The following is a 576,716-nucleotide window of genomic DNA, read 5'->3' as shown; positions in this document are numbered from 1 at the left end:
GTCCTGACCCTGTGCCAGCCAGTTCTTTCCATTGTTTTAGTGCCCCGAGCAGAGCTGGATGGTTAGGTCTGCCTATTTATTTCAGTGACCAGATGTATTGTTTCTGTTTTTCTTATATGGGATGAAACTTCAAAATCAGATTATGTAGTGTTTTCCTGCTCTTCAGACTATAATTGACACACGTGAGCCACCTGCAGTTTGTGAGGGATGTATGACAGTACAACGCGTACCGTTTCAACGCGTGCCTTTACAACGCGTCTTTAACAACGCAAGTCGTTACAACGACTTGCGTTGTTGGGCGCGGATAGTGAATAGTATAATTTACTATTCTAACACCAGTCCCCGTGGATAGTAGGGAAGGTGTTGGAATAGTAAATATACTATTCTTTATCCTTTAGCGCCCTCCAGCGCAAGTCGTTGTTACGACTTGCGTTGTAAAGGACGCGTCGTAAAAGCACTGCGGGGTAACATCCGCGTTGAAAAGGATGTTCCCCGTTTGTGAGGTGTAGTATGTAGTCCCACACTGAAAGGTTCACACTGCAGTTGCCAACACCTGTGCATTCTCTAAATGACTTTACTATCATAAAAATGTATTTCAACAGGCTTTTTAATGTTCTGCTAAACTTGGATGGACCATCCCCTAGTGCACTGGCACGTTTCTTCTTAGGTTGTCAGATCTGCCAGATTCCACCTTTAGGGCGCGATTCACAATTGTCCCCCTGACTCTGGTTGCCAATTAAAGTCACTGTTGGAACATTCTCGATCACCGCATTGGCTCACACTAGAGTTTACTCCTTGGCTTAACATCGCCTAATTACCTGTTTACAGCCAGTTCTCTTGGTGAAAACCACGCCTTCAACTACCCCTTCCTGGACTATTTCCTAGGGTCATCGCTTACTTCAGCGACCTGGTCAAGAAGCTGACCATATCCAACACATTAAACCTTTAGCTGTCCCTAGAAGCGCTTTCCGTAATGTCCTTTCAACCTTCTTTGCCTTGATAAAGTCCATTGTGGTCGAAACACGTGTTGCCTGTTGTGCCATGACCTGGCTGATCAGCTGCACCATGTGCAACAATGTGAAATTCATTCAACTCAACAAGAAAAATAAAACTATATTTTTTATATTCTTAATTCACCATGTACATTGCCTGCTCATTACTCTCGGCCTTTATTAATTTGTGTGCTCCATCCATTTGTTCATATATGAGTCTTGCCACACATACATGAATATATTACAGAAAAGTCTAAATACCCATTTCCCATGCACCTCCTATGTTCTGATTTCATTTAATCCATGAAACATACACGACACGAGTGCCAGACAACATGTTAACGAATATGACTTGCATTATTTGTACCTGTAGCCACCAGCTACATCTTAATTCTAAATTGGGGTGAATCTGTGTAGCCTCCATGTTTTACCTGCCTGGTAGCACAGCAGGCCGAGATTTGCAAACATTTCGCACTGGTTTGCGTCCCAAAAGTGATGCAAACCAAAGCAATGTTTTATTTAATTTACTCTCTTCGCCGGCAAGCTGCCTCAAAACTACAGCGATTGCAATTCGAGAAATACCTGAGAGATTATTTTTAGGTCACCATGTGCAAAAGTGTTGGATTCTATCAAGTATGTGCATGCACTTCACTGTCCACTATTAAAGTGGCCTATCAAAGATGGCACCCCCCCCCATGGTCTGTTAATGCATATGGGGCTTTTTCTCCAGGGATAGCTGCCTTCACAAGATACTCTTTTAAATTCTTGCCCCTTTTGTGAGAAATCATTCTCGGTTCCAAAGCAGGGGACCCTGTTGCAAATCCTTCCAGTGTTTCTTGATGCACTTTGAGACAAAATTTGACACAGGAGAAAAAGTGGTGACACATATTGATCTGTTGGAAGTGCGTTCTCCAGTCTGTGGTGTGAGCAATGTCTCCCTGTGGCAGTACCAGGGGCGCTTCAGGGATCTGGGATCATTTAACCAGCCGCGGCTCGTGCAGGTAAGAGCGGTGGGGCCGGTGCCGGGGGACTTCGACAGACGATGATGAGGGGAAATTAGGGGCATATTACCAACGATTAGCGATATTAATCGCTAACTAGGCTTAGCAACAAATTTTTTATCGCTAAGCATCGCCGGAAATTATCGCTGAGATAACGTGCTATTAGCAACGTTTATCTCCAAAGCAATACATTTTCCGGCGATAGCGTGAATATCGCTGAGAATACAGCGATATTCACGCATTAGTGACAAAATGTTCTTAGCCATGTTATCCACCTCACATTGGATAACATGGCTAAGAACTGGTCTGAGCAGGCGTTAGTTTTTGGAGATATTCGCGCTAAGCGCGAATATTTCCAACGCTACGCCTGCCTTGTTAATAGGCGATAGTGACGTTATCGACTGCTTTCAGTCGCTAACGGGTTGGGTACGCCCACTTTGCATGTCATTAGCAATAAACATCTCTGACATGCAAAGCTGGGCCCCAAACCGCTCGCTACCGCATAAAAGCTGTTGCTAACATCAGTTAGCGACAGCTTGCTAATAGGGCGATAGAATTATCGCCGCTTAGCGGCCGAAAACGGCCGCTAAATCGCCGATAATTGTCTATCGCCCCCCCTTGGTAATATGCCCCTGAATTATTTATTTAATTTTTCTACGTCAACGTCCGTCGTAATCCCTCCCCCACTAGGCCGTATCTCCCGATCGCTCTTACCTGCAAGGACCACGGCTGAATTTAACTAAGTGTTTTGGGTACCACCTGGACATCAATTTATCTGATATTATTTTGGCTTCTCTAAAGAAATCCTCCTTCTGGTTGCAGTTGTGCCGGATCCTGAGAAACTGACTTTCGGGAAGGGAGTCACGCAGTGAGCGTGGGTGGTATCTAGAGTACTCTGATAAGGTGTTCCTTCTTGTCGGCTTGTGGTACAGGGTAGTGTAAAGTCTGTCATTGACAATTCGCATTAAAACGTCCGGGAATGAGATCTCATTTTTGCCATTGGTTATAGTAAACGTCAAGCCTTCAGAGTTCTGAATTAGCCATTATTGGAAGAGAGCTTGCGTCTGTGTCGGCCCTTGCCAAATGAGAAAAATATCATCTATGTATCTTTTCCGTTAGTGGATATTGCTCCTAATAGGGTTTGGATGGAGAAAGGATATTAGATGACTCGAGATTATCTGTGTATGAAATGGCACAGACCAGGGCAAAAACTGCCCCCCATCGGCATGCTCTTAGTTTGCAAGAAGTTGTACCCAAATTTGAAGAAATTTCCGGTTAAATCTAAGGTGAGTAAATCTATGAAAAATGTTGTGGGGATTTGTTGTGGTCTGGGCATAGTGTTCAAGAGATCCCTTATCACAGGAATACGATTAGTCTGTCCAATTGTAGAGATTATGGGGCAGATTTATCAAAACAAGACACTCTGCTGTGCTGTGTTGCATGACAGGGAGAGGGCAGGAATGCTTTATATCTAACATTATATATATATATATATATATATATATATATCTGGATGTTTCACTGCAAGTAATGTCATTGCGGCATGGTATACAGGAAGATATCTAGCATAGTTCATCCTGTCGCACTCAAAATGCCGTGGGATCAGTGCGTATTGCAGTAAGATGTAACGGGGATCTTTTACTGACTGTTTGCCGCCGCTGGGAGCCGGTTTTTAACATTTATACCTTTGCCAGCTTCTGCCAACCCACGCCTTGCCGGACCCGCTCCGCGGATCCCGCTGCGCCCTCCTGGACTCTGGACTTTCGGGGCTGTGAGGACCGAGTGCTTACAACCATCTTGAGGCACCGGCAGGGCTGCGAGCAGTACTGCAGGGACTCAATATCCCAAGAGTCCCTGCCTGTCACACCTGTGGCTGCTCTCCCTGCCGGTAACGCCCCCGCCCCTTCTTAAACAGCGTTGGAGGAAGTGTGCTCTGGGATCTTTTACTGACTGTTTGCCGCCGCTGGGAGCCGGTTTTTAACATTTATACCTTTGCCAGCTTCTGCCAACCCACGCCTTGCTGGACCCGCTCTGCGGGTCCCGCTGCGCCCTCCTGGACTCTGGACTTTCGGGGCTGTGAGGACCGAGTGCTTACAACCGTCTTGAGGCACCGGCAGGGCTGCGAGCAGTACTGCAGGGACTCAATATCCCAAGAGTCCCTGCCTGTCACACCTGTGGCTGCTCTCCCTGCCGGTAACGCCCCCACCCCTAGCTCTACATAAGAGTTAGTGGATCCCGCTGCGCGGTAGCGCCCGGGGCTAAGCCCGGGCAAAGGGCGGGCCCTCTGTGGCCCTCAGAGGCCTGGAGAGTCTGGTCTGGGCCACACCCTTTGGCAGTGCTAATATCGCCCGGGGGGTGTCATTAGCGGGACAATTATTACCGTAAGCTCCTTTTCACTTTTTGTCGTGGGTAATTTGAATTTGCATATGGTAACAATCGATTTTAGGATTTATTAACCAGATATGTCTAACCCACCAGCGGAAATATGTACTCGGGAAACTCGCAGTAAGTCAAAACTTACTGGTTCTCTAGATAATTTCATTGTACGCACCAATCAATTAATTGATCAAGGTATCGTCCTTATGGAAAGGAGGGTATCCCAGGACCTCGCTAATGCGAGAAGGTCCTCTCTGGGAATTATCTCATCAGCACGTACCCCCTCCAAAAACCTTTCCAATCAGAATTCTAATTCCATTCTCCCTCCACTCATCTGCCCCCTTACTAATGATAATCAGGCAGTTTTACTTGCTCCTCATATTCTGACCCCCTTGATGGTTGTTTCCCCTGCCAAGTCTCCGGAGGTAGGCATTGTCCATCAGGATGTCTCATCACTTCTGAGGGGTGTAAGGGAGGGTGCTGTCCCTAAAAATTCTAATCCACTTAGTATGAATACTGGGGTTATCCCATTGGGTGTTGACGTTGCAGGAGGTCCCATAGAGATTGCCAATAACATTACTGACACTCAGGATGGATGTGATAGCGTGGCTACTCCAGCCCAGGGTATTGTTAGTCAAGAGTTCCACTTGGTCCCCACTTTTTTCCATTGGGTATTCCCGATAATTCAGATCCTAATATTAGTCTAGCAAGCCTTTTAGAGTCTAGTTCCTTGGACGAGACAGCAGAAGGCTTAGAAGATACAAAAGGTATATTTTTATGAGTGCCTTGGAAAAGCTAATTAAATCTCTACTTGCCCCCTTGGAATCTAGACTACAAGGGATCGAATTACATTTAAAGGCCATATATGAAGAAGGGAAAACCATACCCTGTCACGAATATTCCGGTACCTTCTAGTATTAAACCAGTAGTACCAAAGCAAACAACAGGGGGGGCTGTAATCTCCAAAACCCTACCAACTTTAACATCAACTGCTAAGAGTAGTAACAGAAACTCGCCCATTCCAACGCCCAACGCTCTAAAAAAAATCCAGAGCTCTGACAAACCCCAAATCCCTGTGTCTAAACCACCGCTTCACAACCCAGCAAAATCCAAGTCTCGCCACAACATCAATTTACCACCTGATGTTTGCCCTTATGTAATAGTGTTAACAGGCGTTCCTGAACTAGCCCCTTTAACATCTGAATCCTTTTGGGCTCTCAAGAACAAAGTCTGTCACTGGTTAGATCAAAATTACCCTCCACCTTTAAATATTAATAGCAAAATACTTATGGTTGAGAGGGCACCGTGGGTAGGCGAGAACAAAAAAAACATACAGGGGGATTGTGTTGTTGTGTCCTTTGAGGACTCGGATGTGGTGGAATTTATTTCTGCAGGACCCCCGCGCACTAGTAACTCTGCAATTTCAGCCAAACCCGTATCCTATTTTTACATGGTCTCAGACTATCGTGGTAATAGGTGGAGCTGGCGGAGAGGTTCTAAACATACTAGAAGAGGAACAAAAGGAGATTACCTGCAAGAGCATAATCCAATCCAGGGGTACGGGAGAAATCCAACATATCCTACAAGGGAAAGCTATTTCCATGATACCAACCAGCCAACTGGGACCTGGGCTGGAAATCACAAACATAACACCATGAGCCAGTGGGACAATGGTATCAATGAGGGGTGGAGTGTGGTTTCGAGAAGTTCAGGTAGACCTCCGTACGGTCCTAAGCCCGCCAATAGAGCTTGGTCAGGTCCCCAACTCAATCCCTGGTCTATACCTTGTTATAACCGCTATAGCGGGCTGGAAAACGTAGATTGACTTTTAGCTACTTCTGTAAGAGAAGAAACAAAGGATAATATAGTTGTACCCAGTCTAGAAGTCTCTATGACAGGAGTGACTCAAGTCCACTTAAAAACCCATAATCCTGGGCCTATAACCAAGTTTCCTGTACCTCATAACTCAAATAAAATCGGAGAAATAACAAGGGTGGAAAAGACAGAACATTTGGTGACTAAAGTAGGCAGTGTTGGGCAGGATGAGTTATTTCTTGAAGTAGGTGGTCTTAGTAGCTCTGAAACGGAAATAGCTCCTTCCCACTTATTAACTGTCCCGACTACAGACAGCCCCCCTATAAATATCCTGTCCTGGAACATAGCAGGGCTAAAAAAAAAACTTGAAATCCCAGATTGGAACAACTTTATTGATCCATTCGATATATGCATGTTCCAGGAAACGTGGTGTCTGTCTCCTCAGTACAAAAACGGGTACTCTACGTTTTATGTCCCGGCTGTCTCCTCAGGGAAAGGTCGCCCATCTGGTGGACTTCATATATGGGTGAAAGTCAATCTTAACTTGGCTGTTAATGTGTATAGTGTTCCCTCAGATGACTTACTGCACATCTCTTTGAAAAGTCCAAAAGGGGGCAAAATACATATTTTCTGCATTTATGCTAGGGGATCGCAGGGCTGCCAAACTTCGCCAACAATTGAGTTGTTGGATTCTAAGTTATTAGAATTAGCCCCGGGATCAAAAATTCTGGTGGGTGGCGATTTTAATTGTACTTTCGAACCTCTGGATGATGAGGATATTTTGGGCTGGACAGCGGAGGATTGGAAGTACTCCGTTCCCACCTTAGATCTAGCACCCATCAAGAAATGGTATCCTAGAGTAATACAGCTGAATGCCCTAGCCTTGGCCCACAAACTAAGAGCCCTAAACGGCCGGACCATCTCTGATCGCAATGGGGCGATGACATATAACAGGATAGTCTCCCCATCGCGAATTGATTATATCTTCTTAGACCTTCATTCCTGGTCCAACCTTGTAGATATGGAGATTAGACAAACTATGGACAGTGATCACAATCCGCTATGTATGTCAATTAAATGGCCTAACGAACGAAGCGAGTCTTCAGACTCGAAATTAATTACTAAGGAGGCAATCCCAACCAATTGTAATAGGAAATTGAGATGGGAGGTGATCAAGCTTGAAGATGAGGTGCTCCTACATATTAGGGACTTAGTTAAAATGGAATCTTCCACTATGTTAGAAATAAAGATGGATCTGGCTACCTTTAACACCTATGGCCCACTATTTTTAACTCATTATCATGACCTTGTAGTCAAAATAGGCAAGGTCTTTCAAAAAACCACCAAGGGAGATCCACCTGTAGAGAAGCATTTAAAAACTAACCTTTGGTATACCGCTGACTGCAGGGAAAAGAAAAAGGCAATCACACGGGCAATAAAGCTAAATGACTCCAGAGCTGTAAGATTGGCTAGGGGAGACTATAGGAAAACTTTGACACTTTCAAAAAAGAATTGGGAGGAAGATCATTGGCAGAAACTTAAAATAGCAGCATGGGATAAAAATTCTGTCTCCTTTTGGAAACTGATTAATATTTTAGATCGAAGAGGAGCTGACCCAATTTTAAACCACATAAATTCCCAGCAATGGCACGCTCACTTTTTAAAGTTATATTGGGTAGATGAGACTCAAGCTCATCTAGTCCCAGAAATACTTCCGGCTTTAAGAATAGAATCACCGACAGAGATAGTCCCTTTTGAGGTAACAGAGGTTAAAGATGCTATCTCTAAAATCCGGCCTGGTAAAGCACCTGGCCCAGACGGTCTGCCTGGAGACCTGTTAGCTCATGACCCTTTGGTCTGGGCGACTTTTATAGCTAGTTTAATGAATTTAATTCAACAGGGTTTTCCCGTCCCAGACTCTTGGAAAGGGGCCGAGGTAATCACAATTTACAAAAAAGGCGATAGAGAGGACCCTGCCAACTATAGACCAATTAGTTTAATTGATACCATACAAAAGGTGGTTGGCAGGGTCATTGTAAATAGAATTGAGACCTGGCTTATGGAAGAAGAGGTATTAACCCACTTCCAGGCAGGGTTTAGACAGAATGTGGGCGCAATAGACCAGGTGTTTCGGTTTTGCGCGGTCTATTGGAAGTCAGTATCCATTAATAAAGGCAGCCTGTATCTGGCTTTTATTGATCTTAAAACCGCATTCGATGTCATTCCCCGCCCCAAATTGTGGGAAGTTTTATTGGAAATGGGCTTTCCTAACTATCTCCTGCAATTTATTATCAAGCTCCATGAGGACAATTTTGCGAGGATACGTTGGGGAAGCCAAGGGCAACTGACAGAGAGGGTACCAGTCAATAGAGGAGTGCGGCAGGGATGTGTGATGGCACCAACGCTGTGCTCCCTCTTCATAAATGGGGTGGTAGACCATTTGAGGGAGGACCCCGCGGATGCGCCCGTCCTTGCCGGTGAGAAGACCCCTACACTCCTCTTTGGTGACGATACCCTCCTGATGTCCAAGACCCCGTCAGGCCTCCAGAAACTGTTAGACCGCTTTTCGTTTTTTTGTAGTAAGCGGGGCTTAACAATAAACACCACGAAAACAAAGCTAATGGTCTTCTCGTTAAAAAAGAAGTCCAGGAATGTAAATATTTCACTCTTCGGGTCCCCGCTTGAGGTGGTAAATGAATTTGACTACCTGGGTGTTAGACTATCTAATAATATGTCCTGGGGTCCGCACATATCCAAAATGATACTTAATCTTAAAAGGGTTTCTGGTGCTATAATTAAAGACCAGCGCCAATCCACCAGTAGACCAATCGCTCCAGCCATTTCAGTCTATGAGGGGAAGGCGGTAGCATCTGCAGTCTACGGCTCAGAATTTGGGGCGCTGATAGCACTAGAGCCCTGACAGTCATAGAGAACAAGTTTATCCGAGAACTGGTCTCACTTCCCATGTCAACTCCCTTGCTGCCACTATTTTTTGACATGGGTATGAAATGTATAGCTGATAAAGTCTATCTTAGACCCCTATTATTTTGGGTGCGACTGCGAAGGACGGAAGAATTGAAAGACTATGCCCGAGTCCTGGACGAGCTAATTATCCTTAATGTGAATAATAAAATAAAGTGGCTTAACAACCTCAAGCTTTTGGTACACTCATTAGGTCTGGGGGCATCCTGGACCTCACAATGCCCTCCCACTAAACAAGAAGTAAAAAAGTTATATTGGGAATGGGTAGACTCCAAGATATATGCTAACTCAAATCTTGGCTCCCTGACCACCAAGTTCCTAGAACACAAAGTAGGGCGCAAAATTGAACCCTTTTTGGATTTCATCCAATCACCTAGAGATAGGACTTTGTTCTTGAAATTTAGACATGGAACTTTACCTGTTAAAGAAATAACGGCAGGATGGAAAAGCATGGAGGGGAAAGACCTAAACTGCCCAGGCTGCAGTTGCCCGAAAGAATCCTTGGGGCATTTTTTATTTGCATGTTCAGCCTATAAGCATGTTAGGAATAAATGGCTAAAACCAATCTGTAGATCCATGGGCGTGAATGATCATAAATCTGCCTTGCGTATTATGTTAACCAATACAGCTTCATTGTATATTGTCTGTGGGGTCTCAAAATACCTTGCGGGTGCTTGGTTTATTCGCTCAAAACTGCTAGGTGACACGGTAAACCCGCTTGAACCGAACAGCTAGTTATATTTACTTACTTCTTAAGTTTTAAATTTATCTTTCTTGTTGTAACACTTGGGACGGACTGCTTTTATGTATTTTATGTATGTTTATGAGTTTGTATGTCTGTTCTTTTATGACGATTTTTTGTCGAATAAAGTATTACAAATTGTAACGGCCAATTTCCTTCTCGAGCAGCACGCAGCAGAGCCAGCAAGACATTTTCAACAATATCCACATATACGACTTCCAAAATGCAGAGAGATCTCCATTGTCATGACGAAGATGTTCCAGGAATATATCCCAAAGCTGTTTTACTTCAGCAAAGGCAGGATTCTGCAAGAGGTGGTCTAATCTCTGTTGGCTTAGGTCTTTTGCAAAGTCATTTACACCTCAATGAAGGAGTAGACTACCTGAACGTTCTCTTCGTAATTCTTATTGACACAGAACTACTATTCTAATTATTGTTGATTTGTATAATCTCATTTACTGTAATTGTAACTTTTAATAATAAAATTCACAATAATAATAATGAAAAAATTTCCATTTACATCAAGGTATCTTGGGAGTGGAGTGGCAACACACAAAAGGCAAAGAGTTATGACTTCACATATTTTCCATCTCAAGGCTCCATACCTTGCCAATAAATCATATTTGAACCCATCTTCCCAACTGGTACCGATAACAGGTTTGGCTCAAGGCCTAACAGGCTCCGTGAGGAAGAGAAGAAGATCAATGTGAAATCAAAGGAAGAAGCTGCCAAGATGCAGCGGTGTTAGCCAGGATTTAACTGCTAACCCCTTCACAGCTGGGCAAATTCCCCTGCTGTGCTGGGGGCGGGGGCGCGCACAGCGCCCCCGTGCTCATGACAAACTGAGCTTGTCATGACCACACCCGTTTCTTTAGAACACTCGCACAGCAGGGGAATTATCCCAGCATGCGAGCGTTCTAAAGGTCATGACGAGCTCAGCTCAACATGAGCACATGAGAACCGTGGCTCATGACGAGCTGAGCTCATCAAGAGACTCGAAAGGGTTAATGCATTTTTTCACCATTAAGTAGAATGCATTCAGTGTTTGTTAGGTTTAATAGTCAATAAACAGTGGACACCCTGATTGAATGGTCTGTAAACACGATTTTATGTATTGAATATCGACTGTAGGTGACACTTTGCGATAATACATTTGTGTGTATTAATGAGAGGGATGGAGACATCAAGACTCGTGGCCAGGAGTGTAACGAGAGGAATGTACCAAAAGGTGTGTCCCGAAAGGTTGAGAATCGTGACAGCTGAAAGGGAGCCCCAGGTGATACCACACAACACCATTCTTGTATGGCTAGTTCAATACCTTAATTGTAGTCTTGTGATTAGCTGCCCTGCTGATAATGTTCAATACAAAATCATTTATCAATTGTATCAAACTCCCGTGAGGCGCTTAAACGCTCACCGGCCTTTGCTGATGCCAAAATATAACTGCTATACCTCTCTCAATATATCCTCTACCTCCGCTCTCTGACTCATCCCAAACCCCATTCGACTACCATGATCCCCCCCAAAAAAAATTCTAGACTCTTCCCGCCTCTACCCCTCCTTGCATCATCTAACCTCTTTTACTAATCAGATCTCTCAAACAAGCCTTTCTGAACCCTTCCCCCATGTTTCCCTCCAGGAATCATGCGATACCTCATCTTTCTCCCTATTCCACTTCTAGAGACCAGTAGCGGTGGGTGGTGGGAGTAGCTGCCGGGCGGTGACGTGGGGAGGGTAGGGGTAGAGTGGGGGTGGTAATCTATGGATTACGTAGGATTACAGGTAAGTAAACATATAAATAAATAAAACAAATTTCGTTGCGTGCACTGCATCGCATTTGGGGATGCAGTGCGCACAACAAAATTAGTTTTATTTATTTATATATTTACTTACCTGTAAAGCTCCGTAATCCATAGATTACTACCCCACACCCTGCCCCTCCCCACATCACCGCCCGTCAGCTACTCCCACCACCGACCGCTACTGCTAGAGACTCTTCACCCCTCAATCTCTCCTTTATTCATTCCAAACCTCCTACTACTACTGCTATGATCTCCAAATAAACACTTTCTAGATCCTTCCCTCTTCTGTCCCTCCACTGTCCTTTTCAATTCAACTAACAGACTCACATGTCCACAGGCTCAAATCAATTTCATATTCCCCTATACTAATTCACCAGGAATCCTGTTTGGGTTTCAGAGTAGTGTGCTACTTGCCGAAAATCGCTTTGATGCCTCATCACGGGTAGTAAGAGCTATATAAATGCAATTACAACTACAATGACAATAGACAAAGGTGATTTAGAAACCTCAAGTTGCACATATTGTTGGTGGTGGAGAAGAAGGAAGTAAATCGAAGGACTGTGCTAGAGATGCCGATGTGAAAGGAAAGAAAGTTAGGTGGGATGCCATGCTCAATAGTGTAGATGGCCGCCAAGAGGTCTGGGAGGAAAAGGCAGACATCCCCTTTATCTGGGTTTTGGGGATGTAATCGAGGACCTAGGGTGTGGCAGTTCCAATACATCATTGTGGGCTGAGGCAAGATTGGTAAAAGAGTGTGTTGATCTACATAGATGGTGGATGTAAAGATGGTGCTTTATCACAGACTTTGCAGAGGAAGGGTAAATGAAACAGACGCAGATATGTTTTGTTACTGTATTATGTGTGTAGCTGTACAGCACATAACCCTCACCGGGACACTTAGGGGCCGATTCCGATTCGGGAAAAAGTACTCTGAATAGCCGTACGGAGTCTTTTTCCCGTACGAATCGTACCCTGCAACGTCCCCGTACGAACGACGTAGTACGATTCTCACCCAATGCAGCTCCCCATGCGATTCGAACCAGGAACCGTACGACTCAAATTCCTGTACGAATCGCCGCCGGAACACGCAGCAAGTGACGTTTGTACGGTTCGAAGCAGGTTTTCCCGACCCAGCAAGTACGAGTCATCACGCCGACCCTCCGTACGACTCTTTTCCTACGGGAGCTGAAAACTGTCGGAAAAGCAGAGCACGCCCCGAAACAGGTACGGAACGGACCCCCCCGGGTACGGTGCGTACACCCCATGATCGCAGGGGTACGGTGCGTACCCCTGCGATCATGGGGTGTACGCACCGTACCCCATGATCGCAGGGTGTACGGTGTGTACCCCATGATCGCAAGGTGTACGGTGCGTACACCCTGCGATCACAGGGTACAATGCGTACACCCCATGATCGCAGGGGTACGCACCGTACCCCTGAGATCATGGGGTGTACGCACCGTACGGTGTGTATGTAAATGTGTGACCCTCCATACGAATCGCACTTACCTGACGTGTACCGTACGAATCGCGTCTCCATTCCACGGTCCGGATCGTACTCGTCGGGTCGTACAGCATGTGTACGAATCATACGGTCCACTGTGAGGGTACGAGTCGTACGGAATCTCCGGTGCAATTCGTATGGGTCGTGACGATTTCGACAGAAACTGTCCGTACGAATCGTACTACGCGATTCGGACAGACGTGTACGATTCGTACGGAGAGGGCTCCGGATACGATTCGGACAGACGCTTTTTTTCCCGAATCGGAATCGACCCCTTAGTGATATAAACCTCTGGCTCTCGCTCGGTGGTGTGACAGTCAAATCTTGAGTTAATTTCTAAAGTCTGTTGATTGGGGCTGTCTGAGGAGTTCATTGGGAAGTCTGCTGTTACGGTCTGCTGGGGTGATGAGCTTGGGGCATCTTCCCACTGCATAGGCTTGGATGAAGGGACTTACTAGCTAAACATCTGGGTAGCGGAGCTTGATTCTACCCTTCGTGTGTTTTAGGATGTGTCCTCTGATGACTCTCTGTTTTAAGGTCTTTCAAGCTTGACTGGAAGCAGCCTGTAAGGTTCCAATGTATGCTGGACTCCACAGCTATGTGCAGGAACTTTCTTTGGTTGCATTAGGTTCAGGACTCACCCTGGAAACAGATAGTCTGGTGCAAGATGTCCCCGTGATAAGGGAGGCAAGGCAAGGGTCCCCTTCTCCTTCTCGGGGGGCTGTTCAATCTCATCACCCTCTAGGAGAGTCCCTGATCACTTCTGAGGAAGGCAGTCAGCAGGGTTTCAGCTGTGGTGCTTCTGCTTTGCACCTGATCCCAAGACCAGGCTATGGCTCAAAGCCTGTTGCTGGACGGGCACAGAGGGAGGTGTGGGTGATCTGCCGAGTCAAGGCTTAGCCACACCGGTCCAGGGCATGTGCTGATGTTGTGCACCTGGTATCAGCCCCAAGACCTAGGCAGTCAGTGGCGGGGGACGGACATCATAGGTACTGCGCCTCCCCGATCCACAGGCTTCTGTGGCTGCTTGCGCCTCCCAGCGTTTTGCCCTAGTCTGTATATGGGCACCTGTGAGTTGTGGTCCTTTTTATTATGGGTTTGTCCAGCTTGTCTAAAGAAGAATGTTGGGTTTGTTCAATGATTGATTATGGGCCGGACAACTGTAAAATGGGTTTGTCGTCATGCAATACTTTTGTTGTGGAAACATGTGATTGGTTAAACTGTAAACAAGGAATGTTTGCCTGAAGCATAATGTTTGGCATAAAAAGAGATGACTTGCTTTGTAAAGTTGAGCAGTCTCCTAAGAACTCATACCGTGATGATTTCCAGGACTTCTGTTACTGGCTGCAGCCAATAAATTTGATCTTTGACGCCACTCAGAAGTATCCCGTGTCTCTGTATTCTAAGACAGGTGAACCCGAAGACTTTGGGCGTGCCCCTGGCGCTGCAGGGTTCTAAAACCCGGTTCTTCAGTTGGCGCTTCCAACGTGGGGCGACTTCAGCTGTACCGGTCCAAGCCTGAAGATCGTGAGGAGCTTCGTGAGGAAATTCTGGAGGATGGCCACCACTTCATCGACCCGGCATGTCGAACGTGGACTGAAGGTCTTTACTGTGAGGCGTCCCGCTTTCCTGACGGCTACGAAGGACTGCTGCCCTGACTGTCGCCCTGTCTTGGACCCATTTGTGATGCTTTGTACGGCGAGACGATAGACGGGTCTTCTGGTGGCATGACTGATACCTCAGTTAAGTATAAGTGGGTCGCTCCCAGTCCTTAGTTTTTGGTTATTTGGTTCTTAGTTTGTTTGGTCCTTAGTTTTTTTTTTTTAATTGAACCTTTATTTAATAGCAAGTACGATTATAAGGATGGGCCTACAACCATCACGGCTGGCCGCTAAAAGATCAGACATTGCAAGCATTACGTACAGTGGCAACAAACCAGAACGGGATGTAGTATCAAAACAGCACAGTAGTTATAAGTAAACACAGCAGCTCGGGTCAGGATGGAAAAGGTTCATTTTCAAATAAAGAACTGAAAAATGGTGTCGCACAGTTACTCCCATTCTCGCGAAGGTATAAGAATCAGGATATTAAGAACAATGACAATACGGGGGGGTTGGGGGGGGGCCCATCAGGGGATAAAAGACAAATGGCAGGAGAAATGAAAACACAACCCCCACATGCAAAGAGTCGAAACCCCGCCCCTCCACTCTAGCACCCCGCAAAACACATGGGCAATGGCGACACTGAAAAAGAGAGAAGAAGAAGGAAACCAAAGGGCCATAGAAACAAATACTAATCCAGTCCCCAACCCGCTACCCCCCACCCTGCACACCCGCAGAAGGCCATGGCCTACCCCCCAGCCGCGTGCCCGTCGCCCTAAGAGAACCCGAAATATAGAAGATAGGAAAGGGAAGAAGAAAAGAAAAGAAAACATAAGCGGAGTAGGGCCCATAACTCGCCGCCCGGCCCCGCCCAGTACCCCAGCACTACAGAAATCCCACGAAGGAAGCAATACCACAAGGAAAAATGCAAATCACGAGCATAAAAACCCCCTCAATGAAATATCAGGTGAAGATACCCACTGCATCATTTAACGGCAATAGAGCAAATAAGCCGTAGGCCATCTCATCCCTGGCCCTGTCTGTCAGCGACACAGCCCGAAGCCTTCCCAGTAAGCAATGCGGAGCACAGTATAGAGGGTCTGAACAGGATGAGCGGGCCCGGAAGGGACGAGGCCATAAAAAAGCATAATAATCTGAAACCATCACAATATAGACAGTGAAGATCAGACAATAACAATGCCGGTCCCATAAACTTCCCAAAGCTGGCAAGGAGTAGAAACACCCAGGAGATGAAAGTCAGACAATCCGGCCACTGCCGCGATACATCCAGGCCAGTCCAGGGAGGAGAGGGACTCTCCACCGCCAACCGCCAGTCGGAGATGCGTCCCAGGCAGGGCCGGACTGGGAACTGAAAGCAGCCCTGGCAAATTTTCCCAAACCAGCCCCCGTCCGGCGAGCCTGACCGCTACTAGGGCGGATTGGGGGGTTCTCCCCCCAAGAAATTTTGGAAAAAGACAGACCAAAATGGTGAATTTTACAGCACATTTTCTATTACATATTCAATTGTATCAACTTTTAAAGCACATTAAATAGTGGATGATGACCTTAAAGAGCACCAGGTTACCCACCCAGTCATATGTACCCATAGATATACTTTCCGAGAGCACCAAAAATAGACACAAGTAGTGAATCGTATACATCTTATTTCTGTTTGCATTTTAATAAATACACTGGGGGTGGCATCTAGTGTCTCACTGAGGAGCACCAGTTAGAACAAGACCACTATCTCCCTAAACTGCAACTGCAAGTTTAGCTCAGATATAAAAGGATGTTCTAACTGCACATTTCCTATGAGATGCCCATGGCTTCTTCACATTCACTCCTGTTCAAGAACTTTCAGCCAGATTCAATAATCTTCATCTAGCTGTTTATCATGCTTTTTTTAAAATGTGTTCTTTCCCAGAAAGAAAGGCATACTCCCAGTTACCTTTCGTTCCCTTGCTACTCTTTTTCCTAATCCTGCCTTCTACGCTTTTTACTCAGATGTCAAATTCTCCATTCTTAAACATTTTTTGCCATTTCATTTTCCTCTCTTTTTCATCTGCTCTCTTATCCTTTCAGTTCTTATCCTCATTGTCTCTACTTTTTTATAACCCATGTTCTAAATATAATCTCCCCTCTCATTCCATTGTGTTCCTTTTTTCCCCTTTCACTCTTCCCTACCATCTCTCCATGATCACCTAAGATTCTTTACTTAATTTCTATCCTGGTTAATGCTCTCTCATTCCTCCCTCACCCTTGTTCCTCCTTCCTTTCACCCCATTATTTTATTCCATTCCTTCTTTCACTTCTTCCTCTTGTCTCCTCTGCCTTCGACTCTTTCCTATCCTAGCTTCTCCTTCACTCCCTTCCCGTTTGTATCCCTTTCTTTTTACGCTATTGATTTTTTTCTCATCTTCATTTTCCTTTAAAAGGCACGAGCAAATGATAATAGATATACTGTAGTTGTGTGAAGAAGGATGAAGCTGTGGACCATGAGGAGTATGAGAATAATGAGTCTGAGAGTAATGAAAAGACTGGAAAGGGACCAGGTCCACTCAATGACCCACTGTTGTAGGGTAGACTGCGGCACGTGGGTTTGGGATTTGAACCTGCAGGCTGCAGCTCTCTGCAGCGTGAGTGATAACGCGCCAGATGAGGAATCAAGCCTGCTGACTGCTGGTTATGCGCGCATATGGACAACAGGCGCATTTACCTACTGTACTATATACATACAGAGTGCTTGAAGTAGGACTAAAAACGGCAAGGGCTCTCTAGAAGGGATGTGGCAAAAGAAGTAGAACTAGAAATATTTTCCAAGAGTCGTGGTCTATGTAAGGAAGGGCATGGCTAGAAACACAGGAACTAACATTCTGTGCCTCACGTATTTGCAAAACGGTGTCATCTCTTTCCTCTTCTGCGCCATTCCTTTCACTCTCGTCTTCTGCACATACCCGCTTTTATCTTCTCCACTCCACCATCCCTGCCACACCCAACCCACACACCTGGAAGCATTTCATTTCTATTCCTTTGGCACAGTCTATATTTTGACAGCTGTGTACTTCCTTCACACACTTCCTAACAGTTATAATTGGAACATATGAGACCATTGCTCTGTGCACTCTGCGGAGAGGCAAAGGATGGGATGTGCATACAGTCTGAATACCTGTATAAACTACTGACAGGAACTGAAAGAAACTCACCCTTCTTCAGCCTCAGCTGCAGAGTTATCAATCGTGTTCCATCATAAACACCCACCCACAACCTGAACTCACTCATACGCCTGACCAGTATTTTTGCTTGTAAAGTTAAGGACCTTAGAATCGGAGGGCCAGATAAGGACTGTCCACCTAAAATCTTTGATATATGCTGAGTTAAAGTCTGTTTTCTGCTGGTACTCTGCAGCAGGTGCATTAACCTCTATGCTATTTTACCGGATTGGAACCTGGAAGTTAGTGAGGTTCACAACAGCTACATTAACTCTCTAAAATGTCTTAATCTGTCCCCCGACATAGAGATCTGCTCACCAGCACATGCATTAACCCACTAAGCCGTGTTTACCACAATGTCCCCTGTGCTCAACATCTCAGATGAAAAGCTGTTCAGTCAGTGCTTAAAGGAGTCTGCCAGGCTGCAACACGTGCGGGGGCTGAGGGGAAGGGTTGGAACATATGTAGAGTTCTGCACAGTACACTGGATTTTACACATATGTGCGTTACACAGGTGCACTGGTTTTCATTTGTAGGCACAGAGAGAGAAGGAATTATTTGAACTGTGTCATACGTTTGGTGTTGATTTCAAAGCTCAGTTACTTATCATCTGACCATTGATCTTCACACTTTTTAATTCTGTGCCCCACCCCCGTGTCCAATAATTTATTCGAGCACCATTAGCCAAAGTACCAACTACATTTTTTCACAAGTATTATTTAACATTTTAAATACTGCAAGCAAGTGAAACCACATTGGCTGGGTTGAGGGCACACCAAACCATATTGGCTGGATAATTAATGACTGAATTCAGACAGAACGTGCAAATGTTCACGGGCGTGTTAGGCAGCAGCGCAAACTTAGCCTTACCCCCTCCCCCTGCCCAGAGTGTGGGGTTGCGTGTCCTCTGCAGACAGGAGTCCAGTTCAAGTGTGCACCCTCCTGTCAGCCAAGCCTGTGAGTGACGGGCTCAGCCCTGACTGTGTGAGGTCAGTGAGGGAAAGACAGACAGCCATGGGCACAGACTGCAGCAGCTCGCAGCCACTGAGACCAGGCAGAGGGCATGAGTGGCAAGGGTCTTGGGGGCCGCTAGAGAGACGGGAAGGGGGCCGTGAGGAAGAGTGCCGAGGGGCGGGGAGGACAAGACTAGCAGGGCGAAGAAAAGGGAAAGTCAGAGAGAGGGGGCTCGGAGGAGATGAGCACACAGCCAGACAGAGAGGACTAGGAGGAAAGGTGAGGGGGGGGGGGGTGAGGGGGGGAGAGAGAGAGAGAAACGAGGCAGTGGAGAGAGTGTGTGATTAGGCAGTGTAGGGAAACGGGAAGGGTGAGTTAGAGGGAGTGAAATAGGCACAGGAAAATAGACCGAGAGAAGAGTGGGCAGGTGAGGGGTGAGATGGAAACGAGGCAGGAAGCACCTGTGGGAAAAATGGAGTGAGGGATAGGACCGGAGAGTGAACAGAGAAGGAAGTGAGAGAAGGAATGAGGGATGAAGAAAGGAATGAGGATTGTCAGCGTCCCGAATGGGGTTATCAGCAGGGTCCGGCCACTTTTAGGAAGGCACGTCTCCTGTACGGCCCCCCCATTGTAGGACGGCGGTGTCATAGAGAGCTCTTCTGCCTCTTTAGAGCGCTTCCTGAATGCGCAGAAACTATCTAAGCCGGGTGAATAATGCGGCAGAGCCTGGCTTAGTCCTAGACTAGAGCCAGGCTGAGCCTAAGGCCAGCCACCACCTCGCTCCGCCCCTGCTGGTTGCTCAGAACAAAAAGCCACTACTGCGCAGGCTGCGGAAAAGGGCCGGGGCCTAGGCCCTTGCCCCTTAGGCCCTTTTGCTTTTAATTCTGGCCCACTCACCTGCGGCTGCGGGCGGCAGTGCAGACAGTGGGAATTAAATTATGGGGTCTGTCTCTGGCCAGTGAGAGCGATCGATGCCTGCCTCCTCCTCGCCTCAGAGTCACGCGCACTTTTAATTGCACTAACCCAAATGCGCATGAGCATCACAAGGCGGCAGACTGCAGACCCCACCCTAAGGCTGAACTAAACGAAAGCATTGACATCTACAAGCGTCTACGTCATTATGATGACATGGTCCGATGGTTTTTCAGTTATGAGTCAGGCATGATCTGCCAGCTGCCTTAATGACATTGAAATCGGCCGGCGGATCAGGTCAATGCTCACGTCACGTCACGGACGGACTGAGCACCAGCATTTTATGCTTAGAATCATTGTCCTCAAACGGCAATGTGCAGGAATGGAAGGTAAAGCATTTTTTGTTTGCAGGGTTGGTCCGACACGGCCAAATCGGCCCCCAGCAACAGAACCGGCCCCCCTGTCATAAAACCGGCCCCCACCCCCATCCAGCCTACCGGGGGATTGGCTGGTGCCCGGAATTGCCAGTCCGGGCCTGGTCCCAGGGATAGAGTCACACGAGCAGTCGAGACGAGTCGCACGGGCACAGGAGTCCTGTCACTAAACGGCCCGAAGGGCACTCGAAGGTCCGAGACCTCCTCCATGATGACAGTATCAAGTTCAGCGGCTAACCCCTGAAGTAGAACCGCGGCCTCCACAGACAGCGAAATAAAAATGGCGTAGATCCGTACGCCTAGATCGAGGGCGTAACAATCAATGGTTTCGTGCAAAGTTGTTATGGCCTCAAACACATCCCGGGGCGTGAACTCTGTCACGCGTTGCAAGCATTTCGGCCCCATCTCCGGAACAGCCGCCCGGTCCGGACGTGAGCCATGAAGAAGGGCACCAGCCGCCATCTTGATCCAATCAAAACCGCCCCCCCGCACACACTCAGGGACCAGGCCACATTGCGAGGGCACCGCAGGACGTGTCTTCAGGTCAAACGGATTGTGGGACAGGGTCCAGAATGGAAGAGTCACCAGAAGGCTAAAAGTCCCGCCGGATCCCGGGAGCCGGCCGCCTATGTCGGGGGCGATCTCAGGCTACACCAGGGCAACAAGACTTGGGAAGGGGGCAGGAACCAAGCGCCCCCTCCAAGTCCTCACCACCACACCGCCCCTCGGGGGCCTCCGTCAAGCGGCGCGGGGAGGCACCGCAGGCAGCGGTTCTTCAGATCAGTGGCTCTCACCGGCAAGGCTCCCCTCCGCCAGCAACGATCGTTGGCGCTGTGGTTGCGGCCGGAGGCCCCGCCTAATCAACGCCCCGGTCTCTCCATCTCGTGGGTTGCAGAACATTCGGGGAGAAATCCCGGGAACGGCGGCATGCAGGAGCTCCGGGAGCAAACGGTAGGTGCTCGTTATCTTCCTCAATCGAAGTATGCCTCCGTGGGCCAGGATATGTGGCAGGATAGCCGTGTGGGGAAAAAGGGCTCGCGGAGCCGAGCGACTATGCGACCATTTCGAATGCCTGCTTGGCTCCTCCCCCCTGGTCCTTAGTTTTGATTTGAAAATTGCAATTTCCAAAGCCGAGTGAGTCATATATTTACGAGACTATCGTTGTAGATAATCCCTTGAAGTTTGAAGCTAGATTAGTGAGCGAAGATGCCTAGTCTTAGCAAAATTAGGAGGATATTCTGTTGTGGTTGTGACAGGGATTCCAGATTGGAGGATTCATGTCCGATACCTCCAGTTGGAACCCCGACTTATGAGCTCTATTCTAAACATGGCGTGGGCCCCATTACGTTTAATGAAGTATGGGTTCGCTATACTAGGAAGGATGGTGTCTTACGATGGCCTCAATATGGTAGTTTTGACACCGAGATTTTAGATAATTTAGAAACAAAATTATCTAGGAAGAAAGCCCGGCCGGCAATGTTTGACTCCTTTCGCCTTTGGCGTAAAGAAGCCAGACAACGAGAAATTAAACAAGCTAAAAGAGATAAAAGAGAAAAGGATGTATCAATAATGCAAGCTGCTAGGCAGTTTAAAGAAAACGAAGAAGATAAAGCAATTGAGGTGACAGATAGGCAACATAATATGGCTATTGATAAATGTTATCCAGCTTTGCCATCTCTTCTTGAGAATGCAACGAAGGACCCTGAGAAGTATCCTTTGATGTCACATTTGTTGAGATTACCACACCCTTATGCACAGAGTGCTACGGCACCTCCGCAACCTCCAGTTGCACAACCTCTCGTTGCTGTTCAGCGACCGGCTCCTCCTCAGCTGGGTCTTCCTCCTACGGCGCAGCCTCCTCTGGGGCCGCCGACTTTGCTATCGGTTTTGTCTGGAACTACTTTGCCTTATTCTCCTGTACCTTTAACTTCTCTTGCTACTAACCCTACGCTTCTATCACCTCAAAATACTTTGTCTCCTGTCCTTATGACAGCTTCTCCTTCTGCTCGACAATGAATGACTGATACTGTTACTGGTCTTTTGTCTCCTTTCTTTGGGTCATTGAGTATGACCCCTGTTTCTGCACGTGAACAGATGCGTAGTCAGCTACCTGGTCCCGAAGAACGGGCAGTGTTAGATCTCTTGGCTCGCAGATGGGTTTCGAATGTTTCGAGGTATAACTTAGAGTCAGTTATGGATGTTTTCCAGCAGCGGGAAGCACCCAAGCAAAGGTATGTTTTTGAAGGATCACTGAAATATTATCGACGGTCACATTATCGACTTGCTAAAATATCGTTGAAAAATTATCGACGACAAAAATATCGACTTTGTATACTTACCACCAACTACAAAAATATCGACTCAAAAATATCGACTCTTTAGAATATCGAGTAAATAAATATCGCCTTAATAAATATCGACTACAAATATATCGTTTTTCATGAAATTACCCCTAACACTACAAAAATATCGACTACTAAAATATAGAGCACAAAAATATCGTTTCAAATAAAATATTGAGTTCTTTTTTGTACCCTTTCATGTCTAAAATACCATATTAATCGTCAATAAAAGTCATTGCTCTATACAAAAAACATTTTACATATAATACCTGTTACTTTTATAACATTCCGATTTATCTACATTTGCTATACATTCTATTAAATGTGTTCTATCATTTGAAAAATATTCTTTACATTTAACTAACATTTTCATTATTTTTTTTCACTTACACATCTATTTTATTTAACAACTAACCTGCTTTAATGCGGAAATCACCACATACCACCATTCTCACATCAACAAACACACCAATTAACAAAAAAAAAATTCAAACTAGCCTATACAATGCTTCATTTCATCCTACAACCAATCAAATCAAAGCACACAAAATACACATACTATAAAAGGGATACATGCATTCTACCATTTGTTGCTGCTAACTCTATAGAAAGAAGATGCCAACACTCTGAAGATTTTGTTCCTGAACAAACATCTTTAAAGATCCAGCTCACTAGCTAATTGTTCAAGTAAGTTACAGTGCATTATTTTGAAATCTAAATTAGTAGTCTACTATTTTACTTATATCTCCTAACTCTTGCACTTATTTAATTTTTATCTCCTCCTACATTTCTGATAGAAACTACTCCAAATAAATTCCTAATACATGCTCCTATTTCTTCACCTGGAAAATCAGATAGTAAGTATATATTAATGCTCTGTTATACACCAACTGCTGTTTTCAAACACTATTTCACAAGATTCATTCTTTATTTTAAACATTTTATTCACAGATATTCTGAGATTTTCCTATTTCAACACTACAAATGTATAAAACTACACTAATTAAACATGTAAGTATATATGTTTTTGTTATTAAACACCCAATATTAAAAATGCTATTTTCTAAACAACATATCTTGCATATTACATCTTCCCTACAGATCCAATAAAAACATCCAACATCAACTATACCAAAAGACAAGACTACCCTTGTAAAAAATGTAAGTATACTTGTAATTTGTCTAAAACTTCCGAAAAAAACGAAAACTATGTTCTTAACACCATGTTATTTATTTTATATTTCCTCTACAGATATTCTGAATACATCATACATCTATTCTACCTACAGCAAACAAAACTACTTATTTAGAAGTTAGTATACTTTTAAATATTTCCAATTTCCCAACGGTTCCAAATATTATTTCTAATATTTTACATTTATTTATTCTATCTTCTCTACAGATCTGAACTTTACTACCTTGATGTACTCCACCAAATACTACAACTCAACTATTTAAACAAATAAGTATATGTAATGTTTACATCAAATGTACTACTAAGCAAAATAGAAAACTGCTTTTTCCTAGGAAAAACGTTTGTTATGTGTATACATTAACTTAGCATTTCTATATTTTCATACCAACAGTAAATAAAGAAATACATACAAGAAAATCCTTCAAAATACAGTTCTGCATTTGTGATTACTACTTTTAGTAACTGTAAGTATAAATACATCATTAATTATGTTTGCACCACAAATTGAAATATATGTTTTTTGATTTTGTTTCTTTCTACTCTTTCCTAGAACAAGTAAAACAAAATGACAGAAGGTGCAGAATTTGTTATGTCACAGAAAAATAAATTACTGTTATGTTATATGGGTTATGTTTATAATCAAGAAAGACAAAGTGGTAGAAAAGTTTTCTGGAAATGTACCAAATATTACTCAAACAAATGTTATGGAAGGGCTACTACTGAGGAAAGTAATGTGTTATTTACCAGGGAACACAATCATCCCCCCAATGTCACAGAAATTGAAATAAGAGATGCTTTAGAAAGTATAAAAACTGCTAGCACACAAAGTGATAAACCAACAACACAAATCCTTAAAGAAGAACTGTTAAAAGTCCCAGCCCATGCTTCAGGTCAACTACCCTCTATTGACTCCCTTAAACGCACAATTGCATACACTAAAAGACTCACTACCACAACCCAACCCAACCCTACTACTTTTGAGGAAATTATTATTTCACCAGAAATGTGCATCACACACAATAAAGACAAATGTATCCTTTTTGACAATGAAAGCAGTACAAACAGAATCATAATGTTTGCAAATGCAAGTAATTTAAGAAAAATCCAACAGTGTCCCCAATGGATGATGGATGGAACATTTAAACCATGCCCAAAACCTTTTTATCAACTATATTCCATCCACGGTTTATACCATAACTATAACATCCCTTTCATTTACTGTTTGCTACCTAACAAACAGCAAAACACTTATACAGAAATATTAAATGTTCTCAAAAATGAAATCAATAATTATTTTCCACAAAAAATAATTATTAATTTCGAATTAGCTATGATTAATAGCATTTTGAAAACATTTCCCCACACAGCAATCCAGGGTTGCTACTATCATTTCAATCAGAGCATATGGAGACATCTCCAGAAATCAACTTTAAGTATTCTATACTCAACAGATAGCACCTTTGCCTATCAAATTAAAAAATTGATAGCACTGGCCTACGTTCCTGTTACCGATGTAGCGGAACACTATAATTTATTAATTGACAGCACATATTACAAGAGGAATAAAGATAAACTAACCCCATTACTGGACTATTTCGAAGATACTTGGGTGGGAAGGTTGCGCAGATCTGGACATCGACGCCAACCCAAATTCCAAATCCCTTGGTGGAATGTCTATCTTAGTACTTTAAACCAAGAGGCTAAAACAAACAACAGTGTAGAAGGGTGGCATAATGCTTTCCAAGCTACCACAAGCAGAGCCAAACCGACATTCCATACCCTACTAGAATCTTTGAAAAAAGAACAAAGCTATCAAGAACTAAGAATGGAACAATCTGTGACCCAAATTGGTCCAAAACTAACTAAACAAACTAAACAAATGTTCCGACTACTGCAAAGTCAAGTCACACTATATCCTACAACTAGAGGATTAGAATACCTGTCAATATTAGCTAAAAGCCTAGTATAAAAATGTCTACAAAATATACTAATGTCTTCTTACAATAATGGTAAATATAAAAATCATAAACATTTCTAAACAATTATAAATAATACATATTTGTTTAAGAAACTTATAAAAATTTGGGACATTATTTCAGAATAAATATGCAATATTTATAATTACATCACACATACACATTACATAAAGATCGACATTTCCCACCCAATAAAAAAAGTACTTTAAATATTTACAATTTTTGCAGATGAAAAAGACGTAATGAAGCAAAATACAATCCATACAATCCATTGCAATGTAGGACAATTCCAATATGGGAAACCCTCAAAAACCCGAAAATTATGTAAAAATGAAATAAACGCTCCAGGAAATCCCGAAAACAGTAGTGTGGACACTTTAGTATTTAAAGTGATATACACACAACTTTTAAAAAACGGTCACGCATATCAATGTATAAATCCAATACGAAACCCTCCAAAAACCCGAAAAATGTTTAAAAAATTTAAAATCCGCTCCTGGCAAACACGAAAAATAGGAGATACATGTCAAAATATAACCATAATAAGTCATACATTAGTTTCTCCGGAAAAAAACACGCTTCCTTCCATGTAGTTTTCATGCGAGGAACCGGAACCTGTAAAAAAACATACATAACGAAACCCACCCACAAATAGCCCTTAAGATTTGTAAATACACTCACAATTAACATTAACCATGTAAGAAGACATTTCCTAACACTTAAAATAACACTAAAACTAAAACATACACGATGCATCTATAACGACGACATTTCACCTAAACGCTACATAAACAATTCATACATACACACAAAAACACTACACAGTTCGAATATACCCTCAAACATTACCACTCAGTTATAAATTGTATGTAAAATTAACCTTACCTCTCTCCACGCGAAGCAACTCCCAACCGCGAGCTTCTCCAGTCCTGAATGAAGCGCAATAACCTTACATGGTAAAAAAGTAGTCCCCTTAAACCATTTTTGAAAAGGTATCATAGAAAATACAATTTTATAGTAAAAAAATATAATACATACACATTGTTATTTTTACAAATTAATACACTAGACTCATTATAATTTAAACTGTTTAAAAAATATAAATATATTTCATATTAATTAATATATAGTAATTATTATATATTAATAATATTAAAAAATTATGTAACACTTGAAATAATATATGTAAATAATTTCTTATTGTGTACATTTATTTGAATAACTTTGTGTTTGTTTATAACTAAACATTATAATTGTTTATGGTAATAATTAATAATAATAAATAATATAACTTATTTATTGTTATTAATAAAAAAATTATAACCATTTAATATATAAACAATGCCCTGAAATAATGTATTTTTATTTCTCTGAATGTATGTTTTTCAGAAAAGAAGAGATAAATGATTATGTTTAGTAATTAATAATAATAATAAATATATTAGTTATTATTTTTATTAATTATTAAAAAATGTTTTATAATAATTTCTAAGTATTATAAAAGTATATAATTGCATAAATAATCTTTTGCCAATACCAGATATTATTATTAAACATATTCTTCCCCTATACAGTTATAAAGTTTACAACATAATATATTTATATGTTTCATTTAAAAACAACATTGTCTGAAATATGTACCAAAAAAGGTCTTAATTTGTATTTCCATATCGTGAGCAAATATAATAATTGTCGTTACTTTATAAAAATTTAAATTTAAAAAATAAATATTTAATAATATTAATATATAATATTAACATTATTAAATATAAATGGAAGAAGCTGAAAAACTGGTTTTTTATTTATTTCAATATAAATACTTGTTACTCAAAGTTAATGATGATAAATATGTTTATTTACCGAAAAAATGTTGTTAAATAATTTTGTGTGATAATTTACATGTACATAAATGATAATGTGTTATTCTGCAAATACTACATTTCCAAAAAAATTTATGTTTTTTTTAATTGTGATTGTATTGTAGTACACATGAAAAAAATAAAAAAAATTAATAAAGTTTTGTGAAAACATGCATTTTGCATTATTTTGTAATATAATAACACGGTAATGTACAATTATATGCAAATGTGCTGGACACTGATTTTTATATTTACCCTGTACACCTGTACCCCAAAAACCCAATACTGACCCTGAACCCTAAAAATATCCCTGTACCCCAAAAACCCAAAACTGACCCTGAACCCTAAAAATACCCCTTTATCCAAAAACTCAAAACTGACCCTGAACCCTAAAAATACCCCTTTACCCAAAAACACAAAACTGACCCTGAACCCTAAAAATACCCCTTTACCCAAAAACTGAAAACTGACCCTGAACCCAAAAAATACCTTTACCCAAGAACTGAAAACTGACCCAGAACCCTAAAAATACCCCTTTACCCAAAAACTGACCCTGAACCCAAAAATATACCCCTTTACCCACGAACAGAAAACTGACCCTGAACCCTAAAAATACCCCGTTACCCAAGAACTTAAAACTGACCCTGAACCCTAAAAAATACCCCTTTACCCAAAAACCCAAAACTGACCATGAACCCAAAAAATACCCCTTTACCCAAAAACTGAAAACTGACCCTGAACCCTAAAAATACCCCTTTACCCAAAAACTGAAAACTGACCCTGAACCCAAAAATATACCCCTTTACCCAAGAACTGAAAACTGACCCTGAACCCTAAAAATACCCCTTTACCCAATAACTTAAAACTGACCCTGAACCCTAAAAAATACCCCTTTACCCAAAAACTCAAAACTGACCCTGAACCCTAAAAATACCCCTTTACCTAAAGACTGAAAACTGACCCTGAACACTAAAAATACCCCTTTACCCAAAAACCCCAAACTGACCCTGAACCCTAAAAATACTCCTTTACCCAAAATTAATTAATATTATTTAATTACCAATTAATTATTAATTAACAATAATAAAGAAGTTAATATATTAGCACATTAGCTATAATTAATTTAATGTAATAATTAATATGATGTTTTCCCAATTAATTAATTAACAACAACAAAATATTATATATAAAATAATTACTCTAATTAATGTAATTAACTAATTAATATTAATTAATTACCAATTAATTAGTAATAAAAAAAGATGTACAAAATTATATTAATTAATTAACTAATTAATATTAATTATTTACCAATTAATTAATAATTAAACATTTTTACAACCATATATTAATTAATTAATTATTTTAAATTACTCCCCACCCTTATCCCCTATTAACCCAACATCCCGCTCCTAAACATTAACTACAATTTATAACAATAACAAAGAAGTTAATATATTAGCACATTAGCTGTAATTAATTTAATGTAATAATTACTATTATTTTTTCCCAATTAATTAATGAACAATAACAAAATATTATATATATAAAAATTACTCTATTTAATGTAATTAACTAATGAATTTTTATTAATTACCAATTAATTACTAATAAAAAATATGTACAAAATTATATTAATTAATTAACTAATTATTATTAATTATTTACCAATTAATTAATAATTAAAATTATTTACAAACATATATTAATTAATTATTTATTTTAAATTACTCCCCACCCTTATCCCCTATTAACCCAACATCACGCTCCTAAACATTAACTACAATTTATATACTATTAATACATTTTTATTTATTTTTTACCTTTTTTCTACATATTATCGATATTTTTTACTTTGACTATTTATCGATATTTTGTCTTGTCGATTTTTTTGAGTCGATATTTTTGTACTCGATATTTTTTTATCATTATTTTAATCGATATTTTTCCCAACGATATTTTTGTTATCGATATTTTATTATTGTCGATATTTTTAACTCGATATTTTGTCCATTCGATATTGTGGAGTCGATATTATGTCTAGTTACCGTTTTTGAAGTTATGTGTACTTTCCTTCGTGAGGAATGGGAAGATAAAGATTTGGGTTCAGTCCCAGTGGAGTTGCTAAATATACAGTCCGAGTTTGCGAAAGGGACGATAGTGGGTCCCGGAATTGAGAAAGCAGTTGCGATGGTACTTGCGTTTAGGAGTGATTTTCCTTCTCAGCGATTGTTTGAGCCTGATCCTGCAGTTAGGAGGAAGGTACGACAATATCCGATGAGAGAAGTTCCCCCAGTTTGGAGAGAGGGAGACGCAGCCGCTGTTCCACCTGTCCTGCCTTATTTTTAGAGAGTATGGGTACATGTTCCATGGAAGAGAGTAGAAGTTTTGGCCCTTAAACAGTCTTTACCTGATCCCCGTAAAAATCCGGCTGGTTATTGCAAGGAGTTGTCCCAGACAGTTGACGCATGCATCATGAATTTAGCCGATATAGATATGTTGTTGGGAAACGTAGTTCCTCAACCTTTGTGGGCAAAGATTCGCCATAAGGATCATGCGCCAGAGTTAGGTGGTACCTGGGCTAATATTATTGCTGCGGATGGTAGACAGGTTGGTGGAGCTAAGCCTGAGCCTCTAGTTGCAGATTTACCTGGCAGAATTATCAACCTTATGAAGACAATGATGCCGGCTTTACGAGTGAATTGGGACAAGTTAGCAGCATGCAAACAGAAGAAAGATGAAAGTGTGTCAGATTTCTTCACTAGGTTTGAAGAAACATTCATAGATCATAGTGGTCAGGACATGAGTATGGAAGGTGGCCGAAGATTGTTCGTAGCTAAGTTTGTCTTTAATTTACTTGCAGAGCTTTGTAACAAGTTGAAGGACTCTGAGAGTTCGTGGGCTGTTTCTTCGTTGGCTCAGATATTGGCGACTGCACAGTACTACGAGAATAGGGATAAGGATGAGAAAGATAGAGTAGAGAAGAAGACTAAAGACTTGAAGACAAAAGGTATTTTGCAGCAGGCGTATCCGCCTCGCTCGAATCAGCAAGAGTCACAGCAACGTCCACAGTTTCAGCAGCCTCCACAGTTTCAGAGAATATCACAGAAGCCTGAGTATTTTGCTCCGAGACCACCTTTGGGTCTGAATCAGTGTGCGTATTGTAGGGAGGAAGGTCATTACAAGAATGAGTGTCCTGTTTTACGACAACGTACAAGTGGTATGTCGGGTCTGAGAGGTCGTGGTGGTTTCCAGCAAGTATCTAGAGGTAGAGGACGTGGTGCATTTCCTCAGAACGAACGTTCTTTTCCTCCTCAGAGTTCAATGAATTATTTTGATCAGCAGAATGTACAGACTGGCAGATCTACGCAATACTACACTGACGATTATTATGTTGAAAATGAGGGTACTAGTTATAATGATTGCTAGGACAGCCATGGACAAAGAGAGGGAGTAGTGTCAGTTCCAGTAGACCAGAGTGGACCTTATGTTGCAGTAGTTACATCAGGTGTAGTAGGGCCTTTTCTTTTGGATACTGGTGCAGCAAAGAGTTCTATCATGCACTCTAAACTCCCTGGTGCACCTTTGTCTGGCTTAACGAATGTTTCGGTAGGATTTTCTGGCGCCCCGGTACGTAATCTAGTTTCTAGTCCTTTGTCTCTTTCCATTGGGCCTTGTGAATTGGTAGCACCCCTTATTCTAACGACAGGTTGTGGTGAGAATTTGTTGGGTTTGGATTTGTTAAAAAGATTGCATGCTACATTGTATTGTTGTCCTTCGGGAGTACATCTTACATTGGGTAAGAAAGTGATCTCTCCAATGTATTTATCTAAAGATCGACTTCCACTGGAATTGCGTTCTCTCCCTGATACTGTTTGGGCTACTGGTCCTAATGATGTGGGTCCTTTGGAGATTCCACCCTATGTTGTTACGCTCAAATCGAATGTTAAATTGCCACGTATTCCCCAATATCGGATTTCGAGTGATGGTGAAAGAGCGCTTTTAGTGATGATCTATGATTTGATTGAGAAAGGTGTGATTGAAGAAACGAGGGGTAATGTGTGTAACAGTCCTGTTTTGCCTGTCCTGAAACGCACTGACTCTTTTCAGCCACCTGTTTACAGGTTTGTGATCGATCTTAGAGAGGTTAACAAGATTGTTGTGCCACAGTTTCCAGTTGTTCCGGATATTACTGCTTTGTTGACTTTGATTCCGGCTTCAGCTGCCTGGTTTTCAGTCATAGACTTGAAAAATGCTTTCTTCAGTATTCCAATTGCTGAGGAGAGTAGAGATATTTTTGGTTTCTCTTTAGGTGGCCGAAGCTTCCGGTTTAAGAGAGCTCCCCAAGGCTATTGTGAAAGTCCCTCCATTTATAGCCAGGCTTTGAAAACTCAGCTCGATACTCTTGTGTTACCTGCTGGTGCTGCTCTTATACAGTATGTTGACGATTTATTAGTGGCCGCTGGTGATGAGAAAACTTGTAAAGAAGCTACTCTTTCTTTGTTGCGACATTTGTCGGACTTGCATCATAAAGTGTCACCTTCTAAGTTGCAGTATTGTCGCCAAGAAGTGACCTACTTAGGTCATCTCTTGTCAAAGGAGGGAAGAAGGTTGACCCCAGAACGAATTCAAGCGATTGCGCAAATGACTCTACCAAGCACACAGAGAGAAGTGCGTGCTTTCTTGGGTATCACGTCGTATTGTAGACAGTGGATTCCAAATTTCTCTCTATTGGCGAAACCTCTGTTGGCTTTGACTTGTAAAGATACACCGAATCCTCTTCCGTGGTCTGACGATTGTCAGAAAAGTTTTTCTGAATTGCGTGATGCATTGTGTTCTGCTCCAGTGTTGGGTACTCCTGACTACAGTAAGCCTTTTACACTCTATGTTCACGAGAGAGAGGGTTGTGCATTGTCAGTTTTGACTCAACAATTTGGCGTCCATGTGCGTATTTCTCGTCAACTTTCGATCCGGTAGCTAGAGCGTTGCCGAGTTGTTTGAGAGCTACAGCGGCAGCGGCTGTTTCTATTCGACAGTCTGCTGGTTTAGTGATGGATAATACGTTGGTTGTGATGGTTCCACATGCAGTGGATACTTTAATAAATCGAACCAAGACTCAGCACCTTACTAGTGCGAGGTTGTCGGGCTATGAGTTGACACTTTTGGCTAGTCATGTGCACATCAAGCGGTGTAATGTATTGAATCCAGCGACATTGCTGCCGATTTCTGTGGATACAGAAGGTCAGGAACAGCATGATTGTTTTTTGAGGACGGAAGAGGAAACGAAGGGTAGAATCGATTTGAAAGATACTCCTCTTTCGGATCCTGATGGTACGCTATGGGTTGATAGGTCATGCTACAAGCTCCCAAATGGCGATACGACTGCGGCATATGCCGTGACGACATTATGTACGATTGTTGAAGCGGCACGTATCCCACAAAATTCAGCCCAAGCAGCAGAGTTGATTGCACTGACAAGAGCGTGTGTGTTGTCGAAAGGAAAGAGAGTGACTGTGTATACCGATAGCCAGTATGCATTTGGTGTTGCTCATAGTTTTGGGCATTTGTGGAAAGAACGTGGATTTCTTACTTCGCATGGTACGAAGATTCAGCATGGTCAGTTGGTGAATGAGTTTCTTGAGTCACTTACGTTGCCGATGCAAGTTGCGATCGTGAAATGCAGTGCACATAAGAAGGTTACAGATGATGTTTCTCGTGGTAATGCGTTTGCGGATGAAGTTGCGAAAGAAGCGGCGAAAGATGTGACGAGTCGAATGTATGTTGCGGGTCCAGCAAGATGGGTTCTGGATAGAGGAATGTGTGAAGATACGATAGAGAGTGTGAAGTCAATTCAGGCTGAAGCTACAGAGAAAGAATTAAGTGTGTGGAGAGAGAGTACGGGAAAATTGGATTCGACTGGTTGTTGGATTGAGTTGTCAGAACATCAGCGATGGTTGTTACCTGATGCGTATGTGCTTGCAGTGGTTACGATGGCGCATGGAATGGCTCACATTAGTGCGAAAGGGATTTGTAAGTTGTTGGCTCCAGTATGGCAGAATGCTGGAATTCCTAAGTGTGCGGAGAATCTGGTCAAGAATTGCATGGTTTGTCTGATGTATAATCCTGGCAAGGGAACTCCAACTCCAGCTGGTCACTTTGCGCCTCCGACGTATCCGTTCGAGGTGCTACAATTGGATTTCATACACATGGAAAGGTGTAATAATCTAAAATACGTCCTTGTAGTTGTTTGTGCCTTTTCGAGATGGGTAGAGGCATACCCCCTGAAAGATAATACTGCCTTGTCCACAGCCAAAGCCCTACTCAAGGAATTTATCCCCAGATTCGGATTGCCAAGGATAGTGTGGAGTGATAATGGAAGTGAATTTGTGGGTCAAGTCATGAAGAGAGTGTGTGAAGGTTTGGGCATTAGGCAAAAATTCCATGCTGCAAATCACCCCCAATCAGCTGGCCTAGTCGAGTGCTATAATGGCACTCTAAAGCTGAAACTAGCCAAGATTCAGGCGAGCTCTGGTCTTCAATGGCCTGATGCTTTGCCGTTGGCACTTTTGTCAACAAGGACTACAGTGCATTCCCGAATTGGTCTTAGTCCCTATGAGATCATGTTTGGCCGCCCGGCAAATGTATGGGGAGTGCCGAGGCCAACAAAGTTCAGCGAGATTGAACATCCTGTGCTGATTGACTACTTGTATGATTTGACGGCTAAATTGCGTTTCTTACACCAACAGGTTTACCATACACTTCCTCAAGCATCTGAAGATTCAGGACACACTATTGACCCTGGTTCCTGGGTGTTGGTGCGCAACTTTCAGCGGACAAAGAATGATCAGCCCCGCTGGATTGGACCATTTCAAGTCCTTCTATCGACACGTACCGCAGTGAGAGTTCAGGGCAAGAAGAACTGGATCCACGGCGTACATTGTAAGAGGGTATCTTTCCCTCTGCCGTACGACCAGTGGGTCCAGGAGGGTGTTGGTGATTCAGAGACTGATACAGTGCCACGTTACGTTCCATTCAGTGACGCACGTTTGGTTGGGACAAGTTCTGAGCGCGAGGATAACGATATTTTACAAGAAGCTGTGTCTCCACCTGCACGATTGGACACTACTGAGCCTGAGTTGTTGTTTCGAGATCAGACATTGCCTGGTAAAGGCCGCTATAATCTACGACCGAGAGCCGATGGACTAATAAAAAGTTAATTCCTTTTTGCTTTTGAAAAAAAATGCTCTCTCATCCGAAAAGCTGTTTTGATCTATGTTTCTTTTTCGAACCGTCATCCGGGTTCAGCTGTAGGGTCGCGGTATGAAGCCTTGGAGTGTACAGCCGTGTAGACATAAGGTAGACGGTTCTGGTTTGTTCTAGGGCGTTCCCTGGACTTACAGACGTACCTCTGAGCCGAAGAGAACCACCTGCCGCGAACAGCACGGTTAGAGGATGGAGTTTTTTGAGATCGAGAGAGCTGTTGTAGAAATGAACTTTAAGACGAGACTGTGTAAACTAATGAGTAGCAAATGTTTTTTGATAACGTGTCTTTTAATGTTACTTAGCATAACAATGTTTTTAGTGGGATATCTTGTTTTTTCTTTCCAAGTGACTTTTGCACCCACAATACAACCTATGTCTTTTCCTACTACTACTTCTTCACATATTTTTCATCCGTTGCCTGAACATGAATCAATCAGAAGATTGGAATTCGTTAATAATTCCTTTGTGCAGCTTCTGCATCAGCATCAGTTAGTAGTGAACACCACTAATTGCTGGGTGTGTGGTCTTATGCCTCATACTACGGATAAGGGTATTCCTTACCTGGTTCTGCCATTCAGCTATAATGGATCTGTATGTGCATATAGGACGATGTTTATTTATGCCCATGAAGTTTACCCCCTGCCTTCTATGAAAGATAATCCAAGTAATAGTGCTCTAGTGAAAGGAATAGTAGATATGATTAGAGGAATTGATTCCTATGAGACTATTCCTAAAGATGAGACACTAGCTTATTTTGGTCGGAACGTGACTGGATATGGTGTTAGTCTGAGTAAAAAGCAGCGAAGGGAAAAATCATCCCCGATTTGGATCGTGCCCCATCGTGGTCATTTTTGTCTGCAAGGTAATGGCAAGAATCCGAGAGCTCAGTTAGGAAAGAGTGTTGTACTGAGACGTATGTTTTTGCGTCCCAGACTTCCCCACCGTTTTTAGCAGCTAAGGGTACGTATTTTGTGTGCTATGATAGAGCATATACATGGTTGCCCCCTGATTTTTCGGGAACATGTTATGTTTCGGATCTGTTGCTCCCTACGTATACTGCAGCGGCAGATTACCACAGAACTAGAGTAGTTAGAGGTGTCTTCAGTAAGGAAGATACTTCAGGACAGGAATTGGGAGATTTTCTTACGGGTTTCCTGCCATTTTGGGGACCTATGGTTAATAGTAGGAACATACGGCAATTGACGAGAGTGGTTGAGTCCACCATAGTTGAGACTGCCGGTGCCCTTAGTAATTTGACTGCTGAGCTCCAATCGGATCGTCTCATGACGTTGCAGAATCGAGTTGCGTTAGACGTCATACATGCATATAGAGGAGGGGTATGTAAATTGATTCAATCGAGCTGCTGCGTTTTTATTCCAGACAATGCTCCTACAGTGTACCAGGCCATTTCCAAACTACGTAAGATCTCCGAGTCTGTACACATGGACGAAGGAGATTGGTCGTTGATGGGATGGTTTTGGGGATCGTTATCCACTTGGGGATGGAAGATTCTGATGACCATTGGGATAGCTTTAGCGATCCTTTTCTTGTTCTGTCTTTGTGTGCAGTGTGCTCCTGCTATATGTGGCCATTGTGCTACTACGTGTGTAAGGAGACCTGTCCCGAGAGAGGTACTCAGTAATAGGATTATGCTCCAGCAACATCTTGATGATCTGATGAATATAGACCTGGACTCAGATTGACGTGAGTTTAGGTTATTGCCTATGTAAGGGCAAAAGGAGGGCCTGAGGTTCCGTGAATTCTGAACCCGTTTCATAAAGGTCATGGTTTCGTTACGAATTTGATATTAGCGAACCGTAACTAGTTAGTGCGGCAAGTACGAGTGTTTTTGTCATGTTAGACCGATGGATTAACTACGTATTTAGGGATTCCGTTCTGAACCCGTGGGTTCCATTTTGTGTCTGGCAGCCATTTTGTGGTTGCCCTCACATAGGCAGATGACTGTGGCTGAACTAGTCTTTTAAGGACATGTACACCTCAGCTCGAGTTCGTGCTGATCCCTGTTTGACCTGAGTGAACTGACCCTGTTGCCTGAAGCTGACCTTGTTAAACCAGTTCCTGCCCTTTAGCTGATCAAGATTAAGGATCAGAGCACAGGACATCATAAAGTTTTACTGCACACAAACATGCCTTATCCTACTTCTATCTATTTCTGTTTCTTCTTTTATGGTCTATTTACGATATGGGTTGTGGTCCTTTTTAAAATGGGTTTGTCCGGCTTGTCTAAAGAAGAATGTTGGGTTTGTTCAATGATTGATTATGGGCCGGACAACTGTAAAATGGGTTTGTCGTCATGCAATACTTTTGTTGTGGAAACATGTGATTGGTTAAACTGTAAACAAGGAATGTTTGCCTGAAGCATAATGTTTGGCATAAAAAGGGATGACTTGCTTTGTAAAGTTGAGCAGTCTCCTGAGAACTCATACCGTGACGATTTCTAGGACTTCTGTTACTGGCTGCAGCCAATAAATTTGATCTTTGGCGCCACTCAGAAGTATCCTGTGTCTCTGTATTCTAAGACAGGTGAACCCGAAGACTTTGGGCGTGCCCCGGGCGCCGCTGGGTTCTAAAACCCGGTTCTTCACAGCTGTGTTTCTGTTCCCACTGGTAATTCCTCATTCCCAGTCTACTAGGCAGTGCGGCTAGCTAGTTCTCTGGTCCTGTCAGTAACTCCCCATTCTAATTCCTCTAGGCAGTGCTGCAGCTGCTTCTCTGGTCCCAGTGGTAATTCCCACATTTTAAGACCTCTAGGCAGTGCTGCTGCCGTGCCTATGGTCCCAGTGGTAATTCCTCATTCTAAGCCCTCTAGACAGTGCTGCTTGCTGCTACTCTGTTCCAGTTGATAATTCCTCATTCTACGTCTTCTAGTCAGTGCTGCTACCTGCTTCTCTGGTCTCATCCGTAATTCCTCATTCTAAGCCCTCAAGCCAGGGCTACAGCTGCTTCTGTAATCCCAGTAGTAATTCCTCATTCTAATTCCTCTAGGCAGTGCTGCAGCTGTGTTTCTCTACCTAGTGGTAATTCCTCATTCTTAGTCCTCTAGACTGCTCTAGTAAAACCGGCAACAGCTCTAACTTTTCAAAAATGTGAAACTGCATTGCAAATGCTTGTTATCAATAGTGCCCTGGTTTTATGTATGTATGTATGTATAGGCGTTCTTATAAAGCGCTATCACTGTCACCCACCGGGCATCCTGGCGCTACAACTGTTTCTGACACAGAGCGAGATTTTACCAGCTTCTACACATACTACATTGTCCTAGGGAACAGGTAAGTTTTTAACTCCTTTTTAAAGATAGGAAGGGCTTCCACGCTCCTAAGGCTCAATGGTAAGGAGTTCCACAGTCGCGCCGCGGCTGTCCTAAAGGAGCGGCCTCCCATCCTGGTCCTCCGAAACTTGGGTACCACCACCAAGAAGGCCGACGCCGACCGAAGGGATCTTACGGGGGTATACCAGGAGAACAGATCTTGTAAAGGGACAGGGCCTTGATGATGCAAAGCTTTAAAGACAATACACAGAGCCTTGAAGTTCACCCGTTGGAAAATTGGGAGCCAATGAAGGTCCCTGAGTGCCTTAGTAGAGGAGTCCGAGCGGCGCCTTGAAAGCGCCAACTTTGCGGCACAATTCTGAATCCGCTGAAGTTTCCCAAGCACGGTAGTTGGAGCCCCCAGAAGCAGTGCGTTGCAATAGTCCAAACGACTAAAGATAATGCTCCGCACTACTTCTGGTCTTACCGGTGCTGGGAGTAGCGGTAAAATCTTTCTCAAGGACCCCAGTAGGCCCATGCACGTAGCCACAGTCTTATTTACTGCGGAGCCCAGTTGTAGATCGGAGCTGAACATTACCCCCAGATTCCGGACGGAATCAGCCGGCAGATTTACACCCCTAAAGTCAGGCGGCCAAAAACCGTGGGGAAGGGGTCTAGGAGCCCGATCCAGGGAGCAGTGTAGGATCTCTGTTTTCGAGCAATTGAATTGAAGGGAGTTATTCCCTAACCAAACAGCCGTGGCCCTCATGCAACGATGGAACACCTCCTGTGACACCCCCCCCTTACCCTCCATCGAGAAGATAAGCTGGGTGTCATCAGCGTAGTTGGTGACCATGATGCCGAAGGACTTAATCAGTGTGATTAACGGCCGGAGGTACATATTAAAGAGAATGGGGCTGATGGCCGAGCCCTGGGGAACTCCCTGACCTACCCTCTTGATGTTAGATTGGTAGGGTGGTAGTGCAACTACCTGATGTCTTTGCTCGAGGTAAGATATCACCCATTCAAGAGCCGACCCTGACACCCCCACCTCGGACAGTCTCCTGATCAAAGTCACATGGTTGACCGTATCGAACGCGGCCGACATGTCAAGCAACACTAGGAAGGTTGCCTGACCCATGTCGACCCGCGTCCGAAGATCGTCAAGAACGGATACCAAGGCTGACTCTGTCCCGTGTGCCGGTCGAAACCCGAACTGAGCCACATCCAAGCAATCATTCTGCTCGAGAAAGTCGGATAGATATTTTGTGGCCAGTTTCTCTAGGATCTTAATGGGAAATGGCAAGAGAGAGATGGGCCTGAAATTGGCTGGACATGTGGGATCCAGGTTCTCCTTTTTTAGCAGTGGAGAAATCACCGCCAATTTCCAACAGTCTGGTACCCGTGCCGTGGTGAGCGACTGACAGCATGTAAGAAACAGTGGTGGAAAAAGCTCATCACGACAGAGTTTCCAGAATCTGGGTGGTAAAGGGTCCAATGGAGAACCGGAGGTCACCCCGTCGGCCAACGAACAAAAGTCCTCAAACGATGGTATCGGGAACGTGCTTAGCTCTGCCGAGGTAGTGCGCTCCTTCTCACTCTCGGGCGAGATGGGATCATGTGAAGTGCTCCCAGTTGAAGAAGGGAGATTGTTTAAAATGCCGGTAATCTTCTCCTCAAAGGCTAGTGCAAGCTGATCGCAAAGCTCTTGTGAGGCCGGAATGGTGTTTTTGGTACATCTGGGGTGAGCCAGGTCCTTTACAATCTTGAATAAGGCCTGAGATTTATTGGCCGCTGCCAGCAGGGAGCATTCTAGAAAGCTGGCTTTAGCCTGCTTGATCTTAGTCTTGTAGCGTGCCAAAACTTGCCTAAAGAGGACCCTATGCAATTCCAGGTACTGTTTTCTCCAGGTACGCTCAGCCCGTTTACATTGTAGCTTGAGCTGCCGGAGATCTTCCGAGTACCATGACATAGCAAGATTTGGTCTATCTTTGATATTCTTTTTCGGGGCCACGGAGTCCAGTGATGTGGAGATTTTCTGACAGAGAGTCTCATAACTCTCATCCACACTCGCTCCCAACACAAAGCCATCTGGCAGCAGAGAGGGCGGGGCGGCTTGTCTAAGGAGCCTGGACCACAGTCTCCCCGTTTTCGTACCAGTCGCACTCACTCTTTCCAGACTGCTGTTAGTGCACGCATGGGAGAACTGAACCAGAGCGTGGTCCGTCCAGCACTGCGGTAGAATATCCTGAATAGAGGTCGTCCCGGGCTCCGCAAAGAGAAGGTCAAGTATATGACCCTTTGCATGGGTTTTGGATAATACTAGTTGATGTAACTCAATATTAATACAGGCTTCTACCAGATCTTCATGGGCCGACTTAGTTGACCCCTCTGAGTACAGATTGAAGTCCCCCAACACCATCATTTTAGTGTGGGAATGGGCGAGGTCGTATATCAAATCAATGAGCTCAGGGACGGCTGCTAGTGGGCCAGCCGGAGGTCTATAACATAGAATGCCTGTAAATATCACTCCACTTAGATCCTTGATGGAAAAAGCAAGTGTTTCGCACCCAGCAATAACTTTCACGTTGTGCTGCACAAGATGTAAAGTCTGTCTAAATATGATGCCAATTCCACCTCCTCTACCTCCGGCTCTCGGAGTATGCACTATTTTAAAGCCCGGGGGGCATGCAGACCCCAATTCCACAGAGCTGGATGGAGTTGTCCAGGTCTCTGTCATGAACAGTATGTCCAAGCTTTGGGCTTCTATAAGTAGCGCAACTTCGTCACAATGTTTAACGAGCGAGCGCACGTTAAGCAAGCCGCAGGAAACCACTGCAGGAAGCTTGGTAGAGGTGTTATCCCTCGGAATACTGGCAAAGCCTGATTTAAGACTCAGAATCTCCTCACGGGTGTACGAGTGAGGGGGAGCACCAGTGTGTCCAGAGGCAGCCCGTCCGGCCCCCGGCGCGTCCCGTGCGTGAACGGGCGCAAACGGGCTTACCTCTGGCGCACCTCCGGCGATCCGCCGGCGCTCCTGCTGCGCGCCCACGCTGCATGCCTGTACGGGGGCCATATTAAATAGCCGTAGTCTCTGCAGTCCTGTAGTGCGAGCACTAGACCCCCCAGCCCAAGATGGCGCCCGCAAATCGGCGCTCCCTGGCTTCCCTCACTCACCCAAGATGGCGCCTACCAAACAGCCCAGCACGATGTCTCCAGGAGCCCTTAATCCCTAAAGGGGTAAGTTCCCACTAAGTGCCGGATGAGGGGCACAATTTAGGTGCAAGTAAGAGGGGGAGAGTGACAAGTAGAGCGCTTAGATGTAAATAGCGCCAGGCAAACAGCGCGCACGCGCTATACAATAGATGGCAATTATTTTACTTTTTAAAATCCTTGTGTTGTGGGCATGTGTGTACGTTTGTGTTTTCGTGCATGCATGCTCATATCTTCATGTCTTCTGATAATGTGCTGAATGGATGTTTAGTAGCTTTTCTCACGTCCCTTTTTTGCACTGGATTTGCACCCAGACTCTTCAAGTGCCTATATTTCCCCTCTGCTGTTAGGGTGAACAACGGGCATGGGTGCAAATTCAGGATGGTGAGTGTAAAAATTCAGGACAAAGGGTCAAAATTCAGGACAAAAATTCAGGACACAATGTCAAAATTCAGGACCAACATTTGGGACAAAACATACGGTCTAATAATAGTATTTAAGTAAGTAAACAGACAACCAACATAAGTACAAGTCAAAATAAGTTTATATTAGGTTGAGACAGTCGTGCACTTCACAGTTTTTCAGTATGTGCACAGCTCTGAGCAACTGTGCAGGTCTTTTTGTGGTATTTCATATGATAATAATCTATTGATACGGTTACTGCAGTTGGCTATTCCGGCTGATATTTTATTTACAGTTCATGGTCCTGAGCAGGCATGTTTGGGGACAAAAGTGGTCGGGTAGTTCTGCTTGGATGGACTTTGTTAATAGCATATCATATCTGAGTGCTATTGTGAGATGTAAAGTGGCATGCATAGGATGTAGTTTATTGGAAGCTGCAGTGCTGTACTAGAGTGCACTCCTCCGAGTGCCCAGCTTTTTGTGTCAGGTATTCCATGTCTGTCCAGCTGGTGATGACTGGTTTGGGGGCTGGTACATTCCTGAGTGATGGATGAGACCCATAGTGGAGCGGTCTTGTGTGGGGTAAGAGCATCAAGCAGAAAAGTGGAGTTATTAACCAGCCTGCATGAACTATAATTGCTGCACTGCTGAGCTCTATGGTATTATTGTGGGTCAGAACGGTTAATTAGGACTTGACATTACTGTATAATGCCCTGGCTAGCCATATATAAACCATCCATATTTTGCCTGTATATGGGAAATAGTAAACTGATTGGGCTGTTTTTTTCTGTGAGCTGCAAACTGCATATTCCCATTGATGTACAAAAGTGTGCTATAGACTAGAAACAGTATACTTTGTTGAGGCATTATTGTAGGTCAGAAGGAGGCACTGTCTTTTACATACAGAACATTTTTTTTAGAAATGGAAGCACAATGCCAATAGGTAGTTTTACTGATAAAACTATATAGTGCACAAATAATAATGTGATTTCAGAAAATATGCGCCATTTGAACATCACCAAGTAAAGTGTCTTTATTGTTTTGATCCTATTAAAGCTCGGTTTCCAGCACACTTCTGAATTACAAACAGGGGGTCCATTTGTGGTTTCCTAGCTGCTGATATGTTTTGAAACATTTGCACCATTCATTTACAGGTATTTAAAAGTTGTTGTGTCACAAAAAAATGGACAGCTTACAGCATTTGTTTTCAAACACCCTTTACCACCAAAACAAGACTGTTAACTAGTCCACTTTACTATTCTGTCTTTGACTGCAAAGTTAGAGAGTGGTCGGTAGGCGTGATATGGGTGGTGCATGGGCGTTCCCATGCATCTTGATGTAAACCCATATTTACAAAGACTAGTAAACAACGGTAGATGTAATGAGGATAAATGTCTTTATTCCTCCTTGTTACTTCCTCTTTGCATGTGTGCTCTATTCTGCAGCACACATGCAAAGAGGAAATAGCCGCAAACAATAGGTTTCCCTTCCTGCACCAAAAACGTACTTGACCACAATCTTTTGCCCTTTGGCAGCCACAAGTGCCCCAGGGCTAGAAGAACAGAAATGCACCATATCTTTGAGAATATGATGCAGTTGTGCCCTTTCCGTCTCAGGCAACACGGCACAGAACTTCTCAGAAATTCACTACGTGGATGTCCACGGAGTTGGGAACCAACTCCGTGGAACTCCGCTCCGCTGCCCGCCTCCATCCCCCAGTACGATTTAAATAAAAATACAATAAAGGTAAAATAATAAATACTTACCTTGACTGCGGCGCCCCCGGGCTGCTGTCCTCCTCTTCCTCTGCGTTTCACGGTGATCTGCACCGGCGTCCACGCATGCGCATTTCTCGCAAGGAAGGCGCATGCGCGGGCGAGCGCATGCACATGCGCAGATCACCGTGAAACGCCGAGGAAGAGGAAGACAGCAGCCCAGGGACGCCGCAGTCAAGGTAAGTCTTTATTATTTTACCTTTATTGTATTTTTATTTAATTCGTACTGGGGGGGTGGAGGCGGGAGCTGGTCAACTCCGCCCTGCCGCGGAGTGTGCAGAGATTTGCCTACTCCGCGTTCTCCGCGAAACGCGGAGTAGGAAAATCCTCGCAAACTCCGCAGGCGGAGCGGAGTTCTCCGCCCACGGTTACCTTCGAGGTGGAATTGGAATTCATGTGAGCATCAAAAGTGATCAAATGATAAATATTCTCCTTAAAATGAATGCATGCTTGTGAGCTAAACTCTAGGTTAAGAGTATGGCCGTTAGATGGTGATGGCATTCACATTTCCCCTGTCGCTGAAAAGTCATGCCATAAATATAATAAAACACAATGAAATTACATTTGTTTTAATTATAAACTGACATTTTTCTTACTGTATTTTTCAGTTAAAATGTTGAAAATGGAAATGAGGGGAAAAACCACTATTTGACAAATATCTGATTAGTTGAAGATAATTGTGTGCTGTGAGTTAATAAACACGCACCAACATGAATTCAGTTTTCAGAAGACTCGGAGGATGAATCAATCCTGCAACGGAAACATGTATATTGTTACCAAAAGCAATGCGTCATCAGGCCCTTTCCGCAATAGAGATTTGTGCTAATGTAACTATAAATTTTATTAGATTGTATGTTGTCATCTGTATGTTTTAATTTTACTTTTAAATGTACAGTGAACACTCTGTTCCAGTCCCATGTCATTACGTAGCACTTTGCTGAACAGCCCATTGTATTCATGTTTACTCTGAATTCTCTTATCTTGCACCTTATATTTATTAAGGGGGTCATATTTTCAGGGCCATCAGAAACGGAGCTAAATACTATTTTAAAAGTGGGTATCACTTCTACTACACCTTGAAAATTGTTAAATGGCCTAAGGACGAAGGTCATGCAGAAATGATTGCTCTGCCGAAGACAATTATATATATATATTTTTTAAGTTTCTCCAGCATGGCTCCAAGACAAAAGCAGAATGTCATGCCTAAGGCCGAAGCAGGAGAAGGCGGTGGTGCACCTGCTGTCCCTGCAATAGGGCCCATTGTCATTCTTTATGTGATAATCGGCCGCAGTCAGAATGACAATGTGCCACAGTCTCTGCAAAGTCAGGGGGGGCTGCTGCCCTCTACAGTTTAAAAGAGAATTGCGCGCTGACCCCTAGTGAGAACTTTTAAATGCGTGGGGCTTCTCGCAGAGTAACAGCATGGCTTGCTGAAATCACTATATTTATGGAAAAAAGACGCCCGTAAAAGAAATTATGCTGTACAACAAACGTCATACTAAAAATAATGGATGGTCCATGAAATTTACGGATGGTTGGTCACCCTATCTGCTGCCTCCCCTGGGAGGGCCGACCTCATGAACAAGTCAGACCTCTTGTCTCCGCTGAATGGAGGCCCTTGGGCGCCCTCTGAAGAGAACTGCGCACTCACAGACACATATACCCCATGCTCAACTTGTCAATCAAAGAGGGGAGGCCAGTGGCCCCCATTACAGACTAAAGTGCTGCCTCACGGACACGGACTCCATCAAAAGGACCTGCGGGGCGGGCGAAGTGCGGCTTTATTCTTTCAGCGCTTCCAGGTGTCCCAGCAGAAAGCACACAGCAGCAACTTGAAGGCCTCACTGGAAGGGCCTGTTAAAAAGGCGACCCGGGGGAGGCAGAAGATGTCTGACTGACCACCCCTAGGTCAACCCCTCTGTCGAGAAGTAGCCGAGCGTTGCCGAGAGGCCTCCTGAATGAGGGCCCCTCCTAGGATCGTACAGCAGAGTAATCACAACACTACAAACGGACACCACACAGGAGGTCAAGTTCTCAAGCTTTTATAAGTAATAACGGTTGAGAGTTCTTGGCAGTATATACAGCTGGATCGCGGGATCCGTAAAGTCTCGGACAAGGAGGGTAAGGTAGCGGGACAGTCTTACTCTGGGTGGAGGAAGGGATACCCTACGCACAGCTCTCAATCCTCGAGCTGGGGGGTTCCGAGAGGTTCGAGCCGCGGCGGCGCCAGCAGGCTAACAGGATGGTTCGGCAAGGTAGGCCGCGGCAGCGCCAGCAGGCTCTCAGATGGTTCAGCGAGGTAGGCCGCGGCAGCGCCAGCAGGCTCTCAGGTGGTTCAGCAAGGTAGGCCGCGGCAGCGCCAGCAGGCTCTCAGGTGGTTCAGCAAGGTAGGCCGCGGCAGCGCCAGCAGGCTCTTAGATGGTTCAGCAAGGTAGGCCGCGGCAGCGCCAGCAGGCTCTCAGATGGTTCAGCAAGGTAGGCCGCGGCAGCGCCAGCAGGCTCTCAGATGGTTCAGGTTACAAGAAGGATGAGTTCGTCTGGTGTCGGCCGTGACAGCGTCAGCAGGGCTTCCAGTCCAGGATACAACTAGCGTCCTACTCCGGGGCTGGCCCAGATATAGGACGGAGGTCCTTTGATGTCCGGACCCTCGCGCCTGGGGGCCAGAGGGGCCGGGATGATGGTGTCCAGACACCCAGCAGGGGGGTGGAGCCAGCGCCCAGGGAGGCCGGAGGGCGATCGATACCAGGCGTCCGGGGACGGCTGGAGGGCCATCGAAACTCCTCTCCCTCCGGGATCTGTCGAGTGGCCACTCGACCACCTGGATGGATCTTGGTGCCTCGATGTCTGGGCTTCGCTGGGGCCGAGGCTTGGGCCGAGGCCACGTGGTCGTGACGTGGTGGGCCCAAGATGGAGTCCGGCACGGCCTCGTGCTGAGGTCGTGAGGGGCCTACGCTGGGGCCAGGCCGATGATGGGGATCCGGGCAGGTAGCGGGATCGGTGGTGTTGGGGCGTGCAGGGTCGGGCCGAAGGGGCCGCCCGAGGTCCGGAGGAGGGCTGATGTTGTCCTGGGCCCGCCATGCGGGAGGGGTAGGACCACGCCATGAGGCCGGGTCCAACACGCGTCCCCCCCAGCTGAAGGCAGGGGAGAGTCACCCATTTTCTTGGGGATTCTCCTCGCCGAAGTGGAAGAATCTGGACAGGCCGTCGGCATTGGCGTGGTCGTTGCCGGGGCGATGCTCCACAGTGAAATCCATCCCCTGCAGAGAAATGGACCAGCGCAGCAGTTTCGGGTTTTCTCCCCGCATCTGCATCAACCAACGCAGGGGCTGGTGGTCGGTCTGGACTCGGAAGTGGGTGCCGAAGAGGTAAGGCCGGAGCTTCTTGAGGGCCCATACCACGGCAAAGGCTTCCCTCTCGATGGTGCTCCACCGCTGTTCTCTTGCCAGGAGGCGTCGGCTGATGAAGGCCACAGGCCGGTCGATTCCTTCGGGGTTAACTTGTGACAGGACCGCCCCAATGCCGTGCTCCGAGGCGTCGGTTTGGACTACGAACTCTCTGCTGTAGTCGGGGGCCTGGAGCACAGGGGCGGTGCACATGGCAGTCTTTAAAGTCTCAAATGCCGTCTGGCACGCAGGGGTCCAGTGCACCTTCTGGGGTAATCTCTTTGAGGTCAGTTCGGTGAGGGGCCCCACAATGCTCCCGTAGTCTTTTATAAATCGCCGATAGTATCCGGTGAGCCCCAGGAAGGCTCGGACGGCGGTCTGGGTGACCGGGGGCTCCCAGGCCCGGATGGCGTCTACCTTTGGTTGGAGGGGAGCCACTTGACCGCTCCCCACTTGGTGTCCTAGATAGGTCACGGACCCTTGGCCTATCTGGCATTTGCTGGCTTTGATTGTCAGTCCGGCCCGCCGGAGGGCCGTCAGGACTTCCCAGAGGTGGGACAGGTGCTCATCCCAGTGAAGGCTGTACACCGCAATGTCATCTAGGTAGGCGGCGCTGTACTCCTCTAGTCCGGCCAGCACCTGGTTCACTAGTCTCTGGAAGGTGGCAGGCGCATTTTTCATGCCGAAGGGCATCACTTTGAAGTGATAGTGGCCATCTGGCGTCGAGAAGGCCGATCGCTCTTGTGCGCCAGGGGTAAGGCCGATCTGCCAATACCCCGCCGTGAGATCGAAGGTGCTGAGGTATCTGGCGGCCCCTAGGCGATCGATCAGTTCATCCGCCCTGGGGATGGGATGTGCGTCGGTCCTGGTGACTGCATTCAGTCCTCGGTAGTCAACACAGAACCGGAGCTCGGGCGCTGTTCCGGGGGAAGCGGCTTTCGGGACCAGAACAACGGGACTGGCCCAGGGACTGTTGGAGGGTTCGACGACCCCCAGGGCCAACATCTTGGCCACCTCGGATTGGATGCAGGCCCGAACCCGGTCGGGCACTCGAAAAGCTTGTCTCCGTGGACCACCACCGGGTGACCCCCGGCGTGAGGGAAAACAGATCCGCAAACTGCCCCAGCAGCTTCCGGCAGTCTTGTTGCTGCTCTGGGGTCAGGGTAGAGGAGAGCCGGACCCCTTCGAAGGAGCCGTCTTTCTCGGTGGTGCTGAGTAGATCTGGTAGTGGCTCGGAGTCGTCTTCAGCTCCGTCATCGGTCGCCAGCAGCAGACTCAGTTCAGTGCATGCAAAGTGCGGCTTGAGCCGGTTAGCGTGTAGAACCCGGAGGGGGTTCCTGGGGGACTCCATGTCTACCAGGTAGGTGACGGGGCTCTTGCGCTCCACCACCCTGAAGGGCCCCGTCCATTTGTCCTGGAGGGCACACGGTTCAACCGGGGACATGACCCAGACTTGCTGGCCCGGCTCGAACTCGATGGACGAGGCGTTCTGGTCATACCAGCGTTTCATTTCCTCCTGACTGGCCTCCAGGTTGGCCTCGGCAAGTTCCCTGAACTTCCGAGTCTGGTTGCGGAGTGTCAGGAGGTACCGGTAGACATCCGGTGGGGCATCTCGAACTGCTGTCTCCCAGCCCTCCTTGACCAGGCTAAGGGGGCCTCGAACCGGGTGTCCGTACAAGAGTTCGAACGGGCTGAACCCCAGGGATTTCTGGGGTACCTCTCGGTAGGCGAACAGGAGGCAGGGCAGCAGGACATCCCATTTGCGCCGGAGGGGCTCTTCTAGGCCCTTGATCATTCCCTTCAGTGTCCTGTTAAAGCGTTCCACTAGTCCATTTCCCTGGGGATGATACGGGGTGGTGAACTTATATGCGACCCGCACTGTTGCCATAGGGACCGCATATGCTTCGAGATGAAGTTGGACCCCCGATCACTCACGACTTCTCGGGGGAAGCCGACTCGGGAGAAGATGCTCATGAGGGCTCGGCCCACCACGGGGGCCGTGATGGTTCGGAGGGGGATGGCCTCAGGATAGCGGGTGGCATGGTCCACCAGGACGAGGATGAAGCGGTGCCCCTGCGAGGTGCGAGGGTCCAGGGGCCCTACGATGTCTATTCCCACTCGCTCGAAGGGGGTGGTTACCACAGGGAACGGCTGGAGCGGGGCTTTGACTTTCCCCCCGCTCTTCCCGCTGGCTTGACAGGTCGGGCAGGTCCTGCAGTGGTTCTGTACATCAGTGCGCATTTTTGGCCAGTAGAAATGGGTCACCAGGCGGCTGTAAGTTTTGTCCTGCCCCAGGTGCCCGGCGAGGGGCACATCATGTGCTAAGTTCAGGAGGAAGTCTCTGAACCGGAGGGGTACAACTAGCACCCGGCCGGCCCCTAGCTCGGCAATCTTCTGCTCACTGTAAAGGAGGTTGTTGTCCCAGTAGACCCAGTGGGACCCCGCGGGGTCTCCAGCGGCTTGCGTAGCGGCTTGCTGTCGCATCCCCTCGAGGGAGGGGCAGGTTTTCTGTTCCTGCCGGAACTGTTCGCGGGTGGGGCCACCTTCTTGGCGCCATTGAGCGAGTTCCGGGAGGTGGTTGAGCTCGGTGAGACCTTCTTGGTCGGGCCCTTGGGGGCCGGGCTCGGTGTCGGCGTCCTCGGGGACGACGGGTGGTGGAGGTGCGGGCCATTCTGGCTCCTCTGTTGGAGCCTCCACCGCCGGGGCGGAGGCTCGGGCGGACATGGAGCGGGTGGTCGCACAGACCCACTCGGGAAGGCCTAGCATCCCCAGGTGCTCTCTTCGTTCGACGCCAGCCCATGGGGAACTTTACAGGTCGTTCCCAAGGAGGCAGTCCACGGGGGCATCGTCGCGGACAGTCACTTTCAGCACGCCCGACACTCCCCCCCACTCGAAGGGGATGCGGGCCATCTGACACATAGTTTCGGAGTTATCTGCGGATCGGACTGGGCACAGGACGTTAGGAAGGATCTGTTCCGGGGTCACCAGATGGCAGCGGACCGCTGTCACGCTGGCCCCAGTGTCGCGGAGGGCTTCGGTCCGGCGACCATTGATGGTGACCCACTGGCGGTACTTCTGGGTGTTGCCGGGGATCGGCCCTCGGGGGATCATGTCGTGAGTACCCAGGCAGGCTAAGGTCATGGCGGCGGGCTCCCACTCGGCCTGCTCGTGGTCGTTGTCCTCTTCCTCACTTCTTTCTTCACCTAGGGCAGCTGCCGCGATCTGGTGGGCTGGGGGCCCGGTGGTGCCGGGTCGCTGGTTCATCGGGCAGAGGGGGTCATTCGCATAATGACCCTGTCGCTGGCATCTGTGGCACGTAACGTTCGGGCGGGCCCCCGGCCTGGCTGGGGGGCCCCCTCTCCGGCCCAGGGTTGGCGACGTGGAGGTAGGGGATGACCCTTGGGGGGCGTCTCGACCCCGGCTCTGGCCTACTCCACCACCTCGTGGTCGGTGGTTCCCCGGGGACCCCCGGCCGTAATCTCCCATCGTGTTCCGGGGAACTCGGGTGCTCGCCCATCGGTCTGCCTCGACAGCGAGTTTTCGGGGCTCAGTCAATTTGCTGTCGAGGAGGTGCTGCCGGAGTTCGACGAAACAGTTATTGGACAGGTGTTCCCATAGAATGAGGTCGACTAACTGCTGGTAGGTGGTGACCTGGCAGCCCCGAGTCCACCCCTCGAAGGCTCGACTGTAATAGTTCACGTATTCCACCCATGTGGTACCGGGGATTTTTTTGCAGTCTCGGAATCGCTGCCGGTACATCTCGGGGGTGAGTCCGTAGCGAGTGAGGAGGGCGGTCTTCATGTGCTCGTACGAGGTCCTCTCGGTATCAGGGAGCTCCAGCAGGGCGTCTCTCCCTTCGTTGATAAACTTCCCCCACAGGCCGGCACCCCAGTCCCTGAGGGGTACTCGATGGGCGGCCATGGCGACCTCGTAAGCTTTGAACCACTGCTGGATGTCGTCGTTCTTATAGTACTCTTTGATGACATCCTTGGGTATGTGCACCTTTGTGTCTACCGGGGGAGGTGAGGTCTTACCCCCGGAGGTGGCAGTCTCGTTTGCCTTGGCTTTAAATTCTAGTTCTTTGAGGACGCGCTCGTGCTCGAGCAGGAGTTTCTTCTCCTCGAGGTCTCTTTGTCTTCGCTTTTCTTCTAGGTCTCCTTCTAGCCGTAGCTGCTCGAGGGCTAGCTTCCTTTCTGCCAGTTGGATCTCTCCTTCTTGTCTTAGTCGCGCAAGCTCCAGCTCGTGGAGCCGGTTCCTCTCTCGTTCTCGGGCGTCTTCGTGGGAGAGGCCCGTGTTTGGGTTTGCGGGTCCCTCTCCCGCTGGGTTCAGCTGAGCCTCCGGGCCTCCGTCCGGGCCCGGGTTATCTTCACTCGGAGGTGGCGCCTCACCGGCGTCCACCCAGGCCTGCAGGGCCGATTTGAAGTCTTCTTTGGTGCTTAAGCCAGTGGTAGCGATGCCTAGATCTTTGCAGAATTGTTTCAGCTCCTTGTGACTGTAGTCTTCCATCTTCTCCTTCTGGAATTCTGTGCTCATGGTCGCAGTGGGTTTTTCTGGGTAGCGAGTGAATCACTCTCTGTACGATCTGCGTGGGCTCGGATCCCGGCGCTTGCCACCAATGTTAGAAAGGCGACCCGGGGGAGGCAGAAGATGTCTGACTGACCACCCCTAGGTCAACCCCTCTGTCGAGAAGTAGCCGAGCGTTGCCGAGAGGCCTCCTGAATGAGGGCCCCTCCTAGGATCGTACAGCAGAGTAATCACAACACTACAAACGGACACCACACAGGAGGTCAAGTTCTCAAGCTTTTATAAGTAATAACGGTTGAGAGTTCTTGGCAGTATATACAGCTGGATCGCGGGATCCGTAAAGTCTCGGACAAGGAGGGTAAGGTAGCGGGACAGTCTTACTCTGGGTGGAGGAAGGGATACCCTACGCACAGCTCTCAATCCTCGAGCTGGGGGGTTCCGAGAGGTTCGAGCCGCGGCGGCGCCAGCAGGCTAACAGGATGGTTTGGCAAGGTAGGCCGCGGCAGCGCCAGCAGGCTCTCAGATGGTTCAGCGAGGTAGGCCGCGGCAGCGCCAGCAGGCTCTCAGGTGGTTCAGCAAGGTAGGCCGCGGCAGCGCCAGCAGGCTCTCAGGTGGTTCAGCAAGGTAGGCCGCGGCAGCGCCAGCAGGCTCTTAGATGGTTCAGCAAGGTAGGCCGCGGCAGCGCCAGCAGGCTCTCAGATGGTTCAGCAAGGTAGGCCGCGGCAGCGCCAGCAGGCTCTCAGATGGTTCAGGTTACAAGAAGGATGAGTTCGTCTGGTGTCGGCCGTGACAGCGTCAGCAGGGCTTCCAGTCCAGGATACAACTAGCGTCCTACTCCGGGGCTGGCCCAGATATAGGACGGAGGTCCTTTGATGTCCGGACCCTCGCGCCTGGGGGCCAGAGGGGCCGGGATGATGGTGTCCAGACACCCAGCAGGGGGGTGGAGCCAGCGCCCAGGGAGGCCGGAGGGCGATCGATACCAGGCGTCCGGGGACGGCTGGAGGGCCATCGAAACTCCTCTCCCTCCGGGATCTGTCAAGTGGCCACTCGACCACCTGGATGGATCTTGGTGCCTCGATGTCTGGGCTTCGCTGGGGCCGAGGCTTGGGCCGAGGCCACGTGGTCGTGACGTGGTGGGCCCAAGATGGAGTCCGGCACGGCCTCGTGCTGAGGTCGTGAGGGGCCTACGCTGGGGCCAGGCCGATGATGGGGATCCGGGCAGGTAGCGGGATCGGTGGTGTTGGGGCGTGCAGGGTCGGGCCGAAGGGGCCGCCCGAGGTCCGGAGGAGGGCTGATGTTGTCCTGGGCCCGCCATGCGGGAGGGGTAGGACCACGCCATGAGGCCGGGTCCAACAGGGCCCTTATCAAACATGCCAATAGACCTCATTCAGGCGGGAGACTCCCGGGGGCATATGTACAAGCCCCATTGACACGGGAACGTCATTTTTTCCGACGGCGATAGGGGCTTCGCCTTATTTACAAGGCAGCATTAAGCCACTTAACGTGGCTTAACGCTGCCTTGTAAATAAGACCTCCTTTCACGCTATGCTTAGTATTAAAGGGGTGGACAGTAAGTTTTGTGGTGGCCGTTCCATCGCAACACCCATTGATTTTGATGCTGTCCCCTATTTACAAGGGCGGCGTAAATAGGAGGTAGCGCCAGAATTAAGACCTGGGAAAACCTGGTCTTACCCTGGCGCAACAAGGAGAAATGCTTTATTTTTGCATTTTCCATTTGTGCTGCATTGTGCAGCACACATGGAAAAAGCAAAACACCTTGGATTGTTTATATGTAGGAAGATGACTCTTCCTGCACATAAACAATCTTAAAAAAAAAAAAAACATTTTGTAACTTCTGTGTATGCTGCATTAAGCCAGACATAGAAGTGACAACACAGCATTTCAAGCTTGTTTATGTGCAGAAAGGGACACCTTCCTACACATAAACAATCCCCCCCTGCACGCAGACCTCCTTGCACTATGGTGCACGGGTGCCTGCGTTGGTGCTAGTCAGCTAAGTGTAGCACCGGCGCAGGGGGAAACGCGAGGTTGCACCATATTCTTGTAAATATGGTGCAGCCCTGCGTTTCTGAAATGGCGGTGTGAGGCCTTAAGCCATGCCGGCTAACGCCTCACTCCACCAATTCTTTGTACATATGCCCCCGATTTGTTATCCTAAAATGGCTTTATTTTGGCTGTCTGCCGCATGAAATTGCCTCTACTTCAATAGAAGTTCGTAGGGGAAATGCATTCTCCCATTTATTTTTAAAAAGTGTCCCTCTTCCATCTCCTAAAATGCTGGCATGTATGCATTATTGGCATGATATTGGCTGTTAGCATGAATGGCACTTATGGGGCCCCATTGTAGGGTTGCCACCTGTCAGTATTGTTACCCAGCATGACCAGTATTTTAATGTCTTCGTTGATACAAAATTAAGAAAAATCAGTGAAAGCCGGTATTTTTCTCTTATTTTAAAACAATAAATAAAAGAACGAAGCACTTTAAAATGTGTTCTTGAGCAGCCTTATTGATTCCTGGCCAGTAATTAATGTAAACAAAGTCAAAAAGGCCATGTTACAAATTAATACAGATTACCTTTTTTTTATAAAGTTAAATTTAAGTATGATGTTTCGGCCTTTGCAGAACTTTAAAACGTTAACAAAAGGTAGGTATTTTTTCTGGGTTAGGTGGCAACTCTAAGCCTCAGCGCAGTTTTGTAACAGTTGCTAATCATAGTAGTGAGTTAGTTTTGTATCCTAGCTAATGGGGGGTGATTTTAGATTTTTAACCAGCTCGTCTGTTTTCTGTTCACCGCGGGCCACCTTCTCCTGGGCTTTAAGTGGGCCGGGTCTCACCGGGTCTGAGCATCGGCAGTTTTTTAAAGGAGGCCTAGAAACGGGTCTCTATTGGGCTCTGTTTTGTGCCCTGGCACAGGCGGTCCGTTTATTTTCCCGGTCTGCAGTGACAGCGGCACATCGATGTGAGCGTGGTGAGCGTTGTAGAGGAAGGGAAATCCTTTAAAGAGAGTCCTCTTCTCTCTGGATTTCCCTTCTCTTTTTGAAACTCAGGAGCAGCAACATCGTTGTGGTGTCACCAGTGCTTTAAGTGGAAGTTTTTTTCAATATTATATACAAGTCATAGTTGCTGCTTATTTATCTTATGCAACTAGCAAAACCAATAGTCCTGACTTGTTGTAGGTATGATGTGACTTGTTGTTCCATATATCTGGACGCAATGACAGGAACAGAAAAATACAAGTCAGGTGGCACAATGTGCTAAACACAGATTTTTAGTTTACTTGTTTTTAAACCACGCCCTTAATTACATTGGCCACGCCCCTTTGAGAGACCCCCCCCCCAGTTTTTTCCTCCCACTTAAAGCCCTGCCTACGTCTTCTCGCAGTCTGACTGAGTGCTGGAGTGTGGTTGGCTCCTGCTGCAAACGTTGTTCCCTGGGGCCCTTAGGCCTGTGTACGCATTCTACTATCCCGGCCCTCATTGGCCAGTTCAAAGGGTGATGGCCAATCCTTGAGTTCTGTTTTTTATGTCCATTACTGGTGTCCCTACTTTTAGTTTTCTGACGGGCGTCTTAGCATTACATCTTCCTCCTAACTCATGTGCTCCACTTTTTAAGTTGGGGTGGAGAGAGAGGAGGGCCACTTCTTACTGCAGCCCTGCGCTATTGGGGCCCACCTGGGCCCTCAGGTAGGTAAAGCAGTGCTTAATTTGTAAAAAGTAAGTACCAAAGCCCTTCATAGGAGGCCACTATAGCCCGCACCACCAATTGCCCCTGACAGCGCTGCTAATAACACTGCCAACACAACTACTAACCATCACACACCTACAAGTGTGACAATTCGGACTACTCCAGGCCAACCAAAGTTATAAGAATGGTGTGGAACTGTCTGAATTGTCATTTCAATATATGTTGAATTATTAAACCCTGTTGTGTGCTCATCTAAAAATTAGGCAGACAGCGTCATCATGTGGGGACTGTCTTTTGTCAGTGTTGAGAATAATGTGCCGGTGCTGAGCACCGGAAACCACAGGGTCAAATTAAGCACTGATGGTAAAGGCTTGTTTCCCTAAATCTGCTGAGCCTGCTGGGCCTTCTCTCTTTCCCCTTTGTGTGTAGCACTTTGAGGCAGGGTGTTGGGTTGCTAACTGGCAACAAATATCACTACAGTGTTTTAAATAAAAATATAGAAATGCATGTACTCACTCTTTATAGTACCTGTTTGCTCCTGAGAAGTATCGGTACTCTCCCATTTAATACATTGCAGCACTGCTAAAAAGTGCAGGTACTCTCCTTTTAAAATTAAAGAAGTGCAGGTACTCAGTACCGGACAGTACCTGCCCATTCAAAGCACAGGTTCACTCTAATACTACAATTGAATTGACTTATGAAAGGAAAGGCCACATTTTGGATGCCAATGCTCGGCACAGGTATCCACAAGGATGGGTTATAGTTACTAGCTAAATCCATCCTCCACAGTCGACTAGTTTTAGGGCATGTGCCTGTATGCAGAGTCACTGCAATTATGTAGTACGAGAGGGCCAAATTATGCGAAAGCTGTGAGTAATGCTGCAAGAAAAAGCACATTATGCCTCATAATGCAGCATGTTTTGTAATTATATTACTTCATTATTTCGTCATTTTTAAACTTGGTAAAACTTTATGGGGATTGATTGCCCCTCATTAGTATCGGTTTAACACCCAAATATAGCTTTAAGCAACAGAAAGGTGACCAATCCAGCGTTGCAAAGGGCCTTCCACTGCGCGGCAACAAGTGCAGCTGCATTTTTATTCACTTTTGAAACGTTTTAGCTACAAACAAACATTTGTTTTTGTTAGAATCTGCAGATTATGCGGCAGATGATGGATTATGTGGCAAATGTGGTAAATTTATAACAATGTGAACATCACCGCACAATCGCATGTTTCCAGTGGCCCTGCCTATATAGGCAGAGAACCATCATTCATTATCACTCCTATGTGGCATTGCTAAGAATAACCCTTTCCTTTTGAGGTCTGGGCGGGGAACTCCGCTCCGTTCGCGGAGTTTGCTGAATTTTCTGCAATCCATGTTTTCCGCACATATCACAGAGTGCAGAAAACTCCGCTTTGCATAGCGTAGCGGAGTCTTTTCCCTGCTCGCGATCACGAACGGTCAGTTAGCGAGCGCGGGTAGAATTTCTACCCAAGCGGCAGGAAGACCTGTGCGAATGGCAGTTCGCACTGCACTCTGCCACTTCCGGAACTCCGTGGAGTTTTTTTGTAACTTTGTGGAGTTCCAAGTAGCAAAACTCCGCGAACAACGCCCAGGTCTGCTCCTTTTCCACAAAGCATAACCACCATTTTCCATGTGTTTGCTGCCCTTGTTATTGTCAGTTACAAGTTGTAATCCCTCTTCACAAGTTTTCTGTGGCTCATACAAGTGATGAGGACAATGGTAATACATTGCTTAAAGGTCCTGATGAAGACGCTTGACATGGATTGCTGCCATCTGCACTGACACTTGTCGACTGTATATTTATGTTTGCTACTAAATGACGGATGAAGTCTGCGCTGTGACAAATCTGATTTTATGCATGCAATTGCACACAGATAAAATTAAACTGGGTAATGTCCTGCAGTGATTGACATTTTTTGTGGTTTATACTTTTCTCAAGCCTTTATATATATATTAATATATTGCTATGGGTTTGGACATATAGGGGTACCCCCAGATTGCCAGCGTAGCATGACAGTAATAGGGCCAACACACATTTGTCCCCAATAAGGTCATAGCTGTTAGATAACATTTGATTATGTGTTACTTGTAGAACAACTTATTAAACTCTGGAGTAGGAAACCTACCATCATCCCATACAGCCCCTATGGGAGGATCTGAGGGAGAAGTGATTAGCTCTTTTAAAATAGTCCTATAAAAGGAGATTTAAGGGGCCCATTACAATTTTGTGTGGAGGTGTATTTTCTAGCTGTTTTTTCCAGTGCTTCCTGATTAAAATATATGAGTTTAATTTGCTGTCAGAAAGAATAAACATTTACCTTTTTTGCTCATAGAGCTTCTTGCAAAGATATTGACTTTGGCAACATTCCTGTGTAATATCAAGAGTGAGGTTTTCTCCCATGTGATGTTCTGCCCTCTCCATTTGTTGTTCATAATAATACGAATATACCTACTGGGTGTTCAGGTAGGCACCAGTGAGTGCTTGTGTACGTGATGTGCATGTCTGCGCGTGTGTTTGTCTATGTTAGCAAAATATTTGCCCTTTGTCCTCTCTGTCTCATCCTGTTGAGGACAGAGACAGAATGCCTTAGCTAATGTGCTCTTCTAGAAGTGGCCAGCCTGCTTGCTCTGGTGCTGAATGAAGCACTTCTTTCTCCAGCTTTCTGACTACCACTGTTCAACAGTGGGGTTTCATTTTTAGGTCGAGCATTTGAGACTTCTTGCATATGCTTTAGTATATTCTTATATGTGTATGTACTTTGTGGGCTCTGGAGATCATCCCTAGGACTTGTCTGCTTCCGCTTAGGGACTTTTTTCGGTTCAACTGCCTCTATTTAACTGTCTTGATTGAAAATGACCAGTAGAGGTCAGTAAAATACCAGAATTGCTTTCTGCTGAGGGACTCTCTTTTTTAATGTTTTCTGGCAACTGCCTCTATTTAAATTTCTTGATAGAAAACGACCAGCAGAGGTCAGTAAAATACCAGAATCACTTTAGCATTCTCTAGATTCCAGCCCATAAAAATTGTCTTCCACGAGCACCCGAGACAATAATATTTTTTTCAAATCTTGTATTTTCAGTGTTATGACCACCGAAGGCCCTGATTTTATAATAAAAAGAGAGCTTTGGACTATACCATTTCCTGCAGAAAGGCAATATTTCTCTCCATGTGTTTCCACACCTGGCGTGTCACGCAGTTTGGTGTTTACTTTACCTCCATGTTAAAGAACAGTAGATATTTCAGCACCCAGGCTAATGTGTTGCATAGCTAAATACATATCAGGTCCTAGAGGCGAGGCCGATTGCATTGCAAATGCTTGTTATTAATAGAAGTGTGGGATGCTGGCTGGTAGGAACTTTGTGGATCCCCACAGATTCCAGACTTTCTGTCAAAGAAACATGAGGAAAAGGCACGATTTTAGTAAAAGTTTTAAGTTTGCAAGACATTCGGGGGAGGAAATGTAGTGGGACCCCCACAAGTCACACCACACTAGACTACTTTGGGTATCTAGTTTTCAGAAATGTCTAGGTTTAGAATGGTTCTGTGGGTGGCGGCTGAGTCTATACCTAAATGTTGCTGCAACCCACAACACAAAAATGGGTCAGTTTGGTTCCCAGTCTGGCCCTGGTAGATACAGTTGCAACTTTTGTTTGTTTTATGAAGGCAAATAGGTTGTGGAATTTAGGCCCAAACGTTTATAAGCCATGCCGGAAATTAACTTTCCTCTGGAACTACCAGCAACGTGCACATTTTTTTGGGCCAAGTGGGTTGAAGTATGTCTAGCAGAGACACACGGGGAAATCCAGGTGGATAGAGTGACAAATATACATGCATTTGTTCTAAAATGCAAGGCTTGGGGCTTCAAGAGTGGTATGGAAAGCTTCCAACAAATACCAAATCAGTGCTATGCTTCATTTTTTTTTTTTTTTTTAAATTGTTTTTATTGAAGCCGTGCATACAACATACCATCGTAATTCACATTCCTTATCTTACATGTCCCAAATGGGTAGTACACTTCTATTAATCAATCTCAACCATCCCTATCCAAACCATCCCGCCTCCCCCTCTACCCCCACCCCCCCCATTGTCAGTGTGCCTCATTGTTTCTATAAGAACCCTATAATTCAGCTAATGGTCAGCGGGCAAAGCTCCTCTTCATTTCACGGTCCCAGCGGCTCCAGGGAAGATGTCCATTGCAACATTAGTCTTTTACTGCAGGCCAGGTACCGGAAACCCATTCAATTCGTACCTGTCGCGCGTTCGGGCTCCCCCACTAGCCGTCCCCTCTCACTGCGTCAGCTCCCACCTCTCCCTGTCCCACAGCCTCCTCCCGGATCTCCATCCCTCCATTCGTTTCCCTGTCCTCTCCCTCCAAAAGTGACTGCAAGTCTGTTACTAGCGCGTTCCACGCCCTGGCAGTTTCTAGCGCTTTATCGTTGGCCATACGCCTAGCTAGCTGCAGCCGGAGAGATCCCTCACACGCTGCCCATTGCGCAAAACACCTCCGCCACCTCTGGAAGTTAGGGCCCCCTCTCGCTTTCCAGTGTAGAGTAAGTTCCCTCTTGGCCATAATGAACCCCAAATCATAGAACTTACTAGTGATCTTAGTGGCAGGAGTGTGGGGAAACCAAAGTAACAAGCAGGCACCTGCATCTACATCCACCTGGCGGCCCGTAACTGTGTTCAGGCAAGCGACAACCTCAGACCAATATGCGCCAAGCCCTGGACATGCCCAGAACATATGTGCAAAGTCCGCGTCCTCTGCGGCGCAACCCGGGCATAACGACTGCGCACCTCCAAAGATCCGTCGAATTTTGGCAGGTGTCCAGTACGCCCTATGAAGTGTGTAATATTGAACCATCTGGAACCGAACATTACGGGTGCCCTTCCAGGACCTGCGCACAAGCTGAGGCCAGGTCGTCTCCGGTATGGGTCGACCCAGGTCGACCTCCCAACGCTCCCGCAGCCCGTCAAGGGGGGGAGGATCGGACAGCGCCAGCCTCCGGTACAGGCATGTAATGGCCTTATATGTGCCAGCCGCCATCACGACATACTGGCAGCCGAGCGACGTGGGGGGTTCTACTAGTCCCATCCTCCAACGCTTCCGGATCCCCGCAACCAAAGCCGCGTGTAACAAAAAATCACCCCGCGGTAGATCGAAGGCTTCCTGCAGATCGCCGAACAACATCAAGGTGCCGTCCCGGTATAGATCTCCCAGCATGTGAACACCGAGGTCCTCCCAGTCGGCAACCGCCGACCAGTCCCCGCCATGCGGGAGGGCCGTACACATGCCCAAAGGAATCTCCGGTGCATACGGGACGCGACAACCCGCCCGCCTGTGGCTACGCAGCCAGCACCGTCGAAGAGTGCGTTCCTCAAGAGTCCGCTGCTCCAGTCGAAGCTCCTGTTGGAGCACAATAAAGGATAAGATATGGCGCTGTACAATCCGCCCCTGCGGTCCGTCTGGCCCTCTAAACACCCGCGCCACCACCTGCGTGAGCCATTGAAGCTGGGCAGCCAAGTAATACCATTCGAAGTCTGGCACTGCCAGGCCACCCTCTTCCCGGGACCGAAGCAAAGTGTTCAGGGCAATGCGCCGCCTACCAGTGCCCCAGATAAAACCTATCACCTCAGACCTCAAAGTCCGGAAAAAGGAGGGCGGAACCCACACTGGCAACGTGCAGAAAAAGTACAGAAGACGCGGTAGGACCACCATTTTCAGCAACGCAATTCGCCCCGCCACTGACAGCGGGAGGACGCGCCAAAATCGCATGCTGCCCCTGATGCCCCTCAGGGCCCTACCCACATTCCCCTCGTAAAGGAGCGAAGGGGTGTGGTAAATGTACACTCCAAGATACTGCAGGCAGTCCGGTTCCCATCGCAAGCCATCCAGCACAACCGGAGGGGCGCAACGGGAATTCAAGGGAAAGAGGCAGGTCTTAGACCAATTAACCCGGAGGCCCGATAAGGCCCCGAATTCCTGGAGCAAGGCCCGCGCTCCCGTCAGCGACGCATCGACATCGGCCAGGTATATCAAAAGGTCGTCAGCATACAAGGAGATATGATGCAAATCGCCGCCCGACGGCACCCCCTCAAAGTACCTTCCTTGTCGAGCCCGCGCCGCCAAGGCGAACAGGAGCGGGGACAGGGAGCAACCCTGTCTGGTGCCCCGTCCCACCGAGCAGGCCGCGGACACGGTGCGCCCCGTCCGAACCCTAGCAGTGGCCGACTCATACAGCAGCCTCGTCCAACGGACGAAGCTCTCCCCAACCCAAACCGGAGGAGCACGCTGAACAAATAAGGCCACTCCACACTGTCAAACGCCTTTTCAATGTCCACCGACAGCACGGCCGCCCCCGCGGGGCCCGCCCCATCAACATCCATGACTCTGATCAGACGCCGTATGCAAGTCGAGGTGTTCCTAGTAGGAATAAAACCCGACTGGTCCGGGTGCACCAAAGAGCACATATGGGTGGTCAGTCGCGTCGCCAGGATCCTGCTCAGCACCTTGTAGTCCACCGTGAGCATTGACAGCGGGCGGTACGCTGTCCTAGCTGTAGGGAGGCCACACTTTTTTAACAGCGGGACTATGATCGCTTCCCGCGCAGACGCCGGCAACCTACCCTGCTCCCAAGCCTCCCCATAGACCTGGTGTAATCGAGGGGCCAGGAGATCTACATACGCGGCGTAAAATTCCACTGGGAGGCCATCCACACCCGGCGTTTTCTTCCTAGCCATATGCTTGATAGCCACTCTGATTTCCCCCATCGTAATGGCAGACCCCAACGCTGCACCCAGCTCCGGATCCAGTCGTCGCAACTGGGCCTCTTCGAGAAAGGCATCCAGCGCCGCCGGGCAGATAGTCATCCTGCACCGATACAGGTCTGCATAGTAATCCCGGAATTGGATGTTTATCTCCTGCTGGGAGTGGACCAGGCCCCCCGTCGGAGCGGCCAGCGACAAAATCGGCGTTCCCCTAGTATCAGGAGAGGCCAACCATGCCAAGAGCGAGCCGGCCCGATCCCGTTCTGCATGCGTTCGGACCATATATTCCCGATAGTCATGGCAACGGAGCCTCTCCACCTGAACCGCCACCCGCTCACGGGCTACCAGTACCGCCTCCCTACTTCCGTCTGCCCCATGGTCATGTTTCTCCGCCTGCCGCAGTGCGGCCTCCTCCCGCGTCACATCAGCCAGCAGCGTCCGTCGAACCCCCGACGAGGACGAAAGGCAAGCGCCACGCACCACACCTTGAAGGCGTCCCATTCCACCGCTCGCGTGGACGCCGTGCCAGAGTTTTCCAGGAAATAACGTTCAACGCAGTCCTGCACCTCAGCGTGGAAGACCGGGTCCTCCAATGCTAGCGGATTAAGCCTCCATGTAGGAACCGGCTGTCTCTGCCTGGTCCAAAGGACCGTGAGCAGGCAAGGGTTATGGTCCGATATGGTCCGAGCCAGGTACTCGCAGTCGCTCGTAAGCTCCTGAGCCCCGCCCGAGCACAGGAAGGTGTCGAGGCGCACATGCAAATCATGCGGTGCAGAGTAAAACGAATAATCCCTATCCGTAGGGTGACACGTCCGCCACGCGTCTTGGAGCCCCCACCGATCCTGCCAATCCCTCCGAGCCTTGGCCACTCTGCGCACCACCGACTGGGCGAGCGGAGGGGGGGAACGATCCATCTCAACATCTGCCACAGAATTAAAGTCCCCACCCATGTACACCGTGCCCACCAGCATGTCCGACAACCGGTTGGATAACACAGAGAAGAACGCAGCCTGATCAAAGTTAGGGGCGTAGACACAGCAGAGCGCAACATCTCGGCCATCCAGCCTCCCCAACACTGCCACAAACCTCCCCTCCGGGTCCACCCTAGTGTTCAGTGACTGAAAGGGGACACCCGCCCGGACCCAGATCAGCACCCCCCTAGCGTGCGCGGAGTAAGTAGTATAGAAGAGTTGCCCCCTCCAACGCCGCTGCAGCGCCTGCCCTTCCGCCAATGTCAGATGTGTCTCCTGCAAAAAGGCTACCTGAACCCCCCTCCGAACCAAATACGCATGCACTTTGTATCTTTTCCTCATAGAGTTGAGCCCCCGCACATTCCAGCTAACGCACTTCAAGTCCAACCTAGCCGCCATCATCTAACATACAGTAAAGGCCGATCCCCCACTGTCCCTCCGGCACACTGACAATCCCCAGAAATGCAGAACCCCCAAAACAGCCCCAACCAACTCCCACCCCACCCATCCCCAGAACAGGCATCAAACAGCTGTCACCCATCCAAACCCAACCCCCGAGTACGGGGGAAACTCCGGGAATACCAGAGACTCACAAGTTATGTGAGATCGAGGGGGTGACTCCCCGCCAGCCGGTCTGTGAGCCTAAACCCGTCACCCCAGAAAAGGCCGATCCCAAGTAGGAGTAGGCCTCCGCCACCCCTCTCCCAACAACGCCACCACCCAGCAAGCAGGTCAGAAATCAGGCACCACCCACATTAACCGGAACACCACCGCGGTCCCAGTCAGAAAAACAAGTCCCAATCCGCCCCCAATAGGCCACCCCTCAAGCTCAGCACACCCCCTTACTGTCCATAACTCAGCTGCCCGCAGTCACTCATCCAGCAGTCCATCAGCTGTTTGCGGGGTGATCCGAGGCAAATCCCCAGTGTCCTTGTCCGAAGCTTCATCCGAACCACCCGGCTCCGCCTCATCCGAACCCAGCCTAGAACCAGAGTCCGCCACCCGAGTCTCGGGCACCGCTCCGGAAATGTCCGACACCGCTTGCAGGGCGGCCTTCCTCTCCTGGTCCGTTTGTGAGGCCGAAGGCGATCTCCTGTTCCGTCCTCCTCTCCTATTACGCCTGCTCCTACGCGGTCGCGGTCGAGCCTCGGCACTCCCGGTCCAATCCCCAGTGCCATCCTTGCCCGCTCGGTACCGCTCCAACCATTGCCAAGCATCATCCGGGGAATCGCAAAAAGTCGCCACTCCGTCCACCAGCACTTTCAGGCGAGCCGGGAACAGCAAAGAGTACTGCACCCCCTCATCTCGGAGAGCCCTTTTGACGGCAATGAAAGAGAAATGGCTGCGCTGGACTTCTTGGGAGTAATCAGGGAATATCGATACCGAGGCATTGTCCACCCTGTAGGGGCCAGCCAGCCGAGCTTGTCGTAAAATGATGTCCCCGTCCCTGAAATGGAGCAACCGAGCTATCACAGGGCGAGGTGGGCGTCCCGGGGCAAGAGGACGGGCTGGTACCCTATGAGCTCGTTCCAAAGTATAGAAAGACGTCAAGCCCTCCGGGACCACCACAGCTCGCAGCCAGGCCTCCAAATATGCGACCATGTCATCCCCCTCAATATTTTCGGGCAGGCCCACCACGCGGATATTGTTGCGCCGGTTGCGCCCTTCTGCATCCGCCGCCCTCCTCTCCAATTGCTGCACCCTGCGGGTTAAGTCCTCCAACGTGGCATCCGACGCCTTCTGGGCCGGTTCCAGTGTTCCGATCACCAGCTCCGCTGCCTTGACACGATCAGCCAACTTGTTATGGTCCGCTTTCAGAAGGCCAAGGCCCGTGGAAACCTGGGCAATGTCGTGACGCAGTGCCTCTCTCGTGTCCCCTATGGCCTTAAGAATTTGGTCCAGCTGTTGCTGTTGCAAACCAGTCGCCTGGTCACCCGACTGTTGCAGATCTGGAGCGTCAGGTGACTCTTCCACGTGGTCCGGCGGCACCGCGCCCGTCACCTTCCGCGGCTTCCCCATGTAGGCCTGCCGGCGAATGCGCCCTCACCAAGCACTGTAGGGCCGATCTGGCGTGCCCAGCAAAGGCGGCCACAGTCACTACCAACAAGCCTGGCAATAAGGCGGGGTCTCACTTTGCAACAAAAGGAAGATGGGGGGAGGCAGCCAGCAGGCCTCACCAGACCCCGGCCCCCCAATAGGACTCCCTCTGGCCAGAGATCCAGCAATGCCCAGCCCGAACCACCAGCAGGCCCGTGCACCGCTCCAGGCCACTCTCGACAGCCGGCAGGGCCCAAGGCGAAAGTCCAGAAAAGCAGCAGGGAGGGTCCAGGTCCCCACCTAGGGCCGAAAGACCGCCCAAGGGAGCCAGCAGCACCACCGGCACCCCCCGGCGCACACTCCACAGGTGGCCCCGAGATCACCGCTGCCAATGTCGACTGTGGGCCACAGCGGGTTCCCCGGAAAGTCTCAGACCCCCACAATCACCACAGGCATCAGGCTGCCCGATCCGCCGCCACTGCGCACCCAGTCCGTGTTCAACCCAGCGCCCCGGGGGCCAGGGTGATGGTCGGTCCCAGGGGCCTCTCAGCAGCCGAGGGCCGGTGATCTGCGGCGCCTCTCACCCTCGATGGCCGGCTCCGCCCCCGGATTCCCCATCCAGCCGCGCCGCGGTAGTAGCGGCCCTGCACTCCCCTGTCTGGCGACCAGCGCTCCTTCGTCCATCCGCCGGGTGCTCCGTGGGGGATCTCCCACAATCGGGGCGAGGAGCCCGTCAGCGCCGTGGTCCGGGCGCCCGCGGCGGTGGAGCCGCCGGCGGCTTCACGATAATCGAGGCCGGGGATCTGCCGCGATACCCAGGCCCAACCAAGATGGCTGGCGGCTGGCTCCGCGGTGTCCGCCAAAGTCCCCAGGTGTCCGCGATCGCGGGACCCAACTCGCACCAGACCGGCGCCGAGATGCCCCGCGACGGGTAGGAAGAGATCCCGGGTGGCGGCGTGGCCAGGGGGGACCAGCGATCAGGATAAACGTTGGGACCAGCCTGGAGCTCAAGGCTCAGGCGTCCACACTCGGCTGCATCGTAGCCACGCCCCACATCAGTGCTATGCTTCATAGCCTCTAGCTGTCCAAAAGTAGTAATCCCTCCTGCATATCATCGGTTCCAGTAAAAACAAGCAGTAAGAAATTGGATCAGTTTGAATATTGTCAGCACTGGAGTTAGCATTTCAGGTATATTCAATGCCCCCTTTCCTCTATGTGATACCAAAGGGGATGATAGACGGAGTGTTTGAGCAAATCAAATACTCACCCCCAGTCAACTGATCTGGGTTTAATCCATCAACATTCTTTAGCTCACTCCACCACCCCAGTTCAGACATGGTATATGCAAATCAGTCTGACCCTGTGCCTCATGGGAACAGTCCAGCCCGAACTGCCAAGCCATGTCTTCCCTGGACCGGAAACAAGCATCCTGGGACCGGTTTCGGGTTCATAACCCTCATCAGCCAGGCTATCTTGAATCCAGTGGCAAAGTGAGCAAGGGACCCACGTCTGGGCATACCCTGCCAACTTAGGGCGAACAAAGCGATACCAAAGGGGATGATGGACGGAGTGTTTGAGCAAATCAAACACTCACCCCCAGTCAACTGATCTGGGTTTAATCCATCATCATTCATTAGCTCACTCCACTACCCCAGTTCAGACATGGCCATGTGCAAATCAGTCTGACCCTGTGCCTCATGGGAACAGTCAAGCCCGAACTGCCAAGCCATGTCTTCCCTGGACCGGAAACAAGCATCCTGGGACCGGTTTCGGGTTCATAACCCTCATGAGCCAGGCTATCTTGAATCCAGTGGCAAAGTGAGCAAGGGACCCACGCCTGGGCATACCCTGCCAACTTAGGGCGAACAAAGTGATACCAAAGGGGATGATGGACGGGGTGTTTGAGCAAATCAAACACTCACCCCCAGTCAACTGATCTGGGTTTAATCCATCATCATTCTTTAGCTCACTCCACCACCCCAGTTCAGACATGGCCATATGCAAATCAGTCTGACCCTGTGCCTCATGGGAACAGTCCAGCCCGAACTGCCAAGCCATGTCTTCCCTGGACCGGAAACAAGCATCCTGGGACCAGTTTCAGGTTCATAACCCTCATGAGCCAGGCTATCTTGAATCCAGTGGCAAAGTGAGCAAGGGACCCACGTCTGGGTGGTGGAGTGAGCTAAAGAATGGTAATGGATTAAACCCAGATTAGTTGACTGGGGGTGAGTGTTTGATTTGCTGAAACGCTCTGTCCATCACCCCCTTTGGTATCGCTTTGTTCTCCCTAAGTTGGCAGGGTATGCCCAGACGTGGGTCCCGAAGCAGTCCCAGGATGCTTGTTTCCGGTCCAGGAAAGACATGGCTTGGAAGTTCGGGCTGAACTGTTCCCATGAGGCACAGGGTCAGACTGATTTGCATATGGCCATGTCTGAACTGGGGTAGTGGAGTGAGCTAATGAATGATTATGGATTAAACCCAGATCAGTTGACTGGGGGTGAGTGTTTGATTTGCTCAAACGCTCCGTCCATCACCCCGTTTGGTATCCCTTTCCTCTATGGACAAACATTTTGTATGTATTGGAAGTTCTGCCCCAGGCAGATCGAGGGTTAAAAAAGCTGCAAAAATTATCATTTAAAGTCCAGTGAAGTGTTTTTTCCAACCCCGCACTGCTTCAGAGGATTGTAAACATCGCAGTGATTGCAGAATCAGTTTACGTTGACCATTTTCCTGCAGGCTGCACCCACTCCAAGCACCTGCGATGTTTCTCTGATCTCTTGGCGCATGTAGTGTTCTTGTTGCACAACACCCGCGAGAGTCACTTACTAAATGTTTCCATGTACACTGTTAATTTGAGAAATAACTCGCAAGGCAAGGCGTAGGTTTTGAAAATGTGAGGCTGCCCGAGACCCGGCCGTATGCTCTGCACGCGCTGCTGGATTCGGGCATCTGGTACCGTTCTACTGATTGTGCAGTTCAACGTTGTTTAACCCCTTGCACGCTGATGACGAGCTGGGCTCGTCATGAGGTAGCCTCCTGCTACGCTGATGACGAGCCCAGCTCGTCACGTAACATGCGGTTTCGTAAAAGTCAGCGTACGAGCGGAATTCCGCCCGCACGCATGCGGTTAAAACATCCCACATAAATAAGTAGCAGGGGCATAACACAGACCCCCGCATCCCCCGCAGTGCGGGGGGGCCCAGGGGCTGCAGGGGGCCTCCTCAGCACTGTACTCACGCCAGAGAGCTCCGGATTAAATCCAGAGCGGGGCCCCTCTGCGTACCTTGCAGGGGGGCCCCTACGACTTTCGTTACGCTACTGATAAGTAGGCAAAACACGACGCCAAGCTGGGCCTCCCAGTGACAATCCTGCCGGAGAGGCGTTTATGTCCGCGTGGCGGTGGGCTGCGAACTTGTGCTTCAGATGCACTGGCCTTCAGTGGGCGTGGTTTACTGAGTAAATTCTCCCATGCTTGCCACATGTTTGCTCTGATGTAAACCCTGTTAGGAGTTAGAGCCACAGATATAACCGTTTCAAAATCCTCCCACGTAGTTTTATACTTCAAACCGGCCTCTGTGCTCAGCATTGAACCACAACTAATCCTTTACTGGTTCTGGAGTGGCGTTCTACTCGCCAAAAAAGTGCTTTAACACCCCATCAGGGGTAACAAGTACTATATAAATGCAAACCTTTTTCCCTCTTTCATCCCTCCACTATCCTTCTGAATCCAAATAACTGACTAACTTATCCACCACTCAAATTTCTTTCATATTTCCCTATACTAATTCAACACTAATCCTCTATGGGTCCCGGAGTAGCGTGCTACTCACCGAAAAAGTGCTTCGACTCCTCGTCAAGGGAAGTAAGCGCTATATAAATGCTATTGCAATGCAATACAATATGCAAACTGCAGAGAGTTCTTTCCGGCCTCTAAGTAGTACCTGGCCTGTAATCAGGTGATCTGACCAGTCATACACGAGGATGCTGCGCTCTAGTTGTTCTGCATTTTTATTTCAGATCCCAATGCATTCTGCAGGGAGATGCAGTCCTGGTACCCTGCAGTTGATCCAATGGAACTCAAACCCTATCTTGGTGAGCATAATTAGAACAGTATATCCTTAGCAGTGATATGATTACTGTGTATTCGTCTGTTGAATATTATTAATTTGTTTAAATCAAAACTTGAACACTTAAAAACTATGGTTTGTTACCAAAAAGCCCAGAAATGGAGCGTTGCACTCTTGAAACTTCAAGTTATATGGCAGCCTTGGCTATCAGCTGGAGGCAAATGACATTTTTATTTAAGATGTTTGGCTGCAGCATGAGAAAGTGTTGAAGGAGGTGGTGGGTTTGCATACTGACGGAGAGTATAATATGCAACTGTACATATTTTGAATGAATTTTGAATGTAGTTTTATATAGTGTAAAAGAGGGCATCAGAGCACTATAACATGAATGGGCGGACGCACAAGGCATATGACTCTTATTATCTCTTGATACTTCTCCATTGCTGTCTCCCTAGCCATCCCACACTCCTCTATCTAGTAATAACTGACCTGTCCTCTTGAGAGGCAGTCAGTGATAACAATGGGCTTAGTGATATAGTTTACAGTAATGTCAAATAAGGATTCCTGGAGCCTTGCAGCCCTTTCTACACTTACACATAAGAGGAACTGGTAACTGTGCATTACAGAACCTTACAACAGGTCAACTTTTGGGATTTGGATAATACAATTTTAAATACCTATTTTCGCTAGATGGTCTTACATCTGTGGTTTAAACCTGATCACAGTTTTATAAAGAGGAGCTGGTGAATAAGTGCATCTATTTCATGGATATTATAACTCAGTTCCAGTGAGGGGAAAGTGTTGAAACAGCTTTTGCTGGATAGTGATACAGGAGGAAGGGTATACCAAGGGTGTGTGTGTGCAGCCAGGAAATGCATCTGGCCAAGTACTGCCCAGATGTTGCAAACCCCAACCCCCATTCTTTATACAGATATGTGAAATTCTGCCATTGAAAGTCTCCGAAGGGTGACGTCACCTGTGTCTACCATGTGCTCATGCTTGTCAGACATAACTAGGACACATCTGTGCTTTCTTTCAACAGAAAATGTCTTACGTAGCTCATACTTACAGTATGAAAACAAGTTGGGTCATAATTCAGTGTGACACAGTTGTTTACCTGCAGCAGGTTTTTTTGGGGGTGGCACAACGGGAAACAACCTTAACAACGCGGTTGTTACATCGTGTTCTGTAACAACGAGGTCATTACAACGACCCGTTGCTACAACGTGATGCCATTACATCGCAAGTCAATAGATTGACTTGCACTATATGGCGCTCTAACGCCTTCCCTACTGTTGCGCAGGGTGGAGTAGGAATAGTCAATTATACTATTCCTAAAGTTGGAGCATCATCTAGTGCAAGTCGATCTAATGACTTGCGATGTAATGGCATCCCGTTGTAACAACGGTTCATTGTAACGACCGTGTTGTTATGGAACGCAATTAAAAAGCATGCGTTGTAGCATGCTATATTCAACACAACTAATGCATATTGGCAGGATATGCGTGTGCTTCAAATACGTACATCGCACCCGACAACTGTGAGTCCGCTTCACAAACCTATTTTTGTGTACAAGCGTGACTAGCTCCCTATTTAGGTGTGTTTTTACTCCAGAATTTCTAGGAGTAAGATAGTAATTGAAGAAAAAAAACTATGAGAATCAAGCACTTCTAGTGTTTATATTTTTATTTATCAGGAACATAAAGCATTTCCTACATAAACCTACATGGTAAAATGGCTTGAAAATGTAGAAATGGCAATGGAGTGTGGCTGATAAGGAATTGGACTTGTACAGAGACAGAAATACATAAATATTAAAGTTGCATATTTCATTGAAGGACATGGTTGTCAATGATTTGGGCAGTGAATCAAGGCAAATTGGATTATGGAGTTAAAAAGTCCCTACTGACCTCATACTGTGATGTGTAGGGTAGCAAGTTCGAATCCCAGCACAGCCATTTGATGTTAAATTGTATATTAATTCTTGTGATGTGCAGCCCTCAGAAATGGTAGAAGCATGCTTCATAAAAAGATGTTTCTAGATTGAGCCTGCCACACAGCTTGAAAAAAGCCTATTGTTCTTTTACCCAGATTCTAGGTCTGCCAAATGCTTAGCGGTGGTTTCCTTTATTGTTGCTCTCATTTGCTTTCTTCTTATTCGATGGCTGAAATCCTCTGAGGAAAATGCCTCAGAGCATTGTTTTTGGGCCGTAAGGTGCCCCTTCCTGCACAAAACAATCTTGCTTACAATGCTGGCACCCTTACACCCTGGGTATTTAATATAATTTAAACAAGCACTGGCATTTGGCATCAGTGGCAGGAGTTGGGCCCTTGCCAGCTGCAGTGGACTTCCGAGAAATACCTTGGTCTCTGGCACTTACTTTTTTACAAATTAAGTACTGGTACATACACACGTTTTCAGTGACATGTGTCTGCCTTTTCCTTCATCTGTATTCTCTCTCACCTATTTATACCTAGAAATAAAACAAAAATTCTGATTAACAACAAGGACATCAAAATTTGTTTCCTAGTTTTTCACTGGCAAGCCTGCAGGTTACTGGGTGTCTTTACTTGCTTAGTACTTTTATTGTTAAGCATGTTGTTCATAAATTTGCACATGCAATGCTTGTGGCTAGCATATTAATACTTTCTGTAAACATTTTCAAGAGGACAAGCAGACAAACGTTTATGTTAAAGAAGAAAAGGTTTCACTTAAGTGTTTGTCTCTAAAGCAGATATTCACAAATAGGTTTCAATGCTCTACAAGACATATTATGGTCTTATTTAAGAAAAATACAAGTAAAATGGGCAAAGTAGCTATCAAATGTTGTAACAATTGTACCACATGTTAAAATGATCTTGACAGTTAGAAGGGAGGCCTTTCTAAAGTGCCTTCGGAGCTAGAGGCAGTTCCCCCAGGCTGCCTCGCAGCTTCGGGTTCTTCCAGCTTGGGCCATCGACATTAAACAGGTAAGGAGCCCGCCTCATGCTCAGCGGAGGCACCTTTTCCTATGCTTGCTCCTGATGGACCACTACGCTCAGGTAAATTTGAAAGGGGCGGACGCCCAGGTGCCCAGCTTAGAGGGAACACTGACCACCACCATCCGTCAACCTTTGCTTCTCTTGCACCTGCAGAGATAATGGCCATCATGTATCAACACATTTTCCATAGACACAGAATGGGCAAAACCCTTTGATACATCAGGCCCAATATCCTTGAATATATTGCAGTGCCTTTGCCAAATCCGGGTCTATTCTTGAGGATCCTTTCAAGGTGACCTTCAGCTTGGTTGGGTAGAGCACATCACATTGATCCTGATTTTCCCTCAGCAACATTTCACCCAGTAGGAATGAACGTCTCGCCATTTGGACACTCCATAAATGCTGGGTACATGGCCAGCTTCATGCCCTCGAATTAGAGATCTCCTTTTTCTCTGGCTTTGTGTAGTGTCACACCTCTATCGCTACAGCTCAGCAAATGGTCAGTATTGGGCTCAGGGCTCGCTCCTGGTGTATGCCAGGGCACTAGGTGTGCTCTCTCAACCACCAAAAAGGACTCTTTGCAGAGAAGATTTTTCAGCAGTGCTTTCACAAAGAGTTCACATTTGTTTTTAACTGCTCTCTCTGATACACCATTATGCCTATATTATTCCACCAAGAACTGGCTTCTAAGTCATCATTTCTATCCACTAGAGTCTCAAGTAATGTTTCTAATTGGGATACATTCTTTTCATGCATGGATGACATGTCTTCAAGGTCTGACACCCTGTGCTGTGCCATATCCATTCTTGTGCTCTCTTTGTCCACCCTCTCTTTGAAATAATCCCCCCTGATGGATAGTGTGTTGATCTTGCTGTCAATGGCGGCCAATTTGTTATTCATTTCAAGTAAGTGCTGCTTCAGGGCTCCCTCAGCGGCATCAGCTTGAGATGAAGATTGATGCAGGGTGTCCATCAGCCAGTCATCTTGCATGGCTTTAGTTGCCTTCTTGGTGTAGAAAGGGAGCTTAGCCTGCTTCGCGTCTGATTTCCCCATACGGTTATCCTACAGAACCAGCGTCCGCACTCCTAGCTACCCAGTGCGCACTGTATCTAAATTCACTTCAGCTGTTGGCTAGACTTAAGTGCCACACAGTGTCATACTAGGCCACAGCGGTGTGCCTTGCGAGTTCTCCAGGCCCCGTATGCCACAAGTAACTGTGCTTTGCTAGGGCATCGTGCAGATGCAGTGCCTTGGTGCGCATAACCCCACGAGATGAGCCGCTTGGTGCGCCATATATGGTCAAGCAGGGCCGGACCACATCATCAGATCCTCTCAGTAGATGGGTGGGTCGAATGCAATTTATTATCACCAATCGATTCTATATTTTTGGCAGGGTCCAGGCTCACCTCTGACTTCAGGTACAGGTAAATTCAGAGCTCTGATTGACTGCCAACACTTCAACCAGGAAATGTTGACAGCCATCTACGGACTAGGCTGCAGCCGAATCCCACCCCAAAAAAATTGTAAAAAAAAAAAGTTGGCAGGTTAGGCATACCCTGAGCCCCAAGCCTTGGTCTTGCGTCCCACCAGGACCCCAACACTGCTCAAACATTTTTTTATTGTAGCAAAATCTTATGCTTGCAGTTTAGATCCAGTGCACATCTGCACCTGCCCGGGCCACAACTGCTACCCTTCCTGAAGCTGCAGTGCCCTGCTTGCCCAACTAGGCAAACCTTGTCACCTGCCAGGCCTGCTCTGCAATGGCCTGCAGTGCCAGGTGTCCACAGCACACAACGGCAGTATGAGTACGGGATTCTCTTAGACTCACCAGCAGCCCAGGTTGCTGCCACATCGAGGCTGCCTGTATCAGCCACCATCCGCAGTACATTGGCGCTTCTTCCTTGCGATGGTGTTATAGTGCTGTTTCAGTACCTGTGCTTTAGACTGCTAATTTACCCCGTAGATCCCACTGGAGAGTGTAAGGGATGAGGCACATAGCATCGCTCTTAAGCGGCCTTGCTTGCCGAGCTGACCACACCCACCCATCCAGATGCTTTTTTATTTGCATCAAATTTTTAGTAATCACTAATTTGCTAGGCCACTGAATATTATTGCGGTTCCACAATAAAATGCAGTATTGTGAGGACTGTGGTGTATTATATGGTATGGTTGTGCGACCTTACAGTATAATACACTTGCAAACTGTCTTGGGTCCAGTCAGGCTCAGTTGCAAAACCTTTAGCTCAGCTCTGGGGAGCCGTGGCTCTGAGCAGCAAGCCATAACCAAAGGCATTAGTTTTAGACCTCATCCTTGGTGTGGTATCCCCCTAACATTTTGACTTCAGCTCTCCTGGTTTTGCTGACTTCGTTTTTGCTGGCCTTAGTACTCTGCACCCTTTACTACTGCTAACCAGTGTTAAAGTGCTTGTGCTCTTTTCCTAAATCATGGTATAATTGGCTCATAGGTTAATAAAAAGGGAGGAACCAGGAGCTATTTTAATAGGTCCTGCACAATGCTCCTGAAAGGTAAGTCAGTAAAGTGGGTGTGCAGTCCCTGAGAGGGGTTCTCTTATGGAATACCCCCACACACCCTGAAGGATGTCATGCTTCATCATTGGGCTGTGCTCCTCGTCGGGCTGGCGCTGCAATGCCCGACGAGCACCCGCGAAGGAGATCTTTTAAGAGACGGACGTTCTTTAGGTCACTTCGCCACGCCAGTTTGGACCCAGCCATATGCAAATCAGTCTTGACCCTGTGCCTCATGGGAACATTCCAGCCCGAACTGCGAGGCCAGGTCCTCCCTGGACCGGAAACAAGCATCCTGGGACCGGTTTCAGGGTATGTCACCCTTCTTCAACCAGGCTAGCTTGAATCAAGTGGCACAGTGAGCAAGGGACCCACGTCTGGTTAAACCCATCCCACTTAGGGCAACAAGTGCCACAGCAAACAAATGATGGACGGAATGCTAACAATGCAAACATTCTCCCCCAGTCAAAAGATGTGGGTTAAATCCATCATTCTTTTGCCCACTACGCCACCCCAGTTTGGACCCAGCCATATGCCAATCAGTCTTAACCCTGTGCCTCATGGGAACAGTCCAGACCGAACTGCCAGGCCAGGTCCTCTCTGGACTGGAAACAAGCATCCTAGGACCAGTTTTGTTTGCTGTAACATACAATTTAACTTAGGCATTGAGTCAGGTTTAATTAACCAGACAGTGATACCTTGAAACACCCATTGTAGCAGTCCCATTCAGAAGTTAGCCTGACTAAGAGGTCAGCCAGTAGCTCTGCCTTAGCCAATAAGGCTAAGATACATATATGGTTAAGCCAAAAAATGCATACCTGGAAACACTTCCCACATAGAATCATGTTGTGCGCTGAACATGAGATTCACCCATCCAATCACCTTCTCTACACTTTGTAGCAAACTGCCCATGTAGTGAAGCCGCAGCACCACATTTAGGGATGGTGAGTCCCACATAAACTATGTGATACAATAGAACACATACAAGAGACTAAAATGACTGCACCAGCCAGCAAACCCTCATCACAGTTCTAAAAACTTGTCTTCGCTTTGTGTTTAATAGGGTCAGCCTCAAATCCCTCCATATTTATTTGCAACTTTGAGAGGGAACTGCATTAATAAAGAGAACATATCATTGAAGGCTACTAAAAAGAAGTCAAGGTTTCAGGGATAGAAAACAAGCTATTATATTAGCCCTTTTAGCTCCAAAAAGATACACTAACTATTGCAGGTGCCCTATGACATATCTTACAATCGTGGAATGCCGCATGCTCTATAACGCATGGTTTCTTCTCCCACCAAAAATGGACACCTTGCAACCTCCAGCTAGTGCAGCCCACGATTGTGTGGTCTCCATGGAAACGGAGGCAGAGCATAGACACAGGATGGAATGTCGCCAAGCAACCAGAATCCTCGGATGGGACCCTTCCCATGTGGCCCCACGGGAGGAGGCCTGGCAGGCGCGGCGCACGGCGGTGGGGCTGCAGGCTGAGGTAAGGGTGGGCACTGGGTGGTCCTGGGCGGGACTCTGCACGTGGCGGCCTGTGCCCGGCTCACGCGCCCTGCCCGGGCCTCTGGGCGCAGCAGGCTTCATGGGGAGACATGCCCTGCCCTGGGCGGGCGCACACCAGCTTTCTCAAAGAGAAATACCGGCCATTCGTTCACATTTTGAGATTCTGGAAGTACCGCAGTCTGCACCTGAATAAGAGTTTCTGTAAAAGCCCTCTATTTTATTTCTAATTTGTTCTTTGTGCCTCTGTTTAGTTCTATATTTATCGATGCATAATTTAGATCACTTTGAAATATTTTTGAAGTGCTTCCTTCTTAGATATTCTGTTTAACGTTCATATTTCCCAGGGTGAAAAATCTCATGCTTTTGCTGCTTTTTAAAATTGTTATACTGGCTTTGGCAAAGCACACAATACAGCACACAATACAGGTTAGGTGGAAACCCTACCGTCGTCCAGAGGGGAGCAGAGGGCCTTAACACACCTGTGGCAGGGAGCCACACATCTGGATGTTCTGTGGAGTCCCCTGAGCCAGCACCCCGGAACCCCTGACTGGGCACCCCAGGGGGCGGGGTGCAGCCCGGAGGGAAAGGTTTATAGTTCCAGGGTGCGAGGGCCTGGATTATGCTTGTGGGGCACATTTGAATATTTATTCAGGGAAGCCCAAGCATTGCTGCCTGGTGAATCAGGGTGAATCTCTGGCTCTTGCACAAGAGTTCTGCTGTGTTTTTTTCACGGCCTCATTGCCTTTTGTTTCTAAAGCGCTTCGGGGCGTGGTGTTGGTGTCTGAGCACTTTAGACAGGTGTCAAAGCGCTTTAGGCAGGCACAGTGGTTATTACCCAATTAAATTAATCGCAAGAGTGAAAATCTGAGGGCACCTACTATCACATGATGTATGGATGGAAAAAACCGATTGGTAAGGATGGAGGTAATGTAACCTCTCAGCCCTAGGATAACTTTTCTCCAGAGTCTCTCCTAGTTCTACCGACCACCCCCTGCTCCTCTGCCAGGCCTTATCTGTGTCTGTGGCACCCCTGGACATGGACGGCTTGGTATAACTCAGTGAGATATGAACTGGAATGTAGGGTTGAATCTCAGGGCCTTGTCGAGCGCGTTATCACCAGCCTACTGTAACACTACAAAAAAGACTAGCCACACTACGCCCCTAGGAGCGGCCCCACACACTTTCTTCTGTCTCCTTCTCCATTTCCCGCCACCACTGCTGCCACCAATCCGACCCCTCCTGCAGTGGACAACTATGGAAGTCCAAGGTGTCTCAGAATCTTGGGTATATTTTCAGCGAACCACTGGTTGTCCAGGTTCCTTCCATATAGTTTCACTCTATAAAAATGCAACTTATGTGAGCATCTTTAAAATCTGGCATGGATCTCATCCTCCTGGACCTAGGCTGGACACCCAGGGGCATATTTATGAGATTTGTGGTGCAGGGCAGCTCAGCGGGTTACCTTGCTGAGCTGCCTTGCGTTACGGGGAAAGGGCAGGGATGCTCTGTATTGATCCAATACGGTGCAGTCCTATTCTTTCCCCTTGCGCTGGTGCTGTTTTGGCACTCTAGCACTAATGCAGGCCCCCTTCCTCCATGGGGCAATGGTGCTTGTATTGTAGGCAGGATTGTTTTTGAGCACAAAAACAATCTTGAGAGGAGTTTTTCTCTTTCTATGTGTGCTGCAGAATGCAGCACACATTTAAAGAGGAAATAACAAGGTGGATATAAACATATTTCTCCTCGTTACGCCTCACCTGGAGAAGCGTAAGAGTTTGTTGCTTTCCCCAGTTTGCAAGTTTGTGTACATTTGGGAATGCGGGTATACAGCCTTTACAACAAAACTTTTACAACGAACTACCATTACAACTAAACTTTTACAACGCAAACTATTACAACGCATAGTGCTGGGGGGCGCTCTAGGATAGGGAATAGGTTTAATGTACTATCCAACACCTTCCCTACTATCCACGGGGACTGGAGTTGGAATAGTAAATTAAACTATTCACTATCCAGCGCCCAAAAGCATTATGCGTTGTAATGGTATGCGTTGTAAAACTTGCGATGTAAAGGTAGGCGTTGTAAAAGTATGCGTTGTAACGTCATACATCCGGGAATGCGTCAAAAAACATGGGAGTTGAGTGGGTGCCTCCACTGCAATGCCTATGGAACTCCTTCCTTGCGCCGAGTTAGCATAACAGCGACTTGAGCTGCGTTGCGTTACTCCATATTTGTGAAGCCGCTCAACGACTCGTAAAGTGGCTTCGCTTGGCTTCATAAATATGACTTTGGGCTTTGTGTCGTGCATGTACCATGTTGCGTGGTGCAACCATTGTGTAAGACCCTCGTAAATATGCCCCCTGTCTCACAAGAGAAAGTATCTGACTTTACATCAGCAATGACTTTACATAAACTCACTCTGCAGTTGTTAATCCTTCACTCCCGTGAAATATTATCCTATGATCACACGTAAATCCCATGCAAAGGTGGGGAGAGGGGGCCTCATTTATGAAAAGTGACGCATCGCTGCGTGAAAACAGCGATGCGTCACATTTCATTGCGCCCTCCTTGCGCCACCAATGATGCGTCATATTTACAGTATGACGCATCATTGCGCAAGGAGTTACAGATACATCAGTATTTCTGACGTATCTGTAAGCGCAAAAGTGACGCATTGCTGGAGTGTGTCACAAAAGTGACGCAACTCCAGCAATGTCTTCTTTCACATGGGGCAAGCCCCATGTGAAAGGGCCTGCGTCAGTCTTACGCCTGCTGTGAGGCAGGCGTAAGAATTTGACACATTTGCGTCCTAGAAGTGGCGCAGTGAAATCTTATAGATTTCACTGCGTCACTTCTAGGACCTTTTCCTGCGTCAGAACGCCCCCCTGCAAACATTATACCTGGCGTAGGTATAATGTAGCGCAGGGGTTTACAAAGTGACGCATCTACCTAGATGCGTCACTTTGTAAATATGGTGCAACAAGGTACATTTTTTACGCTGCTGGTGCGTCACAAAAAGTGACGCACCAGTGGCGTAAAAGTGACGCATGGCCTCATAAATGAGGCCCAGCGTGTTTAAAGGTGTGTGTCAGTGACAACAAACACAATTCTTTGTGGTCATTAACGAACTCTTCAATGATCCCTTTCCCAGCCTGGGCATGGTCAGAGATTTATTCCTACATAGAGCAGCACTAAAACCCATTTGCTGGTAAATGGCCCTCTCTAAAGGGTCACCCCACACTTTTTGTCTTCCCCCTCCTCTTTTTCTGACCACCTTTTTGTTGGCCTTAGGACTCTAAGCACTTTACCACTAATGACCAGTGCTAAAGTACATGTGATCCTCCCAAAACATGTGTGTAATTGGTGTATACATGAATAGCATATTTAATTTACCTATACGTCCCTCTTAAAATGATATGCCATATAGCAAGGGCATGTAAGTTAAATGTTACTGGTGGGCTTGCAGCACTAATTGTGCCCCCCACAGAAGTAGCCGTTCAACCTATCACAGGCCTGACATTGCATTGCCTGTGCAGTTTACTGTCATTTCACCTTGGCATTTAAAACTACTTTCCAAGCCTTAAACTCCCATTTTACTACATAGAAGTCCCCCCTATGGTAAGTCCTAGGTAGTCATAAGGGCAAGGTGCTATCTAAGTAAAAGGTAGGCCACGTACTTTTATGTTTTGAATGTCCTGGTAGTGACAAACAGCTAAATTCCTTTTTCACAATTGTGAGGCCTATTCCTCGCATTAGTTTGCATTGGGAATTTCCCTATACACTTGTAAGTGGTAATTCCTGATCAGCAAGGAGTAGCTACTTCATGTTGTGTATCTTTGAAATAGTAATAATAAATCCTCCATAATGGAGAAGTTGGATTTAACATTACTGTTTTAGAAAAGCCACTTTTAGAAAGGGGCCTATTCTCTTCACCTACTGCTCTGTGTGCCTTGCAGCATGTCTCCAATACACATCAGGAAAGATAGGTGTGTCTGAGTACCCATCTATATATATCTGCATTCTGATGGCCCTGCCTGACCGGGATGGAAGGAAGGGGCTAACACTTCACTGAATAGGTAGTGTCCTGTCCCCACATAACAGGCTAATTTACGCACACAGGTAGCCTGGCAGACAGGGCTGGATTGAAAGGAGGACCTGTGCACTTCAAGGAGCTGCTTTAAAGTCACCCCACATCAAACGCTGTTTTGGGTATAAGTACTAGGTCTCTGTCCCCCTAAAATCAGACACTACTGAACTTGTTACTGAAGCCCTACCAGAAGAACTGCTGTGCTGCTTAAAGGATTCAACTGGACTGCTGATCTGGAAGTCCTGCTTTTCTGTTTGTTGCCCTGCTGCCTGCTGCTCTGTGACTTTGCGGAACGAGAGCTGAACTCTGCCTTCCCTCCAAGTGTGTCCAAGGGCTTGTTGGCTTGCCTACTGTTGCTTGAGACTCTTGGATATCAAAGTCTCTACCCCTGCTCCTGTGCCTGCCTCACTGGAAGTGGCCCAGATACTTGCAATGCGGACTTTGACATATCCCCTGTCTGCGTGTAGCAGAACCGTCGCATCAACCCGGTTGCAGAAGTAAAGTCGGTGCATTGCATCGGAACCAGAGCTTTGCCTCCAGAGACCAATGCATCGAACAGCGTATGGCCACTGCTTCTGCTTGGGGAGATCGACACTTCCCCTATACTGCGTGGAGAAAACTGGTGCATTGCTCGAAGCCTCTCGACTTCGGCACCCATCTATGGAACTGATGCATCGCCATCAGCATGTGGAGAAAATCAATGCATCTCCGACTTGCGGGACTTGCATAGACGCATCTCCCGACGCATATCACTGTTGCAACCAGGAAAGGTACTTTGTTCACCGTGGCCTGAGAAGGTCCTGTAGTCGCCCAGTATTCCATTGTGATCGGCCCAAACTTTGATTTTATCCCAGTCCAGCAAGACCTCAAGTAACCCCATAAGCGCTATTTGCTTCTAAGTGCTATTTTTCACTCATTATTTTGAAATTCAATATCTCAACTTCTATACATTGGATTTTTGTAATTTCGGTCTTGTTTTGTTCATAATATAATAATCTATTGTTCTAAAGCTGCATGAAGTCTTTTTGTGGTGTATTCATTGCCTTACAGTGTTTGTGTGTTGCACAAATACTTTATACATTGCCTCATTAGATAAGCCCAACCACTCTGTGCCAAGCTACCAGAGGATGAGCACAGGCTATCTTTTAGTGTGCGTTTACCTTACCCTGACTAGAGTGGTGATTCTTGCCTGGGTGCATACCCAAGGCAACTCGGAATTCCACTTCTAACACTCTTCCAGTGGGGAAAGGGTTTCTCTAACAGGAAAATATTTTTTTTCATCAATAAAAAACAAAACAAACAGGGAAAAGTTGGGCATTGCCAAGAGACACTGCCATTAAACAGTGTGCAGTGGCACTGTGCTCTAAATTAGAGCATGCGAGCAAAGGCATTTAAAGAAAGGGGAAAGTTACACGATTGGAAAGTGACATGATGTTCCCAAAAGTATGCCCAGAAAGTTACGACTAGGGTAAACTAAAAAAGTTTTGTAAATACCAAAAACACATAAGCAAAAATGACCTGCCGCAGCTTTACACATATCTTTGTGCATGGTCTCTGGTAGGGTTGGGAGTCTGGTTATTCCCCACCTAACCGGGGCACCACCTATTGTACGCATAGGTTGATGTCCTTCTGTCCTCTTTACCAGTCACACTAATCCACCATATGTCTACTCTTAAAGATGCATTTGTCCTTGTAATGAGTAAGACTCCCTCAGATTATACACACTGCTCTCTGTGGGGATGTATGACATTACAACGCATGCTTTTACATCGCATGCCTTTACAATGCTGTTTTTACAACACATGCCTTTACAACGCATAGTGCTTTGGGGCGCTGGATAGTGAATAGTTTAATTTACTATTCCAACTCCAGTCACCGTGGATAGTAGGGAAGGTGTTGGATAGTAAATTAAACCTATTCCCTATCCTATAGCGCCCCCCAGCCCAATGCGTTGTAATGGTTTGCGTTGTAAAAGTTGCGTCGTAAAGGCACTGTGTGGTAAAAGTTGCGTTGTAAAGGATGTTTCCCCTCTGTGGACTTGTTTCCCTCTGAAAATGGCTCAATGGAGTGCACCATGTACCACGCATGTTCCTCCCTTGTAAATATGGCTCCTTGCGGTCCACATCCACGCAGAGGTCTGTCGTGAACTTGCAGATCATCGATTCAACTTGTAACAGGGCCTATGTAGCCTTTTAGGCTTCGGGGTTTACTACAGGAGCAGCAATAAGTTCATATCCACGACTGCTATGAAAAGGCAACTTATGTGGTACACTGGGCTGCAGAAGAGGTCAATTTGAAAAAACAAACAAGTATTCCTCTGAAACACGATAATACACAAATAAATTCAGGGTTGCTTAGAACTGTTTTCTGGATTTTAAGGCCTGTCATTTCTACATTTAGACTTGAGTGATGGATGTTACATGTTTTAAAGGCCTTCAGGAGCAGTTACCCTGCTAGTATTTTCCAAACTTGATCTTGGGAGAAAGGGTTCTGGGCCTTTAATTAATTCCTTGGCTGTCCTCTTTGTGTGATTGATGTCAAAGGCCTTGCAGTCATACAGAATTTCTATTGGCCATGCAGCCATGGAACTCCTAGACCACCACCCTCTACCTGATGTTCTGTGGTCTGCACCACTGTTCACACAAGTCCCCCAATAGCAAATGAACAGTCAGCAACTAAACTATTGAGGAAGGGAGAAGCCCTCTGTCCTTTCAGCATATAGGGGCTTATTTAAAAGTCCCTTGCGCCACTGTTGCGTCACTTTTTCCCATGTTAAATGTGACGCACCAGTGGCGCAAGGGGCTTGTAAATAAGCCCCTATGTCATTAAATATTCCATACTATATGGAGCACTCCTTTGATTCATGGCTAAGTTGGGGTAAGATGTGATATACAAATACATGCACATATCTAAATATCTTTCTGTCTCTGATTTTCTGTCTAGGAAGGCAGGGGGGGCCTCAGGATTCAGGGAAATTGATCTACTTAATACTTTACGTAAACCATCAACCACTCGAATTGGCCTGTTATACAACATTATAAACAGACAGACCCCTGACGACTTACAGAACATAGCTGACAAAAACAACAAACTCACTTCTCCCAGCAGCACTTTCTTTAACTCACTCGCTTTGTCACAGAACATTTTAATCTCAGCCAAATTACAGACACAACATTTCAAAACTATTTTTTTTCTGTATTTTACTTCCAGCAAGATTGCGAAGTGGAGATCTGGCCAAGGTACTCTTTGCCCTAGATGCTCGAAATTTGGGGCTAACTCCATTCATATTTTCTCCACATGTCCAAAGCTCTCCAGTACTCTAAACCGCATACAGGAATTTCTCAGGGAAGTCACAACTCAGCCTATAACATTAAATTCTACTAACATCACACTTGGTGGGCTTGGGTCTCTTTCTTAAGAGGTGCACACACCTCAGTTGAGGATGCTCATCTCTCTCCTTCAATTTCTAAAGGGGTCTGGAAAACTTTAGACTCTTATATGGATTTATCTTCTAAGGGTTTGGTTGCTCAATATCCTTTTGATTCAGATGTGTGAATGTTGTCGTTCTGTATAAATGTAGCTCCCCAGAAGATATTTTCCTTCTTCTTCTTCCTCTTCTTTCCCTACTCTTCTTCCTCTCTTTTTCTTTAACCTCCCTTCTGTTTCTCCTTCTTTTCTTCCTTTTTCTATCTTTTTCTCTCTGCTCTCTTCTTTTTCTCTATATTTTTCTTTCTTTGATAACCTATGGTGATGCCATTGTTTTGGATCCCGGTTTTTTAGATTTCATTTTATATTTTATCTCAGATATCAACTTATGATGTATTCATACTTTTTATTTTCTCTTATGTATCACCTCTATGTTATTCAAATGTTTATATACTCTTTTAAATTCTAATAAACTTATTGAACAGAAAAAATTCTACTAACATCATGCTGGGAACACAGACCGAGACCTCACGGCTGAAAAGAGATGGCCTAATTTTCATTGCAATGACAGTCTAGAGAATATGTGTGGCCTCTGCCTGGCTCGACCCCGAGCCCCCGTCATTCTCATAATGGCTAGCTAGATTTATCGCTACCTATCTCAATTAATGTTCTTTGTGTTTTCTTTGTACGTTGGCAAATAAAAAACTTTAAAAAAAAATACATACACATATCTTGTCCCATGCAGATTCAGGGATGGGGAAAAAGGGCTACAATTTCCAAGAGTCCATCTACATAGAAATAGTGCATTGGCAGACAAAGAAGATAGACTGGAATTTCATTCCGCACACACAGAACAAAGACTAGAACAGCTGATATTTAGATTCCTGTTGAGCAAATAGATAGTAATATTTCAGCTTTTTTTTCTGGAAAATTTCACGTTAGCTTTATAAATTGCAGAAACATACTAAATGCTCTCATTTTAATTCACACAGAACAGGCTGAGACTTCATCTAGAAATGCTGTTTCCCAGGTTACATATATGTTCCAAATGCTTGAAGCAATGCCTCAGCTTAAAACATGCTTTACTCAGTCCTCAGAGCTGTTTCCCAGGTAACCAAGATTGTTTAGGCTCAGTGATGAAACTGAAACGCTATCGTCTATGCTACACAGATGCTCCCTGCTTGGGGTTGGACTGCAAAGCTATGTCTTAGGTTACACATATCTTATAGGCGGATGTATGTCGTTTCAACGCATGCTTTTACCACGCATGCCTTTACAGCGCGGGGATTACAACGCAAGTCGTTACAACGACTTGCGTTGGGGGGCGCTGGATAGTGGAATAGTTTAATTCTCTATTCCAACTCCAGTCCCCGTGGATAGTAGGGAAGTTGTTGGATAGAAAATTAAACTATTTCCTATCCAACAGCGCCCTCCAGCGAACGTGGTTGTAACGACTTTCGTTGTAATTCCTGCGTTGTAATGGTAGTGCGGGGTAAGAGTTTCGTTGTAAACGATGTTCCCCCTTATAGGCTCTGGCACCTTACATCAAATGCACCCACTGGTGATACAAATCCTACTGGTCCATGCAACTAATCAATTAGTTATACAGATCATACAGGCCTAATTCTTTAAAACCAGAGCCACCCATTATATTACTAGTCTGGAAAAAAATCAAAACAGGCGTCTCCAACCAGTAGCTCACAGACACCTTCAGAGTAGCTTGGAGCCTTGAGTTCATTTTTTAATAAGGACAGGGTCACATTTTCCATTTAAAGTCAAGGGAAGGCTGTCTTTATTTTACATTATTAACATCAGGTTGCAGATGTGGGGGCCTGATAATGAGCAGGGCTCAGTCAGATTTATGACCCAGGCAGGGGCACAGAGGAGAAGAACGGAAGGACATTAAATAGATCCCTATTAATGTTAATTAATTAAGAACTTGGATTTTCGAGGAAATCCGATAACCAACATAATCTTCTCAGAGTAATATCAAATGGGATAACAAATACGAATAATACATTAAAACAGTAACAAACCCACCAACTGTAGCCACTATCACCATTGCATAACCAAACAACTCACAACAGAAATAGAAATCCATCATCACAGAACACACTCATACATTCAAATGGATGTACGTTAGTACAACGCGATCAAAATGATCGCGGTACTTTACGACTCAGCCATTACAACGCAAGTCGTTACAACGACTTGCGTTGGAGGGCGCTGGGTTGTGATTAGTTTAATTTTCTATTCCAACTCCAGCCCACGTAACAGTAGGGAAGGTGTTGGAATAGAAAATCAAACTATTCCTTTAACAAGAGCGCCCCTCCAGCGCAAGTCGTAGTAACGACTTGCGTTGTAATGGCTGCGTAGTAAAGGACGCGCGGTGTAAACACCGCGTTGTAAAGGATGTTTACCATTCAAATTCCCTATTTATACTTACACTGCACAATCATCCAGGACGGCACAGTAATATGGCTCGCGACCCCAGCAGAGAATCCAGCATCAGAAAATTGACAACAATCCAAAATGCCTTTCTCCTTCAATTTGGGTATTAAAGACCAAAGATTCTCCAAAAATATTTTAGGAACTCCTTAAAGAAGAGGTGCTCTAACGCTTACTGTCCTCTACTACTAATGTAATAGGAGTCAAACCCCAATAATCACCTGAATCCCAATAATTGATCACCCCAATAATTACCAAATAGTTTTGGTTACAGAATTCTCAATTTATGTAGTGGTTAGAGACTGAATCCTCATCAAGGAAATAACAATTTTAGCAGAGTTAAACAGAATAATAAGGATTGAGTTCTAGATCAAAAATAGGCAAAAGGATTCTAATACCGTAAAATCAAAAGGCGGGGTAAAGGAGAATAGGCATAAAGTGTCATAAATAATTAGAGCAGAGGTACAGGAAATAATGCAAAATCATAAATCTTAGATTGACATATTTTAAATGAAAATTTCAAATGTCAAACTTATGAAGAGTACTAAAAAGTATCCTCATATATAACAAAAAGAAAAAGAAGCTCACAGAAAGAGCACAGGCCAAATAATAATTGTCTCTACAATTACCAGAACTTAGAAGTTTTCATATCAAAACCACACAATTTTTTAATAGATCCTACAAATTCCGCATAGAATGATCATAGTAAGGGTCACACTTGGCAAATCAGAAACAACAGTGTAATAATTACAACTATGAAATGATTTAAACACTAAACTATTCCTAAGGTAAGAGAAATCTTCCATTGCTTTCTCAGCAACATACTCTCTGGAGATTGTACAACACAAATGAAACACTTCTTGAACAATGTCTTATAGAACTCACTCGTCTTGGGTGGAATTTCCAGTGGAAGTCCTGGAAATGATTCTTTTGGTCCCGCATGGAAGCTTCATTCACAATAAACCCAATCAAACATGATATTCTATAATGCTATTTCATTGATGTCATCTGCTCAATTCTCTGCGGAAGTAGAGGGGAGAGGGTTTTGAAGCTGGGCAGTGATTGGGCGGGGAGATGAGCAGGGGCAATTCGAATAGAACACAGAAAACAGCATCCATTAATAAATTAATTGTGTATCACATGAAAATGTGGCCTAACTCGCTCTGCATAATTTAAAGTTCTATATGTCCTAAACATTTCGTTTCATGAGCAAGCTTATAAATTCTTCATTAATGACTCTACGCATCATTAAAACCATAGCATTTCAAAAATAGTTGCCCACAGTATTTTGAAAAAGCTAAGACAACTGTTGTGCCAATGGCCGTTGCAGCCCCGCCCACCTTTTAGAACGTCCGCAACGCGGCGAAATTGCAACCGCGGTTAAGGCGTTAAAATCTCTGTTGATCATGCATGTTGCACATATGTATATGGCAGAAAGGTTCATTTCCAGGCAGAGAGGCACTTGCAGACAGGAGTCTCTTCTGCTTCCTGGTGGGTTTGTGGCCCTCATCCTTCCTGATGTTGTGGCCCTCATTGTGTTAGTGAAAGATAATGTAGCAAATACGTCTCTTTAGTTGCAGCAGCTAGCCTAACAGTGAGTGACTGCACCCGCCTGCAAGGGGATGTCTGGAGGGTGGGCCGCTCTCAGGGGTGCACTTTCATTGCGCCTCCGACAGCTTCTTTGCCTCTGCGCCTGCATCGGTAATATGGCGGTGTGAGCAGAGGCAAAGGGATTCCTCTGGTAATAGTGCTGGCGCTATATATAAAATCCAGTACTTGTATAGCGCACAAATCACCCCCAAAGGGGTATCTCGGCGCTGGGGGCCGTTGGGAAGATTAAGCGGGCTATTGTTCAGAGTCACATGGTGCTGGGCAGACCTCTGCCACAGGACCCGGGGATCGAACCGTGATCCCCAGCGTCCAGCGTCAGTCGCCCTCCCTATATGTGTGCCAGCACTGTCTGTATTACAGAAGGGGCCGCGGTCCCTTCTGTTATACCAAACTGCCCATGGGGTGGGCAAAGTGGATGCTAAAGCCTGTTGCGGCCCCCAAAGCTGTTTAATAATATGGCCCTAGAAATAACAAGTTATCCTTTACTCATCTCAATGCAGGTAGCATCTAAAATCACACTCCATCCAAAAAACAAAAAATGTATGTATTTTAAATTTGACTGGAAGTAGCTTTGACTGGATTCGAACCAGTCTCGGATAAGACACTTCACCATGGGTAAGCACCAACACAGAGAACTATCCAACCGATTGAAATCAAATGGGAAACATTTTTTTTTTAGTGTTATTGATTAGGCTTTCAACAGTGCACAGTAAAAGATTAACATGCCCCGTTGCTAAGAAAAAAAAATATTTATACAGCACAGACGCAGAGCCCCTGAATTCAATACACTAAAAGCAACTTCTAAATCAGAGAGAAGCCACCAGCTACAAATACAAATCATATCGAAGGTGAAATAAAGAAAAGAATGTAAAATCAATAGCAAACAGCTTGGGATAGGAACTGCATGTCCAGGACTTTGCAGACATCAGCAGTAAACCCAAAGGTGCTGAGCTAACCAACTAATCAACCAGATAGCCTGGTGCATAAAAGAACAACAAAACACTTTAGTGCTCTGCAACAACCAGATGCAAAGTAACCAAACCCTGATGGCAATGGAGTGGCACAGCAGCGAGCCTCAGCGTGATGGACACTCAAACGGGAAGCGGTGACTAGGCACTGCTCCGCTGGGCCTTCTCTTCAGATTCTGACTGACGGCAATCTGGGGGAAGATGAGTGTCCATGTATCCCATGGAGTGCAAAAACACATGGACTAGAAGTGTGCAGAAGGAACAGGGGTCTTCTCAAGTCAGCAGTGGAAGGATACAACTCATCCAATCAGAAAATTGTGAGACCGAAATGCCCCTGAGCGGGGCAAACATAAGAATAGGAAAGAAAGTCACTGAATCAAGAGCAGACAACTGAGATACATGAAAAAAACAGCCAATCATGAGCAAGGGAAGGATCCAAATCCCACTCTAAGTATTTGTTATATGTAGGAAACAAAAGGTCTGCTTATAGACAGCTAAAGTTGCCTGAAGCAAAGGCATAATAAAAGAGACAAGCTAAGTCAAAAGTTTACTAATCTCACCCATCCCTTAAAGAAATCAGTCACGGGGCGGGCTCCCTGGGGCCTTTTCCGGCTCGGTGGCCCCCCTCACCACTTTGCGAATTTTTAGCCCTGGGGGTGGGCTCCTAGGGGCCTTTAGAGGCACGGGAAGGGGGGCCACTTGTCCCCATTCCCTATTTTATAGTTTTGGCCCCAGGAATGGGCACCCACTGGGCCTCTAACCACTCAGGGAGGGGGTCATGCGCCCCTCCCCCCTCTCCATAAAATCTTTTGGTCCTGGGGATGGGCTCACCAGAGCCTTTGAAGGCTTGGGGAGGAGGGCCACACAGTCCCTCTTCCCCCTATAAACACAGCCCCAGGGATAGGTTCCCCCGGGCTTATAAAAAATAAATACGGCCTACGCCCTTTTTTTGTTGCATTTTCTTTTTTCTTTTTTGGTCCCGGGGGTCCCTCTACATCGCCCCCGTGGGGCCTTGAGGGTCAGGGTAGCTCTACCCTGCCCCGTATATCTTTTGTTTTTTGTTGTTGATTTTTAGGAGAGGGGACTAAGTTCCTGAGTCCTGTAATGGCTGGCAGCCAATCAGAGCAAGATAGCCTAAGGCAAATTAAGCTCCCTGTAGCAATCTGAAAGCTTCATTTTTTTAACTGCCGTTCCCGCAAAAGTGTTGGAAACTCTCGTGAAAGCAACTGTTTCAAATATATATTTTTTACCCTAAATAGCTCAATAACTATTGAATATATACACACCAAATCACAAAAAGCACAATCTGTGGACCAAGATGTAGCTTCCTGCCGAATTTGGTGTTATTCCATTCAGCAGTTTTTGCTGTAGCCGTCTTAAAAAAGTCTATGGAAGATGCATGGGGATTTTGGGTTTTGGCACCCCTCTTTTCTTGGCCCCTGCTAGATGGATCACCCCAAAACTTTTCAAGAAGGAGGATCCTCTCCATGACCAGACAGATCAACGCCGTCGCCTCCACCTGCTTTAACACCCTCCACATCCTTCGCAAAACCTTCAAATGGATACCCCCCTCGAATCAAGAAAGACCATCACCCACACACTCATAACCAGCAGACTGGACTACGGAAACACCCTGTACGCCGGGATCAACAAATCTCTGCTCCGCAAGCTCCAGACCATACAGAACACTGCATCCCTCGACACAAAAACACCACCCAACACCTGCGAGACCTCCACTGGCTCCCCATCGAGTAGAGAGTAACCTTCAAGATACTCAACCAGTCATACAAATGCCTCCACAACACCGGACCACAATATCTCAATGAAAGAATCTCCTTCCACGTACCCAAGAAAAACCTCCGATCCCCCGACCTCGCTCTAGTCGAAACACCATGCATCCGCAGAGCCAGAACCGGTGGAAGAGCCTTCTCCTACATCGGGAAAGCTCTTAAGATCTTGAAAGCCTTTCTTACCAACAGGATCCAGGTGGAAGCACTGGGGGAGTTCGAGTCGAAACCATTTGTGCTTCCCTGCGGGGTTCCCCAGGGATCCTCCCTAAGTCCCACCCTTTTCAATGTTTATGTCTCCTCATTGGCCCCAGTCATTCGATCCTATGGTTTGCGCTTACATCATATGCGGATGATACGCAGATTGTGGTCTCATTGCTACCAGGTAGAGAGGAAGGCATAGCCAGTAAATTCCAAGAGTGCATGTCAGCTGTCAACGACTTGATGGCTAGGAACTGTTTAAAGCTAAACTCGGCTAAAACTGAAGTTCTACTTTTTAGCTCCAGTGTTAATTTTTGGAGCCCTAACTGGTGGCCGGAAGGGTTGGGTGTACCCCCCGTTCCAGTTACTAAGGTCAAGAACCTGGGGGTTCTGATTGATGATAAACTCACCTTTAGGCCCCAAGTTAATGCTATGACATCAGCCATTCATTTTACACTGAAAGCAATCAGGAAAATTCTTCCTTTTATACCCGACAAGTGCAGAAAAACAGTGGTGATGGCCTTGGTCTTATCTCGCCTTGATCACTGCAACAGTCTAGTGCTCAATGCCCAACAGGGGCTTCTTAATAAACTACAGGCCTTGCAAAACGCAGCAGCTCGTCTTATCACAGGCGTACCAAAGTTTGCCTCCGTCTTCCAGGAATTGGTGAAGCTGCACTGGCTCCCAGTGCGGAAACGGATCTCCTTCAAAGCCTTGTGCATAGTTTTCAAGGCCCTTCGGGGGCTTGGCCCGGCGTTTCTAACACAGTACTTTCAATGGTACCGGCCGGGTAGACATCTTAGGTCAGCAAGTCTGGGGCTGATCACTACTCCTCAGATAAGGAAAGCTCGATGGGGTGGCAGAAGCTTTATTTTGGGAGCTGCTAGGGCTTGGAATGCTTTACCTTTGGCGCTTAGACAGACTACAGATTTAATGACCTTCAGAAAAAACTTGAAAACATGGCTTTTCGTCCAGTAAGTACAGGCCAGGCTAGGGGAGCTTTCATTCAGCGCCAGGACACCGTTTGGTAACAGTGCACTTTATAAATGTTATAAATAAATAAATAAATAAATCGCAGCAAAGACCTGGAATGATCTCCTGATCAACATTAGACACACCCCCACTCTTCAACTCTTCAAATCTTCAGGAAGACCCTCAAGACCCTCAAGACCTGGCTCTTCAACTGACCGGATCTGCAGCCCCCCTCTCCCCCAGTGCCTTGAGACCCTTACGGGTGGCAAGCATAAATTTACTTATGGAACATCTATCAAGATAGATAGCGCATTTCTTGAGACTTTTAAACCAAGAGTCTCAAGCATTGAGCTATCTATCTTGATAGATGTTCCATAAGTAAATTTATGCTTGCCACTATCGGTCTTCATGGAAGACTATTATAGTCCTGTATCTCTGGGAGCCCATAAATACAGGTGACAAGAGTTTTCTAGCACTGTTGTCACTGTTGTTAGTGAGAGGCACATATTAATATGTAGGTAGCCAGAGGTAGTGGGTAAGCTGAGGCATTTGGTGGGACACCGCCACATTGCTCCATTGTCCAGGGGTGAGTCGCGATCCCGATGTGGGTCTAAATCAAGTCAGAAAGTCACATGTCTTCCAGTCATGTCCGACATTAGGTGGACCAGAGTGAGTAGGAGGGATGGACTTCACCAGCTGACATCATTGGTGGCTGTCTACCACCACAGAACAGGGTAGGACACTCCTGAGTTACCACCAGAGAGGATGCAGGTGTCCCTTCTCAGCAAGGGACTGTTGAGATTAAGAATTATAGATAATTAATCGGTGACTGAGCCACAAGTTCTGTATGAGTATATTTTGCAATTTGGAAAAGGTTGCAAAATCCCTTACTTGCAAGTCAAAAAGGTTTGTGAAAGGGGTTTTGTACATTGTGAGCAGTGTTTTGTGGTTGCGCAGCCTAACTTCCAGGCTTTCCGACCGCAAAAAACATGAGTAGATAAGGCCTATTGGTCTTCAGACACTATACAGAGCATTGGATATTTCTTAAAAGAAATTGTGGTATACAGTCAAAATATCGAGTAAAAAATATAGAATAGGCAAAATATCGAGTTAAAAATATAGAATGGGCAAAATATCGAATGGACAGAATAAAGACCACAAAAATATCGAATTGAATAGCAGTAATATCGAATTCAAAATATAGAATGGACAAAATATCGAATGGACAGAATATAGACAACAAAAATATCGATGGACAGAATATAGACAACAAAAATATCGAATTTTAGGTAAGTAAGTTAATATTTATTTTTTAATAATATCTAAGTGTTTTTTATGTTAGTGTATGTGAATGAATGTGTTAATTAATTTTTAATTGGTAATTAATAAAAATATAATTGGTAAATCATTTTTGTTAATTGATAATTATGTTAATTTTATTAATTTATTTTCTGTAGCAGGTTGTGGGTTTATAGCGGAATAGTAATGTAATTATAATTAATTAAATATTTTAATTTATTTATTGGTATTTATTTTGAATTAATTGTTAATTAATTTTTAATTGGTAATTAATTAAAATATAATTGGTAATTCATTTTTAGCAATTGATTAATTGAAAATTATGTTAATTTTATTTATTTATTTTCTGTAGCGGGTTGTGGGTTTATAGGGGAATAGGGTGGGAAGTAATTTAATTATAATTAATTAAATATTTTAATTTATTTATTGGTATTTATTTTGAATTAATTGTTAAATATTTTTTAATCGTTAATTAATTTCATTATAATTTGTAATTAATATTTTGTAATTGATTAATTGATAGTTATGTTAATTTTATTAATTTATTTTCTGTAGCGGGTTGTGGGTTTATAGGGGAATTGGGTGGGAAGTAATTTAATTGTAATTAATTAAAATTGTAATGTATTCATTGGTATTTATTTTGAATTAATTGTTAATTATTTTTCAATTGTTAATTAATTAATTGTTAATTGGTAATTAATTTGTATTAATATGTAATTATTTTTAGTAATTATTTGTTTATTATTATTTTTAATTGATTAATTATTATAATATAATAAATTGGTAATTCATTTTAATTAATTTGTAATTGGTATTAATATTTAATTTATTTTTAATCATATATGAAGTATTTACTTTCCCTACTGTTGCCCTCCTTGGAGTGGGAATAGTAATTTTTACCCCTATGCTATCCAACGCTTTCCCTACTGTTGCACTCACTGGAGTGGGAATAGTAATGTTTACCCCTACGCTATCCAACGCTTTCTCTACTGTTGCACTCTTTGGAGTGGGAATAGTAATTTTTACCCTCCCGCTAACCAATGCTTTCCCTACTGTTGCCCTCCCTTGAGTGGAAATAGTAATTTTTACCCCTACGCTATCCAACGCTTTCCCTACTGTTGCACTCACTGGAGTGGGAATAGTAATTTTTACCCCTACGCTATCCAACGCTTACCCTACTGGTGCACTCCCTGGAGTGGGAATAGTAATTTTTACCCCTACGCTGTCCAACGCTTTCCCTACTGTTGCACTCTCTGGAGTGGGAATAGTAATTTTTACCCCTACGCTATCCAACACTTTCCCTACTGTTGCACTCTCTGGAGTGGGAATAGTAATTTTTACCCTCCCGCTATCCAACGCTTTCCCTACTGTTGCACTCCCTGGAGTGGAAATAGTAATTTTTACCTCTACGCTATCCAATCCTTTCTGTACTGTTGCACTCTCTGGAGTGGGAATAGTAATTTTTACCTTCTCGCTATCCAACGCTTTCCCTACTGTTGCACTCACTGAAGTGGGAATAGTAATTTTTACCCCTACGCTATCCAACACTTTCCCTACCGTTGCATTCTTTGGAGTGGGAATAGAAATTTTTACACTCCCGCTATCCAACGGTTTCCATACTGTTGCCCTCCCTGGAATGGGAATAGTAATTTTTACCCCTACACTATCCAATGCTTTTCCTACTGTTGCACTCACTGGAGTGGGAATAGCAATTTTTACCCCTACGCTATCCAACGCTTTCCCTACTGTTGCACTCCCTAGAGTGGGAATAGTAATTTTTACCTTCCCGCTATCCAACGCTTTCCCTACTGTTGCAATCTCTGGAGTGGGAATAGTAATGTTTACCCTCCCGCTATCCAACGCTTTCCCTACTGTTGCACTCAGTGGAGTGGTAATAGTAAATTTTACTGTCCCGCTAACCTACAGTAAAAATATTGTTTAATTTGTATTAATATTATGTTTATATATATGTATGTATTTAAAAATTAAATTGTTTATTTATTTTTAACTTAAATTAATTATGTATTAATTTTAAGGTTATTAAAGTATTTTAAGTATGTTTAAGTTAATTATATTTAATATTTCATTATTTTTCAATTGCTTTTAAGACATTTAAAAAATTCGATATTTTGACTATATTTTTTACGATATTTTTGATTCGATATTTTTTACTCGATATTTTGCTGCATCGATATTTATGTTATCGATATTATTTCAGTGATCCAGAAATTGTATTTGAAATATGGCAAAGCTTATTAAACTTATTGCACATGTTCATTGGCTGGTGCTAGAGGTTCCTCTTTCATTTCTTTTGATTTTATTGGCTGTTGGTACCATGAATCTTCTGAGGGCATTGCTAGAGAAAGAGGAAATTGATGTATTGTTCTGGCAAACAGATAGTACCATTTACAGCACTTATTACAATTGTTTTATTTTGTTTATTTAATTTCTAGCTGATTCTGTAACTGCTCAACCATGATACTTTCAGTGATCTTAGGTAGAAGTAAAGGACCTTTTCACCATTGGATTCACCTCTTTAATGAGACCAGAGCATCACCAATATGTACCTGGACAAACAGTGATTCATCCCCACAGCCACTGGGCTGCAGCTTCACTACTACTCAGCCTACATCTCTTGGGAATACCATCAACATTCCTGAATTATTTTATTAAAGGATACGTTATCTTAAAATGTATTATCTCAGAGCCTGAATGAGGCCTTTTGTGGGTGATTTTTGCGTTTAAATCCAGGATTCTTAGTTGACAATAGAGGCTTATTTTATTGTACTTATGGGATCAGCTACAATATCATTAGTGAGAGGGAATTCTTTATATTCTTACAAATCTCTTCAGTAGTACACCAAGCCTTACCAGTACCCCATGATAGTGTGTAGCAGCTGTTTTCTTTCCATATGTGTGGTAATGTATTTTACAAACTGCTTTATATAAATCTTGCCTTGGCATATGAATGTCTCTTGAGTTGGCGGCCCCTTTGTTTTTCAAGAAAAAACTCACACGTAAACCAAGGATTATGACGCCTCCTTTACTATACTGCTCTTACTTTTACTGAAGCTGACATAGTTACTATTCCTTCACAGTTAGTATGAAAGTTATATAATATGTCTGAGGAACTACCATGTATATCAATTAGTGCTAGTAGACATTTGGGTACAACTTAAATCTTCTTTAGTTATCATTTTGTCACAGGTTACATCTATTTTTATTCGTTTATTTGATCTTTTTATTCATTTATTTTGGGGTTTTTAAAAAGATGTTCAGGACTTCATTTGCAAGATTATGTATTTGTTATCATGTCTTCATTTTTTTTCTCCAAAATTGTATTCTCAACTTTGACATAGTTAGGGACTAAAGTTTGGGTATCACTACCTAGACCCTTTGATCTTCCTGATTGTTGTGCATTTGCTCTACAACACCATCTCAATGCATTTTTTAAAATACTTGTATTAAATGTCAAAGCAGGGCCAAATTGGAACCCAAAGACGTACTTGGCTAAAAAAAATTAAAACCGTCACCACTGTAAGAGACCGTGACTACATTGGGTGCATTAGAACATGGTTGGGTGATGGGCTGATCTGAAAGCTTCTACCTGGCTTCCAGCCTACGAAGGGAATGCTAGAGTGGCAGAATTACCACCCTGACCCTGTCCAAAAATATAACAAATGTACATGAGGGTCCATTGAATACTAAACAATCCATAGAGCCCCCCCACCCCCCGAATAGGGCCCAAATCCTATCATACGTTGCCCGTATTCTGTTATTCGGTCCTTTCCATTCCAACCAGATTCAGTGTCTTGTCAAACTAGACCTGCCCTGACACAATCTAAAGCAACTTAGTAACACCAATCCCCACCAACAGCAGGATTTCCTATGCACCCCAACCCTGGTGGGCTGACAAGCAATCCACAAAGAATTCTGAGAGTACTCAGAGATTTCTGGTTGCCCAGTCCAATATCGCATTTTTAAGTATTACTATCATTGAGAGCCATTAGCCTGAATAACCATAGTTGAAATATGGTTATTCACTGCTCAGTGAGGGCGCTAGGTGGCGCACTAGCGTATGGAAGCCTTCACGTGAGGCTCCCGCAGTCCAGCGAAAATGATCAGTTTAAAAATCCTTTTCTAGGCAACCATAGGGGCTATAATTGCACGCAGCGATACACCAAGGTATCCGACAACTGCATGCCGAGTTTGGTCGAAATCTGAGTGACGCTACGCTGGTGAGACGCTCCGGCAGTTTCGACGGGCTGACCAGGTGGAGGAAACGGCGTGATCAGTCGGACGTATTAACCAGGCAAGCCCGGGGCTGTGAGTACGGCTTCAGGCCCTAAGATCGGGTGAGTCGCGCGGCGCGACCCTGCAGCATCGGATCACCGGGACATTTGCGGCGGTGATTGCCTGGGGTGGTGGCGACACGGCTCCCCCGCCCCCAGCGGCATCTAAAGCATTCAACAGGCCTGTTGCTGGTGCTGGGTGGAGCCGCTACTGCCCTGGAATTATGGGGGCCCGACTGTTGGAGGCGCAGGTCTCGGGGATGTGATTATTCCACTAGCTGACCGGGTGTGGACGTCTCGCCTTTCCCCCCACGGGAGCCAAAGTGAACATCCGGGTGCCCACACGAGGAGAGAGCGACCTGCCGGGGAAATCAGCGGGAGTGTGGGGAAGGAGTTCCCCGGTGGCAGCCTGGTGACGGAGCGCCTGGGGGTCGTATGAGCTAGTGCCACCTCGGCACTTCATAACGATCTTAGAAAGAGTGACTGTGGAAGACCTTACCCCCCATAAGGGATCACTACAACTGGCGAGAGCCCTAAAGTGAGTGACTATACTGTTTGGCGGGCTGCGCCTATGATTGTGCAAGAGGCCGTGCTCCAGAATTAATTGTCGGGCTAACGACAGCGGAGAGTCGAAATATTGGTGAGGATCACAGCATCGCCTGTCACACCAGTGGTGTTGTGCTGCTCTTCACTCCCTCATACTGCGGACAGGTTACTGTGGGGTCTGGACTGTGGCACGGGGGGCCTGAGCGAGGAGGACGGCGCCATTTTGGATTTGGAGGCGATTAGATCAGTCCACGCCCATAGATTGGCACAGCACACAGTATTGCCCTGAGGTTGCTGAGTATCGAGTACGGGTGGTTACGCTGCAATTACTGTTCCAGAAAGCGGGGGGCGAGGGATCAGAGATCGAGGGACGCACTGTGCTCCTGGCATACCCTGCTACGTGGGGATCCTCTCCCCCCCAACTCCTCCTGTTCCCCGTACCACATTAGGACTGCTGGCTGAAGAGTTGCGGTGTGGTCATCTACAGAGTGAGACAATCTGCACTGATAAGCAGTAAGGATGGGGCAGCCGGACACGAGACAGCCAAAACTCACCTTTGACTCTACCAAGAAGACGAATCGAACTGGAGGGGTCCAACACAGTCCAGCTGGGATGAGTGGAGCAACGGGGGACTCATCGGACGCAGCAACGAACCTGCAAGAAGTTCTGCGCAAGATGCGTCAAGGATTTGCGACGATCGCTGACAAAGTTGATAGAATATCATCACGCATGGATGCAGTAGTTCATAAATGCCCACGAAGACCATCTGAAAGAAGCGGAACAACGGATCTCGGACTCGGAAGACACGGTGACGCAGCACACCTCACAGCTCTCCAGAATGGATAACCTGTTGCGGGTTATTGCGGCCAAGAATGAAGATTTGGAGGCGAGAAGTAGACGTAATAATGTACGTATCGTAGGCATTCCGGAGACGACCAATATGGGCAAAATGGAGGACTACGTTGAGAAGATGTTATTGGCGGCGATAGGCTCAGAAGTTTTTTCTCCGCAATGCATAGTGGAGAGGGCGCATCGATCCTTGGGCCCCAAACCAAAACCAGGTATGCCCCCTAGACCTATCATCGCTCGGCTACTGAATTATAGGGATCGGGATGCGGCCTTGCGGGCAGCCCGCAACACGAAATCACTCTCATACGATGGCAATTCTTTTACAATATACCCAGACTTCACACCGATGGTACAGGAAGAGCAGAGAAAATTTCTGGCGGTGAAGGCCAAGCTGCGTAATTTGCAAATGGACTACGCATTGCTCTACCCGGCTCGCCTGCGAGTCACATACCAGGGACGACAAAAAATGTTCTCAAACCCTCAGCAAGTAGAGGATTTTCTTAAACACTATATGCGTGCTAACAGGCCTGCTGAGGGAGCGGAGGAGGATCCGGATCCACTGCACGAGGAGATGGAGGAAGGCGAACAGTGAGTGGGTGAACATTGACCACATATCGTGACTTTGGTTATCAGTATATGAATATGGGGCAAGAGATATGAGACTGGGGTTCTTGGCCGGTGAAGGTTTTGCAATGGAGTATGCATTTCTGATTGTCCCCCTCATATATGAATACTGGGGAGCACGAGTATTTTTGTATGCCCCACATTCTGTGTTGCTTCCTTTTTTTTCCTGTGTTGTATTGACTATTGATAGTAATGCTTGGTGATGCAGTACCCAAGTTGCCTATGATTATAGCGCTGGACACCCCTCAGGGTCACTGGGCCGGACTACAAGTACCATTGTGGTTTTGGCTAAACTGAGAGGAGTTAGTGTTGCCGCCTAGAAATGGTCCCCAAAGGGAAATACCCTCAAGTTTCTTTGTTGAGTGGGGAGTTCACTAGCCCTAGTTCACGGGGCAATTGTGGGAGGGGGGGGGAGGGTACATGGCTGGCAGGTTGGGATCTGCTTCAGTGGGAGTGGGGAGGGTGTAAAGAGCTAGAGGAAGGACATGCAGGCGGGAGTTCATTGGGGGGGATGGGAGACTTGGGACAGTTACGGGGTTTTTTCCTACAGAGGAGGGTGGTGTGGGAAGTTCATTGGAATGCTGTTTTACATATTCACGAATGTACATTGCTGTGGTTGCTGTGGCTAATTTTGATACGAATGCGGGTTCATGTGAATTGTAACATGCTCTGCACTATCTGGCTGTTCAGGATATGGGGCCTTGCTAAGGGATGGCAGATACTGAACGAATAACAAAACTTACAGTTTTGTCCTGGAATGTGAGGGGCTTAAATGATGCCAGAAAGGGCAGGAAGGTGGTGGCATATCTGGAGCAGCATCATGTACAAATTGCATTATTGCAGGAAACGCATCTCAGCCCCCGCTTTACTTCTACATTTGCTAGCAAGTGGGCAGCGGTAAGAAGTTTCTCTTCATATTCCGCATATGCCAGGGGCACTGCAATCTTAATTTAAAAAACTGTGCCTTTTGTGAAACTTGGTGAGCATACGGATACAGAGGGGAGATTTGTAGTATTGTGGGGCAGGCTTGGTACTGACACAGTCACAATCGTAAATTGTTATGGTCCTAACGTGGATTCGCCCGCATTTTTCACACAGCTATGGGGAAAGATCCTAGATACTGGGTCAATGCATATTATATTGGGAGGAGACTTTAATGTTGCGATGGCCCCTGGGCTAGACAGGTCTGATGAAAGCCCCCAATATAACGGACATGCCAGGGATGCATTAGAGGGTATCATGGATAAAGGAGGACTTATAGATAGCTGGAGATTTGTGCATGCTGGGCTTCGTGAGGGAACACACTTTACCACACACGCCAACACGTGGGCCAGGCTTGACTACTGTCTCCTGTCTCGAGGATTGGCGGTGAAGTTGGGCAGAGTTACTCACTTGCCAAGGTCCTACTCGGACCATTGCCCGGTGCTGGTTCAGATATCGATCCCGGGATTTGATAAGGCCGCACCAACTTGGCGTATGCAACCCACGGCACTTTTTGATACACAGTTTAAAACGGAGTTGGGGGAGGAGATCGCAGACTTTTTTCCTCGCAATCATGGATCGGTAGATAGCGTAAAAACCATCTGGGAAGCGTTTAAAGTGACGGTGAGGGGGTATTGCATATCAAAGAGCTTTGGGGTACTGAGGGACATTCGAGGAACACTTGAGAAACTAGAAAAAGAATTGAAGGAGATGGAATGTAGGATGACTCGGGGACCGATGGGCCCCATTCATAAGGAATTTAGAGACAGGCTCACGCAATATGAGGAAAAAGCAGATAGAGAGGCCAAGTTTAGGGGCAAACATTGGCAGGCACGACGATACTGTGAGGGAGAGAGGCCGGGTCGAGCACTGGCTGAAGTCATAAGACATCCAAGGTGCAACACACACATATGGGAATTACGCACACCGGAGGGTGGAATACGCCAGGATTCGAAGGGTATTCTAGGCCTCTTCACAGCACACTATGAGGAGTTATATGCTACGCAACGCGCTGGGGAGTTCCGATTTGGGAACTTCCTGGATGACGTAGCACTATGCTGGCTGAGCGACACCCATAGACAGTTCCTTGGTGCCCCATTCGAACTTGATGAAATACAGGATGCAATTATGTCCCTTAATAATGGCAAGGCGACTGGATCGGATGGTCTACCAGCAGAATTTTATAAATGTTATATTGATATAATGGCCCCGATGTTAAGAAAGTTCTTTGAGGAGTCTTTGGAGGTGGGCATCCGGCCGGGGTCGATGAGAGAGGTGGTAATCACGTCTCTGTTGAAGCCGGGTAAGGATCCCACTGAATGCGACTCGTATAGACCGCTTTCTTTGATAAACTGTGACGCTAAGATACTGGCGAAAGTACTGGCTACTAGGCTTTCCTTGCTTATGACCAAGATAGTCCTTCCGGATCAGGCAGGGTTTGTCCCAGGAAGATCCACGGCTAGTAACTTGCGTACTCTTTTTTCACTGATCCAAACGATAGCGCCAGACCTGCCTGTAGCTGCCATATTCCTTGATGCGACAAAAGCATTTGATTCGGTCGAATGGAGCTACCTTTTTGCCGTGTTATACAGGATGGGGTTCCCTAAAATATTCGTGGCATGGATAAGACTACTTTATACAGATCCAACGGCGAGAGTGCTAATTAATGGTGAGCTTTCGGATCCGATTTCCCTAACCAGAGGCACCAGACAGGAGTGTCCGTTGTCCTGTTACTATTCGCAATTGCGATTGAACCCGTAGCATGTCGTATCCGACAACTGCACAAACAAAGCGCTTCTAAATGTTTTCCACGACAGATAGATGTATCACTCTATGCTGATGATTTAACGCTATATGTGGTAGACCCACAGACTAACCTCAACCCACTGCTCAGGGAATTTTTGGTATTCGGTCGACTGTCTGGCATACAAATAAATTGGAGGAAATCACAGTTTTTTCCTCTGACCCCTTCAGTGGTCCGGTTCTCATTGGATTATCCACTTGAATGGTGTGACTCAGACCTACGTTATTTAGGGATTCAGATATCGAATGTAAAGGAGGAGACGTTACGAATGAATTATGGCACTGCCATTACTAAATTGACGGAGGATGTTACACGGTGGATATCTTTACCATTCACCATGGCTGGTAGGGCTTCACTAATTAAAATGGTGGTATTACCTCGATTTTTATACTTGTTTCAGAATATCCCGTATTATCCAGGGATATGTGACGTTACCACGCGGTCTTTTACCACGCAGACCATTACCACGCATTTTTTACAATGCAGGATCCTTTACCACGCAGACCATTACAACGCTGGTATTTACAACGCAGGTACTATTACAACGCATACCATTACAACGTAATTATAGGTAAGTAAATAATATGGTAACATAATTTAATTATTAATAATATTTTTTTAAATTAATAAATTATTATTTTAATATTTAATATTTTAATTATTTATATTAATATTTATTTATTAATTTTTAAATATATATGTTAAAAATACCCCTGTACCCCAAAACCCAAACCCAGCCCTAAAACCTAAAAATACCCCTGAACCCCAAAACCCAAACCCAGCCCTGAACCCTAAAAATACCCCTGTACCCCAAAAACTGAAAACTGACCCTGAACCCTAAAAATACCCCTGCACCCCAAAAACTGAAAACTGACCCTGAACCCTAAAAATACCCCTGTACCCCAAAAACTGAAAACTGACCCTGAACCCTAAAAATACCCCTGTACCCCAAAAACTGAAAACTGACCCTGAACCCTAAAAATACCCCTGCACCCCAAAAACTGAAAACTGACCCTGAACCCTAAAAATACCCCTGTACCCCAAAAACTGAAAACTGACCCTGAACCCTAAAAATACCCCTGCACCCAAAAACTGAAAACTGACCCTGAACCCTAAAAATACCACGTTACCCAAAAACTGAAAACTGACCCTAAACCCTAAAAATACCCATTTACCCAAAAACTGAAAACTGACCCTGAACCCTAAAAATACCCATTTACCCAAAACCCAAACCTAAAATATTTTAAATAAAATTATATACTTACCAATACTTACGTTGTAATGGTATGCGTTGTAAAGGTACCTGCGTTGTAAATACCAGCGTTGTAATGGTATGCGTGGTAAAGGGTCCTGCGTTGTAAAAGTTGCGTGGTAAAGGTAGGTCGTAGTAAAAGTTGCGTGGTAAAGGTTGTATACCATTATCCAGGTACATACTTTTTTAAAACACTACGTTCGGAACTGTTGCGGTTTTTCTGGGCTGGCAAGCAGCCAAGGGTGGCATGGTCGATCATCACCCAGCCTTATGTCAGAAGGGGATTTGATGTCCCTGATTTTCAAGTCTACTACCTGAGCGCTCAAGCCCATTTTGCCTATCACTGGTTTACACCTACACCATTCATGCCGCAGCTGGCTGTGGAGGAATGGATAGCCCGACCTCTTCCATTGAAAGGCATTATTCATGGCCCAGTAAGTGCAATAGAGACACCGGCTACTACGGTCACATGCACGATTGATGCGTGGCGGCGAATACTACACAAGCTACCGGTTTCGTTCCTGTATGCACCGGCTAGGCCACTTGTTTATCATCCAGGTCTCTCCCTATTGCAGGAGGGGGGATTCCAAGTGATGTGTACTAAGTTGAAAATTTTCACCTGGGGCCACTTGTTTGTGAACGGTCAGTTCAAAACACGTGAACAATTGCTTCAAGGCTGCCAACCTACTCCGCTGGAAATATTCTATTATATCCGGCTACGGCAAGGACTGAGGACTGTTATACCGCATTTTCCGAAGGAACCTGAAACGGTACTTCCATTGCAAGTTCTGCTTACATCGGTGGATGGAAGGCATCTGGTTTCTCACCTATACCATAGCATCCGAGGGCAATGTGAGAGTGGAGTTCACTTCCAAGATCTCTGCTAGCTGTAGGCTACGAATTATTCATTATAAGTTTCTGCAGAGAATGTACTATACGCCCGAAAAAAAGATGAGATTCAATCTATCGGATAATGACATATGTGAGCGGTGCAACTCGGAGGGCGCAGGCTTCATACACTTGGCATGGGCATGTCCAGGGGTGTTTGACTACTGGACTCAGGTTCACACAGCACTACAGGCTATGTTGGGTGATACGATTGAGAGAGATCCACTTACTATGCTACTGGGATATACTATGCAGGTACCCAAGTCGAACAGGAAGTTTGTAAACGTCGCACTTTTGCTAGCAAAGCGTTGGGTTGCATGTAGGTGGGGGAGGGGCCATGCCCCGAAATTTAAGGACTGGCTGAATGATTTAATATACTGTCAGGAACAGAACACGGTATATGCTGATACACAACCATTGAGCAGCAGGGCCAGGGACATATGGGGACCGCTGAGGGAGTACTTGGTAGCCACTACAAATTCATCTGATGATGGGAGTCAGGGAGGAGCGGATACAGCAATGGATGTGGGATTGGAGGGTCAATGCGCCACAGATATGACAAATGCCTAATAGAGATCTACAAGGGTTTGATGTGTAGATGAGTCCGTAAGGGTGGGATTATTGTACTTTCGATATGCTGCTTCTCCGTGTTGATTTATTATGACTATGGATACACTGCAGATTTCAGAGAGTAGGAGGACTTAAATGCACAGTATAGGTATGTCGTATGGTCTATGGGTGAGTGTAGACCTGCTGTAGAGGCCCCAGCGTGCAACATGGATGCCAGACTAAACGGCTGAGGGTTGAGTTCTCCATTGATCTTGTGCTTGAGTATACACTGGATCTGTCGTCCTTATTGACATTTCATTGCTGTGACAGGCCAGGCGGGGATCTGTCATGTTCGAGAGGGCTGATATTTCAATGGCCTTGCTATGTATGTAATTACATTTATGTGATTGGTAAGATTACAGCAATCACAGACTTATGTTTAGAATGATTATTGAGGGAAAACCATACCCCAAGTTCACGTTCACCGTTATTACGACAAAAAAGCTTCATGGACCTTGGACTAATGCGTACCACGCAACAGTGGGAAGAAGTGTATGCTATTGAATTCTGCCGCCGGACCTCCGGGATGTCGGCACATTGGCTGTGTATATATACGAGAGCAAATGACATGTTTCATCGAATGCTGCCGGCCCGTGAGGTTGTAGGCATTGTGCAGTGGCAATTTGTGATGGTACAATAAAGGTCTTTGAAATAAAAAAAAAATTTAAATGGTTATTCACTGCTCAGTGAATCCAAGTGACAGAATCCCCCACCTTCTTCATCCTCTATCGGGTCTCCGCATATCCAAGGGAAGCGAATGAACATGTCCGGTGTGCTGGCTGCGCCAAGCTCTTGACTTCCGTAAAGGACGTATTGATGGTCTTATAAAATGGGTGCGAATTCAAGTAGCACTGTTTGAGGAGCCATGCAAGAATTGGATCAATCAAAGCATTGGTGTATTATTCTACCTTTAATATCATTTTTATTATTCAGCCATGAAACAAGACAACAACAAATGATAAATTCACCCCAAAATTTCCTGACTGTCAAAATCAGCAACAATATCTTATCATAAAGCTCTAGCCTTATTGCACAGATTCAACAGGAGCAATTCTGCTTCGAATCCAGAGCTAACCGTACCAAAGATGAATATGCTAGATAGCGATAGACTCGGGGCAAAGAATAATAGAAAAAAAAGACACTGCATTTCACCACTCTAATTTGTCACTCATCTGTCCACTGACGTCTACTGGTTTATAAATTATATCTAAAGAGATGATACATATCCTCAGTATTTTATTCATTGGTTACCGTGTTTAATACTTGTCTTATTAAATATGGGTTTTGTAAATATTACTTTTGTGTTTTAGAGTTTTTACGTAGGAACTATATGTGATAGCTAATATTGCCATTTTCGTCAGTCCCTTTTTTCTTTCTTCTTATAACTCTTATAAAGAATTGTTCTGTGTTAAGTTTGTATGTGATGTTGTTACATATGTAATCTAATTGGTTTTGTTTGTATTAGTGACTGCACAGTGTTTGGAATTGTAAGTTTTTAGTCTTCTGTGCCTTTCTAGGGACAATGAGTCTTATTATGTGAATGGGCCTGGGTTTTATTCCTTCGTAGTTCAATATACATATTAATGGACATAAGAGTGTGGTTGATTTATAATGTAGTCGATGTCATAATGTTTTATATGTAGTATTTGTATGTCAATTTCTATGTATGTTGACTGTTTATGTATTTATCTGATTGATTTCAGCCATGATGAAGTCCCACGTGTGGTTTGGAACGAAACGCGTTGGCTGGATTGCTTTTTTACGTATTTGAAGATTGACAAAGAAAGGATTCTTTTTGCAGAATATTCAAGATTGGACTTTTTTTCATGGTGCACCTTCCTACATAATACAAGTCTGGGATCTGTCAAACAGTGGCATTAAAATGCGGCAAGTGCTGGAGGATTTGTGCACAGGGCCTCGGATGGCTAATGAACTAAAACGTCAGGTGCAGCCTAGATAGTCCATCGCCGGGCCCTGTCTTCGAATTATATGATAACATTCTGTCCCTTCATGTGCAGCAAGAGGTACCAAGAGCAATGCCTGGGGTTCAAATTATGGAGCAGTAGCCAACCCTTGCTACTTCAAATTGCCAACCATGGGTAAAGACGTGAAAATCTAAATCCCTGTGTCTTTTCATCTCAGGAGCACACAAGAGAATCCCCACTTGTACACCAAGATCACACACTACCTGCGGACATGCCCTCACTTGTTGGACAATCGTTTCAACACATTAGTATGCCCCCTCCATTTCCAACCAGGGGCTAGGAAAAATGTGGTCTCTCTGGCTAACATTTCAGACATATTTTGTTGCAATAAAAGCAATAAAATGGTGCAACCATCAAAGGGCTCACATGGAGCATCCTCTCTGCTGTACCCCTTTCACATGATAGAGTTGAGGCTGTCAGTGTGTAGGAAGACACCCTTCTCATCCACATTACATGATTGTGTACAAACATACACACTGGCTCTGTTTCTCATTGGCCATGGTCATGCCCTAGGTAGGGTGCACGCAGACATTTCTTTACTCTCCGGGAGCATGTGTCTTTGATACTAGCACTAACAAAGGGTTTGATCTCTTGTAAAAAATAGAAACTGACATGCTGTGTGTAAATGAAGCTGAGAAGCAAGAGTCCTAGGGTGATGTAGATAGCCTGGGATTTGATGTGTCCACTCCCAATCTGGAAGTGTTGGCCTGAGTAGGCTTCTGCTGCTGTGACTCTTGGTGTGCAGGTAGCTAGCTTCAACCTTTCACATGGTTTGACAGTGCATGATTCCTTGCAGGTTGCACGAGCCTTTAGCGCTGAGTGTTATGCGCTGGTCCTCATTTTGGTTTCATTGCATGCCATACCTTTGAGTTTCAGTTCTTTTAGTTCTTGAGTCTACCCTGGGGCAGTAGAGGTTTCTTTTCATGGAATCTTTCATGGATAGTGGGAGGCTCAGTGGCTTCATTCCTAGTTTTGCTGACCTCCAGGTATACTGAGCAGGGTTTCTGTGATGTATCTTGTCACTGGAGTAAGAAGAAAGGTGGATGTTTCCAGACATGCTTGTTCATGGGTGATCTGGAAGTGTTATTACTTTTTTTATTTTACGTTGTTTCCTGAACAACATTACAGCACAACACCAGCATTGCAATATCACCGTCATCATCTTGTATTTACCTCCCCGCCCCCACCCACCATCATACATAAATCACGGTGACTTGTTGCATTATATGGTCCTCCTCAAATCAAGCAGTGATAGCCCCAGTTTATTCAACTAATCTTGCTGGACCTGGCCATGTGGGTGGGTAGCTGGAGCTCAGTTTTCTTATCGATTGATGATACATGTTTATATATAGTTTGATATTGGTAGGGAGTGTGAGTTTTCACCATTTAGTTTCATTATCTATTTTCCAGTTTCAGTTCTTCTGGCTGTTGAGTGTACCCTGGGGCATGAGAAGTTTGCTTTCCTCAAACTTTCGCAGTAAGACATGGTCCATGGCAAGACTCACAGTTTTGTTGACAAGGGGTCTGGTGCACAGAACTAATCTGAGACAAAATCCTAAACTTACTACTTTTGGTATTCACAGAAGGCATATAGTAGTAGTAAAGTTAGGATTTTGTCTTAAGTGAGGATTTTGTCTTAAGACCAAAACTTAAAACAAACTTAAGTTTAATTTAAGACAACATCCTAACTTAAGGCAAAATTCTAACTTTACTACTACTAAATGTCTTCTGTGAATACCAAAAGTAATAAGTTTAGGATTTTGTCTCAGATTAGTTCTGTGAATCGGCCCCAAAATGATCAGCATCTGGATGATTTATCAACTCAATGGTGTAAAACGGAAAGTTGAGATTTTCAAACTGTATTATTGAGGAGTAATCTGATAGTGTTGATCTTAGCGTGTTTTTAGCTGAATTTGAATTTTCTGATGGTTTCCTCACAGGTGCACCTCATAGTAGAAAGCAATAATTATTGTCTACCTTATTTAAATTTCTGTTTGGAAAAAATATTTGGGGAACCTCTATCAGCAGAACTGTGAATGCCTTTCGACACCTAGAATTGTATGCATGTTGATATATATGTTGATGCTATTTCTGTAGCATGAACCTAACTAAAAGGCAGCGGAGCGCTGTAAAGGGTCAAAGACAAGAATAAAGGCACAAGTGATAGAACAGGTAGAAATGTGTGCGATTAATGCATTGTGATGTAGGGTTTTTAAAGAGATGCATATTTAACTTTTTTCTACATTGGAGTAGCGTTAGGGCGGTACTGATGGAAACAGGGATGTTGTTCAAAATCTTGGATGCATAGACGGAAAAGTTTCTTGTATTGTTTTTAGCTTTCCACACTTCTTAGTCTGCAGTCTGATGGCTGTGGGTGTGACGAGGCCCATAGGAGATGCTGAACTTGTCTGCAAGGAAAGCTGGGGTGTTAATTGTGATGGCTTTGTAAAATATACAGGTGGTTTTGAAGCTGGAGCAGGCTGGCAAGAGGGGAGAATGGAATTCAATCAGGGTGGAGGTGAAGTGATCATCCTTCTTCAGGCCTTGAAAGAGAATTGTCATTAGTTATGAATTGTTACTAATTCCAAATCAATTGTGGTTTTTACATTTGGCCAAACAAATATTATTTGTTCCACATTGCCGCCTTGTTCCAGCTTTCTAAGAAACTCATCAGGGTTGGTCATTGTATGTTGTACAACTGGTGAAGGTGACTATTTAAAACATTGGCATTAGCATTAGAAAAGCCAACAGCGGTGCCATCCATCTTGAAAGTCTATTTGTTATACTTTCAACATGGCTGCCACATTCTGTGACACAACACACAACGGCGTGATGCAACACGGTAGCCTTGAAAGAGTAGAAAATATTGTTTAAAATGGTAGCCATATTGCATGACGCAATGTGAAGTGCCGAAATGTATTGTGAAGCAATGTGGTGTCCATCATGGTAGTAGGAAAACATTATTTTCTAAAAGAACAGTTGATGGACAGAATGCAGAACAATGGCATACATTCACCCCAGTACAGAGATCTGGGCCTACATCCATCGTTTTTTTGATCACCATGCCATTCCAGTTTGAACCCAGCCATAGGCAAATCAGTCTTGACCCTGCGCCCAATGGGAAAGGTCCAGCCCAAACCGCCAGGCCAGGTCCTCCCTGGACTGGAAACAAGCATCCTAGGACCGGTTTTGGGTTTTCAACCCTCATCATCCAGGATAGCTCAACTTCCATTGGCATGGAGAGCACAGGACCCACATCTGGGTATACCCGTCCCACTCGGGGTGACAAATGCAAAAAGAACAGTTGATGGACGGAATGCAGAACATTCTCATACAATCACCCCAGTACAGAGATCTGGGCCTAAAGCCAACGTTTTCTTGCGTCCCATGCCATTCCAATTTGAACCCAGCCAAATGCACATCAGTCTTGACCCTGTTCCCAAGAGGCACAGGGTCAAGACTGATTTGCATATAGCTGTGTCTGAACTGGGGCGACAAAGTGAGCTAAAGAATGATGATGGATTCAACCCAGATCTGTGACTGGGGGTGAGTGTTTGAAAAGTTTCAGCACTCCGTCCAACATCTCCTTGTGTTTTCTTTGTTCGCCATATGTTGGCAGGGTATGCCCAGATGTGGGTCCCTTGCTCACTTTGCCACTGGATTCAAGTTAGCCTGGCTGATGAGGGCTGTTAGCCCGATACCGATCCCAGGATGCTTGTATCCGGTGCAGGGAAGACATAACTTGGCAGTTTGGGCTGGACTGTTCCCATGAGGCAAAGGGGTCAAGACTGATTTGCATATAGCTGTGTCTTAACTGGGGTGGCAAAGTGAGCTAAAGAATGATGATGGATTCAACCCAGATCTGTGACTGAGGGTGAGTGTTTGAAAAGTTTCAGCACTCTGTCCATCATCTCCTTGTGTTAACATTATTTTCTATACTTTCAAGATGAAAAAAAATAATTTACTCACATCAACACTGTAAGGGTACAACTCAGCTTACCTAAAGTAAGGATAACGAAGAAACGCTCAAAGAGTGAGACAAACACAAGAACAGGGCACCAGAACATCATCCAATAAAGTGCAGGAAACTGATACATACAAGAAAGCCACTTAATCTTGAGCAAAGTGCTGACTAAAACCCAAGCTATGTAGCATTGTATGTAATGCTGTCTCTACTGTGGCTGCAAAATGATGCTAAACATAGGTGTATTAGCGATGACAAAACTGATTACATTAAATATGGAATCAAAATGTCTAATGATCCTTGAACCAGTCACTCCACTACTAAATTAATCTTGTCTTGAGCTAGGTGAATCTGTGTGGGCCTAAAGAGAACAGCACTTTGAAGCATCTAGGTTTATTGTAACTAGATCCCTGCCATATAGTGATCTTCTTTCTATTTTCTTCTTATTGGCAGATACAGGCCTGAATTATTGAAAGATGGCCGAGGAGCATTTAGAGGATTACCATTTTCAGCTGGAGAAAGAAGACTTCTTCTCAGTGGAATCCACGCTCAGTACCTACCAGTGTGCCGAGGGAGAAAACAACAGGGAAAGAAATGAAAATTCAGATCAGTGGCTGGTGGACTCACAAGGGGACAAGTCTGGATTACTTAGTATACCATGTCTCTTCATGAGCTTTGATGACGGAAGCAGCTTCAAGCCCAAAAAGCTTCTCAAAGAGCACAGGCAAATCCACTCAAAAGATAGTTCATTGAAGCCATACACATGCCTCAAATGTGGAAAGCGATACAAGTACGAAAAGCATTTGATGCGTCACTTGCTTGCACACACAAAAGAGAAACCATTCTCTTGCACTAAGTGTGGGAAGAAGTTCAGACGAAGTTCAAATCTAAGTCTACACGAGAGAATGCATCCTAGAGAATGTCCATACACCTGCGAAGAGTGCGGAAAGTGCTTCTCCTCCTGCTCATCTTTGAAGGAACATCAAAAGTCCAGTTCTGGGGAGCGTCTCTACTCCTGTCTGGACTGTAATAAGAGCTTCAACCGCCTCTCTTGTTTCCGAGTTCACCGGAAGAGCCATCCAAGGGACGGTCCTTACCCGTGCCTTGAGTGTGGAAAGAACTTCAAACGGCGACCCAACCTCAGAGTGCACCAGAGAATCCACTCTGGGGAGCGCCCGTACCATTGTGGGGTGTGTGGGAAGAGATTTGGGCAGCGTAACACACTTAATGTGCACCAGAGGATCCACTCTGGGGAGCGGCCCTACGCTTGCAAGGATTGTGGTAAGAGTTTCAGCAAGAGCTCCCACCTTAGTGTACACCAGAGAATCCACTCTGGGGAGCGGCCGCATCATTGTCTGGAGTGTGGCAAAAGTTTCCCTTGGCGCTCCTCACTCAGGGTTCACCAAAGAATACATTCTGGGGAGCGCCTCTTCCCATGCCTGCAGTGTAGCAAGAAGTTCACCCAACTCTCTACTCTCAACGTACACCAGAAAATTCACTCTGGAGAGCGCCCATTTCCATGCCCCGACTGTGGGAAGAGATTCACGCGCCGCTTCCACCTCAGTGTACACTACAGGATCCACTCTGGGGAGCGTCCATACCCTTGCCTTGAGTGCGGGAAAAGCTTCACCCGACTCTCCTGTCTCAATGTGCACCAGAGAATACATTCTGGGGAGCGTCCCTACGACTGCGTGGAATGTGGGAAAAGCTTCCGTCAAAGCCACGTTCTGAAAACACACCAAAGAAAGCTTCATGTCATGTAAGAGACACACTGAGCACCAAGTCAGCAGTTTAAAAAAAGTTCCTTAAGAACAACTTCTCTAAAACAACATGATGATTTGAAACTAAAAAATAAAAAAATATATATTTGTGTCCATAGAAAAAAATTAAACGCAAATAACATATTTTCTGTGATTTTAAGTCTTCACTTTTATACCTCTAGAGTTATGCTGCTGGGTCACATTACCTCAGACCCCACCAGTCATTGCATACAATGAGCCCTTCTAGTAAACCAAACTTGAGTTATCAACAGTGTAGTGTCCTGGCTCGGCAGGGTTGAACTGAAGCAAGAGAATGTATGAAAGGCCTTTTGTGGCTATGTTATCCTATTGTGCAAGGCTGTGAGACTGGATGCTTGAATGGAATATTAAAACTTTTGAGAATAGACTTCTGGGCTTGTGTGCACCATAGGGCAAGACAGCACAGAATGACCACACTAATTTAAAGAGCAAAAGGCCTTTATTAGGACAGGTATGCATCTTAAACTTATATACATTACAGCATATGTCCAATTACCCCACTTCACTAATACAATGTTGAAACTGACCCTTCCCACCTTTAAGCCTTCCTCCAATATGAACAAACACCAAGAAAACCATTCTAACCTTTCTCAAAATCACCCTATCATTTCATTCACCGTCCTTTCACACGTGCCCAAACCATCGCTCCCCTGTACTCCCTCTGGCAAGGTCTGCCCTGCCAGGCTCCACCCTTCCGGACCATTTTGTGATCCCTGTACTTTTCTGCCACCTGTCCTAAGGGAAAAATTAAGCCTCAGCTCCACCTTAAAAAAACAGTGAATCAAGCCAACTTCATGATTGCTAAAAAGTGAAAACCAGGGGAGTGAGGGGGGGGAGCAAAGGACCACAGCGTATTATCACTTTGTATCCAACCGCCTGCTCAGACCCCAACTGCCACCTAAGCCCCACCCCTGGCATCCATTAGCCAATCCAGTGTCACCTAGGGTCTGGGCTGCGCCTCACGGTCGAAACACTCTGGGGGTGGCAATGAGTTGAGATGCCACCCCCAGGAGCCGGCATCGCGAGAGACAGCACAGAATGAGCAGGCCAATTTAAACACCACTTTATTAGGACAGGTATGCAGCTGAAACTTATATACATTACAACATATGTCAAATTACCCCATCTCACTAATACAATGTTCAAACCAACTCTACCCATGCTTAAGCCTCCCCAACATGAACAAACTCCCAACAAACCAGCCAAATCATTCTCACCAACCCCCTATCATTTCATTCACCGTCCTTCCACACATGCCCCAACCATCGCTCCATTGTACTCCCTATAGCAAGGTCTGGCCTACTAGCCCCAACCCTTCCGGCCTATTTTGTGTTCCCTGTGCTTGTCTGTCAACCAGGAAAAAAACATGAACAGACGTTTTCCTGACCCCCCTGCCTCCAGGAACCATTTGCATGTCACTGCTGTTGTTCTATAGCCTCTATCATTGCCCACCAAACAGGCTGCCACCACAATAGCCTTCAGCACAATAGTACCATCCAGACACCACCAATTTCTGTGCCAAACAATCCTGTAACTCCATTAAATGTAACTCATTCCCATAAATTTTGTCAATAAAAAATGAAGTCCTCCTTAATGTCTCCATGCCCTACCACCCCTCTACCCAGCGTTAGAAAATACTTTGCATTTCTCTGTTAACTTTATGCCTGGCTCTTTTAACTCTGCTATATTTCACTGCCCCACGCCAAACTCTCCTTGCTACCATGGCTGTCCAAACCATAGAAGTCGCAACCACATTCTTCCAATCATATCCACATGTTTTTTAATTTCTTGAAACAGCCCCAAACCAGATAACTGCACCAAGTCATTTCCCCCTAGATGTAACTGTAACAATTTTTCCCACTTCATACCCCTGTGCTGCACCATTTAACTTTCAATATAAACCCTAAGTTCTTCCCAAGAGGACAAGCTTTAACTTGCTTTCCTCCCTATTTAACAAATGAATAGCCAATAATCCAGATGTAAAGAATCGACATACTGGGTTCCAATACACAACCTAGAATTAAAAAGGAAACATCTTGCAAACTGAACTCAGTGCAACCCTTCAATATCCCTGATATAAAACAAACAACAGGTAGATGACCATCTACTCAACCTCATAACTTCTTCCATTAAATATCCTAATCTCGTAGCTTCTAACGCTGCACCAATGAATGGGTACCAAACTCCATTGGCCTCACTCCCAGACATACCAACACTTTTCTCATAACTGTTAGCATCTGTGATACTAAAAACCTTCTCCCATCTTTGTAACGAAAAAACAAACCCAACCTAGTTCCCTCTACCTCCTTAAACTTTAGCCATGCCTTACCCGGGCACACACTGTCTTGTATCCTATGTAGGATCATTCTTGCCCCTTTTCCAAATTGATCTGTTTTGGGTTTCCTCAAATACAGACACAAGTGATTTTTCTTTAGATCAGCATCTTCCACCCTTAACCCTCCTTCTGAGCCCCTACCCAACAACTCTGAAACTGAAACCATAACATGCATGATGTAAACAACTTTGTTTCAAGTCCAACACTCCTAGTTTTGATCTCGTACCAAATAAAGCTCAGCATTGTCACAGGTTTCCGTTGACTGACACTTCCTTCTTCTCTTACACCCACACTTGTAGCAGCTGCCTCCCCTTTTCCCCAGCAGTGGGTTCATATCCCCAGAACAAGTTTCCATATAAACATATCCTGGCCAATTTCCATGCAATGTTACTCATGATAGATTACACCAGGTCCTCCCGTTTAGCCACCATATCATTTGCACGCTGCTCTCTTCTACTTGCCCCGCTGACCAAGCATTCCTCGCAAGCCTGTTCTAGTACTAAGAGCAATGGAGTTCTCTATTAATTACAGGATTCTCACTCTCCCGATTCGCAGATTACTTTTGGTGCATCGGTCTGCTCAAGGTGCCAAACCACGAAATCTCTGCCACTGTGAATGAGACAAGGCATCTGCGATGTTATTGTTCACCCCTGGCATATGTTTGGTTCTAAACACAAGGTTAAACATTAAACACCTGAGCAGGAAGTGCTGCAACAATTTCAGCAATCTCTCGTCCCTTGCCTCACTGTAACCAACACCACTACTGTTCTGCTGTCAACATGGAAGGTCACTGTTTTATTGGCCAGATCCTTACCCCACAAATCAAGTGCTACCAGGAGTGGAAAGAATTAGAATAATACAACGCTCCTCCCTTCTCCTTTCCAAGTCACAGCCACCACTCAGAGCACCACCTGCCTTCCCAAAACAGTCCAAATCCATCTGCACCAGCCGCATCTTAAAACATTTTCAATCTGCCAGTGAAAATTATAATTTCTCAACCACATTGTTACACCATTGAAGCCTCTCAAAAACATTCACCAAACTTTCAGGTCCACCTTTATTGCTGCTGTAACTCTAATCCTCGGGTGAGGAAACTTTGTACCTGTGACGAAATCAAGCCCACGACAAAAAGACCTGACAGCTTTGACAACCGGCCATGCACAGTTGAAAGCTTCATGTCATGTAAGAGACACGCTGAGCACCAAGTCAGCAGTTTAAAAAAAGTTCCTTAAGAACAACTTCTCTAAAACAACATGATGATTCGAAACAAAAAAAGAAACAAAAATATATATTTGTGCCCATAGAAAAAAAATTAAACACAAATAACATTTTCTGTGATTTTAAGTCTTCTCTTTTAAGCCTCTAGAGTTATGCTGCTGGATTACATTACCTCAGACCCCACCAGTCATTGCATACAATGAGCCCTTCTAGTGAACCAACCTTGAGTTATCACCAGTGTAGTGTCTTGACTTGGCAGGTTTCAGCGCCGAGATCAGCGCCCTCCTGAAAAAACCCACCGCGGACCCCACGGACCTCAAGAACTTCCGACCCATCTCGCTCCTCCCTTTTCCTGCCAAAGTCATTGAGAAGACGGTCAACAAACAACTCTCCGCCTTCCTCGAGACAAACGGATCCCTCGACCCGTCACAGTCCAGTTTCCGAGCAAACCACAGCACCGAGACCGCCCTCATCGCAGCTACCGACGACATCAGGTCAATGCTCGACAACGGGGAAACCACCGCCCTCATCCTCCTGGGTCTCTCAGCAGCCTTCGACACGGTATGCCACCACACCCTGATACAACGCCTCAGTTTCACCGGAATCCAAGGCGCGGCCCTGGAGTGGATCATCTCGTTCCTCGCCGGAAGAACCGTTCCTGTCCGCGGCTACCGAAGTCATCTGCGGCGTCCCACAAGGATCCTCGCTCAGCCCCACCCTCTTCAACGTCTACATGAGCCCCCTCGCAACCATCGCATGCAAACACAACCTCAACATCATCTCCTACGCCGACAACACACAGCTGATCCTCTCCCTCACCAACGACCCAAACACCGCCAGAACCAGCCTCCAGGAAGGGATGAGAGACGTCGCGGAATGGATGAAGCTCAGCCGTCTGAAACTGAACTCAGACAAAACGGAAGTCCTCATCCTGGAACCATCCCCCATTGCCTGGGATGACTCCTGGTGGCCACCCGCCCTGGGCACTGCCCCCACACCCACAGACCACGCACGCAACCTGGGCTTCATCCTGGACTCCTCCCTCACGATGACCAAGCAAGTCAACGCCGTCTCAGCATCCTGCTTCAACACCCTGTGATACAAATAACCTTCTCACATCTTTGTAACGAAAAACAAACCCAACCTAGTCCCCTCTGCCTCCTTAAACTTCTGCCATGCCTTAACCGGGCACACACTGTCTTGTATGCAATGTAAGATCATTCTTGCCCAGTTTACAAATTGATCTTTTATGGGTTTCCTCAAATACAGACACAAGTGATTTTTCATTAGATCAACATCTTCCACCCTCATCCCTCCTTCTAAGCCCCTACCCAACAACTCTGAAATTGAAACCATAACATGCATAATGTAAACGACTCTGTTTCAAGCGCAACACTCCTCGTTTAGACCTCGTACCAAATAAAAAAAAACTCTGCATTGTCACAGGTTTCGTTGACTGACACTCTCTTCTTCTCTTACGTCCACACTTGTAGCAGCCGTCTCCCCTTTTTCCCAGCAGTGGGTTCATATCCCCAGAACAATGTTCCATAAAAACATATCCCGCCAATTTCCATGCCATTGCTGTGGCTGAGACACCGCTCTCAATGTTACTCATGCTACATTACACCACATCCTCCCTTCTAGCCACCATATCATTTGCACGCTGCTCTCTTCTACTTGCCCCACTAACCAAATATTCCTCGCAAGCCTACCTGTAAGCTGTTCTAGTACTAAGCGCAATGGAGTTCATTATCAATTACAGGATTCTCACTCGCCCGATTCGCAGATTACTTTTGGTGCATCGGTCTGCTCAAGGTGCCAAACCACGAAATCTCTGCCACTGTGAATGAGACAAGGCATCTGTGATGTTATTGTTCACCCCTGGCATATGTTTGATTCTAAACACAAGGTTAAACATTAAACACCTGAGCAGGAAGTGCTGCAACAATTTCAGCAATCTTTTGTCCCTTGCCTTCTCACTGTTTACCAGCACCACTGCTGTTAACGTGGAAGGTCACTGTTTTATTGGCCAGATCCTTACCCCACAAATCAAGTGCTACCAGGATTGGAAAGGATTAGAAGAATACAACGCTCCTCCCTTCTTCTTTCCAAGTCACAGCCACCACTCAGAGCACCACCTGCCTTCCCAAAACAGCCCAAATCCATCTGCACCAGCCGCATCTTAAAAAAATGTCAATGCCGCATCTTAAAAAAATGTCAATCTGCCGGTGAAAATTATAATTTCTCGACCACATTGTTACACCATTGAAGCCTCTCAAAAACATTCACCAAACCTCCAGGTCCACCTTCATTGCTGCTCAAACTCTGATCTTAGGGTGAGGAAACTTTGTACCTGTGACGAAATCAAGCCCACGACAAAAAGACCTGCCAGCTTTGACAAGCTGCCATGCACAGTTGAGGTGACCTAACAATCTCTGCACCAGTTAAAGCTGTAGCTTACGGACTTCAATTGCCTTGTTCAGCAACTGCAATATTTCTCTATGATTTTGCTGTCAAACAATCTAGCTTCCATACGTAATGTGTCTAGCTCAATACCTAAGAAAACCAGAGTAGTGCTTGGACCTCCCATTTTTTCAGGTACAAATGGCACTCCTAATTCTGAAACCAACAATAGCTTGGCTTTTTGGAAGGCTGTCAAAACACCTTTTCTCTCATGTGAGACTGGCCCAACCGTGAAATAGCTATTAGTGAGGATCAATGGATTGAGCACTTTTAAAGAGTATATAATGGTGAGGGAAATTCTGACATGACGGGTAGTAATGTCGAGGAGGATAATATTTGAACCCACCCCATCATTACTCTGACCTGTTGTTCACTTTAGATGAAGTGGAGCGGGCACTCTCTAAAAGTCAGGGAGGGAACACCCCTGGACCAGATGGGGTCCCCGTAGATTTGTTCAAATCAAATATCTCTCTGTGGGGGCTCATCATAGCCCAGGTGATTACTGCCAGCTGTAGCACTTCTTTATTACCTATCTGGGTAGAATCCACCATCGTGCCCAATTTTAAAAAGGGGGATAGTCCGGATCCGGGATGTTACAGGCCTATTTCCTTACTTGATGCCGTAACAAAGGTAACAGGTAGAATCATTTTGGAACGCGTCCAGGATTGGGCACAGGAGAACTCTGTCCTGTCTGACCTGCAGTACCTTTTCCGTGCTGGTCTTGGAACGATAGAGCAGGGCTTAAATCTGTCCATCCTGGTGGGGAAATACACGAGGGCAAAACAGGGAAACCCATTTTTAGCTTTTGTGGATCTCACAGCCGCATTTGACTGTGTGATTCAAAGTAAACTCTTGTCTATTTTAGAAGATATGGAGGTTTAGGTTCAGATCATTTATTTTCTTAAGTGCTTTTATAGTGCTGCCAAGGCACATGTGCGCTGTGGATTGAAGGGTGAGTGTTCGGCCGCATTCCCGATTAAGAGCAGAGTCAGGCAAGGTTCCGTCCTGGCTCCGTTTCTTTTTAATCTTTACATTAATGGTTTGGGGGATGCCCTCCTTAAAGACAGTATAGATTTACCACAAGTGGCAGGACGCCCAATACCAGCGCTCCTATATGCGGATGATGCGGTGTTGATGTCCCGCACAAAGGTCGGCCTTCAGAGGGTGTTAGATAGCTTCTCTCACTTTATGAAAAATCTTAGCCTAGGAGTAAACTCCTCTAAGACCTTTATCCTGCACTGTGGCCCTGGCATCAAGAAATCTAAATACATTTTTGTTGCAGGGCAGAAGATTGGGGCAACTAAAAGATTCTCTTACTTGGGACTTCTTTTTGCCCACAATGACACCTGGATACAAGCTTTTTCAGCAAAAAAGTTGGTACTCCTAAAACAACAACTGCCCTTACTATCTTTGCTAGAAAGCTAGGAAAAAGACCACCAGAGGAGCTTATCAAGATCTATAAGGCAAAGTGTGTTTTATCTGCAGTATATGGGGCAGGAGTCTGGGGGTTCACTGTCCTGCTTCCAATCCAACGCATAGAAAATTCCTTTCTGAGATATATTTTATCAGTCCCGAATAGCACCTCATCATGTATATGTCACGCAGAGCTGGGACTCCCCTTTATCTCTGACTTAATAAAGCTTGAGCCTGTACTTCTTTAGCACAGGTTATGGACCAAAGAAGAGGCCAAGTTAAACAGGGATATCTTATTATATGTGTTACAATTGGAAGGGGTGTTGGAAATTCCATGGATAAAATATGTCCGTAACTTTTTGAATACCTTGGTCGTCTAGAGTATTTTACTAACCCTCTATCTATTCGGCAAATACCAAGAAAAGAATTGAGAAAGGAGGATCTTTTGTTGTTGGATTCTATCAGAATGTCATCTGAGATATTAAAACCTACTGTTCTCCATAACCAGTTGATTTTAACTATTTGGAATATTCAACCCTATTTAACTTTTATACCTGGAGTTTATGATAGATTTTTATTAACTAGATTCAGGTTGGGGGTTTTTCACAGACTAGTTACCTTGCCTAAAATGAACGACTGGTCTCAAAACCTCAATCTTTGCCCCTGTGATAATAATTCCAATCAATCTACGATTCATGTAATGTTGTTTTGCAAATGTTATACTTATTTAAGAAGATTGTACTTGGCACCAGTTTAAAAAATGTTCGGTCTTTGTCAATGCCGGCCTGCTTTACTTGCACTACAACAGCTTGAAGATGTCCATAGCACTTTTAGAATAGTAAATTACTTGAAGAAAGTCTTGAGCCATAGGAATTGTTTGTCTACTTAATCCTTTCTCTGGATAAAGTATATGTGAATTTAATAATGTTTTAACTTTACAACGTACTATGTATCTTGTTTATATTGAGATGATACCCTCTTTATTTTAGACTATGTATTGATGTGCTTTTTCCTATGTGCTTTTATGATTGTCGTATGTAGCAATCGAATAAAGCTTTCTTGACTTGACCTTCCAAGTCACCAGCCACCACTCAGAGCACCACCTGCCTTCCCAAAACAGTCCAAATCCATCTGCACCAGCCGCATCTTAAAAAAATGTCAATCTGCCGGTGAAAATTATAATTTCTCGACCACATTGTTACACCATTGAAGCCTCTCAAAAACATTCACCAAACCTCCAGGTCCACCTTCATTGCTGCTCAAACTCTAATCCTAGGGTGAGGAAACTTTGTACCTGTGACGAAATCAAGCCCATGACAAAAAGACCTGCGAGCTTTGACAACCCGCCATGCACAGTTGAGGTGACCTAACAATCTCTACACCAGTTAAAGCTGAAGTTTACGGACTTCAATTGCCTTGTTCAACAACTGCAATATTTCTCTATGATTTTGCTGTCAAGCAATCTAGTTTCCATACGTAATGTGTCTAGCTCAATACCTAATAAAACCAGAGTAGAATTGGACCTTCCATTTTTTCAGGTACAAATGGCACTCCTAATTCTGAAACCAACTTGTAACAAGCATTGGAAATGCAATAGGTCTCGGATTTATTTGAGTTAGAGCTAATGGCATTGTAAATGGCAATGTCTTTTAGCCATGTGTTATGGAGTGTATGCATGTGGTGTGTAGTGGAATTATGTGGTTTGGATTGGAATTGTTCACCCTACACACTCACACACTGTTTACCCTGCACACTCACACACTGTTCACCCTGCACACTCACACACTGTTCACCCTGCACACACACACTGTTCACCCTGCAAACACACACTGTTCACCCTGCAAATACACACTGTTCACCCTGCAAACACACACTGTTCACCCTGCACACACACACTGTTCATCCTACACACACACACTGCTCACCCTACACACTCTCACACTGCTCACCCTGCACACTCACACACTGTCACCCTTCACACTCACACACTGCTCACCCTACACACTCACACACTGCTCACCCTACACACTCACACACTGCTCACACTCATACACTGCTCACCCTACACGCTCACACACTGCTCACCCTGCACGCTCACACAATGTTCACCCTGCACGCTCACACACTGTTAACCCTGTATACTCACACACAGCTCACCCTGCACGCTCATACACTGCTCACACTACACACTCACACACACTCTGCCCTCAACAGCACTCTGCCCTCAACTGCACTCTGCCCTCAACAGCACACAGCACTCTGCCCTCAACAGCACACAGCACTCTGCACTCAACAGCACACAGCACTCTGCACTCAAAAGCACACAGCACACTGCCCTCAACAGCACACGGCACTCTGCCCTCAACAGCACACAGCACTCTGCCCTCAACAGCACTCTGCACTCTGCCCTCAACAGCACTCTGCACTCACACAATGTTCACCCTGCACGCTTACACACTGTTAACCCTGCATACTCACACACTGCTCACCCTGCACGCTCATACACTGCTCACACGACACACTCACACACTGCTCACCCTACGTAATGCGAAAAGACCTAGCTCTGCCCTTTGGCCTGTGCTTTAATCGTACAGTAGGTTGTGAGTAGTTGCGCTTGATTGGTTGAGGCGTCCCCTCCTTGCTGCTCCCCTCACAAAGGGCCGGCTGCCTCAATGAAGCTCCCAAGACACGTGCTCAGCTGTTCTTTGTTTGAGCTCCTGTGTGTCAGTGCACCGTGTAAGCGCACAAGCATACCCTGCTCTCTCTGGAACAGTCACTCTGCACTCTGCCCTCAACACTCTGCCCTCAACAGCACTCTGCCCTCAACAGCACTCTGCCCTCAACAGCACACAGCACTCTGCCCTCAACAGCACACAGCACTCTGCACTCAACAGCACACAGCACTCTGCCCTCAACAGCACACAGCACTCTGCACTCAACAGCACACAGCACTCTGCACTCAACAGCACACAGCACTCTGCCCTCAATAGCACACATCACTCTGCCCTCAACAGCACTCTGCACTCTGCCCTCAACAGCATGCACTCAACAGCACACAACACTCTGCCCTCAACAGCACACAGCACTCTGCACTCAACAGCACGCAGCACTCTGCCCTCAACAGCACTCTGCCCTCAACAGCACTCTGCACTCTGCCCTCAACAGCACTCTGCACTCACACAATGTTCACCCTGCACGCTCACACACTGTTAACCCTGCATACTCACACACTGCTCACCCTGCACGCTCATACACTGCTCACACTACACACTCACACACTGCTCACCCTACGTAATGCGAAAAGACCTAGCTCTGCCCTTTGGCCTGTGCTTTAATCGTACAGTAGGTTGTGAGTAGTTGCGCTTGATTGGTTGAGGCGTCCCCTCCTTGCTGCTTCCCTCACAGAGGGCCGGCTGCCTCAATGAAGCTCCCAAGACACGTGTTCAGCTGTTCTTTGTTTTAGCTCCTGTGTGTCAGTGCACCGTGTAAGCGCACAAGCATACCCTGCTCTCTCTGGAACAGTCACTCTGCACTCTGCCCTCAACACTCTGCCCTCAACAGCACTCTGCCCTCAACAGCACTCTGCCCTTAACAGCACACATCACTCTGCCCTCAACAGCACACAGCACTCTGCACTCAACAGCACACAGCAGTCTGCCCTCAACAGCACACAGCACTCTGCACTCAACAGCACACAGCACTCTGCACACAACAGAACACAGCACTCTGCCCTCAACAGCACACATCACTCTGCCCTCAACAGCACTCTGCACTCTGCCCTCAACAGCATGCACTCAACAGCACACAGCACTCTGCCCTCAACAGCACACAGCACTCTGCACTCAACAGCACGCAGCACTCTGCACTCAACAGCACTCTGCCCTCAACAGCACTCTGCCCTCAACAGCACTCTGCCCTCAACAGCACTCTGCCCTCAACAGCACTCTGCACTCTGCCCTCAACAGCACTCTGCACTCACACAATGTTCACCCTGCACGCTCACACACTGTTAACCCTGCATACTCACACACTACTCACCCTGCACGCTCATACACTGCTCACACTACACACTCACACACTGCTCACCGTACGTAATGCGAAAAGACCTAGCTCTGCCCTTTGGCCTGTGTTTAATCGCACAATAGGTTGTGAGTAGTTGCGCTTGATTGGTTGAGGCGTCCCCTCCTTCCTGCTCCCCTCACAGAGGGCAGGCTGCCTCAATGAAGCTCCCAAGACACGCGTTCAGCTGTTCTTTGTTTTAGCTCCTGTGTGTCAGTGCACCGTGTAAGCGCACAAGCATACCCTGCTCTCTCTGGAACAGTCACTCTGCACTCTGCCATCAACACTCTGCCCTCAACAGCACTCTGCCCTCAACAGCACTCTGCTCTCAAAAGCACACAGCACTCTGCACTCAACAGCACACAGCACTCTGCACTCAACAGCACACAGCACTCTGCACTCAACAGCACACAGCACTCTGGCCTCAACAGCACACAGCACTCTGCCCTCAACAGCATCTGCACTCTGCCCTCAACAGCATGCACTCAACAGCACACAGCACTCTGCCCTCAACAGCACACATCACTCTGCACTCAACAGCACACATCACTCTGCACTCAACAGCACACAGCACTCTGCACTCAACAGCACACGGCACTCTGCCCTCAACAGCACTCGGCACTCTGCCCTCAACAGCACTCTGCACTCTGCCCTCAACAGCACTCTGCACTCTGCCCTCAACAGCACTCTGCACTCTGCACTCAACAGCACTCTGCACTCAACAGCACTCTGCACTCAACAGCACACAGCACTCTGCACTCAACAGCACACAGCACTCAACAGCACACAGCACTCTGCACTCAACAGCACTCTGCACTCAATAGCACTCTGCACTCAACAACACTCTGCACTCAACAGCACACAGCACTCTGGCCTCAACAGCACACAGCACTCTGCCCTCAACAGCACACAGCTCACTGCACTCAACAGCACACAGCACTCTGCACTCAACAGCACACAGCACTCTGCCCTCAACAGCACTCTGCACTCTTCCCTCAACAGCACACAGCACTCTGCCCTCAACAGCACTCTGCCCTCAACAGCATTCTGCACTCTGCCCTCAACAGTACTCTGCACGCAACAGCACTCTGTACTCAACAGCACACAACAATCTGCACTCAACTGCACACAGCACTCTGCCCTCAACAGCACTCTGCACTCTGCCCTCAACAGCACTCTGCACTCAACAGCAGTCTGCACTCAACAGCACTCTACACTCAACAGCACACAGCACTCTGCACTCACCAGCACACAGCACTCAACAGCACACAGCACTCTGCACTCAACAGCACTATACACTCAACAGCACTCTGCACTCAACAGCACTCTGCACTCAACAGCATACAGCACGCAACAGCACTCTGCACTCAACAGCACACAACACTCTGCACTCAACAGCACTCTGCACTCAACAGCACTCAACACTCTGCACTCAACAGCACACAGCACTCAACAGCACTCTGCACTCAACAGCACACAGCACTCTGCACTCAACAGCACACAGCACTCTGCACTCAACAGCACACAGCACTCTGCACTCTACAGCACTCTGCCCTCAACAGCACTCTGCCCTCAACAGCACTCTGCCCTCAACAGCACTCTGCCCTCAACAGCACTCTGCCCTCAACAGCACTCTGCCCTCTACAGCACTCTGCCCTCTACAGCACTCTGCCCTCTACAGCACTCTGCACTGTACAGCACTCTGCACTCAACAGCACACAGCTCTCAACAGCACTCTGCACTCAACAGCACACATCACTCAAAAGCACTCTGCACTCAACAGCACACAGCACTCTGCCCTCAACAGCACTCTTCCCTCAACAGCACTCTGCCCTCAACAGCACTCTGCCCTCAGCAGCACTCTGCCCTCAGCAGCACTCTGCACAATACAGCACTCTGCACTCTAGAGCGCTCTGTACTCTACAGCACTCTGCACTCAACAGCACTCTGCACTCAACAGCACTCTGCCCTCAACAGCACTCTGCACTGAACAGCTCACAGCACTCTGCACCCAACAGCACACAGCACTCTGCACTCAACAGCACACAGCACTCTGCACTCAACAGCATACAGCACTCTTCACTCAACAGCACACAGCACTCTGCACTCAACAGCACCTAATGCTTATAGAGTGGTCTGTATTCCGGTTTGTACGGAGGACACATGGGTTGTCGACAAAGGGAAAGAAGGAATGGAAAGCAACAAAAGTGCCCAAACGCCTTGGATGGCATCCCTATGAGGCAAAAAGGGGCCTCGGAGAGGCTCTGTGGCACTGGCATACGTATAGTGTACAGGGGCCACTTTTTACAGACGCCTCACCTTGAATCCAACTGGTACAGAGTTTGAGGAGGATAGCATAACCTCACAGCGATCACACAATGAGCCAATGGAGAGCCCAGGATTGAAACTGAACATGGGGCCAACACTGGGGTTTAAGATGCCAAGGAAAAAGGCACAGGTGGGATTAAATGCACAGAATGCTCGTACATTTATTGTTTAAGCGCTAAGGTATTTCACAGGTACGGAGTAAGTGTTAGGAGGCTCAGGCAGGAAGGGTAGGGTTCACTTCATCCAGTGGGTTCTCTACTGTGTAACCCAGACACCAGGCTAGAGGTAATTTGTTAAAGCTTTTGCAATAAATTATAAGAAACACACCTCTGAGAAGCACCAACATTTTTTTTTCATTTGAAGCACTGATACCCAGTAAATACCCAATACAGGAGATAACAACAATATTGAAGTAAAGTAAAGGACTGGGATGCGGCCGTGCAGGAGGGACTAGCACAGAGTTCAGGTCTGGGAAGGTTATTGACGGAGGACGAGTGTCTGCTCACAATTTGGAAGGCGTGTGGGGCACTTGGGTTTCTGTGGCTGAATACATGATTTTGTTTAGTTGTGTCTAAATATGTTTTCCTGTCCGTAGAGCCTCCCCCTGCACCCGAACAACGCACGCAGAATAAATTATTATCTTGAAATAATATCACTGTAAGTAATCTCTGTGACCCCCCCCCATTTCTCACATGTGGTCCTGTTTTAGATCTAAAATAACCTTTTTTTATGGATGTTACGTTAAAGCAAACATATTTCTCTGCAAATTGTCTGTAATCGACACTCACACACCACTCAGAAAATTAAATCAAAGGAAAACGCAATTGAAAACAATCTGTTTAAAGAATTTTTCTGGGGCATCAGGGCAAGGTCTCTGCAGAACAAAGCTGGGTGGAATCAGTGTGCGCAATATATAATTGTACTACTGTGACTGGTATGGTAGAATTGCTGCAGCTGATACAGTGGAATTCTTGATCCGGAGTTCGTCCGGCTTCTTGCCCCGTTCACCTTTTCAGCAGTGTTTAAAAAGCTCCATTTGTGCCCGTGCCGGGTGGCAGAGGGCATCTAAATACCACGCCTACTTGCCTCTGGCAGCTTTGCCGAGGGGGTTGTGTCTCCTCCCTGCTGCTTGTCGCTATCAGCTGCCATTTGTTGGAGGGCTGCCCACCCAGCTGTGCAGAACGGGATCTGACAAATTAGGCTTGGAAGGAGCCACTCATAGACGGCTGGGGGCTGCTTGCTGCTGGGCTCAGGCACACTGGGTGCGTCGGTGGGGCCGTGCAGGAGGGACTAGCACGGAGTTCAGGTCTGGGAGGGTTAGTGACGGAGGACGAGTGTCTGCTTACAGGTTTAAAGGCGCGTGGGGTTCTCTGCTTTCTGTGGCTGAATTGCAAGATTTTAAAACAACACAGTATGATAAAATGTAATCTTCAAAAAACCGATAAAATATAATCTCGAAAAACGGACATACATTAAGCAGCTGCTAATACAACAAGGAAGCTGCGCGCTGTGCGCTGCAGAATTGTGAACGCGCCCGTTCACTAACGGAGGCACCCTGACAGCTCCTAATTATAATTTATGTACTTCTTTGCGCGAGCACGAACGAAATATGCCCAAAATGGCGGAACAAAACTACATTTACCCTATCACTTCAAGCCTATTAAAACGAAAACACAAGGAAGACGAATCACTGACCAGATGACAGAAAACGCTAAGGAATGTGTGGAATTCCTCTCACCAAGGCCCTAGGAGATACTTCTTTTTTTTCTCCTTTAACATTAGTTCTCGAAACTCCTCCCAGTTTCACTGGGAGGAGTCAGTCCGAGCCCTAAAAATGCTAAAACGCAAAACCTGTGTTTTCAACACCTAAAAATAGAAAATCATCCAAGTAATGTGTAACAAACTCATGACCCTACTTGATCGGACAGCACCACTGCAAAAACTTACTGAAATCTCAAACAACCTGCAGGATACGGCACACCCAAGGGCAACACCTTGTCAACATAAAACCGACCATCAAACTGCAAGCCTAACGGAGAGAAATAAAGAGGATGTACTGTGAGAAGGTAGAAGGCAGTTTTGATGTCACATTTGACTAATTCTGCCCCTGCACCACATTGTCTCGCGAATGTCATAGCCACATCAACTGAGTCAGATTGCACAACTATGTCCTCCTTTGCAATAAATCATTTGCCGAGAAACTTTCCAGCCACGACAAATGATGTATCAGCCGAAATTCTCCGGGTATTTTCTTGGGCAGCACCCACAAGAGGGAGACCTTTAAGTCATGCAGTGGCCAATAATCAAATGCAACATCAATCCACCCTTCTGCAATCTCCTTTTTCTATTTCTCCCGTACCACTTGTGACTGTTCTCTGTCAGACTCAAACTGTCAGCAAACCTTTGCAGTCATGGCTCTTGGTAGCCCAGTGTAAAACTCCCTCTAAATTCCCATTCCAATGGCAAAGCCTCTTTTCTATGTGGATAAAAAGCTAACCATGAAATCAATACCTCTAGTTCATTTGGCAGATTGTGGATGCCCCCCTCGCCTTCTGCCTTGCCCACAGAAACCAAAGTTGGCCTGCTCCTTGAAAAATTGCAGCACTGAATGTTTTCCTGCACATTTTGCACATTTACATGGATTTCTGGGACAATAGCCCCTGTTGAAACACCAACACCAACATGCACTTGAGTTATGTCCTTGAAATCTACCCCTAGAACCTATCTCCAATCCCATGGTGACCAAGAAAGGGCCCACCAGGGGACAGCCAACCCACTTGCTATGTGCAGCATTGGAGCTGGGTGCATTGGGTAGATCCATTGTAGCCACAGCTCGTTATCTAACTCCCCCAGAAGGCGTATCTGTCTCCACACTTAACCGAGCTCGAAATTCTTCATCGTAATGTAACCAAGCAATCAAACCAAATCAAATCAATCAAATCAAGTGCACCCTCCAAAATCCATGTCTGGGGGTTGCTCCAAATCTCTCATTCTCTTCAGTCTGGTACCCACTGGCCGCACGAATCCTGACTGGAGACTGCACACCAGGCCTGGACTTTGCATTGGGGAGGACGGAGTTTCCAGCACGGCTCTTCTAAGCTGTGGAATCTGCTGCCACCAGAAATTAGGAATGCCAGCTCTCTTATGAGCTTTAGAAAAAATCTTAAAACCTGGTTGTTTCAGTGAGGGGTGTTGGTTGGGGCGCCGCTCATGGTTCTAGCGCCGAGACACCATTTTTGGTATTTGTGCGCTTTATAAATTTCATTATCATTATCATTATACAGTATCTACCCAGCGTAACCCTTCAGGTCGCCCCAACCTGTCTGTGAACCCTACATTTGTACTTCTTCCTTGTATTGTGTCACTTGCCCCAGGGACCCAAACCCATATCTCTGTTTGTCCTGCAGCCTCCTCATGGGCTACCTCATTCAATGTTGTGTCCTGTGGAACGGTACATCTCGGCACAATAATGACAGCTGCCTGCAAACCCTCTCCTGCCTCCTGAAATGGCCTCTCCTTCTTACTTTTATTTTCTGCATGCAACCCTACCCCAATTAGACGTCACTTTGTGTTGCTGGTGCAAGACTTTTCCCTCCAGTGACAGTCTTGATTATTTTTTTAATATGAGCATGTTCCCCCCTGCATCATAATTTGCCTGAGGCTCGCTTTCTCACGCATAGTAAAGCGCCACCTGCTGGGCCTTTGAGGGCAACATGCTCCATAACCTGCACACGCCCCTGCGCCACCTGCCGGCTGACATCCACCACTGCAGGCATTCCAGGCGGGGCTTGCAGGACAACCCCTCTCACTGCTCCCCCAGTGCTAGGCGGCCACTTCCCTTTCCCGCAGGGAGTGCAAGCCCGTCCACGAGAAGCAGGACCAACCTCCCCGGGCCCATATCTGCCCTCCTCTCTAGAGTGCCTAAAGCTTTGCCCCTTTCTGTTCTTTTGGGGGGTGAGCACTGAGGGCAGAATCAGGGCTACCACCCCACTTACTGCCTCTGTCCTGGGTCGCGTGAGTCCAACCCGGGCCTCTAACAGGACGTCCGACCTGCTGAGGTTTTCCTGACCGACCTCCAGAAGTACCTTAAATCCTTCCCTCGCCGCTGCCATATCCCCCGCCATGGTATATAGAAATTGCCCTGTACTTGCTGCAGCAAAAACAAACATATGTGCTTTATCCGGCCTGTGCATTATTTCAAGGAATTTTATTTAGATTTTTGCCTGAAATAAACACAATTCAAAGAAAGGATGAAACAAATAAAATTCAGAGCAGACATACTTTGCATGAGTAGTCTGGTAAAACCCAAGCTTACACAAGGAAAAACTGAATCATACATGAAACACAATTGACAGAGGCGATCAGTAGGGTAGGATTTTGAGAGGACAGCATATGCATTACAAGTGACTATGTTATGGCATCATACAGAAATAACGCGACAATTATGAAATATAGAGACAGTATATATGACATACTTAACAACATACCACACTTGCATAAGAAAGCATTTAAAGACACTATATGAAGGCAGGGGCTCACAGTTTTTCAAGTATTGCAGGATTGTAGGAGCAAGAGAGATATGTGTAGACTGTGCTCGGGGTACCATAGGGGAAGGTAGAGCATATTTGGCTGATAAGTGGAGAAAGGAGTAAGATGTATATTGAGGGTGAGGACTCATGGGGGTTGTTAGCAAAGAAGGTGTCAATCTTCTCCCATAAAGGTCTATGTTGTGATTTCCAAGGAGTGCCGTGAGGCAATGTTGTCAGCGCCTCATATATGTGTAATCCAGTTCAGCCAGGACTTGAAGGCGGTGGCCGAGTGCTGTTCCAATTGGTAAGGATAGACCTACAAGCTGCTGTCAGTAGAATATCTAGTATAGAACATCATATGGGGAGGATAGGCGAGGATCAAGAAACCCCATAATGATGGTTTGGAACTTGCGTTTAATCTGAAGGCCAAATAGTGATTAAAGAAACACATGATATGTTCTGTCCCAAAATGTACTGATAGCGCTGCAGGAGAACAGCAAGTGTGGTAAATCGCCTGTTTCTTTATTAAAATTCCAACAAGTTGGGTTATCTTTAAGGCCAACCTTATGTAGGCGAGAAGGGTGACTAAAATATTATGCAGAAGCCAGAACTTAGTTTGGGAGAGTGCTGGTATGATTTTATGAGAAACGACCGACTTCCAAATCAAGTTTCAGTTCTCTTGAGATATAGAGTTATTTTTGTCCCATTTTTCTTGTACACCTAGCTTTAGCCGTGCGAAAGTTGGTTGTAATAGTGTGTAGTATCTTAAGATCTGGTGACCCTGTCTATTGGCAATAGCAATCAATTTAGGAAGGGAAGAGTTTTGAGAAAACGGATTGGCCTTAGATATATAGGATTTAAGTTTAAGAAAATCATAAAAATCGATGTTATTTAGGGTGAATCGAATCTATAGTTCTCTGAAGGAAAGTGGGTGGGGTTTTGGGCCTAATTGTGACAAAAAGTGTATCCAGAGGACCAGTATTTCCTATAAAGTGGAGTGCCTTTACTCTTGAATGGTGTGTTAAACCCTAGAGAGACCATGTTAGAGTACTTTATCAGAACTTCCAGGTTTGGGTCTAGTTTTAGCAAAGCCTTTTTTGTGTTTTAGAAAAAAAATATGACTGGTAGGGAGGGTTCAAGTTTAGTGGAGAGTAACCTGATGGGGTGAGAATGTTCTAGAATTGCTTTTTCGACTAGAAGCCAGGCTGGAGCGTAGTCCAGTGGAGGGTAAAACTACATGGAGTCCTGTTTGGACAGGAAGGCTGTTTGGTAGGTTCTGAAGTTTACAAGGTTCACTACCATAAGGGAGGTAGGGAGACTGAGTTCTTTGATCGAGATTCTGGAATGTTTATTTTGCCAGATAAAGGTACCTAAAAGTTTGTCTAGTCCATGGTGGAAATCATCTGAAAGGGAGAGTGGGAGCATGGATATAAGGTGAATTACTATAAGGGTGATCATCATTTATATGGTCTCGATGCTTCCACACCAGGTGATGAATTTAGGGTTCCAGCCATCAAGAAGGTTTTGAACTTTCTGTAGGGTCATTTTCTCATTGTGCTGTAGAGTATCCATTAGGTCTGCCCCCAATTCTACCCCCAGATATTTGAGGTAGCCAGAATGCCATGCCAGGCCGGAGTCTCCTATGACTTCTTTAGAGCAGATGTTAATTAGGTCGTTCAGTTCGGCTTTGTCTCTATCGAGGCTGTAGCCTGCAACCAGAGCATAATTCTCAATAGCATTAATAAGTGCTTCAATGGATGGGCAGGCATTATCTGTCATAATCAAAATATTGTCTGCATACGCCACTACTTTAATTATGGCATTGTAATTAACGCCGGATATTAAATTGTAGTTCTAGATGTTGTAGAGGAGCGGCTCTAAGGTAAGGATGAATAAAGAGGGGGAGAGAGGACATCCCTGTCTAGTGCCCTTCTCTAATTTGAAAGATGAAGAGACAAGGCCTCCTGATCTTACTCTCAATCAATCAATCAATCACGGTATTTATAAAGCGCACTACTCACCCATGAGGGCCTCAAGGCGCTGAGAGGGAGGGAGGGCTGCTGCTACTGCTCGAAGAGCCAGGTCTTGAGGAGCCTCCTGAAGGTGAGCAGGTCCTCCGTCTGCCGTTTAGCACTGGGGTGGCTGCACAGGACCATAACCATTTCAATAAAGTAATTTCCAACCAAGGTTACATTTTGATAAGGTTACCTTGAGAAAGACCCATGAGATGTTATCAGATGCCTTTTTGGCATGTAGTGTCATGGTCACCGTTGCAGAGGGTGATGTTATGGATCTTTAAACTAAATGGCAAAGTAGTCGGTGTTATCATTCGACATTCGACCTTTCATGAAGCCTGAAAGCCGCTAATCTGTTTAGGTAGGAGTAAGTCTAGCGTTTGGATAAGATGTTGGCCTATATCGTGGCATCTAAATTAATTAAGGAGATAGGCCTGTAGTTTTTTGATAGATTTGGGCCTTTGCCGTCATTTGGGATGACAACAATGGAGGCTTCACTTCCTGTTCTAGATGCAGAACCAGATTCAGCAAAATGGCAAAAAAGGTCCACCATTGTGACGATTAATGCAGGTACCAATGTTTTGTAAAAAATTAGCTGTAAAGCCATCCGGGCCTGGGGCTTTGCTTGATTTAAGGGATTTAATTGCTAGTTGTATTTCTTCTGCACTGGGGGAAGAGTTAAGTTTTACTGCGTGGGACAGTTGAGGTAGATTTAGCTTATCTAGATAGGATCTGCAGGACATGGGTGAGATCTGAGAGTCATGCTGTTGTAAAGATTCGTAGAATTATTTGAACATGTCTACAATCTTTAGGGGGTCTGTTTGTATGTTATTCTTTATCTTTGATGCAGTTAATTTGTTATGGTTCTGTTTATGTTTCAGACAAGATGCAAGCATTTTCCCTGCTCTACTCGCCTCACAGAGTTTTAGGCCTTTTAATGTGTTAATCCAGACCCCTGCCTTCTCTCTTAATAGTCTGTGGTATTCATATTTTTTGTTCATTAAAAGCGTGAGGTTGCTGAAGTCAGGATTAGCCCTATGGAGAACCTCACGTTTCTTAACACCTTGGAATTACTACCGCGGCGCTGTGGGCAGGGGGGGCCGCGCGGCGCCGCCATTCTGGTGACGGAACCACTCCGTCACCAGCCACGGGCGCGCTGTGCTTGTGACGGAGTGGTTGCGTCACGGCCCCGCCCGCTCAATAGAACGCTCAGCGCAGGCGCGGAATTAATGCCGCGCAGGCGCGGCGTCGGGGCCGTGATGGAACCACTCCGTCATTAGCACAGCCCACCTGTGGCTAGTGACGGAGTGGTTCCGTCACCAGCGTCCAAGGGGTTAATTTCATTTTCCACGGTGTCTAGCTCATTGTTATGTTCTTTATTTATTTTTACTTGAATATCTATTAATGTGCCCCTGATTGTAGCTTTTATGTGTCCCAAAAAGTAGGTATTGCGATATCAGGCAAGTTATTTTCTTTGATATAGTTAAGGTTAGTCATTCAATGCACAATCTTTTATTGACTCGTCATTAAAACGCCAAACGTTGTTTTTGGGTTTGGCATTAGTCCCTGGTATTGTCAAAGATATACAAGAATGGTCTGATATTAGTAGGGGGAGTATTTCAGTCTGGTCAATGAGGTGAGTGTGGGCACTCGAAATGAGTAAGTAGTTAATTCTCGAATATGAGGAGTGCGGGAATGAGAAGAAGGTGTAATTTCATTCCTGCCCAAAAACAAACAATCCTACAATGCAGACAACCCATGGTGCAAGGGTGCTTGCATTGGCGCATGGCATCCATTCATGTGCCAGCACCGGGAAAGAGAACACGAATGTGCTGTATCAGATAGATACGGTGCATTCCTGCCCTTTAGTTATGTAGGGCAGCGCAGCAGGAAGGCTTATGGCACTGCCCTACGCCAAAACATAGTAAATGAGGCCCATGACATCTACCATCCACAAGGACTCTGAATCTTGCTCAATTTGTTAAGACAAGCGTAGAGCCAAGAAACCTTTCCTGCGTCGACTGTTGACTTAGAATCATCCTGGGAAATATATATTTTATGTAAATTCCAGAAGATATGATTATGCTTTCTCATGTAGGTGTGGATCAGTTCTGTGTTCTGGAAGCAGAGAAGTTTGCAGACAATATGACGAGTTGTTGATTTGTTTGCTGGCTTAAATGAAGAAAAGAGGTGGGCATATTCGAGTTCAAAGACTTTGGTGAAAGTTATGCTGGTGGCTTGTGATATCCATTTTTCCAGGAATGTGATGAAGGAGATTTCAGAGTCCTGCGAACCCTCAAGGGATGCCAAAGATTTGCAGATTGTCCCTGCGGTTCCTGTCTTCCAGCTCTGCGAACTCATAGTGAAGGGTTTTTGTGGACGTTGGGAGTATTTTGAGTTCTTTTTCTGTTTTGGATGATGTGTCTTCCTCAACGCTGATTCGTTGTTCTGCATCTGAGAGTTTGTCGCTAATGATCCTGATGCTCGCTCTTATAGTACTTACTTCTAGTTGTGTTGCATCTATATTAATTTTAGTTTATATGGCCAGATCATGGACTTCAGCCAGTTCTTTTAGACAAAGTTCCATGTTTGCGTTAATATCTGGTTTTCCTCTTATCGGCGAGTCTGGGTATGGGTGATTGGCCTTGGATCGTTTTAGTGATGATTTGGAGTCTTTTTCTGCCATGATTTAGGCCTCAGCAGTTTCGTGAGTAGAAATGTAATAGAGAAGCTCAGGGTTACCTGACCCCAGAATTTTGACCAAATCATTCTGATAAGAGGCTAGAAGTTTGTAGAGAGTTGCAGAGTGGCCACCGAGAGAAGTGATCTGCTGTCTTAGTTTAGCCTCGCTGTGTCTGAGCAGGCTCAGTGAGATTTTACTGTCTTTACATCTCCACTTGTTGTTCTATGTGGTGATATGGTTTATCGATGAGATCACACAGTTACTGTAGTGTGAAATGGTTATTCACATATCTGCAGAGGAAGATAGGGCTCAGATAGTCCTTAGGCTGGTTACCACTGGGTTTAAAAGATGCACCAGAAGTTTAGGAGCCGCAGCGAGAGACCTTTAAGCTCCAGGTCCCAAAAACTGTGGAGTTACCAGATAGATAAGAAGCAATAGACCCAATTGGCACAGTAGACACAGTAATGGGCACCTGGAGTGTGCTGCAGGTGGTCACAGCAGAGCAAGCTCAAAATTTGCAGGTCGAGTGAAGATCTGCTATTTGAATGCCAAAATCTAGAGCCACGTTATGGAAACAAAGTGTAAATCATTTGTGTGCTGATTTCTGGCCGGAATCTCTACATGTGGTATGATCTACATCGCCATCTTAAGGCCAGGCAAATCAGGCAGATCAACATGTCGGTATTTGTTGCAGATTCCAACCCTGCATTAACGTCCCTGGTACAAGAGCAGTGTCAGCGGTGGTGGCAATAGAAAACATGCTATAGGAGCATAGTAGCACTTGTTTTGTTCCTTTGTGCTGATGATCAGGCCAGAATGATTACAGGTAATGCTCTCTGTGGCACTATTGACCAGTCAGGTTGATAGCTATGTTGGCTTGGCAGGTTACAACTGTGTAGTGGCGTCGCCGGTAGCAGGACGAAGCTGGCGGGCGTGATACGCTGAACAATGCTACTGTAAGGGGAGGAATTTCAGGCATTGTTGGTTTTCTCTCGGTTTGGAACAATGGAATCGGCGGCGGCCATTTTGTTGAGTATGTTGTGAAGTTGTGGGCCGCCCAACTGTTCGGCAAAATCTTTGTAAGATACTGTTTTAAAGGCGTTTGGAGCATCACTGCACTCTAGAAGTCATCTGCTCACATTTGATGCCACTCATGATCGATTTGAGGTGGTATAGATCATATGCTTCTTCTTCCCAGGTTTGCGCTGTCCGAAGCAGCAAGATTACACTACCATTCACCTCACTGTCCCAGCCACGCCCCCACTGACTTATCTTTCTATCAGGACCACAGGATACTATCACTGTGTCCCTAACTACCAGCTCAGACACTAACTACCACCTAATCCCCTCCACTGGCACCCATTAGCCACCTGGGAGCTGAATTGTGCCACCTGGAGTGGACATCCAAAGGTACCTGCGTTGTAAATACATGCGTTGTAATGGTATTTCGTTGTAATGGATCCTGCGTTGTAAAAAATGCGTGGTAATGGTAGGTCGTTGTAAAAGTTGCGTGGTAATGGTTGTATACCCCCCAAGAGGGATAGCCTGGCACCGCAGGAAGAACCTGTGAGCGGGCCACCACCACAAGGAGTCACACCTGGACCCCTTTTGAGACCGGAGTCATGCAGCAGAGGATGTGGTTCTGTGAGAAAGAAAATAATTAGGAAAAGAGTTGTTTTGAGAGTGCAGTAACCTGGTGGGCTTTGTTCCAAGTAGCTATTTATGGCTAGAGGAGATGGGACGATATTCGATGAAGGGCTGGACACAATACCGAGGTCTCCACTCTCAACATCCTAGTGATAAACAAATATCTCTAGACCACAACTAATACTGCGCCCTAATACTTCTAGCTCTTTCTGCTCCATTCGATACGGTCAGCCACAAATGCCTCAGGAAATCTTGAATTCAGTATGGGATTGTCAGGAGCCGTCCTTAACTGGTTCACTTACTTCTTGCAGAACCGACAACAGAGATTATAAATTGGCACCATCGTATCTTATGTAGCAGACATCGACAGGGGCGTTCATCATGGATCTACAATCTCACCAACACTCCTCAATTTATACATGGAACCATTTACTGAAATCTTTAAACAATCAGAAATCTCATACCACATGCATGCTGATGATAGCTATACATCAAAATCCCCTCTCATGGGGATATCCGGAGACTGGATGACACCATGAAGAAAACACAGGACTGGCTGGCACACAACCATCTAAATCTCAACCCGACAAAAAACAAATTCTTTCTCTTCTCCCTTTCCCTTAATATCCCTTCAACAGCAAATTTAGTCTCTTAATCTCAATTCGCTAAACTGCACCCCAACCATCTGTGACTCTGTAAAATCACTAGGCATCGCACTAAACTCTAATTTAAATGTGCAAGCCCACATACAAGCAGCAACATCAAGTACTAACCTACATCTGCGCTTACTAAGAAAACTAAAACCCTTCATACCAATAGGTGACCTCAAAACAGCAGTTCAAGCGCTAGTGTTTTCAAGACTGGATTATGGGAATGCCATTCCCATAGGTCTACCGAAAGCCAGCCTAGCCCCCAATGAAAGCAACAATAAATGCAGCAGCAAGATTATTAACAGGTACACATCGGTATGACCACATCTCGAAATCACACAGAACCCACTACTGGCTCCCAGTTGAAGATAGGATCCAACTGAGGGTGGCTTGCATTGCACACAAAGCTCTTCACAACTCTGGTCCTCAATACATGGCGAATAGGATCAGGCTTTCAGGAGGCGGAAGCACTATATCCTTAATACTAGAACCAGCCAGATTCAAAAAAAGGAAAAACACATGGACACACTTTTGCTGTAAATGCTCCAAAAATGTGGAACTTCCTAGCACCCTCAATGGGAGCACTTACCTCATTCAGTCTTTTCAAGAAGGAAGTTATGGCCATGCTACTAGAAAAACATGTGCCTTAAGGTAAAGATTTTTGAAACTGTTTTCCACCCTATTATATACTGCATCCTATTGGTCTATACTTTGCGTTATGAACACTATGCACAACATTATTTTTTTTATATTTGTATCCTATGGTTTTATACCGTACCATGAGAATTTTGAACAGTGGCTCTAGGCTCATGGTGGCCCTGGGCAGGGAGCGTAGGTAGGGTCCCCCGGAAGAGGGGGTCCGGGTGGGGCGAAGCGTGGCGGCCAGTGAAATGGGGAGGGGGATCAGGGTGTTTGGAAGCGGAACAGAGCCGTAGGCCGCCAAATCCCAGCCAGGGGGGCCACGCAAATATGTATCCATCCTCAGAGGATTATTATATTAAGGATATATATTGGCGTGGTGGCCCCTGGGGTTTGGTGGCCCTGTGCAGGTGCACAGCTTGCACATGCCTAAGGCCGCCCCTGATGTCCTGCTTGTCCTGTCTGGTCAGGGCTGTATGGTTTCAGACAAGAGTCATTTTGATTATGGCACGTATATGGGGATCTAAAAATTGTTCAGGACCATGGGTTACATAGGTAATGATTGGGGCTGTGCTTCAGAACAGGACACACGCATCTGCAGGTAGGGATGCAACCTTTCCTAAAGAAAACTTCTGGCCACCTGTTCGTGTTTCAAGATACTGCAAAGTCCCTGTCATGTTTCTTAAGTAGAACGTTGACGTCATCTATATTCATTTTTGTCATGGCTTTTTCGGTTTTTAGGTTTCGCCTGGCCGTAGCACGCAGTGCTCCGCCTAGGCGAAAACTTTTGTTAACAGTATGGATGTTTGTCCCTCCTCTGTTTCCCATTGGCTAGCTCCATAAATGGAGGCTAGCCATTGGAACAGAGATCTGTCCGTCAATTGCGGAGCAGATTCGGGGGCGTTCCGGCCATTTTTACTCATCCTGCCCCTTTGGACACGTCAGTGCGGCGGTGGGCGGGGTTTATTTTTGTGTTCGTCGAGGTTTCTTTTCGTCATTCTGCGGCCGACCGCCGCCGGAGGAAGTCCAGGTCCAGGTGAGTACTTTCCGTGTGTTTCCGCACCCCCCCTCCCACTGTCCGTCTTCCCGTTTCTGCCCCCCCCGCCCCCGCTGTTCGTGTCCCGGTTCCCGCCCCCCTCCCGCTGTCCGTGTGCCTGCCCGCCCCCCTCCCGCTGTCCGTGTGCCTCCCGCTGTCCGTGTGCCTGCCCGCCCCCCTCCCGCTGTCCGTGTGCCTCCCGCTGTCCCCACAAAAACGAGGCGAGTCCCCATCCCAGAGTTTTAACATTGTTGGGGAATGGGCTTCATATCTTTGCAGATCGAGTGCAGCTGTTTTACTGAACTACCCAAAGCTCTTACAGTCATCTGTCCCAGACATTACACACAAGAAGGCCTGGCAGCGGGGAACGGGCGGATGCCAAACTGGCAGGTGGCACCGTGGAGCGTCAGCACATTCTTGCCTAGAAATCCCCGGCACACCCCGGAATGGCAGATGGCGGCCCTTGTCCCGCAGCTGCCCTCGGCTGCTGCCCGGCAGGCGCAGCCCCCCGAGAGCTCTCCTTATGCTGCAGTGAGGCAGGTCTGGGGTCAGAGCGGCAGCCTCTTGGCCACTCTGGGCGGCTTCTTCCTGTTACTGGTACCCGAAGAGCCAGTGGTTGGTCTACGACTGAGCAGGGTCTAAGGCCCTGATGGTGCTGGTAGCTTCAAACCTGCCATGAGTGAAAACTGCACTGCACCCTTGCCAGTCTTTTGTGAAGCTCTGGTTTTATTTAAAATCAAAGTCCTTTCATCTCTGTCGAGAATCTTTCTGCTGTGTTTGGACGAGCCCTCAGCTCGGTTCTGCTAGTGCATTATGGGGGACCTACCTGCATATTAGATAAAACGTACCTTTTTTTATGTGTTTAAACTGTGGCCTCCCTCCCTTTTTAGTCTGATATATGCTTATGCGTTCTATGCACGTGTAACAATACACATTGATGCTTTGCTGGCTGAGTAAGTTGCAGTTTTCAAGAGGGATTGTTTGTACAGCGCCCTTGTGATAGCTCCGTGCCGCAACTGTGCCTCTCGCCCTCGTAACCCTCTAAGAAGGGGGAGATTCCAGATGCTTGGGAATGTGATTCTCTTGATGTCAATGAAGCTATAAAGTATGTTGGTGAAAATGGGGCTGGATTATGTAGCACCCGAGATTTAAAGTATTGTGGTGAAAGTGGTGCTGGATTATGTGGCACATGATGCCACCGAGATTTAAAGTATCATGTTGAAGGTGTTGCTGCACTATGTGGCACGTGATGTCACAGAGACACATGGAGACGCTTGACCTGTTGTGCGCTTGAAAAGGATTGCAAGAAAGGTGGCACGATAGGTGGCATCCAATGCCCCTACTCAGTGTGTGTGAGGAAGTGGCCCTCAGTAGGGGTGTAGCGCAGCCTCTGCGGTGAAAGAGGGTCCCTGCTCCTTGAAGGGCCCCTCAAACCTTCAAGGGAGTCTCATTTAGCCCAAGATTATCTGTGAGTTTTGAGGTTCTAAAGGGCCCATCTTCACATTTTGCAAGTTGCGTTATGCCGCTGACCTTTGGCGCACGTAGCTTGACAAAACGGAAATGTGGAACACCGTAAACAGATCTGACAGGTTAATGTAAAGGAAAGGGCATCAGGGCCAGCCCACCCACCAGGAATCTTGAAACATTACCCACCAAGGAGCGCGCGCTCTATGAGCGCACTCTCTGTTTGTGTATATTGTGTTTACATGAAACATCTGCGCATTAGCCATTGGGATTTCCCTCAGCCAGTAAAATGTTTGTAAGTCCTTAATGGAGACATTTATGTGGTTTTGCCTCAGAAGCGTACTGGATGGCCCTATGAAAAAGGCATTTACGCTTCCTGTCGCATTGCGCATGGAATGAGGCGCTAGGAGCTGGCTTGGGACGGATGTGGTAGGCGGTCGATACACACATTGTGCTCAGAATGGCACTTTTCTTCAGGATCACACTTCGAGCCATCCCTAGGATGGACATTTTACTAGGAGAGACATGTTTTTTTGTCCAAGTGGTGAAGTGTTGATCTGACGATGGGGTTTGGTAGTGGGTGGTATAGGAAGTCCACTGGATCATGCCCCAGTGAGATTAACTTGCTTGGAGTAAGAAAGCAGGGCCTGCAGCTCCTTTTTCGGTGTGTGGGTGGGAGGTGAGAAGCACTAGTTCTACATCAGGCATCATAGACTGATTATGCAGTGCAGAGGGTATATTGTTTCCCAAGACCAGGAACACCCTCCCCACCCACCTACGGGAGACCCAAGACCTGCTAACCTTCAGGAGGCTCCTCAAGACCTGGCTCTTCGAGCAGTAGCAGCACCCCAACCCCCAGCACCTTGAGACCCTCACGGGTAAGATTGATTGATTTTCTAATCCCTTATTTACAAGAAAGTGATCTGACAATTTTGAGGCAGTGAGTATTGTATAGCAGGTTTTGGCAACAAACTCTGTAAGTCTAGGATGGTGGGACCTATTTGTACTCTTGTTCAATAGCTTGTCGTACCCACACTGAAAGAGTCCTTCTAGGGCTAGGCACTAAGCCCATTTTGACATTCAGACTGAGATAGTGTCTGGCAGTGGAGCTGGGTCCAGGAATAAAATCATCTGCTGTGCTGATGCATCGTGAAGAGTGGATGGTAGATAGGAGAAGCGTGGACCCCATGGGCTTCTGTTGTAAATATTTCCTCTGCCCCCACCACTAGTGCACGTGCACCACACCTTCAGCATGCTTTACTCAAACAATTCTGATGTACTTAGGAGGCAGCTTTTGATTTGTTTGAGGATGTGTAGAGACTGATTTGTGGAAGAAACGTGAGCTGTCAAAAGTATTATGTTATGGAGACAGTCTGTGACTTGTATGTTTAATGAGTTTAGAATCTGCAGTTTCCGGGGATGTGATTGAAGGGACCAGGTAGAGCACGCTAGGACATGAACAGGCTCTGGTCACTTGTGTACATTTTGTGCCTTTGGGAGGAGTTGTGTGGTGGACATTGGAAGTCGAAACCATCAGCAGCCTGGAAAACAGTCGTTCTCTCCTAGCATTTCTGCTGAGGTAGCCAAAACAATTCCAGGCACTGCTTATTATGTTTATTTTTGGCGATCCTGTGTCCCTTTTACTTCCCACATACACATTATGAAATCATGTAGTCCGACAGCTTATGGTCTGTCTGTGTGAACAAGTAGCTTTCCCAGCGCTCACAGAAGTAGCACAGTTATTACCACATAGTTGAAAGCCCAGATATGATTAAGTGAGCTTAGAGCTTGAATGCTGGTAAATACCTCACACATGTGTTCCTGCTGATGAGATGTTGATGACGTGAGTAAGCGTGTTCTCCACCACTGTATATTCAGGTGGGATGGCGTAGCCAAGAACACACTGACGGTGATAGTGTGGAAACTGCCACTTTAATTAAACAGGTGCACACAACTCAATCTAAAACCTTGGCACTGAGCCTTACATACCTTAATATCAGCTGCCTCTGTATTTCAAAGAGTGATGGAGGGTGTTTTGGTGTGTGTGTGTGTGACTGCTCCAGTGTGTGTGTGTGTGTGAGACTGCTCCAGTGGGTGTGTGTATGTGACTGCTCTGGTTGTGTGTGTGTGGCTGGCTCTGGGTGTGTGTGGCTGGCTCTGGGTGTGGCTGGCTCTGGGTGTGTGTGGCTGGCTCTGGGTGTGGCTGGCTCTGGGTGTGTGTGGCTGGCTCTGGGTGTGTGTGGCTGGCTCTGGGTGTGTGTGGCTGGCTCTGGGTGTGTGTGTGTGGCTCTGGGTGTGTGTGTGGGTGGTAGTAATTGCTGTCTGCTGAGCTCGTCCGTAGGGTACAATAGTTCTCACATTTGCGAGAGATTAAGCTATTGGCAATGTAAATGACAATGCCATTAATTTATCTGTTTTCAAAACCAACACATAAATACAAATTTTGTCATTTACAATGCCAATAGCTCTAACTTCTCCAAAGGCAAAACCGTTGCATTGTAAATGCTTGTTCTTTACTAGTCCGGGGACACCTATTGCTGGACAACTCGTTTTGGGACTAGAGACCCTACCTCCTAAAAGACTCTAACGGGACCGGGCAGCGCCCTGCATTGCGAGTCCTCCCGCCGCCGCTTCTAACACCCTAGCGGCCGCTGAGCGGAGGACTCGCTATCCCATCTACACCTGCGGCGGCGCACCCTGACGCCGTCACAAGAGCGCCCGGAGGCGATTTAAAAAGACTAGCATCCCCCGCGTCGCGGGAGCGCGCGGGAGCGGCCGGGGCTAAGCCCGGGCAAAGGGCGGGCCCTCTGTAGCCCTCAGGAGCCGAGGGAGGCCGGGCTGGGCCTACCCACTGACATCTCTCCTTAAGGTACCACGACTTCAGCTCCCTCTTCCTCTGTTATGCCCTGCTCCCCGCCTACCTGTTCGAGCTGATATTCTGTTTGTTCCTTGTAATCTGGGGTCATACCTCATCATTGCCCTGTTTAAATCTACCCTTGGTTAAGTGTAACCGCCTGTCATGGCTTCAGACAACACCAAAGATTCTAGTTCCCTTAACAAAGGAACATTGGATAATTTTGTGTATAGGATTCCCCTGGATGCCGACAGGGAGAGTGCGCTAGCAAAGCGTCGCGCTGAGCGACGGCGATCTATTGAACTGATAAAAAACAAGTGCCTCTTGCCTGTGAGGCCCCAGAGAGTAAACATATCCAATAACAGAGTTGTAGCTGAAATTGAGGATTCAGACACTACTGCCAATAGCATCAACAGCATCTCCATTCTGTTACGAGATGTCACTCCCACCCCCGATATAGCTAATACTCCACTTAGTCCAGTTCCTTCAATTCATGCTAGCCCATCTCCGATATCGAAATTATCCCAGATACTCCCCTACCTGTACAAAAGGCTACACGGAAAAATAGGGAAAAAAACCAACCCTCAAGAGCACACGGCTCACCTCCAAGGAAACGAAGGAAACAAGGGTATGAATCACATAAGGAAAAAACTAGCCATACAGATCTGGATAAAGCGGCCAAACCCAATACACTGAGCACCGCGACGATACACGACTTAGGTACTCCTCCTCCACGCTTGACACTGGAAACCCCCTCAAAGGACCTAGTAGGGACAATAGAGCACTTAATTAGAGCATCTACACTCCCAATAATAGAGAGACTTAAAAGATTAGAAGCTAGGCTTAGTTCCTTAGAGGAAAAATTAGTCACAAGCGCAGGGTTATTTAATTTCACCACCAAGCAGGTCATAGATAAACAAAACATAGCATTGCCAAAATATCGCACCTCTCTACATAACTCAGTTAGTATAGAGTCTGACAAAACTAAATTATCTAGGGCAGACATTGGTACGATAGCAAATCAGACTAACCAACATGTAGTCGGCGATGCACATAAGGTAAAGACAACTCGTAACATGGGAAACTCACAGAGTAATTATAACAAAAACAATCTAGATAAATTAATAAAGCCAAGGGGGAGCCAAGTGGATCTGCCACCGGAATCAGTTCCATTAGTGGTGGTCTTAACAGGAGTTCCGCCCCTAGAAGAAGGAAAAAGGGAAAATCATTCCCAGTTAAAAAACAAATCTACATATTGGCTTAGACAGAATCGCCCCCTCCCTTCAAACCTAAATGGAGAGATTCTGCATGTTCGACGCCTCTCATGGCTTGGTCCCAGAAAAAAGGATAAAAAGGGAGATATAGTCATTATTAACTTTAGAGACCACAGAACAGTAAGTTATATCTTAAACTGGTTGCCAGAAAAGGGGAATACGTCCATTTCACCTTGTGACCTGACCTATTTTTACCCTAGGTCCCTAATGGTCGCTCCTCCCAATTCTAGATTACTTAACTATAGAACTATGAACCATCTTCAGGACAAATATCTAATTCCCCTTCAAAACCGTTATGGGAGTCTTTCCGGCCTTGAAGGAGTTGATTGACTGCATCATACCAATATCACTCCCACGATTCTTCCCCCCAAAAATAGCGAGACAAAATTCGAACTAATGCCACATGAGGGGCAGACAAACCAAAAAGAACCCATAGCTCGCATTAAAGACCTTGCGAGCACCATTACCTCCATTAACCAACCGTTTGATATAAATACTGTCCCTCTGGACCCAAATACTTCTTTTTCCCAGGACATAAATTCAACTCAATTAGATCTAGGAAAGAGGATACTTAAAGGGAGAGAATCTAGATCTTTCCTCTTTACTACATTCTGGAATATAGCAGGGCAACGAACTAAAATTTTGTTCGAAGATTGGACGCGATTTATTTCCAACTTCAATATTATTGCCCTACAAGAAACTTGGTTTCTTGATCCTATACATATTATGGGGTTCAAGACCTTTTTTATGTCAGCAATACCCTCGCCTTCAGGACAAGCAAAGGGAGGTCTAACCATCTATATCTCCAACCTTCTGGTGACGACAGATATAGAAATAATAAAATCTGAGTCTAGTTTCCAGATCCTTGCCCTTACCCTAAACAATGTGGATAAGTTCCTTTTAGTGAACTATTATAATAACTGTCCAGAGAAAGAGGCGACAAATCTGGTATCCTCGATCCGCTCCACCCTTCGTACATTAACAGAAAAGATCAACACCGAAAAAGTGATCAATTGGGGGGGGGACTTCAATTTAGGCCCATGTTTAGCTGGCAACACATGTGGTATCCTTGATGAATGGGAAAACCCTATATCCCACTTTAGGCATAGTACACTTGGTAGCCAACTCAATGAAATTATGTTTGAGTTAAATCTTGTTCACGCCAACAACCTCCACAATGACAAGGCAAATCTGGCCCCCACTTTCCATGGACAGGGACATAACACTACTATAGATCAAATTTTGGTCTCAAACGGGGCATGGATAGGGGATACTCTATTCACAAGACATGATAGCGCACTTAGTGACCAATATCCCCTAAGTATCTCATACCCATTATCTTGTAATCCCAAAATTAACCCTGGTACCATTCTAGACCAAAACAATCTAACATTGAATAGATTAAATGGTTATGTCCTGAAATGGGGGAAAGTAGACCCACAAGAAATAACATCAAAAGTGGTCATAGGGGCCTTTTCTCATATATTGAAATGCCTTGACTTTGACACCACAGACGAGGAAATAATCTTTAATTTTGAAAGGATAATTAAAACTATAAATGAAGCTTTATGGAGAGAACTCAAACACAAATCAAAGCAAAAAAAGAGTTGGTTTAACCACGAATGTACAACCACATATCAAGCCCTAAAAAATGCTCTAAGGAAAGAGGTGAGAAACCCACCAGAAATTGGAGCCCTTAGGAATAAATATAACTCAGCCCTAAAAAATAGGAAAAAAGAGCGAAAGTCCCTCCTTTGGGAACAACTCCACGAAAGTTGTGCTATGAAAAACTCAGCTGCCTTCTGGCAAGTGATTAAGTCCCCCTTCTTAGCAAATAATATAGACCACCCTAAAATAGACGTGGTAATAGACGAAAAGGAGTGGGTCCAGCATTTTTCAAAGATATTCATGATCAATCCAACTGATTCCGAGTACCATGACCATCCTAAGGAGGATACCACGCACACTGATAGACCTGGAAATCCTTCCCCGATTGATCTTTATTTTTCAATGCAAGAAGTTGAATTGGCCCTACGTACAAGTAAAAATGGTAAAGCACCGGGTCCGGATGGTGTGCCAATTAATCTTTTTAAAGCACACATGGACATCTGGACCACACTTTTAACCAGAGTGCTCATTGCAACATGCTCCGTAGGCCTCCTGCCTTCTTGGTCAAAATCAATATTAGTCCCCATCTTTAAAAAGGGAGATAGGGGGTCGGTAACCTGCTATCGTCCTATCTCACTCGTGGATTCGTTGGGAAAGGTGGCAGGACGACTAATACTCGAACAATTACAGGTGTGGGTGGACGATGGCAGGATTATTTCGGACCTACAGTATGGCTTTCGCCAGGGGCTCGGGACCATAGAGCAGGCACTGAATTTGACCCTATTAATAGATAAATATGTTCATGTCAAAAGGGGCGACATGTACATGGTCTATGTGGACCTCTCGTCCGCGTTCGATTGCGTCTCCCACTCGAAACTCTGGATTCTACTGAGGGACATGGGTATTCCACAAAACTTGCTTAAGATTCTAAGGGAACTCTATTCTAACGCCACAGCTAGAGTGCGCTATGGGGTGCATGGGGAATTAACAAGGGAGTTTTCCGTGGAAAAGGGAGTTAGGCAAGGATGTGTCTTGGCTCCCCTCCTCTTCACTCTCTACACCAATGGTCTGGAGGTTGCAATGAATAGGGGAGCCCAAGACCTTCCTACGGTGAATGGTCGATCTATACCAGCGCTCCTTTATGCGGATGACGCTGTCATTTTAGCTCGTACCCCCCTGGAATTGCAAAAGGGTGTGGACAGATACTCGGCTTTTATGGCTGGGCTCGATATGAAAATTAACACAAGTAAAACTTTTGTCATGAGGGCAGGCACAGGACACAAATGAAAAATGAGGGACATTCGATTATACGGGCAAAGTTTAGAGACCACCCAAAACTATTCCTATTTGGGCGTAGCGATAGACAACAAACTAGCTTGGAACACAGCTGTAGAAACTAGAAAATTCCTTTTCTTAAGAACTACAGCAGCTCTAGCAAACTTTTCCAGAAAGCTAGGGAAAAGACCTCCTTGTGAACTTATAAAGATTTACCAAGCCAAATGTCTATCAGTGGCTCTCTACGGTGCCGGCCTGTGGGGGTTTGCACCGATAGACGAGATTCAGAAAGTGGAAAACTCCTTCCTGAGATACCTTCTGGCGGTCCCGAGAAGCACGGGTACTATGGCGTGCCACATAGAGTTGGGTCTGCCACATGTTACTGATTTAGCAAAAGCTGAACCAATATTATTATGGCATAGAATCTGGAGAAACGAGAAAGCAACTCTTACCCAGTCCATTCTAACAGACTGCTTAGCATTGGATAAGGCTCACAACTCCAGATGGCTGTGCTATATAAAAAAAGTTTTTGCAAGATCTAGGGTGGGTAAGGTACTATTACGATCCCTCTTTACTGTCTGAAGTCTCTAGAAAGGAACTAAAAATGAAATGTTTATCCCATTTAGAGGAATTGAGACTAACAATAGACATAAAAAAACCTTCAGTAATACGTTCACTACAAATACAAATGACCACCTCCATTCAACCATACCTTACACTAAACATTTCAGGTTATGAGAGGTATCTCCTGGTACGGTTTAGGCTGAACTTGTTCCACCGATTGGTCACATTCCCTACAAGAAATAATTGGGCCAAAGACCTTCCGCTGTGTCCATGTGACGACATTTCCCCTCAATCGACCATGCATACCATCCTCTTCTGCAAATTTTTCCACGATTTCAGGAAAATGTGGTTGATCCCACTACTAAAACAGACTGGACTCAGACAATGCCGCCTAGCTTTTTTATTTCTGCCGCAGTTGGATGGTGAAAGGGCTACTTATTTTCTCGCGAACTTTCTGAAATGCACGGTCAGACATAGAGCGTTCTTAAGCTAAACATTTGTTATTTACCTCTCACTTTTTAATAATGAGTCATTTATTGAACTTTCGGCGAACTTTTAAAAGTATCGATTAAGTTTTAAAACTTAAAAGCGAGAACTCTCACGTACAGTCTCGTTTTCTTAGCATGTTATAACCGTATTATTTTTTAACTGAGTTCTGTACGTGGAAGACTTGGCATGATGGTTTTTATTCGTACATATTGAATTTATTGTAAATGAAATGTATTGTTATATGATCGTTCGCTTTTTATGATTTATACTCTAAATCGAAATAAAGCTCAATTGACTGACTAGTCAGGGGTCATTAGGGCAGCTGTAGGACATATTTTAAAGTGTTTTTGTCTAACATTTTTTGGTTAAATGTTAAGTAAAGTATGTACTGATAAGGAAAAAATAATAGCTCTAGGTGGTCTTTCTAATTTTTGCACCAGCCTGGACATTAAAATACAGGTTATAACAGTATATAACCAACCGACTACGGCCTTCCAGAGGTTCAGGTGTGTGCTGCAGAACCGGGGGTACTCTTCTGGGCAACTCCTCACAGACAGGGGGCACAGCAGCAAGTGCCACAGCTTGGCCTGCATGTATGCCAATAATAGACCCGATTCATGCAGGTGACTCACGATTGTTTAAGCCGAAAATGGTGTATTTTAATTGTCTACCACCTGAAATTGCCTGTGTTTCAATAGAAGTCAATGGAAAAATTATATTTTCCCGATTTGTTTCTCAAAATCTCCCACTTTCTTGTTCTAAAGTGATGCTGTGCACGGACCTGTACTCTACCCTCTTCAATCTTTTCATGTTCTTTTCTCAAGCCTTGAGCATGGGCTGTAATCCTCCAGCCATGCTTCCGGACCCTGCTCCAGCCATTTCTTCTTCACTGGTGCACACAGCTCAGTATTAGCTTGATAAGTGAATAATGGACACACAACTCTGCCACGTTTCCCAGGTCCAGGCGTGACGTGCTGCTCCAGTCTGGGTTTTTTCTTTGAATTCTGGGACTTGTAGTCTTGTTTACTGCATGTTAAAACAGGACTGCAAGTCTCACAATTCAAAGAAAAAAAACCTGGACTGGAGCAGCACATTACATCTGGACCTGGGAAGCTTGGCCACTATCACCACTCAGCCTGGCAGTGATCAGGTGCTGATGCCAGGCTTCTGCTCTCTGGGTGAAGCTGGACAGGATTACACAATGCAGGGTGATTGGCGGCCAATCCGTCTCCTTCATGGCCATGGCCACAGGCCTTCATTCACAGGCTGACCTGCTGTGACTGGCTTCACCCAGGGCGATGGACCTACCTGCTTGACTGAAGTGAATGTGATTCTTAACACACATTTAATCTCAACAATGGCTGCTACAGGTAAGGGGGTCCTATAAACCTGGGGTTAAACACAGAGGGCCTCATTTATTAGAAATGACGCATCGCTGCGTGAAAGCAGCAATGCGTCACTTCTCAGTGCGCACTCCTTGCGACATACCTGATGAGTCATATTTAATGTATCATGTATCATGTCGCAAGGAGTTACAGATACGACAGTATTTCTGACGTATCTGTAAGCGCAAAAGTGGCGCATTGCTGAATTGTGTCACAAAAGTGACGCAATTCCAGCAATGCGGGCCTGCGTGAATGTTACGCCTGCTGTGAGGCAGGCGCAAAATTTTGACACACCGGCATCCTAGAAGTGACGCAGTGAAATCTCATAGATTTCACTGCGTCACTTCTACAAGGCTTTTTGCGGGGGAACGCCCCCTGCATACATTATACCTGACGTAGGTATAATGTAGCACAGGGGTTTACAAATAAGTGACGCTTCGGAAGCGCAAAACTGACGCAAGGCCCAGAGTACCAATGCACCACCCACATACATGCACCCACACCACCCACGCTTAATATGAATGAGGGAGCCCAGTCCAGAGCGCTAGAAGGCAGAATCCCCCCTATGGGCCTGTGCCCCATGTCCATAGATCAGCTAGAGCCTACCAATTGTCATGCCATGGCCAGGTCTAGCCCTCCTTGCTGAACAGAATTCCACTTGCTGTGGATACTTAAAGTCCAGCATATTCTGGTTGTGGGGGACCCTGAAGGACACATAGAACTCCAGGAAAGGAAATCTTGTCAAACAGAGACTCTTAGAAATGAAAACAGCAGTCTGATTTGAGAAGTTGCAGAATCAAGGGAATAATAAAAACTTGTTTCCATGTAGCATGTCATACCGAGGTGCGTGAAGCTTCTAAGCGCATGCAATTGTCACGCGCTGCTCAGAATGCCACGACCCAAGAATAGAGCACAAAACTTTTCCTTGAGTATGGGCTGTTGCGCGTTTTCAAAATTGATACCATCAGTGCTTTTGTAACAAGAATATATAACACAAATTGCCCGAACCACAAAATCTCCACAAGCTTATTAGGAGGGAAAAGATCAATTTATTGTGACCCCCCTCGACATCCTACTTAGTGTCAATGTTTTTTATCTGTTTCAAGTTATGACAAGCTATATGACAGAAAACAACAATACATTATGTATTTAAACACCTATATATACTTTATGCATACATGAAAAACAAATTCTTTACACAGTACAAAAAAAAGAATTTCTTGCATCAAACATTACAAAAAACTAAAAATACATCACAAACAACATTAGAACAAACATTACAATCAAAAAAATGAGACAAATAGGAAAAAACAATCCTAGGGGGAATTATAAGCAAATGAATGGCTCTTAAACAAATCAATACTGACCAGCCGGTCCTAGTATCGTAGAGATGACATTTTATTCCACCCTATGAAAGTGCCGACGCGTTTCGAGATCATTCAGAAAAGGGGGGTGGTGATGAACAGAGTTTCGAGATCAGGCACAATGTCGCTGATCTCTTATCAGGGCTGTTTTATTCTTTGTATCTGCAAGATGCAAAGAAAATATTTTACTCATCACTCTCAAAACCGAACTTCTTTTAAGGCAATGGGTTGAGAAAGAAAGTTGCTACATACCAAACTTGGTTGTAAGTAGAGCAGGGCATTAAGGCGTAAAGGATTTCAAACCGAATATTTCTAAACGTGGCCAGGCAGGACAACCTACAAGAAATTTTAAGAAATGTTTGTGCATTGGTAAATCTAACCAGCTCGTGGTTTCATTACTAAAGCGTCACCCAGTGCTACATAAAGCATACCTTGCTATTGTCGACTGCCGCCAACCGGCGTTCTTATATGTAATCCACCACCATGAAGGAGGGCTCCTAAAACAATAATGACAAATGTTTCAGTGGTGGGGCTGTTGATTACAATGTTCGATTCTTTTTTTTGTACTGTGTAAAGAATTTGTTTTTCATGTATGTATAAAGTATATATAGGTGTGTAAATACATAATGTATTGTTGTTTTCTGTTATATAGCTTGTCATAACTTGAAAAAGATAAAAAACATTGACACTAAGTAGGATGTCGAGGGGGATCACAATAAATTGATCTTTTCCCTCCTAATAAGCTTGTGGAGATTTTTGTGGTTCGGGCAATTTGTGTTATATATTCTATAAAGGGTCTTAGTTTGTAACAAGAAGACACTACAAACCTTTCGGGTAAGTTTTGTACTGAGAAGAAGCTTTGAGAACTTACGCACAGTTAACGTGATCGGCGCCAGGCACTCACTCACTACTATCAGATCTGCCTGGTCTGGTCTCCATACACTGCTGTGCTTGAGAGGACTATCAAAGTTGGCTTTTGATGCACAAGATGCTAAAAAGGTTTGAAGAGAATAAATGTATGGATGGAACTGGCATGTAGAATGAACTATTGAAGGATCCCACACCATCCCACCATTGCAAAAATGGCTCCACACTCAGAAACTTAAAACCACCTTGAAAATAATCTTTATAAACAACATCTCTTCTGAGACTGAATGCGCACTTGAAGATTGAGATATATCCTGGAACTAGATTCCTTTTCTGGTATATTCTGTGCATATCAAATAAATATATATAACCCAACGAGGAATGGATGCATGGGTAACTAAGCCAGATTGTGATTGCTGGGAGGGTGAGGCAGAGTCCTTTTCTGCAAAAGTTTTAGGTTTACTGGAAGTTGAAAGGAGACTTCTTCATCAAGCTTAGTTTGTTGTGTATTGAAGGAAGGTTGGTGCCACCTTGCAGCGTTCGTCCCCTCTGATGGATTCTGCCCATAAGGCGGATTCATGCATTACTCACTAAAATATGGCTCTTCTGACAAGATGTGGACAAGGATATTGAATTTGGCTGATAACAGTTTCAGGAAGCACGTGGACCCTCTCTCTCCATAGAACTGTAACCTTCTGGCGGCCCATGGCCCTATTGGTAGAAGTCGCCCCGAACCAATTCACATTAGAAATGGATCCACCTGTTGTCTGGTACCCTCCAGATGTATAATACAAATCCCAGTTCTATCTAATTTTATCATTGATTAAAGAAAGTAAATATATATAGTTTATATGAGTTTATTTAAGACTGTTATAAAGGGCCATTAGCGACCGCAAAAAAGCCTTTGTTAAATTTACAAAGTCCTATTTGCGATTCAGTAACCTATTCCCAAATCGCAAATTGGGTTTGCAAATCAGTATTAGGAAGAGACGTGTTTAGGGCGTCCCTCCCTAATACCAAAATTCAAGGGTACTTATGAATGTTTTGCAACCGAAATGCAGTCGCAAAACATTTGCATTTTACCACCAACTTCAAGTTGGTGGTAACTCATTCGTAAATAGGAAGGGGTCCCCAAGGAACCCCTTCCCCATTGTGAATGTCTGTAAAAACATTTTTTATGAGCAGGCAGTGGCCCCAGGGACCATTGCCTGCTCTTATAAAAAAATGAAAAGAAAGCTTTCATTATTCTTTTTGACCCACATCCCGTTTTCCGTTAAATAAAACAGGCTGTATTTCGAGAAAAATTTGCTTTATTGAAAAGCAGTCACAGACATGGTGGTCTGCTGACCCCAGCAAGCCACCATCCCTGTGATATTTGCCATTCCAAATGGGTCGCAAACTGAGATTTACTTCATGAATATTAATGAGGTAGGTCTATTTGCGCCCACTTGGAATCGCAAAATGTGTTAAACACAATGTTGCACACAACTGTTTGCGATTACCAACTAGCCAATTGTAAAAATTCACCATTTGGTAATCTCAAACACTTACCTGCATACATCTGGCCCTAAGAGTCTAGTCTAGAAGTCAGAGGCCTACCAAAATTCTTCATTCCAGATCTCTGATAGCGAGAAGCTGAGTTAAAGGCAAGTTTGAAAAGCATCACTCTGAGGCAGGGATCCAAGGAGTCCACAGGTTGAAGCTCAGGACTCCCAGGTTTTCCTAGAGTGTTTTAGCTATTCTAAGGCTCACTGGTTGATCAGATGCACAGCTGTCCATGACAAGTTCCTCAATGGTGAATAGGCAGGTTCCAGTTCCTGCAAGTGTCCGACCCTATGTAACCAACATGCTTTATGTATTGTACAAAGAACCTTGAACTTGAAAGGTGCACCCACCAACAGTCGGTGATAAGCGTTTAATGTAAGGGCATTGACAAGGATTCAACCAGATTCTGACCACAATGGGCTGATTTAGACTTTAGTGAGTGTGCACTGCAGGCGTGGAGAAGGACATTACGTCTCCCATCCGAAGGGTCCTTTGCCCACCAAATCTAGGTTGTCCACCAGCCTCCTGTAGACAATGCTCAACATTGTCAGAAACTGTCGTGATGGAAGTTCCTGTCAATGCTGTAAAACTTTGACGGTCAGCTCCGTCGAACATGATGGCCTCCCGTCAAACATTTGCTTTTGAAAAACGAATGACCTATACAATATTGGAATTTTCTTCCACGGTAGGGGGATCATTATTGTGTTTTAGCCTCTCCACCACGTTTTGCAGACAGCAAAAAAGAGCCATTCGATCACCCACTTTAAAATGGGTGGGTGGGTGGTGGGATGGTTAACCTTTGACGGCCATCGATGCATCGGAAGACCATGTCGGCAACAGAGACCATGTAGGTTAGGTCATCAACCTACTTATGGTGCACCAGCCTCTGAGGCGGGCAGGTGGACCTTGAGTTTGGTACAACAGAGTGCTCTCTCCACCAAACTATAAATCATCCCCTTAATGTTTTTTTTAACTTTGCAGCCTGGTGAGCTTCTTTGGGAGGTCAATGTAAATGACATTGCAAAAGCAGAGGCAAACAATAATCAAGGCTCCGGTCATTTCTGTGCTGTGGCTGGTCTGGAGCAGTGGGAGGACTCTTCTCTTCCACAGTCTGGCCACCTTGAACCTGTGCACTTATTTGAAGGGGGTTAGGAGAGAATCAGGGCTGCACCTTTATGGGGAGTATTTGGGGTGTTACACCCCCTCCCTCATAAATGGATTCTCTAGTAAATAGTTGGGTACACGTGCTTTTGTTTGGGTATGGTGCAGTGACTGTCAGATTTCACCTAGGATTTCACATGCACAATCAATCTATCAATCAATCAGGGGTTTCTATAGCGAGCTACTCACCCGTGAGGGTCTCAAGGCGCTGGGGGGGGGTGGGGTGGGGTGATTTCGGATCAGTCAAAGAGACAGGTCTTGAGGTCCTTCCTGAACGTGTGCAGGGTCGGGGAGTGTTAGATTTGGGGGTCTCTAGTTGGCACAGGTAGATACTTGTGACAAATAGGGATCCTCTCCTCTAGTCAGGGTAAGGTGGATTACACTCGTAAAATAACCCCTGCTCTCCCTCTAGGTTGCGTGGCGTGAGCAGCCAAGGCTTATTCAGAGGCGTTGTAAGTTAAGCAGTTGTGACCACATACAGTAACCCAGTGACAACACTACAAATGGACACCACACAGGTTTTATATAAAAAATAAGTAACTTTATATAGAGTTACCACAAGTCCATAAACGACAAAAATACACACTATGATTACTTTAAGAAGGTAGATTTAAGCTTAGTTCAGTTCAGTTCTTAGATGCGACAATCTGCGTCAATGTACCTTAAGTTGCATTGCGGTTCCACGAAAAGCAATGTCGCAGCGATGGGAAATGCGGCAAAGTTCAGGTGCAAAGAAATAAAGACGTAAAGATCTTCCAGATGCGGCACGCTTCTCTGGGATGCGAGAAGCTCTCGGTTCGAGGCGTGGACTGCAGCGGCGACACCCTTACGATGCGTTGGCAACAGCTCCAGCAGCGACGCTCTTCTCCCACGATGCGTGAAGCTTCCGCTCGATGTGACAGCTACAGCGGCGACATTCAAGATGCAATGGCAGCAGCTCCGACAGCGGCGCGCTTCTCAGGGATTCTAGGTGCTCTTGATCAATGCGGTGCAGTGCGACAGTTCTAGCGGCGACACCCTCCTTCTCCGAGGTTTGCGACGGCAGGCGCAGCGACGGCGACACGATCCGAACTCGTTGCGAGATTCTTCTCCTGATTCAGTGCAGTGCGACAACTACAGCGGCGACACCCTCCTTCTTTGGAGTTGCGACGGCAGCAGCAGCGACGGAGACACCCTTCCTCTACGTTGCGGCACGCTTCTCTCTGATGCGGTGCAGTGCGACAGTTCCAGCTGCGACACCCTCCTTTCTCCGGAGTTGTGATGGCAGGCACAGCAACGGCGACACACTTCTTCTCGTTGAGTCGCGGTTCCAGCTCCTTGCGACACACAGTTCCTCAGAAGGCCCAAAACAGCAGCAGGCACTTCCACAAGAACTCCGGGGAGCTGGGGGGTGAAGTCTGTTGTCCCTGAGACTTCAGCAGGAGGCAAGCTCTTTTCTAAGCCCTTGGAGATCCTTCACAAGTTGAAAGCAAAGTACACAAAGTTCCTTTCTCCTTCCTTTGGCAGTAAGGCAACCACTGCAGGCCAACCCCCCAAGCAGCAATTCAGCTTGGGAATAGTCTCTCCTCAGTTTCTTCAGGTTCCTCTCCTCAGTAAAGGTTTCTACTTGTAGTCCAAAGTGATCTAATTTCATAGGAGCAGGGTCCCAATATTTGTACTCCAACATCCTTTGTTCTCTGAGGGGAGAGGGGCCTGTGCCTAGTCCAAACCAGTTCCTGAGCACTTTGTTTACCAGACTTCTCCTTTCCTTTCACAGTGCAGGGCAGAAACATCAGACGCCCCACAGGAGGTGGAGCCAGCATTGTGGAAGGCAAGTACAGTCCTAGACCATTTTGTTGACAGGACTCCTTCTCTTCTTTCAGTGTGCAGGGCAAAGACATCAGCTGCTCCCCAGGGGGTGGAGCCAGCATTGTGGAAGGCATGCACAGCCCTATTCAAGGTTCAGATGCACTCCTCCCTCCCATCTAGATGCAGATCTCTCTAATCACCACTGGGTAACTCAGCCTGTCTCTTGGAATTCCCCAGCCCTATCACTTCATGAAACCAGACATAGGAATACACATCCTAGCAGAGGCAGGTTTGAATGGTTAGACAAGCAAATACCTACTTTCTAAAAGTGGTATTTGCAAACACAGAATATTAAAATAAACTTTACTAAAAGATGTATTTTATTATTCTGAGTCCAGGCATACTAAACTCTAATTTCGACCATGTTCTCTGAGCCTGTTAGGATTATAAAATGTAACAATTCTAACAGCCTATTCTGGTCTATGGAGAACAGGTAGCCTTGCAATAGTGAAAAACAAAAATGGCTGTAATTCACTATTAGGACATGCCTCACACACCAGGGCTTGTCCTACCTTATCCTTACAATGCACCCTGCCCTTGGGCCTACTATAGGGGTGGCTGATATGAAGAAAAGGGAAGGTTTAGGGGCTGGTAAGTGGGTGTACTTGCCCAGTCAGCATGACAGTATCAGACTGCACGCAGGCTCTGCAATGGCAGACCTTAGACACATTTTACAAGGCTGCTTCTGTGGGTAGCACAACCAATGCTGCAGGCCCACCAGCAGCATTTGGATTACACACCCTGGCACACTCAGTGCACTAGACTAGGGTCTGACAAGTAAACCAAATAGCCAAACATGGAACCACTGATTCATACATCAATTTACAAAAGGGAGCACTTGCACTGTGGCACTGGACAGCAGTGGCACAGAGCCCAAAACATCTAACATCAGCAAAAACACACAAGGCAACAGCAAAAATGGAAGGGAGACCCACGCCAATGGTGCAAGGTCTAGCAGGGAGCATCTGATGTTCACAGGGAGCTCGTTCCAGGTTTCGGCTGCGATATAGGAGAAAGCTCTCCCGCCAGTTCTGTTTCTGCGGATGCAGGGGATCTCTGCCAGGGCGAGGTCGGTGGAGCGGAGGTTCCTCTTGGGTACGTAGAAGGATAGTCTCTCGTTGAGGACTTTGGATCCGATGTTGTGGAGGGATTTGTAGGCGTGGGTGAGGAGTTGGAAGGTGACCCTCTTCTCGACGGGGAGCCAGTTGAGGCCTCGTAGGTGTTGGGTCATGTGCTCATGACGCGGAGTACAGAGGATGAGTCTGGCTGCGGCGATCTGAATGTTCTGGAGATCTGTGCAGAAGAGTTTTATTGATTCCGGCAGAAAGGGCGTTGCCGCAGTCCAGTCCACTGGTAATGAGTGCGTGGGTGACGGTCCTTCTGCAATCGGGGGATCCACTTGAACGTCTTACGGAGGATGCAAAGGCAGTTGAAACTAGTGGAGGCAACGACGCTGATCTGGTGTTTTTTTGGTTGGTCTCCCTGAGCAAAAAATAATTTCTCTCATATAAATTCACAAAGTTCATAGGTCAATCAATTCAAACAACGACAATTATCCAAATAGAATGTCCGTGGTCTGGTTTATTCTTCCTTGATTCTTTACTCTTCTCCACATGGACTTGTAAAACAGATTTCTCCAAAAGTATATATCTTGTATTTAGATCACAACAGCAAACAGCAAATCCGATGTGGGGGGGGGCAGTGTGGGGAAAAAATAATAAAAAGAAATGTACACTTACCTTTTGCTGCTGGCAGTCATCTTTGTGATTTTTTGCTTCTGCACTGTGCTGTGCTGCTTCTGAGCTCCCGGCACTGCAATCCGTATGAGCACAGGCTCCCAGACTCCCCACGCAATCCTAGTGCAGCATAAAAGAAGTGCTGGGATAGGGCAGAGCAGGCAAAATTCATGCTCCAGCAGAGACTGAGAGCCTGTGCTCCTGAGCACTGCTGATATCGCCACGGAACAGCCTTGAGATATCCAAGTGCACATGTCGGTTCGGCCGTCCTAAGACAGCCGGCCAGACCAACATATGCTCTTTCTCTTTTTTGCTCTTACATTGGGAGTGGAGTGGGCTGTGTTGCTGTTTCCTAAATTCTATGGGCTGGCTGCTGTCCTGCTGAAACCTGACTTTAACCTTTGCTCCTTAACTCTTCTTGAGGGGCCTTGCTTACTCTCATGGCCAGAGGGTAGCTTTCCAAATTTCTTGAACCTTGGTTAGTTTGATATTCTGAATTAGCATAACTGTTTTGCAAATTACTTATGTCTCTATTATTTTGTCTCTTCGCCTTTCTACTCACTGATTGAGTGTTTGGGATGTACTTATGTCATTTTTCATTGATGTTTCTCTTGGATGTTTGATTGGGGAGAGTGACTGCTTGATGGTCGAGAGTGGGGTTACTGCAATTTTTTATAAATGTCATTTATTGACTCCTGTATGTTAAGTTGTCTTTTGATATAGGATAAAAAGTTTCACAAAGAAATTGGTGATTTTGTATTTGCGCAATGTTATTTGTTGTTTATCTGTTTGCGTATGTATTGTGGAACAGATGTTCAATTTTGCTAATAATGAACTGATATGAACAAAAAATTACAGAAAAACAATTTATGAAAAAAAGCAAAAACCCCTTTTTATGTATATAAAAATATAAATAAAATGTATTTTGAATAATTTGCTGTGGTTGACTTCTGTGCTGGGGGTCTGTCTTGCATGTGAGCCTTTAGGAGGCCGCTTAAAAAGATAAAGGTCTGACAAGAGTTCTCTTTGATAGCAATTGTCTTCCCCCTTACTCTTGGACCAGGAATTTGACATAGTGTAAAGAGCGGAGGAGGCGAAATAAGTTTAAATTAGAGTTTATTCAAATTGTACAAAACACCCACTGGTGCTCAAACCTAAGCGTCCAGACCAGATCAGCTCCAACCGCTTCTCTGGTCTAGAACCTAGGTACATCAACAACACAATCCACATTACATAGCAAACATTCTACGTTACACCCATAAGTTCTATATGACATCAAAGGAACAATAATAAAGAGAGAAGAAAGACATTACATTACCACACATAGGGGTACATTTTCTCCTTGATGATAAGATCTAAATCAGGCTCATAGTCTTCTCACTGTGTTTACTCTGAGAATAAAGGTTAGATCCCTATTTCCTTATAAGGGGCCCTCTGCCCATGAATCACCGAACAGGCAACCAGAGATAGTCGCCACGGTAACTGGGGGTGGGGGGCATGGCAGCAACAATGTTCACGGTGTTACCTAGGCATAAGAACCTTCAGGAGGGAAAGTTCTGATCTTCCACCTGAAGAGCTTCAAGTATGGTGGCAGAACTTCAGGTTCAGGTAAGAGACACTGCTGTAGCCCTGGGAAAGAACAACACAGTTAAGGATTAGGATCTAGGACCCAGACATTGCCTACAGACAGATGTTGCTGCGTCTGTGCAATAGATCATGATTCATAACAGCTTGACTATACTTCATCACTAAACATTAATAGGAGCCCAGTCGGCGAGCAATTTCAGTCTGAGATCTGAGAATCAGAATTACACAGAATGTGAGAAGAGCTCAACCCGGGATTGTCTCACAAACCTATGTTACTCTGAAATAGTTTTGAATGTGCCAGTATTTGTTTGACAAGCTATCAATGGTTATGTACCATTTCCGCCTTGCTTCCTGTCCTCTTTTCTTACTACTTTTCGTTCAACTCTACACCTCAAACCCATAACACCACCCTGTGAATCTCCTGTGGTCTGTGCTTTACTCACCCGCTGTATGTCTCACACACTGCCCTACGGTCTGTCGATATAGAGGTTCTCGAGCCATCTCATGCGGTCCCAGCATCCTGATCCATCATTTCAGAACTTCCTTGGAGAAATCTCAAGGGAGGCCTGTGGTAGCACATATGTGGGTTGGAAGAGATGTGTAGAGTGGGTGGTGGACTGTGGAATGCGGTGGATGTGGAGCACAGCTTGGTTGAGGGGCAGTTGGTAGTGATGTGTTGGGTGGAAGGTCCTGTTTCATTAGTAGTGACATTCCTCTACCTTCATTCTCCTACCTATGACTCTCAGCTTCGGCTTTCCTCCCATCTCAGCATTAGCAATGAATTGGAGTAGGGAAGCAGCATACCCAACGAGGACATTGCCACATAACGCTTTTGCTTCCTACGGGACCTTTCAGTCCATAATATCGGTCTGATTTGGTTCTTTAGTGGTGTTACACAAATTGTGGAATAGAGGAGTTTTCTGTGGTATTTACTTAAGAACAAATTTTTGTTTATATCTGATTGATGACTTTGGAGTTGTGACTGACCTATCATAAACCTTTGAGGACGGTGATAACAGCGTGCAACAAACTCCAGCGAGGCAATTTAACTGTGAGAAGTCTAAGCCCTGACGAAGCCGCAGATTAACCTAACCACGGCGAAACGCGTTGGCACAAGGGACTGGAATGTGATGAAAATAAAGAAAAGAACTACAAGAGCCCCACTGTTTATTTTCGAGAACATTTATTTTTTGTACTTTGTGATGCTTACATAATTAAGACTTTAATTGTGTGCTTGTGTGCTCCAAAAATCATTGTTTTGTAGGAATAGGAAAATACCTGTGCAAATAGTGCTGAAGGGAATCACTAAATAGAGTGGACATTCTGGTGTCATTTTCACCAGTGGTGGATCCATCAAACAAGCTTTCTGATGGCAGAGATAGGGCAGCACTGGTGGTGGAAAACCATCATCACCCGCACTCTTAATGAGGTGGAATATGCAACAGGTGGACAGCTGGTACAGCTGTCATTTTTTAGCAGTTCTTCAGGTACTACCCACACATACCCCATGAATACTCACCGTGTAACACTATTGTGAGAGTATGTTGAATAAACTAGGCCTACGTCCAACATTTAAAAAGTGGGTTTTGAGCAGTTTCTCTCAGCCTACTGCCAGAGTCAAGTCAAGTCAAAAGGCTTTATTTCGATAAAAACATATCATAAAAGCTTCAATTTAAAATGGTTTGCAGATGATGTCCAGATATAGTTTGCGGATCGGTAGATCCTTAAACTTCAGAAAATCATCCGCAAGCCTGCCCAAATCATGGCTAATACTGGTTCGAAACGCAACCCAGTTCCAGTACAAACTCTTTAGAGTTGCTTTCGGGGGAGAGGACCTACCATCCCATGCCTCACTTAAACCCAGATTGGTGAGCAGGGCTTTTAGGTCTTTTAAACCACTTTACTTTGTGCCATCCAGGCAGTGACATGACTTCGGATAGCCCTTTAGCGTATTTGGCCAATTCTGGTACTCGCCACAGCCGGGCCCATAGGAATAACGGCCGCAGTTCTGCCAGATCGCTAATGGGGTGACAACCTAGGTCAAGAATAAGTGGTATCATTGGGGTGCTCTGGGAAGTGACATAAGGGCCCTATAAAATTTGTTTTCAGACCTCGTTAGTTCATCTATACTATTTGTACCCCATACCTCTGCCCCATAAAGGGCAGCGCTAACTCCCCTAGCCTTGTAAATGTCAATTGCTGGGGCTATTGACCTTATTGAGCAGAAACGCTGCTCCTTGAGGAACGCTCCAGCTACCCTCTTATGGGTTAGCAGCATTTTGCAAGGTGTGGGGTCCACTGCATAGTATGTGTTATTCGTATACCCAAATAGTCGAACACAGTGACCCTTTCCAAAGGCACTAGATTCAGGGTAGGGACTCGGGCAAGATTTTTTGGGGGGTTCATCACTAGATATTTTGTTTTTTTCGGTGTTAATTACTAGGCCCCGTTCAGAGCAAAAGGTCTGGAAGTTGTTGAGAAGATTTTGCAAGCCCATAGGCGATTTGGACAACAAGAGCGTATCGTCCGCAAATAGGAGGGTAGGTACTCGATCGCCCGCAAGGGATGGTTCATCTGAAGGATCTTTTAAGAGATGCTCGACCACACCATTAACATACAGTGAGAAGAGGGTGGGAGCAAGAACGCATCCCTGGCGGACCCCTCTCTCTACCGGGATTCTGTTGGTTTTTTCGCCCTCTGTTCCCCATCTTACTTGGGCAAAATTGTCTTCGTGGAGCCTGACCAACATGGAGAGAATGTAACAAGGTAGCCCCATGTTGGCAAGTACTCCCCAAAGAGTTGCCCTGGGCACAAGGTCAAAGGCAGTCTTTAGGTCGATAAATGCGAGATAAAGACTGCCCTTGCCTATGACCACCACCTTCCAGTAAATTGGCATTAACCTAAACGCTTGCTCTATAGTGCCCGTTCCGGCCCTGAACCCTGCTTGGAAATCAGAGAGAATTTCTTTTTCTTCGATCCACTGTAGTATTCTCTCCAACTGCACCTTACCAATAACCTTCTGGGTTGTATCTAACAGGCTTATGGGCCGATAATTAGAGGGGTCATCCCTCATCCCCTTTTTAAAAAACGGCACAACCTCGACCCCTTTCCAGGACTGGGGAATGGCAGCACCTTTGTCGATTGCAATAAGCAAAGCGTGAATAAACTTCCCCCCTTTCAGCTTGTCCGAGTGAAGCAAGTCCCCAGGGATGCCATCTGGGCCACCGTCTTTGTGGGGCACAATAGTACTAATTGCGTTCTCCACCTCCTTAATTATGAAGGGGGACTCATTTGGGTCACCTTCCAAAGCGTGAAAGTTGGATATGGTTAGGGCGCTAGTCCCATGCTCACTGGTATATAATTTTGAGAAGTGGTCAAACCAAGCCTGGCTAGTGATGCTACATGTAATAAGATCACTATCTGGTCTATTTCTAGCTCTTATGGTGTCCCAGAAGCGCCTGGTGTCCTTGCTACAACTAGCCTCTTTTAAAGTTTGCCAATACTCATGCTCCCACTCCTTTTTTGCGTTTGCTATCGCCTGCTTGTACTCTTTCCTAGCACACTGTATCAAGGATTGAGACTTGCCTTTAATGGCCTTAATCAAGGCTGACTTTTTATGTCGGCAAGTGGGGGTGAACCAATCATGCACACCCTTTGGTTTCTGAATCCTTATAGGCTTACCCCCGGACACTTGCTTCAGGAATAGTTTCCCTACAGTCTTAATAGTTTCCTGAAACACAAGTGTTGCCCTACCCGGGACTAGGTTGGCTTGGAGGATGGTATCCATCTCCCTTTGCGAGGTTATTAATGCTTTATCAATAGCTTTTAGCTTGGGTTCGTCTAGGGCTACTTTACACCATTTGAGGCGTCTCCCGCAATTGGATAGAAAAACTTTGGGGACAACCTCCAACTTGTTGGGTGTTTTTCCCAAAATTTTACTTGGCCACAAACTTTTGAGGGTTAGTGAAAGCAGGTTGTGGTCACTGTCTAGAGTAGGTAGGACAGCCATATCCTTAACAAACTTCCATAACATAAAGTCAAGGAGGATATAATCAATCCTTGACGTACAGTTCACCCTGTTAAAAGGATCGGCAACCGAGGGGTCCGAAATAGTTCAACCGTTTACAGCTCTTAGCCCATACTCCATAGTCAGTGCGTTTAGCTGAATCGCCCCTTGGGACCACCTTTTGATTGGTTCGATGGATAACATAGGTATGCCCCTCCTTGCATCATCTTCGCCTAAGTCTAAGATGTCCTCAGTCGCAAGAGGCTCGTATGTACAGTTAAAGTCTCCAGCGACCATGACTTGGCTGCCTTCGTTAGAGTCATTGAGTTCGCTTTCAAGAGTGGTTACTGTCGGGGACATAGAGCCATTTTTTGTTCCCCTAGCATAGATGTTGAATAGCTCGATGGATTGCCCCCTATTAGAGCCCTTCAGCGAAATTCTAAGAATATCCGGGGAGTTGCTCTGTTTTTGTGTAATATGGCAGCCCAGGGAGATGCTTACCCATATAAGAAGCCCCCCCGAAGGGCAGCCCTTCCTTGTGATTGGGGGTGTTGCAGGTAAAAAGAAGGTAACATAGCCAGCTCGGTGGAGGGGTTTCAGGCTCCATGTCTCTTGAAAAATGCAAATCTGGTGCGCTTCCACCATGGTATTCCAGTCTGGCAAGCCTAGTTTTCTATGGATACCTGCTATATTCCAGCTAATACCCTTAAGTAGTTCAGTGTTGTCTGGGACGGGTTTTATTAGAGAGTCTGGTCGTGCTCTAAGGGAATAGGTTTCGATTTCGATAGGCTCTATAGCTGTACTGAGCCCGGGGGATATTCCCAAATTTAGGGCATCTCTCTGATTAGTTGGATGTGCTACTGGGGTCAGAGGATCACTGATGGGGTTATCTTGTAGGTGGAATAAAGGGGAATCAATATGTCAGTACCCTAAGCCATGGCCATAATATTCTCGCCTGTTGTCAAAGTTTAGGGTGGGGTGAATACAATAATCATTAGATGGCCCTCCCCAGGATGAGTATTCATGGTTCTGCCTTTGGGGGGGAGGCACTTGATATTGCGGGTAGAAGTACCCCAAGCCAACTGCTCTTATTCCACTGTCGCCAGGCCCGTTATAATGGTTGCAAATGGACTTTACGGCGCATGTATCCCGAAAATTAACCAGGCTACAGTCGCCTGGGACATCTTTTGCTCTGCTGCCCACCCAGCTAACTCTTCTAACAAGAAGAACCTTTCCATCAATTTGCCTCGGTAGAGGCTTGTTGTTATTCAACCAGTATGTAGTTTTGTTTTTTAATTCTGAATATAATTCCGTTTTGCCAGGCAATAACTTGGGAACTCCTGTTAAAACAACCACATAGGGCAGGCTTGCAGGAGGCAGGTCAATGTGAGGAGACCTAAGCCGTTCACTATCTGTATCACCCGATCTATTGGTCGGGTTTGTCCTCTCTTTTACAATATTACTAGGAGTATTTTTGTCTTTCTGGATTTGTGTAGATGTAACGCTATTGCCTTCCTTACTGTCTGTAATAGCTGCCTTTCTGAGGACATTTTTATTGCCTTGGGGTTGGGGATTTTCACTTTCTCTGCCTCCCTTGTCCCTTTTTCCTAATGGGGTTTTGTTAGGTTTGCTTCCCTTTTTTATAATAGATACTGGAGGATTGTTGCTACCTGTTGTCCCTTTTTGGTTTGATGGAGCAATAGTCGGTGTCTGCATCGGGGCTTGCAAGTTTGCTCCTCAGAGGGAAAGCTATTTTTTGAGTGTAGCTTTAAAAAGTTATCAAGAGTCCCCTGTTCGAAGCTATCAAGTATTTTTGACAATTATTTTACCCTCTCAAGTACCGGCAATATTAGGGACTGCCTGATTAAGGTAAGATGGTCCTCAGTGGTTGACAAAGTTTGTTGCGCAGCGGCACCCGCAGAGCGGGTGCGGCAAGAGGTAGCGCTGAAGCGCTAAGCCAGTCCTCTCTAGTAAAGCGTTCCTCTCAGCAAAGCAATCTCGCAGTGTCCAGAGTCAGAATCTATGGAATAAGATCAGATTCATTTTAAGTGGGTCTGGATACAAAGCAGGGCCGCCCACTGTCTCCACTCCTCTTTGCTCTCTACATGGAGCCCTGGCCGAAACCATTAAATCCAGTCCTGTAAACACAGAGATAAAAAATGGCAGCCACAAGCACAAACTAGTCCTTTAAGATGACCATGTGCTGGTGGCAACACCAAGCCTTCTGAACTCCATCCCTGCCCTATTGTGTGACCATTAGGTTTTCGGCCTGGTGCCTGGTTTCAAAATAAATACCCAGAATTCACAAATGCTGAGTCTTAACGCCCCCAAGTAACAATCCTGATTCCCAGAGAGACTCTTCCCATTCACATGGGCTGGGCCAAACAGCACGGGCAACATCTGGGGGTTAAAATTTGCTCCACCACCAATAGAACGTCCACGCAAACCTATGCTGACTTTTTAATAATGTCCCGAAAGGAAATGCAAAGCTGGAACTGCTCCTGGTTAGGTCAGGTTGCACTGATTAAAATCAGTCTTCTGCCCAAAATGTTATACGTGATGCAGACTCTGGCTCTTCTGGCCCGCCCTCTCCCCAACCAAAGATTGACAAACTCCAGAAGTTAATGGAGGGTGTCATATGTGAGTGTAAAATGCCTCAAATGGCAAAGAATCATGCCTGCCTACTGCTAGATAAGGTAGGCTTGATGACCCCTAATCTCAAACAATACTTTCTGGCTGCCCAAATAAAATGTATTGTAGAATGGAACAGGGCTGTCTCAGAAAAACACTGGTCAAGACAAACATATTTGGAAAGTTCACTGACTGGATGAGAAAATCAGACTGTGGGGTGCATACTCCTACCTGGTCACTAGATGCATGCGAAAGGGTGGCCATTCAACCATGCCCTGTCCCCTTCTAAAAATAATTGCCAACTCAGAGTTCTCCCATAGTTGGGACTGTCTAGAGTGGCAGACAGCAAACTGAAAGGGGCCTTTTCTAATGCTGAACAGGTCTAGTCCTTTGAACAACTGAAGGTGGACTTTGGAATTCTCAAGCGAGAACAACTGGATACCTGCAGAGCTGGCACTGAGTAACACGGGCTTCCATTAAATCCGCTAGCAATCTGCTTACCCCTTTTGTTCTATGGCTCATGACGAAGCCGAAGGACAAACATATACTTACTGATACAAATTCTTCAGGTCCGTTCGTTGGTTGTTACATTTTTGTACTTCAAGCTACACTGAATTACATAGCACTGAGTTCCACCTCACCAGCCGTTGGTTGCAGTTGGGTGTATGTATATAAATCAAAACCTGACAAAAGATTTAAACATAAAAATAGTTACATTTAAATACTTTTACCACATAATGTATAAATGTAAATGTTATACGTTTGGTGGGATTTTTTCTATTTAATCTTCAGGAAAAAAAATGAAATATATTAAAAATAAATATTTAATTGCAAATTAAGTTAATAATGCTGTAGTCTTTATTTAGTTCTACATTTTAAATACATGTTTTACATTTATTTACATTTAAATGTAACATTAAAATATTTTTACTAATTTAATTAATAATAATAATAATAAATCTTTCTTTATTCGGTTAATCACAGGGAAAACCATAAAAGATACAATCAGCAAATTCGATGATATACATAAAAAGAAGACATTTCTAATAACATTTAAAATTTGATAAGAGGAGAGATATATTTTTTATAAAAAAGAGAAAAAGAAAAATGTTTGCTTTAAAAGTTATAAGTTTTTTCAGTACGTGTTGCTAAAGGTTTTTTCTGTGATTCATGATACATTTTAAAAAATTTAGGACTAGGTAGCAAATTTCTTCAGACTCTAGGGATTGCAGTCGATAGAAGGCCGGTCGGCACTGTCTGAGGCCCCACCGCCTGCATATCGGGAGAATCCATCGTTTTCTGTGAGGATGGTAAAACTTACAGAACAAGAAAGCGTGGATATTCGATTGACTTGAAATCCCGTCGCAGGGGCATGGGGGCATGTTTTTTTCCCAAGCTTTATTTGTGGGAAAAGCTACCAGTCTGTAGAAAAGATTCAATCTGAATCTGGTCAGTAACATCCTCTCGTAAGTTTTGCTCTGTAGGGTAAGGTAAGGTTGTATGCCAAAAGTTTGCTGGATTATATTTGCAGGAATTACTGAAGGTTTAGCAGCGTCAGTTGACAATCTTAGTGTTTCCAAGTGTCGCAGGGCAAGTTCCGTGAGTTCCTTTTTTGGAAGGCAGACAATCGACTCGGGTTGGAGAAAGTAATTTTCAAGCCCAAGGTCAGTGAAAAAGTTTTTGATGTAGCAGAGCCACTTCAGTCTAGAGGAGTGGTCGAGTGACATTGTATCGGCCACTATCGACTGAGATAATGTGTTCACATCCGAAACCCAGATGCGCCTCCACAGGAGTAAAGCTGGATTTTGATAAGATCCTGAAGATGCGGTATTCCCAGTTCCATATGAGAGGCGTAGATTGATGTGCCTTTCGGGGTCGCTAGGAGAAATCTTATGAATTCATTTTCGATTTTCTGCAAGGATTCAATATTTGTGTGACCCCAGACTCCTGCTCCATAAAGAGCTATGGCCTGGCACTTGGCTTTGTAGATTCTCAGCAATTCTACTGGACGTCTCCTTCCCAGTTTTCGCGAGAAGGACTGCAAGGCCGCTGTCGAACGTTTAAAAAGATGGCATCTGGTGTCCACCGCTGGTTTCCATGATAGCTTATCGTCTATCATCACCCCCAGATATGGATATTGTGTGGTGGTCTCAAGAGGTTGCTTGTCGAGGAAGATATTTTTTGTACCTTTCTTCACTTCCCCCCCGTGATCATTACAAACGTTTTTTTTACGTTCACCTTGAGGTCCAAAGAGTTCATGAAAGAGGTGTATCTGTTGAGTGAGAGCTGAAGTTCACGGGGAGTTCGGGCCAAGATGACAGCGTCATCCGCGTAGAGGAGTGCTGGGATCAATCTCTGCTTCAATTTTGGGAGGTCCTGGGCCCCCCTCAACATCTCTTCTTCCAGGCCGTTGGTATAAAGCGAGAAGAGGAAGGGGGCCAGAACACAGCCCTGCCTAACTCCTCGCTCCACGCCGAACGGCGCCGTCAACTCGCCATTTTTTCCAAAGCGAACTCTCGCCGAGGCTCCAGAATAGAGTTCTCTTAGAAGATCCAACAGAGCAGGGTCTATCTCCATTTTTCTTAGGACTGTCCATAATTTGGAGTGTGAGACGCAATCAAAAGCGGCAGACAAGTCCACATAGACCATGTATACCGTGGTTTTCTTGGCATGCATGTATTTGGCCATTATGAGACTAAGATTAAGTGCCTGCTCTACTGTTCCGAGACCTGCTCTGAAACCGAACTGGAGATCTGAGATAATTTCTTTTTCCTCACACCACAGTTGGAGTCTCTCCAGCATGACCCTTCCCACCATTTTGCCAAGTGAGTCCAGGAGAGAAATGGGTCGATAACATTTTACATCCTGGCGGTCCCCTTTCTTAAAAATGGGGACCATAATTGATCTAGTCCAGGAGTCTAGAATTCCTTCACTGGCTGCAGCAACACAAACTCTTGTTAAGATGGGTGCCCAAAGATCCTGATTGGATTTGAAAAGGTCGACAGGAACGCCATCGGGACCCGGGGCTTTTCCTGTCTTACTTCTTTCCAGGGCCACCAAGATTTCCGAAATATCAAAAGATATTGGAATAGGATATTGTACCTCGTTGGAGACGTTCGTTGGATGGTCTCTGATTCCTTGATTTTTGAATATATTTCCGAAATGGGCGATCCAGGTTCCCTCGTCTATAGCTACCTCTATCTTGGGGGAGTTGTTCGCTGAGAGGTATGGGGATCTCACCGTTCTCCAGAAATCCTTGCTGCATTTTGATAAGGAACTCCTGTCAAGATCTTTCCACAGTTTCTCTTTCAATTGTTGGACTCTAAGGGTACGATCCCTTCTATACTGTCTTCTCAGAAGCTGAATGAGACCGACGTCTCTAGGTTTTTTGCGAAGAGCAGATTTTAGATTGGTTAAGGCCTTTGTGCAATTGTGGTCGAACCAACCTTTTTTCGCTGGGAGCTTATTTGTAGTTTTTCCCGTAAGCAGCTCTTTAGCTACTGCCAAAATTTCTCCAAAGTTTGACAGGACCTCTGCATGGTTCAGTGTCGGGTCAGGCAATTGATGATGTTCGGGTATGATTGGTTAACTAATTTTTTTGTAAGTAATTTAATTAAATAAACTTTTCCCTATTATTTACCATAAGGAGATCTCTGCTCCGGTGTTGGAAACCTCCACTTTTATTTTAGTTACTTAGAGAGTTTTATATAGCGCTGGCAAGATCCGAGGGTATCAGAGCGCTTTACCACATGTACACAGGTTAATACGAGATAGCAGACAGACAGATTAAAAAGGAGTGTCTATGGGAAGGCACTACAGGGTAAAACTGTCCGAAGGTTAGAGGTGTCGAGCGAGGAGGAGATCCTTGATGTTTTTTTTTGAAGGTCACAAAGGAGGGATTGGGTCTGAGATCTGCTGGTAGGGAGTTCCAGATTTTGGGGGCATTTCCCTAAAAGGAGCATGCCAGGGCTTTTTGTTTGAGTCTCTTTGGGGGGGATGAGAAGTAGGTTGTTGGTGCTCCTCTGGTGTCTTGCCTGGCCTGCTTTGGAGTGCTTGGCTGCAAGGTAGGCTGGTTTGCCAGTGTGAAGGACTTTGTGAGTGAAACAAGCACTTTTGAACTGGCAGCTAGCTTCAATGGGGAGACATTTGAGTTTTTTCAGGGAGGGTGAGATATAATTGTGTCTTTTTGCTCCAGTGACCATCCTTGCTGCTGCATTTAAAGTTGTTCTCATGGGGGGTAGGCAGGATTTCACTGTGTCTGTGAGGGTGGCATTTCCGTAGATTAGTCTGGATAGAACCAGGTCTTGACATCATTTGGCGGGAGGAAGGGCTTGATTTTGTTGAGTAGTTTTAGTTTGTAGTGGGCACTCCTAGCGGTAGCCTTTAAGTGTGCGCTCATGTTCAGGTTAGGGTCTAGTAGGATGCCCAGCGACTTGGCGTAGCCGGTCAGGGTACGGTTGAAGCTTAGGGAGTACATAAGCTTAATGGTAGTGAGTGGCTGCATGTCGATATTGAAGAGAGTTGGTGAGAGGGCACTGGTTAGAGTGGAGGTATCGGAGATTGCATTATTTATTTCGATTTAATGAGAACAGTTGTGAAAGAAAGAGGTAAACCATTTTAGCACCATGCCGTCTGCTCCGATCCGTTGTTTTGGTGTGTTAAGAAGAAGTTTATGGGCTACCAAGTCGAAGGCCGCGGAGTGGTCTAGGAGGATGAGCAGGCAGCAGCCACCGGCATCCATACATTGGTGGATGTAGTCTGCTATATTTAGTAAGGCTGTCTCTGTGCTGCAGCCCTTTCTAAAGTCTGATTGGTGAGAGTCCAGGAGATTGTTTGTGTCGATGTGCTGGTTGTGTTGGAGTAGGATACATTTCTCAAGGATTTTGGTCAGGAAGGGCATGTTTGAGATTGGTCTGAAGTTGTTAAGGTCCTCGGGGTCTAAGCCTGTTTTTTTTTTTTTGTAATGAAGAGACTTGGCAAAGCTTTAGGCAGTCTGGCATGACCCCCCGTGTTTAGCGAGCTGTTTATTATCATCGTCTAGAGGGGTGAAATGACGTGGCTGAGGTTTTTTGCCATGGAGGCCGGGAGGGGGTCTGCAAAGTGGGAGTTCGCAATTAGTTTGGAGATGTCCATTTCTGAGAGTGGCTTAAATGCTTTCCAGCAATTAAGGGAGGAGGGGGATCCTGGGGATTGGTTGCCCTCCTTTGTCTCAGGGAGGGGGATTTCTACTTCGGAATCAGGCACTTGTGAGTGGCTAACGAGGGAGGACTCGATCAATGTGATTTTCTCTTCAAAGAATTTGGCAAATTTTTCGCAGCGTTAGCAGGAGGTTTCAAAGTCTGGTTTTTTATGATGTTGAAAAGGTTTTTAGGACGGTTTATTGCATTGTCAAGGACGTTGCGGAAAAAGGCTGCTTTTTCATTGATGATGTGGTTTTTGTAAGTTCTGCGTTCTGCTCTGAGTCGGTGGAGGTGAGTTAAGGAAGGGTTGACTCGCCAGAGCCTTTCTGCAGCTCTGAGTTGTCGTCTTTCTGAGTTGCGATCCTTGTTGAACAAGGATTTCGAAGGGGTGTCCCTAATCTTTTTTAGATTCAGAGGGGCTACTTGATCTAGGATGGCTGTTATCGTAGAGTTAAATTGGGTTGTGAGTTCGATCGTTGAGAGGTAACCCGATTTAGGTGAAAGGCTAGAGATCATTGTTTTTTCCAGCTCAGCTAGGGGAGCTCGGCTTAGGTTTCTGAACCACTGAAGGGTTTTCTTAGTCTGGATGGGGTATGATTCTTCCAGGTGTAGGTGGTACAGGATAATTTGGTGGTCTGACCAATCAACTGGGAGGATGTTGTTGATGGTTATCAACTTCTCTTGGGCTATGATGGCGTTATGGGTTGAGCCTCTGTTGTGAGTTTGTTCTTTGCAGTGTTGGTTGAGGTTGTGCACAAGTAAGAGTTCTTTTAAGGATTGGATTTGGGTGTTTTCTTCATCATTCCAGTGGAGCTTGAACTCGCCTAGGATTATATTGTTGGCATCTGAGAGTGAGGAGTGAGTTACCAGGTCTGGCCCTGCAATTAGTAACTTTACACTTTTTTTTTTTTTTTTTTTTTTACAGTTCAACTTGTCTGTTTATTCAAGTATTAAAGAATTATTATTATGTTTTTGTCTTGGAAATTTAACAAATGTATTTTTATTTTTTTATTTTTATTTTACAGTCTCTTTTTATGGAACCGTAGAGAGTCAACATTTATTAAAAACAAGTAGAAGGGATAATGCCAAAATCGAGTATACATACATAGGTGGTTACATCATACAACATATTCTTTGAAAAATTAAATTGTAACCATTATGGCGTCGTAGGGTCTTCAAGAGAGAGGAAACATGGTGAGATACAAATATTAAAACACACAAGGTGATGGACAGAATGTTGCACATTGGCAAAACATTCACCCCCAATCCCAGATCTGGGTTTAATCCATTGTTATTTTGCTCAACACGCCACCCCAGGTCAGACATGGCCATATGCAAATCAGTCTTGATCACTGGTGAGCAAAATAACGATGGATTAAACCCAGATATGTGACTGTGGGTGAATGTTTTGCAAATGTGCAACATTCCGTTCATCACCTTGTGTGTTTTGCTGGGATACAAATATTGCCACGATATGTATTCCATTTGCTCCATATAGAAGACCATTTTTGGGGGGAACCACGTGCTATGTATACAGTTTTTTCTCTAGTCATACACCAGTCCATATTTTCCATCCAGGTCTCTACTCTGGGCAATACCCCGGAACCCCACAATTGAGCTATATTTTGTTTGGCCACTATCAACCATGGAGTGACCCATATTTTGTCCTTACTATTTAAGTTGGTGGGTACCCAAACATTCAGAAGGCATCTTTTTGGTTTCGAATCCGATACTTAACCCTAGGACATCACCAATACAATCATGGACTCCCTTCCAATAACTCTGGATATGGAAACATTCCCACACAGTATGCATGAATGTACCTCCTAGGCCGCACTGTTTTCTACACAGTCCCTCGTCTACTTTACCCATTCCGACAAGCTGAGGCCCGTGATATATATTCTGTGGAGAATCTTAAGTTGGACCAGCCGCAATCTGGAGGAGATTACGACCTCAAGGGGAGAGGCCACTGTTTCCTGCCAATCCTCATCGTCTAGTTCCAGCCCATCATTCTCCCAGCGTTCCCGGACCAGTTTGAGGGGTTCCAGGGTTTTATTATTCAACTTTTTATAAGTCAGGGATATTGTTTTTGTCGGCAAATAGCCATCGAGCAATCTGTCCTCCAACGGCGCAGATACTGCGCGGGAGTCACCCTTTGGCAGACATGACGTTAGTGCATGCGTCACCTGCAAGTACCGAAAGTGTTCTGAGTAACTTTACACTCTTAAATAACACTCCACCTCCTGAATTCAGGTGGTGTTGGACTTGGCCCTTTCTGCATGGTCATCCTCAGACCTTTTAACCTTTTCCCTCCAATTTTCGCTGAATTTGTTTTTGTTGGCCATAGGACCCTGTGCATTTTACCACTACTCACTAGTGCTAAAGTGTTTGTGCTCTCTCCCTAAAACATGGTGCTATTGGCTTACACCCAATTGGCATATTTAATTTACTTGTAAGTCCCTAGTAAAGTGGCAGTACCTGTGCCCAGGGCCTGTACATTAAATGCCGCTAGCGGGCCTGCAGTACTGATTGTGCCACCCACTTAAGTAGCATATTAAACATGTCTCTAGCCTGCCATTGCAGCCTGTGTGTGTGCAGTGTTAAACTGCCATTTCAGTCTGGCAAAGTAAACCCTTTACAGAAATATACTGGTGTGCTGTCACACATCAGTAAAGAGCCACACTGCTAAAGTCACTCACCAAGGAATCCAATCCTAATCTAGGTAGTCCAAATAATCCATGTTGATTCCAAAGATCTTGACAATTTCTACAAATAACAGAGGTAGCATAATTTCAAGCTTCAAATGCTGCAAAATGCCCATCCAGACTTTTTGTCTAACACGCAAAAATTCCTTTGTAATACATATGTCACCTCAGGGGTAGGCCCTGGACAGCCCAGAGGGCTGGGTGCAATGTATTTAAAAAGTAGGACATGTACTTTTAGGTTTTACTTGTCCTGGTAGTGAAAAACTCTTACATTTGTTTTTCACTGCTACAAGGAATACCTCTCATATAGGATACCATTGGAATTAACTTATTACATTTTATAAGTGTAATTTTCATATGGGAACAGGTATTATGTTTGTTGTCTCTGGAATTGTAAAGAAAAATCCTAACTTATGGTGAAGTCGGATTGTAAATTACAAGTTTGAAAATGCCACTTTTAGAAAGTTGGCCGTTTCTTGCCCAAACCATTTGATGCCTGCAGCCTGTCTCTGGGTCACATGACTGCGTGTATTTGACAGTTGGGCATTGTGTATTCCTCATAGAAAGCCGCACACAATGCGGAGCTTAGTTAGGTGTGAATGCTGGCAGGATGAGAGGGAGGAACAGGGCCCAATCCCACTTACACTTGAATAGGCTGTGTGCTGTCTCCACTCAAAAGGCTGCACTCCCCCCACCCCGTAGTTAGTCTTGAGCCAGGGCCAAGAAGGCAGGGCACCTATGCTCCCCAAAGGCATGCCTCTAGAAGTTTCTCCCAGGTTCAAAGGCACAACTGGGTATAAAATACTGGACCTCAGAAACCCCCCTCCAGCACACTTCTAGACCTGTGTATACAATTCCAGGAAGAAGGACTGCTGTGCTGCAGAAAGGACTGCAACTCTGCTGGACTGTTGTTCTGAAGGAACTGATGCACTACTGTGCAGACCTGCTTCCCCCTTGCCTGGTGAGAAGGACTAGACCTGCATCTCTTGAACCCAGAGTTAGTTGGTTGGTCTGATCTGAAGCCTCAAGGAAACACCAGGCTTTCAACAACCTTGCACCTGCACCTGGACTGTACCATCTATGAACCTACAAGTGTTGCCACCCCAATCCTAGACCCTTGGAAGTGGGCCTAAGGGGCTTGCCAGAGTCTGTGGATCCAGCGTAACCGACGCACCTCCTTTGTTGCATGGAGCAACCCAGAGCAGAACCAACGCATCTCTGCTGCTGCATGGATTGGACCGATCGCAAAACCTGCATCTCCTCTGCAGCCTTCACTGCCTTTGGAACCACTACTGTGCGATGCATCCATGATGCAGGACTTTGCATCCCTCGTCAACAATGATGCCGTACTCCGCTATGCAGCCTCACAGCTGTCCGAAACTGGCGCATAGCTCCAACTGCACGCTGCATCCCCAATGCTGGATGTAGCATCACAATCCCCATCGATGAGATCCTTGTCGACGCAGGCCATCACATCGCAGCCTCACTGCATCTCATAGCCAGCACATCACTTTGGGTGTGCGACACATCTTTGCAGCTCCTCACAATGCTCTGCAAACCAGAATTTAAGGGAGTCTGTTCAGCGGACCTAACAGGATCCCAGTATCTGGCTCACACTCCATTGCGGTTCACTTGAACTTTGTCCTAATCCGTCGTGACCAGATATCCACAGTTGGAGCTTTGTGCTTTTTGGTGCTATTGTCACTAAATCCTTGGTTTTACTAGTTGGATTTTTGTTGTTTCGGTCTTGTTTTATTCATGAAATAAAGTTCTATTTTTCTAACTTGGTGCGGGCTCCTCTAGGCGTGGTGTTTTGCACTTTATTAAGTTTGAAGTGTTACACAAATACTTCACACATTGCCTCTAAGTTAAGCCTGATTGCTCTGTGCTAGCTACCTGGGAGTTGGCCACAGGTTAACTTTGGGTTGGCTTGTGCCTCAATCTGACCAGGAATGTGGCTGTTGCTTAACCAGGGCTCACAGCCCAGTCAACCAATTTCTCACAGTGGATGTGGAAGTCTGCACTTTTGAGTAACTTTACACTTGTAAATAGTAAATATCCGAAAGTAGCAAAAATACTCTAAAGTGTAAGAGTAAACTTACTGGTGTAGATTTAGACACTTGTAGGTTTACCTTTCTGAATAGCCGTCATTTGCCAGAGTGAGACCCACCTTCACTCCTCCCACCTTTCGTCTTGAGAAGCAACCTGGACAACGTGGGTGGCAGCGGGGGCTGGACTTCGCTGGTGGGCATCTTTTGTGCCCATTTGTTTCTTGATGGCTCAGGATCACACCTGGCCTGCCCATGCCAAAATGTTAGGGAAAGGGCTAAGGTTATGGTTACTGCTATGGTTAGGGTTAAGGCTAGTCAAGAATTAAAGTTAGGATGTAAGGTTAGTATTAGGTTAAGCATGTGGGCAAGTGTTAAGGTTAGCTTCAATATTTTGTTTCATACTAGGTGAGAGCTGGTGATAGGGTAAGAGTTATGGTTAGAATTAGCATTAGATTAAGAGCCTTACATTTTTAGGATTGCATTACAATAAGTGCAAGGGTTAGTTAATGTTGGGATCAGAATTAAAGTTAGACCTAGCAGCAATGTAAAAGTTAAAGTTGTGTTAGCATTAAGGTAGGAGTCTTACCAGTGTAGGATTCGAATTAGGGTAAGAGCATAGGTTAGTATCAGGATAAGAGTAAAGGTTATTAGTTTAAGAGTTACGTTTGGTTCCAGCATTAGGGTTAGCCCTAGAGTAAAAGTTAAGATTGGGGTTACTCTTATAGTTAGAACTAGGGTTAGCATTAGTGTAAGACTTAATGTTAGCATTTGTGTAAGAAGGTTAATAGTAGCATTAGATTTAGAACGAGGGTATGTATTAAGCTTAGCTGCATGATTCCATGTAGTATTAGGTAAGAGCTAGTGATGGTGTTAGGGTAAGGTTAGTGTTGGGATCGGGGTTAATGTTAGGGTTATCAGTTGAGTAAGTTAAGTTTGGGGTAACATTAGGGTGAGCGTCTTACCAGGAGAGGCGTAGTCCTAAGTTTAGCAGAAGGTATGCACAAGTGTTAGTGTGGGACAAGAATTAAGGTTAGGACTAGCAGTGGTGTAAGGGTTTAGGTTGGGTTTGCGATAGGGTAAGAGCTAGAGTTAGGGTTAATGTTAGAGCTCGGTTTACCATAACAGTAATGGAGGAAGTCCTGATGGATCAGTGGGAGGGGCAAACTAAGGAAGCTTTCGGCTCACCCAAACTAAACTTCTGCACAGGACGTTCCAAAGAGACTGAAGGTGCAGCCGATGGGCCGCTTAGACATGTCATGGACATCGCTCATGGTTCGCCGGAGGTACCAGCTACTACGCCTGTCTTTCCCTTTTGTAACCCTGAACTGCCTTTGAAACCCCTAGACTGATGGGTTTATGCATTCCCATGGGCACTTCAAGCAATACTATACTTTGGGGAATCCATATATATGCAAGAAAGGGTAACATCAACAAAGTATAAAAAAAAGTATGCTTCTTTTTTCTCACCTTGAGAACTATAGACCATGCTGTACAGAGCTGTGTTCTATTTTTACATACTACAGTAAATGTGAAAATAGGATATTTCTTTAAAGTTAGCCGATCTTACTCAGCTTGAGTATAAAATGTATACTGTTTTTCCACATGCACCTTTGTGACAAGTGGAGGGCAGCTTCTCATTGAAGCTAATTAGACCAAATTCTGGAAGCATGAGTTCAAAACACATCTCAAACACATTGCTAAACTGTTGACCAGAAATGTGCGCATGCTTTTAGAAATCCTCATTTTACTCTGGTGAAAATACTAAATTACTCTATCATGGAACACAATGATTAATTAGCTGAAAACCGGAAATTAGGGGACATATGTATCAAACCTTTTTGTGGTCACAAACACTCCGAATCAGAGGCTGCAACTATAACAAGCATTGGAAATGCAATAGGTCTCGCAGCATTAGAGTTAGTGCTTTTAGAATTGTTTATGGGTTTTTTTGTAAATCTTTAGCATTTTTGTTTCCTGTAGCCAATGCTAAAGAATTAAAAAAAAAAAACCATAAACATTTCTAAAAGCTCTAACTCAAATGCTCCGAGACCTATTCCACTGTGTGAGGGTGAGGGGTTGAGGGTGAGTGAGGGTGAGTGAGGGTGGGTGAGGGTGAGTGAGGGTGAGGGGTTGAGGGTGAGTGAGAGTGAGGGTGAGGGTGAGTGAGGGTGAGTAAGGGTGAGGGTGAGTGAGGGTGAGTGTGAGTGAGGGTGAGTGAGGGTGAGTGAGGGGTTGAGGGTGAGTGAGGGTGAGGGTGAGTGAGGGTGAGGGGTTGAGGGTGAGTGAGGGGTTGAGGGTGAGTGAGGGTGAGGGGTTGAGGGTGAGTGAGGGTGAGTGAGGGTGAGGGGTTGAGGGTGAGTGAGGGTGAGGGTGAGTGAGGGTGAGTGAGGGTGATGGGTTGAGGGTGAGTGAGGGTGAGTGAGGGTGAGGGTGAGTGAGGGTGAGTGAGGGTGAGGGGTTGAGGGTGAGTGCAATTAGGTTAATGTCAGGTTGATTGCCCATTCAAATTATCACTGTCCTGTAACTCAGGATTGCTTTTAAAACCAGGGAATCCTGTCTGAGAAAAAAGCATGAAACATGCGTAATTACTGTGGTCTTCACTGGCTAAACTAAACACGTGAGAAGTCACATAAAATCAGCCTCTTACTTAATTGTACGAGGAATCCTGGAGACCTATTTAGTGCCCAAATGCTTGTGCTAAATAAATGTATTATATTTCGCAAAGTCCACCACAAACTTCAAAAAGCAAAGAGAGATACAGTAAAATTCCCCTCGATACAATGCCCAGTAAAAATGTGAGACTCCGGCCATGCTTATGTATACACAAAGGCTTACCGAAATGTTAAAGCATGCGGATGAACACCACCCGCTAAATTCGCCGGTTCTTTTAAAAAAGTGTAAGTAGCTGGCCTTTAGGTGAACCGTGTCTTGTGCTGTGAAAAAGAAGTAACCATGAAACCTCTCGCTCACTCATTGCGATCGTGCCTTAACTAAAGAGCACATAAACTTATCGGACCGTGCCGCAAAAAGTATCCCTCGTGTGCTGGACAACTCGGTGATTGAGTGCAACCGATGCGTTAGTGTCTCCAGTGTATTACGTGACATGGAAGCAAAACATGTGTGCAGTGAAAGTGAAAAAAAGAAGTAGGACTAAAGTGAAACATTAAATCATAGAGAGTGAAAATCTGCCGCCATCTTGAACGAATAAAAACATTTGTATACTGCTGCTACACCAGTCATCTCTTGAAATGCTACTGCACCAGTAGTATATGACAAACATACACAAGGGGAGGGGGCGGAGCGGGTACAATAAACAAGACGGAGGGAAGAGAGGGGAGGGGGGAGGAGAAATGCGACACGGCGGGAAGGGGAGGGGGCGGAGCGGGTACAATAAACAAGACGGAGGGAAGAGAGGGGAGGGGGGAGGAGAAGTGCGACAGGGGAAATGCGAGACGGCGGGAAGGGGAGGGGGCGGAGCGGGTAAACAAAGACGGACGTGCACGCCGTCTTGTGGCCGTATTGTGGAGCAATATGCGAGACGGGCTGTAGTAGCGCAGCACAGTGCGCAGCTATGATGCTAGGTGGAAATGGCGGCGCCTAGAGACTGCAAGAGGTGGTGCTTAGAATGTGACTGACTGGCAGATCAGGACGGTGCACACGTTTTAGATTCCTTTGCGGTTTTGACCCAGAGCAACAGGGCGTCTTCAATTTTGGCTCTGCCTGGAGATGGGAGGGGGCGGGACTCAAGTGGTTCTATTTCAGTCCGGACGCTGCTTTGGTGACGAGGCCACAGCTGTGTGACTGGGAGGTCGACGGCAGACATCTGGGCTGCCGGGACGGGGGCAGGCCCTGCAGACCTTGCCTTCGCAATGGAATCTGGCTTTATATAGCGCGTTGCAGGCGATGTGCTGACCCAGGCAGCGATATCCTGGCGGCGGAAATACAAACAAAACAATGGCTATCGAACAGACGGCGAGGGGAGGAGAGTAGGAGGAGGAGAGTAGGGGAGGCACGGCCTAGCGGCCGTGCAATCAAGAAGTGAGGGGGCGGGAGAGTAGGCAAGGCAGGCGGCTGGGGGGAGGGGGGAGGAGAAATGCGACGCGACATGGCAGGCAGGGGAGGGGGCGGAGCGGGGGTGTGGGAGGAGTGCGGGAACAGACAGAGTAGGAGGAGGAGAGTAGGGGAGGCACGGCCTAGCGGCCGTGCAATCAAGAAGTGAGGGGGCGGGAGAGTAGGCAAGGCAGGCGGCTGGGGGCATGTGCACGCGCTTTTAAGCTCAATGCGCATGCGCATTGAGCTTAAAAGTCACGGGCACTGCAAGGAATCGCCACGATTCCTTGCAAGTTGGATAAAGAGTGGATGAGCCCCTATAGTCTCGCTTGCTCGATGCGCATGCGCATCGACAGGCGAGACCTAAAAACGTTGTTGGCAATGTACCAATCCATTTTACGAGTTGGTAAAGTTAAATAATGGGATTGCGACTGCATACCGATTCAGTATGTTGTGGGCAACCCTTCCAAATACCGAATTGGTACCAGATGTGTCAATTGTTTGTGACCCGAACCACTGAAAAGTTACCAGGGAACCACTGCCAACTCTTACAGAAACTCTTTGAAAAGATTTTTTTTAAGGCAGCCCATTTCCTTTACAGAAATTGGGGTACTTTCCAAGTAAAATTCTTTATTAAAGTCAATTGCAGGCATGGTGGTTTGCTAACCCTTGCAGGACCCCATCTCGGTCCTTTCAACCAATCAAAGTGAGAAGCAATTTGCCACTTACCTTATGAATAATAATGATGTAAGTCGGACTGCGAGTCACTCCACTTTGGAATTTTGCAAACCGACCTATTCGTTCAGGTAACAAATTCATTACTGGTCTTCGAACATCTGGTCGCAGTTTCCGACAAATTTTTACAACCAGGATATGTGGAACGTTCTGATACAAAAGTCTTCTATATATATATAAAAACGAATGTATGTCTGTCTGTCTGTTTGTCCTTTATGCATTACTACACCATTCAACTGATCGCCATGAAACTTTGGGAAGTTGTTGAGTACACTCCCGCGAAGGTTTCTGGGATAATGTTTTATAAATATCGACCCCCCAGGGCCCTCATAATCTTTCGAATACTGATGTACGCACCAGACGGAAAAACAACAAATCGTGTATCCACAAGTACTCGAAAAAATAAATAGAATTAAAACAACATTCATCCGAACGCCAGGAAACTTTGGGAAGTTGTTGAGTACACTCCCGTGAAGGTTTCTGGAATAACATTTTTTAAAATATCGGCCCCCCCAGGGCCCTCATAATCTTTCGAATACTGATGCACGCACAAGACGGAAAAACAAAAAATCGTGTATCCACAAGCACTCGAATAAATAAATAGAATTAAAACAACACTTTGAAATGTTTTCCATATTAAAATGAATACGTTTCAATACAAATGACACAATGTAAATTAAATGTTATCATAACGAGTTTCCTTGAATTTCATTTCTTCGGAGATCGCAGCAACGCGCGACGGGTAAGCTAGTTGATTAATAAAACAAAGGGCCATATGTACAAACACATTTTCTCATAGACACAGAATAGGAAAACTCTTTTTGTACATCAGGCTGAAAGTTCTAGCATTCTGCATAATTGCACAAACTTCTTTTTTACTTACCATTCTTAAAGAAGACATTCCTCCAAATTGTTTTCTGTTCCTGCTTCATAAACACTAGTCTACCGGAGGAATATGAACATAGTTACCAGTTTCTCATGCAGTTGAAAGTGGTCCTAACACAAATGTCGCAAATTAAGTGGAAGATTGCGTGAAAATAGTTTTTTTGCCACTGCTTTTAAAGTTTGTGCCTATTCCAGAATGAGAGCACATAGTGCTGGCCTCAAGTACTTTGTATGAAACTTCCTCAAAGCCCTCCTTCGTGGAGGATACTGTGTATGCAAAATTGTTCAATACGGGAAACACTGTGTGCAAAAACGGGAGTGTAGTGAGCAACCAGGCCGCTACTATACTTTGTATCGCAGTCAACTCCCTGGGCTGGGCTCGGACCGGGGAGTACTTAATAAAGGGTGACATCAGCGCATGTGGCTGACAGCACGGACAGAGCACCAGTGTGGACGTCCCTTATTGCTGCGCTGCCGTTAGTAGTTAGGCCTCCCCGTGCATTCGTTAGGAGATGGTTGTAGCCCGACCGCATTCCCAGGGAAGTCCCTTGGTTGCAACCTCCCGGAAACACCCTAGCTCTGGTGTTTCTGGGACACAACAGGAAGCACATGTTTGTACACATTATTGGGCCCTGATTTTCACATAAGATCTAGTCCGATAATCAGGTGCAAAAATACAACTAGAATAATCAGTGTTAGTTTTAGGGTGTCTTGGCGCATCTGCCATAACATCACATTCAGAAAGTAGTGAACACGTCCTGAGTGTAAACGGAAACTATTGAACATGACCTGGAACAGGTCTGCGACTCAAGTATTCTGCAGTCACCGATTGTCCCAATATTTTGAAGGGCTTATTTTTCCTAGTATTATATGTGAGGTGGTGGGAAGGACAGAAAGAAAAAGGGAGACAGAGAAAAAGAGACAGGGAGAGTAAAGAGAAGTCAAAGAGAAAGAAAGTAAATTAAAGATGAAAAGAAAGTGTGTCATTTTGTGTGAATGTACATGTTTTGGTCACATACACCACCCTCCCCATAGAAAAACTGAGCTTATGGTTTTATTGATAATTGTTTGCAGGTTATAAGTTTCTTCATTATGGGGTACAGTGTTTCACAGGAGGCCTCCTTGTTTACATGTTTTAAACCTCACCCTTCCCATCACATACAGATTTCTATAACCTCGCCCTCCCACTACAAACCAAACACTTGTTTTTAAAGCATCTTATCACTAGATTATTGTACTGATTCTTTGAAACTCTTTTCTGCTCGGCACGTCACTTCTGGTGGATTCTAGATTCATGCTGTGTCAAATATATACCATAATATCTTAACCAGTTATATAAATGCTAATTTTGTTATTTAAGTTGCAGTTTTCAACCCCTGCCTCCGAGGGTCACTACATCACTTTTATTGTCTAGTTCATAGATACCTAAGTGACACTGGCTTCTCTGTGAATTCTCCATTGCTCCCAGCAGGTAGAAGGTTGATGGACAGAGGGGTGGCAGAGAAGCATCCTGGGACATGCCCCGTGAAGAAAGAACCACTGGACATCTTGCCAAATGAGTCCACAGCTGGCACACCACTGTGTGCAGAGGGTGAAGGAAATCACAAGTGTTCTATAAATTCAGAATCTCAGCAGGGAAACCCAGAAGGGAAAAGGCAGAAAATCCCCCTTGGCATTCCTTTCCAATGCCAAGATTGTGGGCGACGCTTTAAGAAAGATTTCCTTTTCAAGACTCACAGATGTGCCCGGACAATAGAAAAACCATATCCCTGCCCCGACTGTGAGAAGAGCTTCAGTCTACGGGCATACCTCATTGTACACCAGCGGATCCATTGTGTTAAGAGTCCATACCCTAGACTGGAGACTGGCAAAAGCTTCAGCAGTTGTGTGGATCTTCTCGGTGAACACCAGAGGACCCATCCTGGAGAGCACTTTTACTCTTCCCCAAAGGGCAGAAAAAGCTTTAATAAGGAACCTCATTTCAAGGTTCACCTAGTAGGACACACAAAGGAGAAGCAGTTCTTCTGCCAGCTGTGTGAGAAAAGCTTTGCCCGACGTTCTTCATTAAATTTACATCACAGGGTCCACTCTGGAGAGCGACCATACTCGTGTGTGGAATGTGGTAAAAGCTTTAGCTGGCTCTCGTCTCTGAGCGTACACCGAAAGGCTCACTCTGGAAGGCGCGCCTTTTCCTGCTCAGAGTGTGGGAAAAGTTTTCACCAGGAATCCCATTTTAAACAACACATGATAACACACACAAACGAGAAACCCTTTACGTGTCTGGAGTGTGGAAAGAGATTCAGCCGCCGCTGGTCTCTTGCTGTACACGAGACTGTTCACTCTGGTGAGCGCCCCTTCCCCTGCCTGGAGTGTGGCAGAAAATTCAGGCAAAACTCCCACCTGAAAAGACACACAGGGAGGATTCACAGTGAGGAGCCTGCATGTCCAGACACCAGGTACTGGACAATATGTGATGGGATCTTGGCTTTTCAGAAACATAAGGAAAAATGCTTTGAAATGAAGCCCTTGATGTCCACCCAGAGTAATCCAAATGCCACACACTGTTCAGATTTAAAGAAGGAATATAATATTTTCAGAAGGCTGCAGCTCTTGCCAGATATCAAATGTGAAAAAGGCTTCAATGCCCTCAGCTCAGCTGCACACCACCTCACTGACCGAACCCTTGCTGGGCAAACTGTTTCATGTTCCAAGGATAAGTTAATTGTCCGACTAAAATCTAAAATGATGAACTGCCAGAAGATAAAGACTGAGGAGAAGTTTTGCTGTGCTGAGCCACAAGGTGGAGGTGAGGTCCTTCAAGTGCAGACAGACAATCCAACAGCACAAGTCAATCAAGTCTCACCAAAGTGCTTAGACCGAGAAGGAGCAATTCCTGCTAATGTTATACAGGAAAAACTAAAGATCCTCCATTGCGGACCATATAAGCCTGCAAACAAGACAGTGGTTATTCAAGAATGTGGGGTAGTGGAAAAGACTTTGGCAAGAGGTCTGATCTCCTCAAGCAGAGAAAGGTCTTTGCTCAATAACTCAAGTGCTCCAGGGATGTCCTCTAAAGTTGCAGAATCAGCCACTGACCAGCCTTCAGATGCAAAAAGGAATACATTTTGTAGTTTGCTATTATGCTCACAAACTAGTGCTACAGCAATTGTGGCAAAGCAGAACTAATGAAATTTAAATAAAGGAAAATCTATTTTAATTTTGTCTTGAATCAATTGATAACATTAAGAACAGAACTGCTTATCTGCAAAAACAAACTCTATAAAATATGTTTTTGGTCCTCTGATATGGCAGCTAATATTTGTTTCTTTCTTCAATATTAACATAATTTATTTATTTTACTTAATGGTCGAAACATTGTTTTTTAGGTCGAGCGCAAAGCAGGGAAGCACCTATTGCCGGCGTGTTTGGGGGAATGTGAGACAGCGTTCAGGCACGAGCCTCGCTGTCTCAGATTCCTTCTCGAGGGCGCGCACAGCGCCGTGCCCCTCTCGTGCCTCATTCCCATGCGCAAACACACTCCACACTCACGCATGCGCACATACACAGCCACACGCATACACAGGCACACACACACTGCATACACACACGCAGAACCACGCGCACACACACAGACACACGCACAGACACATTCGAACACACACAGACACACGCACGTACACCCCCCGCCCTCCCACTCACCGGGCTCTTTCGGCGTGTTCCGTGTCTCCTCTGCAGCGCTGGTCGGGCACTCACCGGGCTGTTGCTGGGGATCGGGCTCCTCTCTGCGGCAGTCTCGTCTCGTCGCGGCAGCAGGGGGCAGGACTTCAATTCCGGGGCTCCCTCCAGCACCTGGGAGCCCCGCAACACTCTGGCTGTTTTGCTGTTGGCAGCCCCGGGACTCTCCTCAACTCATGGGAGCCCCGGGCTGCGGAGAGGCCATCAGTCGGCCGGCTTCACTTCTTCCTCGGCGGCGGCGGGCGGGACTTCCTGCCGGATTGCAGGCCCCGCCCCCGTCTCGGCCAAAAGTGCATGACTTCCGGTTTTCACGGAGCAGGGCAGCGGCGGTGATTTCTTTCGGGGGCAAGAGGGGAGGCACCCTCGAATTAAAATATAATTATATATGCGAGGTGGGCACTCGCAAGGGACCTAAAAACGGGTCCCGTAAATAATTAGATAAAGTGCATTCGAAGCACTCGGGGCAAATGCCGGGTGGGCACCGGCCTGGTAACAAAGCGCTCTCAAGCGTACAAGCATTTGCAATGCAATAGGTCTCGCATTTATGCGAGTTTTAGCCATTTGCATTGTAAATGACAATGCCTTTTATTTATGTTTTAAAAACAAAAATAAAAGGCGTTGTATTTGCAATGTCAATAGCTCAAACTTGCGCAAATGCGAGACCTATTGCATTGCAAATGCTTGTTTTCTATGGGAACTATTTGGTCTTCACAGGAAACCCCTTCTCCTGTATCCCCATCAGTTCTGGAGTCATTTGCTCCCATTTCCCCCAAAAATTAATTCATTAACTCCCACTTTGGACATGATTAAATGAAGTTAGAGTTCGCGGGTGGCAGCTCACCTGCTAGTTGTTGGTGAATACCCAAAACATGTGGATTAGGGGGGTCTTCACTAACTTTTGCTAAAGGACCGATCAAGGAAACAAACCCCTACAAATCTACCACATGCAGAATTTTTTTTAGTGGGGGCAAAATCTAACCTCTCCCAATTTTATCAGTCGGGAATGGGATTTTGCCCCAACATATGCTTTTATTTGTACAACTTTATTGATTTTAAGGCTGCACATGGCACTGTGAATCGGTCTCTAGGAGTCTTGCTCTTGTGAAACAAGGGGCCTATTTTTTAAATGGGCAAAAGAATAGAAGAACATGGGATCCCTTTTGGCTACTGGAAGCCAATGGAGGGGAAACAAAGTCCTGGGGTTGTGAGCCCTAGTGAGGTAATCCTCACTTGGGCTCTCAACCTCGAGACCTTGTTTCTCCTCCACATTTGCACAAAGATTTGCAGATTTGCATAAATGCAGCACCATTTTGAACATGTGGTATGTGTTTTGGAAGCACCTATGCTGAAAACATCAACTCTAGAAGAGCCAACTGATCCACATCTGACTATTAAGTAGAAGAAAACATCCACTTGATCGTTTCTGGAACAAAATAACATTTCCTCTCAACGGCAATCGAGGATTCTTTAGGCGAGCACCTCCAGAGTCGTCGGAGAAGAGCGATGCTCTTGTTGCCAGACGACACTTCATGTGGCTGTGGGCAAATTGCTTCAGCTCCCTATACCTCAAATAGTAAATATGTGAAACATACAGCATCATGAACTTAGATAATAATAACCGCTTTTATTGATAGCGCCTATACAAAAACAAAGTATTAGAGCCCCTCATTTCCAAGATGCTCCTTCCACAATACAATGTGTTTCTGAAGTGCTTCCCTGCACCATATTAACTAACCACAGTAAACCAGAGTTTAGATCTCACACTGGGGACACTGGTGTTGAAGGACCCAAGTGCAGGATTCAGGATGGTTTGTGAATAGGATTTCCTTCATGTTGGCCATGTTCACTCAAGACTCAAGACCAGGAGAACATGGAAACCTTGAGCCTCTAGCCACGTTACCTAGGTCGGGAGGGAGGCTTGTGCTCAGCCTCTTTTCATTATGCCCGTGCAGTCATACCCAGCATCAACTGTGTGTGCATGTGTGTGCACTTGGTGGCTTACGTCAGATGCACGAGGAATGTGCAATAACATCTATTCTAGGAATAAAGTGAGAAGCAAAAATAAAGTTGGCTAACATGCATTGCCTATTAAAATTAATCGAAGACATGCCATGATTTGTTTCAGTCCCTAGTCGCTCAGTATTTGTGATGGGTGAGGATTTGGGCACAGCCACTTAAACTCTGACTCCTTAGTACATGGGGAGAGCTTGGACCAGCTTCTGCTTGAAGGGTATCCCCACTCTGCCATCTCATTGTGGGCACTTCAGACTGTCCAAGACATTTCCACTCTCCATCATCTCTCCCAGGGGTGGTGCATCACTGCTGGTGATGTTTGTGGGACACTCCATTAAGTCCTTGAGTCTGGATGTGTTTTAGTTGTGGCCACTGCACCGTTCCACCTATGACTGTTCAAGCTGTATTAGCCTTCAGAAAGGACCTTAAAACGTGGTTATTCTCCCAGTAGGCCCCCTGTGTGTGTTGTTTTCTTTTCATCTGTAATTCTCTCTTTTTTATTGTGTTATGTTAGTTTACTGCAGCCTTCGTTAATTAAAAGCGCTGGGACACTCTTTTTGAGTAGCCGTGCGCTCTACAAAAGCCATTTTAACATAACATAACATAACATTGTAATGCATCCTAACTTTTCTCTAGGGTGACGATCCACCAGAAATAGTAAATTTACTCTATTGGAGAAGGGTTTGGCGCTCTTCTCTGACAAGCCTGATCCCTCTTTGATGCCTTCTTAGTTTGACTCTTCCTTCATGTTGGTGGTGGGAGCCCATGCAGGGCAGTGAGTATTGTACTTCTGACACCATGACCAAACACGATTGAGATTGACAGGGTCAGATTGAGACAGAAAATGGGCCCGGCCATCCCATGTGTGCAAATTGGGGAAGTTTTGAATTTGTGTTTTGCAAGGTATGGGAGGCTGGAAGCATTTATGGTTGCTGCAGGTAATGTTTGTTTTAATATAAAGGAAATCAATAGTAAACTCCGACCCAGCACACCATAAAACAGGTATACAGGCAGCCTAAACAAAGGCCCACATGCTGACTTTCAGTTCAGATCCTGGGGCACTGCCTGATAGGCCAGTCCGACCCTGGAGACTGGTACACAGATCATACCACAGTGCTGGGTGTTATGCTACATTTTCAGGAAATTGGGTCTTGTTGTCCCCTCTAGATGTTGGTTTTTTTTTCCAGCCCAAAATGCACAGTTTTCTGTCCTTGATGCATGACGCGTTTAACCTCCACATTTGCCTGCGGCCAGAAAGTTGTGAAAATCGCTCCAATAAAATGGAGGGCCACTGTAAGTTTTTATGACCTTATGAATCCCATAGGTGGCCAATGTTTTCTCCATTTTTGGAATGACATTTTCAAATCCTGGGGATGCCCAAATTCCACTATCAGATACTTGATGCAAGCATCAGCTAGCATCACCATGGTCCTTCAAAACACTTTGTTCACGTTGATCCAGGGCTCAGTGCATTCCTCTTCAGTGGTAAAGGTGCCTAAAGACCCACATTGAGAGCTGCCTGAAAAAGCATGCAGAAGTTAATGACGTTCTTTACTACTCTACCAAGATTAAGAAACTGATCATATTCCCTAATCCTTGCCTACATTTTCACCATTTCCTGACGTCCTCGAGGAGCCAAATGCCATGTTCTGTCCACCAATTAAGACAGTATTATGGAGGCATTTCACAGGACAATAATTGTATGCAACAACCTAGGCAGTCTATTGGCTCAAATCATCTAACAGCTCATCAGAACAAAATTATTGTACAAACTCAGTGCAGTAACAAATTAACTGTATAAAACATCTATAAATGTTATTTAAATTATTATTACAAGAATGAATGACACATTATATATACAATGCAACATGATTCCTGATTAACACAAAAATTGTATGACAAAGGTCATAAAACCTAATGGTTAATATCAAATACAGAAATCACCACAAACACAAATACAAATATACATAATGAATAGAGGTGGCTATGAGATGAATCTTCTCAACGCGTGTTTCGACGCTAAAAGCGCCTTCATCGGGAGAGCCACGATTTAGTACTTTTACCAACTCAATATGCCTGTATTTAATTAATGAAAATAATCAGCACGTTTGTAAAGTGTCATTAATTTGTCCCCACGACTGTTTATAGGTTAATGATAAAAAAAAATAGAAGTAGTTTAGTGTTACACAAGCACTTCAGGGTAGGGAATCAGTTTTTTGTATTTAAATTTTTATTGTTTTCAAGAACAATGCAATGGTAAATCGTACATTTAACGTTCCAGCAATATATATTAGCACAGTACGTAGTAGCACAGTCAGAGAGACTCAACTCATGTCCTGCCATCACAACACTGTTGTGACCTTAGCCTACAGCTACAAGTAGATTATTATTCTTCCAAATCCAAATTCTCATCGTCCTGCACTGGTGGTGGTTCGCATATGTCCCCTCTGAAGGTATTCCATGCCCCCCAGATTTTACTCCACTTTTGAGGGCACGCCTACTAATAAATACCATTCGTTCAGCAAACATAGCAGCGTCCATGTCTCTTCCCCACTCGGCTAGCATTGGCACCTCTACAGCCCCCCACTTTTGAACCACATTCCGCTTAGCAACCATGATCCCCAATGTGACCCAGCCCTGCGCCTGATGTGTTAGGTGATTTGGTTCCCACACATTAAGCAAACATCGTTTGGGTTCTGGCATCAGAGATACCCCCGCCGACTGAGACATAGTTCTCATCACTCGAGTCCAGTATTCCTTGATTTTGGGGCATTCCCATAGGTACCTATAGCCCCACATCCACGCAGGCAGAAGGGGTGTGTCGCCCTGCCTATCTTGTGCAATGTGTGCCTAGTGTAATATGATCTGTGAAGAATACGAAGCTGCACCAGTCGGAGCCGTGAGGATATACCCACCTCTCTCGGGGAGGCTAGCGCCTCTTGCCATTCCGAATCCTCGAATTCGCCTAGCTCATGAAACCATTTGCCCCGTAGGGGTCCCGTCGGGTCTGGCAAATTGTTAACCAACTTGCGGTATGTTAGTGACTTGGCTTTCTTTGGCATATGTTCTGTCAATAACCTGTCCTCCATAGGGGATGCCTCAGGGACTTCTGTGCCGGGTGGGAGCGCTGACATTAACGCGTGTCTGATCTGCGTATATTTGAAGAGCTCCGTGGGAACCAGTGAGTATTGTTGCTGAAGATGTGCAAATGTGATTATGTCACCCTTGTGCCACATGTCCCCCACCTCAGAAATACCAATGTCGTCCCATCTGTCGAAGCCCTTACTATTCCTGAGTCTACCCAGGCGCTTTATTTCCCATAGCGGTGTAAGCTGGGTAGGAGTCCCGCGCCAACCTAATTTGGCCAGGGCGGCGTGCCATGGGAATCAGTTTTAAGGCTGTAACTAAACATTGGTATTGCCCAAAATGGGTATCTTTAATGCTTTTAACATTACACAGAAATAGCTGCTTTGTTCTACTCGTAATGAAGTGTCACTCATAGTGTCACACATAAGACTTGGCACTGTCACACTTAACGATATCAAAAGATTGAAAATTCACACATAAGATGTGGAGTGCCCCAGGGATCTTCCCTCAGCCCCACCCTCTCCAACATCTACATGGCCCCCTGTGCAACCATTGTCAGATACCACAGGCTCAACATCGACACCCAGCTCATCCTATTCCTCACAAAAGAACCCAACATCACCAAGCACAACTTCCAAGAAGGGATGAAAGCCATCGCCACCTGGATGAAGAAGACCAGGCTGAAACTCAACTCTGAGAAAACAGAAGTACTCATCCTTGGCTCCACCCATTGGCATGGGATGACACCTGTTGGCCCCCCGCCCTCGGAACCCCCACCCCCACTCTGACGGACCACACACGAAACCTCAGCATAATAATAGACTCATTGCTCACAATGAAGCGCCAAATCAATGCTGTATCCTAGACATGCTTCAACACCCTCAGCATACACTGAAAAACGTTCAGATGGATCCCATCTGTATTCAGCAAAACGGTCACGCACGCCCTCATCAGAATCAGACTGGACTACGGCAACTCGCTCTACGTCGGAATCAACAAAAAACTACTACGCGAACTCCAGTCCGTCCAGAACGCCGCAGCCAGAATGATCCTAGACATCCTCCGTTGCAACCACATCACCCAACACCTCTGAGATCTCCACTGGCTCCTCTTCGAAAGAGGAATAACCTTCAAGCTCGTCACCCATGCATACATGGCCCTCCACAACTTCGGACCAACATACATGAACAAACGCCTCTCCTTTCACCCACCCAAGAGACACCTCCAATCTGCTGATCTCTCTCTGGCCACCATCCCATGTATCTGCGAGACCAGAACAGGAGGAAATTCCTTCTCCTACCTTGTAGCCAAGGTCTGGAACGACCTCCCCCTCCACCTCAGGCAAATCCCTACACTGTTCCAGTTCAGGAAGGACCTCATGACCTGGCTTTTTGGATGAGCCCAGCACTACACTGAGCCGTCCCTCCTCTCCCCCAGCACCTTGAGGCACGTGCGTGTGAGTAGCTGCGCTTTACCAACCCTAATTGACTGACTGATAAGCCAACTCAGAACTTGGAAGCTATGTATACTGTCTCATAGACAAAGAACCTACCCTGTGGTCATTCAAAAAGGGTGCACCTAGGAAGTAAAAGTACAATACCACCTGGAACCCTAGTGGTGTAACCCAATACAAATTGCAACCACAGTGGTGTCAGGCAGGCAGGCGTACCACTACATCTGTCCCCGCCTGTCCCTTGGTTTCATACCCCTAAGGACTGGTTATTTTTGTTTGTAGGAACTTTTTCACTGTATATAAATACAATTTATGTTTGGATATTGATTAATGTTATTTCTCTTTTGGTGTGTCTTTTACAACTGTATTCATTCGAATTGTGTGTCTCTCACTTTGTAAATAATGTATATTGGTAGTTGTGTATAAATGTAAATACTGTATTCATGTATTCACTGTCGTGACAGTCTTCAGTTTGTCCATATGTTTTGATGAATCTAAAAACCAGAAAAACTAAATAAATTTGTTTTTGGTACAGAAGGCCTTGGTTACGTAGTACATTTTGACTACGTCACTATCACTTATGACAATGACTTTTCCTATCCAGCCATCCTTGTTCTGTTGATTACACTGTTGAGATCCGGGCTGGGTAGACGTAGGATCCACAGCCTTTGTTGTTCTACAGTCATAGACAAAGAAGCAGTGGTGCCCAGGAGACCACTGCCTACACAAAATATCCCCTTGTAGCCAAAATCAAGACCTCTGGGGATGATCTTTACGGCACACGGATATTTACAGGAAAAGAAAACATACAATGGATTTCACATCTAGATGGCCTTCAACTAAAATCAATAATCCAGCTATCAAGACGCACACACTCCCTACATACTTCTGTGCATATTCTGTTTTGTGGTCTATTTTTCCCCAATTGTGGTAGGTATGTTTCAAATGTTATTTAACTCAGAGGAGCTACATAGAGCTGTTACTTACTAAACATTGAGAGAAATACCACTCACCATTGTGAGAACTGCAAACTTGCTTTGTTCCTTTATAATGCACATTCTTATTTGTTGCACTGAAAGTAACACGCTCTTACCTAACCCTAATGTAGTCTTCTATTGACCATTTTCACACATATATTTGCAACACATCTACAGCTGACTGGATGACATAAGTCTGGAAAACATGATTTGTAACATAGATGTGTCTTTGTGTTTCAGACATCATTAGTTTGTAATCTCTGTTTATCAATTCTGGTAAAATTGTGATCAGTACCCAATGTAATCCCTGATTGAAAGAACACATACTATAAAACCACGATGAACCTAAATTACAAGCTGAACTCTTGAGGGTCCGATGATCTCCTAGTCAAGAGTAGGACTTTATCCAGATCAGAAGGGTGAGCCCAGAGGAATCTTTCGCCAGTTTTGGGGCTTGTATCTAGATGCAGCAGGTCTTTGCATCTCAGGCAGCAGCATATTCATATAGCCTTAGGTCTGTGTATCAACAGTATATAGAATACTTACTATATCTTTTCAGGTGAAACAGTGTGACAATCTGAATGTGTCCTCTTGGGGACAGCAGCTGTGTGCATCCCCAGCAGAAGCATAGCAGCCAAGTTTCCCAGTTCCATGTATGACTAGGAATGCCAGACCTGGCTTTCTCTTAGAGTTCTGGGACTTGTTTTCTTATTTAACCCAGTGTAACACTAGGTCTACAAGGCCCAGAATTCTAAGAAAAAAACAGGACTGAACTAAGTAGTCACGCATGAACCCAGGATACTTGCATTGCTATGCAGATGAAACTTTGTGGGTGTGCAGGGTGTCCCCATACAATATGCTATTTGTATAATGCCAGCTCCCTCAGGTGTGTGCATTCACTTGTGGGGGAGAGTGATCACGTCCGTGTGATCAGGAGCTAAGCCAACCTTGACACAGTAGCAATGGCCTTCATGGCACTTCCTACCCTAATTTAAGTTACATCTCATCTTGATATTAACGAGGCCACCGACAAATTCAGCTCTTGCATGGAATCCCTTAGCAACAAATGTGCACTCCTGAAATTCAACTTTTCCAGACCAAAACCCACTAGTCCTTGATTCTCAAAAGAACTTTACGAAGAAAGGTTTGCGGAACATGTGAGAAAGAATGGAGAACAGCGCCCTCTCACCTGAGTATGATTCAACTTTGTAAAGGGAGAAAACACTACAAAGACTGCATCCTCAGAGCCAAATCCTTCCATATCAGAGCTCTTGTGAATTCTGCAAAGAACAGACCAAAGCTCCTGTTCGAGGTCATTGTGTAGACTACAAACCCCTCCAAAACTTCAGCTCCTAAGTCATCAGTGGCCTGCTGCAACAACTTGATGGATTTCTTTGACAAAGAAAAAAATTAGAGACATCCATCTCTCACTACCCACCATCGACTCCCTAGAAATGGTTGAGTTTCTACCATTCAATGCCATGCATTAACGGTCGTCTTTCCCCCTAATTTCCGAATGGGACCTACAGTGAACAATCTCCAAAGTAAAACCCTTGAACCACCTTCAGGATGCCATTCCAGGTTCTATTAGCAAATCTCTTGCCACACACCTTCTCCCCAAATGGACCAACATGGTCAACGCCTCTCTCAAACAGAGCATACTTCCAGAATGACTAAATGTGGGTAAGCCTCTCCTCTCATGAAAAAACAACCTCTAGATCAAGAGAACATAAACTACTGTCCAATCTCCACTCCATTTTTAGGCAAAGTCATCGAAAGTTGCATAGTGTCCCAACTCACATCAAACATTTGAACAAACAACCTCCTAGACTCTCTCCAAACAGGTTTCTACCTGGGCAACAGTAAAGAAATTGTGATCTTTCAAATAGTCAATGACTCCCTTAGAATCAGCAACTCCAGTAACTCCTGCTTCCTGGTCCTCCTGGATTTATCTGCTGCATTCAACACAGTCAAATATCTGGACCTCCTTTGCACTCTAGAACAACACATGGGATTTGGAGGCACAGTCCTCAACTAGTTATCCTAATGCCTAACCAGCCGTTCCCAAATTATAAAAATTGGCAACTTGTTCTCAAGACCAGTTAGCATACATCAAGGGGTCCCTCAAGGCTCGATCCTCTCCCCACCTCTCTTTAACCTCTACCTTGAACCGCTATGTGTGATTCTCAGAAATTCTAGGATTCTCTTCAATCTCTACTCAAGCACCCAAATTTACATGAAAATCTCATCCCAGAAGAGGTTGCCCAGCTATCAATCAAGCTGTTAAAGATTCAAAACTGTATGTCTAACCATCATTTAAACTCAACATAACAAAAACAGAAATTCTTTTGATTTCACCTCTAAAAGCAAAAACTCCAGTACAGGAATAGATGTCTAACTTTCCTGCCCTGGATGACTGCCCTGCCATTGTCCAGTGTGCCAGATCACTCGGTATCACCTTTGAAAATCACGTTAATCTTCACATCCACATCGCAGCCATGGCCAAAAGCGCACACCACCAACATAGGCAGCTTTGGGGCATCAGAAAAATGATCCAAGAACAAGCCCTCAAAACAGTGTTAAAGTCTCTCGTTCTCTCCAGACCAGATTATGGAATTGCCCTTCTCTCAGCCATTCCCAAAGTTCAAATAGGCCCACTGGGAGTAACACTACAGGCAGCAGCGCTCTTCATTTTAGATCTCAAGTAATTTGCCCACATTTCCCCTACCCTGCTAACCACTCCAATGGCTTGCCATTGAAGCGCAGGCCCAATTCAAAACCGCCTGCATTACCCACAGGGCACTGCACTCCTCTTCACCCTCCTATCTAAACGAGAAACTGAAAATCTCCAGAGCAAATAGGAGTTCCAGAAAAGCTAAATCCCAGCGCCTGAACCCCTGCCTCACCCACCCTTTCAGTCGAAAACGATACATGAGCCACTCATTCTCTGGTAGTCCCACAAGAATTTGGAACTATCTGCTTCCATCCCTCCGCCTAACCACCTGCCTAGTCAGATTCAAAAAGGACCTCAAGCTTCTCCTATTTGACAGATACCTTGGTTAATCATCCTCAACCATACGTACTCTCTCCACAAGGATGTGACCCCGCCATCTAAATCGATGCTTTAAATGTGTATGACATTTGACCACCACCTGTAATTGTCTCATGTGGTAATTCCTGCACACATCTTCTGATATAAAGGCCAGAGTTTAATGATTGTGACTGCTGTAACCCATGTATCCTGCTACTGTTGTAAAGCGTTCTGATGCCTTCGGGTGATGTCTACATTATACAAAATTGCAAAAGTAAATAAAATCTAAGGGCATCCTAAAGACACCAGTTCGATGCACCCACCGTTTTCACCCTTGAGTGCAACTTTTGGACTAGGAGTCATATGCACCCCTGCCAATTTGGGACAATCTCCTAAAGACACTCTTGTCCTACCGGCCATCTTAGCGACCTTGGTCTGTACCGCCGGTCTCTAGCTGGGCGACCTTTCGATCGTCTATCTTCTCCACTGATCTACTCATCGTTTGTGAATATTGCTGATGCCCATATCCCTTCACTCATCACTCCCTTTCTCACTCTTTCTACCGCCCCTATTCCTTTCCTCTCTCCCCTGAATTTCTCTCCCCTTGCCTGCTTTTTCTCTATGCCTGAGCCATGCCTCTGTAACTCATAAATATATATATATGTAAATATGTAATATATAATTGTCCAAGCCTAATCGTTGTTAAAATGTTATCCTGTGTGAATTTACTATTTGTATATACATAACTCTAACCACTAGTATATGTTTAGACCTTTATACTTACTACCATTCCTATGTGATTTTGAGTTTTTCTGTTTGTATTTCTTCCTTGAGTGACTTACAACTTGTACATTTGCAATTTGCTTCTGTTTGTATCTTTTCCTTGAATGACTTTACAACTTGTACATTTGCATTTTTTTCTGTTTGTATCTCTTATGTAACTCATGCAATCTAAAGTCCTTATGTAACGCAACTGGTTCTTTTGTACAATGCTCTGACCTTCGGGTAATGTCCGCGCTATATAAAATCGCATTAAATAAGTAAATAAAAAAGTGTGTTGTGCTTCTTTAAGAACTGAAAGGCAGGCTCCAGGCTGGCAGCTCTGTAGATAGCAGTCTGTGCATCTTCAACGGCAACAGCTTTCTCGCCGACTCCCACAACAAGCAAGGTACCGAGAATCACCTGAGCATCCAGACTCACCACAGCTGCAAGGATGACACAAAAGTAGGACAACAGCAAAGGTTTCAGACCGACAAAGAAGGCCTAAGTTGCTGTAAGTGAGCCACATCTCCTTCAAATGAAAAGCTTACGTCAGGGTTCAAATCAATAAATAAAGCTAAGCAGGCAGGCATTTCTTATCAAAACGTTCAATTTTAAAACTCTATTTTTTATGCAACATAACTTTGCCTTTAAGAACTAAATAAATAATATTACTCTTATACTGTTACTAGATAATAAAAAAGTACGCTTTTAGAACACTCTTCCCCCCCAAAAAGACGGACTTTTTCCAGAATTTATTAAAACAACTCAACTCAAAGATGGCTGTGATAGTAACGGTATTGTGTCGGATGGGGTTCGGAACAATAATTTTGTCCTTCCACTATGTCTCCTACTAGGCGTTCTACCAATCACCGGGGATCTGTCCCACCCAATCCCAAGCAAGGGGCAAAACAAATGTGCAGCTGGAACAAAACACTGGCAAAGAAAATAGGTTTTATGTTTTTTTTATACCGCAGAACCACATGAACTGGACCACGCGGCGGCACCCGTTATTATCGGCATGTATGTACACACAATGAACGCTCATGTATACATGCTCATACCCGTGACTGGAGAGCGCGGGGGAGGCCATGCAGTGAAGGGTGGTAAAACGAAGAAATAATATTTGGAGTTGATGCAGGTTTGTTAAGTCAATGACTTAATGGAACCTAATTGCGTTGATGACAAACATTTGGAAGCAAGAAAAAAAAATGAATCGGGGAAATGGATTTTTATTTTCTCTGTTGACTTGCATAGAAGTGGATGCAGTTTTAGGCGGGGAAATAAAGCAATTTTAGATTTAAAAATCGGGCATCTCAAACATGAATAGGTGTGTTGGCATGTAAACTATAGAACCGTGTTCCTTTTTTGGACGACAGTTATAATTAAAAAGAGGGTGACACCTCACTCAGTCCTGCCAAGGTTCCCAAGTTCATGGGTGATGTGGTGCTCCAGTCCATGTTTCTTTTCAATTCTGGGACTCGTAGTTTGGTTTGTTCCATTATAAAACCAGGACTACACGCCCTAAAACTCAAAGAAAAAACCTCGACTGCAGCAGCTCATTGACCTGGGAAACTTGCTAGGTATAAGACACCTTTGAAATGGGGGAGAGTTGACCGGTTTGCTTGCTTCTATAGAGCACAATCAGGGCCTAAAACGTGTCTTTAAAAAACAGAAAACGAAACACTAGAGTCTTAGGAGTAACCCAGTGCTTTATATTATGCTATTTAAAGAATATTTCTCCAACGAGTAGATTGTGATCTACGGGTAGCTCTCCAGCTACCTGGAAGTACCTGTTTGCTGCCTAGCCTACTAAATTAACAGACTTTGCTTAGTTGAACTGACATTTGTATAGAAAAAATTAAACGTGTACTAAACGAGACAAAAAATATGTGTTTTCAGATCCCATAAACTGATGTTTGGAGAAAAATGCTTAGATTTGCAAAATATATTTAAAGCTAATATATAAATGATAAAATATGCAAGTTTGGGAAGACTTAATACAACACTATTAATATTAGTAGCTCGGGATAATTTTCATTGAACATAATTAGCTGTTACTACAGAAAAAGTCGGAGACTCCTTATTTAAAGACTACACACAAATATGTGCTACCGGTTCAGTAGGTTAGCATTTATTTAGTGCATGTACAACTGCTGTAATCAGGAAAGTAAGCCCAGATGGGTCCATTTTAAGAGAAGCATCTTAGTTTCATTGTCAGCACTCAGAATCAATGACACCAGGGTTCAAACAAGTACTGCTGAATGGAAGCCAAACTTCACTAACTACAAATTAATCTAAAATAGAGGACTTTGAACTGTATTGTGGGAACCTAAAGAGATGTCAACAGGTGTGAAAGGCTAAGGCAAGATGGATGACTTAAGCTTCTGTACACTCTGAAAAATATTAGCATTCATACCTGTCAACAGGGTTGGTGCCAGGAGTGGGAAGGGGTTAGCAAATTATAATGAACATCTTCATTCGGTGGCAAACTAGAATGAGGATTGTAGTTCTCTTGCAGAAAATAGAACGACCTTCAAAAGCTCCATTAATATTACAAGGGATTCTGAGTTAAACTCCTAATCATTTAGCACATTGAAATTAACACTTATTTAGTGGTCTGCAATGCTCTTTAACAGCATGTATACACAGTGCAGCAATCAGCATCCTGTGACAGTATGTGGGCCTCCATCTGCTTTTCATAATGGATTTCACAGTTTGCATATCCAGTGGTACAAGTGGGCGGGAACGGAAGGGCACGGCTTGCCCCTACTTCTAAAAATTATTTCAGTCCATTCCCCAACTTCTTACTTCCAAAAAAGCATCCTGGGACGGCAAGAATAGTCCTACTTAAAAACGAGAACTTTTTTCATTCAGATTCCAGGGGCTGCTCGCACTTCTCTGTTGAACTCCAGAGGCTGCAGCACCCCTCCCCACCCCCCTTGAGCTCAGACCGAGGGCAGGCCCATTGTCATTCCGATTGAGGCAGATCATCCCCTTTCGAATGACAATGCGCCCGCCCTCTGCCTTTAGCATATCAAGTGAGATCGGAGTTGGTGATTACAGAGGAGTTTTCCCCAGACAGAGTTCTGTGGGGAACTTGACACCTTGTGTAATTTGTTAATGTTGTACATGGAGTGATCTGGGCAGGAGCAGTGACCAGACAGAAGAGGCGACAGGAAAGGAGAGGAGAGGTACTAGGGCAGGAGAGGTGACCGAGCAGGAGAAGTGACAGGCAGGAGAAGTGACGGGGCAGGAGAGTTGACGTGTCAGGAGCAGTGACGGGACAGGAGAAGTGACCGGAAAGGAGAGGTGACGGGGCAGGAGAAGTGAAGGGGCAGAAGTGAAGGGGCAGGAGAAGTAAAGGGGCAGGAGTAGTGATTAGGCATGGGCAGGAGCGGTAACCGGCAGGAGCAGTGAACGGATAGGGGCTTTGAACGGATAAGAGCAGTGAACGGGGCAGGAGAAGTATGGGGCTGGAGCGTTTATCCGGACAGGAGCAGTAAACGGGCAGGAGCAGTAAACGGGGACGGGGCAGAAAAAGTGACAGGGTAGGAAATGTGACGAGGCAGGAAAAGTGACGGGGCAGGAGAGGTGACGGGGCAGGAGAGGTGATGGGGCAGGAGAGGTGACGGGGCAGGAGAGGTGAGGGGGCAGGAGAGGTGACGGGGCAGGAGAGGTGACGGGGCAGGAGAGGTGACGGGGCAGGAGAAGTGACAGGGCAGGAGAAGTGATGGGGCAGGAGAGGTGACGAAGCAGGCGTGTTGATCGAGCTTGAGCAGGAGTACTGACTGGACAGGAGCAGTGAAAGGGAAGGAGCAGGCGTTTCCCAGGGCGACTGGAAGAGTAGGGGGCCAGTTTAGTTTGGGGGGGCCGGTTCTGTACAAGTGCAGGAGTTCTTTGTATATTCAGCAGGCTTCGGTCAACAATACAAGTGCCAAGATAACTTTAGTGAGCAATGTACCTGCTGGAGAGAGATGGGAGCATGTTTTGTCTAGTGGCTGTTTTACTCATCTAAGGTAGTACAGAGGGGTAATATGCCTGCTGCAAAGAACATGTACCATGCATATCAAAGAGCAATATGTTATGTACATAGTTCAGTGGGTACTGCTTTGTGTTCACTTCCTGAATGAAAGGACACTTGAATGCATATGGCCTGGCAGTTCGGGCTGGACTGTTCACATTGGGTGCAGGATCAAGACTGATTTGCATATGGCTGGGTCCAAACTGGAATGGCATGGTGAGCAAAAAACGATGGATTTAATCCCAGATTTCTGAACTGGGGTGAATGTATGACATTGTTCTGCATTCTGTCCATCAATTGTTCTTTTTGTATTTATCACCCCGAGTGGGACAGATATGCTCAGACATGAGTCTCGTGCTCTCAATGCCACTGGAATCAAGCTATCCTGGCTGATGAGGGCTGAAAGCCCGAAACCGGTCATAGGATGCTTGTTTCCAGTCCAGGGAGGACGTGGCCTGGCAGTTCAGGCTGGACTGTTCCCATTGGGTGCAGGATCAAGACTGATTTGCATATGGCTGGGTCCAAACTGGAATGGCAAGAAACAATGGATTTAGGCCCAGATCTCTGTACTGGGGTGAATGTATGACATTGTTCTACATTCTGTCCACCAGTTGTTCTTTTTGCTATATTATGATTGAGCAGCTAGCTGGCTGACATGAATATGAAGGAGCCTTTGTGGGTTTCCGTGAGTCTAGATTTAACTGAAGAGTCCCTTTCTCTTCTGAGCCCTGCTTTATACATGTGTACAGGAGGAGCCCTGTATTCATGACCTCAATGTTTGAGACAAAAAATATAATGGATTTCTGAACAATGAGAGTAAAAGCATTAAGGTAACATGTTGTTCCTGCTTATATTTCACACGCTTTACATAAACCTGTATTCCATATGAGTGTTTACTTTTTCCTGAATTAAACCTAAAAAAAACATGTTTATCCATTGTTTTAATTAAATAACGTTATAAGCTGTAACTGGTCAGTGAAATGCTAAACGTACTAAAAATTGGTATGTTTTGCTATTTCCAGCCACACCCCTGACTCCGCCCATTGATTCAATCTTCGGTTATTCCCGACCCCTGATTCTCCACCCACAGTTCCCCTACTTTTTTTTCCCCCACTTCGACTACTGTGCATATCTACCTTTTCTAACAATGTGAGCCCGAAAGTACCCAGTGCACAGTCATGCATCACAAATTGTGTGGGACTCAGCCTATACTAAGTGTATGTAAATCAGTATTCTCTTGAGGGGCATTAACTTTCCGATGTTGTCACACTCATCATTAGCAATGTCTCGCCAACATTCCTTAGGGAGAAACTCTAATATAGGTGGTGTAGTCCTATCAGTACTTCTCAGTAGATGTTTAGTGACTTGACTAAGTAATTGCACCTGTATTCCATTCCAGTCTCTTGCAGGTGACAAACACCCATATTCCAGATGTTTAGATATAAATAGATGTTTTGACAGCAGTTTTCTGTATAAAACCAAACCAAATGTGTTCATAGATACACCAGCGCTCCTAAAACCATTAGTTGGACTTTAGAATTGTTTTACAAACAACTTCAGCTGGCCATCGTTCAGAACACAACCCACCCTTGGACACCACCGACGAGCCATCAGAGACCCACAACATGTCCCAAAACACTTCTAGCAGGCCATCCGAATCCCACACCCTGCATTCATAGGCCAACAATTAGCTTTGAGAGACCATCCCACCCTAAGGTGCCCGCAGCTGGGCTCCTTTAGACATCCCAGCTGTTCTTTAAGCACCACCAGCCAACTGTCGGGGAGATATTCAGCCTGCCATCAGACACAAGTGCCACTCAAATAACCTCTACCTTCACACACAAACAGCTGACCACCTTTGTCATTCAGACACCGGAGCTGCTTCTTGAAGACCACCCCCACACCCAGGAGGCGCTCGGAGACCACTAGATTCTCTTAAGCCACCTGCAGCTCGTCATTAAAAACCTTCATATCTCCCTCTGATAACCTTCAGATTCTCCCAGCTAATCCTTAAGCTCCCCCAGTCTCCCCCTGTAGCAACATTTTATATGTAGGCTCTACTGGTTATCCATCAGAAACTCTCAGCCAACCTTCATAAAGGCCCGGCAAGAAGACTTTGTTGGGTTAGGGTGGGGGTATCTACGTGATACCCATGTGGTACTTCACTACTGGGTTCCCATTGTGCCCTTTATCTTCCAGCCACATTGTCACTTTAGTTATGGGAGTTGAATAGGTAGGTAAGGTCTACCATTGCAGTAACCATCACCTTCTGACAATCGCAGGCCAAGTCTGCCCTTTGAAAGGGCATTGTCTTTGTTGCAGTACCAGCTGCCAGTGAAAGCTGCTACAGCTACAGCAGGGTGTCCCATGTGACAGAATGCTTCCTGTCTCTCTGCATTCATAGTCCTCATATAATTACAGGTACATCGTTTTCAACTTCCCAATATCATCACAGGAACGTTCATCTAATCCTGGGGTTTCAGACAATCTATTTGTGCTTCAGTATGCACTTTCAGATTTCATATTCGAAGTTTGGACCTGAAAGTCACAGGATGCTTGGTGCATCAGAATACAACCAATGCAACTGACTGGCTCTGCACTGCTATCTCAAATAGTACCGAATGACCACCAATGACTGGCCTTAGCAAAAAAGCCCAAAAATTAATAGGCCCGAAGTTTTAATCGTGAAAAAGTGAGAACCATGTGCAGATTTCTTCATAGTATGAAAATAATGCACTGTTGTGTAAAATACTTGTGTTCATCCTAAATCTGTAATTTATAGAAATCTGTGGATTTCTACCTATTGCTTTACATTTCCTACCTATTTAATTATCTTACGTTGTCTGTGGTTGTAAGTTTATACTGTACCACTAAAAGGTATAGAGGAAAGATATATTTAAACAATGGACGGATTTTACCAACTTCACCACAGCTATCTGCATTCAAAAAACTTTACTACTAGTAACTTTAGTAGTAGTAAATTTACTAGAAGTAACTTACCTTTGTGAATACCGAAAAGTAGTCAAGTTAGACTTTTGGCCTAAACTTATCCTTCAGGTCAAAACTAAGGGGCCCATTAGGATATCGGGCGGATTGCCCCCGCCAGGCTGGGGGGGGCAATCCGCCTGACATCCTCACTCGTTTACCCCCCCCCCCCCCCCCGCCATTTTAGTATGGCGGGGGGGACTTCGGCGGACGGAAAGACCGTCCGCCGCTTTTCTGCCCCGACCGAAAGGAATAATATGGTGGCGGTGTCTATAAGACACCGCCATCCATATTATGATGGGTATTTTACAATGCCTTTCCGGCATGCGGTCTTCACTCTGGGGGCCCCCTGCGGGCCCCCAAATTGAAGGAGGGGTTGGGGGTGCAAACGGGGGGTACCTGTGGTACCCCCCTGCATTTGCATATACACTGCAGTAGGCACCGCGCGGTGCCTGCCGCATTGTGTATGCAAATGCATACATGCATTTATGGCATTGTGGCGAGCGGTGCAGAGAGCACCGCCCGCCACAATGTTATAAATGCAGGATGCGGCCGCCACTGTGGCGGCCGCATCCTAATACCACCCACAGGACCCCCACCCTTATGGCGGGCGGTCCCAATCCCAGACAGGAAGGCGGGCGGGCAAAGTTGCCCGCCATCCTAATGACCCCCTTAGACTTCAGTTCTAAAGTTAGACTTTTGGGCTTACTTTATCTTTGCGAATTGGGCCCCCAGAGTCTGATAGGAGTCAGCGAACTGTGTCATTCAGCAAAGAACATTGGGACTGGACTTTGGGGGAGTAACTGGCCATCTAACACAAACCTGTGACTGCCATGTGGGATTGGCTGGGTGTGTCATTACTCTTGAGCTGGCCTTCAGTGCTTGGCCTAACAATACAATTCCTCTAGGGAAGTAGGCACCAAGTACAGACATGAGTAGTGTGAGAGCCTACCAGAGCAGTATTGTGCTCCTGGTGGTGATAGGAGGGCCACCTCTCGCAGCCAGAAGCTGAATCACTCTTAAGAGTGAGACGCTGTTCTGGGAACAAAACAAAAAGCAGCAGGCATGTAGCTGTGCTCTGTCGGAACTGCTCTCTCTGGGTATCCGAACGTAAAACAGCATCCTGACACTCTTTCTTCTGAAGATGGCCAAGGATAACATGGAGGATTGGTTTATTAATTCTACGTACAGGGTCATTTCAACCATGGTGAGCAGGCCCCAGTCTGCCAGGCCAGCCTAGACTTTGGCATCCTCCCAGAAAATGCCCGCCATATTTAATGTTCCTTATGCCTGCAGTGCATAGACCTCAAATGCTGAGCCAGCGCCATGTTTTTTTCAGTCTGCTCAGCATTTCATTTTGTTTTTGGGAACCAAATGCCCAAAGCGGGCGTTTGTCTCTGTCTCTGAAAAGAAAAAGAGTAGCCCTGGCTCGCAAAGAACTTTCTCCCCCTGGGTCGGGTCATAGTTTGTTTCCCCTGTCTGAGTCTGGACCCGGCAGGAAAAATCATCCGTGATGCTACTGTGGCCAGAGACAGGCGCGCAACACCCATTGGGCTCAAAGGGCTTCATTTACCCCCGCCCCCCATCGTGTGTGTCAGCCCAGGCTGAAACCGCTTCCCGGGCACACACACAGCCGCACCTGAGTACTTCACATGTCTTTAAAAGACCATAAACTTGCTAACGGGGCTTTGTTGTGTGTTCACCCCTTCTTAGAGCCCCTGCATCTCCACTCTGCATATTGCTGGAAAAATCAGCCCCTCCCCCGTCCCCTCCGAAATTTGGCTCTAGTTTCGCCTCTGGCCAGTGATCCTGTGATGAGGGACTGCTGGTTCCTGGGTTTCTACAGCGGAGTGAGCTGGGGGTCTGTGCTGATCTGCACTTCCTGAAGGAGACGTCCTGTCTTTCAACACCTCACACATTTTCACCATTCAGTTACCAATCTCCTTCAAGAGAATTGCCTTCTCAACACTAGTGGCCCCTGCCCTCCTTGTGCTGCCTCACACACAACTGTAAACCTTGCCTCCCCTCAACTCTGCCTTGTATTCCCTGACCTCCTCTTACTCTCTGTACCCACCCATTGTCTATGCCATGGGTCTCCACGGTGCAGCACACACCATTGCTGTGCAGCTACATGTGATCTCTATCAACCATATATATATATATATATATATATATATATATATATATATATATATATATATATATATATATATATATATATATATAATAAAAATATAGGTACCTACATCGATAATGAATCCATGCTGCCCAAATGAGAGACAGTATCTTGATGTGATTGGATTTTTTTTCATAAAGTACATGCATATCTTGTGCATATTGGCTCTGGAGAGACAAGGAACAGAGCTAGATTAATTTTGGAAGCAATAGCACTGGGCAGCCATTTAAATTTAAGTTAGCGGAACAGGAAAGTCTTGGGGGCTTACCCAAAGAACAGTTGGCTCTGAAGTCTACATGAATATACGGGGAGCTCATTCTACAGTATGCGGTTCAGATATTTTGGGTAGCATCCTCAAGGTTATGAGTGCTTACACCCCAGGACAAGTAGGAAGCAAGATCAAAGAGATGTAGCAGTACTGTGCCTAGAGAGTCTGTCCCTGAGGCAGGAGAAACCAAGTCCTTAGAAGACCATGCACATTTGTCATAAGGGTTTGAACTAGTCCATTTGATTTACTGTTTCGGTCCAGTCGAGGCATGGACAGCCTTCTTCAGGCCCATTGCCTTGCGGACAAAGTTTTGAACCTGCTGCAATTTGGACAATGTGGTGGTGTTAGGAAGGCCTAAATAGAATCGATTACAGTTGCAGATATGGAACAATAGAGAAGTAGAAATGATGATTCTCATCAAGAAAGGTGAACTAAAGTAGGCCAGGAGGTATCTACTCAGCAATGCTTATTTCTCCCATCAAACATTACTTCATGTTATTATTATTAAGAGATGACTGTACAAAACGTGCAGAAACTACCTATGGTAAATATTAAGTAGGAGTGGTGACAGTCAGGATGCATGTGGCACACTGCTGTCAGTTTTAATCGGAGGGTCATCAGACGATGACCAATCCGATGTAACAAGCGGTTAGTTCACATTGAAAGGGCCTGAACCAAGCTAAAACTCCAGCCTTTTGCCCAAGCTACACAGCATAAACAATTCGGAAGTAGAGGATGTCCATGAAAGCAAGCAAGTCAAGTAGGGCCAGCAGTATACCAGGATCCATTTAATATGTGATGCTGTTGATATTATCACTTTTGTCAAGAAATGCTGTCCCAGTTTAGGGAAGAGGCACAGATTTCAGACTAGGGGAGTGCTGAAATTGTAAATTAAGTAGAGTATGCTTGTAATTAGCTGGTCGCCACATTTTCTAGGAGTTTAAAAAATCTCATCACCAGGAGTTGCACAATGGGGCGGAAGCTAGCGGGGTGTTCGTGATTCAAGTTCATGAATCCTGTTCGAACACAATGTATTATACATGCCGCTGCATGAAGGAGGCATTGATAAGAGTCTCAGGAGGCTTCCGAAAGGCACCCTGAAGCTGGAACTGGGGTTTGTGAATTACTCTTCAAAAAGTAGATGGATGACTTCTTGTTCAGACATAAGGCAGAATTTAGAAGGACGGATATCCGGGGTGCCAGCATGAGTGTTATCACTAGGTGCTGTTTCTTAAGCCCCGGGGAGGTACATTTCAATTATAGGGTTGACTGAACTCCATGGCACAGCGCTGCTCACCCACTAAGCCAATACTCCTGGCTCACAAATGTATTAACGTACAACAGATAAGCGTGGGGAGCATCAAATAGTACATGTATTTATTACTAATCACAATTCATTATGTTTATGCATTTTATTGAATTAAAAAGACATCTGTGAATATGTAAAACCCTCTGTCACATATAAGAACACCGTGAGCGTTTTAATTTCCTCCAATTTGTATACTATCTAGTTACACTAACATCATACTGCCAGTCCAGTGCTTGAAAGGATCTTTTATATCCTGGACTCTTAAGTTTCAAAGCAGTTGTACTTCCATTGCCTGACTGTCTTTTACACAGTACAACCAAAATGCGTTTGGCAGTACTGACAACTAACCTCTCGCCATATCTTCTCCTATCTGTAATATGATTTCTAAGCAAAATTAAACCCCCAATCTGTTTGTCATCAGGAGAAGCAGTGTCTGATAACAAACTTTATACTGCTTTACTGAAGTCTAAACACCTGCTCAACATTAACCCGTTAAGACGTAAAACAAAACAAATAACATTTTAGATTTTAAAACGCTAAATATAATCTTTTATTAATTACCAAATTCATATGGTAGAATACCCGTAATCGAACCCGAAACATTTCTCGCAATGTCCAACTGTGATGACCCTCATGTACTCTGTGCATTCACCTATCTATATCCTATTTTCATAGCCAATTGGAATCTTCGCTCAATTAGACGCCAAGGAAAAAATGAAATATCTTCTAACGCACTATGTGCTACTTACTTCTCAATATTATCTGAATGAATGAATGAATGAAAGGAATCTTTTAACGCGCAACTTAGCCCAAGGTCATCAAGGCGCCTAAGCAGGTCATGTACTGTGTAGTCACCGGAGAAGTCCTTACAAATACCCTTCAGAGAAAAGCCAGGTTTTCATTGCTTTGTGGAACAGAGCAAGCGAAGGTTGCCCCAGGAGTTCGGGGGGGAGAGAGTTCCATAACCTGGGTACAACCGTGGAGAATGCTTTGCCTCCCCATTTGGCTTTTACAAACCTAGGAACCTCCAGAAGATTTTTATTAGAGGAGCGAAGGGATCGACTAGGAGAGTAAAGGTGAATAAGTGACCTGAGACCCTCAGCACCTGTACCGTGGAGGGCCCCATGGGCAAGACAAAGAATCTTAAAAGAAATCCTGGACTGAATAGGAAGCCAATGTAGGCTTCTCTGGGCTGCCGAGGCAGGTCTGGGGAGGTTAAGAACCATCTTTGCTGCCGCGTTCTGGACCATCTGGAGACGATGGATAAGACTCTTATTTATGCCCACATAGAGGGCATTACAGTAGTCCAGTCTTGAGGAAACTAATGCCACAGTGGCCTGTTTCCGGGCCTCAGGGGAGAGATAGTGGGCAATCTTTCTAAGAACCCTGATAAAGCCACAGCAGGTGGAGACAGTCCTACTGACCTGGCGGTCAAAAGAGAGTGCGGTGTCCATCAGCACCCCTACGTTCTAGGCAAACTGGCGAGAGGGAGGGCAGTCCCCGAGAGAGGCCGGCCACCAGTCATTTGACCAATTATCCTGACTGCCCCCAAAGATCAACACTTCCATTTTTTTCCAGTTCGGTTTCAAGAAGTTCTGTATCATCCACTGAGACACAGCCTCCATGCAGTTCCTGAAATTCAGGGCACAGGCTGCGAAAGAGAGACCATTATTTGGGTGTCATCAGCGTACGACAGTACTTCCAGCCGAAAAGATCTAACTACCCTGGCAAGGGGGGCCACATAGATGTTAAATAATGTAGGGCTGAATGAAGAGCCCTGGGGGACCCCACAATGCACACAGGCTTAGGGGCAGAAAGAAACTGGCCCAGCTTCATTCTCTGTATTTCCTTTCATTAAGAAAGGAAGCCAGGAGGCTCAGGGCAGGACCTCCGACCCCTCTATCCCTGAGGCGGGTGACCAGAATAGATGGGGACAGGGTGTCAAAAGCCATCGTCAGGTCTAACAGGACCAGAAGAGTGGGATGGCCCTTATCGACATGGAAGCGGATGTTGTTAACAACTGCCGTGAGAGCGGTCTCAGTACTAAAGCCTTGCTGGGAGATATCCAGGAGGGCCGAGTCCCCAAGAAAGGAACTAAGGTGCCGATTAAGATGAGATTCCAACATCTTTGCAGGGGCAGGAAAGAGAGAGATGGGGCGGAAGTTTTTCAAAACCCCTGAATCCAATGTGGGCTTCGTAAGGAGGGGCTTAACAACCGCCATCTTCCATGAAGAGGGAAACACTCCCTCCGAGATCGCACGATTCATGACATTCATGAGAGGGGGAATAACCACATCCCGACAGGCCTTCAAGACCTTAAGCGGGCAAGGATCTAAGGGGGAGCCCGATTTGGTGTTATCCAGGGGCTGAGTCATCAGCTCAGGAGTAAGAAAGGGGAAGGACAGAAAATTCGATGGATGTCCACCAGACGGGGTCCAAACTCTAGAAGGAGCAAAATTGTCGGGAGGGGTCATGCCAAGATTTAGGGATTCAAGAGAGCTATAAATATCTACGATCTTTGACAATCTCAAACATAAACCACAACAACCATGCAATTATTGACACCAGTGGATTATCTGTACCATACCTATGTCAATTAGGCTACTACTACTCCTAATCAAGTGCTTAGGCGACCTTTTATAACACATAAATATTACCACTGTGACGTAATTGTGTCCTGTCAAGTAAATATTGTCGATTCAGAAAAGGGGGTGGTGATGAACAGAGTGTCTGAATTAGGCAGACCACTCTTACCCAGTCCAAAGATCAGGGCTTGATCCATCACCATTATTTAGCTCACTGCCCCATCCCAGCTCAGAACCTGGCTATATGCAAATTAGTCTGTCCCTGGCCCAGTGCATCATGGGAACAGGGCAGACCAAACTACCAAGCCAATTCTTCACCAGAAAGGAGACAAGCTTCCAGGGACCGGTTTCTGGCATTTCAGCCGTCGTCGGCCCGGCTTGCTTGAATCCTGAAGGAGCAGTGAGCAAGGGACTCATGTCTGAGTATACCCTTCCACACCTATAGTGGCCAAAAACGATTCAGAAAAGGGGGTGGTGATGAACAGAGTGTCTGAATTAAGCAGACCACTCTTACCCAGTCCAAAGATCAGGGCTTGATCCATCACCATTATTTAGCTCACTGCCCCATCCCAGCTCAGAACCTGGCTATATGCAAATTAGTCTGTCCCTGGCCCAGTGCATCATGGGAACAGGGCAGACCAAACTACCAAGCCAATTCTTCACCAGAAAGGAGACAAGCTTCCAGGGACCGGTTTCTGGCATTTCAGCCGTCGTCGGCCCGGCTTGCTTGAATCCTGATGGAGCAGTGAGCAAGGGACTCATGTCTGAGTATACCCTTCCACACCTATAGTGGCCAAAAACGATTCAGAAAAGGGGGTGGTGATGAACAGAGTGTCTGAATTAAGCAGACCACTCTTACCCAGTCCAAAGATCAGGGCTTGATCCATCACCATTATTTAGCTCACTGCCCCATCCCAGCTCAGAACCTGGCTATATGCAAATTAGTCTGTCCCTGGCCCAGTGCATCATGGGAACAGGGCAGACCAAACTACCAAGCCAATTCTTCACCAGAAAGGAGACAAGCTTCCAGGGACCGGTTTCTGGCATTTCAGCCGTCGTCGGCCCGGCTTGCTTGAATCCTGATGGAGCAGTGAGCAAGGGACTCATGTCTGAGTATACCCTTCCACACCTATAGTGGCCAAAAACGATTCAGAAAAGGGGGTGGTGATGAACAGAGTGTCTGAATTAAGCAGACCACTCTTACCCAGTCCAAAGATCAGGGCTTGATCCATCACCATTATTTAGCTCACTGCCCCATCCCAGCTCAGAACCTGGCTATATGCAAATTAGTCTGTCCCTGGCCCAGTGCATCATGGGAACAGGGCAGACCAAACTACCAAGCCAATTCTTCACCAGAAAGGAGACAAGCTTCCAGGGACCGGTTTCTGGCATTTCAGCCGTCGTCGGCCCGGCTTGCTTGAATCCTGATGGAGCAGTGAGCAAGGGACTCATGTCTGAGTATACCCTTCCACACCTATAGTGGCCAAAAACGATTCAGAAAAGGGGGTGGTGATGAACAGAGTGTCTGAATTAAGCAGACCACTCTTACCCAGTCCAAAGATCAGGGCTTGATCCATCACCATTATTTAGCTCACTGCCCCATCCCAGCTCAGAACCTGGCTATATGCAAATTAGTCTGTCCCTGGCCCAGTGCATCATGGGAACAGGGCAGACCAAACTACCAAGCCAATTCTTCACCAGAAAGGAGACAAGCTTCCAGGGACCGGTTTCTGGCATTTCAGCCGTCGTCGGCCCGGCTTGCTTGAATCCTGATGGAGCAGTGAGCAAGGGACTCATGTCTGAGTATACCCTTCCACACCTATAGTGGCCAAAAACGATTCAGAAAAGGGGGTGGTGATGAACAGAGTGTCTGAATTAAGCAGACCACTCTTACCCAGTCCAAAGATCAGGGCTTGATCCATCACCATTATTTAGCTCACTGCCCCATCCCAGCTCAGAACCTGGCTATATGCAAATTAGTCTGTCCCTGGCCCAGTGCATCATGGGAACAGGGCAGACCAAACTACCAAGCCAATTCTTCACCAGACAGGAGACAAGCTTCCAGGGACCGGTTTCTGGCATTTCAGCCGTCGTCGGCCCGGCTTGCTTGAATCCTGATGGAGCAGTGAGCAAGGGACTCATGTCTGAGTATACCCTTCCACACCTATAGTGGCCAAAAACGATTCAGAAAAGGGGGTGGTGATGAACAGAGTGTCTGAATTAAGCAGACCACTCTTACCCAGTCCAAAGATCAGGGCTTGATCCATCACCATTATTTAGCTCACTGCCCCATCCCAGCTCAGAACCTGGCTATATGCAAATTAGTCTGTCCCTGGCCCAGTGCATCATGGGAACAGGGCAGACCAAACTACCAAGCCAATTCTTCACCAGAAAAGAGACAAGCTTCCAGGGACCGGTTTCTGGCATTTCAGCCGTCGTCGGCCCGGCTTGCTTGAATCCTGATGGAGCAGTGAGCAAGGGACTCATGTCTGAGTATACCCTTCCACACCTATAGTGGCCAAAAACGATTCAGAAAAGGGGGTGGTGATGAACAGAGTGTCTGAATTAAGCAGACCACTCTTACCCAGTCCAAAGATCAGGGCTTGATCCATCACCATTATTTAGCTCACTGCCCCATCCCAGCTCAGAACCTGGCTATATGCAAATTAGTCTGTCCCTGGCCCAGTGCATCATGGGAACAGGGCAGACCAAACTACCAAGCCAATTCTTCACCAGAAAGGAGACAAGCTTCCAGGGACCGGTTTCTGGCATTTCAGCTGTCGTCGGCCCGGCTTGCTTGAATCCTGATGGAGCAGTGAGCAAGGGACTCATGTCTGAGTATACCCTTCCACACCTATAGTGGCCAAAAACGATTCAGAAAAGGGGGTGGTGATGAACAGAGTGTCTGAATTAAGCAGACCACTCTTACCCAGTCCAAAGATCAGGGCTTGATCCATCACCATTATTTAGCTCACTGCCCCATCCCAGCTCAGAACCTGGCTATATGCAAATTAGTCTGTCCCTGGCCCAGTGCATCATGGGAACAGGGCAGACCAAACTACCAAGCCAATTCTTCACCAGAAAGGAGACAAGCTTCCAGGGACCGGTTTCTGGCATTTCAGCCACCCTAAGCGTGGAAGGGTATACTCAGACATGAGTCCCTTGCTCATTGCACCATCAGGATTCAAGCAAGCCGGGCCGAAGACGGCTGAAATGCCAGAAACCGGTCCCCGGAAGCTTGTTTCCTTCCCAGTGTAAGAATTGGCTTTTGTAGTTTGGTTTGCCCTGTTCCCATCATGCACTGGGACAGGAACAGACTAATTTGCATACAGCCAGGTTCTGAAACTGGGATGGTGCAGTGAGCTAAAAAACGGTGTTGGATCTAGCCCTGATCTCTTGACTGGGTGAGAGTATTCTGCTTAATTCAGAGACTCTGTCCCTCACCACCCCTTGTTGTAAATATTTTTGTCCACCCTAAGCGTGGAAGGGTATACTCAGACATGAGTCCCTTGCTCATTGCACCATCAGGATTCAAGCAAGCCGGGCCGAAGACGGCTGAAATGCCAGAAACCGGTCCCCGGAAGCTTGTTTCCTTCCCAGTGTAAGAATTGGCTTTTGTAGTTTGGTTTGCCCTGTTCCCATCATGCACTGGGACAGGAACAAACTAATTTGCATACAGCCAGGTTCTGAAACTGGGATGGTGCAGTGAGCTAAAAAACGGTGTTGGATCTAGCCCTGATCTCTTGACTGGGTGAGAGTATTCTGCTTAATTCAGAGACTCTGTCCCTCACCACCCCTTGTTGTAAATATTTTTGTCCACCCTAAGCGTGGAAGGGTATACTCAGACATGAGTCCCTTGCTCATTGCACCATCAGGATTCAAGTAAGCCGACCCGAAGACGGCTGAAATGCCAGAAACCGGTCCCCTGAAGCTTGTTTCCTTCCCAGTGTAAGAATTGGCTTTTGTAGTTTGGTTTGCCCTGTTCCCATCATGCACTGGGACAGGAACAGACTAATTTGCATACAGCCAGGTTCTGAAACTGGGATGGTGCAGTGAGCTATAAAACGGTGTTGGATCTAGCCCTGATCTCTTGACTGGGTGAGAGTATTCTGCTTAATTCAGAGACTCTGTCCCTCACCACCCCTTGTTGTAAATATTTTTGTCCACCCTAAGAGTGGAAGGGTATACTCAGACATGAGTCCCTTGCTCATTGCACCATCAGGATTCAAGCAAGCCGGGCCGAAGACGGCTGAAATGCCAGAAACCGGTCCCCGGAAGCTTGTTTCCTTCCCAGTGTAAGAATTGGCTTTTGTAGTTTGGTTTGCCCTGTTCCCATCATGCACTGGGACAGGAACAGACTAATTTGCATACAGCCAGGTTCTGAAACTGGGATGGTGCAGTGAGCTAAAAAACGGTGTTGGATCTAGCCCTGATCTCTTGACTGGGTGAGAGTATTCTGCTTAATTCAGAGACTCTGTCCCTCACCACCCCTTGTTGTAAATATTTTTGTCCACCCTAAGCGTGGGAGGGTATACTTAGACATGAGTCCCTTGCTCATTGCACCATCAGGATTCAAGCAAGCCGGGCCGAAGACGGCTGAAATGCCAGAAACCGGTCCCCGGAAGCTTGTTTCCTTCCCAGTGTAAGAATTGGCTTTTGTAGTTTGGTTTGCCCTATTCCCATCATGCACTGGGACAGGAACAGACTAATTTGCATACAGCCAGGTTCTGAAACTGGGATGGTGCAGTGAGCTAAAAAACGGTGTTGGATCTAGCCCTGATCTCTTGACTGGGTGATAGTATTCTGCTTAATTCAGAGACTCTGTCCCTCACCACCCCTTGTTGTAAATATTTTTGTCCACCCTAAGCGTGGAAGGGTATACTCAGACATGAGTCCCTTGCTCATTGCACCATCAGGATTCAAGCAAGCCGGGCCGAAGACGGCTGAAATGCCATAAACCGGTCCCCGGAAGCTTGTTTCCTTCCCAGTGTAAGAATTGGCTTTTGTAGTTTGGTTTGCCCTGTTCCCATCATGCACTGGGACAGGAACAGACTAATTTGCATACAGCCAGGTTCTGAAACTGGGATGGTGCAGTGAGCTAAAAAACGGTGTTGGATCTAGCCCTGATCTCTTGACTGGGTGAGAGTATTCTGCTTAATTCAGAGACTCTGTCCCTCACCACCCCTTGTTGTAAATATTTTTGTCCACCCTAAGCGTGGAAGGGTATACTCAGACATGAGTCCCTTGCTCATTGCACCATCAGGATTCAAGCAAGCCGGGCCGAAGACGGCTGAAATGCCAGAAACCGGTCCCCGGAAGCTTGTTTCCTTCCCAGTGTAAGAATTGGCTTTTGTAGTTTGGTTTGCCCTGTTCCCATCATGCACTGGGACAGGAACAGACTAATTTGCATACAGCCAGGTTCTGAAACTGGGATGGTGCAGTGAGCTAAAAAACGGTGTTGGATCTAGCCCTGATCTCTTGACTGGGTGAGAGTATTCTGCTTAATTCAGAGACTCTGTCCCTCACCACCCCTTGTTGTAAATAAGTAAATATTGTCACCATATTCGTCCTTAGAATACATGCACATTGTCAAACATATTCTAGGGTCTCTACAATTCCCTCACATAATAACATTGCATGTTGACCAAGACGTCCTCAAGTAACTAATTTTGTAAAACCTTACATTACACATTATCTTTTTTGTTGAGAAGGACTATATAAATGTGTTTCAAATTTACAAAATTTCAAAGTCCCTAGGGTAGGTGGAAAAAAATTATCTTGCCATAATATAAAGATTTCCAATATTCCTATTTCTACCAGCATCCAGAATCGAACCTTAACATTGAAGATGTCACTTTGGTACCTGTACCACACCTTTATCAGTTGCACTATATATTTTTTCTGACTAAAATGCTTAACAACCTTCCGTGATACCACAAATGCATTTTCTTAAATTAAAAAAAGTTTACCTAATAATTAAACACGTTTTACTCTATTTGACAATACTTTCCTGGTGTGCACCAAAGCCTTTTCCTTATAAGTGAACTATTTCAAAGAGTTTAGGAGTTACAAAGGAGGGCAACAGAGTCTCTAGCATCAATCATATGCTTCATATTATTATCTTAGTTCAATGTGTTATGGGACTCCTTGTCAATGTTCAACCCATGTTTAAAAGTTCTCAAAGTGTCAATCCACCATGTTTCTTTTAAAAAAAACACATATTATATTAAAATTTTAAAGTACTACTTGGGTGAGAGCCCGACAAAATCCACTTGATAAAATATCAAAGAGTTAGAAGCCTTGGAAATATCAATGGGTACAGTTTGTATACAGAACAAAAGAAAACAAACTAAGAACTGTACGCAGACTTTCCCACCCCACCCTCATTGGCAAGCAAAATTCAGTACCACCATGTTTCTTTAAGATGGAGTCTATGTTCTTTTTCATCCCCTTTTATGATGTATTCATATGTGGTCAATTCCCAGAAGAAAGATACTGTTTATTTCTGCTTTGTCATGTTTTTGAGCAAAATGCAGACAGATAGGGGACCTGCTATCTCCATTCCTTACTGAATTCAAGAGTTCTTTCCACAATTATTCAAGTAGTTATACTGTGGAGCCTCGAATTGTAAAGAACATTTTAGTTGTAACAGGATACATGTCTTTCAGTGATACAATGGGGACGTAAATACTTTCATATATTGAGCTTATTATTAAAGGGAAACATATTTCAGCTAAAGAGTAGCTGTACCAGAAAACATGCACTGAGTAACTGAATGCAATATATGTAATCATGTTGAAAGTTGATCATGTTGAAAATGAATTGGTGTTTATCGTATAGTTCTGTTTACTTAACATAAGTATTGTTTATATTTATAGGATGGTTGCCATGACTTTAGAACCCATAATTTTATTAGAGGTGATAATAACATGTTTCAGATAGTTGTCATGTATAGAGAAGCTTTCTGGTAGAACAGATGAACAACATATAGCGATTATCCATCTTATGTAGTTGTTTGATTGAGATATTAGGATATTTCATTACATTAACTATGACTATCCATAAAAAAGGCTATCTGCCTTTAATATCAACCTATACATTTAATGCCTTAATTTTGAATAAAAAAATATACAAACATATATTAAAAACGTGTTTGATATGAAGGAAATAGAGAAGAATTTAAAACAGCAAAATAACTCGCTAAAATGTTATTCTGTTAAAGTCTCCAAGGGGCCCGATTGTACTAAACGCAACAGATGTATTGATGGGTTGAATATGGTTAGCTTTGTATTGATTTAGAACTCGTTTTAACTACAGCAGTATTGATGTCTTTAATGATACGGTGAGGAACATAACTATAGTAACGTATTGAGTTTATTATGAGAGAAAAACATCATTCAACTAAACTGCAGCCGTACCAGAACACATGTACTGAGTAACTGATTAAGATTATATGCAATCATGTTGAACATAAATTGCAGATTTTTGTGGTTCTATTCAAGTAATGTAAGAACGTTTATAGTTTCTAATGTTGTTTCTACAGCCCTAAAGAAGTAGTGCCAGCACTGCAAAACATGTGTTGTCGGTACCGTGTAAGACAGTCAGACATTGGAAGAACAAGTACTTTGAAACTTTTAGTCGGGGATATAAAAGATTTTCAAGCATTGGACTAGCAGTATGATGTTATTGTGACATGACCAAGTTGTATGCAAATTAAAGGAAATTCAAAAGTTCCAGAGTGCTTACATGTGACAAAGAGTTGTACATAGTCTCAGATTTCTTTTGATTCAATAAAATGTTTGAACATAATGAGTTAGTAAATATCCTTATGTCAAAATTACAACTTTTCCTGCAACTGCTCCTTTTCCCAACACCTCCTTAATGTTTACTTGTCGCCATTAACACATATATTTGGTTTCCTCCCTGTTAACTGCAAAGGTTGTTTGAAAAGAGAATCTATGTGCAATTATAATTTCCTCTACGTTTCCTTTCTTGTCTGTCTGCAAGGGATTCCCTCTAGCTTCCTAGCCACATAAGCCTTTACCTTTGTAACTCAATTTCTGAAATGAATCTTTTCCCATTGTCTTGACGGGGACATTGCCGAATATCTCTACTGATTTCCATCCTGTCGTACCACTATCATTCTTTTGACATGTTGGTAAAGATTAACATCATAAATCTTTTCTTACCTCATCAAATCCAACAGCCTTCTTTTTAACCATAAGAATAATATTTGCTCATGCATCCTCCGAACTTCTACGTAAAGACTTCACCTTTACAAGTTTCTTGCTTTACCATGCCATGGGCTCTTTCATCCCACATCCTCGAAGTGCCAAGTATTCGCACAGTATTATTCATGTGACTATCAGACTTTAGACACTTCATATTACTCAACTACTGCATATTTTTGCTCACCAAAGCTGGCAATGTCTCAAAAAAACTTTGGGCCTGATTAAGATCTCGGCCAACGAGTTATGGATAGCCGGTCCCTCGAAATATAAGTCCCATTATATCCTATGGGATTTATATTTCGGCATACAGGAAATCCGTCACTGCTGAGATAGAGTAACCTGTCTGCCGAGATCTAAATCAGGCCCTTTATGCTTCTGCCCACAGGTGAAGCATAAGTAATGCCATTTTCCTTTTACCCTTAAAATGAGTACCACATACTACAGGTACAAAAAAAGTCAAAATGTTCCTTCCAGTAAACTAGATTGCAAATGTAAGATCTCACATTTAAAAGATTCTTGCTGAAGTCAAAACATGACATGCAAGCAAATACAACATTTAGTATAAAGATACAGGAACATCAAATCCCTCATTAGTACTCAAGTCAAGTCAAATAACTTTATTCGGTTATTTAGAGAAATAACCATAAAAGCATTACAAACAAAAGATGTAATAACACATAATTACATAAAAAGGTTTAAAAATGACTTGATTAAATTCATTATCGGTATTTATATAGATAAAAAAATTTTTTTACAGGCAAGGCATACACTCGAATATTAAAAAGAATTGTTATACGTTCATAAAAAAGTTAAGAATAATTTGTTTAAAAGTGTATCAGTTACAAGAACAGTTAACCTTCCATGCTTTTCCTAAATTTGAGTGCCAATTTTAAAAAACTACACACAAATAAAGTACAATCCCACCCTAACATCTGCAGATAACAAAGAGCTGGTCTATATTGGGAGAAATTCAATTTTTTAAGGCAGGGTTTTAAATAAAGCCTACGTGGGGTGTCGTAAAATGGACAAAAGAATAAAAAGTGTGCGAGGTCTTGCGGAGACTTTTCGTCGCAGCCGCAAGCCGGCAACACTTGACCACGGTGAACTCCCTTTGGCACGGCCAGCAACAAGTGAAATAAGTCAGGTTCTGAACTGGGATGGTGCAGTGAGCTAAAAAACGGTGATGGATCAAGCCCTGATCTGTTGACTGGGTAGGAGTGTTCTGATTAACTCAGATACTCTGTCCATCACCACCCCCTTTTTGAAATTATTTTGGCCACCATAAGTGTGGAAGGGTATGCTCAGATGTGAGTCCCTTGCTCACTGCACCATCAGGATTCAAGCAAGCCGGGCCGAAGACGGCTGTAATGCCAGAAACCGGTCCCCGGAAGCTTGTTTCCTTCCCAGTAAAGAATTGGCTTGGTAGTTTGGTCTGCCCTGTTCCCATGATGCACTGGGCCAGGGACAGACTAATTTGCATGTAGCCAGGTTCTGAACTGGGATGGTGCAGTGAGCTAAAAAACGGTGATGGATCAAGCCCTGATCTGTTGACTGGGTAGGAGTGTTCTGATTAACTCAGATACTCTGTCCATCACCACCCCCTTTTTGAAATTATTTTGGCCACCATAAGTGTGGAAGGGTATGCTCAGATGTGAGTCCCTTGCTCACTGCACCATCAGGATTCAAGCAAGCCGGGCCGAAGACGGCTGTAATGCCAGAAACCGGTCCCCGGAAGCTTGTTTCCTTCCCAGTAAAGAATTGGCTTGGTAGTTTGGTCTGCCCTGTTCCCATGATGCACTGGGCCAGGGACAGACTAATTTGCATGTAGCCAGGTTCTGAACTGGGATGGTGCAGTGAGCTAAAAAACGGTGATGGATCAAGCCCTGATCTGTTGACTGGGTAGGAGTGTTCTGATTAACTCAGATACTCTGTCCATCACCACCCCCTTTTTGAAATTATTTTGGCCACCATAAGTGTGGAAGGGTATGCTCAGATGTGAGTCCCTTGCTCACTGCACCATCAGGATTCAAGCAAGCCGGGCCGAAGACGGCTGTAATGCCAGAAACCGGTCCCCGGAAGCTTGTTTCCTTCCCAGTAAAGAATTGGCTTGGTAGTTTGGTCTGCCCTGTTCCCATGATGCACTGGGCCAGGGACAGACTAATTTGCATGTAGCCAGGTTCTGAACTGGGATGGTGCAGTGAGCTAAAAAACGGTGATGGATCAAGCCCTGATCTGTTGACTGGGTAGGAGTGTTCTGATTAACTCAGATACTCTGTCCATCACCACCCCCTTTTTGAAATTATTTTGGCCACCATAAGTGTGGAAGGGTATGCTCAGATGTGAGTCCCTTGCTCACTGCACCATCAGGATTCAAGCAAGCCGGGCCGAAGACGGCTGTAATGCCAGAAACCGGTCCCCGGAAGCTTGTTTCCTTCCCAGTGTAAGAATTGGCTTGGTAGTTTGGTCTGCCCTGTTCCCATGATGCACTGGGCCAGGGACAGACTAATTTGCATGTAGCCAGGTTCTGAACTGGGATGGTGCAGTGAGCTAAAAAACGGTGATGGATCAAGCCCTGATCTGTTGACTGGGTAGGAGTGTTCTGATTAACTCAGATACTCTGTCCATCACCACCCCCTTTTTGAAATCGTAACTTGTCATTGGCCATGACAAATATGGTTCCATAAGCAAGGTTGTTTTTAATACCACATGTTTACGTACGCTTCCCTTCATTATTTCACCGGCCTCCCTGTCTGAATAGCGTAAAATAAAAAAGGCCTTCTTCACGGAGATAACATCCTGTTTTGTAATGGAATTCGGGTTTAGGAAAAGGTCAGGGCGCCCAATTTCCCTAAAGCAGTTGCTTAGATACCTTAACCAGGGAACCTTGAGCCTGTTTTCCCATGTTAGCGCTTCCCTCAGTATTAGCTGGGTAAGGGGGACATCACTATTTGTCCAGCATTGTAGCCAGCATACTAAGGGTTTTACTGCTATTTTGTCACATAGGAATGGTACACCTAGCTCCTCGTGTAGAGAAGTTTGCTGTTCCACCAGGGACCCTTAGTATCTTTTTGAGAGAATTATTTTCTACTATCTCAAGTGCCCCTAGTGGGGCATGTCCCCATAACTCGCTGCCATAGGATACTATGGCAACGCTCTTGGCCTGGTAGAGTTGGAGTAATGCTGCCACTGGGCTAATGCCCATTTTTCTTGCAAAATTAAGTATTGCAGCATTTGCCCTAATTACCTCTCCCTTTTTTTTTTTTGGACTACGGGTCCCCAATTCAGTTGGTAATCGAATAGGACCCCTAAGTAGGAGAATGTTTTTGTAATAGGGATTTTTGCCCCGTTTATAGTTAGACAATTAGATTTTTTGCTACCTTGGCCAACCTTCATTACGAAAGATTTAGAGTTATTTATACTCAAATCTCGAGATTTCATAAATATAAAAAAGGAGTTTAATAATGTTTGAAGACCATTAGCGGTTCTAGACAGGAGGACTGCGTCATCCGCATAAAGCAGAACTGGCAGTCCTTTGCGGCCAATATAGGGATAATCTGCTCCTGTACTTAAAAGATGCTCTTCCAGGTCGTTTATATATAGGTTAAAAAGGAACAGGGCTAAAATGCACCCTTGTCGGACACCCCGGTGCACACTGAATTCTCCTGTCACTTTTTTTTAAAAACTTTTATTGAACAATAACAAACAACAAACAATACTTCACAAGGCAGAAAATATATACAGAGCAATATCATGGAGTCATGTGGGCAGAGCTCAAGACAAAATCGACACATGACAATCAGTTAAAATAGGGGTAGTGGCAAGCGAGGAGACAAGCAACAAATGCATCAGTGATAACAAATGAACGCCAATTAGGGGGATAAGGACACATCAGTAGACAAATCGTGGGGGGGAGTGCAGATATTACCCCGATATGCGTTCCATTGGGACCAGACATGACCCCATTTTTTGGGACGTCCCCGGGAAAGGTACACAGTCTTCTCTCGGAACATGCACCAATCCATGTTGTCTTTCCAGGCGGACAGGGTAGGTGGCCTATGCGAACCCCAAAGCTGGGCAATGTCCCTTTTAGCAACCATGTTACCAAGGGTCGCCCAGATAATTTGTGCGGAGTTGTAATCATTAGGCTCCCAAACATTAAGCAGGCAACGCCTGGCTTCGGGCAGCAGAGACACACCCGTAACAATCCTCATAACATCGTGCACCCGGGCCCAGAATCGTACCATCTCCGGGCACTCCCACAATATGTGAAGAAAGGTACCAGTCATACCACAGCCACGCTTGCATGACCCATCCATGGAAAACTCCATCCGAACCAAACAAGGCCCAGTGACATACACCCTGTGTAGTATCTTCAATTGGACAAACCGCAAACGGGCAGGGATAGCGACCTCCTTAGGCGAGGACAAAGCTGATTGCCAATCCTCGTCGTCTAACTCCAGGCCGTCAGAGCACCATGCTTCTCTAAGGCTTATCAGTAAATCCGCTCTGTTGTTAATGAGCTTTTTGTAAATTAAGGAGATCGTACTATCAGGCACATGTCCATCCAGAATGCGGTCCTCCAAAGGGGATGACTCAGGGATATCAGTACCCACAGGGAACACAGACAACAAAGCGTGGCGGACTTGAGCGTATCGAAAGAATTCAGTGCCGCCCAGGTCATACTCCAGACGCAGTGCATCAAAGGACTTGACCGTCCCCTTCGACCACAAGTCACCCACTCTACAGATGCCAATCATGTCCCATTTGTCAAAGCCTTTCGTCCGCCACAAAGAACCCAAACATTCCGAGTCATACAGGGGGGTGGCCCGAGTGAATCTACCACTCCAGCCCAGGGCCGCAGTCGCAGCACGCCACACTCTCACAACAATCTTAGTGGGACCGGTCAGCGCTCCACGGCGACCACCGGAGTACAGCGTTCTACTAAAAGACCCTCCCGGAAGGATAAGCCTATCCATTGAAAAAGCCGGAGATGGGCCCGGAGCGTAAGTTGCGTGGTTAATTGCGCTGAGTTGGGACGCCCAGTAATAACGTCTAATGTCCGGGAGGGCTATACCGCCATCGTACCACGGAAGTGTGAGCTTGGATAGGGCGATACGGGCACGTCCGTCCCAGATAAGTTGCCTCTGCAGATTTTCCACTTCACGAAAGTAGCTGGAGGCAATCGGGTCAAAGGAGTTCTGTAGCGCGTACAAGAAACGGGGCAAAGACATCATTTTAAAGAGCGCCGCTCTGCCGAGGGGCGACAATGGCAACTTAGGCCAGCGAGCTACATCAAGTTTAAGCCGCTGAAGGGGGGGGCAACAGATTGAGGTCATAGCGCAGAACGGGATCTAGGGAAATATAGATCCCCAAGTACTTAAAACCGGTCTTCGCCACCTGAATTGGAAATCTACGGGGCAAAGGAGGGAGACCGCCTGCCAAAACGTAGACGCAGGATTTAGCCCAATTGATAACGAGACCGGAGTTCTTGCCAAAGGAAACAAGCACATCGAAAAGTACATTAAGGGATTTCCGCGGCGAGGTAAGATATAGGAGGATATCGTCTGCATATAGAGAGACTCGATCCTCGAAATCAGGGGACCATCGAATGCCCCGCATGGACGGTTCCCAACGGAGCCATTCCGCCAGCGGTTCAAGAGCGAGAGCAAAGAGCAGTGGAGACAACGGACAGCCCTGCCGGGTACCCCGACCAAGCTCAAAGACGCCAGAAACTCGTCCGTTAACAACCACCTGGGCCAGGGGATGTTCGTAAAGAAGTTTCACCCAGGCTATAAAGCCTGGCCCAAACCCTAATTTCAGGAGGGCCGCCCATAGGTAGGGCCATTCGATTGTGTCGAAGGCCATGGTAGCGTCGAGAGAGACCAAAATGGCCGGTTCCGTAAGCGTCCCAGCTCTCGCGAGAACCCCATGGAGTCTACGCAGGTTCAAGGCAGTGTTGCGGTGCGGGATAAAACCGGACTGATCCGGATGGATCAGGTCCCCGATCTCAGTGACCAATCGATTAGCCAGAGTTTTCGCCAATATCTTGGGTTCGGCGTTGAGCAAAGAGATAGGCCTGTAGGAGGTACAACGGTCTCGAGGCTTACCCTCTTTAGGAATAACGACAATAGTGGCAAGTCGCTGGTCCACGGGGAGGGAGCCCGACTCCAGGGCCTCGAGAAACATGTCTCGTAAATAGGGCGCCATTTTGTCGGGCCGCAGTTTATAAAGCTTAATAGGTAAACCATTGGGGCCCAACGCCTTACCCGAGTGGAGCGATCGGATCGCCACCGTGATTTCATCCGCCGTTAGCGGAGCATCCAAGAGATCCCTATCTGAGTCAGAAAGGCAAGGCAGAGCTATGTCCCGCAGCAGTAAACGAGAGTCTTCCTCGTCTCGAGCACAGACTGAGGTGTACACAGTCTCAAAGTGATCCGCGAAGCACTGAACGATCCCAACGGGGTCTGTGACACACTCACCGTCAAGCTTCTCAACCACTGGGACCACACGATTCACTCGCTCCTTCTTATCCAACCACGCCAACAACTTGCCCGCTTTATCACCCACGTCATACAGTCGTCCCTGCTGCTCCCTGTACATCACTTTCGCTGCATCCGTAACCAGAGCCTTATAGTCCGCCTGTTTCAAAGCAAGAGTGTGAAGCTTTACGCTAGATACATCAAGACTAAGATCCTCCTCCAAAGCAGCAATCTCAGATTCCATCCGAACAACCTCAACAGTGGCGGCCTTCTTCGCTGCGGTAATCATGGACCAGGACTGACCACGTATCACAGTTTTAAACGCTTCCCACAACGAAACAGACGAAGAGGCCGACCCCACATTTTCATCAAAATAGTTCTCGATGGCTTTAACAAGGCTGGAGCGGGTCCGGGGATCATGAAAGTACCACGGGTTAATCGGAGCCACTCTACCCTCGACTCCCACACCAACCTCGTAGCGGAGCCATAATGGGGAATGGTCCGAGATACCCCTTGGGAGCTGACGAATTTCCCTGGTAGAAGTAGACTGAACTGCGGGCAATAAAAAGTAGTCTAGTCTGGACAAACTGCCATGAGCCCCAGAGTGGAACGTGTACTGCAACTGTGTAGGGTGTAGCAGCCTCCAAGCATCGACAAGCCCAAAAGTCTCCAGCAAGTCGTTAAGCCACCTGTGCGCCCTAGGCAGGTCCCTGGGTGGATGTCGGTCAGAAGCGCCAGATACAACAGAGTTAAAGTCCCCACCCAGGATCAGAAGCCCTCCCGGTAAACCCAAAAGGACACCACACAAGTCAGCGAAGGTTAAGGTCTGCAAGCCCGGGGGAACATAAACCGAGAGAATGGACAAGGTCTTCCCCTCCCATCTACCAGTGAGCACAGCATAGCGCCCCCTGTCATCAAGTGTGACGTTATCAACTGCAAAGGGAAGGGAGGACCGAAGAAGGATGGCAGCTCCCCTAGACCCAGAGGTAAACCCCGCGTGTGCCACTAGGCGGTAACCACGTCGATTAAGAGCCCGACAAGCGTTCCCTATTAAATGGGTCTCTTGCAAGAGGACAATATCGGGGGAATGCCACTAAAGGTATCTCAAGACAATACCCCGCTTAATCCTGTCTCCCAAACCATTGACGTTCCAGGATAAGAGTCTCGACTCACTGCCCCCCACCCCCAATACATGAGAGGAGCAGAACCCACATAGAACACCACAATCAATACGATGCCTCGTGAAGAAACAAAAACACACAAACTTACCCACGGTACTCCCCCCACCCTGCACCCCTGCGTAAGACTAAAAAGCCACCCCAACTTGCAGTGTGCCTGTCGCCCCATATCTAAACTAACTACGCTAAGAACCCAGGAGGAGGAAGAGTCCCCGTTTACCCCCTGCCACCCCCGGGCTGAACAGGGTCTAAAAGGTCCTAAGGACAAACTCAGCTGACAAAAAGTCCAGATGTCGGGATCCACCGGCAAAGTCCTCACTCGGCCACACCCCCGTCGGCGCCGCCAGGGTGTCCGGAACGATCCTGTCCCTCAGGGAGTGTATCAAGCCAGTCACTGACATTATCAGGGCGGTCAAAAAAGAATGTACGTTCCCGATACTCAATCCTCAGTCTGGTGGGGAACAATAAGGAGTATTTCAAACCCAAGTCTCGCAGGCGCCTCTTGACCCCCTGAAATCCAAGTCTCTGCTTCTGAACAAGCGGCGAATAGTCAGGATAAAAGGAAATAGAGGCATTTACAAATTTTACCGGTCCTTTGTCTCGCGAAGACTGCAGCACAGGGTCCCGATCTCAAAAATGGAACAGCCTGGCGATGATGGGTCTCGGAGGAGCACCCAGCTTAGCCTTCCCGCCGGGAACACGATGAGTCCGTTCCACCGCAAAAAAATACTAAGTCCCGCAGGAGCCAAATGGTTGGAAATCAAGTCTTCAACCAGGAGATCAGCCCCCTCGGTCTCAGAATCCTCTGTAAAGCCAATAAGACGTACGTTGTTGCGGCGGGCCCTATTTTCGTAATCCTCAAGACGGCGGGCCAGTTGGTCATGGGAGGATCGGAGATTACCAAGTTCCGCTTGGGCGTCCGAGACATCAGTGACCAAACTGGAGGTCTTCAAGCCCAACGATTCCACTCTCTCATTGGTTTTCGAAAGATCCGCTCGAATCAGCGTGATATCGATGGCCAATATGGTCGCCAAGGCCTCATATTGTTGCCCCATAGAGGCCTGCATGGCGGCAATGGCTCTCATAACGTCCTTCAAGGACGGGTCAGAAGTCTCCGGAAAAAGGGTCTTAGAGGTGTCCGAAACACGGCTCACAGCGCCGGGCGAACCCTTGGCATGTGCATAGTGGTCCATGGTGTTGGTCTGATGTTGGCCGCCACGCAGAGGCGCCTTGGTCTTCCGCTTCTCGAGAGGCTGACCGGTAGCCATCTTGGAAAAGGGACCCCAGAGGGGTCCCTGCGACCTGGTGAAAATGGCCGGGAGCAAGCGTCCAAACAGTCAATAAGACCAAGTCCAAGACTTTGCGGACCAAAGTAAATTGAGCCGTGGGCAGGGAGCCAGGGAGCCCCACACAGGAGAGAGGGCAACGGGACGATTGAAGCCAGTGAAAGGCTGCACCCCTACCAGTGGAGTTGGGGAATCGAAACTGAAAGTCAGGAGGGGTCGACCCGGCGGGGACCCTCGCAGCCATTGTTGATCAACTGCTACTCGGCTCGCTCCAAAACCGAACCCCCGGTCCGCCTCGGGGTGGGCCTCAGAATGCAGAAACAGCGTAAAAGTGGACCCCGACGTCCAATTTCGATGTTTCAAAGTGTCTGATGATCAGCGAGAATATGCGAACAAAAGCCCGTCGATGAAATCAGGATGTTGCCAGGATAATCGTAGGAGGTGGCACAGGTCCGGGGAGCTCTGTGCTCACACGACCATCTTGGATGCCCGCGTAGCTCCTCCCCCTTCTGTCACTTTTAAATCCTGTGTGAACCGGACATTTGCCCTTGTGTCAGAGTGCATGTCTGCTAGTAAATTAATTAAATTCTGCTCTACACCCATTTTTGCCATGGCGGTCCAGTGCTCTCTACGGCTCACACAATCGAATGCCGACGACAGATCCATGAACGCCATGTGAATTGTACCTTGTCGGGCCTTAGTATACTTCCCTATAATTAGGTACAAGTTCAGACACTGGGTAATAGTAGAGTGACCGGGTCTGAATCCGTATTGAATGGGGGATATTACTTTATTTTCGTCTGCCCCTGCGACCAATCTGTTTAAAATTACGCCCCCCACTACTTTGACAATAGACTTAATTAAGGATATTGGCCTGTAGCAAAGGGGGCTATTACGGTCTCCTTTCTTGAACACGGGTACAATAGTAGATACCCCCCAAGACTTTGGGCAACCGGAAACCGCAGCTGCATTAAGTACTGCGGTGAGGACTGGTGCCCAAAGTGAACTGCAGGATTTAAAAAGGTCCGGTGGAAGATTATCCGGTCCTGGGGCCTTATTACTAGTAAGCCCTTCAATTCCTTTTTCGACCTCATTTATTGTGAAGAGCAATGGTTTTTCCTTTGATACTACATGAATGCATTCTGCCTGTGACTCGTTACTTTTAAAAATAGAACTAAAATAATTAACCCACTCTTCTTCTGGGATGTTTGTACCCATTGTATAATCAGTTGGATTATCGAATAGGGGTTTATTTATAATATCCCAGAACTTTGCACTATTTCTTAATATTTCAGGATCTAAAAGAGACTCCCACACATTTTTTTTTACTTCTTTTTTGCGAATTACGAGGGCCTTTTTATACCTGGCACGCGTAACTTTTATAAGCGCCAGGTCTCTAGGTTTGGTTTTTAGTGCCACCTTAAGCTCACGACTAACCTTGGAGCAATCTTTATCAAACCATTTTGGGTTGTTATTTAGGTTCCCTCTAGTTGTCACCGTTAACAATGATCCTACTTTTTTTGCGACGGCCTCAAAGGATGCCAAGATTTGTTGCGGTGTTGATACGGGTGATGTACATAACAAAAATTCAGGACTACAGGTAATGTTAATAGATTTGTACAAATTTTCATGGTTCATCATTGACCATTTTAGGCGACGCTTCCCATTTATACATTTTGTGGACCCACGATCCACTCGTGACTTTCGCTGTTCAAAAATTCCCCCACCCATTTTGATACATATAGGATTATGATCACTATAAATACTCATTTGGATGTGGAAATTCAGGACAGTGTTAGCAAGGTCAGCCGATAGTAAAATATGGTCTATGTATGATCCAGTAATGTGACCTTTAAACGTGGGAATGGAAAAAATAGTTTGGTCCGCCACTGTTGACATTGCAGAGATTAAATTATTTTCATTCATTAGTGAGTTTAAATCTGTTCCACGCCGCGAGTGGTCAAAGTGGAAGCCTTCCAGGCCATTGCATCCTAGATGGTTAATGGCAGTCTCTCCGGGGTTTCCACATGGATGTGTATTAAAGTCACCAACAAGTAGCAACTGGCGGGACAATCTCTCGGCATTTTCTCTCAAAAAGTCACATAAAGACTGTATGTTACAATCACCTAAATGGTTGGTTGCATTATAGAAATTAATCAAGGTACAAGTAGTATTGCCCCTCTTCAACTCCAGAACCTGGATATTTCGATTGCCAGAATAGAACTTAGATTTGGAGCATGGAAGAGCCAGATTAACATAAATTGCCAAACCCCCTTTTGCTCTACCACTAGATGAGGGTTCTGCCGGAATGAAAAAGCTCCGAAAACCCTCAATATGTACATTTTTCCCCACCAGCCATGTTTCCTGTAGACAAATTACTGCGTATTGTTTAACTAGAGACAGCCAGCCGACATCATTGGATTTATCGCAGAGCCCTGCTATATTCCAAGATATCAGACTTTCATTACAGGGTAGTGGTGGACAGGAAATTTTAGTATTTATGTCTGTGTTGGACTTTACAGATGAAATAGCTTGTGTTTCGCTTAGTTGCCTGTCCACCTGTCCTTCCACAGAATTATGTGTTATGTCTGTAGTTATAAAATTATACATATCTGATGGGTTGATAAAGCAATTTGTCTGGGCTAGTAAGGCAGGCAAATCATGGGTAGGTCCATTGATCACAGTTAAATAATCCTCATATCCTGGTTCTACACCTTGTTGTCTACAATTACCATGAATAGGGGGAAGGGGTGTGTCAGATAGTCATTCAACCCCATCCAAGCCTCCCTGTCCATAAAGGGCGTTGAACCTGTTTGAAATAGGGATATTATACTGGTTGTTAAAGTGGGTAGGATATTGGTATTCGTGTTGATATACCTGTTGAGGCCTTTCCCACCTATCAAAACTGTGCCCCCAACTATTGTCAGGCGCAACTATGCCCCATCCATTTGATATATCATTCCAGGCTAATCTTGAGGGGGCATGATTTATCTTAGGGTAAATCATGCTACGTTGTTTTTTGCCAAAGAATTCTAAAGTAAGAGGGACAATGGTGCCTTTCCTGCGTTGAGAGGGAAGTATATTTAGTAAAATGTTCGGTAATGTGACTGCGTTCTTAAAGTTTAAAATTACGCAGTCACCAGTAAACCTTTTTGGGTTTTGTCCTATCCAGGGTACCCTTCTCGCTGACTTAACCTCTCCTGCTAACTGCTGTTTCCCATGAGGGGCCACCTGCATATTGCCAGACAGCCAATGGAGGGCCTTACTTGTCAGTGATGTAGGGGTTTCTATCTGTCCAGTAGTCAAAGATGGAACATTTGCAAGTATCAAAACTAGGGGTGAGGCTTCTTCAATAAAATGTAGAGAGTCATTTTCAGAATTTATTGGCATTTCAGCTAAGTTTAGAGGTGGGTCTTCTCTTAACGATACAAAGTTATGTGTTGCTGGTGTGTGTCCAGATGAATTAGACTGTGCTACAGTTCCACCTCCCTCTGTCCCAGTCGTGTTAAGCTCTTTAGTGGTATTGGCTAAATTAGTGACCATGGTTGACAAGTTTGTTAACTCATCTATTAACGTTTTCTGGGCCGTGCCCAGTTTCTTCACATCAGTACAAAGCTTGTCAAGTCTAGCCACCACCGGTTTAATAAAAGCCTTGAGCTTGCTATCAAACATGTCCGCTATCCTGCTTAATAGTTCGTCATCAGCTATCTGTTTGATACTGTCATCCCTTTTTCCCGTGCTCTTGTCCCTAATTTTTGGGGGTGTTGCAACCCTTTTCCTCCCTCCTCTATTTATCTGTGTCTTTCTGCATTTCCTGATCGCCCGTGTATTAGGCACTAGAGCTGGGGGATCTTCAACTACGCTGTCAGCCTGTGTGTCCACATGTATGGGAGAATCCTGTATGACATCATTAGGCTGGGACTCAGTATCGGTGACATGGGCTGAGTCTTGGTCAAGCTCTAGGAGAACACTATGGTTTTGGGTCACACTATCATGTGTCTCAGTGTCTGGGATTTGATTTCCTGCTTCCTGAGATATGATATCTACCCATGGGGAGTTAGGTGGAGGACTCATAGGATGTAAAATGGGAGATTGACTTAAACCCAATGACTGTCTTCTATTACTATTGATCTTAGTTACTACATGAACCATGTAGTTGTCCATAGTGTTTTCCACGACAGTAATGTTCTTTTTCGGCATCCTAGGTGGAGATAATTGGAACACAGGTTTTTAAACTGGGCAATTACGATCAAGTTAAGCACCGGAGGTGAGAAGGGGAATCAAAGAAGTAATACAATGTACATATGACAAAGTACAAGCGATCTTACTTTAGCCGGATGACTTTTTGCCAATACGGGCAGTATGGCGTGCCCAGTCCAGTCTCTACCTGTCTCGGACTGTCTTAGACTGTCCGCCCTTAGTCCGGGCTTCGTCCAGGCTTCGTCCGGGCTTCGGCCGGCGCGTCCTCGCGGGACGAGGGACCCGACGATACTTTATGCGCCGCCTGGCGCGCTGGTTGAAGGCGTCGTCACTTCCCCCCGTGGGATCCTGGGGGATGTAGGCAGACCGGCGGAGCCAAGCCCGGCCGGTCGCTGCAAGCAAAGGTGTGGCGGAGCCAAGCCCGGCCGCTGGTCGAGGGGGTGAGACAGCGCTGGTAGCAAGGGTCAGTAGAAATGCTGGAACACGGGGAACTCGGCCCCTGATGATACTTTATGCGCCGCCTGGCGCGCTGGTTGAAGGCGTTGTCACTTCCCCCCGTGGGATCCTGGGGGATGTAGGCAGACCGGCGGAGCCAAGCCCGGCCGGTCGCTGCAAGCAAAGGTGTGGCGGAGCCAAGCCCGGCCGCTGGTCGAGGGGGTGAGACAGCGCTGGTAGCAAGGGTCAGTAGAAATGCTGGAATGGATACCTTGCCTCCTGATTTAATGGACTATGTGAAATAAGAGACCCGTTGCTTTGAGGGAGAAACTGAAGAATGGAATGCTGATCAGCTCAGAAAGGCACAGGAAAGGATGGTGACCTAGGATCCTGCACCTTACAGTAAGAGGTGGGGAGCCAGAATACTTGGAGCAGCCGTTACGAAGCGATCTCTCAAATTATTTGAAAAGAGTCGACAGTAAGGAAATCACTAAAGCAGCTGCTGAAAATGAGGTTCGAAATCCAGAACTTGTGTGACAGATGACAATTAAGTAGGCATAGGCAAGGCTTGTCACTATACCGCACTCAGCTGTTGCTTTGGCTATTAAACACATGCTAGACCACTAGCTCGACCCCAGAAGAGTGTACGCATCTACGCACAGAAAACAAACCGAAAAAGAAAACAAATCGAATAGAACAAAAAGATCTCACATTTAAAAGATTCTTGCTGAAGTCAAAACATGACATGCAAGCAAATACAACATTTAGTATAAAGATACAGGAACATCAAATCCCTCATTAGTACTCGAGTTAGAACAGGAACCATAAGTCTGTATCCAAATGAAGATTTACTTTAAATGACCCCTTATTTAATAAGGTCTATCGGGTAAATGTATAAATGTACCACCAGCACTCACAAAGCGGAGATTATACACGGTCTCACCTACTACTAAAGGAAAGCAGGCACAGACACTGTTGTCTTTGCCATTGACAGGAAGGTCACATCCATGCAAACCAATAAGGGTTGTTTGGGTGGGGTGCACACCTAAACATCAACATGAGGAAATTCCCCTTACTGTTCGATCGACCACAGGGGAGTATACATACAATTCCCGCCTTCTTCATAATGTAGACTTAATGATACTCGCATTCAATCAAGACACACGCAACCCAGGTGGAAGAACGTCTCTGCCTCCACCATTGCAGATGTCAGGTGAGTGCACAGTCAAAGCACGCATACAGGCGTACGATCAGCTAGGACACTTACACAGCAATGCATGTTAAAGTGCCACCAGAAGCTGCTGCAATCCAACAAATAAGACTACCCAACAAAAGATTACCCGAATTGGTGGGACAAATCTATGGTTCTATGTTCAATTAATCTTTTCTTTTTTACCTCCACTGATTCCATCACCATTATATTGTCAAAAAGGTCTGGCTCCATCAATCACCCCTTTCAAACAAGAACGAAAACAAAGGATGTATTGCAGAAAACAAGACGGATGTCTTGATCTATGTTTTTCCATGTAGAGAACTCTAACTGATTAGCTTTGTTTATACTCTGGATTATCATCTGTTCCAGTGTGCAATAGTCCTGAATGCCCTTTTGCATGCAAACCTTCTGTTTGGGTGCAAGGCTGTGCTGGTGTGCAAGAGATGAGTCTGCTGCCTGGTTGTGTACATATGTGGTAGTTCCACACGGAGCACGGCAGTCACCGGCATGAAGGATTCAGTGACTAACTGGAAATGAGAGGGGGAATGAGTAGTGAATTTTTATGCCCACGACACTATATCCGGATGCAAACACACAAATGCTTGCTTGTGCACACACACACACACATATCCAAACCCCCCCCCACATGCTGATATATAGGTCTGTTGAATGAGTGGTCTATGCACTCCTCAGTCTAAGCTTTTATATAGGTCTGGCCTATTTCTGTTTTATTGTGCATTGAAGAAGAAGTGAAACAAGATGGAAGACTTTTCGTAGTTCAAGTATAGTAATGTTTCTCCATTTACCAACATCATTGAAAGCGTTAATACCGCTGGGATCCAATTCAGAATTAGATTTGAATAAATTTAATGGTATTACCACAGTAATGACCTACCGAACTGATGGAGAGCCAAGTCCATCTTTGCATCATTGCAGAATTTAATTAGAGTGGCTTTCGAACATGCTCCATTCCTGGTGCCTCAAAGCAAGCTTGGGTGACCCAACTAATATAAAAAATACTCAGATCTGAAACTTTACAGACATTTCAAATACTCTGGAGAAGGCAGGTGCTTCCCAGCTTTAGGTTCATCTTGAAGCCAATAGCATACCAAGAGATTTAAAGTCGGAGCCTTGGCTCAAGAGGGTGCGAAGGCAACCTACTAGGGTATGGCCATCCATTATGGAATCTGTGAATGATCGGATGCAAACATGCTCGTGCTTCTCGATAAACACCCGATCAGGGCGAGAACTGATGGTATCTGCATTACTTAGGGCAACTCTCCTCATCGCGATCTACAGTGAGAATGTTTCATGTTATGAGTTGTAATGATTGTTATTTCGTATTCTTTATTAGATGGGAGAGAGCACTGTGGGGTAACACATGTCAATAGCGAAAGGGTTGAGACAACAGACAAGGACATATTTTAACACCGGTGACTTGTCTGCGGGGTGGGCTCACATAGCCAAAAGGCTGTTCTTCCCTTGTAGCCTGCAGCGTAGGCGCTATACTCACATATCAGCTCATGAATGTGGCTGCATTCTGTTGAGCAATGTATATATCAACTGATGAATTGTAAATGTGTAAACGTTGTTAGATGTATCAGAGTGTTTGATGCTCTTGCCCTTTAAGAGGGTAAAAGTGGCATGGGTACTGGATCAAGCTGGTATTTTGGGGAGACATCCATTACAACGCCTTAACGCGTTCTTTACACCGTGTTACGTTTACAACGTGGTCTTTACAACGCAAGTTGTTACAACGACTTGCGCTGGATGGCGCTATGCACTAAGGAATAGTATGATTTACTATTCCAACATCTTCCCTACTGTTACGTAGGCTGCAGTTGGAATAGTAGAACATAATATTCCTAAGTCCAGCGCCTCTAGCGCAAGTCGCTGTAATGACTTGCGTTGTAATGACCCTGTTGTAAATGTACTGCGGTGTAAAGACCGCGTTGTAACGTCATACATTCGGTATTTTGAGTGGATCTGTTTTTTTGGATAATAAATGAGCTACAGTCAAACCTAAACAAAGGCCATCTCTGGGGCTATCATTCCATTTCTGATTTAATAAGTAAAAACAACCTTTCTACCAACATTTAATAGATAGTTGGCAAATATGTTTTTGGTAGGATTACATTTTTGGATAATTGTAATTGGTTGAATTTTTCAAGTCTCAAAAACAGAGTCTTTTTGCTGGCACTACATGTAAGTTGAAGCAGTTGCGCCGTCTTTATGAGAACATCCAGATTGGAGACATCAATATCCGTTGTTTGAGGGGAAAAAATAACATTGAGCTTGGTAATGCGTGAGGTATAGGAATCAGGGATAAATGGTAAACCCAGATGTTTCAGTCCAGTAGATCTTACTGCACGCATCATTGTCATCTGCATCACACCATATGTGGACAGAAACATTTACGGTATGGGCAAAGTGGACTGTAGCCCAGGGGCCCAGCCATTCAGGGCCCCTGATAGATGCAGCTTTGTTCAGCACAGAGTTGTCCTGATGGCCTTTAATAATTCTTAAGCTGTTTGTTTTAAATACCGAATTCCTTTAATTTATTTGTAATGTGGGTGATGTGTGAGAGTCTATTACAGTCATTTTGCAGAGAAATGTTGTGTTTATGTTTCATGCAACTTCCATATAAAAAGTTTATTTTAGATCACAATAGGACCTCACATATGAGAAATAGGAGGGTGTGAGAGATTACATGCAGTAATATTAGTGAACTGCTGCAGTGTTACAATACTGAAAACACACCTCAATATCCCTGAATATTAGATGTAAACACATTTAGAATTTGGATGAGTTTGCCTATGCACTGTCAATGACCTGGCCAAAGAGGGTATGAAAGAGCGGAAACTGAATCATAAATTCAAAGCTGTTCCAAACAGGGACCAACAAAATAAGTTTGGCCCATGGCCCCCAAAATACCTTTGGCCCAGAGCCCCCAAACTCTTTAAGATGTCCCTGTATGTGGAGGCCTGGCTGCTACAAATCCAGTGCCAGAAGCTCTTCATTCAAAAGTGGTCGATGTGCAAAGGTTCTCAGCTCGACTAACCTATCTCTGAGGTCATAGGTACAGCAGGGTTGAAAACCCTGTTTGAGGTACCGCCACATGTTCACTCACTCCTGCTGTCAAACTGAAATGAGGGCTTCGTTACTCTCCTCCACGGCTGCACCAGAACGAACAGGCATTAGTAAGTGGATGTGTACTCAGTTCCAGGTTCTCTTTGATCAATGCAACTTCTGTGAAACCAATCTGTGTAACTCAACCCACCAAAATACAGAGGGGGAGATTTACTCGGCGGCGGCTCCCCCGCATTGGTGGAGGAGCATTGCCCCACTGCCTGCTCAGAGCCAGCTAATGAAAAATAAAACGATGTTCTAGCATCGTTTTATTTTTTATTTGACGGCTCTGAGCCAATGCTGTAGGGAGGGGAGGAGGTGGGGCGGGCCGAGACATGGAGGGGGGAGGGGCGGCCCAGCAATGGGAGGGAGGAGGAGAAGTGCTATGTGCACTCCCTAAGTCCAAACACACATGCCCACTTAGGTTTTCCCAGCCCAGCTGCATTGAACAGCGGGGCTGGGAAACCCCACAGACTCACTGGGCTGAGCTGAGCGTCTTTTCAGCCCACTTAGGCCAATCCCCATGCTGCTTTGCAGCATAGGGGTTGGATGGGTGTCTGTCCCAGGGGCTGTTGGGACCAGGAAGAGGACAGGAGGCGCGATGTGGGAAGTGGCCTGCGGTTTCAGGTAAGTTCTTTAAAAAAATATATATATTACTACTAAAACACCCCTCCCCAGCGTGGACCCCTCCCCAGCGTGGACCCCCTCCCGCGCGCCCTCCTCCCGGCTCACCGCCCTTTGTTTGTGGTAGCCGCCACTGGATTTACTGAGATTTCACGCTGTGTTTGCGTCACAAAAGTGAATCAAAATCTTTTTTTTCTGATTTACTTTCCAAAATTCTGTTCTTACCCTGATCTCAATCCAAAATGGCATCACAAAGGTGAGCTTTCTGTCTGCCAAACTGACAGTGAAATGGTGCTGTGACATGGCCCATAATGGCTGTCCTCAGTGGATGGATGGGTATGGCCAGAATGAGTGCGGTCTGTGGATGGGCTTGGTTGGGGTCTTGCAAGGAGTGGCTTTTAAACCAAACATGAGTGTGGTCGCTTTTGCACAGCCATCATTTGAAGGATAACAGTCTTTCTGTACTATGGAGGAAAGTGGCTTCGGTTCATTCCAGAGAGCAATGCCATTCTCACATATTTCAATTAAATAAATACAAACAGAGATGGTGTGATTTACAGGCTCATTCTCCACATCAAACATTCCCACCAGTCAACAGGAAACAAAACAGCTTCAGTCAGATTGATCCATGTAGGTTTTTCATTTGTAAATTGAGGAATCATGGGAAAGCGTTGACACAAAGCTATCGACACAGGAAAAATTCTGTGGCAATACCATTTGAAGGTTGGTGGGTCTCACAGGGCCCTCCTTTTAAATTAAAAAAATACATGAATTGCGAATTAATTAAATTATTACTACCACACCAATGAGTGACAGCAACACAATCTAATGGCTCTCATTCTATGTGTCCTGAAAAGAAAAAAAACTGATGCAACTGAATGAAGGGAATGGACTTATCCACAGTTTGAAGAGAAATGAAGACCACTATGGAACTGTGAGGCTGCAACACAACAAACACCATAATGGAAGGTGCTTAATACTGACCTGTGAAGCTGATGCTGGGTTTGACCAAATGTTCACTACATCATGTGTCTCCTAGATGGAAGAAGTTAATTTCTTTCTAGTCTCACAACAGAAAAGTATCTTAGATGCCTCCTTCCTTCCCAATTGTGTAACGAGAAGTTAATAAAGCAGCAACAAAGTAATCTGTTTGCAGTGTGAACTACAAAGATGGTCAACACTATTATTGTTATTACAAAGCAAATTCTCAGAAGTGGCTCCCATACTTCATCAATGATCAGTTAACACAGACGGACGTTTGCACCATAAGAGCAGTCACCATCAAGACTTAAGACACCAACACTACAAGGATTGTATTTGTTTTATTATGTTTTTCTTTTTGCTAAACAGTTTGACTACATTGAAATGTGAGACCAGAAAAGACAACAAAGAAGTCAACAAAGAAGTAGAAAAAGAAAGTAAAAAAACAAAGACACCAACAATTTTGGCTCTACAGTTGTGGTTGTGACACTTCCCTGGTGTTTCAATTTTGAACTTCTGCCGCAGGGGCAAAGTGACAAAGTACAAATGCTTCGGCACTTACTGGCCAACTCTCGAGCAACAAAGGCTAACATAGCCAACAATACTGGCACAACTTACTTTGTGTTGTCCACTGGCACACATCAGGTTTCTGCATTTCTTTCCTTAGAAACTGGCCGCAGTCAAAGAGGCGAAAGTATTAAATGAAGCGGACGTTTGGAAAGGTACATTTGCCATCAAACCAATATAGTTATTATAACTACACAAGGGTTGTTTAGATCACTGAAATGCCCGGAAACAAAACCTTTGTAAACTGAAGAAACGGAGTATGACAGATTGTTGGGAAAAGGAATATAAATACCTCTGGGTTTGAAGAAAATAATAATTTTTAACATTTCTAATACAGAAGGTATCATTTGTTTGGTAAACGTACTTTCAAAGAATGGTAAAAAAAAGACTTTTGAGGAACCTAAACAGCACACAACACCCTAAAAAAAACAGTGATGGTCTCTGCAGCTTTTAAATGAGCCATCCACAACCTCGAACATAAACAGGGCTTGCAACAAAACACCACTTCGTTTGTGTTTGGGTGGGTGTGCATCTTGACAGGAAGTGGAGCGGAGTACAGAATGGTGAGCATCGCAGTCCGGTTTCCACTGGTGGTCTGAATATTAGGTGCAGTTTATTTAATAGTTTATGTTTAGCTGAAAAACTGGAATCTGCAAGTGCTCCAATGACCACGACAACCTTGCGCTGGGTGTGTTGAAACGCACTGTAATATTGAGGGTGTATCTCTGGCAGCAGCTATGTGAGATCTTTTCTGGAACAAAGGCTGATGGGGACTTTCTGCTCTATACTTTTGGGTAACTGGGAACATTTAGTCATCAACTTTGGCTTCTCATCAATTGAAGCAAGAAGGATCTTACAGGAATGTGCTCCTGTGCAGCCATTTACGTGGATCCGCCTAGCCACATTTAAACTGAGGGCTGCAACAACTACCGCGTACTTCTACAACAGACGTTATGACTCTGTGTTCTCAGTTCTTGCACAAGCTCGCTGGAAATATTGGCACCATACATAATTATACAGATGGTTCATCTTGATTGTAGCCTTATGTTCAAGACATGATTACCTTCGTATAAAATTCACAAGTGAAATACTTCCAGCAATGCTGAGACTAACAACCAGAAGGAGATCAGATGCTCAGACTATACAAGAATAACAACTGCATTGTGGAATACACACACATGTCATTTGTTGGCAATGTTTCTGCAAGACTCACATAAGTGCTCCAAATACACACTGTGTTAATGGTAATGCTGATTTTGGGATCACTTAGTATCTTGATTATTGTACACCCCTTTCTTGGTGGCCTACTAAATTCCATTCACATGACTGCACTGTAAGCTTGGTTTGAACATTTCTTTTGTTTTCTATAACTAAATCAATTTCTATAACTAAATTAACAACATTTTGTTATATAAAAACTTTATATCTTAATTCCTTTTATATTCACTTTCCTTATGGCAATTTGCAATAAAATTCCAACTGTACGTTTAATGTTACATGGTATAGGTATGGTATCCTAAAAATTGTAGACAACTAATCCAACTTATGTTGACACAATTGTGTTTTGTATACATGTGATTGTCATGTCTCATATTTCAGGAGAATCTCCACATGCTATTTCTATAGGCCATGAGGAAGTGAGGTTTTGGGTCACCTGTGGGGTTGTTTGTTTTTGCCACTTTGTGCAGCTGTCTTTTCTTTTTGGAAAAAGCTAATGAAGACATTTTTAACAAGTCAGATATGTTACATGTGTTCTACAAGATAAATATGTCAGTGGATTCCCACTGCTACAAATAGATAAAAAACGAGTAAATGCAGGCGGCGCGCCCATTCCCAAATTTTCATTCTAAGGTGCTCTGCTATTTGGCCAGCTGTGATATTTGCTTTACTGAACACTGGAAATCCTCTCCATAATCCCATTCACTACTCTGATTTTCATAAATTCTCAGAAGCCTAAGAAAATGTAACCACTTTTTGCAAGTGGTACAGTGACAGATTTAACTTTGAGGGATCAGGGATGAGGAAAGATTCACCCTTAGGCAGAAAATGTAGATCTGTTGCGGGTGAAATGTTTTAACTGCACAAAGCACTGTATAGCCAGTTTTACCTACCACCACAGGACAGCACCCACAGTCTGCACTGCAGCCTCAAGGGTACATGCGTCAGACAAAATGGTCACTAGGCATACACAATTTGAAGACTTTATAGGAAGGTTGGAAGCTCTTTTAAACCCCAGGAGATCAATGTGTTTACAAGAAGAAAGCAAGTTTAAATACAACAAGATAGCAACAGGGTTTAAGCTAGTGTGTCACAGATTTTCTTTTAAAGTCCAACAAGTCATCGGTGCTTATGTTTAGCAATACAGAGAGCTTGCTTCCTGAGTTCATATAGTTTTGTACTAGCAGGCAGCATAGGTAGGTATGCTTGGAAGCTCCGTAACTCCGACAACATATGAAATTATATTTTTCCTGCAATGAAAAAGGATCAAGTGACCTAAAATCCTGATGCATTTAACCTGATAAACAAGTCATTAATCTTAGCTTATGTGGGCCCGCTGGTGCATCAGGAGACGCTGCTTTAAGGAAAACTTTTTCCCACAATCAGTACATTTATATGGTTCTTCTCCCAGGTGACTTCTTTTATGAATCGCAAGTTCACTACTCTGATTGTAGGTTTTCCCACACTGCATACATGTATACAGTTTGCTGCTAGTGTGAATTTTCTGGTGATCGTTCCACTGTGAACTCCATCGAAAGCTTTTCCCACATTCTTTGCAGGTAAAAGGCTTTTCTCCGGTGTGGATACGCTCATGTGCAATAAAGTGCGACCTCCACTGGAAGATCTTCCCACAACCACTGCAGATGAAAGGTGGTCCCTCGCCTGCAGACTTTGTTCCAGATGATGGCACCTTCTTATATGGAGGTTCCCGGCTTACAAGCTCTCTGTGTGCCTCCATTTCTGTCTCACTTTTCTGCTGTAGAGTAGGTGGGTTACTGACTACACCTTCACACTTCATCGATAAGACTGGTGACATCTGCCTTTCTATGAACTGCATACCATCACTGGTTTTGCTAAGAGACCCCGAAATATCTGTAACATCGGATGTGGGCTTCGTAGTTTCCAGTTTCAATGGGCTTTTCACAATATGCGTTTCCTCCAATTTGTCATTCACTCTGTCACCTACTGGATAGAGAAAAAACACAGATTAAAAGTAAGTTTGGCCTGGGATATAAACTATCAGTATTAACTTTTTTGGAAGAGGACGTTCTTTGAAACTCCATCTACTTTACTAACCTGCTATGCCAACCTCAGCAATTCCCTGATTGACAATTTCAAGCCTTCTGAAAACACAGAAGCCGTCTCATTAATGCAAACTGAAACAATGCTTGAGCTTTAATTACAGTACGGAAATCAACTGCCACTTATTCCTACATCAACTCAAGCATGGCACGCACTTCGACGCACAGCATCAGTCTTATATGATCTGGCTATAAAAACCATGTCGTTAACGACACACAGATTTGGACTAAAACCTTTTACGAGTCATATTCTATCGCGGCAAGGAAGGCAATTGAGGAGGGTTACATATTATCTACTACTGAAAATGTGAATAACACCCCCACTTTTACAATATGTGTAAGACAGAAAGATAATGATTCAGGCCTACAATATTGATCACTTTATCTGACTAGCTCTTTGAATTAGTAAAACATACCTATTACGGGATGACACAAGCCCCAACGAAATCCCATAGGATGGGGCCATAACACTGTCCTTTCAAAAGCCACAGGCTTTAGTTTTGACGCTATGAGAATCGGTGATGGAGCTACCATCAATCAACAGAAGCTAAAATACATTTGCTAATCACCAATATTAAAGACTACTATTGTATGAACACATTGTTCTTAACACAATTTAAGCCTGCATACCTTAGGATTCTCCATCCTCTAACTCAGTGGTTCTCAACCTTTTGACTTCTGTGGATCCCCACTTATTTGTCACTGATATCCGAGGACCCCCCACTGAATCAATATTGGGATCCGGGGACCCCCACTGAGGCATTACTGGAATCCAGGGACTCCGGACTAAGCAATTTTTGATGATTTGAAACTCAAAACAATACTCAAAATTACAGAAACAAGCATTCGCCAAGTAAATTTTTAGCTCCAAATTTCAAATTCCTTCACATTATCTGAACGTTTACAAATGTTACATTTAATATTTTTTATATTTTGTTTCTTTGTTTATATACACTTTATTCATTTGTTACTAATACTTTATTTCCTAAGCTGTAACACACTCCCTGAGTAGGTGTCACAGACCTCCTGGGGTCCCTGGGACACAGGGCAAGAACCACTGTTCTAACTCTTTTGCAGGATCACTTTTGAATGCTCGATCTGTAAAGTAAGTCATGTATAGATTTTTCCCGACTTCGTGCTCTCACAGAAACATGTTTTAACAGAGCCTTTTCAAACATCACTGACCTCCTTCCCATCAACTACTGCATCCTGATTAACAATAGGGGAAAGGGAAAGTAGGTGGAGTGGTCCCAATTCAACACTCTCCAATCACTTACTAAGAAGTGCAAGACACAAACTATGACCCCTTTGGCTTCCTATTCTATAAATGTACCACCTGTGCATATCCTCTTTCATATGTATTACTATCTACCAACACCCAAATTGGAAACTTGCTATTTTACAAGATGACCTCTTTCTTAAAAGAGCCATCGTCTTTAATGGCTTGAACTTCTGGACTAATGGACTCGCTAACTCATGCCACTAAGTAATCATCAATGACAATGGACTACCTTGGCTAGACTCAATCGATTGAGAAAGCAGTGCACTAACTTGGTCATAGCCTCAACCTTCTGTTCTTGATGATCTCTGTGAACCAGATTCAAGCCCCTCCACCAAATGTATATTTATCAACTCAGGATCTAGGAATGTAAATAAATACTACACCATAGCACTCAATCAGATAGCCACAGGTAAGAATGGAGACATGTGTTAAGCTGTTGATCACCACCATATGAAACAAAGGGGCACAACCTTTATAGAAGATGGTAGGTAGAAACTCAATCTCCAGTGGTCTGCACCATCTGTCACATGCATTCTAGAGGCTGAAAGTCTGCCCAGCCTAAGAAACATACTCTGTACAAGAATGATTAACTCAGCATCTCCTTCAAAAGAACAGTTCATATTTTACAAAGACCTTTACCCTACGCTCCAAACCTGCATAGTCAAACTCTTGTTTCTTCTCCTAATGCCCTTTGCAGTCCTAAAACTACCATATTATTGCACTTCCCCACACATCTTCTGCCCAGACACCCCAACAGATTTTGAATGCAACATCTCAGTCCATAACTTCAATTTGTGCCATGAAACAAATATCATCTAGATTCTATCATGCTAAAATAAGCATCACCGTCCACTAACATCTGCAATGTTCTCTTGCCCTGATTAGTATATCTCATGAACACCTTGCTATTCTTTGGAAGATGTCTCTCACAAGCTCCAAAATTCCGTCATTACGCCGAACAAACATAATACGATTCAGATAACCATTCCAACTACCGCCCCATCTTAGGCATTCCCTTCACTACAAAGGCACTAGAAACAGTGGTGACCAAACAACTGCCCAACCACAGCAACTGAAAACGAACGACCTATTATTGATCTTCAGTTGGTGTTACGTTCCTTATTGGGGAAGAGAAACAGTGCTACTACTCCTCAGTAAACAAAAGCTTGTGACCCGTGATCAGCGACTGGTCTGAATCTCTCTGTCGTTTCTGACATTGTCAACCACAAAGTGCTGTTGAAAACCTTATCAACACATGCAGGTGTCAATTCAATGATGCCAACTAACTCAAATGCAAACAGAACAGTTGATGAACAGAATGCAGAACAATGTCACACATTCACCCCAGTACAGAGATCTGGGCCTAAATCCATCGTCTTTTTGCTACCCATGCCATTCCAGTTTGGACCCAGCCATTTGCAAATCAGTCTTGACCCTACGCCCAATGTGAACAGTCCAGCCCGAACTGCTAGGCCAGGTCCTCCATGGACTGGAAACAAGCGTCTTAGGACAGGTTTCGGGGTTCCACCCCACATCAGTAAGGATAGCTTGACTCCAGTGGCATGGAGAGCACGGGACCCATGCCAGGGCATACCCGTCCCACTCGGGGTGACAAATGCAAACTGAACAATTGATGGACAGAATGCAGAACAATGTCATTCATTCACCCCAGTACAGAGATCTGGCCCGAAATCCATCGTTTGTATGCTCCTCATGCCGTTAACTCAAGCTTTGCGCCCATTGTTCTGAAATTGCTACCATCAACTACAGGGTTCCACAAGGGTCCACTCTTTTACACATTTTCTTCTGCTTCTTTATGATACTGTCAACCCACATCTTGAATACTCTTCACATGTGGACCATATATACACATAGATATCACCAAGTCAGTCCTCATTATCATGTCTGTTTATTCAGCTTCATACACATCGTCGTGTAATGCACAAAAAGCAAAGCAGAAAAGTGAGTAACTGTTGGACCCGGCCTCGTGGCGTGGTCCTACCCCTCCCGCACGGCGGGCCCGGGACGACATCGGCCCTCCGTCGACCCCCCTGAACCCGAACCATCGACGAGAGCAGCCCCCCTGGCAACCCACGGCTCCCCCCCTGGGACCTCGGCAGACCCTGCTCGCCAACACTGCCGGTCTGGCGACCATGCCTGGCCATTGTTCCCGGCCCGACTCCATCTTGGGCCCATCACGTCCCGAGCACGTGGCCACAGCCATCCCTCGCCCCCGCCCCAGCGAAGCCCCGACATCGAGGCACCAAGATCCTCCCAGGGGGTAGAGTGGCCACTTGGCGGATCCCGGGAGAGGGGAGTTTCGATGGGCCTCCAGCCGTCCCCGGACGCCTGGTATCGATCGCCCTCCAGCCTCCCTGGGCGCTGGCTCCACCCCCCTGCTGGGTGTCTGGACACCTTCATCTCGGCCCCTCTGACCCCCAGGCGCGAGGGTCCGGACATCAAAGGACTCCGGTCCTATATCTGGGCCAGCCCTGGATTAGGACTTCAGTTGTATCTTGGAGTCGAAGCCCTGCTGACGCTGTCGCGGCCTGACCAAGCTGAAACCACCTTCAAGGCCCTGCTGACGCTGTCGCGGCCTGACCAAGCTGAAACCACCTTCGAGGCCCTGCTGACGCTGTCGCGGCCTGACCAAGCTGAAACCACCTTCGAGGCCCTGCTGACGCTGTTGCGGCCTGACCAAGCTGAAACCACCTTCGAGGCCCTGCTGACGCTGTCGCGGCCTGACCGAACGGAACCACCTTCGAGGCCCTGCTGACGCTGTCGCGGCCTGACCGAACTGAGCCACCTTCGAGGCCCCGCTGACGCTGTCGCGGCCTGACCCCTTGAACTATCCACGCACCAGTTGGTGCCAAGACTGTCCCGCTACCCCCTTTTCCCGAAGCCAAGACTTTACGGATCCCTCGATCCCTGTGTTATCCTCTTACGAGAACGTGCCTTCATTGCTTATATAAAGATTCTTGAGAATATTCCTTCGTGTGGTGTCCGTCTGTGGTAGTGTGGTTGCTCCGCTGTTACGATTGTAGGAGAGGAACCTCGCCAAGGAGGCCTCCCTACGGCGCTCGGACTCTTCCATAGAGAAAGGTGGGTCTCGGGGCGGCCAGTCCGACATCTTCTGTCTCCCCTGGGATCGCCTTTCCAACATTGGTGGCAGCGGTGGGATCCGAGCCCGCGCAAATCGTACAGCGAGTAACTCGCCACTACTAACAGAGGCGCACAGCAACCATGAGTACTAAGGAAGCAGGAACGACCACAGAATTCCAGAAGGAACGACTAGAAGAGTACACCCATAAAGAACTCAAACAATTCTGCAAAGCCCTGGGTATCGCTACCACCGGACTGAGCACAAAAGACGATTTTAAAGAAGCGCTGCAAACATGGGTGGAGACCGGGGCGACCCCAAACTAACGATGACGTTGTCCTAGAAGTACCCCTGAGGACAGTCATAACCCCCGTGGAAGAAAGAACCGCCAACAGAGAACCGGGCCTCTCCCACGAAGACGCCCGGGAGCGAGAGAGGAGTCAGCTCCATGAACTAGAGCTCGCCCGACTCCGGCTGGACGGAGAACTTCAATTAGCAGAAAAGAAAATGGCCATTGAGCAACTACGATTAGAGGGAGATCTGGAAGAGAGGCGGAGGCAAAGAGAATTGGAAGAAAGAAAGCTCACGTACGAACACGAGCGGGGCCTCAAAGAACTAGAGATCAAAGCCAAGATCGAAGAGGCTGGCGCCGCGGTAACCCGGAACCCTCCACCTCCTGCCGACCCGAAGGTCCACATTCCCAAGGATATCGTCAAGGAATACTACAAGAATGACGATATTCAACAATGGTTCAAGGCATATGCAGTTGCCATGACCGCACACCGCATCCCGCGAAAAGATTGGGGTGCCGGCTTATGGGGGAGATTTGTCAGCGAAGGAAGAGACACCCTGCTAGAGCTGGCCGAAGACGTGATGTCCTCCTATGACCACATGAAGGACGCCCTGCTCACCCGGTATGGCCTCACCCCGAGATGTACCGACAGAGGTTCAGGGATTGCAAAAAGATCCCCGGTACCACATGGGTGGAGTACGTAAACTTTTATAGCCGGGCCCTAGAAGGATGGATAAAGGGCAGCAAAGTGTCCACCTACGAGCAGCTGTTCGACCTCATCGTTTGGGAGCACCTCTCCAACAACTGCTTTGTCGAGCTCAGACAGCATCTCCTCGACAGCAAGCTAACCGAGCCCCGAAAACTCGCCGTCGAGGCTGATCGATGGGTGAACACCCGGGTCCCCCGGACCCCGATCGGAGAAACGGGACGGAACGGCCAGGGGCACCCCCGCCAGCGGGGCGGCGGAGGAGGCCAGAACAGGAGCCGAGACTTTCCGCCGGCCCCGGGAAGGAGCCCACCTCGGGGGTCCCCCCAGAATAACACTTCGCCATCCCTGACCAGAAGAGGGCCCCTCCCGCACGGCCGGGGCCCCGCCCGAACATTACTTGCCACAGATGCCAGCGGCCCGGTCACTATGCCAGTGACCCCCTCTGCCCCATGAACCAGCGTCCCGGCACCACCGGGCCTCCGACCCGCCAGTTCGCTGCTGCAGCCCTGGGGGAAGGGGGCGAAGAAGACGAAGAAGTCTACAATGAAGATCAGACAGAGTATGAACCGGCCGCCATGGCCCTAGCCTGCCTGGGTGAAAGAAACATGGTCCCCCGGGCCCTGCTACCGAGCAACACTCAAAAATACCGTCAGTGGGTCCACATCAATGGACGACGGACCGAAGCCCTCCGAGACACGGGAGCCAGTGTGACGGCCGTCCGCTGCCACTTGGTGACCCCCGAACAGATCATACCAAACGTGCGATGCCCCGTGAGGGCCGCCGACAACTCCGAGACTCTGTGTCAGATGGCCCGAATCCCCTTCGAGTGGGGGGGGGGGTGTCCGGCACCCTCAGGGTAACCGTCCGGGACGACGCCCCCGAGAGCTCTCCCTGGGCCCAAGTCGAGCGGAGAGAACATCTAGGGATGATGGGACTACCAGAGTGGGTCTGCGCTACGACCCGATCTATGACTGCCTGGGCCCCGGCGGCGACCGAGGCCGCCCCGACGGAAGAGCCGGAGTGGCCCGCGCCACCACCGCCCGCAGTCCACGAAGAATCCAACCTTGAACCCGACCAGGAAGACAGCACCGAGCTCAGCAACATACCCGAACTAGCCCAATGGCGTCAGGAGGGTGGTCCCACCCAAGAACAATTCCGGCAGGAACAGAAGGCCTGCCCCTCCCTCGAGGGGACCCGGCAGCAAGCCACAGCCCAAGCTGCCGGGGACACCTCGGGGTCCCACTGGATCTACTGGGACCACGGCCTCCTATACAGTGAACAAAAAATTGCCGAGCTGGGGGCCAGCCGAGTGTTGGTGGTCCCCCTACGATTCAGAGACTTCCTCTTGAACCTGGCACACGATGTGCCCCTCGCCGGGCACCTGGGGCAGGACAAAACTTACAGCCGCCTGGTGACCCATTTCTACTGGCCGAAAATGCGCAACGATGTGCATAACCACTGCCGCACCTGCCCGACATGCCAAGCCAGCGGAAAGAGCGGGGGGAAGGTGAAAGCCCCGCTCCAACCCTTTCCAGTGGGGACCACCCCCTTCGAGCGAGTGGGGATCGACATCGTGGGGCCCCTGGACCCCCAAACCTCGCAAGGGCATCGCTTCATCCTTGTCCTGGTGGACCATGCCACCCGCTATCCCGAAGCCATCCCCCTCCGAACCATAACGGCTCCCGTGGTGGGCCGAGCACTGATGGGGATCTTTTCCAGAGTGGGGTTCCCCCGAGAAGTCGTGAGCGATCGGGGCACAAACTTTATATCGAAGTATATGCGGTCCCTGTGGCAACAGTGCGGGGTCACGTATAAGTTCACCACCCCGTATCACCCCAAGGGAATGGACTGGTGGAGCGGTTTAACCGAACACTCAAGGGGATGATCCAGGGCCTAGAAGAGCCCCTCCGCCGCAAATGGGACGTCCTGCTGCCCTGCCTCTTGTTCGCCTATCGGGAGGTACCACAGAAATCCCTGGGGTTCAGCCCCTTTGAACTCTTGTACGGGCACCCTGTCCGAGGTCCCCTCAGCCTGGTCAAAGAAGGCTGGGAAACTACCATCCAAACCGCACCGCCGGATGTCTAACAGTACCTCCTGACCCTCCGAAGCCAGACTCGGAAGTTCCGGGCCCTTGCCGAGGCCAACCTTGAGGCCAGTCAGGAGGACATGAAACGCTGGTATGACCAGAACTCTTCATCCATCGAGTTCGAGCCGGCCCAGCAGGTCTGGGTCATATCCCCGGTCGAACCTTGTGCCCTCCAGGACAAATGGTTGGGCCCCTTCAAAGTGATCGAGCGCAAGAGCCCCGTCACCTATCTCGTGGACATGGAGTCACCCCGAAACCCCCTCCGGGTTCTGCACGCCAACCGGCTCAAGCCTCATTTTGCCCGCACAGAACTGAGCCTGCTGCTAGCTACAGATGATGGGGCCGAAGACGACTCCGAGCCCCTGCCCGACCTCCTAAGGTGCGCTGAGAAGGACGGCTCCGTCGAAGGAATCTCTCTCTCCTCCGACCTGACCCCCGCACAGCGCCGAGACTGCCAAGAACTGTTGGGACGATTCACGGACCTGTTCTCCCTCACCCCCGGGGTTACCCAGTGGTGTGTCCACGATGTCGACACCGGGGACAGCCAGCCAGTGCGACACCGGGCCTACCGAGTTCCCGACCGAGTTCGGGCCTGCATCCAGACGGAAGTTACCAAAATGCTGGCCCTGGGGGTGGTCGAACCCTCCGACAGTCCCTGGGCCAGCCCAGTTGTCCTGGTCCCTAAAGCCGCCGCACCTGGCACCCCTCCAGAACTCAGGTTTTGTGTCGACTACCGGGGGCTGAATGCTGTTACCAGAACCGACGCACATCCCATTCCCCGGGCCGATGAACTAATCGACCGCCTGGGAGCCGCCAAGTACCTCAGTACCTTCGACCTCACAGCCAGGTACTGGCAGATCGGCCTCACCCCTGGCGCCCAGGAGCGATCGGCCTTCTCAACACCCGATGGCCACTTCCAATTCAAGGTGATGCCCTTCGGTATGAAAAACGCCCCAGCCACCTTCCAGAGACTGGTGAACAAAGTGCTGGCGGGGCTAGAAGAATTCAGTGCCGCCTATCTAGACGACATTGCGGTGTACAGCCTCCACTGAGCCGAGCACCTGAAGCACCTCTGGGAGGTCCTGACGGCCCTCCGGCGGGCCGGACTAACTGTGAAAGCCAGCAAGTGCCAGATAGGTCAAGGGTCCGTGACCTACCTGGGACACCAAGTGGGGAGCGGCCACGTGGCTCCCCTCCGACCCAAGATTGACGCCATCGTAGCCTGGGAGCCCCCGGTCACCCAGACCGCCGTCCGAGCCTTCCTGGGGCTCACTGGATATTATCGGCGCTTCATAAAGAACTATGGGAGCATTGTGGGGCCCCTCACTGAGCTGACCTCGAAGAACCGGCCACAGAAAGTACAATGGACACCCGCGTGTCAGGTGGCCTTCGAGACGTTGAAAACAGCCATGTGCACCGCCCCTGTGCTCCAAGCCCCTGACTACAGCCGGGAGTTCGTAGTCCAGACCGACGCCTCGGAGCACGGCATCGGGGCGATCCTATCTCAGATTGACCCCGAGGGGATTGACCATCCTGTGGCCTTCATCAGCCGGCGGCTGCTGGCCAGAGAACAGAGATGGAGCACCATTGAGAGGGAGGCCTTCGCCGTCGTGTGGGCCCTCAAGAAACTCAGGCCCTACCTCTTTGGCACCCACTTCCGGGTACAGACTGACCACCGGCCCCTGCGGTGGCTGATGCAGATGCGTGGCGAAAACCCAAAGCTGCTGCGATGGTCCATCTCCCTCCAAGGGATGGACTTCACTGTGGAGCATCGCCCTGGCAACGACCACGCCAACGCTGATGGCCTGTCCCGCTTCTTCCGCCTCGCCGAGGAGAATCCCCAGGAAGATGGGTGACTCTCCCCGCCTTCAGCTGGAGGGGACGTGTGTTGGACCCGGCCTCGTGGCGTGGTTCTACCCCTCCCGCACGGCGGGCCCGGGACGACATCGGCCCTCCGTCGACCCTCTGTCGACCCCCCTGAACCCGAACCATCGACGAGAGCAGCCCCCCTGGCAACCCACGGCTCCCCCCCTGGGACCTCGGCGGACCCTGCTCGCCAACACTGCCGGTCTGGCGACCATGCCAGGCCACCGATCCCGGCCCGACTCCATCTTGGGCCCATCACGTCCCGAGCACGTGGCCACAGCCATCCCTCGCCCCGGCCCCAGCGAAGCCCCGACATCGAGGCACCAAGATCCTCCCAGGGGGTAGAGTGGCCACTTGGCGGATCCCGGGAGAGGGGAGTTTCGATGGGCCTCCAGCCGTCCCAGGACGCCTGGTATCGATCGCCCTCCAGCCTCCCTGGGTGCTGGCTCCACCCCCCTGCTGGGTGTCTGGACACCTTCATCCCGACCCCTCTGACCCCCAGGCGCGAGGGTCCGGACATCAAAGGACTCCAGTCCTATATCTGGGCCAGCCCTGGATTAGGACTTCAGTTGTATCTTGGAGTCGAAGCCCTGCTGACGCTGTCGCGGCCTGACCAAGCTGAAACCACCTTCAAGGTCCTGCTGACGCTGTCGCGGCCTGACCAAGCTGAAACCACCTTCGAGGCCCTGCTGACGCTGTCGCGGCCTGACCAAGCTGAAACCACCTTCGAGGCCCTGCTGACGCTGTCGCGGCCTGACCAAGCTGAAACCACCTTCGAGGCCCTGCTGACGCTGTCGCGGCCTGACCGAACGGAACCACCTTCGAGCCCCTGCTGACGCTGTCGCGGCCTGACCGAACTGAACCACCTTCGAGGCCCTGCTGACGCTGTCGCGGCCTGACCGAACTGAGCCACCTTCGAGGCCTCGCTGACGCTGTCGCGGCCTGACCCCTTGAACTATCCACGCACCAGTTGGTGCCAAGACTGTCCCGCTACCCCCTTTTCCCGAAGCCAAGACTTTACAGATCCCTCGATCCCTGTGTTATCCTCTTACGAGAACGTGCCTTCATTGCTTATATAAAGATTCTTGAGAATATTTCTTCGTGTGGTGTCCGTCTGTGGTAGTGTGGTTGCTCCGCTGTTACGATTGTAGGAGAGGAACCTCGCCAAGGAGGCCTCCCTACGGCGCTCGGCCTCTTCCATAGAGAAAGGTGGATCTCGGGGCGGGCAGTCCGACATCTTCTGTCTCCCCTGGGATCGCCTTTCCAACAGTAACAAAGTTATAAAACTATTAAATGCTTTTGTTTTGGGAGGGAAACCTTATGATTGGGATTAACAGACAAATATTAATTTTCAACCCTTTCTTCTTTGGGAAAGGTCCAACAGTAATTTGCAAAGTATGTTGTCTCTAAATACTGTTTACAAAATAATTGTGAAGAATTAATTTACTCAGTATTAATATACTATGGATATTAATTCCAAAACGCCTCGGTCACACCTGATCTACAGGTAAAACAGTCTGCCAGAATTCAATCTGCTCAATTGACTCTTGGTTAGGCCAGCAGGAAGGGCAGAAACATACTTTTTATAGGTGGTGGCAGCATCAAACCCACACTAACTTCGATTGGCCCTACTCTCAGTCTGCTTTCTTCGCCAATCTTCTAGTCTTCTGTCCTTGAATTGGGTCAAGTTATGTAGGACCAACCTAGTAACAGACTGTGCGATTCAACTGTGTTATAACGCTTGTCCTAGCTGTCTTTAACCTCTACCGCGCTACCGCGTTTTCCTGCTGTGCGCTGGAATTTCAAAAATGCGCTGTTAAAGACAAAGCCAGCTCGTCATCCGCGTAGCGCAGGTAACGCCCATGACGAGCTGGCTTTGTCATTAGCGCTGAAGGGGTTAAGATGGCCAGCCTGTTGCCATCTAGGTGGGCTGGGAAGGGAGAAAACAAGGAAGGGCAGTGTTATTATGGACAGCCCTCTCCCTCCATAAACACAGTCCCTTGTCAGTCTAGTCTCCCCTACCCCTCATAATGGCTAAATGTTATTGCAATGGACCCAGCAAGTGTGGATCAGCACGCCAGCAGGATGGGGCTGAGGGAGGGAGAGGGGCTTAAGGGAGGGAGGGCAAGGAAAAAGAGGTAGCCTCATAGCGGGGGTGGTGCTGAAACATTTCTCTCCCCCCATAGTGAGATAGAGGAACCTCTTTTTATATACTAAATTAGAATATACAGAATTTTATTTCAACAACTTAATGTCCATTCAATATCATTTGCTCAAGCATTATAAAAATAATTTTTAGACACTTGTTTTTTTAAAACAATGTGTACATGATGCAGACAAGTTCGGAAACCCATGAAATGAAGGCAACACAATCAGTCAATCAATCAATCAATCAATCAGAGTACTTGTAAAGCGCGCTACTTACCCGTGGGGGTCTCAAGGCGCTGAGGGGAGGGGGGGGGGTGCTGCTACTGTTCGAAGAGCCAGGTCTTGAGGAGTCTTCTGAAGGCAAGTAGGTCTTGGGTCTGCCGTATGTGGGTAGGGAGGGTGTTCCAGGTCTTGGCGGGGTAGGAGAAGGATCTGCTGCCGTAGGTCATACTTTGGATGCGGGGGACAGAGGTGAGAGTGAGGCTGGCGGAGCAGAGCTGGCGGGTGTTGAAGCTGAGTCTGCTGTTCAGGTAGGCTGGTCCAGCGTTGTGGAGTGCTTGTGTGCCTGGGTGAGGAGCTTGAAGGTGATCCTCTTGTCGACGGGGAGCCAGTGTAGGTCTCTCAGGTGTGGGGTGATGTGGCTGCTGCGGGGGACATTGACGATCAGTCGGGCGGAGGCGTTCTGGATGTGTTGTAGTCGTCGTAGGTGTTTGGCTGGGATTCCTGCGTAGAGTGCGTTGCTGTAGTCCAGTCTGCTGCTGACGAGGGCCTGTGTCACCGTTCTTCTTGTTTCGGTCGGGATCAACTTATAGATCCTGCGAAGCATGCGGAGGGTGTTGTAGCAGGATGAGGAGACGGCGTTGACCTGCTTGGACATGGAGAGGGAGGAGTTGAGGACGAATCCTAAGTTGCGTGCATGGTCGGTGGGTGTTGGTACTGTTCCCAGTGTGGTTGGCCACCAGGAGTCGTCCCAGGCTGAGGGGGTGGGTCTGAGGATGAGGACCTCCGTCTTGTCCGAGTTCAGCTTCAGACGGCTGCTCCTCATCCAGTCGGCGACGGCCTTCATTCCCTCGTGGAGGTTGGTTTTGGCGGTGTGTGGGTCCTTGGTGAGGGAGTGGATGAATTGAATTGAATTGAAAGAATATTTGTATAGCGCCATACTACCCGGAGGCCTCGTAGCGCTTCAGAGCCAAGAGTGACAATTCAGTGAAGACATTAGTTGAAAAGATGTGTCTTCAGGTGTTTACGGAAGGCAGTGAGGTTGTGTATCTCTCTTAAAGACTGGGGGAGAGCGTTCCACGATTTAGCCGCTAGATGTGAAAAGGAGCGGCCCCCCATCTTGCTTTCTTTATCTTTCTAGTGGAGGCTAGAAATTGGTTGCTAGATCGGAGCGATCTAGATGGAAGATAGAGTGGTATTAATGAATGGAGGATTTTAGGGCCTGTTTTCCAAATGGCTTTATGAGCTATGCACAGTGTTTTAAATTGAATTCTGGCATTCATTGGGAGCCAATGTAATTGGCGAAGAGCTTGTTTGGCCGATTGTCTCCTGGGGACTTGGAGGAGAAGTCTGGCTGCACTGTTTTGTACCACTTGTAATTTGTTAATGGTGTACAGAGGAGCTCCCAGGTATAGAGAGTTCCCATAATCCAGCCGGGACAGAATTAAGGCCTGAATCATGATTCTTCGTGCTGCAAAAGGGAGGAGAGGGAGAATTTTTCGCATCATCCTTAACAGGATGTAGCAGGTTGATGATAGTATTGTGGCTTGGTGATTAAAGGTCAATTTATCATCAAGCCACATTCCCAAACTCTTTATGTATGGTTTGGGTGGTGGAGCTAGACCCAGACATGTGGGCCATGAGGGCATGATGGAGGTAGGGGCGGCATTGCCCAACAACATGATTTCAGTTTTTTCTCCATTAAGACGGAGGCAGGAGTCCTCCATCCATCCGGCTACTGCTTCAAGGCAGGGTGTCAGCCTATCAGACGAACCCGTATCTTGGCCCAACGATACCACCAGTTGGGTATCGTCTGCGTAGCTGACGATCTTAATGCCGAAAGGATGTACCACAGCTGCTAGCGGCTTCATGTAAATATTAAATAGTGTTGGGCTCAGTGCCAAACCCTGGGGAACTGCACATTCTAACCGCTGAACAGATGGGACTATATCTCCCTCAAAGACTTGGAAATGGCGATCACTAAGGAAGGAGGCGATCCAATTCAGTGCAGCGCCCGACACCCCGCTCATTCTGAGACGGTTAATTAAGATGGAATGTTTAACAGTGTCGAACGCTGCACTGAGGTCCAACAGGATGATAGCTGCCCTTCCTCCTTCGTCTACCAATTTCCTTGCCTCTTCCGTTACTAGCAACAGTGCAGTCTCCGTACCATGGTTAGCTCGAAAACCTGTCTGGGTGTCATCCAACAGGCTGTTTGATTCGAGATGATTGGTGAGAATGTTGTTTACATGTTTCTCGACCAATTTACTAAGCCAAGGCAGGAGAGAAATTGGCCGATAGTTGGATAGAGTGGAAGGATCCAGACTAGGCTTTTTAATCAATGCTTTCACCATTGCGCACTTCCATAATGAGGGGACTATACCGGTCGAAAGGGAAAGATTTAATATGTCCATTATGGTAGTTTGGACAGAATTAATTATTGTTTTTAGCTGATTGGGCGGTGCAGCATCTGTCGGAGATCCTGAGACTACTTTACCAATGATTATATTGAGTGTCTCTGGCGTCAGAGGGTCCAGATGGTCTAAGATAGGCACTCCGATTAAGTTGATATGATGTTGATTATATCAATTTGGGTAAGGGGAAAGGTGTTGTATATAGTCTCTATTTTTTCTTTAAAGAATGCTGCGAGTTTGTTACAGCGTTCCAGGGCTCCTTCTTTAATGGGTTTTTTTTGGGTCGGATTAATCAGAGTTTTCGCTATTCGAAAGATCTCTTTGGGAGAATTTGCTGCAGTGGCTATTTTTTCCTCGTAAAATTTAGCCTGTGTTTCTTTTATCTCCTTTTTGTAGCTCCTAATAGCTTGTCTGTATATATCCTTTGTGTCTTTCGATGGAGAGGCTCTCCAAATTCTTTCAAGTCTACGGCATATTTGTTTTTGCAATTTTAGTTGAACACTATACCAAGGTGCGGTGTTTTTCCTGTCACATTTCTGTATAGTAACTTTCGGGAGGATGGAGTCTAACGTATTTTGGATCCAGATATTAAAGTTGGTGTTTGCCTCTTCAATGTTAGTTCCTATTACAGGTTGAGTGGCTTTTAAAGAGGTTTGCCATTTATCCAAAGGTAGCTTACCCCACTTTCGATCGCATATTACATTGAGAGGAGGTGCCTCACGCGTATTTTTGGTGGCCCAGAACAGGGGAATTAGGAAATGGTCAGTCCAGGGTAGAGGGATAGGATCTCCCGAGGTAAAATTTTGCAGGTTACTAAATACAGGGTCCATTAAGTGGCCTTTCTCATGAGTAGGCAGTGGACATTTTAGATCCAACCCCAAGGCCTGAAGGCCAGATAGGAGGTTATTGGTGGTGGACAGAGAGACATCATCTAGATGAATATTAAAGTCTCCTAGAGTGGTGTAATTGGCCATGGTTATCACTTGTTCAGAGGCTAGATCAATCAATTTTGGGATAAAATCCTTGAGCGTCTCTGGGGGGCGATATATCAGAGTGCCTGATAGACAGTCTGTAGAGGATAGCTCTAGGGAGAAAGAAAGGTTTTCTCCTTCTATGAAGATTGATAGCAGGAGGCGACAGCTATACTTATCCTTAAAAATAATTGCTAGCCCTCCACATCTACCTGTGCTACGATCTAGTCTACAGATATTGTACCCTGAAGGCAGGGCGTGGACGATGTCTGGTTCATTTCCTGTGTGGATCCAAGTTTCGGTCAGGAATATGGCATCCAATTCCAGTTCTTCTATTAGAAGTCCTATTTCTGTGCAATGTTTTGGCAAGGATCTGCAATTTAGAAGTGCTAGATTATAAAGTGTAGTGGACGTATGGTTTCTGTCCCGATGGTCGTGCTTTTTAAAATGCCTATAACAGTGTTGGCATAATAAAGGAGACTTGGCAGGGTCCAATGTTTGTTGACATTTCGTCAGCTCAGTAGGTCTTAGACGATATAAAGTAGTGTTGTCATAGCTCCTAGGGTTTTTATCTAAAGGACTTGGGGTAATGGCCCTTAGCCCCGTTCGGCCGCGGACGGGCGCAGACGGGCAGGACTCTGGCACGACTCCGGCACAGGTCCGGCGCGTCCGCTGACCGCGTCCGCTGCGCGGAGGCATAACCGTTTCCTTTTATCTTCAGCTGGAGCGCGTCACCGCGCTCGCCCACACCCAATATGGCCGCTGATTTGGGATCGGCTGCCCGAGACCAGCTCTCAGCGTCGGTACTCAGCTGAGAGTGGCCCGGTGGCGAGGGGAGGGGGAGAGAGATCTCTACGAGGTCTCCACACAGTGTCCTAAGTAAAAATGCTTTGTAATCAAGCCGAAACACACAGGTTCAAAAACTCGGTGTAAGTTTAAAATGGCAAGTATCACGAATATCGCGAAATATCACTATTAAAAATAAAGGGAAAGAGAGACCTCCCGGCTGTTGCCTCAAGAGGGTGAAAAGCGCACTTCTTAGTCAAGCGAACGCGCCCTATTGAGTCCTTTTATCTTCAGCTGGAGCGCGTCACCGCGCTCGCCCACACCCAATATGGCCTCTGATTTGGGATCGGCTGCCCGAGACCAGCTCTCAGCGTCAGTACTCAGCTGAGAGTGGCCCGGTGGCGAGGGGAGGGGGAGAGAGATCTCTACGAGGTCTCCACACAGTGTCCTAAGTAAAAATGCTTTGTAATCAAGCCGAAATACACAGGTTCAATAAACTCGGTGTAAGTTTAAAATGGCAAGTATCACGAATATCGCGAAATATCACTATTAAAAATAAAGGGAAAGAATGACCTCCCGGCTGTTGCCTCAAGAGGGTGAAAAGCGCACTTCTTAGCTGGGTGTCGTCGGCGTAGGAGATGATGTTGAGGTTGTGGTGGCTGGCCACTTGTGCGAGGGGGGCCATGTAGATGTTGAACAGTGTTGGGCTGAGGGATGAGCCCTGGGGGATGCCGCAGATGATGTCGGTGGCTTCGGATCGGAAGGGTGGGAGGCGGACGCTCTGGGTTCTGCCTGAGAGGAAGGACGCAGTCCAGTCAAGGGCCTTCTCTTGGATTCCGGCTTCTAGGAGGCGTGTCTGTAGAGTGTGATGGCAGACCGTGTCGAAGGCGGCTGACAGGTCCAGGAGGATGAGGGCTGATGTTTCGCCGTTGACTAGTTGGCTCCTGATGTCGTCTGTGGCGGCGATGAGGGCTGTCTCGGTGCTGTGGTTGTGTCTGAATCCGGTCACGTGACGTCTTGTGACGGGTCCAAGACGAGTTTGCAGTATGTTTGAATCTTAGCATAACTGTTTTATAGATGGTAAAATAAGCTATATTCCTTGGATTCACTTCCCTTATTGGAAAAAATTGAGACTGATAATAACGGGCTGAAGATCACAAATAAAAAATTACTTACCTTTGGTAATGTTCTTTGTGATAGATTCCTCACCTTGGAATATTTCCCAGGTGTCAGACTGGATGCGCACAATCCAGTACCCCTGCGTACCAGTAGGTGGTGTTGTGCAGATCTGCGCTGATGTAGTTCCACTCCAGAATTGACGTGTGAAGTCACATATTAACTCAACGCAGGCGTACTGATGTCAGTTACTTTCTAGGCAGTCCGTACCTCCAGACCCAGAGCCATACAACAGATTGGTTTGGACCAGTGTGCATCTCGCAAGACTTGGACCTTTTTAGGTGGTTAAGAGTCCAGTTCACAGAACAGGGAGGATGGGATGGCTGGTGAGGAATCTGTAGTTAGAGTATCTACCAGAAAGAGCATTACCAAGTAACTTGTTCTTATGATTGATACTTTTAACTGCAGATTCTTCACCTTTCAAATAGGTACGAAAGTAGTACCTCTCAGTTGGTGGTTTTGTGAACATGCTCAAACCAAAAAGTCACGCAGGACCGAGCGTGCAAAGTATCTCTTTTGTCGGACCTGGCAGTCCAGACAGTAGTACTTAGTGTGTGTGTGTGGAGCACGCCCGTTTAGCACATTGGCAAATGTCCAGAATAGGGACTCTGCATGTCAATGCAGTGGTAGCAACCTTGATCCTGGTAGAATGAGCCCACAAACCCACCAGGGGCTCGTTCTTGCCCAATGTGTTACAGGTTTTAATGCAGAGCACAATCCACTAAAAGATAGTCCTTTTTTACAGTATACAGCTCTCTTTACTCCAGCGAATACCATAAAGAACTAATTGTCAACATGATATTCGCTGGTGCGATTGATGTAAAAGCTAAGACCTCTTTTAGGATACAGCCGATGGAGTTTCTCCTCCGGCTCAGAGGGGTTGGGTGGAGCAGACAGCATTGGCAGTGTGGGGAAAAGTCTCCTTGTATTCCAGCCACTTCCAGAGGTGTAATGCCTCCTGGCACAGGGCCCACGACCCCACCCTGCCCTTCCTGTTTCCGTACCACACGGCGGTGGTGTTGGCTGTTAGAACATCTATATCAGCCTTCATCAGAAGAGTTTCAACCCCAAATGGATTGATAGCAACCTCAGAAGATTGATGTGGAGCTGGGCCTCCGCTGGAGACCAAATGCCTCTGAGTTCCACCTTTGCCAAGTGACCACACCAACCAAGATGCAATGGATCAGTCACCATTGTCACCTCTGGTTGGAGCAGAGAAAAGGGGTTGGCACTGACCCAATTGCAGTCCTGCAACCACCACTGCAGGTCTTTTGCAGTTTCCTCCGAAACCTGGACATGAATTGAGATTTCCCTCCTTGCTCTATGTCCACTGGAGCTTCACCTAGCATATTCTACTAGCAAGATACAGGAGACCATCAGTCCCAGCAGCCTCAGAGTCATCTTCACTGAGATTTGAGACGGAAGCTGACATATTGGGTCATAGCCCGAATGTCCTGGATTCGCCGCTCCAGAGGGAAGGGGGTGAAACTGCTCCATGTCCAGAATGCCTCCAATGATAAGAGGATCTGCGTAAGAGTGACTTTGGCATGTTGATAGTGAACCCAAATGATGTCAGAATATACGCTGTCACTTGCAAGTAGGTGACCACTCCCTGGGATGAGCAAGCCTTCAACTTCCAGTCATCGAGATAGGGAAACCCTGACCTCCGTAGAAGCTATGTAGCCACCGCCATCACTTACATTAACACCTGAGCGGCACTGGTGAGGCCAAAGGAGAGCACAATGAACTGGAAATGCTCCAGGCCCCACTATGAATCGCAAATAGAGTCTTTGGGTCTGCAGGACAGGGAAGTGGAACAAACTAGCCAGCAAGTCCAACAGCACCATCCTGCTGTGGAAACCGGGGGAGGGGAGCTGAGGAGTAGACTCCACACTGTCACTGGGGTCCAAGCGGCTGTGGTTATCTTGGCCTCTGCCACAAAACGGGTGAGGGTTTTGAGGGATTGGAGGGCTCCGCTGGTTGTACTGAAAGACCCTATTTTAGCCACAGAAGGTACAACATTTACGCTGTGGTAGAGCAGACAGGCCCAACAAGCACGTTGAGTCCTACAATTTTTAAAGCATTCGAAGGCTGAATACGCTTCCTCCCAAACATTTGGAACCCATCACAGGCATGTCTATCAAAGCAAACGGGATGCCACCCCGGAAGCCTCTTGACATCATCCAGACATATCGTCTGATGGCCACACTGGTGCCGATGCCCTACGAAGGCAATATGTGGTGTCTCAACTATATAAATTATAAAATTTACCGACGTAACAGCCGTCCTGAATGGCCTGTGTGCAAGCGGAACTTCAGTCGTACGGAACACCTGGTAAAGTTTGGGCAACAGAATTCCAAAGGGCGTGGGTCAATGCTCCAAAAGGCAGCTGGCATTCACCGAACGAAGAACCATGCTAGTCAAGAAAACATGAGCTTCCGAAATGCTTCCAAGTACTTCAATTCCCTCTCTGGTGGATTGGCAGGGAACGTATTTGGGTTGATTTTATTCGCTGAGGTCTGCATAACAAAGGGTGCTGAGGCTGGACCAAGTCTGGCCCCCGGGGCTAAGCGATGGCATTGTACAATTTGCCTGTTCATCAGAGGTCCAAAACAGGGTTTCACCCACGCCTCAAGAAGGTAGTTTGTAAGAGTTTCATCGAACAGAAGTAAAGGCTTCACCTGTGTTGTGGGCAACTGTAAGTCAAGGGCCTTGGCTGCCCTCCACATGACCATTCCAAAGTAGGCACTATCTTCTGTAGCAGGGCCTGGTGGAGAAACTAGGCCAGTGTCTGGTGTCCAGGCCACTGGCATCATGGTGGTCCTCATACCAGTTGCCATTGGTATATAGGGTATGGGGGGGATTGGAGTCTGATGGAGCACCCAAAGGCTGCAGCCCAGTTGGATCGGGGGATGGTCTCTGTCGAGATATAAGCAGCACTGGCTCAAAGTGGGAGAGCAAAATGGGCTGTGCTTATCATCTGGTGTCGAAGTCGTGGGATCCTATGGCAGGTCCAGAGGGTCCAATTGACATTGAGGGAGGGTCCGCTGGCAAGAGTCCCCTATGGAGGACCTTGCAGTTCCTTGGTGCTTGGAGGAGAACCAAAGGGATTGTCGCAGGGATCCTGCTCTCACACAGAACTGTGCATAGAGACTTGGAACCTCAGTTAATTAGGGTGTGCCAAAACTCACCTTAGTACCCAAAATCCCCTACCAGACTAGCAATCAGTGTCTCATTGGTTCTTACAAACTCCCAATGTTTAGACAACTCAGAACATGGACTTAGAACACCTCAGGTAACGTGGAACACATGAACACTCTTTCGTTATACCAACATATCAATCCAGAACGAGGAGTAAATGAAGACACGTGCAAGTTTGAAATGTTTATTTCTAATGCAGTGTTCTCAAGCGCAGTATCTTAGCTAATACAAGCAAACATATTATAAGAAACAAAGTTATCAGCATAGTTACTAGTCCATAAAATACAAAGGGAGAAAGCATGTTAAAATGCTTGAGGGAAGAAGGCTAAATGGCACCTAAGTCTCACCCTCCCTTGCTAGTATATTATATTATATCTAAAGAAGGTCTCTTTGGGTTTTAGAAGGGCGGCCCCACACCTCTGATCTTAGTGGAAGGGGATCACATCATCTTCCACCAGCTCTCTGCATGCGAAGAATCATCAAGTGTGTTTGCATGCTCTGCGCAGTGCACTATTAAACGCACCTAAAGCCAGAGTTGGCCGCAGCTGCATATGTGTTATGTCTAGAACGTGCGCAGATCAGACCTCACAACAACCACTGTGTTGAAATAACCTTGAAGGCCTCGGCACTCACTGTTCAGACATAGCTTACCAAGCAAAGCTGATACAATAGCAAAACATATTATTCTCGTGTGAAGCAAAATATTCTACTAGGCTCAAAGCTCTAATAACAATATGTGCTGTGTGCAAAAGCAGCAGAAAGGTAAAATGGCGTTTAAACTTCTTTTTTTTTTTAAATTTGTTTTTATTGCAGAGTTAGAAACATGTCCTCAAAGTTAGACCAACCATTACACTTATGACATCATGAAGTTGAAGGGAAAGCAAAACACTACACAGCCAGTTAGCCCACATCCCGGAGGCTGGGCGGCGCGCCATCAGTACCGTGCTCCAAAAGATGTCTCAGTGTAAGCCCTGTTCAGGCATCTGGTCGGTTATATCATGTCGTATCCGCTTTTACCCCCGAAGGCCCACCCCCCCCTTGCACCAGCGGTCCCCAGTGTATTTCCTGGGCGCCAACAGCAGCACTCAATCAAATCCTAAACGGCCCAATCGATCCTTCTGAGCTACAGCTCGGTGCCTAACTACTCCACCAAGAACAACCCCCCCGTCCCCCCCCCCCACAACTGCTGCTGATTTAGGTACTGATAAGCCGTGCAAACACCATAGTACATCCCCTGTAGGATCCATTCGCCAACATGTATTCCACATGGAACCCGACTATCCTAGCTCTCCCTCTTCATCCTCCACCATATAATCACGCAGTGCCTGGACCACCATCTCCCACGCCCTAGCTAACTCCAAGCACTTCTCCTTGCCAGACCCAGTGGCCTGCCGCATCCTGATAATACTCTCACAGTTTGACCACTTCAACAACTCATTCATCCACCTCCTCACAGACGGGCCAGCCTTAGCCTTCCAGTGCCAGGTTATCTCTCTTTGAGCCAGCATAATGCCCAGGTCCATAAATTTACTTGTAATTTTTGTCCTCCTGGTATGGGGAAACCAGAGGAGCAAACACGCTGTCACATCAAAGTTCACCTCCCGATCCGTGACTGCATTCAGGAGTTCCCCCACCGCCTGCCAGTACGCCCCTAGTTTCGGGCAGTTCCACAGCATGTGAACCAGATCTACTTCGGGCTCTAAGCATCTCGGGCATACCGCATCGAGCGCCCGGAAATACCGTCTCACCCTCTCCGGTGTCATGTATGCCCTATGGATAATGAAAAAATGCACTAGTTGAAATCGCGCATTCCTCGTACCCTTCCAAGTCCTTTGCAACACTTGGCTCCAAACCGTGTCCGGTATGGGCTTGCCTATGCTGGCCTCCCATCGCGATTTCAGCGCTAGCAGTGGTTCCAGTCCCTCACTCCGCAGTCGATTATGGAGACAAGTCACCGCTTTAACAGTGCCCGCTGCCATCACCACATATTGGCATGTCACTGCTACCTCTGGCTCCTCCAACCCTTTCCTCCAGTGTCGCCGTATCGCTGCCCCCACCGCAGCATGCAGCAGGAAAGTCCCGTCCGGTAGACCAAATTTGTCCTGAAGCGTCCGATAGGGGGCCAGTGTTCCCTCCACATACAGATCCCCCACTACCTGCAGGCCCAGCTCCTCCCATGCTAACAATTGGGACCAATCACCTCCATGAGGTAGCGCCGTCAGCATCCCCAGCGGTATCTCCGGCGCATATGGGCGGCCTCCCTTTGTCCTCCTTAAACTCCTACGCCAGCATAGTTTAAGCGTTCTTTCTTCTATAGTAAGCTCTCTCACGTCTAGTTTCTGCTGCATTATTATGTAGGACAAGACACACCTCTGGATGCCTAGCCCCCGGTCACGCTCGGGGCCCCTGAATTCTCTGGCTACATTTTGCGTCAAGATCTGAAGTTGGGCCGCCAGATAGTATAATTCAAAGTCCGGAGCTGCCATTCCCCCCTCAGACTTAGGTCGAGTCAGGGTGTCCAATGCCACCCTGCGCCGCCCATGCCCCCAAAGGAAGCTAATCACCAGTGTCCTCAAATCTTTAAAAACCCGCTGCGGGATCCATACCGGCAGTGTCCTGAAATAATAGAGCAGCCGTGGGAGGGCTACCATCTTTAGCAACGCCACACGTCCCAGTACCGACAACGGAAGGGAGGCCCAAAAATCCATGCAGCCTTTCAGCCCACGAATACACCGCTCCACGTTCCCTCCCAAGAGGTCCTCGGCCGTATGGTAAATGCGTACCCCCAGATAGGTGAAACAGGAGGACTCCCACACCACCTCTCTCGTCAGCGGCGGACTGGGCATCCCTTTCCGCAAAGGAAATACACAGGTCTTGGTCCAGTTCACCCTGAGGCCCGATAGTTGGCCAAACCTACCCAGCATGTCCACCGCTCCTTCCAGTGACCGCACCGGGTCCGCCAGATATAATAACAGGTCATCGGCATACAACGATATGTAATGTGATTCCAGTCCCTGCGCTATCCCATTGTATACAGTGCCCGACCTCGCCTGCGCTGCCAATGGCTCCACCGCTAAAGCGAACAACAGAGGGGATAGTGAGCATCCCTGCCTCGTTCCCCTACACACTGGATAAGCCGACGAGACAATAGGCCCCAGACGCACCCGCGCCGTTGCCGACGAATAAAGCACCCTCGTCCATCGCCTAAAACCGTCACCTACCCCAAACTTCAGCAATACCCCATCCAGATATTCCCACTCGAGACTATCAAAAGCCTTTTCGATGTCGACCGCCAATACCACGGGGTCAAGCTCCGACACCCCAACACCATCCATAATGCGGATCAAACGACGTATGTTCATCGAGGTGTTCCTAGTCGGTATAAATCCCGCCTGGTCCCTATGCACCAACGTGGTCATGTGCGGCAGCAACCTGACAGCTAGGATGCGACTCAATATCTTGTAGTCCACCGTCAACATGGACAATGGGCGATATGAAGTCACGTCCAATGCGTCTCTGCCCGGCTTCAGCAGCGGCACCACCAGTGCCTCCCTCATTGATTCAGGCAAGCACCCCATTCTCTTCGCTTCCGAGTACACCACCACCAGTCGAGGTGCCAATAGATCCACAAATTTGGCATAAAATTCCACCAGCAGCCCATCTACCCCCGGAGTTTTATTTCGTGCCATATGTTGTATCGCCCCTCTTATCTCCGTCAGTGTTATGGGACCCCCCAGGTCTTTCGCTTCTTCACTATCCAACACCGGTAACGGGATCAGATCCAGGTATTCGCCTATCTCCGAGACCTCTGCCTCTAGATGGCTTTCATAGAGGCCCGTGTAATAGGATCGAAATCGTGCCAGTACCGCTGATTGCGAATAGACCACCTCCCCGTCTTCCCTTCGTATACTCATTACTGGGCACCCCCTAGGCTCCGGATCAGCTAGTTTGGCCAAGAGCGTACCCACCTTATCACGCTCCTCATGCACCTTAGTAGCATACGCCTTATAATCATAGCACCGCAGCCGCTCCGTCTCAGTCGCCACTGCTTCTTTCGCCCGCAGCATTTGTTCCTGCAAGTCCGGTCGCTCAGGCCTACGTTGTTCCAGCTCTCTCAACACCTCCTCCGCTTTTGTAAGATCATTCAAAACTGCTTTCCTCTCAGTCGAAAATCTGCCCATACAGACCCCTCTCACCACCACCTTCATTGCATCCCATTCCACCGTTCTGGTCGAGGCCGAGCCTCCATTCTCCCTAAAATAACAGTCTATGCCCTGTCGAACCGTGTCACTAAACACCGGATCTCCCAGTGTATCAGGCCGCAGCCACCACTACGGAACCGCTGATCTCGCCTGCTGCCACTGCATTGATATCAGTAAAGGGTTATGATCCGATATGGTCCTGGCTAAATATTCAGACTGAGTTACGACCGCTGCCAGGGGACCGCTGCACAGCACAGAATCCAGCCTAACATGCAAGTCATGAAGTGCAGAAAAGTAGGAGTAATCCCTAATCTCAGGATGCTGTTCCCTCCACACATCTTTCAATCCCCACCTCTCCTGCCATTCCTTCCTGTGGGTCGCTAGCCTGCGCACCGGGGAGTCAACCAACGGGGAATGCGACCTATCCAGCTGCACATCAGTTATTGAATTAAAGTCTCCTGCTAGCAAGAGAGGGCCCGCCAAGAAGTAGGCCAGCAAGCTTGACAAACCCTCAAAGAAGTGGGCCTGATCAGAGTTGGGGGGCATAAATATTGCACAGAATCACTTCTCTGCCACTAAGTCGCCCCTCAACCACTACATATCTGCCCTCAGGATCAATCCGCTGACTCGTCATTTGGAACGGCGTGCCCGCTCTTATCCAAATCAGCACCCCTCTAGCAAACGCTGAGTATGTTGTGCCAAAAACCTGCCCACGCCACCTCTTCTGCAATGCCCCACATTCTTTTTTGGATAAATGGGTTTCCTGCAGCATTGCTATCTGAACACCCCGCCTCACTAAGTAAGCATGTACCTTATGACGTTTCCCCATTGTACGCAGCCCTCGAACATTCCATGTGATACATTTCAAATTAGGTAATGTCCCCATGATGTACCGTTCTAAACCAAAGTCTCAGGCAACAATTCTTCCCCGCATTGCAGCAGTTGTACAACCCCTTCAAAACATCCCCAACAAGCCCCCAAACCCCACTCCCCAGGACAGGACCTAATAACCCAGCTTCAGCCCCGTTCCAAACCATCAACACCCCACACATTGTGCTAACCTGTGGTTGCCACCACAGAAGGCCTTAAGGGCCTCGAGAGGTCGGTGGAGTGCCGACCAGGGGTAGGCGGAGCCCCAACCCTACGCCCATGGTCCCATACTGTTCGTGCAGCCCCATACCTGGTAGTCCTAGAAATGTCCGGAGAGTCCCCACCAACTAATATCACAGGATTGTCCAGCGTTCCCCAACCTCACTCATTGAGCATACCATCTAAGGTTTGCGGTGTGACCACCGGACCCCCCGCACTCCCCGCTTCTGAGTCGTCGCCCCCGGATTTCTCCTCCTCCTCCTCCGACCCCGACCCTCCAGATGTCTTCTTCTGTTGCGATCTTGTGATGTTCGCCGTCGCAGCCAGCGCTCCCATCCTGTCCGCTGCCATTTGCTTTTCTCGCTCAGTCTGTTTAAGTTTGTTCCGAGAGCGGATACGCTGCGATTTTCTAATCCGTACCGGTTGAGGCCGCTCCCTCCCGCTCTTGTGTGCACGATCTGTCCCTGCACGGTACAGTTCCAGCCACGACCACGCCTCATCAGGGGTCTGGAAGAAGTGGGTCCTATCATCAATGATCACTCTCAGTTTCGCAGGAAAGAGCAAAGAATATTGGATCCCTTCCTCTCGTAGTTCCCTTTTTACTGACAAAAAGGAAGCTCTGCATTTCTGAACTTCCTGAGTGTAATCTGGGAAGATCGTGACCCTGCTATTGTCCACTTGGAAGGGGCCCTGGGATCGTGCCCTCTGTATCAGTAGGTCGCGGTCCTTGTAGTGCAGCAATTTGACCACCATCGGCCGAGGTGGCCGGCCCTCCAGGGGCGGTCTGGCGGGAACCCTGTGCGCTCTTTCCAGAGAGAAGAAGGGAGACAACCCCTCCGGCGCCACCACTGTCTTGAACCAGGTCTCCATGTACGACACAGCGTCCCCTTTCTCAACTTTTTCTGGAAGGCCTACCACCCTCACGTTATTCCTCCGGTTGCGACTTTCCGCATCCTCCGCTCGTCGCTCCAGAATCGCCAGCCGGTCAAGAACATTCGTCAATTTATGTTCCGCAGTCACCACCGCCGGTTTCAGTTCCTGGAGCAGTTGTTCATTCGTCTTCACTCTATCCGAGAGCTTGGCGTGGTCTGCCCCCAGTAGTCCCAATCCTGTAGCTACCTGCGCAATGTCCTGGCGTAGCGAGTCCTTAGTCGCAGTGATCGCCTCCAGGATGGCATCAAGGCGCTGGTTCAGCCTTTGTTCCTGCAGTGAGGCTTCCCACTGGGGAGGGTTACCGTCTCCCTGCTCCAGAGCGAGTGCGTCGTCGCGCCCCTGTCGTGCAGTCGGGGCTTCGCCCAGAGCAGCCATCTTAGGCGCAGCACGCGGAACACTCGGGCCGCTACCGCGGGTCACCCCAGGCCACCGCAGTCACTGCACAGGCTCCTCTGGTCCCGGAGCCCTTCACTGGCCCCCAAGCGCGACGTATGCCATGCACAACAACTTCAATCACGGCCTCAGCACTTCCCTGCAGCACCTTTGGGCGTCCCTCCGCTCGCAGCTCCTTTGCGTTGGGCTATGGCCGGGTGTCGACTGGGGCCACCAGCGCTCTGCGCATCCAGGGTGGCAACCCCCCAGCACTCAGCCAGAAGGCGATCGGGCGTTATCCAGGGCCCAGCCTATCCACCGCTCCAATCAGCACTCCACAGGTATCCAGGCCGCCCATTCAGCTCATCCACTGCTCTCGCTCAGGCCACACATCAAGCGGGTTCCAGACGATCTCCCCAGCTCCAGTCACTCACGTGGGGGCAGAAGGACCAGAAGGCCCCAGGTCCAGGGTCTCTTTTGCGGCCGCCGCTTAGGCCGTCACCTCCTCGTCGCTCCGTGCCTCCGGGCGGCTGATTCCTCTTTGGCCGGCCCCCGCAGTGCAGCCCCGCCAGTCCCCAGGGCAGGAAGCCACCACCCAACAACCGCGTCGCAGCCCCGGAGCAGCCCGCTATTCTCCAGGCTCTCTCGCCTGGGTGCTCGGAAACAGGAGGGGGAGGGGCGCCGCACTCCCCGTATCGCGGGACGCCAAGAGCCCTGCCGGTCTTCCCCGCACGGAGCCTCCGTCCGGTCTCCGCTCCGTGCGCTCCACAAGGCAGCCTCCGGTGAGCCAGCGCCGAGCAGGAACACAGCTCTTAGTCCCTCCGAGCTCCGCTCGCCGCCATCTTGCCTTTGTTAGCCGGCCGGTGCCTCCGATCTCCGAGGTCCGGTCCGCTTGCCGCCAGCAAAGTCCCGCCGGAGTTTGAACTCTCTCCTCCGGCCCAGTAGCGCTCCGACTAGCAGAGACGTGCCTCCAGGGGCACCAAGGGGCAGAATAACAGGATTATTAGCGGGGCCTGGCGCGGAGCTACAGGCTCACACGGCCATCCCGATCGGCGCCTAAGCCACGCCAAATGGCGTTTAAACTTCTAATAAGCTCATGCTAACTTAACACAGTATGAAGGCAAAGCAAATCTATATGACAGGATCTGGCAACAACATGTTGACGTCCTCACGCCTTCCCTGGAGGTTGAGAGTGGCTGGAAGAGGGCGAGTACCACTTGTACTTATAATGATTCTTCTTTGACTTACCTGAACACTTTGAGTGTGACGAAGGTTGGCCATAGAAATGACTTGGGGCGTGGAACCAGTTCAGGGACCTTCCCTTCAACCTTGACTGATCATAGCAAGGAGCCTTCTGGTGCTTGGCAATAGAGTTTGGCTTTGCGCTCCCGTATGACCTTCGGATACAGCAAAGCACAGTCACTGCAGGTCTTGGAGCTGTGTTCTGATACCAGGCACCACAGACAAACCTGACGCGGATCTGTCACAGACATTTTGCTTTCGACAGTCCTTACAAGGTTTAAACCCTGCAATATTTAGGGGTTGTCATTTACCCCAGCACACTGGATTTTGAAGAAATTATTTAGCAAAAATAGTCTCAAAGAGACCAAGGAGTAGCTCTGGATCTGAATCTGGTGACACGGAAAGAAAGGAACTGACATTAGTGCGTATAGGTCGCGCTTATATGCGCCCGTCACTTCCAGAGCAGAAAGACGTCAGCACACAGCATCACCTACTGGTGTACAGAAGTACTGCTAAAGATTTTCTGGATCCTGTCTGAATCATGGGGAATAGTCAAAAGGTGAGGAATCTGCAGTTAGAAATCTCTATCAGAACTGGCATATGCTATAAAAATACATTTCCATAAACAACTTTATTATAAAGATGTAAATAATAAAACAAAAAAAGACGGAAATGCCCCCAGTAATATTAGATACATAACCATAACACCCTTAATGAACTGTGCTTGACCTCTAACACGACACTGACATTGACGGTAGCATTGCTACTGTCAATGTCAGTGTCGTAGCACCACAAACAGCCCACAAATGAATGAATGAATTTGCTACCAGAAGGCCTCCCAGTGCTAGAAGCAGAGTCATCACAGTACTACAGCCAGGCATCAGGGAAACAGAAAAGTTTTCAGGAGTTTGCGAAAAGACAGATGGTTGTCCTCAAGACGGATATAGTTAGGTAGCTGGTTCCAACATTTTGCCGCAGTATATGAGCTCAGGTGTCCACCACACAGAGATCTATTTATCCTGGGAACAACTGCCAGATGTTTATTCCCCGAGCGCAGAGATCTTTTGGGGTGATAGGGAGAGATGATAGATCGAAGGATCGGTGGAGCCTTAGCCGAAAGAGTCTTATGGACAATGCACAGCGCCTTAAACTGAATTCTTGCCGCAACCGGAAGCCAATGGAGAGAGGCGATATGCGGTCTTGCAGTTTCCTGATTATGGGCCTGAATGAGGAGACGTGCTGCACAGTGTTGTACAGTTTGCAGTTTTTTGATAGTTGAGCACAGAGAACCTAAATAAAGCACATTGGCGTAGTCAAGTCGAGAAAGAATCAGAGCTTGAACCAACAGTCTCCTTGCATTGAAAGGCAGCAGGGGGAGAATTTTTCTAATCATCTTCAGGATCCCATAGCAAGTACCTGCCACCCTCAGTGCTTGCTCCTTGAAGTTTAGGTTATGGGCCAGCCAAACACCAAGGCTTTTAATCTGATCTTAGGGGGGAGGCATAACGCCTAAGCATCTGGGCCAGAGTGAGCTGGCATCCAGGGTGGAGGTTTTACCCAAGAACATCAACTCCGTTTTAGCCGCATTGAGTTTTAAAAATGAGCCGTCCATCCACGCGGAGACCCTTTCCAACCAGTTGGCCAGATTAGTCTCCACATTATCAGACTGGTTGAGAGACACACTCAACTGGGTGTCATCATCATAGGTGACAGTCTGAATGCCAAAGGGCTTGACCACCTCGGCCAGGGGGCTCATATAAACATTAAAAAGCGTGGGGCTCAGGGAAGAACCCTGAGGCACCCCGCATCTCAGAGGCATACTTTCGGAAATAAAGTTATCCTCAAATACTTGGAATGATCTGTCATCCAAAAAGGACTCTAGCCACTTAAGTGCAGTTCCAGTCACTCCTACCTCTCTGAGTCTTGAGATCAGTAGTTGGTGATTAACCGTGTCGAAGGCCGCGCTAAGGTCAAGCAGGACAATTGCCACGGAACCGCCGACATACAGACTTTTTCTGGCTTCTTCAACTACAGCTAGCAGGGCAGTCTCCGTGCCCTGTTGGAGTCTAAAAACGGTTTGTGACGGGTGAAAACGTTCATTCTTCTCCAAGAACGCAGAGACAACGAAGTTAACATACTTTTCACCAATTTTTGAGATCCCTGGCAGGAGCAAGATCGGCGGTAATTCGCAAATACTTCTGGGTCCAAACTCGTTTTTTAAGAAGGGCTTTGACCATGGGCGGTTTCCAAAGAGAGGGAACGAATCCAGAGAAAAGTGATATGTTAATAATGTCCAGAATGGCTGTAGCAACCGTATCGGAAACCTGACTCAGAATAGTGGGGGCAGCCATATCACTAGGGGAGCCAGATTTCAGTTGATTTAGATAGTTTTTTAGGGATTTCATATCCATGGGGGGGGATTGTCTCAAGGAGGATATTGGGCATTCGTGGTTGATCCTCCAAAAGGGGGGTGTTTAAAAATGCTGGAATAGGGGGAAAAGTCGAATTAATATGTTCGATTAAAAAAAAAAGTAATTTGCCAGACTGTTACAACGTCCTAAAATGTCATCAGATGACAGGGGAGGAGAGGGGGGGGTTAAGGAGAGATTTCGCAGTCTGGAAAATTTCACGAGGGAGTTGGAGGCTGAGATAATCCTTTTTTCGTAGTACAGGGATTGAGCACTTCTAATTTCTGCCTTGTAAGCTTTAGTAGCCTCTCTATATTTGGTTATAACGGTAGAGAAGTCTTTCCTCCAGCTTCTCTCCAAGCGTTTACATTTTTGCTTCAACTATCTGAGCTTGGGAGAGTACCAGGCTATTCTGTTCGGACCTTTCTTATTGGTCGTCCATTTTTTGGGGACCAGCAGATCAAAGAGGAGTCAAGCCAGTTATTAAACTTGTTGTTAGCGGTTTAAGGGTCGTCCTCCAACATGCGTCGGGTATTATCAAGAATTAGTGCCCAGGACTCAGTGGGGAGTTTAGACCAATTCTGACTCCATTTTTTAACCGTTTCCAGTGGCTGACTACTAACTAGAGGGGTCCATGAGAAGGAGATCATGTAATCTGACCACGGTATGGGGATGGGCTTTTCAACAACAAGGTTATCAATGTTGGAGAAAACAGGGTCAAGAAGATGGCCTTTTTGGTGGGTGGTGCCAGTCACTTTCAAATTGAGTAACAGAGCACCCAGACTATCGGTTACTTCCTCTGCAGCAGGTGAGGATGTATCGTAAAAATGGATGTTTAAATCACCTAATACAGAGAAATTGGGGAGGGAACTGACTGACATGGCTATTACCTCCTTGTAGGCCTCTACTGAAATGGCCAATAGCTCCTGGAGGCCAATATATTAGGACCCCAGAAAAGGTACAGGTATGAGAGAGACCAAGTGCAAAAGAAAGACTTTCACAGTCAGGAATCAAACTTGCTGGTGTGCGACAATTGATTTTGTCTTTGTAAATAATAGCCACGGCCCCTCCTCGACTTAAATCCCGATCTTGCCTCTGAATCAGATATCCAGGGGGAAGTGCTTGAACCAGCACCGGATCTGAAATGTTGGTGAGCCATGTTTCAGTAAGGAACAGGGCATCTGGATCTTGTTCATCCAACAGTAATCGGAGTTCAATTGCGTCCTTAGGCATCGAACAACAGTTCAATAAGCACATTTTAAAAACAGTTTGAGAAGACGGGGTCTTAACAACTGAGGCTGTGGCGAACAAGTTACTTACCTTCGGTAACGATATATCTGTAAGAAACAGTAGTTAGTATTAGATTCCTTACCTTAGAATATCCCCAGGCGTCAGTCTGGATCCGGAAACTTTTGCGTAGCAGTACCCCTGCGCGTCGGTAGGCGTCGTCTGCAGGCGTCCCCTGCGGCTCCGCGTCGTCGCCGTGATGACGTCGCTGGAGTATATAGACGCCGCCTCCGCGCGCTGACGTCAGTTCTTTGCACACAGCTTTTCCGCGCCAGAACACGCAGAGCCATGTGAGAACCAACACTGGTGCCATGTGAAACTAGGGCCCTGAAAGGGATGTCCTTAACCCTAGGTATCAGTTCGCAGAACGGGGAGGATGGGTGGGGCGGTAAGGAATCTAATACTAACTACTGTTTCTTACAGATATATCGTTACCGAAGGTAAGTAACTTGTTCATCTGAAAGAAACAGGTTAGTATTAGATTCCTTACCTTAGAATAGATACCCCAGCAATACCAACCCCGGTGGTGGGTCTGCGAACCAATACAATCCTACACCAGAAAATCCTGGAGGACCGAACGGCCAAAGAAGCCGTCCCTCCGGACTTGACTGTCCAGGCAGTAATGCCTCGCAAAGGTGTGCAGCGAGGCCCACGTAGCCGCCTGGCAAATGTCCTGCAAAGGGACTCCCCGGCCCAGGGCAGTAGTAGCCGCCGTGGCCCGAGTGGAATGGGCCCTCAGCCCAACAGGAGGCTCCTTCCGAGCCAAAGAGTAGCATGCTTTGATGCACAGGACGACCCACCGAGAGATGGTTCGTTTCTGTACCGCCCTTCCCTTCTTCTCAACCACGTAGCCAACAAATAGTTGGTCATCCACCCGGAACTGGCGTGTGCGATCCATATAAAATGAAAGCGCACGTTTTGGGTCCAGACGATGGAGCCGCTCTTCATCTTTTGAAGGATGCGGAGGCGGGAAGAAGGAGGGTAAGGTGATGGACTGCCCGATGTGAAAAGCAGAAACTACTTTGGGCAGGAAAGAAGGTCTAGTTCTAAGAACCACCTTGTCAGGATGAACGGACAAGAAAGGAGGTTTCACAGAAAGAGCCTGGAGCTCACTCACTCTCCTGGCAGAGGTGATGGCAACCAGGAAGGCCGTCTTTAAAGTGAGAAGACGGAGAGGACAGGATTGAAGCGGCTCAAAGGGAGCGCACATCAAGAAAGTCAGAACCAGGTTCAAGTCCCACTGAGGCATCACGAACGGAACAGGTGGATACATGTGCGTGATGCCCTTCAAGAATCTCAGTACAATAGGGGACTTGAACAAAGATGGCTGATCAGGTAGCCTTAAGAAGGCGGAAAGGACAGAAAGGTAGCCCTTGATAGTGCCCAGAGCAGAGCCCTGCTGGGCAAGAGAGAGAAGAAAGAGGAGAACCTCGGAGAGAGGGGCAGAAAGGGGATCCACAGCCTTTGCTGTGCACCATGCCACAAATCTGTTCCACCGGCAGGCGTATACCGACTTTGTGGAGGGACGCCTGGCTGCCAGAATCACATCACAGACTTCAGGAGGCAAGTCAAATGGCCTCAACTGTCGCCGCTCAATCTCCAAGCATGGAGGTGGAGACTGGACAGGTTCGGGTGGAGGACCGTCCCCTGCTGCTGCGACAGAAGGTCCTCCTGAAGGGGCAGGCGGATCGAGGGACTGACTGACATGCTGAGTAGCTCGGGATACCAGTACCTTCGAGCCCAGTCCGGAGCCACAAGGATAACTTGGGCCCGGTCACACCTGATCTTCTTCAGCACTCTGGGCAGAAGTGGTATAGGCGGAAAGGCGTACAACAGACCGCAGCTCCACTCGCGCCGAAAGGCGTCGCCGAGCGAGTGCCGTCTTGGAAACTCCAACGCGCAAAACTGATGACATTGCACGTTCTCCTCTGTGGCGAATAGATCTAACCAAGGCTCTCCCCATTGCAGAAAGAGGCCTTTCGCCACGTCCGAGTTCAGACGCCATTCGTGATCCACCGAGCACCGACGGCTGAGTTCGTCCGCCCTGGCGTTCAGAGAACCTGCCAGGTGTCGAACCGTCAGAGTCACGCCCTGACGTTCCAGCCATTGCCAGAGGCGCAGAGCCTCCTGGCAAAGGGTCCACGACCCCACTCCGCCCTGCTTGTTGCAGTACCACATGGCGGTGGTGTTGTCCGTGAACACCTGCACCACACTCCCGTTGACAAAGGGGAGGAATGCCTTCAGTGCTAGGCGAATCGCCCGCAGCTCCAACATGTTGATATGGAGCCGGGACTCCGCCGGAGACCAGATGCCTCTGATCTCCGCCTCTCCCAAGTGGCCTCCCCAGCCCTGGAGGGACGCGTCCGTCACAACCACGTGCTCCGGTTGGGGAAGGGAGAGGGATCTGCCTCTGACCCAATCGCGGTCCGTAAGCCACCACTGCAACTGTCTCACAGTGCCCTCCGAGATCAGGACATGGTCGGATAGGTTGCCCTGATGCTGGGCCCACTGAAACTTCAGGTCCCACTGCAGAGCCCGCATCCGCCACCCGGCGTGATGCACCAGAAGGATGCAGGAGGCCATCAGTCCCAGAAGCCGCAGCGTCAACCGGACAGAAACCCGGGATAACGGCTGAAAGATGGGAATCAGAGCCTGAATATCCCGGACCCGCCGTTCCGGAGGATAAACCCGAAACTGCGCCGAGTCGAGAACCGCTCCGATGAAAAGGAGCTTTTGAGAGGGACACAGGTGTGATTTCGGCACGTTGATGGAAAACCCCAGCTCGTGCAGGAGGTCTGCCGTCATCTGGAGGTGGTGGACGACTGTCTGGGGCGAGCCCGCCTTCAACAACCAGTCGTCGAGGTAGGGGAAGACTGAAACCCCTAACCGGCGCAGATGAGCTGCGACCACCGCCATCACCTTCGTGAACACCGGTGGGGCGCTGGTAAGGCCGAATGGGAGCACGATAAACTGAAAGTGCTCGTGGCCTACACTGAACCGCAGGTAACGCCGGTGGGCCGGCAGGACGGGGATGTGAAAATACGCATCCTGCAAGTCCAACGCTACCATCCAGTCTAGTGGGTCTAGAGCAGCCAAGACCTGAGCCAAAGTCAACATCTTGAACTTCTCCTTCCGGAGGAAGCCGTTGACGTTCCGTAGATCCAAGATAGGACGCAGGCCCCCCTTGTCCTTCTTGGGTACCAGAAAGTAGTGGGAATAGCAACCACACCCTACTTCTGGCCCAGGAACGCGCTCGATGGCCCCCTTGGCCAAGAGGGCCGTAACTTCCTCCTGCAGAAGTGTCAAGTGGTCCCCCGACACACGGTGGTTCTGCGGTGGCATGGCTGGAGGAGTGGTCTCGAAGGGGAGGGAGTAGCCCCTTCGGACAAGCTGCAGCACCCACCTCTCCGATGTGATAGTGCGCCAGCGGGAGTGGTGATGGCGAACCCTGCCACCCACTGGCGTCACATGGGCCTGAAAGCTCGGACTAGGAGGATTTGGAGGCTGCTGCAGGGGGAGGTGTGGCCTGACCTCGCCGCTGTCCCCGACCGCCACCACGGCGGAATCCACGGCCGCCACCGCGTTGAGAAGTGTTCTGCGGTGCGTGGCTGGCAGCACGCGTGGGACCGCCCCTTCCGTGGCCACGAAAGGAGCGAAACGAACCCGTTCGCTGGCGCTGGGTCGAGAGACCCAAGGACTTGGCCGTGACCCTGGAGTCCTTGAAGCGCTCAAGCGCGTTGTCCGCTTTGTCGCCAAACAGGCGACTGCCATCGAACGGCATGTCCATCAAGGCATTTTGGACATCCGTCGAAAAATTGGCGGATCTCAGCCAGGCGTGGCGACGAATCGCCACCGTCGTGGACATCGCTCTGCCCAGCGAGTCGGTCGTATCAAGACCACACCTGATGGAATACCTCGCCGCGTCTCGGCCTTCAACCATAGCCTGGCCGAGCTTGTCCCGTACCTCCTGCGGGCATTGCGGCAGACACTCCGCGACCATATCCCACAGAGAGTGGGTGTAGCGGCCCAAGAGGCATGCAGTGTTGCAAGACCGCAGTCCCAGACTCAGGGACGAGAAGACCTTCTTGCCATACTGGTCGTACCTCTTAGATTCCCGGTCGGGCGGGGCCGACGGGAACGCGGATTGGGAAGTGGAGGCCTGGATCACCAGACTCTCAGGGGTGGGATGGGTGGACAGGAACTTAGGGTCGTCCGGACACGGACGGTGGCGCCTGGCAACGTTCCGATCAACAGGCGAACCTGAAGCGGGCCTGGACCACGTGCCCATCAGAACGTCCGTCAAGGCTTCATTAAACGGCAGCAGAGGCTCCTGTGGGCATGACTGCGGTTTGAATACCTCGGTGAGGATGTTAGGCTTCACTTTTGCGACGGGGAGCTCAAGGCTCAAGGCTCAAGGCCTTGGCAGCCCTCATCAGCACCACAGAGTAGGCAGCCCCAGCCTCCGACGCCACAGTGGGGGGCGAGACAAAACCAGGGTTAGGAGATTCGTCCAGACCACTGGCATCACCCAAGTCACCTGTCCAGTCCACGTCGTACTGACACTCGCGTGACAGAGGGTCCTCAGACCCCTCCCAACCCTCTCCATAATCTTCATCATCCCCATACTCGGAGTCAACGATGTAGACCGGCTCCTCGGGGTCAATGGGCCCCATCGGCGCCGGACTCGGCGTCGGGCGACGCCGGTCCGACTCCGCGTCCGGAATTGGAGAGGGAATGGGGGTGGCGCCGCCCGGAGCCGGAGCCCCGACGCCAGCCGGAACCGGCGTCGGAGTCACGGCGCCGCGCGGAGGCTGCACCACGGGTTGCCCCGATGGAATCGGCGCCGGAGAGGCCGGGTGACCAGCCGGCGACGACCCGGAAGGGCCCAGCGGCGCCGGGGCCGGAGCCGACGGCGGCGCTGGGGCCGGAGCACCCGACGGCGCCGGGGCAGGAGCACCCGAACCGCTCGGGCCCCCGGACGGGACCACCGGGCCCGCAGGCGCCGTAGGCCCCGTCGGAGGAGACAGCGCCCTCATGGCCATGAGGAACTCCTCTATCTCCTCGCGCGACGCGCCTTGCCCAGGGACCGACGGGTATGGAGCAGGCAGCGTCGGCGACCCACGCGGAGCCGCGGGGGTGGGGCCACCCGAACCCCCGGCCGCATCGCGCGAGCGTCGGGGGGAGTCGGGGGTGCGATGACGACGCCCCGACTTCTTGTGTCGCTTACCTGAGGAACCGGAGGAATGGTGACGACTTCCGGAGCGCTCGTGGCGGCTCCGCGACCGTTCTCTCGACCGCTCCCTCGACCTCCGGCCGGACCGGGACCGCTCTCGACGCGGGGCCGACATCCGGAGCTCGAGTAGCTTGCGGGACCGCTCCCGCCTAGCCTTACTCGTCAAGGCCCGGCAGTCGACGCAGGACTCGACGTCGTGGTCCGCGCCCAGGCACCGGAGGCAGAGTCGATGGTGGTCGGTGACCGACATCAGGCGGTCGCACCCGTCACAGTTTTTAAAACCGGGCATCCTACCGGCACCGAAAGAAGTTAGAGTAATCAAAAAACCTTGGTCAAAAGACCGGAGTACTGCTCTTCGGATCTGCGCTAACTGGCGCGGAAAAAATAAGAACTGACGTCAGCGCGCGGAGGCGGCGTCTATATACTCCAGCGACGTCATCACGGCACACGACGCCGACGACGCGGAGCCGCAGGGGACGCCTGCAGACGACGCCTACCGACGCGCAGGGGTACTGCTACGCAAACGTTTCCGGATCCAGACTGACGCCTGGGGATATTCTAAGGTAAGGAATCTAATACTAACCTGTTTCTTTCAGATCAGGGAACCTAATTCAAAAGAACAGTGAGGACATTTATCCCTAGTGTTTGTCGGCGCGATTGTGTGACTTCATTTATGTGGCACAATCTCTCTAAGGCCATACAGCTGATCTGCGGTGTAAGAGAACTTACCTCTTGTGGGAGAACCAGGGGTTCTGGCCCCTGGGCCCGGTCGGGCACACGCGGGCTTGCCTTAGGCGTGCCAGCGGCTCATCCGCACCTTATGAACTGTGGCAAACGCGGAAGCCGTCGCAGCTAGACCCCTAACCTGGGTTCACAGTGCCCGCTCTTAAAGATCCCCTCCCGAAGCATTGAACACAGCTCCTTCCCCCAAACAGCAATGTGCAAAGTTATGAGGTAAAAATAAAAATTTTAAATATTGTGCAAAGTAGGCAAGATTTTAAAAGAATAAGGCGGTCTCTACAAAATGAGATACTTTTTGCTGCCATGAACCGAACCGCTTATTCTCAGTTAATGAGCTCTGCCTCGCTGCGCGGCGACAAAGAAAATCATATGCGATATGACTTATGTGCTACCACATATCACATGATGGTGATGGAAGGCTGCAGTTCTACTGATGTCTTAATGTTATTTGTACTTCTAGAGCGTAAACTGATATCGGAAGGTGTCCTGGCGTTGTTAGAAGACCTACATTAAGCTGAGCGTAGAAACATCCAGTTAACTAGAGAAAAGCCACGTTTTAATGCCTTTCTGAAAGGCAGTAGGTTAGGAATATTTCTGATGTTCAGCGGTAGAGAGTTCCATGACTGTGCCACAATGATTATGAAACTCCTTCCGCCCCAATTAGCTTTTTTGACTCGAGGGATGCTAATGAATTTTTGGTCGGCTAACTGTAGTACTCTCTTAGGCATATACCAGGTAAGGCGTTGTTGTAAAAATTCTGGTCCAATGCCATGAAGAGCTTTAAATACCAGGCATAGGGACTTAAATTGGGTACGTTTACTGACAGTAAGCCAGTGGAGTTGTTTTATTTTGGCTGAGATGGATTTGTATTTAGGTGTGGCTGTTAAAGTCTGGCTGCCGCATTTTGCAACATCTGTAGCTTGTTCATCAACCCTTTATGGACCTTAAGATATAGACTATTATAATAGTCTAGTCTAGACATTATGATTGTAGAGACTACAGTTTGTTGTGCTTCCTTCAGCAGCAGGGGCATGATTGTTTTGCAGGATTTAAGAATGTACGAGGTAGTGGAGGTAACGTGGTTGATTTGATCCCTAAAACTCAGTTTATCATCAATCAGGATTCGTAGGATCTTGACCTTTTTAATTGGCAAAGGTAGTGGTCCCATCTCATCTGGCCAACAACTAGGGGTCCAAAAGGTGGGGTCATTTTCAAAGAGAACAACTTCCGTTTTATCGAAATTAAGCTTCAGGCAGTTCTTGGACATCCAGTCTCCTACAGCTTTCATACATTCCTGCAGTCTTGTCGCGGTTTCATGTAAGTTCTCTAGTAATAGTGTCATGACGATTTGGCGTAGGAGGTTAGAGCAAACAAAGGCTATTTGGAGTTGCAAGGCCATGGTGCTAGTTAACAGATGTCCTTGCAAAGATTATGTATAAAAGACTGGCTGCTGTACGACTAACAGTTTATCAATGTCATGGCAGTTATTACATGGAGGAGAAAGGATGCAACTTTAGATGTTATGGTTTCATAACTGAACATAACTTGTTTCCATCATAATAACCATAATGGAAATATTTTTATGTCTAAAAGTTTATGTTCTTAGTAGCCAACCATAACATTATGAAGCATACATCATTAGACAGTGTTAATTGTGAGCTAATAACCATGCAGTCAGTGACCAGTACCCCTGCCCCCAGGTCCCAACTTTTGCCAAGCCAAGTGGGCACTAGCATAGAGTGCTTGCTTTTGTCATGTCCTGTGCAGAGTACCTTTATCCTTGATACAGTGCCTTTTTCCTTCCTTCTTGGGCATCTTCTGCAGCCATGCTCAGGGGGCCCTCGACACAAAGGGGTACTTAGTCACACCTTGTGCCCAGTACCAATGCCTACGGTCCAGATTATGCATGCAAAATCTGCATTCTCACTTACCAGAGATACCCTATGGACATTTTATGGTCCTCAATGCAGCCCCTCCTCTGTGATAAATCTATAAGCACCTTTCCCGGATCAAACTTATTTCTGGAAGGTTTCATTGAGATGCATTATATATATATATGCTTTTTATATGGTTGTATGCAGTACCAGTATGTACAGGTAGTAATGCTGGGCCACGCTCCTTAAAGACTAACAGTTAGGGTCAAGATTAGGCATAGTTGGATAGAGGGACGAGAAACAGGTCAATAAATATTACCATAAGTGCTGGAAAGGCTGATAGGTTTGTATTTTTGTTTATGAAACTGAGCTTAGGTTTTTGGGCTCTAGGGTGAAACCTATCAGTTGTTTCTGTTAAAAGGGCATGTGCTGAATGTTTGGATACCCCAAAGCCTTTGATGTGAAGTACGTGCGAACTGCTCAAAAAGCAATAGAGACATTTTCATCTAAAGTTCAGATGCTGCAGGGTTGATCAGAAACCGCAAAAACAGGAACAAAAATGTTTAGATTATCACAGCCAATCAGATTTCAATTTTGATCTATGCACATGTTCATAAACATAACTGTTGTTGACTAGTTCTTTTTAGGGATGATGAATAAACAGGTTTATAACAGATCCCCAATAACTCAGAGACTGAGTGGCCTCTCTCTATCCGCTTGCCAGGTTTTGTGTCACCCCCTTCAGCAGTTTTCAAGCCCTCTTTCCACAAAAAACTCTTATGGGCATTTGAATGGAAGCACACACTGTGATACCCCACCCATTTTCTCACTCTTGAACAATCTCCTGAGACCTTACAGGATCAAACTTGTGTGGTGGATACTTTTATGGAAAGTAATGTACGGATTCGTCAAGCGAGGCCAAAGTCGGTCATTAGCAATTGAAGATGTGTTTCTCAGTGGCTAGTGGTTTCATCCATAACAACAGAGGTGCTGTTGCCAACACAGTCGTACATAGAAGATTGGCCTGGTCTACGCAGTCTTTGATCACCCACAGCCAATTCAACTTGGTTTGCAGCAGTGTACAAGTTGATTTAGCCCTGAGATGGACCTAGAAGTTTTGATGATTACCCAAGATGACACCACGCTGGTGTTAGAAATTGAAATCAAGCTCAGCAGCTGTCAATCCCCAGTCAATTATATCATCATGTAGCTAAAGATACCTCTTCCTCATGAAGTTCAACCCACAGAGATAAATTTCCTGCCGGAATTGAACTTGTGGACAATATCTGCTATTTACTGGGGCATGTGAATATTGATGGGGTAAGCACCAAAGTCTGCATGCTATTCCCCATTACTGGGGGAAAAAACTTGTAATAGATGCTATATACCACATCTGATAAATACCACTCCCCCATGGAATCGTTGATTAGTAGGTGCAATAAACATCACATCAAAGACCATGCCAATATATTAAGGTCATTACCCATGGTAATTGCTTGCAATGCTTACAAGATACCGGAATCTTTACCTGGTGATGGTATTGCATCCAAATGTTTCTTCGTCGCCATCCGATCCTCGCGGTGTAAAGTAACTACTGTTCCTGAGGAAGCCTGCGAGAATTAAAAAAATCACATTAACAATTCTGATTCAAGCCCTATAGAACAAGTTATGAATGTCGGTCAAACTGATATTACAGAGATATCAAACAAAACAGAATGGAGGGCAGGTTGGGGCAAATATGGTGTTAAAAATAATAGCAATCTCACAGCAGTTAACTTGTGGTGGAGGGCTATCACCACAGAATTCTTCACCTGGGGCTGATCTTGTGACTAATGGCCAAATGCAACACTGTAGAGTTGGTGATGCACACTGCGATCATGTCCTATTCCAAAAGACCATTGTCAAGAGAGGCCACAGAAAAACATTGTACAGCTAGAATAAGAGATGTAAAGTGACATTGCAAATACCAGGTGGTGAATAATAAATTTGTGAATAACTTAACCCACTGGAAGAATATCATGGAGACATATAAATAAGATTTCAGGTAATATTTCCTAATGGGTTCATTGGGTGCATATTGTGTAGCATGTTACTCAACTAAAAATCTACCAGATCTTCAGTCACTATCACTTTAGAAGAACCAATGTAAATGCTTTAAGACAAAAATGTGGACATGCCTCGGAAGCTTAAGCCAGTCTTGAGGCCTACCAATACCACATCAGAGTCTCTTCTTTACATCTGTTCTATACCCTTCAATCAATGTCTAAGACCTACATGGTGTCTATTCTAGAACTATTTGCTGCCAGAATATAGCTCATTTAGGCTAAGCTCTGATTGCTTTGTCAATTCCTCAAAGAATCATAATTATGATCCACTTTAGTGGGTGCACCTAGAGCTGGCCTTGTCTGGGAATTTCAGATTAGGTTCATGAGAACCTTTGTTTCCCTCCATGCCATTGAAAACAGTTTTTTGGGGAAGGTATCCTGAAGAAGTGTTTTTTGTTGGTGAAAACTGAGGCTTAGTTTATATGAGACTCTTCGAAGAGGCTTTTTTCTTGGAACTATAACCTATTCATGGAAATTTCCTTCCTCCAAATGCAGTCTTTATATTCAAATGCTTAGGGAGGCTGCATAAGTATGACTCTTAGGCTGCCTCCAGTGAAATTCTGAGTCTAAAGCTAGGATCTGCTCTGTGGTGTCCGCCACATGCCTCAGGTGCTCACCACCTAGTGTAACTACTGTTAGCTGACTGATAGACCAATTTAATACCAACCATCCTTTTTTGCTGGGGGCTCTCATCAAAGTCGGCTACCCACTGTGAAGCAATCATCCGCATTCCTGTCTCAGTATATCAAAACAAAACTGTGCATGGGTGCAAGTGCTCCCCTGCAAGGCAAGCACAACCTGAGCTGGTTCGCGGGTTGTGTAGTTCCCCCTCCAGAGGCAAGTATTGTTATTACTCATTTCTCTACCATTTGTCGGGCCTAGCCCTAGCTAAAGTCATGAAGGCCAGAAAGTAAACAACAGCAGGGTCCCTCTCTTGTAGGGAAGATCAAACAGTCTACAACATATGCTGGTTAATAGAACCTTTCACGGAAGGTTTATTGACTGAGGCACTGTATACAATTACTAAAGGGCAATTTATTGTCATTTTGCTCCTAAAGATCCATTCATAAAGCTGCTGTTCTAATCGCTTGTACACTTGGAACGGGAATCTTGATGATGACTTTATAGATAGGTTATCTCTTACCATTGCTAATCTGGAAAATTTAAATATAGTAAATATAGATTCCATCTCCAATCTGAGAGTTTCAGTAGATGACCTAATCATACCACCACAGCTCCAATAACTTGATGAGTGAAAGAATATTGTGTAATAAAGTGTGTAAAAGAAAAACCACCTTGTAGAACGAGAACTAAAAAAAGGACAATGGACCAAGATGTTGGCATTCTTTTGGAGTATCTTTAACAAAAAGCACTTTACGTGACTTCTGGCCTATTACTGCTAGATCCCTGGATAAAGGTCAGTGGTGGGTGATAAACTCTGCTGAGTTATTTCTTGCAAGAGAGAAAATCGAGCGCTAGACCGCCTCCCGGCAAGATTTCTCAACACGGACAGTCGTTGCTGGTCATTACCGCTCGCATTGAGAAAGCTGCCACTTGCGATGAGAAAGCTGCTACCTGAGTAGAAAATCTACTCAAACGACAGAAAGAAGCAGCGCCCTCTGGCACTGTTCACACTGATTTAAAGGCGATAAAAATAAGTCCGAGCAGCGTGACGTGCTGAATTTCCTAGCTTGTGGAACTGCACTGAATCTTGCTGATTTTTTTAGAAACTCCGAACTCCGTGGAATTCCACGGAGTGTAACGCCGCTGCTACCATCCATTCCTATTAAAGATATTGTTGAAAATCCTAGGCCCACACATGAAAACACCTGGTATTTATATTTTTAATACTTTGTATTGAAAATCAAATATTGTTTCCAATCACATTAACTGTAATTCATTACTGACTATTGAACAAATTACAACTAAAATCATTGCTAATATCATAACAGGCATGAATAATTCTCGGGCACAGGGATCTGATGGTACACTCGCTACTTTTTTTAAAATCCTCTGCCCGTGCCTGTGGGCAAGCCGTTTAAACCACCTTTTATCTACTGTATGACATTTAATCATTCCTGACTCTTGGAAAGTAATATCACACTACTTTATAAAAAATGTGATAGGTCCAAACTTTTTAACTATTTACCAAGACTAATTGTTTTGTTAGATGCAGCTCAGAAAGTGTTTGCGAAAGTTAGCCTGTACCAATTGCAGAATTGGATAATAGAGAGACCGGTGTTTCCATTTGGGCCACTGGGATTTCATTCTTCTTTCCTAACTGTTGATAATATTTTATGCCTGTAACTCATGAGTGAAAAACATGCAAAGAAAAAAAAATTGAAATCATGTGTTACTTATGTAGGATTTTATTTAGCTTGACCAAACTTAGTCAAAAGCTAAACAATTTGAGTATTTACAATTATTTTCATCTAGCTTTAATCAGTCTGCATTAAGATAATTGGTTATCGGTATTATTTGAAACAAGTAATGAATTTACGTTCAGAATTTCTGTTGCAAATTGATTAAAACAAGGATGTTTCCTTGCCCCCCTATTATTCTTGGTTTATATATCAGAATTCCCAAATTTTATAAAATGATTCCATACTTTCCTCAAAATTGGAAAATCATGAAATAGCTACATTAGTATTTTCAGATTAGATAGTTTTGATTGACCTCACTGTTGTGGGGCTGCAGCGACTGCTAGATGCTTTAGCAACCTTTTCAAGTTCAAACAATATAGAAGTCAATGAAAATAAAACTAAGATCATGAGAATGGGTGCCCAGGGGGTATCAGCTCCTCGTTAATTTTTGTTTAATAGTAGCTGCCTTGAAATAGTTGTTACAGTTATTTAGAGTCAATGATGTTAAGCCAATTTAAAATACAAATGACCTATTGGAAATGTTTTAAACCGTAGAGAAGGGAGATGCAATTTCATTATTGAGGGTATATACTGGTTGGTCATGACTTTCAAATCTTGACTCTCACACAATACAAGAAGGCATTCACTGTTGCTTTTCTGATATTCAAGCCCTAATCACAATGTTTATGAGGTCTGAATTTACCAATTCCCATAGGTCTCATCTTCATGTACTCGATGATAAGAGATTCAGAACTCTTACCTGTGCTCGATATATTCCTTGTTTTACGAGCCTTGACAACCGATCATGAGGGTTTTGTAACGCTCTGTCTTTTCGATGCATTTTGAAGTGTGTTCTGAGCTGATGTCTCCGAGTGAAACTTTTATCACATTTTGGACACGTGAAGGGCCTCTCTCCAGTATGAACCCGCCGCTGGTGGATGATTAGAGATGCATGGAGTTTGAAGCTTTGGCCACAATCATTACAGGTGTATGGCAAGGTCCCCAATTGCTCAGTACTAAGCCTACCAGGGGAGCTCTTCTCCCTTTCAGGACAATGTTGAGGGATTTCCTTTGTATGAATTCTCTGGTGTTTTAAAAGTGCATAGCTATGGTGAAAGCTTTCCTCACATTCATTACAGGCATGCTTTCTGTCTCCTACATGGATTTTTTGATGCATTATAAGACGCTTTTTGGCAATGAAGCTTTTTCCACACTCGCACTTGTAGGGCCGCTCTCCGGTGTGGACTCTCTTGTGAATGGAGAGATCGCAACTCCGATTGTAGCATTTTCCACAATCCATGCATATGTAGGGCTTTTCTCCTGTGTGAGACCTCTGATGCTCAACCCACTGAGAACTCCAGCGGAAATGTCTTCCACAAATACCGCAGGTGAATGGTTTCTCCCCTGTATGAATCCTCTCATGGGCAATTAAGTGAGACTTCCATTGGAACCCTTTGCCACAGCCGCTGCAGATAAGTGGCCCCTCCCCTGCCTGGATTCGCCGGGGCTTAACAGATACATTTTTGGAAACATTTTGACAGTCATCAGTGGGTGTCTGAAATCTTGAACCTAATTTCTCCTTGTCAGGTAGCATGGTAGAGGTACTGCTTTCATTTTGCTCATTTCCTGTAGGCTCTTCTGGCGCATCTAATGCGTTATGCGGATCCTGGCATTCTGTGTCTTCCTCGCAACACTGTGGAACCTCTGTGATTACTTCGAAGGCGATCTCAAGCGGTTCTTGTTTTATGGGTGTCTTCCTGGGATCCTCCTCTTCCACAGCTCTCCTCATAACTCCCCCGTCTGCTGCACAGGAAGAAAAATAAAAAGAAGCTTATTCTGTAGGTTTGAAACACATACCTGATTACAACTATGTGGCTAATTCAGTAACTGGTGCAAAGTAACGTTTTCGCTAGAAATTGGATTACAAATCTGGCAACTAGTGCTGAGCACATATATGTACTATTTGCTCATGTGCAAATGGCACACCCTGCCCTTTACTACTGCACACAAGGTTTCAACAGAAAAAAAAAACTTTTCACACCTTGGAGTGTTTTCTGTGGCATTCAAATAGGAGCTTAAAGCTATTTAATATTAAAATCATCAATAGATTTTTCATGCTATAACCTTGTGGTCAAAAGGAGAGGTAGCGTCTGCCATTAGCTCTGGACAGTGCATGCACGGAAAGGAGTTTCTCCGGTAAATTGCTCAGGCCGTGCAACAGGTTTACTCAATGGGGTGTGATAGATTAGTATTTACATGGAGCTTTCAAACAGCTGGGGTGTAAACATGGCAAAGCTGAGGGATTAGACAGCATAACCTATTAATCATAAGCATAACTCATATATCTGAGGGTTATAGTGTAGAGTGTATGGGTAACGTAACATAGTACTAATGATAGAATGTGCTTATTAAAGCAAAGGGGATTTAGCTTGGTTGTGGCAGGTGTTGTAGGAGAAGAGAAGGTGGGTGTTACATTTTTTCACATACTGTTGGTGGACTATATAGAGCAGTGGTTCTTAACCTCTGGTCTGCGGACGCCAGGGGGTCTGTGACTATTTAGAAGAAATAACTAAAATGTATAGAATAATAAAGGATATGCACATAAATAAGCAGAAAGTAAAACTGAAAATTTCCAAATTTTCTGTAAATGTAAGAAATTTGTAACTGGAGGCTAAAATGTCAGTAGGTATCCTTAGCTCCTTAGGTGATTTGTAGGAGCAGTGATCGCACAACAAACAATCGCGTGGATTATTGGTGGCCTCAATTGAAACACTAGTATGCAAGAACAAAGAGAGAGGATGCATTAGGATAAAAAATGACAAATCAATATGCAAGAGTCTAGCATGTTGCTTTGTCTTTTAGAAAAAAGCCTGCATTTTGAAAAACACAATCCTACCATTAAAATTCAAATGTAATATTTTAGTATGTTTGTGCTTGTGAGTTATAGAGAATATTTCATAATTTGTGTATTTGTTTCTGCAGTTTTTTTGAGGATCAAATTGTAAAAATGGCTTACACCAGGCTCCCAGATTCCCATAGTGATTGAGTGATGTCCACAGAAGTTAAAAGGTTAAGAACCCCAGATACGAGGGAGGAGCCAAGCTCGCGTCCGCGATGGCCGCGTTTTAGCTCGGCTCCGTTCGCTTTCCTGTCTGGAACGTCTATCCTGTGTTTTATCCTGCCCCGGGAAGTATTCTTTGATAGACTATGGGACTACGACATTTCGCAGGCACTTACCGTTTGATCCGTTTGTTCCTGGGTGCCGCGGATCCTGAGCTGCACCCTTGTCTGCTTCGGGGCCTCCGGAGCGAGCGAGCCTGAAACTCCTCGGCGGCGCCCGGGCGGGGCGGAGCGCTGTGGCCGGCCCTTGGTGGCGGTGTGGGCTCGGTCGGAGAGGCCGATGTGCAATTAGACCGGTTACGGCTCTCCGGGCCTGGTCCGGCGGTCCTGCGGCCTGGTGTTGGGGCGCTGCCTTCCATGGACGGGGTTGACCGTGTATGTGGCTCGTCTCCCCTTTGTTCTCCTGTCCGGCCATTTTGAGTCCCTCCGCCCGGACTCGGAGAACGGAGCCGGTGGCGTGGGGAGCCGGCGGCGTGGGGAGCCGGCGACCCTCCTTCTTCTGGTGGCCCCCCTTCCTGCTCTGGTGGTGCCTCTGCTGGTGGTCGGCTGTATCCTGTTTGCCCCGCTGGTGGCCGGACGGGGGTCGGAGATTGCCGCGGCCCCGCCGGGCTTCTAAGATGGCGGCCGGCCCCATGTCTCTCAGCCTGGCCGAGACTGGCGACGCTGGTCCGCCGCATGGCACGTTTGCTGAATACCATAAAGGTGAGCCTACGCTTGGCGACATCCTCGCCGCCTTGCGCTCCTGGAGTGCTCCCATGGCCGCACCTATCATTGACCTGGAGGAGGATCATTTTGCCGGGCCTGCTGGGCCCCCCCCGGTGTGTGCGGCTTCATCTCTGTTGTGTGCTGCTGGAACTTTCCTGGAGGTCGTGGGCCCGGCGGCTGCCGCCAGTGTGGGTGTACGGATGTCCGCTGCCCTCATTCATCCTGTGCTCCCCCCTGTGCAGGGGGTCCGCCGGCCGGGTCCCGTCCGGACCGGCCTCGTTGGATCTCCCTTTCCTTTTTTGCCTCGAATGGCCGACCGAAGATCCTGTGATTGCTCTGCCGGGTCGGCTTTCCTCATATTGTCGCCGGAACTGTGCCTGCATTGCCTGAGGTGGTTGCTGTCCTTTCCTGTTCATCCGGGTCGTAATCGATATGACTTGTGTGGATTGACGACCGGACTCCCTGTTATTCGCCTCCTGTTCCTCATGATCTGGTTCCTCGTGCGTTGGACGACTACAGCTTGGAATAGACAAGGACAGGGTTGAGATGAACTTGCCTCGGTGGACTATTATCTTGCGGTATGGTCGGATGATCCGTTTGTACCAGTATGACTATGTTCGATTCTCCTTCATGTTCCTGGAGCTTATCCTTGTGCTTACTATCTTCCCGTGGGCTCTGAGTATTTTCGGACGGGGGGTGGGAGCTGATGGTTTTGATTATGTGGCTCCTCTCCCGTCGTTATTTCCCTGTTTTCCCTTCTTCTTTTTGTCTTTGTGGTTCTTTCTTTACTTTTATCTCTTCTATATTTCGGGTTCTGATTAGGGCGACAGGCACGCTGCTGGGGGGTAGGCCATAGCCTTCTGCAGGGGTGCAGGGTGGGATGTGCGGGGTGGGGGGGGGGTCTGTCATATTGTTTTTTTTTTCTCCCCCTTTTTTCTTTTTTGGTTCTATGGCTCTTATGTATCCCCTTTTTTCGGGACGCGGTGTCGGCATGTGGCCCCCTGGGGTGTTTTTTCTAGCATGGGCCTTCTGGTCTTCCTGCCGTCACGGTTTACTACGCATTCATTACTCCTGTTACCACTAGTTCCATGTGCCGGTCTATTCTTGAGTGCTTCGTTAGCCGTGGGGCGCATGCAGTGATGCTGCGTTCTTACTTTCCCCCCTTTTTTTTCCGATGTCCTTTTCCCCTTTTTTCCCCTCCCCCCCCTTTTTTTTTTCTTTCCTCCCCTGGGTTGTTGTAGCAGAGGGCTCTTTGTTTTGCAAGCCTAATTTTAGTTCTGTGTATCATTGTGTGTTCTCGTAGTGGTGGGTGGGCGCTGGGCAGCGGTTGCAATTGCTTATTACTGTGGGACTCACGTTCTGCCTTTGCCAAAATGTAACTGTTCTTTTTGAATTTTCCTGTGTTCGGTACTTCTGCTTGCTCGCGGCCCGCCACGGCCCTCTGGACTTTATTGATTGCCTTTATTCTGCTATACCCTTTCTTCTATTATAAAATCAACCTTCTCTCATCCTGCTCGTGGTGGTTGCTCGGTGGCTTTTCGCCTTTGCTTCCCGTATGGATTGCTGTGATATCCTGTTGGAGCTTCTGTACTGCCTGATATGTTTCTTTAATTGTGGTGGCCGGCCCGATGGGTTGTTGGCCCGTATCTGTGAGCGCTTTCTGTATAATAAAGGTTTAAAAAAAAAATAAAAAAAACCCCAGATACAGATCACATGGAAATCAGTTTCAACAGAGACTGCGAGATACAGTCCTGACAAAGAGAACACAACATGTTAAGTGGCAAGACACTCAAGTTCATCTTCTTTTGACAAACTGCTTGAACTGTTAAATGCTACTAACGGGCACCTCGTCCACCTAACACAAAGACATAGAAACACCCTGGATAACAATTTAAATGCATTGCAAATCTCTTTACCTTTGGTTTCAGTATTTCCAAACGTTTCTGGTATTTTATTCATACAGATCTCACTTGGCGATTCCTCAACATGGCTCTTCTCTTCTGTAGGTACAATATTTCCAATACTAGTCTTGGTTATCTGCAATAAAAGACATCCTAGTTTGTGACCTTGGATATACCAGACAAAAGTGCTTTTACAATTATTATTAGAGCTGCTGTTCTTAAAGTTTGCATAAATACCAAAACAGGCTGTAGCAACCTATTACTTCATGCCTAAACATCTGTCAACGGTGCATCAGCCCACTATAAACCTCTTTGTCTACCAGTGAAGTACTTGTAAAATGGGATTACTGGATGGGATGTGCTACTAGTTTTCTCCTGCCTCTATATGGGACAGCTTAGAATCTTCATGGAGGGTAAGACTGGCAGCACAAGGTTGACTACGTCCCCCGCTAACATGGCACTTACTAAACAGGACCTCCTCTTGCTTGAAGGTATTCAAGAGCGAATGTCATAAAGACAACAAAGATACCCTGAGTCTTCTGCACCTAAAAAAAATGTGTGATCCAGAAGCTGTGAGTGCTTGGACACCAATTCTCTTAGCTATGCCGTAGAGTTAATGTGCTATGGCTGTCATGTATTTACAATGGGACAACCAATCATTTACAGAAAGCTATGACCCAGAAGGAATTCTTCGGCAATCCGCCCAGGACATTTCTAATTACTTCTGTAATGTTGAGAAGTATCCCTTAGCACAGAGGAGAAGAAAATCATGCAGATGCTTCGTAATGGCCAGCTTTCCACAGACAAAAGGATCATATGGAAAATTTCTACATGCCCCGCTGGATTCTCATGCACAGGATGGAGCCACAAAAGCAACTTCAGAAAGAAGTAAAACAGGTTCAAAAGAACTTTTGTCGGGAAGAATTTATTTTCAAATGAAAGGTTGAGGAGGCAGCTTAAATACAAGGGGCATCGCCATGTGCAGATCATGAACTTGTGGGTGGGACGGGTCCAATGCTGAGGCGAGTCAGAACGCTGTGGAGGTGGCTTGTGAGACCTGTGTTCAGAATCTGTTGTACAAGGCCTAGATAAACCTTCCTATAAGAAGTACAGATTCTTCAGCGGAGGCATTGGGTAGTGTCCACAACAGCCCCTTTGAAAGGGTGACCAGAAGAATGTGTACTTGAGATCTTAGATTTCATGGGAGTCAATTTCAGCCAAATAGGTCATTTGGTGCCAATTACTTGGTTGGGGCATTGCCAAGGGACTGATTTAAAAAAAGAACTTAATACCAGATCTAGGAATGGGTACCTCAGAAGCATGGTGGGTACTTTGCCTTATGTTCCTTCTCCTTTCTGTACTTCTTATGCTCATGCTGAGCAGAGTTAGTGTGAGACTTAGATTGGGCTACAGTATGGATCTGTGCCGAAGGTGAAAACAGAGAACCCTCTAGGATCCTCGGTTCATTCACATGCACGGTTTCTCTTCTCTTTAAATGTGCATAGGCTTGGCAGAAGAACACGCCTTTTTAAAGGACAGGTCTCAAACAGTTCTCAGTAGGTATTTCTAACCACTCTGTAACACGGGCAACTGTATAGATGACAACATTCCAATGAAGCTCTATTTGCTTTGCTCCTCTTTGATCGTACTGTCTCCCTCTGTTGCCATTCTCACAGCCTTTATTTACCCTTGACTAGTGCCCCAGCAGTTTCAATACCTACAGCACAAAACTACTCCCCACATCTCAGCATAAGCATGCTGCAGGCGCAAGACAGACCTGCTAGTTATCACTGGCTATCAATATCACTGTAGTCACAAATCCCCATTTTCTGATTAATGTCTCCTCTTTCTCAAACATACACAGCCAGAGACATTTCGTTGAAAGAACTATTTTGGCATAGCGAGAAACAAGCAAGGGGGTGTGGGAGCAGAAATATATGTGAATAACAGGAAGTGTATTTAGGAAGCTTAAGCAAACTACAAATTAAGTGTGGGATGTAAAAAAGATGGGTTACAAAAGAAGCATGAAAGAAATCAGTCCTTGTATCGTCAGTGCAGGGGTCAAGATAAACCTAAGACGCGAGCTGAGGTTGCCGAAATACGGATCTGCCTATACCAGTACCAGTGCATGCCCTGCTCTGGATTCACAATCAAATTCACAGTATTGTTATTCCATTTTTTGAATAGAAGAAACTAAATATAATGGATGTATGACATTACAACGCATGCTTTTACATCACATGCTTTTACAACGCGGTTTTTACAACGCATGCCATTACAACACATAGTGCTTTGGGGCGCTGGATAGTGAATAGTTTAATTTACTATTCCAACTCCAGTCCCCGTGGATAGTAGGGAAGGTGTTGGACAGTAAATTAAACCTATTCCCTATCCTAGAGCGCCCCCCAGCGCAATGCGTTGTAATGGTTTGCGTTGTAAAAGTTGCGTCGTAAAGGCACTGCGTGGTACAAGTTGCGTTGTAAAGGATGTTTCCCAAATATAATGGTTGATGGGACATGCAGATCAATGAAGGATAAACAACACCAAGTAAAAAACAAAAGATGGCAATAGAGTTATGCTGTTATGTTACCAGCAATTGTTTGGTGCATATCTGCCATTGGCATGGACTCCTTGTAGCATCAGTGACTGCTCTTATGTAGAGCTCTTTACCAAGGAAGTAATCTCCAAGCACAAATGTTACTCCAGAGCTGAGGTCAGAAATGGTGATGTATGAAATGGACATTTTACCAATGAGAACTGAAGTTTTGGGTCTATGTACCGGATAACCTTTTGCTATCTGGAGGCACATTTTAATACTGACTCAATGCCAATGGCTGGTTTAACAGTAACATTCAGAGGGCAGAATGTCCCCAGTTGACTGATAATTGTAATGCACACCCTTAGCCAATATATCAAGCACTCAGTTGCCCTGATGATGTACTTCAATAAATTCAGATCAGTACTGTGCACCATTTTCATACCTATAGACACCGAGGGGAACATTAACTAAGATTTTAAGCAGTGTTTTAAAAGAAATCTATTTACTTTCCAGCGCAAAAACTATTTAGTGATGAAAAATCACGTGAAAGTAACACAAAGCAGCACACAGCGCTGCTTTGCATCACTTAGCGCCAAGGGTGCGTTCCATTGGTGGTGCATGGCGTTCCCATGCACCAACCCAAGGTTTTTGTTGCAAACCCCTATTTACTTAAAACAGTAGACAGGGTTTTTCGGCAAAAAACTGCGCCCTTTTCAAATAGGCGCTCTGAAGGAGAAATGCTTTCATTTCTTCTTTCTTTTCCGACTTTGCGTGTGTGCTGCACTGTACAGCACACATACAAGGTGGGAAAAAGTTTAAAGTTAGTCTAAGCATAGTATTTTGTACAAGAAGGGTAACTTTCCAGTACAAAACCCATGCTAGACTCACGAAGACTCCCTTGCACTATGGTGCAAAGGTGTGTACGAGGCGCACAGCAGCACATTTTGTTCGCTGGCGCTAGGGAGAGTGCAAAAAAACGATGGATTTAGGCCCAGATCTCTGTACTGGGGTGAATGTATGACATTGATCTGCATTCTGTCCATCAATTGTTGTTTTTGCATTTGTCACCTCGAGTGGGATGGGTATGCTCAGACGTGAGTCCCATGCTCTCCACACCACTGGAGTCAAGCTATCCTGGCTGAAGAGGGCTGATAGCCAGAAACCGGTCCTAGGATGCTTGATTCCGGTGCAGGAAAGACATGGCTTGGCAGTTCGGGCTGGACTGTTCCCATGAGGCACAGGGTCAAGGCTGATTTGCATATGGCCATGTCTGAACTGGAGTGGTGTGGAGTGCATAAACACGATGGATTTAGGCCCAGATCTCTGTACTGGGGTGAATGTATGACATTGATCTGCATTTTGTCCATCAATTGTTGTTTTTGCAGAGGGCACAAGAGTGCCATATTTCTGTAAATAAGGCTCTCTAATGTTCTCTTCTTCTCACGCAGCACAGCATTTGTGGCTGCTGCACTGCGTAATAATCTAGTAAATCTGGGCCTGACTATTTTACAGAAAAATGATCCATTCAAATGGGATCTGTTCCTAGACTGAAGCTCAACAAACCTGAAGGTCTTTGTAGTCTCAAGCACCCTCACCATCGAACTCCCAACATTTAAGAAAAAACACTCTTAAGTGTTCCCACGCAAGGGAAAATCCAAGGAAATCGACCTATGTACCCATCCAAATAAGACATGCTTCCCCGAGTCAATTTTCAAAATAAGGCCCAAAAATCCATGCTCCATTGAAATACTTGAAACCATTGAATCCAAACATTTTGATTGAGAACAGGCATTTAGAATAGCCCTTCATACAGTATAGGCTTTAAACACTCCTTACTATCTGACTGCACCTAATTATGTGCTCATCCCATATGTTCACTGTAAGCCTTAAATATTCATTACCATCTGACTGTACCCCATTATGTACTCACCTAATATATCCCTAGATCTGTTCCGTTTGTATTTTAAGTCTGCACTCTACAAAACATGATAAATAAATACAATTAAATGAATTAAAAATGAGATTTACCTCTGCTGTGTGAGTCTTCATGTGTCCAATAAGCTGTGATCTGCCCCTGAAGTATTTCCCACACTTGGAGCATGGGTACGGGCGCTCGCCTCTGTGCATTTTGTGATGTGCTCTTAGCTGATGCCGCCTAATGAAGCTCCGCTCACATTTAGTACAGGTGTATGGTCGCTCTCCAGTGTGAATCTTCCGCTGATGGATAACCAAAGAATCAAGAAGCTTAAACCTTTTCCCACAGTCAGTGCATGCATACGGCTTCTCTCTTGCTAGAGTCTGCAGGTCCTCCACGCACGGAGCACTGATAGAGCGCTGGTCGGCGTCAAGACGCTGAGGCTTGATCGCTTGTGAGTGAATTCGCTGGTGCCGCTGTAAAGCATAACTATGATGAAAAGTTTCTCCACACTCTGCACACAAATGCGTCCGTTCTCCAGTGTGGGACCGCTCATGGTCTATCCACTGCGAGCTCCATCGGAATCTTTTCCCACATTCACCACAGGTGAAAGGCTTTTCTCCTGTGTGAATCCGCTCGTGTGCTATAAAGTGTGACCGCCACCTGAAGCTTTTCCCACAGCCGCTACAGTTAAATGGCCCCACGCCTGTGTAGACTCGTCGCTGACTTTTCTGAGAACGCTCAAATAAGTAGCTTTTCTCACACACAGGCTCTTTACCTTGCAATTCTACTTCTATTTCTGAAGGGTTCACCATCTGATTGATAACAGGACTTTCAATTTCTTTTGTTTTCGCTGATCTTCCAGTATATTCAAGCTGCTTTTTATTCTGCAGAGTGTTACTGTTGTCTGATTTATCAAATTCTTTGGCAAGGTGCATTTCACCAGATGCCTGAATTTCAGAATTAACAAGCTGTACCTTTTCAGGAAAACGTTTTTCATAGCCCACTGGTGTACAAAGTCTCTCCACTGCCAACATTCTCTCTGATCCCTTTCGGGGCACCTGGTTATTGAAGCTTACTACACAGTCTGAGATATTTTCTTTCCCATCACGTTGAACCTGCTCAGAAGGAAACAAATGGTGTTGTCTGGTCTCGGTGTTCAACACACCTTCACGTGTTGACTGTTCGGAGAGTTCACAATGCCCCACTTTCATAGAATATACCTCAGAATGTTCTTTTGACTTTGGAATGTTCATCATATCTTCATCTGCTTTAGAAAGATGAAAAGTTTCATTTTAGTTTTTGGGCTTTTTAATTCATCCACACCAAAATTCAACGACCCGAGGTCCTAGTAAAATTCATCATACTTTAAATACCTCTACACGAATAGAGTAGGTTGAGAAAACGTGCAAATATGAAAGTGAAAAAGCTACTGCTAACAATATTTCTTTGCTGTAGGTACATTCTATTGAATTGCAAGCATGATAAAATATTGAAAAGTTTGCTGACCACCCACAGAACATTTTGAATGTATATTTAGTCTATTCACACCATTCACGTCTAATTAACACTCATTACGAGAGGGAATTATATGTTTTTTTAATTTCACACTGAAATTTTGGCTGCTAGAAACAGCTAAAATATCCATGAGAAAGTCTGGTGAAAATGAGGAATTACCAAGAACATTAGGCACAGAATTACCAAACTACCAACAATTCCTAGTTTCTTAGCAGACCTTTAGGCTCCAACTCATAGCGGGATGGATTTTCCTCACACCTGGATTTATGTGTTCTCACAGTATCAGTAAGTCAGGGGGGTGGGAAGATCCAGGCCATTATCTGGGACACTCATAATGAGGGTCTACCTGTTCTGCAGCTTTTTATTATATGATTTTTAAACATCTTTTTTAACCTATCAGTTTAAGATTTGGAACCACTTGACACAGCTTTTCAACGCGACAATGTAGTAATTGTTACAGGTGAAGAAGAATGCATTTGAAATGTAAATAGAGGAAATTAGTCGGACTACCCTGCTCCAGCCACACAAATTTAAGCTGATTAGGGCACCTCTTCTGCCCCTACTTAAAATAGAACTGCAACACAAACAGAACAGTGATACAAACAGGAGGCCATGGAGGTAGTGCTGGTGGCGTGGAGGCAGTGGACCAGGACATGGAGTGCAAAATGGAGGTTGTCCCCACCATAAGAGGAAAGACAATAGTGCAGCAACCACTGAAGTCAAACCACAGCCTAGCAGTGAACAGACCACCCTGGCAGATGAGAGACAGGCTGCGCAACTGCACTAGCAAGCATGGGAGCAGTAAGTGAGTCACTTAGCACTGGCACACAGCAGTCAAAGACTACAAGTTTGTATATGGTTGGCCTGCGCGGTGATGGAGCGAGGTATAGAATGAAATTTTGTTCAAACTCGCAAAGTTAAACTTCCATAAAACCATAACAGTATTAATAAGCATGAGTTGAAAAGTATTAACCAACATAGTTTTAAAAATGCATCTACACAGAAACACGAGGGACTAACTTATGTGCTCTATGTTGCAGTAGCAAGTTCGTTGAAGAATAATAAACTAATCTTGTCTATTGTCTTTGTCAGTATTAAATGCAGCTGTTTAATTAATGGCATGTGCTTATTTATGTGTTTATGTTACGTCTTTTCTGTGGCAAAAGCTCGTGGAGGATCTTTGCGGCCTAAATGAAGAAGGTAGATACAAATGCTGCTATGTGTGCTAAAGCTAGGTAACATAAATTAATGGGTTAATAATTAGCAAAGGGGGTGGGTAACAGAATGGGTTTCAATACTCTAATTAATTAATGTTTTGTGTTTGTTTGAATAATAGTTTCCGAGAGAGAGGCCTAGCTTGTAAAGATGGCGTTTAGAATCCTGTCCAGAGAAGAGCCTTGCACAGAAAGTGGAGACTTTTACCACATCTACAGTTTGGCTGAAAATACAGTTTTAATAAGTTGTGCTAAACGTGCTCTTGGAGAGAAAGATTCAAGGACAGGAAGCGGCAAGATTGCCAAGCCAAGGAAGTCATGAACTGTACTCGTGGAATGTTTCATTTTCGAGGAAGCTAAAAGTCATGACGCTAAAGGACAATAGAGCTTAATAAAAGGCTCGATTTTGGTATGAAAACAGTATTTTGAACTGACATAAGTCAACCAATGAGAACTCTGAATGGCAAAGAAAAGTGTACAATTTAGCAGAGATTAGTTAGTTAGAAAGGTATAAAACCTGGCCCCATGGGCAGGAGGGCGCTTCTTGCTTTCCGATTCCTGAAGGGCGTGACGTGCTGTTGGACTCTTTGGCGCACGTAAGGACAGCAGTCTTTAATGACTATTCTTTTAGGTGAAGAGAGTTTTAGACAGGGAGAATAGAATTTAGGGAATGGAAACTTTATTTTGCTTTAAATCATGCTAATTGATTTGCCTTTAAAATGTCAGTCTAATAAGTCTTTCCCTTAATAAAATGCTGATTTCACTTTGCTAATAAAATAAAGATTCCTATTTTGAAAATGCTCTTTCATTGAATAATAAAGTAAATGAAATTAGATTTTGAAACGACAAGCTGGTCTTGTTTATTCATGTCTAGTTACCATTAGTTGATTCATTTGCCTTAGTGACTTAATTAAATGATAAATGTTTAAAAACCATGGTTAGAAATGATAAACTGCAGATGTGTATAAATATGTAAATAGTTTTGTAAATAGCTCTGATTAATTAGGTCACATGATTCAGTCGCTCAAAATTGTCTCGTTGGTTTATGGGTCTGTGTTAATTAATGATTCATGATTAATGGTGAGTATTATGGTGTTGGGTTGTGTTGGTGAGACAATTTGTCATTAGGAGCGCTGGATCAGTGGTGAAGGGTCCTTCCCAGAAGTAGCGTGGCAGGGAAATTCAACCATCTTAAAATCGGGGCTTAAAAGCAGATCTTCAATGGATGGGGAAACAACCCAGTGATTGCTGAAGTACAATGCCGGCCTTGAAGGTAAGTGCAAATTGAGAGGGGGAAAGAAACAGTAGAGTTACCAAATATAGAGGGAAATTGTAGTAATTAATACCAGGCATTGGTGATCGGAAGCAGGCATCCCAAAGCACAGTGGACTGAACAGGCACATACTGAGCGCTCAGTCAGCCCCACATAATGAGAGCTCCCTTGTTCTGAGTTAGTAGCCTTGGAACCAATGAATAAGGGGAGAGGAACGCAAGAATGGAATATTGGAGAATGTCCCAATAAGAAAATAAGGGAACATTGGTGTGGGGTTTAGGTTTATACTTTATTTATGTTGTGTTGATCAAGGTCTGGGGAAGGACAGGTTTACATTCTATGATGCAATTTGGAATGTGGGGTTTGGAATGTAATGGGAGAGACAGGAATTGATGATCAGCTGTTGGTGTGATCTGCTGGGCCCTTTTGGACCGGTTCTTTCGACCTGTTAATAAATCTACTTCTACAAACTACAACTGAAAAAGAGTCCTTACAGATTTGTCGATGAGCTGGGTATGAACTTGGATGAACTGAAAAATTTCTACGAAAAACGCTTCTGGAAGTTAAAACTACTTAAGGCAATTTTTTAATTGGTCGGGCCCAGGATCACATTACAAGAAGGGCGCTTTGCTTCGGGATCGTGTAATGAAGAGGGTGCTTTATTTCTTTATAGAACTGTATGCCATCAGCGGTGCTTTTACTTTTGTTTCCTCGGTTTAAAAAGAAATACACATATACCAGTAGCTGCTCGAGCCAAGGAGCTCAAGCTGAATGCCGAGGACATCTTGAGAGACTTGTGCGTGTACGGATTTAAGCAGCACGTGTGATTTCCTTACAACCGCACCATTTCTAATATTTGCAGTTTTTGGTTACGCGGGCTCCCTGCCGATTTTGGTTTCAGTGCTCCGTGCACCTTATGTAGCTCTGCCTTTTTTTTTTTTTTTTTGCAGTGTTTCATATAGCGCGAACTAGAACCGAACCGAATCAGTTATCAGAGCGCTTTACATAGCACCAGTTACGTTACACTTTCATTTTTTTTTTTTTTTTTAGGCACGGGGAGATTAAGTGATTTGCCCAGAATCACAGGGGGTTTTTGGCGTCGTTACCGAGACTCGAACCAAGTTCCCCAGGTCCGAGGTCGAGCGCCTTAGCCGTTAGGCCAACCCCTCTCCATAAGTTCTAAGCTAGGAGTGCTGGTTTTGCCTTGAGCTTGGCTTCCCGTGAGCTGGACTATCGACGCAGCGATCAATCGCACGTCAGGATTTTAGCAACGAGTACAAGTTGACAGAGCGTCTGTTCTTGCTTCTTTCAACAGCGCCCCTTCTAGTCAATTCAAGCATTATATTTACGTGTCACCAGCAATTGGCACAGATTATTGTTCTTCTATTCAACTCTAGTTCTATTTAGTATGTGTCAATAGCGATTGGCATGCTCCATCAATTTTCCAACCAACTCAAGTATTCCAGTACGTGTCAACAGCGATTGGCATTCTTTCATTATTTTTTCTCTCTCTGTGCTGTTCAAGCAAGCATAACATTCAAACTTGTTACTACAGAGTTTAGAACGTTATGCTGGTCACATAAACAATTGTTGTGTAGTATGGATCAGTGAAAATGTGTTATTTAAGTTTTATTGTATTACTGTTCTTGCCTTGTTTTTGTTTTGTTTTGTCACTATGGTTGATTTTGTTCAGTCCCAGAGGGATCTTTCCTTTTTCACTGATTTTGTTCAGTTACTGCAAAATGCAAACAGTATCTCAGCTCAGTTCATTTTTATGAGAACTGGGTGAACCACCAATAAAATGGAAGTTATGGTACAGATCCTTTAATGCTTATCTAGGAGCCATTAATGGTTTGGAATTCAAAGCAGATCGAAAAAGAAGATTACTTTATTACTATTTGGGGGTTGAAGGTCAGAATGTGTTTGATCATCTACCAGCATACACTGGTCACAACACTGAGGAACTAGATGAGTATCAACTTGCAGTAAAGCAATGATCTATATATTTTGAGGGTAAGGGAAATATTCTAGACGCAAATGTTTTACTCGTGTTCAGGCTCGCAATTAGTCTATTGATTCATATGTTACTGCTTTAAAAGTATTAGCAGAATATTGAGATTTGTAGGGTTTCACCTTGCAGTTGATCAGATAGTATCTAGGTGCAACTCAAAACAAATTCAACAGAAATTACTGTCTAGGATGAATACAACTCTTGACGAAGCCTTTGACATAGCGAAGAGCATAGAGTGTTCACAATTTGACTCTAAACAATTGGATAATGAAAATCCACATATGGTCCAGGTTTCATCAATAATAATGAAATTTCTGTAAGACACAGTAAAAGTGGCACTGAACCTATTAATAAGGGTAGCAGAAATGCAACTACTGGTGTTGGACATGCATGTAGTGCACGCACATCTTCTAAACTAATTTTTTTTAGGTGTGGGCCTACTACTCACGTGTCAAAGTATGTAAATTGTCCAGCTATCTCACAGAAGTGCTGAAAATCTAACAAATATGTAATTTTGGGGAAGTTTGTAGGGGTAAGATCTGTTTTAGACCAAGGGACGAATGAAGATTGTGAGAGCATGGAGAAAAGAGTAGAGGAATTGGCAATTTCTGTGGATTGTGTAGAAATCAATAACTTACAAAGTGAAAAAAGTGTAATGATCTCCTTATCGCCATTCAAATTGAGGGCATTGTGATTGGCCTTCTTGTTGATTCAGGAGCAAGAGTCACTAATATTTCAGTGGACAAGTACAAAAACCTTTGGCCACAGAAAGTATTACCACCAACAGATGTCTTGACACTGTATTTGAAGGCAGTAGGATAGACTTATGTGGATATTTCTGGGGAGAAATTGTGTTTGAGAATAAAACTATACATGGCAAGATCTCTGTTGTTCATGAAGGCATAAACATATTAGGACTGTGGCATTAAGCTGAGTTTGGGTTTATTATTAAACCTGGACACAAATGTCCAGTTTCATTGATAAATGCTATGTGCGATAAAGTATATTGGAAAGGGAAATTTAAGATGGTTTTAAAAAACGAAATTGGTCAAATTGAGAATTTTGTTCACACCATGAAGATCAAAGAATGTGTTTTACCAGTAAAACATAAATGAATGAATGTTCCTCATAGTATAAACAAAGAGTTGTCACAAATGTTCAAAGACTTGAAGAGTGATGGTATCATTGAGAAGGTGGATGCAAAATTATGGTTATCACCAATTTTTTTAGCAAAGAAGAAAACTGGTGATTTACATGTATGTATAGACTTAAGGTCAGTTAAAGCAATTTGGGCAGAGTATTATCCTTTACCACGTATAGATGACCTAATTACGGCGGTAGGTCAGTCCAAGTGGCTTTCCAAACTAGGGGGCTGATTACGATGGAGGATTTTCAGCATCCTCCGGGCCGGCAGAACCACCAGCGGCCCGGAGGATGCGGAAAATCCTCTGCGGACCCACCTAAGACCCACCGCCACATTAGGATGGCTGGTGGGTCCTGGTTTCAGTCCGCCGCTTTTCCGCCGCGGTTGGCTTACAACCGCGGCGGAAAAGGCCTAATATGGTGGCGGTGTCTCTCAGACACCACCAGACATATTAGGATGGCTGAGAAAACATGCTTTTCCGCGGCGGCTTCTCCGCCGAGGAAAAGCGTGCGGATCTTCACCTCGGGGGCCCGTAGCGGGCCCCCTGGGTGAAGGGGGAGTGGGGGGTGCACATGGGGGGTACCTATGTTACCCCCCTGCATTTGTATGCAGAAATCGGCAGGCACCGCGCGGTGCCTGCCGCTTTCTGCATACAAATGCAATGTATGCATTTGTAACATTGCGGCGGGTGCAGCTTGAAGCCGCACCCGCCGCAATATTACAAATAGAGGATGTGACCGCCAGGGTGGCAGTCACATCCTAATTGGACAGGAGGGAACTCCGCATGCCCATGCGGAGGTTCCCTCCTCCTCGGTGATCGCGGACGGACTAAATCACAATGGGTCCCTATATTTGTGTGCAGTGTACCATCAGGTAGTGCTAAATGTACAGTCTCGCCATTTGACAGCGTTTGTTACACCTGATGGTACTTTTCAATTTTGTCGCATGCCATTTGGACTGGCCTAGGCTGCATCGGTTTTTCAAAAGGTAATGACCAATATATTACAAGGCATACCCAATGTGATTGTGTTTCAAGATGAAATTTTTGTGCACAATGATACAAAAGAACAACATGCTGAGGTTGTAGAACATGTTTTACCATCTTTATTAAATAATGGTGTAACTGTTAAGGTTGATAAGTGTATTTTGCAGTAAATGAAATTGAATATTCAAGCCATGTTCTTTCTAAAGATGGTGTCAAACCCAAACTAAGCATTGTTAAAGGCATTGTTAATGCTCCTCATCCATTTGATAAGGCTCAATTACAATCTTTTATCGGTTTGTGTGAGCTCTATGCAAAATTTTCCGAAAGTCTAGCTGAGTGTTTTAGATGTTTTTTTTTAAAAGCAGCAGAATTTATATGGACATCGACTTGTCAAGAGCATTTTCAATTCATCAAACACAGTATAGTAGCAGCTCCAACGCTTCAACCATATATTGAAGGTAGAAATACGTATGTGACTGTTGATGCTAGTCATTAAGGTATGGGTGCTGTTTTGTCACAAATTGTTCATGGTACAGAGGTGACAGTAGGATTTGCATCTAGAAATTTGAAGGAGGTGCAATTGAGGTACTCAGTAATTGAAAGAGAGATGACATCCTATGTATGGGGCATAGAAAAATGTAGATCTTACATATGGGGTAGGAAAGAACAGACCATAAACCCTTGGTTGCTATTTTGTCAGGTACGAAAATAAAGAAAGCTACAGCCAGGTTAGCTAGATTGCCAACAGTTTAATTTTACGATTAATCACATTGCAGGTGGCAAAAATATTAAGACAGATTTCTTGTCTAGATTACCAGTGGTGAATAATGAGATGGAAATAAGAGAAAACGAGGATATAGAGGAATGCATCATTGCACAAGTGGAGGACAGAGTCATTTGTGAGAACATGGAAGAATGGCTATGTGCTTTAGATAATGATGTTATGTTGAAACAAGTTAAACATTTTGTAACTTCTGGTTGGGCGAAAGAAAAAGCTCCTTATGGCAAAGTGGCAGAGGAACTATCCTTGGAAAATAATTTGTTGGTCTGAAGAGACAAATTGGTGCTTCTGAGTTGCTATCGACAATAAATAATGAAAACAGCTCATTCAGATAACTTAGGCATGACTGCAACTAAACACAGTATAGGCAATTATTTTTGGTGGCCTAGTGTGGATAGAGAGGTGGAGATTTTGGTAAAGGAATGTGTACAATTTTCTTATATTGATAAGCATCTATCTACCACCACACTGTGTCCAAGACCTGTGTTATCTCCTGATAGGGTGTGGTAAAGAGTGGCCATAGATTTGTTAGGTCCATTTCATCTACTGCCAAATAGCATGAGATATTTTTTGGTTTTGATTGATCACCTTTCTAGGTGGGTGGAGGTAAGAGGAGTATCAGTACCCAATACCAAGGTAGTCATTTGTTTGTTACAAGATGTGTTCAGCAGATAAGGAGTGCCTGAAGAGTTACCATATGACAATGGGGTAAAGAAAGTGGGTGTGAAGCATCTATGCATTCCGTTGTATCATCCACAGGGCAATGGAAAAATTGAGAAATTCAAAAGGGAGGGAGGCCTAGGTATGAGCTACATCTGCCAGTGACAGGGTAGGCATCCTTTTAAACTCTGGAAGGGACGCGGCATAGCCCCCAGACCATACCGCTCAAGGAAGAAAAGCACCTCCCATACCCTAGCCACTGTCTAAGAGCAATCAACATCTCACCACAGGGGAGACATCAGCAGTAATTTGACCTTGGCAGGAAGGCCCCTTTTGCTTAGGCAGGACATTGACAACTTTCTAAAAGTGTAAATTCCAAAATATGACTATGAAGTTAGATTTTAAATTAATATTAAAATGAGTCCATAATTTTTTGGAGGCTAGCAAATTGAAACTAGGCACTACAAGTTGTTATAGTGCAGTACAGTTTTTTCCTACGGGCGATTCGGCCATGCCACAGTGAAAACCTAATTTGGAGTTTTTTGTCACTGCCAGCACGTGTAAAACACTAAATATACATGCCTTACCTTTGGAATACTATGCAACCTGCCCTATTGTTTTGCCAGGTCGAAATGGCAGTTTAAAACTGCACAGTGTGGGATCCGTTATTACTAGGTAGCGATCTAAAATGTCCTCCTGTCCCAAGGCAACAGGAATGGCATTTATTTATTTATTTATGTATTCAAAGTTTTATATAGCGCGAACAAGATCTTGACAGATATCAGAGCGCTTCACAGGGGGGGGTGGGCAACAGGAGGGTGAGTAGACATAATAATTGGGTACAGTAAAGTAAACGGTAGCATAATAGGATAACAGTCATGTGCTAATAAGATACAGGTAAACACTCAGATAGACAGTAAAATAAGGCGGTGCAGAGTCTTTGATCTAACTACAATAGAGATCATGAAATAACAGAGACACTCAAATAGACAATAATATAAGACGGTGCTGAGTCTGAGCTAGCTGCAATACAGATCAAGAGATAACAATAAACATTCAAATAGACAATAAAATAAGGCGGTGCAGAGACTCTGATCCAGCTACCATAGAGATCAATAGATACCAATAAACACTCAAAACAGACAATACTATAGGACGGTGCAGAGTCTTTGATCCAACTGCAAACGAGGTCAGGAGGTCATGAATAAAAAGTTATTGGACCATTAGGTATCCAACGTTACAAAATCGGTGCGAAGTCTCTGAGCAGCAACAGTAAGGATCAGGTGAACTTGGCCATAAGGATGGCTTTCACTTCCTTCTTGAAGAGTGCAGTGGAGGAGATAATCCTCGTTTCAGGAGGGAGTGCATTCCAGATCCTGGGTGCCATTCCTGAGAAGGAGCGTTTGTAAGTTTTTTCCTTACGGAATCTGCGAGGTTTCAGGAGCAGACTTTTTGTACTTCTATTGGATCTCGAGCCTCCTGATATAGTCAACTTTTGAGTGAGGTAGTTGGGAGTCTTGTGGTGTATGGCTGAGTGTGTCATAACAGCAATTTTTAGTTGTATTCTGGCTTCGAAGGGAAGCCATTTCAGGGATTTCAAGTCAGGGGTTATATGAGAGTGTTTCCTTGAGCCCGAAATGAGTCTCGCGGCAGCATTCAAGGAGGCTCTTATTTATTTATTTTGGAATTTTATAAAGCGCTTAGTTACGCTCTCCGGCGTGTCCCTGCGCTGGGGTGCTGTTGTTGCTTGAGGGAGACCACTGAGGGCCACAATTCCATAGTCTATGCGGGGGATGACTAGGGCTTGTACAGTAGTTAGGAAATCTTTGGCTGGGAGGAAGGGTTTGAGTTTCCTCAGAGTGTTGATTTGGAAGTTAGCTCCTTTCGTTGCTTTGCTAATGTGCTGTTGCATATTGAGATTTGCTTCAAGTGTGATACCTAAGGATTTCGCAGAGTCCACGATGGTGGGTCGGACATTGAATGCTGTTAGGTGATTGAGCCATATTTGGGTGGTGGTAATTTTCGCAGGGGGTGATATCAGGAGGAACTCAGTTTTCAACGCATTTAGTTTGAGGTGATTGTCAGCCAACCAAGATTGGGTGTTCCTAAGTGTGCAGTTCAGAAGTTTGATATCTTCCGGGGATTGTACCTTTAGGTAAAGTTGAGTGTCATCGGCATACATATGGAAGTGTACATTGGATGCTTGGAGCAGGGTAGCGAGTGGTTCCATGATGAGGTTGAACAGCGTGGGTGAGAGGGAAGATCCTTGTGGGACGCCTAAATCTACTGGCACTGGAGAGGACAGCACGTTGTTGATCTTGAACTTCTGGGATCGGTTGTGTAGGAAGGAAGTGAACCATTTGAGCACAGTCCCGGATAGGCCCATTCTGGTATTTAGGAGCTCTAATAGGTTCTCATGTTTGACCGTGTCGAATGCTGAGGAGAGGTCCAGGAGGATGAGGAGGCAGGAGTCGTTGCGATCCAGGATTTGGAGGGCGTCATCAATTATGTGTGTCATGGCCGTTTCCGTGCTGTGTTTCGCTCGGAAGCCTGTTTGATGAGGGTCGAGGAGTTCGAACTGGTCAATGTGTTTTGTTAGTTGGAGTTGCACACATTTTTCCAACAGCTTGGCCAGAGTGGGGATATTGGTGATAGGGCGGTAGTTGTTTAAGTCAGCCGGGTCAGCTGTAGGTTTCTTGAGTATGGGCGTGACTTGCCCCACTTTGAGGGAGTCTGGGATGAGACCTTGCTGAAGGGAGCTGTTAATGATTTTAGTCCAGAGTGGGAGAAGAACGGGGATGAAGTCTCTAACAGCATTGGCAGGTAGTGGGTCTGTGAGGTGATTAGAAGGCTTCAAGGTGCCGAGCAGTTTGTGTATTGCTTCTTCAGAGTAGGTGTCGAAAGACGACCAGGAAGCGTTATTTTTAGGTTGGGTGTCGGGCCTTTTGATGATGCTCGGGTATCGACTTACATCATTAAGGAGGTCACTCCTTATGTTGTCGGTCTTTAGCTTAAAGAAAGCAGAAAAGTCTTCACAGTGTGGGATCTCGCTTGTTGTGCTGTTAGATTGTAAGGGTTGCGTCTCGGTTTGAGTTTTGACTAGTTCGAACAGCTTTCTTGGTATGTTTTTTGCTTGGTCCAGCTGAAGGCTGAAGAAATCAGATTTCGCGCGCTTTATTTTCCTAAAGTAGGCATTTCTCTTGCTCTTAAGTATTTTGCGATGCCGTGATGAGGGGACAGATCTCCATGTGCGTTTTGCCATTCGCATAGCACGCCTGTCTTCATTGAGTCTGCCATCATACCAAGGGTTCGAGATCCCACTGATGTACTAGTAACCAGTAGCATCGTCATCGGGTCTACCCTCACACCAGGAGTGGGACTTCAAGACAAAGAGACAGTGTGGGATCCGTAATAACTAGGTGAATCCATGAGGGATGTTCTCTCTTTAACCACATCGATGCTCAGCATATTCCCCTCCTGTGCTGATATTTGTTGATTCCCATTGTTTCATGACGAGCTGGGCTCGTCATGAGCGTGCGAGGAGGCTACCTCATGACGAGCCCAGCTCGTCATGAGTGTGGAAGGGGTTAAACAATTAAAGACCCGAGTATATTGTTTTTATTTTTCATAGCCTCAAAAGCCACCTGGTCAGTGTTTTCTTGTAGTTCATAAGGAAAAACCGTATGGGCGCAAGTAGGCTAAAACATGTTGACTTGATATGTATGTTGATGTGAGGAACACCTTATATTTCCCTAGACACATCTTTTCTCTTTTTTAACCTTACACCTGCCATGTTTTAATAAATTCCTGTTGCCTTGGGATGGGAGGAAATATTAGATCACTACCTAGCTATAATGGATCGCATGTTGTCTCTTTGTCTTGCGAGACCCCCTCCTGGTGGAGGATAGACCCGATAATTATGTTACTAGTACGTCAGTTTAGGATAACATCCCAATGATCGAAAGTAGCTGTTAAGGGTCAAAAACATGGTTTCAAAGAGACCCCTGTGCGATACTACCGGGTCCCAGTCCTTTTGATACACAATCTTTTACAGGGCTATAATAATGGGTGGAACAATTAGTGCTGCAGCCCACTAGCAGCATTTATTTTACAGGTGTCTGTATGTGTGGTACTATATATGAGGGACTCACAAGTAAATGAAATGCACCAATTAGGGGTAGGCCAATTCTAACATGTTTAGGGAGGAAAGTACAAGTAGGTTCCACTGATTATAAGGAGTAAAGTGTGCAGGGTCCTAAGTACAGCGGAAATGAGTTCTGCAAAATGTGGCAAAAATCTGGTGGAATACCATGCAAAAGATGGGCATTTCTAACAGGCAGCAAGTGATGTCAAAAGAGGAAAGTACTCCAGATGAGCAGTATGAATTAGAGATTCCCCTCACAGTACAATGCAATGTCACTGTTAACCGGGCCACAATGTGGTACAATATACATGATGAGCTCTTATTAACAATTGTAACGTGAGAAGGAACTAGGATTGGGCTTGTGGTATAGACTTTTGCAACTACATGAGACCATGTGTGTAAATGAAGAGCAATTGTACATCTTATTGCATGCACTTTTAGATCTAGGTCTCACTAGAGGCAGCCTTAGCTGTTTGTTGACAACAGGCCAATTATATCCAACATAGACTAAGAGTGGGCTTTGGGTCCACCTCTTTCTCGCGATTCAATGGCTTTCCATTCTATCTCAGTTCCCTGATGCAATGCTTTTCATCCCTATTCTTGTGTTTGTCATGCCCAAGGAGCTTTTCTGAAGTATACAAAAAGGGGATGGATGGAATGCTTGAAGTAATCTCAGCCACTGGTAATTACTCGGGCCGCATCACAGTCCATCACTTTTTTGCCAACTCAGATTAGAATCAGCCATTTGCAAATCAGCCTTGGTTTTGCTCCAATAGGACTAGTTCAGCCCCAAACACCGAACCAGAACACAAGCAACGAAGAGCGGTTTCGCTCTAGTTGGGTCTTTTTAGTCAGGTGGAGCCTGGTTCCAGTGGCACAGTGGTCAATGTGTTTTAACTGGGTGGGTTGTATCCTTCTACTGATGATATCAGGACCTTGCATTGCAGTACATGAGAGATTCATTTCTTACCCTCTTTGTATTTCCTTATTCTCCCTGCTCCCTCTTCTGTCCCATCCCACTCTCTTGATTGAAAAATGAACCCCCAGTGCGACTGCTTATTACACCTCTCTATCCATATAGCGCTCGTCACTGTATCAGCGGGCAGTCATCTTCGAATGGCTTTCAAACCATTTCAATATAATCAGCAGCGTGCATGCATGCCTACCCATACATAGAGACCATCATAAAATGCTTTTTCTTATGCTTTAAGGAAAATCATTCCAAGATTCCATCTAGGCATTTTTTTTTTAAGCTTTAACAAAAACGATTCCAGGTGGCACGCTCATACGTCCAGTCCACATACATTTCAGGAAAAATACACTGGCAAAGCCAAGGGGTCTGCGTCCCGGTATCACAAGTGAGACCTATTGTCTTTGCCCATGCTTGTTAACTGTCAGGAGTCATATAACCTCCCTAAATGTAGACATAGTAATCACTTTCAAGGATTTCCTTACATTTAATGTGTACACAAATAAAAATAGGTGACAGACCACTTTTCTTTACAAATAAATAGCATGTTCACAAAACGCTGCTGAATTATGCTGTGATCCATTCTCTGCCAGATTAGCAGAACATGAAACATGTTTCCATGCTGAGCACACCCTTACCTTGTGACAGGGCCTGAGAGGAGCTGTTTGCCTCTTGTACAGGAAGCGCTATCTTCAGCTGTGCAACACCTCTGGAGCCCCCTTCGCGGAGAGGCAATACCCCCTGTTTGGCAGAGAGCATCATCTAAAACAGAGAGAGTCAAGTTACTCAGTAAGTCTGAAAGAGCACCAGCATGACAGCAGCGTTGTGATTGGTCTGAGCGCCGTGGTTCAGCGCTCAGACAGGGACTGAGCCTGTGCATGTTCTTCACCCAGGCTGTGCAATACAGCCGGGTCCGGGTGGAGAACAAGCTAAGTGCACATGACTGTTTGATCGGCCCAAGATGGCCGGCCAAACCGACATACGCACTTAGGAGAGTGCCCACCACTCCTCCTGCTCTGGACAGTCCTGCCCTGCGCCTAGAACTGAGCCAGTACAGAAATAAAATTATATTAACAATATGTTATTATCATTTTATTTTTCCTTTGCAAACTGCTCACAGCACAGTGAGCAACGCTCCTCTGCCTCAGCGGAGGAGCCGCTGCTGGTTTGACTGGAGCTAATCAGTTGAGTGCAGCTCATCAGAGCATAAAGTGTAGCCATTCTGCCAATACAAAATTATTTTCTCACCCCGTTCATATTTTGCACCTGGTTACCACCACCTGCCTCCAATTGATGGGACAGGGTGTGTACAACATCCATGTTATTCCACTATTCATGAATAAATAAAACATTGAATTAGAAATTTGGTAATACTGATCCGCAAATAAAACGCTTTGCTTGAAGGCTTCACCCCTCTAACTACCAAAGCTAAATTGCTTCGTTTTACACTTGGTGACAACCTTTGCTGTAAGAAAAATATAGCCAAGAAGAAGACAATAATATACAAGCTCTACCTCAAGAACAAAGTGAAACTTTTCAAAAACAACCAAGCAAGCCCTGGTCTCAACCACTAGGATAGAGGCATCGCTTTGCTCAAGAGCATGCCCCCCACCAGCACACAAGCACGCACGAAGGGCAATATTCAGGCTCTCTTTTCAATGGGCTTGAAGAAGTTCAGTCATATCACTACTACACTAAAGGAATTACAATGGTCCCCCCTCCAGACTTGCATCATCTTTAAGACCTGCTGCATTACATGCAAGGCCATCAGCAACACCTACCATGCACACCTGGCAGAGAAGCCAACCCCTCACATTGAACAGGATCAAACCAGGAGCCAGGAGACCGCTGGAATGAAACCAAAGCTTTGCAAATAGGAAAAGATCAAGAGACAGGTCTTCATTTACATAGAACAACATCCCCACAGACATTAGAACTCCTTCAACTCTCCTAAAATTCAGAAGCAAACCGAAGGCTCACCTCTTCAAGGAGCATTTCCAACTTATACACTAAGCACGTACTTGCAGCCTGCTTCTTTGTAAAACATCTGTTGGTTCTCTAGCTAGGTTTACATGTACACAAGTACAAGGAATGTCAAGTTCACTGCAAAAGGACCACACAACATATGAGGAACACACTCATCACAACTAGCTCTTCTCACATACAACAGCCACACAATCTCCAAACAAACATACAGGTCTGTCTGTAATCGCTTCAACTCGATGCGATGATTGCACACAAGTAGCATGCTATTCAACGCTAAAACATAACGTATCATAAAATATAAAATAACATAAACAGATTGATGCTCTTTTGACTCCCCTGCTTCATGTGTTTGGCCCAAAGTTTGATGGATTAGTGGAAGGTACCTCTGGAGGGAGCCACAGGCATCCCTGGCAAAGGATGCGCAAGAGCCTGCTTGAGTGTGGGGGCTGCTGCAGCTACACATCCTCAACAATCTCTGCACTTTCTTTCTGTATGCAAAGACTACCGGAGCATGCCTTGTAGAAAGATGTTCATTGGGGGGTAAGCAGCTATTGCACCTGAACTCCATCCCTGGAGCTTTAGAAGGGAAGGGACCAGTGTTGTGCTGTTGTATTATTCCAGGAGGAACACACTGGTTCTGCTTTCCAAATATTGGATTAAGCCCTTAGGGTTACACAGAGAAAGAGGGGTGGGCCAAATACCAGGGGTACCTAAAAGGCATGCTGGAGCAGGTTTCAGATGTAGCACTAGAAAATCAACCTCTTCACAAGGTAAACTGAGGAATCTTGAGGTCTCGCAAGACATGGATCAGAATCAAAAATCGCATAACGAGAATGAGCATTGAGGTGGTAAAGAGAATAGTGAACAATATGTTAAGGCAACATTTACAGGGCATCGCTCACCGCAACATCATGACATTTCCCCAACATGTAATATCAGTATGTATCACACAACAAGCACATTACCTCACTCGCGTGAACCTTTTGATGCCTCAAAAAGTACATTCTCCCTTTGAAGCTCTTCCCACATGGGACACATCTGTATGGCCGTTCAGCTCGATGCAGTTGGTAATGTGTCCTAAACTCATGCCTTCGTATGAAACTCATGTCACATTTTGGACAGTTATATGGCTTCTCTCCGGTGTGACTTCTTTTCTGATGGAGGACAAGGGACTCGTTGAGTTTGAAGCTCTTCCCACACTCGTCACACTGGAAAAGCTTCTTACTGTCCGAAGTCTTGTCATGATCAGTCAGATTCAGAGACTCAGAGGAACTCAGGTTCACGTCAACACTCAGAGAGGTGGTCTGCAGCACATGACACCTCTGGTGTTCTAGAAGACCATAGCTGTGGTGGAAGCCTTGGCCACACTCAGCACATCTGTGTGTCCTTTCTCCAGTATGACACATCTGGTGTTCAGTCCATTCTGAGCGCCACTGGAATCTCTCCCCACATTCCTCACAGAGGAATGGCATCTCGCTCATGTGGATCCTTTCGTGCATCAACAAATGCGACTTCCAAAAGAAGCTCTTTTCACACCAGTGGCAGACGAATGGCGAAGCTCCTGCATGGTTTTCTTGCTGCTCTGGAAAATGAATCTCATTGTAGGTGTTTCTCCAATGTTCAGCTGCCGCATGAGGTCCCTCTCCTGACTTGTGCTGCATTGGGAAGGCTGCTTGGCGACTGAGACCTCTTTCGCATTCACCTGCAAACAACGCTTTGCGCTCCTGCGTCCATTGTGGATTTTGCCAACTATCTTGGTTTTGTCCGCTCACAACATGAGTTGGTGCCCCATCCATGGATTTTCCAGAAAAAGCATGGGGCTGAAACTGAACTGGGCACTCTTCTGGATTTTGGCTGTGAGTACCTCCAACCATTAACACTTCACCTGCTGGAGATGAAGCAAAGACAGATAAATGTATCCTGCTGATCTACCTATCACAGATTTTTTTTATTATAGACTCAACTGGAAATGCAGTTTGTCTCCCAAAGCGGCGATTTATCTTGACAAGACAGTGTTGCTGACTATTTTAATTTTGCGTTATATGCTATGTACAAGGATCTAGACTGCTAGTACTAAAAGAAGATCTGTAACCATATTTCTCTACTCTGTAAGAGGGTAAAACACACGCTTGTTACAATATTCTACACTGAAAAAAGTTACCTTGCAGAAACTTAAATAACACTGTGAGTGGTCGACATCATTAGGAAAAAAAAACATTTTAGTTGGACTTCGTGGCATTAAAAATGCGTAGCATCCTACCTGCTGGAAGCCATCCAGGCCTAAGTAATGAAACTGGACAAAACGACTGGACACAACATACCAAGAAGGGGAATGTGGACATAAGGCTCCTGACTCTACACAAGAGAACCATATTAAAGATCTTCTGAATAAAATGTGTTTTCCATCTTGGGATCTTTCTCAAGAGCCGATAATCCCTTCAAAAATAATTCTCTCTGTTCGAAGAGCCACAATAGGTAGCGTCCATTCACAAACCTCCCTTTCATTTGAAAAGTCACAGAAAAATGTGCATCAACCCAACTGAGCAGATCAAAAAGAATCCTCACTTGTGTACAAAAGTTGGGTTTCCGCCCAGGATGCAGCATTAAAACAGCAGCTCTACAGAAACTGACAATGTGCAGCTTAGTCTTAGGATCAGAATTCTTCCTCAGTCAAGGAGTTTGGAATTTGCATTTTATTTTTTAAATGATGGCAAACTGTTCCAGGGAAAAACAACATGTACTAAGTATTATTTTTCATTGGAAGACACATACTGGGAATCTTTCCCGCCATGTGCAATTGAATAGATCTGGGGCCATATGTATGACAGTACCCATTTGCGAATCTCAAATAGCGATTTTTTAGAAATCGCTATTTGAGATTTGCAAATTGGTATGTATGTAGAAAATCGCATTTTTTTGCGATTTCTTAAAATTCCTTAATTGCGATTAGCAAATTGCGAATCGCAATTAAGGAATACTTTCCCATTCATTCCTATGGGCCAGGAGGCCTATAGGAATGAATGGGAAGTTATTCTCAATTTGCGATTCGCAATTTGAGAATCGCAAATTGAGAATAATTTCAAGGGTGCAGGGGTGTCCAAAGAACACCCTGATGCACCCCTGAAATTAGCATGGGTGCACATGTGGTGCACATACATGCCCTAAGGGCATGTATGTGCTTCACAGTGCACTTTGAAAAATGCAAAAAAGTGAATTTTTAAGGTATTCGCAAATTACCAACAACTTGAAGTTGGTGGTAATTTGCGATTCCTTAAGGCCAATTTGCATTTTTATAATGCTTCTTACATTGCATTTAAGGAATCGCTCAATTTGCGATTCCTTAAATGCAATCGCAAAATAAGGAATCACAAATTTTGTGATTCCTTATTTTGCATGCAGATGTGCTTAATACATACCATTTGCCAAATTGCATTCGCAAACGCCGAAATTCTGCGAATTTCGGCGTTTGTGAATGCAATTTGGCTTGATACATATGGCCCCTGGTCTTTTTGTGATTCTACTACACATCTGTGGGGCACCTTAGACCCTAATTTATACTACTAATTTACAAAGACAGACTAATCTCAGTCATTTCCGGTGGTACTGATATTTGTGGTACGACACCTTCCGAATCAACACAACTCAAAACAAAGTTCTGCAATCGCTGGCGGGAATTTTAAGATGTACCCCTGCAACTGCTTATGCGCGAGATGAGAGCGGAACCTCACTTCACCAGGATCACTTTTGTAAGATATTTGACTTTGGAAACAATACTCAAACACAGGAAGATTCGTAACAGGGTGGCAATACAAGTAGTAAATGCCTATCTATTTATGTGAACAGGTCAAACCTTTTTGTGCATAATGTTGTGGTTCTAATACACAAATGTAGATGAATTTGAGGCCATTACAGCTTCTTAAGGCCAGACGCGAATACTGGACCGTGAACAAGAAGCTGGATTTATTGTGTGGCCTGCTGAGTTCTAAAACTCACTGTGGTTGATGCCTGCACATTTCATACCTATTACAATTGTACTTGTTATTTGTTCCTTTAGGTAAAAGGATGTTTAATAAATACGTTTTAATTGGTTGAATAGAGTCCAGAATTCTGTTACACGTGCACCCTTCAGCAAATGTTGTTGAGATTTAGCTGCTAGAACTAGTTGTCTGGTTGTCATTCCTTCTAAGGGGTACTCCTGGGCTAGGTCATGTTCTGTTTTCCCAGTGTGGTCCATCTACCAATCTATCCTGTTGTCACAAACCCAACTACTCCTCTATTTCAGGGGGCTTATCATTATCAAGCTTCCCTGTTCTTGAAGCTGAGAGCACTTACACTGATATACGAGGTCACAAACGCTATTTATCTCACTTCTTTCAGGCCATTATATCTCAAGGGGTGGGTTTTTGCTGCTGTAAAAGGTACTCAAAACCAGTACAAAGCCTGGGCTACACATTATTTACCAGGGTTGATCTGTCTTGCTTGTAGTGTTATGTTCTTCACATTGCTTGTTCAGTGCAGATCTACCTTCTGGTGGGTGGTTACTTGTGGTGCAGATTGGGAGCACATATGATTACAGGTACAGACATCTGAAAACTCACTTGGTCTGAACAATAATAGACCAGCAGAATCTGGAGCAGGAGAAAGCTGACCCAGAGAATGGGGGAGCAGGAATGATTTTCGCAGGCAGAAGAGTTACTCAGAGGGTCAAATGTTGACACAAATTGTCTATGGTCCAACTTCTCAATCCCAAACCTCAGAGAATGAACCTTAATCAACACTAAGCATTTTTAAGCATCCTTCCATAGTGCATAATAAATAACCTAAATGTATGTGAGTGATTAATTACCCATTGAGTTTGTATTCTTTGAACAGGCGTCCATCTCACTGAGGTAAGCCTCGCTTTGGCATCGCTCCATATTCAAGGGGAAGATCCTGGAATCTTCATTCAATTTTAGCAGCATCTGAAGCCAAACAGAATCAGTCAGAAATCCAAGCAAATTTAGGAGACAAGTACCATACACAGAGAATGTGATCCGTTGCGCTCAGGCCACCCTAAAACTATGACCTATTCAAAAGCATTAAAACTTAATTAGGAAGCCCTTCTACTTCATAAGATCTGATTACTAAATTGACTACGCCATATCTCAAACATTATTACTGGAACTTTGCCCATGCTCTGGACTGGAAGCAGCCTGGAGGGAAGCAAAGATGACAGATGTTGTTGTCATCAATGGCATGCTACAAGCGACCTAAGAACACGGGATGGAGTAGGCCTCAATCTGCAGCATATATTTAAAACAGCTGAGGTATTGATGTGCATTAGGTGAACTGAGCATCACAGACCTTAAGTGGTCTAGAAAGAAATCTTACCGGATATTCCTAACAAAAAAAAATGATATTCAAATATGCCACATAACACAGTACCTCACACTAGAGATAGCCAAGTACAAAGTCGTAAAGAATCAAAATAATTTTTGCTATTAATGTAACCTATTTAAGAACAAACTGTTCAACACCATCATCAGCCAAACGGAACAACCAAAGGTGATACAACATATAGCACGGCCGACAATCCTTCTGCCTACACTCCTAGCATCCTCGGACTGCATGCTATCTCAAAAAGCAGATTGTTTGTGCTGCTTCCTTTCAATCAAATGATCCTCTCCTTAACCTCTATCCTCTACAAGCCTCATGGTCTCTAGGAGTAGCCTCACTCCCCACATAATTTCTTGAAACCGGCCATACCGCTCCTCACAAACCACAAGCTCTCCTTATGTGTAACCATTCGATGCAATCTAACAACACCGTACTTCCTCTATCTTATCCACTCACCCCACCTTCCATCGCAATGAGATCACACAATGAGCTCCATCTAGCTCCTATCTACTTAATCTACCACAAACTGGAGGAAATATGTGGAACAGTTTCCTAAGAACACAAAATTAATTACAATAACCAACCATGAATGGCAAATAACAGCAACTAGAATAACCACTAGCCTTGGATTCTGGAATAGCGTGCTACCCAGCAGAAAGTGCTTAAACTCCTCATCAGGGATAGTACGCGCTATACAAATGCAATTACAATTCAATAGAACAAAAGGTTAAACCTACTCTCATGGAGGGACTTCGCTTAGCTGAGAATTACACAGCCCATCTAAAAAAAGTGAGAAGTGCCTGTAGATATGACTATGGTAACTTTACTAGGTTATTCCCTACCTTCCCTACTGTGCGTCTGAGATCAAGAGTGTGAGGCCTCTTTACTTGGGGTCCGGTGTCAATCAGAATTTACTGGGCCTTATCATGAGTGGGCAACAGAGTTTACCACTGATATCCCAGTGGCACAGTACCACTGCACTCCAATTGAATTAACTTATTGTAACAAAATGCCTCTTTTTGCATGATCACCCTCAAAGTTTGGACTGATGCTGCTGGTTTTCCGACTCCGAAAGTGCACTGAAGCCTGCTAACCAAACTTCAGTGAAGCGTTTTAAACCTTTACAAAGTATATTTTGTATTGCTACCTCCAATTTGCTTAAGTTAAGTTACTTATAAGTCCCTAGTTATGGTACCAAGGGCACCCAGGGCCTGTAAGTTCAAAGGTGCACCCAGGGCTGCAGCACTGATTGTGCCACCCACAGTGTGACAACGTTCAACATGGCTCCCAGCCTGCCACTCTAGCCTGGAAGAGCAGTTTTAAAATGCTAAATCTACTTTGCTATTTAAACCATTGGCAAAGCCACACCTTCCTTAATACTATATGTAAGTCTCCCCTAAGGAAAGCCTATTCATCCCTAAGGCAGGGATCTGTATACTACTAAGTAGAGCATGAACTTAACTGTTTCCTAATGGTAAAAACCCCAAACTGTCCTTATTAATGTAGAAAGGTTACTAGCCTCTTCGGCCAGCACAGAATTGTAGGGTGACATCTCAGCCTTGATAATTTTTGAATGGCACTACTAAAATGGGTATAACATTAATTGTGGCATTAAACCTGATGCTGAATTTAATGTCACTTTTAAGGAAAAGTAACATTTAGAAAGTTGCCATTCTGCAGCCCAGTTTTCTGGTGGCCATTCACAGATACTGGTCACCAGCCAGCCTACTGCCCCCTGAGAGCAGTGTAAACGACTCCAAAGTAAGGAACAGCAGGGTCTGACAACTGGGAGGTGCTACCTCCCCCTCCGAAGAAGCCACACAGGATGCTGGCCAAAAAGCGAGCTTCAAAGAAGAAGTCACCTTTAATGGGCAGATGGAAACCACATTCGAGAGGGGCAGCCCCTTTGTTCAGGTAGATGGGCTCACTGTGGAAACCGATAGAATAACCAGTTGCCAAAACCCGTTTACCACGGGCATGTAGCCTACAGGTAGGCACAAGTCTATGGTGAGCTACCAAGCTCTTGACATCTTGAGAGTAGGCTAAATAGTGCACTCTATAATAGCTAAGATGCCTAGCCTGACTGATTTCTGGGCATAAATGTGGCACCCTGAACCGCGAATCACATCTGTACTGGCGAGAGGACAGAAGAAGGGCTGCCCTGCTGAACACTGACCTGGCAAGAGAGGCAGCACCAACTGCTGGACTGCACGTGCTGCGCCTTGTGCTACCAAAGAGGAATGCGCCTGTGTCATAGAAAAGATACTCCTGAGCCCTAGACAGAAAAGTTGAACTGTAAGAGTCAGTCAACTGACTCCCTGTTCTAGCACCAGGGCCATAAAACTGAAGTAGCTGATTTCATCGAATTACCAATAACCACTGTCATGCAGCTAAGAAGACCACTCTTCGGTACTCAAAAGTTGTTCCAGAGTCTGCCAGACTCAGGAGTGCCATCAGAGTGAAGATTTGTTGCAAAAGATGGACATTAGCCCTTACCAAAGGAAACCAATGGACCAGCTGTGACAGGGGACAAGTAGCCAAGTGTAACTGGACTTCTGCTGGACAAAGGAGGACTTCGAAGGACATCGGCTGCTGTGTCCCAAGTCACCCAACTTCAACTGTGGACTGAGGAATAATCACATGAAGAGCCACGTTGAGTTCACAGCACCCAGGCCATCTTTCAGCATCCTGTATCCTCAGCATTAGGATGACTCCATTGAAGTCTATGACCGTCCTTTGATGGAGTGTAGAACTGGACTTGAGACTGCTTTAGTGACCAGGTCACTCCTTATTAGCCCCTCTGACCTTCCCCCTGTTGTAACTGGTCGCCCAATCCGAGCCAGAGTAGTCAAACACAACTCTTTAAAACTTTTCAAAAGTTTCAAAACTTTATGGTTACTAATGCTTGTTTGCACTTTAGACTAAAAGGCTGAGATTTACATCCATTTTGGTGTCTACAACTAAAAAAAATGTGATCTATTTTTATAAATTGGTGTTGTGTGAATTTCTTATTCAGTTATTTGGTGCGACTTAATGCTTTACACTAGTTCCTTTGTTTAATTAAGCTTCGCTGCTCGAAGCCACAGCATCCTAGGCTTGAGCTAAATGTTTATCAAACGAGCCTAACTGGACCCAAGATGGTTTCATGAGAGCATTACACAGTGAGATCACACAACCACACCGTATGATGCATCACAATCCTCACATCAATTACTCGTTCTTACAACTTGACTCTTTCAGGTCAGTTTAGTGGAGCAGTCAATACCTACTTTAGAAGGTGGAGGACACATTGTAACACGGTAGATGACACGTGGGGCTAGATTTATAAATTCTTACACAATGCAGCACAGTAGGCAAAATGCTGCATTGTGCGAGAAAGAGAGCACCCTACCTACAGAGATATGGCACTCTTAGTTTGAATGTCCAGTTAGTTCTTTAAAAGTTTTTTGATACCAGTTAATATCAATTAGGCAATACACTAAAACTATGATCATCAAACAACCAAGAATCAATCTTACAGGAAGTTACAGCTCCCTAAGGTATCCCAACAGAACAACCAGGGGAGATCTAAGTAGGCAATGGTCAGTGATCCATTCACTAATGTGGAACACCTCTTTCCAGAACCGGGCCACTCCTGGGCACTGCCATGCAAGGTGAAGAAATGTGGCCTTGACGGCTGAACATCTGAAACAGCTAGCAGCCTCCAAGAGACCCATCTTATATAGTTGAACAAGTGTGCACTACAGTCTGTGTATAAACTTCATATACAGGAGTGGCAACCTGTGGTTCAGCGAGAGTGCACTGGACTAGTAGCAGCAGCCCCGCCACTGTTCTTCCGTTAACTGGGGCCTCAGGTCAGCTAGCGGACCAGATCTTCGGGGTACATATAGGGGCCTTCTGCTGCTTAGTTGTATATGGATGAGTGATAAGTTTAGGAGAGGACGAGAGTGTTATGAGAGTATCAAGAATATTGAAGGTTGGGGGGAGCCTCCGGAAAGGTGGCATGTATTGCTCTAAACGCTGCCCAGAGTCTGTAATACAGGAATAAATCAAGAATCAATGTGGTGGGTCATCCATGATTTGCTGGGATGAGATAAATTGTCCATCTGGGTATACGTTTCGGAATGGACGGAGCTGTCACCGAGTCAACTGGAGACATGCACCATGCTCACTGGTGATGAGAAGCATGGGGCTTCCAGCGAGTCGTATATCTAACGCGTATAGACAAGCAAGCATAGAATTAATACGCAGTTGATCCCAGGCCCACACAGTGCATGCCACCAAATCAACCATTCTGCATGGCCGTCTGACAGACAGGCATATATACCAGTGTTCATATGGAAGTGGCCCGACTCATCTGTTTCAATGGCCAGATGTGCCTGGGACAGTTGAGGGTGAAGTCAGAAAAGTGCACACTGCGCTTGGACACACAAAGAGTCTTGGTGCATATTCGGTGCAGTCCACCCTGTGCAACGGAGAGGGTCAGCATTTATCAAGTAACTCTCGGCTGCTTACCAGCCCAAGCCAGGACCGTGAGATTGACACGTATGCACCTGAAGACTTGTGCTCTCAGGGAAAGAGGGATATTTATGAATAAATATAGAAAATTAGGCAGGATTCCCATTTTAGCGATGGCGCCCTACCCACCATAGACGGAAGTAGCCAGGACCAAGTCTTGATTCACTCCACCAGCCAGAGCATCAATGCATCATCATTTGATATATATATTTGATATTTATTAATTTATATAGCGCCCGAATCATCCCGTCAGGGGTATCTCTGCGCTGGGGCAACGTACTACAGCCAGACGAACACACCTCCGAAAAGATAAGTCTTTAGCAGCTTCCTGAAATGTCGGAGGTCGTGGCATTCACGTAAGTAGAGGGGAAGTTCATTCCAGAAAAGAGGGCAAGGTAAGTAAATGCTCTGCCATCTTTGCTGACTTTTTTTTAATTCTCGGGGTGCAAAGAAGTAATTTAGGTCCTGACCGATGGAGCCTAGAGGCAGAAAACCTTACCAGTTAGTCAGACAGGTAGTTGGGACCAAGGTCATTGAGAGCTTTAAAAACAGTGCAACAGAGCTTGAATTTCACCTATTTTCGCACAGGGAGCCAGCCGAGTTTATTTAGACACGGTATAGAAGCCGTTCTAGAGGGGTATTCGCTAATAGGCAGGCCGCAGTATTCTGGACTACCTGCAATTTGTCCAAAGAAGCCTCGTTGGCCGAAGCCAACAATGCGTTGCATTAGTCCAGTCGGCTCAGCACTAGAGCTTGCATCAGCGTTTTCCATGAGGAGGATGGTAAAAAAGGGAACACTCTTCTTAGGAGACTGAGTATGTGAAAACATGTTCCCGCAGTGGTAGTGGCATGTGCTTCAAGCGTAAGTTTCTGATCAATGCGGACTCCCAGATTCTTGACCACTGCTTTCGGGGTAGGGGCAATTCCTCAGGCCACCAACTGGGTGTCCAGCTTACTGCTGCACCTCCAAATAACATGATTACCCATTTCTCTGCATTCAGTTGGAGGAAATTGACCCTCATCCGGGCAGCAATGGTCTTCAAGCCCTCCATAAAGATGAGTTGGATATTAGGACTAGATTTATCAAAAGAGAGTAAAAGCTGGGTGTCAGCATAAGAGATGGGACTAACCCCCAGAGTCCTCATTAGTTTCACCAGGGGCGTAACATAAATGTTAAATAAAGTAGGACTCAAACAGGAGGAGCCCTGTGCTACTCCCTTGGTTATTTTGGTGGTCTTGGATCGAAATGCGCCCATTTACCATCATGAGAACATCTACTCTCAGGGCGAGGCCAAACTCCTAGATAGTGAACCAGCTCAGAACACACTGCATCGGGTATTCAGAAGGGAAAGGTTCTGCAGGGGGGTTCAGGGCAAGATGACCAACTTAGACCAGTCAATACAGATCCTGGCACAGCTGCAAAATGTAAAAAATTCTCGTACTATGGGTGAGGTATTGCTGTGGGGGTTGCGGACATATAACTTGACGTTGTCAGCATACATAGAGACTAATATCCACCTGGAAGTGTACGCGTGGAGTCTGTGAGAATGTGGCTCCCCTGCCTGGTGCCACCACGGGCAATGGGAAAAGAAAAGGCAACCAGGCATAATGCAGAGCAGTAAATGAGGGTTTCTATAAAGTAGCTTAATTTATCAGATAAAGTGAGGGCTAATGCTGAGGTGCTCCAGGAGCTGTAAAAGGTAGGCCTACTCTAAGGAGTCGGAGGCTTTAGTTCCGTCTAGGAAGACTGCCACCTCACTGAGTGGAGGATCAACAGAGTGAAGGAGTGCAAACATAGTGTGTGAATTGCAAACATAGTGTGTGAATTGTGAGCAGTAGATCCATCAGGAACTAAGCTCCTCGGGCAGAAGGGGGAGCAGTCTGGACAAAATAAATTTAGCAAATATTTTAATCTCAACATTGATCATCGAGCGCAGAGAATACAAATTACATCTATAAGGCGGCTTCCCAAGGTTTCAGGATTATCACAATACAGGGAGGGGGCCAGTATGCCTGTCTGTACAGCCATCTCATAGACTAGCAGCAGATGGGGTGCTAGTATTTGAGGGTATTCCTTGTAGAAGGATGTAGTGATTTCTGATTCTCTATCTCCAGGCATTCTCTGTATGGTCTGTACTATGTCCTCAACAGAAAGGGGCACATCCAGATATTGTCTTTGAGAGTCCTCTAGCCAGAGGAGCTGAACTAAGTCAAGGAACTTTTGTAGGTTGGTAGGGTCAGGGGTCACATTTGATTTGTAGAGGTCAGTGTAGTACTGGGACAAAATAGATATTATGCCATCTGTGCTATTATGCACCTCCTTCTTTACATCCTCATTCCACCCCACACCATCTTAAATCCAATCACACTGCTTGGAGTCTCTTACCAACCAGTATTCATTTCTGCACTGGGAAACAAAGGCCTTCCACTGACCTGAAAATGGACGAGTCCAGGGGGCTCCATATTGGGCCGCCTCAGCGGGACCGGGATACTACTGCTGTAACTGCCTAGGATCGGTGTCCCCCGGCTCACCAAAGACTCTTTGCAAGGTAGGCCTTCATCAATCTTACTATCGGCCTACGCTCGCCCCTCGACTCAAACAATGGCAGACGAGCTCGCACCGTATCCAGCGCCCTTAGCCCACTCAAATGCTGCGCATCCACATTGACTGGCACCCACCTGACTACTGATTCGGCAGCACGGACTGAGCTCTTGACTGGAACTTGGTGTACTCACTCTGTGGCTGCAGTCGGGGCTGTGCAGACTTCCACAGGTTTCCGTCACTCGATCGGCCGGCTGAAGCTAACGCATACTTACAGAGGCCAGCGCCTAATCACCCCTGGTAGACGCTTATTGGTAATCTACAGCCCTTATCAGCCATATAGCCTAGGGCGGCCACAGACGTAATGGCCCCGGTGGAGGTGGCCCAAGGCACTGGAGCTGCTGCAAGACTCAGAAATGGCCGTACTTTACCCCCAGTCTCAATAGATTATGTTGCCTGGCCTCCACATCTTTAGGATTTCCCATCCATTTCAAAAAATTTCAGACAAAAATCGTAATGAGGGCCCCATAGATAGTGGGGCAGCAGACCTAGCAACTCTGGCCAATGCTCGGTGAAGCTACTTAGGGCTATGGGTCACCCCTTCGGCCGTCACATACTCAGTGGGACATTGGACTGACTTTCCTTCGTCTCTCCGCCTTGTCTCCTTCCTCCCCCGCCTTTCGACGAATCAGCCGGTTTGTTTGACTTTCACTTTGTCTTTTTGGTTCCCCTGAACTACTTTCCCCCTTGTCGGTCTTTCCTGCCCTGATCTTCATTCCAACCCAATTTTATTCTTCCCCTCTTCCCCTCTTCCTTCTATACTACATAGGATGTGTGTATATGTTAAGCTATGCTCTAGTAACTCATGTTACTGTGTAACACTGTTTTTTTTCCTCTATGTTATACTAGGCTCCTGTAACTGACGTAATTGTGTTACTCGCTAGCACTCTGATACCTCCGGGTCTAGCCAGAGCTATATAAAACTCGGCAAATCATCTAGCAGTTCCGAGATATAGTCCCTGGCCCAAGGTTTTTGGAGAATTCTGGCACGGGCCTAGCCGCTGTATCACCCTCCCCACACTGTCTGGCGACAGCCTCCCAGCCAAGGTAACAAGAGTTCCTTTTCCGCAGATTTTTTGTACACTGTGAGTTTGTTTTTGATGGCAGCAAAGATGCTCATCTCTCCAGTCCCATAATAGATACATTCAAGTGTGCCGATATCTGTTTCGAGAGCAGCTAATTGTGCCAGTAATACTTTTAGCACTCCAAACTGCCGGGACAGGCATGCTCTACGGATTACCACTTTGAATGTCTCCCATAGTATGGATGGGGACTTCAGTGATTGAGCACTAAAGGAGAAATATTCAATGATATCAGAATGAATGTTTCTGAACACAGGGTTCCTAAGCGCTTGCGGGGTAAATCTCCAGGGGTATGCTCTATTATGGGCCTCAGGAGGAGTGAACTTAAGAAGGACAGGGGCGATGTCCAGGGAAGTTGATCTATTTTGACCACCCAGGTGAGTAGATCTTGAGTGATCAACCAGAAGTCAATCCTAATCCAAGTGTTAAGTGTAGAGGCAATACATTTGCCCTTTGTGCATTTTTTTACTTTCCATATGTCAATGAGATCGCTGCCCTTAAAAATAGCGTGTAGCTGGGCGGCCAAACCAGGATGTGGGCGCCAAGTCTGACTGCACCTGTCTGCCCTCTAGTCTAGGATCACACTGAAGTCACCTCCCCAGAGCATGGTATCAGGGCCAAAACCCAGGATATTGTGCCATAACTCTGCGTAGAAGTCAGGGCAGTCTACATTAGGACCATTAGGTAGGGTGATTAGCCGGCCTTGGAGCACATCATGCAGGATTACAAATCTACCTTCCTGTAACATATAGTTGCTAGTGTGCGCCAAAGAGTATTGATAATGAACGCTAAGCTGTGCGCATAGCTGGAGTAAGCTGCAACATGCAATTCCACATTCCAGCCAGCTCTTAATTGGGAAGTGGTAGCCTCAGTCAGGTGAAGCTACTTCAGAAACTGAACCAAGATTGAGTGACTTCAAGATAAAAGCATACTATGAGGCAATGCACTAATTTCAAGCTAAAACAGAGTATAGAGACAAGTAAGAGGGCACACAAATCACAGTGATAAAATATTATAAGAATTTCCTGCATTAAAGAAAAGGAGGAGGCAACGCATCACATTAAACCCGATTTCTTAGTATAATGAATGCACAAGACAAGAGTGCCTTACGGTTGAGTTGTGTAGGAGTAATACAAGGTGTTACAATCAAGAGATACATTTTTACCTGTTCTCGCTCGGAATCCCCAAGTTCCTCGTGGGTCATCTGGTGCCTGGAAAAGTTTGCTAAGCCTTTGAAATTTTTGCCACAAAGGTTACACGTAAATGGCTGCTCGTCCCTGTGTGTTTTGTAGTGTGTTCTAAACTCGTGTCTGCGAGCAAAGCTCATATCACATTTCGAACAGGTATATGGTTTCTCTCCAGTGTGGGTTCTTTTCTGATGAAGAACAAGAGACTCCTGGAGTTTGAAGCTTTTCCCACATTCCATACATGTGTGCTGCTTACTTGTGCAAGTCTTGAGGTGTTTGAGGAGATGCAGATATTCGATGGAACGCAGCTCCCCAGGAGACATGTTCTCCTGAATGTCAATGCCCATGTGTTCTAGAGAGGAGTAAGTGTAATGAACATTCTCCCCACACTCTGTGCACCTGACTGTTCTTTCTTCTGAGTGGCATTTCTGATGTTCGGTCCACTGTGATTCCCACTGGAAGCTTTGCCCGCATTTCCTACAAATGAAGGGCATGTCCCACCCACGGTTGGTATCTCCAAGCTGTGTCATATGAACCTTGGCATGTGAAATCAAATGTGAGCTCTCCTGGAAGTCCTCTCCACACTCACAGCAGATGAATGTGTCCCCACCGGCATTGCTCTCAGGTTGCGGAGTTAGTTTTATCTTACTGGCAGCGGTTCCACCGACCTCTCTACATAGATTCAGAGAATCTCCCACCTGGCTTCCGTTCTGCTCGAGCGGGGTAGGACTGCTGGGACAGCTTTGTTCCCGTTCTTTTGTTGCATTACGCCCATGGGTCATTTTCTGCTCAGTGTTGACATAACTTGCAGTCATCTCACTATTACTGGGTACGTCTGCAGTGAGAGCTTCAGGTTCCTTCTCACAATTGTACTGCTTCTGGTGGTCTTCTCCCCTAGGGGACACACTGCGCCCCGAGTCTATTGAAATCGAGTCAGGTGAGTCCTGCCTTACTTCACATTCCACAGAGCTGTCCCTTTTCATGCTTCCGCTGACTTTTGCTCCTGCATCGAAAAGAACATAAACAAATTACTTAACTAGGATAAACCATCACATGTCCGCTTTCCTATAATACTGTCATGCTCATAAGGAGTCCCGTACATTGTTCTACCACCAAGACAGAGAATAGCCTGCCGGCGAAGGCTGGGAGACTCTATGGTTATTGGATATTGTTGTCCTGCTATCTACAGAGACATCACTATCCATCAGCCTGCCCACCGGATACTGTTACAGAACTCCCCTTTCTTGATCGTACATGGTAGCTCCCCCTGTTGTTTCATCCGAGTTGGTATCGCACTCTGTAGGGTTAAAAATTGAGGAAGGAAATGCAACAGAACATGGTTTAATCATTGAACAGTATTTGAGGTGAAGAAGGTAAGGTCAGCATGGAGGGATGGTAAATCGGCCACATACCCCTAGAACTACTATCCTGCTGCATCTCTCTAGTACGCTATTCTTATGAGAAGGCAGAAAAACGAGGAAGGCATTTAAAGGTATTTTTTTGTTTAATGAAAGTTGTACATTAGTGTACACCTAACTGTACTGCATTAACTGCATCTGAAGACAACTAAATTTCTACTTACTGCAGAAACTACTAGCATATTCCTACCAAAGTAAACATCCAACAGAGAACCTCTCTTCTTCTCCTGAGATTATGTACTTTTACCCTCTATGTAGAGGTATAATGGCTGATCCAATCACTGTGGTTTGTTATTTTTTTTTTTTGTAAAAACTTTTTTTATTTTGCAGTATATCAGAAGAAATAGAAGGGGGAGGGAAACAGTAATAGGGGAACAGGAAAGAAAGAGAGGAAGATAGGCGACATAACGCCATAAAGCCCCACACAGGGGGAGCAAAGACAGGGACTGAATCATTGAAGAAAAAGGGCGACAAGGCTCCAAAGTCCACAAGAAGCCAGCAATAATCCGATACGGCAACAAGGAAATGTCCGCTTAGCTCAGTTCTCGTGTAGGACAGATTGTCAACAGTGGACATCGCAGCTCCAGACAGAAAGGACAGCCCAGATATCATCCAGAGTCTAGAGGTCCTCCCTAGGCAGAGCCAATCGCAACAGGAGAAGAAACAGAAGGCAATAACCCCAACTAACCCCCCCCCCCTCGTCCCTCCCCAACATCTCCCTCCCCCCCCAGTGGTGGCAGCCAGCAAGCACGCAAGCAAATCAGGTCTTCAGGAATTCAAATCTGGAAGAGATGTAGGGACCTCACTGCTGATGGACATACTGCCGAGGGCAAGCCTCGGGACAAAAACCTCACAAGCGGGCCCCAGTTGTACATAAAATTCTTGAAATTCCCCAGGAAGATATCAGAGAGACGTTCCATGCTCAACAGACGCCACAGTCGGGCATGCCACAAGGAAATAGCGGGAGCAGACGGGGATTTCCAAGCGGCTGCCAGTGTCATCTTAGCCGCCCCTAGGCATAACCACATAATACGCTTATCCGCTCTAGTCTGGTGCTCAAGCAGCGGGTCCCTAAGCCCTAATAAAACAAAAGCCATGGAGTCCGGGATCGGGTAACCCAAAATGTCCTTAATGTGGGATAAGATCTCATTCCAGAATGGCTGAATGGTAGGGCATTCCCACCATATATGGCTAAAGTTTCCCAACATTCCACAGCCCCGCCAACACCTATCTGAAGTAGTGGGGAATATGCGGTGCAATTTAGAGGGATACAGGTACCAATCAAAGACGAGTTTCATATGTGCCTCCCTAAGGTCAGTAGAGTGATTATGCGCCGACACGTCCCTCCATAAGCCCTGCCACTCACTAGTAGAGATGTCCCTCCCCAGGGTGGATTCCCAATGATCTTGATATCGCGGCCGCGGCGCCACAGTAGAGTCTAACAGCAATTTGTACAGGAACGAGATTGCACCCTTCATGGCAGATGTGCGGAGAAGGAAAGATTCGAATTTCGAGAAGGGTCTAGTAGCAGCGTCCACTACCGCCGGTGACGTCGCCCAATGCAAGAGCTGAAGGTGTCTGAAGCGTTCTGTCGGGGGAACGCCATAATCCCTCATACAGTTGTGGAAGGTAAGGGGTTCGGCGCCATGGAACAAATGGGTAAGGGCTCTGCAGCCGCCTTCCTTCCAGGCCTCAAAGGGGCCTTCCATCAGCGCCGGGGGAAAGGCCGGGTTGTAGTGAATCGGGGTAAACGGGGACGGGAATGTGGTCCAGCGGTCGTCGCCGCATACCGTGTCCCAGACTTTTAACACCGTGCTCGTGGGAGTGCTGATGTAAGCATTTCTGGGTCTATCTGCTTTGGGTAACCAGGCCAGATTCCAGATGGAGCGTCCCGCCACACTCCGATCCATATGGAGCCAATGTTTCTCCGACATCTGCTGAGACCACTCCACGACGACCCTCAGTTGGGCGGCCTTGTAGTACAAATGCATGTCCGGATAGCCAACTCCCCCCTCCAGCCTTGGACGGCGCAGAACCGAAAACGGAAGCCGCGCTCGGCCACCCTGCCAGACATATCGCAACATGACGGTCTTCAAGCGGCGGAAGTAGTCTGATCCTATCGGGATAGGTAAGGCCTGAAACAAGTACAACAATTTAGGAAGGAGCACCATTTTAATGGCGTGTATCCTGCCTAGCCACGAGATGAATTTAGGTTTCCAACGCTCCAGTTCAGTTTTAATGGAAGTTAACATCGAGGGGAAGTTAGCTTGGAACAAAGCACCCACTGTGGCGGTCAACCGGACGCCCAGATATAGCAAGGACGTCGACGCCCAAGCGAGCGGAGTAAGCAGCCGGATCCGCTGCACCTCCCCTGGCGACAGGGTTAAATTTAGGATGTAAGATTTATCGAAATTAACTTTGAAGCCCGCCACCTCCTCGTAGGCAGAGAGCACCGAGTGGACATGGGGCAATGATAGTGCTGGGTCCTGGATGGACAGCAGGACGTCGTCAGCAAAAAGCGAAATCTTATGCTGCTCGCCTGTAAAGGGGAGCCCTAGAATCTGCTCGTCCTCCCGTACTGCCAAAGCTAACGGCTCTATACTAAGAGCAAAAAGCAGGGGTGACAGGGGACATCCCTGGCGCGTCCCTCGGGAATGGCGAAAACTCGCCGATCTGTGGCCGTTGATTATCACCCGAGAGGCAGGGCCACTATAGTTGGCCTCGATCATTCTAATGAAAGCGGCCGAGAATCCGAAGGCTACCAACGTCTGGTGCAGAAAGCCCCAGTCGACGCGGTCGAAAGCTTTCTCCGCGTCGAGCCCAACCAGCACCGCCGGAATACGAAACCTGTCTGCCTTTTCAATGAGATGGACAACGCGACGCAGGTTATCGTGAGTCTGCCTGCCCTTAATAAACCCCGATTGATCAGGATGGATCAAGGCAGGCATCAGATCCTGCAATCTACCCGCCAGAATGGAGGAGTACAGCTTGGCGTCCAAATTAAGAAGCGCTATCGGGCGGTAAGAGGCACAAGAGGTAGGATCCTTCCCAGGCTTGGGAATAACCGTGATTAAAGCTTCGGCCATAGAATCCGTGGTCTTACCATCACTCGCCATTGCGTTGAAAAGGGAGACTAAGTAGTCGCAAATGTCAGAGGCGAATGTTTTGTAGAAGAGGGCTGTGTAACCGTCAGGCCCAGGGGCCTTGTGCAGCTTCAGGGCCTTGATGGCATCTAAGACCTCCTCTCGAGTGATGGGGGAGGATAACCGCTCGTTCCAGGCCCCAGAGACTTTCGGGAGGGGCAGGCCCTCCAGGAATCTGGATTGGGCCCCCGGATCAAGCGAATCACTCGAGTAAAGCGCAGCATAGAAGCGCCCGAATATGGTAGCCTTGTCTGCATCTCTATGCTGAATGGAGCCCGCATGGTCGCGAATACCTCCGATATAATCCTTCTCGCGTTTGTCCCGAAGCTGCCGGGCAAGATGGCGCCCGATTTTATTGCCCTGGGAGTAGGAGGTGCGTCGGAGACGTAGGATAGTAAACTCCGCCCTGTTATTATAATGGGCCCTCAGTTTCCCACGCACCGCCGTCAGGGGGCGCAAAGTCACCCTAGAGGGGTTCGTCTTGTGAGCCTGTTCCAGAGAGGCCAGCTCGGATTCAAGAGCCTCTCTCTCTTCCCGTCGCAGTCTGTTCAGGGTCGCGTTGAGAGCGAGGCACGTGCCCCTTAAAGAAGCCTTGCACGCGTCCCAAGTGGTATACACCGGTGTCCGTAGGTGGATTGAGGAGAAAAAATTCGCTAAGAGCTTCGCGTAGAGCTTTACAAGACACCTCATCTCGCACTAATGCGGCCGGGAAGTACCACTTCCTCCAACCGTCCCCCCCGGCGGCCCAATGTAAACTCAGTACCACGAGGCTATGGTCCGAGAGTGAGAGTGGAAAGATGTCAGCTAATTGTATGTCCCCCTGAAGAGCCTGGCTAGTCAAGATGTAGTCAATGCGGGAGTATGATTGGTGAACGCTGGAAAAGAAGGTGTAATCCCTGGCCTGAGCGTGAAGAAAACGCCAACTATCAATCAATCCCATGTCCCCTAGCTGACGTAGAGTTTCGTCTGAGAAGACTCCCGCGTCCGCCCTGCGGCCCCCAGAGCTATCCAATCCCTTGTTCCATATCATATTGAAATCCCCCAGCAAGAACAGGTGACCCTCCACGAAGTTCCCCATCCTGTCCAGTAGTCCCTGTAAGAAGGCATTCTGACCCGCATTAGGAGCATACATCACAGCAAAAGTACACATACGACCATGCAACAGCCCCTTCACCAGGAGCCACCGGCCTTCTTTGTCCGCAGACATCCCCGTGGGCTGAAAATGCAGGGAAGCCCGAAAAAGTAGGGCCACCCCTCTATGCTTCGTGGTCGCAGACGCCCTGTAAATAAGAGGGAACTGCCTATGACGAAGCCTCAACTCATCTCTTCTAGCCAGGTGGGTCTCCTGAAGGGCAACCACGTCTAAGTGGTGATCTACAATGTACTTCCAGAGTTTCTGCCGCTTCTGCGGGGAGTTAAGACCCTTTACATTCCAAGTTCCTACGCTGACAGGCATTAGGGAAAGTAATCACTCCACGCCATGTACACAACCAAACAGCCGCACTCCTTGTACTGGACCCGCATACCCACCAAACCGCCGAACAACATATGAGGGACAGGTGAGACTGTCATCAAACGCCTGACCTCCCCATACACCCTTCTGTCACCCACTAGATCATCCTCTCTCGTGAATCGGAGGCCAAAGCGGATCTCCAATACCAGAAGATCAGGAATAAGCAGTAAAACACGCATCTCTCCCCACTCTCGGCAATCCAGACACACCACACAGAGCTGCCACCACAGGTCCCTCACGCCCCATTCCCCCCCCCCCCCCAAAAAAACAAGAAAGAAGAAAGAACAAAATGCAATATAGAGCACTGAACCTGAACCTCGCAGTCTTCAGTTCCAGCAGGTCAAGGCTCAGGAGGTCCCTACTGGACTGGTAACGGGGCAGGGGTGTCAACCTGGCGACCCCCAGGTCCAAGGTCCGGGGTGTCTTCTCCAAAAGTACCAGTGTACCCCAGGGACCTCAGGCCAAGAGCCCCTCCGACGCCATGCCATGATGTCGGGGTCACGCTGCACCAGAGCTCGTCTGGGACTCCGTCATGGTGGCGGAGGCCACCGATGCCACTGCTTCTCCTCTCTCCTGCTCTCTAGTTGCTGGATCCGGTCGCTGTCGCTCAGGGGACGGGCCCACCCTGTGCCAGGAAGAAGAACGACGCCTCCGCCGGAATGGTGAGGTACGAGCCTCTCGGGACGGTTCCTCCTCCTCGATGCCCAGGAGATCCCTCGCTGCCCGCAAGGAGTTGATCTGTCGCAATCTGTTCTCCCACCGAAAGATAATCCGGAAGGGATGACCCCAAGGAGTAGGACACCCCGCGCTCCCGGAGGAAGGCGGTGACCGGCCGGAAGTCCCTTCGTTTTTGCAAGGTGGTAGCCGCCAGATCCTGATAAAGCTGGGGGCGATGGCCCCTAAACTGCAGGGAGGTGATGGTCCTAGCTTTCCTCAAAATCCTTTCCTTGACTTGGAAGTCGTGTACACAGACAAGGATGTCTGGTGGCGGGCCCCCTCCCCTCCTAGGCAGCCCTACTCTGTGCACTCTGTCCATCTGGATGTCCCGAAGTTCCTCGTCCTCCAGGATCTGGAGAAACAAGGCTAGGACGTAGCCACGCAGGTCCCCCGATTCACCATCCCACGGCACCGCCTTGATGCGAATGTTATTCCTCCTGGAGCGGTTCTCCAAATCTTCTGCGTGGGTTTGCAGATCCAAATTCTGCTCCGTGAGCCGTATGATGTCTTGTTGAAGCTGGTGCACGTCATTTGCCAGACCAAGATCATGGTCCTCCAGCGTCGCCACCCTTTCGCCGATCCCATCCACATCTCTCCGCACCTCCCGGAGGTCTGATGCCAGCTGAGTTCTGAGTTCGGAGATGTCCTCTTTAATAGTTACGAAAAGCTCCTTCATAAAGGCCTTAGTTGCAGGTGCCTCATCATCTGACTGTCTGGAGGACCCGCTAGCCCCAGGCGACGCCGGTTGCTGCGACGACTTGGGGGCCATCTCCTTCACCGTCTTCCCTCCTTTGCGCTGCGTGTTGGACATGATCGCGAGGTGTCGTCGCACTCCCACCACCAAGTCGCAGGGAGTCGCAGGCGGGAGTATGAAGCCCAGGACAGCGATCCCCGGGTTCGGGACTCCCCGCCAGCAGTGCCGCGTCACCCTCCAAAAGCAGCCGCTAGACCCCCTGCCCGCAGCGTGGTAGGCCTTCCGCACCTTGGAGTCTCTGCAACGGTGGCGGGCCGAACCCGCAAGCAGTGAAGCACACTCCTCAGGCAATCGTGCAGAGGCACAGCCTTCCCCCGTCAGCAACCACTACCACCACGGGAATGCAACAGGTATTAAGCGTGGTCTGCAGGGTAGGGGGGAGCCGCCGCAACGGTGACCCTCGCTATGGACACCGGGCAAATGCAGAGGCACCTTACGAGGCTTCCCAGCAGCGCAGCCAGACAGGTTCCGGTCAAACCGAGAGGTCCCCTAAAAATGGCGCCGAGGGTATCCACTTCGAGCGTTATATACCAGAAACACCTCGGGTGAACTCAGATCGCTGCTCCCAAGGGTCGATAGTCCGATATTGGGGCTCTACAGGCCAGGCAACAGGGAGTCCCCCGGGCCAATGGCGGCCAAAGAAATGGGCCCAAGTAGGCCACTGTCCACAGCTACTCTGGGCGCTGTTCCGCCCGTACCAAACAGGGCCGCTTCTGGTCCGCCTCAGAACGTGTGAGACTCAGCCGGCTCCCCGTGTCGGGGCCGCAGCAACGCCAGCCGTTTCTTCCTCAGCCCCGCACCGTCAGGCCTCCATGAGTCGGAGCTGCCCCTCCACGTGTGCGCGCAGCCCCAAGGTTCTCCGGTGTTGGACTCCCTCTCCGGACCGGTGTGCCGTCCCCCGAGCCCCCTCCGAGGCTCCAGTCACGCCCGCCAGCCTCTTTACCCACCGGGTCCCCGACCCAGGGACAAGGCTCACCCCCGGCCGGTCGGCAAGTCTCGGGGGCGGGGCTCGGCAGCGAGTGCTCCTCCTGCACGCCGGCTGCCGCGTCAGGCGTGGCCGGCCCCCTGGACACCAGAGGCCGGTGCTTCGCAGGCCTCAGCTCGTCCCCGCTCCAAACTCCGTCTCCGGTCACCGTTCAGCTCTCCGATGGCTCCGGACGGCACCTCCAAGCAGCCAGCGACCTCCGCTGCTCGTGCAACGCCGAAAGGAACGGCCTGGACCCCGCTATTCGTTGCTTTGTGGAGTCGGCGCCGGAGAGGCTCTCAGAAGCGTCCTACTCCGACGCCATCTTGGCCACGCCCCGTGGTTTGTTATTTTGAGTACACATTAGAGCCGCACAGCTGCTGAAGTGATATTTTACAGTAAGATGTTATGTGTATTTGTAAAGCACACTATCACCCACAAGAGTATCCTGCTGTTGAGCACCTGTGTGTGCCTAGCCCTGCCTATGGTAGGTTGGTTAATTGACTAACGCTTGGAGCATTGGTTAACGCTTTAGTAACGCTTTAGGAGCATGTGGGCATGCTCTATATTGGGACCGAATGTGTGAATTCTTAGCGCATTAAACAGAGGATATGAGCTGTAACTTGTCTGTTAAAGATTCCCCACAAGCCCTTTACTTAATCACAGGCGTGGCCAGATGGGGCCTTCGTCCCTTTGACTGGTGATGTCAGACAACCTGCAAATCCAGTGACCCCCACATACAGAACGCTCATTACAAAGAGGCCATGATGCTGCGGCTCCTTCAGTCTCTGTTGTAGCTTTGCTTACTCTAGAGCTTTACAATGTGTCTTGTTCAATTTCTAGTACTTTGAGGTGTGCCCCTGTACTTTCATCTTCCAGATCTGCCAGGGGGTCTTTCTGAGCCAGTGTTATGATTGCCTATAGCTCATGTGACTCAGATGTCATGTCATTCTACATGCAGAGGTTGAACGGTTGCTTGCTTGCTTGTAAAAATCATTCTCATGCACTTCGTAAGCTCAGACTGCTTCCTCCTACAAGATTAGATCCCTTTTTTCTAAAAAAACATCTGTTTGTTTTTCTTAACCACAACCCATCACTAAAATTACAGAGACATCTAATCCTACTGTACTCAGAAACATAGCCCTTTGTCCCTTTCTACCTTCAGCACACAGGTGGCTTTGTGGACTCTGTTTGTTTTTCTGGTCACATGTGCAACCTTTGCCTCCAATGCATGGTGCTTATAAACTGGAAGAGGATCCTTTTGTTGGAGAACTTTTGTTGCAAAAGGATAATCTTCTCTTCCTCCACTGATCCACTAGCTCTTAAAGCAAGACCTCAAGATAAGGAGCAGCAAAATATGAGGAGGCAATCCAGCCTCTAATGATTTCTTTGCTATCCCTGCTTCCCGTGTGCTTGGGCTCAGGCTTGTGGTTATACACTATAATGTTTACAAAATGTCTGAATGGACTTCATGCTGCAGCCCTGGAAATTTCTTCTAAGAGTACATTCCCTGATAGTGAGGTGATGTGCGGTCACATGTGTTTATAGTGAACTTCTGACCTCTTACAACTTTATATTAGCCTTTGTGAAATGTCTAGCTGTTCTTTTTCCAGTTCTATGTCACCGGAGAAAGGTGCATTAGTCAAAATAAACAATGAAAAATCCAAATACAAATAAATGGTTGGAGTCCCCAAACCGGAAAGTACAGTTAACTCCATCCAAATATTTGTCACAACAATTTCCAGCAACACAAAGATCTGTATGAGTTGACCTGGAGAAAAGAACAGAACACTGTCAAGGAAAACTGAACTGGGTTATTTTGTTCTGGAGTTCAGAAACTGAGCCATCTGGTCTTGTAATGCTGCCGAGGGAAAAGCTTCAGGACTTCGTACAGAATTGTGATGTTCTCTTGAGAGGGAATCAGATGAATCACTTGTTAAAGTTAGGTTAAGGGATCGGGGGCTAGGATGGAGAAACAGATACTTTTGTTGAAAATGAAGGACCTCCGAAATGTCAACAGCTGTTTGCACTAGTTCAAGAAGGAGTGAGAACGGTCATCTACCTGGCAAGGCCATCTCCCTAACATATCGAAAACTCATTAACAATATCGACAACCCCCTATTGAAACTGCGAGACAAATGGGCGGAGGACGTAATAGAATTAGATGTCGAAACCTGTCAGGAAGCGGTCTCCTCTCCTAAGACGGTTGCTATCCCAGCTCGACTCAGACTGGTGCAATTAAAGGCCCTCCATAGAATATACATAACTGGTCCCCAACTAGTGCACATGGGTAGACTGACGGACGGCTCTTGTAGGAGGGGATGCACACAATTGGGCACATTCATACACATACTATGGCACTGTGAACAAATTCAGGGATTTTGGCGCAACATCCACACAGTCAATAGTGCAGTGTTGGGGGTGGAAATCAGACCGGAAGAGCCCAGGTGCCTCCTTAACATCTGGGAACCATTTCGTAGTATAATTGTTGAGGTTGGTACCTCAACAATTATACTACGAATTGGGTCTCACTTGGTTGCATTTTCGCCAAGAGAAATATTGCACAGCTCTGGGATGCCCCGCACCCGCCCACGGTCCTAGCTTGGGAGCGAGATCTTGACTGGTGTATGCTAAGAGAGAAAACAGTTTATGTGGCCAGGGGTTGCCCCCGCAAATGGTCCAAGGTTTGGGCACCCTGGAATGCATACCGGGGCAATATTTGTGCCCCCCGTGATGCTGATGACGATGATCCCAAATCCCCGTAGACTTCAATAAGTATGCTATTGCATCGTATATAACCAGATTCCACTGTAACCATTAATTGGTTCTGTGACTTTGTACCTTCTGTCCAGACTGTTTAATAAAAAGATTTAAAAAAAAAAAAAAAGAAGGCGTGAGAGCTGTAATTGTTTGGGTCAGTGAGTGCTACCAGAATCATCTGCTGCCCCTGGATTTTCTGTAACTTGCGAGTTATGTTTGGTCATGAGTTGAAAGGGAGCATACGCATTCAGAAACCTACTGACCCAGTTAAAAAAGTGAACATCTCCCAGGGTGGAGGTTCTTGCCCATCCAGAAGCCAAAGGATCGTCTTTGGCATATTCCCTGGAGGTGAAGTCTTTATTCTAGGAGGCTCCAATGATAGAGAAATAAGAAAAGCCACCTGTTTTGTCCTTTCTACTACTTTTTATACATCAGTCTACTGAGTATCCATCTGCATTTTCTAAAACACAGCTGAATGGGTGATAGACAAACAGACCTTGACCAGAACATAGACTTAGTGCCAATATACAGAGGTGTGACATGAGTATCCACTGTTACTGATCTACAAGCACTGTAGTAGCATTGTCTCTGTAACCTAAGCCCAAAAGATGAATGTTGAATAGTTTAATGCGGAGGGCATTATTTACAGAAGACCACATGCAGTGCTTCTCCAGATATCTGGAGAAATTAGGTGTTATGGAGACCTTAGGAACTGGAAAAAAGAAATGGGACTGTAATCGAAAGACTGTTGTTTAAGGCCCATCATTCCAGGTTCTTAATTATAACAAGGAAACTTACACCCCAAGGGAGTGAGGAACATCACTGATTCCAATGTGCCAATAAGTGCATTTTAGTACTTCAAATTCTCAATAAAGTGTGAGGCATCAAGAGAACACCAGAGGCCATTAGCAAACAGACCAAGTTGAAACTTGATGCATTGGTGGGAGTTGCAGGAAGCCTCATGTAGAGCCATCATGCATGCCAGGGTGGAAAATGCTCTTCTTGCTGCTCAGTACAGCCATGTAAATATAAAAGGAAGCTCACATGTCAGCATCATGCAGAACTTGGCAAAGATCAAAACATGCTATTCAGCAAAGACAACAAACCCATATGTTTTGGGCGGAGGAATTACTCACTCACCACTCAGTTTACATGGGGGTATATGTGCTCCCTCTCGGAACATAAGAAAGACACAACTGCAGTCACCATTTTGTTAAAGGGACATTCTATTAATGGTGTGGTCTACCCATCCCCATGGGGACGACACACCATAAGTGGTATGTAAATCCTCTGTCGTTTTGAGATGGAGATAGCAAGGCATTTAAGGCTATGGTGCAACGCTCTTTCCCCAGCTGAAAGGCAGGCAGGATCTGGGCCCATCCTTATGCCTTCTTCATAAGGTACATGATAAAGAGTTGGAGGATGAAAATGCTGCAGAGTTCCCATGTCTCACTGTCTCATGTGAGAAAAATGTAAATGTGGGTGTACTTGTAAAGCGCACTGCGACTCCATGGAGTATCCTGGCGCTGAAGACCGCTGGGGAACCCGTCCTGGTTTTTCCTGTGAGATGGTCCCTTTCTGGGTATCTCCAAGGTGAAACTAGGCATCCCCGGCGTCTGTGGGGGGCCGTTGTGGAGATGAGGCAAGCTTAATGCCCAGAGTTGCCGAGTGTGTTCCCTGGTTAGAGTAGGCACCAAGGCGAGAATTATCGAGTCCGCTGACCCTGGTCCACGACCTTGCCGCGTCGGGAATTGAACCCTGGTCCCGGGCCGTTCTCTGCTTACGGGTCTGCTGCCTCTAACCAGTGAGCCACACCACTCCACATGACAGAATGGGTGAACATTTCCTGTGTAAACACTCTTAGCACCCATTCGTCCAAGAACCTCTGGACCTCACTCAACAGTGCTATTGCACTAGATGAGCATAAATGACAAAGAATTATCATGCAAGAGGGGAAATGCCTTGCTCGTCTAGGATGATGACAGCTTTCTCTTGGAACATATGGCCCAAACCACTATCTCCTGGTCTTCGGGAGCGAGAGGAAGGAAGAGCCCGACCAGGCTGCGCTGCAAACAGTTAACACAGGTCACGTTCCTACCAGTCTTGTCCACACGATCGACGGCAAAAGACTAAACATGTCTATTGGGCACATGTCTACCTTACCTGCTATTACCTTCTGTGAATAGGATAGAAGTGTCTCCTAAGCTCCTCAGTTAGTATGAATGTTACTTTCCAACTTTACAGCATGCGACTGCTGCAGTTTTACCACAAGAGCAATAATGATATACTGGCATTTAGGAAATTCAGATCCAAACAGCTAAGTATTCACATACTATAAGTTGGCAACTGTGTCTGCCTCTGCAGCATGTGATACTGTAATTCAGACACAATACACTGTATGAGATACAGCTGCTTTAAATACATATTAAAATAATGTCATGAATAATGAAAGAACTACCAAAATGTTAAGTGGCCTTATTGAAGGTAACAACCTCACATTTCATGTGCTACTATGACAGTGTGGCCTCAGCTGTGCTGATACCCAGCTGTCACTACAATGTCACTAAGCAAACCTAGTCAATGGAACAAAGATGACAGATAGAATGAGGTTCTGACCCGGACAGCTGTGATGGGTCTGGCCCAGGGTGTCAGTAGTTCTGGCTAAGGTGCAAACGTGACAACTCTTTGGGTTTGAGACCCCGCTGCTGGGTTTTGCAGTGAAAACAAACACGCCTGTTTACTAAATTCCGACCAGCATCCAAACAAAACAAGAGTTCTCAATGCACGTAAATATGATAAATTGCAAATAAATGTGCAAACATTAGGAAAGAGTCTTTGTTTTTAGTCAAAACTCAGTTCCAAGGGAGACCAGTTATGTGGCCCACTGGTAGCCACATTTCCCAGGGAAGACAGATGTAGATGTATCAAGTCCATATGGCAAACACATTTTGTGGCCTACATTTCCAAACCAGTAACAGTATTCAAATGACATGGCCATACTTGGGATTGGGGCAACCACTGTAACCGCAGGCCCAACCTGTCCCAAATGGGAAGTGGTTATGTTATGTTATGTTATTAGGGGATTTGTATAGCACTCGGCTACTCAGACAGAGTGTCCCGGCGCTGACAGACCCACATAGCACAAAAGGAAGACACAGATGAAATTACTGGCTGAAGAGCCATGTCTTGAGCTCTATTCTGAAAGATAATAGATTGTCGATTCTCCTTAAAGCCACTGGGAAGTCGTTCCAGGCCTTGGGCGCCAGGTATTTAAACGAGCGACCGCCGGTGTGGGCTCTTTTGATGGCCGGTGTTCTGGCCAAGGCCAGTGAAGCTGAGCGAAGTGCTCTGGCTGGATGGTGAAAGCCAATCCTGTTCCTCAGGTATCGCGCGCACTTGCCATGCAGAGCCTTAAATGCAATTGTGAGGGTCTTAAAAACAATACGCTGTCGAATGGGCAGCCAGTGGAGCGATTGCAGGATCCCAGACGCGTGGGATCTACGGCCAAGACCAAAAATTGCCCGCACTGCAGAGTTCTGCACCACCTGCAAACGGGACAAAAGATAGTCAGGGAGGCCGAGATAGAGCACATTCGCGTAATCCAGTCTGGATCCTATCAGTGCCTGGACAATTGTCCTTCTATGAGAAATAGATAAAAGTGGAAGGAATTTCTTCAGCATCTTGAGCAAGCCAAGACACTGTCCAACCAGGCTCATGATCTGAGGTTTGAACGAGAGACCATTATCCATTTTCATTCCGAGATTTTTTGCCACCGATGTGTCTGTGGCTGGAGGAAACATGCCATCCGGCCACCATGATTTCCAGCCAGGGACAGGGGAACAACCAAAGAAAAGAACCTCCGATTTATCGGAGTTACACTTCAACTGATTACACTGGAACCAGGCGAAGACGGTGTTCAGGCAAATCCTGATCCGCTCCCCATCAAAATCGATGTTCTTCTCGCAGGTGAAGAGGAGCTGGGTGTCGTCAGCGTAGGAGACAATCTGGGCACCACACGACTCAGCCAGCACCGCCAAAGGGGCCATATAGATATTAAAGAGAGTGGGGCTCAGAATGGATTCCTGAGGAACACCCACCTCCAAAGGTGGCACCACGGCTGAGTACGGGGAGGCCCAGACCGTCTGTTGGCGGTCCGAAAGAAAGGATTTGAACCAGCTGAACACCGTCCCCTCAACCCCGATCTCCGAGAGTCTAGCCCGGAGACGGCTGTGGGGGACGGTGTCAAACGCCGCCGACAAGTCCAACATCACCAGCAGCACTTTCCCTCCTCTGTCAAGAACCTCCTTAATGGTCTCTGGAACCTCCAACAGAGCAGTTTCAGTGCTCAAATTAGCCCTGAAACCTGACTGCGTCTGATGAAGGACATCATGCGCTTCAACAAAGTCCGAAAGGACTGTCTGAACGTGTTTTTCCATTTCCTTTGCCAAGACCGGAAGCAGGGAAATGGGCCGGTAGTTAGAATGGCTTTTAGGGTCGAGAGTCGGTTTTTTCAGAAGGGGTAGCACCTGAGCCTGTTTCCATGCCTGCGGCACTACCCCTGACTCCAGAGAGCGATTTAGAATGGGATTCACGATGGGGTTTATGGCCGTAGCAATTTTAGCTAAAAACGTGGCAGGGCAGGGGTCCATCGGGGAACCTGATTTCATTTTAGAAAGCAGATCCAACGAAGTCAGGTGGCTGATAGGCGGAAATTCGGTCAGCGTAGATCTATTCAGTTCCGTCCGAAGATGGAAAGGTGAGGCATTATCAGTCACCTCTGCCACTGCTGGCCAAAACGTGGCCTGAATGCTACAGATTTTATTAGCAAAAAAACTGCTAGATCCACGATCCATGGCTCAGAGAAAGCGCTCTTAGTAGTCACTGAGGCAGGGGATGTGAATTCCTTCACATCCTTCACAATCGTGAAGATTTCTTTACTCATATTAGATGCATCCTCAATCCTCCTAGCATAGTAAGCCTTCTTTTCTGAATAGATGTCTTTGTGATAAGCCTTAACAGACTGTTTATAGGCCACTTTAAGAGCCTCTTCGTAATTCGATCTCCATGCTCTTTCTGCCTTCTTGCAATGCCTCCGGCTGATGTTAAGTGCCAGCGTGAACCAAGGAGCCGAGGCCCGCGCCGGGTTCTTATGCGCCAGTAGAATGGGTGTGAGTTCATCAAGGCAGCGCGCCAACCATGAGCGAAACCGCTCTAAGTCGTCCTCCAGGCTACCCGTGAGCTCGCAAGGATAAGACATTAGGTACTGCGTCACCATATCCACCGAGATGCGGCCCAAAGCACGCTGTGCCTAAGAGTTGCGGCCAGGACCCCTGTTATGGGGCCTGGACTTACCTAGGATGTCGAAACTTACCAGCATGTGGTCAGACCACAGCACAGGTTCAGGTACAGCTGCTAGAATAGGGACCGTGGAGAATATTTGATCAAGAATGTGGCCCTTATTATGGGTAGGGGACACCAAATAGGGTAGTAGGCCCAATGATCCAGTGGTATCAAATAATTTCATGGTGTCTGTCGCACCAGACTCATCCATGTGGATATTGAAATCGCCCAGCAATAGGCAGTGTTTAAACTTCACACTGAAGGCAGATACCGCCGTATATAGCTCCTCATGAAAAGCCCCGATAGGACCCGGGGGTCTATAGACTAACAGTCCTGCGCAGGATTGGTAGGGCAAAAGAGTCAAACAGAAGCCAAGGGCCTCTGCTCCATCAATGCCCTCCGTCGGGACAACGAAGCAGCTATAGCGCCTATCGATCACTAAAGCCACCCCCCGCCCGCCTCTGCCAGCTACTCGATCTTTCCGAATCACAAAATAATTTGAGGGAAGGGCAGCAGCAATGTCAGGACCTGAAAGCTCGCCTAACCAGGTTTCTGTCAGGAAAAGACAAGCGGGCTTGCGTTCTAGCAAAAGGTTAAAAAGATCTAGAGCATGTTTGCTCGCCGACCGGGTGTTCAGCAGCGCACATGGGAAGTTACTGTCCGCCGTTCCCTTGCCATTCTTAGTAGCACCCTGAACATCCTGCACCTCAGCGGCTTCATGAGCTAAGGCCTTTTTTGAAGTCCACCCGCATTTGGGGCAGTGAAAATGACTCCCTGAACAGTTGTATCCCCCTGAACACCCACTGATAAGATTTCCTCTTATACTTAGCAGGGATGCTGAGGAGTACCTGAGTAAAAGCCCCGGAGAGTACGCCTGGGAATCCCCTACCCGTCCGCCCCCGTCGGTCTCCGGGACGCTGACGGGCGCAGACGGGCTTTCCTTTGGCGCGCATAATGCGCGCCCACTGCTGCTCGCGTCCTCTGTGCGGAGGCGACCCCGTCTAGCTTTATAGTGCCCGCCCTCTAGAAAGCAGCAAGCCTAGTCCGCTGACTAGCAAGTCTGCCTCTCCAAGATGGCCACCAAACTGGAACACTGCCTCCCAATCCCACAATGCCCCTCAGCTCCTAATCGGCTGAGAGGGCGGCGAGGCGAGTGGTACTTACGGTTCGGGTCCACCCATGACTTCAAGTTCCAGACAAGCAAGTGACAGGGTTCGATTGATACCTGAGGCAGAGCTGTCAGCTGCAAGCATCAGAACTCAACTGCAATGGCAATGGTAGGGCAGGGTGAAGAGGGTAGACCCAATTGTCTCCTTGTGGCTTAAAGTGGTTAGACACATACATCTTAAAAGAGCTGGGCAGCAACTGTGCAGGCTAAGCACCGGTATTGGTAGGGCAGACTCCTTCTTGACCACTGGTGATTCTTTGTCTTTGTATCGGGCATTGTACTGGCCAGCTGCGCTGCAGGAATCTCGTGCTATTTGGCAGCTCGGTCCAATGAGGCGCCCTTTGCACATATCTGGGCAGTCGGCTTTTCTCCATGCGAGTAGTCTAGCTCCTCTTCCCACCACAGGCCACAGACCCAAGTTTCTCTAGGACATAGAAATTAGCTTCACTTCCATGGATTGAAGAAACTGACGTGGTCCTGCCTCTGGCAAGCACTGCACAGCACCTCCTTGCAGAGTTCCCTCAGAGCTCCATGAGGTGCAGGTCATTGGCTCAAAAGGGCCAGTATGGGTTCATGGTAGGAAACCAGGGACAACCAATTTAATTACGGTTTGGATTTTTCATACATTGTGAGGAAGTGTATCTCGATATTCGCCGTTAGCTTGGCTAGAATTTTCAAGTTAGAGGTCAGGCCAGTCAAAACTGTTCAAGAACATATTATTGAACCCGGACTGGTCAAAGCGGATACGCTGGTTACCTAGCAATAGGAACAAGTCAAGAAAAGGGTGGGCGAAGTTTCATTTTGCTGAGGAGAATCTTATTTATACTATGAAAGGGATCAAGAATCCTTACTCCCACCCACCAAATAATGCCAGTGGTGTGGGGAACCTTAATCATGGAGACAACTGAGTGTGCGCACGCTCAGATAAACACACGCACATGAAAAAAAGGCAGACCTGTGACTGGGGGTGAGTGTCTGAAAATTTTCAGTGCTCCGTTCATCTTCTCCTTGTATTTGCTTCGTTCGCCCTAAGTTGGCAGGGTATGCCCAGACGTGGGTCTCTTGCTCACTTTGCCACTGAATTCAAGCTAGCCTGGCTGTTGAGGGGTGTTACCTCGAAACCGGTCCCAGGATGCTTGTTTCCAGTTCAGGGAAGACCTGGCTTGGCAGTTCGGTCTTGACTGTTCCTATGAGGCACGTGGTCAAGACTGATTTGCATATGGCTGGGTCTGAACCGGGGTGTCGAAGTGAGCTAATGAACGGTGATGGATTCAACCCAGATCTGTGACTAGGGGTGAGTGTCTTAAAAGTTTCAGCGGACTGTCCATCATCTCCTTGTGCTTGCTAAGAACCCATTAAAGCCTGCATCCATGAACTGTAATCTGCTGATACCGCCAGCAGTAAGGTCTGCACTCATGATCCCACCAGCAGTCACCTCATAGCCTAGTGAGAGTGGGAAGTTGCCTCCCTCACTATGTTGGCTGGGGTACACTTTGAGTATATTGCCTTTCAGCAAAGCTATGATCTGCTCTCAGGCGTCCATTGTTGAAATAGGGACCATGTTCAATGGACTTATGGAAAAATTGAACAATGCAGCGTGGCACAACTTTACCAACCATGCAGACCACACAGGGTCCATGGAGCACCCGCCTGGGGTTTTAATGTTGGGTGGCCTTATCGCTATCATACTGTGAGTAAAAGTGAGTATAGAAATAGAAAATACTCAGATTTTGTACCCAAAGGCCATTATCTTCATCGATCCAGGCAATCAATACCTCCCAATATTCACACTACAATAGTTGTAATCCCTTCCTAATAGCCTATGCAGTAGAATATCCATCTCACAAAATGTTATGGGTTTACAAAGTATTAATATCAAGTACAGTGGGTGCTTGGGTTACATTTCTAGTAAGAAGTGTCCTGCCTCAGGAACAGATGGGCTTGGAGTCAGGACAATTAATGAAATGCCAGATGCCAAATAGCAGAAGTCGTGTTTACCTGGCGATTCCAATGGCAGAGTGGTTCTTCTGATATTCAAGTGGCCCAGCTCGATCTGCTGCTTTTCAAGGACTGCCCTCTGCGGGAGCAACATCTGCATCAAAAACAAGACTACAATGAGACCATGCCGTGTATGGTGAACACGCCACCTGCGTCAAATGAATACATGAACAGAAGGCACACCTTCAAAATGCACCGTGGATTGAAGACTAAAAACAGCATTTACACTGAACCAATGAGCAAGAAGCTTGGAGGTGTGAATTACACACACGACTCCCTAGCACACTCACAATGCCTTTACACAATCATAGGGCAGCTGTGTTTCAGAGGAAGGACTAAAATATGATGCAGTATTTTACCATTACCATACTGACTCCAAAACCTACATTACATATTCTGAGGTAGATAATTGTGAACATTTGATCCTCATCTCTAAACCTTGTCCACCCCAAGACCACCGCCCACAAAAAGATAGGACTTTATGAAAGGGCAGGTAAACATTACAAAAGGAGGTTTGATGAAAAAAGGGGGCACCAATATATTCTAACAAAGGCGTCAAGCAATGTTTTATTCAGAATGTGTAATAGTTCCACTAACTTATATATCACAATTCAGCTGATTTCTCAGCACTCCTATGGTGGCTGATCTGATCACTGAGGACCAAGATCACACAAGGCGAAGAAGTACAGAAGCTGGAGAACATTTATGAAATATGAAAGTTGACATTTATGCAACTTGACTGTGTTTTTCTAAAGCCCATACTTTCCACGATGGGCCTTTACAAGGAGTGGCACTGGAATGACCTGGGAATTGCACACATATTGTCAAAAGAGAGATATTTCTTTACTATGTGCTCAGCTACTTCAAATTCATCCACTCCTTTAAAAAATAAACAATACTTGAGAGGTCCTAACCACTTCTGTACAAGAGGACCCAAGGATCAGTTGTGTGTTTTACCTGGTTTCTTACAACCAAATGGGATTTCAAGATGGCGCAGGGTGTCACCAAACAGCAGAGAAAAACATCTGCGGTGCCACTCCATAGTTTGCATCTTCACAGCCAGGGACACCAGTTAGAGGAGAATACCATTTGCAGTGCGACTCCTTTGTTTGCCTCTTGGCAGTCAAGGACAGCGTCAGAGGAGAAAACCAACTGCGGTGCCACTCCATAGTTTGCATCTTCACAGCCAGGGACACCAGTTAGAGGAGAATACCATTTGCAGTGCAACTCCTTGGTTTGCATCTTGGCAGTCAAGGACAGCGTCAGAGGAGAAAACCAACTGCGGTGCTACTCCATGGCTTGCATCTTGGCAGTCAAGGACACCGCCAGCAACAGAGGAGAATGCCATCTGCAGTGGCATGCCATGGTTTGCATGTTGATAGCTAGGGACACCAACAGAGGAAAGTACCATCTGCAGTGCCACGCCATGGTTTGCATCTTGCAAGTCAAGGACACCGCCAGCGTCAGAGGAGAATACCATCTCCGGTGCCACTCCATGGTTTGCTTCTTAGCAGTCAAGGACACCACCAGCGTCAGAGGAAAGTAGCATCTGCAGTGGCCTGCCAGGGTTTGCATCTTGGCTGCTTTCTATGAGGGGTGGCAACTACACTTGGTCATATCAGCATTAGGTAATAATCAACATTAAAAAAGTGGAGATTCACTGAGGCACATGGAGTGCTCAGTATGAGACATTTTACATATCCTATATTTCTTAACTGTTTCTCTGACCCAGCAACAAACAGCATGCCAATGTGAATAAATAAGCAAAGAAATTGGTCAGAAAGTGCAATCAAGCATACAGTTGCTCAAGTTGCCATGGGGCCTGAATCACCACAGACCAAGAGATCAGATTTTGATCTCCTTGGGCATGGGTGAATCTTCGGGTGCAAGGGATTGAAATTAAATGTGACAAACATGTAGGTAAAGGTACTGGGATGCTATGACTGCTGTTACACAAACCAATGACCACAGTTCTATTACTCACACTGGGTTCTACGTTCTCCACAGACGAGGATGGGCCGATGCAGCTGGCAGCAGGCGTGGAGAGTAGAGTCGTGTAGGCTCCTGCGGTTAATATGTTCATGACTCCATTTTTCAGAGATATGTGGGTCTGCTTGTGTTTATCCAAGTCAAATACATTATGGAATCCTGCACCACAGGCTGAACATGTGTGTATTTTTGTGTGTATTTTTGCACAGTACCTCTGGTGGGAAACCAGCCCATTCGTATTGATAAAGGACCCACAATCAGAACATTCCAATTGTTTCTCTATTTGATTGATCTGCTGCTGGATGTGGCTCTTCCTGTGTGCAATGAGATCCGAATTCAGACTGTAAGTTTGCCCACACTCTCCACATGAATATGGTGGCTCTCTTTTGTGGCATGGGATGTGTGCTTTCCACTGGGAGAAACAGAAGAAACTTCTCCCACACTGAGTGCAGGAAAAAGATTTCTCACTAGCACGAGCTCGCTCAGCATCATAACCTTCAAACTGCCCACCTCGTGCATTTCCTGTCAACAGACAAACACAAAAGATAAAAGGGATCAGGCGTAAATAAAAGCAGCAGTACTAACAAAGTAAAACATTAACCATATATTTGAAAACATAATCCTGTAGTTTTGCACAGATCCTCAGTTACAGGTGAGGAATGGTCACAAAATGTTTAGAGATGCAGGAGAACTCAACAACAAGTCAAAAAACTGAAAACTGAGCACAGTATATTTTTTCCAATGAAGGCAGACATGCATTTTTATTGTAAAATATAAGGAAAGATTGGGTTGAATTTGGCCTTATGGTAAGGGTTAGGTTTAAGGTATTTGTAGAGGTTATGATTTTGTTACTGGTTAACATGAAGGTTAGGTGCTAGTAAACCAGTAAAATAGGGGTACGAGGATTGGAAGGACTAGCATAAGCAGTGCTTAATTTGAGCCTGTGGCTTCTGGTGCTCGGAACTGGCACTTAATTGTGAGCACCAGCGCTTATTACAGTGCGCCACATGGTGGTATTGTCTGTCTAGTTTGGAGCACAACACTATTTTTTTATTAATTCAATTCACATTAAAAATGACTTACGCCTGCCATCCAGATTATAGATTAGCTGTAATTCTTTGTTGTAAAGCAGAGTCTTTGTGGGTACTAACAGTTATAGATACTGAGGTTAGTAGGGTTATGGTGAGTAAGGTGATCTATCTGCCCTGTGCAGATAAGGTTGATTATTTAACACGGGTGTCCTTGGGCCACTGTAGTGTTGCACTCAAATTGTATCACCGAATACTCCCTTTGAGCACTTGCCTCTCGCTGTATCAAGGTCGACCAGTCATGGCTAACTCTGCAAATGGAGGGATTTACAGCCTCCGAAATCTGAGTCGCATAATTGATAAGTTATTAGCTTGAAGGTCCAGCCAATACTTTATTGTAGGAAAATAAATGTATTTACTAAATAGTACACTTACAAATAGGGTTTGCAACTAAAACTTGAAGGGTCTACTACCTTCAGGGACAGAGAAATAACCCCAAATGTTTTTCCATCTCCGTCACTCTAGGTGCTAGAATTTTGTACAACACCAAGCCATATGACCAATGATATCCTGTGGGGAATGCTGCGAATCAGTTCTGCAAGGTTCAGAAACTGTTCAAATCTCCACTTGAGGGACTGGATACAGGCAAGCATGCTGGTACCCAAATTCTACTTTGAGCTAACCACCTGTGATACTCAAGGAAGTCTATGATTAAAGGGAGAAGCCCCCAAAAAAGTCCAAACTACAGTGTACAAAAATGGCTACCAAAAGAACAATCCAAACAACAGGATTGCCATTCTTAGGAATCCTAGCCAATATCCATGAATGTCTGGTGGGCCAGATGACTGGTATCACTCTCCTCCTAGGGATATCTCTATAACCGTGCAAAATACAAGATGGTCGCTTCTTTAGTGACCCATCAGTAGGTAATGAAAGTTTAACATGGACCAAACAAGCTGCTGATTTAGAATTGATGAGGTGATTATCCTTTGATCAGGTAGGACACTCTTGAGCCATCTTTCAGAAGTCAGTGCCCAATGTTTGCTACTTCCTACACAAACCTCCTTGCAGCTCTACATATTGCATCTCTGTGCTAATAGAACTATAATTTGAAAGTTGCGGACTGAATACAGTTCTGTCTGTGAACACCAGGGCGTCTTGTTCCGCTACCAGGCTTATGGATTCCCATGGTGCCGGCCTGCTGTCAGTGGCACATGCTGACGGTATTACAGGGGCCAGGACCATTAGATATGTTTGACATCATAAACGTTACTAAAGTGTCTTACTACTTTGATCAACTCTTTAGTTTCCTGCAAAGATGTCTCTGAATCCTCATGTCTAACTCTAAGGTCTCTATACGGTGGCTTTTTTCAGACGTACTGAGTAGTAAAAAGATACCACAGCCTCATCTCCCCATTCCCAAGCTGAGAGGGTGGCAGTTACATTTTATTTTTAATATCTCTTTATTCGTTTTACCTGTTCAACACCACACAATACAAACATTCACAACTTCATGATGGAGCCCCACACCTCTGGATAGTTTTGTCCCCATAATGTGCAGTACTATGGCAGTATCACATCCGTGGGTCCCAAACGGGACATCTCCTTCCCCTGGGTGGTTATTACAAAGCCATATGGGCGACCCGGAGGGTGGGTGGAAGGGACCAATGTGTCGCCGGGGCAACAGCTATATGTAACTTACAACAAACTACCCCCAAAAGAGGGTAACCCAACAACGTATGTGACCCATTGAATGCCCCTTTGTGTCTGCTTTTGTCCTTGAGATGACTCAGTAAGTTCTTTTATCCCTGGGATTGTCCGATCAACGCTGCTGATATTCCATCATCCCGGACAGTACCATCTCCCACCCATCCATACTTTGAGCTATTTTGTTTCATGTCTCCACCCACACCCACCCCCAGAACCCCATGGTCTCATGCCTCCTCAACCTCAATAAGTCTATACAGATAGAACTAAGTTACACCTTATTAGAAGTCAGGGGTGGGGGAGGCTCCCACTCAGGGAGGTGCGTGGCCTGTCCATCCGTCCAGTTTGATAAGATATACGTCCCACCCCCAGCCTCTCCATCTACCGGAGGTTTTGATAGCTGCATGTTCTGCCTTTGCCCACTTCAGTAAGTCCCAGCACCAGAGCATCATGGTGGTGGCAACATTAGAATTCTTAATGTCCAATTAAAAAGCATCACAACTTTAAGATCACATTGTGGTACTTTTAACACCTGGCTTGATACAGTTGATGAAAGGCAGCGTAAAGCAGAGGAACACTTGCTGGCCACTCCTTATTCTGGGCAAGACTTATGGAGCCTTTAAAGAAAAGTCACTGACCTTGAAGACAAAAGTAGGTGAGATAAATTGTGCTTTTTTGGACTCTCTGAATAACAGGAAGGGATGGCATGGCATTTTCTTTAGCACTCTTCATATCATACACCCTTGATCTCAATCTCCACCCTTGGAAAAGGGTGCACAGGTTACAGACTCAAAAGAGAGGCAAGGAAGATGCTCCTACACCAATAATTGCCTGCATACTCAGGCATCAACACAGACAACAGATGCTGTGAATTAAAATGGTCGTCCCTTCCAGCTCTTAAACAATAAAATGCATGTCTATTTTTCTTAAGAAATAAATGTAAAGCAGAAGAGGTTCTTGGCCCACATTGTCCCTTATGGAGAAAATAGTGCTGACGATGCAGCTTGCTTGATCCAGCCATAATATGGGCGATTCTACTGATTAACATAATCCTAATGTTCTGGACACTTTTTGGTGTTGTTGGAAAATCCCTTGATGGATAAAACTAAGAGGCAGACTGTGTTTCAAGGCAGATATGGCCCACTCTCTATGCAGTCTCACCGCACGTCAATGCACAGTTCGATTCCCACTAAATAACAATATGTGTGCCAGGACTGATAGTTTTTTGAAAACTGAAACTTGCTAATGACCCTTATGAATAAAACATAAACGTCTGCTTAATCATTTGCATCATTTAATGATATAGCTTGCATTTTTCTTTTTTGTAAGAAATATTCTCCGTGCAAAAAACCTTCTATGACAAATTCTATATACAATTATGTACACAATATACAAAACATTTACAGTTGAACAAATTGCACTTACACCACATGCATACCTCTTTCAAACTTCAAATGCATACTACACAATGGTCCCTAGGTGCACCATAATATTGACAAAAATTACACTTCAAGAATGAAAACGATTATGCTAAACCGTTTAAAGTGGTATTCCAATTTCTAACTGTGAGTAAACTAAAGGAACAATGATGACTCCTTAGTTCGTGTGACCTGGGACCAGGGTCGACGCGTTTCGAACCCTCAGAATGGTGGGGTTCTCATCAGGACCAAAAAGACTCTACAAAAACAAAAACAAAAACCAATTTTGGATCACTTCTTCCATAACTTCATCTTTTAGCGCCCAGCCAATTGCCGACTCTCCTACCTTAAGTCTTCTCAACAACCGATATCGTGTGTGGTGGAGCTGTCTTGGGATCTGAAATTTACATAAACTCAAATTCAAACCTTCTGTACTCTGACTAACAGACAGATAATCACACTTGAACACCAGTTAGTAACGCTCAGACGCAAAACATTGAAGTGTGTGGCCACCGGAACTTACCCCTATTGTGATAAATCTGGAGTTTTTTGTGAAAAAGGGGAGCCTCCTAGCTGCCGGTTTGAATTAAACTGAAATCAGCCTTGTTTTTAGAAACAATTACACAAACGATAGAACAGAAGCCATTGGTATAGCGGTTCACTTACCAAGTGCCGTCCTAGTTTCGCCGCGGGCTAATTGTGTCTCCACGCTGTGTCAGTCCGTGATTTTCCTTGCTTTTAACACACTGCCTGTGGGATTTAACCAAGCCTAAGTTATGATGGCCACGGTGATGTCAAACGCAGCGCAGTCTTTCAACGCCCGGTGAGTCTGACGCTCGCAGGCTCGAAGGTCAGCGGGGTATTACTCATGCTAGCAACGATCTTCAATAGCGGCATGAATACCTATAACTTTGTAAGTTGGAGGGAACTCCGTGCGTGGCGCGGCTAGCATTCGGAATTTTTTTATCGCGTGGCTGCTGGAGGAACTATCTCTTACCTAAGTCAGGATTCTTGTCTTCCTTTGTACCGCAACACTGTCGGACCGGGTTCTGTCCCTCTGTGGACGAATGCAAGATTCACTCGGCTTGTGAAACCGGGGCATTTACTTCCTGGATGTCACATGGGCTCAGGTGCTGCTGGGCTTTCTGGGAAATGTAGTCGATGTCCTGTTTTTATGATCAAGGACTTTTAATTCTAACGTGGATCTGTCAATAGGAATCAGGGCTTGATATGTTTTAATGAATCCAGTCTATACGTGCTGGAGCGTGGTGATCATATATTAAGAATGGGCTTCCTATGTTTTAAAAATTTCAGAGATTTCATTGAGACCGTTAATTGCAGTGTTATATTTCATAATTAACAACACCTCTCGTTGGCTCAGTCTCGCATCCAAGTTGCTGCCCCTTTTGTCCATTTCAATTTTAGATATCACCGTCCATCTGCGATCAGTGTCTTTATGGCTTTTTGACATCCAATGGTTCACCAATGGTGCATTTTCCACTGTTCTTCTCACCCGTGATTTATGTTGGGTAATCCTCTGACGAATTTCTTGTGTGGTCTTCCCAATATACAACTTGGGACATGGGCACACTATGCCATACACCACATTTTTTGTTTTACAGTTTGTGAAACTGTTGTGTTTCCAATGTTTCCCTTCAAAAGAGAAGACGGTACCTTCCAGTGTCTGGTCGCAACATGTGCAGGTGCCACACTTATGATGTCCAACTATTGGTGGGAGACGGAGCATCTTTCTGAGGTTAGCTGGTTGTTCGCTTGGTAGGGCTGCCCTTACTAAATGGTTGGCAACGTTCATGTCCTTCTTGAAGGCGAACAGTGGTAGTTCTGAAAAGTCCTCATTAGATTTTGAAGTAAATGCCAATTTGTAGTAATCATTTTCTTTAGTTGGTGTGCATTAGGGCAAAACGTTGTTACACATACAATTCTAGTCGGTTCGGGTTTTGGCCTCTTTTCCAATAGGGAGTCTCTGGGCACCCACCAAGCTCGTTTTAAAGCGTGTTTCACAAGTTTCTTCGGATAGCCTCTTTCTATTAATCTTTCCATGAGTTTAAAAGCATTTTCAAAGTATTCATCCTTACAGCAACAATTCCTCCGAATCCTCAAGAATTGTCCAAATGGCAAATTTTGCCGCAAACTTCTCGGATGGTAGCTTGTGTAATGGAGGGTTTTGTTTCTGTCCGTTGCCTTTCGATATAGCGTGGTTCCTAAGCCTCCATTCAACGGATATACCTTCACATCTAAGAACGTGATTGCTCTATCTGATGCTTCTGCACTGAATTTAATGTCCTGTGATCTAGAATTTATCCAAAGCACAAACTCATCCAATTGTTCTTGAAGACCGGTCCAGATAAAGAAGACATCGTCGATGTACCTCATGTACTTTGAAATGCTGTCTGAATAAGGATTATCCTTCTAAATAAACTTATCTTCTTAGAGTCCCATGAAGAGTATAGCCAACTCAGGAGCGAAGGGGCACCCCATGGCTACTCCCTTCGTCTGGAAGAAGAATTCCGAATCAAATGTGAAAAAGTTCCTCTGTAATGAAAATGTTGCTAATTCTAACAAGAATTCTGTAGGAACTCGTCTGGGGCGTGTTCGATTCCCACAGCAGGAGCGCGGTATTGTGAGAGACAGAAACAAATCCAGACCTTCTTTAAAACCCTTAGAGAACGAAGGATAAGGTTCCCTCCCAGGATTCACGGCACACTCTTATCCTGACCTCTGACATCGTCGCACAGATCTGGTCATTGTAAATATCAACACTTCTCTGGTCATTTTTTCTTCCTGCATCCCTCCTTTCCTGCATTGTGAAGTCGGCTGACACTGCTGAATTCGAATGGATCACAAAATATTCTTAAATTTTGATCTTTCTCCCATTTTACCCCTGTTTTCCAATTCCTTTCACCTTTTAGGCAAACTTGGACATGTGCACTATTTTACACTTTTGTCCCCACCTCTCCTCTCCCCCTCTTTTCTAGAGCGATTGAGATCGATAGCGGTTAGTAAGAACCACATTGCAGTACCTGTTGGTTAATACAACCATTACCCCTTACATTCAATCCTCACTCCGTCTAAATGTTGTACACCACACCTACTGGTATCTTCACTTTCAATGCATGTGTCATGTCACCTTCTAACAGCTCGCCTTTCTAAAGTTAGAGTTGTAACTTAAAACTGCCAGAAACATCTGGCATAGTTCTGCAGAAATAGACTAACGCCCTTCCTTCACTTTCGCATATTTCCTTTCACTCCACCACCCAATTTCCCGGCTCCTTTCCCAACATTTTTGACAATCATTGCAACATTCACCTACGACTAGTGCGAGGATCTTGAACGTCTTATCGCTAAACATAAATGGCCTCACTTGCTAGGACAAAAGGAAAATAGGTAAAATACTTCGTTTTGCTTCACGAAATACATCTTTCTATCAAGGAATCAGAAAAACTGAAATGCGCCTGGGTACGGAAGGTTGCATACTTCTCTTGGGATTCATAACCGGGTTAAGGTACCCTTGTGAGACACAAAGTCAGAGAAAGTGGAGCGGCCATCCTTTTTCACAAGTCTCTTCCTGTTCCCATGTTGAAACCATGATCAAGCCCGAATAGGAGATTTGCCTTTTCCAAAACTCAATCATAGGAATATATACTCACAAAAATAGGTCTATGCTCCCAGTTACTGTAGATGTGCCTTCTTTGTCAAACTGAATAAACTGCCAGTTGAGTTTCACAACCCCAAAAGGAGAGTGAAACATGGTTGTTAAGCCGATGTTGGCTAGATCTGGTAAACCCACTGGTACGGGGAGCTAAGACAGGGGAATGCCACAGGAGTTACTGTCCATTCTCACTCCAACAAATCTGTGGAGTCTGATCCATCCATAAGATTAAATGTCCTACGTTCAGAGGACTAGCACACAAATGTATTATTTTCTAATCTCAGGTTCCTTGTTGTCTAATTTACTACACTGCTACATTATGGAATGAGGTACCTCCGCTCACTCTCTCATTCTATACAGTTGGATATGTGTGTGGTAAATCTATGGCTACATCTTGGTAAATGAACCTTATTAGATAGCAACAGCCATAAGACAAAAGGTAGCTGCAATCACACTTAATCGAATTTCTTGACCTACTCGAGAGTTTAGGGACCTCTACCTGGACCCTCTGGGCTGCAAGTAAGACATACATACAAGGCAATATGATGAAGTACTCAGTGAAAGCAAAAAAATCAGCTTAAGAGAAACAAATGGTCCTTGGAGCAGACAATTGTTTCTCTCGCCCTCCGATACGAGACAAAATCATTGGATAACCTTCTTCAACAACTAGAAAAAAGAAAACATGATCTGAACTCACACTTTACTTCTGAGGCTGAATATGCTCTGTCTACACTCAAGTGGAGGAACTATGAGCAGGGTCAAAAGGCTGGTGGGTTGCTTGCAGTTCAACTGAAACAGAGGGAGGTTGTAACTGCAATACCAGTGTTCCAAAATGACGGGGAGAAATTATTTAGTCACCCAATGGAAAACAAAAAAGAATTTCCATCTGACAACTCCAATGTGTACACATCAGAGTTAGATGCCTCAAAGCTTAGGGAAGATGCTTTATTTGCAAAACTATCTATTCCATATCTCTCATTTGAGGCAAATGCATCCCTGGAAGGAAAGTCGTAATGAAGGAGATCAAATAAGCCATTAAATCAATGCCCTTTAGTAAAGCTCATGGAAAGAATGGGTTTCCCATTGAACTGTATAAATTAATTGCTGAAAATACCACTCCTCTATTGAGTGCAGTGCTCAATGTCTCAGAAAACTCTGGCTTGCTTACAGAATTTAACAGGGCTACTACAACCTTACTTCCACCAGTAACCAGGCAAAGACTGCCTTCTATGTGCCAGCTACTGGCCAATACTGTTAATAAATTCAGGCATTAAAATTTAGCAAAGGTGCTGGTCAACTACCTGAAAACAATGTTCACTACACTGATCAATGATTCTTGACTGTGAATACTTCCTTGTTATGTTATGTTATGTTAAAAAAAATTGTTACTGCGCACGGTCACCAATTGGTTTCATGGCACTCAGAGACAAGTGGAGAGAAGGAGCAGGTGAGTAAGAGACTATTCATAAGCTAATTGGAACAGATAAGTTTTCAGGTTTTTACGGAAAGAGTTTTCAGGTTTTTACGGAAAGTGATGTAGTCAGGAGTAAGCCGGATTGGAAGGGGGAAGGAGTTCCAGGTAGAAGGAGCAAGGAAGGAGAAACAGGCACCGCCATGTTTTTTCCGTTTGAACCTGGGGGTAATCAAAAGATTGTGAGCAGATGACCTGAGATGCCGTGAGGGAATGTGACGGTTGAGACTAAGAGAAATAAAGGCAGGAGCAAGAGCAGATAGAGATTTGAAAACGGTGCAGCCCAATTTAAAGATACAGCGGGACGCGACCGGGAGCCAGTGCAGTCTTTTCAACAAGGGCATGACATGTTGGTGCTTAGGTTGTTGAAAGACCAATCTGGCCGCCTGGTTTTGTACCAGCTGAAGCCGATGAAGGTGGTACGCGGGGATCCCCACATACAGGCAATTCGCATAGTCAATGCGCGAAGTGACCAGGGCCATAATAACAAGTATGAGAGCCTCTGGGGATAAAAACCTTCGGATTTTACCAAGTCTGCGTAGGTGATTAAAGCAGGCCGAGGTAACGGAGTTGATTTGAGGCCTCATCGACAGGTCACTTGAAATGATGACACCAAGGCTCTTCACGGACTTGACTGGGCAGGGGGGGGAGCCAAGAGCTGGGGGCCAAAAGTTAGAACTCCAAGCGTTTGTGGGCCCACCGGTCAGGACCAACTCAGTCTTGCTGGGGTTGAGCTTCAGCTGGCTGAAGTTCATCCACTCATAGATGGTAAGCATGATCGATTGAAAATTAGAGCAAGAGAGAGGGGAGGGATCGATGGGAAAAATTAGTTGCAGGTCATCTGCATAATTGAAAATGGTGACAGGAGAGTGACAAAGAGAGGCTAGAAGGGGTTGCATGTACAGGTTAAATAAAAGGCGGGATAAAGCGGAACCCTGGGGGACACCACAGGAAAGTGACGTTTGGGGGGCAGAGAAAGTGGAGAGTTGGACCGATTGAGAGCGTTGTTGAAGGAAGGACCCAATCCAGGTCAAGGCCAGGCCATGGATACCCGCATTTCTGACACAGTCGATCAAGATAACATGATCGACCGTGTCAAAAGCGGCCGACAGGTCTAGTAGCACCAAGGCCTGGGCCAGGTTCTTATTGGCCCCCTGTCTAAGCGCAGGTCAATAAGAAATCATTTACCAACTCTTCACCACCACCTAAACTGAAAAGACCTGGATAATAAATGAGAGCTCTCAATGAACCTCTAGAAAGCATTTGAACAGGTCAAATGGGAAAAACACTTCAAAACTCTCTCCTGAGTGGGTATTGTCTGGCTTTCATCACAAATTGTGGTACCAAGAGCTCTCGGTTAGAGTATACTGCAGAAGCATCCGATCTGATTCCTTTTGTATCCACAGGGATATGTGTCAAATCTATCCTCTGTCACTTTTATTGTGTGTATTAGACCTACAGGCATCGGCAGTGGTAATTATCAGGTCTAGATTGACCGATGGTAAAGAAACACTGGCAGGATACATTCCATGTATTACTTTCTGGACCAGCAACAGATACATCTGTAAGCAAGAAGCTATGTCTAACTTTCCATCAGTGAAATACTGTTCCGAGATGTCCACTAAACACAGACTCCACTCCAAGATGGTATTCCAGTGTGTTCCTTTCTGAGACCAGCCCCTTCCTGTCAGATGGCTCCTGGTCAAAGGCCAGCCCCTTCCTGTCAGGTGGTTCCTGGTTAAAGGTCAGCCCCTTCCTGTCAGGTGGTCCTTGGTCAAAGGTCAGCCCCTTCCTGTCAGGTGGTTCCTGGTCAAAGGTCAGCCCCTTCCTGTCAGGTGGTCCTTGGTCAAAGGTCAGCCCCTTCCTGTCAGGTGGTTCCTGGTCAAAGGTCAGCCCCTTCCTGTCAGATGGCTCCTGGTCAAAGACCAGCCCCTTCCTGTCAGGTGGTTCCTGTTCTAGTAGTATATTAAGATCCTACGATCAGTGTACCAGTGCTTTGCAACCCCTCGGCCTTGCTCCTGCTTCTGGATTCTTTGCTCCTGATCTGCTTCGGTCCTGCAAGCTCAAGCTCTGCTTCTACTCCATCTCCAGTCCTGCCATGTCCTAATTCATTTTACTCCAATGCTCCCAGATATGCCGGATCCACCAGATCCAGTGTCAGGATTTGATAAGGCGTGGCTAGTCTTCTCGAGCATCATTATGGCACTCCAAGTACGGTTACCGGGACAGAAACTGTAGTGGTCCTCAAATAACCTCTTGTGTGAGCACGTTGTAATGCATATGGCTTTGCAACAGGCATATGACTGACAAGCTATGTTGTTAACGATGCATCTGTAATTGCCTGCTTTTTGCTTCCTTGGCGCGGTCTTCTCTCATTAGAGAAGCCTCATCCAGCCTCCAGAACAGCAGTAAGCTCCTTGCACCTGTAAGTCTAAGCTAACAGAAAGATATTGCAGGATTTGCAGATCATGTGAGACCCGGTCTCCTTTAGGTGAACTTGTGAAGCCTACAGAAGTCAGCTGCTCCTTAAATACAGGACTGTTTTGCTTCAAAACAGGTAGTTTCATGGGGCTTTGGATGATCTGCTTTGCAGAAGTATTGCAGGATACAGGGCCATTAAGTATTGTAGTTGTTTTGATTCCCAAACCCCTTGCCTTGGATCCATTAGATTTCCAGCCGATGTGTTAAATTTCACTGATGTGAGATGGCCAAGAAGGATTGTAGGGTCCACACAGCCTCTGCAATTGTGCAGCGAATAGTGTGTGCTCAGTTAGTAGGATTTGACTTCCAGCTCCAACCGTGCCAGCTTTTCCTTGTGCTGGTCTAACCCAGATTATAAAATGTAAGACTTGCAAAATGCGAATGTAAGACTCCTAAAAATGCGACCAAGCACTTGGAATTGTTTTTATGCCAGGGAGTGTTTTCCTTGAGGGGACAGGCACTACTTAACCAGAGGGTGTCCTCGGTAACCAGGACAGACAATGTGGCTTCTGGACCCTCTAATTCCACAGATTAACCACCATCTAGCCCCAGCAAACTCAGTTCAGTTTCAGACTTTGCAGAATGAAAAAGATGCCGTACAGCAAAATTTTGCCATACATTCACCTCTCAACCTTCCTACGGCCGAGCCAGACAGAAAACTCAGATTGAGACTCTGCAGGATGAATAGGCTGCTTTACAGCAAAAAGTATCCACACATTTACTTTTGGACCTTCATAGGGCCAGACCAGGCACCCAGTGTTCAATGTGGATCCTCTGAAAGTGAAGCAATTCCTTTATGACTTCTTGGTACATTTAATGTTTATCCAATCCAGTTACTTTCATAAGTAGCCTTTTATCCTACGTCTTTTCTGAGGCTACAACTCTAGTCATCACTTATGACTCCTGTTCAGATGATTATGATACCTTCTCAGCTTTGTTATGCATGTTTGTTCGCTGTGATCATGAGACTTCTGCAGAAGCAGCACTTTGTGGACTCCAGCAAGGCACCATAAATGACATGACATCCTTACTGATTTATGTATCATCCCAAAAGGCCATCGCAAAATAGAGAATTGCAAAATTAGCGATTACCTATTTGCGAATGCTATTAAGGAATTGCAAATTGGATTCCTTAAATGCAATTCCGGAAGAACCAGAAATGTGCTATTTGTCTTAAGGAGTTGCAAATTACCACCAACTTCAAGTTGGTGGTAATTTGCGATTTTCCTTAAAAATGCACTTTTTTTATTTTTTTAAAAGTGCCATTTGTTGCACATACATGCCCTTAGGGCATGTATGTTCTCAAAATGTGCACACATGCATATTTCAGGGGTGTAACAGGGTGTCCTGTGGGCACCCTTGCAAGCTTGAAATTGCATTCTCAATTTGCGATTCTCTAATTGGTAATCACAAATTGAGAATGTCTTCCCATTCATTCCTATGGGCCTCCTAGCCAATAGGAATGAATGGGAAGGTATTCCTTATTACGAATATCAATTTGCAATTCGCAAATAAGGAATATGTTGGATTCGCAATTTTTTTTGCAAATCCTACATACATTGCATTTTGCGATTCTCTAATTGCGATTCGCTAAAAATCGCAATTTGAGAATCGTAAAACTCTTTTTTGATACATATGGCCCCAAGACACACTTTTTCACTATCCTAGAAGAGGCAGGGGAATTGACGTCTGAATGGCAAGAACTTAAACAGTACACTCAGCAAACCGGAACTTCTGGCTGAATCCCGCTTGTCACCATTAAGAGACACCCAAGATCCTACAGGAGCTGTGCAGACCTACCCTGGTCCGACCATGGAAGCATGGGGAAGACACGATCTCCTTCGATACAGAGGGAGAGGAAACACCAACAAGACTCCTGAGTCGGGGCCTTTATGGAGTGGGATAGAGACAGTTTGGTGGTTTCCAGTGACGGGGGGACTTGGCTGAGTATGTAAGTGCTTTTCACGAGGGTGTAGTAGTCCGGGAACTGATGACGACAAAAATATGTTCAGCGGCCCTGGTGATCGGCCGTCGTGGGGTACCATAACCAGATAATCCTTAAAACGAATAGGTCCACCTCTAATGCCTAAATTGCAATATAATCGTTATGTTTTTCTGTTGGAAATATTTGGGCGACAGATGCTTCTGGGGTAGATGTGTCAGGATAAGGTATTTGGGGGGAAGGGGATATGTTATTTTTCTGTTCTTTGCTTGAACTGTCTGTGTTTTAGCCAAATCTTACCAGCGTCAGAAAGAACGCCTTATAGGAAGGGCGATGCTTAGAGGCAAGAATACTAAGAATCGAGAAACATTGCCTGGAGGGAGCCCCGGAAACGGTATACAGGCAACTTGACATCAATAGAACCTCACTGCAACAATTAGCGATAGACGAGGCGCGCCTCCACTAAACAGGTGTATGAGCACGGGGACAAATATAGAAAGCTCCTCTACTGGCTGGCCACCAGAGAACTGTGGTCCTAGATCATTCCCAAAGTGGTCACCTCAGATGGCAGGCACACGACGGTTGCTGGAGAGATAGCAGAGGCAGTCGCCACATACTACTAAAAGTTATACGCCCCAAATCCCCGCCTAGACCGGGAGCAAAGTAATCTACTACTAACCATTCAGGTTAATTGGAACAAATCTCTGTTAGTCCCACTGAAGGATGACGTGCCCTTTGTGTCCTGGCTAGTACCTGGAAGTCTATATATCGATATTCCAGGAACTTACGCAGCACCAGAATCTCGCCCCTTTCTTAAAAGACACGAAGCAGGCCCTTCACAAATGGACAACCCCCCCCTGCTGAATATTCTGGGACAAGTAGCCTTAAAATGATGGTGTATAGTCCATTTGTGGAGGATCTGCTTCGTGTCTTTTAAGAAAGGGGCGAGATTCAGGTGCTGCGTAAGTTCCTGGAACCTCTACATTCTACAAAACCTTTTTGGTTCTGACAGCTCAACAGGCTCATTTGGCTTTTCTATGGGTAGGGCGGACACTGTAAGTTTTAACTTTCACCAGTGGGGAAGGGCTGGCAGATGTCCAGCTCCACTACCTGGCATTGCAGCTTTCAATTATCAATGACCGGATGTGTATGGGTTGGGGAGACCCAGTCCACAGGTTGGAATTGGCGTTGCTGGCCCTAGACAACATATTAGCACTCCTGTATGATGACTTTATCCCTGCACCCAATCTGGCCCCAACAAAGGCAGTGCTCCTGTGCTGGTGAGATGCGCTTCACTTTATAGGAGGGGACAAGAGAGTAACTCAGGAAACTCTGCTATGGCACAATGGTGGCTCAGACACACCTCCCAGATGCAGGGGTTCAAGCAATGGGATAGGATTTGGATCAAGACTCTGGGGGAATTATGGAGCAGGGCACACATCAAATTCTTCACAGACCTACAGCAGCACTTACAACTACATAACTCCCTATTTCACAAATATCTACAAATTAGGTACACACCAGCAGTTCATTGTTTGGAACTCTAACATGCCAGAATATAGCCCGATAGAGGCCCATGTGCTTATGAGTATCCTGATTTGGGGACAGGTAGACAAGATCTATTGCTCCCTCCTTAAAAAAGCACCAGACACATTTGGGCCCTTAAAGTTACATCGGGAGGGGTGAGTCGGAGAGCTGGAGGACTTGGACTGGAGAGACGCCTGGACGGCCCCACTGGATCTAGCGGTGTCATAGAGTTAACTATCCACTCACGGCTTACTTCACACCGAGGTGGTTGCCAAGCAAGGAGTCTTACAGCCCTTACCTGCTTCCGCTGCACACACTCAGATGCAGACTACTTTCAGTGCCCTGTAATTGCTAAATATTGGAGTTGGATTGCTAGTATGCTTACAAGGGTATTGGGAAGACACGTTTACCTCTTGCCTATACTAGCCCATTTGGAGATATTAGCTGACATGGGAGGGAGCAGGGACGAGCAATCACTGGTGGGCATGGCGACGGTATTGGTAAAGCGTGATATTGCTCAGAAGTGAAGCTCCCCCAACCCAACCACGATCTGGCGTCAAGCAATGTACTAGTGCTCGAAGCAGGAGGAGTCCATCTGCAGGGCAAGGGCCTGCCAAGGAAGCATACCAAAGTGCAGGGCCACTACTGACTCAAAGGAGTGGAGTAAGGGGAGCAGATGTGTGGGGAAATAGCACTAATGGTGGGGAGCTGATGGGAGGGGACGGCGGGGAAAAGGTGTGTTAGTATAACGCGAACTGCCTTACTTGCTGGAAAAAGAATACAAATTTTGTTATAAAATAAATAATATCCCTCAAATGGCAGACTCAATCTGGAGAATTTTCATACCAGTGCTCCCGCATGCCGCAAGGTGGCTTTGTGTGGATAAAGACTGGCTCCATACTGAATAATACGTGACAGAGCTGCATGCAATTGCCAATCCTGTGCGCTGACGTCAGCTTCTTGTATTTTCCTTTTCTGCACCCTCAATTGTTGAATACTGTGTGCTAACTACAAACTTGGGACCTTTTAAGTTTTAAAAATAAGCACAAGAAAAGCCAGAGAGGTGGGAGAGCAATGAAGAATCAGAGATTAGATAAAGTATCCAACAGAAAGAACATTACAGAAGTAACTTGTTCTTGTGATGGCTACTTCTTACCGCAGATTCCTTTCCCAACTTCAGATTACATATGAAAGCAGTACCTTCTTAAGGTGAAAGGTGCATGGAGGAGACTCATACCAAAAAGTCATGCAGAATCGAGCCGAGAAAGTGTCTGAACCTCAACGTCAAGGCAGTAGTGCTTCATGGAGGTATGCACCAATGCTCCTGTCACAACCTGGCAGATATCAAGGACAGGTCTCCCTCATGCCAACACAGTTGTGGTAACCTAGGCCCTGGTAGAATGGGCTCTCATACCTTCCAGGGGCTGCTTCTTGGTCAGTGCACAGCAGAACTTAATTCAGAGGACTATCAACCTCGACAAGGTCCTCTTCCCAGCCTTCCCTTTCCTTGCTGAAGAAAACTCTACACAAATCTGATTTTCCATTTGATGATACTTGGTACAATCTATGTAGAAGGTTAAAGCCCTTTTGGGGTCAAACTGGTAGAGCTTCTCCTCCTCTTAAGATGACTGGGAAGGGGGGTACAGAATGCTGGTGATGGATTGTCCAACATAGAAGGGAATAATGAGTCCGTCCGAGTCCTCAGCAACAAGTTGTCTGGTAAAGAAAAGGTGCTGTACAGCGGATGCACCGAGAATACCCTTAATTCAATCATGCATCAGCTCAAAGGGCATGCAAATAAAGAATGTTAAAACTAAATCAAGGTCCCACTGTGGCATCACAAACAACTTGGAGGAAATGTCTGCCAAACCTTCAATAAATCTCATTGCAACTGGTGATTTAATCAAGAATGACTGGTTCGGCAAATGCAGGAAGGCCGAAAGTGCTGACAAATACCCATTTACCAATAACCTTTTACCGTTCCCACTGCACGGCCTTGTTTGCCTGTAAGGGGTCTGCATTCCAGGCACCGCACAAGGTCCCAAATTGTTCCCACGCCCGACATAAATGGATTTCGTGGAAGAGTGCCTAGCTGCGAGGATGGCATCCACCCCCTCAGTTGGTAAATCAAACGCAGTCTATTTCAACTGTGTAACCACGAGACATCGAGGTTTAAGTTGAGTAGATTCAGGTGGAGGGCCCTGCCCTGTTATTGAGACAGGAGTTTCTCTCCAAGTGGCAGCCTGATTGAAGGACACATGCTCAAGAGTTCAGGATACCCCTCTCTCTTGGCCCACGTTGACTTGGGCCTGGTCATTCTTGAGCTTTATCAGAACTTGTGCAGGAGAGGAAGTGGCAGGAAGGTTTACAGGAGTTCTTTGTACCATTTGAGCCAGAATGCATCTCCTAACAAGTGTTTTTGCATACTTCAACACTCATAATTGTTGACAGTGCATGTTTAACAGTGGCGAAAATATCTAGCCTGCATTCCCCCCACTGATGGAAGTCACCTGTGGCACTTCAGGATATAAACATAACTTGTGCACCGCCCTAAGGTACCTGCCCAATTTGTCTGCTCTGGCATTCAGGGAATTCCAGCCACCTCCAGTTGTGCAAAGTCTCCTTGTGCAAGACATAAGAACCTACTCTGCCTTGCTTGCTGCAGTACTGCATCGTGGGGGTGATTTTTGTGAGAACCTGCCCCAGCCTACCTTAATAGATGGCAGGAAGGCCTTCAGGGTCAGACGAATAGCCTGTAGCACCAGTAAATTGATGTGAAACCAGCCTTACACTGGGGACAAGAATACTCTGATCTCCCCCTTTCACAGGTGACCCCATAACCCAGAAGTGATGCACCTATCACTAAGTTAGCTCCCAGTGTGGAAGAGAGAGTGGCCTGACTCAAGACAAACTGTAGTCAGTCACCCCCCACTGCAGATCTTGAAGTGCTTCCTCTGAGATATGGATGGTGTCGGAAAGGTGACCTTGGTGCTGAGTCCACTGGGAATTCATGTTCCACTGTAAGGTTGGCATATGCCGCCTGCTGTAATTGACAAGGAGGATGCACAAGGAAAGAAGCCTCAGAACCACCCAATTGAGGAGAGAGGCAGAAATATAGTTCTCATAGCCCGCTTACTGGTGCAGAGATAAAGTCCTGAACTCCACTGTGTCAAGGATTGCCCAAATGAATGGAAGCCTCTGAGAGAAATCAGGCGAGACTCATTTATGGGGAAACCCAACAATGTCAAAAGATACGTTGTACTCTAAATGACCCATGGACCATGTCTAATGAAAGCAAACCTGCAATCAGGGGCGAGTCAGGTACAGTAATACAGAAACTCAGAACTGTCATAATTTTTATCAGCATCCAAGGGACACTGGTGAGGCTGAATGAGAACTGAAAATGCTCCTAGACCACCTTGAACCATAGGTAACATCTGTGGGACAGCCAGACGGGTATATGAAAATACTTGTACTGCAAGTCCAAGGACACAATCCAGTTAATCAGGTTCAGGACATATGGCATCTGGGCCAATGTGATCATTTTGAATCTGTCCTTCCACATTAAGGTGTTGAGGGGTCCAAGATATCGTTGAGGCCCCCCATCCTTCTTCAGGTAAAAAGAAATAGCGAGAGTACAAACACCTGCCTCTCTGAGTTTATGGCACATTTGAAGAGCAACAGCGTACCTTCTATAGTAGGATGGACAGATGCTCTTCTGAAATCTGTTACGTGTGGGAGGGATACATGGTAGGGAGGAAACAAAAGGTAGGACATAACCTAAAAATAAATAAATTACAAGACCAATCTGTAGATTGCCAAGCCAGAAGGAGGTGCCCGATCCTATCTCCTACTGAATGGGCCTGAGCAACTTGACGGCAAACTAATGCCGTTCGCTACCCGTTGTAGCATGGGAGGAGGAGTTGGAAGACTGATGCCCTGCTGGCCCAAACCTTGCCTGCCGGATCTAACCCCCAAAGGACTTGGCTGCCTGTTGCTGGTTGGGAAGTATGCCTAGGTCTATACGCTAGCCCTCTACAGCAGCCCATACATTTTAAAAACTGTTGCAGAAATTGTTTGCCAGTGACCAACAGCCAAAGAAACACCCGGTAACTCTACTGCCTTTACAGCATTCCAAAGCAGAATCATCCTTCTCACAGACTCAGGACTCATCAAAGGGCATGCCATCAGTGAAACGTGCACATCTCTGGAGAACCCAGTGAACTGCACCCAGGCATGTGGATGATGGATCACATTAGTACCAAGCTCCTTGCCAAGACAAGTTTGCGCAGATAACATATTTGACAGTGTCTTGCCTGTCATGTTTAATCTGGGCCAAAGAGAATTGAATATCCTCTGTGGCTGCCTGCAAGATCTAACTGGGCATATCCCAAGGGGCTGGATGTATCAGCCCAGATAGACTGCGGGTAGAGACCGCCACGCCATACTGCCTGAAGAAAACATATGTTTGCCAAAGGGGGTCAGTCTTTTTGATTCTCTATCCAGAGAGGTGGTGGTACATGAATTAGGACTCAATTTACTGGTCAAGGCCTGTACAATAAGGTTCTAGTGAATTGGCTGCTTGGAGTGAATATCTGACTGGTATTCGCCGGTAGATGTCTGGCCATGTCCCTCTTCAGAGGTGGGCGAGAACCAGGCAGCCAACCGAGCATCTGTGAGGGTGCTAATCCCGGCTGCAAAATTTCTGTCAAAAGATGTTTTAGTCTCTGTAGAGGGCAGCTGTAACTCCACTGCAAATGATGTTCTCTCTTCCATTTGTGGCCCAAATAATGAGTCTATCTCTGTTGCAGAAGAGATTTCAAGCCCACTGGCATTCTGTAAATCAAGGTACAACACATCAGTGTAACGAGGGGGAGCAAATGATTCTGCCCGCCATATCATCATCAACATCCTGGGTCGATCCTGCTCCGGCGAAGGGTCAGAATCAAAGCCAGAAAGATAAGACACCCTCTGCTGATAGCTGCGATTCCATAAGTCAGGCAGTATGACAACCTGTTGCACTTTAGTAATCTCCAAGCACAACACAGGGTGAGCTCGGGCCAACATGGATCATCTCCGGATGCAGGTGGCTGGAAGCAGCATGGATTGTGGGACTGCAGTAGAAGCCTTTACCAAAGGTGGTACGGGCACAGTAATGGTCCCCAAGGCAACAGATGGTGCCAGGGAGGGGCCCGCATGTAGAAACCTGACTGGAGGTCTGTGCAGTTCTATGGGGGGGCGACAGCATGCTAGAGGAAGCCAGAAGATCATTGAATATTTGCAACATGGCCTCTTTGAAAGCAATGATTTGTGCGGTTGACGACAGACTCTAGAACGCAGGATACATCAGGACAATCTTAGGAATTTGCTCATCAACCCACGACCTCTATAGAGTGGGAATTACATCTTGACACCCTTGCCTTCTCCTTGGAGTCAGAGTGGCCAGATGGGATAGAGTCCTGCTTTGCTTTTTTATGCTTGCATTTCAACTTAGACTTATGCACAGCTTTGAGTGAGATGTGGAACAGTGACTGGAACTGAGTCCGGTCCCGTGACTTGCAGGGGGAGTTTGATATACATCAAGACCGCAACTTCTTTTCTCTGCCACACACAACTTACTTTCCTGGTGTAGAATCGTCTTTGGGGGCATAAGGGCAAACTTATCACACAACTCAGAGTATTTTCCACAGCCCATGCACCAAAGACATGCCTCGTGCTGGTCTGTTACCGCAATCTGCTTTCTGCAGTCGCAGCACAGCTTGAATCCTGTTGTTTTCAATGGGGACATTGTTCCCTAGCACAATGCGAAAAGTTTGGAAGTTCATCAAAAACCTGGCAAAAGTCAGGAGTGGTGCTCAGGATTCATGTTGGAAGGTGCAGAAAGATAGGAACTGACATCAGCACACATGGATGGTGCTTATTTGGGGCTCTGCTGTGTAACTTCTGGGTGGTATGATATTGGCACGAGCTCGACAGCACTGATATGAAAAATCTCCCGACCCAGTCTGGTGCCAGCTGGATATTTCAAGGTAAGGAATCTGCAGTTTGAACTATCTATCAAAATCCAGCCATACTTTTTTAAGCTCACCACATTTCTATATATGGTCCTTTTCTTAAAAAAGAAAACCAGACCACTTCAGCGGCAACAGGCCTTCATTGCTCTTTGTGTGTGCCAGACTGTTAGGTCACAAGACATTTTTGGAGTTTGGGAGAGATGGCACACCAGACCAAAAGTGGACCAGTACAATCAGGCCCATTTCTGGGTTCAAGAGTGGGAAACTAGGCAAATAGATCCCACCTGGAGAGGGTTTCCTGGTCTGACAACAGCAGTCGTTGCGACTCTTTGCTATTTGCTTTCGTTTACACTCAGCTTGTCCCGTTCTTTCACCTTTATTGCTTTCTACCTACTTCAGTTCCCTTTGTTCTTCTAGTTTCCTTACCTGTTTTGTTACCCTCTTGTCAATTTGTCTCCTTGCCCAGACCTCCTCCTTCCTGCTGCAGCATTGGCATTTCGTCTTCGGCTCCTGGGCGGGACAAGCAGTACACTGGGGGCTAGTTACAGCATCCACTCTGCTTGCACTGGTTAAGTCTGGAATTCTGTTACCTTTAGGTATAATTACTTTCCTATTGATTTCTACATTTATTCATTTGTGTTCTCTCACCCTTAGGTGGATACCTTGAAGTTCATAGTTTTTCTCAGGTACAATGTACCCAAGGAATCCAGTCCAGGTCATCGGCCCGAAGGAGTGTGACACTCTCTCTCCCTCCTCATTCCCTCCTTCCCTTACTTTGGATCTCCATTAACATCCGTGACCTCCAGCAAGGGTTTGAGTCGACATCTAGGGGTAGACAGAGTAATTGGCCTTGACATCAAAACACTCGCACTACTGTGCTCCTGACAAAGTTGGCCCTTCAGAGACCTCATCTGATGCTAGTACACACAGTACAGACATTGACTGAGAGGTAAGTTACAGCTTACCAGCTAAAATGTACTGAAGGGATGAGGAGTGCACACAAGCTGCCTGGGATAACGGAAACAAATGTATGTAATTCAAAGAAACAGCTCCATGGCACAGAATCCCTGAGCACTAAAAAAGCAGGTTCATGTCGATATCCAGTATCACAAATAAAGGAACGAGTGGCAGTGGAGGGGCTTGACTGTGAAAACATAATCATATATTCCTACGTACTTCAATGATATTGTTTTATTTTTTTCATACATGTATATATAAATCAGCATATTACCCTGTGAATCGATATATTTTATAATCAAATATGGATGTTGTTTCTTATTGATGTAAATGGACATTTGGCCTCAATTATACTTTCTAGGTTTCATGGCTCTAGTTGATCCAGAAGCAATTTATTTAGAGTAGAGCATTGGCACATTTCTGCAAAACATAACCTTGCTTTCAGAATTGGCAACTAGAAAAGGGATCTTACAAGAATAATTAACTCATTATTGGATCCATGAATATCTCTTCAAGGACAACTTGCTTTTTTCCTTCTGGAGAAGATACTGCCACCTGCTCATTAGATAGGTTTTTGCTCAAAGTAACCACAAGCTTGTTCATGTTATTAGATTTAACAGAACCTTAATACTATGTATTGAGAGAAAACATATATAAACTTTACTAAATTGCATGTATTTTAGCATTAGGCGACAACTGACCCTTTTCTAGAGAGAGCTCTGGTCAGGTGAAATGATAATTGTCGTTTGATTATTTGCTACGCTGCTTCCTAGTTCCTTCTTATGGGCGGCTAAACCCACTGCTTCCCCACTTTGGGTCCTTTCACCTGAACAATGGTAAAATCTGTGCGTCTTCTCTTGATGTCCCATCTGGTCTGCTTCTTCATTCTCTTTCTTTACTCTGGATTCTCTCTTTCCTCCTGGAAGTTGGGCACAATTATTTTACGTCTGAAACAATCTTCTCTTGACCCAAATGGTTTTTCTAACTTTCTATCTATCTCTCTGCTTTCACTTCATTTGCAAATCCCGAAGCATTTTGAGTCAATTTAGTTTTCTTTATATCTACTCTCTTCAATTTCCTGCTCTATCTGTTTCCACCTCAGTCACTCTACTGAAACAGAAATGGTGTATATTATAAAATAAACTTTCTACTTCCCTATGGTCATAGCAAGCAATCTCAGATTCTTATTTTTTTCCTTTTTGAAACGATGGATCAGTCTATTGTTCTGTCATATTGTTCCTCTTTGGGGGTAATAATGGTACTATCTTAAGTTGGATTACCTCTTAACTTTCCAGACACTCCTTTTTAAGTCTCTTTGCAAGATGTGTTTTCTGTACGTCACTAAGTTCAAAATTTGGGGGTATGTTTGTGGGTCCACTTCTTCCTTCTCTTAGCAATAGTCGCACAAGTTACTTACCTTCGGTAACGATATATCTGTAAGAAACATTAGTAGTGATAGATTCCTTACCTTAGAGTTACCCCCAGCCGTCAGACTGGATCCGGAAAGTTTTTTTGTCAGCAGTACCCCTGCTTGTCGGTAGGCGTCATCGTGCAGCTCTGCATGCGCCGTTGGCGCCGAGATGACATCGTCGGAGCTACTTAGACGTGCCCGCGCGCGTGCTGACGTCAGTTCTGTACATGACTTTCCGCGCCAGGAACGCAGAGCCATGCAAGAAACTGACCAATGGTGCCATGAAACTAGGGCCCTGAAAGCGATGATCTTAACCCTAGAAATCAGTTCGCAAATGGTGGAGGATTTGTGTGGCAGTAAGGAATCTATCACTACTAACAGTTCTTGCAGATATATCGTTACCAAAGGTAAGTAACTTGTGCATTTTAAAGAAACACGTAGTGATAGATTCCTTACCTTAGAGTGATGACTCCACGACCAGTCCCTCGACCTCCCACGTGACTGAGACCTCGAGCAGCACGGAGCCGACTGCCATACTTCAAGCAACTTTCTAGCCACTCCTGCGAAGTCTTCGGCGCCATGGCCCGGCAGTCGGGGCACGACTTGGGGTCATGGTCGCGCCCCAGGCAGTAGAGACGCACGCGGTGTGGATCCGTCACCGACATCATACGGTGACAGTCTCCGCAGTTCTTGAACCCCTACGACATCAGGAGTTGATCGTCTCGAAAAGATGAGGTAAAAGGCCTCGAAAAACTCAGTCAAAAAGTGACTGGGGGTACTTGCTCTTCCCGGATCTGTGCTTGCTGGAGCAGAAAAAAAAGAACTGACGTCAGCGTGCGTGGGCACGGCTAAGTACCTCCGAGGACGTCATCCCGGTGACACCAACAGCCAACGACACACGCAGAGCCGCTCCACAACGCCTACCGACGCGCAGGGGTACTGCTGACGAAAAACTTTCCAGATCCAGTCTGGGGGTAATTCTAAGGAAAGGAATCTATCATTACGTGTTTCTTTCAGATTCTTTTTTTATATTATCTCTGCACATAGCTTTAATTCTTGTCTGTACACTAACAGCTCTTACATTTTCTTTCTGGTTTTTCTTTTTCTGTTTCTCTTCAGGAAAGTGTCTCAAAGAGCCTGCTTGCTTCGAAACATGGATGGCCTCAAATGTCCTTACACTCTAACACTTACAAGAAATTAATTTGTTTCCTGCTCACTGCTACTCTTTTCCATCTCTGATTATATTCTTCTTACAGCTAATCCCTATGCTACCTCAGCTCGGTACTTAGGTATTGTATCTAATAATTCTCTGGGCTTTGCACCACAAATAGCTTCAGTAATTAATACCTGCAGCTTTCTTCTTATAATATTTGTAAACTCAAACCTTGTGTTTCTTTTGCCACTGAAACATATTTTAGAAACCTTGATGCTATCCCAACTTAATGTTATGTTTTTCTTTCTAGAGAGCTAGTTCATCAAGGTTTCTTAATACTCTGGCAGGAAATAATGCATAGACGTACAGATAAAACAAGAATCTAGAGTTAAAAAAAGGAGAGTCAACCTTGTCTAAATAAAATATTCAGACTCTCCTAACAGCCGTGGAATAAAGAGACAGCTCTGCATGAGAAGTGGGACTACTGGAGAAAATTAGTAAAGATAGAGCCTGATTGATGTGGAAATTATATACTTCTCTCGGTAGGAAAGATGGATGCATTCTCATAAGCACCCATTTCTTTACTGAAAACCAAGAATGGTTCTATAGCAAAGGGAACCCAAAGCTCACTTACTCTGCATCTGGAGAAGGTAAAAACAGACAGTCTAACAGCCAGTGACTGTGAAAAGACTGCTGAACGCACAAACATCAATATCCTTGATGTTGAGTGTCCTAACGGTGATATTTTCCATGTTGAATGATGAGTTAAAAATGCCTCGAGATCAGTGTCTCAACAGCAACTGAACATCTCGGAGCCAAATGGCAATGACCATAACTGTTTTGATGCTGATGGCTTACACAATTTCTCCTTCGACGTCGAGGAGCCTTTGTGTCCCGTCAGCCCTGCAACGGTGATAGTCTTCAACAGCGAGCTCGTTAGTACGGTGCTGAGCTTCGACATCAAAACATATGATGTTGATCTGGAGCGATGGGAATCAGAAGAGTGACAATGATTGCAATGTCGCCTCTTCTTCTCCACCGGTCTTCCAGTGTGTGCCTTGGAGACGGTCGGGTCTCAGTGGAAGGGGAACTTTCCCTGGCGACCCCGTGTTATTTCTTTCCTTCCCTCACCTCCAGTTCTTCAAGCTTTCCCAAGCCCTTTTCTGGATTTCCAGTTTCCTTTGTGATATCTTTCTGCAGAATTCCCAATCCTTGGTCGAATGGGAAGGTGGTAAACAAACAATGCATAAATGAAATGGGTCAGAGGAAGCTTTCTTCCTTCCACAGGCAAGGGACCTCACAAATAGAGAAAACATAACTCACACATTCCCCTTCATATGATCAAAAAAGAATGTTGGAAATCTTCAGACAAGTAAAAAGGTAAACAGAAGACAAATTTTTTTTTATGAGGTAAAAATCTCGCAGGGAGATATTCTATGATGATATCAATATAAGTTGGCAAAACAAATTAGCTTGAGACATGCTGGGATATGGAAGCTGATGCCTCCGTATAGGGCTAGTGCATTGCTTCACTTCTCTGCCCCTTAAGTCTATAAGGCTGATTTCTTTGGGGTACTTTCTTACTGAGTTTACAGCTTTAATTCTTTAATGCAGCACCCACATGTGCTCATGCTACAATGGTGTCTTAAGTATTACTGAAGGGGAAAGACGGACAAGTTACTTATCTTCGGTAACGCCTTATCTGGTAAAGACATGATCTAGCCGCAGATTCCTTACCTTTGAACTTCCCAGGCGTCAGACTTTCTTAAGAAAAAAGGCTAGCCTCTCAAGACTTTTGAGGTATTTTGTGTCTGCATTTGAGAAATGGCAGCTTTACACCTCCTATAAGTATACATCATGTGTTGCAACTGAAGTGTTCTGGAGCTCCTGTAAGCAGGTAGGAATATTCTATGTTTATGACTTTCAGTGATGATCCTATGATGCAGAACCTATGTCTATATGAACCACTAAAGAGGAGTACGGTCTTCTGGCAGAATCATATACAGTCAGAGCAGTAAAGAAGAATGATAAAAGAGTTTCCCCTAGAAAATGTTCATAATGATAATGTTCCATTCACAGTTGGTGTTTTTCTACAATGGACTTTCCGTTAACAAATAGCACAACCTTGTATAGGGAATCAGTGTACACATAACAGAGTTAGCTTTGATCTTTCACACAACAAACCTTCTGCATGTGGATATACAACTGTGTTAAGAAAAGGTCTGCTTGGCTGCAAAGATGGCAGTATGAACTTGGAGGCAAATAGGTCAGTGGAATTGTTGGTCTATCCATTCATACTTGAACGTTCAGTGTATCGCGTTGAAGTGTTTGTTTGGGGGACGATCCAAGAGTGATGTTTTTCCTTCTACTATTTTCTGCCATGCTATGGCATTGAGAATAACAGCCATGAAAAGCTAAAGTCTAGAGATTAGGCTTGCTAATCTGAAAGAAAGACTTACCTAAAAACATAAACTGGAAGATTCAGGACACTTGGAAATAATCATTCCGCACACAGAAAGAAAATATCAGCTAGATAAATCTATAGCAGATCTTCTCGTGAGATGTGGTGTTCGATAATACGTTTATCTAGTGTCCGATGCAACAAATAACTTAAAGAATCTTTTAGATTGTGTATGAGAAGAGTGAGATCACTTAGTAATGTCTCTCTATAATTTACAAGGAGATTCTGACACAGGCTTTAGCGTGTAAGCTGGATCTATATATCAGCAATACATTTTGCAGCAAGATAGTACTTATGATTTGTATGTTGGAAGTGAATATGGGTATTGTGTCACAGAAACATACTGAATCCTTTTCCAAAGGTCACCAGCGCAAACTTCTTGAACTCTTAAAGCGACTTGGTTGTCATAATTATGTGGAGCACACTAAGCGCACACATGCAGATGCCAACCGCCCGACACCTTACTAGTATGGCTGATACGGAAAGAAATGGACAGACGTCCTTCGCTCTGTCTCGGGCCAGCTGATCCACAATCAGAGACATAGACACCACCTTCACGTGCCACTACACGCAGCTGTACATGTCTGCATTCACAGCACCTCCTAAAGCCATTGAAGACTTCTTATCCGATATCATGCTCCCGTAAATATCATTGGAATCTCGGGAGAAACTCAATGGGAAAATCACTCTCTTTGAGGTGCAGGAAGCAATATGTGCATTTGCCACTAGCAAAACTCCGGGACCTGATGGCCTGCCAGCTGAGCTCCATGAGGCATATGCCCCTCTATTGGTGTCCCATCTTAAGGCGCTAGATGATGCACGTACCGTGGCAGTTCTCCCACCCATGATGAGTGATGCCATACTTGTATCATTGCCCAAGCCAGGCAGACACACACCAGACTTGGGGTATTAGAGATCACTTGCACTGTTTAAAACAGATTACAAGATCCTTGCTAAAATATTGGTGGACCGCCTGGCAGCTCTAGTTCCAGTTAGTCAAATCCGATCAGAATTGCTTTGTATCTGCAAGGAACACCTCAATGAACCTTCATCGCCTTTTCCGAGTATTCACCTCAGCCACACAGCGATATCCCCACTAGGGGTGCCTGGTCTTGGACCTACACATGGCATTTGACTCCCTTAAGTGGCCCTTTTTAGGTCGAGCCTGGGCAGCGCAAGCGCTGCTCTGCGGCAGGCATACTGTATTGGAGTAGGGAATAGAAGCCCCGCCCACAGTTGTCATTGGCTTGTGTCATTGTCCTTCGTAAATGCTGACTTCTGATTCGTTAATAGGCTTGTTAGTCCCTCCTTAGTACCGCCTTGTCTTCATTTGTAACCTCCCATGAGGACTGGCCCTTTTACTTCAGTTGTTACACAGTATGTCTTTTTTAGTCTGTAAGCACTATTTTCTTTAATGAGTTTCTCCTACTGCAGGCACGACACGCTTTCCTGAAACATTCAGCGTGACATGCACGCTTTCACTTTCAAAGCAGCCCGGACAATGGTGGCCGCTTCTTTGAATATGTCTTGTATTTACAAGAGTTTGAGTTATTGGCTGTAAAAGACAATGCCTTTTATTTAAGTGTTAATTAGCAAAACCGATAAATAAAAGGCATTGTCATTTACAATGCCAATAGCCTAAACTCTCGCAAATGTGAGACCTATTACATTGCAAATGCTTGCTATTTGAGGTGCTACATAGATACAGCTTTGGCACCCGCTTCCTCCGATTGGCCAAACTTTTGTACACCAACCCCACAGCTAGGGTACAAATTGGTTGCCACATATCTAGCCCTCTTGCTAGACAATGAAGGACTCGCCAAGGTTGTTCATTCTCCTCTTCTATTCTCTCTGGCACTTACACCCCTGGCACACCACCTGCGTGTCCAGGGTAAACACTGGGGGAATACCACTGGGAGATGATACACATTCAGTCTCGCTTTACAAGTACAACATGCTCCTCTACCTCAGAGACTTTAGAGCAATCCCCCCTGACCCCCCACCCCTTATCGCGAATCTGCTTACAGATTTTGCATCCATCTCTGGACTTGGGGTTAGTTGGACCAAGTGGTTCCTCTTCCACTTCAAGTCATATGTATAATGAGAACGGCACATAGGTTGAATGGCAGACTGCAACATTTCGTTACTTGGGGATCCGTATAGATCATTAACCGGAAGACCTTCTGTAGGGCAATCTAGTTTGTGTGGTCTCTGCAATACGTGCTCAGATGTCCTTCTAGTAGTCCCTACAACTATCAGTGGCAGGGCGCGTGGCACTAACCATAATGGTGGTTCTGCCGAGGCTGTTTTATTACTTTGCCAACCTCCCTCTTTTAATACACCAGCCCTTTTTCCGCTCCCTGGAACATATGATAGGTGTCCTCATTTGCCATAACACACGTCACAGGATAGCACTGCTTAAACTTTGCCTTCCGATAGACAGGGGTGGACTCAACGTCCCCAATTTTGAACACTATTGCCTGGCTTCACAGCTCCAATGGGTATCACTCTGGTTTGCGGGCATGAATCTTGCTGACACAGCCACATTACTCCCCTCTTGGAAACTGGAGCATGTATTGCACTTATTCCACCCACTTACCAAGGCTCCACCACCAATCATTCCTCTCGTTTGCACACAGATGCTATCGCAAAGGGACTCCGCAAATACCACATCTCAGAGGCATGGGACGCCCTTTTGGAGGATTTCAGTGAAGGGATTCCGACCACAACACTCACCTATTAACCATTAGTGCACTCTGTGCCCCTTCCTACTCTCATATACTGCCCTGATTCCTGACCCCCAACCTGCTGCTTCCCCCAGGGCCTCGTGCCACTTGTGTTGTACTATTCTCAACACCTTGAATGAGTGAATTCATTTTTAATTATTTCAGGTTTCCTTGTTCTTTTCTGTTTTTTCTTATGGGGATATATAGACTTGTATGTTTGCAATGCACAATCGCAAGAGTATAATGATCCTTGCCACCTCAAATATTGTACACGCCGTCTTTTTTTTATGTTACCTGCACATGGATGGCTCGCATGCTTAGACTACAGTATTGCATGTCGATTTGCTGGCTTGCAATGCAACTCAGAAGGAAACATGATCTATACACAGATGTTATTACATTGCACTTATCAGACTGTACCAATTTTACGATCTGAAAACCAGTGGGTGACTGCTGCAACATTTTGCGGAATTGGAATGCATGATCAGAAAGGTTGCATGTGCATTTTGTATTACTAATTGTCATCTACACTTGATCGCGGCAAACCCTCTCCTGGCGTGGCCGTACTGGGAACTCTGGTGAGGAGAGAGGAGAGCCGCGAGCCGCCCCGCGAGGATTGCTTTCCAGTGCGGCGGCAGCCGCGTGTGGTGTTCTGGTGCTCTGGTGCGGCGCGAGCCCGCGGACATTTCTCCTTGGGCAGCGAGCTGCTGGCTGGTGCAGTCCGGAGCCCCCAATCTGCCATTTAGTGCGGCGGGACCCGCAAATCAATCCTCCAAGGCAGCCAGCACTGCATCTGGTGCGGCGAGAGCCGTGGGTCATCTTCCGGGGCAGCCAGCGCGGCAGGCAGAGTGGTGCTCCAGTGCGCGGCAGCCACAGATTTTTTCCTTGGGTGGCAGGAGCCACAAACTGCTATTTGGAGAGGCGAGAGCCGTTAACTGCTATCTGGAGCCCCTAACAGCCATCTGGTGCGGCAGGAGCCGCAAGACATCCACCAAGGCAGCCACAAATTGCCCTCCAATTCATACCGGAAATCATACCTGGGCACTTCGTAGGATCGAGGCACAAGAGGAGTGGGCAGCCTGAAGATCCGTGACCGGCAACAGCTAACACCGCCACCAGCCGTGCCGCCGTTCCGGGACTTCACAGCCCGGCAGCCTTTGCGGCGGCGCGTTCCCTGACGCGGTAGACGCGACAGGAGGGGCTACAAAACCATCAAGCCCCCAGCGTTGCGGGACGCGAGCGGGACGCCCGGGGCGAAGCCCGGGCAAAGGGCGGGCCCTCTACGGCCCTCCAAGGCCAGATAAGGCTCGGCTTGGCCACCCCTCCATCGTGTTTAACCCCGCACTTGGGACTTGCTTCACTACATCGAGCTTCCAGACATATACGTCAGATATGTCCTTGCCCGCCAATGACGCCTTACCATCTAGGATAGGGCCTTCAATTTTGGGTCCATTGGATAAATATTTTCTTAAAGCTACCGCTGAGGTCGATAGAGACTTGGCCATGGCTGAGCGCCGTGCTGCTCGTCGTCTATCCATCGAGCAACTCAAAAACACAGTCCTGGACCCTGGTACCAAAGCTTTTCCTGATGTACATCTGGATGACCCAATTCTGGAAAATACCGACGCCGAACTATTTAATACGGATAATATTCCTCTAATATTCCAGCCTAGCTCGTCTCCTAAAATCGATAACTTTATTACCTACCAACTTGAGCAACCCCTTCCTAGTAGTAACCTAATTATTGATCTTGTCACTCCTAAACCACCTAAGACTTCTGATCACGACAACTCATGTATTATGGAGGTATCTACATCCTTGGAGGTGGGACAGCAAAGACAATCCCAATTAGCCATCTTCAAACATACGGCCTCCAAACCGTTGATTGACTCTAACCTTTCGAAAAGGAAATAGGCAATTATTAGATCACCCCCGAAAAAGCGTAGGAAAAAAGGCCTGGGCCAGGCAGACATTACTGCCCACAAATTAACGCCCCTTAAGGACTCACTTACGAAAGAATTACTTCAAATAGTTGAAGGGGTACCCAACGTACTTAGAAATACTCTAACTTCCCATGTCCCTCCTTCTATAAAAGATTTTGTCTACGCGATGGAGCACTTAATGAAAGCATTACTTATCCCAATAGTAGAGAGAGTGAAGAGACTAGGAGCTCAATTGGATACTCTCATAGGATGCCCCACTCTAAATATTCCAGCTAGTAAGGACTTAGTTAACCCCCCCCCGAATATAAAGGAGGGAGAGAAACTGACCAAAGAGGTAAATATGCCCAATTCGGACAAAAGCATAAAGGGACCAAATACCTCCACTATACAAGCATCCCTACCTACTTTGAGGCCAGCAAATAAAGTCCCTTCCGTTTCATCCAAATTGCCTCTAGATTCTCGGGCACAGTCAGCTCAAATAAAATCCCTCATGGTTTCGGCAAGAATGGGGAACACAAAATCCACACGGGACACGAATAAGCTTGATCCCAAATATAAAAGACCACCACGTGAAAGATATGTGGATTTACCTCCAGCTGCCTCACACAATGTTATTGTTTTAACGGGGGTCCCGCCATTACCACCTTCAGTAGGATACGAAGACCATGCTAGCCTTAAAAACAAGGTCATTTATTGGCTAAAAAACAACAGGCCATTGCCACCCCATCTAAATGGTGACATCATTACGGTGAGAAGAACAAACTGGGTGGGCCTACGTCCCAAAGATATAGAGGGCGATGTAATAATCATCACTTTTAAAGACCCTAGAGTCATCGTACATATTAAGGATTGGTTCTCAGATTCTAATAAAGGCCCGATTTCACCCAAACCTTTACCATATTTTTACCCTGAAGCATTAATGCCCCCAAAACCATACCGCCCCAAACATCACTATGAGAATTCCACTTCCCGACATCATCAAAGACCACCTCGAAATCTCTATCTCCCAAGGCAGGGAGTGAGGGGAGAGATTTTTCCTGCCCACAACCTGCACTTAAATAGTGACAAAACGTGGGAAAATAAAATTCCTTCAACTCCTAGATATGACTTTGCTGGTTATGGTAAATGTTTTCCGCCAATAACTCCCTCCTGGAACTTTCCCTGCTATAATTACTACGAGCCACTCTATGGTCTGGAGGATATAGACTGACTCTTTGAAGAGAAAGTAGTAAATTTGGGAGGGGAGAAGACTCTTGGTATACCTTTAAATTTACCATCCATGAAGGGCCTTTTGAGTTGCAGCAAGCCAGTAAAGGGGTCGGTAAACGAGGCAAATAAAAAGAATTTAGCATACATTTCGCCCCCTGACCACCACCGAAACATTAGAAATACCTCGCCTACCCGTGTGGAAATTCGAAAACTATCTTCCGAATTACAGATGCTCAGTTGGAATCTGGCCAGAATCTCTTCAAAAATTGTTCAACCGGCATGGTTGGAGGTGGTAAACTCTTACTCTGTCCTGTGCTTCCAGGAAACCTGGGTGCTTACCCCGATACACTTATTGGGGTTCCAAACTTTTCATTCACCGGCGACAGAGAGCAAGCAAGGCAGACACAGGGGGGGCTTGTGTATATACGTTAGTGTGGGCGTTGGACACAGGATTCGGAAATATGTACTCAGGGTTTCCTATCAAATAATAGTTATGGAATTAGGTCCTGCATTGAGCCTCTTAATCATTAATTTTTATAATAATATGCCCTTAGATCGTTTGGAGAAAGTCTTAGATGACTTGTCCCATGTTGTTGTTTCGATTAAAGAAACGTGTTGGGGCGAGTGTGTGACAGCGTTTATGGGCGATTTTAACTGTTATATTTGCCAAAACACTTCAAGGGGTTTGTGTGATTTTCCTCCCCTACAAGAAAATGAAAATGAATCGGAGGACGACATTCCAAATCACTTTATACATACAAAAATAGGGGAATTATTAAATAACTTCATGGCTTCCTTTAATTTAGACTTTGCAAATGTTCTATCCTTCCCTCTGAAACCACTTAAACCCACCTTTCATGGCAGAGCAGTAAACTCTACTATTGATTTTATCCTTTTCTCAAAGATGCATGCTTCCTTAATATCTTGTTGGGACACTCTTGATCATCTATTTGGTGACCACTATCCTTTGGCCCTATCCGTTGTGTTACCCCTTCCCAGTATCAGACAAGAAAATCCCAAAACTAACTATGAACAACCCATCAAACTGGGGACATTAAATGGATATACCCTTAAATGGGATAAAATCAATCCAGCCAATCTCCTTAAAAATTTATTGAAGCTGAGGTGGGAGGAGGTACACATATGTTTGTCTATAAATGAACAGCCCCAATCTATTCTGGAAGCTTTTCTGAAAATACAGGACAGTCTCAAACAACTTCTTACAAGACAGTTTAAGTCAGGACCTATTACCCCAAAAGGGTGGTTCGACAAAGACTGCTCAAGAGCTTTAAAATTACTGAAGAAAGCTTTACATACCACACCAAAGCCAATTATGGAGATACGCCAGGCCATACTTCGATATCATCTGGCCATCAAAAATAGGAAAAAATCTTTGAAGGTGGAAGCGTGGCAGACCCTTTTGACAACCAGTGTAAATCGTGACCCCTCAGCCTTCTGGAAATTCCTAAACACCCCACTTCCATGGGTAAAAATGCCTGAGAGGCTTTTGGACCTTGCAATTGATGGAGATACATGGGCCGTTTACTTCCAAGAATTATACAGTAAACCAACTTCATCAAATAGCACCACATCGGATTCCATCTTCCCCTCATATATAACCACAAGGCTTATGAGAGAAAGTCTTTCCAACATTGTGTTTTCGTGTGAGGAGGTGATGTTGGCTATAAGGGAGAGTCCGTCCGGGAAGGCACCGGGTCCGGACGCCATCCCAGCAGATGTTTTCAAGGCTAAAATATATTTTTGGGCACCAATTCTTACTTCTGCCTTGAACTCTGCGAATGCTTTTGGCCAAATCCCAACTTGGGCTGAGGCAATAGTGATACCCATATATAAAAAAGGAGATAGGCACCTGCCATCGTGTTATCGGCCAATCTCCTAGCTCGACTCCTTAATGAAGATCGCGGGTCGAATCATTCTGAAACGTTTACACAAGTGGACGGAAGAGGAGGACATACTCTCAAAACTCCAATATGGCTTTCGAACTGGAAGGGGCACAGTCGAGCAGAGCTTGAATTTACATCTCATTATGTCTAAATATGTAGAGGTAAAGAAGGGTAACCTATATGTAACATATATAGACCTAAGCTCAGCATTTGACTGTGTGGTTCATGAACAGTTATGGAAAGTTCTTGAGTACCTGGGGATGGATCCATCAATCCTTACTTTTATCATGAAACTTTATAGAGATGCGGGTGCCAGGGTGCGGTTTGGCCCGAAAGGAGAATGTTCACCAAGGTTTACCATCAATAGAGGGGTTAGGCAGGGGTGCATTTTAGCCTCCCTGCTTTTTTCCCTCTATATAAATGCCATTGGTGAACATTTGAAAAATATTGAATGTGACTATCCGAAAGTGGGAGGCCAAGCTATCCCAATCTTGTTGTATGCCGATGACGCGGCTATTCTTTCCCAAACAAGATTGGGGTTACAAAGAGCGGTCGCCGCATTCACTGATTTTATGCATGAAAGGGGCCTGAAAGTGAACATCGGGAAGACCTTCTCTATGGCATGTAGTAAGGGAAGAAAGAAAATTCCATGTCCCATATTCATTAAGGACCAAAGACTGGAGACAGTTGACAATTTCACGTATCTGGGTATATGTATCCATAGGAAGGTGACATGGCAGTCTGCTGTCAAAGCAAGGAAACTCGCTCTTGTTAGAGCAATTGGGGGGCTTCGCAATTTTGCAAGCAAAATAGGAGGGAGGCCAGTAAAACAGCTTATTATGATATACAAAGCTAAATGTGTTTCAACAGCAATTTATGGGGCCGGCCTGTGGGGTATTGACAATAATATCTTATCAATCCAAATAGTGGAAAATAATTTCCTAAGGTATTTGCTAGCGACACCAAAAGCAACATCGGTCTATATGATTCACATAGAGCTAGGCCTACCATTTATCACAGACTTAATTAAAGTCGAGCCACCCCTTTTGTGGCATAAAATCTGGACCACCTCTGAGACTGCTCTAAATCGAGAAATAATAATGGATATTTTTAATTTGGAGGGGGGAAAACATACGAAATGGTTAGCATATGTAAAAAGGTCTTTCATGACATTGGTCGGCCAGAGTATTATACCGACCCAACGACATTGGAGCACATTTCAAGGAAAAACCTGAGAAAGATCCTATTGGATCACCTGGAAGCCAAAAGGTGGGCTACTCAAAAACTAAATAAAACAATCCAGGTTTATCAAAGGATTACCCTGAATAAGGGGCTACAACTATATCTCTCTACTGACTTTTCCTGTTTTACTAGAATGCTGCTCACTAGATTTAGACTGGGCTCCTTTTTTCGTTTTATAACATTTCCTTCATGCAATGATTGGTCTCGAAATTTGGGTCTCTGCCCTTGTGATGACACTTCTGTCCAATCAAATATCCATTCTATTTTATTTTGTACCTACTATGTGATCCCCAGGAAATCTTTATTGAGACCCTTATTGAAGAGATGGGGACTGAGGTCTTGCAGAGATGCGTTCGAGCGCTTACAAGAGTTGGAGGATAGGGATGTCATACGTATAATGGAACACTTTTTAAAATTGTTACTTAAATTCAGGAACTCGCTAGAAGGGTCTATGTGATTTTGCAGTTTGATAAGACACCTATGTATATTAGTCCTTTTCTTGACACCTTGGTTTTACTAAACATTTTAAATGAAAATGTCTTTTTAATCCTATATTCCTAATGATAATCATGTTTTAATTGTAAAGCCATCTTTTTTTAACAAATGTTATGAATGCTTTTATGATATCCATCGTGAATATCGAATAAAGCTTATTTTGATTTGATTTGATTTGACTGTACCAACTGTATATTTAAAAAAAAAAAAGAAAATGTAAATAAAAATATATATTCACAAAAAGAAATTAAAGAAAAGATTTCTGAGATCAGATTGGTGAGGAAAGATTGAAAAGACAGCGCACATAGGTGTGTGTGTGTGTGTGTGTGTGTGTGTGTGGGCAGACTAAAGGCGTCAATGACATAATTATGCCAGATAGAGGTATGCTAAGTAGCAACTTGTTCCCCGGAAGTAAAACACAGAAAGGCTAAAAAGTAATCTGCAGTAGAATGTGTAGTGGTGCTTTGGTGATTAATAAGAGCTGAGATCACAGATACAATTAAAACTTATTTTTGCATTATGACAAAGTTGAACATGTGTATGTGTAAATAGTACATGTCTTCAAAAAGCGTAGTATGAGAAAAGTGAGAACAACAGAGACTGACAATACATTTGAGACAATCTACCACTCAGAAGTAAGTGAGAGTGGAGAAGAGTCATGGGGTGCACAACAAACAACTTGAGTTTTGCTTCCTATCATTATAATGTGTGCCAGATGTTTGCACATTAGAGGTCGGTTGGTTTTTCAACTATGGCCTCCTGAAGTGGTTCTGCTGCTACCGGAGCAAATGATGTGCACTGCGCACCACATCTTTCTCCTTCAGAAATGTAAAACTCTGACCTCTTCAGCTGAGTGGACACAGAGAGGTCAATGGAGAGCCAGCAGTGAAGTTGCAAGCCTAGACAATTTTTTAGCTAGTGTTAAGGTCAGATAGATGACCCTTCCTTCATAAGCTTGACTCATTTGACATAGGCATGGTGTTATGTGCCAAGCAGATCTGCTCAGTGCTGGAGGAAGACTATTTTGAATGGGAAAGATCAGTGTGAGCTGTGACAAACAGATCACACATTCTTTCCACTGCTGCTCACTACTGCTCCCACACGCTCACCTACACTCTCTCACATTATCCCCACACCCACATTTTATTTTGGGATGGATGGAAATCTGTGCATATGGTGGGTGCAGATGGGCAATGCAGTGTGTTCCGCCAAGAAAAATGGTTGCTGACACAGACAAGATATTTGCTTCTGTGTGCAATATTTATTATGGGAATGAGGATTGGTATGTGAGTTTTATTAAGTTTATGGTAGAGGTGCACGTGTAGGTCATAACATACTGCCCTCCTCTCTATCAGCTCTACATTCATGGAGTGTTTCTCACTCACTCTTTCTCCCGCTTTGCAGCTCCATTGCCTGTTGTGGTGTGAGTATGCTGCTTTGCTCTTTGCGGGTGTGTCACATCAGGAGACATGCGCGCAACAGTGCTCCTGGGTTAACGTTAGAATGCATTCCATGCATAAGAGGGTACCACTAGAGACAGTTAGTAGGATTCACATGACAGGATGCTGAGCAGGGTAGAACTGTAGCTTCTGGTTTTAGGGTTGGGGGTTACACAGTTTTATTAGAAGTGTTACATGAACCTGGCATGACATGGATTTAATGTACTTATAATATGCCGGACAGGGTATCCACCAAATTTGTGACCAGTCCGCAGAAATCTAAATCAGGGCCTCAGTCTTTAAAGACAGATTGGTCCTGTTAGGGCTTGGGTTTATATGTCACTGTTACAAAAGGAAAGCATATGCTGATTGCATACGTAAAGCTATTGGCGGGAATGCAGGAAGGAAACCTAGAATGGTGTACCACTGCCCGGAACCAGCAAATAGTCTTAGAGCAAGTGAGAAATGTGTGCTGAGGTTACAGATCAAACTGTGGCCTTCATTGAGATGTGTTAGGATTAGCTCATTGTCACAAATACAACCCTTACAGAGGAGGTCATGGTTTGTACAAAGTCAAAGAAGGGCAGCTGAAGAAAAGGATTACAATTCAAACTTTAATTGCGACAGTTTTTTCCCCAACAACTTTTCTTTCTTTTGCTCCAGATCAAGTTAAATAACTTTCAAAAATGCAATTCTGTCATGCATTAATTAAGGATTTTGTGTGCTCAGACATGCTCCTCATAGGGTTAGTGCCTTTAAGTCGAGGTTACACGTTTGCATACATGCGACAAGAATGGACTGCATTCCTACCTGCATGGCAAGTCTGGTGCTCTGTCAGACCCTGGTGTGTCATAAAGCCATGCCCACATTCAGAACCTGTAAGAAGCCGCTCCCCTGCATGGAAAGTCTTGTGAACATCAAGATCACGACTGCACACTTCCCTAAAATCTCTCAACTCTTGTAAATCATGCCTGAAAGATTTTTGGTGATTGACCATCTGCAAGTTCTCGTGAAAGCTTTCTCCAGAATCTTTGAAGATTAATGATGATGCATGATTTTTCTTTTCTGTGTAAAGTTGCTCCTGGTCAATCAAGTGAGTCTTGTACCTGACAAAATTTGTAGAACTTCCGCAGACTAAAGGGTTAGCTATTTTGTAGCCACACATGTTATGGGAGGGCTCAACAACAGTGTATGGTTTTATTCTTGTATGAATTATCATTTGTTCAGAGGGAGTTGTTTGGCCTTCAACACCATTCCTTCCACAAAAAGATTCATCTTTTTCTTGGCTTTCAGAATCATGAAGACTCTTTTGTTCGTCCGCCAAGCAAGAGATAACATGCATGGTATTCCTAGATGCCACACCAAGCCTCTCCAACTTCTCAAGACTTTCTTCAGAGTACACCTCTCCTCCGTTAAACCGGTCACCTGTCAGAATTACAACAAAGCAGAATTACTGAACTGTTGATAAAGACAAAAAAAACAAGCTTAAATCACTATTAGACGAAAGTTCTTGATATCCAGTATGCTTAAAGATAGAATTATGTAGCCTAGAATCAAACTTTTTAACCTTTTTATCCAGAGCAGAGAAAAATCTACTTAACTGCATCAATATGCGTGGATTCAGTAATATTTCCTGCACACAGTGTGGTTTGCAGGAGGGAACTACCCCACTGGCACAGGTTGCAGCTAATTGAAGGCGATCCTTTTTCTCATGACATTTGACCTGGGACATATCAATTGTGACCATTATCTCTTTAACCGTCCCGACTAGAAGTTTAACTGCCTGAAATGGATTTTCTAATCTAATCTAATGTAATTTGGTAGTTCTTTGGGAAGCCTTTAAAACGGTGCTAAGGGGGGAAGCCCTTTCCGCAATCGCTGGACGCTGCAAGGAGCGAGAGGCGCAGATGGTAACCATGGAAAGCGATCTTCTCGCTCTAGAGGAAACAGCGCAAAGGGACGGTAGTTCAGAAATCCTGCACCAGATTCAACTTAAAGCAGCAGAATACAAGGCTTTGGCTACTGACGCTGCTAAGACCCTAGCAAGAGACATGGAGGGTCGGCTATATGATCAAGGGGACAAAGCGGGCAAATGAATAGCCTGACTGGACAAAAAGAAACAGGCACAGAGGGTGGTGGCCTAGCTTAGGGCTGAATCGGGGACCCTCCTTACTGAACCCCGGGAGATTGTCAGGGAGTTTGCAGGGCATTTTCAAAAAGTGTATATCAGAGGGTACGTTCGTTCAGAAGAAGATTCAATCGCCCTACTGACCGATATCAAGCTGCCTACCCTCTCAGATGACGAACGAGAACATCTGGAGGCGTCACTAACTACGGAGGAACTGACTAGGGCCATCCATGACCTTCGGCCTGGAAAGGCCCTTGGGCCCAATGGTCTTCCTATTGAGCTCTACAAGCTAAAGCCCGACTGGCTGAGCCAGCACCTCAAACACATGTTCGAGGAAAGTAGGGAGCGAGGTATACTGCAGAGAGACCAACGCATAGCCACAATTGTGGCCATTCCTAAGGAAGGGAAACCAAAAGAATTAAGTACCTCCTAAAGACCAATATCACTATTAAATGCCAAGCCTAAACTCTTGGCGAAAGTACTTGCTAACAGACTCAAGCCGGTACTCAGCACGCTGGTCCACCCGGACCAGTCGGGATTTATGCCCCACCGCAATACGGCGCTTAACCTGCGCCATCTCCACGGAGTATTAGGACGCTGCCACGCGATTCAGGAGGATGCGGTGGTGGTCTCATTAGACGCTGCAATGGCGTTCGACACGCCTGAGTGGCCATATATGATGGCAGTTCTTCAGAAACTGGTTTTGGTCCAAACTTTATTGACTGGGTGCGCCTCCTCTACACCGAGCCTCTCGGCCAGGTGGTAGTGAACAATAAAATGTCAGAGGTTTTTACCCTAGAAAGAGAGACGCGACGGGGTGTCCCCTCTCACCTTTGCTTTTTGCCCTCTCCCTTGAACCATTGGCTGCCTGGATACGACAGGATCTCTCTGTAAGAGGGCTTCGATGGGAGGACAGGATTTCGCTTTATGCGGATGACATCCTCTTGTGCCTCACGAATCCTCGTAAGTCCCTTATCGTAGCCTTGGACATTTTTACCAGCTTTGGGAAGAATTCAGGGTACAGTATTAACTGGGGAAAGTCACTCCTTTACGTCCTTCATGGGACCCCCCCAATAATCCCGTGCAACTGCCCAATCAAGGTGGCCACAGAAGGGTTCATGTATCTTGGAATCTTTATCTCCAAGGAGAAGGCCATCAGATACGAGAAGAATCTCCTGCCGCCTTTGCGACGGCTGAAGAGAGACACCATTACTTGGAAGAAACTCCCGCTGTCCCTACAGGGTCTGGTTGCACTCTTCAAAATGATGGCGCTGCCACTGTTTCGCAACGCCCTTCAAAATTACCCGGACCTAGTTCCGCAAAAATATTTAGCTGCCATCGAGGCCACCCAAAGGGACCTTCTGTGGACTGGAATGCCCCGAATATCCCTTCAGAAACTCACACTAGGATGGTATGAAAGAGGTATAGCCCTTCCGGACATCCGGAAATACTACTGGGTGGCGCATCTTTCTGCCAAAAACCAGGGCACTTACTGTGACGGAAATGACCCCGGCTATGGGATGGACAGAGGGCTCCTCCCGGGCGGAAACTTCGAGGTTGCACTCTACTCTAGGCCCAACAGATACCCTCTCACAGGACCAACAAAACATTCGGTCCAACTCTGGCACATTGTTAACCGAAAACTGGGATGGGCCGACAAACTTACACTGGCTACCCCGCTATGGGCCTCTGAAAGGTTGGGTACACTGAGCCGCACCAAAGGCTTTCACAATTGGGACCTGACAGGGATCTCTCGCATAAAAGAGTCATGGGTTCCTGATGGGGTGGTTACATTCACTTCGCTCCAACACACTTACGACTTGGCGCACAAAGAGCCCTTTCGTTATTTGCAGGTTAGGCATTCCCTCCAGGCGAACATCCCACCAGGGGTCAGCTCCCGGAATCCTTCCCCCTCGAGGACAGGCTGCTGGATGGCCACCTCCCAGAAAGGGCTATTTCCCTGACATACAAAAAGCTTATCAACCACACCCCGGATCCCCTGCTGGCACTTAGGGGAAAGTGGGAGGCAGACAGACTTGAAATTGACGATGAAGAATGGAGGGAGGCACTCGCATCCCCCAAAGAAATAGCAATATTGGCTAAATTGAGATTGATTCAGTTGAAAATACTCCACCGAGTTTATATTTCCTGCACCAGGCTGATGTTGATGGGCCGAAGTGAGGATGGGCTCTGTAGGAGGAAATGTGGCGAGAGGGGAACTTTCTTTCACATACTATGGGAGTGCCCTGTGCTGTAAGCTTACTGGAGGCGGGTACACAACTGTATGCGCGAGGTATGGGGGGTAGAACTGCATCCAGAGATTAAGAGGTGCCTTCTGAACATTTGGGAGCCCACAGATCTTTAGTCAAAAGGCAAAATATGGGTAGCACTAGGATTGGCAATCGCTAAAAGGAATATACCACGACTGTGGGGAGCGGTAACACCTCCAACGCTCAGCTCCTGGAAGAGAGATATGGACTGGTGCATGATCCAAGAAAAGACGGTCTATGTGGCCCGGGGCTGCCCCCGGAAGAGGGTAGGCGTATGGTCCAGCTGGAATGATTCTCGTGGTAATCTGTGTAAACCCCCCCTTATTACACTCATTGACGACCTAATCACAATGTAAAAGACTTCTGCAATGATAACATCCAATGAAATTCTCTTCCAGCCATGATCTACTTGTATTGTGTTTTACAATATCTTTGTGTAACCTGTAATCCCTATATATGATGACCACCCAATTTAATTGCTTTTACCAATAAAAAGATTTAATAATAATCTAATCTAATGCTTTAGGAGCTAATAACTAGCTATAAAATAATAAAATACACGTTTCCCTACAATTATGCTAGAACTGGGCAGACAAGTTATTAATAAGTTCAAGCTTAGTTCTTTTCAAAGTCTGACGTTTTGCAGGAGTTATAATTTGGTGCCTGCACCATTGGATGCAGTGCTATGGCAGCGGTCCTACTTCAGAAATGCTAGGCGTTCTTTGACATGGTCAATTATATCATTTTAAATCATATTAAAGCAAAGGATTGGGAGCAAAGGTCTAACTATTATCAGGATTGTTATATTTCTTTCTGACCGGAACCAGGTCTAGCTAGATTCTTCAAATCACTCCTCAGAGACGTACATTTTGGAGCTCCCCCAAAACTTACTATCTCAAGGAGGACAACCACGGGGATTACTGTAACATGTACTACTATTATAGGTGTTATGGGATCCTCATCGTATGATAACATTTAACGTGGAATACCAAGGGGAAACAAATGCTAACAAAACAGGTTCTTCAAGTCAGCCTGCACCAACTATGAATCTAGCTTAGCATCAAACACAATAAAATAATAGTTTGTGACTATGTGAATCAACCATCACGAAAATGTTTTACTATGCAAGGATAAGCAAAGCTTTTTAGTCACTATTCCTTATGCAGATTTAACTCTATGTTTACTTGGTAATTGCCTCTGAGCAACTTAAGGAGTATTTACCCAAATGCTAATTAATATAGCCAAAGACAGATTACAAATTAGAGCTTTCAAGCCTGATAAAGCATTGGAAAGATGGTTGCATTGATATTCTTGTATTCTTAGTCCTCTCTAGATTATATGTTAAAGTATGACTCATAACCAACATTGCAAACACTGTTCAACAAGACAAGAATAACTGGAGAGAAAAACAGGCACATTTAGAAATTCATTAAATGGAAGTCTGATAAAAATGCTAGAAGAACATTTAAAAAATCCTATCTCTGTGGAATACCATGAAAAAGATCCTCACTGGAGAAAGTCTGCCTTTAATTAATATTTCTATTAATGGCTCGGACTCCGCGTGAATTGCAGAAGGTACTTTCCAGATACTCGACCTTCATGGGCAGTCTCGACCTCCACGTTAACATTAAGAAGACCTTTGTAGGGGGCGTGGCTAGCAGCAGACCGGAATGGCTGCCTAGCAGAGGAGCTCCGTGGTCAACGAGACCCCATCAGCATATCCTGGCGTACATCCGTTATCTCTGCTATCAAGGAGATTGGCTCCGCGAGAGGACACCAAGCGGCATCCTCCGCCGAAACCCCGGTGTGGATCCGATACCGGCATCAGCCTCAAGGGGAAGTGCCCGACTGCGGCCCACTACCATCGTGGCTGCACCGGACTGGCCTGAAGCATTATCCGGCTGGAAGTGCACGACTGCCGGGAGACCGTACCGGAAGTACCCGCATCGTGACTTTGACCTTCGCTCGGAGGACAGATCCTGCATCGGACGGACGAAAGCACCTGTTGCGGCGCGCTCCTGAGGTGGGTCGGCGGCTCTCCCACATCCCCCCTCCCTTGGCTTGTTTGAGATCGGAGGGGCCGGTGTCGCGGACGTCATCGGAGACGGGTGAAACTGCCGCTGGGGCTTTGCGCCTACACCCGATCCGCCCCTCGCCATTCTTGCCGTCCTCTGTGCTACCGGCGAGCGAGGGGCGCAACCCGCCGCGGTGCCGGGGCGACCCGGGAACATTGTGCCTGTTAGGTACCAGGCATAGCTTCACTCCCGCAGCGCCGGGCTCGCCTGTATTGCTGCCCAGCCGGGGACTGCGCTGGGGCTGTGGCGGCGGGCTACCGAGCATTAAATTGGGGATGGACAAGAGTCCACAAACCCCGGACAAGGACCTCCGGCGCTCCGGCTCTGTGGCGCGATCGCCCTCCCCCGCTGCTGCCATACGATAGCTTGGAGGGGGTACATTGATCCTGAGCGGCTCCCCCACAGCGTGGAGAGCGCACTACGGAGACCAAACCACTGTGGGCACCCTCGTCTCCCTAGAGCATAAATCACTCAGGGTGACACTGAGATTGCCGTGGCACAGAGGCCAGAGAGCCGCGAGACGCACTGCACTAGGGGACACACCTGACCTGAGCCTCATATTACCCCTGCCTATCTCTGTCGACGAAGGACATATCCATACACTACTTTGGCCGGCCTCGGGATAGAGGGATCCCACACCTTATGACATACTAAGAGCCTGCCCCTAGTGCTAGAACGGGCCCGCCTGCTCGACGGACCATCATAAGTGCACACCCGAGTCCCAAGGGGCCAGGACGCTATCGAGGCTGTAGCCGGAGTTGACACATCTACTGGCCCCTGAAGGGAGGAAGCATGGCGGGGAAGGGAACGCGGAACAGCGCAGCTCAGTCAAGGCTGGACAAATACGCGTTCGAGAAGACCCCATCGCAAAACCCGGAAAGGCACACGTCCACGGGCAAAAGCCCAGAGGGTGACGGAGGGAAAAAGGTGACACTCGAGGACTTAATGAGAACGCTCACCAATGTCCAGACTACAGTAGGGGCCATCTCCTCAGATGTGGGCTTATTGAGGGCGGACCTTCACAAGATGACCGAGAGAGTGGCGCAGGTAGAAGTGGTCACAAAATCCCTGGTTGATGACACCTCCGAACTGCAGTTGGCCATGGAACGGATGGAAGCAGTCACTAAGAAACTGCAGGACAAGCTGGACGATCAGGAAGGGCGGGCTAGACGTAACAACGTCCGAATCCTAGGAATACCAGAATCGGAAGGCAAGCGGGCGATGGACCTTTACATAGAAGACCTCATCAAGACCAAACTGCAGCCAAAAGGTCTATCGCATTTCTTCTCCGTGGAGAGAGCGCACCGGGTCCCAGGTGGAGTACCGAAACCGGGTGCATCACCAAGACCTGTATTGGCAAGACTATTTAATTTCCGGGACAGGGATGTCATACTTCAAACAGCTCGGAATGCCCCGCCCATCAAAATACAAAACTCTACGTTGGCCTTCTTTCCCGACTATACGGCCGAGGTGGCCCGACGCCGCAAAACCTTCATGGATGTGAAAAAGGCCTTGCGAGCAAAGGACCTGCCTTACTCGATGCTGTTCCCGGCGAAACTGAGGGTCGTGGATAATCATAAATCTTGTTTTTTTTTATACCCCGGAGGCGGGGTGGGAATGGCTGGACGGTTGGCGACGGGTGGAAGAGACTAGACGCACGGGCAGAGGCCAGAGAAACCAACGGATCGAGAGTCCTGAAGCTTCACCAGCATCGGCCAGGGAAAACCAGGACAAGGAACTAGAAGGGGGATCGGAAGCCGACGAACAATGACCTGAATCATGAGTTCCTGAATGACATAGTTAGATCCACAGGTGGCCACGAAAGGTGAAAAGGCTGCCGCTGGACTCGGAAAGGGAAGAGCAGACTGTGACCGATGGGGTCGCTAATACCACGGAACCACTTACCCCGCAAGCAAGTACATTGGGGGGGAATGGGAGTAGGCACTCTGCTAAGTTGGGGGAGCGGGCGGTTCTATGTCCGTATAGCAGGGAGGCAGGGAGGGGGGGCGGGAAGGGGGGATTGTTTGCCAAGTTCTATTGTTATCATTTAAGTCTCATGTTTTTCCTTGGGTTAAATGTACACACGAGCAGGGGACACTTTTTCTGGTGCCTGTACTTACTGCTGGGTCTTCTACGCCGGCACAGAAGAAGCTTCCTAGTAAGCCTATCATCATCTATGGAACACTTCACTCAACCGGGGGACAGTTTTGTAAACACTCCGGGAAATACTCACTATGGTAGATGGTGTTGGACCCTGGTCCGACTTTCCTATTCGGATACACTAACGCCCCGGCACTTAGTAAGCCATGATTATTCATTAGTTAGGTCCCGATATTGTAATAGTCTCAGGTTCCTATGTGGGTTAGCTATACACACAAGCACAAGATACTCTCTGTGTTACCTATACCCAGGGCCAGGCACTCTACATCGACAAAGACAAGGCTTCCCATACTCGACGTTGTCGGACCCCGGTCCGAATACTATATTCGGGGACACTGACACACCGGAGCACCTGCAGACATGGCTGACCAAGACCTGTTGACGCCTCACCCCCACTCACAGTCACTGGTTTCTACCCCACTTACTATCATCTCATAGAATGTGAATGGGCTGGGCCACAAAATTAAACGGGGTTTGGTCCTCCAATTTCTCAAACGAAAGGCACCGACAATAGTATTGCTTCAGGAGACACATCTGGTGGGAACAGCCTGTAAGGCCCTTAACCGTTGGGGGTTTAAAATGGTCACGCACGCAGAATTCTCCTCTGGTTCCCGTGGGGTAGGTATCCTGGTATCAAAAAATGCAGCCCTACTTATCAAGCACACATGGACTGACGACCAGGGACGTTTTGCGGCGATCAGTTGCCAATGGGAGGGCCGGCCCTACAATATACTAACAGTATACATCCCCCCGGCGTTGCATCAAGGGGCCTTCCGAGACCTGGGTAAATTACTGCTTGAATTCCCGGAAGGGGAATTAATTATTGGAGGCGACTTCAATGCGGTGCTAGACGCAGCCGTGGATCGACAGCCTCCTCGAGAGGCTACCAGATCAGACCACCTGTTCCGAGAATTCATGGATGCGTTGGGACTGGTAGATATGTGGAGACTTAAACATCCACGGGATCGCCACTACACATTTCTTTCGGGAGTACATCATAGTCTCTCCCGGATAGACTACTTGCTGACACTAGCCGTTCCCCCAGGAAAGATTGCATCCATAGAATACCTACCGCTGGGAATATCAGACCACTCCCCAGTGCTACTCACCTACACAGTACACCCCACCAGACGACAAAGGATTTATCCGGTCTATCCTGGATATCTAAAGAATCATGCCATTGCTAAAGCGCTAAAAACAGCGACCGCGAATTACTTCGAAGAAAAGTTGGGCTCGGTCGACTCACCGTCGTCCTATGGGAGGCCTACAAAACAGTGATCAGGGGACAAGCCATCTCCACTATTACTAGGCATAAAAAAGCACAAAGGGCAACCATAGAGTCGCTCGAAACAGCGGTCCAGACCGCGGAGTTGACACACGCCTCGGACCCCACGGAGGACACAGCACATGCACTTACGTTGGCATCTCAAGAATTCAGGGCGTACGCAGAAGACATGACAAAGACAAGGTTAACTGGTACGTTACACAGGGTCTATGAATTAGGAGATAAGACTGGGAAAATGCTTGCATGGCTTGAAAGGAAGGAAAGGGCGAATAGATGGATAGCCACATTAACACTCTCTGACGGTACACGCACAACCTCTCCCCCTAAAATAGTAGAGGAACTGGCTTCTTACTATGAATCTGTGTATACAGCACGTGATGGAGTGACAGAAGATGAATGCACACAATTCCTACATGACATACCTCTCGCCACACTCTCGCAGGAGGATGCACAGACACTAGAGGATGACTTAACGGGGGAGGAAATGGGGGTGGCCCTAGCAGCCCTAAACACTGGGAAAGCAATGGGACCCAACGGCCTACCGGTCGAACTATATAAAACAATGTCTCAACAACTTACCGAGCATATGCTTCCCATGTATAATGACTGCTTGGAACGGGGCTCTCTCTCACCAGATCAGCGGTTAGCCACTATTGTCACTATACACAAGCCGGGTAAACCGCCTGACCAGCCGTCCTCGTACCGGCCGATCTCACTAATGAATGCAGATGCTAAAGTCTTAGCGAAACTCCTTGCTCTACGTTTACAGCCCCACCTCACAACACTGGTACACCCGGACCAATCAGGCTTTATGCCTGGGCGAAACACCTCCCTTAATTTGAGGCGACTTAACGGAATACTACATCGCATTCCTTCACTCCGGGAAGATGCCGCAATTCTCTCATTAGACGCGACCATGGCGTTCGATCTAGTGGAGTGGCCGTTCCTCTTCGCGGTACTCAGGAAAATGGGCTTCGGCCCTAAGTTCTGTGGCTGGGTTAGACTCCTTTATACAGCGCCCCTGGCACAGATCATTGCGAATGGGCACACGTCACGCACAATCACATTAGGTCGAGGCACCCGGCAGGGATGCCCCCTGTCCCCACTATTATTCGCCCTAATACTTGAGCCACTGGCGGTGAAAATCCGTATAGATCCACAGATCCGAGGCATCTCGTGGGGAGCGGGCTGGGAGGACCGCATCTCCCTTTATGCCGATGACGTGCTGCTGTATTTAATGTCTCCTACCCCGTCCCTAACAACGCTAATGGCCATACTTAAGACCTATGGAGAAGTATCGGGGTATACAATTAACTGGTCCAAATCGCTCCTATATGTCTTACGCGGTTCAACGCCCATGCTACCCCATGACTGCACCCTACAAACGGTTACCGGAGGGTTTAAATATCTAGGGATATACGTCACCCCACAGGACTCGGTCTTTATGGAAAAAAACCTAATGAAACCTCTACAGAGGCTGAAGTCGAATGTGAAGCACTGGCGTTCCCTTCCCTTGACTTTACTGGGCAGAGCGGCGCTCTTCAAAATGCTCTCGCTTCCTAGATTCCTTTATGCATTACAAAACACCCCATTTCCGGTCCCTCTTACATACCTAAAGTCGATTGATGCGGAGATCGCCACGCTCTTATGGGACGGTACACCAGCCCGTATAGCGCATTCTAAATTGACCCGTAGTTGGTACGATGGGGGGATAGCCTTGCCAAACATCAAATTATACTACTGGGCCGCACAACTTATGGTGGTGAATCAATGGATACATGCCCCGCAACAAGATCCGGCCTACACCCTTGACAGGACCGTCCTCCCCCCAGACAAACTTATGAAGGCGCTATACTCTGACAAACGTCGGCACACTCTCACGGGCCCTACGGCTCACACAATCAAGATCTGGCACACTGCACAGAGAGCTCTAGGGTGGGAGGGAGTCCTTACGCTAGCCACACCGCTCTGGGATACACGCAAACTTGGCACGTTGGCGAATTCGAAAGGTTTCAGGCAATGGGATCTAATTGGCATTTCTACAATTGGGGACCTATGGATAAGGGGGGAGATTATTCCATTCCCAGCCCTACAGGAGAAGTATGGAATGGAAGACAATGAACGTTACCGCTATGCACAAATTAAACATGCCTTGCAGGGGGCCATCCCATCAGGTACGACTCTTTCCGAATCCTCCCCCCTGGAGGATAGACTCCTCACTGACCACTTAGATAAGAAAGCGATATCCCTCACGTATCGGAAACTCATTAATAATCTCCCTGATCCCACGGTAGTCTTACGCAGTCGATGGGAGGTGGATTTGGGAGATATGGCAGATGAGGACTGGTTACATGCACTGGCATCGCCAAGAGAGACCACCATACCTTCACGGCTGAAACTGGTACAATTAAAAATACTACATAGAGTGTACTTTTCACGTACTCTACTGCACAAGCTAGGGCGCACCCCGGAACCTACTTGCCTGAGAGGATGTGGGTCCCCGGGGAATTTCTTTCATATACTATGGGACTGCCCCAAAATACAATCATATTGGGAGGAGGTTTTGTTGGAGATTTTGGAGGCAACAGGGGTTGAATTACAGAACGAACCTAAGTGTTGTATACTGAATATTTGGTCGCCAACCGATATGAACAGGGGATTGCAAACCTGGGCGACGCTGGGTCTGGCCATTGCAAAGCGTAACATTGCTAGGAGATGGGGATCTGGTATGAAGCCCTCATGTACATGGTGGTGTAATGACATGGACTCAACTATGGTAGCAGAAAAGGCAGTATATGTGCATAGAGGGTGTCCCAGGAAATGGTCGAGAATATGGACTAAATGGAACGAATACCGAGGGAACTTATGTGAGCCCCCGGAGGATATGCCGGAACCTGATGAAGACCCGTAGTGAGGGTGTGACAGTGACTTTGCTTTGATATGGCCTTTTTCCATATTTTGGAACACAGAGGGGAATGTATTTAGAATAAATATGCTAATGAGTAGTAAAGAGAAACGAGTTATATCTGACGTGACATGGAATGCACCCAGGGGGGGTAAGATATTATAGTGACTAGGTGTGTCATGCTAGCCGATGTGAGACGCAACTTATGCCAAACAAGATTCGTGGTATAGCTTGAGATAGGAAATGTTTACATAGTAAGATAGTTGTACTTATGACACATATCCTAAATTCTTGTAATATGTAACCCTATGGAATATCTATAATGACTGTTTTAGTCCTGATTTTGATTGAGACAAGTTATGGTTATAAAATATAAAATAAGACGGACTGGGTCTGTGGACAATACTATACGACTGTAATAAGCTAAGGTGCACACGATTTATGACTGGCCGAGGATGGTCTTTAACATTGCGTTAATACTGTGATATGTACATATGGTAAATAGCGGCCAGCCTCAGGGTTGTGGGCATGACGCTGTGCATAGCTGAAAGAACTTAATAAACGTCTTTAAAAAATAAAAAATAAAAGAAGACCTTTGTAATGATGGCAGGTACAGGGAGAAAACGGCCTAAGGACCTATTGCTTAAAAACCAAAAAATAGATGTGACAGCTCACTACCCCTATCTAGGCATCACGATAGATAACAAACTGTCCTGGAAAGCGGCAGTCGAGGCCAGGAAACATTGCTTTAAGAGAGCCATAGCAGCCCTGATGTCCTTCTCACAAAAACTGGGCAAACGGTCGCCCCTGGAATTATTAAAAATGTACAGTGCCAAATGCCAGTCAACCGCACTGTACGGGGCCGAAGTCTGGGGGCACGCGGATGTTACTGCTTTACAGGTAGTAGAAAACACTTTTTTAAGGTTTCTCCTTGTAGCACCGAAACGATCCTCAACATACGCATGCCACACAGAACTAGGCATACCATATATAGAGGACCTGGCAAAAATCCAGCCGTTGCTACTATGGCGACGTATCTGGACCTCTGACAAAAACACGCTAACCAAGGGGATCGTGGCTGACTCTATGGCACTAGACCGTTCCTTAAAAATAAGATGGCTTGCCTACATCAAAAACTTTCTCACTGACCTAGGCCTAGAGACTTTCTACTCCACACCGGCAAAGATCAGTGAGATATCCAAGAAAGAGCTAAAAGACATGGCTTTGAGCCACTTAGACAACTTAAGGCTCGCCAGTGAAATAGGGAAACCTTCTGTCCATCACGCTGTCATGGTCCAGACTACCCTTACCATCCAGCCTTACTAAACGCTTGAAATAGGTATTTTCGATCGATTTCTACTGACTAGATTCAGATTAAACCTATTTCACCGGTTAGTAGCTTTCCCCTCAATGAATGCTTGGGACCAAACTTTACCTCTCTGTCCCTGCGATGACAAATCACCGCAGTCCACCATACATGTAGCCATGTTTTGCAAATTTTATAACGAACATCGCAAACTCTGGTTACTATCTTTGTTAAAATTGTGGGGGATCAGATAGTGCCGCCCTGCCATGTTGTGTTTACAGTTTTTAGATTCGGAAATTACTTGCTATCACGTTGTTAATTTTTTTAAATGCATTTTTAGGCATAGAAAAAACCTGTAAAGTGATTTTTTGTTAAGCAAAGATTAATGTTTTAAATGAAATGTGAACCTACATTCTTTTTAACTTTGTTTCTTTAGTTACAGTGTATTATAAATGTTCTGCTTAATAATATAAAAATGTGTACAATATTGCTTTTATGGATTTCTATAACTGAAATACCGAATAAAGAAATTTTGATTTTATATTTCTGGTAAACATAATAGCTATTTGAAAAGCAGATTTCTATGACCTAAGTTTCTTAATGCATAGGTTTGAAAGGTAGAAATGTTAATTTAGTTAAGATTACATTTTTGGTGACCATTCTGAGAAATCCTTTAGCAAGAGGTGTAAAACATTGCAAAGGAGTTTTCCATTAAGTCACAATAGCAAACAAATGCCTCAACAAGAATATTGAACGCCTGACCATGCACACTACAGAAGACATGAGGATAAAGAAGTACAGCTTTTTTCTGGCAACCCGGTGCGTGAAATTCCCACGGAAAAGCCCATTTCCAAGAGTCTCTTACATTTAAAGATACAACAATCTCGTAGATGATCTCTTTACATCCTCTGGGAGCTACATAACATCAGGTGGCATATCTAGCTGCCCATATTGCAAGACTCAAAGTGTGAGGTCGCTAAGTTCAAGGATATCTGGATGTGATACCGAACACTGTACTACATTAGATCGCCATGATAGTCTTCAAACAGGGTTAACCAATCACGGAAGAAGGTTCAGGTACAACTAGTGAGGCTAAGAGTCCCTAGTGCAAGTGTGCAGTGTTTCATCCTGGGATCCCTCATCCATTCCTGGTGCTGCAGGCGTCTGTAATTTTGGGTGGGTTGGAGGCCTACATACTAATGATTACATGTTATTAGGGAAGAATAGGCAGGAAATGATTCCCACATCTTTATTCTATTTTTCCCTGGTGTTTCACAGAGACATTACATTGGCTTTGAGCCCACATGGATTACTGGGGCACTTATAATTAAGTTCTTTAGCCAGGAAAATGTTAGAAAAGCACTGTATATTGTACTCAACAAAGGGGGCAAGGGCAAATCCCATTGTCAGCCTTGCTCAAAGAACCTCTGGTTCAAGCTTGTGCCGCTTTTGGTTGCAGGCGAGGCGCCCACCACTGTGTACCATGCAACTGGAAATGCATTTTTTGTTTCGTTTATAACTTTGGCGCTGTTTGACGAATCTGCCCAAAACGTTTCCAAAAAAGTTAATTCACTTCAGCTCTATGGGAAGTCTTGGGTCAATTCATCAATCAGGGGCTGGAAGAAGCGGGGTGGAGGGGAGGTCAAAAAGTTTGATTTACCATTTTCATTCCCACTGGAAAGTATGTTTGCCGAAAACACAACTGAACATAATTATACCACAGTTGGCAAAAAGTTTGAACTTTACTGAGAAAGCATGCTTTTTTGTCATTTGGTGTAAATTTGTTCAACATTTTAAAAGGTGTTCATGAGGGAGTTAATGTTCAAAAAAGTAGTGGTTATCTGGATTGCAATGTCCAGATATGTTCAGATTGGCCAGTTAGAAGTGGATGGCAATAGCCAATCTGGCTGACCACATCAAGGAGAATGTCCTGTGGCAGCCATTACAGGGCTCCTGAAGAAAAGAAAAGCTACAAAAGGAGCAGTGTGGGCACACCCTGACCCCAAGAGCCATGTGGGGAAGGCCTGAAAAGACCCCTTTCTGGTGGCCAACCAGGAACAAAAGTACACCTAATGCACTCATAACTGCCGACTGGGGGAGCCGAGAAAAGGGCAAAGAAATATCAGCCACCTGAGGGGCCAGCCGGGGAGGTGTAGCACTCCAATAGTGAAGCTTCCTTAACCCCTAGGGAGGGCCACAGCCCTCAGTGCAAGAAGGAAATACATTTGAAGGATGGAGGGGCGTGACTGGAGCTCTCCTCCCCACAATTTCTCCTTCTGGAGGGGTCCCCCATCGCCCTGGGATCTGATACTATGGATGATGATATGAGTGCCACTGCACTCTTTGGTTATCTGTCCCCGAGGGCCCTGATAACCCTGGGGATCCAGAAAGAGACCAGTCCAGGGGCTCCTCCAACTACCCCAAACAGGGTTGAAGGGTATGTCCAGACATGGGTCCCTTGCTCACTAAGCCACTGGAGTCAAGCTATCTTGGCTGATGATGGCTGATAGCCAGAAACCGGTCCTAGGATGCTTGATTCCGGTCCAGGCAAGACTTGGCTTGCCAGTTCGGGCTGGACTGTTCCCATGAGGCATAGGGTCAAGACTGAATTGCACATTGCCATGTCTTTACTGGGGTGGCGTGGGGAGCTGTTCGCCCTATGTGGGAAGGGTATGCCCTGAACTGGGGTGGCGTGGTGAGCAAAATAACGATGGATTAAACCCAGCTCTGTGACTAGGGGGGAATGTTTTGCCAATGTGCAATATTCCGGTCAACATCTTGTGTGTTTCTGTGGCATATATGGGTGGAGATTGAGCGGGGCTTCTATTCACTATTCCATCTCAACAAGTCTCGCAGAGCATCGCATGCACGTTGGCTCTAGGCTCGACCTAAAAAGTGAATCTTAATGTGAAGATAGGGGTAAGATTAGAAGGTCAATTGGGTAAGGTTGTTTGGGCGCATTACCAATCCGTAGCATACGTTGCAAGTGGTTGACATGTTTCAGCTGTTTTACCCCTATGGGTCCTTGGCCTTCATCAGGAACTTTTGTTAATCAGATCCCTAGTATGGCGGTTAATCAGCGTAGTATTAAGATAAGTATACTTTACTTAAGTGTCTTTGTTGTTATTGCATAACAAACTTAACAGGTGTGCAATCCCAAGTTTCTGCCACCTAACGTTTTTACTTCAAGGAGATCCATTCTGCTGGCTACGTCATCTGGCATCTGCCTTCGGGCGTGTTTCAGCTTGTCCTCCTCTAGTGGCAGATTATGTTGTAGTTGTCTGAGGTACTATATCTGTTGCATATATCTTATTCATTCACTCTCCGCTTAAAATTGCTTTTAACGTCTTCCACTCATTTGCCCTAATGTTGATTGACAATGGAGTTGTGTTTCACGTATGTGTTGATGGTAATTTTTAATTCCCGCTGAAATGCAGAGTCTTTTAGGGCTTTGGGTACAAGCAGCATGTGGCTATGCTATTGTGTATCAGAAGGAGAGAATGGTCAGAGCGGAACCTGCCCAGCACTGTGACACCTCAATGTTTGTCACCAAGGCCAGAGACACCAACACCTGGTCCAATCTGCTATATGTTTTGTGACGGGCTGAGTAACACAGTATTTTCTGTGCTCTGGGTGGAGGGCTTTTCAGGTATCAACACAGCGGATAGTGTCCATGACTTCATCTAGTGGTTCTGTTATTCAAGTTTAAATGGGAACCCTAGGTGGATGTGTATTCATATTACCATATTTAAAGCAATTAAAGTCACCTACCCATATCACCGGGACATCCATGTAAGGTGTTATCAAGTCATAGAGGGTGGAAAATAAGCCTGATCATTTGCGTTTGGTGCATATGTGTCAACCAAACATATCTCAGCCCCTTTCTAGGAGGCCGTATAACACGATATACCTCCCCTTCACATCTGCTTCAGAGAAGCAAAGAAGAAAAGGGATCCAGGGTGCCACTCAGATGGACACTCCCCTGCTGAGGCAGACACATGGAGAGGAACATTTGACATCTCCATATTATCCAGACCTTCTCTTCCTCCTAATCAGTTTGGTATGCAAACTGATTAGAGTGGCATCTTAGGCAAGTTTGCACCCAGTGTTGTTTTGCAAAGGTGACTGACATTCCTTGCTAACTCCTTTATAGTCCCACTCATTGTGGTATCTGAAAGAAATCGGGCCCGATCACCTGCCCTAGTCTACTGCAACTTGCCCTTCCATGTGTAAAGAAATATGATAACCCACACTTTTTCTGTACTATGGAGGGGCCAATGCCCTGTGCACACTCTCAACGAAAATAGCATGACAGGCCAGCAGGTTGCAACGTGTTTCTGATGTACTACTTTAGGAACTGCTCTGGGGTGACTCCCTTAACCAGTTCCAGAAACCCTATGAATTGGAGATTGTTCTGGCCGTATCTGCCCTTCATTTCCTCCAGTCTTTGTGAAATGTGTGTGAACTCTAAAAGAGAACTGTAGTCTTCTGATCAGTCATTTTAGCAGTGAGAGTGCCGGGGGAGTTCTCGTTGAACTTATGAAGGTCTGCCATAGGAAGATTCATCTCAATGGAGATGGAGTCTATTTTTTCCCAGTGTTTTTCTGGATTTCTCTATTGTTGACAGAATCTGAGCACCTCGGGGGCCCACCACGTCCATCTGTGTCCTGGCATTTTTGGACCCTTCAACATATTGTTTGATTCTTGCTTAGATGCATTTGAGGACCAGTCTCTTCCTATGATTGTGCATGATGTATATTATTAGTCACTGGCCTGGAGAAGGAGAGGCTTACCACCCCAGCATATGACCTTTTTAATGCTGAGCAGGAACTGTAGCCCCTCATGTGTTTTGGATCCGGTGTGCACGCCCAACATCAGTCTGAATCCAAATCCACTGGGAGCCACACACTGTCCCAGTATGTCCTCCCACTCCATGTCATGCTACTGCTAGCCCATCAGTACAGTGAGCACCATATGCTCATAAGCCTGGGCTTTTTACTGCATATCCCCATTACAGGCTATTTCAATGGCAAGCAGGCACCATGGTTCTGCTTATTTCTGGCTACAGGAATTCACTCCCCGTGGCAGCTTGGATACTTGAGGAGACCATACACTGCCTAGCAGTACTTTGACCAGAGTTGTACGTCTTATTGACTACTATTCCCTGCCCTCGCCACTGAGACTCAATGCACAGTTGGCGAGAGGGAAAGCTGCCATGAACTCCCCAGCTCTATTCTCTGGGACCCTGCACCAGCTCAGAGGACCCTCGCCCACATCCCCCCAAGGCCAGGGAGAATGGTGCATGCGCAATAAGCATCTCTGCGCTTGTGGTTCAACTGAAAGGTACTCCACCAAGGAATGTCACTGCACCCCACTGCAAGTTGGATCAGTGTTTGGCAAAGGCCTTGTTATGTTATGTTATGTTAAAAAGCCTTGTAAAGCGCACGTACACCAAACGGTTTCATGGCGCTGGGGTCTGAAGGGTACTACTGCCTGAGTGGCTTACTCATATACCTGACGAAACAGCCAGGGGGCAGATGTATCAAGATTCCATTTTGCGATTCCTAAATAGCGATTTTTAAGGAATCTCTATTTAGAAATCGCAAAATGGAATGTATGAAGAAAATCGCAAATTTTTTGCGATTCCTTAATCTTCCTTATTTGCGAATTCGCATTTTGCGAATTCGCAAATAAGGAATAATTTCCCATACATTCCTATGGGCCAGGAGGCCCATAGGAATGATTGTGAAGTAATTCTCAAATTGCGAATTCGCAATTTGCTAATCGCAATTTGAGAATTATTTCAAGGGTGCAGGGGTGTCTCAAAGACACCCTGCTGCACCCCTGAAATGTACATGTGTGTGCATATGGCGCACATACATGCCCTATGGGCATGTGTGTGCGTCACATGCCACCTTAAAAAATGCCAAATTGTGCATTTTTTAAAGACTTCGCAAATTACCATCAACTACAAGTTGGTGGTAATTTGTGAATTCTTAAACAAAAATCGCAATTCAAAAATGCTACATACATAGCATTTAAGGAATCGCAAAATTGCGATTCCTTAAATGCTATGGCAAAATAAGGAATCGCAAATTTTTGCTATTTCTTATTTTGCGAATTTTTGATGCATGCCAAAACATGCAAATAGGCCTTTTGCGATTCGCAAAGGCCGAAATTCTGTGAATTTCGGCCTTTGCGAGTCGCAAAAGGCTTGATACATCTGCCCCCAGGTCTTTAACAGTTTCCTGAACTGGGCGTAAGAGGTTGGTCATCTGCTGTCCAGAGGCAGAGAATTCCAGAATTGGGAGGCCAGAACCGAAAATCTTAGTCCCCCAAATTTCTTGCCTTTGAAGGATGGGATGACCTTGGTGTGACGACAAGGGAGAGGGGGGGGTGGGGGTGGAGGGCTACACCACATGCCAACATGTTGCTCTCCCAATGGGGCGGTACTTTGCCCCCAAAACACTTACAGTTTCTGCTCTTGCTTGTGTGTCCTCACTACCGATAGCCAATGCTGTTTTCTCCTCAGTGACTCCCCCATGCACAGCCTCTGTGACTGATGCCGGATGGCTAGGGCGCTCCATCGCCTCCTTGCCTTTTGAGTCCCGTAGGCCAGACAAGGCTCCTACTCAGCTTGGTTCAATATCCGGGTCACCACAACTTCAGAGCCCGTACGGCCCAGGGACCTCTCCTTCACACCGCACGGAACAGTTGACCGTCCTCTTAGATCACCCGGCCCAACCCAGCACCATCTGCAAGTTCTTGGCCAGCATTGTGCCAAAGGCATCACAACTGTGTGCTCTGCTTTTTCTTGGGGACTAGGGGGGGTTAGTTCCACGTGTGGACCTGAGAATTTTATGAGTCTATAATGAGGGCCCTGGGAGTCAGGGCTAAATGGGTAATGCTCGACCATCATGCCGCGTAGCGCCAGAAAATGTTTGTAGTTAACCATGTAAATTGTGACTGACAAATCAAGTAGAAATAGCAGTGAAACGTCTCCTTCCTTAGCAAACATCAAGACGTCATCTAATGTAATGTAAATAGTAGAATTATATAGCGCAGCTTATCACCCATGAAGGTATCCAGGCGCTGTCAAAGGGCACAGGGAGATTAAATGATTTGCCCAAAATCACAGGATGTTGAGCTGACGCGAACCCGGATCCCCAGCTCAAGAGTAGGCAGCTCTTGCCGCTACGCCACATCCTCTCCCTCTAATGACAAGACCTCATTCACACTAGGCTGAAGTCTGAGTGATGGATATTTGGTCATTTATACAGGTCTACGAAAGTCAGTAGTCAACATGCAAGGACTCTTTCTACAATAATGGACACCCAGGAGGCCAGATTAGTAGTTTTCACTTGTATAAGCACTTCAAATATCAATACAGCTAATGATGTGCAGAATCAAGAGCCAATTACATTCAGTACTTTTTTAGGCAGCATTTAAGGCCCTTGTATGTGGTGCCATAGACTGCATGCACAGCCAGGAGCACAAAAAACAAGCATTGGCTAATCCATTAGGTGTTGAGTATGAGAACAATTGACTATGATTTGGAGCCACGCTGTACAGCAGCAGAGCTAAAAATACATTTTGAAATAGCGCTGTGATACATATAGCACTAATTCATTTCTTATTACCAAAATAAACAAACACATGGGGGAGTGGGGCAGAAGACAAGGCAACACGGAGGTGGGAGGGAAGGATGCTGGTATGGGGGAGAGGACAAATGACAGATAAAGGGGAAGTATACAGACAACTGAGAGTAGGCGGGAGAGGCTGGGTGGGCAATCTGCCAATAGAGGGTGGGCAGGAGGTTCTGGTAAGGGAAATAAACATCAGAGAGTGGGCAGGAGGGGCTTGGAGAAGCAAATGCACAACTAAGGGTAGATGGTAGGTGCTGGGGAAGCAAGCAGACAATGGACGGTAGGTGAGAGGGGCTGGGGAAGCAAACTGGCAATGCAAGGGGGATGGAGCAGCAAGCTGACAACAGAAGGTGGGCAAGAGGTGAGGGGACAGGAAGATGACAACACAAGGTAGGCAGGAGGTGCCGGGGATGCAGGATGACAATGGACTGGGGAAGCAAGCTGGCAACACTTAATGGAGCAGCAAGCTGACAACAGAGGGTGGGCGGGAAACAACCTTTACAACGCAACTTTTACAACGCACTTCCATACAACTAAACTTTTACAACGCAACATCCATTACATCGCATGCCATTACAACGCAACAATTACAACGCATGACACTACAACGCATACCACTACAACGCATGTCATTACAATGCATACCATTACAACGCTTAGTACCCTTACACTATCCAACACTTACCCTACTGTTGCACCCCCCTGGAGTTAGAATAGACATTTTTACCCCTACACTATCCAACACTTACCCTACTGTTGCACCCCCCTGGAGTTAGAATAGTAATTTTTACCCCTACACTAGCCAATACTTACCATACATGCAATGTCATTTTATGCGTTGTAATGGTATGCGTTATAAAGGTAGTTTGCGTTGTAATGGAATGCGTTGTAAAGTTAAATAAAAAAAAATCGTTGTAATGGCATGCCTTGTAATGAAATGCGTTGTAATGGATGTTGCGTTGTAAAGGTATGCGTTGTAAAAGTATGTGTTGTAACGTCATACATCCGGGTGGGCAGGATGGGATGGGGAAGCAAGCTGACAACACAGGGTGGGCAGCAGAGGATGGGGCAAAAAGCTGACAAGCCAGGGTATGCGGAGGGAGGCGGACAACAAAGGGTGGGTGGAGGGAGATGGGGAAGCACATGGTCAACAGCTTTTTGGGAAAACACATAGACAACCAAGGGTTGGCAGGAGGGGCTGGAGAAGCAAACAAACAATTGAGAGTGTTTGACTATATAGGGGTTTGGGGCATTAAACGACCACACTTTCCTTGATTTTGGGAACATTTACCAACTTGCTAGGTGCAAAGAACCGGAAGTTCAACCCCCTCAACTTCCAACAGGAAAAAATCCCAATTCTAGACCAATCTATAATGGTTCAGCACCCTAAAAATTAATATAATCATCTTTTCAGAGTAAATTGTAATTCAAAAAAAGTTACTTCAAATATTAAAAATATTTAATACACAATTTTTCAGTACATAACATCAATTAGATACGTTAGATTAGGAACCATAGCCAACACGTTTCGTCCGGACATCATTGGTTCGAAATAATTCTGTGTACACTCAAGATATTCAATATTCCATTCTACAGTTCCAATCCCCTTGGTGGGGACCTACAATCAAAATTGTTAAATAGGCGCTTTAAACTCTGTGGATTTATCGTATTTACATTATTTTATTTTGGCTAAAGTAAATATCATCACATTATTCAACTATTATATTTTATAATTATTTATTTTATTCTTTTTTTAAAAGCAGTATATTCATTATTTGTGGGCAACATAAGTCAAGACCCACATAATATCTCTTGCTGACATGCAGCAGTTCGCCGTATTGAGTTTACACAGAATGTTTTCGAACCTATGATGTGACACAATATTTGCTGAGTATTTCTACCAGACTGAGAGGTATGAATTATAATCAATTTAGTGTCTGGAGTCTAGAAATGATACAATTATGGGACAAACCAACAGGGCTCGTTTAGTAATATGTTCCTATTTCAAAAATGGGATTTGATCAGAGGTTAAGAAATTTTGTAATTATGCTGGGTGTGTTTAACTCCATACCCATTGATAATAAGGTATATTCTTTGTAAAAGTCTGGGACAACCAGTGAACACTATAACATTGTTGATGGTGCACGTAAATGGACTGTCATTTTATATTTCAATCTAACTTGAAGAATATTGAGGTAAAAAATTATAATGTAATTTTGAATACACTAATGTACAATTGTATGATAGTAAAGTTTGACACAATTGGCGTCAGGTAGACTGTGTTTTTTTAGATTGATCATGGGTAGTTCTATGCTATTTTATAAATTATGTGATAGTTCTGTTTAGGATTACTTTTTGTACATATTGTAAATAAATGTTGTATTGATGTATGTTTTTGTATCCTGAAGAAGTCCATGAGGATGAAACGCATTGGCTACGGTTCTCAATGGAATACAAAAATAAGAAAATGAATAAAGGATTCCAAATCTAGCATGTCTAATAGATGTTATGTAATGAAAAAGTGTGTATTAAAAATGTTTATTATCTGAAGAAACTTTTTTTGAACTACCATTTACTCTAAAAAGATTATATGAATTTTCAGGGTGCTGAACCATTGTAGATTAGACAACTGAGAGTAGGGGGGAGAGGAAGCAAATGGACAAGAGGGTAGTGGGTAACAAGAACGGCAAGGGAAGGTGGGCGGTGAAGAAGCAAGAACAGCAAGTGAGCGATAGCAAGAAAGAAGAACAAGGAGGGTGGAGAAGTATACAAGGGAGACATCTGTTAAACACACATACTCTTGTAGACTTTAAAAAAAAAAAAAAAAAAATGAATGCCTGGAAAATGAGCTGTTGAGGGACACGTGTAATGGATCCTCGCTTCAGGAAAGGAACAAACAGAATTAGAGGAATTAAAGCCAACAGAAGCTGGCAAATAAGAAAAAGGTAAATGACAATGGTAATGAAGCCAAGAAAGAGTAAGCAAATGCGTTATCTTAGGCCAGACCTAAAAATGGCACTACGACTGCATGCTATTTTTTACACTGCCTCCTTTTTCCAACAACAAAACTACCTAAAATGTATTTCTTCCTTCCCGTGTACACCTGAATGCTCACTCACCTATGGGATTCTCGAGAGCAGATTCACAAACGTGAGTCCGGTGACGCTTCCATTGAGAGACCCACCGAAAGGCCTTGCCACATTTCTGGCAGCAAAATGGCTTCTCCCCGGTATGAATGCGCTCATGGGCGATGCAGTGAGACTTGTGTCGGAAGTTCTTCCCACATCCATTGCAGATGAACTTTCCGCCTCTTCTGTAGGCTTTTAATCCAGAAAGTGCAACTAGGTCTTTGGGGTATATAACCTCACTCTTTTGTGCTTTCTGTGGTTCATCTTGTAGTAGTTCCAATGTTTCCTTCTTGATAGACTGATCACTTCCAACATCTTCATAATCAAAGGACACATTCCACCCTTCTTTTGTTGCATCTTTGTCTGATGAGGCTGAAATATGCGGGCTTTCTTGTTTTTGTCCAATTTTATGTGTAGAAATATCTTTGAATCGCAGAGATTCCGTACAATGATATTCTTTTACAGCATCGTCAATCTGACCTTCATCTGGAAAAAGGAGAACATTTACTTTACAAACACCATGGTTTCAAAAAACAAAATAAAAACAATAATAAGCATACCATCGGAAAATGTGTTATAGGCAATTAAAGTGATTGGAGAATTTAGAGATTCACCGGTATTTCTAAATTGAATCATTTACTGAATCATTTTTGTACAGGAAAAAAATACTCCTTCTGAAGAATACTCTTTGGTTTAAACTCTGGAGCCTAAAGCTAAATTGTCCTCAGAGAAATGTAATAAGCCCACACATAATTGGTTACTCATGTTCTTGTCATAATGGATGGAAGAATAAGTTATTTACCTTCGGTAATGCATTATCTGATAAAGACAAGATGTAACCACAGATTTCTTACCTTTGAATTATCCTCAGATGGCAGACTAGATCCAAAAACTTTTCTACAGCAGTACCTCTGCGCGTCAGAAAAGGGCGTCAAGCAACTTTGTAAAAACGTCAGCCACCGGATGTGACGTCAACAGAGTCTATATAAACCCTCCTCTGACATGCTGATGTCAGTTTCTTCACGACTACTTTACATGCTAAAACATGGAGCCACATATAGGAACTGCTATGGAAACAGTGTGCCCAAAAATCTTCTTTTTGAAAAACATTTACATTAATTATTATTTCATTTCAATCACAGAAAGGCATGAGAGTACATAGTACGGATCTGGAAGAAAAGGAGAATCAGTTCCGAGAGCAGGGTGGATGGATGAGTCGGTAAGGAATCTGTAGCTAGATCTTGACTACCACACAAGGCGTTTCCGAAGGCAAATAACATATTCATCTGATAGAGACGCCACAGATTCTTTACCTTTGAATGAGATACACAAGCAATACCATCCTGGAAGAGGGTCTGCAAACCGATTCCACGAAAGACCCCCGACCAGGCTATCAGGTCTGTATATGAAAGGACAGAGACAGGCAGCCAGGAAGAGAGGTAAGGATGAAGACATCCCACCAGAAGCATTGTGGAGAACCCTGCACGGAACCAACTTTCCGACTTTTTTCTGCCTAGCTGACTAAAACTTAAGCACTTGGAGTGCCGTTTCGTGATTTAAGGTTCACAGAAGTTTCAGGATTTTAAATGCCTAGGCGTTCCTCGAGCACCCTCAGCGTTTTTGTTGCGTGCCATCAATACACGCAGAAGCGAGTAATTGAATGTTGGCATGCCCCCCGCTCCGAAGAAGAACGAGGTGAGTGCACTTTGTGGGGGATCAGTTCCTCAGCAGCGTCACAAGCCTCTAGACGATCGGAGTGACAAGCGGGTGTTGACGTATTAGGAAACCACATTCGCTGCGGTTCCTATAAACGGAGAGAGTCTGCTGAACACGGAGCGTGTTCCACGTTCCATTTCGGCTTAATTATGGCAAAAGATGCAATCCAGGCAAGGCTAGTGTCGGGCAAAGGGATGTTCAGTGATGAACCTAGTATAAGCGAGGATGCATCTACATCACAAACAACTGAAACTGCAAGCAGGGTAACAAATTAGAGAGACTCACGAAAACTGAAATATCCAAGTGGTGGGAAGTGCAGTCACTTAAAAGATATGTCGAAGTAGGGAGAGTTTCCAAGGGCTTGAGAATAATGATAACACCGACTTATGAGAATCCCCAACCTGAATTAATAAAAGAATGGGAGGACTTAAATGCAGAAAGTTCAATGAAAATGATTCTGCTTCTAATCAAATACGCATCCAGTGATAGAGAGAAGGTTATGCTACAAATTAAAGAAAGCAATGAGCAAATACAGGCCCATCATGACAAGGATGGAGTCAGTAAATATCTTAAAGACATGAAGACACTTTAACGGAAAGGAAAGCTTACAAATTCCAAAGGGACAAGAAAGATTACGAGAATGGAAGAATCTATAAATTTGCAAGGAAATTTGACAACGTGCCGAAATCAGTAACAAAATAAGACAAGACATCTCTGTCAGTGATATTAGTTCGGACACAGGATCCGAATCAGACTGCAAAGGTACGTCTGATATGAGAGGTCCTATCACTACAGTTGAGGATGAATTCCGTTTTTTAAGGCGTGGCCGGTTCACAAACCACAGACCTCAAAAACAAAAAGGAAGAGTCAAAAGGCGGTCGAGATGTGGCGGCCAAGGGAAAAGAAGCAGAAAATGCAAGTGAGATGACGTCACAGAGTCACAGCAAGAAGTGAGAAGAAGCTGTACGGTAATCAACTTGTCTAAAGATCCGATATCAAATGAGGATAGAGAAATTCTTGGACTAGGTCTATCCTATTGTCCAGGTGCTAAATTTAACTACGAGCAGAGTAGAATTGACTTATATATGTTCATAAGAAAATTAAAATTAAAAAAGTTTTTCGAACTACAGTGTAAAAGTGCCAAAAACATTACTAAACCCACCATTCATAGTAATCTTGCTGTCTCTGTTTTAGAATTTATAAGGGATCTTAGAGAACGGGAATCGGATCGATACGATCAACCAAAAGCCCTTACAGACAGTGAACTACTTATGGAAGAAGGATTAACAGGCAACGAGGGGGCTGACACTCCCTTTAAATTCAAGTCTACATTTAATCCCATTGTGCTATACAATAGCATTGATTCCTTCCATGACAGCATGATAGCAGAATAAAAAAAAATAAGAAAATAAGTGTTCAGAAAGAACAAATGCAATACGCCATGAGATCTGAAATTTCAGAAAGTAATGAAAAAATGGTCAGACTCCAACCAACATATAATTCATGCCTCTGATAACGGAGGAAATATAGTTATTTGGCCAAAGGAGATGTACCTAGTTGAAGCTTATAAGCAGCTGAATGCTGAGACAAGCTATTGTAAGATAATCAGAAACAAGTATGAGGAGCTAAAATAAGGCTTCTATACTGCTTTGAAAGATTAGAGAGATAACAGGCTGCTGAGTACGGAAGAATACAACTTTCTAAGAGTTATACATTCAAACTTGGCAGTACTGTACTTCCTGCTAAAGGTGCACAAGAACAAAACCTGCCCTCCGGGCAGACCTATAATCTCTGCAATAGGGAGCCTATTTGAGAACGTGTCTAAATTCGTAGATTACTTTTTACAGCCTTTGGTGATCGAATTACCATCTTATATTCGAGACACTACTGATTTTCTGAAAAGAATATTTGACATACATCAGGAAGGTGACTTTTTGATGGCCTGTTTAGACTTCAACTCACTTTACACAAGCATCAGACAAGATGATGATTAAAGGCGGTGAAACATTTGTCCATCGTTTGTATCACATATCCTGTTGAAAAGGGTAATCCTTTAGTACGCAGAAATCGTGACAAAGACTGTGTAAGCCGAAATGCGTCTGACGTCAAGTGTGATTTTTTCTGCATAGTCGATTAAAAATTAAGGAACTCTACTTGGAGTGTCGTTTTGTGATATAATATACATATATTTATATATATATATATATACATACACTGTATAATAAAATGTGCCTAAGAAGGGGACATATAAACGACCACAACATCAGTCATGGGCCGGAGATGGGACGACGAGCTGGCAATCAGCCACATGGCCCCGTATAAAGGGACGGGGGGTGGGTGGAAATCACACCCAACTGGCATATTTTCGATCAGGCAGTCGAGAGACAATTTAAAAGAAATCAGTAGGGGAGAAATAACTCCTCTAGAATAGGGAATAAAGATTGCAAAAAGGGTCGAGTTGAATGAGGCAAACAGAGAGAGGCCTCATCAGATAGCCAGTACCCATCATAGAAGAAAGAATAGCAGACGGAGAAGGGACGCGGCTGAAGCAGTGGACCAAAAAGGGGAGCAAATGGAATTGCGCCTTGACTGTCCTACTGCCTGCATTGTCGACAGATCTGTTGTCAGTTATTGAGGGGTCTTCCAGTATATGTACCTATGTAATCATATGTTGGGGAGCCCTGTCCTTGATCAGGGAGGGGGTCACGACCTGTTCTATCTATCAGCGATTGTCAATGTGTATTGATGCCTGGATATCTCACACTCATGAGCTATGTATTTCTTGTTTAAATGCAAATAAAAATATTAATAAATAAAAAAAGGGGGAGCACATAGTGTGGGAAGACCAACGCCACAAGTGAATGCGCAAGCAAAGAACCACTGTAAAGAACCACAGTAACAGATGGAACAAGCGTGGAGGACAGAGAAAAATAAGTTCTCGTTTGCACAGATATGATGAGGGTGTGGGGTCGACATCGTAGTTCACAAGACCCCGAAGATATCTAGAAACAAGCATTTACAATGCAACGGTTTCGCCTTTGGAAAAGTTTGAGCTATTGGCATTGTGAATGACAAACTTTTTATTTATGTGTTGGTTTTGTAAACAGATAAATAAATGGCATTGTTTATAATGGCAATAGCTTAATCTCTCGCAAATGCGATTAAAACGAAAAACCGCCTGTTTGTCTATAGTTGATTGTACTCGGTGGCCTTGAGAGAGGAGGCAGAACTGTGGTGAAACTGCTGGGTTTGTGTGTACGAGGGAGGAGAGGAGTCTTATTTGTGACAGAACTTCTGGGTGTTGTGAGACCCAGGTTGAAAAGAGAAATCGCGTTGTCAGGTCAGTCTATTGCAGACCTAGGTCTCGGCTTCTACACTTGTCCTATCCGCGTGATCCTCGGCAAATCATGAAATCTCTGCTGTTCCTCCATTCAACTCCGTGCATCAAATGTGGCGTGCCCACAGTTTGTTAGGGTTACAGATGAACGTTCCTGTTAGCAAACTCCTCTCTATATGAAGTTGTAGGCGTATACGCTCAGTGAGAAAAACTACAAGGCCCAGAATTCAATGTGCAGTTTGCTGAAAAACCCGGACGGTGCGGGGGGAGGGGAGCTCCAACGTGCACTCGGGCGTGGTGCCGGCTCTCTCCACACCGCAGGGCGGACGCGTGTGCGCTATACCCTGATAACTATTTGCTGCCACAGGGACGCCCTATGAATAACTGTTGCACAGAGAGGGGGTGAGAAAACAACGATAGCGCAATGAAGCTGCAGTCCACGCAGCGCTTCACAGAACCACAAACACGCACATTTAAAACAAGGAGCATGGACAGCGGGGGGTGGGGGGGCAAGGAAAAACAAGCACTCGCCTGGACTTCCTCCAGCGGCGGTCGGCCGCAGAATGGCCAAAACAAACCTGGACGACAAAAAAAAATAAACCCCGCCCACGGCCGCATGGCGTTGTCAAAGGGGCAGGATGAGTAAAAATGGCCGGAACACCCCCGAATCTGCTCCGCAATTGACGGACAGATCTCTGTTCCAATGGCTAGCCTCCATTTATGGAGCTAGCCAATGGAACAGAGGGCGGATTCCCAAGCCACATAGTGTAAACATTAGATTTCGCCTGCGCCGAAAAGCTGCGCGGCACAGCTTTCGACGAGGCGAAACCTAAAAAGCACATTGTTTCTTCAACAAGAAGAGTTAGGCAAAATTGCCCGAGGTTCCGCTCTCAGGATCTGCAGGGACATGAAAAAAGAATCTGACATCAGCGCATCATGGGAGGGCGTATATGGACTCTGTTGATGTCACATCCTGTGTGCGACGTTGTTACGGAGTTGCTCGATGCGCACAGAGGTACTGCTGTAGAAACGTTAACGGATCTAGTTGGCGCCTGGTGATAATTCAAAGGTAAGGAATCTGCGGCTAGATGTCGCTATAAGATAGTAGACGCTATGAAATCTTTGCAATGTTGCCTAGAAGACATCCATCCCCCTCCTTTAAGGGGAAAGAAACAACAAATAACATATCTATGGGAGGGGAAAAACAATTGGTTGTTTTAAGCAAGCTCCCACAGCTAAGTTTGAAGGTTGACTAAGAACAGTGTATTTCGACTATTAGCAAAAAGCCTTACTGCCTGGACAAGGCATTACATAGTTTAAGCAGCATCACAACAAATAGTCTTGACAGATCCAGATAAAAAAGCAGGACAACCCCTTATCCATACCTACCAAGAATGTCCCAGCATTAGGTTAAATCTCCACATCCCCCAAATCCATGCTTGACACCGAAATGCATTAACTCACTAGCTCGTGAGGCTGGATTTGTGTCCTTTTGCTCCAACATATTGGGGCTTCAAGCCAAAAATATAATGCTGTGCAAGAAAGAGTTTTCTCCGGGTTGCATGCGAAGGATCCTTGTGCCCACCATTTCATATTTAATGAAAAAACATGGTTTGAGACCAGACATGAGTGAGGATAAATGCTATGAAGACACAACGAACAACGCACACAACTTTAAAATCTTAATACTGGCAGCTGGTATGGTGACCTAATAAAAGGGTAAATGTGGTCAAACTGATGCTTAGCTACATGTTGACTACACGTAGTAGCATTTGTTTTCCAATTTCTTTTTACAAGTACAGGATGAACGTTATTGCATGCCATTACTTCACAAAAGCATTCACGACCCAGAATTGGTACAGGAAACATTAGGAATAGGAAAGTCTGCAGGCTCAGTTCTCAGATGGCCTTGCTGAAGCACCCCAAGAAAACTGTTGTGTTACTGCATTTTGAAGTCTTGGGCACCTACCAAGCAGTTGTGTCATGGTGTAATGGAAAGAGTCCATGGATTCTGGCTAGATCCTTAAACATTTAAGATCGAACAGAACAACTATTTTTCTGTAGTGCACTCCATCCCTACAAATCTCATGCCACCCATGCAGCTTTCTGACAGGAAAACTGACGGCTAATGCCCGAGACCTATATTAATAGGTCAGTCTGAGCCTCTCCTGAGTGGTTAGAAAAAAGTTTCCTGGGATCAGGACTTTTAAGAATTTGCAGAGAAGTAACATGTTTTACAAGTGGAGGGTTAAAATGGCATCAATGCCACACTATTCTTGCCGATAATGGACAAAGTGGGAGCCGGTAGCTTTTCTGTCCCTAGGCCACTTCTTTTTTTTCAGAATGTCAGATATGGGGAAGGAGGCTTTGAAGGCGTTCATATTGAGATCATTAGACTGTTGCTAGTCCGCCACGACAACCATTTTGGACTCCGGATGAGAAACTTTTCTTTCCACTTCTCACTGGACCTCCAGTTAAGAGGGTGGAACACTTTTGCCTCTTTCTAAGTAGGTGGTGTGGCAGCAAAGAAACCATTACAGACTTCTCATCTCCCTTCTATATCCTCCCGTGGGTAATTAGACCTGTTTAGCAGCTTCCATCTGCTGATGGTACAACAAAACTCTTATAGTCACCTCAGTCTGTCAATAAAAGTCTAGGTCAAGGGATCATAAAAGGGCTGGCTGGAATAAACAAGCATTGGCAACGCCAATAGGTCTCCCCTTTACAAGAACTACTGGCTTTGGAAATGTGTTTTTGCCATGCTGTACACCAGAGTGGCTGAGGGTCAGCATGGCTAAAAGTTAGTGACATGCAGTGTCTTAGAGTAGAGTGGTGGGAGTATAGTGTTGTAGACTGGATTTGTTTGAGTAGGGGGAGTAGAGTGCAGTAGAGTTCAGTGGTTCAGTGGCAGAAAGTGTTGTGGATTGGAGTGGGGTGGGCTGGAAGGAATGGATTGAGTGGGGTAGACTGAACTTTGGTGGGGTGGGGTGGACTGGGGTTGTTGTATTTCGATTTAGATGCCCGTACATAGGTTTCCCGGAAAATGTCCTTATATAGGCACAACTCACAGAGCCCTTATTTAGGCATAGATTCCCAGTCCTTATTTAGGCATTAGCCATGCTATCCAAATACAGGCATGGTTATCTACATCCATCCATCCCACGTCACAACGAGTTCTTAGAAACCAGACCCTTAAGCCATTGGGACTTTCCCTGCCTGGATTATTGATTTCTCCAAGAACTTATCTATTATGCATGAACTACTATTCCTTAGGGGTTCATTCATGACGTTTACCTCTGCCCGACTTTACGTCAATGCTAATATCCTAGCCACCTACCAGGTATAAATATACCTTCCCTTACCAAGGCAAACCACGGCTTGATTCGGCTCGGCTCGCCAAGTTCGGAAGAAACCACGACTCTAGGAGAAGTTGTATCCCAGCCTGACGCACTGACCAGACGCGGTCATCCCTGCTCGCAGAGAATCCAGCTTCCACTGTTCTGACTCCCTTCGCGGGGTGTTGGAGTTTGAGATCCGGAAAGAGAGTACCACCTCTCTCATTCTAAGGTATGGAGCTGACTAGAACCTAGAGGGACTCTTGGCATACAAAACTATAGCTTACCATACTATAGAAAACAGCACCTACTTCTTACCTGGTACTACACTTAGGTTAGGTACACTGTGGTAGAACTATTTAGAAGCATCAGATGAGTATCCACTTTTTAGCCTGTGTCATATATGTATGTGTATATGAATATATGTCATAGCTAAAAGACAATGCTATTGCTGTATTATTTCTTCTTACTGCTTACGCTGTACGTATATCTCGCATACTGTCTTGCGATTGTAACAGCTCATATCTCTTACACGAAAAATAAGACTGTTCAATAAATCCTTTTATTGAAACTCCCGTCTATCTATTTCTGTGTAACTCTGAAGAAACTAAGCATATACGATTGACTGAGTGAAACTGTTATCTATTGTTTCCACGATTCTGAGACTGTTCCGATTCTAAGGGAAACAAAGTTGTCATGTTTATGTGGTTGTCAGAAACTACTCCCTTCTTGTTTATTTGAGAAGTTTCTAGTGACCTCTGAGTTAGCTGCACACAAAGTAATTAAGTTTAATTTACTGGATAGAGGCATACTAACCTCAGTCCTATGCCACTACTATAGTGTATATTATTCCAATGCGCAGAGCTTATAAGGGAAATAGGAACTACACTACAGGGTGGGTCTGGACTGAGGTGGGGTGGACTAGAGTGGGGTGGACTAGAGTGGGGGGGAACTAGAGTGGGGTGGATTGGACTGGAGTGGGATGGAATGGATTGGAGTGGGTTGGGGTGGACTGAACTGGGTGCATTGGATTGGGGTAGAATAGGGCGGAGTGGAGTGGGGTGGATTGGACTGCAGTGGAGTGGGGTGGATTGGATTGGGTGGGGTGGATTGGGTTGAGTGGGGCAGACTAGAGTGGGGTGGACTAGAGTGGAGAGGAATGGAGTGAGGTGAAATGGAGTTGGGTGGAGTGGCTTAGAGGGGAGTAGATTGGAATGCAGTGGGGAGGACAGAACTGGAGTGAGGTAGATAAGATTGAGTAGGGTGGATTGAATTGGGGTGAATTGGTTTGAGGTTTATTGGATTGGGGTGCAGTGGATTGGGGTGGGGTGAACTGGATTTGAATGGGGTGGGATGGATCCGATTGAGGTGGACTGGGGTGGTGTGGATTGGAGTGGGCTGGATTAGAATTGATTATATAGGGTGGATTAGACTGGAGTGACATGGATTGGATTGGGGTAAAGTGGATTGGGTTGAGGTGGATTGGGTTGGTTTGGGGTGAAGTGGGTTGGACTGGGGTGAGGTGGACTGAATTGGAGTGAGGTAAAGTGGGAAGGAGTGGAGTGGGGCGGATTGTTTTGGATTGGGGTGGGGCAAACTGGAAAGGGCCGGATTGTTTTGGATTGGAGTGGAGCTGAATGGAGTGAGCACATTGTTTTGTAATGAATCGGGCAGACTGCAGTGGGGCAGATTGGAGTGGAGCAGATTGTTTTGGATTGCAGTGGGGCAGACTGTTTTGGATTGGAGTGGAGTGGATTGTTCTGGATTGAAGTGGAACAGATTGTTTTGGGTTGGAATGGGGCTCATTGTGCTGGTTCGGAGAGGGGTGGATTGGAGTGGGGTGGACTGGGGAGGGAGTGGGATGGATTGTACTGTGGTGAGGTGGATTGGGGTAGACTGGATTGATGTGGGGTGGATTGGAGTGGGGTGGGGTGAATTGGGAAGGAGTGGGTGGATTGGGGTGAGGTGGACTGAGTGGGTGGATTGGAGTGGGGCAGATTGCTGTAGGGCAGATTGGAATGGGGCAGACTGCAGTGGCGCAGATTGTAGTGGGGCAGATTGTAGTGGGGCAGATTGTAGTGGAGCAGATTGGAGTGGAGCAGATTGGAGTGGGGCAGATTGGAGTGGGGCAGATTGGAGTTGGGCAGATTGGAGTTGGGCAGATTGTTGTGGATTGGAATGGTATGGATTGGAGTGGGGCCGATTGTTTCAGCTTAGAGTGGGTAAGGCTGGAGTGGGGCAGATTGGATTGGGATGGATTGGAGTTGACAGATTAGAGTGCAAAGCCAGAAAAGATGTGGCAAAATAAAAGAAAGTTAACTATAGAAAATAAATCCAGGCAATTTTGTTTTCTCCTGCTGGGCACCTTTTTGCCAGCCACACGCCTTCTGTTTGCAGGGTTCTAAAAGTTTAAAAGAACAAAATAGTAACTCAATCACATCGGAAGCAGCTGACAGGCACTGATTACGTTGAATCAATCAATCAGTGCTTAGTCCCTGCTCCACAGAAATGAATGGAAATGATGTTAGGTCGGACTTAACGAATTACAAGGCTGTAAAGAAGAGTGCCACACAACCCAACAAATGGCAAGCAATGAGCAGCTCCAAGCCCTTTTTGTTAACATCTGTGTCTCGCAAGCGAGACGCATACGCTAACGCATGCTCTCGCAGGCTCAAACCTTAACAAGCATTAGAAATGCAATCGGGCTCGGATTTATTTGAGTTTGAGCTAATGGCATTGTAAATGCCAATGTATTGTTGCTATGTGTTATGGAGTGTGTTCATGTGGTGTGTACTGCCAGTGATCTCCTTGTGAGTGTGAGAATATTGCACCGTTACTGCCTGTGTTGTCCTTCTTGTGAGTGTGAGAAGCTTGCACCTCTGCTGCCTGTGGTCTCCTTGTGAGTGTAAGAAGCTTGCACTGCTGCTGCCTGTGATGTCCTTCTTGTGAGTGTAAGAAGCTTGCACTGCTGCTGCCTGTGATGTCGTTCTTGTGAGTGTGAGAAGCTTGCACAGCTGCTGCCTGTGAGTATGAGAAGATTGCATTGTGCATCTCTGTGCTGTGCCTGTTCTTTATAAGGGACTCTTGCTCTGTTGCTGCTGCTGCCTTGGCACAGTACCTGCTGTGAGTGTGTGAGGGAAGCTTGCACCGCTGCTGCTTGTGATGTCCTTCTTGTGAGTGGGAGAAGCTTGCACCTCAGCTGCCTGTGGTATCCTTGTGAGTGTAACAAGCTTGCACAGCTGCTGCCTGTGATGTCCTTCGTGTGAGTGTGAGAAGCTTGCACCGCTGCTGCCTGTGAGTATGAGAAGATTGCATTGTGCATCTCTGTGCTGTGCCTGTTCTTTGTAAGGGACTCTTGCTCTGTTGCTGCTGCTGCCTTGGCACAGTACCTGCTGTGAGTGTGTAAGGGAAGCTTGCACCACTGCTGCTTGTGATGTCGTTCTTGCGAGTGTGAGAAGCTTGCACCTCTGCTGCCTGTCGTCTCCTTGTGAGTGTAAGTAGCTTGCACTGCTGCTGCCTGTGATGTCGTTCTTGTGAGTGTGAGAAGCTTGCACCGCTGCTGCTTGTGATGTCCTTCTTGTGAGTGGGAGAAGCTTGCACCTCAGCTGCCTGTGGTCTCCTTGTGAGTGTGAGAAGCTTGCACCGCTGCTGTTTGTGATGTCCTTCTTGTGAGTGTGAGAAGCTTGCACCGCTGCTGTTTGTGATGTCCTTCTTGTGAGTGGGAGAAGCTTGCAACTCAGCTGCCTGTGGTCTCCTTGTGAGTGTAAGAAGCTTGCACAGCTGCTGCCTGTGATGTCCTACTCACTACTCACTACTCTGCACTCACTACTCACTACTCTACTCACTACTCTACTCACTACTCTACTCACTACTCTACTCACTACTCTGCACTCACTACTCTGCTCACTACTCACTACTCTCCACTCACTACTCTGCACTCACTACTCACTACTCTACTCACTACTCACTTCTCTACTCACTACTCTGCACTCACTACTTTACTCTCTACTCACTACTCACTACTCTACTCACTACTCACTACTCTACTCACTACTCACTACTCTACTCACTACTCACTTCTCTACTCACTACTCTGCACTCACTACTTTACTCACCTCACTACTCTACTCACTACTGACTACTATACTCACTACTCTGCACTCACTACTCACTACTCACCTCACTACTCTACTCACTACTCACTACTCTACTCACTACTCACTTCTCTACTCACTACTCACTTGTCTGCACTCACTACTTTACTCACTACTCTACTCTACTCACCTCACTACTCTACTCACTACTCTACTCACTACTCACTACTCTACTCACTACTCTGCACTCACTACTCACTACTCTACTCACTACTCACAACTCTGCACTCACTACTCTACTCACTACTCTACTCACTACTCTACTCACTACTCTACCCACTACTCTACTCACTACTCTACTCACTACTCACTACTCTACTCACTACTCACTACTCTGCACTCACTACTCACTACTCTACTCACTACTCACCTCACTACTCTACTCACTACTCTACTCACTACTCTACTCACTACTCTGCACTCACTACTCACTACTCTGCTCACTACTCACTACTCTGCTCACTACTCACTACTCTGCTCACTACTCTCCACTCACTACTCTACTCACTACTCACTACTCTACTCACTACTTTCTACTCACTACTCACTACTCTACTCACTACTCTACTCACTACTCACTTCTCTACTCACTACTCTTCACTCACTACTTTACTCACTACTCTACTCACCTCACTACTCTACTCACTACTCTACTCACTAATGACTACTCTACTCACTACTCACTACTCACCTCACTACTCTACTCACTACTTCTCTCACTACTCTACTCACTACTCTGCACTCACTACTCACTACTCTGCACTCACTACTCTACTCACTACTCACTACTCACTACTCTGCACTCACTACTCACTACTCTGCACACTACTCTACTCACTACTCTACTCACTACTCAACTCACTATACTCACTACTCACTACTCCACTCACTACTCACCTCACTACTCTACTCACTACTCTACTCTACTCACTACTCACTACTCTACTCACTACTCTACTCACTACTCTGCACTCACTACTCTACTCTACTCACTACTCTACTCACTACTCACTACTCTACTCACTACTCACTACTCTGCACTCCATACGCACTACTCTACTCACTACTCTACTCACTACTCACTACTCTACTCACTACTCTGCACTCACTACTCTACTCACTACTGTACTCACTACTCTACTCACTACTCACTACTCTACTCACTACTCACTACTCTACTCACTACTCTGCACTCACAACTCACTACTCTACTCACTACTCACTACTCTGCACTCACTACTCTACTCACTACTCACTACTCTACTCACTATTCTACTCACTACTCTGCACTCACTACTCTGCACTCACTACTCACTACTCTACTCACTACTCTACTCACTACTCTACTCACTACTCACTACTCTACTCACTACTCTACTCACTACTCACTACTCTACTCACTACTCTACTCACTACTCTACTCACCACTCACTACTCTACTCACTACTCTGCACTCACTACTCACTACTCTGCACTCACTACTCTGCACTCACTACTCTACTCACTACTCTACTCACTACTCTACTCACTACTCTACTCACTACTCACTACTCTACTCACTACTCACTACTCTGCACTCACTGCTCACTACTCTACACTCACTGCTCACTACTCTACTCACTACTCTGCACTCACTACTCACTACTCTGCACACTACTCTACTCACTACTCTACTCACTACTCTACTCACTACTCTACTCACTACTCTACTCACTACTCACTACTCTGCACTCACTACTCACTACTCTACTCACTACTCACTACTCTGCACTCACTACTCTACACACTACTCTACTCACTACTCTACTCACTACTCACTACTCTACTCACTATTCACCTTGTGATGTATTCCTATAGGTTCTGTATCGATCCCCCTATTCCTGACCCTATTCTGGTTAACAAGTTAACTAGCAGCCATCCCATGAGGCAGAAAACCCCCATGATGCAGGAACCGTTATCTGATAAAGCCACACTACGGCACAGGAACGTGTTATCTGATTAGGTCATAACGATTGCCATCTAATTAGACAAGCGATATTCCTCCAGCCCCTGATAAGGCATACGGAGTTCTCAAAACAAATCAAACCTATGACAGACCTGGGAAAAACCCTGCGGCCATTGTTTTGATTTCACCGAGAACTTCAGCAAAAGAATGTGCTAACGACCAGGTCGTATGACATCCTTATTGACGTATCTATGTCCATCCTTACGTCAATCTCGTCACCTTAAAGGTATGAATATTACCGATATTGCCCTATGCAAACACACGCGGTGGTGACGAGATCGGAGCAGCCAGACTTGCCGAAGCCCAGAGCAGAGCAGACCCCGCTGGCGCAGCCCCGCCTTTCCTGACGCGCTGAGAACGAGACGCTGCTTTCTCCTGCCGAGAAATCCAGCTCCGGCGCTTCCGGGTAGCCCTCGCAGGCAGCCTGGAATATCGAGACCAGAGACGAGAGATACCATCCCTCATTCATCCTAGATTCCAGGTACAGAACTGAATAACCCCTTGCAGAGAATTCTTTAGTCAGTCACTTGGCAAAACAAACTTAACTTAAACTGTAACTTTCTATTCCCGCCCACGTATTAGGCTTAGGTCAGGTACACGGGGTAGGCGTAGTTAGAAACACCAGTTGAGTACGATTAGTCAAATGTAAATGTGTATGTATTCATTTTATTCATTTTAAACCTTCATATGGCTTAGAAACCATATCAATGTTTTTACAGTATTATTTTATACTTCTGCTTTTATTGTATGCACTTTACTTAACCATAAGTATTGCAATAATATCGATCCATTTCTCTTGTATGAGAAAAGAGACTGATCAATAAATAACATCTTTTATTGAACACGCCCGTCTCTTCCTTTTCTCTACAATCTGGTGAGACTAAGAATGCACGTACTGACTGAGTAAAATAAGTCGTCTTTTGTTTTCACACGACTCTAGAGATACACTCTTGATTAGGGGAGAGCAAAGTTGTCATGTTCTATGGTTGTCAGAAACTAAATCCCTTCTTGTCTATCCAGGGAGGTTCAACTCCTCCTTGCCTATTCGAGAAAGTTTCTAGTGAACTCTGAGCTAGCTGGCAAACCCAAAACTTTAAGTCTAATATCGACAGTAGTAGACCTAGTTAACGTCTGGTCCAGGCCTATACTATTGAAGGTATTATTCCAATGCGCAGAGCCTATTGGGATAATAGGAACTACACTACATGGCGCCCAACGCGTTTGGAAGGGCGATAAAACTAACGTAAGACATTTAGAGTAACTCAGTCGTGCTTTTTCACTCAGACCCCTTTTCCCATAATACTCCAAAGACGTCTGGAGTGGGTAAAAGGTAATATCCGCCAGACCTCGCAGGAGGAAACTCCTATGTATGGTTCTTGGTTTAGTCAACGTTGAAGGATACACTGTTCCAAAATATTGTGCATCTAATCTTTGTTTCCATAAGAAACCTGATCTGCAAACAAACTAAATAACGTTCCTGTCGGTAAAATGGGAGACAGTGATGACGAAAGAGAGACAGTTAGGATAGCAACTGAACTCGCAGCTGCTGATAATGCACTGCAAGACGCAGACCCGGATATAACACTCATCCCGGTCATCAAGAGGAAATCTATAACTTTAAAACTTATAGAAAATGGACTGACACCTAGAGGTGGCACAGTCATATTCGTGATTGAGGCACACGAATATCGGCAGACAGAGGTATATTATTCATGGATACACTTTCCAGCAGCAAATGCTGTAACAAAGTACTTCCACTATTACAAAACAGAGGACCCTCCTAATGAGTACACTCCTTTCGAGGAGGTGGAAGTACCACTTAAATTTCAAGAGCATCTGCTCTTATTTAATGGCGCCCTAAAACATAATAATCACATCACCAGGCTCGGTCCATTAGGTAGACCAGGAGCAACGTGGCCGGTCCTAGCCGGATACACACCACATCCAGACATCAATGGGATGTCTCAAGCAGAGCTTTTAACACAGCTAAAACAATTAATAAAATTACATAGACAATTAGTCCAATATGTGATGCGGACTTCAACAATTCAACCAGCAATTAAAATTCCACAGCTGACCCCTCACCAGGGGAACACAAATAAAATTACACCACAGAACATACAATCCTGCCTAGGTAAAGTACCAGCTAAACGGGAACAAATACCATTCTGGTTAGCACAAAAAATCACCCAAATAGAGGCGGTGTTTCCAGACACCACCCCGTTAGAAAAACACAGGATTCTGACTATCTGTCTTCCAATGGGAATCGCACCACACGTGGAGGACTGTGACACTTGGGGTACAGTCTTTGCTTCCATCTACACAAAAACGCACGGTGTTCCATCCATTTCGGTAATACCAGATGTGCTAAAACAAATTCAAGACGAATACGGTCCAGAACCCGCTTTAACTCTTGGTATGAAATTACTAAAAGATTTCAAGCAGGTCTCGGCTATATTATTAGCCAACATAAAGGGAGAAGCAGCAAACGTGGCGATCCGCCAGAGGTTAAAGGAGACAGATATAGCAGACCAACCAGCTGAAATTGCCAGAATTATAGAAAAATCCTATGAGGAACTAGGTAGAGATAGTTTAGGTGGAATACCAGTAAAACCACAACTGATTGAAAGTCCTGAAAAAATATTTTTTATTAATAATTCAACATCACAAAAAAAGAGCTGGGATGGAAACAAACAATCCAATCCTAAAGAAATGAAATTCCAGTCCAGAGGAAGGTCTCCTCGGCGGAGAGAAAAATCTCCGAACCAAAGACACAGGTCACCCCAAAGTGACCCCTCTGGGAAAAGATATAACCTTAGAAATAGGGATAATATAAAGAAGCCTGATAGATATCAAGACATTGATACACGTCCCTCTCAATCTTTTCAGACTTCCTCGCAGAAATCGGAAAGAAGAGGACGATCAGAACAAAGAGAAGAGCACGCCAAGTCCAAAGACAAGGAACCTGCTCATCTTAAAAAGAAATTACAATTTCCAAAAAAGAAGGTAGCCAGTATCAAGGTAGTTAACAATGCCGAGAATACTGAGGACACAACTGAAAAAACGGAGAATGGGCTCAGACAATGCTAGACAGCGCAGCAGAAGTGAGCATAGCTCGCAAAGTCCTTATGAATCATCTGGAGACAGTGGACACGAATGAATATCTTCAAGTGGAAACTGCAGACACCAGAGTTAGCAAACCTCACAAAATATATGAAATAACTTTACGTATAGAAGGGGATAAGACTAGAACAAGCATTGGCATAGCCAATAGGTCTCGCAGTTGTTAGAGTTTGAGCCATTGGCATTGTAAATGGCACTGCCTTTTATTTGTGTTGGTTTTTAAAACGTAAATAAAAGGCATTGTCAATTACAATACCAATAGGTTTAACTCTCGCAAATGCAAGACCTATTGCATTAGTAAGTTGTTGGATGCAAAGTTACCAGACAGAAACCGCCACAACATTTCCAACAAATAATGCACTGCTAACCATGCCTCAGAAACAATCCTGCAAACCTACATTCAGAACATGCGCCGTTGTATGCATAATAACGTAAGAAGGAAAAGTGGCCGGTGGATATTGGGAGTGCATTCTCTGCTTTGGGGGTAGTTGGGTTTGGCGTCTGCATGCGGTCAGGTCGGGGTGTGCTCATGCTCGAGGGCTGCCTTCCAGTGGTGCGCATTGAAATGCAGTGCGTGCATCTGCCATCGACCGGGTGGCCCTGGGAATGAAGTCATCGCTGAGTGCAATGGGTGCACGCCCCGGGATTATTAATGGCCTCCACTCACACTGCAGGCAGGCGAGCTGGGTGCATCCGTGCAGTCCGTGCATGCCACCGAGTGGGGAGAAACATGCAGGCTCCCGACAGAGAACACTTGGGACACAGGGGTGCCACCCTAGCCCCCCCAGCACTGATAGGGGAAACATACCATGTTGTAAACATGAGGAGAGGAGAAAAGAAATGCGACACGGCGGGCAGGGGAGGGGGCTGGAGGGGGAGGTGTGCTGGGAGAGAGAGTGGGGAGGGGGCGGGTACAGGGGGCGGAGCAGGGAGAGCGGCAAAGAGGAGAAAAGAAATGCGACACGGCGGGCAGGGGAGGGGGCTTGAGGGGGGGGTGTGCTGGGAGAGAGAGTGGGGAGGGGGCAGCAAGCTGAGATGCGGAAAGACGTGATAAAAAAAAAACAAGAGAAAAGCAAACTTGATTTGAGGCACTTCATCTGCAATTACTGTTCAAAACAAATTGCGACGAGAGAAAGGCAAACACTGAAGTCGTGCAAATGTTTAAAATAAACAAGACGGAGGTAAGGAAGAGAAGGGGAGGGGGGAGGAGAAATGCGACACGACGGGCAGAGGAGGGGGCCGAGTTAGAGAGGCCTGAGGCAGAGCGCACCATATGGAGAGGGAGGGGGGTGGCAGTGGGATGGTGATTGATGGGTGGGGCAGTGCTGGGGAAGCCTTTGATGTGGCCTGGCGGCCGTGGAGAAAGTGCCCTGAAGAAATGCGACACGGCAGACAGGGGAGGGGGCGGAGCGGGGGTGTGGGAGGAGTGCGGCTGAGGGAAAAGACATCCAGGCGGCTGGGGGCATGTGCACGCGCTTTTAAGCTCAATGCACATGCGCATTGAGCTTAAAAGTCACGGGCACTGCAAGGAATCGCCACGATTCCTTGCTTCTTAGTTAAAGCTTGTTTAAGCCGCAATAGGCTCGCAAGCTCGATGCGCATGCGCATCGACAGGCGAGACCTAAAAATAAGGGGACTATTTTGGGATAATCTCTCCAAGGGCTATGACATCCTTCTAGCTGAAAAAGACTGGCCACCAGAGTTTGTCAGGGAGTGCCCTCATGGCGAAGAAATAATTATGCCTGCCTTCTCAAATCATATCCCAATTCATAAAAAATATACACTTGCCAGGAAGTGGGCAGTAGCTCTAGCTCCTGCTTTATATAAAAATCATGTAGGATGGGATGAGGACTCTCCTCCTCACAAAATCCAGTTAAAATCACAACCTACTGCACAAAGACAGTACCCAATTAAGCAAGAAGCTAAAAAACAGGTAAAAGAAATTCTAGATCAATTAGAATACCAGGGGGTGATTGAAACTTGCACCTCACAAATGAACAACCCTTTGTTTCCGGTCTCCAAACCAGACAATTCATATCGTCTAGTTTTGGATTACCGACACCTTAACTCATGTTGCAAAACTTTTGCAGTGCAAAACTCGCATAGTGCTGCACTAATGAATAACATAGTGCGCAAAAAATACAAAACAACATTAGACATCTCTAATGGATTCTTTTGTCAAAACATAGCACCAGAGAGCAGATATTTGTCTGCATTCTCAATAAATGGCACTCAAAAACAATTCTGTCGGTTAGCCCAGGGGTACAAGAATAGCCCAGGGGTATTCTCAGCGAGAGTAACAGAATTACTACAAACATATGATGACGAAGCATTATCTTATGTCGACGACATATACTTAACAGATGATGACTTGGATACTCACTTGAAGAGAGTGAACACCATAATACTTGGGTTCGCAGCAGAGGGTTACAAATTCAACTTTAAAAAATCCAGAATTGCCCATCTAACAGTCCTGTTCTTATGATACGAATTACCAAGTGAAGGCAAAAGCCTGGCTGACAATTTCCTAGAGAAATGTGCCGTACTCCAAGCACCTAGAACACTAAAAAACCTACAGTCAATTCTAGGCTTCCTAAATTTCGGAAGAACATACATCGCAAATTACGCAGAAAGGGTCAAACCCCTTTATGATCTAATAAAACCAGATTTTAAAAGAACCAATTGGACTCAAATACACACAGAAATTTTGAGATCCTTACAAACAGACATGTTAATTAAAACAAAATTAGAAACACGTGATAACACACGCAATCTTGTGATTCGAGTCATCCCAGGAAGATGCGGATTCACATACCTGACCTCTAATGAGGGAGAAAAGGTACCAATTGCATTCAAATCACACTTGTACACTAAGGCTGAAATGAAATTTAGCCCAACGGAAAAAATTCTTACCGCAACACAGACAGCTATAGCAAAAGAACGAGCCCTGGCACAAGGTAAACGAATAATAATCGTGACACCAATACCAGCCCTAGAGGCTGTAACAAAAGCAAGCATTCCAAATGCTAAAGCGCTCCATCCGAGATGGATACAATGGGCTAATTCTCTTGCTGCAACAGACGTGGCATACGAATTTGATCCTAACTTAAAAACACAAGCATTGGAAATGCAATAGGTCTCGCAGCATTAGAGTTAGTGCTTTTAGATATTTATTTTAAATGAAGTGTATGCTTGTTTTTGTGTGATGTGTTGTGTTATTGAACCCAAAATATAACTCGCTGAGAGGTAGCCCAAAACTGGTCGTGTGGCACAGCATATAATGCACAGTATTTTAGGTCACGTGTAAGCCAAACATATAATTACTTACGTCATTACTAGTTACAATTTGTGGGTCGCACCTTTTTCAGAGCAACCCTCACACACATTTTTCAGCCCACCTGAAGGGTTCGTACTAAGAATTTCCAACCAGAGCTTCATTCGGAAACTTTTAGGAGGGCATTGCTGTGGGGAGGGGGGAGGAGAAATGCGACACGGCCGCAGCAGGGGGCGGAGCAGGGAGAGCGGCCTTTGAAGTGCACTTTACACGGCCGGCCGGCAGTGAAACTGAAAGCACGGCCGGCCGGCCGTGAAAGCCTTTAATGTACAGTCTAATGTACTGTGTTCTTGCAGTGTGGACTGCTTGTCAGTTTCTCAGATTTACAGTACAGTTGCAGTTGATTTTCCGCATTAACCTTTCAAGTAAAATGTGGCAAATCGATATATAGTAAATGGTTTCTGAAACGTGTGGCTAAGCTCTGGATATGACCCATCAATGCAATATACACTCTGCCATTGTAAGTGAGAGCCTGAGCCTGCTGATGGCTAAAACTGGCTTTTTTGCTTCTTCGGGGCATGCAATCAGGCATGCAGCCGGGAATGCAGTCGATGAACAAAAGTCCACGGATGATGCAAATGCAAGGACAGCCTGCGTACATGCACCCATCTGGCATGATGGCAGGAATGGGCCCTGGACAGATGGGTCCTGGAGGCATGCCACCCTCTCAAATGATGCCTGGCCAGATGCCGCTTATGCAGCCAGTGAGTGCTTCTTTGTGTGCTGAATTGAGATTATTTTATTTTTTCCAGCTCACAAAATGTTTATCCATGTACTTGCCAGCCTAGTTAGAGTATTTCGTTTGCAATCACTATCTACATGGCCATCTTTTATTTGTATATCTTGGAATTAGAATAGTTTGAGCATTACATGCCATGAAAGTTGTTATTTTCTTGGGTCGAGGGTGAAAGAGATGCTCGCTAATATTGAGGTAGGGAGTTTCCTGTTTTGGGCTGCATGCTTTTCTCTTTGCTCCTTACCGTCTACAGATTAATGCATTTGTCTCATGTCGAGCACTTACAGGGGGCGGAGCAGGGAGAGCGGCCTTTGAAGTGCAATTTACACGGCCGGCCGGCACTAGCACGTGGGTTTTCCAATCAACTAATGACGGAGGGGGTGGATTTTAACAATAATGGAGTTCAGTGGAGTGCCAGTATGGCTTAAAAGAAACAAAATGGAATCTTAAGACCAACCTCCATATACTTGTATGATGCCTGAAAAATATTCGAGGGCTACAACTTCCACAATGCTATGTACTTTTGTACTTATGAGAGAGAGAAAGAGAGAGAGCGGGAGAGAGAAAGAGAGAAACCGAGAGGCGAGAGAGCGAGGTGCTACTAAGCGGCCCCTTGCCTTGGACCTTCCAACAGCATTTTTTTAATGCGTTTATGGATTAGGCTTCTTGGCGCTGGAGGGGTTCACAAACATCGTCCGCAGAGGATTTCACACCACTGCAGGACCCAGTGAGAGCTTCTACTTTATTGACGCCATGCCTTTTTGCGGATGTTAAGCGCTAAACTAATTAAGCTAGTTAGAACACCGGCGAGGCGCTAGCGGGTTTTGAATGTTAGCTGTAAATTCACCTGCGATTTAACTCGTCAGCCCAAAACGGTAGTGCACATTTTAACCATAATGTACATTTCATGTAAGCCAGTAGTGCATCAAATAATACTTACCTACCACAATTAAATAAACGCCAGTAGCTTTTAACGCCATTATATTAAAATATCACTGACATCTATTCAAGGGCCGCAGCACTTGCACACGTGCCATGCTTGAACCACAATTTGGAAAACAATACCACACAAACTGGGGACACATTAAACAAGAAAACCAGATCCATTGGCGAGATTTCATAGCGCTTCGAACTTGCATGGGGGGGGGGGGATCCGACAAAAATGGCGGGGAGGGAGAGAGAGCGAGAAGAGGAGAGAGGGAGAAAGAGCGAGAAGGGGGAGAGAGAAAGCGGGGGAGAGAGAAAGCGGGGGAGAGAGAAAGCGGGGGAGAGAGAAAGCGAGAGGAGAGAGCCCGGGAGTGTTGCGCGTCCCTGCACGTTCATTCATTCATTCTCTCTCTCTCATAGTTAATGTATGCAAACCTAATATGGGCATGACGAAAATAAATTAGCATTGATTAGTACATTCCCTTGTATTGGGGCAGATTTATAACTTTCAGGAATACATAAGAAAAGAGAAAACCTAGCAAACGCCTGTGACTTCTCTTTTCCCACAAGCAAATATAACCCATGTTGGCTCATAAGAAATTCTGCTGAGCGATTGCAAATTCACTTTTCCAGCATCCCCTGAAGTGATTGAAGGGGAGTTTTGTAAATACCCTTAAATATGCAAGTTTATGGGTGTGAGTGGACTCTCAGGGTACTCCAACCCTGGAACTACCATTTCTAGCCTGCCTCCTGCTGCTTTATGCCGAGTTGCGGAACAGTGACACAAATCAACAAGCAGAAACACGAGAGACGGCCTGCGGCCGTCAAAGTGAAGTGGACACGGCGGGCAGGAGAGGGGGCGGAGCGGGGAGAGCGGCATGTGGGTGTTAAGAAGCCGGGCCTTTGAAGTGAAGCTAAGCTTCACTTCAAAAGGTGTCGGAGGAATGCGGATTAGGGAACAGACGGCGATTGCGGCTGTGCACGCGCTTTTAAGCTCAATGCACATGCGCATTGAGCTTAAAAGTCACGGGCACTGCAAGGAATCGCCACGATTCCTTGCTTCTTAGTTAAAGGTTGTTTAAGCCGCAATAGGCTCGCAAGCTCGATGCGCATGCGCATCGACAGGCGAGACCTAACAAGAATTTCTCCAATATGAATTTGAATGTCCTCCGCCGACCGAAATTCTGCCTCTAGAACATTACGGCTGTATAATATATACAGACGGATCAGCACAACCCGCAGTAGGGGGTAAACAAGCTTACAGTGCTGCGTGCGCGATTGTTAAAGGTCGCTGGCACGAAGGAAAATTCAAACCGGCTATCACTAAGACACAATCTCTAGGAGATTGTACAGCTCAGAGAGCTGAACTACTGGCGTTTAAGATGGCGCTTGAAAATACCGATCGAGAATTCCCCACACTCATAGTGTGCGATTCGTATTACTGCGTTCAGTCTTACAATGAATACTTGCAGATCTGGCTTCAGAATGGCTTTAAGGATGCAAAAGGAGGCACAATCAAGCATAAGATGCTCTGGGAACAAGTAGTTCTTTTACAAAAAGAACTACCAAAGACTCACGTGACACACTCACTGAGTCATCAGCGTGATGGCGTTCACGTTGCAGGGAATTCATTGGCTGAGACAGCCACAGCGGTAGCAACTAAATCGGCTTTTGTAGCTCGAAAAAAGCGTACAGTGAAGTATATTGACGGTGAAACAGTGCTGGCGGTGAAAACGTCATTAAAAGGCGACTGCTCGGCGCTACCGATCAACTATCCACTCAATTATACATACATAATCGATGCAAACTCCGTCCCTTTTGCTCGAATCCCTGGAGTGGGGGATAGAGTGATTCCAAACATGGACAAGAGAAACTTGTTAATAGCAGACGCACATATGGGCGAGGGTCTCAGACACCTCAAACTAAAAGATTCTCTGGAAGAATTACAATCAAGGTACTGGTGGCCAGGCATGAGCCTGCATCATACCATTTTTGTAAAGAACTGCCCAAATTGTAACAGAAATCGCAGTGGTGAGAGAAACGGTGTAATACCGTGTCGTTTCACTCCAGAAAAGATCAACAGTAAAAAGCAAAGCGTCCGATTAACATATACAGGCTAGTTTCCATTTATAATGTAGATCACCAGCACTCGGCTGACGTCTGGACTGTTATACAAAGATTTGCGAGTCTAAATGGCATATACGCTAGAAGCATGCTACGTTTGACCATTGTTTTCACTCTAGCCCTCCAGCCTGAGGGGAAACATGGCCAAATGAGCAAAGCACAGCGGGACTCTTCTCACTTCCTTCCTGAGGGATACGGGATGGTGTAAAGAAAAAACCAGGGCATAAAGCTATCTATAACAGAAAGGATATTAGGTTCGGGAACTGGGTGGGTCAAACATCTAATAAGTGTCCAACGTAGTCTAAATAACTTGCCAAGAAATTCTCTGAAGGGATTCAGTCCGTACGAATTATTATTTGGAACTAGGATGTTAGTCTTAGATCTCGACAGTCAGACTTCAGTGGTGAAGGAAAAATGCTTTGATATCAAAGATCGTTTGGCTGTTTTGCAGGACTTAAACGAAACAAGAAAAGACCTGAGCAACATAAAGTTGAAACAGCAGCCAACAACCACTGAAGAACCACCACCTGTCCCAGCAAGACCTGTCTGGATTCCAAAAATCGGGGATCTAGTCAGAGAAAAGATCGCGGTAAAGAAGGAATTTGGGCCTTCTTACAGAAAAGCAGTTCCTGTCTTGTCTGTCAACGGGACAAGATCAGTTGTACTACCGCCGCTTGCTGGTAAAAAGGAGAACCGAGTTGTATCCATCGACCTGGTAAAACCACAACATGTGGCCGATAACAAATAGTAGGCCAAGTGGACTCCCGAGAAGTAGTAGAACACCAAGATTTGCTACTAACACAGAGGTTCAATCTAAGAGGCTAATCACATTCGAAACGCCTACAGAACTACAACAAGGACTATGCAACAATGCAATGGAACTTAGACCTCTGAAAACCCAAATAAAAACATTTAGCAGAGACACACCAATCTATAATGAAGTAACAAACGACTATGCAAGAAACAGTAATCCTGAAGCAATTGGAACAATAGACAGAACTGCATCCGGCTACTTCATAAACTTCGATGATTCCTCTGAAGGCTTCACTGAATCAAAAACACAGCCATCAACAAAAACCTTTAAAGATAAAGTTAAAGTACTTTAGAAACAACTGAAAGAAACATATCTAATTTCTCCATGGATTGAATTTTGGGTGGGTTTTGGTGCATTTATCCTCATACTTTGGCTCATCATGGTACTAACTTTGGGACGCTTCATTGAGGGAAAATATGCTAAAATGGACACAGCAAGTCAGAAAATCAACTTGATCCTCAAACCACACACATCTTCACACGTCGAGAAAAGAGAACTTTCTTCAGTCAACTTCACAGCCAATCCTATACCGGGTGGGGTAGCATGGGACAAAACTGACTACGAAATTTATGGTCCGGTTGAAATCCTGAAATATCCACACCAAATTAAGATCTCATTGAGTGACTTTGTAAAACCAAGCTCATTTGCTGATGATTGGGACTTTGAAAGTATAAATAATATGATGTCTGACTTAGTAATGTCTGCTAAATTTACCAAACATGATTATTTGCAGGGTTCGACAAATTATGATAGTATGTACTGTTATAACCACTATGGTAACCATTTTCTACATAGATCTGCACAACCTAGAAATGTTTTAAATTATAATCAATGGGAACATTGTGCAACTCCTCAAAAAGGAAGCTCAAGAACCGTTTATGACAAATATTCATACTTTTCAGGTTTCAACACAAGTAATGCTGAAACATTTTATTTCAAATTGTCAAATAAGACAGGGACAAAGACCATGATAACAAACACGAAATTGATATATTCAGACTCATTCTTTGAACAAATGAATACTTTTGGTTTTGATTATTGGGACAAAAATGTTGAAGTAAAAAGTGTTTGGGGTACAAAAGAATGGCAAGTACAGGGTATAGAATCCTTGTTTAGAGCCTGCATGATCCCAGAACAAATTATATTTTTAAATGACACTGTTCAACAAACCACCTGTCTTGGCTTAGCCAAAATAAAAGACTTAAATAAACCGTCTATTCCAAAACCAACATTGAACAGCAATAGCTCCACAGATGAAGAGATAGACGTAAATTATGTATTAAACCAAAACAGAACACATCCTGATTGGAAACAGTGGTTGATCTGGCCCACAGATACTAATAACTGTCAAAACAGATTCCTGAACAAAACACAGGGGTTCAAAATGACCAGGCCAGACCCTAGATATTCCCAAAGACAACACCCAGGAATAATAACCACCTACAGTGTGGGCAAATTATGCCTTCAATGGCTACAGACTTCCACACTGGCAGAAATTAAGCAACACCTAACTTTACTTACTGATGGTGCTGACTTGCGTGATTTCATTATGGGACCGCGCAAACAGCGTCAGAAACGTTTCATAGCAGCCTCTGTATATGCAGCATACAACGAGGCCTGGAAGGTGACTCAAATTGAGACAGCAGAAAGAATACGGGAAATTGACCGTATTAATTTGGAAAAATCACTTTCTGTAGTGGACAATGGGTTAATGACTCTGTCCTCCAGAATTTTTTCTCTGGACAGCATTGTGTCTTCAGCAATCGACATAATATCGCAAGACTTACTGTTGTTACAACACGGTCAGTCTCAATTGCGTTCTATTGTACAGCTTGGCTGGACGTTACAAAACCTGCGTTCAGGCTATGTGCCTTGGCGTTTAATCAACACAATGTCACTATTCAATATCTTTAACCTTACTGATAAACAAATCAGTATGGCCCAGAAGGGTGCTGATTATACAATCCTGAGCATTGAGAAACTCGAGAGATTACCAGTGACAATGTCAGAACGACCTGTCAGTGAATGGATAATACATGGGATAATTAATATTCCAATATCAACCTTCAGGTTTCAATACTGCCAAAAATATATACAGGCTGGCATGTACGAAAAATTGGGAAAGGGGTACATTAAAACAACATGGAACTTGCCCTATTCACATGCATGTGTCAGTAATAAAGGCCAGAAAGTGTTTCTTAGTGGCAATAATTGTGCAATGTCACTGAGCGGTACACTTCTGTGTAATGGAATTAGTTTGCATGGAGCCTGTGAAGGGAACTCAAATAACCTTTCATGTCACCAGCTAGGCGCACCTGCAACAGAGATAGAACCATTCTTTCAAAGACTCTATAATGGGAGTTACATTCTAATTGTAGATCGCAGATGCTGTAGTCTTATGCCCGGGACTCCTTATCTCGTAACTACGACTGCGAAGGTCAAGTGCTGTGGACGCTTATTGTTCCCCAGCTCCCTTCCAGACAGGGAGGCAAGGGCATGGCCCAACTTGAAAATTACTTCTATTCGAATAGATACTTTAAGCAGAATGAAAACAGTGCTTCTTCAGACGCCGACCAGACTCACGTCATCAAAAGAAACGTATGATCTCCTAGTCGCAAGGACGACTGCAGAGATTCACTCCTTATTATCAACTAATTCCCCCATACATTTCGCAGAAATCCTGAATGAAATCTTAAATATTTCTGATACCAGTGGAGTCTCAAAAGTATTTAAGACAGTATTTTCGATGGCATTAACACCATTCAAAGCCATACTGGGTATTTTTCCAGATTTCGTCCATTCGATTTTTGGCGGACTTCCCCTCATTTTGGGACTAATTGCAGGAATCCTATTCTTAGTCCTTATATTTCGTTATGGCAAACCATGTCACAGACAAAACACCTGCGACAAGGGAAGAAACAATCCTAGCCATTGGATACCGGGACCGGATATCAAAAATCCTGGGACTATCCCGGCTTAGAGACCTGAACATGACTTGGTTTCTTTCATTTCGACCAATGTGGCATCGATGTGTTTTACCTGTATTAAGGTGCTTGCTATGCGGAGAAGAATGCGTGTTAGACACCTGTCTGACTCTACAATCAGATGCGCCAATGGATGCAGAAACATTGTTGAGTCCAATAAAGGCTCATACTTTGTGCTGCCCTCAACGGCTACCAATCCTGATGACGGCATTCGTGGAAGCTTCACCACTACGATTAAGGGGTAGTGAAGTTCAAGATGAAAGCAGCATTGATCAGGTATGACCTTCTGTCAGCAATACTAATCAAAACGTCAATGGAGACAATCATGCGCACGAATGCATGGTTACATCTTTTTCCGAGTTAGTGGAACTCTCCCAGGAAGCTGTTGACAACTTTTTCGAGAGTCTAAATGATATGATGTTCTCACCAGAGCAGAAATAGAGACTTTTGAGCAAGCTCGCACACGGCGTTCCCTGAATTTGGCCTTCAACTAGAATAGCAAAATACCATGAACAATTTTCCCTCAAGTTCACGGACAGCAATTTTTTTCAGCAGCCCCAAAATATTTTTACGAATTTTTTCGGGACACTTATTTTCTGCTTAAAGTAAGAACTATTCTTAGAGAACTAAGATTTCTATTTTTAGATACTTTATAGACATTAGCTGCCCGCTGGTATGTTCATAATTATTTTATTCTGTGATGGAATGGTCTCGAAACTTTTTTCTGTATTAAGAGCCATTTCATGTGTAAATTCTCATATACAAATTAGTGATAATGTATAGATATGCGTGATTACTTTAGCATTATTCTACAGCTTGAGTGCATATATTACATGTGACTGTTTTTTCCGTATATTTGATAAATTCAAAATGCATTTATGTATTTTGGAGTGGTAAGGTATACACGATACTCTACAGTATGTTTTACTATGCATAGATTCGTAAATATGTCCATAGTTAGCGTGGAGTGGGTGTGATGTATTCCTATAGGTTCTGTATCGATCCCCCTATTCCTGACCCTATTCTGGTTAACAAGTTAACTAGCAGCCATCCCATGAGGCAGAAAACCCCCATGATGCAGGAACCGTTATCTGATAAAGCCACACTACGGCACAGGAACGTGTTATCTGATTAGGTCATAACGCTTGCCATCTAATTAGACAAGCGATATTCCTCCAGCCCCTGATAAGGCATACGGAGTTCTCAAAACAAATCAAACCTATGACAGACCTGGGAAAAACCCTGCGGCCATTGTTTTGATTTCACCGAGAACTTCAGCAAAAGAATGTGCTAACGACCAGGTCGTATGACATCCTTATTGACGTATCTATGTCCATCCTTACGTCAATCTCGGCACCTTAAAGGTATAAATATTACCGATATTGCCCTATGCAAACACACGCGGTGGTGACGAGATCGGAGCAGCCAGACTTGCCGAAGCCCAGAGCAGAGCAGACCCCGCTGGCGCAGCCCCGCCTTTCCTGACGCGCTGAGAACGAGACGCTGCTTTCTCCTGCCGAGAAATCCAGCTCCGGCGCTTCCGGGTAGCCCTCGCAGGCAGCCTGGAATATCGAGACCAGAGACGAGAGATACCATCCCTCATTCATCCTAGATTCCAGGTACAGAACTGAATAACCCCTTGCAGAGAATTCTTTAGTCAGTCACTTGGCAAAACAAACTTAACTTAAACTGTAACTTTCTATTCCCGCCCACGTATTAGGCTTAGGTCAGGTACACGGGGTAGGCGTAGTTAGAAACACCAGTTGAGTACGATTAGTCAAATGTAAATGTGTATGTATTCATTTTATTCATTTTAAACCTTCATATGGCTTAGAAACCATATCAATGTTTTTACAGTATTATTTTATACTTCTGCTTTTATTGTATGCACTTTACTTAACCATAAGTATTGCAATAATATCGATCCATTTCTCTTGTATGAGAAAAGAGACTGATCAATAAATAACATCTTTTATTGAACACGCCCGTCTCTTCCTTTTCTCTACAATCTGGTGAGACTAAGAATGCACGTACTGACTGAGTAAAATAAGTCGTCTTTTGTTTTCACACGACTCTAGAGATACACTCTTGATTAGGGGAGAGCAAAGTTGTCATGTTCTATGGTTGTCAGAAACTAAATCCCTTCTTGTCTATCCAGGGAGGTTCAACTCCTCCTTGCCTATTCGAGAAGGTTTCTAGTGAACTCTGAGCTAGCTGGCAAACCCAAAACTTTAAGTCTAATATCGACAGTAGTAGACCTAGTTAACGTCTGGTCTAGGCCTATACTATTGAAGGTATTATTCCAATGCGCAGAGCCTATTGGGATAATAGGAACTACACTACAACCTCACTACTCTACTCACTACTCACCTCACTACTCTACTCACTACTCACTACTCTACTCTACTCACTACTCTACTCACTACTCTGCACTCACTACTCACTACTCTACTCACTACTCTACTCACTACTCACTACTCTGCACTCACTACTCACTACTCTACTCACTACTCTACTCACTACTCTGCACTCACTACTCACTACTCTACTCACTACTCACTACTCTGCACTCACTACTCACTACTCTACACACTACTCTACTCACTACTCTACTCACTACTCACTACTCTACTCACTACTCACCTCACTACTCTACTCACTACTCACCTCACTACTCTACTCACTACTCTACTCTACTCACTACTCTACTCACTACTCTGCACTCACTACTCACTACTCTACTCACTACTCTACTCACTACTCACTACTCTGCACTCACTACTCTACTCACTACTCTACTCACTACTCTACTCACTACTCTGCACTAACTACTCACTACTCTACTCACTACTCTACTCACTACTCTGCACTCACTACTCTGCACTAACTACTCACTACTCTACTCACTACTCTGCACTCACTACTCACTACTCTGCACTCACTACTCACTACTCTACTCACTACTCACTACTCTACTCACTACTCACTACTCTACTCACTACTCTACTCACTACTCTACTCACTACTCTACTCACTACTCTGCACTCACTACTCACTACTCTGCACTCACTACTCTACTCACTACTCTACTCACTACTCACTGCTGCACTCACTACTCACTACTCTACTCACTACTCTACTCACTACTCTACTCACTACTCACTACTCTACTCACTACTCTGCACTCACTACTCTACTCACTGCTCTACTCACTACTCACTGCTCTACTCACTACTCTGCACTCACTACTCTGCACTCACTACTCACTACTCTGCACTCTACTCACTACTCTACTCACTACTCACTACTCACTACTCTACTCACTACTCTGCACTCACTACTCACTACTCTACTCACTACTCTACTCACTACTCTACTCACTACTCTACTCACTACTCACTACTCTACTCACTACTCACTACTCTACTCACTACTCAACTCACTACTCACTACTCACTACTCACTACTCTACTCACTACTCACTTCTCCTCTCCCTACTCTGCACTCCCTACTCTGCACTCCCTACTCTGCACTCCCTACTCTGCCCTCCCTACTCTGCCCTCCCTACTCTGCCCTCCCTACTCTGCCTGAAGCAAGTCTCTAATGATAGGACACTGAATGATAGTACAATGAGTGATCTGGTACAACGGCAGTAGGAATCTGGTAACCGGACTGTGAGAGTAAATGTGAGGCTCCCAGTGAGAGGAAAGCGAGGTGGAGTGTTTTTTTTATGAAAGGGTGGAGAGAGTGAGTCATGGTGACGAGACAGGGAGCGAGTGAGAAATCTGGCAATAGCTGGGAAGATGCAAGGGATCTGGTAAGAGGACAACGAGAGCTACTGCAAGGGGTCTGTTATGAGGGCAGTAAATTAAAGTGATCTTCTATTTTGACATTAAAAGTTTGAGTTCGGGTGAGTGGGCACGAGTGCTTATCAAAGCACTTTGTTTGTTTTTTTACTTTCAGCTGTGCTGCATAGCAGCCAGGCTGCTGTACAACATGGCTAAACATATCCCTGACAAAACCAACAGATTTTTTATAGGAGAGTCCTATTTGCTTTGCCAATGCTTGTTTAGCCTACCTCAGTCAAAGAGCAGGCGCGGGTTTGCCGGCGCGCACACAGAGCTCAAGGGAAAAAAAACACAGCAGTGCACACGCTCCCAGCACCATCTGCCTTCAATTACCGGCACCTCGGACAGCTGGTAATTGAGGATTTATGTATTCTTCTGCGCGTGTCCGAACACTTTATGCAGGAAGTGGACATTGAAAAAATTCCAAAGCCCTATGGCGTGCTGCCTTACTTAAACACAGCCTTGCCTGGACCAATTACCATTCACATGGCAGAATACCACACGCAAAAACCGCGCGCTTTCTGGAATGCGGCAGCCCACAGCCCTTTCTGAACTTTTTTTTTTTATAACATTAGAGCTCGGAAGCCCCGCCCCACTTCGTGTGACGTAGGCCCGAGCCCTAAAAAGGACATAAACAATTGGGGAAGGAAGGAAAAAGCAGGAAACTGGAGAAGTACTAGAAACGGATATGTATAAACAAACAACATGCAACCTTTTTCTTTTCTCTGTAGATAGGAAACCTATACATGGAAAAATAGTCTTACAATATTTGGAGAGCGATTTGCTGGAAACTATGTCAGACTTTGGAAGGGGAAAACTATTTCACCTAGAAAGTAACGTTCTAACACTTTTAATAAATTGAGCCTTAATTCATAAGCATGACCACTCTGAACCCATGTACAGCTGAACAGGATTAAACCCATCTACTGACCCATCAGAAAGAGTTAAGCATACAAAAACATGAAGTGGCGGGGTAAAGTCCACACAATCCAGCATCAAAATATCACAAACTAGATCAATGGTGCTCCAAGGACTGGAAGCAGCCTCTTAACCCCTTCAAAACTAAGACAACTGTCCCCAAAGAAAAATAACTAATGTCCTAAAAAGTAGGTATGTGTGTGCTTTGTTTACGTTTATTTGATCACTCAGCTGGCAATTGCAGCCTACAGAAAGATGACATCTGCATTGATTTGTTGCAACAAATTTCTTGCTGGAGCACCTAGGGTTTTTGCATTATTTTCTAATAGGAAAGATTAAGGAAGCTGGATTCTTGCCTCGGTTTAGCAAAGCAAAGACTAAAGAGTGGAGACTCAAGCTCTTCAAGAAGCACCTGCGCTTGGTATAGCTTTTCCTACAACTACTGTAGAGCACTGTGAATTCATATCACAATACACACTTTTATAGAACAGTGACAATCAAATGGAAATGCATGTGTGCATTAGGAATTAAAACCCAGATTCCCAGACCTAAAGTAGCGAGGATCCAGATCATCAAGAGCAACCCTCACCTCCTAATTATTGTCTGGCTAAGAAATTGGAGAAGGCTGTTACCAAAACTACTAAGACAGAACATAAGAAAGCATAGAATATTCTTGCTCACCTTCCTGAAGGCTGCAAGTAACCTTACCTATAGCACCATAATTCTTAAAACATGGAACTTCCCCTCGCTCAATGTTCAACACAATGTCGGGCGTCACCGTATTTAGCCCTGTTAACAGGAAAAAAGAAATATTTAATTTGCAAGCAAACATTATCTTCCACTGCACCTCAGTTATAAATGTACACACTATGCATAATTTTGCGACTTAGGGTTGATATGGACAACTATACACATTTGTGATTCCCCGCTCACTGGGTGCAGATTTGCTACAGCCCCACCGTCTCACCTATCAAACACCAAGAGAATTCACCCACAAGTCTCAATTGACACGTTTAACTAACATAACAACATACCTATGTAAAGTGCAGCAAAACTATACCAACAGCACAGTGTATGCTTTGCTGCTTGTGCTCTTGAACTGAACGGATAAACAACTCAGATTAGGTCTTTTTGCAAATGGTCCAGAGGTCGAAGGAGTATCTTTGTGAATGGTTTAATTTTCCTACCCTTTTCTCGCTTTGTCAGGTGGATCACATGTAAATCTATCCCGTTAATCACGCAGCCTAAACTGCTCCACTGAAGCAACATTATACATATTGCGGCTTGAACTGGTGACATATCTGCATGTTGTGAATACAGTAGCCTGCTTCTCAAGAAGGTAGATTAGAGACGGGTGTATTCCAGATGGGTTAACAGGATTCATCCTACATGCATATCTTGTAGGCATAAGTAAACGAGAGGTAAGCTATTGAATTTTGTTAACCAAACACTATCACCTTTGAAAAAATCCTGCAAAGGTTGTTTCCTATGTATGCTGCATCTGTGCCAACAGTGCAAAGTGCTCTAGGTTTGCTAGTCTGCTGTGTGTGAGTGAGCAAGCCAAAAGTGTTTACAAATGCCTATTAAACTTGGTAGTTCTTTTAATATAGCCTTCCTCTTTGTTGGCTCCCCAACTATGCCAAACAGATACCCACTTTGGAAGCAAAACCAGTAAGTCAATAGCTTACTTAAAGAGCAACTCGGGTGTGACTGTCTGGGAGGGCTTTTTTAGGAGTTCTAGGGCAGTCAGAGGTTACTGGGTAGTACTGTGTGGGTATTGCCATGTACCATAGCCAACTCTACTGCACTCACACTGGAAGGAATATGTTACTTACCATGGAAGCATCTGTTTTGTTGATTCGCATGCCCTGCATACTCCTGCCATCTAGTTTTGGGTCTGGAGCTGTGCAAGTTGTGTTTGTTTGAAGAAGTTTTTCGAGTCACGAGGTGGAGTGAATCCTCCTCTCAGTGGTAATGTGCATGGGCATCGACTCCATTGTTAGATTGCTTTTACACAGGTGGGTGAGAAAGGAGTGTACAGTATGTATAATCAACATGATGACCATGCTAAATGTATAAACAGTGAAAACTAAGAAACTGCAATGGCCACAGGTATCCAGGGAGGAGGGTGGGTGAATGTGTATCTGTAGCACAACATACCAAACACAGGTGCTTAAAGGGCAATTAACATATTCCGTTCAATGGAAGGTGTGGCTGTAAATACACATACCCTGCATAGACTGTAAAGCAGTCCCTATTTATAAGTGGGGTCTGTTCTGTGGGTTTCGCACTGGTTTGATAAAGAGAACGTAAGACTGTCCTACACTGTCTTGTTGGCGTGCTAAAACATGCACACAATGTTTGGTGAAAGTATGTGATGTGGGCCATGTAGCTGCTTTACACATGCTAGCTAGGAAACTATTTCACAAAAAGGCCATGGTTGCTCCCTTTTTGCAAGTAGAGTGGACTCTGGGAAGAACAGGTTACGGTATTTTGGCCTTAGCATAGCAAGTGTGAACACACAAGGCTCTAAAAATCCACTTGCCCGCTTGCTATGGCAAGCCAGAGTTAATCAGGACAAGCTATTTTAGGGCCTACTCAGATGAGCTGAAAATCCTCTAACTTCAGGCAAAGAATAAAATTAAATGTAGGAAGACAAACTGACTTTTGACCTCTGTCTCTGAAAGCGGAACAAATGTGACAAGATAAGATTTAAAGGCATCTTTATTGCTCACAAAGTGAATGAGCAATAAAGATCCCTTTAAATCTTGTTATCTTGTCACATTTGCTCAGCTTTCAGAGATAGAGGTCAAAAGTCAGTTTGTCTTCCAGAATTTACTTTTCTTTCTTTGACTGAAGTTAGAGGATTTTGTGAAGTGAACTGTATGATAATTGTGTTGAGACCAGTGCACGGGTCAAGTATATTACAGGTAGGGCGAGTAGATTTTGCAAGTTGCAGTTCTAGTAACATTGTTTTGATTTTTCCAGCCCCGATACACTTTTTTTTAATGTCTTTATTGAGTTTTTGCATAGAAGACAAACTTCAAAAGATAAACAATTCCACTACATGATACTGACATTGCAGGTAGACCGTTCAAATAGCATGATAGGTTTTGTGATGCCCACGAGGGAGGTGACCATAGTCTCGATTATCCAGTTGCCCTGGGCCGTGTCCCCTAAGCAGACCAGTACATTGTGGGATACAGGGCGCATCTCAGGCGCCATCTCCATTCCCCTCAGGTCGGGTTTCATTGCCAGTGTCCTGCGTGGTGGGGTGTTCTAGGAGATATGTTTGGAGGGGGGACCAAATGTCACGTGGGCGGGAGGAGGACGGCAGAAGGTCAGCATATGTAGTCGATTGATCCTGACAATACAGGAGGTCCTGCAGCCATTCTTTAAATTTGGGGGCCCTCCCTCTGCCCCATATGCAGGCGATTCATCTCTTAGCAAGAAGTAGCACCAGGGAGGTGTAGCGCCGCACCGAAGCAGCCAGTGTCGCAGTGTGTCCCAGAAGCATTACCAGGGGGTCATCGGGGATATGTAGTCAAGTCATTCGGTCAAGCGCCGTCAGCACCTACGTCCAGTAGTTCCGTATGGGAGGGCAGTCCCAAGCTAAGTGTCTGAAATCCGCCCCCTCACATCCACACCGGTCACAGTGGTCAGGATCGAGTAGGTGCAAGCGCTGTAGCCGTGCAGGCGTGTATTAGAGGCGGTGTATGTACTTGTAGTGAGTGATACGCAATTTGCTGTTGGCAGATATTTTACCAGTCTGATGGCAGTAAAAGGTCCACTGTTCATCAGTAATGGGGGAACCAAGTTCTTTCTACCAGCAGGAACGGGCCAGAGGAGAAGCGTGTGTACTGTCCTGCTGGGTAGTGCGGTATAACAGCGATACCACATGCGTGGGAGTAGTTTGTTGAAGCAGGGCATGCAGTGGGGTCATGATGGGGGGCTCCCGTGGGAAGCAAGGGGTGAGGGTCTATACATCCTGCCGCAGCCTGATGTAGAAAAAAGCGCTCCAGAGAAGTAGGTGAAGTAGCGCCAAAGAACTCCTCACAGGTGCAGAATGTTCCTTTGATATGTAATTTCACCCAGGTCTGAATGGAAAGTTTTCGGAGAAGCTGGCGGCAGCCGCCCTCCTGTGTAACAGGAAGGTCAAGTCGACCCTGGAGGGGGAGCAGGGGGAAGTAAAGAAAGGTTGCTTGGGGGTGGCGGGCTAAGTCTCGCCAAGCGCCGACGGTGCATTCCACTGTAGTGGAGGACAAGCGACAAGGGATGGTAGATGCACTGAGGTAAACTGAACAGGGTGTTGGGGTCATATAGCCTTCTTCGACTGCGAAGTGTGGCATGTGGGGGGGGGGGGGGTGTATCCAGTATGCCGCGAAGTGGGCCTGGGCACAGCTAAAAGTGAGCTCTAAATCTAGGATTTCAAAGCCCCCAGCCTCGAAGGGTCGCATGAGATTGTCCCAGCGCAGTCTAGCCTGCTTCCCTCCCCATGTGAGACATATGAGTTGAGTTTTTACGGCTTGGAAGAAGTGTCTGCTAGGGGAGTAGGGAATATTAATGAAAAGGTAAAGAAATTTGGGCAGGATGACCATCTTGGTTAGGGAGGCCTTTCCAGCTAAGGAGATGGGCATAACTATCCATCTTGTGATTTTATTGGTGAGGAGATCAAGGACGCGCCCATCAGTAGCCGCCATCAAGTAGTTCCGGTTACGAGTGATGTCTATTCCTAGGTACGTGATTGTGTCTTCACACCATGTGAGGGGGTAGTCTGGGATATACCGCGGAGTGGTCTCCGTGAGAGGGAAGTGCTGGTATATCCCCCAGTTTATGTTGACCCCAGAGAGATGACCAAAGAGGGATGAGCAGCCTTAGGATCAGGTTGAGACTATCTTTGAGGTTGCGAAGGTAGAAGGTGAGGTCATCGGCGTACAAGGAAATTAAAACTTGCCTATTAGGGTATATAAGGGCATGATCTCGGTAGTGCTGGCGGACTTTAGCGGCTAAAGGCTCGATAGCCAGGGCAAAAAGAAGGGGAAAAAAAGGACACCCTTGTCTAGTGCCTCTGGCTATTGCAAAAGGAGAGGATCTAGTGCCGTTTACCATGCTGCTGGCCTCAGGCCTGTATATAGCAGGTTTATACATGCCAAGAAAGGGGCAGGAAATCCTATACGCTGGAGAACATATGCCAGATAATCCCACTCTAGGGTATCAAACGCTTTGGTGGCGTCAAGGAAGACAGCCACCACGTTAGTGTCAGGGTCGATGTCCCGCAGGACAGCGAAAAATGTGCGTAAGTTATGAGATGTGCCTCTACTTGGTACAAACCCTGACTGGTCAGGAAGAACTAGGGCAGTCATGAGGGGGCGGATCCGGTTCGCGATCAGCTTAGCTAATATTTTGGCATCCACATTTATGAGTGAGAGGGGGTCTATATGAATCGCATTGTGTAGGCAGTTTTCCAGGCTTCGGGATGGAGATTATTAGCACCTCTCGCATTGTCTGGGGCAGTATGCCCGTCTCATGAGCTTCCTCGAAAACATGGCGCAGTATTGGGATAAGTAAATGGCGATAAGTTTTATAAAACTCAGCCGGTAGGCCATCTGGGCCGGGGGCTCTTCCAGATTATAGTTGCATAATAGCGGTTATTATCTCTTCATCTTCGTGATGTGCAAGGAGGAATTCCCGTTGCGTGTCCCCAAGCCAAACAATCGCAGTGTCGTCAAAGAAAGGGGTGAAGTCAATGGGGTGTGTCCTATGTGAGGTATAAAGGGTTTTGTAAAAGTGTCTAAAGGCTGCTGCAATCTCCGGGGTGTTCCTGTGTAGTTCTCTATCCTCTTCAGCTAGTTCAATGACAGTGTTGGAGAACCTAGGCGGGTGGATTAGGGCTGCGAGGGCTTTCCCTGGCCTCTCTCTCCCCCCGTAGCAGCGTGCCTGGTGATATTTCCCGCTAAGTGCGGCCATCTAGCGGCCATCTAGCGCCCCCCACGTCCTGATACACTTTGCTATCCATTCGGACAGTTAAGATTCAAATATGCCTGCTCCGAATATAGGATTGCCTTTGTGTGGTGGTGAAAAGGCAACAACAAATTGCTTAGACTTTCTGAAAGTTTGAGTTCAATTGATGTAGAACATAAGCTCTCTTTTGACATTTAATGAATTAAGAGCTCTTTCCGCAACAGAATCAGGTTAAAGGAAAGAAAACTGGCAACTCAACGGATTGGTTGATGTGAAATTGAGAGATTACCTTAGGGAGGTATTTAGGGTTGGTTCGAAGAACCACCTTATCTTTTTGATTTGAAAAAATGATTCTTCTAAGGTTAATGCCAGGAGCGCACTAACACATCTGAGTGAAGTTATGGCAACTAAAAATGCCACATTGCAAGATAGGAATTGAAGAGGGCATGACTGGATAGAGGCTCAAAAGGAAGTCCCATGAGTCTTGTGAGTACTATATTAAAGTTTCATGAATGTGCAGGAGGAATCCTGGGTGGAATTACACATTTAAGCCCTTCCATGAAGGCTTTAATGACTGTAATCTTGAAGAGGGAAAGGTGTTGTCTATTTTGATGATAGGCAACCATAGCAGCGAGATGCAAGTGTATAGAAGCATATGCTAAACCCACTTATTGCAAGTGAAGTAGATAACAAATTATGTTTTGTACTGTAGCTGTGAAAGGGTCAATTTGTTTTGAGTGGCAGTAGCAAACAAAACGTTTCCATTTTGCTGCATAGCAGGGCCAGTGGGTGGTTTACGTGCTTCTTTAAGAAAGTCCATACATTCCGCTAGTAAGTTAAGATAACCAAATTCTATGACCTCAGGAGCTAGGCTGAGAATTTTGACATCTCGGTGTCTGATTTGTCTGTGATTTTGAGTGAGAAGGTCTAGCCTATTGGGAAGCTTTTTGTGTGGAACTACTGAAAGGTCTAGAAATGTTGTGAATCAGGGCACACAAGCTCAAGTGGGAGCAACTAGGATCAATGTTAAAGAAGTCTGCCTGAGCTTCTGAACCAGAAATGGAAGGAGACGGAGAGGCGAAAAAGCGTAGGCAAATATTTTTGCACAGATATGAGCCAACCATGGCTAGGCATTTGGTAAACAACTGAGGTGCACTGGTTGCCTTGAATGGCAAAACCTTTAACTGGAAATGTTTGCCCGCTGTGACAAATCTTAAGTATTTGCGATGAGTTAGGTGTATTGTTATGTGGAAGAAGGCGCCCTTTCAAGGCGACCATAAAGTCGCCTTGTTGTAGAAGTGGAATGACATCCTGTAAGGTAACCATGCGGAAGTGTTCTCATAGTATGTATTTGTTTAAGGGCCTGAGATCTAAGATTGGCCGTAAAAAAAACATCCTTTTTGGGGATTAGGAAGTACAGAGAGTATACTCCTGAAACCTGACGTGGAGGAAGAATGGGTTCTATAGAACCTTTGAGGAGAAGAGCGTGAACTTCCTGTTTGAGTAATGTATGATGCTCGTGTGACATTCTGTGAACACGAGGTGGACTGCTGTGTGGCGTGGAAATGAGCTCCAGACAATAGCCATGTTGGATAATGGCTATTACCCACTTGTCTGACGCGATGGATTGCCAGGCGGGTAGGTAACTGTGAATTCTGCCCCCCACATGTGTTATGTGATCAGGGGGAATGATAGGGTAGTCACTGTTTGGTAAAGGCCATTGCTCCATGTGGGGAGGTACCCTTACCGAGACCTCTGACGTTGTTTCCTCTAGTAGCCCTAGAGAAGGAGCACTGACTTTGCTGCTTTAGTCGGGAGGTGGAAGCCTCAGAGGAGGTGGATTTTGAGCCACGAGAGGAAGGTATTTGCAGGTCCCCCATAGCTTTGGCTGTCTCAGTATACCTTTTTATTTTGTCTAATGTGGAGTCCAACGGAGGACTAAACAGATGTTCCTTATCAAAAGATATGTATAAAATGGCTTTTGAACCTCAGGTTTAAACCCAGAGATTTTTATCCAAGCATGTTGCCGAAGTAAAATACTGGTCTTTACTCCTCCGGCTCCGGTGTCTGCAGCATCTAATGAGCACCGTACGGGGGTGTTAGTTATAATTTTCCCCCTGAAACCAGCTGTTGATGGCATTTTTTGTGTTCCTCTGGGAGAGATTTAAATAGATCTTCTATTTCATCCCAGTGAGTGCTGTCATAGCGTGCTAGGAGAGCTTATAAGTTGTCAATATGACAACGGTTGGAAACCTGAGCTGCAATTCCCCGCAGCGTCTATCCTTTTACTCTCCTTGTCAGGAGGCGGAGTGTCTCCAGTAGCCTGAGAGTTTGCACACTTGCATGCTGCGGTGGCAACTAGGGAGTCTAGCGGTAACTGTCCTTTAATGTAGATAGGGACAGATGGTGCGGGTTTGTATTTTTTAATCTACCATTGGCGTTACAACCCTAGCTCTAATAAGGTCTTTAAATATGTCATCAGTATGCCTAAGCATGCCTTTTAACATAGGCAAGTATTGGGTAGCCCTATGTGTGGTGGCAAGTATGTCAAAGAGGAAATAATCCTCTAAAGGCTCTTTATGAAGCTCGACATTATGAAAAGCAGTAGCCCTTGCTATGACCTCCTGGTAAGAGGTAGCATCTTCAGGAGGAGAAGGGAGTGCAGTATAAATATCAGGATCTGTGTCAGCAGGGGGTTCCGTGTCTTAGGTGTCCCAGGTGTCAGAGGGAGGCCATAGTGGAGTCTGAGGCTGTGGTGGGAGGGCAGATTCCGGTGGACTCAGGCTCCGACTAGGAGGGATGTACCTCGGCAGAGAGAGGACCCAAGACTAACAAGCATTTGCAATGCAATAGGTCTCGCATTTACACCAGTTTGAGCTTTTGACATTGTAAATGACAATGCCTTTTATTTTGGTCTTCATTTTTAAAACATAAATAAATGGCATTGTAAGTTATAATGCCAATAGCTTGAATTCTCGTAAATGCAAGATAATGGCTTTTATCATAACTAGAGAAAAATTGAGCATCCCATCAACTGCCAAGACCTTCTCCGTGTATGCTAGATAATTTAGATGCCTAGCAAATATATTCATGTTAGCATTACAAGAAACCTGATCATTACAAGAAAACGTAAATACACCTTTGCAAAAAATGTCCGACATAAAATGTAAAAGCGAAAGAGTATTTGTTTCAAGATTGAGCGTTTTATGCCTTGAGATTACCGGTGAAACGTAATTAGAGAGGGGATAATCCCCAAGTGAAATAGTAAACATGTCCTATGTTCCCTCTGTACCAAGGGAAATGAGAGGTTGATATGACTTTTCCAAGGCATGTGCATACATATATATCTATATATATATATATAGCTGCAAGACTTTCCTGTGCAACAAATGACTTCACTAACATACCATTTGTACAAGGTCAGTTAATATCTCTGCACAAAAACAGCATGCATGATCAAAAAATAATTGAAATCTTAAATAATTGTAGATATCAACATGTATTTGTAGTATACATGAAATGGGTTGCATTACTTGACCTCTGCTCCACATGGGAGTTCACTTTAATTAACTATATGTCGAACTATATTGGCTACAATGTTATATTTCATATACCAAAATAAATATGATTAAAGTCTGACAGGATGAGCACAAAAAAAAAACCCTATTAAAAAAAAGCATTTGCAATGCAGTAGGTCTCGCATTTACACGGGTTTAGGCAATTGGCCTTGTAAATGACAATGCCTTTTATTTATGTTTTGAAAACCAAAACATAAATGAAGGGCATTGTCATTTACAATGCCAATAGCTCGAACTGCATAAATGCAATAGTTTAACATGAAGCTATATAAATTTTGCCTGGTCAGTTATGGAATATAACGTTTTTATTATATTACCTTGTGGTAAGTTATGTGTTAGGTTTTGTTGTGGCATGTTTTATGTGATGTTAGGCTGCTCTATGTTACATTACTCTATGATCTAAAGATTCAAGCACCTGACCTATTCTGGGTATTTTAGTTCTGGTGCCCCCTTCATGGAAAATATGGAATATCATCTTTTGTTTCGTGAAATTTGCAGTGTTTTTTTGTTATCAGTTTTGTAAGACTGGGATCACAACCCCCATCACTGGTGTACAGTGGCAGGAAGGTGCCACAGCCTTATGGAATACGATTACCTAATGCTTGTACGATTAATTATGTGAAACAATCTAGTTTAGTTTACTCAGGCCAGGCAAACAGCGGGTTTGCCTTGTAGCGGAAACAACTAATGTAGATATAATAATTGTGTGAATATTCAGTGTTTCACAGTGGCGACACCACGTGTGCTTGACAATCGCATCACATATGGAGCTGGTGACCGCACTCTGCCTGCAATCTGAGAACGAGCCGCCATTTGTCACTATCCATTATCTAAAGCTACGCGTCTTTTAAACTCCTGAGTGCCTGGGAGGGGTTGGGGAGGGGCATTCGAACACTGAGGGGTCAGTCCCTGTTGCACTTGTGGGAAAGAATTAAAGATGGCATGTCACACTCCTAGAATTTCGGCATTCTGAGGCCTGCTAAAATCAAGGGTCCTTTATGTACCTTGTATAGCCTGACGGAAAGTATGCCATGACCAGGAGTGGGAATCCTACCAGTTGTATCTTTTTTTCGAATGCACACCCTAAACATGAGGACTTCGAACATACCTGCAGTAGTGCTGAAATGGATTAGAACTTTTTTGGTGCAAAATATGTGAGATAAACTCTCAAAAGAAACTAATGAAAGTGATAAACTAGGTTCGAAATTGTGCTCTTTCATATCAATTCAGTGACAAGGTGGTTGGTATTTACTCACTGTGTGTGCATGCGTGCTTGTATTTCGTGTCTGTGGAGATGACCTCTCAGAAGGGGATACTTGCCCCCAGAAGGCTATGAGACGTGTGGGAGGGAGACTGGCCTCTCAGAGGCCTGGAACCTTGCCCACTGTGTGGATGTGTGTCTCGGGGCTCTGTGGGGAGCAAGTGACTGGCCTGTCAGAAGGCACAGAAGTTCACCCCACCGAGTGACTGTGTCTTCTGGCTCCGAATGAGAGGGGGTCACCTCTCGGAGGCCACTGATTCTCGCCCACCATGGGGCAGAGTGTATGGAGGCCGAGTGGGGCCATGGAACTGATCCCTCAGAAGGAAAGGTTACATCTAAAGAGACACTCTGTCTTCTGCGTGTTCCTTCCGGGTCACTGGTGCACGTGTACTTCAGAGACGATTCTACCCGAGACATTTTCTATAGCCGGTGGGGACTGCTTGCAAACTGCGTGGTATGTTTGATTTGGTAGTACACCCTATTATTATTTTAAATGCTGAAAGCATTACTGCGTCTGGTGCTTTCGTTTCCAGCATTTGATGTTGCCCGAGGTACTCCTCGCATCCAGGCTTGGATTACACGCCCGAAGTGTGCCCACCATGAACATCAGCCCTGTTGGTCTTTGGAAGCACTTCAGTGGTGTGTTCGTGACTTTGTGGCAAAAAGGTAACTGTTTAGTTCCCTTCAATAATGACCTTTAAGTTGGGGTCCTCGGGGGCTAGAGAAACCCCCTTTCCTTAAACAAAACCACCTTTGGAAGAGAGGAGCTCACCGTTGCTCTTGTTTCCACCTACTCTTCCAGAAGGGACTGGGGAGCCCCGTACTCCATGCACCCTGCACCTGTAACGGCCCTCTCCCACAGGAGGAGCGAGGAAACCTCGTCAGGACACCCCGAGGGGAATGACTCCCTCGAGGAACGGAAACCCTCAGCCATGCAGTGGCGTCAGGCAGGCGTCTCGGAGGCTCCAGCACTCCATGGAGTGTGTGTCCTTGATATCAGTACACTGCACGGCATGCGCAGCCCGGCTGCAGCCATGCTGGCTACCCGAGAGAGACGTCTTCATATAAATGCTTGGTGCCGAATCTAAAGCTAGCAGAGGGAGGGACGTCTCCACACAGCCCCTGGGGTGGGGGGGGGGGAGGTGGTGGTGCTGGGAAGAGCCCGCAGCGCTCACTCCGGCAACCTGCAAGGTACGGGAATCAGTTTGCACTCATATACCCTCAGACCAGCTGTGTTGTCATTCACTTGACACCACACACAGAACACCCCGTGACTACTCCCTAAAAACACATCAATGTAGTGTGTGCGTATGAGTTGTGATATCTACTGCTGGCTGCTACTACTAAGTAGGCAAATGCAGCTATAGCCTGTAAATGCCTACATGATCGGGTGTTTCCTGCACCTTTCCCACAATCTCTTTCACATACTAACTGTGCCCTGCACTTCCCCGCATGAAGGGAACTCGCATCTCGGTGATCTTCCAACGTGTCTCGTTCAAAGATTCGGATGGCGTCAGTTGTGCCACCCCCCCCCCCCCCCGCTTTGACCAAAGTCCTCTAGAGTTTAGGGGATGTCTCTGCTGCACGGAAGGAGGCAGTGGGTTTAAACCCTTCCCAAGTCCTGCTTACTTGGTGATGCCATGAATCCGGACCAACTGTATGAGGGCTCTGCAATCTAACATCTTATCAGTTCACCCCAGCCCCCCTGAAAGTACACCAGTCCTGAGAGGATGGGGTGCATGGTCTACCCTGGCCTCTCTCTGTCCCGGTCACACTACAGCCTTCCCCGGGTGAGGCAGAACCGCCTGCCCTCCTATGAGGGCTCCAGCACCGTCAGTCAGCCCTCCCCGGGCCTCCACTCCCGCCTCTTAGCTCGGATGCACCTCTCTGACCCACTTCGCTACTCTGTGCTCTCCCTGCTCAGGATTTCCCTCCAGACACCTCTCCCAACTCCCCGGCCTCCGATTAGCAATTTAACGCGCCTGCATGCTCGCTGCCGAATCCCGGGCAGGCTCAACAACCCCCCCCCCCCCAACACACACACACACACATACAACGTGATCCTCGGGCGGAGAGCTTGCTGCCAGTTGTGCTTGTTTATCTTTTAAGTTGTATACGGCCCACAGTTGCAGACTAAAGGGAATCATGTATGTACGTGACAATGTCCAAACATGATCTGAAGAGTCGGACGACGAGGTGCACACTTTTAATCATGCCCTGAGAAGTGTGAGCCCAAGTTTCTGATCACAAGTGCACTTGTATCACCTCATTTAGCGCTGCACAAACACACACAACATAATATCACAAAGTGGTGCCACGTGACTGGACGGAGACAGTTAAATGTCTGCGATGGTGTGTTCAGCTTTGGGGGGTGGGGTGCACAAGTGAGTTGAGTTTTGTGGTTTCGCATGTGTGTCCTCGGGCCGGGCTGCAGGAAAGTTTCGCTCTAGGGTGGGAGCGTTAGAGAGGTATGGCTGCAGGGTACGTTTTCAGACGGGAATGGGGATCAGTTGTACAGTAAGTGTTCGGGAAGTGGGGAGGGGGGATGTGCGACAGGATAATTTGATTTTCAGAAGACCGATGTGAGCATGAGTTTTAAAGTACTCTCGCGATGCTGGTCGCAGAGGTGGTGCTGATGGCCACGGCCAGCCCGGGGGTGCAGGCTCCACCGCTGATGCCACAGCTGCCCGGGAGGAGGTTGGGGCTGCTGCTGCCTTAGCTGGTGCTAATGCTGCTCCCTGCGCCGCCGCTGCCAGGGTTGGATGCTGCTGGCAGTAAGGGCTCTGGCAGGAGGAGTCCTGCACTGGAGGCGGTCGGAGGGGCTGTGGCCGGAGTGGCCAGGCGCGGGGAGGGCGAGGAAGAGGCGGTGGACGAGGACGAAGAGCTGGAGGAGCACACAGAGAGCGCCGCGGCTGCAGGGGCACCAGCTGGGAATGGGGAATTAGAGCAGCCTGTATGGCCATGATGGTACCCAACCCCGTTCCGCCAGCAAAAAGATATTTAAAACACATTTAAAAAGAAACGCATATATAATACAACAACACAAAAGAAAAAATCCTGAAAAAAACTGGCCTTACATTGTGGAAGCGCTCTCCCTCTTCTATAATGGAATCAGCAAACCGCTAAGCACCTGCAACGGTCCAGCACGAGGTAAAAAAGACAGAAAACCACACGCACAAAAAAAAGCATTTACAATGCAACAGGTCTCGCATTTACGCGAGTTTGAGCTATTGGCATTGTAAATGACAATGCCTTTTATTTATGTTTTGGTAAAAAAAACGCATTGTCATTAACAATGCCAATAGCTTAAACTCGCAGTAAATGCAAGACTGATTGCATTGCAAATGCTTGTTCAATATGGCGTCCCAGTTCTTGCCAGCTCTCGTAACCAATGCTCATTTGTACTAACAGCTTCCGTACAATTGAAGTAAAAGCTCAAACTGCTGCGTTCTTACAAGTGTACGTAAAATGTGTTGAACATTACTTTTTCCCCGCTGAGAAAACAAGATACACTGTCCCTTTAACAAAGGCCTGACCATCTCACTTTCTCGTAACTTATAGTTCTACTTATTGAGAGACGCCTCTAAGAAAGCGGCTTCCAACGTTGAATTAGTCTGGGATTTTTATTTTTTACCGTAACAGTTTTGATTGCATTTCAAAATCATAGCCGCTTCAAAACATGATTTGATTTAGAGTTAGTGAGCTCGATATTCGGAGGTAATAGAAAAAGGCAGAAAAAATAGCGGACGTTTTATTTTACATAGAAGATTCAACATTGGCGGTAGAAGATACACCTTTTAGTGTTATGGCATGAATCCAGAGCTGTACCCGGAGACAGTCTTGCCAGGCCACAGCACCCGTCTTTAATAGAAAAGCTATGTGCTTGATACCATCCTAAAATGGGACACTAGAAAAACGAAAACTTCAGCTACAAAAAAGGCGGAGCCAAAGGCTAATCTCTCTGCTCAGATGTGTTTTTCATTTTTAAGGGATGGTAACGTAATGTCTTATGCACGGGTAAAGCTAGCTATAGCTAAAATCCCTCGGTTACTCACCAGTAATCTTCATGATTGCCCTTATTCATTACAAAGTGTCTCTTTAGTGACGTGGGCTGCGCATAACCAAAAGCTGCCTACGGAAATAATAAGCAAAAACAAAGGTGATTGGCCCATGCTGCCGTTTTTGCTGGGGCCACGACGCACCGTGCAGTTAAAAAATGATAGCGGACCAGAGAGGGAGCATGTCTAAAAGGAGTTCTGCCTCCTGATTGGCTGTTTAAATAGAAACCTGTGGTGCGCGCGCACCACAGAGGAGCCGACGCGGGAATCGAAACTAGTGGTGCGCGCGCACCAGAAGAGCGGGGGCAAGGGAGCGCGAAGACGCCGAGATGAGGTAGGGGATGTGTGTGTAAGTGCCGGGGGTTCTCTGTGTATGTGTGTGCGTGCGTGCGTGTGTGTATGCGGGGGTTCTGTATGTATGTGTGTGTGTATGCGTGGGGGGGGCTGTATGTGTGTTGTGCATGTGTTGGGAAGAGCCTGCCGGAATCGGAGCGCGTGTTGACGCGCGCGACCTGATCCTGGCAGGCTGCTGCTTGTGTGCGCGTGCCAGTCTCTTGTCCTCTCCGGCTCCCTTTGAGTCCTTGAAAGCCGGAATGATAACAATAGTCTCGCTCTGCGACAGCAGGCCTTTGGCCTGCAATCGCAGGGCGAGACCTAAAAATGTAGGAACCTGTAATACTACCTGTACAGAACATACAACCTGTATAACTAGGGCCTTTAGAGGATGGGAATATTTCGCAGGCGACAGCATTGGAAGGGGGCGGGATGGCTACAAAGTTTGTTTCACATTTATAAACGTTGTTCAGTATAACACCATAAATGTATATCAACAACTGTGAAATTGAAAAATAAACACATTCTTTGAAAATATGGGTATCCCAGGGGTCGTCTTCCTGTGGCCCCCCATACCCACCAGTATCTGACTGTGGGGATACTTTGGGTGAGTTATCTAGCGGCTCTCCAACAGGAGATGGTGGTGAAGGAGTGTGTGGTCGGGAGGTGGAGGTGAAGGTAGATACGGTGGTGGAGTTGGTGTGTGAGGTGGAAGGGGCGGAGGACTGGTAGATTTGTCCATAGTCTTCCTTTTAGGAAGGGACTGGCATGTTCAGAACCTCTTCAAAAGTAAGCTTCCTTTAAGGTAGTGGGAGAGCGGAAGGTGTAGCCAGTATACATCCAGTATGCGCCTGGATATGACGTTTCTTTAGCGTATGTCAAAGTTCTCCTGTTACTTGTGCAGGATTGGTATCATCTGTGTTTAAGAACCGAGCTTGGTGGCAGGTTTTGACTGCTTTGCCTCCGACGCTTTGAGCTCCGAGGTGGACTGCGCAATCGGTGCAGAGGTGGAGGATAATGGCTGTCGGCTCACCATCGAAGATCAACCCAATACCTGTTGGTGGTCTCGTTCAGAGGAAGCCAAAGTAGATGGCTTAGACTTCACATGCACTTTTGGTGCCAAGCCCAAAGGCGCCACCGGGATGTCCGTAGTGTTTTTTCGGTGCCGACCTTGGCTAGACAGCAGTGGTGGCCCGGGGACCTGTGATTCTGGGACCAGCAGTGCTGAATGTTTTTGGTAGGATTGGGCTGTTGGACAGGAGCAGGGGGAACCATACTCTCTCTGTCAAAATCTTCTTCAAGTTCGGAGCCCGAACTGTCATCGACAGAGAAGGCCCCCTCCTCATCGAGCAATGACTGGTCCTGTGCAAGCTCCTCACCAAAGATGTCGGAAGTGTCGTCGGTAGCTCTGAAGGACATCTCAAAGCGACTAACTCTATGATCCCGAAGGGTCATCTTGGAGCGGAAGGACTGGCAAGCAGCGCAGACCGCTTCGCTGTGCTCGGAGGACAAGCACAAATTACACACAGAGTGCTGGTCTGTGTGAGGGTAATTCGCATAGCAACGAGGGCAGAACCGAAAGGGCGTGCATTTCATTGCAAGTGGAGCATTTTCAGGAAGACTGGTAACAATGGAGAAGGTAGGCCCGTAGGGGCTTCGTTTGAATGGAATTGACCTGGCGGAGTTTTTTTATTAGAGTCACAGATGGAGAAACGCAAGCAATAACAAAACCGTCCAAGACACAGAAAAGAACTGAAGAATCAAACCGAAACGGAGTTGAAACACAGAGTGCAGGCCCAAATCCGACGGCAGAGATAAAACAATCTAACAATGGAGTCGATGCCTATGTGCATTTCCACCGAGAGGAGGAGTCACTCCACCTCATGACTCGAAAGACTTCTTTGAACAAAATAACTTGCACAATTCCGTACACAACATTAGATGGCAGGAGTATGCAGAGCATGTGTATCTCCAGCCACACATGCCAATGAACATCAAGTTACTCCCTTTCAGACATTTGGGTCTCCAGGGGAAGTGTAGTGCAAGAGGACATCAAGCAGAGTAGAGGCTGCTGTGTGTATCTGGAGTGCTCAACTCACTGAACCTCAATATAAGAAATCAACGATATAGTATATTTAGGCTGTCCGGAATTCGGTTAAAACCAACTCTCAATGACAGTACACCTCCGGATGAAAATCAGGTGACCCGGTTTAAACCGAGTGTCACTGATTTTCATAGCTGACGTGGGGGGAGAGGAGCTGTTGTGGTCTGCGGTCTGTTTAATTGAGCCGGCCGCACCAGAGTACTTCACGGTCTTTAAAAAGACCATTCACTTAATGAGGCTTTGTTGTTCTGTTAATTGCCCCTTCTCAGGAATCACAAAAGTTAAGTTTACGTGTTTAAGCCACCTCCATAGTCCTCACCCCTTTTAGAGACACCCTCTGATCCCCCACTTTTTTCATCCCTATTAAACCCGGTGAGCAAAATCATATGAGGCATTTCAAAGTACATCAAAGGTGATAATGCTGTTTAGAGTCCACATTACAACTCCAGCGGTCAGCACACAGACAGTGAGGTGTATGAAAACAAAAGATGACCATGAGAAGAACAAGGAGACCAGAGGTGCTTCAGAAGGAAATACCAACCAATTCGGGATGTTTGGGGAGGTCAGGAGATGGTACTTAAATAACAGACTGGGAGTCCTATGTATTTGTTTCCCACCAACATTACAGTTCTGCCTCTGTTTGTTTTTAGAATCATTTAAAAACTCTGGTGCATTTTGGATGGCAGTTTATCATAGCGTTTTACATTCTTTTTTTTTAACCTGCCCTGACATTAAGGCAACAGCCAGGCCTGTAAAATGCTGACGGACGGTACCCATACCGCACATGCAAAGTATATCGACAGGCCTCCAGTGGTTCTACGAGCCCTGTGATGTGAATTAGAAAGTTGGCACCCCAAAAACGACCTCTAAAATCTGCACACAGCCAGTATGATTAACAAGTATTTGCGTTTTGGAATTTCAAAACACAAGGGGCCTCTCACTTATCTATTAAAAACGCTCGGATCTCGGTGAGACGTGGGATGTGGGAAATGCGGTGGCTCTAGCAAGTTCTTTGCAACTTCTCAGGGTTTGGGAAATAAATCCTTTCTTCCTGTGGCGAAAATTACAGTTAGATGGCGCCTTCTCTTGACATCCCGAAAGTTTCTATGCCGTTTGAATATGTTGACGAACAAACAGGTGTACATGCCACAAAAAAAGTAAAGGTGTTGAGAGCACTCTAATTCGCAATCTGTGAAAAATCCCAACACATAAATAAAGCTAAAGCAGGCATTTGCTGATGCTGTACTGTGTTTGATCGCAGACTCGAACACTCGTCTATCTAGTTTCCTGCTGACGCGCAAACAACACAGAATTGACCCTTCTAGCTTGCCCTCCCTGTGCGGAAACGGTGACTAGAGGAACCCGTCCCTCTGTGGTGGGATCAACATGAGCGCGTTCTGTCAGACCCGTAAGCACTGCTGGAGCTGCTCCATGCTGCGCGACAAAAAACAACTGTTTATCTCACCTGTAGTAACGTGCTGTTGCAATGCAGGGTAGATTGCAGGGCTCGGCCTCTCCCCCTCACCCCCAGGTACTTTAGCAGCTGCACCAGGGAGTTTGGAAGCAGACACCTATTGGGCTCAAACGGGATTCAGTCCCCCCCCTCCTAGTGCGTCAGCCCGGGCTGAGCAGCTTCCAGGGCGGACACGTTTTTGATCTGCCAGCCGCACCCGAGTACTTCACAGGTCTTTAAGACCAATGACTTGTTAATGAGGCTTTGTCCGCAGCCTCCAGTGACTTTCCACAAGAGTGGCTGGAGGCATCAAAGCCCTCATTCGTAAGGATGTGTCAGTGTCCATACGATTGTGCTCTGTGAAGATGTCTCTCGTTTTAAAGGTCGGCTCGCATTTCCATCACAGCTCGGAAGGAAGGATGGAAAAGAGAATAGGAGGGGAGGGGGGCTGTAGGAGAGGAAACTGGGGTCGAGGGAGATGCAACAGATCCGTCTGTGAGAAAGTGGGTGCATTCTGTGACAGGCCGGTGTCCCTAGAAAGACATGTGGGCTGGGGAAGGATCAGTCACGTGCCATTTAGTTCCTTAGCTGAGCGAATGGGGACCCGAGACGGATGGCAGGTGAGTGCTTGACGCGGCCCTGGGACTGCTGGGGGCCGGAGCCTTCTGGCACGGGTGCTGGGGCGACTCCACATTTTATCCTTGAAGTGCTCCTCATTGTGTCGTACCCCCAGATGAGATTTTTTTTTGCGGGCTCTAGTTTCACCTACCCTGCTGTTTATGTTAATGGGCTTCTCGTTCCACTGCTCCTCCTCTTATCACCGGCTGCTCCTCCACTTATCATCCGCTGCTGCTGTGATTTCTGCTATAATTTGCATGGGGTTACGAGGGTCTCCTTGTTAGCCTCATCCCCTCCCCCTCCCCCCCAACCCCTGTAACTGACCTTTCCATCCCCTTCTAATGGTGGCAGGATGCTCCGGAGTCAGTACTGTGAAGGGTCTCCTTGTTAATTCCCTCCTCCCAGAGCTCACTCTCTCACCACATTCTAATGGTAGAAGGATACTCTGGACTGGACTGCCATTTATTGCAGTAGTGTACTTCTACTTGTATTGTGTACTCTTTTGTAACATGCACACGTGTCACTTTTTCCTCCTGTAACGTAGCGTTGGCTACCTCTTGTATTTTGTTTGCTCTTGAAACATGCACAATTGTCACTTTTGCCTCATGTAACATAACATTTGCTTTTGTAACATGCTCACTTGTAATTTTCTCCTCATGTATCACTACTGTTCCTATTGTGAAGCGCTCTGGCATCTTCGGGTAAAGTCCGCGCTATATAAAAACGCATAAAATAAAAAGTAAAAAAGTGTGAGGGGATGTTGGGGAGAGGGGAGGGCAGGAGAGGAGAGAACAACAATGAGCAGTGAAGGATGAAACTAACTCTGCTCAGAAGTTTGGGGTTCTTAGGTGGGGGGGGGGGGGGCAGCCAGGCTGCAACTGTTCATTATACCACCAAGGATTAAAAGTGCAAGGAGTGAAGGGCGCTCCTTCACATTCCCAGCGTCTAAACTCTAAAATGCTTCCCCTCTCTCCCCGAGGGACCTATAAAACCATCTTAAGGCCATCCAGAGAACGAAGAAATGGTCTCTCTAAGCTAAGGGGGAGCAGAGACCTATAGACGATTGCACTGTGATGTGCATGTTTGTTTAAATTCTGTAGCACAGATTGTTTTCCACGCTACAGGAGAACACACCAACAAGGTTAACACATGGCTGGTAGCACCATGCTATGGTAGACTCTTCCATAAACCTTGAAAAATAACAGCAGCAGAGGATGTAGTCTAATGGTTAGGGCGGTGGACCTCAAATCTGACGAACAGGGTTCGAGTCTCGGCAATGACGCTCAACATCCTGTGATTCTGGGCAAATCACGTAATCTACCCGTCCCTAACAAAAAAAAAATGTGCCCTTGTGTAACGCAACAGGTGCTCATGTGAAGCGCTTCAATACCTTCAGGTCGAGTTAGCGCTATATAAATCTGAGGGGGAAAAATAGCAGTGAAAACCAGCCTAGCTTTACTCATAGCCGTGCCATCATGCTATGTGATTTGTGAGGAGTGCCCAAAACCATGAACATGTCACCAAGCTCTCACTTTCTTCAAATGACAACACATTGATTCTAAATGAGCTATGAGAACTGCCTGCCTTGCCTACAACGCCCAACACCCCCAGAAATCTCTCATTTCCAAAAAGTTCTCTCTGTACCCAGTTCAAGAGGTGTGCCTTGCACAGAGCCTCCCTTTTCAGGCAAATTTCTGAAAGTGCTGACTTAACCTTCGACTTGTAAAAATGCATGTGGACCTGATATACACTGTACATAGACTGTCTATATACTATGCATCAATGAAGAAAGCAAGCAATAATAAAAGCAAAGCGTTCCATAAACACTGGTGAAACACCGTTTCAGTTGTTTTTTATGGCGCGAAAATGAGTAACCACTGAAAAGCACTGTTTTTTTAAGGTATTGAAATCACTGGAAAACACTGAAAAAATACCACCAGAATTTACCAAAAATAGAAACTGAAAACAGTAAAGCCTAAGTATATTCAAGAACACTTGCAAAGTGTTGATACAATCCGCCACTGAAGGGGATTTTGATATCCAGGCCTCCAAAGAGAGCCAGGAAGAAAATCTTGCACACTGCCTCCCACAGGGGCGCCATGGTATAGTGGGCACTGGGGTTAGTCCTAGTTTTGATTGAATTATTCATATGGAAGGATGACTGCAGCTCCTCTGCTTCTGTTCTCAGGACTACTGCTAGTAATTTGAAACTCTTGGTAAGACCACACTAACCAGGTCTCTAGGGAACCACTATACAAGCTACTTAACCGTTCAGCATATGTGCTGTATCTGCATCTAATTAGATAAAAGCTATGTCTGGTAAGAGGGGTGGACTGTGCTTCCACCTTCATGTCCTCAGGTAGTTATTGCTTAAAGATGCTCTTTCAATGTCACCTGCTTACAATGCATTTGGCATTGGCGTAAGAGGACATTACGCCAGTAGAGCCTGAAGATACAATTACTATGGGGATGTGGTCCAAGGGTCATGAGATTGCAGCCTCTTGTAGTCCCCAGAGTCTCTTCAGTTTCAAACAAGACACTCTTGCAGATTGAACTACTGCACTAGAACATCAAACTCTGTTGCAGCTGCATTTATGGAAGTCAGCAAGTACCAGAAGGAATTATATTTATTTATTTATGCTAGGGCAGCAAGAATGTGGATGGATGGAAAGCACTTTGGCCCTTTGTGGAGAGGCGGGGAGGCTGTATCAAAAGTGACAGCGGCAGTAACAGGGTCTTTCATTGGTATGTCTTTTGGGGAGGGGCAAGTGGCGATCTCTTCCATGCCTAATAATTCCTCTAGATTTGAATGTATGGATTAGACAGAATGATCATAATGCTGTGGTGAGAACCGTGTCAACTACACCTCCCCAATGGCCAATAAGTATAATGGCCAATAGGTAAATGAGTATAAATTACATTATTTTAATACAATACCTAAAGAATAAAAAGTGTAAATTTTTCAACAGTCATTTTTGACTTCCTAAACTTCTCAGTGCTCCTGGCACTAAGCCATAGACCCTTATGGATAGCATACCTACCCAGTGATTGCAGAGTTTGGTAATTTTCCTTTGTCACACTCCAGTAAAGAGCTTTCTGCCATTCATTCAAGGAGTACCATTCCTCCTCCGAGAAATACACTGCAACATCATCAAATGTGATGGGCACCTGCAAAACAAATCACAAAACACTACCTTGTTTACTCAGTAATAGAAGGAAAACAACCACATGCAAATTCTACAGTGAAGGTGTAAGTCATAGCAGAAAGATCTCAATGTGACCTGGACTAAGGAGTGTTAGTAGGCAAGCAGAACTCTACATCATTATGTGCAGAACACAATTAAAATGAGTTTGCGAACAACGGACCAATGTAAAGATAGATTGGCTGCTTCTCACAAATCCAGTTGGAACCTTTCACTTCTTTCTAGCACTTTAGAAACCTAGGGTTTCCACAATGCTGACTACTCAACAAATGCGATAACCAAAAGAAAGGCCCACCAATGGGAGACCCAGTATTCCTCAGAACAGCCACCAACAATACAGCTGAAGAAGAGGCGGAAAAACCTGTGATGCCAACACGGCAGATATACCTCTCGATGTTGGACCCAGTGCTCCCGAAAGTGGGCCTAATCAACTGGGAGAGATTGTTGGTGGGCCAATTTGTTTCTAGGAATAGATGGACTTGATATGATTACACTGTCACTGCTAAAGTTTCCCTCTCACATTTTGCTGCTTAGAATGAACACTACTCAGTAGGTTTAGTTCGACGTATTATACCCCTGTTGTATCACTTCATTGAAACTTGTATTAGCCCCCCACTATCGTTGCGATTATTTCCTCTCTCAGTGTCTTTGAATACATTTAGATTGTTCAGCAATATGTCATGTTTAAAATAGATCTCAATTGCTAATGACTATCAACAGTTTCTTACACATCTCATAATATCAACCCCTAAACCTGCATTTCAACGTCATCTGTGGGCAAACAAATTAATTGTCTCTCTCTCCTAATTTGTATCCCTTCAAGTTTGCACACGTCATGGAGTGTGTGACGTTCATTAAATGATACCGGCTTACAACGTGGACTAGTAACACATTATGGAGGTTATGGATTCCTAGAATGGATTCCATCTAACCAACCAAGGTGGAAGCCTACTAGCCTTGCACTTGATTTAAATCAAGGGGGGCTATTTGGCTTAAAGGAAGAGAAAGGAAAGAAAGAAAAGCAGGGAGATGGATGGAGGAAGGGGAGCAGAACGCTTTCACTTACCTCTTTTGCACGCGCCATTTGTGGCTTAACAAGTTCAGGGGTTCATGTGGAGCACTTCCAATAGTCACAGCATGGTCAGCTAATCCATTCTTTACTACTGTTCAACCATCACATATGCTGCTCTCCTAGAACACAGCTAGAGTTCCCAGATACGTGTCCGATGCATGGTGTGCTCTAATGCTCTTCAAACACCACATAATAAGCTGGGCTCCTAGAACACAACCAGAGTCTCCCAATACTTGTCCAATACATGGTGTACTCTAATGCTGTATCTTCTGTTTGGTGCATGGTCCTGCAGCTTAATTCACCAGGGAGTATATTTTGGAATACTCTGAATAATTCTGCTCAAGTTTGTTCCAAGGGGATTTGATGAAGTCAGTCTGTTAATACTACTTTCTTGCCTGATGCACGGAAGGCGGCGGCACTTTGTGCTGTGGCCCACAGGTGCTTTGAGAAGTATTGTTTCAGCTCCTAATGGATCAAAGAAGTACACCAAAGTAGTTATAGTACCTAACAAACAAACAACAAAATTGTTTACATGTTAACTTGAACAACAAAGCCGGACAATGCAGGCCCAATTTTGGTTCTACCATTGAGGGAGATGGCAGGAAGTGAAACAATGACCACGAGGTGAAAAGGGCAGTTTTACAGAGGATGTCTCATGAAGGATGCGTGTTGCAATGTGCGTCCTGTGAAAGAATCCATCTGGAAGCTTTCTGGCTTTGGATTCTGAACTACCACCTGCTTATAAATATAAATGGTTCTGATTAGAACATTTATGTCAGGAATGGGTTGAGCCACAGCTACACATCTAAGCCACATCTCCCAACCCCACTTCTTAGCATGAATCAGCTGCAGCATGTACACAGGCCATGGGAGTGACATTTCTTTTGTCAGCTTAGTTGGTGTGTAAGTGGTTCAAGATAGGGGTATGCAACTCATATCAGCTTACATTTGCTTTCTTAACATTGCTTGGCCTAAAAACATTGCTAGATTCAGAATATCATCATCATCATAGAGCTTTATTCGGAGCATAAAACATGTCCATAAAAGCAGATACAGTTGCATATACAATCAATTCTATATATAAAGAAAAATACAGTTATAACAATAATTATCCAGTGCGGGGTGGAATAAATACATTAAAACAGAATCATTAAAAACACATGCTTTTCCTAGCGCTAATAGCCTTCTGTAGGAAAATAGCCGTAAAAAAGCAAATGTCCGGATGATGCATATTAAAAAGCAATTTCATAGATTCTGTGATAGTTCTTACTCCAAATCTATTCAAAATCGGCTTTAAGTAAATTTTCCGTAATTCACTGTACATGGTACAAGAAAAAAGAAAGTGCACAGTACTCTGTTCAGTCTTATGATCACAAGGGCAGGGTCCCACAGGGCGCATTTTTATATTAGGACACGCAACCAAATGGTGTCCAATTCCCATCCTCAATCTTGTGAGTACAAACTGGTGTGAGACTCTAGTCACCTGTGTCAAGTAGGGATGAAATCCACTAAACTCATTCAAACCATTGTACAATTTACAGGTAGTAAGTTTTGAATCCACCAAAGCACGCCTCTCTATACAGAAATTCAAAAACATAGTCTTCATATGTGACTTGGAATTATCAGATACACAAAACCGATCATTGATTACATCATATCCAAAGACAGTTTGAAAATTTTCAATATTATATTTGATCCAGGGGATCTTCAAATGCTGGTCCAAAGTGAGGAAATCCTCAATGATAGCTCTGTTTAGTGAGGTGCCTTCGTTTAACCAAACAGATCGCCACAATAGTAAAGGTCTTAGCATGATTAAATCGATCAAGAAATGAGACCCCGTTTCCTTATGGACCAGGGTATTAGATGTCGATTTGGGCAGACACAGGAGCCTTTTCAGAAAGTTATTCTCCTCTATCTGTAGGCTCCCGGCAGATGTTACACCCCAAACTCCTGCCCCATATAGGGCAGCAGATAGGCATTTAGATTGATAAATTTTTAGCATATCTGCTATACGTCTATTTCCCAATTTCTTTGCGAATGTAAAAACCCCATTGGCGCTTCTAATCATCTTAGTTTTAACCGCTTTGTGTTCGGTGTCCCAGCTACCATTTTTTGAGAAATTAATCCCCAAATAGCAGAAATTGTCTACTTTTAAAACCTGTTCACCTTCTATAAAATAATGGGAGTTTGTTTTCGTTTTAGACTTAGCTCGGCAAGAGCACTCCATCACATAGGTTTTAGATCTATTGATCACCAATTTCCTATTTTTGATGAACAGAACAAACCTGTCCATCAATCATTGAAGACCCAGGGGTGTCCTAGACAACAGTACGGCGTCGTCCGCATAGAGTAGCACAGGGATGTTAAGGCTATTAACTCTAGGGGCGTCAGCCGTAACTGCTTGTAGGGCAGCATCCACCTCATTGATAAAGAGAGTAAACAGTAGGGGTGCTAGAACACACCCCTGCCTGATTCCTCTCCCTATCCTAAATTTGCTTGTACATTCCCCATTGGGCCCATATCGGACGCTAGTGCTAAGTTTTTCATACAGGCGCGCTAGAAAATATACTATACTATTAGGGGCTCCCATATCAATCAATTTTGCCCAAAGTAGGGCGTGGTCTACCATATCAAAGGCACTGCTTAAGTCGGCGAAACATAAATACAGCGACCCACTCTTGGCCTGTGTATATTTCCCGACCAGAAGTTCTAAATTTAAGCACTGCTCTATAGTTCCACGCCCCTTTCTAAAACCAAACTGGCTATTGGTTAAAATCTCATTCGATTCCGCCCATTCTTCTAATCTGGCTAATAAAACACGACTCATAACTTTTACTGATGAGTCCAGTAGGGATATTGGACGGTAATTTTTTGCTTCGCCCCTGTCGCCCTTCTTATAGATAGGGATTATATTTGCCCAGCTAGGTGGTATTTTGGAGCAGACCACGAGGTGAAAAGGGCAGTTTTACAGAGGATGTCTCATGAAGGATGCGTGTTGCAATGTGCGTCCTGTGAAAGAATCCATCTGGAAGCTTTCTGGCTTTGGATTCTGAACTTCCACCTGCTTATAAATATAAATGGTTCTGATTAGAACATTTATGTCAGGAATGGGTTGAGCCACAGCTACACATCTAAGCCACATCTCCCAACCCCACTTCTTAGCATGAATCAGCTGCAGCATGTACACAGGCCATGGGAGTGACATTTCTTTTGTCAGCTTAGTTGGTGTGTAAGTGGTTCAAGATAGGGGTATGCAACTCATATCAGCTTACATTTGCTTTCTTAACATTGCTTGGCCTAAAAACATTGCTAGATTCAGAATATCAAACAATGTGGATCTACCAGTTCCACCCACCTGCCTTTGTTTTCTGCTGTATGTCCTAAGGTAGTAGCTTTCGAAGTTCTTCTAGAAGCACTATATATGTTGGCTGTGTCATGCTATAAGATATGGCAAGGCTCACTTAGTTTCCTCTTTTTTGACAGAAGGCCTTCGGGGACAGCCACAGAACTTTCTAAAACCATCTTTAAAAACATTGTGGCCGTTTTGTACGAACACATAGCTTTCTCCTTTTTTCACGCCCTGAGTAGAGGTCGTACTAAAATTAAGTTTTTAAAGGGCAATGTTTTCACCTCTCAAGCTGCGCTATCCAGCCTTCATTGCATTCACTGCAGACATCTTACAGTTCCATCTGTTTCCTACAGCACCAACAAATGCTTGCCTGCAGCCCGGTTTATGTACCAAGTCTTGTACCTGACTAGTCAAATACAGTAATTTATCGACGTTTTGAAGCATTGTGAATTGCTGATGTCTTCACTGCGTTTTACAGTAGCAACAGCTACACCTGACTTAAACACATTCTTTGCCTTTATAAAAACTATATTCTGTCTTTTCAACGGAATGCTGTACAGCAGAAGCCAGCATGTAATCCAATGTTCTCCTTCTAAAAGTGGGTTCTGGCTAGTACTTTGTAAGATCTGTGGCAAAGTAGCACTGGCAATGCCAAAAGGTCTGGCTTGTGAATGGAAATGTCTTGTTTCACTTCTGAATTTATGCACTCAATAAGTCATCTTATCTGCACTTTCACTCATCTTTGCACTCATGCATCCATTAACCCATGCACTAACGCATTCTTGCATACACCCTCTGACACAACCACAATGAAACATACAGAAACTCGACAACCTTTGAAAGATGAATTAAAAGAATACAAATAGAGAAAGAAAACATGCGTTTGTCTAAACACAGTATGAAGATGCTTGTTATTACAAAATTAATAATAGCAGCGGATGTCTGTCTTGCAGTGGTATTGTACATATTGTTTTATTTTTATGGTCTGGCTTCATAGCACAGCTGTCACCAGAAATGTATGTGAGAATCACCAGAAGAAGGGCTCTGGGTCCGCCCACATGCTGGTAGCAAATTGTGCATGTTTTGACTGTGAAGAAGTTGTGTGTTTCCCTCCAAAAAAGTGTTTGCCCTGCACATAGCTATGATCATTTGGTTTATTTATCCAGCAGCCTGAGCTTGAACTTTCAGGGGCACACACCTGACATTATAGTGCTACTTAAAAGTCTTAGATACCCCAATTTTTGGTGTTCTTCTCTGGCAAGAGAAGGGCAGTCATTAACCTACATGGACTTTTGAGGTCTGGCTTGACAGAGGACTCAGCACATGACATTTTAACATCCACCGGTATTATTCTACAGTTCTTTGCTTCCACACAAATATATATCCATTCCCATGCAATCTAACTGCAATGCTTCACATTATCATACAACATACCTTTAAAGCCACATTGATTGGCATTGCCGGTGCAAGTTTAAAGTTCTGGCATAGTAGGCACATTCCGAACCAACATGTTGGCAATCTCATAATGGCAAAACATAATACCCTATGGACAACATCGTTCTATTGGTCTCCTGGTTTAGAAAAAAAGGCTATGCAGGATGCGGTGTAGTGAATGTGAAATGAGAAGCTAGCAAGTAGCCCATTAACAGTTTCCTTGCCAGAAACATTTAAATAAAAAGAGGAGAAGGAACGAAAGGAAAGGGGAACTATAAAAAAAAGACTGTCCAACCAGCACTGACACTGAAGAACACTCATTTTCAGATGGATATGCACACCGGATCATAAAATGCTGTCATTCAGAAGGCAATAGAGCCAGTGACTGATGTGGAATGTCCCATTACCCCATCCAATACACGTTCTGGGCTGACCTAACAGCTCTCTTTGTTTTTATATGACTATATTTTTATATAAATGGATGTATCTACTATTTAATTATTTTTTATTACACAATCCTGTCAGACAGATAGACCTATTAGAAATTCAACAAATAATTTTTTTTTTTCAATTCTTCTACCGAAGTACGGTTTGTCAAACAGGGTAACCGATAATACTATCTTTTCCTACAAAGTTAATCTGTGAGATTTCCTGCAACAAAATACATGACTGCAGGCTTGAACATGGTGTAAAAACAAGCCACTCAAAGGATTAATGTCTTTAACCCCTTCGATGCTTGTGACGGAACCGTTCCGTCATCAGTCACGGCTGAGCTGTGCTGATGACGGAACGGTTCCGTCACGACCACACCCTGTTCTGGAATGTCCAGCACAGGGGCGGAATCGGCGCCACACGGAAGCGGTTAACATACATGTTACAAAATAAATAATGCAGGCCTACTACATTTGTCATAACGTTATGATAATAAACAGATCACACCTTTGGCATCTCAAATACTTTTTCCTATTCAGGCCTAGTGCGGTTAATGTTGGCTTGTCGTCATACCCAACTCAGACCTACTGTATTGAGCTTGCTCTTTCCCACAAGGTAATAATCATCAGTCATAAAATTACAAAAGTATACAAAATTACAGTTGAAAAAGCAAAAAACTACCCCAGTTAAGAGGATTTCACAAGGATGATCACAGTGGAAAGTTTTGATACCTATAAATTTGGCAGAGAAGGAAACCAGCACAAACCTCTTGCATACTACTGCAATCTGTGAGAATCATATAACAACAAGCATGGCATGGCATTGGCTGTCAGCGTTTTGACAATTCTTGTTTTGTCATGACTTTTGCAAAACTTTATTTTTTGGAAAGCTGCCAGGCTCTCGTGAATGTATAAATGCACAAATATTTAGATCTCAAAAAACACACAATGCAATAGTACTCCCTGGCACTGAATGGAATTATTGTGTGTGTGGATGTGAAAGGCCAGCAAACTGTAAACCATAGTGAAATCAGCTAATGGCTGAAGAGGGATGACACACTACCCCTTGATGTATGCTAGCAAGGGTGGAAGAAAAATGTGAATGACACAACCACAGACTAATAGATGAAGTCTGGGTGAAAATACCTATAAGTTCTACGGATACTGTTAGTCAAATCAAAAAGTCTTGGCTAACACAGACTTGAAAAAGCCATTTGGTACCTCACTTGTGTGGGTAGGCCTAGTGCCTGCAACAGGAATCATCCCAAAACGAATCAAATTTTTATACTGACAACAGGCATTTTTTTCACAATGTGCCTATCTGTGGATTTTGAACCCTAGCTTCGCCAGCACCTAGGAAAACCTAGTAAACCTGTACCTTTTTGCAAACTAGACACCCAGGGGAAGGCAGGATGGGGTGACTTATGAGGCTCTTACCAGGTTCTGTTATCCAGAATCCCTTGCAAACCTCAAACAGGGTTTCAGAAATGTGTGGGTTTGTAGGTTTCCCTAGATGGCCGCCTAGCCCGGGACCAAAAACACAGGTATCATTTTTACCAAGATTCCAAGGAGAATGCTGGGTGGTAGGACACTTATGTGATCCCAGACAGAAATGTGAGGAAAATGTGATTGTTTTTAGCAAAATTTGAGGTTTACAGGGGATTCCGAGTAGGAAAACATTGTGGAATCCATACAAGCAATACCACCCTGAACTCCCCCGGGTGTCTAGTTTTCAGAAATGTCTGGGTTTGGGAGGTTTCCCTAGATGGCCTTCGAGCCTGGGACCAAAAACGCAGGTGACCCGCTTGCAAAACCATGTTGTTTTGAGATAGATTAGGTTGATGTCTCCAGAATACGTTTTGGGCCCTTCCCTGCGGGTCCTTGGCCCACACAAAGCAGGCACCATTTTTATCGGGAGACCTTGGGGAAAGCTGGGTCGGTGGAAGTTTGTGGCTCACTGCAGATTCTAGCACTTTCCATCACAGAAATACAAAGTTTGGGCTTTGCTAGGAATTCTGGGTAACAGAACCTCTGGATGTCTAGTTTTAAACAAGCATTTGCAATGCAATAGGTCTCGCATTAGGAAAGTTTGAGCTATTGGTATTGTAAATGACAACTTTTATATTTATGTGTTGGTTTTGAAAATAGCGAAATTAATAGCTTTGTCATTTACAATGCCAATAGTTTTAACTTTCGCAAATGTGACACCTATAGCATTTGTAATGCAATATGTGTTGTATTTACGTGACTTAGATGTATTGATATTACAAATAACAATGGCTTTTAATTTTTTTAAATAATTAATACTTAAATAAAAGTTATTGTAATTTATAATGGCAATAGTTTAAACTTTTGTAAATAACTTTTGTGAAGATTATGTTCAGTGTATTTTATTGTGACGAAAATCCAAGAACAGTAGTGAAATATTAACATCTTTTTGTGGCATATGTAATAAAGCTTGAAACATTGAGAGAACATATTTGAACTAGTTATTGTTGAATGGTTGCACAGATTGATGCTGTGGTGGCGCTGAGTGATGCTGTGGCGTTCAGTGATGCTGTGGTAGCGCACTGTGATGTTGTGGTGCCCCTGAGTGATGCTGTGGTGGTGCTGAGTGATGTGATAGATAGATAGAGTGAGTGCGATAGATTGATAGAGGGAGGGCGATAGATAGAGGGAGGGTGATAGATAGATAGAGTGAGGGCGATAGTAAGACAGATAGAGTGAGGGCGATAGATAGAGTGAGGGCGATAGATAGATAGAGTGATGGCGATAGATAGACAGAGTGAGGGTGATAGACAGATAGATAGATAGATAGAGTGAGGGCGATAGAGTGAGGGCAATAGATAGATAGATAGAGGGAGGGCGATAGATGGATAGATAGAGTGAGGGCGATAGATAGAGTGAGGGCGATAGATAGATAGAGTGAGGGCGATAGATAGATAGAGTGAGGGCGATAGATAGATAGAGTGAGGGCGATAGATAGATAGAGTGAGGGCGATAGATAGATAGAGTGAGGGTTATAGAGTGAGGGCGATAGAGTGAGAGAGATAGATAGATAGATAGATAGATAGATAGATAGATAGATAGATAGATAGATAGATAGATAGATAGATAGAGTGAGGGCGATAGAGTGAGGGCAATAGATAGATAGATAGAGGGAGGGAGATAGATGGATAGATAGAGTGAGGGCGATAGATAGAGTGAGAGTGATAGATAGATAGATAGATAGATAGATAGATAGATAGATAGATAGATAGAGTGAGGGCGATAGAGTGAGGGCAATAGATAGATAGATAGAGGGAGGGTGATAGATGGATAGATAGAGTGAGGGAGATAGATAGATAGATAGATAGATAGATAGATAGATAGATAGATAGATAGATAGATAGATAGATAGATAGATAGATAGATAGATAGATAGATAGAGTGAGGGCAATAGATAGATAGAGTGAGGGCGATAGATAGATAGAGTGAGGGAGATAGATAGATAGAGTGAGGGTGATAGATAGATAGAGTGAGGGCGATAGATAGATAGATAGATAGATACACTCCTCATAATACCACTGAGTGGTATTATGAGGAGTGTATGTTGTATTCAGTAGAGTGTAATTGTGTGGCGTGTAATTATGTGGCAGTGAGTGGTATTGTGTGGAGTGTGTGTTGCATTCAGTAGAGTGTAATTATGTGGCGTGTAATTATGTGGCACTGAGTCATATTTGGAGTGTATGTTGCATTGAGTGCAGTGTAATTATGTGGCGTGTAATTATGTGACATAGTGGTATTTGGAGTGTATGTTGCATTGAGTGCAGTGTAATTATGTGGCACTGAGTAGTATTTCGAGTGTATGTTACATTGAGTGCAGTGTAATTATGTGGCGTGTAATGTGGGGGCTAGGGCAGGTGAGGTAGCAATAGGGGGATGCAGATGAGAGCTGAAGCCACATGGGGGTCGAAAACGACATGGAACAGAGAAGTGCAGCGCAAGACAAAAGAACACAGAAGGAACACAGCTGCGATACAGAGCAACACAGAGGCAGGGGACGCAACACAAGGGACAGAAACAAGATGGGACACAGAGAAGCACACAGTGAGACAGAGCAACATAAGACTGGAGGGGTGGTGTGCATAGAAGCACACATCGAGACATGGCAACATGGAGACGGGGTAGGGGGGCACTAGAGGGCGCACAGCGGGATGGTTGACTTGTAAGTCAGCTCCGCCGGACGGGTGCCTTGAAAGCAGCAAAAACCCGTGTAAACCACCGCGAAACCTCCGAAAATGTAACCGAGGAATTGGGAGAGAGATGTCTACAAAATGCTGAGGGGACGACGGGAGTACGATTGAAGATACCGTATTTATCCCGAGAAAACGGCTCTGGGAAGGGGAAGAAATCAAGATGGCGGACGCGAGCACTTTGGGCGTCTGAACACTGTGTCCGCCGGAGATACGGGTGAGCGTTCGGTAACACATTGCCGCCTGCTCTGAGGTGTTGGGACCACTCGAGACTGACACTCGATCACACCGTTGACCCAGGAGCGCTAAGAAGACGGAGATTCGGCGTGCGTTCCAGCGAGGGTAAAATGGCGACTGCAGTGGAACGCAGGAGCCCTTCGCAGAGACTACGAGTGACCGAGGAACGGCGAACACCACCTGTGGGCATTTATAGACGTTACAAAAGTGAAGGTAGGAGATAGTTGCGGGAATATTGCATGCACGAAGACGCTGCCGGCTGTAACGTCAGACACCACGCATAGTGAGGCTGAGATAACCTGAGTGCGGGGGGAAGGGCGGCAGGTACAGACAGACGGAACATCAGGAAAAACGGTAATAAAGATAAGGCACAGTGCACATCCACGAGGGCCTCATGACACAATCTGGTGCAACAACAGACGGAGCAGAGGGGCAGAGAGTGCGAAGCTTAATGTGCCACTTCTACGTCACTTGCCGAGCTGGCCTTTTGCCCACTAAGTGAAACGGAGGCGAAAAGCATATGGTGAAGATTTCAGCGACATAGCGTCATGCACGCTAGATGACCTACTAGGCAGACTTGAGCACGCGATGGCCTCACAAATGAATATACCGCCGAACTGACGACTCACTCAACTGGTGTGCTGCAGATGAATAACACAGGGCCTCACAGATCGACTACACCGAGAAACCGTCAATCCCAGGCGACAAACGATTCTACCAGTGTCAATACAGAAAAAGCACGGCGAAACGCCGCCACCTCGTTCCTGCGCCATGGGTAAACCAGAGAAGCAGCAGTCGAAACTGCAATTTGAAGCAAAAAAGCAACAAAGCGGCGCCATGAGACTGTCGGACACGGAGGGAGACGGCGAACCCGGGGAGGGGACAGGAATGGAGAAGATCCTGCGAGCTATCCAACAAAGCCTTCATGACATGAACAATAAGTTAGATAATGTGGTGCTGCGTGTAGACAACACAGCCGCCAAACTTGATAAACATGGCGAGAGGTTGGTGGAGGCGGAACAACGCATATCAAGAGTAGAGGATGACACTGCCAACACTTCGAAGGTATGTGGAGGACTGGAAAAGACAGTGGAGATATTGCGCGCAAAGGTGGAAGACCAAGAAGCCAGGTCCAGGCGCAACACGGGGAAAATGGAAGATTACATAGAGAAGCTGCTGAAGGAATTGTTCGGAGCGGACTGCTTATCGTCGGTCTTTCTTGTGGAAAGAGCGCACCGCTCTTTAGCGCCAGTTCCTAAACCAGGAGCGCAGCCCCGTGTGATAATAGCCCGCATGTTAAACTACAGAGACAGAGACACTGTCCTAAGACTGGCAAGAGAAAAGGGAGCCATCACGCATCAGGGCAATACCCTGCAATTTTATCCGGATCACACCATGGCGGTTCAAATGGCTAGGAAGGAATTCGCACCGATAAAGAAGAAATTGCGGGACCTAGGCATTGAATATGCGATGCTATATCCAGCAAGACTTAGGGTCATCGCGGCGGGTAAACCCACTGTCCTACTCACAGTACAAGCGGCACATGACTATGTCAAAAAACTGAGTAAGCGACAAAAAACGCATGAGCGTGAGGACCAAGGAAGCGACAATGAATAACTACAAGATGGCGGCAACACGGGACACTGGAATGAGTGCCACACCGCTTACACCAGACCAACCTCAGAGCAAAGAAGTATACGGGGGCTACTAACTCCTGCAGCGACACGAGGAAGGTTACGAGAGGGACAGGGTGTGGGAATTACATGGATTACGAACAAGGGAGCGCAGGGTGCAGACCTGTGATGTGTTCCAATATCACCCAAACGCTTGGAACAGTGAGTAACTGTACGACCTTCACAGGTAACAGAGGGATGAGGGTGGAAATGTTTGATAAGAAGCCCAAGGCTGTGTGCACTGGGATACAACGGTGTGAAATGTACTGGAAGACTCCATAGCTTGTAGTACAAACAAGGAGATTGCGTAGGGAGGTGGGGAGTGGTAACACGGGTTAGTCATGCAAAAATTTCAACAATGGCATGTCCACCTGTCCACATCCACCATGTGGATGGAGAAGTGTGCACCTGGCGACACCCCCAAGCGGGTGCGCCCCAGTTACAGTTCTATTGTCTATTTAGTTGTATTACAGGGATGGCTTTGGCAAAGTTTGGGCGCTGAAGTGGGTGGGGGGAGGGTCGGGGAAACGAGAGTTGTTAGACAGATGTCACTGTGTCTGAGAGGCATTGCGACCTCTGTAACTATAAGGGAAAATGCATTGCAAGGTACATCACATTCCGGAACCGAACGTTACCAAATATCTACACAAATAGTGTTTTATATCACACAACAGCAGGATACCTTCCCAACGCACTAACATGGTAACACCTGCCGCACTTAAATGCATAACATGGAATATTCGGGGACTGGGGAATCCAAAGAAGATACGCCAGATTTTTGCCTACTTTGATAGACTACATGTAGACATTGTGTTCCTTCAAGAGACGCACCAAGCTGCTACCTCAGATGGCACTATAGGGGCAAGATGGGCGGAGTCGGTCTCCAGCTCGAATTATTCCACATATTCTCATGGTGTCAGCATTCTCATACGTAAGGGAGTGCACTTTGAGATTTCAGCAATACATCGAGATGCAGAGGGGAGGAGCATTATTGTGGTAGGGATGGTACGACATCAACAAATAGCATTGGTAAACACATATGGCCCCAACATAGACGACCCAGGGTTCTATACAAAACTGTGGCAGGAAATAGAACAACTCCAGGTCGAACACGTATTATGGGGTGGAGACTTCAACATAGCACTACAAGACGGAGTGGATAGATCACACAATACATTAGAACCACATAAGCGTGCGAGACTGAAGCTTACAGACGCACTTGCTGACTTACAGATGTTGGATATATGGAGAATGCAGAACCCGGGGGTGCTGGCCGCGACACATATCACTGCAGCGCACAATAGTTGGTCCAGACTGGATTATTGGTTGGGCACGTGTGAAGTAATGACATGGACAGTCAAGATCAGTCACTTACCTAGAACATTATCAGACCATAGTCCTGTGCTCCTGGAACTGCTAATACCTCACTACGTACCTCCGCCCTTCACATGGAGATTTAATGCGGGAGCTCTGAAAGACCCATTATAGACGGACACAATACACAAGGCGATAGTGGACTACTTTGAAATAAATTGCCCCACTTCTGACGACCCATGTCTCATATGGGAAGCATTCAAGGCTACAATACGGGAGGTGTGCATTAGCACCACTACGGGAATTTTAAGGGACATAAGGCAACAACTGACAACACGAGAAAAAGCTATACGAACACTTGAACAGCAATACGCGCAAACGAGGGATGTAACATTATTAGCACACATCAAAACGCTATTGCAGGAACATCAACAATTCGCAACAGATGAACTAAATTACATTACCAAACGCAAAACAGCAAGAGCATATGGAGAAGGAGGGAGGCCGGGCAAAACACTGGCTGAGAAAATATGCCAGGGTAGACCACAACACCATATAACAGCGATCAAAACACGAGAGGGAGCAGTCACTAGAGACGTAAAAGGGATTCTGGGTGAATTCATGACCACGTATGGTAATTTGTATGAAGCGCGACCCACACCGACACCGACAGACGCGGCGACTCAGGCTGCCAATGTGTGATTTACTCTCCGTGAAATTGATTAGCTGATTACTAGCTTTTTAACGCGGCTCCTCCGCATTCATCGCTGTGCATGTTTTAAAAATCACTGTTTATTTTATAATTGCAACTGGCTATTGTTGTGGTTTATAGTGAGTAATCTCACCTGTTTCCCTTCGCTCCAGACCCCGTTCCGCCCCGGCTGAGTGCCGTTTGTGCGGAGGGTCGAACTCCAGAGCGCCATTCCCCGCCTTCTTTTCTCCACTTCCGCCCTGCCGCACTCAGCGCAGGTTAGAGGTCTAGTGGTTATTGACCATAGAGTATATCTTGGGAGTCAACGCGGGACACAGTTGACAGACGCGGCGACTCAGGCTGCCAATGTGTGATTTACTCTCCGTGAAATTGATTAGCTGATTACTAGCTTTTTAACGCGGCTCCTCCGCATTCATCGCTGTGCATGTTTTAAAAATCACTGTTTATTTTATAATTGCAACTGGCTATTGTTATGGTTTATAGTGAGTAATCTCACCTGTTTCCCTTCGCTCCAGACCCCGTTCCGCCCCGGCTGAGTGCCGTTTGTGCGGAGGGTCGAACTCCAGAGCGCCATTCCCCGCCTTCTTTTCTCCACTTCCGCCCTGCCGCACTCAGCGCAGGTTAGCGGTCTAGTGGTTATTGACCATAGAGTATATCTTGGCAGTCAACGCGGGACACAGTTGACAGACGCGGCGACTCAGGCTGCCAATGTGTGATTTACTCTCCGTGAAATTGATTAGCTGATTACTAGCTTTTTAACGCGGCTCCTCCGCATTCATCGCTGTGCATGTTTTAAAAATCACTGTTTATTTTATAATTGCAACTGGCTATTGTTGTGGTTTATAGTGAGTAATCTCACCTGTTTCCCTTCGCTCCAGACCCCGTTCCGCCCCGGCTGAGTGCCGTTTGTGCGGAGGGTCGAACTCCAGAGCGCCATTCCCCGCCTTCTTTTCTCCACTTCCGCCCTGCCGCACTCAGCGCAGGTTAGCGGTCTAGTGGTTTCACGTCCTTATCGTATATAATGACGGTATGGCGGAAGCGCAGCGGACGAGCGCAGCGGGAGCGCCGACGTCGCGCCGAAGTCAAGCCAAAGTCCTGCCCATCTGCGCCCGTCCGCGGCCGACCGCGACTAGCGGCCTTACATTCTACCCAAACCTTCTCGTATTCATCCTCGGACTTATGTTCCCTCTGTCATGAAGTTCCCCTACCGCCTGAGGCTATTAGGAGGGCCCAGGCGTGTGGCATTTTTCACCCCCCGAGCACGTTCCTTCCCCTTCCGCCCGGCACTGCCTCTTCATCCGTACCCTCTATCCCCCCTCCCCCCACTCCTGTGACCTGCTCCCTAACCATTCTTTATTTAAATACACGCTCCCTGGTGAGACACCAATTGGAGATCTATCGTCTATTAGATGACACCGATATAGATATCCTTTTTCTGTCTGAGACCTGGCTCACAGAGGACTCCGTGCCTGATATTCTAGCCGCTATCCCAAACGGCTACTATATCTTACACGTTAACCGTCCTAGGGGGCAAGTTGGCGGCGGAGTTGCAGCCATCATCCGTAAAGATTATGTCTTTTCCATCTTAGACTGCACTCCCATCCCCAATACTCAAACCCTCGTTATACAGCTCCGCTCTATCACTACCTCCCTTATCTGCGCTCTTATGTACAGACCCCCTTCTTATATGCCTTCTTTCTCTCAGTCAGTCGGGGAGCTGGTCTCCCAGCTCCTTATTAACCACTCCAGGATCCGTATCCTGGGTGATTTTAATTACTGGCCTTATGATCTCCAAGAAAGCCGATTGTCTGAGCTGTTCTCAGAAACCCTCACCAGCTTGAACTGCAAGCAATTGATTTCCACCCCCACCCACTGTAAGGGCCACATACTTGATCAGGTCTGGTCGGCTAACCTCGACATCGACCCTCCACTGATTATCCCTTGCACCTGGTCAGACCACTACCTTATTTCCTTCTCCGTTGACCTTTCTAGCTTCCACCGCCCTTCGCGCCCGGTTAACACCACGGCCCGTAATTGGAAAAATGCCAATTTGCCAAAACTTCACTCTCTTTTGGCAGCCTCAGCCCCCCCAGTTTCTGAATCAGTCTCTCACCAAGCCTCTTCTCTTGAGCACTGGCTGAAGAAGGCAGCCGATATTGTAGCTCCCCTAAAGACGATAAAAGTCCAGCGCCCCCATGACGCCCAGCGTTGGTTCAATGACCAGCTTAAACTTGACAAACTTGCCCTTCGTCAAGCTGAACGTCGCTGGCGCCACAAGTACGACCCTTTACTCAAGATAGAGTTTACCACTCTACTTAATAAATATAAATCCTCGATACTTGAGGCAAAAACTTCCTATTTTTCCAGTAAAATCTTGGAGTCGGCTTCAAAAACTAAAGACATCTTTTCAATTGTCAATGAGCTCTCCCTTCCAGATCGCATCACTCTTCCTCCGGTGCCCACCCAGGCTCTGTGTGATGAGCTTAATGCCTTCTTCCAAGATAAAATTTCCATTATTAAAACCAATATCTCTCCACCTTCCCCCTCTAAACCCTTTCCCCTCCCTCCTGCAAACCCTCAGGAATTTTTCGCCTTCCCTCTTATTTCCATCACTGACTTCCACAGTCTTCTTCAAAAAGTCTGCTCCGGATCTCCCAAGGACTGTTGCCCTCCACATATCCTCAAAGAAATCTTCATGGCCTGTCCTGGTCCTGCCTTGGCCCTCCTCAACTCCTCTTTAACATCTGGAGTTGTTCCAGAGGCCTTCAAGCAGGCGGTGGTATTACCTATTTTTAAAAAAACCAGCGCAGATCCACTTGTGCTGAGCAATTACAGGCCCATCTCCCTTCTCCCTTTTTTGGGAAAGATCCTAGAAACTTATGTTACTAGGTGTCTGAGCACGTTTGTGGAGACCTCCCTTTTCTTGGATCCCTAACAGGCTGGTTTTCGCCCCCTCCATTCCACAGAGATGGTGATTGCGGCTGTCATGGACACTCTTAGAGCCGGCGCCGACAATAACTTCTCCCAAGCCCTTGTATTGTTGGATCTCTCGGCGGCATTTGACACGGTCGATCATACTATTCTGATCGACCGTGTCAGAAACGCCGGCGTCCAGGGCATTGCCCTGGAGTGGGTTCGATCCTTCTTGCAAGGCCGCTCACAGGCAGTCCACCTTTCTACTTTCTCTGCTCCCTTCTCCCCCCTCACCTGTGGTGTCCCCCAGGGTTCAGCTCTTTCCCCCCTTCTTTTTAATTTATATATGCAACCACTTATGGTTTCCCTTCGTCACTCCCCTGCCACTATATATAATTATGCAGATGACCTGCAATTGGTCTTTCCTTTGGACTCTTCACCTTCTTCCCGTTCTAATTTTCAAACGACAATGTTGTTCATCTCTGACTGGATGGCTCACAGCCAGCTTAAGTTGAACCCGTCTAAGACGGAACTTGTTCTGGTGGGTGGTCCTACCAATCCATGGGATGACAAATACTGGCCCTTATCTCTTGGCACTCCCCCTCGCCCGGTCAGCTCTGTGAAAAGCCTTGGAGTGGTCATCTCTGAGGACCTATCTATGAAATCCCAGATCTCGGCTGTGACATCATCCTGCTTTTTTCAACTGCGTAGGATCCGTAAGATCTGCCGTTTTCCTACCAGAGAGGCACTCATACTAGTCATACTGGCTTTGGTCATCTCCAGGGTTGACTTTGCTAACATCCTGTATGTGGGGATTCCTGCCTATCAGCTTCAAAAACTCCAGCTAATTCAGAATCAGGCGGCCCGCTTGGTGTTTCATCAACCTAAACACCAGCATGTTTCTCCCCTTCTGAGGAGCCTCCATTGGCTCCCAGTGGTCCAACGGTGCTCCTTCAAACTCGGATGCACCATATTCAAATCTCTCCATAACCGCGCCCCTGAATTCATCTCCTCCAAACTAAAGAGATACCTCTCTACCCGTAATCTCAGATCGTCTGCTGATAATCTTCTCTGTATCCCTTTTAACCGCCGCAAAAAACACGGCGGACTGCGTTTTTCTTTTTTAGGCCCCTCCTTCTGGAATTCCCTCCCTTCTTCTTTTCGACACTGTCCCTCCTATGAGTCGTTTAGGAAAACTCTGAAAACTTTTCTTTTTAAAGCGGCCTCAGTATAATACTCTTTGCCCTGGTTTGCTATGTCTGTTATGAGCGCCAAGAAACCGTCTCGGTGTACGTGCGCGGTATAAAATTTTTAACATAACATAACAGGCAGACATGCTGACATACATGGCAGACGTGGAAATCCCTTGGCTGTCAGATGCTCACAGGGACTATTTAGCCCGCCCTGTCACAGTGGAAGATGTTCTGGACACAATAAAACATTGACCAAACAGCAAGGCACCGGGGCCAGACGGCTATACGGCAGAATTCTATAAAACTTTTGCTGATATACTGGCGCCACATCTGGTCAGGCTATATGGGGCAGCACACGAGGCACAAACACTACCGGCATCTATGAGGGAGGCAATGCTCATAGCCTTGCTCAAGCCAGGAAAGGACGAGGAGTACTGCGACTCTTACCGCCCCTTGTCCCTAATAAACGTAGACACGAAAATAATAGCAAGTCAACTGGCCGCGAGACTTAAGCCGCTAATGCCATTACTGATCAGGCCAGACCAGTCAGGTTTTATACCAGACAGATCAACTGCGCATAACACCAGGACGCTATTTGCACTGGCACACTATCTGGCGCCAAATATCAAAGCTGTAGCGGTGTTGTTAGACGCTGCTAAAGCGTTCGACACGATAGCCTGGCCCTTTTTGCACACGGTATTGGTAAGGATGGGTTTCCCAACTATATTCACACAATGGATCCTAATGCTGTACACAAACTTATCGGCCCGTATCCGGGTAAACAAGTATGTCTCTGAGCCGATTGCCATATGTCGGGGAACGAGGCAGGGTTGCCCATTGTCTCCCATGCTATTCGCGTTAGTGTTGGAGCCTCTGGCTTGTAAAATTAGACAAACCCATCACGCTTCTGCAATTCAACTCCCAACACGTCCGATCCACATCTCACTATATGCAGACGACATGGTAGTATATGTGAAAAACCCAGAACAACACCTCAACCCATTAATACGCGAATACATTAAATTCGGACGACAGTCTGGTCTACAAATAAACTGGTCAAAGTCCCTAGTCTTGGCAATGACGGACAGTACTACCCCGATTACAATGGATTACCCACTAGAATGGCAAGAAGAACCCACTAAGTATCTAGGGGTGTGGTTTCACAGGGATCCAGAGCAAGTAATAAGAACTAATTACGGCAGAGTAATATCATCCCTAGATGATAAAATCAAACGTTGGAATAGGCTGCCATTGTCGTTAGCAGATAGGGCTGCAATTGTGAAGATGGTAATTTTGCCCAAACTTCTGTACCTATTTACAAACATCCCCATTCGGCCTCCGACAGGTGTTCCGAAATATTACCAGAATGATTTTGAGTCTACTCTGGGCGGGTAAGCATGCTAGGATAACATTACAAACGATGACACTGCCGTACGAGAAGGGAGGTTTTAAGGTCCCAAATATGTATCTATATTACCTCTGCGCTCAAGCGCAATTTGCACATCACTGGTTTCACGAAATACCATTTCTGTCTCATGTAGCGGTGGAAACAGGTGATGCTGACCCGATACCGCTAGTTAACATACTGACACACAGGCGACCTAGAATACATGATCGGGATATCAATCCAGTAAACACCACGATTGAGGCTTGGAGACTGATGGGTAGGGCTTCTGGCAAGTTGCCGATATATGCGCCGAAACTACCTCTGGCAAATCACCCAGCTCTGTCGGTCACACAGGAACCGGTGGGGATGGATTTATTGCGGCATGCAGGCATTGACACATTGGGGGACCTGTACGAGGACGGGGTTTTCCGAACACTTAACAGCCTACACTACATCAGCCATCCGACGTTACTATTCAGCTTCACATACTACAGATTGCAGAGAGCGGTAAAAGATCACTTTCTTGCGTTCCCGGAGGAGCCTAACATTCTAGACACACTGCAATTGCTACTGGCGGCCCCGGCAGCCACACACCTGGTATCCAGACTTTACACAAGTTTACAGAGAGACGTTGGGGGAAACACTGAAAAGATGAGAAATAAATGGAACGCGCAACTGAATGATGCATTGTCTGAGAAAGATTGGGAGACAACATGCTCTCTCACCAGTATGCTGACACCCAACGGGAACCTCAGAATTATTCATTTTAAATACATACACCAGGTGTACTATACACCTGAGCGGCTCCACAGATATGGGTTACGGGAAGATTCAAATTGTGTGCGATGCAGGCAAGAACACGCGGATTTCCTACATCTAGCCTGGCAATGCCCCTTAGTTGGAGAGTACTGGGAGAAGGTGGTGCGAGAGGTTGGTAAGATGCTTGGGGAGACACTCGACTGCACGATTCGGGTCTGTCTATTGGGCCTTGTGCCGCAGCTCAGAGTGAAAAAGAGAAAGTTTTGCGTGATTGCTCTATTAATGGCTAAGAGGAGGGTGGCAATGCATTGGAATGTGAAACAGGGACCTAGGGTGAAAGACTGGCTAACAGATTTAACTTACTGTCGGGATACACTAGCTGCTTACGGAGAGGAATTGCCGACTGGATCTCGTCCCACGGACTTCTGGATGTATCTAAAGGACTATCTGCAGGTGCAGTCATCGGCAGGAACTGAATGATATTAATGGTACAATTTGTGATCTTATTGTCTAAGAGAATGTGTATGTATTGAAAACGTCTGTATACGGAGTGGAGAATGCTGTGACACAGGGACTGTAGTTGAAGGGTTTCCTTAGTTTGGTTACTGTCCTTAAAGTTCTGAATAAGGATATGAAAAAGCAAAATGTAAGTGTAAACATATGCAATGTGGAACGAGATGCACTGTGTTAACAATGAAAAATGCTGACTGCTAATGCGCCGCCGGTCCAGGAGATGTTGGCTAAATGGCTGTGTATGCCTCATGGCACTCTGCTCCTACTGGGATAATGAATGGCCGGCCCGCTGAGGTTGTAGGCATACCACCTGTATCTTTACTGGATATATGTGCAATAAACGACTTACACAATAAAAAAACAACAAAAAAACATGGAGACGGGGTAAGAAGCACACACCAAAACAGAGCATTATGGAAACAAAGGGGCAGATAAGTAAATGAGGAAGACAGCCGGAAAACGAAATTGTACGGGTAAGCTACCACTTTGAAAAAAGAATTGTGGCCAGTGAGGTAAAGAGACTGAAGTGTAGTGGTGTTGAAGAAACGAGCATGAGCTGGAATCAAGAACTGTCAGTCCTGGTGTTCACCAGTCTGCGGCATTTGGCAGTGCAGGGGGAGGTCTGTGTGAGCCTGCATTTATTTTATTATTAAAATTAAGCACTGGGCTCATGGTGGACATCTGGTTTAGTGCCTTAGAGTTGCGTGGAGCATAAGTAGGGTTTTTTATCTAGTGGTAGCTTACCCGTACAATTTCGTTTTCTGCTGTTGGCAAGTTATATTGTATTGCCTGTTGCCTCACACACACTGGAGACAAGCCTGGCTAATAGCAAGCATTAAACAAGGACTGGGCGAGAAGGGAGGGGGGAATGCCAGCAGGAAGGGAGGAGGTGTCAAATGGTGAGCATTTCGCGAACACTTTGATGTTCTCAGTGGCCGCGCGGCTCACTGAAAACATCAAAGCGGCCGCGAAATTGCTCCCAAAGCCTGCAGGCGGGCAAATGGTGCGTGCGTCCGGCACACATGCACTATGTCCAATCTGCAGACTTTGGGAGCATTTTTGAAAGCCCTACTATACTCTCACAGAACAACGCATGCGCGTTGGTTCAGCGAGACCTCAAAAGGAAATGATGTCGCATTGAATTATCCAAACATGATGCATTGTGGGATGTGCAGCTTTTGAATGCAAATGAAACAATTGTGAAATCAACAAACAAAACTACAAAGGAATTCATGAATGAAATGATTTAAAGAGAGTGTTTATTGTGGCTGTAGACACAGCAACTCAACCTGTGCCCAGGGAGACACTCCATGGAGGTGGGGTTGCAACCACATGGATTATTAATTACACTCCTGAGCGGGGAGTGATTCCCAGGAGCGCGGCACAACAGACAAACTTTTTTTAAACTACGGCAGTGCACGATCAAACACACTTGTTTTAGATTTACTCAATTCGACCCCAAAGGAACCTAATCTTATCACCTAATGTTTACTGGTGATGGATAGCTTCATGACGTAAATGTGCCACGTCTCCACATCCCTCGCCTCATCACTTCCTGTCAGATACTTGTCACGTTCACCCCTCTTTTTTACTGAATTATATCTTGCTGATATCCTTCCGGATTCATATTTCTTTCTCAAAATGGCAGAAACTCCCAAAACGCCTACACGTGTACATATCACATGTTGAATAGTGATCTACAGGTAACTAGCAATTATGAGACACATATCTGGGACTGTTTGCACGTCTCTGTCCACGTGGTGGAGGAGTGTGGCTCAATGGTTAGAGCGGCAGACCCTGATGCAGAGTTCTGGCCCGGGACCAGGGTTCAATTCCCACCTCAGCGGGTCTTGGGCTCAATTTCCTCGGACCTGACAATTCTCGCCTCAGTGCCTATTCTAATCATGGGCCCCACGCTGCAACTCTGGGCAATAGCTTGCTTAACCTCCACACCGGCCCCAACAGCGCTAGGATGCCTGGCTTCACCCTGGGGGTGCCCAGGAGTGGACACTTCACAGGGAAAGCCAGGAAGGGTTCCACAGCGGTATGAGTAATAGCGCCAGGAAACCGCTTGGTGGCAGTGCGCTCTACAAATACCTTGACATTTACATTTACATTTTGTGCATCACCCAAACAGTGATTACTCACTGCAAGCTAAAAGTGTTTAGATTTGGTGCGGGTCTGCTCCTGTTCCGAACTCTTGTGCAGCATCCCTGTAGTGGTTCCCCAAGGCTTCCTAGGACACCTGTTTTTGGAAACGCCTTTGTCCAGCGCTCTGAAATTGTCCTACGATGCTCTCTGTACTCATAATTGCAAACCCTCTGTCTGCACTTGAAAATGGCTTAGCCTTAAGCTTTCTCTACTATTGTCATTACATTGCTTTGTACAGCGCCATGAAACCAAATGAGTTACATTTACGCTGCAGACAACAATAAATAAGTAAACAAGATTAAACCATCCCCACCTCTGCGGAGGATGCAGGCCCCCGGAGAGTCCTACTCACCGCCCTCGCAGCAGCCCCGGAGCTCAAGTGCCACGTCCAGCGTCCACTGTACCGGTAGAGCCGGGCGGAGAGCACTGCAGGAAGTGACGCACACAGGTCCCGGGTAGCTTCCGGCGCCGGATGCGCTGCACCTGCAGAGGCAGACTCGACTCTCCCCGTTCTACCCGGTCACCGCCTCTGCCGTTCTGCTGCCCCAGGCCGCCTGCCGCCCACTAACACAGCGAAATGGACAGGCTGTGTCACCCAATGGCGCTGATGAAGCACAACAGGTGAGAGCCGGCCGAGTCGGAACGAAAGCAGGGGGGAGGGGGGCGCGCGCGTGTGTGTGTCTCTCCTAAGTGAACCGAAAGCGGGGGTGGGGGGGCTGGCTGTGTGTGTGCGCGTGCGCACTTGCTGCATGTGTGTAAGCGCGAGTCGGAGCGAAAGCATGGGGGGCGCACACGTGTGTTTGTCTCTCCTAAGTGGAGTGAAAGCGGGGGTGGGGGGGCTGGCTGTGTGTGTGCGTGCGCGCACTTGCTGCATGCGTGTAAACGCGTCTGCGCAAGCGCGTCTTGGAAGCGCGCCACAGACCACAATCGGCGCGTGCCCCGGGCGGTACCACTTGGCAGGCAAGACGACAACAATAGATCTCGCTGGCGACAGCGCTATCGCGCTGCATCACCAGCGGGACCTAAAAATGTATAGGTTTGCTAGGTTTCCTTAGGTGCCAGCTGAGCTAGAGCCAAAAATGCACAGCTAGGCACATTGCGAAAAAAAGGGTACGTTTTCACTGGAAAAATGTGATGTGTCCATGTTGTGTTTTGGGCCGTTTCCTGTTGCGGGTAGTAAGGCCTACCCACACAAGTGAGGTATATTTTTTATCAGAAGGACTTTGGGAATGCTGGGTGGGTGGAAGTGTGGCTCCCAGCAGATTCCAGAACTTTCCATCATAGAAATACAAAGATTGGGCTTTGCAAGGGATTCTGGGTAACAGAACCTAGTGAGAGCCACACAAGTGACCCCATATTGGATTCCCAGTGGGTGTCTAGTTTTCAACAAGCATTGGCCATGCCAATTGGTTTCACCATATTAGTGTATTATGAAAATATGTCCCCGGTGCAGTGCAGAGTTGGAAAAGTAATCCAAAGAGCGCACCGCTGTCCTAGTTTGCAGACAGGAGCACTTTAACCCTTAGTCTGCCCCCCTGCAGTCTTGTACCCACTGTAATGAACCCTCTCACTGCATAGCTACCAAGGATTCAGACTGCATGGTCTCCAGTTTCACTATTTTTCACACAAGAACAGTAGTTCTATTGTCATTTGCTTGTGCCTTTAGGAAGAAAGAAAAGGAAGAGAGAGAAGTAAACAGTAAACAAGTAATGGGGCTGATAGCCTCTGAGCAGGAAAAATGACGTCATGGCAGTCAGCAGGCGGGACCAAGACGGCAACAACCAATGGAAATGCAGGATTTTTCATTGTAACCAATCAGATGTGTGGCCTGAAAGTGGGTGGAAAACAATGCTAAGTCTAAAGTTTGGGTCACTGTTTGTTAATTCTGAAATATGTCCAAAGTAGGATAACAACTTGTCTCCTGCTTCCCAGAAAGCAAAAAAAATGTAATCGTGCTATCTATTACAATTAAAAAAAATGTGCATGACACCCAGTCAACAAAAGAACCCGAATATTATCAGATCATTCAAAGCTAAACGTAAACATTAATAATGTGCACACCAAATTGATGAACAAATGTAGGGTTGTGAAAGAGGCACTGGTAAATGTAAGTATTGATTTTTCTGGAGTCACGCCAAATGAAACCGTGCAGATATCGCTATGAACGGCACTAGAGTCGAAAATAGGGCATTTTCATGACAAATTTTGAAAAGCAAAAAATAAATCCAAGATTTACACGTACCCTGTGGCCTTCTCATTAGCTCGAGGTTCCAGTAGAGCACAAAGAAGCCCATAATGGTTTGCCAGTTCATAAATCTATGAATGAATGTGGTGGGTCAATGGTCTTGCTCTAATCAGCCTGGAAGAAACTCAGAAACTAATACGGATAACGTGCAGAAATTACTGTTTTCCGACAAGGAAACGGGGGGTATTACTAATCCAAAACTTGAAATGCAGTGAAACAGGTATAATAGGAGCAGGACGGGCAAAATAAATCAGCAATTAGTCAAACAAAATAATTCGAGTTCAGAGTAAAAATAATCATCAAAATAAAAAACGCAGGTACTGCACGAAACATAAACAAGCATTTACAATGCAATGGTTTCGCCTTTGGAAAAGTTAGAGCTATTGGCATTGTAAATGACAACATTTGTATTTTCTTAAATTTTCTTTGAAAAAAACACATAGAGAAAGGGATCAGAGCCCTATTGGTATTTCTATAGATCCCATGTTATATTTTTTTCAAAGAAAATGTAAGAACATTTTTGACAAACTGTTCAGTGTTGCTTTAGAGAAAGAATGCTAACCCACCAGACCTTGAAAGTACCTTATAGTTAGTCTAGTTCTGTCAAAAAGTATATAGAGTCTAATATTTGTTGATTATATATAAAGAAAAGGTTTAGAGAGAAAATGCTTCAGTGGAATTGTTAATGGTTCAAAATAACTATAGAATAATTGTAAATTATGTACAAAGTTTGTAAATATTGTGTATGTTTTTTATTAAATTGATGATATGTGTTGACCATGAAACATGTATAGTGTGTGAATAATGTATATATGTGTTGTTTGTAGCCCTGAAGAAGTCCTTGTTGGACGAAACGCGTAGGCATCGGCTACAGTTTGTTTTTATGAAGAAAAAACCCTTTTTTTAATCAAATAAAGAATTTACTACTCTTCCACTGAAGACTCATCATTTACCAGGACTCAATGAATGGAATACCTTGATATAACATTGTTTATTATAAACTGTTATGATTGTGTTGTATAGTAATAGATCACTTTCACCTTGTTAAAGAGTGCTGGACATTATTGGATTATGTTTGTTTGAGACTTGTTAGTCTTAGGGAGGTCGAGGGGTTTTGGATCTCCAGTCCCTAGCACCTAAATTTCTTAGATATAAACTTGACACTAGTGGATAAGTGCAATTGTCTATAGCCCCAAACCCCTGTGCTCGGTGTGTGTAAAAAAAAAACATTTGTATTTATGTGTTGGTTTTGAAAACAGATAAATAAATGGCATTGTCATTTACATTGCCATTAGCTTAATCTCTCGCAAATGTGAGACCTATTGTACCCTACGGACGAGCTCAGCAGACAGCAATTACTACCACACACACACACACACCCAGAGCCACACACACACACACACAGAGCCAGCCACACACACCCAGAGCCACACACACACACACACACACACACCCAGAGCCACACACACACACACACACCCAGAGCCACACACACACACACACACACACACCCACACCCACAGCCACACACACACACACCCAGAGCCACACACACCCAGAGACACACACACACCCAGAGCCACACACACACACACACACACACACACACCCAGAGCCACACACACACTCAGGGGGCAGGGAAGCAAGCACAGCGAGGGGGCAGGGAAGCAAGCACAGCGAGGGGGCAGGGAAGCAAGCACAGCGAGGGGGCAGGGAAGGAGGAACAGCGAGGGGGCAGGGAAGCAAGCACAGCGAGGGGGCAGGGAAGCAAGCACAGCGAGGGGGCAGGGAAGCAAGCACAGCGAGGGGGCAGGGGAGCAAGCACAGTCAGGGGAAGAGTAACCAGAGGGCGGGGGAGCAAGCACAGCCAGGGGGCGGGGAAGCAAGCACAGCCAGGGGTCAGGGAAGTAAGCACGGGCAGGGAAGCAAGCACAGCCAGGGGGCAGGGAAGCAAGCACAGCCAGAGGGCAGTGAAGCAAGCACAGCCAGGGGGCAGGGAAGCAAGCATAGCCATGTTTCCAGTGCTTGGCTATTCTGAACAAACCATTGTTATCCGGCCTGCCACTCAAACTAAAACAACTCCCAGAATACCTTAAATAGCTAAATGAAACCTCAGAAGTAGAAACATTATGTCCTGACTACACGAGAGAGGCTGCAATTGTAACTGCGAGGGACAAATACCACCTGAACCACACACCGCGGATCCCCTACAAAACGACAAAGTTAAATTGCCCCTGTCCAACTACCTAGCGATATTTGCTTAAAATGTTGAAAGTGACTTTGCATGTCAGAGTGTATTGCTGAATATCTAAATATAAAAAAATACAAGCACACAGATGTAAGCACATAGACTCTGGGCAATAGCTCGCTTAATCTTCGTGACGGCGCCTTGACAGCGCAACAGACCTCCACGGCTACTACTTACACACAGGTACTACTCACAGGACACGTGGTCCCAGTACCTGTGCCTCACAGCGCAACAGCACCTCCACGGCGACTACTTACTCACGGGCACTACTCACAGGACACGTGGTCCCAGTACCTGTGGCTCACAGCACGGGCGCTCTCAGCTCCTACTCACGGTGCATGCATTTGCACAACCACTGCAGAGAGCCGACAGCACCGGCCACAGTACGCGCTGAGCCCACACAGACACTTCTTACAGCCACGACACTGGCCTCAGCACGCAAGCACAGCTGCCGCTCCCAGCACGGCCAGGACTGCCCAGACACTGCTCCCAGCACAGACCTCTGAGGCCGATACCTCTGCAGGAGCACGGAGCCCCGCACGCACGTATACTGCTGGAAGCACAGACGTCACTCACAGCAGCAACTTACAGCATTTACACGTGCTCAGACCTCTTTTGTACATACAGAATCTCACCACAGACTACCTTTTTAGACACTTCTCTGCACGAGCAAGGAGTGTGCCGACTCCTCTGTGTGCACAGACGCCTACCTACCTCTCCGGGCACAGACTTGTCTCTCAGCGTGGATCCCTCGGTCTCTCTCTCCCGCCCGCCCTCTCTCTCCCCAGACGCCTTTCCACGCACAGACAGACACCAACCCCAGAAGAGGATTATGCCCACACCTCACTGTCTGTACGGACACCACTGTGCACACATCCTTCTCGCAGCACCGACGCCGCCTCTGCACGAACCCTCCGTGCACGGACACCTCTCCCACCTCCGGAGCACAGTGGCGCTCTGCTTGGGTCGCCGGGTCTCAGGTGGCCGGCAGGAAGAAATACAAATTGAAATCTAATGTCATATTGAACGAGTAACGCCGCCCCCTGTCCCTTGAGGGTCCCCTCTCTACTGCCACCAAACCACCTTGGGAAAACTCGGTAGAAAAGTTCCATCCTCCATTGAGGCTTTGTGTGGGAACTTGTGGATATCAGAAAAATACAGAGAAACAAACTATTTTCGAAATAAAAAATAACAAGCATCAGGGGGCGGCTCTCTGCTGTCGGCCACCAGAACTCTTTCACCAGGGTCTACTCTACGACTAACGGAGCTGGAAGGAACAATGGCTCCCCGAAGCCACCGCTCTTCCGCAGCCCGACCTCCTACTACGATATCCTTGGTGTCCCCGGCTCAGCCACTCAGTCCCAGATCAAGACAGCCCACTACCGCCAGTCGTTCCGCTACCACCCGGACACAACAATGGCGACGAGGCAGCAGCGCAGCGATTCACCGAGATAAGCGAGGCCTACCTCATACTGGGCAGCGTCACCCTGCGCAAGAGGTACGACCGAGGAATCCTAAGACAAGAGGATGTGCGGGCGGCGGAGAAACAAAAGGGGAAGGTGGATGGATCTCCCACGCCCAAGAGGACAGAGAGCACGTCCTCGTGCCGCCTTACTCCCACCAAGCCAATCTTCGACTTCGACGAGTTCTATCGAGCCCACTACGGCGAGCAGCTTGAACGGGAGCGGCACATGCAAAGGAAACACGAGGAGCTACAAAGGCAAAACGAGATACGCAAAGACGTAAAATAAACAGGGAGACGACATAAGACGGGGTAAACGTACAAAGGGAAAAGAAAATTATAAACAAAATGCTGCTTACCTGATCGCAAATAGAAACAACTTCCTGGCAACTTAAATCTTAGACCACTCCGGGTAAAGGCACTTAAAAAAAGACCAAACCATCAAGGGGGGAAAAAAAAAAACATCTGCCCACCGCCGCATGACGATCGCAAAGGGGCGGGATGAGTAAAAATCGCAGGAACACCCACAAATCTGCTCCGGCAATGACGGACAGATCTCTCTTCCAATGGCTAGCCTCCATTTATGGAGCTAGCCAATGGAAGAGAAGGCGGGACAAAGCCCCATACTGGTAAAATCATAAGATTTCGCATGCGCGAACGCTGCTGCGCAGCGGATCGCCAGGAGAAACCTAAAAATTTATAGGTTTGCTAGGGTTCCCTATGTGCCGGCAGAGCTAGGGTCCAAAATCCAAAGCTAAGCACTTTGCAAAAAAACAGTCAGTTTTCACTGGAAAAATGGGATGTGTCCACATTGCGTGTTGGGCCGTTTCCTGTCACATGCAAGGGTATCCACAATTTCAGAGATGTGAAAATAACCACTGCTTCTAAACTCTATATTTTATACCCATTTAGGAAATATATAGGTTTCCTTGGTACTTATTTTTCACTCATTATATTTTACCAAATGAATTGCTATATACCCGGTACACAATGAAAAACCATTGCAAGACGCAACTCAGTTATTGGCTCTGGGTACCTCGGGTTTATGGTGAACCTACGAGTCCTATATATCCCCGCAACAAGAGGGTCCAGCAGACATAACGGTAAATTGCTTAAAAAAATCTGCTATACTTAGAAGAAGTTGCAGGTTAAAACGTAGGCACAAATGGCTGCTTTTTTTCCAAGTCAATTTCAATATTTTTATATTTCAATTGTTAGTTTCTAGAGCAAAACCTTGAAGGATCTACACAAATGACCTCATGCTGAATTTAGAATGTTGTCTACTTTTCAGAAATGTATAGTTTTCCGGGATCCATTATTGCTTTCACACCCATTACTACCAATAATTGTATCTGGCATAAGTCTACCTCTTCCTGAAAGCTGGGAGGATTGTGATTTTAGCATCACAAACCTTTTGTTGATTCCTTTCGTACAGAAAAGAAAGACGGTTTCTTTTGCAGCACTTTTTTCCAATTTTTCCACAATTTTTTTTTTTAAATGCTGTATTTTGACCAATTTCTACGTTCCCTCCAGTAGAATCAACATTCCCAGGGTACATTTAGAATCCTTAAGATGTTGGAAAAAAAGGACGCAAATTGTCATGGATACCTTATTTGAACAATAAGTTATAGGGGCTGCAGCACAAACTGCCCCAAATAGCCAAAAAAGTGCTAGGGGACGGTGGTAGGCCTAGCCTGCATCAAGGTCAGAAACATCTGTGTGATGAAGCAATACATTCCAGGCTCTTTGGAGCACTCTAAAATCTCCAGATGGTCTAAGTCATGTAGGTTGCACATCCTCTCTTATCCTTATGGAGCATCATCAATGGCACAACCATAACCACCACCAATAACAATGTGGGTCTTTTTGTCAATGAACTGCAACACTCATGGTCTCAGGTCCACTGAGCTACCAAGTCTTGCACTCAGAGCCGCAAGGAAGTGTGACCGGCCCAATCCAGCTCCCCTCCCCACTCCCGCCTCCCAGCTGTCCAGCCCTCCCCGACCCCTACTTAATGGCAGCCACTGCGCGGCAGCGCAAAAGGCAAGCCCATCTGCGCCCGTCCGTGACCCGACTGCGACCAGCGCCAGGAACCCTGGGTCTCTGCATCGCCAACGCTACGACCCAGCAGCACACTCCAAGCTCTCAACCCAGGCCGCAACAACAACTGCAAGCCTGCATCACCAGACGACCTCCACGGACCCTTCAGCTGTCACCGCTGCCGGCACACCTGCAGCACTGCCAAGACCACTGACCCAGCGCAATCCACCCGCAAGTACACAACTGAACCGAAGACCCTGCAATGCATCCACCTCAACGTCCGATCCCTCCACAAACACGCCACCGAAATCTGGGGCCTCCTCGACAGCACTACCCCGGACGTAGCATTCTTTACCGAAACCTGGACCAACACCACCTCGAGGCTGGCCATCGCCATTCCTCAAGGATACAGGATCTCCAGGAAGGACCGCGCCACCCACCCTGGAGGAGGAATCGCCATGATCCACAAATCCATCCTCCGCCTGAGCACACTCCCTGACGAGCCCACAGACCTGATGGAACACCTTCACTTCAAGATACTGGCCCGCCCTACCTCCACCCTCTGTGGAACCCTCATCTACCGACCCCCTGGTCCCCCCGCGGACTTTTCGCCAACTCCATCACGGACATCATCTCCCCGCATGCCATCACGTCCACCAACTACACCCTACTGGGAGACCTCAACTTCTACCTCGACAACCAACTGGACTCCAGCACCACATCCCTCCTGGACAACCTCCACAACACTGGACTCCACCAGATTGTGACCGAACCCACGCACTCAGCAGGACACACCCTTGACCCCCTCTTCACAACAGGAAACTCCATCACCTTCAGCCACACCACCGAACTCCAATGGACTGACAATTGATGCGTCCACTTCACCTTCAGAACACCCACCATCCACAGACACCAGCACCTGCTCCCACGAAGAAACTGGACACGAATCACCGACGACCAGCTTACCTCATCAATCAGCAACTCCACCCCAACCATCGCGGAAAACGATGACGCCAACACCGCAGTCCGAAGCCAGCACAGATGGATCTCTGACAGCGTCAACACCACAGCCCCCCTCAAGAAAAACAACAACGCCCACGCCAAGAAAGCTAGATGGTTCACCACCGAACTTCGAGAGTCCAGCTGCACTTGCCGCCGCCTAGAAAAGGCCTGGAGGAACACCAAATCCACAGAAGCCCATAACAACTTCAGAGCCACCTCCAATGCCCACCACCAACTCATCAGAAAAACGAGGAAAAAGGCGATTGAAGACAGAATCTCCACTCCTGCACACAACAGCAAAGAACTCTTCAACATCATTAAGGAATTCGCATAACCCACCAGCAAGTCCACCGCCATCCCTCACAAGAACTCTGCAACAAACTCAGCACCTTTTTCCACCACAAAATCAAGAGTATCTACAACAACTTCGACGAAGACAACCAACACACTGAACCCTCACCAACCACCCCGACACCCTGAAGCCAGCGGTCGACAACTGGACAGCCCTCACCACCGAAGACACACTGAAGACAATGAAGTCAATCCACTCCGGGGCCCCCACGGACCCCTGCCTCCACCACATTTTCAACAGAGCCGCCGACACCATCGCACCCATGCTCTGCCACCCCATCAACCGCTCCCTGGCAACCGCCTCGTTCCCTGATGACTGGAAACACGCTGAGATCAACCCCCTCTTGAAGAAACCCTTGGCGGACCCCACAGACTCAAAAACTACAGACCCATCTCCCTGCTACCGTTCCCAGCGAAAGTCATTGTGAAAGCCATCAACAGCCAACTTGCCTAATTCATCGAAGAGCACAACATCCTCGACTCCTCCCAATCCGGCTTCAGAAAAAAACCAGTACGGAAATCGCCCTCCTTGATGCAACAGACGACATCCATACCTTACTGGACAAAGGAGAAACAGCAGCCCTCATCCTTCTCAACCTCTCAGCAGCGTTCGACACAGTCTCTCACCGCATCTTAATACGCAGACTCCACGACGCAGGGATCCAAGACAAGGCCCTCGACTGGATCCGCTCCTTCCTCTCCGGCAGAACGCAGTGGGTCAGACTACCCCCTTTCTTCTCAGACCCTACACCTGCCACCTGCGGAGTCCCCCAGGGGTCCTCCCTCAGCCCTACGCTCATCAACGTCTACATGGCTCCGCTCGCCCCCATCGTCAGACTCTACAGACTCAACATTGTGTCATACGCAGACGACACCCAACTCATCCTCTCCCTATCCAACGAACCCAACACTGCAAGACACAACTTTCGAGAAGGCATGGAAACCGTTGACAAATGGATGAAAATCATCTGCCTACAACTAAACACAAACAAAACGGAAGTACTCATCATGGGCCAAAACCCAGACGCCTGGAACGACACCTGGTGGCCCCCCGCCCTCGAAAGCCCGCCCACCCCGACGGACCACGCACGCAACCTGGGAATCATCCTGGACTCAGAGCTCAAAATGGACGGCCATATCAACTCCGTCTCGTCCTCCTGCTTATACACCCTCTGCCTCCTACGTAAGACCTTCAAATGGATCCCCCTCGAACACACAAAGACCATCACTCATGCCCTGGTCACCAGCAGGCTCGACTACGGCAATGCACTCTATGCCGGAATAAACAAAAACCTCACCCGCAAGCTACAGAAAATCCAAAACGCCGCCGCAAGACTGGTCCTCAACCTGCCAAGCCACTGCCACATCTCCCAGCATCTGCGCACACTCCAGTGGCTCCCCATCGAAGCTAGAGCCACCTTCAAGATGCTAACCCACGCTCACAAGGCCCTCCACGACACCGGACCAGCATACCTGAACAGCAGACTCAATTTACCCGCACCCCAAAGGATTCTACCATCAGCCCAGCTCTCCTACGCCGTGGTCCCCCGCACCAGAAAGACCAGATGGGGAGGCCGCTCCTTCTCCTTCCGCGCGGCCAGTGCCTAGAACGACCTTCCGCTCCACCTCAGATAGATAACATCGCTCCCCATCTTCGCAAGAAACCTCAAAACCTGGCTCTTCGACGGACCCCCTTCTTGATAGGCTGGAACCTGCAAAATTCCCACCCCCGCCACATCCCCAGCGCCTCGAGACCCTTACGGGTGAGCAGTCGCGCTTAACAAACACCTGATTTGATTTTGATTTAATTTGAAGGAAATTATTAAATGGACAATGATGCGGCTAGCTGCATACATTATTCCTCATTATCATGCCCCACTGACCACTAAAACAATCTGGAGTAATAACTGTAGTAAAATTCAACGATCCCAGACAGTTAGAGTTTCAGAGAATGGTTTCAAAAGCTCATAAGGTTCGCTGTTACAAACAATTTATAAGATACATTTTTATATATTGTTGAAGGCGTTATGCAGAAATGCATCAGCCGAAGTTCCATTTTTACATGTGTCATGAGGATAGTAAATGAATGATTTATGAACAGCTTTGGAAGACTTAGTTCCTATGAAAACTATGTGTTTGTGTCTAAGTCTCAGTGTCGCTGTTTTGAGCTTTGTTGGAGAAGACTCTTATTTAGTTATGGTTACCAGAGACAGAATCCCTCGGATTTTTGACCCTTAATAACTTTGTGCCCATTTGACGAATCTCCAAAAACCTTTCCAGACTAGTTCTTCTTTCTACATTTGTGGATGACGAAAGGTTTTGTGGTGAATGGTCAAGGAGATGCAAAGAAAAAAGGGGGGGGGACAAAAAACAGGGTTTGACCCCAATGCATTTTACAAAGACTTTTTAATTTATTTATTTTGAAAGTTTTATAGAGCGAGAACAAGACCAAAAGGGGTATCAGAGCGCTGTACAGCGTTGTAGTAAGCAATTATACAGAACATAAGCAAGGTATTACATTAGTATTGTTGGTGCAATTTAGTGCTACGAGGAAAAAATATATATTACAATCAACAGTTGATGTAGTTAAAGGGGCTGTCTAAGATTAGAACAAAAAGAAGGGAATTGGACCTAACGGCAAAAGGGCTGAATAGATTGCAACGAAATTTCACAACAATATACATTAGACTATTTAGATGATCCTTTTTGTTACTGCAAATGATGTTGTGAAGTGGTTATGAAAATGATAAGGGTCAAAAACCTAGTGATATCTGTAGCACAATACTTCTAAAAGTAGCAAGGTAGCCCAAAAAATAAACAAGTCGGCATAGGTAAAGTTTCAGATCTACTAAATGAACAACTGAACGCCAAGTTTATGGTCACATGCTAATGGAAACCAATAAAGAAATACTCAACAAATAGAATACTACATAAGGTTTCTTTGCATGCTCTCTGGCTGACAAAATAAAATATCTTCCTTATGCACTCCTATACAACAAAATGGAAAAGTGACCTAGCACTGAGCTACACAAATTACTTAATGGATGACATGATAATTGGCCACTAGGGAAAAACAAAAATCTCAATGTTTAAACAAAATCAGTGATTGGCTTTCATTCACTTTCAGTCTCATATGTAGCCCAATACTACAAGTAGCAAGAAAGCCCAAAAAATGAACTAGACCACACATGTAAAGTTTCAGAATTATTACATGCACAGCCAAAAGACACATTTATGGTTGCATGATTATGTTAACCAATAAATAAATACAATAGATAAATGGAAAGAAGTCGAAATCGGATTGCCACTCTGTGGTTCCAGTTTGGATTCCCAGAGATTGCAATTCCTCAGATTTTTGCTCCCTAATAACTTTCCACCGATTTGACTAAACACCACAAACCTTTCCAGACCTATAGCATTTTCTACATTTTGTGATGATGTAAATTTTTGTGGACAATTGTTAAGGAGAAGCAAACAAAATAGGGGGGAGTCCCAAAAGGGATTTTTCTACCAATGCATTTTCCATAGACTATTGCATTTGATGTAGCTCAAAATTGACTGAACAGATTTATAATACATTTGGCAGGATTATACATTATGGTGTGCGGATGATCCTTTTTGGGTACTGCAGTTAAGTATTTTTTAAGTGCTAAGGCATTTAAAATTAGTGATATCTGTGACCGCAGTACTTAAGTGGAATTTCGTGAAACTACCCCAGTACATGGAGATAAGTCATTATTTAACTGGATAATGACTGCCTTTACAAAAGTGTACGGCAGCCATGTTGTTTTAAGGCCGCTTTGCCAGTGTTCTGGCTTAGGACTTTAGATATAGGTATGTATTAGGTTTCAAATTTTTACCTATCTATTACCACAATTTAAAGTGGCAATAGGTCTTAAAAATAATGATGTGTCTATATATTTTTGTAAATGTTATGGAGTACCACGGTACTACCTATAAAGTACCAAGGTACTTAAAAAAACATTTTAGAATAAATATAAAAAATTGAAAAGTCTATGGAGTACCATGTAAATACCTTTAAAATATTCCACAAATACCACACAACTTTAAAAAAAGTTTCCTAAAAAAAGTACGGTACTTACTAGGTACAGCACAGTACTCTGTAAACTTATTTTAAAATATGTAAAAAATATATATATAAATACATTTCCCTACGTATTACCACTTAAATAAAGTGGTAATATGTAGGGAACTACAATAAAATATATTACTTACCTATATGTAAGGCCCCAAAACAAAATGTAGTAAAAACAATACAGATGCCTTTTCATTTTCTAAAAACAGCCACTGCACAATTATATACTGACTTGTCATCGCCATATATCACCATGCATGGCCCTGCGTTGATTGGTAAATCTCGAGAAACACAATGCAACTCACTTCGCTATTTTGCGTTACTCTGCACATCACAATCTACATAGCTGCAAAATGTTACATACATCCCTAATCTACTCCACTGTATGCTACTCCACTCTATGGTATTGCAGTATACCCCAACATGTGTACACCACATCACTCTATGCAACTCCACTCAGTACCATCCACTGTACGCTACTCCTCTACAAGCTATTCCAATCTACACCGCTCCACTATAAGCCTCTGCACTGTAAGGATCTCAACTCTACGGCACTGCACTATGCGCTATTCCACTGTATGCAACTCCACTGTATGACTCTACGCTTTTACACTGTACGCACTCCACTCTCTGCCACTCCAATGCACGCTATTCCACTCAATGTCACTCCAGTGTACGGCACTCCAAACTACACCACTTCATTCTACGATATTCCATTGGATGCCACTCCAATGTATGCCACTCTACTGTATGACATGACACGCTACCCCACTCAACTATATGCTACCACACTCCGCTATTACACTGTACACAAATCCACCCTATGCTATTACACTGTACAGAACTCCACTCTACGCTATTACACTATACGCCACTCCACTCTAAGCAACTCCACTGTATGCCACTGCACTATAATGCTACTCCTCTCTACTCTATTCTACTGCATGCCACTCTACTATACAACACTCCACTGTAAGCCACTACACTGTACGCTACTACACTCTGCGCCACTTGACTCTGAGCCACTTCATTCTACACTTTACCACTCTACTATATGCTATTACACTCTATCCCACTCCAGTGTACGCCACTGTAGTCTACACTTCACTACAGTACTGTACGCTACTCCAATATACACTATTCCACTCTACGCTATTCCACTGTATGCCACTTCAGTGTATGTCACTCCATTCACACTATTCCATTGGACGCCACTCCACTGTATGCTATTCCATTCTATCGCACTCCACTGCACGCCAGTCTAGTCTATGCCACTACGATGTACGCTATTCTACTCTACACCACTCCCCTGTATGCTGTACGCAACTTCAATCTTTTCCACTTACATGTAACCTATTCCGCTCTATCATACTCCACTGTATGCCACTCCATTCTACCCTGAACATCACTCCATGTATGCTATTACACTCTACTGTATGCCACTCCAGTCTACACAATTCCACTGATGCCACTGATGCCACTTCATAGCACGCCCTTCCACTAAAGTGTATGCTATTCCACTGTATGCCACTCCACTGTTAGCCACTCCACTCTATATAATTCCACTCATACAAAACTCTACTAGACTCTATGCCATTCCTCTAGACTCTACTCCTCTCTATCCCCATACACTTTTTGCTGGTACACTCGATTGTTCTATACTCTACTCCACTCTACGACAGTTTGCAATACAGTACAACAGAGCACTTCTGTAGGAAGCTGGTTCCTTATATGTTATATCAAAATGAGATATAGCATGTAAAGGGTCCAGGAATTCCCTTATGAGTGGACAGGGGGTTTTCTTCGACAATCCCAATGTGCACTTCTATGCTTATCCTGGAGGATTGCAAGACATCTGCAAATACACACCGAGATACACGACTCAATAAAGAGATGCACACCAATTTATAAAAATAACATATCTTTGTATATGTTTAGGCACCAGAAGCAATTCGTACAAGTAAGTACATTTATAAATAGATATTCTTTTCAGTTTCAGAAGCTGCAATGCCACCCTATGGGAGGAAAAGTCAATGCGGCATTCAGGTAGAGTACAGAGACTTACGGGACCAATCTCCAGGAGTTAAGGTGAGTAGTGGGCAAGGTCCAAGGCACCAGGGCGGCTGAGTGCAGAATTGCATAACAGTCCTGGGTGCCCAATGTTACTTTGTGGGGATTGTTCTTTGCGTAAAGAGGCTGCAGGCTAAGACTTGGAGGCCAGTCGGGCTGAACCAGCTCAGGCCTCACGATGCTCAGGGATGTAGGGACACCTTTCATCCTCTTCTCCAAAGCCCAGGGGCGATGGGTGCAGAGGTGTCTTAGGCATCAAGTTTTTCTTACCGGGAGCAGTCACTGTAGAAGGGGCCTGCGTGCCGAGGCTGCAGGCAACGTCGGGGAGTCCACAAGAGATGTCACCACACTGGACTCAGTCTCTGAAGCGCTGGGGGACCACGATGACACAGTTGGCTCACTTCAACTCGAGCTTGGAACAACGGGTGCAGTAGCTGCTTTAGGCGTCTGAGGTCACAGAGTCCTTCCAGGAGTATTTGGAAACCTGCAGGATGCAGGGAAGCAGGTCCGCTAATTATCGGGAAGCCTTGGTCCCTGGGTGAAGTGCTGGCAGATCTCCCAGGCTTTGGGAACTCAGCAGGGGCAATTGGCGAAGGCAGTAGGCAAGCCGGCAGGGTTGGTGCCAAGTAAGTTACTGGACCTTCAGTTCTTGCAGGATGTGACTCTTCAAGTCATTCTTCGTCTTTCTGGGTGCAGGTATTAATAAATACACCACAGTGTGGGTTTATTGACACGAGATGTTTGATAGCAAACATCCTTATCTTCAGTAAAGCCATCGTGTAGCTGGGGAGCTAGTTTTCACCAGTGCCCAGCACATGTACTAAAATGTCTTCCCTGTTCTCTTGCACGGTTAGTAATGGAACTGACCAGCACAAGGGCTCATGCCGGTATGCCCTCACATGTAGTACTAAGTACTCTGCCATAGAGCTGTCAGGCTTGCTGTAGGGGTGATTTACAAGTACGACATGCAATGTCAGGACACATGGCACACATGGATACATGAAAAAACGACGGATAACTGTGGGTCTCAAAACAGAATCAAGACTATGTGTGTGTAGAGCTGGCTATGTGTCTGCTTCAGGATTTAACTTTAAGACAAACTATTGGACAATTACCCATTATGAAAAAATGTCCATCAGTTACTCGTTCTGTACCACCCAGTACATCATTTGGTCTACTTCACAGTAGGTAGTCCATTGTTTATCTCCATAGATAGAGAACGGAGATAGTTATTCAGGACGGATGTCTGGTAGATGTTGTTTACTTGTAACTGAAAGCAGTGCATTAGTGATTAGTGACAAGCATTTACAATGCAATAGGTCTCCCAGTATTAAAGTTTGAGCTATTGGCATTGTATATTACAATGTGTTACATTAATTTGTTATCAAACTCTGAATTGTTGTATAAAGATCATTTGCAAACTGTCAAATGTTGCTGAATAGTAAGCAACGTTGTGAATAATATTGTTTGCTAGTCATCCTTGGGTACCAGAGTACTTCACTTGAGGCAGCTCACTACTCTGCACTCACTACTCACTACTCTGCACTCACTACTCTGCACTCACTACTCACTACTTTGCACTCACTACTCACTACTCTGCACTCACTACTCTGCACTCACTACTCTGCACTCACTACTCACTACTCTGCACTCACTACTCACTACTCTGCACTCACTACTCTGCACTCACTACTCACTACTCTGCACTCACTACTCTGCACTCACTACTCACTACTTTGCACTCACTACTCACTACGCACTACTCTGCACTCACTACTCACTACTCTGCACTCACTACTCTGCACTCACTACTCACTACTTTGCACTCACTACTCACTACGCACTACTCTGCACTCACTACTCACTACTCTGCACTCACTACTTTGCACTCACTACTCTGCACTCACTACTCACTACTTTGCACTCACTACTTTGCAATCACTACTCACTCCTCTGCACTCACTACTTTGCACTCACTACTTTGCACTCACTGCTCACTACTCTGCACTCACTGCTCACTACTCTGCACTCACTGCTCACTACTCTGCACTCCCTACTCACTACTCTGCACTCACTACTTTGCACTCACTACTCACTACTCTGCACTCACTACTCACCACTCTGCACTCACTACTTTGCACTCACTACTCACTACTCACTACTCTGCACTCACTACTCACTACTATGCACTCACTACTCTGCACTCACTACTCACTACTCTGCACTCACTACTCTGCACTCACTACTCTGCACTCACTACTCACTACTTTGCACTCACTACTCACTACTCTGCACTCACTACTTTGTTCCGTTCTGACCCCTAACATCAGCAAGGGTGACTCCAGAAAGGGAACCCAAAATGTTTTGTGATCTCCAGACCTGGCCGATTGGCTACACCAAGACCCCCAAAAGCCAATTTGGATGGAATTTTCTAGCTTAGTTGACTCATCTTGAGATATTCCTAATTAAAGTACTAAAAGTTGAATGTAACCACTAAAACAGAGATATATAGAATTCTATGGATTTTATCCTCTGTGGCACTCATTCTTATTATGTAGAGTTAACAACTGAGTGCTCTTTTGAAGATACCCGCATGTGCACCCCCACTTGCTCCCAAGATAACTTATTTCAGCTGTGTGGGTTATCCATGATGCTGTAACATTGTAAGAGAGACACTGTTTCCCATAAGAAACTCCCAAACTGGATTGAATTTGCCCAGACTTATTTAAGATCCCAACACTTTTAAACAGTCAATGGTAGCTTCATGAGACTTCAGCTGTTTGTTCTAGTTTTTTTGTTTGATAAATCTGAAGGTACGCATTAAAGTGTCTCTTATTTGTCAAAATAATAGCTGCTACTGAACATTCCAGGGTTCTTGTTATCATAATGAACATGGCATCCTGTATCTCCGCCTCCACTCCACTTCCCGTGAGCTAGGCCTAGATCGCTGAACAAGCCTTGTCAAAGGGTCATCATCATTCCACATCAGAACCTGTCAGTGAGACTGGGGAGACCATATCTCTGTTGCAGACCCAGTGAGTTGGTCAGTTCAGATTACAAGAAGTCTCTCCTGTGATGCGGCTGGGTAGCGCCTAGCATCAGGATCTGGTGGTGTGCCCAACCTTCTCATTGAGTGACGGACAGCGCGAGTCACGCGGGAAGCCTCTTCCAAGAGTTCTCTGCGGTGCAGGTATTCTAAAGGGAGGGAACCGCTGTGGTGATGACATCCAAACGTGCATGTTCTCTTACCTTGGTAAGCAGTGCCTGACTTTGACCGCGAGCCCGCAGCCCGCGGGGCGGAAGCAGTGACTCGCGCACGGCGGAACGAGACGGGAGAAGCCCCGAGCTGTTGGCAGGAGGACGACGCTACTGCGCGCGCACTGAAAACGAAACCTATGGTGGGGGCGGGACTTCCGTTTTGTGAAGCCCGCGCCCACGGAGTGCCTGGAGCCGAGGAGCAGTGGTGACGCGGGGCTCCCATGCCCGAGGGAGAGCCCCGCGGTCGGAGGCTGCAGGTCGGAGGCTGCAACCGTCCTGAGTGCCGGTGAGCGGGGAAGGGGGGGGTGCCTGTATGTGTGCGTGTGTGTGTGTGTCTGTGTGTGCCACGGCGGAGGGGTGGGGGGGGATGTCTCTCCGTGCGTGTAAGTGTGCCTTGGTATGTGTGTGCGCATGCGTGCAGTGGGAGGTGTGCCTGTGTATGTTTGCGCTTCCCAGGAGACAGCCACGGAGAGCGCGTTCGCGCGCGCGTGGCCTGCGCCCTTCGCCTTTTGCGAAATGCGCGCGGCCAGGTGCTGCCTCCTGGGAAGCAGAGTCAGCAACAAAAGATCTCCTGGCGGACACAGCGCTGACGCGCTGTTAAACGCCAGGAGACCTAAAAAAAAGTGAGTGAATGTGTTCATAATAAGATTGGATGGTGCATGCAATATAACTTTATTCTGGAGTCATGCACCTCCAAAGCTAAAAACAATAGAGTGCAAAAAAGTCAGATGGTTCAAACAAATAACTTCTGACTGGGTAATCTGGTCGACATGTTTCTGCGGACAATTCAAAGTCAAAACTTGTACCTGCCGCTTCCTCAGGACCCATTAACTTGATTGCTACTGCTTTTACGTGAAAAAGAATAAATACAAAAAGGACACTTGTGAACAAAAATGCCGGGCTGTTTGGGCAAGCTGACAGGAGTACCGACGGATAGAGCGGTGCTTCAAATTCCTGAGCTGTTTGCCAGGTGAGGCGAGGCAGTTTCCCCTTACAAATTAAGAAGGAGGAAAACTAGAAGTGAACAGGTGACATTTAGCATTTTTGTTCCCAAGTGTCCTTTTTGTATTTATTCTTTTTCACGTAAAAGCAGTAGCAATCAAGTTAATAGGTCCTGAGGAAGCGGCAGGTACAAGTTTTGACCTTGAATTGTCCGCAGAAACATGTCGACCAGATTACCCAGTCAGAAGTTATTTGTTTGAACCATCTGACTTTTTTGCACTCTATTGTTTTTAGCTTTGGAGGTGCATGACTCCAGAATAAAGTTATATTGCATGCACCATCCAATCTTATTATGAACACATTCACTCACTTTTTTCACTAATCACTAATGCACTGCTTTCAGTTACAAGTAAACAACATCTACCAGACATCCATCCTGAATAACTATCTCCTTTCTCTATCTATGGAGATAAACAATGGACTACCTACTGTGAAGTAGACCAAATGATGTACTGGGTGGTACAGAACTGATGGACATTTTTTCATAATGGGTAATTGTCCAATAGTTTGTCTTCAAGTTAAATCCTGAAGCAGACACATAGCCAGCTCTACACACACATAGTCTTGATTCTGTTTTGAGACCCACAGTTATCCGTCGTTTTTTCATAGCTTACCAGGGGGATATTAACTGTGCTCAGGTCGTTAAACTGTCCCTCGAACCCTCCCCTAATTGCATTTATGTTGTAACACATGGATGCATGTCATGTTGTGTTTCCACTTTGGTCTGCACCAAAACAAGAAGCCTGCAGTGGCAGTCTGCATGTATTTGGTGAGTTGTCCCTTAGAGTGGCACAAGTTGTACTGCAGCCCTTGGGGGACCCTCTTTAGTACCCAGGCCCTAGGTACCAGGGTACCATTTACTAGGGACTTACAGGAGGTGCAGAGGTATTACCAATTGGGGAACCAATTTTACAGTTTTAGGAAAAGAGATAAGGCACTGGGGAACTGTTTAGGAGGAACCCAGTGCACATCCAGCCAAAATCACATGTACCAGGCAAAATGTGCACATGAACATGTCAAAAAGTGGCACTTTCTTACAATTTCACTCTACTGTATGAGAAGTCAAAAAGAGGTACTTTCCTACAACTCCACTCTGTATGAGATGCCCCTGCAATTTATAAGTTTCCTCAATTCTATACTATGCTACTTCAATGTACGCCACTCCTCTAGGTTAATCCCCTATACCCTACTCCACTCTACACCACACCACTCCACTAAACAAACATCCACTCTACACCATTCCACTCAATGCCACTCCTCTCTTCGAAACTCCACTGTACACTATTCCACTGTACTTCTATACGTTAATCCACTCTATGCCACTACACTGTACGCATTTCAGTCTACGCCACTCCACTGTACAACACTCTCCTCCACTCTATATAACTCCACTCCATAAAAGGCTACTATACTTTTATGACCCTCTATTCCACTCTATCCCTGTACACTCCACTGCCTAACTCTATACTCCACTCTATGCCAATACACTCCATTGTACAACACTCTATAACACTCTATTCCACTGCATAACAGTTTTCTATACTTTACAACAGCACTCTACTGTATGAGATCCGACTCCAATTTATAAAACTTTACTATCTACGCAACGCCACTACACTCGCCACTCAACGACACGCCAGTACACTCAATACTGTACTTTACACTAAGTTACACCACTCCACTCTACTTTATGAGACTTTACCTAATTCTACGCTACTGTACAACAATCCACTCTACGCAGCTCCACTGTTTGACACACAACTGTACTCTACGTAACTCGACTCTACAACATTTATACTACACTGTACGCCACACTCGGACACTTAACTCCAGTCTGTACCCTACACTCCACTGTACAAAAAAGTATCTTACTGTACGCGACTGTACAACTCTATGCCGCTCTACGACTCTACAGTCCACTACACAACACTGTACGCAACTCTATGTATGCCACTGCACCTCACTTTACTCAAGCTTACTCTATGACACAGTACTCCACTCCACTTTACACCATTGCACTCTATAACACTGTATGCCAATCCACTCTACTACACTGTGCTGTAAAGTACACACTTCCAGTCTACAAAACTCTACTAGACTCCATGCCACTCTACTCTAGTCCTCAACACTATCCAATACTGTACAACACGTCAAAACACTCTTTCTATACAACACGGTAGTGCTATAACTCTTAACTTGACTGTATGCTATGCCACTCCACACCACTATACTGTATGACATGCCATTCCACTCTAATACACTTAACTCCACTCTGCCTACCCCGCTCCAGTGTACTCCACTCTACTACACTTTACATCAATCTATGCCACTGTACCATACTCTGTTCTACGCCAGCCCACTGTCTGACACTAAGCCCATCCACTCTACGCCAATGTACTAAACTGTATGACATTCAACGACACGCTGCTCCACTTAACCACACGCCATTCCACTATGACACAGCACTCAACTCTACAACACTTTCCTCCAGTGCACTCTACAACATTCCACTCACCGATACTCCACACTACTTCACCCTACTCAGCTTGAAAACACTATACTTCACTTTACCAGTCTACGACACCCTACTCTACTGTACAACACACCCGTCTATTGTCCAACTTGCTGCTCCACTCTACAATAATTGACTACACTATTTGAGACACCATGCCACTACACTATATAACACTTTACTACACTTTTACAATACACCACTCCTCTTTACTCTTTTACACTCTACAATACTCCACTCTATGACAATAGACTTTACAGTACTTTCCTTCACTGTCCTGTACGACACTACACTCGATGACAGACTCTGAAACACATTTTCATTAAAAAATGTAAAAACATTGAAATTCAATGAAGAAACTAAAGGTTAAAGCTAGTTTTAGTTAGGAAACTTTTTTCCCTATTCAAACCAAACTTTAGAAATTCTAAAGATATAGTTACAACGTTAATTTCCAATTTATCCACCAACTTCAAATCATTTCAGTAGTGCACCTCCATACACCCTCTTTTTATCTAGCTAACCAGACAACACTAACTGTAATGCGCCACTCCACCATGCACTGTGTTTTAACAAATAATGACACTCCACCGAACGAAACTACACTGCACGAGACTGTCTCTCTACTGTACGACACTCTACTCAACACTAAATTGTATGCCACTCTACTTCACTGACTACTCTCTGCCACTACACTCTACTACACTCTTTGCCACTCTACAAGACACTGCTCGGTGACACCTCTCTCCACCACACTCCATTTCACGACACTCCAGTCAACGACACTCCACTGTACAAAACTCAACTCTACTGTTCAACACACCACTACACTGTCCTACACACCGCTTCACTCTACGATACTCCACTCCCCTATACGACAAACTAAAATCATTCAACTGTATAACTCTTTACACCACTATATGCTAAGTTGGGTTTAATGCAAGTACAAAACTGAAATATAAGATAGACAAAACTTTAAAAATTATAAAACTGTGGGATGGGCTTGGCATCATTGACAATTAATTTTCCCATGTGTGTCAGGGCCCGTCTTCTGTGACCTCTCCTAAATGCTCTAGCCCTAAGGTTTTCAATGGACAAAACGTAGTTAACAGGAAATACCAAAAAAGGTATCACTGGCATTTAGAAGGTCACTTAAAAACAAATTCTTTCAAGGGGAGTCATATTGCAGGAGAGGTTAGCTCGAAAAGTCAGAATATACAGCATTATGCGACCACCATTACAGACATTTTCAAATGATATAAGCAGAAACAAACTCCTGCATGAGAGTCATACAGATATTGGTAGTCAAGAACACTCCCACCTGATATATGTGCACATCCTCCTCGGTACCCACCCTTCCCAAACAATGCATACCTTCCCCTGCATCTAAACAGGTAACATCTAACAGACTCAAACCTACCTAACTTTGCACAGTCATTTCCTCTACATCCACCACAGTGTAAAAGGCCAACTCACTGGCCATGAGCCACTCACTACTTACATTAATCTTTTCCCATGCTTCACTGCTGCCTTCCCGCTACACAATGTAATGCCTGGTCACCAAATGTTTAATGTTACATAAACTCAGAGGTCTTGTTCTTTAACTACCTGCTTCCCTTGCCACAATCCTATCCTCTGCCAGCACATACTAACTTTTGCAATGCAAGTTCCCAAATACTCTTGCCCTACCCTTCTTCCACCAGCCAACATAGAACCAAAGATAAACATACTTGCAAAGAGTTGAATTAAACACTTACACCAGTCGTGCATCACTTCCACAAGTCCCTCCCAGATCCTGTACTGTCAAAGGCTTGGTGTTGCATTAATAGTGTCAGAGCACCAGAGCCTAACCACCTGTCAATATCTTGCTCCTGAATATCTACATACTTCCACCTTTATCCTGCATGTTACCTTGCAAGTGTTAACATTTCCCTTTCCAGCATACCGTCTCCTCTTCTTGTACAGCGCCATAATTGACCATATGGGGAATGTGTAACTCTTGGCACAACATGTGACCTACCCTACTACTTGAGGCCTTCTGCTAGAGCCCACCAACACTCAATTGTGTGGATATGCACAGCCAGTCACCAGCAAACTGTATGCAAACAGACATTCATCGAGTCCATAGTCATGCTTAATCTACAACCCAACTCTACAAAAGGAGCTAAGAGTCTGACTTTCACCATACAGGTACGTACACACGAACACCAGTCTTAGCTTCCATTAATATGCTTGAATTGCTTCATATAATTATCAAGTACTTTAAATGATGGAAAGGGGGGGCAGCAGCCGAACTTTGCAGTTAAATGTTGTGGAATAGACAATGTGAGTTCCCAATAAGATCTGTTGGGGTGATCCTCAATCAGACCGCTGTTTATGCCCTTTTAAGGCACCTGTAAGGGTAGTGAAAAGAGGGCGATGGGTGGAATAAACTAAGTTACGTTGCACTGAAATTCAAAAGACTTTGATGATCAAGTAAAGAAAATATTTCTGTGCCTCTGTTGAGGTGAGACTTAATCTTGACTAATGACTGTGCAGCAAAGTGTTTGCTGCTTCGATGCCTCCAACTATTTTGTCAAGACTTTACTGACAAAGAGAAAGTTTAAATTAGTTTATACTCGCCATTTCTTAAAGATCTACAAGGTTCGACTTTGTTTTGTTTTTTAAACGGAGGGGTTGAAGTTGGTGAACAGCTAGAATTCATTCCTTTTTGTATTCAGAGACAGAGAATATGCCTGGGCAGCATGCCTTGACTGGGATTACTCAGAAAAACTGAATACAGTTAATGTGCACAGGAGCGTATAATATAGTTTGCAATCTATTTCAAACACAAACACAACATAACAATGCTTGCAGCTGGTCCTTGGTATAATACCAATACAACTTAAAATTGTATTTAGATTTGATATACCACTAGAGTCACTGTTTTGTTTCTCGCCAGTACAAGCCCCTTTTAATTTTGACAGTGTCTTTTCATAAGAAGGCTATGTTGAGCGGGTTATGGCACACTAGTATGAAAGGTCCATTTCAGAAGTGTTTCCTTATGCGTGAATGCTCTAAAGTACATTTGACTAGCCAAGTGAATGCAGTGTCCATCTCGTGCTTCCGCACTCTCAAGATCTTCAAATGGCTCACCACCAACACTCAGACCATCACCCAAGCCCTCATCACCAGCAACCTGCACTACGACAACTGGCACAAGGCCGAAATCAGAACTCAACTGACCAGAAGACATCAGACCATATAAAATTCAGTAGCCAGATTCATCCGCAACCTCCCTGGCCCCCTGTACTTCAACAACCACATATCCTTCCACAATCTTACCAGAACCTCCCCTCAGATGGACTCCTCTTTGCACACATCACACACATATGCAGAACCAGATCCGGCAGTCCTGCCTTCTCCCTAAAGTCTGGGACAACCTGCCCCTGCACATAAGCACTGTCGCCTCAGTTCTACAATTTTGCCAGAAACTGAAGACCTGGCTCTTCATCTAGCCCTGGCTCAGCCCAGGCAGCTACTGCTTTCAGCCACAGAATAACCTCCAGAATGAATTGTACATTATACAAATGCACATAACATTTGTGTGGAGAAGAGACTGTTGGGAGTTGGAGATTATATAATAAGGTCTGACCGAAGAGAGAATGCATGAATAGTGACTGCATTGGGAGTATTCTCGGTGGGTTTGTTTTGGAATATAATTTAAGACTATAGGTGCTGTAGGCTTGACCAGATCCTCTTATCGAACTGTTTTGTGATACTACTTGAAGCCTGTCTGTGACACTGCCTTGATCATGAAAACGATTTGGAACCTGGACGATGTTCCAGTGCTAAGCTTTCCCAATCCTCTTTGAAACCAGATTTAGCCAAGATTCTACTGCAGAAAGTATTTCTCAGCTACTGGGTGGGTATGCGCTGGAAGAAGGTCTTTAACTCTGGCTTCTTCCTTCAGAATTTTTTTTCAACTGCAGTTATTTGGAGCTCTTGGTTTCTATTCGTTACCTGCATTGGTGATCCTGTCTTACTGAAGCTGAGGAGAAAAAGAAATCAAGTTTCCTGCTACTGCTTCTGCAATTGCCTGCTTTTTTCATGTGGCTGTCTTGTGCAGTACGATGCTTTGTAGGTTTCTTCTTTGCCAGTCTCCAAATTGTTTCTGATTTTTCTTTCTATGGTGATATCCTGAATTTCTGTCCTTTCCACATTGGGCGTTTGATTATTTATTTGATGAGTTAGCAGTGCTTCTTTTCTTCCTTGTGTTTATTAATTTTGTTTGGAACTTAGTCTAAGTCCCTGTGTTAATTCCCAATACCATCAAGGCATTAGTTGTCCCAGTGCTTGTAGCACACTTTTTATTTTTTTTAAACTTTTTTTATTTAAAGTTAAGACCAAACAGTGGCCATCGTGGACACACAAAAGGGCTACATAGGCATACAGTAGGTCACACAGTGGGTACAGAATACAGCAATATCATGGCAATAGGACTGGATTCTGTAGAAACAATTAGACGTCTACCTCAAGCACTGGTCGGCGGGGCTGAGGGGGTTGACATATGCCGCCTCTGTAGTCGTTCCATTTACCCCATATCTCCTCCCATTTTTGAGGGCACCAAAGCCACAAACACCACCTTCTCCTGCAACATGCACCAGTCCATGTCTCGTTTCCATTCAGCGATTCGTGGAGGCGTGACTGCTCCCCAGAGTCTTGCAATGTTGGGTTTAGCTACCATCTGACCGAGTGTAACCCAAAGCCTGCCCTTAGCCGGTAGGCCTGTTGGCTCCCATATATTCAATATGCAACGCTTTGCCTCCGGGCGCAACTCTACCTCCCACACTTCTTGCATGCATTGCACCACCTTTACCCAGTATATCTGTAGTATTGGGCATTCCCACAGCATGTGAAAGAAGGAACCAACCATTCCACATCCCCTCCTGCACCCGTCACCTTCACTCCTGCCCATCTTTTGCAGCCTAGTGATCGATATGTACACCCTATGTAGAATTTTAAGTTGGATGAGCCGCAGCCTAGAGGAGATAGCCACCTCCTTAGGGGAGGCCAGCGCGCTCCTCCACTCCTCTTCATCAATTTCCAGACCGTCCACCTCCCACCTCCCTTTGAGGCCCAGGAGTAAATCGGGAAGGTTATTTATCAGTTTCTTATAGGTGAGTGAGATTGCGTGGTCCGGTATGTGTCCGTCCAACAGTCTATCTTCTAGGGGGGGTGCCTGAGGGGGCACTGTACCATGTGGGATGTTCTTCTGCAGAGAATGACTGACTTGGAGGTACCTGAAGTACTCAGTGTCCGCCAGCTCATATGTGGTTTGTAGGGATGGGAAGGACTTGACTCCGCCAGTGCCCCAGAGGTCTCCTATCCGGGAGATATCGATGAGGTCACACTTTTGGAATCCCTTAGAACGACCCAGGTGACCGTCGTTCGGATACCCATTGCGGGGTAGTCATGGTAAGAACGTGCCACAGTTGTACTGTGTGAAGAGTTGGCCCCGTCAGTTTGTGTCCGCCTAGCCACGAATACAGCACTGCTTCGTAGTTCCCCCCAGGTAGGAGCCACCTATCCATGCCGTGTCCCGGTTCGTTACCGTCGCTATATGTACCTTGATTAACAGCTGAGAGTTGTGCGGCCCAGTAATATCTGCGGATGTCCGGCAAGGCTATCCCTCCGTCGTACCACCCCAGAGTCCGTTTCTGCAGAGCTATTCGGGGAGTACCGGACCACAGGAGGTTTCTCAGCGTCGCCTCAATAGCATTAAAGTACGAGGATGGGACTAGATCAGGGTAATTCTGTAGGGCATAGAGGAACCAGGGCAGCGCCATCATTTTAAAAAGGGCTGCCCGGCCTAACAGGGAGACCGGAAGTTTTTGCCAGGCGGCGGAATCGCACTTGAGCCTCTGAAGGGGCGGGAGCAAATTCCTCTCATACATGGCGACTTTGTCCTTAGATATAAAAATCCCTAGGTATGTAAACCCTTCAGTGGCCACTTTCATGGGACAGTCACGTGGGAGTATGCGGTTGGGACCGTGAAGAACATAAAGAAAGGACTTATTCCAATTGATACTGTACCCAGCGTTCTTGCCAAAGCTGGTGAAGATGTCAAGGACTACGATTAGCGATTTTCGGGGCCGCGAGAGGTATAGGAGGATATCATCGGCGTATAAGGAGATCCTGTCCTCCCAGCCGTCTGTCCAACGAAGCCCCTTCATGGAGACGTCCTGCCTGATCCAAGTGGCCAGCGGTTCAAGGGAGAGGGCAAACAGAAGGGGCGAAAGCGGACACCCCTGGCGTGTCCCCCTCTCCAGGGTGAATGCCTCAGAGACCTTATTGTTCACAACCACCTGGGCTAGCGGTTCTGAATAGAGGAGTCATATCCAAGAAATGAAGCTGGGGCCGAAACCCATTTTACGAAGAACCGCCATCATGTACGGCCACTCGAGGGTGTCGAAGGCCATCGCGGCGTCAAGTGACACCACCACTGCATCTTCTCTTATCGTGTGACACCCCCCCAACACCCCGTTCAATCGGCAGAGATTAAGCGCCGTATTGCGGTGGGGCATGAATCCTGATTGGTCCGGGTGGACCAGTGTGGTGAGGACCGGTTGGAGTCTGTTAGCTAAGACTTTTGCTAAAATCTTAGGCTCCGCGTTTAACAGGGAGATGGGTCTGTATGAGGCACACTGCTCCCTAGGCTCCCCTTCCTTATGAATCTCTACGATACTTTTGCCGTCTTTTCGCCCAAGTGAGGTGCCTGAGTGGAGGAGGAGACCTTCGGCAACTGCTCGCCGAAAATATCCGGGACTAGTGCCTTGGGCGGACCAGAGGAGCTGTGTGTTTGTGCGAGTCCAGCATACCAACAGGCAGGTAGAGAAGCGCTGCAGGGACTCGCTCTCCCAGGAGTCCCTGCCTGACCGTTCACACCTGGTCTGCGCTCCCTGCCCGACACGCCCACAGCCCACTGCAGTATTTAAATCCCATGTTCTCAACCTACCGGCGGGATACTTTTGCCGTCTTTTCGCCCAAGTGAGGTGCCTGAGTGGAGGAGGAGACCTTCGGCAACTGCTCGCCAAAAATATCCGGGACTAGTGCCTTGGGCGGACCAGAGGAGCTGTGTGTTTGTGCGAGTCCAGCATACCAACAGGCAGGTAGAGAAGCGCTGCAGGGACTCGCTCTCCCAGGAGTCCCTGCCTGACCGTTCACACCTGGTCTGCGCTCCCTGCCCGATACGCCCACAGCCCGTCACACGCACTATTTCTTGATCACAGGCTGCCGCTGCGCGGGAGTGCGCCGGGCCAAGGGCGGGCCCGTCTGAGCCCGTCAGAGACAGTAAGAGACTGGACTGGGCCACCCCCTTTGTCTTTTTGTGGTTTATTATGAATTAACTGGTAAAGCTTAAAGGTTTTTTTTTTTCACTCATCTGGTGGTTGTACTCCGCCCAGAGACTTCCAGGTGGAGCGAGTTGATCGAGCAGAGCGGAGCAGAGCAGGGAGGAACGGTCGCAGTGGAGACGGCGTAACTAGCAGCTGAAAATCGCCGAACTCTCCCCATCTCCGCCACGGAGCTCAGAGCTCGGTGCTCAGAGGTTGGAGCTTGAGCCTGCTGGGTCGGCGGAAAAAAAAAGCTGCCGCGGTCTTGGCGGGTTTGGCGGATTTGGCGTTCGGGAGGGCAAGAGGATCGAGGCCAACTGAGCTATCCTCCAGGCTGCTTCTCTCGAGTTTGCCGAGTGACGCGAGAAGCTCCTGTGGTCTGCGCCAGGTCTGGGAGCCGTCCTTGTGGCCGTTCTGAGCAGGGAGCAAGAAGGGACACTCTGTGTGCTGGTCTGCCTCACTCTCGAGACCCAGCGCGGGAAGCCGCGGAAAAAGCGGGAGTGCCCCGGCAGCGGCGGGAGCCGCGAAGAAGTTCTCGGCAGAGCCACGGGAGCACACAGCACTCCAGTGTGGTGGTTGCTGCCATACGGAGCCCGCGAGAGCCAGACCAGACCAGACCGGGGGCTCACCCTCTGCTACTAGACGAGTCCAGAGCCCTGAGCCCTGAGTCCTGAGGTAAGACCATAAGACGCCATAGGAGCCAAGGTGCGACGCAACAGCCAAAGAGAGGAGCAGGGGGCTAGTGTGGTCGTTTTGTGGCTGTGGTAGTTAGAATGGAGCATTGCAGAGTGACCTGTGCTCGAACCCTGGCCCAACACCACCAGCCCCCCCTCCCCCCCTCCCACGAGAGTTACCTGTCTGAGCCATCGGCATTGGGACTGGACTAAAGCCACTTTGCGTTTGAGCCTGGGCAGAGCTTTGCAGAGTAGAGCAGAGCGGGGGGAGTAGAGGAGGCCACGGGCGAGGTGCGGTTGAGCGTGAGCGCGGATCAAGGCGCTGTGAGAACAACGCCGCCGCCCCCCGCCCCCTCCCCCGAGAGGCTGAGAAGCCGGAGGATAGGAGGACAGGAGAACAGAGTCACGGCCCTAAAAATCCGTGGCAGGGCGAAAACGAGCAAACACGAGCGATCTGCAAGGAGAGGACGGACCTGAGAGGCAAAACGGCGCTAGTACAGGTGAGCCTTAGGCACGTCGAGTAGCGAGAGGCAGGAGACCCCCCGGGTACAGCGGGAGTCCACTCAGCAGGAGCGGCTGAGTGCTTTCTTCCGCGACCGGCGGGCCCTCACAGGAGCCTCTCTTGCCATCACCTTTGCCTCGGAAAAGTTCCACCTCGTCGTCCCCTCATAGGGGGCAGATTAATCGAAAGGAGAGGAGCCACATTCGCTGCCCCAGCACATCATTTTCGAAAGAGTGAGTCACAGGACAGACTATAAGAAGGGGACAATAGCAATTAGGACCGGCAGTAGCTGCAGTAGCAGGACATTGGGGGTTACCATCAAATCATTGTAATGAGATCAGGAAAAGTTAGACAGACCCCGGCACGGAAAACTAGGAGCAAAAAACAAATTAATAAGAAAAACCTTGAAGGGGCTGACCCTAAGCAAAAAAGTCCACTCTTATCGCTTCTCTTAACCATGTTTAGAAGCATAGAGGAAGGCACTAAAAGAAAGCTAGCTCCGATTGACAGACTGCTACTACTCAAGGACCCTGGAGCCGCCATTTACTCTACATCAGCGGAGATCCCCGGATTAATGACCCCTTTAGCACCTCAGATAGCTCTATCGGACCAGCCTGAAAACAACAAGGGAAAAAACAAATCAGCGTCAAACCTTAACCTAAACTTAAATAGTACAATAGAACAGTGGCTATGGCAAAAACCGAGCCGGAGCGTGGGAAAGCTTGGCCAAAATCTGACAGACAAGGCGGAGGCATGCAATGGTGCTTGCTTTTGCACAATATGTAAAGAGGATATATGCCTAAGTATGGACCAGGTTCAAGCAGACAGAACAAAAAGTGATGACATCACACACAATAATATTGGAGATAGCTTAAACTATTCGAACAAGACAGAAGGACGGCCAAACTCCATTCATAAGAACTCTAGCAACAGGGAAAAATCTAACTCACCAATAGCAATTTTTAAAACATCACATAGGGAGCACACATGCTCTACCCCTAAGCCAGCCAACAATATTGCAAGAACATCAAGACTCCAGATAGCCGCCCAGGTGCATCAGGTGGATCAAAGCGATCAAGAATCCACCAAAAATGACGGACAAATAGAAACAACATTGGTGTTAGCGAAGGATATGATGCAGACACCAATTTCGGAAACTATACCCCAAATGGGCAGTAAACGCAATCTCAATGCTCAATATAACATAGACCAACAAGAAGCAAAACAAGCAACAACAACAATCCCTTTAGGAAGGCCAATGACACCAGGCATCAAGTTAATCAAGATCAAAACCCGAGTCAAGAATTTAAAACACAAGCTCAACAAGGAGAGATAGTCATCGACCAAAGCGTGCTCTCAGAGATCACTAAATCTTTATTGAACACATTACAGACAACAATAACGGCATTTAACATGCAAAATGACAAAATGGACATACAAATAGACCTCATGAATACAATTGCTTCTCAAATAGCAGGGATTAACACCAAATTGGAAAACATGAACAACTTTATCTCAAGAGTCCGGGCAAAGTACTCTGCTCAGTGCACTTGTAGCCCAATAATAGATAAACTAACTCTTCTGCCTACACTTCTCGAACAGATAATACTATTAAATAAATCAAGCTTGAGAGAATATAAAAAGAAGGAAGAACAATTAAAAGACAAGGGAGATACCATCATTGTTCTCGGAAATTCGGAACCTAACAAGACGGAAACTGGTAATCAGTCATCCAGAAACACTGACATTCCCAATCAGGGGGATACAAGTAATATAGGACTAAAGCTGTCAAGGAAACAAAAAAAACGTAATAGGAAAGCACGGAACAAACAGTCTCCAGCTACGGAACACCAAAAATCAAAGATCTACCCAATGTTCGTTAGTGCAAAAAAAGAAATGCAACCACGGACTCGTACAGCTCTATAGATGAAGACGTGTTAGCTAACACGAACTCAGAAATAACTGATAAGGAAATACCTGTAGAAATTATTCAGACAAAAGTTTGTGGTGGAGTGACAACCCGGGGCCCATGCAAAGACACCGGGAACCAAAAGCACTCCACGAAAAGAAAAGCAGATACCAAACATGGGCTAAAGAAAAAACCTACCCAGGCGGGGATTACACCTGGAAATGCCCAACAACGATATTGAAAGAGACTAAAGACACCCAGAGCAAAAGTGGTCAAAGTACTGGCTTAATCAATGACGATCAGATAAACAATGAACAATCTAGACCCAGGTTGTCCAACAACTCACCTCATAACGCCCGGCCCGAAATAGAACTGGGAGATAAAGAAGCAAAGACACGAGGTCAACAAACAATCCATACAAAAAACAGGGAACAAAACATCAAAGGAACTTGTGAGGTCGGATGGCGTGTGAACAAAAGTGTTGGCAAACAGGAAAACCCGCATATGGAAAATCAAGAGCGTGGAAACAGCAGGATCGAAGGTAAAATAATGGATACCCCCCAAGTGTTAGGTGATGCAGAAACACAGACATGGGTTGAAAATCAAACAATGCCTCTACCCAAAAAGTACGGGGATGACACCGGAAAAAACTTTCACCAGGAGCTGGTAACTCCTGAACAATTGAGGTGCGGACTTGACGACATCGACGCCGTGCACTCTGAGTTGGGAGACAATAACCAACACGCAAACATAAAAGTAGAAATTAAAGACAATATAAAGCAAATAAAAATGCAAAAAAAGAGTGAAGACGCAGAACAACTGGCGCATGACCTGATAACATCATCAAAATGGCAATTATTGCTAACTCCAGAATATGAGTCAAAAGGTTTGCATGACATTCTGAATAGGAGGAATATTCTGAAATTAACAGCAAACATACCAGCCTTATACTATCTGTCCACTACAAACCTACTGGCAGTAGAATTTATTGCAATGAAAGACCAGAAAAACAAGGAACAAACTCTGACAACTTGGCAGACTGAAATGGACGTTCAGCACATCATGAACGCTAAGGCACAATTTGAAGCATGGGGAATTAAATTATCAAGACCAACTAAACCACGTTACCCGGGACCTCTAAACAGCAATTTAATCATCAACTACAAGGACCATAGGCAAAATGGAACTTTGTCAAAAAATCAAACACTGCTCAGAGGAGCAATTGGCAGCTGTCTTCCAACAGCACTGAATAGAGCCCGAGAGAATGACCGGGCACCTAGAATGGAGGGGTATAAGGATAACTGGGGCTGGTTACCAGGAGCACTAAATACGATCACTTGTAAGTGACCGACTGAAAAAGAACTAGCCATTCAAGACTCAGGAAACATCCAAATACTCTCATGGAACATCGCGGGAGCTAAAAAATGGTTAGAAAGCGGATCCCGACTAGACAAGTGGGAAAAGTACGATATAATCGCATTACAAGTAACCTGGGCACTAGAAGACTTACCTCTAATAAATTACATACACTATACGGTACCAGCAACCAAAACTAAATCTCATGGTCGACCTAAAGGGGGTCTGGCGGTCTATATATCCACAGAATTACAAATGGACTCGGTACAGATGGACTCCGTAGGACCAAATATCCAACTGATTAAATTAACTTCAGGGTCTGTGCATAGACTAAAAACTGTCCTGACATATGCCCATCCGTCGGCCAAGCAAAAAGTAGAGCACAACATGCAGCTAATCACGACCATTACAAAAATCAGGAGTACTTTCCCCTCATGGGACCCGATACTTACAGGAGATTTTAATTCAAACTTAATTCATACTCCAGATGAGGATGATCTATTAACATCGGATAACATATGCTGGAACGTGCCACAACAATATCAGTTAACAACGCTTAAAAAGGATCATGCAGGAAAAGACTTGGTAAATGCTCTTGAGTATCTTGGATTAAGAGTAATAAATGGCAGAACCCCAGATGACTTCCCACCTAAACATACATTTCATGGGGGAAAGATAAGATCAAGATTAGACTATACAATCATTTCAGCATCATTGATGCCATTCCTCTCCCACTTTTCTATTGAGTACACAACCAAGAGTGATCACTCATTTCAACTTATACACTTTACACTAAAAGTCGCTAAGCATCAGGCAAATACAACAGTTGAAGGAGACATACAAACAGTTGACCTAAAACGACTCAAATGGTCAAATGAAACAATGGAAACACTTCAGCAACAATTAAAAAACATGATAAGTATCCAAAAAGCAGAAGCGCAGTCCATCACCCAAGCCTGGGAAAAATTCACATCAGAACTCTCTTCTCAAATGACAACCGGACAAAGGCAGACAAGATATAATGGCCCAAAAAAGCACCCAATAAATACAATAACTGCAGGTCTACGAGCCTTGAAACGCAATCTAAAAAAAAAAAATAAGGAGGCAAAAAAAAACAGTACTTGATACCACAGCTTGGGACAGTGTACGGCAGCTAAGGAAACGATACAAAAAAGAACTTTGGGAAGAAAAAAGAAAAACGAATGACAAATTCTGGGCAGAACTGCTCTGCATCTCCAAGAAATCAAATTCAAAACAGTTTTGGCTGACTATAAATAAACTGCAGAGACCAGTGAATACACTTTCGTCAAATATTCAAGAATGCGAGTGGGCAGAATTCCTTACCTTGAGGTTTTTTGAGACAAACACTCAAGATACCGCAGAAAGAAACTGCCAGACCTCAGCGGAGGCAAAGGATAAACCCATTGGGATTAAGGGAATCACCAGCTCAGAAGAAGATGAAACCACACATAAAGAAATGAAATTGATTGACGGGATAAAGGGTACAGAGGATAAAGGCCTATTGACACTAGCAAGAACTCACACGTTCCCTTCAAGCGAAGGAGTTATACGCATGATCAAGAAAGCCCGAACCGAAGGTGCTCCTGGACCCAACGGAATTCCCCAAGCAATTTTCAAACATGATACATCATTTTGGAGTAAACAACTACTTGCCTTGTATCAAGAGGTAGAGCTTTCAAACTACATACCGATAAATTGGCAAGGATCGATACTGACTCCAATATTTAAAGGAGGAGACAGATCAAACCCGGCAAACTATAGGTTAATAGCACTCCTGGATGTCGAGGCCAAATATTACACTTCTCTGGTGTTAGAAGAGCTTAAGGCTTGGTCTGATAATCTCAATCTTATCCCAGCCAACCAGACGGGCTTCAGGCAAGGCATAGGGACGACAACAAATATCTTAGGCTTATCAATTATGGCAAACAAATGTAAGCAGAGGAAACAACATCTCCACCTCTGCTTTATAGACCTAAAAGCCGCCTTTGATAGTGTCGACCGCCAGCTCCTATGGAAAAAGCTTCGAGCATGGGCCATTCCTGAAAGGCTGCTAAAGGGGAAATTGTTATTCTACTCCAACACGTGGCTAAGAATTAAAATTGGTGATGGATCCAGGCTATCAAGGAAACTAACAACAACTAGAGGACTCAAACAAGGGTGCTTCCTGGCCCCTCACCTTTTTAATTTGTTTTTGTCTGACCTTTCACAAAGGTTGGACCGTATCAACTCCCATCCACCAAAACTCGGAAAACTGAGACTTTCTCATCTCTCATATGCCGACGACGTCGTGCTAATGAGCAACACAAGAGTTGGACTACAAAGAAGCGTGCATGAAATGTCAGCCTACGTTTCAGAGAACAAACTTGAAATAAACACATCGAAGTCCAAAACAATGGTAATTGGGAACCAAATGAGAGGTAAACAGACAATCTGGCTTAACGGTGACCAACTCGAGGAGGTAAAAAAATACAAATACCTGGGTTTTTACATCGATAACACAAGAAATCACACAGAGCAAAAAGGGTACATGGCACAGAGAACAACCGCCCTTACATTTGCCTTCAGCCTATTGGCGAAGAAACTGAAGGGCCCTTCATATAAACCCCTGCTTGCCGTAATGAAGGCAAAAGTTTTACCAACAATAACGTATGCGAGTGTCGCTTTCCACGGAGAAGACAGAGATGTTTTCAACCAACTGGTAGCCTCTGTCTACAAAAAAACATTTCCAGCTACAAAGGTCAGCCTCCCCAGCCCAGGTGCGCTTGGAATTCGGCATACTAAATGAAGAATTGGGCAGAATGTATGCGACAGTTAAAACATGGTATTGTTTGAAACAAAATGTAGCTACTTCGCTAATCAATGAAGCACTTTGGGTGGAAGTAAACGAGGACAAAACTTCCCATTTTCATCAATACCTGTTCAAATCGCTCTCAATTACATGTACAACAGAGTTATGGAATAAAAACCTGCCATACCAATCGTTTAAACAAGCATTAAATAAAGCTTCAAAAATTCATTCATCATTGCTGGACAAAAACATCTTCCGAACAAGGTCACACGCCTGGATGGTGATAAATAGCTATAAGTCCCTTACTCCGGCACCTTATTTGAGCATACCGTTCTCAATGTCTGTTAAAAAACAATTAATGACATTACGCTTTGGTAAACTACCATCTTTGGCAGACCAGCCAGTATATAGGTCCTAAACAATGCCGGCTGTGTAACTGCCAGAAGGAAGATTTTATTCACATAATCTGTATATGTAACAAACTATATAATGAGCGAGTTAAGCTCTTAAAATCAAGTTTTAATGCTAGAGGAATCAGGTCATGCAGAGCGGCAATAACAGCGTGCCTAAATTCGGAAGATCCACCTCTGAATGGCAGACTGACTAAATTCCTTAAAGCATTTACTAAGCTCTGTAAAAATAAATCTGGAAACGCGGTTAAAGGGGAAGAAGGGTGATCAGACTGCACTGTATTTTTATAACGAATTTAGATCAACCAGAAGAGATGTAAAGAACAGATGTATATTAGGAAGATCCCACCCTTTGAAGGGCAGTCTGATTAAATTCCTTAGAGTACCAACTAAGCTCCGTAAAAGACTGGAAACTTGGTTAAGGAGGAAGACGGCTGGACTTAATGTACTGTATTTTCCCTCTTTTTTTTAAAATCTTTCTAATTTGTTCGTTTATTTATTTATTTATTTTTTCTCTTTCTCTCTCCTTTTTTTCTTTTAATAATGGATTTTAGAATAACCAGAAGAGATGAAATGAAGTATGGTTATTTTTCTTATACCACAATACCTTCCCAATGTTTCTTTGTTTGTTTTTGAAATTCTGGTTTTAAATTGTTATGGTTTTAACTAACTAAACAATAAACTTTGATTTGATTTGATTTGATTTGCTTAAAGGTGTATGATTAATAATTGTAGACAACCGCCTTATTTAAGACTGATGAGTATGGCATCTAAAAAACCTAAGGGTAACAAATCTGGTAATACGGGAGGAGGAGGGGGAATTATTGGCCCCATAGATGCATATATCACCATGGCCGCTTCGGCTCTGGAAAAAGAGATTGAATTAACGGTGCGCCGAATATCTCTTGACCCCGTGTTCCAACAAAGATCCTCGTTAGGGAAAATAGCATCAGCGACGTCCCCAGTTAGAGCCCAGACTCAGAGTGCCCCTATAACTCAGATAATCAGGGTACACTTGATTACTTCTGATATAAGCGGGCTGGACACTAGTTTGGTTTAATTCATGGCCTACCCGAGTATCGAGACGGGGTTAGAAAAAGTATTGGGCAAATAAATGGATTTTTAGCTGCTCATAAATCCTCAGAAAGCACGCTGATGTCCACTTTAAAGCGTAAACACGCTGGTAACGGACAGAAGGGGGGGCGCATTAAGAGGATGAAAGCCATCTCACCCAAACATAGGGTAAACATCAATGAAGATCACAATAACACTTCTACACAGGGGGAGACATCTGGTCACATACAAAACAACTCTATTCTTGAAATTAATGATAATGCACCTAGAGACATGGCGGACATAGCGTGTTCGTTAGATAAATTTGAACATTTGGTGAAGTCCCTAATTCTTCCACTTGTAGAGCGTTTGAGAAGGATAGGCACTCAGCTATAAGCCCCTTCATAAGGTTACTCTGGCTAATTCAGACACGCTCAAGAAACTGGAGGAAGCTAAACACCTGTCAACTAGTGTACCTATCCTGACTAACCCCCCCAAAAATATCCAGAAGCCTTTTCCCAAAGAGAAGTTGACTAAAGGGTACAGTGCTTCTTCTAAGCAAGGTGGGGACAAGTCCAAAAGCAAGACCCCCCAGTTAGCAAATCAAGCGCGCAAAGTTAGTGCTGCAGTTACTAATAGCCAGAGTACCCCCAAGGGACCAGTGAAATAAGACACCAAGGCAGATCAAGTAAATCCGGCGGTGTTAAACAGCCGGAGCAATAATAAGAGAGTTGATCTGCCACGGGAGTCCTATCCCTTGGTAATTGTATTAGCCGGGGTCCCAGAGCTGCAAAATGATAGGGCGGAAACCTTCCACGAACTAAAAAACAAGGTGATGTTTTGGTTAACGAAAAACCGGCCCCTTAGCCCAGATTTACAGGGGGAAATCATTAACGTTAGGAGAGTAAGTTGGGTGGGCCAAAATACAAAGGATGTAGAGGGAGACTGCATCATAGTGAACTTTAGAAACCCACAAGTAGTACGGTTCATTAGTGGTTTCCCCAATCAGGATAATCTTGGCGGGATCTTGTCTTTTGACCTAAGTCACCTTTATCCATTGGCCCCTGTTAGGGCTGACAGTGGGAGTTTTCCCAATCCATCTTATGGGAGAAATTACGCCAAAAGAAAGCACTGTGTTAACACTCCGGCAGTATTTACTACGCTGAGAGGTTACCCCCAAAATAATTATTATAACATTCATCAAGTAGGAAACCCTTTTCACGTCCCTACTATCAATCGTTTTGACGCATTGTCTGATCTGGGTTGGATAGATTGACAAGTGGGGGAGAAAGTGATAGCATATGGAAATAAAACCCTTTTCCCTCACCATGTAACAGCCATCCAAGCGGACCTGGGTCCGCTGGAGATGGCTGAGGATCCTGCACCTATTACACCGAAACTAGCTTATGGTTGTGATCCATTAACAGGAATAAACTGTCCATCAGACAGGTTGGCTAATCTATCCAGTAGTATAAACATAAAGCTTGTAACCTGGAACATCGCAGGCTTAAGAAATAAAGTAGATGACCCAATCTGGAGAGACTCTATAAGGACAGCAGATATCATTGGGCTACAAGAAACCTGGGATACAGGGAACATCCTCAGCCTAGACGGTTACTCCACGCATTTTCTTCCCGCAGTAGTATCACCCATGGGGAGGGCGAAGGGGGGGTTAGTTACATTAATTGCGGCAACTATTCCCGGGGTTCATACCCAGATAGCAACAGGTTCTCCTTATTGTTTGGCAGTTCAAATAGCCTGCAAAGGGGCCTGTAACATATTTTTTTTTTTTATAAATCTTTTTATTATTATAACACAAGAGGAGAAATATACATATCAGATGTCATAAACGAATACAACACAGCTGTGGACGGGCAAGTGAAGTGAAGAAATACCGTACAGTCAGAATCAGCAAAGAAATCAATACCAGCGTAAAGCAGAAGCAAAACAATGAGATAGCAATGACCGCAGGCACCCCCCCCACAGTACCCGCCCGCCAGGAGTACAGGATATACGAGGCAGACATATGACACCCAGATACGTTTACGCAAAAATCAGGAGAATACGCCACATCTCTTGTGAAGAAAGGAAAAGGGAAATAGAATGGTCATAGAAAATAACAAAGGAAAAAAAAGAAAAAAAAACACAACCCCCCACCCTACACCCCTGCAGATGGCTACGACCTAACCCCACTAGCAGCGTGCCTGTCGCCCCCTAAACTACGCCCCAAGGAAGGGAAAAAGTTGGAGGAGGAGAATGTTGCAAAATGATACGAGCTCCCGGACTCCCATCCCCTCGCCAAAAGCAGACACCCCCCATCGTAGTATTAAGCAAAGTTCAGAAAATCAAAAGACAGTCCGTAGGGGAGCCGCAAACAGAAAAAGGACCATCCCGCCCGACCCCCGGCACCGCAGAGGCAGCAAAGCCCCTCCCGAGCATATCAGACTAATAATCAGACAATCAGATTCATATCTGGCCCTCGCTCCCACAGATACCACCCAGCAAAGACAAAAGAAACAGTGCATCATAGTCCAATCAAGTTCAGCCCAAACCCTCGCGATCCATCACGATGACCCCGTCCAATACAAATAGGTCGCTGCGTTTCTCCACGCAGGCTCTGTCCAGCCGAACCGCCATCACAAGATTAACAGAAAATAGTAGAGTGTCAAGATCAATTCGATAGGAGGGAAAGCAGGAAAGACGGGCACAGAGTCCAAAAGTCAAAGCAAATCCACTGCCCTCCAGCGAAGAATCAGCAAAGCGGTTTTGATCACTCACAAAAAGAGGCAAAGGTGTAGTCCGACAGACGTTGGAGAAGTCACAATGGCTTACAAAGATAGTCACTTCCATCTCGGGCGGGGTCGACATAGGGCTAAAGAAACGTCCATCTCCATCGGGCTCGATAGCCGCCATCTTAGGGTCGCAGTAGATTTCCGTGTCGGTATCCTGCACAGGGTCCTCGGTAACAATCAAGGCGTTCTCCGCGGAAGAAGTATCTCGGCTCTCCAGGAACAAAGGGCTGGAGTCCAGTCTCAAGCCTATATGATCGACAATTATGATCATCTCCTGGAAGGTGGCGGTGAATCGTGTGTGGAGCTCCAAAATGGCGGCCATTACAGTGCGTAGCGACGGTGTAGTTTCAGCCCGCTCCATCGCCCCTCAATGAGCGACCGGGCGGGTGTCCGAACCTCGGAGGTCAACTTCTCCGGGGCACAGGGCAGAAGCAATGTAGAAACCACCATTAACACGTCCAAAGCACGATAGCAGTACCGTCGCCGCCCACGAGGAACCGAGCCCAGAAAACCCCGGGAGCTCAACGGGGCCTCCGGGCAGCGGAACCCCGAACAAATAGTCGGTACAATAGGCCACCGTAGGTGCTGGGTAGAGCTGTCACCAAACCACCATCCATAACGGGAGAGGAAAAACGCCACCTCCGGAGACCGGAGCCGCCCACGGTCCGCGGCCGATGTTGTTCAACTCCAACCCGGCCGGATTAAAACTCGAGGCCCCGGCTTCAAATCTGGGGTAGGCCAAGAATGGCACACGACCTATCTTTGTCGACCGAGCAGCTAGAAATTCCGGGAGTGCACCGTTCGAGTCAGGCGCAGTTCACCTGCACAGGGGTCCGGCGGGAAATCAGGATAGGAGTCAGGATTCATGAGCTCCTGGCGGAGGTCGGCGGAGCCGGGAGCTTATGCTGCCATCTTGGTTACGAGCGTAGCTCCTCCCGGGCCTGTAACATTTTAATCGTAAATTTTTATAATTCCTACGACAGAGCCACTATGACTGACCATCTGGCTACCCTTGACCTTTTCTTGGCAGATTACAAGGAGGTCAATGGCAACCATTGCTCAATCATCCTTCTGGGAGATTTTAATATCCATGGGTGTCCAGATAAATGTTTGTCTTTAGATCAGTTCGGACCCCTTGAACAGGGTGACACCCATTTTGAGCACTCTGTACAAGGAGTTCTCCTTGAAAAAAGTTTGGCTGATAATGGCTTGATGCTCCCGCAAAGGGAAGATGAGGAGACACCTACTTTCAAAGGTCGAGGTAGTTGCTCAACTATCGATTATATCTTCACTAGCCTTACGCTGGGGAATAAGATTAATGGATATTCTGTGGCGTGGTCACATTTTAGCGACCACAACCCAGTGACCCTCAGCGTTATAGATCTAGTTAAAATACCGGAGAAATGCCAAAATAGGGCTGATAAGTATGATATTCGCCCGACAGATCAGGCTCGAAGGATCAGATGGGACAGGGTTGTTCCTGAAGATTTCTTAAATAACCTTTTAATCAATAGAGGCATAGAGCTGCAAACCTGCATGGACCCTGAAGCAGGGGATAAGGAGGTTTTAGATGCTTATCTAACAATTTGTACCCAGGTAACTGAGGCTCTTATACGTCCTGGCAAAGCAAAGGACCCCGGGGGGTTGGCTGATTTGACCATAATTGCACACTAGCTAACCAAAAACTAAGGACTGCCCGAAAGGTAAACCAGTGGATAGGTCCCTTGTGGCTTCTTTAACCCCTTCGATGCTCATGACGAGCTCAGCTCGTCATGCAGTACACTGCTTGTGTGCTCATGACGAGCTGAGCTCGTCATGAACAATGGGATTTAAATAAGTACAGCACCCAGGAAGAATTGCCTTAGCATTGAAGGTGTTAAGGAAAGCCTGTAAAAGTGTTGTGGAAGCTAGAAGACGAGAAATTAGGGCAGCAGCCTGGGAAGAATTAACCTCCGTTGATGTATTAAGGAACAGTGCCAAATTCTGGTCAGTTGGTAACAACCTTATTTTCAGGATCCATGTAATAATCAATTGGATTGCGACATACAGGAACAGGAGTGGTTCTCTCATTTTAAAAAAGTCTATGAAGGGGTAAATACAGGGGAGGAGGATTCACCCACCACTGTTTTTCATTCGTATACTTTATCGGTCACTGACACAGAGGTGGCAGAAGCTATCGGGAAAATGACGAGCAATAAGGCTCCAGGTCCCGATGGTGTTCCTGCCGACCTCTTTAAGTCAGATATCAAGATATGGTCCAAAGTTTTAACTAACGTTTTTAATAGAGTGTGTAAATCCGGCATCCCGGCTACCTGGTCTGAATCAGTCATTGTACCGATTTTTAAAAGAAGGTAATAGAGGGGAACCTGTGAATTATCGCCCGATCTCGCTCTTTGACTCTGCAGTGAAAGTCCTAGGCCGTGTGGTCTTGAGTAAACTAACAGATAAATTGGAAGAAACAAATTCCCTTTCTGTCCTTCAATTTGGTTTTAGGAAGGGGCGAGGCAATATAGACCAAAGCCTCAATCTCCAATTACTAATCGGGAAATAAACAATTGCCAAAAGGGGTATGCTATATATAGCATTTATGGACCTGTCCTCTGCCTTTGACCGAGTGAACAGGTCCAAACTATGGGGTCTGCTCCTAAGCATTGATGAAAATATTGTGCATTTCCTAGCAGATCTGCATAGGGACCTCACGGCCACAGTTAGATATGATCGGCAGGGCAACTGCACGGGTAAGATTGAGATCACGAACGGGGTTAGGCAGGGCTGCATTTTAGCCCCCCCTACTTTTTACCCTCTATATTAATGAACTGGGTGCTGTGGTTGGGGAGGCGTGCAAGGACATACCAAGGGCAGGCAAGTTTGTTATACCGGCATTACTTTATGCGGACGACGCCGCTCTTTTAGCACGCACAGCAGTAGGGTTACAACGCCTTTTAAACTCATTTTATTATTTTATGAAAGCATTAGACATTAGCGTCAACTTTTTAAAATCCTATGTAATGGCGGTGGGTAACAAGGGCAAAAAAATTAAGACTCTGCATTGTGAGGGGAATGTGTTTTCCAAGGTCTCGAGATTTCCCTATTTTTTTTTTTTAAACAGTTTTTATTTGCTTTTTAGCAGTGCAGCAATACAATTATATTTCATCATCTCTGTCATGAAGTGTATACATCAAAGTTCGTACGTTTCATGGGTCATTACTTTGCATTCTTGTTCATTAGCACATAATATGGCCGATGTATTCTCACAATAAATGTTCTTATTGTGTTACATAAACTTCGTGCATCACATATTCGAGATTGATTCTACAAGAAACAGTTACATCAACCACTTAATACGCTCATTCCCTTTGGTTCCCCTCTCATTCTTGAATATGACATCATCATACATATAGTGCATCTTTTATCTCACCCTATGGGCTTGTTTCAGGTTCCGACAGTTCCTGTGGGGGTTCGCATATGTTACCGCGGTACACATTCCATTTCTCCCATATTCTGGACCATTTTTTCGGGCACCCCCTATTCATATAAACGGCCCTTTCTGCCACCATCGCCGCATTCATGTCATTCCCCCATTGTGTTCTCGAAGGTATTGTGTTAGACCCCCATTTTCTAGCGATATTCCGCTTCGCTAGAGCCATGCCCAGTGTGGCCCATGTTTGTAGCCCCCGGTTGAGGTCTGTGGGGGACCATATATTTAGTAAACAGCATCTGGGCTCTGGTTGTAGTTCTACTCCACTCGCTTCGGATATATCCGACATGACAGCTGCCCAATATGTTTGTATGGTAGGACATTCCCATATCGTGTGGTAGTATGTACCCCGCATTCCACAACCTCTCAGGCAGTCGGGCTGTGGTATGTGTCCCAGTTTGTGCAAAAGATTGCGTGTATAGTACACTCTGTGTAACACCTTTAGTTGTATAAGTTTCAGCCGGGATGGTATGGAGGCGTCTCTTGCCGAAGCTAGTGCATACAACCAGTCTTCGTCGTCTATATCCCCTAGTTCCACCTCCCACTTGCTTCGGAGTACCACCGTGGGATCTGGAAGATTATTGATGAGTTTACGGTATGTAAGCGAGATAGCCTTTTTTTCCAGATGATCAGTAAGGAGTCTATCTTCCAGTGGGGAGGAGTCTGCTAGTGTGGTCCCCGGAGGGATGGCGCCCTGTAAGGCATGTCTGATTTGCGTATAGCGGTATAGTTCGGTATCTGCCATTCCGTACTTGTCTTTCAGGGCCTCAAATGTGATAATTGCTCCCTGGTTCCACATGTCCCCTATCTTTGAAATGCCTATTAGGTCCCATTGCCTGAAGCCCTTAGTGTTGGCCAAGGTACCAAGACGCAGTGTGTTCCAGAGTGGGGTAGCAAGTGTAAAGACTCCCTCCCATCCTAAGGCCCTTTGAGCTGTATGCCAGATCCTGATCGTGTGTGCCGTCGGGCCAATGAGTGTATGCCGTCGTTTGTTGGTGTAGAGGGCTTTCATCAGTTTGTCAGTGGGGAGTATAGCTCTGTCTAGGCTGTATGCTGGATCGTGCTGTGGAGCATGCAGCCATTGGTTAACGATCATTAGTTGTGCGGCCCAGTAATACAGCTTGACACTCGAGAGTGCGATCCCTCCATCGTACCAGCTACGGATAAGTTTGGAATGTGCTATACGCGCCGGTTTACCGTCCCATAGCAGTGAGGAGATTTCTGCATCTATCACTTTGAAGTAGGTGAGCGGGATCGGAAACGGGGTATTTTGTAGTGCGTATAGGAATTTTGGGAGCGAAAGCATTTTGAAGAGTGCTGCTCTTCCTAACAGTGTCAGTGGGAGGGAGCGCCAATGTTTCACATCCGATTTGAGCCTCTGTAGTGGTTTTAGTAGATTTTCTTCCATAAAAATGGAATTTTGTGGCGTGACGTAGATTCCGAGATATCGCAAACCCCTGGTCGCTATTTGTAGTGTGCATGCAGGAGGTAATGTGGGTATTTGTCCGTGGAGTACGTACAGTAGTGATTTGGCCCAATTAATTGTGTAACCTGATATTTCTTTGTATTGCTCCAGGACGTCTAACAGGGTGGACAGGGACGTGGTCGGGGCCATTAGATAAATTAGTACGTCATCGGCGTAGAGGGAGATACGGTCTTCCCATCCAGGTTCCCACGTGATCCCCCGGCTCTGCGGTTCCGTTCGTACTTTCACGGCCAGTGGTTCCAGTATGAGCGGGGACAGTGGGCACCCTTGTCTTGTACCGCGACCCAGCGTGAATGTACGTGAAGTATGTCCATTCGCTACCACCTGCGCCAGGGGGGCTGTGTATAGTAGTTTAACCCAGCCACAAAACTTGGGGCCAAATCCCATCCTCCGGAGCACCGCAAAAAGAAAGGGCCATTCCACTAGGTCAAAAGCCATAGTTGCATCTAAGGATAGAATGGCCGCCTCTTCACGCAGCATCGGAATACGGTGTAATACGCCATTAAGGCGTCGCAGGTTGAGGGATGTATTTCTTCAGGGCATGAACCCCGATTGGTCCGGGTGTATTAATGTTGTGAGGTGTGGTTGTAGTCGTAACGCTAAGAGTTTCGCTAGAATTTTAGCATCTGCGTTCATCAGTGAAATGGGCCGGTATGAGGACGGTTGGTCAGCCGGTTTGCCGGGTTTATGTATGGCCACAATAGTGGCCAAGCGTTGTTCTTCTGTCAACCTACCCCGCGTGAGACAGTCATTATACATGGGAAGCATGTGGGGGAGGAGTTGTTTGGCCATTGTTTTATATAGTTCTACCGGCAGGCCGTTGGGCCCCAGCGCTTTGCCTGTGTGTAATGCTGCTAGTGCCTTCCCTAATTCATCCACCGTTAAGTCGTCTTCAATGTTTGTGCGTCCTCCTGTGATAGAGTGAAAAGTGGTAAGTCATGTAGGAATTGTGTGCTGTCTTCTTCCGTCACACTGCTGCGTGCAGTGTAGATCTGTTCGTAGTAGGTGGCCAGTTCTTCGACTATTCTTTGGGGAAAGGTAGTGTGTGTACCATCGGTAAGTGTCAGTTGGGCTATCCACCTGTCTGCTCTTTCCTTTTTCTCCAGCCATGCGAGCATTTTCCCTGTTTTATCACCTAGCTCGTAAATTCTATGTAGGGTATCAGTGTGCCTAGCTTTGGCCGTCTCTTCCGCATATGCTCTGTATGCGCGCGAAGTCAGGGCAAGTGTTTGTGCTGTGGCGTCTGTAGGATCTGAGGTATGGGCTAATTCCGCCGTAAGGACTGCGGATTCTAGTTGTTCCACGGCCTCCCTTTGGTCCTTTTTGTGTCTTGTAATAGTGGAGATGGCCTGCCCTCTGATAACTGTTTTATACGCTTCCCATAGTATGGATGGCGAGTCTACCGACGACAGGTTTTCTTCAAAGTAGTGCGTGGTTGTAGTGTTTAGGGCTTTCGCAATTTTGGGGTTCTTCAGGTAACCTGGGTAAATCGGGTAGATTCTCTGTCGCCTTGTGGGGTGTGTGGTATAGGTTAGATGAATTGGAGAGTGATCTGATATCCGTCTTGGAAGGTGTTCGAGGGATGTTACCGTTTCCGGGGGTACTGCTAATGTTAGTATGTAATCTTTTCGGGAGAGACTGTTGTGCGCTCCCGAGTGGAATGTGTAGCTACGTTCATTAGGGTGCTTAATCCTCCACAAATCTACAAGCCCTATTGCGTCCTGAAATTCTTTGAAGAGGTGGCTCGATCTGGTCGGGTCTCGGGGAGGCTGACGGTCAATGTCTGTGTTAAGCACCGCATTAAAGTCACCCCCGATGATCAGGTTTCCCTCAGGGAGTTCAAGTAGTAGTTTCCCTAGATCCTGAAGAGTCCCTTGGTGTAGCGATGGGGGGACATAAACCGTCAATACATTGTATGTCCGTCCCTCCCATTGACATGTAATCCCCGCAAAGCGCCCTTGGTCGTCTGCCCATGTGTGTTTGATTATTAATGGTGCCTTCTTACTTACTAATATTCCGACTCCCCGGGATCCCGAGGAAAACTCAGCATGTGTGACCATTTTGAACCCCCAGCGATTCATTGCTTGGCTGGCATTTCCCGCGAGGTGTGTTTCTTGTAGGAGGGCAATCGTGGGAGCCCTTCGTTTTAGGTATTGTAGGACCAACCCCTGTTTAATTTTATGTCCCAGACCGTTCACATTCCAGGAAATAATTGATAGTGGTGGGGATGTCACTTTGTTCAACTGGCGTTCTATGCCCATTAAGTTGTCATCTCCCATCATGTCCAGTACAAAGGGATATCTGGAGTAGTGCGGAGTGTATCCGTGTCAGAGCCATTGGCAAGCCGCTATCTGGGGAGGAAACCCAAGCTTCGAACCATCGTTCCGTTGGGTGGGTGAAATGTCTGTAGGTATCGCTTAATGTGTGATGTGAGCTGGCCTCAGTCGAGGCAGTACGTCTGAGTATATGAGGAAGAACCATGTTGAGTGCGGCGTGTATGTATGCTAGAGCTAGCCAAGCCATAAACCTAGAACATAAACAGAACAAACATATTATGTGTAAACCCCTTGCCCCCCTCCCTGCCTCCCTGCCCGGTGGATAAAGAACCTTCCACCCCCCAAACTGAGCAGAGTGCTTACATTCCCAACTTATGAGCATTGTTCGTGGGGGTGAGACTTCTGTAGTCTTCTTAGAGTCTCTCTCACCGCAAATATCATGCAATGTCTGTTAGATCAGGGTTTCTTACCTGCTCGATTCATATGTCTCGGGTCTGAGTCTTACCCTGTTCTCCAATGTCCGTTACGGCCAAATAGTCTTTTAGCCGTTGGCAGTCTCCTTGCCGTGACCGAGAGTGAGGGTGAAGTTTTCAGCCGAGCCATCTGTGTCCAATTCGGCCGTTGCGAAATAGTCCGTCGTGTTGGCTGTGGGTCAGCACCTGACTATTCAGTTTCATCAGTCATCTGAGGGCTCCTATTGCCGGTGTTCCGCTGTGGGTCGCGATTCTTGGGTCCTCTAGCCGGTCTCCAGCCCTCCAGCCAATCTTGGGCGTCTCGTGGCGAGTCAAAAAAACATGTTTTACCTTCTGATTCGACGCAGAGTTTCGCCGGGAAGATCATTGAATATTTAAGTTCTCGGGTTTGCAGTTCTTTCTTTACATCTATGAAGCCCCTCCTCTGTTGGGCTACTGCCGCCGTGTAGTCCGGATAAAAGTTTACGTCTGAATTATCAATTCTGATCGGCGGGTGTGTTCGAGCTGCTTGTAAAATGGCGTCTCGGTCCCTGAAGTTGAAAATGCGCGCCAAAATGGGGCGAGGTGCTGCTTGTAAAATGACGTCTCGGTCCCTGAAGTTGAAAATGCGCGCCAAAATGGGGCGAGGTGGAGCCCCTGGTTTGGCCTTTCCTCCGGGTACTCGGTGGGCCCGTTCCACCGAGAAATAGTTGGATAATCCCCTGGGTTTGAGCTGTTTTTGTATAAGATCCTCAACGTAGAGGTCCAAGGCCGGCCCACCTTCTGTTTCCGGTACGCCAATCAGGCGGACGTTATTGCGCCGAGAGCGCCCTTCCTGATCGTCAAGTTTGGCTCTACTGTTCCCCTGAGTTCACCTCCTGACCCTTCCTTCCCTCAGCTCCGTAGTCTTCTCCAGCGCCGGGATGCCCCAGGGTAGCTGCGCGCTTAAGAAAACATAAAATCAAATCAAATCAAATCAAATCATTATCGTTTTCTAGGTGTAAGACCCTCCGTTGTAGGTCTGATGTGTCCCCAACGAGTCCTGTGGTGGTCTTCTCCACTTCTCCGAGGCGATCCGACATTTTTGCCAAGTCTGCCCTTATTAGTGATCCGTCTGTAGATATGGTGCCCATTGAGGATTGCATCATCTTTAGGGTCGCCATCACGTCGTGGAGGGTGACCTTTTCGGTCTCATTTGATGCCCCGTTGGGTTGGGGTGACGTTCGCTGTGTGTCCCCTCTTGGGACGTCTGGCGGGTCCTTATTGTAGGCAAATTTGTCCAGCTTCAGGGTCTGTTGGCCCCGTGTCCCCCTGCCACTCATTCTGCAACTCACAGGAGGTGTCCCTCTGATCTAGATCAATATGTGTCCCGGGTTGGTGCAGAGCTTGGTGGGGCAGTAGGACTGGCGCCGTGGTTCCCGGGTGAGTAGGGCCGGGTAGTCGCTCTCTGGCGCTCGGTATGCGATCAGTGGCAGTACCTGCGTGTGTTAGTCTGTTAGGTCGTTGTAGCAACAGGTTTCAGGGCAGGGAGTGTAGAGCTGGTTAGATAAATCCCTCTTTCAGTATTCAGGTCAGCCTTGGGCAGTTCCTAATGCTGGGATTCGTGCGAGTTTCGTGCCTCAATACCTCCGGGACGTGGCTGGGTGTTGGCGGCTGGGTCTCTGCAGTGGTCCGCGGTCTGGTGCTCTGCTACGGAGTCGTTGCGGCTGCTGGAGAAAGTCGGGTGCCGTGACCAGTCGCGGCTCGTGGCTTGTGCGCTCGCGGCTATCGTCCCCCTCCACTGGGCCGTTACTACGCTGTTCCTCCGCGATGTGGGCAACAGGGGGAGGCCAGGCGGGGGTCTCGCCGAGGCTATGTGGGCTGAGGCAACGTTACGGGAGCGCGGCGCCCCTGTGCCTGGATATGCGCCCGGTCGTATTGCAAGGTGTTCGCCCGGTCGGGCCTGTCTCTCACCTCAGTCCCCGGCTTCAGGCGCCAAAGTAGGCCGCAGGGTGGACCTCGACGTATCTCCGCAGTTCCGCTACGTACCAGGACGTAAGTTGGCTCGCCGTGCACCGGAGGAGTAGTGTAGGCAGGCGGTGCAGAGTATGAGTTGCGGTATTGCGGATAAGTGACCGGATTGTTTATGAGAGGGCTGCGGCCATCTTGGCTGGTCGCTAGCCACGCCCCCTCGAGATTTCCCTATTTAGGGGTCATTTTTGATGATAGCTCCACATGGTTGCCTCAATTGGCTGCTAAACGTAATGTTCTCTCAAGGTCTACTTTGGCTGTACTTGGTTTTTCGCGGAAACTAGGAGTAAAGCCGTTGCAGGCCGTGCTAAAAGTCTATGATGCCAAATGTGTTTCTTTAGCAATGTATGGAGCAGATTTATGGGGCTTTAAAAATTTAAAGATGCTGCAGATCATAGAGGACAAGTTTCTGAAGACTATTTTATCGGTTCCCCAATCAACCCCTGGTTACATTGTCCACCAAGAATGTGGGGTGGAATACTTGGAAGATAGAATAGCTTTAGCACCGCTTTTAAAATGGATTGCAGTGTGGTTGAACCCTGAATTGGAATTAAATCATGAGGTTTTGAGGGATTGTTTAGCCCTGGAGCATTGTAATTCCATCCCATGGCTGAGTTATGTTAAAAAATGTGCGGATATACTAGGACGCCCAGAGCTGTTTGATCAGCCAACTAAACTAGTTAAGGGGGATGTGAAATGGGTAAAAAACACATACATGCTCAGCAAGGGACTGGACAGAGAAGATAAAGAGTTGACTAAACCAACTGTAAGGGCTCACCAACTATTGATAAATTCCAGCGAGATAGAGCTGTATCTGAGAATGGTCAATAACGCTAATCATAGATTCCTGTTGATCAAGTTCAGGTTGAATAAATTCCACCTCCTTCTTACTGAACGTCCAGGTTGGACCAAGACGACAGACCTGGAGATCTGCCCTTGTGACGGATTCTCCATTATGGATACTATGCACTTTATGTTTTTTTGTAAATATTTTAATTCAATAAGAAAAAAGTTCATTCAACCTCTAATTAAAGATAAAGGGTTCAGACAAGTTAAACCGGCCCTTATGTACCTTCAGCTTCTGTCTAATACTTGGGAAATTTTTAAGGTAGCACATTTTTTGACAGTAGCCATGAGACTAAGGAAAAAAATTAAGTAGACTAGCTGTAAATAGTGGATTTTAAATAATTCTGGAATGTCGCTAGATGATGATTTTTTAGTTTCTTGTTTCGATTCCTTATCCTAGCCTCCATGTGCCAGAAGGAGAGCGAGCTGAACCTTTCTGTGTGGACAGCATTTTCCCCAGAGCTGTTAAGTGGCTCGGAGCACTTATCTGGATACTTTCCGTTTTTTGTGAATGCTGAAAGCTACAAGGATACTTTTCAATGCGCCGATGCCAGGCAAAAAGAGGATACATCTGTGACTGCACAGAACCACTCTACACTACCAGAGGATTATCTGCAGTAAGATAAGTACCTCGAACTTGACTATATGAAGTAATGGTTGATTCCTTTACTACAAACACTTACCAGAGTCTTCCCAGGTGGAATTGAATAGTTTTTTCCTTTTTCTTTATTTTTCTCTTTTGTGCATTTTCTGTTGGGAGATGTGCGGCTGCATTAATAGTAAGTACATTACACATTGAGAAGCATTGTGTTTGGAAGTATAGGGGGTATTTCATATATGTGTATTGTGTCTCACTTACAGGGGAGACGGTGGATCGTAGGAGTGAGGTCTACAACTCCTGAAGACATCCCTATTCTGTGTTATCCGGCTGCAACTTTATTGTTTCCTTTGTCCCTTTTTTCCCTTTCCCCTATGGTGGTAAGACCTGTAGAGTGATACATATGTACTCATGGGTGTTTCCATATAAGGGGAAGGGTTAACTAGCATCAACCATCGTTCCTGCTGTATCCGTCTGTAAAAGGTTAGTGGTTACCCTTCCTCTGTTGTGACATCTTCGTTGCCTATTCTTTCATATTATCAGGTTTTCTGCTCTCTCTCTCTATCCGTTATTCTGATTATTCTTTCCCCTCAGGTTTTATGTTCCATTTGATAGTCAGTCTACAGTCTGTTGCAGTCCTGTATCTGTTTACAGTCAAATGTGGCTTGGTATCCATTCCCATCAGATAAGGGAAGGCTTCAGATGTTGCCACTTGGTCCTTCTGAGTCTTATTCATCTCAGTGTTTTCAGTCTGGGCCCACCTTTACACTGAACAAAACAGTCTCTATAATATCAGGTGCGAACTATGACTTTGTTACATGGCTATTATTAAGTTCAATCACCTGAAATCAATCCAAAGGCTTTTCTCCAATCTAACAAGAGATTTCTTGCCATATATCAGTACATTCCCTACTTTGTTATTCTGTACTGCTACTTTGCTTCTAGTTCTCTATTTACAGCCAGCGCCAGTTTTCTGCAGTCCTATGATCACAGTTTTTTATGAGCAGCCTGGCATTTACCTTGCGAAATTACCTTGCTAAGAATTACCCATCCTTGCCTTCGCTCCCTGACAATGCCCGAGGACAATTTGTTGGATACTGATGAGAATTTGGAGTTGAAGAAAGAGGCGGTCTACAGCACCACTTCTCAACCTTTTGACTTCTGTGAACCCCCACTGAACCATTACTGGAATCAGACCCCTGTCCTGCCCCAGAGAGTCATTATTTGGAACCCAGGGACCCCCAACCTAAGCAATTTCTACGATTTCAATCCAAAACAATACACAAATAAGTATTCATCAAACGACTGCTCAAATCTTTAAATATTTTGATTAATTCACAATCAAATATGGATTTTTTTCCAATTTCTTAATTTTGCTTCCATTTGTGTTTATACATTATCCATTTTTATTTATTAACATTATTTAATTGTGTAATCTGACGTGGATCCCCAGGGGTCCCCGGACCACAGGTTAAAAGCCAGTGGTCTACAGTATTGGGAGCTTCACTTCAACATTTTCCCAAAAATGCTGGTCGAGATGGCTATCCAAGGGATTTACTTGTTAAAATTAAAGTTGCTCTGCGGGTCCTCTACCTGTTACTCAAGGACATACTCTTCCACAACCCGATAATGTCTCTTTCAACCGAGGCATAGCACCTTCCCTCTTGAAGATGGAAGGGGATAAGAGGGTAGCAGTGACTCAGTTAGGCTTCAGGATTCCTCACACTCCATTTAAAAATGGAAGATGATTCAGACTTGACTGCCTACAGCATTGATGTCAGTGAGGGGAAGGAGACTTTGTATGACTAAGAGAATCTTTTATCTTATCTGATTATGATCATACCCCAGAATTGAGTAGTAAACACGTTTTTGCTGAAAGCTCCAATCACAGAGTTTCATTGCCTGTAAGCAGAGGAAGGAATTATGTACATATTATTCCTACTGGAAAGAACCATTCCTTAATGTTGTATAAAAATCAAAAGTGTTCCTTCTCTATATATTAATAAAATAGGATACATAGACAGACTCATTCTACTCAACAGGTTGAAGATATGCAGGCCCGTACGTATGACCTGAAATTATATATTGCTCACCATAATTGTGAACATTGTAGAAGATTACCAATGCCCTAAACTGAGACGCCTCAACAAAGCTCATTGGGTTCACTGAAACTGCAAATGAAACAAATGTCGGCTGATCTTTCTAATTTACTTTCCAGAAGAATGGGTACTGCTGCTCCTATATTTAATTAATCACAGAATAAACAGTAAAATGTGACTTGAATAAAAAACACAACAAAAGAGAGATCTGGGAGTTTAATTTATGCCACACAAAAATACTGTACTGGAAGGAACATGCCTGTAGAAGAGACATGGAGTTAGCTTTTACAATGTGCTGTGGGTTCAAGCAAGACACCTGAATCAAAAGAATTAATGCAGTTCTACTGGAAGATGGTATACCTTTTACTAACTCTGACAGAAGATAATACGTAGCACAATTTCCCACCTTTTAATATGTGTACCATATTTAGACAACTAGAAGCATGATTTAGAAACTAGTGAGAAATCCCTCCCACTTTTTTTCATAACAATACACTATCTGATAAAATTGCATTGGTCACAAACTTCAGTTTGAATTTACTTTATTGTCATGCTTCCGAATTAAGGAGGATGCTGTAAAGCAGACAATGGTTCACCAAGTGATTTGAATCCAGTAATCCTTTTTCCCAGTATTACGGTAATGGCGACACCGGAGTAAGACCTCCACCCTCCAACAACAATATCCAACTCCCGTAGAGGCCGGCTACTAATTCAACCATCAACATTCTTACACCACTCGTGACCCACACATTCTACAACCTCATGCGGCACTCATACCAAAACCCACGAGCCCATACCACACACCTTCCCCCCAACAGCACAGGACAAAAAACACAAAAACTATCTAATTTGAAATCAGCAAAACGAGCAGGCATCTTCCTCACTCTGTTTCCACGACGTAAGACATCAGTATCGACTGTACCAAAACTCGCACTCAATATTGGAACTAAAACTAGCATTCCCTGCCACTCCATCGTTCCTATGATTACAGCTACTACTCCCTTCACCACCATCATCTCCCAACATGTAACCACTATACCCTTCCTCAATCGGCACTCTATCACACGGTGCACCATCTTGTGCACCATACCGGTCACAGAAAGTTAACTGACGGAAATTCCATTTCCTACCATCTTCCAACTCAACAGCACTTCCAAACACGCTCCACACTCTCAAAGGCTTTGACCACACACTTTCACCCTTCAAAACACTCCTACGATTCCTCACACAAACCATTTCACCTACATGAACAAGAGGCCAATTGATTTTACCACCTGTTACTGAGTGAGGAGTAAAACGATATGCCATAAGTCTTTCTTGTAAAGCCTTCCTCCAAGGCAACCCTGCTCTTAAAGCCAACTAAATCACTTCCCTGACCACTCTAATGAAACGTTCCACTTGACCATTTCCTTCAGGACGATATAGAGATGATCTTATATGTTTGATGCCCATCACTCTTAAAAATTATTGCATCTTCTCTGATACTAATTGGGATCCATTATCTGAAACTAAAGTCTCAGGTACACCTTCTCTTGAAAATACATCTTTCAAAAACTCAATGACCCCATTTGAAGTCACATTACTCACCATCCTTACCTACGGCCACTTAGAATAATAGTCAATCAACACCATTGCATAACAGTCCCTTGCTGACATTGCAGTGAAAGGCCCCATAAAATCTATAGCAACTTTTTGCCATGGCCCCTCAGGTAATTCTACCATAGTTAACGGTACACACAAGGGTTTGACAACCTTATCACTAGCTCCACAAACCTTGCACTCTCTAACCTAATGATTCACCATGGAATCAACACTAGGCCACCAAAAACATTCCCTTCTTCTTCTTTTAGTACTTGACATGCCTCCATGCCCCTTGTGGCTCCTCTCAATAATGCTTTTGCGCAATCCAATTGGAGGTACGATTTTGTCCCCTCTCAAAACAATACCATTTGACACACACAACTCTCCCTTTATTTTCCAAAATGCTCATAATGCAGATTCTCTCTGCCAACCATCCCTGATATATTTCTCAACCTCCTTCAACATCACATACTTTCACGCAACCTGGATTCTTCTGATAACGTGTCTTCAACTCCTTCACTACCAATTGACACAATGTCTTTAAAGGTAAAAGCCACTTCACACTCGTTCACCTTCACCACTTCAGTATCAATCAAACTGGGTAACCGTGAAAGTCCATCAGCAACTAGGTTTTCCTTCCCAGGAATGTATTCTATTTCATAACTAAACATTTGCAATTTAGAAGCTAAACGAGCCAATCTAGGAGTCAAGTTCCATCCGCCTTCGGGTTTCAAAATGTTTACTAATGGCTTATGGTCTGTGCAAATCTTAAACCTTCTTACCCACACATACATAGAAACCTTTCAGCAGCCCATGCAGCAGCAAGCAATTCTTTTTCAATCACGGAGTAATTCCGTTCAGAAGGAGTTAGCGTACGCGAAGCATATGCCACAACCCTTTTGTCACTCTTAACATGTTGTGAAAATACAGCTCCAATTCTATATCCTGAAGCATCCACTGACAATACACATTCGGCTGATGGCACAAACGGTTTCAAACACAGTGTTACAGAAATTTCTCTTTTGACATTTTCAAAACATTGTTTTTGTTGTAGGTCCCCCACCCACAAATGGTAAATTTTTCTTGAGCAATGCTCTTAATGGTTCCATTTTTGATGCATAATTCTCGATGAACCGAGAATAAAACTCAGTAAGTCCCACAAAAGACATTAATTGTTCCTTGCTTTTCGATTCCGGAGCAGATAGAATTGCTTCAACATGGCTAATTTTGGGTCGAATATCATCCTTAGATATGACGTGACCAAGGTATTCCACTTTATGTTTTCCAAAAACACACTTCTCATTCCTGTTAGTCCATGTTCCCTAAGAGCTCTCAAAACTGTATGCAAATACCTGTCATGAAGTTCTTTATTCTTCCCAAAAATCAGAATGTCATCTTGGAAAACCCATGCACCTTCAATCCCACGCAATATTCTTGACATTTCCCTTTGAAAAACAGCTGATGTGCTAGCTAGTCCGAACGGCATGCGCCGATATCTAAAAATGCCTTCAGAAGTAATAAATACTGTACAATGCTTTGAACTTTCATCTAATTCAATTTGATGATATGCACTTGCTAAGTCTATTTTTGAAAACCACGAAGAACCCCCAACAGAAGATGTTAATTCTTGTAAATTAGGAAGAGGTAATGTATCAACCCAAATGGCTTCATTTAAACACCTCAAATCTACACAAAAACGTAAATCACCATTGGATTTAAGGGAACTGACCAGTCCGAGCTCTCCACTGGCTCTATGATTTCGTCCTTGCACAATTTTTTAAGAATCCCTTCTAACTTTTCACGATAATTGATAGGAACATTTCTGAGTTTTTGTCTTATGGGACACACCTTCTCGTAGAATAATATTGTGTTTAAATTTCGCCATTTTACCTATGCCATTAGTGAAAACATCAGAATACATTTTCTTCAGTGTGGAATATTCATTACTAGATTGTGGGTCTTCACCTTCATTTCCATTCTCAATAGCAAATACAGGAAATTCCAAACTAGCATCAATCTTAATAGCTAAATCAACGACAGCCTAATATGGTTTCACCTTTATTGGACACATAAACCTTGCCCAGACACAACTTCATTCCAAAGCATACATCTGCCCATAAATACCCTTCTAAAGGAATCTTATGGCCGGAGTAACTGCCAGGATTCAAATCAGGTTCCAACAATGTCCTACTGGGCCATAGTTTCCTAAATAGCTCCATGCCCATAATTGTGTACCATGCACATGAATCCATCATAGTATTTATTTCCACTCCGTCAATACGCACCATACATGTGGGTAATTTTTTTACCTTGCTTATAACTACCTCTGGTTTATCATGAATGCTAAACACTTCTCCAACTCATTATCATGCAACTCATCATCATGCACTTCGTCTTGAATAAAATTAACTTTATTCTTAAAACTATTACATGCTCTACTGAAATGGCCTTTCTTCTTGTATGTAGTACATACTTTATTTAATGCTGGGCACCAATTGAAGTTAGCTAAATGGCTACTAGAACCGCATCTATAACACACAATTCTCCGTGGTTCAGCAATTTTTTTGTTAGGATTGCTCCCAATTGTTTTACTATCTCCTTTACTTCTGCTCTTGATATCTTTACTCCCAACACTCACTTGACTGGCATTACATTTCTCACTCCCTAATTCACTATTTTCATTCCTCACTTTATGTATAAATTGGTCAGAAACTTCAACACCCCTAGCAACTTCAATAGCTGCCTTCAATGAAATACTACCACATGACCACAATTTCTCTTGGATCTTCTTGGACTTTGTCCTCATTAAAATGTGGACACGTAATACTGGATCATAGGTCATACTGTCAAATTTGCAAGTAACCGCAAGTCCCCTCAAAGCAGAAACATATTGGTCGATAGATTCATCAACTTTTTGCGTTCTAGTATAAAATTTTAATCGCTCCATTACCACATTAATTTTTCTGCCAAACCTCTCATGCATCTGTTTAATCGCATATTGATAAACCCCAATATCACCAGCACTATCTAACACAGGTACATTTTTTTTTTTTGAAAAACTTTATTGTCAGGAATGCAGGATACATAGTTTCATTAACATAGGTATGTCACGTTTGAGTATCAGTTTTTGCATATTTAGGAATAAACGATAAAATAGACCGTATTACAATACATAACTTTTGTCACCTTGAGTATGACATGAGGTTGTCAGAATCAATTACTACATAGAAAGTACTCAGTTCCATACCTTTATGGTAACGGAGAAGCAGAGTATTAATAGGCACATGTTCCCGTCCCTAACAATCTCAACGTGTAGCAAACATCAAAAAACTATAAAACCCAACCAAAGTCATCACTTGACAATGAAGCATATATTCTCACAGTCAGCGGTAGGCCTCTTCATACATTCTGCACTGTTTCCCAGGTACAATTGCAACCCGGTCCCTCCCCGCACATCTCATTTTACAGTTTATGTATCCATACTGTCTAGTCATCGTCCTCCTCTGACTCCGAATCCTCACCTTCCGGCAAGGGTGCACACGGCTCTCCCCTATATTTGTTCCACGGTAGCCAAACCTTATTCCATTTACGGGGGCAAGCCCGTAGCACATAAACTGCCCTTTCCTTCACCATTAGGAGGTCCATATATCTGATCCAGCCAGCCACCGTAGGCAGTTCCGGGGCACCCCACTTTTGTGCGATATCACGTTTTGCCACAGTCACAGCCAAAGTAACCCACAGCTGTCCATACCTGTTCAGGTCAGTAGGGTCCCAGATGTTCAACAGGCATTTACGGGGTTCAGGTAGGACCGACACTTCAATGGCCTGGGAGACTGTGCGCATGATCTGTCTCCACACTTCTTGGATTTGAGGGATTTCCCACAATGTGTGAAACAGAGTACCTTCTTCCCCGCATCCCCTGAGGCAGTAAGGGTGCGGTGCCCTTTGTATTTTGTGGAGAAGTGTTCTGGTGTAGTAGGTGCGATGTAAAATCTTGAGTTGCACTAAACGGAACCGTGCCGATATGCCTACCTCTCGCGGTGATGCAAGGGCCTCGTTCCACTCTGTTTCATCCATCTCACCTATTTCCTCAACCCACCTCTCCTTAAGCTTCCGAGTGGGCTCTGGCAGGTTGTTAATCAGTTTTTTATATGTGAGAGAGGTCGCTTTTTGCTCCATAAATTCCGTCAGCAGCCTGTCCTCTAGGGGTGACGATTCAGGGAGTGTGGTTTCGGGTGGAATTGCCTGCATTAGAGCGTGTCTGATCTGCCCATATCGGAATAACACAGGTACATTTTTTAACTCTGTCAACCCCACAGCACCTAGTCTATGTTTAAGGAGAGATAATTTTCTCTCTTCAGAACATTCATCTTCCTCAAGAGCCCCAAACATATCAATCCATAAATCCCACGCAATAGGAGGTTCTCCTAATTCCGCTAAAAAAAATGGTGGAGGTTGAATCGTTGCAATGCTAATAAGCAAGAAGAAAAGAAAAAAAAACAACATCAATATTATAAATTACAGTTTACCAAGGTAAGTTTACTCACGGAATTTGGATAGAAACTGTTTGCAAGTCAATTTTATAAATGAACTACAGTCACCAAAAGTTCTGTGATGAGGTGTGCCTGTCACCGAATTGGCAACCACGAAAGTGTGCCGGTCACTGGTGATAAAACGGACAGTTAACTGGATGAAAAATAAGTCTCCTCGGAATGCTCTGCAAATAATTGCCAGCAATACTATTACAATGTTTTCTAGAACCAGGATCAATACCAAAAGCCGTTACCTAAAAGGATGCAAAGCTTCTATAATCCAGGAATGACTTCGGTGTTTTTCAAAATGGCCACCACGTTACTCGCGTATGACGCTTGACGTTGTGGGTGTACTGTTGCTAAGCGCTTCAATGCCAAACAACCTCGAACGCTGCTAACACGTTACTCACGTAATGACGCTAACGTCGTGCATGTGCTGTTGCTAAGCGCCCCAATACCAAACAACCACGAGCATTGCTAAGCAACTTGGACGCCTTGCCGTCAACCGCAGTTGAGCTTGAACAGTTGCGTGGAATATCGATAGACGTCACGATTACTTCTTTAATATTTCCAAAAGAAGGAAAATCCTTTTATCAGTGGCACTTGGATTCAGACGATCATCGTGCAGGAATATGCAATTTCGTAAATCAGGTCGTTTATGGCAATAAAAATAGCATGGAGTCTTCAAAACCATCAATAAGTAGACAAAGTACTAAAATCAACAATCAGCACATCCCCGGTGTGGCTGTGCTTCCGCTCGTCGCCACTGTAAAGAAGACAATGGTTCACCAAGGGCCCGATGTAGGAGCCCTAATACCGGTCGGAAACGGCCGATTTCGGCCGTTTCCGACCGGTATTAGGGTTTTCTAATGTAGGAGCATGCTTTACAGAATCGGTATTTTACAAAATCTGTATTTACAGATTCGGTAAAATTACCGAATCGGTAAATACAGACTCGGTAAAAACACCGATTCTGTAAAAGCACATGTAGGTAGCACATCTTTGAGTGCCGCAGGCCTTTCAGATTCGGTATTTTACCACCCAATCCAATTGGGTGTTAAAATACCGAATTTAGGTGTGCATGCACATGTGTGCATGCACACCTAGCCATGTGACAGACAGACATGCCCTTAGGGCATGTCTGTGTGCCACATGGCGCACCTGCCTATTTTTGGGGTGCCAGAGGGTGTCAAAGTGACACCCCCTGCAAAATTCGGTATTTACCGATTCTGTAATTACAGAATCGGTATTGCCCATTGATTCCTATGGGCTTCAAGGCCCATAGGAATCAATGGGCAATACCGATTCGGTATTTACAGATTCGGTAAATACCGAATCTTAAAGATTTGGTATTTACAGAATCTGTAATACCTACATCTCCCCCCTTCATATTTACCGACTCTTAAATACCGAATCGGTAAAATTCGGTATTTAAGAGTAGGTAAATATGAATTACCTACATCTGGCCCCAAGTGATTTAAATCCAGAAATCCTTTATTCTAGTATTAGGGTAATAGCGACACCGGAGTAAAACCTCCACCCTCCAACAACAATCTCCAACTACCGTAGAGCCAGGCTACCAATTCAACCAGGCCCGGTTCTAGCGGGTGGGCCTGGTGGTGCCAGGCCCACCCAAACATGAGCCAGGCCCACCCAAACAGGAGCCTTGGCCCTAGCAGTGAGGGCATGAAGGCAGGCGTGCAACAGGTCGTGTTTGTCAGCCCGGGCCGAGACAGCTTCCCGGGTGGGCGCACACACACAGAGACAGTTTTAGAGATGATCGCAGTCGCACACAAGTACTTCACAGGTCTTTAAAGACCATTTAAATGTTAACGAGGCTTTGTTTATTTCTTCACCCCTGCATCTCTGCATGGTGAAAGGCGACAAATCCTTTCTTTGACAATGGTAACCTTTGGTAAACTTTGCCTACTGTCCTGCTGCGTTGATATTTCTTTTTCTATGCAACATAGGAGAAAATAAGTTTGTTTATTCCTAATCACCTTTCCTGACCCCTGCAGCGGCTTATCACATCAAGCTGGGACACAAAGTTTGACTAATTTAGTAGGTAAGAGAATGTGTCACTACATTTTTTTCTTTTTAAAATCTGCACAAGCCCAGCAGAAAACACACTTTGTGTGTGCTTCATTTAAACAGTTTTTATCATTATCATGGCAAATGCAGGACAGCAAGAAGACAATACAAAATGCACAGATAACGCTGGTGATTAATGATCCTTCTAGAGAGCAATCATTTGTCTGTTAATAGTTTTTAAATGCAGGTGAACTGTATTGTATGTGGATAGCTCAGTGGGTTACCGCCTTTGTCACAGAGATCCTTGTGTTACTTGCAGTTCAGAAGTTACAATCCTAACATAGGACAGTGACCAATGAACTGTCACCAAAGAGCTGCATACAAACATGAATGGTATAGTTAGAACTTCACTTTTTTTGTTTTGTGATATAGTTAGAACTTCCCCAGTCTTTCATCATTCTAATATTGGTAAAATGAGTATGTTTGGGCAGATATACATTTTTATCAGTAAAGCTGACCCCCATGGAATACTCTTTAAACCCTTTAGGCCCTTGTGTTGCCTCAGACCAAACACTCTTAAAATATACTGCTCATCAGTATGGATGACATGTGATTCCTACACCTTGTTATCTTCATTGGTTTATGTGACATTCCCTATAAACTGATTTACATACTTGTATGATTCATTGTCTCTGTATAATGTGTGTGTGGTGTAAAGTACTGACACACACTGATATGAGTAGCGCTATACAACAAATGAAATGCATATGAGAGAGGGGCTACGTATAGATGAGGGGCGCTGGTGGAGGGTGGCAGTGAGGAAATTCGAGGAGGAGGTAGTGGAAGGGGCTATGGAGCAATGAGGGGCACTGTTGGAGGGTGGTAGTGAGGGAATCCGAGGAAGAGGTCATGGGGTGGAGGGAGGAGCTAGGGAGAGATGAGGGGCACTGATGAAGGGTGGTAGTGAGGGAAATCCAAGGAAGAGGTCATGGGGTGGAGGGAGGAGGGAGGAGCTAGGGAGATATGAGGGGCACTGATGGAGGGTGGTAGTGAGGGAGTCTGAGGAGGAGGTCATGAGGGGGAGGGGCTACCGAGAGATGAGGGGCACTGGTGGAGGATGGCAGTAAGGGAATCTGATGAGGTCAATAGGGGGAGGCTATGGAGAGATGAGGGGTACTGGTGGAGAGTGGTAGTGAGGGAGCCCGATGAGGAGTTCAAGAGCGGGGGCTACGGAGAGATGAGGGGCACTGTTGGAGGGTGGCAGTGAGGGAATCCGAGGAAGAGGTCATAAGAGGGAGGGGCTATGGGGAGATGAGGGGCACTTGTGGCGTGTGGCAGTGAGGGAATCCGAGGAAGAGGTCAATAGGGGCCATGGAGGGATGAGGGGCACTGTTGTAAGGTGGTAGTAAAGGTATTTGCTGAGAAAGAGGTTATTGGTGCGGCGCCAAAAAATACTTTTGCATCAGCGCTGAAGCCGGCCCTGTCAAGGCCTTTCTGTTTTTGTTTATTTAATTAGCAGTCGGGCCATAAGGGCTACTGTGGAACATACTTTAAAGTGCCTGCTAATTATATTTACTGCTATATTCAATGTTTTAAGTATGAAGGTGATTTCACTAATGTTTTTACCAGGAAATATGAAAGTGGAGCCTGATGGTGCCTGATATGGGGCTGAGGCCCAACGTCATCTGTGAGATAAGGTGCACTGGAGAGGAATAGTGGCTAATCAAGCCTGTAAGGGAGTGTGCTGCAGAGTCCCTGGTCAGGTGGAGGTAGTAATGAAGAGGGATTCTCCATGAGGCTCGCACAGAGGGAGCCCGAGGAATAATAATAATAATAAAATAATCCACATTTGTAAAGCGCACAATCACCCGTTAGGGTCTCTAGGCGCTGGGGGCCGTTGGGAAGATTAAGCAAGCTATTGCCCAGAGTCACATGGTGCTGGACTAATCTGCTGCCGGAGCCAGGGATCGAACCGTGATCCCCCAGCTTCCGGAGTCAGTCGCCCTGGCCGCGGCGCCACACCTCTTCCTGAGGAATGTCACTTGCCTGATACTCCCACCTCAGAAACCTCCTCTTCCCATCAAAGTAACATTACATGGAAAAAAACTATTTTTGAGAGTAATAACATTAAAAAGAGATTTGGAAAAGAGTGAGATTTACTGGGCCTTGTAAGACTAAGAAGAGATAAAGGCGGGCCCTGAAGCAGGCCTGCCTAGACATATATGCAACAAATCAAGCCCGCAGTGGCCCACCCAAATGCACCCTTGGCCCACCCAAATAAAAATTCCTGGAGCCGGGCCTGAATTCAACCATCAACAATCTTACACCACTCGTGACCCACACATTCTACAACCTCACGCGGCACTCATAACAACCTCCACGAGCCCATACCACACATGCTAACGAATATCCGAGTAATTCTGATGGTTGAATTCTCTACTGTACCAGATGATAGATACAGAGGGGTAAACTGTACCGATACAATCAGCATAGCAGCTATTTATTTATGCAGAAAAAACACTTTATTTAGTAAAAGTACTGACCAACAAGCGCAAAACGGTAGTCGTCTAACAAAGACGAGGTGTCTGTGTTATTTGCTTGCAAAATGATCTGGAAACGAAGACCTGCATGCTTCACTTGTGTGCATTTCATTTACTGTCTGGGCTGGGTGACTGATGGGTCTAAAAGTTCTGAAGGCACTGATATGAGTATACACTGTGCACCAGTGTTCCCGCTCGGTTTTTGTTGTTAGCCTAACGTCAGTGAATACATCACTTTGCACCATGAGAGAACGTAAAATTGGATAGATACTGAACATACTTGGAGCAATAATGTTAGCATATTTTTAAACATATATTACCAGTCTCCTTAACGTCTATCTATAGGTTATTCCTTTATCTAGTTTATTGCAGCAAATGTTTTATTTTGAAATGTAACTTGCAACCAGTACTCCTGTAAATCGTCCATCACTCCAATCTAGTCCGCGCTATACAAAAATACTTAACTAAATAGAAAATAAAAAGTACCAGAGCGGTGTTGATTGACCACCTAAGTCTGTCATCGATTATCCTGGTTAGTTTCTAGTGATGTAATTAGACTTGCAGAAGTGGTGTGTGGGTTAAATGCTCAAGCCTGGGAACAGTGCACAGGGTGGGTGGCATTAAGTGAGGTGAACCCCTTAGTGAGCAGAGGTGAGTGAGGTGTCCAGAGAGTTGACGGTGAGCATCAGTGGAGCCTGGTGGTGTCACAGACCACCCGCTTAGAAGCCTGCTGGACGCTAGAAGCACGCCTCCCGTCCCGCCCTGCACAGGAGCTCCCCAGGGCCGCGCCCCGCCCACCCTGGAGGGCTCGCTGCTGTACGCCCCCGGCGCTGCACTCCTCCCCCACCCCCTCACCTGTTGTTCGCGTGGCCCGCCACCTCCCCCGTACAGACAGAAGCAGCACAGCACCGGAAGTGCGGCGGGGCATACCACCTGCGCCGGGAGCACAACACTGGGAGCGACGAACAGCGCGGCGGCCATCTTGCAACGGCTTGAGCGCCATCAATGTCGTTGGGAACAGTGGAGGTTTTCAGGCACTTCCTGGAGAACAGGCAGTTGTCTGCTCTCGTTGCCAGCTCGGGTGATATCTGGAAAAGAAACCAGCGCACAACATTACTGGCACAGTGGAGGCAGAAGCCGCCGCTTCATTAAAGTCGCGGTTCACAATCCGGCCTCAGACAAGATGGCCGCCACACATTGCACTGCCAGTCTCGGAAAGCAGCGCCAGGTGGGGCACAACAAACACTGGGGTGCAAGAGGAGTCATGGGGCACAGGAAGCGGGGCGCATATGTTCCCTTAAGTAATAGGTGTGTTTTGCCTCAGCCATCTCTTTTTTTTGTGGCCTTTGGTAGGTATTGTATTGTAATTGCATTTATATAGCGCTTACTACCACTACTACCACTGACGAGGCTTTGAATCGCTTTTTCGGCGGGTAGCACGCTACTCAGGACCCATAGAGGATTAGTGTGGAATTAGTATAGTGAAATATGCAAGTACATTTTAAGTGGTGGATAGGTTAGTCAGTTATTTGAATTTGGAATGATACCAGATGGATAGAGGAGGAAAAAAGGTTTGTATTTATATAGCGCTCGTTACCCCTGATGGGGTGTTGAAGCGCTTTTCTGGCGAGTAGCACGCTACTCCGGAACTCAAAAGATTAGTGTTGAAAATTAGAATAGTAAAATATGAAGAAATTTGAGTAGTGGATAGGTTATTCAGTTATTTGGGTAGAGAAGGGTAGGTGGCGGGATAGTGAAGGGAAAGAGGTTTGTATTTATATAGAGCTTGCTAAGCTTGATGGGGTTTTGAAGCGCAAGTAGCACGCTGCTCTGGAAAACATCAGGATTAGTGTTGGATTAGTATGGTGAAACATGAAAGTAATTTTAGTGGTCGATATGTTAGTCAGTTATTTGGATTGAGAAGGGTTGGGGAGGGGTAGAAAAGAGGGAAGAGTTTAGAAAGGTTTGTTATGGGAGATCGGTATAGTAAGAGGTGTAAGATGATGCAAGGAGGGGTAGAGTAGGAGAGGGTCTAGAAAGGGTTATTTTGGGGATCATAGTAGTGGTGTGGGGTTTGGCGTAAAATGAGAGTGGATGTAGAGGATATATTGAGAGGAGTATAGGCTGAGAAATAGGGATGTGCATTGGAAATGCTAAATTAGAAGGAAGTGATATATAGATCCATAAGTACATTTAAAGTATATAGATGCATAATGGAGGTATGTATATTGGGCAGCATTGCTGGCCCTAGTCAGTCTCGAACAGGCTCAAACAGGCAACTGCCCTTGTCCTCTCCGCCCTTAACAGGCTCAAACAGGCAACTGCCCTTGTCCTCTCCACCCTTAGCTGAGACGCCTGGCCTTTTATAGCCCTAGTAATAAGGTGACCCAGTCAGCCAATGGGAACCCTAGCCCTAACACTATCCAATCACAACACTAGCCCTAAACATCTAGAACCAATAGGAGACCAGGACCTTACAGCCAATCTTAGCCCTAGTCCAAGCACCCAATCAGTTCAAGAACCCTAATCTCTACGTACAATAGAGGCCCTAGCCCTACCAGTAGTCCCACAACCAGTCCAAGCAACAAATGGCGCAGGAAGCCCTTGTCCCTACTTCCAATAGAAAGCCTAACCCTACTCTTAGTCCCACAACCAGTCCAGCAACCAATCACACCAGAAGCCCTAATCGCTACCTCCTCGCTGGGGAACACCTTCCTCTGAATGGTGTTGATCTGTGCGCCCAGGAAGACCTTCACCTGTTCTGGTTCCATTGAGAATTTCCCCCAGTGTATTGAGAATCCCAGTTCTGTCAGCGTCTGTGTGACCCGCTTTGCATATAGTTGGCATTGTTTGTAGGAACTTGCCTGTATCAGCCAGTCGTCGAGGTAGGGGTATACATGAATCCCCTCCCTCCGTAGATGCGCCGCTCCAGCTGCGAGGCATTTTGTGAAGACCCTTGGTGCAGATTTTAGTCCGAAGGCCAGGGCTGTGAACTGGTAGTGCGCTTTGTCGATGGCAAATCTAAAACTCAGATGTTTTGTGGAAGCTGGTCTTTCTCCGCTCTCCACTTTACCCCCTGCCCCCCAGACAATTTTACTGCAAATTAGCCCATCCCATACATGGTTGCAGAGATGGTACTTTGTGTCTGCTGGAGGATGACGCCTGTTTAATCAAGAGTAAAGATGCAGAGGAACACCAGAACTTCCTCAAATTCTCTTAAGCAGACCGGTCACAGGGTGCACACCGGCCTTCATGGGGCTATTGGGCTAGCGCGGGGGTGGCAGCGCGCTAGCAGGCATGCAATGACCGCACCATAGGTATATTCGGAAGTGGCGTGCCACGAGCAGCCGCCTTCCATTTATTAACTCCCTGCAGGCCACGCCTGGCCTGCGGATGTGGTGGATCACAGGACGGCAGACACTAGACCGCCAACTATTACATCCCTATCCAACTCAGTTCTTTTGTCCAAACATTTTCTCAACATAGTTATACAAAATCACATCTCAACATTCAGTCCAGTCCATGACTGCGGTACTTGCGTGCATCTCAACTGGTGAGGTCCAGGTCTTCAGCAGGCATAGTCTCTCAGCCGCTGGCTCGGGTAGCGGTTGGGCCTCAGTTCGCCATTCCATTCCGCTCCAGCCGGAGTCGTTGGAGCAAACCCCCCGTTGTGGTGAGATGCTTGGCGCTGTTGCTTCCTCTACTGGGTCATTCACCGAGTCATCCGTCCGTTCTTCTGGTCCGCTTGTGGCCACAGGACTTGGGGGACTGCTAACAGTCTCCTGGTGTTGTTCTGGTGGGACTTCTTTGAATCACGAGATATTTCGTGACACTACCTCCTCTCCTCTGCGCGCCGTCACCATGGAGCCGTGATTGGCGGTGACCGTCCAGGTGCCCGGCTCATATCCTGTTTGGAATTTCCCTCCCTGACGCCGGCTCCGTAGGATGACTGTCACCCCCTGGGTAAACCTTCGCTGGGTGGCTCGGTGTCGAACACTTGCATCCTGGTTCCGTCGCACCCTCCTCTCTTGTACTTCCTCGACGTCCAGTTGAGGCGGTGACCATCCCGGACAGGTGGGGAGCAGGTCACGGTGGGGGCTGTGGAGCATGAGGGCCCACGGGCTTCGCTGAGTGGTACAGTGAGGGGTGCTTCGGTACTTTTAAGAATTCATGGAACCTCTGTTCGGGGTCTACTTGCTCCACCACCGCTATGCAGAACATTTTTTTCCGAGTTCGCATGAAACGTTCAACGTCTCCGTTAGCTTGGGGCCATTGTGGGGTGATGGGGCGATGCAATATGCCTCGTTGTTGGAGGAATGTGGCAGACTCGGCCCCTTGGAACGGGGGACCGTTGTCACTGCGCACTTCTTGAGGGAAGCCAAGCATAGCGAAGTCTTTCACCAGTACTGGTCCGACGTGGTTGAAGGCAGTCGACATGATGGGCTCTACTACGGGATACTTAGAGTATGCATCCACGATGACAAGGGTTTGTTTCCCTTCTGGGAAGCTCTCAAAATCCACACTTACTTTGGACCATGGGACAGGGCAGGCTTCTTCAGTGATGATCAGGAGAGGTTTCTCGGGCCGCTTGTTAATTGGCACAATGAGCACCGTTGAACATATTCCTCTACCATGTCCTCGAGTTCTGGGAACCAGACTTTCTCTCGCATCCGTGCCTTCATCTTGGTTATGCCTTGGTGTCCTCTCAGCAGAATACCACTGCTGGTGGCGCTCAGTACATGACGGATCCGCCACATTTTTGTTAGGGTCTCGCAATCTTCCGGGGTCCACGAATTGGACTGGTGGAGGTAGTCCTTCCACGAACCTTGTTGCATGGCGGCTAATGTCCTGGTGTAGACAGCATCCGTGGCAGCTGCCTCTCGTACTTCATCTAGAGACATGCTCTGGGGGCATAATGCTAGGGCTACCAGGTGAGCATATTCGTCAACGTCTTACTCTTCTTCTCGTTTCTCCGACTGAATTGGGTGCCAGGAGAGGAAGTCTGCTGGGTTCTTTGACCCTGAGCGGTACACCACCTCCATCTCATACGGTTGTAGCTGGACAGCCCAGCGTTCGATCCGCGGGGGCGGATGCGGTGCGGCTCCCTTGAAGAGGGGGACCAGTGGCTGATGGTCGGTGACCATTGTGAACGGATGGCCGTGGAGGTACAGATGGAAATTACTGCAGGCCCACTTGATAGCGAGCGCTTCACGCTCGATTTGGGCATACCTTGCTTCGGAGGAGGTGAGCGACTTGCTGGCGAACGACAGGGCGGCCCACTGGCCGGACTCACGCTCCTGGGCTAGCACTGCACCTAAGTCCCAACGGGCTGGTATCGACCAGCACCTCTGTCCGCTTCACGGGATCTAAGTACGCGAGCGTGGCCTCTCCTAGGAGTGCGTCCTTTATTCCCTGGAATGCTTCTTCCTCCTTCGGGCCCCAGTGCCAGGTGGCGTCAGCTTTCGTGAGTGCCCGCAGCGGCTCGCTCCAGGTGGCCAGCCCTGGTATGAACCGCCCATAGTATGTGGCCATACCCAAGAAGCTCCTTACTTCCATCGGAGTGGGGGCATCGTTGATGGCTTGCGACTTCCTCGGGTCTACCTGTATGCCTTCCTGGTTGAACACGTAGCCGAAGAACTCGAGGGAGGGATGGAAGAATTGGCACTTGTCCTTATGTAGGGTGGCTCCGTGCTCGCTTAGGAGTTTCAATGTGTCGCGGAGGTGTTTGTGGTGGCCTGCGGCTGTTGCGGAGTGAATGAGGATATCTTGGCTCACGTTTAATACTCCTGGCAACCCCAATAGTAGTTCCCCTATTGTGTTTTGGAAAACCTTGGCTGCCGAGGAGATCCCAAAGTTCAAACGCTTGTACCTCCTGAGCCCCAAGTGGGTGCTGAAGGTGGCGATGAACCTGCTCTCCTCTGACAGGGGTAGGTGGTGATATCCCGCTTTCAAGTCAATTTTCAAGAACCACTTGGACCCGTTGACATCCCCGATGATGTCGTCCATCGTTGGTGTTATGTGGCGTTCTTTTTTAATTGCCTTATTGGACAGTCGCATATCGATGCACAGGTGTATGGCTCCCGGCTGTTTGGGTTTTTCCGCGATGACCATTGGGGATACCCATGGCGTCGGTCCCGTTACCTTTTCAATGACCCCTTGTTTTTCTAAGGCTTCCAGCTCCTTCTCGTCGAGTGGTCACAGGTGGAAAGGAACTCTCCTGTGGCGCAAGGCAACCGGGGTGACCGACTTGTCAATGTGTAGCTTGATGGGGTCACACCTGATGCACCGCAGGCCTTTGAACAACTCTGGGAACTGCCGGAGGAGCTCTTCAACCTGATACGCCCGGATTCGCCTCGCGAAGGCGATTAGCTTCAGATCTTTAGCAGTGGGGCTGCTCAGGAGGGTGTCTGCTTCCCTGTCATTGACATGGATTGTGGCCATCACCTCAAGGTCGTCTACCTTGATGGGCACCGAGATTTTTCCCTTCAGCGGTAGGGGCGTGTCTGCTCCATATGGGTAGATCTTCGTTTTGGATGGTACCACTAGAGGGCGAGGGCTTCGGTATTGTTGTAGGCCCATTACATTCACCGTCGCTCCGGTTTCGATAACTGCTTTCACTTCAGTTCCCGCGACCTGCACTATGCACGTGGGCTGTGGACGGCGGCGTTGCTTGAGCTCTCTGGCAAAGAACACGATGTAAACCTCTTCATCGTCGTCCTCGGAGGAATCCTCAATGGTTGGTAGGTGTCTCACGGGTCTTCTCTGTGTGTGGTCAGGTGGCGCAGTGTCCTTTACTGGACGGCTCACGTTGGGGGCTTTTGCCCTCTGTATCTTGGTTCCTGTTACGCCTCCTACAGACAGATGCAAAATGGTTGGGTATTCCGCAATTGGTGCAGGTTTTCCCTTAGGCGGGACAGTCTTTAGCCGCATGCGGCTCGTGGCCACAGTATCCGCATCTTGACTTGCAGGCGTCTACTTTTGGCCCTCTGTACATGTCTCCCCTGGGCTTAGTCCTTATGGCATTGGCTCGCTCTGTCTTGATGGAGACTGGCTTGGTCAGGGCTTGGTCCATTTCGTTCGCTCTGGCTGCAGACAAGTCGTGTGATCTGGCCAGTATCAGTATGTCTTCCAGTGTGATTCTTGGTTTCCGCAGTATGAAGCCTCTCAGGGTCTTGTCGCGGCACCCCTGGATTAGCGGTCTCCTGATTTCTTTAGGATGGTCTTCGTCTCTGCGGGTGCTGGCCAGCTCTCGAAGTCGTACGTAGAACGAGTCCATAGATTCTCCTTCCCTCTGGCAGGCTTGTCCAAGTTTGAAAACCTCAAAATCCGGGTTTATTTGCCGGTCAAAGTGGCCGTTTAACGCAGTCACTGCCGTGTTGTAGTCATTCGCAGCCCGTGTTGGGCAGGTGCTTGAAGAGTTTGAAGATTTCATCTCTGGCGTAGTGTAGTAGCAGGGATCTCTATACCTCCTCGTCTGTTTCCCTGGTCGCGACAAAGTAGTTGTTGAGGCGTTCTATCCATGTCCTCCACTGGGGAGAGGCTGGAAAGGGACGCGGGCTGGTGCAGCGGTGTTGTTGTTGTCCACCATGGCGCCTGGCAGTGAGTGTTCTGGAACGCTCCGGATGGATCAAAGAAGCAAAATGTCATCAGGTGCTGCACGTGGTGCAGTGTCGCAGTGTTCCCCTGCCCCTTGGACACTCCAGTACTTGGCTTGCAGGGTGTCATGGTACACAGTCTGTGTAGTCCCTTTCTTTCTCTGTGTAATTGTCCCCCTTTTATTTTTCCCTTTGCAGTGGCCAATGCTTGATGTCTTTCCACTGACCTTTCTATTTTTCTCCTATTCCTTGCTGTGGGCAATGCTTGATGGGGCCACAGGAGGGGCAGGGCAGCTCACATTGGCCGAGGTAGGCAGTGCTGGTGAGGCCCCACAGCAGCCCAGACGCCAGGCTAAGGATCAGAGGCAGGGCAGGCAGGCATAATGCACGATCCTCGTTGAAAGCCCAACTTGGGCTCTTCACTCTCCCGGTAGCCGGTAAATCTTCCTGGCAGCAGGGGGGTGTCACTACACACGCGGCCGCCGGAGAAAACAGGAAGGCGGTGCGTGTGAATACTGCAGACACGCGGCGGCTTTGGTAACACGGCGCATCGCACCGCTGCGGTGCCGCGTACAGGAGACAGACGGACTCCTACGCCGAGTGAGGTGGCCCCTCTGCTCGTCGCCAGTGTGGTGTGCCGGGTCACGGGGGCTATTGGGCTAGCATGGGGGTGGCAGTGCGCTAGCAGGCATGCAATGACCGCACCATAGGTATATTCGGAAGCGACGTGCCACGAGCGGCCGCCTTCCATTTATTAACTCCCCGCAGGCCACGCCTGGCCTGCGGATGTGGTGGATCACAGGACGGCGGCCACTAGACCGCCAACTATTACACATACCACCTATAAGTTGTCAAAGAAACGAGCATTTGTAATGCAATAGGTCTCGCATTTATGAGAGTTTTGTACATTTACAAAACTCATAAATGCGAGACCTGTTGCATTGCAAATGCTGGTTTGTCAAAGCGCCCATGCAGTGCTTTCAAGTAAATGTCAGCCGCGTCCCTTTCCTTAGACGAACCGTGTCTAAAGAAATTGGCGTGGCGGACGTTAAAGGGAAACAGCACATGGGACACTTTTACAACAAAAAAATAAAAGTATTTGTAAAGTTGACATTTATTTTTTATTTTTGTAATAGCGGACCATGCTGCACTTTCACTTTAATGTCAGCCACGCCCATTTCTTTAGACATGGTGTGTGCAAAGAAAGGTGTCTGGCTGATATTGAAGTGACAGCGTGCAGGGGGCGCTTTGAAAAATAAAAATAAAGCATTTAATAAAGAAAGTCGCTCTATTCAAAGCGGACTGCGCAGGAAAAATAAAGAAAGGCGCGCAGCCGATGCAGGAAAGCAAGTAGTGTCTGGAGTATAACAAAGTAATGAAAGAAAATAGTTCTCACAGACTAAATAAACATACAGTGTAACCACACAAGTAGAAAATTCAGTCTTCATTGGAGGTTACAAATGCAGACAAGGCGTTACTAAGGAGGTCTAACAAGCCTAATGATGAATCCGAAGAAACCATTTAGAAAGGATAGTACCAGGAGCCAACTAAAAAGGAGAGTGGGTGGAGCTTCAAGTCAATACCAGAGTACAGCATGCCTCACAGAGCAGCACCTAGGATGCCCAGGCTTGACCTAAAAAAAGCAGAGCTGCAGGCAGGAGCCGCTGCTGGCCAAAGGTGAAAAACTTTTTGTAAAAAAAAGAGGGAGATACCCCTATGCTTTGCAAAGGGACGGGGTATACATATAAGCAACAAACACAGGAGTCCCTAAATCTTAATACACAAGAGGACAATTACCTCACCCTGGACAGAGTGTCCTGTTGTAATGTATAGAAATTCTAACCTGAAACTAAATAGATTTCCTTTAAAAAGACAATTCCTTTCACAAAAACACGTGTCTCTCTGCCCATCCACAGTATAGAAGTACAGCACACAATTCCTATAAAGATTTCTCAGTTTGAACCACAAATCATATTAAAAAAATGTATTTAAGATAAAAATGATTTAGCACATGTTCATTCAAATAACACTATTTGTATTCCTCCCAATACAGGTTACAATCTAATTTTATTACACAGATAGATAAAAACTTTTTTTTTTTTAAAACAGTTGACGCAGCATTTCAGTGACAATTTGATATTTTCACCTTCAGGGCAAAAAGTTTTAATCAAACCTTATTAGCTGGATTATGTTTTCAATTGCATAATCCGTGGGGAATAGAAATCTCGCCACCGCTGGGACTTCACTGATAGAGCCTCTTATTAATTAAATTAATAGATCCTTTCTCTGTATTCGTTAGAGCCCGCGTGTTGTTAGGGGGTCTGGGGTTTGCAAAAACTTAGCACAAATCTTTAGCTTTGTAATTTTCTATGTATATAGACAAACTGCATATATGTTCCGTATTGGCATCCGCATTTATAATTTTGCGGTGCTGTGGTTTATATTTGATGATACTTTAATGGCACTTCGAATCAATGATGCTTTGATGGCAGTTCAAATAAAATCAATTCGGTGAATATCGGCCTCCCTGCTCTAACGGGTGTCATCAGTGATGTCACTGACCATGTGATGAGCGATGTAATATGTGACGTCGTCAGCAGTGCATTGCGGGGGCGCGAGTTATAGTTAGCAGAACTAACTATAACAGAGGAATTTCTATGTTTTTGCACGAGTGAAATGTCCAGCTGACTAGAACACCCCTGAAACCTGTTTTTTTCAGTGAACTTCTAAGGTTTTTTAAATGCTAATTTCCAACTATAACGTGCTTGAAACCTATGGTTTTTAAAGTGAATTTCAAAGGTTTTTTTAAATGCTAGTTTCTAAATATGCCTACAGAGGTAGGACATGTGATGAAAGAAGAAACAACACACAGAAAGAAGCAAAAGAAATGCAGTAAGAAGCAACAGAAGTCCACGAAGAGAAGTGCAGGAAGAACCAAGACATGTGCAGAAAGAACCAACAGAGGAGCAGAAAGAGGTCTTGTTGCAAAATCATCCTGTACTCAACTTTTTCAGACGTGTACTGGTGGTAACGGACTAACCAGGCCTGGAGCCAGTGCTATGCTAAAAGTCACTAAGAATACAGTGAAAACACCTACATACACTAGTGAATACTATGCGTTGGGGTACCCCTGTGATTAGCATGACCTCCTCTGTAAGGCCCTAGTACATAATAGGGCAGGGCGATTAAAACTACCTTTTTGAACACGCCACGGGGCACGTTTGTACAGTGGTGAAGGGGGGGCTGACGTGTCATGTGTGCAAACACACCCTATGGCCGTTTTAAGTTGGGAGATTAAGTCCCCTTGAATCCTGAGGGTCCAACTAGCCCACTAGGTACCTCCAGTAAGGGCCACAGAGTTGCGTTGCAGAGGTGTAAAAAGGGGCGTGGCCTGTACCACCAGAGCTGTGGCGCTTACTGGAGGTACCTGGTGGCCTAGTTGGCCCCCCAGGGGCCCTCCGGATTGAAGGGGACTTAATTCCCCAACTTAAAACGTGCCACATTGCGTGTTTGCACACGTCACCTCAGGCCTCGCCCCCTCCCCGTACCACTGTGCAAAGGCGCCCCGTGGCACGTTTTAAGTTGGGGGATTAAGTCCCCTTTAATCCTGTGAGTCCCCAGGGTCCGACTAGCCCACCATGTACCTCCAGTAAGCACCAGAGAGCTGCGTTGCAGAGAGGTGGTCTGAGGCCATGCCCCATTTTACACCTCTCTGCAATGCAACTCTGTGGCACTTACTGGGCGTTCCTGGTGGGTTAGTTTGGCCCAAGGGACCCTTAGGATTCAAGGGGACTTAATTCCCCAACTTAAACCACGCCACAGGGCGCGTTTGCACACTTGTGACATTAGGCCTTGCCCCTCCCTGCACCACTGTGCAAATGCACCCCCTGGTGCGTTACAAATTGGGGGATTAAGTCCCCTTGAGTCCTGGGGGCCAACTAGCCCACCACTTACCTCCAGTAAGCAACACAGAGCTGCGTTGCATAGTGGTGTAAAAAGGGGCGTGGCCCACCTCTCTGCAACACAGTGCAGTGGCGCTTACTGGAAGTGGTGGGCTAGTTGGCCCCGAGGGACCCTCATGATTGAAGAGGAATTAATTCCCCAACTTAAAACATGCCACAGGGCGTGTTTGCACACGTCACCTTAGGCCCCACCCCCTCCCTGCAACACTCAGCAAAAGCACCCGTGGCGCGTTTTGAGTTGGGGGATTAAGTCGCCTTGAATCCTGAGGGTCCCTGGGGTCCAACTAGCCTACCGGTTACCTCCAGTGAGCGCCACAGAGCTGCGTTGCATAGGTGGAAAAAGGGGCGTGGCTTCTGAACACCTCTCTGCAACGCAGCTCCCTGGAGCATACTGGAGGTACCTGGTGGGCTAGTTGGCCCCCAGAGACCCTCAGGATTGAAGAGGAATTAATTTCCCAACTTAAAAGGCGCCACTGGGCATGTTCGCACACATTTCACCTCAGGCCACCCCCCCTTCAACACTGCAAACGCGCCCCCTGGCACGTTGAACGTTGGGGAATGAATTCCCCTTGGAATCTGGGGGTCCCGGGGATCCAACTAGCCCACCAGGTACCTCCAGTATCTACCAGGGAGCTGCGTTATAGAGAGGTGTTCAGAGGCCACACCCCTTTTTTACACCGCTCTGCAACGCAGCTCTGTGGCGCTTACTGGAGGTACCCGGTGGGCTAGTTGGACCCCAGGGACCCTCAGGATTTATTAATTCCCCAACTTACAACACGCCAGGGGGCGCGGTTGCACAGTGTTGAAGGGGGGGTGGCCTGAGGTGACGTGTGCAAAGACGCCCAGTGGCACGTTTTAAGTTGGGAAATTAATTCCTCTTCAATCCCGAGGGTCCTTGGGGGCCAACTAGCCCACCAGGTACCTCCAGTATGCGCCATGGAGCTGCGTTGCAGAGAGGTGTTTAGAGGCCATGCCACTTTTTTCACCTCTCTGCAACGCAGCTCTGTGGCGCTTACTGGAGGTACCTGGTGGGCCAGGGACCCTCCGGTTTGAAGAGGAATTAATTGTCCAACTTAAAACGTGCCACAGGGTGTGTTTGCACATGTCACCTCAGGCCCCGCGCCCTCCCTTCACCACTGTCACACACGCCCAGTGGCACGTTTTAAGTTGAGGGGATTAAGTCCCCTTGAATCCTGAGGGACCCTGGGGTCCAACTAGCCCACCAGGTACCTCCAGTAGGCGCTACATAGCTGCGTTGCAGAGGTGTAAAAAGAGGTGTGGCCTCTGAACACCTCTGCAAAGCAGCTCCCTGGCGCATACTGGAGGTACCTGGTGTGGCACGTGTGCTGCAGATACACATGCTTTGCATAGACTATAAAGCAGTATACTCCCAAAGCGGTGGCTAACCTGTAGGTGTTGCAGTTGTTTAAAATAGTATTTTTAGTACTGCTTGGCCTGCATTAGCCTGTTGATGTGCTAACACATCTACACAAGAGTGTTTGGTAAATATGTGTGGTGTAGACCGTGTAGCTGCTTTACATATGTCAGCTAGAAGGCTGTTACCTAAAAAGGCCCCTATTTTTCAAGAGGAATGCACTCTAGGGGGTATGGTTAAAGTTTTAGCTTTAATATAGCAAGTTTGAATGCATTTCACAATCCATCTGGCAATACTAGAATTTTAAATAGGATTGCCCTTGTAGGGTGGAGCAAATGAAACAAACAGTTGTTTTGTTTTGAGAAAGTCTTTTGTCCTATTAACTCTTTTAACATCAAGCGTGTGAAGAGCACGTTCTGCCACAGAATCAGGTTAAGGAAAGAAAACTGGTAACTCAACCTATTGGTTTATATGAAGAGCAGAAACTACCTTGGGAAGGAATTTTGGATTGGTACAGAGAACTATCCTATCTTTATGTAGCTGAAAGAAAGGTTCTTCTAACGTTAATGGCTGTAGCTCACCAACTCTCAGTGATGTGATAGCAATGAGGAATGCAACTTTCCATGAGAGGAACTGTAAAGGGCACTTGCGTAATGGTTCAAAAGGTGGACCCGTGAGCCTCCGGAGAACAATGTTGAGATTCCATACTGGGGCAGGGGGAAACCTTGGTGGTATTACCCTTTCTAAGCCTTCCATGAAGGCCTTGATTACGGAGACTCTGAATAGTGACAAATGTCTATTTTGTAAGTACAGAGCAACTGCTGCAAGGTGCAAACAAATAGACGTGTAATCTAGACCTGTTTGTTGCAAATGTAAGAAGTAACATTAATGTTTGTATAGAAGCATTTAAAGGATTCATTGTTATTGCAATATACAGCAAATATTTTCCATTTTGCGGCATAGCAAGCCCTGGTGGTAGGCTTTCTTGCTTTTTTTTAAAGAATATTCATAGTGTCTGGTGGTAAATTTAAATAACCAAACTCTGACTTCAGGAACCAGATCACTAAATTCAGTTCTTTGGGATTTGGATGTTTGATTTTTCCATGGCTCTGTGTGAGGAGACTGGAGTTTAGGTGTAGTTTCAGATGTGGAACTAGTGACAGCTCCAACAGGGTGGTGTACCATGGTTGACAAGCCCATGTGGGAGCAACCAGAATTAGTGCGAGAGATTTTTGCTTGAGTTTCTGAACCTCCCACGGAATGAGCGAGAGAGGTGGAAAAGCGTAGGCAAATGTCCCTGACCAGTTTATCTACCAAAGTTGTCAAAGTTTGGGCATTTTGCATTTTCGGCTGTAGCAAATTGGTCTATTCGTGGAAACCCCCACTGTTGGAAGTAAGGAAGGAGAACTTGGGGGTGAAGTTCCCACTCATGAATTTGTCTTCTTCTGCTAAGATCAGCAATTTGATTGTTTAATCCTGGGAGATGTTCTGCCAGGAGATAAATCTTGTGATGGAGCGCCCAATTCTAAATGGCTTGAGCGAGTTTTGACAGTTGGAGAGTGTCCCGCCTTGCTTCTGCACATAATACATTGCTGTCATATTGTCTGTTCGGGCTAGGACTGTTTTGGCTATGAGCAGAGTCTGAAAAGCTTTTAGTGCTAGGAAAACAGCCAAGAGCTCTAGAAAGTTGATGTGGAGAGTCCTGTGCTTGTTGCACCACATGCCTTGTATTGTGTAATGTCTAAGATGAGCCCCCTAACCTGTTAGAGATGAGTCTGCTGTGAGCACGATTTGTGGAACAGGGTCGATGAAAGACCAGCCTGCTGATAAGTTTTGTGGGTTCTACCACTGCAGAGAGCAATGGGTGCGGCAGTCTACCAACACTAGATTAGTCAATAGACCCTGTGAGTGATTTCACTGACATGCTAAGCATTCTTGTAGGGGGTGCATGTGAAGCCTCACATGGGGTACAATTACGATGCAGGACGCCATCATTCCCAGTAATTGCATGAACACTTTGGCTGCTAATGCTTAGTTGGGTTGAAACTGGAGAATGGTTTCTTGAATATTGTCTATTCTGGCAACATTGGGAGAGGCTTGAGCTTTGACTGTGTTTAGAGTAGCGCCTAGATAAGACTGCATTCACAATGGATGCAGGTGAGATTTTTGTGCATAGATGGTGAAACCCAGTTGATGAAATAAATCTAATGTGATCTATGTGTTGCAGACAGTGCTGGTAAGGGCTGGCTTTGATGAGCCAGTTGTCTAGATAAGGGAAGACATGAATTTGTTGTCTTCTGAGATGAGCAGCGACCACTGTCAGGTATTTGGTCAAAGCTCTGGGCGCTGTAGTCACTCTAAAGGGAAGTACAGTGAACTGGTAATGCTTGCCTGCTATTACAAATCTTAGGTGTTTGAGATGAGCCGGATGAATTGGAACATGAAAATATGTTTCTTTTAAATCTAGAGTAGACAAAGTCTGCTTTTTGTAAAAGTGGGAGCACCTGTTGAAGAGTCACCATGTGAAAATGCTCTGAAAGTATTTAGTAGTTTAGCTCTCTGATACAGATTAGGTCTTACGGAACCGTTCTTTTGGGGATGAGAAAGTACAGCGAGTGAACCCCAGAGCCCTGGTACTGCATTGGAACTGGCTCTATTGCCCCTTTCAGTAAGAGGGACTGGACCTCTTGTTTCAGCAAGTATGTGTGTTCTGGAGACAACTTGTGAGACTGAGGTGGAATGATTGGGGGATTGCTAGTAAGCTCCAGGCAATAACCATGTTGGATAATTTCAAGAACTCATTTGTCTGATGTTATAGACTGCCAAATGGGGAGAAATTGATGACGTCTTCCCACGACAGGTGTGATATAATTGGGGAGAAGTGTGAGTAAGTCACTGTTTTTTGGGAGAAGGGGAGTTACCAGGTGTGTTGCCCTTAACCCTACCCTTGAAGTTATTGCCTCTAACCTCCTTGGGAAAAAACTCTGGATGTAGAGGACTGGAGGTATTTTGATCTGGGAATGTTGTTTTTGACCCTACTCTTTAGGAGCGATGAAGAGAACCTCTGTTGGATGCAGTCTGAAGTGCTCCCATAGATTTAGCGACTTCAGTGTCATTTTTCATTATTAATAACACCTGGTCAACGTTAGGTGTTCCTTATCAAAGTGTGTGTTAAGGATGGATTTTTGGACATCCGGTTTACAACCTGAGATCCTTAACCAAGCGTGTCTCCTGAGCATGGTGCAGGTGTTAATCTCCCTGGCTGCAGTGTCTGCAGCATCTAGAGCACATCGAATAGAGGAATTAGAAATGAGTTTACCCTCATTTACCAAGTCCTGTGCTTTAGCCTTATACTCATCTGGGAGGTATTGGCGAAGTTGTTCCATTTCATCCCAGTTTGCCCGGTCATATCTAGCTAAAAGTCCTTGGGTATTTGCAATGCACCATTGATTTGCCGCTTAAGCAGCTATGCGCTTGCCAGGTGTTAATTAGTTTGGACTCCTTATCTGGTGGAGGAGCATCCCCTGAAGTTTAGAATTTGCTCACTTACAATCTTAAGGTAATTGTCCTTTGATAAAGATGGGTCCAGTAGGAGAGGTTTTATATTTATCCACTCTAGGAGATGCAGGCTCTGACTGGGTCTTTAAAAATGTCATAAGCATGTTGCATCATGCCTTTAACCCCTTATGGTGATGGAAAATGAAAAGGACTTGTAGCCACAGTTTTTTTCTTCAAGGGGATTTTGTAAGAAATGTCCTCTTGAAGCTTGTGTTTCTGAGTTGGTTTTATGTGAATATGACTAGTATCAGGGTTAATATGCAGGCTTTTTTGCTTTAGGTCAGTTGTTAATGGAATAATGTCCACTTTCGGATCCAAAGGGGTATCTTTATGTTTCGCTGCCGATATTTTGTGTGCGTTTTCGGTGCCAATGGAGGATGGCCTTTCGGCACGTAAAGTTTCAGCTCCGGCGGTTCTAGGCTTTCGGTGCTGGATATTTCAGCTCGGAGCCAGGCTTATGCTTGGCACCGGAGGCTTTTGGCTTCGAGGAGGGTTTTTGTAGACTCAGTACCGAGCCGGAAGGCTTGACTGGTGGTTTCGGTGCTGGGCCCGAGAGAGGGGCGTCTGAAACGCCATCTCGGTGTCTACCGTGGCAAGGAGGCAGAAGTGGTACCAAAGCCTTATGTTTTTTTAAGATAGTTTGTGGGGGCAAGGGGTCTTCAGTACTTACATAACCTTGATCAGGAGGCCGTTCTTTGGCATCAAGGTCGATCTAGAGTGCTGAGTCTGAATTTTGTTCGGAGAAGGCTTCCTCCTCCTCTGACACCGATGCCTCGATATCTTCTTTGCCGGAGTCTTCCCCTGAAGATATCTGGCGTGTCATTGATGCTGCATCCCTGGACATCTAGCAAGACGATCGTGAAGAGTCTTCTTTGATCGAAACGACCCACAAGCATCACAATTTTCTTCTTTGTGCTCAGGTCACTAGCACCTCCTGTAGCGCTTGCCCCAGCTTTAACCTCAACAACCATGCGGAAAACAATAACCATGGAGCCCATGGGCATGCGCACTGTCAGAAAGAGGAGGAGGAGTCAAAGTACCATGTGACTCTAGATCATGAATACACCAAACTTTGCCCAGGTGCTACAAGGTATGGTCTGTGGTGTGACAGAGGGCCACGCTGTGGTGGTAGAGGTCCTGGGTGGGTCAAGGATTGCATACGAAGGTCTAAAAACATTTTTAAAACGGGCAAACATTTATTTGCAGGTTAACTAAAGGGAAGTGGGGCAGGCCATCACAGTAGTTACTTCATTTAACCTCAATTAAAAGCTCACCCATTTATTTAACAGTATTTCTGAATATTAGTGTCCAACAAGTAAACAGCTCGTGCTACTGTCCACCAGGGGGCCACATGTAAAGGTCAAGAGGGTTGCAAGCACCTCCAGGGCTGCACTTTCAGTATCCTCGCTCGAGAAGAATTCTTCAAAGAAAAACAAGCTGCACACATCAGGACCCAACACCAGATGGCAGAAGTATGCACAGCCGGTGTATTTACAGCCACGTCTCGCACATATTGCTCAGCTGACAAAGTAATCCGGATCAAAAACATATCAGAGTAGGCTTGCAGCCTACTCTTAGGGCAGAAGCCCTCACCCTGTCATCCCACACAGCCGATTCTGAACGCTGTCACGGACTTTGGGCTCAACAAACATTGCTGCCGCCATCTCCGGCGTGCACCCTGGCCACGCCCCCCCTAGCACCCTCCCCTCTACTATAAAATATGTGTATCTGTAGGAAGCGCAGCGGGAGCGCCGTTTGCGCGCCGAAGGCACGCCTAAGGCAAGCCAGTCTACGCCCGTCCGCGCCCAGGGCCTAGGCCACCCCGCCAGACTGCAACATTACTCATCGGTGCAGCTTCATGATCTCCAAGGCCCTTGGCAAGTTGATGCCTCTGTGATTAATCATATCAAAAGCTTGGGACTGACAGCCTCTACCCCCCCTCCCTTTCTTCACGCTCCGACCTACTCCTTGCCTCCCCCTCCCACCTCGATTTCCCAGCCGATCCCACACGTACCTCTCTCTATTTTCTATCTTAATACGCGTTCTGCAGTTAAGCATTATCACGAACTCTCGGTTCTTCTTGATCTCCATAAACCGGATCTCCTGTTCCTCACGGAGACCTGGTTCTGTGATAGTTCCCTTCCTGCCCTATTGGCATCTCTTCCTGCCACCTATTACGCTCTCCCTGCGGATCGGCCTTCTGGCACACCGGGCGGGGGCGTTGCCCTGATCGCTCGGAAGGATTTCACTTTTCAGCCTCTTGATTTTCCTTCGATCGGTACCTCAGATTTCCTAGTTGCTCGATCTCTCTCCTTTAATATTCCCCTCACTTGTTTGCTTATGTACCGCCCCCCCCAACCTTCTCAAACTTTCCTTGTGGCCACCCTAGCGATTAACAACTCCTATTATGGTGCTGGGTGACTTCAACT

The 576,716-nt window shown here is 46.0% G+C and overlaps 2 protein-coding genes across 5 annotated transcripts; one reads left to right on the top strand and one right to left on the bottom strand.

Moving 5' to 3' along the window:
• The first annotated feature begins 111,175 nt into the window (after positions 1-111,175).
• LOC144772102 (uncharacterized) lies at positions 111,176-112,476 on the top strand. Its single transcript, XM_078656277.1, has one exon. It carries the CDS (start codon positions 111,190-111,192, stop codon positions 112,474-112,476), a length of 1,287 nt encoding a protein of 428 aa, XP_078512403.1. The 5' UTR covers positions 111,176-111,189.
• Positions 112,477-239,271: 126,795 nt separating this feature from the next.
• LOC144773579 (uncharacterized) lies at positions 239,272-558,722 on the bottom strand. 4 transcript variants are annotated; one of them, XM_078658700.1, is made up of 17 exons: positions 558,653-558,722; positions 470,401-470,871; positions 469,173-469,299; positions 447,474-447,554; positions 413,402-413,896; positions 389,318-389,932; positions 350,305-350,831; positions 348,321-348,414; positions 328,524-329,548; positions 318,627-318,741; positions 314,746-315,668; positions 312,433-312,556; positions 297,208-298,364; positions 292,656-292,776; positions 287,675-288,717; positions 283,975-284,056; positions 239,272-242,699 (listed from the first exon to the last, which is right to left on the bottom strand). In XM_078658700.1, exons 2-17 carry the CDS (start codon positions 470,416-470,418, stop codon positions 242,053-242,055), a joined length of 7,194 nt encoding a protein of 2,397 aa, XP_078514826.1. In that variant the 5' UTR covers positions 470,419-470,871; positions 558,653-558,722; the 3' UTR covers positions 239,272-242,052. The 4 variants fall into 4 exon arrangements, with proteins under 4 accessions (XP_078514826.1, XP_078514828.1, XP_078514829.1 ...); XM_078658702.1 differs by having other exon boundaries at positions 239,272-242,696; XM_078658703.1 differs by having other exon boundaries at positions 287,675-288,714.
• Positions 558,723-576,716: the final 17,994 nt, after the last annotated feature.

The sequence above is a fragment of the Lissotriton helveticus genome, chromosome 8 (genome assembly GCF_964261635.1).
Source record: "Lissotriton helveticus chromosome 8, aLisHel1.1, whole genome shotgun sequence".
NCBI classification, from domain to species: Eukaryota; Metazoa; Chordata; class Amphibia; order Caudata; family Salamandridae; genus Lissotriton; species Lissotriton helveticus.
This window is presented reverse-complemented; position numbering and strand designations above follow the sequence as displayed.

Coding starts and splice junctions, on each gene's coding strand:
- LOC144772102 (XM_078656277.1), top strand. CDS start 111,190: ATGGCCGAGGAGCATTTAGAGGATTACCATTTTCAGCTGGAGAAAGAA.
- LOC144773579 (XM_078658700.1), bottom strand. Junction 318,742..328,523: donor GGGATTCCGAGCGAGAACAG/GTAAAAATGTAT, acceptor GTTTGGCTTCAG/ATGCTGCTAAAATTGAATGA. Junction 288,718..292,655: donor TGGAAATACTGAAACCAAAG/GTAAAGAGATTT, acceptor CTTCCTGTGCAG/CAGACGGGGGAGTTATGAGG.